Genomic DNA, 576,716 nt, shown 5'->3' on the forward strand with positions numbered 1-576,716 from the left:
CAGCCCCGTGGGCCTTCACATATTCCAAGCCATTCTGTAAAACCCTTCTTTTGAATGAGCGCCTCACTCATAGGCTTTCCTGGAATGTATTCAAGCTCTCTCTGCACAGACGGGCTGTGGAAGCTCTGCTCATACACAGAAGCTGATGAAGCCAGCTTTTGGTCTCCACCACATCCACATCAGGGCTGAGACACCAAGAAGGGATTTATTCCCATTCTCGCTCTTTGCAATCATCAAAACAACTGTGGTATAGTTACTGATCACTCTTTTATGTGGGACAAGTTAGGAAATGTGTGGAAGGAAGGTAACTGGGGATGCGGTGGCTTGTCCTTCAGGGTCAGTCTCCAGCATCATACCCCAGTTCTGCCACTGTTCACTCCGGGGCCTTTTTTTTGAGATGGAGCCTTGCTCTGTTGTCAGGCTGGAGTGCAGTGGCGCAATCTCAGCTCGCTGCAACCTCCGCCTCCCAGGTTCAAGCGATTCACCTGCCTCAGCCTCCCGAGTAGCTGAGACTACAAGCGCCCGCCACCACGCCCGGTGAGGTTCTTGGTCTCGGTGCTTCTGTTTCTCCATTGACAATGTGGGGTCACGGTGAGAGGCCCTTCCTTCTCCACGGGGTGGTTATGTAGACTGGAGCAGCTGATACACATAAGCAGTTGCCATGCTGTAGTTGTTCCATGTGGCTCAGCACCATGGCTCACACCTGTAATCCTAACACTTTGGGAGGCTGAGGTGGGTGGATCATTTGAGGCCAGGAGTTCGAGACCAGCCTGGCCAACATGGCGAGATCCCATCTCTACTAAAAATACAAAAATTAGCCAGGAGTGGTGGTGCATGCCTGTAATCTCAGCTACTCAGGAGGCTGAGGCAGGAGAATTACTTGAACCCGGGAGACGGAGGTTGCAGTGAGCCAAGATCGCACCACTGCATTCGAGCCTGGGTAACAGAGCAAGACTGTGTTCAAAATGATAATAACTATTACAATTGTTCCATGTGTTAATAATAATTAGCAATCACTTCTCTGGGAACCATGTAGGGGTAGGGTCAGATTTTGGTGAGATAAATCCTATATTGAGTCTCGTAGATAATGGGCACATGAGGGGGTCCTGGCGTGGTGGCTCACGCCTGGAATCCCAGCACTTTGGGAGGCTGAGGTGGGTGGATCATTTGGGAGGCAGAGGTGGGTCATTTGAGGTCAGGAGTTCGAGACCAGCCTGGCCAACACAGTGAAACCCCGTCTCTATTAGAAAAAAACCCACAAAAGTTAGCCAGGCATGGTGGTGGCTACCTGTAACCCCAGCCACTCGGGAGGCTGAGGCAGGAGAATCGCTTGAACCAGTGGACTGTCAAGAGATGTAGGCAGCAGTGAGCCGAGATCGCGCCACTGCACTCCAGCCTGGGCGACAGAGTGAGACTCTGTCTCAAAAAAAAAAAAAAAAAGATAATGGGCACATAACAATTATTTCTCACTACAGAGTGCTTTGTCCCTATGAAAACAAGGGTTGTGAAGTGCCCTGTATGGAGTCTGGATGTGAAAAGTAACTTATAAATATTCATTTACTCTGCCTTCAAGAGAAGGGAGCTGAGGAACCTATTTTACTTCATAGATAAAATTTGTTGGAAAAAAAATCTAAAAGCAGATTTTCAATTTCTGAATGTTACAAATTTCAGTAACATTATCAATGGACCTTTTTACTTTCACCTATTGATTCTCTGACTATAATTAAGTTATTTACCATTTGCATATATAAGGGGCCTGCAAAACTCTTATGATTGTATGATTGTTTAATGTCTAGATCTTAACATTCTACAGATGAAAAATGTCTGGAGCAAAGACCCTTACCTGAACTCTAGTAGAAGGTGCTCTTCGGCTTGATGACATTTGTGTCTCAGTACAGCACCCACACTTCCAGATCTGCAGTGGAGGGAGTCAGCGAGGAGCTGACCAGCCCACACCGGGCAATTGCACGCATCTCTGCGTTTAGACTGCTCACCATCACAGGGCCGCTTCTTTTTTTTTTTTTGAGACGGAGTCTTGCTGTGTCGCCCAGGCTGGAGTGCAGTGGCCGGATCTCAGCTCACTGCAAGCTCTGCCTCCCGGGTTTTTACGCCATTCTCCTGCATCAGCCTCCCGAGTAGCCGGGACTACAGGCGCCCGCCACCTCGCCCGGCTAGTTTTTTTTTTGTATTTTTTAGTAGAGACGGGGTTTCACCGTGTTAGCCAGGATGGTCTCGAACTCCTGACCTCGTGATCCGCCCGTCTCGGCCTCCCAAAGTGCTGGGATTACAGGCTTGAGCCACCGCGCCCGGCCACAGGGCCGCTTCTGACCACTCAGGGAGAGCGAGGCGCGGACAAACCTTCGCCCTGCCTGAGACCAGATTCAGTCTTTGCTCCCTGGATGCAATTGTTCTGAGGGCCACATTCCTCTGCTCACTCGTTTGATTGAGCAAGGAAAGACACTTACACTCAGGACAGATCATCTGAGGATGCTGGAAAGGTTAAGGACCTTCCTAGAGGGCACTCGCTGTGTATCTCTGGTTAGGCTGGCGGTGACATCCACTCTGAGATGGCATGATCAGTAAACACACCACTTGGGGTGGGTGTGTTTGAGAACGTGTGTACAGCAGATTCAAATGACTGTCCTAGGCTCTGGGACCCCAAAAGCAAGTGTCCTTGAAAATGACTTAGGTGCTTAGATCTACATACGTGACACTGTGCTGAGTGTCCCTGTACAGGCCTGTACATGGCTTTAAAGTAGTACATGGCCGGTGTGGCATAAAGCATACAGAGATAATTAAAGCAAATGCGTACTTCATGCTTCATGTCTGTATTTTTGCTTCATATTTGTAACTTGCTAAGTTGCAATAAGAAAATACTACAGGCAAGATGTGGCGGCTCAGGCCTGTAATCCCAGCACTTTGAGAGGCAAGGTGGGTGGATCACCTGAGATCAGGAGTTTGAGACCAGCCTGACTAATATGGTGAAACCCCGTCTCTACTAAAAATACAAAAATTAGCCAGGTGTGGTGGTGGGCTCCTATAGTCTCAACCACTCGGGAGGTTGAGACAGGAGAATTGCTTGAACCCGGGAGGTGGAGGTTGCAGTGAGCTGAGACTACGCCACTGCACTCTAGCCTCAGTGACACAGTGAGACTCTGCCTTAAAAAAAGAAAAAAAGAAAAAAAGAAAAGAAAATACTGCAGACCGGGAAGCTTGAACAGTAGAAGTTTATTCTCAGTTTTGGAGGTTGAAAATGTGAGATCCAGGTATGGGCCAAGTTGGTTTCTTCTGGGGCCTGTTTCCTGGGCTTATAGATGCCACCTTCCCCAGGTGTTGTCCCTCTGTGTGTATCTGTGTCCTAATGTCCTCTTGTTTTAAAGACACCAATCAGATTAGATTAGGGCCCACGCTAATGACCTCATTCAACTTTAATTACCTCCTTATTTTTATTTATTTATTTATTTATTTAGTTTTGAGACAGAGTCTCACTCTGTCACCAGGCTGGAATGCAGTGGCACAATCTTGGCTCACTGCAACCTTTGCCTCCTGGGTTCAAGCAATTCTCCTGCCTCAGCCTCCCAAGTAGCTGGGATTACAGACACGTACCACCACGCCTGGCTAATTTTTTGTATTTTAGTAGAGACGGAGTTTCACCGTGTTGGTCAGCCTGATCTCTATCTCCAGACCTCATGATCTGCTGCCTCAGCCTCCCAAAATGCTGGGATTACAGGTGTGAGCCACCACGCCTGGCCTTAATTACCTCTTCAAAGATCCTATCTCACATTCAGTCACATATGAGGGCACTGTGGTTGGGACTTCAACCTCAGGATTTGAGGAGCTGCATCTCAGCCCATAGCAATCTTCCAGGTTTCTTTTTCTTTATAAAACACCGTTTATAAATTTAGAAAGTTTTTTGGTTTGTTTGTTTGTTTGTTTTTGAGACAGAGGTTGGTCTGTCACCAAGGCTGGAGTGCAGTGGCACAATCTCGGCTCTCTGCAACCTCCACCTCCCAGGCTCAAGCAATTCTCCTGTCTTAGCCACTGGAGTAACCAGGATTATGGGCGTGTGCCACCACTGCTGGCTAATTTTTGTATTTTTAGTAGAGACAAGGTTTCACCATGCTGGCCAGGTTGGTCTTGAACTCCTGACTTCATGATCCACCCACCTTGGCCTCCCAAAATGCTGGGATTACAGGCATGAGCCACCATGCCCAGCCAAATTTACAAAGTTCATAAGAACATGACAGACAAGAGGAGCCTGGGGAGAAATCCGAGGCTAGCGGTCTCCATCTTAATCAGAGATAGGCTTTACCTGCAGGTGTTGACTGTCTGACCACCGCAACTATGACCAGTCAGCGCCAGTGGCCCAGGCTTGTCCAAATTCAGCCAGAAGACCAACAGCCAGCAGAGAATAAAGCTGACTGACCCGGTCACGGTGCTGCTGCCAATGCTTCTGCTCCAGCCTTCAGGGTCTTCCCTCACCCTACTCTTGCCACAGAGCCCTCTTAATTTTTGTACTTTTGACAAACCCTGTCCTACTGCCCCCAGACCCCAGATTGCACTGGCTCCTCAGTGCCTTCCTGGTGTACCCTGAACTCACTGCACCAGCCTGTCCACCCAGGCAAAGATGCCATACCAGGCCCTCAGCCCTAATGCCATTTGACTTTACACCCAATATTGGAGAAAGCAGGCTCTTTGCTCAATGTTTAATTTCTTAGTTGAAATTCCCAAACGTTCACTCCATTGCAGCACACAGGATGAAGGGCCCAGAAGAAAGTTAAAGGGTTGTGAGGGCCCTTTAACTTTTACCAGAGTACAGGCATCAACAGGAAAGGCAGTGAGAACCCCATCACTGGAGACATCGCTTTGCCTCTGCTGTTTCTTTCTTTCTCCTTCTTCCCTCCCTCCCTCCCTCCCTCCCTTCCTCCCTCCCTTCCTTCCTTCCTTTCTTCTTCTTTCTTTCTCTTTTTTTGGCCAGGATGCTCTCAATCTCCTGACCTCGTGATCCACTTGCCTCAGCCTCCCAAAGTACTGGGATTACAGGTGTGTGCCACCACGCCCATCCTCTTTCATTACTTTCTAAGTAAATCACCATCAGCTTCACCAGTCTACTACAGGTAACAAATGGCTCTTCCTGAACGCATATTGAGAACACTTTGAGGAAGTCTGGACCCCGGCTCCTTAATCACGTATATGGAGTGGAGGTGCGCTGTTTACTGTAGGGCCTCACCAGGCTGACTTTCTGCAGAGTTTACAGACTGACTCGCATGAAAAAGTTGGAAGGCTCACCCCAGAAAGGAATGTTGGCAAGAGAAGTTATTTACTTAGAGGTTGAACTCTAGTTTGGTCTTTGGGACTTTCCATGCTATTTGAAAGAATTCTGGCATCCCAACTATGTGGCAAGGGCTGACCAGGGTGAAAAACCTGCTTTATGTCACTTTAATTTGGAGAAATGAAATTACTTTCCTTGGAAACAGTATCCACAATTAAGTCAAGGAGGGAGAGCGGGGGTTGGAGAAGGTTTCACAGGGATAGCAACATCCCGAACATCACTTCTGTAATCTTCGAGGCGAGGTATTTAGATGCCAACAGGTCCAATACTGCAAGAACATATCATTCACTCATTTATTTGAGACAAGTCTTGCTCTGTCACTCAAGCTGAGGAGCAGTGGTGCGATCTTGGCTCACAGTAACCTCTGCCTCACAGTCTCAAGTGATCTTCCTGTCTCAGCTTCCTGAGTAGCTTGGGCTAGTGGCATGAGGATGTCTCTGCATATTTGGTGGAGGATGTTTCTACATTTTTTGTAGAGACAGAGGTCTCACTATATTGCCCAGGCTGGTCTTGAGCTCCTGGGCTCAACCTATCTGCCCACCGCAGTCTCCCAAAGTGTTGGGATTAGAGGTGTGAGCCACTGTGCCCAGTCGAATATATAATTTAAGTAATTGGCAAGCAGTATGGGTTTTTCACATCATGAAAGTAATATAACCCTATGGTGGGAAACTAGAAAATGAAAGAAAAGTCTAAGGTGCGTTAACAATTGCCAGTAATTCTACCCCCAAGAGACAATCCTGATTGTAAGCATTAACATGTCTCCAGGCTGGAGTGCAATGGTGCGATCCCGGTGTGTCCGGAATTTATTCCTTCTGGTGGGTTCTTGGTCTTGCTGACTTCAAGAATGAAACCGCAGAACCTCGTGGTGAGTGTTACAACTCTTAAAGATGGTGTGTCCAGAGTTTGTTCCTTCAGATGTTCAGATGTGTCTGGAGTTTCTTCCTTCCGGTGGGTTTGTGGTCTTGCTGACTTCAGGAATGAAGCCCCAGACCTCTGCAGCGAGTGTTACAGCTCTTAAAGGTGGCGCATACGGAGTTGTTTGTTCCTCCTGGTGGGTTTGTGGTCTCACTGACTCCAGGAATGAAGCCACAAACCCTTGTGGTGAGTGTTACAGCTCATAAAGATAGTGTGGACCCAAAGAGTGAGCAGCAACAAGATTTATTGTAAAGAGCAAAAGAACAAAGCTTCCACAGCGTGGAAGGAGACCTGAGCAGGTTGCCACTGCTGGCATGGCCAACTTTTATTCCCTTATTTGGCCCTGCCCACATCCTGCTGATTGGTCCATTTTACAGAGCACCGACTGGTCCATTTGACAGAGCTCTGGTTGGTCCATTTTACAATGTGCTGATTGGTGTGTTTACAATCCTTTAGCTAGACACAGCGCTGATTGGTGTGTTTTTACAGAGTGCCGATTGGTGCGTTTACAGTCCTTTAGCTAGACACAGAGTGCTGACTGGCGCATTTTTACAGAGTGCCGATTGGTGCGTTTACAATCCTTTTGCTAGACACAGAGTGCTGATTGGTGCATTTTTACAAAGTGCTGATTGGTGCATTTACAATCCTTTAGCTAGACACAGAGTGCTGATTGGTGCATTTACAATCCTTTAGCTTGGAGAAAAGTTCTCCAAGTCCCCACTTGACCCAGGAAGTCCAACTGGCTTCACCTCTCACAGGCTCACTGCAACCTCTGCCTCCTGGGTTCAAGTGATTCTCCTGCCTCAGCCTCCTGAGTAGCTGGGACCACAGGCGTGCATCACCACGCCTGGCTAATTTTTGTATTTTTAGTAGAAATGGGGTTTCACCATGTTGGCCAGGATGATCTTGATCTCCTGACCTTGTGATCTGCCCACCTCGGCCTCCCAAAGTGTACATGGCTCATGTACAGGCATGAGCCACCACATCCGGCCCCCAAGTTTCCTTCTAAGCATGTTTTTATGTATGTAAGCATGTCTTTTCTGCATAACTTTAGATTATTTGAGCAAAATCTTCTGCTAAGAAAAATTTTTGAAGCCATCATTTTCTTTTATTTTTCCTGAGACAGAGTATTGCTCTGTCTCCCAAGCTGGACTGTAGTGGCACAATATCTGCTCACTGCAACCTCCCCCTCCAGGGTTCAAACGATTCTCCCGCCTCAGCCTCCTGAGTAGCTCGGACTATAGGCGTGTGCTACCATGCCCGGCTAATCTTTGTATTTTTTTTTTTTTTTTTTTTTTTTTGAGACGGAGTCTCGCTCTGTCGCCCAGGCTGGAGTGCAGTGGCCGGATCTCAGCTCACTGCAAGCTCCGCCTCCCGGGTTTACGCCATTCTCCTGCCTCAGCCTCCCGAGTAGCTGGGACTACAGGCGCCCGCCACCTCGCCCGGCTAGTTTTTTTGTATTTTTAGTAGAGACGGGGTTTCACCATGTTAGCCAGGATGGTCTCGATCTCCTGACCTTGTGATCCGCCCGTCTCGGCCTCCCAAAGTGCTGGGATTACAGGCTTGAGCCACCGCGCCCGGCCTGTATTTTTTTTTTTTTTTAAGTAGAGATGGGGTTTCACCATGTTAGCCAAGCAAGCTGGTCTCAAACTCCTAACCTCAGGTGATCCGCCCACCTTGGCCTCCCAAAGTGTTGTGATTACAGGCGTGAGCCACTGTGCCCGGCCTGAAGCCATCATTTACACCGTGCCAATCCCATGCAGATTGAGTTCAAACCTGCCGTCTTAGAGTTCCTGTTTTACTCCCTGGGAAATGGGAACAATTATAGTTCCTGTCTCAATAGGCTATGTCTTAGACTGTTTGTGCTGCTATAACAAGAAACCAGAGACTGAATAATTTATGAAGAGCAGAAATGTATTTTATCACAGTTCTAGAGGCTAAAAAGTCCAAGATTAAGGTGCTAGCAGGTTCAGTGCCTGGTGAGAGCCTGCTCTCCTCTTCCAAAATGGTGTCTTATTGCTGCATACAGCCAAGGGGAGGAACATAGTGTCCTTACAAGGTGAGAGGAACCAAATGGGCCAACCAGGGAACTTATTCCCTCCACCAGGGCTTTTCCTAAGGGCGTCTAATCCCATCAGGTTGGCAGAGCCTTCATGACTCAATCACCTCCCAATTAGGCCACACCTCTTCACACTGTTGCATTGGGGATTACATTTCAACATGAGTTTTAGAGGGGACACAGCTATTCAAAACCACAGCAGGCTGTTCATTTAAAACACAGAAACTGCTCCCTGACCATAGTGTCCTCAGGAAATGTTTTCTGATTGTCATATTTCTCATAATTATAAACAATGCTGCCATGAACATCTTTGCACCTAAACCTCAGATTGTCTCTCTGATAATCTCCTTGGAATTGAATCCTGGCTGTAGTTTTACCAGGGTCTCACAGAGAATTCAAAGTAGAAACTGACCTCCACCCTGACTTCCCCGAGGCAACTTCTGTTGCAACTTACAGAGTCCATGCCCCTCTCTGACACCTCTTCTGGGCAAGATGTAAGAATGCAGGACCTCCGCACAGGAGCAGGTGGGGTCTGTCAACCTCTAACAGTGTGAATTTTGCTTTGTCAAATATGTGCTGGGCAGGATCTGCCGTCGGTTGGGCCTGGGTTTTTTGTCAGAGGGTCTCTCCGTGGTAGGAAGCTTCACGATGTTTTCCACCAGCTGGTTCTGAATCACACAGGTGGTGACACGACTGATTTTGGCAGAGGTCTCAAAATGCAGCTCAGATGTCACCATCTCCATGGGGACATCCCTAAACCCCTTTCAGTGTCAGTCATTACCTCCTCCAGGGCACCCTACACCTGTGTTTTACTTTGCATATCACAATATGCTTCTTTATTTATATGGCCCTCTCCTCCCCTGGCTGATGTCTTCCCCCATGCATTGGTGTGAATCACCTTCCCCCGGTGCACTGTGTTAATGTACACACTTAACAGATTTCTTGGGCAAGGCTGTGAACCCCACCATTCCAGGACAGGCAGCATCCACACTCTATTCTATGTGAATCACGCTTTCTGGGGTTGGACAACATAGGGTAGCACTGATTTTAGTGCTCATTAAACTATTTGTTAAACTAATGTGAAATTGCAGAGAAATCTTCGCTCTTCACCATGAGGGTGGAAGTTAAAGTCAAGACCCATTCAAGAGGAAAGGCCCTGGTGAATTACAACCACTTCCCCTTCTTAATTTCAGTCAACAGTTTTACACTGTGACCAAGGGGGCACAAAAGTAATATCCCTTTGCTGAAGGTCTGCCGGACTTATCATTGCATCCCTTGGAAGGGGACATTCAGAAGTGTGGTTTTGAGATGTCAATGTTTAATCACTGTTAAGAGTTAATGTGGCCTCAGCAGTAAAAACACAGGCCCTGCTCCAAGCTGAGCCCGGGGTGAATGGTCAGAAAACAAGTCAGGGAAGACACTGGTGGAGGAGGAAGGAGCTTCCTCTGACCCGGAGAAAGAACTCAGTGCCCGTCTTGGCTCAGCACCCTGTCCTGCAGCCCCAGTTTTCTCACCTGTGAATCATGCCAATAGAACCGTAGATTAGTAGTCTTCAGATTTTATTTATTTATTTATTTTATTATTATTATTTTTTGAGATGGAGTCTCGCGCTGTGGCCCAGGCTGGAGTGCAGTGGCGTGATCTCAGCTCGTTGCAAGCTCTGCCTCCTGGGTTCATGCCATTCTCCTGCCTCAGCCTCCTGAGTAGCTGGAACTACAGGCGCCCACCACCACACCCAGCTAATTTTTTGTATTTTTTAGTAGAGACGGGGTTTCGCCGTGTTAAGATGGTCTCGATCTCCTGACCTTGTGATCTGCCCACCTCAGCCTCCCAAAGTGCTGGGATTACAGGTGTGAGCCACTGCGCTCGGCGGTTTTCAGACTTGTTTAAAGACATAGTATCTCATTATGTTGCTGGAATGCAGCTGAAACGGGAAAGGTTCCCTTGTCCTCTTCGCAGGGCATGTGATGGGGATGTGGCTCATTTCTTTGGTGTCCCACTGCTCAAACCTCTAGGGGAGCATACAGACAGGCAGGCTGTGGGGCTCCGACCCCATGGCAGTGTGTAGGGGTGAATGTTTACAGCTTCGGAAGCCCCAGTGGGCGTGAGTTACAGGGTGGTCTTTTAGTTTGCCATCCATAGGCAGCTTGTGTTAGTCAGCTCAATTAGACGCTCTACCTTGTCGCAAGGACAGAGGGCTTTCTGTATCCCTGGGTTTCTTGCCTTGGTGTACTGGAAGAATCAGATCACACATGGGCTTGGAGAATGAGTGCAAGGTTTTATTAAGTGGAAGTAGCTCTCAGCAGACGGGACAGCCAGAAGGGAGATCATTTTCCCCTGCAGTCGGGCCACTCAGCAGCCCAGGCTCTCCTCAGACTGCCCCAGCCAAACTCCATGTCATCACACCAGTTGATGGCCTGCGGGCATGCCGGTGCCTGTCAGCGTGCTCTTCTGCCTGCGTGCTCTCAACGATCAGCTGCTCATGTCTTCTTCCACCTATGTGTTCCTCAAAACGTCCAGTCGCTTGTGTGTATCTGCCTTGTTAGGGTCTTGGGTTTTTATAAGCCCAGGATGGGGGTGTGGTGGGCCAGGGTGGTCTTGGAAACTGCAGCATTTGGACGTGAAGGCAGAAGTGCCTGTCCTCACCTAGGTCCATGCGGGTGAAGCCCTAGTCAGGAACCTGCCTTCCTCTACCCAGCACTTCCCTTCCCCGCTTCTGTATCATTTAAAGGGACCATGCTCTTCCCTTCCCAGCACTCCCTTATCATTTCCCCCCTCTGAAGAGGTATATCTAACTGCCGCTAGCATATGGACGATGACCGGTCTTAGCTGTTTCCTGTTGACAGGGGCGTTGTTTTGGGGAAAACGGCAGTCAGACTCCTCCCAGAGGTCTATCTGAGGGTTCCTAGCAAAGGGCAGCCATCGTTCGAGGCTCCAGTTGCTTGACTGTTTGGAGTTTGAGGGTTTCTAGGCATGAGAGAAAAAAACAAGTTTTATAAGGTTAAGAATGCATGGGTTTAATATGTGTATTATACAAGGAAAGAATTGAGTGCCAAAGATTACCGAGACAAGGAGTAAAATATACTAACAACAACATTGTACTCTAAGCTGTTTCACCCTGGTGAAAGAAATTGAACCTTGTATGGGAGCAGATAAACTTTAGAAGAGAGATAACTGTTCTTGTCATATCCTTAGCAATTTATAGGTGCACCCTGGGAATATCTATATCTCCACTCTCTTTCCTAGGCCTCCCTTTCTCTATTATGAAAGACTGAGGTAGCCACTTTCAGGAGGTCTTCCTATATACTATATGGTCCCAGGGCCCATTTTTGCAACTTCCTCCTGATGTCAGGGGAAGCCTGTGTAATAAATTTATCCTTTAGAATTAGCCGTCCCTTGACTGAATCAGGAGATAGAGAGATATGCTTTACCAACGCCTCTCTTAGCCTTTCCAGGAAGGCAGTGGGATTTTCATCAAATCTCTGGTCGATCATGGACAACTTAGTATAATTCAGAGTCCTACGTAAGCCCTCCATTACACACACCTGAAAGTGTCTCCTCTTCCCATCTTCCATCTTGTCATTGGGATCCCATTTAGGGTCATTCACTGGTACTGCTTCTCTTCAGGTTGGATAATGTTCACCCCCTTCCCTGATGCTATATGTGATACAAAGCTCATCCCCAAATCTCTCTGCTGCTTGCAGAGCGACCTGTTTCTCAGTGTCCATCAGGGTCTGATTCAAAAGTAACACAACATCTCTCCAGGAAAGTTCAAATATTTGGGTGAAATTCTGGAAAGCCTCTATTTATCTATCAGGGTCATCTGAAAACTTGCAAAGATTCCCCTCAGGCCGGGCGCGGTGGCTCAAGCCTGTAATCCCAGCACTTTGGGAGGCCGAGACGGGCGGATCACAAGGTCAGGAGATCGAGACCACAGTGAAACCCCGTCTCTACTAAAAATACAAAAAATTAGCCGGGCGCGGTGGCGGGCGCCTGTAGTCCCAGCTACTCAGGAGGCTGAGGCAGGAGAATGGCGGGAACCCGGGAGGCGGAGCTTGCAGTGAGCCGAGATCGCGCCACTGCACTCCAGCCTGGGCAACAGCGTGAGACTCCGTCTCAAAAAAAAAAAAAAAAAAAAAAAAAAAAAAGATTCCCCTCAATTTACTTTAAGTCCCATGGGGAGAAAGGGACCTGGACCTTACTGGGCCCAAATTCACTGGGCATTTGTTGGAGGGGCAAAAGTGAGACTGGGGCTTGTTTAGGGGAAGGATTTTTAGGAGGGGCAAGTGAGAGGCTGAAGCTGTAGAAGGAAGTAGGGGTGGACTTGGAGGAGCAGTGCTTGAGGGAGCTGGCTTCTCTGCTTGGGGTGCCACTGGCATTCGTGCCTTTACTTACTTCCCTGGGTTTGCCCCTTGCATCCTTCCTTGAGATGGCAAACAGGAAGGCTGGATCAATCCTACACTGTCGGCAAAGGTTCTTGCAAGGTATAGAAAGACTGCACATATGGGGCCTCAGACTACCTGCTCTCACATCTACAGAAAAGTTCCAATTTCCAGATTGTATTGAAATGAATGGTTCCTCCTGGAAGCCAAGCCAGTCCTTCCTGTGAATCGTAATTTGGCCAAACCTTTTTGCAGAGGGATATGAGACACTTTTCCTCCAGACTCTGAGGGTCAAAGCAGTTCCAGTGGTTCAGGGTACACTCCAGAGGAGTATAAGCTGGGGGTGGTAAACAGAACTGGTTGCCCATTCTGAAAGACAGAGAATAGAGGTGTCTCTCATTCCCTTCCTTCTCTCCACAAAAACTCAGGGTGTGATGGAGAGAGAAAGCAAGCATCCTCCCTTCACTCTCCACCCTTTATCCCTGAGCCCCGGCAACCTTGGCAGGTGCCAGCCATGGGTATCGATGTGGTATGTATCCAGGAAGCAGGGAAAACCTGGAGAACAGGAATTAACTGCCCTCACCTACACCTCCCTTTCTCCCTGCTGTCGGGAAACTGAGTTCCCTGGGCCTGTTTATGCCATGAAGCCTGGCCTCCTTCCATGGAGTGTGGGGGTTTAGTCAGCAGGAATTGGTCCTGCCCATTTACACTGTGTCTGTTGCCTGGCTTTGGATCCCTCAGACCTGGATTTCTTTCTAGGGCCTCTGCCTGAAGCTTGGAATCCAGTTTGGGACTGAAAAGATATTATTTATTTATTTATTTATTTACAGACAGAGTCTCGCTCTGTCGTCCAGGCTGGAGTGTAATGGCGCAATCTCAGCTCACTGCAAGCTCTGCCTCCTGGGTTCACACCATTCTCCTGCCTCAGCCTCCCTAGTAGCTGGGACTACAGGCGCCCGCCACCACGCCCAGCTAATTTTTTTTGTATTTTTAGTAGAGACGGGGTTTCACGGTGTTAGCCAGGATGGTCTCAATCTCCTGACCTCGTGATCTGCCTGCCTTGACCTCCCAAAGTGCTGGGATTACAGGGTTGAGCCACCACGCCCGGCCTGAAAAGACATTTTAGAGGCTATTTGTATGTGTTTAGAGTGTCTCAAATGTTCCCTGCCAAATTTGCAATTCTCAGCCAGCAAGGGTTGTTCCTCTGTTAACTTCCCTATCAGAAACAGAGTGGGGGTTGGTGGGGGGAGCGCTCTCACTTAGTAAAAGAAAAAAGAGAAAAACAATTAAAGGAGAAAAAGGGGAAGATTCTGGGGGAAGAACCTCTTGCTTAGTACAACTGGGTCTTTCTATTCCTTATATCTTTCCCCCAGTTCAGACCAGGTCTAATTCCTTGGCCAGGGAAAGAAAGAAAGTGCCCATCCGTTGGCCCTATGGGATTGCAGCTACTGTGAGTTCAGGGCTACTGTCACCGCTTTCTCCCACACCCACTCATGGCTCTTGGGCTTGGTCTTTGCCTGCTGCGGGCACACCTAAGTGCCTGAACTGGGAGGGAAAAGGGTAAGGAGAGGTGCCCTTAGCACTGCATGCCTGTGCCTGTCAAGGTGGAGGCATACATGGCACCTCTAGGAACAACTGGTCTGATTTGCACCTTTTTTTTTTTTTTGAGACGGAGTCTTGCTCTGTCACCCAGGCTGGAGTGCAGTGGCCGGATCTCAGCTCACTGCAAGCTCTGCCTTCCGGGTTTACGCCATTCTCCTGCCTCAGCCTCCCGAGTAGCTGGGACTACAGGCGCCCGCCACCTCGCCCGGCTATTTTTTTGTATTTTTTAGTAGAGACGGGGTTTCACCGTGTTAGCCCGGATCGTCTCTCGATGTCTCTCGATCTCCTGACCTCGTGATCCGCCCGTCTCGGCCTCCCAAAGTGCTGGGATTACAGGCTTGAGCCACCGCGCCGGGCCTGATTTGCACCTTTAATGGCTGAGCCTAATGGTCATTTTACTTAGTAACATTGCTGCAGCCTGCAGCAAAACTCTTAACATTATAAAGGAAGAGATAAGAGGCATTTTGAGCTGCAGGAGAGAAAAAAAAAGTCTGGGGGTTTCAAATAGCCAGTTAGGGCCCAGTTTCTGAAGGGAATCAGCTTCATACCCGCAGGAAAGAGAGAGATGGCAGGGTTTTGGAAGACAGGCAGACCCGACAGTTTCACATTTGTTTACACTCACATTCCAGGATCCTGGGGGAGTCCCCAGTTGAAATGGGAAAAGTTCCCTTGCTCCCCTTGCAAGGAGAGTGATGGGGGTGTGACTCACTTCTTCAGCGCCCAGCTGCTCAAACTTCTAGGGGAGCATACAGACGGGCAGGCTGTGGGGCTCTGACCCCCTGGCAATGTCTAGGGATGAATGTTTACAGCTCTTGAAGCCCCATGTTACAGGGTGCTCTTTTAGTCTGCCGTCTATGGGCAGCTTGTGTTAGTCAGCTCAATTAGACCCTCCACCTTGTCCCAAGGACAGAGGGCTTTCTGTACCCCAGGGTTTCTTGCCTTGGTGTACTGGAAGGATCAGATCACACGTGGGCTTGGAGAGTGAGTGCAAGGTGTTATTGAGTGGAAGTAGCTCTCAGCAGACGGGGGAGCCAGAGGGAGATCGTTTTCCCCTGGAGTCTGGCCGCTTGGCAGCCTGGGCTCTCTTCCAGCTGCCCCAGTCAAACTCCATGTGGTTCTGCTAGTTGTTGGCCTGCTTATGTGCTGGCCTGTCAGTGTGCTCTTCCTTTGGCGTGCTCTTGACAACCAGCCACTTGTGTCTTCTTCCACCAATGTATTCCTCACAACGTCCAGTCGCTTGCGTGTCTTTGCCTTGCTAGGGTCTTGGGTTTTTATAGACTCAAGATGGGGGCATCGTAGGCCAGGGTGATCTTGGAAAATGCAATACTTGGGCATGAAGGCAGAAGTGCCTGTCTTCACCTAGGTCTGTGGGGTTGGAGCCCTAGCCAGGGACTGCACCCTCTCAAGTAGCTAGTACCACAGGTGCATGCCACCATGCCCTGATAGTTTTTAATTTATTTTATTTTTTGTAAAGATGAGGTCTCACTATGTTGCCCAGGCTGGTCTTGAGAACTCTTGGCCTCAAGCAGCCCTTCAGCCTCGGCATCCTCAAGTGGCTAGATCTCATATATATATATATATATATATAAAATATATAAAAAATAACTTATAAGAATCCCATAGCAGGAGCCAAATGGTCCACAGAAAGCTGAGGCACAGCAGAGGCCATGACCTGCTATGTTCAGATTCCTCCCAGCACTTCCCTTTCCCACTTCCATATCATTCAAAGGGACCACACTCTTCCCTTCCCAGCACTCCTGTATCACAATGACACAATCCAGGCTCACTGCAACCTCAAACTCCTGGGCTCAAATGATCCTCCTGCCTCAGCCACGCCAGTAGCCAGGACTACAGGTGTTTACCATCATGCCAGACTCATTTTTTTTTCTTTTTTTTTTTTGTAGAGAAAGGATCTTGCTATGTTGCCAGGGCTATTCTCAAACTCCTAGCCTCAAGCAATTCCTCCCACCTTGAGATCACAGGAATGAGCCACCGCACCTGGATGAGGCTTTTAAATAAGTAGAACCTTTTAGGCGGTGCCTCATGTCTGTAATTCCAGCACTTTGGGAGGCCAAGACAGGTGGATCGCTTGAGCCCAGGGATTCAAGACCAGCCTGGGCAAAAATGGCAAAACCTCGTCCCTCCTAAAAACATAAAAAATTAGCTGGGCATGGTGGTGAGCACCTGTAGTCCAAGCTATTCAGGAGGCTGAGGCAGGAGAATTGCTTGAACTTGGAGGTGGAGGTTGCAGTGAGCCAAGATTGCGTCATCGCACTCCAGCCTGGGCGACAAAGCAAGACTCCGTCTCAAAAGAAAAAAAGAATCCATCTCAAAAGAAAAAAAAAAGAACCTTTTAATCAACCAAACTGGCCAAGCACGGTGGCTCACACCTGTAATCACAGCACTTTGGGAAGCCAAGTGAGCGGATCACCTGAGGTCAGGAGTTTGAGACCAACCTGGCCAACATGGTGAAACCCTATCTCTACTAAAAATAGAAAAATTAGTTGGGCGTGGTGGCGGGTGCCTGTAGTCCCAGATACTTGGGAGACTGAGACAGGAAAATCACTTGAACCTGGTAGGCAGAGTTTGCAGTGAGCCGAGATCACGCCACTGCACTCCAGCCTGGGCAACAAAGAGTGAAACTGTGTCAAAAAACAAAACGAAACAAAACAAGCGAACAAAAACAACAAAAAAACCCCACCAAACTAAAACGTATAGGAACCTCATTGTTGGAAAGACAAACCTATCCTTCCTGTATAGAAACAAGTATGTTCAATTCAAAGCGTTTCTTCTTACACTGAGCCCACGAAGAAGGGTGAGGGTGCTGGGTCAGACACATACTCTGGTGGCCTGGGGAGGCAGAGAGCTGCAAGCAGTTGCTGTGGCTAATGTACCCCTCATTCTGTTCCTGGTAGATAAGATGAAGAAAGCCTTGACTCAGGCAACCTGTAAGTTTGTGGTTCGTTGTTACACATTTCTGCGGCTTTCCTTTGCAGAATGAGGATTGTCTGCCTAAAATGAATTCTGAAGTCTGCAAGGCTAGGAAGAAGGTTTTATATTAATTGCTGAGACTATCTAATTGCTTGAATTTCATTTCATTTTATTATTTTGTAGCCACAGGGTTTTGCTCTGTCACACAGGAGTGCAGTGGCACAATCATGGCTCACTACAGCCTTGAACTCCTGAGCTCAAGCCATCCTTCTGCCTCAGCCTCCCAAGTAGCTAGGACCACAGTTGCATGTCACCACGCCCTGCTAGTTATTTATTTATTTATTCATTCATTCATTCTTGTAAAGACAAGGTTTCACTATGTTGCCCAGGCTGGTCTTGAACTCCTGGCCTCAAGCGATCCTCCTGTCTCAATCTCTTATCAAAAAATTTGACTTTTTTTTTTTTTTTTGAGACGGAGTTTCACTCTCTCGCCCAAGCTGGAGTGCAGTGGCACGACCTCGGCTCACTGCAAGCTCCGCCTCCTGGGTTCACGCCATTCTCCTGCCTCAGCCTCCCTAGTATCTGGGACTACAGGCGCCCACCACCGCGCCCGGCTCATTTTTTGTATTTTTAGTAGAGATGGGGTTTCACCGTGGTCTCGATCTCCTGACCTTGTGATCCGCCCGCCTCGGCCTCCCAAAGTGCTGGGATTACAGGCGTGAGCCACTGCGCCCGGCCCAAAATTTGACTTTTTTTATTATCATTGAGACAGAGCCACCAGGCTGGAGTGCAGTGGCACCATTTCGGTTCACTGCAAGCTCCGCCTCCCAGGTTCACGCCATTCTCCTGCCTCAGCCTCCCAAGTAGCTGGGACTACAGGCACCCACTACCACGCCCAGCTAATTTTTTGTATTTTTAGTAGAGACGGGGTTTCACCGTGTTAGCCAGGATGGTCTTGATCTCCTGACCTTGTGATCCGCCTGCCTCAGCCTCCCAAAGTGCTGGGATTACAGGCGTGAGACATTGCGCCCAGCCAAAAAATTTGACTTTTAAGAGTCCCATAGCAGCAGCCAAATGGTTCACAGAAAGCTCAGGCGCCACAGAGGCATGTGGCCATGACCTGCTGTGTCCAGATTCCTGTGCCATTGCCCAGCTTGCTCTCCAGAGCCAAGGGAGGGCAAGGTAAGGCTTCATCTTCTGTCCGTTGTAATGGGCATTGGGTAGGTGCCTGATGCTGAGAAATCATTTACTGCTCTGCGTGGTTGGAGCTGTTGACTGGGGAGAGGAAGGTGGGACAGAGATGGGGGACCAGTAACTGCTGTGCTTCATCATGCTGGACTCTGATTTCCAGAGTGGAAGGAAAACAGTGACATGCCTGAGTGTTTATTTACTTATTTAGAAATAGAAAGTAATGCTGCTGAAAAAAACAACCACCCCAAAAGCAGCAATGCACCAGTCTCTGTGGGCTAGCCCGGCATCAAAAAGACCAGGGCACAGCCCTAACCTCTTAAGCAATGGCACACTTCAAGGGGGTTCAGAGGCATGCAGAGAGAGGGTGAGGGGACCTTCATTTGGGATCTGCAGAGTGTACAAGTTGGCAACAGCCACGTTGGATTATGGTATGATGCTCTGTTTTATCATCACGTAAAGATACAAATTCACAGCCGGGCGTGGTGGATCGTGCCTGTAATCCCAGCATTTTGGGAGGCTGAGGTGGGTGGATCACCTGAGGTCAGGAGTTTGAGACCTGCCTGCCCAACATGGTGAAACCCTGTCTCTATTAAAAATACAAAAATTAGCCAGGCATGGTGGTGTGCACCTTAGTTTCAGCTATTCAGGACGCCGAGACAGGAGAACTGCTTGAACCCGGGAGGCAGAGGTTGCAGTGAGCCGAGATCACTCCACTGCACTCCAGCCTGGGTCAGAGAGTGAGACTCTGTCTCAAAAAAAAAAAAAAAAAAAAAAAAGGAAAGATGTAAATTCACAAAACAATCTGAGTCAGCCCTGGGGGTAGCCTGGGTTTTTTCTCCGGGTGCTACTTGGCAGCCTCTGAACAAGATGACTTTGGTCATTCTGGCCAGCAGGCCCTGAGAGCTACTGAGGCAAGTACGAGGGAATAATGTGGTTAACACACGTGTGGGTGTGGTCCGGCAAGGGCAGCGCTCCTTCCTTGCGGCTTTATAATCTGGGCCACCTGTTGGAGAAACACTTCTGCCCTTTGCATAGAAAGTGGGTTTTCAGGGCTGGGCGCAGTGGCTCACGCCTGTAATCCCAGCACTTTGGGAAGCCAAGGCGGGCGGATCACAAGGTCAGGAGTTGGAGACCATCCTGGCTAACTTGGTGAAACCCCACCTCTACTAAAAATACAAAAATTAGCCGGGTGTGGTGGCACGCGCCTGTAATCCCGGCTACTCGGGAGGCTGAGGCAGGAGGATCGCCTGAACCTGGGAGGCGGAGGTTGCAGTGAGCCGAGATCGTGCCATTGCACTCCAGCCTGGGCAACGAGAGCAAAAAATTCCGCCTCAAAAAAAAAAAAAAAAAAAGAAAGTGGATTTCAGTGGAGCTCCTTCAAAATACCTTCTCTGAAAACCAACATATTGTCTTGAGTTCAATGCTTCTGGTCGCCTCTCCAATTGTAAGAATCTATTTGATTGCCACAGGTTTGCTCCCAAACCCCTCCTGAGGTCCGTGTGGGTGAGTCATGTGGAGCGGGGCCCAGGCTGGTTAGTGCAGCCAGAGCCGTGATCTCAGAGCACGCAGTGCAGCTCAGGAATTCCGCAGATCAGAACGCTTTCCTTCAAACCCTTGGGAATATGCCCAATTCTTGAACTAGCTTAAAATCTGCAGATTTTTGTTCCCCAATGAAAGACAGTCTTTAACTACGAAAGAGGCTCAGGTTAATAACGCTCCAAGATAGCAAGGCACTCCTCTTAAATATGTACATTTTCCTTTATCATGCGGTAACTACAAAACGTGGAGGCCTTTTTTTTTTTTTCAAGCACATTCCTGGACCCAGCCCTGGAATTTAGAGGATCTGGGCTCAGGAATCTGAATGTTTAACCGCCCCCTCCTCCAACGTGATTTTCATGATCGGCCAGGTTTGGAATAAACACCTCAGGCAGATTTTTTGGCTTCGGGAGGAGCTAGGGAGGAGATGAAGTCAACTTCTTTAGCTGGGTAGCTTGCTTTGCTGCTGTCTTCTCTTGACAGCCCCTAATTGAGTGGTCATTATGTTTATGGGATAAGCTGCCCCTCCACTGACAGTGAGATAGTCATAGTGGCTACATTTGCACAAAGTGCTGGACACAGCTCTAAATGGATCACAGAACATGTACTTAGTGTTCACAGCAGCCTGCTAGTATTGGTTCTGGTATCATCTCCATTTTTCACAGGAGAAGAAACTGAGGCACAGAGAAATTAGTGAACTTGCGAAAGCCACACAGTAAACGCGCGCTCTGGCATTTTATGTTATTTTTGTATATTTACTTTAGAGATAGGGTCTCACTGTGCTGCCCAGGCTGGAGTGCAATGGCATGGTCATGGCTCACTGCAGGCTCGAACACCTGGGCCGAAGCTGTCCTCCCGCCTCAGCCTCCTGAGTAGCTGGGACCACAGGTGAGCACCACCATGCATGGCTATTTTGCCTACTCACATACTAATTATTATTCATATGCAATACCCAAGTCACATATCAATGTCATCATAGCTTGTTTCTCTTTGTTTCATAGATTGCTTTGTTCAAATTATCTTCTTGTTCATTGCAACCCTTTACAGTGGGGATTATTTTATATTGTTTGTTGTTTTGTTTTGTTTTGCTTTGCTTTGAGAGGGAATTTTGCTCTTGTTGCCCAGGCTGGATTGCAATGGCGCAATTTCAGCTCACCGCAACCTCCGCCTCCCGGGTTCAAGCGATTCTCCTGCCTCAGGCTTCCAAGTAGCTGGGATTACAGGCATGCATCACCACACCAGGCTAATTTTGTATTTTTAGTAGAGACGAGCTTTCTCCATGTTGGTCAGGCTGGTCTCGAACTCCTGACCTCAGGTGATCCGCCTGGCTCAGCCTCCCAAAGTGCTGGGATTACGGGTGTGAGCCACCATGTCTGGCCGGCATTACTTTCTTTTCTTTTTCTTTTTCTTTTTTTTTTTTTTAAGACAGAATTTTGCTCATGTTGCCCAGGCTGCAGTGTAATGGCACGATTTCAGCTCACTGCAACCTCTGCCTCCCGGGTTCAAGCGATTCTCCTGCTTCAGACTCTCGAGTAGCTGGGATTACAGGCATGTGCCACCACGCCCTGCTAATTTTGAATTTTTAGTAGAGACAGGATTTCTCCATGTTGATCAGGCTGGTCTCGAACTCCCGACCTCAGGTGATCTGCTCACCTCAACCTTCCAAAGTGCTGGGATTACAGGCGTGAGCCACCGTGACCAGCCGGGATTATTTTCTTAATATCATGACTGAGGCCTTTGGCTCAGAGGGGAATGGGGTCTCCATCTCACTGCCAGTGACAACTGGGCTCCAACGTGAATCTCTCTCCACCAAGGGCTAGGTGGTGAGAGACACCAGACAAGGGTGGCATCCCTTAAGACCCCAAACATGATGGCTCACTGTGTCCTCTGAGAAGTAATTCTTTTTTTTTTTTTGAGTTGGAGTCTCGCTTTATCCCCCATGCTGCAGTGCAGTGGTGTGACCTTGGGTCACTGCAACCTCTGCCTCCCAGGTTCAAGCGATTCTCCTGCCTCAGCCTCCTAAGTAGCTGGGACAACAGGTGCGCACCACCATGCCTGGCTAATTTTTTTGTTTTTTTAATAGAGATGGGGTTTCACCATGTTGGCCAGGCTGATCTTGAACTCCTGACCTCAGGTGATCCGCCCGCCTTGGCCTCCCAAAGTGCTGGGATTACAGGTATGAGCCACTGTGCCCGGCCCCAAGAAATAATTCTTTTTCTTTTTTTTTGAGACAGAGTCTTGCTCTGTTGCCCAGGCTGGAGTGCAGTGGCGTGATCTCTGCTCACTGCAACCTCTGCCTCCCAGGTTCAAGCGATTCTCCTGCCTCAGCCTCCTGAGTAGGTGGGATTACAGGCATGCACCACCAGGCCCAGCTAATGTTTGTGTTTTCAGTAGAGACAGGATTTCACCATGTTGGTCAGGCAGGTCTTGAACTCCTGACCTCATGATCCACCTGCTTTGGCCTCCCGAAGTGCTAGGATTACAGATGTGAGCCACTGCGCTCAGCCCTGAAAAATAGTTCTTACAATTTTCATCCAGTTTTCATCTGAGTCCTATTGTCCTTTGGATATGTGTCCTAAGAGAGAGAAAGAAGAAGAGGGATTGAGGGAGGGGGAGAGACAGTGAGGGGCAAGGTGAGAGAGGGAGAAAGGAGAGAGAGGAAGAGAGAGAAAGGGGAGAGAGAAAATTATGCCACCGTAGTCTAAAGAGAGAGGAAGAGAGTGAGAGAGAGATGAGAGAGGGAACGGGGGAGAAGAAGGGAAGACAGAGGAAAGATAGAAGTGAGAGAGAGAGAGAACATGAGAGAGAGAGAGAAGAGAAAAGAAAAGGAGAAAAAGAGAAGGAGAGGGAGAAAGGAAGAAAAGGCAGGGTCGGGGAATAAAAGAAGGGGAGAGAAGAGGAGAGAGGGGGGGAGGAAGGAGGGAGGAAGGGAGGGAGAGGAAGCGTCTGGTCACACAGGTGTCTGGCATCACCTCCACTCTGGCTGTCTTCCTGCTGTCAGATTCCTACCTGCTCATTGCCCCCACACAGGCTGTGCCAGCAATGTCCCAGGCCCACGTATGGGAGTGAGCAGGATGCCCACCTAAGAACATTGCCACAGAGCTTTCTTCTCCAAGTCTAGACACCGCAGAGAAGGTTCTGGAATCCTACCCAGGAAACCAGAAGCGGAGTCTTGAGTCTTGCTAATTTTTTTTTTTTTTTTGAGATGTAGTCTTACTCTGTCACCCAGGCTGGAATGCAGTGTCACCATCTCCGGTCACTGCAACCTCCGTCTCCCAGGTTCAAGTGATTCTTCTGCCTCAATCTCCCAAGTAGCTAGGATCACAGGCATGAGCCACCACGCCAGGCTAATTTTTGTATTTTTAGTAGAGACAGGGTTTTACCATATTGGTCAGGCTGTTCTCAAATTCCTGACCTCGGGCGATCCACCCGCTTCGGCCTCCCAAAGTGCTGGGATTACACGTGTGAGCCACTGTGCCCGGCATGGGTCTTGGTAGTTTCTTTTTTTCCTCTTTTTCTTTTCTTTTCTTTTTTTTTTTTTTTGAGATGGAGTCTTGCTCTGTCACCCAGGCAGGAGTGCAGTGGCACATTTTGGCTCACTGCAACCGCCACCTCCTGGGTTCAAGCTATTCTCCTCTCTCAGCCTCCTCAGTAGCTGGAACTACAGGTGCGCGCCACCACTCCCAGCTAATTTGTATATTTTTAGTAGAGACGGGGTTTCCCCATACTGGCCAGGCTGGTCTCGAACTCTTGACCTCAGGAGATCGACCTTCTTCAGCCTCCCAAATTGCTGGGATTATAGGCGTGAGCCACCGCACCCAGCCACTAGTTTCTTTTGATGGTACTTGGGGAATAAAATCTGGGTAAATCTAAGTGATAATGCTTACTTTGATTCAAGGAGTGTTTTTTAGTTCCTGGTGAGTATGAGGAAAACTGACACAACAGCAGCACTGAGAGAAGTTTAGTTAATGACTGTGGTGCCTGCGGTGGCATCCGAAGAGGACCTGAGCACATGGGGCTGGGCACTGTGGAGACTTGTGCACGGGGATGGGTGGGCAGTCGCAGCTTTCCGCTCCTAGGGTTCATTTCCTTTTAAAATAACATCGTTTTCCAGAAAACTAGACAACTGTAGTCTAATTTTTAGAAACTAGTATGTTGTGCAAAGGACACACAGCATGAAAGGTAGGAAGGGGTGTTGTAGAGATGAAAACCATTCCCAAAAATTTGTGCGGCTCTGAGTCAGAGACGTCTAGACCAGAAGATTACACTCCAATCATGTGATGCGGGGCAGCCTGGCAAGCTCCTAGCAGAAACCTGGTGGATGACCTGGAGGTTTTATTTTCTTTTTTGAGACAGAGTTTCGCTCTTGTTGCCCAGGCTGGAGTGCAATGGCACGATCTCGGCTCACTGCAACCTCCGCCTCCCGGGCTTAAGTGATTTTTCTGTCTCAGCCTCCCGAGTAGCTGGGATTATAGGCGCCTGCCACCATGCCCAGCTAAATTTTTTGAATTTTCAGTAGAGACGGGGTCTCACCATGTTGGCCAGGCTGGTCTTGAATTCCTGACCTCAGGTGATCCACCTGCCTTGGCCTCCTGAAGTGCTGGGATTACAGTCATGAGCCACCACGCCCGGCCAAGTTGAAAGTTTTCTAGAATAAGCGGAAAGAGGCTCTTCCAGGCAAAGCAACAGAGGGAGCCAGCAGAACCCGCTTTTCCCTTCTGTGGGACTCCCAGCCGCCAGTCAGGTAGCTGCAAAGAGCTTTAGGGTTTCCAGGGGATTGCTGCCAAGTGGACATAAAACACTTGAATAGACATTCCCTTCTCTATTTCATAATTGTATGTATGTATGTATGTATGTATGTATTGTTTTATGTGAGGCAGAATCTCACTCCGTTGCCCAGGCTGGAGTGCAGTGGTAAGATCTCAGCTCAATACAACCACTGCCCCCTGGGTTCAAGCGATTCTCATGCCTCAGCCTCCTGAGTAGCTGGAATTACAGGCGTTCACCACCATGCCCAGTTAATTTTTGTGTTTTTAGTAGAGGCAGGGTTTCACCATGTTGGCCAGACTGGTCTCGAACTCCTGACCTCAAGTGATCCTCCTGCCTCAGCCTCCCAAAGTGCTGGGATTACAGGCATGAGCCACCACGCCTGGCCCACAAAGCAAAACCACAGAGCCCCAAGCCAATGATCTAGCTGCTTTGGTCTGTATTTCTGTGAGTACCCCTAAGGCACCAGACCCTGTGGGGCCAGTGGTCACTCTCAGGCCAGGGCACTTCTCAAGGCTGGTTGCGCTCATTCCCCTCTCCATCCAATCTCCAAGGCCTGCCCAGGCAGACGGCCCCTCCCAAACAGCTGCTGCGGAGCCGTGGTTTGCCAAGTTCTCCTTGTGCCTCAGGCACTGTGCTAAGAGCTTCAGGAAGGCAATCTCGCCCAGTTCTCATAAAGTCCATGTGGCTTTAGGTTTAATACCTTCATTTTACAGGTTAGAAAACTGAGGCTCGCAGAGGTGTTTGTGATGCAGCTCCAGAATTCCTACTATAATCTACTTGAATTTAAAAGGATCCGAGTTTAGCCCTTCCACCATCTGGCCCCCTCCTGCATGTTTCTCCAGCCTAGGCTCTCGGCAGCCTCCTTTGGGCTCTCTCTCACTGCCTGTCTTCGTCCCCTCTGGCCACCTCCTCGCATTGCCTGGCACAGGCTCGAGCACTGCCCCCTCACACCGACACCAAGCTCTTACAGGGCTTCCTGCTTTGCACCTGCAGCCTGCCCCTCCTCCACCCACATGGTTCCAGAAAGGTCTGCCCGGCAGACTCCTGATTCTCAGGCAGTCCCTGCAGAGAGCCCTCCCCAGCCACCCTCTCCTGTTCCCTTATAGACATTGGGAGATATCTGTCATGATGTCATCAGATTATCACTGCTCTCCAAGAAAAGCCTTCCTACTGGGCAAAGAATGGGCTGATTTCTACCAAGCTGGGTGATCCCCATCACTGGAATCAGTCAAGCACGTGTCAGGGGTAGTGAAGGTTCTTGCAGTCGGAAAAATCTGGAATCTCAGATCCAACCAGGGTAACCAATATTGACTTCATTCAGGCTCTGATTTTTTACTGCAGTGATTCTAGAAGCAGAGGGTCATGGGGCTGGCACAGGGCAAGAAGTCCCTATAGGTGTGTTAAGAAGAAGAGCCTGTGCCGGGTGTGGTGGCTCATGCCTGTAATCCCAACACTTTGGGAGGTGGAGGCGGGCAGATCATCTGAGGTTGGGAATTCGAGACCAGTCTGACCAACATGGAGAAACCTGTCTCTACTGAAAATACAAAAATTAGCTGGACATGGTGGTGCATGCCTGTAATCCCAGCTACTCAGGAGGCTGAGGCAGGAGAATTGCTTGAACCTGGGAGGTGGAGATTGTGGTGAGCCGAGATTGCGCCATTGCACTCCAGCCTGGGCAACAAGAGAGAAACTCTGTCGAAGAAGAAGCAGCAGCAGAAGAAGGGGAGGAGGAAGGGGAGGAGAAGGAGGAGGAGGAGGAGGAAGAGGAAGAAGAAGAGGAAGAAGAAGAGGAAGAGGAAGAAGAGAAAGAGGAAGAAGAAGAAGAAAACCTGAATCTGCATCCATGCAGTGGGCATCCACGAAGTGGGGTCCCAGGGCCCATGTTTGTAGAAGTTGGTGTGCAGGTGCAGTTTTTGGAAACAAGGTGCTGTATTAGGGTTCTCCAGAGAAACAGAACCAATAGGGCATATGCAGATATAAAGAAGAAATTTATTTATTTTATTTTTGAGATGGAGTCTTGCTCTGTTGCCCAGGCTGGAATGCAGTGGCGCATTCTTGGCTCACTGCAAGCTCTGCCTCCTGGGTTCACGCCATTCTCCTGCCTCAGCTTCCCGAGTAGCTGGGACTACAGGCGCCTGCCACCACGCCCGGCTAATTTTTTATTTTTTAGTAGAGATGGGGTTTCACCATGTTAGCCAGGATTGTCTCGATCTCCTGACCTCGTGATCTGCCCGCCTCTGCCTCCCAAAGTGCTGGGATTACAGGCGTGAGCCACTGCGCCCAGCTTAGAAGAAATTTATTGTAGGAATTGGCTCACACAATTATGGCAGCTAAGTCCTACGTCTGCAAACTGGAGACGCAGGAAAGCTTGTGGTGTAATTGCCAGTTTCAGTCCAAAGGCCTGAAAACCAGGAGCACTGATATTTCAGGGCAAGAGAAAATGAATGTTCCAGCTCAAGGAGGAAGAGGAAGAATTCACCCTTTTTCTGCCTTTTTGTTCTACTTGGGCCCCTGAAGGACTGGATGGTGCCCACCCAAATTGGTGAGGATGGATTTGCTTTAGTCAGTCTACCCATTCAAATGCTAAGCTTTTCCAGAAACGTCCCACCCACACACCCAGAAATCACATTTTACCAGCTATCTGGGCAACCCTTAGCCCAGTCAAGTTGACATCTGACATGAACCATCACAAACACCAAGGTTACATAAATTCCGAAAAGGTTCTAAGACATGGAAAAGCTGAGGTGCCTCTAGCCAGGCCTGCCAAGTGTAAAGCCCACTTTGTTGAGTTGTAGGTGAGGATTCGTGTGTTTGGGAAGAGAAAAAGGAAGAGAGGAAAGGGCCAGGTGTTCCAGTAAGAGTCTCAAGGGACTTAGTATCTTTTTTTTCTTTCTTTTTTCTTTTGAGACAGAGTCTTGCTCTGTCACCCAGGCTGGAGTGCAGTGGTGTGATCTCAGCTCACTGCAACCTCCACCTCCTGGGTTCAAGTGATTCTCCTATCTCCCCACTTCACTCTGCCTCCAGAGTAGCTTGAACTACAGGTGCGTGCCACCACTCCCAGCTAATTTTTGTATTTTTAGTAGAGACGGGGTTTCACCATATTGGCCAGGATGGTCTTGATTTCTTGACCTCATGATCCGCCCTCCTCGGCCTCCCAAAGTGCTGGGATTATAGGTGTGAGCCACCATGCCCAGCTGAGACTCAGTATCTTAAGGCAAAACACAGGCATTTGCTCATGCTCCAACTTCACAGTTCTCTGAACACCCTGTAGAGCTTTGTAACTCCATCCTGTGTAATGTTTCCTGCTTCTCTTTCAGTTGGTCTTTGGGAAATACTAACTTCAGTGACAGAAAATAAGAAATAAGGAAAAATATCCAAGTCCTTGCTCATATACCTCCTTTGATCTAGGGATACAAATTATCAGATTTTTGCGGCAGCAAAGACAATCTTCATTGCAATGACAAGCTTCCAACACATCTTCTAAAACTCCTACAGGGGAGGAGCAAGAATGAGTCTGCAGAGAAGGGCTCAGGGAGGAAGGAGATTGGCGGCGGGAGGTTCTTGCCTAGACTCCCCTGCCCTCTGCTTGGCATACTAGGAGGAAGAGGCCACTCTTGGCATATTACTGCTTTTTTCTTTTATTTTCTTTTCTTTTTTTTTCAGCTAAATGTTGGAGACTTTTGCTTTCAAATTTGAGATTTTTTTTGGATGGCTAAGGATGGAAAAAATGCACATTCCCTTTTTCAGATACTTGTTCATGCCCTGTTTTTGTCTAATTTCTTGGAAACTCGCAGTCGCAGCCTGGGAAGTGGGGAGGCCCTGGGCTGGGGAAGCGAAGCTCTGGAAGGGGCCCAGGTGCTGACTGGGGATCCAGAGAGGCTTCCCTTCATGTGCCTCCAGACGAGGTGTGGGGAACCTGGGGAGCAGCCGCCCCAGCCAAAACACAGTGCATGGGGATACTGGAGCCCGGTTTTTCTTCTCCTTTCTTGAGACACTGCCAGGGAATATAACCACAGACACTGCATGAATGAGCACCCAAATCAATTTTTCCGAAACAAAGGTGTGGCTGGGGCATCCCCTTCCATTGCTACCCCAACAAAGGCAGTGTGGCCGGTGGGGCCATCTGGCTTTGGTGTGAGTAGCAGTTTGGAGAGACTTTAGGAGAGGCTCCCTGACAAAGGGCCAGAGAATCCCAGCACTGCACTGAGTTTTCCTGACTGTGAGCTCTCAGGCAAACAACAGTGTCACCTCCTGTAAATGGGTGCCCTAACACCGCACCCATTTGACGCAAATTCATGTTGTCATTTGGCCAACAGGGTTTTTGGCATTATGATGGACAGAATAGCACGTAATTGGCTCTGGGTGTGAAGGTCACCGAAGTCTAATGTAAGAGAGGGTTGAGCAAAGTGATGATTTGGTCCAGTTGCACAGAGTGGATGGTGTGGTCAGGCAGCTGGGAAGAAGTTAAGAGTAGCCTCAAGGCCAGATAGTCCTGAGTCCCTCCCACGTCCTTTGCCTGACCAGGTGGGTGACCTTGAACAAGTTGCCTAGAATGTCAGATCCTGTTTCCTTAACAGGACAAAGGGGATCGTAACAGTACCAGCCTCACCTCCCATTCCTAACTCAGCTGGCTGTGACCTCCTCCCCACCTTCCCCTATGGCATCTTCCCTGGCACCCCCGACTCATCTCATTGACTCTTGGCTTGGTGTCTCCTATAGGGCAGGAAAAATGCCTGCCTCATCTCTGAGGGTTGGGGCTTGGTGCTCATGAAGTCTTTGCCTGGGAATAAGTACCCAGATCAGTCTGGGGATGAGAAAGGACACTACCTTCCAGAGCACAGCAGGGGTTGTTCAAGTCGTCCAGAAAAGCAGCTCTTGTTTCTCCTTGTGTGGTGGGAGTGGAGTCAGAGCGTGGCTCAGGCCCCACATTCTCAGCTGTTTGGATCTGGAGCCTCGAAGTTTCTGTTGGTTGCTTCTGAGAGTCTTTTCCAGGATAATTATTCTTGCTCAGTTTCTCTGCCATCTCTGATAAGCTGTTTTCCCTGCTTCCCCCTCTGCCCTGAAGGGGCCAGAGGAGCAGGGCAGGACCCCAGGGCTGCGGATGGGTTAGGCAGTTCTGTTCCCGAATCCAAAGCAGTTCTTGGTGACTGTCCTCCAAAACTTGCCCTGGGCCCTGCTCCGAGTGGGATGATGAGACCGCCTGCTCCACGTGGCAGATGAAATCTAGGTCTCTCTTCTGTGGGAGGCTGGCGGGGAAGATGTTTTCCTGCAAAGGACCACAGGACGAACCGCTGATGAAATTTCTCTTGTGACCTCCCTGGAGGAAGAGCACTTCTGAGTTCTCCAGAATTTTTCTATTCCTCCGATCTCACAAATGGGGAAACTGAGGCTAAGAGACTGAATTCAGGGTCATCTGAATCTCAGGGATAGACAGTCAGGATGGACAATCTATAGGCCTTTTCTCCTCTGAGAATCTCTCTGCTCGGGATCGTTTTTCTGGTTTCCGCCTGGCTTGCCTAAATTCTGCTCATTCGTCCCGGCGCATTTTAAGAAGTCATGTGACTTCTAAAGACTTCCCTGACCTCCTCCCTTCATTAGCTGGGTCTTTCAGGGGCTTCTACGGCACCCTAGGCTTTCCGGAGCGGCTGTGCTCCTTTATGTATGCGTGACCCCACTAGACTGTGAGCCACAGGAGGGAGGGTAGGTCTTGCTCCCGGAGAGCACCTTAATTACAAGCGCTGAATTAAAGAATGAACTGGTTGTGCAAGAACCAGGATCCGAACCCACCTCCCCAGGTACTCTGACATAGGCCCGGCGGAACCTGCAAGTCTCCAGACCGCTTGGAGCCTGGGCTGCTCAATGGGTCCGATAATCCCGGGTCCCCTCCGCGGCCAGCGAAGGGAGGTCCCAGGGCACAGCTCGGCAGGGCTGGGGGCCCGGGTGACCCGCGCCTGGAGGCGCGCCGTATTGTTAGGGTGATGAGGCCAGGTGACCCGCCAGGCTCGGGGCGCGGGCGCGGGCGCGGGGGCCGGCCCTGGCGATTGCCCGCGCCGCCTCGAGGGGGCCCTGCCGCTGGCGCCGGCCGCCAGCCAGGAGGACGGGCCCGCCCGCGCGCTACTCGGAGCCCAGCCTCGCTGCGGCCATCGCCCCGCCGGACCGCGCCGCAGGCTCCCCCAGGTACTGGGGCCGGGGAAGGAGGAAACGCGGCCACGCGCCGCCGCCCTCTTTGTTTCGGGCCCGGCGCGGGCTTTCGCTGTACGGGCGCAGGAATGACGCTTGGGGAGCGCAGGGATCTGGAGCTGGGGCGCGGGGATGGAGTTCAGTGAACGCGGAGGACGGGAGCTCAGGGCGCGGGGATGGGCTCTCGGGGGAACCGAGGTTAGGGACCGCTGGGACCCGGCTGGGGGCGCACGGGCAAGGGGTTTCGTGCGCGCGGGTACGGGGTTTGGGGCTCGTGGCGGGCGGCGGCTCGGCAGGAGTCCCAGGACAGGGGCTGGGGCGCGCGGGCCAGCTCCGCCGGAGTCCGGGGACGGGGGCACTGACTGCCTGGGTTTGGGGACAGGGCTGGGGCGCAGGACCACTCGAGTGGGACCCGTGGCGCCCGGGCGCCCTGGACTGAGACTGCGGGCAGAGACTGGAGCAGCTCTGTCGCAGTCGCTGTCGGGACCGAGCGGACTTTGTACCCTAGGACTCCGTCTCGAGACTCCGGGTGGAGAGCGCAGCTAGGGGCTTCAATGGGCAGGCTCGAAACCCTTCTACTTTTTCTAGGCAAACTCTCAGTGCGTCTCTTTCCCTTTCCCTTTGATGGGTGGGAGGTAGGGGGTCCTTTCGCGCTTCCTTTTTTTCCCCGAAGGACGGGACCTCGGGGCGGGGTGATGTTCCGGGGTGGGGTGGGGGGCTGTCCTAGGCTGGGGGCCGGCTGTGTGGCATGTGCTTCCTGGCACTCGGGAGCTGTCGCTGACAAGCAGCAGGAAGGAGGGTCCCTGACGTCCCAGGGGTCTCTATGTCGGTGCTGCGCAGCGGTCTGACATGTGAGTTCGGGGTCCTTTGCTTGGAGTGATTTGAGTGTCTGTGGCGGGAAGAGACTTAGGCGCTCCTCTGGCATTCTCCAGACAGTGTCAGCAGGTGACCCGGACTCCAGCGTGGTTGAAAAACTCAAAGCGCCATCAGGGTGTGGGGCCAGCAGAGAGCACTACTGAGGGTGGTCACAACGCCCTGGGAAGCCCCCAGGCTTCCTTGGGGCCCATTCACACACTTTGATCTTCCGAGATGGCTTCTCCCCCATTTTTTTCACTACGTAAATGCATGATCATGGAGGACTCTGAAAATATACTGAAAAGTATGAATGCAGAACTCATTGTATTAATAGTGCATAGCCCTTCAGAACTAACCAACCTTTTGATATTTTGGTAGATTTTCTTGAGGCTTTGGTCTGTGCATATTACTTTTTTAAAGTGCTTTCATGCTTTCCCTTTTGAATGAGGTTTGCTTGTTCTGGTGATTCTGGTTCTTCCCTCTTTGGGGCCTGTGAGGTTATATTTGCAAATCAATCAACAAGTATTAAGAAAGGCTCTTCTGTGCTGAGGCCTTGAGGGCCAGGGAGGGGGTGGGGAGTCGCTGCAGCTGGAGGGTGGAGGGGCAAGGCCATTACCCAGAGATGGAGGTGCTCTGGGTCCTGGTGGGGGTGTGGCAGCACAGGGGGTGGGGGTTGTGTACACAGGGAGCTGACAGGAGGAACTGGCAGCAAGCCAGACTCCTGACCTTAGGAATAGTAATGGTGACCCCGAAGACAAAGTAACAGGAATGCTGATTGAGTGTTTGCTTGTGCTAAATGCTTTGCAGGCATTCATTTCGTTTCACCCAAATTACAGTCCTTGGAGGAAGTTGGGATTATGATTACCCCATTTTACAGACGAGTAAACTGAGGCAAAGGAAGGCTAAGTAACTTGGCCGAGATGAAATGAAACATGGCAGTAGCGCAGCCTGGGATTCTGGGACAGGACTGTGGGGTCCCAGAGCCCTGCTCCTGGCTGCTGCTGCATGTCTGACTGTCGCCTGAATTCTAATGCATGTCCAGACAGCAATTCCTCAGCTGAGGCTGCCATAGCTATCAGCAGCTCAGCTGAATTATTTCTTTAAAAATCAGCAAAGATGGAAAAACTAGTAGCCCCGGGGCACTACTTGTTCCTGAATGCAAATTGATTGTTTTGTTTTTTCTTACAAAGTATCTCTTTGGTACCTAGTGGTTTGAAAGCGAGCTGCACTACTTACTCTTGAATGCAAATGGATTTTTTTTTTTTTTTTTTTTTTTTTTTTTACAAAGTGTCTCTTTGGCACCTAATGTTTTGAAAGCGAGCTGTTTGCAAATGTGACTCTGGAAATAAAAGGCAGGAAAGGGGGTGTCAAAGTATGTTCCTCCACTGCAGGAGGTGTTGCTGAAGGGGCTAGCAGAGACCTGAGGAGGAGGCAGTATGGCAAGAACAGTGAGTGGAAGGGCTGACCTACCATCTGGCAGTCGCAGCTTATATCTGCTTAGCATTCTACACAAGGACCCATTTTACAGATGAGTAAAATACCAGGTAAATTCCTAAAGTCTGGGAACAGTTAGGGATCTGAATGAGCCAGTCCTCTGACTCTTATGTGCCCCACTCCTTTCCTAAGATCAGCCTATTGTAAACCACCCCTGTCCAGGGGAAGCCTCTTATTCCCTCCTTGTGTCCCTGTGTATGAACTTGCGAGGGGGAGGAACTTTCCACCTTCCTGAGGGCAGAAAGCATTGTTTAGATCCCTGCCACTTACTAGGAGGCCAGAGACATTTGCTGAGTGCCTCAGCAGCACACTTAGAATTGAGGCTTCGAGGCTTCCTCACAGCGGCCCCATAGATTTCCCAGGGAGGAGCCTCGTGTCTTGCGGGTGGATCTGGTGGGTTTGCTCCATGCAGCAGGGGCTGCCATGGGAAGGGTGGGTCTGGGCGTCGGAAGCTCTCCAGGAGGTGAGTTGACCCTGGGACCCTTGGGTCCTTCGTGTAGGACTCCAGAAAGCATTGGGGGATCAGCTAACCCCTGCAAGCCGTGCCTGGAATGACCCAGAGCCAGTCCTGTCTATCTAGAATCCTCTGCTGCTATCCTTGTTGATCTAGAATAAGGGATGCTGGTTAGTTGGTTAATTGAGTAGGTGTTTAGTTAACTTAGTTACTCTCTTCCTCACAGTTAGCAAGAGTATTAAAAACCATCATGACACGGAACACAGTTCTTTCGGCTCCACAGTGAAGGGCATGTTGCGTGGCTTCATCTTCACAGGGATTGTGGTTCACAGGTGTGTCATTTCCACACTGCCTCGCTGCTTCTAAGACGCCGAGACAACAAAAATTGCTGCCACCAAAATGCTGCTGAGCAGGGCTAAATTCTCCTAGATTGAGAGGGCGTTTTGAATTTTAGAGTATGTTGAGTCCTGATGCAGGTCCGTGTCCTGCTGCAGGGCTTTTCTGGGGCAGCTCGGGCAGGAACAGTGGTTTCCTTGATGTCTGTCCGTTTCTCGTAAAAGCAGAAAACTAGACTCTCCAAGTTTCTTGAGCTTTCTGTTTGTACTCTGTGACTCAGGAATGTGTTTGGTACACGTCCACCACGGCAATGTGGGATTGTAGTGCTGAGCTTGGGGTCCTTCGGGTGTCTCCATCGTCTGTGTGGCAGCATCTCCTGCCATGCTCAGTGTACTCTAGGAGCACCGTGGCCCTCTAGGCACACCTCTAACCACCCCCCAACCTCCCTGCCCCATGCACCTGGTGCAGCTCCACCTGGTATCCCTCACCTGTTGCCTCCCACCCTCGCTGGGAGCTGCCTCTGCCAAACAGGAGGGAGGAGGCCAGTGAAAATGAGGGTGACTGAGGAGGGGGCCATTAACTTGGGGATGAAGCACTGCACACAATTTAGGGTCTGTCAGAATGCCTCACTGTGTCAGGGAAGGGAGGATTCTTACATGCTGATTTTTTTTTCTTTTTTTTTTTTTAAGATGGAGTCTTGCTAGAGTCCAGTCGGGCCATCTCAGCTCACTGCAATCTCTGCCTCCTGGGTTCAAGGAGTTCTGCCTCAGCCTCCCAAGTAGCTGGGATTACAGGCACACACCACCACACCCAGCTAATTTTTGTATTTTTAGTAGAGACGGGGTTTTGCCTTGTTGGCCAGGCTGGTCTCGAACTCCTGACCTCAGGTGATCCACCTGCCTCGGCCTCCCAAAGTGTGGGATTACAGGTGTGAGCCACTGTGCCCGGCTGATTTGATTTTTTTTTTTTTTTTGGAAGGCAGTAGTCTAGTACTCTTTTGTCTCCTGGGCAAAATGAATGAAAGATGATGCTGAAGGATTCTATGTCTGTGATCTAGAAAATTCTCCCTGGCAGAGGGAGGTGCTCTCAGAGCTAGGGAAGTGCTCCTCAGAGCCACCCCTCAGGGGAGAGACCTCTCTGTCCCTGTCTGTCTCACCCCAGCGCTGGGCAGGAAGCCCTGGGAGCCCTCTGCAAACAGCCCGCCAGCCCTCAGCCTAATAATGCAGCTAACAAGACCCCCTTCCTTTCACTACTCAAGTACCCAAGCTGGCTCTGGCACTTTCTGTTCCTAGTCTGATTGTTGCTAAACCGTGCACGTATGCCATCTTGATGGTCTTCCTTTTCTGGAAGAGAGCGCTGAGACTTAGCGAGCTCAAGTCACTTGTGTGTGTTGTGAGCATACCAAGCCTTGAATCTGAATCCAGGTCCGTCAGCAATGCTTGGAGTTCTTGCCAAGATGAGGGATTTGTGCAGTCTCCATCTGCAGCCCAGCCCCTGCTGAAGTGGCCAGGCCAAGGCTCAGGAGCTGTGGTGGGCCTGCCGTCTACTGCAGCCAGTGCGCCAGTCCCAGCTGCTTCCTCGGCCCCCAAGGCTGGGCCTTTCTTTACTCTTCCTTCCTCCCTCAGCTCTAATTATGGTTCATGTTAGATTGTCTGCCCTTCCTCTTCCTCTTCTCTTTTGGGGAAAGATAATAACACTTAATATGCCCTTTGCAGGCCTGGCTTTGTTACTAAGATATCAGAAGAATCTTTAGGAATCTTTCTTCTAGTTGCCCAAGTGAGCGGCAACCTGTTGGCACCCAGGAAGGATGAACATGGGTGCCCTGCTAACGATTACAAGTGCCACTCCTAGCCAGGCCATGCTCCTGGGGACACCGGGGGACATCTCCAGGTGGACTCAAGTGTGTCACCTCCTTTCATTGTGTCTTGGCAGCCACAGTGTGACGTGGCATCTCTTGTGTGTAGAGTTTATGAAACTGCTCCTGAAAAGTAGAGACCAATTCGTTGATGCTTTGAATACACTGGGATACACTCGTGGCAATACTGAAAGAAAGAAAGAAAGAAAGAAAGAAAGAAAGAAAGAAAGAAAGAAAGAAAGAAAGAAAGTCCTTGGGAAGTGGCCGGCCAAGGCCGTTCAGTGCCGTCTGCAGTTGCTTCTCTTTTTACAGGAGAGCCCGGGCTCTGCTCCAGGCCCTGGGATTATTTCTCGCTGGAGGATTCAGGAATCCACGCTCTCCTCATCACCCTGGAGCACAGCTGCAGTGTGTAGCATTTCACTCACTTGGAGCCACACAATAAAAGGCACAGGCCCACATCTGGCTGTGCAGGACAGCGGGCAGGAGAGTGGGCCCTGGAGCACACTGGGCCATTAGCAGGGGCATCTGCATCCTGGCCTGTGCACATTCCTCCCTGGAGCGCCGGGCTGGCTCTGCAAACAAAGGGGCCTGGTCCTGGCATTCTTCTCCACCTTGTAATCCATCACCTTTCTTAGAGGTGTCCCTGGGCGCCTTTCATCACTGGCCATTTGGGAGGTAGATCAAAGGTACGCACAGGAGGCTGTGACATAGACCAGGCTCTGGCATCCCACGAACCTGGGGTAGAACTGCCCTTTGCCCTGGGAGGTTCTGGGGTTATTGTGACTGTGTGTGTCATTTGTCGCCTGCAGCCTGGGGTTGTCGTTCCTCCACAGGTTCTGGAGCTCAGGGGTGGGAGCCACGTGGGGTTTTGTTTCCTCCTTCTGGTATCCAGGCCCGGTGTACTTTGGTCCTGCTGAATTTCCATGGCCCCAGGGGCCTGAAAAGCACCTTGTGGTCCTTTTGGAGAACCACTTCCTCATTCTTGGAGGTGCTAATCTGATCCCCTGGGAGGGAACTATGTGCTCACTGGTTGACACAGGGGAGGCCAGCGTGATAGAGATGATTTTTTCGCCAAAGATCAGGGACAGGTGTTTCCAGTTTGTCTCCTCTGGAAAGATCTGCAGAGCCGGGTGGACAGGGCTGGAGGAAAGGGGGCCTGTGTGCATGTCTTGGGTAGGTGCTAAGGGAGATGGGAGGGCTCTGCGTGGGTGAAGAATGCATTTCTGTCTTGTCCTGCACGCCGGAGGGAAGCACGCTTGTTATCTGTATTACTCGGAGAGTAGCAGAAGACTCTCAAGTAATGAACATATCTTTGCTTCTTAATTTGCTTTTTTTTTTTTTTTTTTTGAGACGGAGTCTCGCTCTGCCGCCCAGGCTGGAGTGCAGTGGCCAGATCTCGGCTCACTGCAAGCTCTGCCTCCCAGGTTCACGCCATTCTCCTGCCTCAGCCTCCTGAGTAGCTGGGACTACAGGCGCCCGCCACCTCGCCCGTCTAGTTTTTTTTTTTTTTTTTTTTTTTTTGTATTTTTTTAGTAGAGACGGGGTTTCACCGTGTCAGCCAGGATGGTCTCGATCTCCTGACCTCGTGATCCGCCGGTCTTGGCCTCCCAAAGTGCTGGGATTACAGGCTTGAGCCACCGCGCCCGGCCCTTAATTTGCTTTTTGACTACTTTTCTACAAAATAGTTTTCTTGTAATGTGTGCTCATTGTCGACTTGGAAAAGATAGAGAAATGCTAAGGAAAAAGGAAAAATTTCCTTCTAATATCACCTCCACAGAGGTTCATATTTTAGCCTGCTTGTGTGCCATATGTTTTCCGTGCTTTTTTAATTTACCAAGCTGAGATCATAGCATATGTATTTTTTTGTATCCTGCATTTTAAAATCAATGTGGCAGTATAAGCATTTCCAATTCCAGAAATAGCTCTGTGTAAATATGACTGCTGATAACAGTATAGTACTTGAGTATGTGGATGTACCACAATATTTCGACTTCACTATTTGTTCGTCGATCATTTACATCCTGTGTTATGCTTGCACATAGGTCTTTGGGCAGATTGTAGCTAGTCATGTTCTTAAAAGGATTTCTAGCAGACTCTTTGACATCAGAGAATACAAACTTTTTTTTTTAAACTGTGGTAAAACATGCATAACATGAACTTTGTCGTTTTAATCATGTTTAGCTGTGCAGTTATGCGACATTAAGTACCCTCACATTGTTGTGCAGCCATCACCCACCTCGAGCTCCAGAACTCTTTCCATTTTGCAGAACTGAAACTCGGTGTCCCTTAAGCACTAACTCCCCACGTTCCCCTCCCCCCAGTCCCTGGCAACCACCATTCTACTTTCTGTCCCTATGAAACGGACTACATCGGGTGCCTCATACAAGTGGAATCATATAGTATTTGTATTTTTTGTGATTTGTTTATTTCCCTTAGCATACTGTCCTCAAGGTTTCATCCACGTGGTAGTATGTGTCACAATTTCTATCTTTTTAAGGCTGAATAATACCGTGTGTGTGTGTGTGTGTGTATGTGTGTGTATGAATAGCACATTTTGTTTATCCATTCATCTGTTGATACACTTACAGTTACTTCTACACTTCGGCTGTTGTGAATAATGCTGCTATGGACATGGGTGTGTAAGTCCCTTATTTCCATTTTTTTTGGTGAACACAAGCTTTTTGGAGTTCCTTGGTGTATATGGTCAAATTGCAGTTGAGACATAGGGTGCTGGCTGGATTCTCACAGTGTCCACCCGCTGTCCTTAAACATGGCCAGGTTGTCACCCCCAGGGTAAAAACCAGGCCTGCAGGAAAAGGAAGAGGGAGACTTCTTACCGAGCTATTTTGACAGATTGTGTAAACTCTGTGATTAATGGGATGAGAAAGCAGGAAGAATGTCTTTCATTAAAAAAAAAAAAAAAAAAAGCCTTCGGGGTTGCTTGGTTTTATTTTCAATTAAAAGGGTCTGATTTTGTTTCTGGAGAATGGTTTTAATTTGGATAAATGGTTCAGTCTGGGAACCGCATGCCAGAGCCTATGATCTATGAGTGCAATTACTCAGGGTTTCCTCGGCTGCTTTTCTGAGGGAACAGTCCAGAATTGGGCTCGCTCTGGTTTGGCTCTGTTAAACGTCGATGCAGGCCCCTGGGCACTTGGAGTGAGGTAGTTTTTGTGATCAGTCCTTGAAGTGCAGCCATAATGCCCTCCCCCTAATGCCTTCCCCAACTGACGGTGGTTAATTTTTACCCTCTAAGAATGTGTTCACAATTCCAAGTCAGGAATGTCAACAGCAGGCTGTCGTTTCCCCCTCCTTGGAACATGTTGAACCAGAATTACTGGCATCTTTTCCAACGTGGGCATTTGCAGAATTGGTGAGATTTGGGGGCTCATGGAGGAGGCAGACTCATCCTAATGTTCCTCCTCCGGATTACTTGAGGTCCCTGGCTAGGCGGGACTGCAGGCCCAGAGACAGGGCTGTGGTGGGTTGTTCTATCTGGGATCAACTGGTGTTTCTTTCCAAGGGGATGCTGGACTGGGGGAGGTGAGGGACTAAATCCTGGGTGGCTTTGAGGAAGGACCTGTCGCGATGGAGGGGCAACGTGGGCAGAGGCCGTGGGCAGGGCCGCCTGCTGTGTTGTGGAGTAGCAAAGGGGATTTGCAGAAGGCAAAGAAGAATACAAAGACACAAGGTAAGGTGTTGCACCCTTTAGGAGAACTGTGGCAAAGCCCTGGGCAACTTTCCATGGTGCTTGCAGATTTGAGACCAATGCCCGACCAACCTAGTGGGCTGGTGGGAGGCAGCGTGGAGGGTGGCAGGGTGTTCCCAGGGTGGGAGGTGGAGACAGTCTGCACTGAAATTTAATTTCCAAGAGCACAGCCCACAAAGGAAGAATAGTCTTGCTCGTGATGTGGGTGAAGGCATTGCCCTGCTGGCTTGTGTCAGGGCATTGGCTCCTGGACCCTCAACAAAGGGCATATTAGCATAATGAATAGTTAAGTCGCCTGGTTGGGCTCCAGTCCTTGGGGCCATGGCCTCTTTCTGAAGGGAGGACTGGTGGGTGGGCCCCACCTCTGGAGATCCAGCCTGCATTGGGACCACACAGTTTGAGAAATGTTTTCCCAAGCCTGGGCCACACGTGCCCCTTGATTTCTGGGGCAGCCCTGGTGGCAACTCCCCATGTATCCTTGTGAGACCTTTCTCATTTTCCACTGACAAGGATACAGGTGTAACCAGATTATTCTGATGAAAAATTTGAGTGAGACAGGTAACCCACAACACAGAGAGTTGGTATGTGTTGCTGTTTTTTTTTTTTTTTTTGAGACAGAGTCTCATTCTGTCGCCCAGGCTGGAGTGCAGTGGCACGATCTTGGCTTACTGCCACCTCTGCCTCTCGGGTTCAAGTGACTCTTCTGCCTCAGCCTCCATAGCTGGGACTACAGACGTGTGCCACCATAACTCCGCTAATTTTTGTATTTTTAAAAGTAGAGACAGTGTTTCACCATGTTGGCCAGGCTGGTCTCGAACTCCTGACCTCAGGTAATCTGCCTGCCTTGGCTTCCCAAAGTGCTGGGATTACAGGCATGAGCCACTGCGCCTGGTCATGTGTTGGTCTTTAACTCCCCACCCCTACCTCCATTAAATAGGAATAGTCCAAAACATAGGTCATCGAGAGCATACCGTGCATTTTGCTTGTTTTTTTTTTTTTTTTAGATGGAGTCTCGCTCTATTGCCCAGGCTGGAGTGCAGTGGCGATATCTCGGCTCACTGCAAGCTCCGCCTCCCAGGTTCACGCCATTTTCCTGCCTCAGCCTCCTGAGTAGCTGGGACTACAGGCTCACACCACCATGCCCAGCTAATTTTTTTGTATTTTTTGTAGAGATGGGGTTTCACCGTGATAGCCAGGAAGGTCTTGATCTCCTGACCTCATGATCTGCCCGCCTTGGCCTCCCAAGGTGCTGGGATTACAGGCGTGAGCCACTGTGCCTGGCCGGCATTTTGCTTGTTATTAGGGATGATGCGACAACTGGAATGGTGTTCATTCACTTTTAAAAGGCTCACTCTTCTCATGGGATAACAGAACACACTATCATTCGCTTTCCTCTTCCCACGAAGGTGTTTGCAGCGGTGGGCATGAGAAGCATAGTGTGTGTGTGACTATCACGCCAATGGTTCTCCCAAACCTGGATCCCAACGTAGGCATTGCCAGTCTCTGGGTGTCACCCTCCCATTTGTGACTGTAGTGACTTCTCAGAATGCCCTGGAGGGATGGCCTTACTCCAAATGGTCCCTTGGCTGCTGGGCTGGCTATTTGTGAGTAAAAGATGTTTGTCAATGCTGCTGCTTTTAGAACATGCCCACGCCACATCAGCTACAGCTTGTCGGGTGTCTGGTTGTCTGTCTGTGCAGAGCCCATTGGGAGGTCTCTGCAGCCTCACACCTAGCAGTGAGGTGGCCCCTCTGCATGGTCATGCCCTGCGGAGTTGCATTCCTCTCCCTGATGGCTGGCTGCCAGGACCTGTGGGCCCCAGCGAGAGGGGTGGGGGGTGCTGTGACTCCTGCCAAGCTAGCTCTTCACAGGCTGGCTTAGTTCTTCCGAAGCATGGTTTCCTGGGACACCACGCACGGGGCAAGCACAGCTGTGTGGCCAGCGGCATGCTGACAGGGCTAGACACACACTGGGTCGCTTAATGCCGACCTTGGCCTGTGAATCTGTGACCAGGACTCTTGGTGAGCGGCCAGCTGGGGGCTGTTGGTGCTGAATTCAGCTCTGTAGCCAAAAACGTTCCAGCTGATTTCCAGACAGACCCGGCTTCCGTTTTCAATGCCAAGATGAGCTGGGCGAATGAGTGGGAGCTGACAGAGACTTTTGGCCGACTGTGATCGCTATTGTCTGGAGTCCCCTTGACCCTCTGGAGGTACTGCCTCTCCTTTCATGTGTGCATACCGGTTTTCTGCATGGTTCCGCCTCTTGTCAGCCAGGCTCTGGGGACACCAGCTTTTCCATTTCCCATACTGCCAGATGGCTTTGAGCAAACAAGAGGAAGGCCCCAGCGTGGGTGCAGCCTGTGGTTGCGTTGTCCTGCCTGTTTACCCTGGGGCTGTAGCGGAAAGGGAGCAGGCTTTGCAGGAACCCAGGTGGCACCCCTTCTCGTCCCTGCCACTTGTTCTCCTTGTGGTCCTGGGATGGTCCCCAAACTTCTCTGAAGTGGTGCTGAAAACTGGGTTGATAGTACGGACCTCACTGAGCTGTTAGGAGTAGCTGTCGACACCCTGTACCCAAGGTTCTCTCCAGTGGAAACCAGGTAACCTTCGATTCCTTTTCTTTCATCTGTGGTTGGTCACCCGGGTGGGACGCTGACCACCAGAGGCCTGGTGCCCTGTCCTGAGGCCCAGTTAGCCATGGCCTTCATCTGCTCACATTCTGTGGATTGGGTTGTGTAATTTTTGTTTGTATCCCTCAGTTCTCCAAGGACAAGAAGGCTGCTGCTAAAAAAAAAAAAAAAAAAAAAAGATAAGAGCTTTGGAGGGGACCGGGCGTGGTGGCTCATGCCTGTAATCCCAGCACTTTGGGAGGCCGAGGCGGGTGGATCACGAGGTCAGGAGATCGAGACCATCCTATCCCGGCTCACACAGTGAAACCCCGTCTCTACTAAAAATACAAAAAACTAGCCGGGTGTGATGGCGGGCGCCTGTAGTCCCAGCTACTCGGGAGGCTGAGGCAGGAGAATGGCGTGAACCCGGGAGGTGGAGCTTGCAGTGAGCCGAGATCCGGACACTGCACTCCAGCCTGGGCGACAGAGCGAGACTCCGTCTCAAAAAAAAAAAAAAAAAAAAAAAAAAAAAAAAAAAAAAGCTTTGGAAGGAGCTTAGAGTTAGCTACATGTACTTGCCAAGGCGTGACATCACTCAGAGCCTCCATTCCATCCTCTGGACAGCCAGGAACTGGCCTCCCAATCCGCTGCCCACTGGGCATACTTCACAATGGGAGGGGACAGTTACACATCTAGATGGAAACATTCTAGAAGTGATTGCTTACGAGGAGAGAAGGAAATGCTGGCACAGGTTCCCAGAATTTTGTTCATGTTTTTATTAGGGCCACAACTTTTGTTCTTGGAGTTTTGCTTGGTAACTTATTCCTTTAACTTGCAGAAGAGAACCATTTACAACTCATCTTACAGACTTGAGAATCTAGCCTACTGTTATTTCCTTGGAAAATAGCCACATTGCTAGTTGTTGTGTTACTGAAAGTTGATGACAATGCCCCCAGCAGTCCATGCAGGTTCGCTGAGAAGAGTTGCACCTTCAGAGCTGTGACTTCAGAACAAAATAATTTTCTTCTTGGACAGTGTGTTGTGGGGTTTGCTTGCTTCAAATCCGTACTGCCAAATGGCAAGAATCATTTCCTTTTTCTTCCTCTCAAAATGTATTCCAGTCTTGATGCAGACGCATCAGCACTGTGTAATCCCTTGTGTAATATTTATTTATTTGTTTTTTCTTTTTCTTGAGACAGAGTCTTGCTCTTGTCACCCAGGCTGGAGTGCAATGGCGTGATCTTGGCTCACTGCAACCTCTAACTCCTGGGTTCAAGTGATTCTCCTGCCTCAGCCTCCCGAGTAGCTGGGATTATAGGCGCGTGCCAGCATGCCCAGCTAATTTTTGTGTTTTTAGTAGAGAGGGGATTTCACCATGTTGGCCAGGCTGGTGGCGAACTCCTGACCTCAGGTGATCTGCCTGCCTCGGCCTCCCAAAGTGCTGGGACTACAGGCGTGAGCCACCGTGCCCAACCTATTTTTTCTTTTTATTGAGATAGAGTCTTGCTCTGTCACCCAGGCTAGAGTACAGTGGCACAATCTCGGCTCACTGTAGCCTCTGCCTCCCGGGTTCAAGTGATTCTCCTGCTTCAGCCTCCCAAGTCGCTGGGATTACAGGCGACCATCACCACGCCCAGCTAATTTTTGTATTTTTAGTAGACGAGGTTTTCCCATGTTGGCCAAGCTGGTCTCGAACTCATGACCTCAGGAGATCCACCCAGCTTGGCCTCCCAAAGTGTTGCGATTATAGACGTGAGCCACCACGCCCGGCCCCTGTGTAGTATGTATGTATGTGTGTATGTATGTATGCACGTATGTATGTTTGTGACGGAATCTCATTCTGTTGCCCAGGCTGGAGTGCAGTGGTGCCATCTTGGCTCACTGGAACCTCCACCTCCCTGGTTCAAGCAATTCTCCTGCCTCAGCCTCCCGAGTAGCTGGGATTACAGGCTCCTATCACCACACCCGGCTAATTTTTTGTGTTTTTAGTAGAGGCGGGATTTCATCATGTTGGCCAGGCTGGTCTGGAACTCCTGACCCCAGGTGATCCACCCTCCTTGGCCTCCCAAAGTGCCGGAATTACAGGTGTGAGCCACTGCGCCTGGACCCTTGTGCAGGTTTTGTTCTTATAAAGATGTTGGGTATCCAGCAGACTGGTCCTGGGAAAATGGCTCCTCTCCCCCTTTCTGCTTTGTGCTGAGACCCCCAGATCATGTTCACAAATTCTGCAGCAGGGACTGAGTGCATGTAAGACATTGGGCAAATTTTGGAGAGATGTTTGGTGGATAATACATAAGCTTCATGTCTGAAGCACATCAATTCTCAGATGAGCAGCTGCTCAGATCTCTGCCCAGAGGAAGACTGGGTGCGGTGATGGTGGCCATGCTGTGAATACTGTGGGCTTTGTTCACAGCCACAGTGAGGAGGAGATAGGGTGTCCCGGTACAAGTTATCGCTCTATCTGCAGATCCATCTGTCCTTCCTCAAAAGGCTGCAGCCCACTTCGGGGCCATTGTGTCAAACAGTTGGCATTTGGCCTTGGCCCTGGGTAAAACACATGGCAGGGTATCACGTGGGTGCTGCTCACGACTCCCCCGCATCTGCCGGGGTTTCCATAACGCACTGTTGTGTTTGCAGCTGCGCGAATGCGATATGGCACAGCAGCCGCTCATAGACCTCAGGCTTGTTGCCATGCATAGAAGGTGCACACCACAGAGGGGAGGTGGCGGGCAGGGAAGTGGCTGGCATGAATTATTGACTGTGCGTGAGGCCCTGTGCAGGGAGATTCACTTGTTCCTTCCTTTGTTCATTTATTCATTCACTTACTCATTCCTTTCATGCAGCTAATGTTTAGTGAGTGCCTGCTGTGTCTCAGATACATTTAACCCTCACTCACTCTGTAGAAACTGAGACTCAGAAGGTGAATGCAGGGTGAGGTAGCTTGCCTACCATCTCAGCTTGGACATGGTGGGGCAAGGGGCTTCTGATCACACCCCTCAGACTCACGGTCTGCTTGTCTCCATCCTGCCTGCTCTGGAGCCCCCAGTTCTGCCAGCCACATCTCAAAGGTGAAGGAAGACGACCCCGTGACCCGTTCGGGGCTATGTTCCTGCTGCTATGGCCTGACTGGCCTCTCCCTACCCTCTCCTGCAGGCCCTGGGGCTCTCTGGAGCCCAAGGCTTAGTGTTTTTTCTTTTTTTTTTTTTTTTTTTTTTTTTGAGACAGAGTCTCGCTGTGTGGCCCAGGCTGGAGTGCAGTGGCCGGATCTCGGCTCACTGCAAGCTCCGCCTCCCGGGTTCACGCCATTCTCCCGCCTCAGACTCCCGAGTAGCTGGGACTACAGGCGCCGCCACCACGCCCGGCTAGTTTTTTGTATTTTTTTTTTTAGTAGAGACGGGGTTTCACCGTGTTCGCCAGGATGGTCTCGATCTCCTGACCTCGTGATCCGCCCGTCTCGGCCTCCCAAAGTGCTGGGATTACAGGCTTGAGCCACCGCGCCCGGCCAAGGCTTAGTGTTTTGAATCACCGGTCTTTCCTTTGGGGGCTGCCTGTGCCAACTTTTCAAGGGCTTGATTGCAGGGCAGCCTCTCAGAGGGTCTTGGGGGAGCCCCCAGAGTGGAGTTTTGCCAGGGTGCCTGTGGGTACAGACAGCAAGGTGGAGGCAGCTTAGAAATCAGCATGTCACAGCACTGGGCTGGAGAATCAGTTGGATGCCTGAGCCTCTCGTTTTAGGGGGCAGCTGGCAGAGTAAGTCATGTTAGGCCCGGCTTGTTCCTTATCACTGAGTAGTGTTACCTGCGAGGGATGTACCATAGTTTACTTAATCACTCACCTGTTGCAAGACTTCCAGTTTATGAACATGATATATCTTCTCAGTTATTTAGATTATCTTTCATGTCTTTCATTGGCATCTGTGTCGTTTTGGCATACAGGTCCTGTATATGTCTTGTTCAGGTTTACACCCAAGTGTCTCACTTTTTTTTTTTTTTTCTTTGAGATGGAGTCTCGCTCTGTCCCCAGGCTGGAGTGCAGTGGCGCCATCTCGGCTCACTGCAAACTCCACCTCCTGGGTTCACTTCATTCTCCTGCCTCAGCCTCCCAAGTAGCTGGGACTACAGGCGCCCCCCTGACCATTCCCGACTAATTTTTTGTATTTTTAGTAGAGACGGGGTTTCACTGTGTTAGCCAGGATGGTCTCAATTTCCTGACCTTGTGATCCGCCTGCCTTGGCCTCCCAAAATGCTGGGATTACAGGTGTGAGCCACCGCGCCGGGCCTCACTTCTTAAAGTGATTGTGGATGGCCTTGTATTTTTAATTTTGTGCCTGTGTGTTCATTACTAGTATATAGAAGTGCAATTAACTTTTGTATGTTTACCTTGTATCCTGCGACCTTGCAAAGTTTTGTTTTGTATATTCCTGGGGATTTCCCATGTAGATAATCATGCCATCTGAAAATAGGGACAATGTTATTTCTTCCTGGACTTTGCCTTTTCAAAGGGCTCAGGCCAGTTTCCTTGTGGATTTTGCGCAGTATGGATTTGTATGGTTCTTCCCTCCTCATTCGATTCAGAATAAGCAGTGTTTGAAAAATGATTACGTATGCGTGAGGTGCCTCTGCTTGCCTCACATTAAGAGATGGAATGTCTCTCTCTCTTTTTTTTTTTTTTTTTGAGATGGAGTCCCGCTCTGTAGCCCAGGCTGGTGTGCAGTGGTACCATCTCGGCTCACTGTTTCAAGTGATTCTCCTGCCTCCTTGTTTCAAGTGATTCTCCTGCCTCAGCTTCCTGAGTAGCTGGGACTACAGGCACACACCACCACGCCCAGCTGATTTTTTGTATTTTTAGTAGAGATGGGGTTTGACCATGTTGGCCAGGCTGGTCTCGAACTCTTGATCTCAGGTGATCCACCTGCCTTGGTGTCCCTAAGTGCTGGGATTACAGGCATGAGTTACCGCGCCCGGCCATGAGATGGAATGTCTTTTTGTCCTGCTGTTGGCCCGCTAAGTCAGATCACTTGGTTGAGACCCTGATTCCCTTCTTACCTTTGAGACTTTAACAACTCCGAACGACTTTCAGGCATTTTAACATCCAAAGATGACCTTTGCCTGAATTAGTTATTCCCTTAGGAGTTGTGCAGTAGTAGTTCTTAACTGTTTTTAAACACTTTAGAAACACTAATTGCCTTGCATATAATCGGACTGTTACTTAGCAATCCCTTTTGCTTGGGGAGCAAGCTCTTCAGAGTAAAAGGGAGAGCAGAACGGAAGAGAATCGTGTTTATTGTGTTGATTCCATAGGCGGTTTGCAAATCAGACAAAACAAAGATGTGTGCCTTTTCTCAAACCCTGACTCTGTATAACAGAGCACCCTGAGTACCTTTGGGCAGCACGCTATATAACTGCAGTGGAGACATCAATGTGGCTGCGATCACTGCCAAATGATAGATGCTTGCCCAGGCTCACCTACCAGGCAGGCGGCTGCTTGGGTGGCTCTGATGAGGAGTCCATGTTTTTGGATGAGTGCTGTCTTAAGTCAGCAGTTCTCACAGTGAGATTCTGACACCAGCATTAGCATCCCCTGGAAACTGTTAGGAATGCCAGTCCTGGGTTCCACCCCAGACAGACCTCCTGCATCAGACACTTTGGGTTGGGGCTTGACAGGGTTTAGAACCACTCATCTGGATTAATCTTTTTTCCAATATGTAGTACTAATCTGAAACCCTAGTGAAGCTGTTGAGATGTCTTTAAAGTTCCACGCGGCTTTGCAGTAATCCACGCATATCATGCTATCAGACTGTGGCTGGTTGCTCTTCCAAAGCCTCTCAGAGCCTGTGTGAGGAATAAGCTGCATTTACAGTTCTCATACTTAGGATAACTCCTTTCAGCTCCCTAAACCCCCAATGTGAGTTTTTGCCTAAGATTAAGAAATCCAGCAGAGTTCGAAATTGGAAAGTGAGGTTGGTGTTAACTAGTGTAAATTTGTGTGTATTTTCCGCATTTGTTTATATTTAACTTTGTCCCCCACCTACTGGCTTATTACCTTAAGAAATAAAAAGTTGGCCAGACATGGTGACTCATGCCTGTAATCCCAGTAATTTGGGAGGCTGAGGCGGGCTGATCACCCAAGGTCAGAGTTTGAGACCAGCCTGGCCAGCATGGTGAAACCCTGTCTTTACTAAAAATACAAAAAATCAACCGGGCATATGGTGTGCGCCTGTACTCCCAGCTACTCGGGAATCTGAGGCAGGAGAATCACTTGAACCTGAGAGATGGAGGTTGCAGTGAGCTGAGACTGCAGCACTGCACTCTAGACTGGGAGAAAGAGCGAGCCTCTGTCTCCATGTGGTGGCTCAAGCCTGTAATCCCAGCACTTTGGGAGGCCGAGGCGGGTAGATCACGAGGTCGGGAGATCGAGACCATCCTGGCTAACACGGTGAAACCCAGTCTCTACTAAAAATACAAAAAATTAGCCGGGCGTGGTGGCGGATGCTTGTAGTCCCAGCTACTCGGGAGGCTGAGGCAGGAGAATGGCGTGAACCCGTGAGGCAGAGCTTGCAGTGAGCTGAGATGGCTCCACTGTACTCCAGCCTAGGAGACACAGCGAGACTCCGTCTCAAAAAAAAAAAAAAAAAAAAATAAATAAATAAATAAATAAAATAAAAAGAAATAAAAAAAATCAACATTTCTGGAGGCCAGTGTCTTTATAGCCTGCTCTACTGGTTGAGGATTTTGATTTTTCACCAATGAGATGCAGACCGAGCTGCTTTTGTGTGCAAGTCAGTCTGCTTTTCTTACAACGAGGAGTTGAGTTCCTGTGAACTCAGGAGCAAGTAGGTAGCCAAGCTGTATGTATGCATCTGGACCAAGCTGTGAGAAGGGGACATGTCTGCAGAGGAAAAGAAGGTGCTGTGGAAACTGAGAGGTGAATGGGAATAGGGTAGGGGAGGCAGCCAAGATCTTAGTGGTATTAATCAGTCAGGTTGTCCAGTAAACATAACCAACAGGGCATGTTCATATATATGCATACATATATATGTATATATATATATGAATAAATTTTAGCAGTTCTTGAGCTTGCAGTCTTTTTTTTTTTTTTTTTTTTTTTTTTTTTTTTTGAGACGGAGTCTCGCTCTGTTGCCCAGGCTGGAGTGCAATGGCAGGATCTCGGCTCCTCTGCCTCCTGGGTTTAAGTGATTCTCCTGCCTCAGCTCCTGAATAGCTGGGATTACAGGTGTGCACCACCAGGCCCGGCTAATTTTTGTATTTTTAGTAGAGACGGGGTTTCATCATGTTAGTCAGGCTGGTCTTGAACTCCTGACCTCGTGATCCACCCACCTCGGCCTCCCAAAGTGCTGGGATTATAGGCATGAGCCACCGCGACTGGCAAGGTTGCAGTCTTGAGTCTGAAGGCAGCTTGGAGCAGAATTCGGAATCTCAGTCTTTTAAGGGCTTCAGCTGATTGGATTAGCCCCCACTGACATTATGGACGGTCATTTGCTTTATTCAAAGACCACTGGTTTAAATTTTTTTTTTTTTTTTTGAGACAGAATCTCGCTCTGTCACCCAGGCTGGAGTGCAGTGGCTCAGTCTCGGCTCACTGCAAGCTCCGCCTCCCAGGTTCATGCCATTCTCCTGCCTCAGCCTCCCGAGTAGCTAGGACTACAGGCACCCACCACCACACCAGCTAATTTTTTGTATTTTTAGTAGAGACGGGGTTTCACTGTGTAAGCCAGTATGGTCTCGATCTCCTGACCTTGTGATCCGCCCATCTCGGCTTCCCAAAGTGCTGGGATTACAGGCGTGAGCCACTGCGCCCAGCCTTAAATGTTAATCATATGTAAAAAATACTTTCATGCAACATCTAGATTGATATTTGGCTAAATAGTCGGATACCATGGCCTAGCCAAGAGGATGCATAAAATTAATGACCACTGCAAGGAATCAGGACTGTGACAGTGACTGTGGTCTGGGGGAGTGGGAAGATTTATACTGGTTGGCAAGTGGGTGTGGGAAAAGCCACCAAGAGTGTCCTCCTTGCTCAGTGGCCTTAACCCAGGGCTGTCATGAGTAATACACTGCCCATCACTAGGCTTGTGGAACACAAAAGTGAGTCACTTTCTGGAGAACCGGGGCAGGGCTTCTGTAAGTCGGCTTTGAGGACACCCTGGGGGTAAGATTGGATCTCCCCAGGATAGGGTTGGTGTCCTCCAGAGGGAATGAGCATCCTGACATCAGAGGTTGGGCACTCGATCTTGCTAGTGAGTCCTGCCCTATGGTTGACTGGCCCGGGACCCAGGAGGTCATCAGGAGGTCATCACTGGATCCTGAAGCTTTTCTATCGAAACTGGTGAAAAGGCCTTCTTCAAGAGCGCCTTTCAGAGTGAGCACCCAGGAGACGTTTGTGAAAGTGTGAACTCCCCTCAGCTTAGGAGCTGTTCTTACGTATTTATCTCACCGTCCAGCTAGTAGGGCTGTGGACTTTAGATCTTTATCATTGGCCTAGGTTTGAGGGTCCTTGAAGGGGGGCTCCAGGCAGGAGGGGTTCTGTGTTTCTGGCTGGTCCCCATGCAGCTCCTGGCCATGGCCACTCCCATCTGCCTCAGTCACTCTGGGTGATCCTCGTGTGCCCAGGCAGAGGGCCTGGCCTGGGGATGCCCAGGGAGTTTTGCCTAGCTTTGCTGTTAGGGACATGAAGGAGAACGGGCATAGCTAAAGAAGGGTATGGCCAGAGAGGGCTGGGCCTGGAGCTGGAGGTGGGGCCATGTCTTGGCTCCCCACCGGTTGTTGAGTTGAATTATCCCCAGGCACCCATGGAGTTGACTTGTCCTGAAACCCATCTTCTGTGTGCCTCGAATTTATCCATGCTGTTCTTACCCATGTCATCTTCAGAGAGAAAAGTCTTTTTCCCATGCACAGCCAAGAGACTGACTTCACTCGTTTTGTATGTAGTTAAGAATTCCACCAAAAAGAGTTCTGCTGCCATACCATCTCCGAGGATGTCCCATAAACTTGGTTGCAGAGTTTTGTGAAATGTTGCACTCCAGTAGAAGGCAGCAGACTAGGCTGGGCGTGGCGGCTCATGCCTGTAATCCCAGCACTTTGGGAGACCAAGGCGGGCGGATCACCTGAGGTCAGGAGTTTGAGACCAGCCTGACCCATATAATTAAACCCCATCTCTACTAAAATACAAAAATTAGCTGGTGTGGTGGTGGGCACCTGTAATCCCAGCTACTTGGGAGGCTGCGACAGGAGAATTGCTTGAACCTGGGAGGCGGAGGTTGCAGTGAGCCGAGATAGTGCCATTGCACTCCAGCCTGGGCAACAAGAGTGAAACTCCATATTGGGAGGGAAGAAAAACAAGGCAGCGGACGAGACTGAAGGATGTGACCTTTCAAGTGTTTATCCACCTTTGACCAAATAAATCTAATTGCATCTCTTTGAGTCTACTTAAGATAACTATCAATGACAAAGATTTTTTTTTGCAGAACTCTGTTGAGGAAAAATGAGCTGGCTTTTCCATTTCCAAACGATCTCCAGGTCAGAGGCATACACTGGGTCAGTCCCAGGAAGGGAGGCCACTCCTCCCCTGGATGGTCAGGGTGCACAGGGAATTTTTGCCATCATTACTGCAATGGAGAAATGTTTACCTATCAAACTGTATTGCAACTGTGTTTCAATTCCTTGCCACCTTGGACTGTTAGTAAGTATTGACTTCTTGAGATTACCAGTAGACTCAGTGGCCGAACCAGCTATGTACTGTGAAGCAGACCACCCCATAACTTGGTGGTTTAAAGGAAAATAAATTCTTTCTTGAGGTCCAGTGGGCTGGCTATGTGGGAGCTGTGCTCAGCAGGTCTTCACAGCCCAGCCTTTCTGTCTTCGTGGTCCTGCTTCTGAGCAGGTTCATCTCAGGTCACCCAAGGGCAAAGGCAGAAGCTGCAGGCAAAACCTCAGGTTCTATTCCATTGACCAAAGCAAGACCAGCTCAGATGCCAGGGATAGGAAATAGATTCCACCTTTTGATGAGTCTTGGGAGAAAAATATTGTGGCCATATTTTTCATTCTAAAATGTTGCTTGACTCTTCCATTTACTTATTCAGCAAATTTTGTTTTAAAAATTGGCCCCTTGCTGATACCTGCAACCCACCTAAGGAATCACACAGCCTCACACTTCTGAGGTGACTGCATGATTTGGCTATGAGCTTCCTGACAGTCATTGTGATGAGGGAAACAATGGTTTTGAATTGTTTCTTGGTATCTAAGCAATTAAAAAAAAAACCGAACAGTTAAGAAAAACAGACAGTGAACAGAAACATGTTATTCTGGAAAGTAGAGACGTTTCTGAGGCTGAATCCTGAGGTGGGTGGTCCCACAGGGTCCCTGCGTAGTCCTCAGTCATACCCTGCACTCACCACAGTAGAGAAGTGGAACACAACAGTTTCTAACACACTCAGTGGTGGCCAAAGGCAGCGTGATAAGATACAGGCCCCTAAGAATAAGGTTCCAGGAATTTGAGCACCCTGTGCTCCATGTGTCCAACTCTGAGACACAAGGACAAAGCACTAGAATATCGCCCTCAAGCTACAGAAGAATAAACCTAGGTGTGTGGGGCTACAGAGGCATGAGCGTCTGTCCTAGCTTCCCCTCTGAAGGGGATCGCACCACGTCCTAACTATGACCCTGGACAAGGAGGTGACCACACTGTGCCTCAGTTTACTTCTGGTGTTATGGTGATATTTTCGTGAAGTCACACCTGGAAATCCCTGGGGTGAGCAGTCACTGTGACCTGACATCAGAGACCAGGGGTCTGGCAGTTGTCTATGGGGACACCCGCCTGCCCGACATGGGGTCACATAGGGTTGCTTGGGGATCACAGCCTGTTTTTTTTTTTTTAGACGGGGTCTCGCTCAGTTGCCCAGGCTTGAGTGCAGTGGCAGGATCTCAGCTCACTGTGAGCTCCGCCTCCCGGGTTCATGCCATTCTCCTGTCTCAGCCTCCTGAGTAGCTGGGACTACAGGTGCCCGCCACCACGCTTGGCTAATTTTTTTTGTATTTTTAGTAGAGACGGGGTTTCACCATGTTAGCCAGGATGGTCTCGATCTCCCAACTTCGTGATCTGCCCTCCTCAGCCTCCCAAAGTGCTGGGATTACAGACGTGAACCACCGCACCTGGCCGATCACAGCCTGTTTCTATATGGATCTGGTGGTGCATGGGTTCCTCACTGAGGACTTGGAGGCTTCAGGCTCCAGGACAGCCCCAAGTCTCCCAGCCAGGACCTCAGAAGGGACACTGTTCTGAGTGGATTTGGGAGGAGCAAGCTTGGGGTGCTGAGAGGTGGGACTGCCGTTGCCCCTTGAAGAAGGGGGTCAAGTGTGGGCTGATGTCTGTGCTGGGATCCCAGTTCAAGGGTCGCAGGAGCAGCCAGCCAGACCACAGGCAGCGTTGGCCAAGGACTGGGTGCTCCCGACAGTAGCAGAGATGGGGATGAGGGAGTCTGGAGAGAAGGCCACTGGGTGAGAAGTTAGGGCTTTGGTTGGGCAGATTTGTGGAAGACATGAAAACACCAGCATTTCATGGTGAAAACCGGGTTTTGGTTTGGACAGCGTGATACCTTTTTTTTTTTTTTTTTTTTTTTTTGGGACAGAGTCTCGCTCTGTCGCCCAGGCTGGAGTGCAGTGGCCGGATCTCAGCTCACTGCAAGCTCCGCCTCCCAGGTTCATGCCATTCTCCTGCCTCAGCCTCCCGAGTAGCTGGGACTACAGGCGCCCGCCACCTCACCCGGCTAGTTTTTTTGTATTTTTTAGTAGAGACGGGGTTTCACCGTGTTCGCCAGGATGGTCTTGATCTCCTGACCTCGTGATCCGCCCATCTCGGCCTCCCAAAGTGCTGGGACTACAGGCTTGAGCCACCGCGCCGGGCCCAGAGTGATATCTTAATTGGTTTGTGCTGCTGTAACCAGATACCTTAGTTTGGGCAATTTATAGATGTCAGGAATTTATTTCTCACAGTTCTGGAGGCTGGAAGTCCAAGATCAAGGCCCTCGGTGTCTGGTGAGTGCCTGTTTCCTGGTTCACAGACGGTGCCTTTTATGGCCCTAACATGGTAGAGGGGTGAGAGAGCCCCCTGGGGTCATTATTATGAGGCCCTAAGCCCATCCTGAGGCTCCAGCCTCATGACCTAACCACCTTCTTAAGGTCCCAGCTCCTCATACCATCACCTTGGGGTTTAGGGCTTCAACGTAGGAATTGGGGTTAGGGGGCGGGTCACAGACATTCGGACCATGGCAATGATGCATAAAAGCCCAGTTTGGGGTGGGCAGCAAAGGGAGACCGGCAGCCGGCTCTCGCAGTCCCGCGGGGGTGGAGCAGGTGATATAGACCCAGCTTCCTGCCTTGGGGCCCCAGTGACCCTCAGCAGCATCGTGAATCCCTTCAAGCTGGGTGTAGTGTGTGTGGATTGTTCTCAGAGGGTTTGTGGCTTCATCAGATCATCAGGGCTGCTCGACCCCCAGAATGTGAAGGCCAGGGTTTGCGTAAAAGGGCCCATGTCCTATGCTATAGCAGCTCTCTCCGCGTGTCCTGGTCCCCAGGCTGCCCCATCGCCCTGATGAAGATGCACAGTGGAGCTTGTGCCTGGAATGAGGGGAAGTGGAAGGAGGTGAAGTGAGTGCAGAGATGGACAAGGGCCCCAGGGAGACTGGGGCCATAGGATGCTGTGAAGTTTGATGGAGGCCTCAGAGATGTAGAGCAGGAGGGCTGGCGTTTCATAAGATTGGCTCCTGTGGCTCTTGTTTTAGCCCCTTCCAGCCCCTATCCCTGCCTCTTGTTCTCCATTCTCTGCATGGTCCTGGGGTGCGTAAAGATGATGTGACGAGGTCGAGGCACCGCCCTGCACCAGAAAGTTCTTGGAACTCGCCAAGGTCACATTCCTAAGATGGAATGTTGTGAAGCCGCCTCTACTGTTCCTTGGGGAATTCTCCCGCTCCCTTTATTAAAAAGCTGAAAATGTGTCTCGATGTCTGTTTGTTTATTTATTTGTTTTTTTGTGAGATGGAGTTTTGCTTTGTTGCCCAGGTTGGAGTGCAGTGGCGCGATCTTGGCTCACTGCAACCTCCACCTCTCGGGTTCAAGCAATTCTCCTGCCTCAGCCTCCCGAGTAGCTGAGACCACAGGCACACGTCACCATGCCTGGCTAATTTCTGTATTTTTAGTAGATACGGGATTTCACCATATTGGCCAGACTGGTCTCAAACTCCTGATCTCGTGATCCATCCACCTTGGCTTCCCAAAGCGCTGGGATTACAGGTATGAGCCACCACGCCCTGCCTGTTTGTATATTTAAATATGCATTAAACATGGGATTGGAAGAGTGACATGGGAGGTCCATATATATGGGCGTTGCGAGCTTTGCTTCTGCCTTCCAGTGCTTTCCCTTGGACTCCCTCTGGGGAGATTTGGGCTCTGGGAGATTCGCGGCCAGTTTTGCCATTCCCAGGTGAGTGGAAGGGCTCGTGGGGGTCATGCAAAGCTCTCTCCTGCTCACGGCCTTGAACATAACCAAGGAGGGCTTGGCCTGGGACCCTGATCAGGATTTTCCTGCAGGTGTACACAGAGGAATGTCCCATAGGGTGGTTGTGTGGGAGAGTGGGCCCTGGGGAGGCAGAGCTGGGACCCTCTGCTGAGGGGGGGAGACAGTGGAACCTGTCCTTTCCTCATGTGTGGGAAACCTGCCCCGGGAGGCTGCAGTTATTTTGTCTCAGTTTTTCCATCGAGGAAACAGGAGTCGGTGGAAATTTGCAAGTAGGTGATGGGAGAGGTGGACCTGAATCCCAAGTCCTTAGAATGAAAACCTGGGCCTTCCTTGGTCCCTGCAGGTGTGCTCCACTGCCCGGTGGGGAGGTGCTGGGGTCGGCCTCTTTGAAGTCGGGCTGATGGACACATTTGGGGTCGGTGGAGGCACCCACTCTTGCATGGAGGAGGATGTGGGACCCTCTGCCAAGTGTCAAGTTAGCCTGAAATGAGGCACAGACTGGGAGCTTTGCCTTTTGCCCTGGGGTAAGAATAAAAGAAGAAAACAATGCAGGCCAAGGAAGCATTCCTGGGAGGTGGCGCAGCCTCTTTGATCCTCCTCGGCACTGGCTTGCTGTAGCTTGCTCTTATCAGGACGGCAAATTCCCTGTTTCCTTTTATGTTGGGAACCTACAAGAGGCTCTGATGCTAGGAGCGGGCTCCCTCATTCTTGCCTGAAGGAAGCAGTGTCCTGTATACAGGCGTCAGCGCCCACATGGGGGTGGACAGTGGAGGGCCAGCCTGGGCCTGCCTCGGGTGCTCAGGCCTCCTTGGTGGGGGTGGGAGTGGGGGTGGTGCAGAGGTTCTCGTCATTTGCCAGAGGGACAATGGGCAGACAGCAGAGATGTCCCAAGGCCTGCTCACCACGGGCCTTCTACCCAGCCCTCTGGAAAAGAGGCTGTCCTTCCAGTTTGGAGACTTCCTCTGGAGAATTCTATGACACACGTTCTTAAACCGTGAATGTAATCCCGTAAGGTGTGGTTTGTAGCATGTGGGCTGGAATAATTCCTTGTTGGACAGTTTGCTCCAGGAATGGCGTGGACTCCCTGCCTCCTCCCCCTACATGCTAGTGGCCACCCCCGTGGTGGTGATGGTTAAAATGTTCTCACATTTCCAAATGTCCCCAGCGCCTCCAATTATTAGTAGGCAGAGAAGTCAGTCGGCACTTAGAAAAACAAACTAGGATGAAAAATCCCAGAGAATATTCTGCCAGTTGCCACGTCATATTCCCGTGAAACCTTCAGTTATTTACCCATATGGGTGCTTTACCTGGTTGTTACTTAAGATAGATTTCTGTATGTGTTGCAAGGAAAGGCATTGCAGAAATGGACAGGGCCATTTTTTTCATTCCACATTGTGACTCTTCCTTTTCTGTATTTGAAAGATTAAAAGATAGCACCCCCTAGATGGGCAAGGGTTGGGTTAAATAGTAGTGTTGGGACAGAAAGGTCCATTTGTGAGCTCGCTGCAGGCAGGGTTGATGGTCCTGGTGGAAGCAGCCTTGGCGGCCGCTGGTTTTCAAAGCCTCTAACAGGCTGTGCATCTCACCTGTGACTGCACCCCTGAGGAAAGAAGAAAAGTCAGCCTCTCCCTTACACAGGACGCTTATGAACTTTCCCAGACACACTGTTGGCCTCAAGGATTGTTCTGACCCTGGACATTTGTAGGACTTTTCCAAGGTGGATCTGAGCCTCCTCCTCATGTGCTCCAGGCAGAGACCAGGATTCGGGTGCATCACCAACTGGTGGAAGATGGGGACTAGGCATCCTGCATGCCCTGCTCAGGTCAGGTTCTATTGCTCCCCACCCTCGCTGCTCCTGGTTATCATTGTCTATGGGGGGCATGGCTTGGTGGCAGGGACTGGAGGACGGAGGGCTGGGAGTAGGGCCTCTTGGCTGCGACCTGCCCTACTGCCCAGCACCCTTGCACTGAGAATCACCAGGTGCTATTCCTTCCTTGCATGCCGTGCTCACTGTACCAAAGATTTGTGGAGTTTTGCCATTTGGCTTTATGGGAGGTTGCACGACCCCCAGACCAGCCAGCGAGAGTGGGCAGGATCTGGCCTGGGGCCCGCACTTTGCAGCCCCTGAAGATCTCAGCCTTCATGCCTCTGCTTTGCTTCCCTCGGTTTGGGAAGCTTCACTCGCCCCTGCCCCCAGAGTGTGACTCAGATGTACCCACTGACCAGAGGAACTTGTGGGGAGGAAGTCACAATTATGGGCTTAGAGAAAGAAAAGTCAAACAACCAACAAAATAGTAATCATGCTCGCCTGTGGATTGGGCCTAAGGGATGTGGGGCCCTCTGTCGTCCTCAGTTCCCTACCTCAGAACTTCAGATGCCTAGACTCAGGCCGGCGGGTCCCTAGAGCCCCAGGACAGGCAGAACACCCACATTCATGGGGGTGCAGAGTTGTCCCCAGACGGCCTGGAGAGACCCTGCTCAGGGGGTCTTGGCTTTTAGTGTGTCTCAGAATGGGGACTCTAAAATCTATCTGGGAGCCTCCTTAGAGTGGCTGAGTTTTGTTTTATTAAAGGTAATTTTTAAAAAATCACATTTTGATTTTAAAATGTCTCCAGGATCTTCTGCAGTTGGTATCATTTTCACTAGAACCTCTTACTGCCCAATCGTCAACAGGGTTATTCTAGAAAAGAGGGCCTGTGCGTTCAAGGAGAATCTGAACATTGGATTCACACACTGAACTCCAACTGATTGCCTCCGCCTTTGTGTGTGTTTATATGTGTATGTGTGCATGTAAGCTCACGTTCCTAAATGTATATGTACACACACGTATGTGTGTCCACATGAATACACACGTATACCGTGCATGCATGCATACCTACATGTATGTGTCTGTATGTGCATATAATGTGCATGTGTGTATTATGTGTGTGCAGGCCTACTTTGGAGATACTGCAGTTTGGTGCCAACTGGACCACTGCAATAAAATGAATATGGAGATAAAGCAACTTGTACACATCTTTTAGTTTCCCGGTGCATATAAAAGTTGTTTATACTAAGCTATAGTTTATTAAGTGTGAAAATGGCAGTATGTCTAGAAAAACAACATACATGTCTTCATTTAAAAATGCCTTATTGCTAAAAAATGCTAGCAATCTTTTGAGCCTTCAGCAAGTTAAAATCTTTTTGCTGATGGAAGGTCTTGCCTACGAGTTCATGGCTTTGGACTGATCAGTGGCTGCTGAAGGTTGGAGTGGCTGTGGCAGTTCCTTAAAATAAGACAATCATAGGCCTGGCGTGGTGGCTCACGCCTATAATCCCAGCACTTTGGGAGGCCAAGGCGGGCAGATCAGGAGGTCAGGAGATCGAGATCATCCTGGCTAACACAGGGAAACCCCATCTCTACTAAAAATACAAAAAAATTAGCTGGGCGTAGTGGCCGGCGCCTGTAGTTTCAGCTACTCAGGAGGTTGAGGCAGGAGAATGGTGTGAGCCTGGGAGGCAGAGCTTGCAGTGAGCCGAGATGGCGCCACTGCACTCCAGCCTGGGCGACAGAGCCGAGACACTGTCTCAAAAAAAAAAAAAAAAAAAAAAGAAAAGTAATAAAACAATGATAAAGTTTGCCACGTCAGTTGACTCTTTTATGAAAGACTTTTCTGTAGCACGTCATGGTGTTTAATAGCATTTGATCCACAGTAGAACTTTTTTCAAAATTGGAATTAACCCTGTTGCTGCTTTATTACATTTACACGATTACATTTTTGTAGCTTTCTTTTTTTTTTTTTTGAGACGAAGTCTCGGCTCTTGTCCCTCAGGCTGGAGTGCCATGGCATGATTTCGGCTCACTGCAACCTCTGCCTCCTGGGTTCAAGAGATTCTCCTGCCTCAGCCCCCCGAATAGCTGGGATTACAGGCGCCTGTCAGCCTGGCTAGTTTTGGTATTTTTAGTAGAGAAGGGGTTTCACCGTGTTGGCCAGGCTGGTCTGGAACCCCCCACCCACCTCAGCCTCCCAAAGTGCTGGGATTACAGGCTTGAGCCACCACACCCGGCCACATTTGTGTAATTTTCTAAATACTTTGTTGTCATTTCAATAATATGTACAGCATCTTCTTTATCAAGGGTAGATTCCATCTTTTTTGTTGTTGTTGTTGTTGAGACGGAGTCTTGCTCTGTTGCCAGGCTGGAGTGCAGTGGCACAATCTCAGCTCACTGCAACCTCCGCCTCCTGGGTTCAAGTGATCCTCCTGCCTCAGCCTCCTGAGTAGCTGGGATTACAGGCACACACTACCATGCCCAGCTACTTTTTGTATTTTAGTGGAGACGGAGTTTCACCATGTTGGCCAGGATGGTCTCGATCTCTTGACCTTGTGATCCACCTGCCTTGGCCTCCCAAAATGCTGGGATTGCAGGCATGAACCACCATGTCCGGCCCGATTCCGTCTTAAGAAACCACTTTCTTTGCTTATGCATAAGAAGCAACTTCTTATCCATTAAAGATTGATCATGAGATTGCAGCAATAGTCACATCTTCAGGCTCCACTTCTAGTTCTAGTGCTCTTGCTGTTCCCAGCACATCTGCGGCTCCTTTTTTCACTGAAGTCTTGAACTTTCAAGATCATTCATAACGGTTGAAATCAACTTCTTCCAAACTCCTGTTAATATTGACAATTTGACTTCCTCTCATGAATCACAAATGTTCTTAAAGGCATCTGGACTGTTGAATCTTTTCCAGAAGGTTTTCAATAGACTTTGCCCAGATACATCAAAGGAATCACTACTTATCACAGCTATAGCCTTAGAAAATGTTTCTTTCTTTTTTTTCTTTTTTTTTGTGATGGAGCCTTCCTCTGTCACCCAGACTGGAGTGCAGTGGTGCGATCTCAGCTCACTGCAACCTCCGCCTCCTGAGTTAAAGCAGTTCTCCTGTCTCAGCCTCCTAAGTAGCTGGGATTACAGGCACCCGCCATCATGCCAGGCTAATTTTTGTATTTTTAGTAGAGACAGGGTTTCGCCATGTTGGGCAGGCTGGTCTGGAACTCCTGACCTCAGGTGATCCACCTGCCTCGGCCTCCCAAAGTACTGGGATTACAGGCGTGAGCCACAGTGCCCAGCCCAAAATGTATTTCTTAAAAAGTAAGACTTGAGGGCCAGGCGCAGTGGCTCACGCTTGTAAACCCGGCACTTTGGGAGGCTGAGGTGGGCGGATCGCCTGAGGTCAGGAGTTCGAGACCAGCCTGGCCAACATGGTGAAAACCCGTCTCTACTAAAAACACAAAAATTAGACGGACTTGGTGGCAGGCGCCTGTAACCCCAGCTACTCGGGAGGCTGAGGCAGGAGAATCACCTGAACCTGGAGGCCGAGGTTGCTGTGAGCTGGAGGCTGCAGTTAGCTGAGATCGCACCATTGCACTCCAGCCTGGGCAACAAGAGCCAGACTTCGTCTCAAAAAGAAAAAAAAAAAAAAAAAAAGAGCTGAAAGTCAAAATTACTCCCTGATCCATGGGCCGTAAAATAGATGTTGTGTTAGTAGGCATGAAAACACCATTTATTTTTTTGTACATCTCTGTCAGAGTTGCTGCATGACCACGTGCATTGTCAACAGGTAGTAATATTTTGAAAATAATCTCTTTTTTTCTGAGCAGTAGGTCTCAACAGTGAGCTTAAAGTAGTCACTAAACCATGCTGTATGCAGAAGTTCTGTCATCCAGGCTTTCCTGTTCTATTTACAGAGCACAAGGAGGGTAGATTTAGCATAATTCTTAAGGGCTCTGGAATTTTCGGAACGGTAAATGAGCATTTGCTTCAACTTAGAGTCATTAGTTGCCTTAGTCCCTCACAAGACAGCCTGTGCTTCGAAGTTCTGAAGCCCGACATTGACTTCTCCTCTCTGGCTTTGAAAGTCCTAGATGGCATCTTCTCCCAACAGAAGGCTGATTTTGTCTGCATTGAAATCTGTTGTTTAGTGTGGCCACCTGCATCAATGGTCTTGGCTAGATCTTCTGAATAACTTGCTGCTTCACCTTACTCTGTTATGTTATGGAGATGGCTTTTTTTACTTAAACCTCTTGAGCCAACCTCTGCTAGCTTCAAACTTTTCTCCTGCCACTTCCTCACCTTGCTGAGTCTGCATAGAATTGAAGAGAGAGAGGACCTTGCTCTGGATTAGGCTTTGGCTTAAGGGAATGTGGTGGCTGGTTTGATCTTCTAATCCAGACCACTCAAACTTTCTTTGTATCAGCAAAAAGGCTGTTTTGCTTTCTTATCATTCGTGTGTTTACTGGAGTAACACTTAATTTCCTTCAGGAACTTTTCATTTGCATTTGCACCTTGGCTAACTGTTTGGCACGAGAGGCCTGGCTTTTAGCCTGTCTGAGCACATGCCTTCCCCACTACGCTGACTCATTTCTAGCTTTTAAGAGATGTGACTCTTCCTTTCACTTCAACACTTACTGATTATTAATTGGCCTGATTTCAGTGTTGTTGTGTCTCAGGGAATAGGGAGGTCCGAGGAGAGGGAACAAGCAGTCCAGAGCATCAGAACACACAGAACATTTATCCATTAAGTTCACGGTCTTATTATATGGATTTGGTTCATGGCACCCCAAAACAATTACAATAGTAACATCAAATAGCACAGATCATGAATAACCATGAAAGATATAATAATAATGAAAAAGTTTGAAATACGGTGAGAGCTTCCAAAATGTGACACAGAGACCTGAAGTGAGCTCATGTTTTTGGGAGAGAATAGCACTGACGTGGGATCGCCACAAACCTTCAGTTTGTAAAAAAAAAACTCAGTATCTGCAAAGTTCAATAAAGCAAAGCACAACACAATGAGGTGTGTGTCTTTGTGTGTCTTGTTGATATCTGCAACGGAGGCAGAGAGTGATTTTTTGTTGTTATTTTTCTTCTTGTTTCTCCAGGCAAATTGTTTCTCGCCTTCACTCATGTGCCAAGCTCTAGACGACTTCCTGGCTTGGCGAGATTACTGTTAACGCATCCATAAGCATTCCTTTTATTTGTCAAATCCCTGTTATTCTGTCAGAATCCATCTTGCAGCCAAAATAGCCTCAGGAGAAAAATAATGAAAAGAAGAAATGAATTAGGTGTACCAGAAGAATGTGATGGGCGTGGGGAGGTTTATGCAGATAAATATGGTGGGTAACAATGCTGCTCCTTTTCAATGTCTGTTTAAATGTTTCCATTTTCCTTGTAAAAGCACTTTAACACAAGGAGTGCATCTGCAGAGAGGCCAAGGATCCGTCCCCGTGGACATACGATTTTGTAGCCTCCCTCCATACCCCACCCCTGCCCCGCTCCAGCTGTGCCTTAGCAGACGTCATTCCCTGTTATTTCAGTCTCCGAAAGTGCAAGAATTTAGGGTGATACAGCCATACTTCCATTCCATGAATTTGCACACTTCTTACTCTCCACTCATCTCACACGTGTGCACAGTGTGAACCTTGGTCTGTTGGCTTAACTTTGCCTGTGCTGGGATGATGTTTCTGTCCTGTCTGTGGACACTTCTTGAGTTGAGATTCACAGGTGTGGAATGAGTGGGGTCTGCAGTGCAAAGGTTTTCGTAGTTCTCATTATAGACTGTCTAATGACTTTTCAAAGTGCTCCCCAAGGCATGAATTGTTCCAATGGGGGTCTCCTTCCCTGTAGTTTTGAACCCTGACCCAGCCAAAGGCTCCCCTGCTCCTGGTGGCTATGCTGAACTCTTAACTCCTTCCCTTTGGTCTGAGGTGGCCACACCCAGGGCTCCAGCCACATGACGTTTTGTGCCCCCACCCACCTCCTCTGTGGTCTCCTCATTTGCTTTAAGGAAACACCCGGAGCGAGACAGAGCCATCCAGTCCATGGCTGGGCCCCACTGGGCCTCCACATTCAGGACGTGCCCAGGGTCTAGCCACGTGCTCTTACTCGGTTCCCGAGTCCAGCGGCAGGAAGTGGACACCAGACCAGCCTTCTGCCCAGGAGCTCAGGTGCTAAAGCTTGTCTGTCCTCTGTGCTGCAGGGAGCCCAGTTTGCCCATTTGAGAAAGAAGCAGGGGCACTCTGAGGAGATGCTTCCTGAGGGAACCGGGTGTTTTAGGAAGATCTTCCTGGCGCTTCCGCAGGTCTGGTGAATGGTATTCACCCAAGGCTCCCAAGAGGCTGAGCCCCTCCTCACCCCTTTTCTGAGTGAGCTCATGTTCCTTGGCTGGGTGCAAACTTAGGAGATGTGCTGTCACCCCACAGTAAAGTTCTGTCTCTTAGGGGTGGCGTGACTCCTCAGGATTGGGGTAAGACTGTTTAGGAATGACCAAAACTTAGGTCCGTTTTGTTTTGTAACTTTCTTTATATCCCATGGGTGTTTTCCATGTCAGTGAATATGGGTGTGATTACTATATTTTAGTGACTTTATAGTATTCAAATTCCATTCTATATTAGTACCATAAAATTACCAGAGCGCAGTTGCTAGCTATTAAAACTGCTTCCAGCTTTTCTTGTTGTGCGTAATTCTGTAGCCTGCCTTACCACGTACATCTTTCCAGGCGTGGTCATTGCCTTAGAACACACTCCCTGAAGCAGAATTGACCATTGTGATAAGTGTTTTAAATAAGAACATAGAGATTTTGTTTGCATGTGCCTTGCCCACTGAGACCCTGCTGCAAATGCATCTTTGTGCTTCTCTCTCCTGGTCCTAGCTGTCTTGCTGTGGGACAACTAGGGACAGCATCTTCCTTACATGAGGTTGGTAAGGTGAAGGTCAGAGGGACAGCAAGCCAAGGTTACCGCCTTCCAGGACAGATCCTATGGTGTGGCTGCTCACCCATTTGTTCTACGCGTTTATCTTTTGCAGAGGGCTATGCAGTTCACCAAGCCCTCTCCATACATCAAGGCTTACTGTGGACATTGCTGGCCATGGAACCATGGGGCCGTATTTCTATTACCATTTCCCTTCTTACTTCCTTCATTAATTCAGCAAACAGGCATGGGCCCCTTCTCACGTCTGGGCCTTGGATAGGTGAAGGGAAGGGTGAGGGTGCAGGGCTTCTCTGTGATGTAAGAACTTTTGTGGGACCCTGAGGCCAGGGGCCAGAAGACCTTGCCTGATCCTCCCTGAGAAGGCCTTGCAGGGGAGACCTCAGTGTTGCATTTGGGGACTGGTGCTCAGCTGAGTGGGGATATGGGTGGGAGGGATGGAAGAGGGGAGGGGAGACCAAGGCATGGGGCTGGCACCCCTGTCAAGAACCAAATGAAGTAACTAGGTTGTGGGGATGGAGGTGAGAGGGCAGGGATGTGGGTAGGGTTGATACTGTAGTGTTCTGGTCAGAGCATGAAAAACCTGGAATGGGCCAGTAGGCAGTCTGTGTGCCAGGGCCCATCAGGAGTATCATTCATTCATTCAGCAAATCCTTAGCTGTGTTCTAGGCAGGGGATCTCTGTGAACCGGACAGACAGATGGAGTAGAGTTTATGCCCTCTTAGAGGTGAGTTTTTCATACCTGATGACTATAAGACCGAGATGGATGAACTTTTCCCTAGGGCCTCATGCAGGAGAGGCATAAACTGGGCAGGGATCTGGGGAAAGTGAGTCCCGTGTGCAAGGAACAGCAGGTGCAAATGTCCTGAGGCAGCACCTGGCTGAGGAGGTTGGAGAGCAGGCCAGAAATAGGCAGGGGCTAGATCATGTTGGTCTGTGGGTTCATGAAAAGAACTTTTTTTTTTTTTTTTTTTTTGAGATGGAGTTCAGCTCTGTTGCCAGGCTGGAGTGCAGTGGTGCGAGCTCAGCTCTCTGCAACCTCCGCCTCCTGGGTTCAAGTGATTCTCTTGCCTCAGCCTCCTGAGTAGCTGGGATTATAGGCACCCACCACCACACCCGGCTAAGTTTTTTCTTTTTTTTCTTTTTTGGTATTTTCAGTAGAGACAGGGTTTCACCATGTTGGCCAGGATGGTCTCAATCTCCTGATCTCGTGACCTGACCACCTTGGACTCCCAAGGTGCTGGGATTACAGGTGTGAACCACCGTGCCTGGCCAAAAGAACTTTTATTTATTTATTTTTTAAGGGTGTAGATTCTAAAAGCTGGAGAGGGTTTTGTGCTACACTGTCATGTCCTGATTCCTGTCTCAAGAAGCTCAATTTGGTTGGCCTGTGGATGCAGAGAGATGGTCAGTGCAGTGGTGGGTGGACCAGGATGGTAGGAGTGGAGACTGGGGAACTGGGCCTTTTTGGGGCTTTATTTTGCAGGGCTTGCTGACAGATTGGCTGTGTACTGTAAGAGAAAGAGAAGGGGCCCCAAGGTTGAGACGGTGTAGGGAAATGGGTGCTATTTATGCAGACAGGGCAGCAGGGAGGACATGTTGGGGAGAAAACCGGGAGTCCTCATTTGGAGGGTTGAAGTGAGTGGTGCTTCAGGGATGGCCCAGTGAAGGTGGGAGCAGGTGGTGCTCAGGACTCAGCAGGTCAGGGGAGAAGCAGCTTGGAGCGGGTCAGGACCATCAGCCAGCAGACAGGTGGTGGGAAGGGTGACAGTCGGTGTGGGGGTGCATGCACAAAGAGGACTTTCAGGTTGGAGCCCAGGCACCCTGAAACTTAGAAGTACCCAAGGGGATAAGACCCTCCAAAGGAGACAAAGGCAGGACCAGTGAGGTAGGGCATGAGATCACAGTGACCAGGGAAGAAAATGTGTCTGGAGATGGTGTGTTCAAATGCAGCTGGGATTGGAATAAAGTGAGGGGCAAGTGTCCTTTACTGCGTCTGAAAGGCTATGGCTAGGTGGTGACTTATGGAAAGTTCCAGTGAGATGGGTTGAACATGGATTCTGGAGCCCATGAGCCTTGGGGTAAGGGGCAGTGACTATAGTCAGCCCTTTGAGGAAGGTTTCCTATAAAGGGAACAGCAGAGAAATAGGCCAGGTATGGGAAGGCTGGATGGGAATCCAAGGAGGGTTGTGTTTTCAAAGATGGGATGTGTTACAGCAGGCTGTATGCCATGGAAAGTTGGCGCAGGCAAGAAAAACGTGAAGATTAGGAGCTGGGGGGGCGGGGTGGGTGGTGACTCATCCTTATAATCCCAGCACTTTGGGAGGCCAAGGCGGGTAGATCACCTGAGGTCAGGAGTTTGAGACCAGCCTGACCAACATGGTGAAACTTCATCTCTACTAAAAATACAGAATTAGCCAGGTGTGGTGGTGCATGCCTGTAGTCCCAGCTACTTGAGAGACCGAGACAGGAGAATCGCCTGAACCTGGGAGGCAGAGGTTGCAGTGAGCTGAGATTGTGCCACTGCACTCCAGCCTGGGCGACAGTGAGACTCCATCAGAAGTTGGAGGATGAGAGCCAGGGTGGCTGGGGACAATTCTGGAGCCCACTGTGCATGTGCATCTGGGGTTAGCACCTGGCAGCGCCCGCATGAGCTGGTGAGCCGCAGTTTTCTCCGTGTTCTTCTGGGCTGAGGTTCGTTGGGAGGCTTTGGTTCCTGTGTGTGTTGCTGCACAGAGTAGCTACGCACTGAGGAGTTAGGACTGTGGAGGGGTGGATGGCGGCGTAGACTTGGGGCCATGCTGAAGGCTCCTGGAAGGCGGGGTCCTTGGCTTGCTGTCCTTCTGACCTTCACCTTCCCGACCTCATGCAGGGAAGATGCACAATGTGGACCTGGCCAGCTGATGGAACTGTAGGGTTGTCCCCAGTACCTTGTGCTGGTGACTAGCGGTGGACACCTAGAGGGCTGGGAGGAACAGTTCCTAGAACCCCATTGATAACAAGTGTCTTCGTGTCCAGTGTGTGCCGCTGCCCCCTGCAATTTCAGCAATTTTGACAGAAGCATGCCTGCAAATCTAATGTCCCCAGCGCTCCACTGAGGGCTGATTACTCCTGGAGGTCCCCACCCACGCTTGCCCTCCACTCCCCGACATAGGCCCCTTATCTCTCTTAATTCTTAGTTCAGTTGAAGTCAACACATGTCCAGGAATTGAGGAATCACCCTCAATTCTTTGCTTTGCCCTCTGCCCCACTCCCACCCTTTGCTCCTGAGCCTCTGCCTACCTGTTTTGGGCAAGGCCCAGTCTACACTGGAGCCCAGCACACACTGCCTGCCTCCCTCTTCACCCTGGAGGGTCCACCGCCTCCTTGGCTTTATCTTCTCTCTGCTGCCTCCTAGGCTATAAGCTTGGGAATGAATGAATGGACAAATGAACCCTGTCGGTATAATTGTAAACCATCTAATCAGAAATTCAAAGGGCAGCAGATAGGAGGCCACAGCCCAGGGTGCTCCAAAGGCCCAGCCCAGGGCGTGACTGAGGGGTGTGGTTGTCAAGAGAGTAACCTTAAAACCTGGCGTCTGTCTTTGTCGATTTAGTCATTCCATCCGCAGAGCCTGTTGAGCACAGCCGTGTCTTACCAGGCCGGTGCTGAGCGCACACAGTGGGAGACCCACGGTCTTGGCACACGCGTAGTTTATAGTATGAGTGGGGTATACTGCACGCCTGTGTCTCTTCCCTGCTAGCCTGGGTGGACCGTGATGGCTATCATTGCAGACACAGGATGAGAAGCTCCAGTGGTGAGGTGGGACTTGAACTGCCTTTTTCTTTGCTTGAATAACATTAAAATTTTTTTTTTTTAAATAAGGAGGATAAGAGGATTGTGAGTACTATGTTATAAGTATACTTCAGTGATATTTTAAAAAGTTATAAGAACAATACATTGAATCTTTTAGGAAGCTGAAAACGGATGTGTAGAAATCGCCCACAGGCTCCTAGCCTCACCACCTCAACATCCTGGGCCGCCTGGGGAGGGGTTTTCCTCAGTCTCTTATGCCGTGGATGTGCACAGGGCTGGGATGCAGGAAGACTGTAAGGAAGGAGCTCTCCTCCAGTGACGGCAGGTCCTGGGCGCTCAGTCCAGCTCCGGAACAGCAGTGCTGCTGTGTGGTGACTGCGTGTGAGGCCAGGGGGTGCCCGACGTGGATGCCACGTGAGACAGGTGGCTCAGGTAAGATGCTTAAGGTCTGAGCCTCAGCCCTTGGGCAGTGAAATGAGATCAAGGCTCGGGAGGCTGGGTCCTGGCCAGACACGTGGCTGACAAATAGGGTCTCTGCTCTTCATTTCTGCTCTCTTGAGTGTGGATGGCGATTTTAGTTTTTCCTTTTTTTCTGGATTGGAGCATTGCGGTGTTATCTACTGGAAGCGTGCTTTTCATGTACTGGAAACTTCTTGGGGGTTAAATTTGGGTAAAGTAGGGATTACTTCAAGGCAAGAGCATCACACTCAGTTGGGGACCTGGGAGTACCCTGTGTTTGGAAAGGCAGGGCCACCTCCTACTGAACTTTAAATCAGAGGCATTTAATTATTAGCTCCCTTGGAGCGCTGATGGTGGTGAGACCAGGGCCAGCCTGGAGTTTTTACGAGGGCACATCTTCCACCTGTATGGGAAGATGGAGTGTTGAGGTTAACTCTGTACTAGTGGGGGATGGCCCTCAAGACCCTGCCTTCTGCTGAGCTTCTCTAGAGCAGGCTCTGACTCTCCAGCCCTGCTTGCCTCACTCCACCCAGGGCATAAAAATACCGACTTGTAGTCGCAATAATGACATAAACAACTCTTGCTTTTAAAAAAAACTTCTAGTAAATAGCTAAAATTTGTTAATATTAATAAAAACAGCTCAACTTCTTCAGAAACCATGTATCAGTTTTACACTGTCTGGGAAGAATCTCCCTCCTTACCCTCAAAGCATTAAGGGCTGCAGGAACTCCTCATAGCAGAGGGAAGAGAAGGGATGATTGTGGGTGTGGTACCGGAGCCCCGTCTGTGCACTGTCTGGCATAATCCTCATAAGAAGCTTTTGAAGTCGGTTGCAATTTGATCATCCGCTTTAGCACACGAAGAAACTGTGGCCCAGAATAATTAATAAAAAAACCTCAGGCAGTGAGTAGAGGAGTGGGGTGAGGGTCAGCCGCAGCTCTCTGGCCCACCTCGGTCCAGACCTCTTGGGGGAGGCTCCAGGCTACAGGACAGCAGGGCACCTGCCTCTGTCCCCAAATCCCATGAGTCTGTTGTGCTCCTTAACCCAACTATAGATCAGAACCCCTGGGGAGATGGTGAAGAAATATCACTGCCTAGGGTTCCCCCAAGACTGTGGTGTACTCTGACTGTGATGTAAGTAGTAGGGGTGGAGTTCGTGTGATGTCGGTATGTTTTTAACCAGCTCCTGCAGGGGATTTGAGGAGCAGTGTTGGCTGAGAACTGTCCAGGCTGCTCCCGGGTGGGATCCCCTAGGGCTTCATTACCCACAGTTCCAGATGTGGTCCAGTAGTCATTTTCTGATCTAAGTCAGGGAATGTTGGGGCATTTTCGGTCAGGAAGAAACTGGGGAGGTGTGACAGGACAGGGCTCAGTTAGAGAGGTTTCCGCAAGGACACTGGTAACTGAGATGGCTATCTGTGGGTGACCTGCCTCCCACTGCCCCAGCCTCTGCGTGGCAGCCCCCCAAGAGAGGGGAGAACCAGGTTGGGTCCTCTTACCCTCAGCACCCTGTTTAAGGGTCTGGCGCAGGTTTTGAAGCTGAGCGGGTTGTTAAACTTCCTAGAGCCTTGGGCGTCTTGTCCACATCAAACAGAGTAACAGAGATTTCTATGGGAGGGGAGTGTAGAAAGCCCTCCCGTTTCGTGGCCAGTGGCATGGGCTACCATCTAGTTCTTCCTCAGTGTTCTAGAAGAGGCCAGGCTGGCCAATATGGTGAAACCCTGTTTCTACTAAAAATACAAAAATTAGCTGGGCATGGTGGCGCACGCCTGTAGTCCCAGCTACTCAGGAGGCTGAGGCAGGAGAATCACTTGAACCTGGGAGGCGGAGGTTGCAGTGAGCCGAGATCGCACCACACTGCACTCCAGGTGACAGAGCGAGACTCCATCTCAAAAAAAAAAAAAAAAAAAAAAGAAAGAAAGAAAATGCCCTCTTACGCATCTCAGTGTATGATCACGGAAGAGTTTAAAAGGCCAGGCACACCACCAACAACTGTGTCCTTTTTCTCCACGCCCCACCCCCGCCGGAGGAAGTGATCATACCTGTTTCTGTTTTTAGTGTTTGAGGTGCTCAAAGTGGCAGAGTACGTCCTGACACTATGGATCTCCAGGCTTTTTGTACAAACTAACTCTGCAGGGTTTCTCCACTTGGAGTCAACTTGATGGTGAAGAAATGCTTGGCTTGGCAAGGAGTGGAAAAGTAAATCGTGATGTCCTCAGCACAGGGCACCTCTTAACTAGACAGTTCCCCCTGTTCTCATTTTCGGTTAGAATAGGTGGGGCAGCTCATTTGACAGGAGGAAACTGACTTGTCGGAAGTGCGGGGATGCTCTGCTCTCCCGTGCTTGGGTTCTGGGACACCCATTGGTAGCAGTAGGTCTGTAAGCTGGACCTGGGGACTTGGGCTTGTGGTTCTTTAGCTCTGCGACCTCAGGCAGTTCTGGAAGCTATCACAGTTGGAGGCTGGAAGTCCAAGATCAAGGCTCTGGCAGATTGTCTGGTGAGGGCTGGCTCCTGGTTCATCAAAGGCACTTTCCATCTGTGTCCTCCCATGGCAGAATGGGCGAAGGGTCTTGTGGGGTCCCTTTTTTAAAGGCCTTACCCCCATTCATGCAGAGTCTCCCCTCATGACCTAAGCACCTCCCAAAGGCCTCACCTCCTAATATCATCACCTCGTGGGTGAGGATTTCAACATATGGATTTTGGAGGCACACAGACAGCCCATAGCTGTGGGGGTTCATTTTACCATGAGAAAGGTGTGCTCCGTGCTTGTTAGGGGTGGAGACAGGTGGGCCCTTATTTATGTCTCAGGCCGGGCACCCCCATCCTCCATCCATGGATAGGTGAAGGAAGGAAGATGCTCCTGTTGGCACCAGCCCCTGATTCTTCCTGTTCCTCTGAAGGGAGGGAAAGGGACGAGATCCTACCAGGGACTTGGCTGGAGGGGGCTTGGGAGAGCCACCTTAATTTAACACTTTTTTTTTTTATTCTCCTGTGCACATGCTGTAATGAAACAGCTACTGTTTTGAGCAGGGAAGAGGGAAGAAGCACCTACTGGAGGGTGAATTTTGTAGGGAAAGCATTTTTTATTTACTTCTCAAAGTCAGGGGGAAGGAACTCCATGACTTCCCACTGTTCCCACTATTCCCCAGAGCAGAGGGAAATGGAGAACAAATGCTGGTTTCTCCAGGGCGGGCAAAAACACCATGCGAAGGATGTCAGAAGTCACCATCTGTTTGTCAGAAGAAGCCCCGAAGTGTGGCAGTTGCAGAATGACACTTCATTGAGAGACTGAGCCTGCATACCCCAGGGGTCTTCCATGGGTGGGGAGAGGCTGTGTGCCCAGAAACTGTGTAGCCAATGGAGACATTTTGGTTAAACTGGTGGAATAAATGCACTCTCCTCTGTGACCAGTGGACTCTCATTCATCACGTATCTACTGAGTGTGTGATTTTCGTGAGAAACAGCGTCGTGTAAAGTGCAAAGCAATATTGCTTTTAAGTCCTGCTTCCACCCGACTGGATAACTCCGGCTTTGGACCATCCTGAGGGTCAGGCACTTCACAAATGGCATCTTTGATTATTAACACCACTCTGGGAGGTGGACTCCTTGTTCCCTAGGATGTCACTGGGTCAGTAAGAGCCTGGGTGAATGCCCCCTTACCGCAGGGACTGGAAGCCAGCTCCCCAGCTCTCCAGTCTTTCAGGTGCCCCATGCATATATCCTGAGCCCCAGGACCTCATGTACCCGAAAGTCCTCTGCTGGTCTTCCCCCTCCAGCATGGCCCTGGGGAACAGGTAGGAAGATGTTTGCTGGAAAGGTGAGATGCACGTGTGTCTGAACACTTCCCGAGTGTCCCAGAGGGTGAGTGCCCTGGGAGGCACACTGTCCCTTCTGGATGTGGGATGGAGCACAAGCTAGCTGCACAGGGAAACAGACAGAAGGGAGGTCGTGAGAGGGAGGATTTTCCCAAAGTCTGTGCTTGGGCAGGGCCCAGGTACAAGACTGGACTCTGGAGACAGTGCCTGGGCCTCCCGCTCCCCAGTGACCAGCATTCCTGACTTTGAACAAGGAGGGAGGGCCGGGCTTAATTTCTGCAGATGAGAGCTGGCAACAGCTTGCTGATGTCAGAAATTCCTTAAACTGAAGGCAGTCTTTTTCAGTATCAGAGGCAAAGTGCTTTATTTTTTATTTATTTATTTATTTTTGAGACACCGTCTTGCACTGTTCCCCAGGGTTGGAGTGCAATGGCACGATCTCGGCTCACTGCAACCTCTGCCTCCTGGGTTCATGTGATTCTCCTGCCTCAGCCTCTTGAGTAGATGGGATTACAGGCGCCTACCACCACATCTGGTTAATTTTTTTGTATCTTTAGTAGAGACGGGGTTTCACTATGTTGGCCAGACTCGTCTCGAACTCCTGACCTCGTGATCTGCCTGCCCCTGCCTCCCAAAGTGTTGGGATTACAGGCGTGAGCCACCGCGCTTGGCCGCAAAGTACTTTTAGATGTGCTTTAGGTGGCACATAGGAACTCCCTCACACTCAAACACCCTCAAGCCATGGAGCAGTGGGACTGGCCACGTCAGATTTCGTGTCGACGGGCATGTAGTGGGTAGAGGAAAGCTGGGAGTCATCTGCTCAGAGTGTCTGGGGGCCCCAGCTGCAGACTAGGAATGGAGAATCAGGGCTGGATCCTGCCAGGGCAGGGGCTCTGTGAGCACACGTCAGAGGGACTAAGGATTTGGACTCTCCACCCCTCCCTTGGGTTGTCTGGCCAAGGTGTGCTGAGGATTTGGTTTAGATGATGCCTCTCTGCAGAAACACCCAGTGGTAATGCGTGTTCTCATCTCTGAATCACAGGTAGTGCCGACCGTGGCTTGTCCCATCCAAGGTCATGGTCATCTTGACTCCTTGATTAGGTGGAGATTGAAACCTTCTCTGTTGTTGACTTACTCTTTTCCCTTTTATAGTAAATAAAGGAAAGTATTTAGAGACTATGCGTTCTCTCTGAAGGTCAACCAGTGACAGCCTGTTAGATTCTGTCTCTCCACCACACGAAACTCCCGAGTCTCCCATCTCACGACGTGTGTAAGCTGAGACCTTTACCCTTCCTAATAACTGGCTCCCAGGCCTCCCATTGCCTCTCTGAGACTGTCTCCTGCTATTCTCCTTCTCCTCCTCCACCAAGTGGGAAGGTACTTTGAGACCACATAGGCTTTCAGCGTGTGCGGTCATTTACTTCTATCAGTAGGGACTCAAAGACTCTTGAATTCATATTGTATTCAAGGGGTCGTAATCCAATATTATCACTATTTTGATGTCCAAGTCATTTATAGTTTGCCTGGTGGGTGGGAGCCTCTACGGGCTGGCCCCTGTGTCTTTTTGTTACATACCCATTGTTCTGTGAGTGCTCTCTTACTTTCTGGCCAAAATGAAGAGATTTCAGGCTCATTGGGGGTGACTCCAATGACATCTTTGATTATTAACACCACTCTGGGAGGTGGACTCCTTGTCCCCTAGGATGTCGCTGGGTCAGTAAGAGCCTGGGTGAAAGCCCCCTCACCGCAGGGACTGGAAGCCAGCTCCCCCTGCTCCAAGGACAGAGCTGGGAGTATCTCTGTGTGTGTGTGTGTGTGCACTGGTGCGTATATACACATTCACATCTACTTTGATTTCTAGATGTATCTACATCTCTAGATTGGAAACTGTGAGTCACACCAATATCTGATTCCTGTCTTCCAACACAGGGCTTACTATAATGCTCCCCTTTCTAGACTAGCAAGCTCCTCCCCAATGGCAAGGAAGGTGGCTCCCATTTTTCTTCTCACAGATCCTTATGCTCAATCTTCCTGTGCATAACCAATCTTCTGTCACCTCTCCACTGCTATGGCCGTCCTCTCCCCTGTACATTTATCTGTGTTTCTAGGGCTGTTGCCCGAGGCTGAGGTTCTCTTACCTAGAGTTTCCATGGCCACTCCTGCTTTCTCCTGAGTGTCCTCCCAGGGCTGCCAGGGAGTCCTCCAGGATGAACATACACCTGTGATGCTTTTTCCTTTTTGCCAGTTAGAGCCCCCTGTGACCTTGGAGTCCAGCCCAGCTCAGTACCAGGGCCTCCTCCCTTGTCACTGCTTTGTGCAATTCTGCTCACCACCCTGTCTTGCTTCTTGAGCCCTGTCTACCCTCAGCGTCCCAACACAGCTGTGCATTAGCCACCCAGCCTTTGGCCAGTTCACCAACAACACGGTGCCTTACCACCTTTGCCTCTCCTCACCTCTTTTCCTGTCTGGAAAGTGCCTGCTTCTGCTTCAATTCACAGCCCACTCGTCGAGTTCTTTCCATGATCTGGGGACTCCGTGCCCCCTCTTAATGCTGTGTGTAGATCATCCCTCTGGGAGGGGCGGGGTGAGCCAGCTGCTGTATTTCCTCTGACACCAAGCACACACGCTGCTCACATATCTGTGGGTGAATGCATGATCGTGTGTGGGAATGGACGCATAGGAGCAGCCTCCAGTTTCCAATGACAAAACAGGGGCATGAGTGGCCCCTCAGCTTTCTCCCACGGAACCTTGTACTTGGTGTTAAAGTCTGACTCATAGAAGGGCTCATGTCCCCAGTTCCAGCTGGGTTTCCAATCCAGGTTGAGATGTAGCCTCTCTTCCTGATGCCTGGTTTGCTGATGTCTGCCTTAGCTGTCTGGAATCCATCCTCCCAGGGAAGAACCTCGTTTTGTTCCTGGGAAGAACCTCATTTTGTTCCTGGGAACCAGGTGCAGTCAGAAGCTAGGGTGAGACAACCCGGCCAGTAAAAAGCACAGAGGACTGTGGCAAAGCATGAAGAAAATCGGAAGCTGGGTAGCAGCATAGAGCTCACTATGGCCTTAAGATGGAGTGAGGCCAGTCTGCCATCCAAGTTTTGAGGTGAGGGTCTGTGCCTGGAGGAGTTGGCCCCCACCTGCCCTGGCTTCTGAGTCCCTTTGCATCCCCAGACCCTCAGCTACAGCTTACTTCTGGGAGGACTCAGAAGGGTGTGGTCTGAGACAGGCAGTGAACACCAGTGTTGATGCGGTAGAAATACAGCAAAGCAGAATGTTTTCATTCCTGCACCAGTGTTTATTGCTCCTGCTTGGTGCTGTGTGTGGAAAATCCCAGACAAGGTTAGGACTTCCTATTGGAGGCACAAGACTTATGACCACACTAGAGGGTCAGGGCCCCAACCATCCTTGGGTGGCTCAGCCATGGAGGATGATTAACCAGTCTGGGAGGTCAGATGGGAGGCGGATCTTCAACTGAGCCCAGGACAGTGGTTTTCAGCCAGAAAAGAGAATGGGAGAAGCCCCAGGTGAGCCCAAGGGTGCAAAGCAGAAGGACCCTGGAGGGTAAGAGCCTAGATTGCAAGCCTGGCAGGAGGAGGTCAGAGGGGGGCAGGGAGAGGGGCTGGAGAGGTGGCCTGCTGGAGAATTTGGATTGGCCTTAGGATTGAGCAGTTTCTTGCCAGTGAAAAATCAGTTTGTTGTCCTCACTCGGGAGGTTTATCACATGCATGTTATTTGTTACTAGTAATGAAGTATGGGAGTTTTCTGAATGGCTACCCTTTTAAATAAGAGCAGATTCAGGGTATCCCTGTAATAAAAAGCCACCTTCAACTATTTGCCTTCCACTCTGGCTTGCATGGGCAGTGGGCTGGCCTGTGCTCCTGACCATTGTTCCTGGGTGGACCCCAGAGAGTGTGAATCCTGGTACTCAGGTTGGAGGAGTTTTATCCTGCTGGGAGCTATCTGTTCATTGCTGAATTCAGATTTCTTCGGCCGGTTCCCGTGGGCACCGTGGTAAGGGCGGTGGTAGATCCAGCTGACCTCTGGGCGTGTTTGTCTTGGGTAAACCACGACAGCAGCATGTCCTGTTCTTAGCTGTTTGTAGACACTTCTATGTACCTGGTATTGTGTCAGATGTGAAGGAATCTGGAATGAATATGATACAGATGTGTTCTCAGGGAAAGACATTTGAAAAAACTAAAGTTTGGATACGCTATAGGAAAAAAATGATGAATGAATACAGGAAAATGAAGGAAGGAATGAATATAGAAAAAGGTGAGTAATGATGTCATTTGAAGGACAGGGGGAAATGAGAATGCCTGCTTGTCTGCCAGGTGATGATTTAGTGAGGAATTGGAACCCAGAATGGTGTGTTCTAGGAGGAGGTTTTTTCCTTTGTAGTTGAAAGTTGAAGAGCAGCTTTGCTCTTCTACTGCAGAAACGGAAAGATGGATATTTAGTGCCAGAACTTGAGAGGTTAACGTCGGCCAGTTGAATTGATGGCTGGAATTTGCACATATGTCAGCCATAAAGGCCACGACTAAGCCCACCCATACTGCTCCCCACATCCAAGGCATGTGGAGTTGCACGTGGAGTTGTAGATCCGAAGTTGGAGTGTTGGAGGCACAAAGGCTGAGCTCTGGGACACTACCCCTAGGCTGGGCCTGGAGTGAAGGCCGGTAGTAGGAGTACAGGGTTAGCCGGCCTGAGGCTAGAAGGCCCCCTATCCTACTCTGAGGCAGGGATCTCTTCCCCTGCCCCCCACAGACCACAGGCAGTGGCTTCATCTTGAACATGATCTTTTATTTTCAGTCTTGCCACAAAGCTTCTTGTAGACAGCCAAGATCCACTGCCCCGGGAAGGCTGGTGAAGTCCGACAGGCGTTGAAAGGAGGGATCTGCCTGTGGATCTTGCCCACCTCTCCTCCTGCGTTTCTAAGTGACCCTTCCTTCAGGATCCTGGCTTGTCCATCTTCTTCCATCACCCTGTCATCTTCACCTCCTGAACCTCGGGTTTCTAATTTCCTTCTAAAATCGCAGACCCATAAAGGAAGACGGGACTCGAGATCTGCTGTGAATTTTCCTGATTTGCCAGGAGCAGGACGGCGGGGGGGTTGGGGAGGGCGGTGCGGGGGAGGGATGGGCTGGGAGATAGGGAGGGGGCAGGGAGGTGCAGCCCAGCCCCCAGGTGTGCAAGGCCCCGGGCGGTCCTGTGCTTTGAGCTTTGCTTGAAATCCTCACCTGGTTAGGCGTGTCCTTTGCAAGGCCAGGCTCCTAGTTTTTCCTAGTTGAAAAGGCAAATTAGAAAAAAAGCCTTTCTGCCTCGGTGTTTCCCTGTTTTCCACTCCAAATGCCCTGTTTGCCAGTGTAGATTACCAGGGTAGTGCAGATTACTGCTCATTACAGATGCAGAGTTGACTGGATAATAGTTAAGATTTAGAAATTCCGAAAGTCGAAGAGCGTGCCCGGTTTTGATTCTTTTAAGCCCCTCGCCAGCGTTCTCGGAGAGGTTTGAAATCCTAGTAAAGCTGAACCCTGCACCAAGCTCCGCGCGTCCGTAATTCCAGTCAGATGGCGGCTGCAATACCCTGCTCCCTCCGCCTGGAAGGCGTTTCTTCACCCACTTTTCAGTGTTTGGCGGCTCAGCCTGTGCCTCCGCGCTCGCTCGGAGTTGCGGTTGGGGCGGGCGGGGGAGGGAGGGCTAATTCGTGTCAGATGGAGGGACGCCGTGCGGGACCGTGCTCTCGCGCCTGCCTTTTGTTCCCGGCGTCTGACTTCTGACGGACAGAAGTGGCCGTAGAGGCGGCGGCGCGCGGCTGGGACCTGGGCCGGCGGCCACGGAGAGCCCTTCGCTCCTCCCGTGTTGGCCATTTGCTGGGACTTGTGTCCGCAGGGAACTCGGGAGGCATCCTCTGCCCCGACCGCCACTGGGGAGGGGTCCTCGCCTGGCCGGGTCGGGCTCCCAGCGGGCGGCAGGGGCGGCCATGCGGCTGCGCGCCCTGACCCCCGGGCCACCGGGAGGGTTAGCGCGCGGAACCCGGGCGCGCCGGCGCCGGCGCCAGGTGAGTGCGGCCCGGAGCTGGGGTGCGGGGCCGGGGGCGCGAGGCACGGGCGCCTTCAGGGCTGCACGCACGTGGGCTGCGCCGGGTGTGCGCTGGTGCCCGTGGACGCTGTGCCGGTGTGTACCCCCCTGTGCTCATGTATATGCGTGTGCCCTTGTCAGTGCGCGTATGTCGGTGTGTGTTTGTGCACCCCCGTCTGCACGTCCACGCGTGCGTGCTTGTGAGCGCGCGTCTGTGTGTACAGGCATGTGTACGCTGGTCCGTGCCAGAATCCTGGTGGGTGCGTGTGTACCCTTGTGGGTACGTGTGTACCCTTGTGTGTGTGCGCGCAGGACAAGGAGCGAGAGGGCCAGTGGAGCTTTGCCTAGTGGGAGCGGCTTCTGGTAAGCGTGGAAGAGGGTCCAGGCTTAGCTCTTTCCAACCCAACAGCCTCTTGAAAAGGCTTCTTGGTTTCCTTTCCCTGCAATGGAATTGGGATTCTGGCCATTACGCAGACCTGCTGTCTCTCGCGTGTTTCTTGCAAAGGTAAAGGACATTTTAGCTCTTCAATAATGTGGGGGATGCGCTGGGATGTAGGAATCCTTACAGGTTCCCTGGGGACCGCATGGTTCCAGCGGCGCTCTGCGGTCCACAGGACGGCCCTTCACGGTGTTTGAATTAAACAGACCCGTCCTGGTTGGCTCCCGCTAGGTTCAGCGCCCTTTCCCTAAGTCTAACAATCAGGAATTTATTGCATTTGTTTTTCTGAAACTTTTGTAAGGCTCTGTGGAGTGAAAAACTGTTAAAATTTCAGCTAGTTACTTGAGGTGTACTGCGTTCCCTCTTAAAGTTTAGTGGTCAAACGCTGCTGCCTGGAAGTGTGGGAACAATATGTGCTGGATCTGGAGGGTGTCCCTCTTGCCCCAGATACTGGCTCCCTGTGGGCTGGGAAATATCCCCGAGGCCCGGAAGTGTTCCTGGCTGTTTAATATCAGAGTAAAGTTGGGCTGGGAATGTGTTTTTCATCAGTGCCTGCCTCTCTAGAATGCCTCTGAAGGTTTCCCAGGTGCCTGAATGCCCACCTAAATCCTTTTACTACGGTGGAGCTGAATATTTCCTGAAAGGAAAACATAGCAGGGATTGTGCTGATGCAGCTTTGCACTTTTGCGTGTGTAACCATTTTGCCAGGCGACCTTTAGCCGGGAGAACCTAGCCGAGAGGTCCCTGCGGTTTTGCATTTCGGCAGAGTGGAGCATTCATGTGGAGCACCTCCCTGTTCAATTTTGCAGAGATTTTTCTTTCTGAAAAGAGACCTCACAATCAAGACCAGCACTAATTACTGTGTCCCCCTCAGGGAGTCCTTGTGGAACCAGCAGCCTGCTTTCTACCCTTCCAACATTTTGTTCCTAACAATTAAGTGCAATTTAGATTCCTGAACTGAGCCTGCTAAATACTTCAGCATTGCTGCCTCCTCTCCCCCTTTGGGAGAAATGAAGCACAGTATCAGGTGAAAACAAGGGCAGTCTAATCCCGTCTGGTCTCATTTCACAATAGAGATGTTATGTACAGATGAAGCGTGAGCAGATGTTATTACACTATCTTAAATGAACTCCTCAGGGATCCAGCAATTCAAATGGCTGAGCCCTCGCAGCAGCGCTTCTGCTGTTTCCCTCTTTAAGTTTTCTAGCTGTGGACCAGTGGGCAAGAAAGCTGCAGAAAACAGTGCCTCTTTCTCCCTGGTTGGAATAAAGGTGTTTGTAAGGAATAAAAGGTCACAGTATCTTTCCTTGGCCCACAGACTGTGGCTAATTCATTTGGTCAACAAATATTAATTGAGGGTCCATGGTCCACTGTCTGCCAGGCGCTGGGCAGGGCCCTAAGAGGACAAAGGGGAAAGAGCCTGGTGTCCTGCATCTAGGAAATTGCAATCTAGCACAGGAGAGAAGGCGTATACACAAATAACTGCAGTATGAGTGAAAAGTATGTACCAGCTGCTGCATTGCAATAGAGAGATGTGTTTGTTAAGTGTTTGAATGCTACTCTTGTCTGAGCGTGAGACTGGGGCTTGAGGCATATGGGGCCTGAGTCCCATATGCCACATCCATTGCCTGTGTGGTGCTGCATCTTGGTTTTGCATCTCACCATCGCGGTTTGTAGACTAGTGGTGATTACGGTAATGACACAGAAGCACTTGGCTAGTGTTACCAACTGCATAATTAGCAGCATCATTATCCTTCTTTTGCAGAGCATTGAACACACAACCTCTGTTATCAGAAAGGATGCAATCTCTTTGAAAAAACCAGATACCGACATAGTAACAACTACATAATAACAGTGCCTTAAATGTATGTAGATACTTATAGAATAGTCTGTTATATACAGTGGTGGTTCTGTCTTGGCCACAAATTGGAATCACGGGATGGAGTTGGGGTTGGGGGGGTTTGACAGCATTCCAGTGTTCTGATTCAACCTCCAGGTAATCTGATTTAATTGGTCTGGGGTGGAGACTGGGTCAGCTGTTTTAAAAACTGCCCCAGTGATTCCTATGAACTGATAGATGGTATAGCATTTGGTCATTTATAATAGCTGTTAAGAGACAGGAGGGGAGGATATCTTTTCTATTTAAGAGAGGTTGTGACTTGTCCTGGGCCACGGAGCCTGTAGTGTAGGTATCAGAACCTATGTGAAGGTTTCTGCTTGGTTCAGGACGCTGTCCTTTACTTTCCTTTTTTTTTTTTTTTTTTTTTGAGACAGAGTCTCACTCTGTCAACCCAGGCTGGAATGCAATGGCATAATCTCAGCTCACTGCAGTCCCCGCCTCCCCGGTTCAAGCGATTCTCCTGCCTCAGCCTCCCAAGTAGCTGGGATTACAGGTGCCTGTCACCACATCTGGCTAATTTTTTTTTTTTTTTTTTTTTTTGAGACGGAGTCTCACTCTGTCACCCAGGCTGGAGTGCAGTGGCGCGATCTCGGCTCACTGCAAGCTCCGCCTCCCGGGTTCACGCCATTCTCCTGCCTCAGCCTCCCGAGTAGCTGGGACTACAGGCGCCCACAACCGCGCCCGGCTAATTTTTTGTATTTTTAGTAGAGACGGGGTTTCACCGTGGTCTCCATCTCCTGACCTTGTGATCCGCCCGCCTCGGCCTCCCAAAGTGCTGGGATTACAGGCGTGAGCCACCGCGCCCGGCCCTGGCTAATTTTTGTATTTTTAGTAGAGACGGGATTTTGCCGTGTTGGCCAGATTGGTCTTAAACTCCTGAGCTCAGGTGATCCATCCGCCCGCCTCGGCCTCCCAAAGTGCTAGGATTACAGGCATGAGCCACCACACCCGGCCATGAAGTTTTTAATTAGGTGATTGTATTAGTCCATTTTCATGCTGCTAATGAAGACATACCCGAGACTGGGCAATTTATACAGGAAAAAGGGCTTAATGGACTCAGTTCCACGTGCTGGGAAGGCCTCACAATCATTTTGGAAGGTGAAAGGCACATCTCACATGGCAGCAGGCAAAGAGAGAGAGCTTGTGCGGAGAAACTCCCCCTTATAAAACCATCAGATCTCATGAGAATTATTCATTATCAGGAGAACACCACAGGAAAGACCTGCCCCCATGATTCAGTTACCTCCCACTGGGTCCCTCCCACACCACATGGGAATTCAAGATGAGATTTGGGTGGGGACATAGTTAAACCATATCAGTGATTACATGTTTAGGATTGTTAACGTGTTCTTGATGAATCAATCCTTTTATTATTATGAGAGGACTTTCTATATCCTTGGTAATGTTCTTTGATCTGTAGCCTATTTTGTCTAATATAGCCACTTCAACTTCCCTTTGATTAAAGTCAGCAAGGGTACCTCTCTTTTCTAGCCTTGGTCTTAAAAAAAAAAATGCCCTGGTGTGGGGGCTCACGCCTGTAATCCCAGCACTTTGGGAGGCTGAGGTAGGCGGATCATGAGGTCAGGAGTTTGAGACCAGCCTCACCAACATGGTGAAACCCTGTCTCTACTAAAAATACAAGAATTAGCTGGGCATGGTGGCAGGCACCTGTAATCCCAGCTACTTGGGAGGCTGAGGCGGAGAACTGCTTGAACCTGGGAGGCAGAGGTTGCAGTGAGCCGAGATTGAGCCACTGCACTCCAGCGTGAGCAACAGAGTAAGACTCTGTCTCAAAAAAAAAAAAAAGTGTGTGTGTATATATATATATATATATATATATATATAATCTGACAACTTTTGTTGACTTAAAATTGAGATATTTAGACTATTTACATAAATATGATTACTAATATGGTAATGTTTGAATCTGTCATCCTGCTACTTGTTTTCTGTTTCTCCTACCTATTATTTGTTCTGCTTTTCTTTTATGTCCTTTTGCCATTTGGATTGAATACTTTTTATTATTTCATTTTATCTCTCTTGTTTGCTTATTACCTATAATTCATGATTTTAGTGGTTGCTCTAGGGTTTATACTATACCTCTGTAACATCATAGGCTACCTTCAAGTGATACTATATCCACTTCATGAATACCACGAGAGCCTTATAATAGTGTTATGGGATCTTTGGGGTGTCCATTTTCTGGCTGGAAACCTCTGTGGCCAGTGGCGTCTTTGCCTGAGTTCTTGTCCTGTGTCCAGGAATAATGAGGTATGCAGACAGGGGAAGGGTGAAGAAGATGAAGATAAGTTTTATTAAGTGTTAAACAGCTTAGAGGAGACCCACAGTGTCCTCCTCTCTGTAGGCAGGTCATCCCGGCCTCTGCTGCTCTCAGCAGAGAGGAGGCCCTGGAGAGGGTAGTTCCTCTCTGCAGCTGGAAGTCCCAATATCTCTGCAGATCTCTGAAGCTCTCAGCAGAGAGGTTAGCTTCTCTGTGCAGCTGGTCTCTTGTGGTCTTCCCATTCTCTCTGTCCTCTCTCTTGCTCTGGCTGAACCCGGAAAAGCCCTTGGAGGAGAGGAAGTGCCTGCTGATTGGTCCATGGGTGGCCATGGGCGGGCTGCAAGAGGCACCATGAGTCCCCATTCCAGTCTGTGGGACCTGCAGCCCGTCCCCAGCCTACAGGCCCTCCCTGGCCTGAAGGTGAGGCCTTACTGAGGACCCACCCCCTCTGCCCAGGACTTTGCCTCCTGCTGCCATTCAGGGCCCTGGAACTCCTCCCCAATCCCGCTCTGAGAACAGAGGTTGGGGGCCAGGAGAGGAGACAAGCCAGGCAGCCAGAACAGACACTCCTGAGCCAGCAGGGATGGGAGGGGGGCTTCCTATGCCCCCAAGGGTGCAGGCCTTAGAGATGCCTGGGTCCTGTGCCTGGGAGGGTGGCTACAGCTGCCTGCACTCAGGGAGCTCCTGCTTGTCCCTGGTTCCTGCCTGCTTGGTGGAGTGGGAGGCCCAGATCTGCAGCCCTGGATGGCAGCTGCAGCTGTACCCCGGGCGGGGGGCAGATTCTGCCTACTCCTGGCCCCATCCTAGAGCACAGGGAAGCTTGTATCTACAGCTGCAGTTTGGGCTGCTGCAGTGGCACCCAGGGAGTTCCCACGCCAACTCCCATCTCTCTCTCCATGAGAGTGCAGCCCCAGCCACGCCTCCCTGCTGCAGCCAGTGTGATGGTAGCAACTGCTGTCATCAGTAGTATATTTCCTTTTCTTCTTTCCTGAACTTTGTGCCATTTCATCAGAAAATTTACTTTTACGTATGTCATATGTCACATTACACGATTGTTTAAACAGTTAATTATGTTTTGATGAGCTTTAAATAGGAGGAAAAACTCATACATTTACCTGTGTAATTAACATTTCTGGTGCTCTTCATTTGTGGGTGTAAAGCCATAATTCCATCTGCCATGTCCTTTTTGCCCAAGCACTGTCTTTAATATGTCGTATGTGTCAGCTGGCATTTTTTTTTTTTTTGGCTTTATTTGTGTATCTTTTTTTTTTGTTTTTTGTTTTTTTGTTTTTTTTACATATTTTAAGAAGTTTTTGGTTCACTTTTATTTTTAAGAGCTATTTTTGTTGGGTACAGAATTCTAGATTGACAGGTTTTCTTTCAGTATTTTGTTTTATTTTATTTTTATTTAATTTTTTTAATTTTTAGGTTTAGGGTGCATGTGCGGGTTTATTATATGGGTAAGTTGTGTGTGGGGGTTTGGTGTACAGATTATTTCCTCCCCCAGGTAATAAGCATAGTACTCGATGGAGGTGATTTTTCAGTCTTCACCCTCCTCCCACCCTCCACCCTCAAGTAGGCCTTGGTGTCTATTTTCTTCTTTGTGTCCATCTTTCGGTATTTTCTATTACACTGCTGTCTTCTTACTTACATTTTTTAGAACAATGAGAAATCTGCTATCCTAATGGTTGGTCCCCTGCATGTAACGTGTCTTTTGGCCCCGTGGTTGTTTTTAAGGTTTTTCTCTTTGTTACTGGGTTTAAGCAATTTGATTATTGTATGCCTTATGCCTTGGGGTAGTTCCTGTCACATTTCTTGTGCTAGACATATATATAGACACACACATATATATATATCTATATAGACATACATATATATATCTCTATATATAGACATACATATATATATCTATATATATAGACATACATATATATATCTATATATATAGACATACATATATATATCTATATATAGACACACACATATATATATATATTTTTTGAGATACAGTTTCGCTCTTGTTGCCCAGGCTGGAGTGCAGTGGTGCGATCTCGGCTCACTGCAACCTCCACCTCCTGGGTTCAAGCGATTCTCCTGCCTTAGCCTCCCGAGTAGCTGGGATTACAGGTGCCACCACTATGCCCGGCTAACTTTTTGTATTTTTAGTAGACACCATGCCTGGCTGAGTTTTTGTATTTTTAGTAGACCGTGTTGGTCAGGCTGGTCTGGAACCCCTGACCTCAGGTGATCCAGCTGCCTCTGCCTCCCAAAGTGCTCGGATTACAGGTGCGAGCCACCGGGCTTGGCCAAGAAATTTCTTGAGTTTCTTGGATCTGTGGGTTTATAATTTTCCTCCTGGTTTGAAAATGTTTCAGCCATTGTTTTTTCAAATATCCCCGCTTCCCTGCCCTTCTCCGTCAAAGTGCCCGTTACACGTATGTTATGTTGTTCAAAGTTCTCCCACAGCTTACTGATGCTTGTTTATTTATTTATTTAGGTTGTCTCATCTCTGTGTGTTTATGTTGGGACGTTTGTACTGTGATGTCTTCAAGTTCATTCACCTGTGCTTCTGCAGGATCTAATCTGCCAGTAATCTCATCTAGTGTATCTTGCATCTCATATTCTTACGTTTTCTTTGATTTGGATCTTTTTATGTTTTTCAGGTCTCTACTTAACTTTCTAGCATACAGAATAGTTATAAGAGCCCTTTTAACATCCTTGCCTGCTAATTCCAACATCTCTGTCAGCTCTGGGGCAGTTTCAGTGGATTGATTTTTTTTTTTTTTTCTTATTGTCAGCCATGTTTTCCTGTCTCTGAGTGCCTGATAATTTTAGACTAGATAGTAGACACTGAGAACCTTCCTTGGGGCTAGGTATTTTTGTGCTGGATATTATTTGTATTCTTGCAGGTATTCTTGAGCTTTGTTCTGGGTTGCAGTTAAATTACTTGGGAAGAGTTTGATTCTTTTTGATAGTAGTTTTCTGATAGGGTGGGTAAGACAGGAGGAGTATTTAGTCTAGAGCTAATTATTTCCCCCAGTCTAGAGTTAATTATTCCTCTCTAGTGGGCAAGATCCTTTGTTTTCCATGAAATCCTCCGTGAGTTTTGAGGTTTCCTGGTCTATCAAATAGGCACTCTTTCCAGCTCTGTGTGAGCACTGGACACTGTTTCTTCTAATCCTGTCCGGTGGTTCTTTCCCCAGCCTAGTAGCGTACACATACACGCGCACACACACAGACACGTGTGTGTGTTTGGACTCATCAGTACTCAACTGAAGACTTGAAAGGGACCTTCTGCAGGCAGGTGGGTCTTCAGAGCTCCTTGCAGTTCTCTGTTCTGTGGTACTCTTGTCTAGCAAACTCTTGCTGCCTGCTTCTCCCTGGACTCTTAGTGCCTTCTCCCCAACCCAGGCAGTACTCTGGGCTCAACCCGGAGTCTCTCCTCCTTAGCCACGTCCTGGAAACTCACTCAGGGCAGCAATCTAGGGGCAGTTGTGGAGTTTGCTTTGTTCTTTCTTGTCTTTGAGGTATCACCATTCTCCATTTTCTGTGTAGTGCCTTAAAGACATCTTTTCATGTATTTTCTACAATTTTTGGTTACTGCAAGTGAGGATAAATCCAGTTCCTGGTGCTACATCAAATCAAAAGAAGAAGTTTGTAGATGGAGTCTCGTTCTATCACCCAGGCTGTAGTGCAGTGGCACAATCTTGGCTCACTGCAACCTCCGCCTCCCGGAATTCAAGCGATTCTCCTGCCCCAGCCTCCTGAGTAGCTGGGACTACAGGCACGTACCACCATGACCAGCTAATTTTTGTATTTTTAGTAGAGATGGGGTTTCACCATATTGGCCAGGCTGGTCTCGAACCCCTGACCTCAGGTGATCAACCCGCCTCAGCCTCCCAAAGTGCTGGGGTTACAGGTGTGAGCCACCATGCCCGGCCGTATAGATTTTTTTTTTTTTTTTTTTTTTTTTAGCTGGAGTCTCACTCTGTCATCCAGGCTGGAGTGCAGTGGTGCAATCTCAGGTCACTACAAGCTCTGCCTCCTGGGTTCACGCCATTCTCCTGCCTCAGCCTCCCAAGTAGCTGGGACTACAGGCGCCCACCACTACACCTGGCTAATTTTTTGTATTTTTAGTAGAGACTGGGTTTGACCGTGTTAGCCAGGATGTTCTAGATCTCCTGACCTCGTGATCTGCCTGCCTCGGCCTCCCAAAGTGCTGGGATTACAGGCCTGAGCCACTGTGCCTGGCCGATATTTTTTTAAAAAAAATAAAAATGCTATCACTAGCTTAACATTATTTTACCATATCTTCAACACTATATTACTAGCATTTTTCCAGGATTGCGTCTTTATTAACATACATATTTTCAACTTTCTTATAAGTCTTTAGACAGTAAAATGTAAAAATCTTAGGCATGCAGCTTAATGACTTTAAATACGGGTACCCCTGTGTAACCATCACCCAGAGTGGGAATTCAAACACTTTCTCCACCCAGAAAGCCTCCTCATGCCCTTTGTAGACACTACACACACACCTCGAGGTAACCATTATTACTTCTATTAAGGTAGACTCCCTGCTTGTGAACAGTCTGTAAATTGGGTCAATCACTGTGTACTCCTGCACCTGGCGTCTCTCAGTTAGGGTAATGCTTTTGATGTTCATCCATGTTGTTACACTGGTAGTGGTTTGTGCTTGTATATTCCTGAACAGTATTCCATTGTATGGATATACCATAGTTATTTTTATCTGTTCTTATGATGGGCATTTGGGTTATATAAAGCTGTTATGACCATTCTTTCTCTTGTGGACATAGGCTTTTATTTCTCTTTAGTGTAAATAAGAATGGAATTGCTGAGTCATAGGATAGGTGTATGTTTAAGTTTATAAGAAATTGTCAAACTGTTTTCTAAAGTAGTTGTACCATTTATTCCACATTCTAAATACCATTTTGTCTTTTCAAAGAAATTTAATTATTCCAGTGGGTGAGTAATGGCTTCAGTGAATCCATATGGATATTAGGTTCTGATAGAATACACGGTCACATATCAGCAAATAGGTATGATTGGTGCTTGCCTCTAAAAGCAAATTGAATTCTTATAAGGTTATCATATAGTGGTGAGCCTTGGCTGTGTAAACATGAATAGGTAGCTGAGTGGTTAATTTTCCCAAGTGCTAATGCTTGTAATTGTGTTTGAGAAAGAACCACACGTGTGTCACAGGCTGGACTGTCTCTTCTTCTGCAGAAGAGCTCAGAGAGGCTCAACAGCTTCGTAGTGATTCTGGAACACCTTTGAACCAGGAAAGCCAGTTGACTTCCTCATAACATAATTGTGCTGTTTTGCTAATTAATTTTTCCAGAATAAAAAAAAAAGGGTTGAGAGTCTAGAAGTGTGTGTGGATTACTTGGTCCCAGAAGTGGGTGGCTCTGTGGCTCAAGTCTGGAAGGGAGTGCATTTTCACGTGGTGATGTTGGTTGATGTACTGTTTCTAGGTACTCCATGTGGGGATGAGTTAGGCGAGAGTGAACATCCGTCTAGGACTCTGGAACTGGGAATGCTAACAGGGTATCCATGGGTCGTCTTGGGACCCGAGACACCGAGATGGTTTCTTGTTCTCTGTTCGCTTGGTGAAGTTCCTGTTTTTGCTCTTTACAAATTCCACTAGATTTATTATCTCCCGAAAAGGAAAAGAAGAAAGAAACAAACTATGAGATGAAACGTTGACAATGTCTTCCTTTACTTTTTCAGCCAGAAGAATTAACCTCAAGTCTGCACACTTTTAAGAACAAGGCCTTTAAAAAATCCAAAGTTTGTGGAGTTTGCAAACAAATTATTGACGGTCAAGGTATTTCATGCCGAGGTAAGTCTGTGTTTATGATTCTCTTGCTGATTAATCCAAAGCAAAACAAACAAAAAACAAAACCAAAACTTTTTTCCCGGAGTTTCCGAAAGTTAGATCATGGAATTCCCCTTCTTAGCTTATGTATCCCCCTCCCCCCATCCCCTTACTTAGCAGGGGCCAACCGTATTTACACAGATATGTGCTCATGAGGACATTTTTACAAAAAGAGCAGAGTTCCCCGATGGGAGAGGAGGCAGCAGTTTGTAAATTAATAATTTATTCTCGGGTCTGCTCTGAAGTGTCAGTAACTCAGGTTATTTAGTTTGACTTTCAGATCTCTTACTCAAGTTTGCAAATGAAATTTTTCTGTTTTTAGAATTTGGGTTCATTTTGATATGGCCCCTTTCAGATTCTGTCATTAAACTAAGCCACCAGCTTTGGTACTTGATATTTAGACATCAAGTAATGAATGGAACTTGCCAATTCTTTTTTGTGACTGCGCATTCATAAATCTAGTAAGAGACGTGTGACTGTAATGAATGTGAGAATGGTGGGGGGCAGGGACTGCTGGGGGGACCAATGGCGTACACCACACAGAGGGAGTCACTAGGAGGACGAGGCCCTTGGAGAGTGCTGGGGCTGCTCTTTGGGGTCATTTCATCTGCAGGGTTGGAGATTTCCTCCAGAAAATGTGCAGAGTCTCAGCCTGTAGGCTTCTGTGCTGTTGGGACCTCCCCCTCGGTGCCTTCCTCCCTGCAGACCCCCAGCAGGTGGTCCCTGATGACCTTTTTAGAGTAGGGTGCCTTTGGTGGAAAGATGCATGCAGTCAAACTTTAATGGGTTGAGGATGTGACCAGGGGCCTCTAAGGGGCTCTTGGGATTCTTTTACAGTTCAAAGGCCTGAGCCTACGTGAGAAGACTCGGGTGCCCCTCCTATGATTCGGCCCCTTGGAGAAGTCAGTGCTGAAGAATGTGTTGGATGAGTGCTGGGTACCTGCCACCCTGGTGTCTAAGTAGAAGCCAAAGACCAGGGAGCCATCTGTGTAATTCATCTGGATCTGCATCCAAGGCAGAGAACAGGAGCTATGGTGTACTCTGAGCTAACTGATATGACATCCTGTGATTCAAAACTTTTTTTTTTTTTTTTTTTTGTTTGAGACAGGGTCTCACTCTGTCATCCAGGTGGGAGTGCAGTGACGTGATCAGGGCTCACTGTAGCCTTGACCTCCTGGGCCCCAGCCATCCTCCCACCTCACCGTCTCCAGTAGCTGGACTGTAGGCGTGCACCACATGCCCAGCTAATTTTCTTACTTTTTTAGAGACAGACTCTCATCATGTTGTCCAGGCTGGTTTTGAACTCTTGGCCTCGAGTGATTCTCCTGCCTTAGCCTCCCAAAGTGCTGGGATTACAGGTGTGAGCCACTGTGTTTTAAGCCCATATTTGCAAATGGCACTGCACTGGGTGATATCTTGGTCATCTGTGAATGCCATGGCCTGTCACTGGCCATTCCCCTGCGTAACTTGTCCAGTTCAGGAGGGCCATATCAGCCAAATGTGGTGGCCCTTTGTGTTTGGGGCCTGCAGGTGTAAGGGGATGGGAAATTGCACCGGTGCTCTCGGACTAGCGTCCTCCATCAAGCTTGCTCTAAGATGTCTGTGGGCAAATATTGTGGCCTCTCTGTGTCCCACATGTCCTACAGGGTCCAGTAGGGGCTTTGCGCCTTTTCAGGAACACGGCAAAAATAGAAGCCCAAGGAGTCTCTCCATCTTCGAATGTCATTCTCATAGAAATGCTCATATTTTAAAATTTTGGTCTCTAACTTTGACTCCCAAGTGTGAAAAGAAGGAAAAGGAAAGTCGTGGTTGAATTGGAACCATGAAACCAGCAGCCCAGAGAGCCTGGGAATCAGAGCTGTCAGGGCCTGGTGTTGATCCGAGAGCCTTGGTCCTGTGCCCGTGGAGCCACTGGGCGATGTTGGGAAAGCTGTCATGAGCAGCATGGCACCAGCAGGGACACCGTGGGCTTGTTTTCCGCTTCCTCACCCTGTGATGACATCTCTGGCAAAGTTGCACAACCAAAGGTTCCCCATGAACTGACTTCTGCCTGTCAGGTGCTGTGTGGGGACAGGTCTGATTTAGGAGCAAAGGCGGAGGTCAGACAGAGCTGGGTCCTGGTCCTGCCCCTAACAGGGGCAAAGTCTCCTCACTCTGGGTCTAGGACTTAGGGTAAGGGCTGCTGCAAGGGCGGAAGACAGTGCACAGCCAGCGTTGTGGCACTTAGTTTTGTTACTGGTGTTGGGATTGCTCTCAAGGAAACCCACTGTGGGTAGCTTCACGTGGCTGATGCCGCATGTGTGTTTGGTTAGCCTCTGCATCACACATCCTTGAGGTGTAATCCAGTGAGGGAGCTCCTTAGACACAGAGGCCTTTTGCATGACTTACCACAGTGGCTTGGGCTGCATTGCGTTGGTTATACCACTTGAGGAGTAATTTTTCCTTTGTACAAACGAGAACTGAGTTTACTGAGGAGTTATCTCAGACATCCTTTTTAGTACTTCAGTATTCTGTTCCTGCCATTTAAGTAGTATTGACTATTTTCTTTTTTTTTTGAGACGGAGTCTCGCTCTGTCGCCCAGGCTGGAGTGCAGTGGCCGGATCTCAGCTCACTGCAAGCTCCGCCTTCCGGGTTTACGCCATTCTCCTGGCTCAGCCTCCCGAATAGCTGGGACTACAGGCGCCCGCCACCTCGCCCGGCTAGTTTTTTGTACTTTTTTTAGTAGAGATGGGGTTTCACCGTGTTAGCCAAGATGGTCTTGATCTCCTTACCTCGTGATCCACCCGTCTCGGCCTCCCAAAGTGCTGGGATTACAGGCTTGAGCCACCGTGCCTGGCCGACTATTTTCAAAGTGAATAGAACCAGTGAAACAGAAGAGCTTGCAGAAAGCACGGCCTCCATCTGTGAAACGCGCAAGTGCGTCTTGGACAGCTGGGAGCCTGTCTTCTTTCTTGATCTTGGAGGATCATCGTCTTGGTGCCTTCCTGGGTTGGGACTTGAGTCTCTTCCTCTGTCCTGCAGTTGCACACACTCAAAAGGGCCAGGGAAGGACCCCAGATTGATCCTCTGGTTCCAAATGAACTCTGTTTTGTGGCATTTTAAATTTGTGGTGTTTGAAATATTAGGGAGGAGTGAGGAGGCCTGCCAGAAATACTAGGGAGGGGTGAGGAGGCCTGCCAGAGTGGTGTGTATGTGCCTGAGTGTGTGTGAGTATGTGGGTGCAGTGCATGCATGCGTGATTGACTTCATGCATATGAGGACATGCAGTGCACACACCTGTGATTCCACGTGTGTGCATGTGTGCATGCGTTTGCGTGAATGCATTTGCTTGAGCACACAGATATTCCATGTAGTGAGGGAACATGAGAGCATCCCTCCTGTTCAGACAACTTTGTAGAGTTCAGCTGCTCTATGACGTCCATTATCTTATCTTGAGGGAGATAGAGACAGAGAAAACGTGCATGCGCACAGGAGCTGCTTTTGTTCTTGAAAGAGAAGAGAATAAATAGTGCTCTATCTGGACAAGATGTTCAACAGGCTTATCTTGCTGTGTGTCATCTGGTTGTTAAGGAAGATGCAGTAAGGCATGCTCTCTCCAGATAACGGTTTAAATTTCACAGGCTTTTTGCAACATCCAGGCACGCGTGAGAACAAGGCCCAGTGTGGTGGCCCTGTGACCCATCTATTGGTTTCTGTTGGTATTGATGCTTTCCCACCTCCTCTTGGAACTCTCTGGAGTTCAGCTTCGGTGTAAGGCAGTGAGACACCTAGAGCGTCACCTCCGAGGATTCGAGGCCCACCTTGGCCTGGAGGACCCCGCATGTACTCAACATGGACAAGCAATAGGGCTGCCAGCACCTCGTGCAGCGTTATCTCCTGTCCTGTTTGGCTAATGCTCCTCTACTCCAAGAAACCCAGTGTAGCACTGGTTTTTCTTATTGGTGAAATAGATTCTTGGTCAGTGGAGGTAACAAGGGAAAAAAAAGGCACATACATTTTTTTATTCCTTGAAGAAAATCACTCATGGACAGCTATGATGTTAGGTGACTTCACCCCTCTTCTCATGCCTGGTTTATCCCTCTCTTCTTCACCTCGTCCTCCCCCACAGCTCACTTTCCACCGCAGGGCCACATTGCTGCTCTCATTGCCTTTTTCAGACTGATTCCTGTCCAGGGGCAGCCAGGATGCAGGCGTTATGGGCACACAGACACCTGCTCTCCCTGTGTCCCTGTCTGTGGCTCTGGGCCCCTCCGCTGGGATGGGATGTCTTGCTAGAGGCAGTAGAAAGAGATCAGGATGTGGGTTCAGGTTCTGGGTGTGCCACTCACATCCTGGGCAGTTTTGGACATTAGGTTTTTGCGAAGCCCATTTTCTCAACCCTAAAATGGGCATGAAAATGCAGACCCAGTGGTGCAGAGTTGGGAGTCAGGGAGGGTTGTACGTGAAAGAGCCTGGTGTGCCAGGCCAGGGAGGCAGGGCAGGACCACCGCCTCCCCAGCAGACAGCTGCTTCGTGCTGGCAGGTAGCGCTGCACTGCACCGCACCCTGGATGTTCCCCCCCTTTTCAGAAGGCGCTGGTTCAGCTTCTCCCCAAAGAGTTGCCCTGAGCTTGCTGGCTGTGAGTGCTGGGGGTGGTGTGGTGAGTCGTGCTCACCTTTCCAGCCTGGGTGCATGCAGTGCAGGCATGTGTGTTCTTGTGTGTGTGTGTCTGAATTCCTCCCTCACTCCTTGCTGTCCTCTTATCAGTTCCGTGTGGTGAAACTCTTCTGCCTTGAGCCCTCTGGCCTGGTGGGCTTCAGTAGGGACTGTCCCCATGGTTCCCTGGGTCCTTTCTTTGTGGTTAGTGGTGGCAAGCAGCCATTTGCTCTTTGCAGAGAGAACTGGCAGAAGCTAAGGATGTGGTAGGCTTGGGAAGCTGCATGTCGTGTTGAGTTCATGGCAGGAGGCCCATTATCAGGAGAAGGAACGGGGAGCCGACCCAGATGAAAGAAACCTTCCCCTTCTGGAGGAAGGAAGGCCACCACCCTTCAGGGAGCACTTGCAGGCTCCATCCGCGAGGAGGGACCCCCAGTCAAGGCACTTGGTGGAGGCATTGGGAGGAAACAGCAGCCATGGGCATCATTGGAGGCAGAGGCATTCTGACTCAAGGGACGCGCCCACCTCTGGTTTCTGGTGCTGTTGGCTTTAGAACGTGGTGAGTGTTGTGCCCTTGGGCGTGTGTGCACTGAGATGCTGAGGACTTCTCCTGTTAGAGAAGTGTCTGCCTTCGTCTTTCTGTGGGATAGTGTTTTGGAACTGCCCCATGTGTGCCCTGTGTTACGGTCAGGATGTTTGTGTCTCCCCGGAATTCCTATGTTGACATTCTAACCCTCCATGGGATGGTGGCATTAAGAGGTGGGGCCCTGGGGAGGTGATTATGTTATGTGGGTGGAGCCTCATGGGTGGGATTAGGGACCTTATGAAAGGGACCCTAGAAAGCTTCCTTGCCCCTTTGGCTATGTGACGATGCAGTAAGGAGGCGCCATGTACGAACCAGGAAGTGGGTCCTCCCCAGACACCGCATCTGTGGTGCCTTGACCTTACTTAGACTTGCAACCTCTAGAGCTGTGAGAAATAAGCAAGTGTTTATAAGCCACCTAGTTTGGGGTAATTTTTAAATGGTAGCCCAAACTGACAGAGACGTCATGTTTTTGTGCACATAACTCTAGGAATTATATTAATAAACAATAGAAACTCTTTCTAAAAAACATACAGGATTCCATATTTCAGAAGTCTTTTAGACATGATTGTTTTCATTAGCTTTTTCAGTTATGTTAATATGTGTGCTAGAGACCAAGAGGTGTTCGAGGATGCTCCCAAGCCTGAGGTGCCGTGGTCTGTTGAGGCCAAGGTGCCCTGTGGACAGGTGTCATGGTGCAAGCTGAGGCAGCTGAGATAAGCCCCCATCATCAGAGCAGGAGTTCTGGGGGATGGAAAGTTACACAGAGGCTGGCCTGGGGGTGTGGGTGGGGCTGACTACCAGTGCAGAGGCTTACGACTCAGAGGCGGGCAGATCTGAAATGTGTTAGGGAGACACACCAGGGAATGTCACCCGTCGAGAGCCCTTGGCCTTCAAAGGCTGCTGATGCACGGAGGGTTTAGTTTTCTAACTTAATCCAAGCAACAAATCTATGATCCTGCTTGCCTCTGAGGAGGCAGGGGGATATGGTGTCCCCATTTTTGGGGGGCAGGCATCCCATCCCTGCTGATACCTGTAACCCAGATCCAATGAATGGGAGAGCCCCTGGCCAGGCTCCGGCTCCCAGCCCTACCTGCTGCTCCGCCCTTGCTGGCCTTCTTCCTGAAGGCTGGGCCCCCATCTCCATTGCCCTGCAAACCTCCCATTCCTCCTTCCTAACCCACCTTCCCTGGATCTGGCCCTTTGTCTGCCAGGCTGGGATGCCTTTGAGATCCACTCTCCTGTTTGCCTCTCCGCGCCTTTCCTGTTTGTACTCAGAGAACAGCTCTGGGAAACCGTAAACCATCCAGTGGGAAGAACCTGTGCCTGCATCCTCATGGTGGCCCTTTTGAGGCTGTGCCTTCCTTATTTGGTCTCTCCTGACTCCCCCAGGTGCTTTGAAAGGCCGGCTGCACAGGGCTCATTTTTGACCTTTTGTTGAACGGCACTGCTCTGTCTGCTGCCCCTCATCCTTTAGGTTTCAGCTCAAGCGCCAGGTCCTCAGGAAGGTGCCTCCCTGCCCTGTCACTGTGTCCCCTAGCATCTGCCCTTTTCCCTCTGGTACTATCCAAGGCCAGTGACTAGCTAGCCATCCGGATGTTCACTGGGGCAGTGATTCTCTGCCCTCAGCTGGAGCCCAGGAGGCATGAGGGACTGGCTCTGTGTTGTTCACCAGGTGCCCGTGCACAGAGCAGACACCTCCGTCCCAAAGTGGAGTGCTGTCTTGTCTTGCAGGGTGAACCCTCACCAGCACACTTTTACTGAGCAGGTGCGGTGGCTGGTGCATTGCGATGCCCATGGTGATGAAGGCTTCGAAGGGCTCGGAGTCTAGTGGGCTGGAGTTGTGAGCAGCAGCAGGATCCTGTGTGAGGAGTGCTTTATCAGAGATATTTGCAGCCTCCTTGGGGGCACAGAGGAAGGACAGGCAATTCTGGGAAGATCGGCGGGGCAGGGAGTGTGGACATTGTCAGGATCATGGAGGAACTTGCCAAGTCCTGATCATTTGTTTATGAATCTGTATACTCCCCTGGGCTGACTGCCCCTGCTATGATGTGATGCACTGCTGTCTCTTGGGTATCCTGAGTCTCAGCAAAGGGCCTACAACCCAGTAGGTGCACAGGGAATGTAAGCTGCATGACAATCCAGATGAATTTGTGCCGATAAACACCTGGCTCATTGATCAGTTCTTCTGTGGCAAATCCATGTGAAATGGCTGCAGATGTTATTTCCAAAGTTCTTTCCAGAACGATTGGAGGTGGTGAGTCCCTCACCCTGAGGCCAAGCCCAGCCCCACCCTGGGGTTGACCCCCACCCGGGCACTGATCTTAGCCCTCCCATCAGACTTTCCCCATCCGAAGAGGTGGCAACATGATGTAACCTTCCAGAAGCTCCAAAGCGGGAGGAGGCGCCCAGGCCAAATTTCATCTGAGTAATTTCTGGTCAATGGTGGTTATCCGATGGGAAGTAGCACTTCCCTGTCTCTAAATTCTGCTCCCCTGTTGCAATGCATCGCCTTTCTCAGCCGCCTCCGCATGGACTTTACTCGTGGATTTTGACTGAAATCCTTCCTGTTTTCTAACTCTGTGGCTGGGAAGACGGCCTGGACCCCTCCCAGATGTTTCTCAATGGTCTGGGTTGTCAGGATTTGAGGTTTCTGCATGCCAGGGATGTCTGGGTTATGTTAGTTGATTGTGCTGGTGGATTTTGATTTTTAAAACTCACTGAGCAGTGTAGTCAAGCTCATAAATCCAAGTATTTGTTTTGCAGTAACTGTGATCTGGAATTTTATGTTAAGTTATGGGGTTGTTTTCTGTTGGTTTATTCAGATGGATGTAATGCTGCTCTCTGGGTGCTCAAGGTCTGCCTGGGCGTGGCAACTTCTGATTCCACGTCATCGAAGCCAGGGACGGGGCAGTGCTGTGCTTCAAGGAGCCAACGCGGGTATCAGCAACCCTGGGACACTGGCAGACCTGAAATGTTAAGAAATGTGAGGAGCTCTGTTCAGAGGATGGGGTCGAAACCTGGCCTCCACGTGACTCAGCCAGGCGGCCCCTAACCTAGGGTGAGCGTGGACAGGCAGGCTCCCATATCACCCTCGCCCCTCCAGCCGGCTCACTGTGGCCAACATGCGTCAGGCGCCTACTGTGTTAGCTGCTGGTCACCCACACACAGGTGGACAACTCCCACCAGGCTGCTGGGCCAGTGAGGGACAAAGAAGTTCTGGACAGTCACAGCCGTGTGTGGGGGGGACCTGGGGTTCTTGGGAGGGTGCTCCTGGTTTACATGGTGATGAGTGGCCCCACTGCTGGGGTCTGCTCACACACCGAGTGAGGTGGGGGACTTGTTTCCTTCCAAACATGTATTTGAAGTAGACAAGTACTTAAGAGGGTTTCCTGAGTTAGACTTCGGATGTTTTTGAGGGATCGGTACCGTCTTCTTTCTTTCCTTTCATTTTGCAGTATTCTATAATATGATCCATTTGAATATCTGATGGAGATGCAGAGACATTTTCCTTTCTACACGTGACTTGTGTTGGGGGGGATATCTTAAATGGGGGGCATATTGACAGCAAGGTAAAGAGACAACAAGGTGTGTCCTTTACATAGATTATGTAAGTAATGTTAGGGATGGGAGCTGCCTCCCCGAGACGAAGCAGCACGCCGGGCCCCAGTGGGTCTCGTTGTCTCTGGGCTTGATTCTTCGGACTGTGAAGTGGGCAGTGAGGCCTGGCTGGCCCTGCTCACAGGCTCTTCGGAGGAACGTGTGAGTCAAGGGACGTAAAAGGACTCTGTCAGCTCCTGTATGTTTCATCAACAGTAGTCAGTGCCACAGCCGATTCAGTGTCCTATTCGTGAAGATTAAGGCCACCTTGATTGGTTTCTGAGAGGCTCAGAGGTTAAGCCTGTGATCTCCAGAGCCAGGCTGATGTGAGTTCAGACCTCAGTTCCACTGCCTCCCTGTGCTTCAGTTTGCTGGTCTGCCACATGAGGACAATAACTGAAACTCATCGAGGGGTTGTGTGAGGATCAGATTCATGTCTGAGCACGTGAACCGTGCCCATATGATAAGAATCCCTTGAGGGGGATAACAATGATTGATTGATTGATATTCTTTCTTGTAGAGATGGGGGTCTTACTGTTGCCCAGGCTGTTTTCCAACTCGTAACCTCAAATGAGCCTGCCAACTTCGCCTCCCAAAGTGCTGGGAATTCAGGTGTCGGCCACTGTGCCTGGCCTCAACGATTATTTTTCGAGAAAATAAAATCATATTATGTGGAAAGAATGAGAGAGAAAGAGTAAAACCAATTATCTGGGGATAAAAACTTCAAGAGTTTTAGGGGCTGTTGTCTTGAAGTGTGGTTCAGTGTTCTTGGGCAGATCTGGCGTGGGGAGGTGAGGATCTGTGAAGAGAGTGAGAACAGCAAATAGATAAGAACGTGGAGATGGCCGCCCTGTGACATGGGCGGAGGCACCTTGCGGTGACATCGAATGCTGCCTGTGCCGCGCGGGCACACAGAGAGGGCTGCTCTCGCTCGAATGGGAGCATCTTGAGCCTTATCCCCATTCCTGGGCTGGTGTCCAACAGAGGGTAGTCTGGAGGGTTTGACTTCCCTTTTGGGAGGCACCTGGCTGAGGAAATGGTGCTGTGGGAGGCAGGCTGGGTGCAGCCAAGAGCCTTGGGGTCTCCACAACCCCAGTCAACCTGCCACAAAGGCCTGTTGTGCAAGTACTGGAGTTTGTGAGAGTGACTATCTTGGTTGACTGATTCTTGATTGATTGATTATTGATTGGTTGATGCCCTCAACAATTAATTTTATAGTGTCTTTTGGGTGCTGGCCTCCCTGAGGCTGTGTGGCCCAGCGCCCTGTCACCTTCTCACCCATCTGCTGCCATTTTTCTTCTTGTCCCTTCAGACTTTTCTTGACCTCCGATACATAAATGAGTGTGGAACCCTCCCTCCACCTTTAGGCTCCCGCTGCACTTTCCTGGAGTTACTTTCCTGTACCTCAGGTCATCCTGATAGAATCCACGGTTCCTGTTGATTTTCCTTTCCTCTTGCACTGCAGTGTACATTCATGAACATTTTCTGTGTTTCCAGTCGTATCCAGGTCCAGATCAGGTTCTGCCCTGTCGTAGGTGTCCAGGACATATTTATAGGCTTACAAAATGTTTCAGTTGTGGGTGTTAATGAATACCAGTGGAATTAAGGAGGGAATAAAAGGTAGAAGTATTTAGTTTGGTGAGTATTAACTTGTGGTTAGCTTTGCAATTTACAAACATCTGGTTTGTCGGAGGTGGTGAAGGTCCCTGTGGGTGAGTTCTTCCCCTTCCCTTTCCCGACGAGACTTATCTGAGGCTTGCCCTGTGGGTAGCCTTCCTGGGTAAAGATTGGTAATGACACCTTTCCTCTAGGTTTCTTTTGTCAAGAGTGGGGCTTCAGGACGCTGTGGCTGGTGGCCCTGGTAAGATGAGTGTGATTTGAAGAGGGGCTTGTGGAGACCATCCAGGAAAACAGCACAGCAGAGTTTCTGTTGCAGGGTTGGGCGCTCTTGTCTTCAGTCAGTGTTGGCCAGGCGCCAGTAGGACCATAGAATTGGCACACCCCATGACACTGTGAAGGAAAAAGAGCCTGTGTAAGTATACCAGGCTGAATTGGGATACAACACATGAACTAGATTTTTGTTTGTTTGTTTGTTTGTTTGTTTTTGAGACGGAGTTTCGCTCTTATTGTCCAGGCTGGAGTGCAATGGTGTGGTCTTGGCTCACTGCAACCTCCGCCTCCTGGATTCAAGTGATTCTCCTGCCTCAGCTTCCCGAGTAGCTGGGATTACAGGCGCACACCACCATGCCCGGCTAATTTTGTATTTTTAGTAGAGATGGGGTTTCACCATGTTGGTCAGGCTGGCCACGAACTCCTGACCTCAGGTGATCCACCCACCTCAGCCTCCCAAAGTGCTGGGATTGCAGCCGTGAGCCACTGTGCCCGACCCACATGAACTAGATTTTTATTTGTGTGTGTGTGTTTATCTTCACAGGGAATCATTTTAGCCATTGCTCTTGTCAGCGTATTAGGAGGAGTATGGACCTGGCCCAGCTCCTTAACATGCTGCTGCATGTGTAGATGGGGCACTAGCAGCGTAGGGGGTGCTGCTTACTGAGTTGGAGCCGGGAGCTGGTCTGTGGGTGTAACTGGGCCAGAGGCAGGATATGGGGACGCTAAAGCTCATTGAGTTGAGATGGGGTCCTGACAGTCACTGCAGGTGTAGACAGGCAGAGGCAGGATGGGAGGACACTGCTTGAGTTGAGATGGGATCCTGGCAGTCACTGCAAGTGTAGATGGGAGCCCGGCAGAGTCAGGGATGGGCTGCTCCACAGGAAGCTGTGGCCCTGGACAGTTGCACCCTATTTCTGTTCCTCAGTGCTGTGATCTTTACAATTTGTATGTCAGAGTAGTTAATCTCTAGGATTTTCTCTTTCTCAATAGACTATATAGATACCACTCCCCAAATCGACAGTTTCATAGTGTTCTCTACTTATAATTCACGTATGTCATACACATTTGCATTTTGATTCCTTTGTGTACATGTTATCTAGAGACAACAAGGTATGTCCTTTACATAGATTATGTAAGTATCATGCATCACAGTGATGTGACGTTTTGGTAGAGGTGTTCTTTCTTTGGCTTATTTCTGGGGAAGCAGCAGAGCATGGTGGAGGTGAGGTGGATGGTGGAGACAGCCTGCCAGTGTTCCTGCTCTTCCTCTTTCTGCTTAGAGTCATTGTGAGGAATAGCAGAGTAAATACACATGAAATACAAAGAACACTGGGGAGCTCTAGAAAGTGTTCAATGGTGTTAGTAATGACGATGGTGATGATGATGTTGTTAGTGATGGTGATGAGGGTGACAGTGGTGATGCTGATAATGATGTTGTAATTGATGGTGATGATGGTAACGATGATGGTGATGGTGGATGATGGCGTAATTGATGATGATGGTATATTAGTGACGATGGTGTTGATGGGGATGGTGATGATGATGGTGTGATGTTGGTGAAGATGGTGATGGTGATGATGATCATGATGGTGATGGTGAGTGGTGATGGTGTAATTGATGGTGATGGTGATGGTGTGGTTGATGGTAACAGTGGCACTGTGATTATGTTGACAGTGGTGATGATGGTGATGGTGACGATGCTGATGAATGGTGACAATGATGGTGATGATGATGGTGATGACAGTAATGATAGTGCTGTGACTGGTGATGGTGATAGTGGTAGTGCAGTTGATGGTGATAGTAACAATGGCAGTGGTGACGACTGTGATGATGATGTTGATCGTGATGATACTGATGGTGATGATAGATGGGGAACAGTTAGGGGCATATTCTGTGATGCAGGCCAGTCTTTTTACCATTCATTTTCTGGCTCATTCTTGGACTTTCAGGTCCTGACTTTCACATTTTAACCTCCTAGTTAAATGCAAATTGCATATGTGGTTAAGTTGGAAGAAAACACTTCATGTTTTAAAAACTGTTATATTAACGTGTAAGGGCCCTATTATCTCTACTCTTGGAACTTTAAGTAAGGGAAAGAAAAGATAGAAATGACATTGAGCAATGGGGTTAAGTGTCCAGTTGTGGTTTTTCTTATACTGCTCAAAACCTGGAACTTTAAGTAAGGGAAAGAAAAGATAGAAATGACATTGAGCAATGGGGTTAAGTGTCCAGTTGTGGTTTTTCTTATACTGCTCAAAACCTTGTTGGTGTGCCCATACCATCAGTTAGGACTCAGAGGCAACCAGTTCTCACTATATGTCACTGAGTTCCCTTGGGTGGCCTAGCATGGTCCAGTTGCCACCAATATCCCAAACTGGTTGTATTTCACAGAGGACAGAGGAAGGTGCTGTTATGGGTGAGTCTTGGCATTCTGGAATTGAGTAGATTGAGCCCCCAAAGTTACAAGTTTTGTGGGACTTGGTCCCTGGAAGAAGGTAGATCCAGGGAGGATCCAAGGTCAGACCATGCGGAAATGCTCCCCATTTGAGAGATGGTTTTCCGGAATCTAATAGTGATCTAATAGAATCAGAGAGACTAGCATGGAATGGGACAGGTTGGCACAGAATAAAGAAGTGCTGCACAAGAGAGACAGCTGTAGGGAAGGCCCAAAGGAGATGAGAGTTGAGAAAGGTAGCAAGGAGAAAGGAGAAAAGAAGCAAGGAGAAAGCTGAGAAAGGAGACCAGAGGGAAAATGGGATGAAGGGAGTTTTGTAAGAAAGGTTTGGTAATGGGTTATTCCACTTGGTTAACCCAACATTATTAAGCACCTGCTAGGAAAGAAAGATGAGAGTTTTGTGTCCTGTCTTTGAGTCCATCACAGTCAGCAATACACTAAGTGATTACAGATAAAAGTTTGGAGATAGATGGGCAGGTTTGTAGGTGTGTGTTTTTTAGCACTTGCTTTGGGCCAGGTGCAGTATTAGGACTCCAGGAGAACACGGTAGTTATTTAAGACTAACAAGGCAACAATGGGGTCACGGGGCCGAGCAGTGAATGTGGGCATTGGGCAGGCCTTGTCTGGCGGTCCCCCGCTGTGGGTCAGTCACTCCCCTCCTGCCTCGTGGAGCCTGTTACTGGGACACAGAGAGGCTGGCAAACTTGACAGTTGAAGCGAAGAGAAGGAGAGGGTGACTCACAGGCTTGTTTATAACTTCGTCAATATGTGTGGAGTGTTGTATAAAAGATTCTGACAACCCTGTAAGACAATGGCCTGGATTCCCAAGGCTCGTGGAGACGTTGTGAAGAATAGCAGTTCCAAGACAACATATAAAAATGTTGGGCGTTTGCAAGCCAGACAGCTCTGGGCTGTAACTGCTGCAGCGGGAGCCAGGATTCTTAAACATGAGTCTGGAAACCTCGTCTGACAAGGGAGCTGATGTGTGATTTGCAGACTGTCAGCTGTGGAGCTGAGTGTTCAGGCAAAGCCATGAGAAGGGGCCTGCCACACACCCGCTCAGATGCCGGAGGGTAAGCTGGGCTGGAGAAGGGACAGGCTCTTCACAGGAAAATGCTTTTGGTGGAGCCTACTTTCATGGCATGTCATCGACTATCTCACTTGAGATTTTTCAGCTTTTCAGTTTTGCAAGTTGATAGATGAAAAGTGATGTCTCCTTTTTATTATGTTTTTCATTCATCTGGTGATTACATGAGATTGAACATCTAAAAAGATACAGAAAAGCTGCCTGCAGCATTTTCTGTTTACTTAGCAAAATAGCCTTTCAAATCCTTTGCTCATTGCTTATTTAAAAATTATATTATTTTAGGGTATGGTGAGGTGGCTTATGCTTATAATCCCCGTATTTTGGGAGGCCGAGGTGGGAGAATCTGTTGAAACTGTGAGTTCGAGACCAGCCTGGGCAACAAAACAAGACCCTATTTCTACAAAAAATTTTAAAATTGGCCTGCACAGTGGCACGTGCCAGTGGTCCCAGCTACTCTAGAGGCTGAAGCAGGAGGATTGCTTGAGCCTGGGAATTTGAGGCTGCAGTGAGCTATGGTCATGCCACTGTACTCCAGCCTGGGTTACAGAGTGAGACCTCATCTCTAAAAAGAAAAAAAATAAATAACATTTTGAAAATTAAAAAATTTAAAAATCAGTTTTTTTTTTAATTTCTTTTTTTTTTTTGAGACGGAGTCTCGCTCTGTCACCCGGGCTGGAGTGCAGTGGCGCGATCTCGGCTCACTGCAAGCTCCGCCTCCCGGGTTCCCGCCATTCTCCTGCCTCAGCCTCCCGAGTAGCTGGGACTACAGGCGCCCGCCACCTCGCCCGGCTAATTTTTTTGTATTTTTTTAGTAGAGACGGGGTTTCACCGTGTTAGCCAGGATGGTCTCGATCTCCTGACCTCGTGATCCACCCGTCTCGGCCTCCCAAAGTGCTGGGATTATAGGCTTGAGCCACCGCGCCCGGCCTTTTTTTTTAATTTCTAAGAATTCACTACATTATGAATACTAAATCTTATATGTGATATTAGGCAGAACTTTGCCAATTTTTAATGACGTTTGTCCTCAGAAAAGGTCAGTTTCTTATCTTTCCACTTTGTACATTGCAAACATTCCAGTCAGTTGCTTATGTAAGTTTTTTCATGGCCTGTTTGTCACGCAAAAGTTGTAATGTTTGGTTTCTTCCGATCTACTCTTTTCATTTAGTTCATGCTCTTGTTCCTTGTTTTAGAATGCTTGCCCTTCTCCAAGGTCACAAAGATGTTCTCTGATATTTTATTCTAATACTGATTTCAGCTTTTCCAATTCTGAATCAGTTCTATGATTGATGCATCTAAAATTCATGGTATTTATGTTATTATTTTATGATGTTTTTCATGGAGTAACCAGTTTTCCCAGTTTTATTGTCTGGCTCCTCCTTTCTGTCTGAGTTGTGGTGTCTCTCTCCAGTGTCATGTTCTCTCCTATGGATGAGGCCACCACATATATCTGTCTTTCACAAAGTTTATTTCATGCATCACAGAGCGCTATATATCTGTTAGCCTTACCTTTTACAAGAACTTTCACATGTGAAATAGTTTGAGATCATAATTTTTCAGTAGCTACCTAATATTTTGTGTGTGTGTGTATATATATATAATTTTATCTTTTTATTGCTTAGGTAAACTTTTTTTTCATGGCAGAGAGGAATCTTGGCTATCACCCTGTTCTACTCCTAATTACAGAAGGGGAAATGGGTGCCAGAGGGGACATGACTGGCGCGGATCCTTGGTGAGGGGCTGGAGTGAGCATCAGACTTTCAGCTCCTGAGGCCCCTGGACATCTGCTCCTGGTCCTGGTGTGTAGCTCATGGTAGATGTTTGCTTTAGTGGGCTCACACATGTGGAGCTCCAGTTCTTGCACCAGGCACAGAAGAGCCTTTGCACACCAGCTCACTGAGTATTCCAGTCCAGCTCTGGGAGGTGGGCTCTGCGCCCGTAGAGCCGGGCTGGCAGCTGGCGTCACTGCTTAACCTGCTCTGCCTCCCAGAGCTGGCAGCCTCTGCTCTGTGCTGCAGTTTGCTGTTCGTACAACGGAGCGAGAATGTGCCTTTCTTCCTGGTCCCTGTGGGGACAGGTGGAACAAGGCGTCTAAAGTACGTGGAGTTTTGTGGAAGGCACGGTGGCAGCCAATAATGGGCTGCGTGGATGGAGCCTCTCCCAGTCAGCAGGGCATGTGTCTTTTGCAGGGGGAGGTGCGGCGGCTAGTGGGCTCCCAGCAGTGTGCCTGGGCTCCAGTTCTGCACCCTGAGTTCTCCAGGTTCCTCCTATGGGTCCAGCTCTGTGCTCAGAGGGGCAAGTTCCAGAGGCTGAGGCATTTTCATTCTCTTGCTTCGTTCATAGGAGTGGGAAGGCCTTCGCCAGAAGCCCGTGGGAGAATTCACTTACCTTTCTATTGGTCAAAATTGGGTCCTTACCCCATTCTGAGAGCCTCAGGCAAGGAGAATGAACGGAGTTGCCCTCGTGCTGCGGGTCTCAGGCACCCACTGTTAGGGTCCCAGAAGACCCTAAAGGGCTCCTGTCGGTGTGGTTTGTATTCATCACGATTTATCCTATTAGAAATAGGAAACTGATGAATATCAAAAATATTTAAGTCATTTAAAAGCAACGGTAATGAACCAATTATATGTTAAAATGAACATAAGCTTAATAAAAAATGACTGTATGTTTGAAAACAACAAAGCGAGAGGAGGAGCATTGTTTTGTGATTCTGTTATGCAGCCTTAATCAAGAGGCTGGTTCCCCTGCATGTAGTCTTTCTGCAATGTTTGGTTTGAAGTGTTGAAGATAATCTAGCCCCATAAACATATCTACTTGGGAAAGGAAGCATTTTAACAGGCTTTTCAGGCCATTGTAGATATTCCATTTTGATTCTACACCAAAACTCAAGTGACAATTGCTTAAAGTTCAGTTTCACTGTGGAATCTGAAAGTGTATTGGTAGAGTTTTTCCTACTCTGTTTTATTAAAATCCACTGGCCTGTCTTGCACACCAAGTGCATCTTTTACCCAGTGTGGAACACCACGCACTGGCTATTTGGAAATTATTGGTCTACTGACAGTTACTCAGAACTTTGAAATGTTGACATATTTGTTATACAGTCTCAGGAAAATCCCCACATTTGTTAATATTATTGTTGATTTAACAGAAATGTCCTAGGAGTTGTTAGGCTCTGGTGATGGGTACAAGTCTTTTTTTTCTTTTTTTTGTTTTAGACAGTGTCTCACTCTGTCACCCAGGGCGCGATCTCTGCTCACTGCAACCTCTGCCTTCTGGGTTCAGGCGATTCTTGTGCCTCAGCCTCCCAAGTAGCTGGGATTACAGACATGCATCATCATGCCCAGCTAATTTTTTGTATTTTTAGTAGAGGCGGGGTTTCACTGTATTGGTCAGACTGTTCTCAAACTCCTGACCTCAAGTGATCCGCCCGTCTCGGCTTCCCGAAGTGCTGAGATTACAGGCATGAGCCACCGTGCCTGGCCTGGTACAAGTCTTCTAAAATTCTAATTTTCACTTGAAATCTCAAATTTTGACATGGGTTTATGATGACAGACTCACTTCATTTTTGAGAAAATGACAAGCACTCGAGTCTGAATAACCACATTTTGTCTGCTGGGAGTTCTTTCAAATAAAAATGACATTCCCTGAGAAGGTGGCTAGTTTAGCTGACAGCTCACACAAGTGCTGTTTCAAAAAGGAGATGGGTCCGTGTGGCTGAGGGTCAAAAAGAACACATACATTTTGTCTTCCGGGCCTGTGTGCTTCGGAGATGGATTTTGGTGTGAAATTCTTCCACTGTTTGGAGCCTCCCTTGTGGCCAACACCTTCACAGCCCCGAGTCCCTAAACGGTGATCAGGTAATGAGGTCTCCACAGCGCGTGGACCTCCTGGCTATGGGCTTCTGAAAGCATACCTGGAACAGGTCGGGATTGGGACACAGTTGTCCTGCCCATGAATCCTCAGTCTCATCTCACATTAGTAAACCAGGTGAAGGTAGGTAGCTTCTTTCCAGGGTGTGGTGGAAATTTGCTAATACCCATGCAGTTCAAGCTTTTAGGTGCTGAAAGTATCAGCTGCCTGTCACTCCTGTTAGTGCTGCTGTTGTGAGACCCTGGTCATACACAACAGAGACGCTGTCCCTTGATGAGCTTGCAGCCCATTGGGAGAGATGGACACAGGGAAATCATCATGATATGACAAGCCATGATGACCTGCCATGATGGGTCAGTGGCACAGAAGGGTGTGAATTCAGGCACAGAGGCAGCTGAGCTGGGCCCAGGAGGGGAGGTGGGTGCAGGATGGCGTGAATGAGGAGCTGGGGTTGGCATGGGCAAGGTTAGGGCAGACTGGGGTAGGGCAGGCAGGGGGACGTCTCCTGTGGGTGGCAGGATAGGAAGCTGGGCCTGGGCACTCTTCTATTCATACTTTGTAATATGTCAGAAAGGCAAGGAGAGTACGGCTGGATGAAAACACTGAACTTGATGTACAGATGGGCTGGAGTCCCATCTTCATGGACCATGGCTGCCGCCTTGACTGAGACATCCTTACAGTTTCTCCCCGAGAGGTGCTTGCGAGGAGCAAGTGCAGTAACATACAGGAAAGTATCTTGTATGCTGCCTGGTGCAGTGCTGACCAGAGCTGGGCCACAGATAGATTGACAGTGGACTTGCTACTCTGAGGATTACCCATGCTCCTGGCAATCGAGTATAAAGTCTTAGTCTAAACATTTGTAAAACTTTGAGGGTCATTTGTCTACATACCAGAAACAATGGCCATTCCTCTGAGGATTGCAGTCTTAGCTGATGGGCAGTTTATACGATTTCACTATGATAATTGAATTTAATGATTTTGCCCTACGATGCGGATGACTGTCTGGTGGCCGAGGTAGGCCACCCACCATGGATGTATCATACCAGTGCCACCCTTGTACTGACCAGGGCCCTTTTTTTGTGTTGAGTTGGCATGTTGCATGACAAATGACCCCCAAAGTTAGTACCTTAGCATAACAATAAGAATCTGTTATCTCCCACTATGTCAATGATCAGGAATTTGGGACATAGGTGACTGGGCAGTTCTGGTTCAGGGTCTCTGGAGAGGCTGCACCATCTGAAGGCTTGGTTGGGGTTGGAGACCAGCTTCCGAGGTGGCACACTTCTATGGCTGGGAAGCTGGGGCCAGCTGTTGGTGGGAAGTCTCAGTTCCTCTCCGTGGGGGCCTCTCCCGCTTGAGTGTCCTCACAACATGGCATCTGGCTGTCCTCAGAATGAGTGATCCTGGAGACCAGGACAGAAGCCATGATGCCTTTTAGCCACAAAAGTCACACAGCATCCCCTCTGCCAGGTTGCACTGTCACACAGCCCAGCTGATTCACTGTGGGAGGGGGCTACACACCGGCATGGGGGCCATGAGTTGAGGTCACCCGGGCCATCTGGAAGGCTGACTGCTGCGTGATGTCATGGTCCTGTGACATGCTGGTAGACGTGTGTGAGCAGAATTCTTTCCCTGACTCTCACTCAGCCAGAGGCCAGAGGCCTGCCCACCGCCCTTCTCCTTATCTCAGTCCTTCGTGCTGGCCTCTGCCGGGGATGGTTTCTGTCCGGACTTTTACTCTTGTGTGGAAGCCCCTTGTTTCCCAATGGCGAGTCTCTCTTGATTTGAAAATCACTGATCACCTTTGTGTGTTTTGCCCATTAGAAGGTGTAGGATAAATACATGTCTTTGGGAATAATCTCACAAACCTCAGAGGCATAGAAAGACAATTCAGCAATTCAAAAAAATAGATCATACAAAGATAACGACCTAGCTGTAACTACTGGAGTTCTTTTTTTTTTTTTTTTTTTTTTTTTTGAGACGCAGTCTGGCTCTGTCGCCCAGGCTGGAGTGCGGTGGCCGGATCTCAGCTCACTGCAAGCTCCGCCTCCCGGGTTTACGCCATTCTCCTGCCTCAGCCTCCCGAGTAGCTGGGACTACAGGCGCCGCCACCTCGCCCGGCTAGTTTTTTGTATTTTTTTTAGTAGAGACGGGGTTTCACCGTGTTAGCCAGGATGGCCTCGATCTCCTGACCTCGTGATCCGCCCGCCTCGGCCTCCCAAAGTGCTGGGATTACAGGCTTGAGCCACCGCGCCCGGCAACTACTGGAGTTCTAATAACTGCTAGGCAGTGGGCAAGTGACTTTATCTGTTTCATCCTCATTCAACCCTACACAAACCTTTTTGACCTTTTGTCGTAGAAAACAGAGTGCAGGAGGGGGAGTGAGACATTGATTAAATTCACAGGGCGTCAACACGCAGAGCTGGGATGTGGGGCCCCTCTCTCTGACTTCCGAGGCCTTGGTCTTCAGGTTCCACGCACTTCTCCCTGTGGACATTACTTTCCAGTTTCAAAGCAAGGTCCCTTGAAGGATTCCATTTGACCCATAATAGCTCCGTGGGAGGAAACAGAGACCCAGCTAGAGGGGCAGAGCCTGGATAGGAGGCTTTGGTCACTGTTCCACAACCCAAGTGTCTTTCCCTCCTCTCACAGCTATCTCTGTGGGCTGGCAAACGTGAGGGAAGGGAGGTCATGTACCTGACGCTCCCTTGGAGCTGGCACAGGAGGCTGTGCTGGGATTATTCGGTGCTGTTGCTTCATTTCTCTTTCCCTGTCTTGCAAGGCCTGCCTGCAGCATGCCTGTGGTGGTCACGGGGAGGTTTATGCCTCATCATCACAGCTGCAGCCCCTGGGCAGGAGGGCCTGTGAAATCTGCATTGGTTCCAGCTCCGCATCGCATTGTTAGGGCCTCCGAAGGGACACAGGACTCGCTTCGTTCACACAATGACCCCTCTGGAAGGATTCTTCTATAGGAATTTAGACATGAATTTATTCTGACAGTCAGTTCTCAGGTTGGCCGGAAGTGGAAGCAGTTCCGAAATCCAGATGCACGACTTTCTCACAAATTTAAAGGCTCTAATCCAGTCTTTCATGGACACTTTAAATTCTGATTCTTAAGGGGCATTTTCCAGTTTCTCTTCTTTTTTCAGGGATCAGCTGTAATTTCTGGGCACACACGAATGCTTTCTGCTGCTGAACTTCACTATTCTTCTTTAGGGATCCAGTTTGGCTGGATGTACATATCCCTTGAAAAACCAATCTGCTCATGACCCTGCTCCCAAGACATTCCCACCTGAGCCACCCGAGCTGTTGCTAACAGACAACAATTGTAACTTGGCTCTTGCACACCATGTCCTCACTGCCTTCTGTCCACACTGCCATGTGTCATATGTAAAAATCTCCCTCATGCCAGAGAGAGGCCACCCATGGGATCTTCAAGCTAGAGGCTTTGAAGGATTGAGAGGGTTTGGAGATTTAAGAATTCTTGCTAGAGAGACTGCTTGACACACATTCTTTCTCTCTCTCTCTCTTTTTTTTTTTCTTCCAGCCTGCAAGTATTCCTGCCACAAGAAATGTGAAGCCAAGGTAAGCATTCTGTTGCTTTCCCGTGGGACTTTTTATAGCTGAGTTGGCCTTCATTGAATTATATGTGTGGGGTGGGGGGGGCCTCTTTGGACTGCAGCCACGGGAAGAAAACTCTTTAGGAAAGCCAGGGCTGGGATATGGTATATACCTTTCATCTCAAGAATAAACCAAAGAGCTTTGAAATCCACAGTTTTAATCATAGAAAATAATTCTTAAGAATTTGATTTCAGATAAGAATTCAATAGTTGTCCCCTGGCCACATCAACAGCTCCTTCTCAGTGGTACACGGTACCTGGTTTCTCACTGCCTTGTCATATTGCCTCTCGGGGGAGAGAGGGCAGGAGCAGGGAGGTCCAGGGCATTCCCCTGGCCTGGGGACTTTTCTGCCTCATGATGGAGATAGTTGTGCAAGATGGATTGGGGTTTTCAGCTGCCATGGAAACCTGGGAACCCTGGAGTAAGGTTTAGTGATGTTCACTGAGGTTTGTGAGTGCCTGGAGAGGTTAAATTGCCCGATGGCCTCTGTGACCAAAGGAGGCCTGGCTATGTCCTGTAGGGCTTAGGGTTTTGGTGAGTGGGGAAGTGAGGTGGCCTGGAAGAGCCGTGTGGGAAGTGACAGACATCCCAAGGAAGAAGCATGTGGTTTTCTACCTTGTCTTGGTGCCTGAACCTTCAGATCTCCTGGGGATGGTGACTGTACTTACGGAATCCCCAGGTATGATTTGGGTCTGCAGTCGGGGTGGCAGCAGTGTTTTGCCCCATCTACTGTTTGGCCCTGCCTATGGGGGCTCCATAGGTGTCCTGACAGGTTGTCCTCATGGCTGTAGGTCCAGGGAAGAAGAGTTTTAGAGTCTTGGGATTTTGCTACTGTTACAGACCTCATGGGTCAGCTGTTTTGATCATTTCCAGCCCTGCCTTGGGCTCCAAGTGGAAGGCTATGCTGGAAGCTGACTTCGTGTTACCATGAACTCACTGCACGTGGGTCTATTTTCCATGTGAGGACTAGGGGGGCTGGTTTCCCCGACCCTCCCGATCTCAGGCATACACAAACACACACATGCATAAATATGCACATGTGCACGCACATAAATACACATGCACCCAAACACATTTGTGCTCACACACACACATACGCGTAGGCATGCACACAAATACACGCACACATACACACAAAGTTGGAAGAACTAGACTAGTATAGCCCTATTTCTTTTTTCCCAAGATACTTTTCTTTTTAAAGTCTTTGTTATGGAGAATGCTGAGCACGTGCAGGAGCAGAGAGGATGGCACAGGGGCCTTGCTGCCCACTTCCTGAACCCCAGACCAGCAGCCCCTATGACCTGGCCACACCTCCTTGCTGGCTGCCTCTTCCAGATGTCACGTGGGTGCGCTTCTCGGGCCTCCTGGGTGCTATGTGGAGCCCTTCTGCTCTTGCTTTCCATCCTGCTCTGGAGAGGGCTTCCCCTTTCCCAGAGGAGTAGGCGTTTCTTGTTCACACACTCCTAGGCATAGCTGATTTCCGACCGTGGTTTATTTGAGGTTTTTTGTCCACAGATAGGCTCCTTTCCCAGGGTACTGTGCACCTTTAGTGGTGTGGGAGCAGTGCTTCTGAATACAGTGGTGGGTGGGGAAGATAGTGCCTTTGGGGGAGTATTTCAGACGTGGAGAGGTTCCCCCTCCCCTAGGAGGACTGGGATGTGTTGTCCCTCACCCCTGTTGTGTGTTGCCTTTGTCCGCATTGCTTGCACCTTGTGTCGACTGCAGAGTAGGATGAGGGGGTGGGCTGCTTGTCCTGACTGTGTTGCGGGCCCAGACACCTCTGAGCCACAGCCGCAGAGATGAGCCTGCTGTTGTTCCTTCCATTTCTTAAATGAGGCCTGCCGCCAGCTGCTTAAGGGATTGAATTCTTTGGTTCAAAGTGTATTCCAAAATCCTTAACTATGACTGAATATGGGATTTCTAACGGCAGCAATTGGCAGTTTGCTGAGGGATGGATAAGCTCTCATTCCTATCAGATCACAGTGCAGGGAAATATATCCGTGTTCATTTTTTGATAATACAGCTTTGAACCACAGGGGAGAAAGCCCCCGGCAATAACAAAGCACCTTCTCATTCCAAAAATATAATGCTGTCGTTGTTGGGGATATGAGGGCCATAACTCCTCAGCGGCTCCTGCAGGGCACGCGGCTAAGGGAGCGGCTCAGTCTTCCAGGAACTGAATGTGGCTGTGGCTTCTCCCACATTATTGCACTTGGGTTTTGAGTCCTTGATTACTGTGTTCACGTATATCGCCCAGTGGGCTCCTTAGACGCTGCACTCAGATTCCTCAGGCGAGTATGAAGCCTTGCTTCAGCACATACGCTTAGGTCTCGCATCAGACCCGAGACTGGGTGGTAGCATGTGCTGTGTTATACCCCCTTGACGGTGTTCCCCTCTCTGTGGGAGCACTTGTGCCTGTGTCCACAGGCTCCACACACACCCTGGAGCATGTGGCTACTGTGTGGTGGTGCTAAAGGCCACAGCTGTTGATCTGCTGCTGTCAGTGACATTGTCACAGGCTCCTCCCGTCCAGGCCCTTGGAGCCTCTTCTGTGGTTCTGACGATGTGGAGGAACCATCCTGCAGAAATGGGGACCAAGACAGCAGCTGGGGGCTCAGGCAGGGAGGCAGAGCCATCGTTGGGACATTTTGAGAAGCCCCAAAAGATTGCTGTCACTCTCTTCTTGAGCCATTGGACAGTAAATCCTCTCAGGTCAGGCCATGCAGCTCAGTGGGTGGATGGAGGCAGAGACCCGGGCTTGGATCCCAGTGGGGCTTTTTGTCTCCCGAAGACTTTCTAGTCCCCCTTGCTATGGTCTTGATGTTTGTGTCTCCCCCAGATTCCTGTGCTGAAACCTGACCCCCAAGGTGATGGTAGCTGGAAGTGGAGGCCTTTGGGGAGATGATTAGGTCACGAGGGTGGAGTGTCCATGAATGCGATTAGTGCCTTTATAAAAGGGACCCCAGAGAGATCCCTTACCTCTTCTGCCATGTGCATACATGGCAAGAAGGCAACCTCTATGAACCCTGAGAAGGGCCCACACCAGACACTGAATCTGCTGGCACCTTGATCTTGGACTTCCCGGCTCTAGAACCATGAGAAGTATATTTCTGTTGTTTATAAGCCTCCCGGTATTTTGGTATAGCAGCCCACATGGACTTAGATAGGTCCTGAGCCTCACTTTCTTCCTGCAATAAACAGAACAATGACTTTCTCTTAGCTGTTGGTTACAATACTTATTTAAGTTTTAGGGAAGTCAAATAATGTATGTGCAATCACTTGAAAGTTTGGGATTTCGGCTGTTTGGCTTCCTGGAATGCAGTGCTTATTCATTTAAGCCACATGAGCCGTGTGGGCATCGTGACTTGCTTTTTTCCTGGCTATCACTTGACTTACTGGCAAGAGTGAAAAAGGAAGTAGGAGAAGTGAAGCAGTTGTAGGAAAGCAGATGTTGGGGAGGGGAGAAGGGGGAGGAAAGGGTGGCAGATGGTGCCCCTGTAAAGGAAATGAAGGGGAGGTTCTGTGGAGCTTAGGCAAGCAGATGGAGGCACCGGCATCCCATCCTTGAAACCTGCAGCCTTGCATCATGGTGAGATGCCTCTTCCGCCTCTGCCCACTTGCAGATGCGTCTGCTCCTTAGAGTTGTGCTTTGTGTAGGGTATTGAGTATCATCTTGAATCATCAGAGGTGAAATGGACCTGCAGATAATTTTTTTGTAAACTTAAGACCCCACGTTGGGACCACACGCAAGAGTTAGCGAGGGGAACACGCACAGGAGTAATGTCGGGGAGACACCCTGCAGGGGGTCCTGATGCGCAGCTACCGCTTTAATCCAGGAAAAACACAGAACCTCCTGCCACCTGGGCTCCAATGCTCTCAGACCCCCTGGCTCATCCTCAGCCTTTGCAGCCTGGCTGCAAAGGTCCAGCTCACCGTTTCTGTCTCTGCACATGCCTTGGTTTGCGCCCTTCTTGGGTATAAAGTACAGGAGTGCTGGTGTTGCTGAGTCTGTAGAAGGAGAATGCAGCAAGAGGAGAGAGGTCCCAGGCTTTGTCCAGCCTCTCAGCTCCTGCAGGTGGCCTTGGCGTCTTCTTCCACTGTCCCGGTGCTCCGTCTGGGCAGTTGCCAAGCCAGGAGCCTTCCTCCGCTCTCCAGCTTGCTGGTTGAGGGAGAGAACTTTGTGATAGACTTGCTGCTCTTTTTAAGCTGAGACTACAGGAGGTCCTGGGGAAGTCAGCGGAACCCCCTGCTGCCCTCATCGCCTGCTGCCCTGGGGGCCTTTGCTGGGCTCTCCCATCAGGGATCCCCATGTCCTGGCTGCGGTTGATGTAGGAGCTTTGTCACTTCCACCAGACAGGCCCAGGGCAAAGACTTGGTCCCCTTCCATGGAAAACACAGGAACTAGAGTTTATGACTTCTTCAGAAACTGTCCCTAGACATTCATGCTGGGCGTCTACAGACACTCAGTGGCCTAACTGATAAGTTTTAACCATTAACTTATGTCTGGCAGTTAACCTTCATCTTCAGATCACTACTCTGCATGCTAAGAGCAGCAGCTGCCGTGCAGTGGGATACGGGACTGCTGGGTCCCAGGGACTGACTTGTCCAGTCCCCTCTCCCCATTGTCTGATGAAAAACCTGGAGACCCCAGGGAGATGAAACAACTTGCCTATTGTCATTTGGCTTCTGAGGCCCAGAATTCATGGGTGTTGCATTTCAAAGCTCTGATTTTTGCTGTTCCATGTGTTCTTTTTGGTGCTTTACCATCTTCACGTATCAGAAATGGAGCTGAGGTTTGTGTGGGTGACTCTAGCCCACCTTGCTCATATGCCTACAGAACCTACTATGCCTCTTGTGAACTCCAGCTCCAGGGCCAACTTCTCTAAAACACGGGTTGAGCGTCTCTCCCGCTTGGCTTGGGGCTCACTTCTCCTGGGCTGCCTCTCTGTTTCTCTCTCACGAAGTGATGCCTGAGAATTCTCTGACTCCCGCATGGCTCAGGCCTCTTCTTCCCCATGAAGGCTCTGCTCATCTTACGTCCGTGGCATCTTGTCCGAGACTCCCAGTCCTCCCACAAGACACTGAGCAGGGACAGTATCTCTCCCCAGTTCCCATAGCTCTTTGCAACCCTGCCGGGGCCTCCGCTGTTGCAGCTGTGTGTGTCTGTTTTGGACCTTCTCACCTGTGCACAAGGAGGGAGGCTGTGGGAGCCGCTGCTTTGCTGATCCTGAGCTCTCGGTTACTGCATTCTCTGAGCCTGTTTCACCTTCCATGTCCAGACTTTACCCTGTCTGTGGCCCCAGAGCCTCCACTCTCCAGCATCCCACCAGCTAGCTCCACTCAGCTCACGGCAGAGGCCTGTTTTTCCTGCCAGCACACAGGCCACAGAGGCTGCAGGCTCTCATCCCCACCTTCAGCAGGGTTGGTGCTCCCTGGGCTCTTGGTGGAGGACTGAATCTGGCGATGCTCATTGCCACAGCTTTTAAGGTTGGGGTGTCAGCTTTGACCTCCCCAAAAGGTGTAAGTAGTGGCCTTTTTTCATATGGTCTTCACTGGGAACGAATGATCTGAATTTGTTAGTAACAAGGACTAATAAATCCTCCCTGCCTCCCTCTCTCCCTCCTTCTTTTCCTTCCTTCCTTCCTTCCCTCCCTCCTTCCCTCCCTCCCTCCCTCCTTCCTTCCTTCCTCCCTTTCTTTCCTTCCTCCCTTCCTCCCTTTCTCCTTTTCTCGCTTTCTTTCTCTCTCTCTCTCTTTCTCTTTCTCTCTTTCTCTCTTTCTTTCTTCTTCCCTCCGTCACCCAGACTGGAATGCAGTGGTGTGATCTTTCACTGCAACGTCCACCTCTTGGGTTCAAGGGATTCTTCTGCCTCAGCCTCCCAAGTAGCTGGGGTTATAGGCGTGTGCCACCACGCCTGGCTATTTTTTTTTTTTTTTTGTATTTTTAGTAGAGACGGGGTTTCACCATGTTGACCAGGCTGGTCTCAAATGCCTAACATCAAGTGATCCACCCGTCTTGGCCTCCCAGAGTGCTGGGATTACAGTGTGAGCCACTGAGCCTAGCCAGGACCAATACATTTTGCATAACCAAAAGGAAAATCCCTGGCCCTGTGTGTGAAAGCTCTTTTGTTGTTTGTGAGTGTATCTCTTTCCTGCTCCTATTTGTACCCTCTACGATAGCTTCAGGAAGCATGGTTGCTCCCCCTGAACTCAGCTTCTTCATCTGAGCATAGGATTTTTAGGGGTGTCATGAGATACATCTCGCCTTGTTCATCCTGTGCAGAAGGAAGACCACTCAGTTAGCGCTGTTGAGGGATCTGCAGGACCCTGCCGAGTGCTTTAGATGTGCTCTGTCATTTACTCGTCACACTTCTCTCTGAGGAGGCTTGTTCTGCTCCCTCTTACAGGTGACAGGGCTGGGACTCAGCAGTTGCACCTCTTGCCAAAGCCTGCGATGGTCCTGCCCCAGCTCACGCGGCCAGCACGGGCTCTGCCTCTCTCTGCCATCTCAGTGAATGTTTACACGGGCGTCCCTCCTCCTCCCTCCCCACTTCTTGCTCTAAGGGCGGGGGCAGTTAATTTTTAAGCCAGCCAGCTCAGCAGACATTTCCTGAGTGTAGCTCTCGGCCGTGCACAGAGCTGGACCCAGATGCAGCCTGCTGTCTGCAGGGAGCTTCTGCCTGCAGCCCAACAGGACGAAGTGAGAGTCTGATTCTGCCAGATGATTGCAGGTCTCCACCTATGTTTGCCGTGTGTGTGTGTGTGTGTGTATGTGTGTTTGTGTGTGTGTTAATGTTTGACAGCTTTTAAAATGGTTTTTAAAATGAGAAGATGTTATTTTTAGAGCAGTTTCAGATTTGCCGCAAAATTGAGGAGAAAGAACTGAGGGCTCACACACATGTGCTTACGTGTACACACGCATACATATTCACACACACAGACACAGACTCTCCTGCTGTCAGCATCGCCGCACCAGAACAGCGCGTTTGTTAGAATTGGTGAGTCAGTATTGATGAGTCCCCAGTCTACGTTAGGGCTCACTCTGAGTGTTGTACATTCCATGGGTTTGGACAGGTGCATCATAAGTCACGTCCACCATGACAGTACCGTACGGAGTAGTTTCGCTGCCCTAGAAATCCTCTGTGCTGCGCTTCTCTCTCCTGCACCCCGACAGCCGCTGACCTTTTCACTGTCTTCATAGTGTTGCCTTTTCCAGAATGCCGTAGGGTTGGAATCATACATGTGTAGTCTTTTCAGATGGGCTTCCTTCACTTGATGATATGCATTTAAATTTCTTCCCTGTCATTTCTTGGCTTGATAGCTCATTTCTTTTCAGCTGAACAACACCCCGTCTTCTGGATGTGCCACAGTTTACCCTCCATTCACCTACTGAAGGTGGATGCTGACCGGTGGCTTCCATGTCTGTCTTCTTTTTTGCTAGTTGTCACTACTGTCAGAAGAACCATGAAGCGTCCTTAAATTCTGCTCTTTTTGAGGACACTTTTATTCCTTTTCCTGTAAGATCCCTTTTCTGATAGGCTGTCCTCACCAATCTTCTTTTGAGTCATTTTAATTAGGAAGTCACTTTACACATAACACCTTACTAGAGGCATGTTTGTACCTGTGTCTCTTTTTCTACTGGGAACTATTATTCCTGACTCCCAGAGTCTGGGGAGTGGCCCCACTGTGTGGATCCCGCCAGTCAAAGCCACAGCGTGGGCTCTAGGCTCACTCTCAAAGTCAGCAAGCCACATGTGGCTTTTCGTGTCAGCACAGTTACACTTTGTACAAAAGAATTAAGGTTTCTAAATCCCAAATAATCTGAGCCCCAATCGGGGGCATTGATTGTGGACTTCTAGGCCTTTCTTGGACTCGAAGGTGGACAACAGGACCAAGCCACTGTCAACTAAGGAAGTGCGTCAGCCGGGCGACGCCAGCTGCCAGCAGCTCGGGGCCTTGCTCTCTGGGGCTCTGCTGCTTGCACCGTCTCGGCATCTGCGGGGCTTTATGGTGACATTCCACAGGCTGGGAAGTCACTGGGTTCGCCATTTTACACCAGAGGAAGCAGGTCTTTGAAACTGGTGGTGACCTTTGGCCAGGCTGACGGGACCATGTTGGCTGTCTGGTTATGAGTGTAGTTCTTGCCCTGTGATGCCAGGTTTGTTTTTTAGTGCGGCATAAGTGTAAGCTTCTGTTTGTGTAGGAAGTCCTAGCCTTGCCCCAAAAAGAGGCCAAAAGAGGATTATAATCTTTTGAAACAAGATATTTGTTTTAAATAAATAATATAATTTTAAAATGTATCCTGTGTTTTCTCTGAATCACCAGTTTTCATTCCACATTGTGTTGTAACAGATAAAACAACACATACTTGAAATGAATCTGCACCTATTTGCCACATCATTTTAACTATGCGGCCTGTAACCTAATTAGCAGCTTTGCAGCCAGCATCTGTATCTGTCCCCTGGGCAGGAGGCCAGAAGGTGCAGCTGGAGGGAGAATGTGGGTCCCTGCGTCCTGCACGTGGCTCAGGCCAGGCCTGTCTGCCTTGACTCTCGGCATCTGTGAAATGAAGGTAACTTTCCATGGCACTGCAGTTACATGGGAGGGTAGGAGGCTATTGGCAAGGGCACCCCATGGCTGCAAGTGTGTTTTATTGATTAAACTAGGGCTTTTGAGGTGCCCTGGAAATCTTCTTCTGAACCCCACCTCTGTGTCTGTAGACCAGTTCTAACCTGAGAAAGAAGCTCCCCCTACAGACCCTCCATTGCTTGAGAAATAATTTGGGCAAGCGTGCTATTGGTTAAGGTTCATTCCCCACCCCCATCCCGCGGGATGTTGTTGGGTATCTGTTTACTAGGAGTCACAGGGGAGAGAAGGGACCAGCTGACCTCATGCAGCCAGGCTCTGATGACAGAGTGGGACACCCAGAGAAGATGAGTCCCCTGAATTCAAAACAGATGCCACTTTCATGGTGACAATAATGAATGTTTGAGTGACTGCCCTGACTGGGTCAGATAGACCAGGGTGGGGAGCCCAGTCCTGGAGGGAGCCCCATATAGCTCGAGGGGCGGGGGACAGAGCAGCAAGGCCAGGCATCCATGGGCACATGTCACTCCAATGTAAACAAAAACAAAAGAAAAGAGCATGCGGTGAACATTTCCTGCTCTGTGTGCGTGTGTGTGTGTGTGTGTGTGTGCATGTGCTCCATACGTGAAGCTCTGTACTAGGCGATTACTTATTTTCTCTTGCCTGGCCTCTTTGGGAGAACAGAAGTACAAAATGGAAATTTGCATGTGTAGCTCTCAGAAGCAGCTTCCGAAACTTTGAGGACTCATAAAAGAGAAGAATGAATAACAGACCTGGGTCTGAATCCTGACTCTGCTTTGTCTTACCCATGTGACCTTAGGCTTCAGTTTCTTCCTCTATAAAACAGGAATTAACCCCAACTAAAAGGACTGTTGAGAACTGAATTCAACAGCTCCGCAAGCACAGGGCCTGGTGGCTTCTGCAGGAGTGCTCTTTTCCCTTTTTAATACCTTAATTTGCATCATTGTGTTAGATGTAGATGTCTACAGTGTCAGTTGCTGGAAACTACTCTTTCTGCAGTTGTGGTACTGACTCTAGCAGATTTATTTCATGAAATGTTGCCTACCGCTAGCATAAATCACTATGCATTTTATTTATTAATTGTTAAATGACAAGAAAGTATATATATTTTCTAAATCTTCTTCTGAGAATGGGATCTGCTCTTTCAAGCAAATGAATTCCATTTAGTGGGCTTAATTAGTGCCTCAGACTTAGCCTGGGCCCACCTGAAAGTGGTTCCATATGGCTAAGGGCAGAGCCGTGGGCTTAATATTTTCTGACACTGGAATCCAAGTGCCTCTTGCTCGATGCTGCCTTGGTTCTGGCCAGCTCTGTGACCTTTCCCCTGACTGGCTGCCCTTCTTCCTACTCCCCCCAGCCTCCTGCATTTGCACAGGCTCACCCTGCCTTGGCTCACCCCACGGAGGACTTCCGTAGTCCTGGCCCACATTGCTGCAGCCACGATGTCCGGGCCTAGGGCAGAGCCGGGTGCTGCAGGTGTCTCTGCCTGCTTGGTCTTGGGCTTCTGATGTGATTTCCCACAAGCCCCTGACGAGCAGGTCCAGATGCCTCCCCAGCCCTCCGCCTCCTCTCTCACCTGTGCCTGGCATTCTGTACTGCGTGTGCGTGGACTCTCCCACTCAGCCTCTGTCTGCGGTGGCCACCATCGCTTTTACGCCCGCTTCTCTTGAAACAGGTTCTGGCCGGCGGTGTGCAGATGAGGGTTTATACCCTGCTGGGGGTGCAGTGGGCTGATTGGCAGCCTTTGCTGACTCCCCCGGTGAAAATACCTCCCCTCCCCCCACCTGCTTCCAAGCTACCAGCCTGACATTAATCAGCTTGAAACATTCCTGCAAATGCCCCGTTCAGCTCCAGCACCTCCTGCCCATCAGCTCTGGTCACAGGGGAAATGTCCCTTCTTCTACACATGTGGCCCCAGGCTCTCTTTCTGCTGACTCTGGCTGCCATCTGCAGTAGCCCTTGGCCCCTTTCTAGAAGACCCCAAACTCTGCATTCCCCTGTGTGAGCTCACATCCTGTTCAGTGATTTCCTTTTTCTGACATGCTTTTCTTACTACCTATTTTTTCAGACAACCATTCAGTTTTTGAACTGCTCAGAGTCTATAATCTATGCTGCCCCCCGTTATCCCATCACCCCTCCTCCAGGCTCACTGGGGTCCTCCCCGCTCCTCAATCCAGGGCCTCTTCACCTCTGGGCTTCTGGGCTGGACAGCATCGGGGCCTCTCCCCGGCCCTGTGGCACCGTGTGCTCCTTCTGGATCACAGCTCTTCCTCACTGACGCTGACTCTGGCTCTGCCCAGGCTAGAAATCCACTTGTTATAATGTGTGTGGTTTCCTCCACTGCTTTTCCGAGTGGTCTCCCCTTACTCTTCCCTCTGCTGAGATGGAGGAGGAAGGTGTGCTGCAGTCGGGGAGCTGTGGAACTGCCTGTTCTCTTTGAATGTTTACACACCATATGCAGTGCATCTTTTTAAAATTTCCACTATGGTCATTCTTCCACATGGATGCCACCTGCCCTAGTATCTAGCAGTGTCATCTCTGCAGAAGCTTATCTCCGGGACTTTCTGGCAGTCCTGGGCCCCGGCTCTGGCTGGGAGACTGCATTCTGGCTCTGAGTGTATGTTCCCAGTGGGATCTTGTTCCTGAGGCATTCTCTCTATGACCCATTCAAACCCAGGTCTTCCAGAGCCTGAGTTCAGGCTGGGAGAGGTGCTGGGAGCCCGCCCCTGCTGGGACATAACCATCGCTGTCAGGCTAGGAGAGACCTCTACAGGCCTTGTCCTCAAGGCGGGGGCCATGGCCCTGTGCCCACCATACTTCCAGACACCCCACTCTGCCTTATGTAGCCCTTCCCCCAGACACTGCCCCCTCATGTTGTCAGCGTGTGTGTTGGTGAGTCTCAGCCCCCTAGACCACACGACAGGCGCTTAGTTGATGTGCGGCACTGAAGCCTGTGCTCTCTGGCCACCGCACCAGTGTTGCTGTGCATGTGCCTTCACGCCTCTCATTGAGACGTGGCTTCATGTTTCATGAGGAGAAGAACGTTTTTAATCAAACCGCTGGCTTTATTTTTGTGGGGCTACTTCTGAAGGGTAGATTTCCTAGTAAAGCACCCATTTCTTGTTTTTTTCAACCACATTTTTATCAGCGGAGCCAAAACCCATAACGAAGCATTCAAATCCCTGCCTCCAGATTTTGAATTGTAAAATAAAACTTGTTTTACCATGGATTTCCCCTTCCCCCCTTTTGTAAAGCAGTTAATTTTAGGCAGGGATTCAGGAAGTGCCTACTCCCATTTTCCATCAAGCACGGAAATAGCTCGCGGGGCGCCCTCTCTCCGCCTCTTGGGAGCAGCTGGGGGAGTTCATTTTTGTGTGTTTCTAGGCATTTCAACTCCTGCCTTTCTGCGCACTGTGTGTGTCTGTGCACCCTCAACTCCAAATTACCCTGGAACTTTCCGAAGCCCGCAGACTTCACTTCTTTTCTTAATGAAGCTGTGTGCAAAGATCTGGGCTGTTAACCCTCCCTTGTCACTGGATACTGCCCCCTGTTCAGAAGGTCTTTAGAATAATTAACTCACAAGGAGTGGACAGAATGGCTGAATGGTTGCAATACTGTGATGTGAGAAATTCTGCTTTCAGAATCTTCATCTGAAACCTTTTGTTTTTTCAGAAGGTTCTTTACTTATAAAAAGCATTTGGAGGGGAGTCGATTGAACCTTAGGAGGTTGGTTAGAAAACTTAGCTCTGCCCAGCAAGAGCTAGGGTGGCCCAACCTTGAACAGCGGATGGGGTCAGTAGGAAGTAGACTTGTGGGCATTTTAAAGGTAGACCTGTAAGGATTGGCGTACCCACCCGGTGGGTCAGAGGCACGGTTCATGAGTAATTCTTAGGTTTTGAATTGGAGACACTGGGCAGAGAAGAATGCCATTGGCAGGATTTTGTGAACAGGGGTGGAAGTTTAGCTTCAGACCAGCAGGAACCAGTTTAGGTTTCATGGAATATGTTTATGTGGACATTAGAGTTAAATGGAATGCCATTATCAAGATTTTGTGAACAAGGGTAGCAGTTTAGCTTCAGACCAGCAGGAACTAGTTTGGGTTTTGTGGAATATGTTTATGTGGACATTAGACTTAGCCAGTTGGCCATTTGCAGCCCAATGCTTAATTTTAAAAGATTTGATAAGTTGTGAACTCTTAGGGTTTCTCATGTTTTCCTTTCTTGTCAGCTTTCTTTAGATCAAAGGACAGTTGGTAAAACCCAAACTATTCATCATGTTATTCTTAAACACTCTTGTCAAAATGTACTTCAGGGAAAATTTCTTTGGTGCCCCCCTTTGTGGAATTTGCCATTTTCTTCTCTGAATAACTGTTGTGTTTGTACCTTTTCTTCCACTGTAAACTGAATTTCGAAGACAACTACTAATTCTTTCTCATCTCCGAGTGCCCCAAAGTGTGATATTTGACATGCCATTCTGCAATGAATGAATAAGAGGTTGAGACAACTGACCCAAAGTTTGGAGAAGTGACCAGCTCATTTATTTGTGCTATTCCTTTTCTTTATGGATGACCACTGAACATTGACTGTCAGAGCCCTGCGCTTCACTCTGGAGGGCCGTTTTATTTGAGATCCTGCGATCCCCTCCCTAGGGGTGACCACTTCCTCTGCCTTGTCATTAGCAACAGGTCAGTGGAAGCCAGGGCTTGATGTGAAGAGCCCGCTGCTGATTTCATATGGAAACTTCAGATGGCCGCAGACCCCCAAGAAGCAGGAGTTAGGGGTGGCATTAGCTGATGTCATCGCCCGAGGCTCTGCTCCCTGTGAGCTCAGTGCCGTCCTGATGACAGAGCCTCGGCTCTCACAGGCAGTGGGACCCCCTCCTGCTCAGGAACCCCGTGACCAGAACCCCGCCTTTCCCAGCAAGAGGCTGGCTTGGTTGAAAATACAGACATCTGCTTGCCTGCTCCCTGGTGGATGTGGCACCCACCCCTCATTTTAAAAGCCTCTGAAAACTGTGCTTTGTTTTAGTGTTTGTTGCTGCCTCCTTGGACCTTTTCCTTTGAAATAAGAAGAGGGTATTACAAAATCACAGGAGCAGAGGGTCATAACATTCCTGTGCTCTTCTCTTAAAGCAGAAATAAAAGCACATCTTGTTTGTATGTCTTCTGAAGAAGGGGCCTTGCCACTGGGCCTTGAAGCACAAGCACCTGCCCAGTAGGAGGTGGGCAGGTGGCTTTCCAGGCAGAGGGAGCAGCCTGGGCTGAGGCTTATGGATGGGAGGTGGGGTTAGGCAAGGGAGTTGAGCCTGGACCATGTTGGCTGCAGATGAGGACAGAGGAGAAGAAGAGATCAGGTGCGAGGAGTCCACAGTGCCAGACCCTGGAATCTACAGTACGGCAGGTGGGGTAGCCTGCCCGCAGGCAGCTGTGTCTTCCATGATGGCCTGCGCATCAGACACATGGGGCCCAAACCCAGCCTTCCTGCCACCGGCCAAACAGAGTGCTGTGGTAAGGGGCTACCTTCACTGTGGGGTTGCCAGAGCCATGACAGAAAGCCAGCGTAGGGTGGATATGAGATGATGACTCCCTGTCATTCATGAGTGGGATTAGGGATCGCTGGCACACAGTTGGAAAGGGGGCCATTTCTGGTGCCAGTAATTAAGGTCCCCATTCAGTAGGCCCATACAGCTTCTTCAGAGTCAAGTATTTTAACTTGTATGTTAAGCATGAATAAATCAAAGCAAAATCAAAAAGCGTTCCTTCATTTGCTTAGACCTCCAGTTCAGTGGTTTCGGATGTTCATGGTGTCAAGCATAGCATTCGGACGCGTCCTTCTAGGAGCCTGTAGGATCGCTCTCAGGAACTGGCTGTGACTGATGGGGCCATGCACACATCAACATGATCCCGGGCCATCTCTGTAGGATGCGACTCTTGGATTTCACTATCCCACTCAGCCCTGTGGTCCCAGGCACTGGTTCTTCCCTGCCTTCCTCCAGGTGAACAGGGCGGGGTGAGGGACATGTCTGTTTTGCCCTGGTTAAGTATTATCACGAATCAGTCTCATTGCTACAGCCTCATCATCAGAAAGTTGTCTCCGGAAATGCCTAGTCTGAACAATATGGAGTTTGTGTGTCAGGAGAGAGGCAAAGTCTGTATGGCTGGCCGAGATGGCCTTTGGTGGCTCTGCTGCTTTGAAAGGCCGTGTGGTCCCCTCTCACCCCATTCCAATCTAATAGTGTATATTTGATATAGTCTCTTTGTCAAGACTTTCCTGTGATCTTGAGGTTCACATCCACCCTGTGATGTAGTATTATCCCCATTTCACAGATGAGGAGGAAAATTGAGTTCACAGAGGACAGTCTCCGTAAATTCATCAGAGCCAGCTGGGAGAAGCAGAGGGCGTGCCCTAATTTCAGTCTCTGGATGCAAAGACGGAGCTTTTTCGGTTCTGTCCAGTCACTCTGGGGCTTGAAACAGTATATATATGGTTTAAAATATATGTTTGTTTAAAACTGAAGCTCACATTCAACACCACCACATACTGTGCACGTTCAGCCTGATGCGTTTTTCAGTGAATCGCAGCATAGATGGACGAGAGGCTGCCTCTCTGCCTCTCCACCCACTGGCTGGTGTCCTGGGTCATGTCTCCCAGCCTCGTGCTGAAGCTGCAGTTGCTCTCTGCCAGCCTCTTGCCCCCACCATCGGTGGCTGAAATCTCCTCATCTGTGACAGCTCATGGCCTCACTGCTGCTGTTTGCTTTTTCAAGTGCTGATTTCGAGCCCCTTCCCTCCACTTCCCGACACACAGCACTGAAGGATGGCATTCCGGTGCCCGGCACACTCATCTGGGCATGCTGGGGCTGTGTGCATTGCTGGGCACACTATTTCTGTTCCCTGTTGTTGCCTAACAAATCCCCTGTACCCTCAGTGGCTGAAACCAACAAATTGTGATGGATTCGTGAGTTGGCTGGGCAGTGCTTGCTTCATGTGGTGCTATCAGGGGGACAGGGTGGCCAGAAGGTCATAAACGCCCTCATGCCCGTTTCCAACGGTTGGCGCTGGGCACCTTGGTGCCCCCTTGTAGGTGTCTCTGTGCAGCCATTCAGATTTCCCTTCATTATGGGGGCTGGGCCCAAGAATGGGATGCTCCAGGTGAAGGTGGCAACTGCAGCTGCCTAAGGCCAGGCTTCGGAGTTCTGCCATATTCCACTGCTCACAGCAGGCCACAGGGCAAACCCAGGATGAGCCCAGATTCAAGAGGAGCAGGGACAGACTCTACCTCTTGATGGAGGAATGGCAGAATTCCTTTACAGAAGACCTTGTGTGATGCCACCGTCTTTGAAAACACAACCTACTAAACTAATTCAGACTATAGAATGCAGGGATATTATTGTAGAGGTAATCATCAATCTCTTCTAATTAATTAAAATGTAAATTGCTCACAAATGTCAGTGTCAGTACTTTATTACTTTATTATTAATTATAGATGGCCGGTGAGAATTGTAGGCTGATCAGATGTAGCTGGTGAGGAGTGCATGAGTTGGGACCCGGATTTTCCTTGTGGAAATGGATCCAGTAATGTTGATGCAGTGAAATCTTGGCCCTTGATATTATAATGCTCCAATAAAGAGACTGTTCAACAACTCAGTACTACCTTTTAATCTTTCTGCAGTTAAGTTGGATTTATGATTTATGAGTTTTTCTTCCTGTTCTTTTGCAAGCCACTAGCATTTTTTTCAATCACCAGATGTCCTCTTTCTCTTTTTAAAAAGATAAGGCCTAGGACTGTGGTAAGTGTCGGCCTTCGGGGGTCTGTAGACGCTGATTCTGCCTCTGTGGGCCTCTGCTGCACCATGAGATGCTTGGCCTCTCTGCTCAGCCCTGGTCTTGTAAGACAGACTCACTGCAGGAAAGCGTTCAGGCCCCCGAGCGATCCTGTCCTGTGCCCTTTGCTGGGACTTGTGTCTACAGCATGCAAGTGATCCTGAAAGTGTACTTTTCAGCCACTTTGAGAAGCCCCTGGACATTGTTCCAACAATAGGTTCACATTTGATTTCTGATCTGAGACAAATAATGGTGACATAATGGATGCAGGATACTGTGCTTTTGCTTTAAATCTACTATATTCCCTACCAGTGGTAACTTGTTTGCCTGAGGCCAGGGAAGGCCTGGCCCTGCCTTGTGGGCCATGGGCCTCAACTGGGTAAAGGTAGCCAAAGTTAAACAGCTACATGGTCTAAGTAAAGGAATAAAAAACAAGGTTCCGGAAGGTTCAGCTAAGCCCATCTGGGATAGGGGCACAACTCTTTTCTCTAAAAATTATTAGATTCCATAGAGCTGGATTGAAAAGGGAAACTGAGACCCCCAGAGGTGAGGAGAGCCGAGACCAAGCCGAGGCCAAGGACTGGGGAAGACTGGGCCTTTCTTTTTTCTTTTTACTATGCCACAAACATGATCACTAGCTGCCTGTTAACTGTAAGGAAAAATATAATGACCTGATTCCAGGAATTTTCCTTCTCTTTCTCTTCCGCTCCTGTCTGTTCTTAGCCCGCAGGCTGAGAAGGTTTAATTGCATCTGCTGGGCGGGTGTTTTCTCATGGGGATTAGAGCAGGCCAAATTGGGCTTTAACGCTTAGTGGGATAACAGAGCTTCCTGAGGAATGTGAACCTAATTAGGGATTCCAGGGTCAAGCCTGACAAAGGAGACACAGAAGCAAAGTTAGGGCAAGCTCTTGAAGGAAGGAAAGAAAGTTAATAAAGTCTCGAACGTCCTCATTTTGTACTGCCGTTCTTTGTATAGATACGCTGTTGTTTGCAGGCTTGTGTTGAAAGTCTGACCCTAGGCCTCTCTTCAACCCTCCACGGAGCCCCCTGTCCCCAGGCACCATTGGAAGAGCATCCTTGAATGATGAGTAAGGCCACCTTTGGCTTGTCAGGAGCCCCCGGCCTCACCTGGGGGACCCAGCTCCTGTTGGTGTGCCCAGAACGTTCTGTGTGGACCTGACGTCTCCACCGGTCCTATCAGACCTTTGATTGTTAGTGCTGGGGGGTTGAATTTTATTCCCCCAAATTCAAATGTTGAAGTCCAAATCCCCAGAACCTCAGAATGTGGCAGGATTTGGAGATAAGGTCTTTAAAGAGGTAATTAGGTTAACATAGGGTCATTAGGGTGGGCCTAATCCAGTATGACTGGTGTCCTTGGAAAGACCAGGACACAGACACACACAAGGAATAGCCATGTGAGGACACGGGAGAAGGTGGCCATCTGCAGGCCCGGGAGAGAGGCCTCAGGAGGAACTACCCTGCCCACATCTTCTCAGCCTCCTAGGGGAGGATAAACGGCTGTGGTGTTAGCTGCGCGTTCTGTGGTATGTTGTTACGGCAGCCGCCCCCCACCCGAGCTAAGACTGTTGGTTATCTAAGCAGATAAAACACTTGGGTCAGTGTCAGCACTGGGAATGAGCAGACTTTCCTTTTGTGATTATTCTCCTCACCCTGCCCTTATAATAGACGATAATAATGGTAATACAAACACATGAACAATGCATCCGTTTTCAATCTTAACTAATGGGTGAATTAAAGATCTTGCTATTTTACTGATCAGTAACATACAATGTAAGAAGTCAAAGCTGTGATATAACAGAAGTACCCCTTCGTAAAAGCTTCACCCTCCTTGCAACCAGGCTGCTACTTGGTGTAGAGATTAGAGAAGAGTCCCAATCCCCAATTATATCATAAGGTCCTGGTGGTCAGCAAATATTTGGCATCCGTATCTGTTTTTCCCTGGCTAGTTCAGGGCCTCAGAGGTAGGTTACCTCTGACTGGTTTTATGACTTAGGAAAGAAAATACTGCCATCTTGGCATCATCATGAAGTGTCTTTAAAAATAGTTGTTTTGGTTAAGATAAAACAAAAGGAAACTTCATTTCTGAGTCTTTGCAACTTAGAGTTAAAATTATTATGATTAAAGTAATTTTATGTGTGATAGAACTTGTGCATAAGGTGATGTCTCTGTATTTGACTTCACTCAGTGTGTTGCTTTCTCCCTTGTCTGCAAGGTTTGGCAAGGTCAGTGGCTGGCCCGTTTGTCTCTACTCAGTTTCCGCTTATTTTGCACCTGGATGCTGGTGGTGTGTGGTGGTGTGCATTTGTGGAACGCGTTTCATGACTGCGGGTTGGTACTGTTGAGCTGATCCTCCCCTCCAGAATCCTGACATGAGCAAGGTTTGCCCAGGCCTGCTTGATACCACAGTAGAGACTTCACCTGTGGACAGAATGACCTAGAGAACAAGCAGGAAGAAACGATTAGAGGAGCCCAAGCCTCCAGGCTTTCCCTATAGTGGCTGCTTGTGTAAAAGCATACTTGACACTTGAGGGTGCTCGCTTCAGTTCCTTTTTTTTTTTTCGAGACGGAGTCTTGCTCTGTCACCCAGGCTGGATTGCAGTGGCACCATCCCAGCTCACTGCAACCTCCTGGTTCAAGCAATTCTCCTGCCTCGGCCTCCTGAGTAGCTGGGATTACAGGCACGTGCCACCACGCCCTGCTAAGTTTTGTATTTTTAGTAGAGATGGGGTTTCGCCATGTTGGCCAGGCTAGTCTGGAGCTCCTGACCTCAGGTGATCCGCCCACCTCGGCCTCTCAAAGTGCTGGGATTACAGGCTTGAGCCACCGCGCCCGGCGTCTCTTCAGTCCTTACTTCATGTTTCTGTGAGGTTCTGGGAAGCTGATTCACGCGACCCACCATGACTGGAATTTTTGATGATTTGGAACAGATAGAATTAAATTTTACCTTTATTCTCTTTATACAGGATATGTATGTTTATACAGAATATGTAGTGCATCTGTTATACCCACACGGTTTTAGAGAATCTGATGGAAAAATGTCACTTTCTATATGGCTGTTTACAAAATGAAATTTAATAAGAAACAACAATAAAAGCTGAGTTCGGAGTTTTATTGTGTTCATCAAAAGGAAAACAATGTCTATCAAGCACAAGGAGAACTGAGTTGTCCTTCATTTCTCCCAGGACTCAGATCTCCCAGAAGTAAGCAGAGAGGGATTGGTTCAGGTTTGAAGAGTTGATGTCACTCCTTACTGAGGAAAGTCTGCACCTGAGGCCCTGTGTCTGTCAGCACTGAGGGTGATGGTGGTGGGACCGGTGCACCTTGGGTGAAAGCACTTTCTAAGGCAGAATGTGCTTGTTGGCTGAAGTGCTTTCATTCACTTGGGGGATGGAACTGCAGGGCTGAGCTTTGTTGTGTGTGCACACACACAAACACACAGAGATACATACAGATATACACCCACACACAGAGAAACACACAGACACACTCTCACGTCGATACACTCACATGAGGCGTAGGTGCACATAGAAACACACAGAGACACACTTACAAAACTCACGGTTTCAAACATGCACATTCATACATTCTCACAAGCACACACGCTCACACCCACCACACTTTTACACTCCCATGCACACAACACTGACTCATCCGCTCATACGCAAACTCACAACACTCTCAAACTTACACACAAAATAATACATTTTCAGATATCCACAGTAAAATATGCCTAGTCAAACACAGACACCACCACATGGATACAGTCAGCCACACTCACACACCCACACTCACCCACACTCACCCACACTCACACTCACCCACACTCACACATATGCTCACCCACACACTCACATTCCCAAGGACACAGTCATGACGTGGTGGCCAGCCTTTGCCCCTCTGCCCCTCTGTCCTGTGGACCTGCGGGTTTGGAGACAAGGTTATTGATGCCAGTGTACCCAGGCACCCACGTAGCCAGGTGTGGGGCGGGCACAGCAGTGTTTGTTTGTGGTTTCCTTGGGAACAGTTGATTAGGTCCCAGGATAGCCGAAAGCAGGCCATAAAGAGGCTCTCAAACAGGTTTCATAGAGGGGCCCTCGCCACCCACCATGGGAGGGACGGATCCCGGGGATGCCACAGCCCATGGCTTTTGTCCCACAGCCCCACAGCCCATGACCCACTGCCTTCTCTCCAGCCTTCTGTAGCTGCTAACGGGAGCTGCTCTGCCCCCTTCTTTGTCTCACTGTTGTCACCTCTTGTCACCCTAACCCCTGAGGGAGTTGCTCATTATGAGAGGGTGCAGCTCCTATCAGGAGGGGAGTCTGGAGCTGGGGCAGCAGCTGGCGTCGTCTCTGTGAGAGTTCCCGTGGCTGGCACTGGCCATCTCTGAGACGCAGCTTCTCATACACAGAGTGGGGGCTCTCTGGCCTTATTGTGAGGGCTACAGAGAAAGACCTGCAGATGGGGCACTGTTCCATGTTTAGCTGATTTGAGTCCACACATTGGATGAGCCGTGGGCCTCCCCGGGAGTGCGCCTTGACTGCCTGGTTCTTGTCTCATCCTCTCACGCCCCTGCGGCTCACTCAGCATCACGTTACAGAGCAGGCAAAGCGCAAGGCCAGTGGGTGCCCACCTAGACCCTTGGCCATGCCACCGCACACATTCCAGTCATGCTGGCGGTGCACTGATGGGGCCAGGCGCAGCTCAGAGGCTCCTGGTTAACATCTGCAGGACAGTCTCAGGGGATGCAGTGTGCCGGGACCCTCCCAGCCCTGCAGTGTTGGGTGGCTACACTGTCTCTGAATAAGTCAAACTGGCATGTTAAGAACATAAGTGCTAAAGCAGTGTCAGCTTCTTTGTGCCAAGGAAGGCCAAACCCACCTGGAGTTGGCCCCAACCCACAGTGCTTCCCTCTATTCAGTGAAAAGAGTGAAAGAACCCCACAGTGCTGGGGAATGTGTGATCAGAGCTGGAGTTTGAGGTGAGGAGAGCAAGCAGGTGTGCCTCACTCCCTTACCTGGCTCCATCCACAGGAGATACCCTCCTGATGCATGGGAGGCGGGGCAGCCTGTAGATCAGCGGAGCAGGCTCAGTGGAGAGCTGTGTGCGCTCTGGTGGGGATGCAGCTCTGCCCACGGAAGCACTGTGCTTCTGCCTCTGCTAAGGCTGAAGAACAGCAAGTGACACCTGACTGTCCAGCAAAAGCAGCTGATCGCACCGCTGCACAGTCCCCATAGGTTCCTTGGTGCTGAGCAGGCCGGCATGAGCATCCCCAGCCCGGCCGCCTCGTCCCATGGTTCTGTCTGTGGTCAGCTTACCTGCCTTAGTATGAGAGGAAAAGTGTGACGGAAATACAATGTCTTTTCAGGAACTTCCTGTCCTGGAATATGGTTTTAGCCACATTGAAGGAACAAGTGCCCTCCGTGTTCACTTGGTCATGGTTTTTACTAAATTAGATGTTTGCACTTAGAGAAACAATGAGTTTTCTCTTTATTAACAGGTAATTCTTTGCCTCTAGAATGTCCCCCTTCCCTCTGGTTGGTGTTCCATGAGCATTTTTATTTGCAAATCCACTCTCACAAAAGGTCTTTCCTGAGACATTTTTGTCTGTATTTTGTAACAGCACATATGCGAACAGACAGTAGGGCCTGTGACCGATTCTCTTGGAAGAGAGGACTAAGTTCAGTAGGATGCGAATGTGGAGGCTCAGGGCAAGGCTGCCTACCATTTGCTCTGCAGAACCTGGGAGCTGCTCACCCCCCACTGTTCCCCAGCTCACTTTCTTAAAAACGATTCATTTTATGCAGTTTCTATTACGTGAGCCGTAAGCTCTGTGGGGTTGGGGACCAGTCTTCTTCTTTTCCAAGTGAAGTCCTGGCAGGAGAAGACTGTCAGTGAAAATGTGCGGGACAAGTGATGGATGGAGTTCGGGCGTGCCAATTCCAGAGCCCCTTAGCCATGTAAGCCGTGGATGATCTGGGGCGAGATGGGACTCGGGCAGTCCCGCCTTACACAGCTCACCTCTCCTTTTCTGTAGGACATCCTGGGGCCAGGCCAGGTGGTGGGCAGTTATTGCACCCCGTCTGGCCATAGAGGGATGTGGGAACACACAGACCTGGCTTTTGGACGAAATCCTTAAGTTACTGCTGTCTTTAAAACTCAAGTTTCTGACATTGCACAGGGCTTTTCTTTTCATTGTCTCAACAAACGCATGCTTCCATACAATGAATTTTAAAAATGTATTATAGACTCTATTTTTAAGGGAGTTTTAGATTCATACAAAAATTGGACACACTCAGGCCGGGTGCGGTGGCTCACGCCTGTAATCCCAACACTTTGGGAGGCCAAGGCGGGTGGATCACGAGGTCAGGAGATTGAGACCATCCTGGCTAACACAGTGAAACCCCGTCTTTACTAAAAATACAAAAAATTAGCCGGGCATGGTGGCAGGCGCCTGTAGTCCCAGCTACTCGGGAGGCTGAGGCAGGAGAAAGGCGAGAACCTGGGAGGCGGAGCTTGCAGTGAGCTGAGATCACGCCACTGCACTCTAGCCTGGGCAACAGAACAAGACTCCGTCTCAAAAAAAAAAAAAAAATTGGACACACTCTTCTTCCTCTCCATATGTAAACATCTTCCATTCCTGTGGTACATTTGTTACACTTGATTAGCCAATATTGATACAGTCTTAGTAACCAGAGCCCTTCGTTTACATTAGGATTCTCTCCTCGTGTTGTACATTCTGTGGGTTTAGACAAATGCAGAATGACGTGCATCCATCATTACAGTATCAAGCAGAATAGCTTCATGGCCTTAAAGAGTCTCTGTGCTCTGCCTGTTCCTCTCTCCCTTCTAATCCCTTTCACTGACCTTTTCACTGTCCCACAGTTTTGCCTTTTCCAGAATGTCACAGAGTTGAAATCATACAGTATGTGGCCTTTTCACAGTGGCTTCTTTCACTTAGTAATATGCATTTAAGTTTCCTCTTTGTGTTCTCCTGCCTTCATAGCTCATTTCTTTTTGTCACGCTTGATATGCCATTGCAGGAATGCTGACAGTGAGTTTGAAAGGCAGGGGCCCTGATTCTTTGCACATTTCTTGCCTGCATGTCACATGTGGAGTGAGGCAACAAGATGCATGTGTGCGCTGAGTAGATACCATGCTTGGGGGGAGATAAGTCACACCACTCTGTTAACCATTGGGTCTCCTTGTCTGGCTGTTTCCACCATCCTGTAAGGTTTTGTTTGTGACTCCCTCTGTTTCCAAAGCCGTTTTTGTTTTGTTTTGCTTTACATGTATTTGTTTACTTATTCTCTCATGCATTCATCAAACTTTAATGTACACACATGTAGTTGAGGACACACAAATGGAAAAGGTGTATTCCTGTTGGCCAGCTGCTATGAGTGTGTAGGGGACAGCTAGTTCATGGTGGGGCCAGGGGCCCTGAGAGAGGACCCCTGTCCCAGACATCCGTCTGAGTCAGAGCCCTGGTGGAGTAATCATGTGTCCCAGACACAGGAACGACCATGTGTCACATACTCCCTAAGGACCGGACTGCGTAAGATAAGCAAGAGGCTATAAATAGTTGTCCTGGCAAGAGCCAAGGCCATGCCACCACCCACCCCAAACCACAAGGACAATTAGTCAGATCTCTGAGATTCTCTAAGATTCTCCTTCCATTGCACATTTTCAGAAAACTCTTTGAGAAGGCAATTGCCAGGGATCTGGAGGGGGCAGTGCCAGGAGAAAGCTAAGGAGTGAGGTCACTCACCAGGAGCCGAATCCTGTTTGCTGGCGCCTGGCTCCTGAGGGGCCCCCCAGAGCAGCACAATGCCAGTCTGGCCCCCTTAGTCCCTGTCCTCAGGGAGAGCTCTGTGCCTGTGAGTGGGGCCCCTGCCCTGTGCCAGCCACTCTTCTGAGCTCCTCACATGCCGTCTCTTAATTCTCACGGTGACCTTGCCCAGAAGGCACTATTGTTACCTGTAGTTTTCAGATGTGGAAACTGAGGCCCGGAGAGATTAAAGGCCAAGGTCCCGTGGCTAGTAAGTGGTGGCGATCCTTCCCAAGGTGGGGTCTTTGCCCTGCAGGACTGGTGGCTCCGTGTGCCTGTAACTAACTGCCTCTCCTGACCTTGTTTGAGCCGCCTCGCCTCCCTTGCTTTCTTTGTCTTTCCCAGGGAGCTCTCGGTCTTCAGAGACTCTGATGGAGTCAAAGTCTCCTCTCCCATCTCTTGTGCCGAATGGAATAACCACGCTGACATCGCCACATTCAGACTCTTTTCAGTTCTACTTGTAGAAATAGTTCTAGAAAAAGTGGCCCCTTGTGTAGAGAATGCATGCCCCTGGGTGAGGATGGGAGGAGTAGGGGCTTGAAGACTGCCAGGGAGAGCCTTCCACCTCCTTCTCTGGGCCCCACTCCCAAGCTCCCCAAACACGGACCGACTCGGAAGTTTCCATCCTCGAGGTCTACCAGTTCTTTGTGCAAGTAGGGGCTAAATTTTGTATCTATGAGTGATTTGCATTTTTCTTGAAGGGGAGGTCCCATGGTTTCCATGACATTAGCAAAAAGGACAGGGACTTTCCAAAAGTGAACAAACCCCTGGACTCTCTTAACTAAATCTTGTCAGTCTTGATCTGCTACAGCTTTGTGGTCGGAGTGAGGTTAGAGACAGTTTCATTCAGCCTTTGGGAGCCTGGCTTGATTATGATGCTAATTTTTTCCTGGAGAATCCGTTTGCTTATCTGTTTCTTCTGTCTTTGAAAGGTGGTGATTCCCTGCGGTGTGCAAGCCGGACTGGAACAGGTAAGCCCTTTGCATTTCTTTGGCTCCATTGTTCTGTCCTGTGGGACTAAGTCCTTTCTTGAAGCTGGGCCCTCTTTGGGGATCTTTTGGCTTCCTCTAGGATCCATGCCCTCCCTTTGACCTGTAGCTTTCATTCCCAAGGCTCTCTCTGAGGAGGTTGACCATGCTGCACTGGCCATTTGCATGGTTTTTTAGAGAAGAAGATCCGCTGTGCCTTTGCGGGAGCTGCCTTTCTATCAGTAATAGTTACCTTCGGAGCGAATCTCCCCAGGCTGAGTTTCCTTGGCTATAAAGTGAAGACAGCACAAGTCTGTTGTCTTAGTGATAAAAACCTGGAGAGTGAGGGTGCCTGGGTCGCCGGGTGGCAGTGGACAATGTCGTGTAGTGGTTTGTAGACTGACATCCAACTCTGACAAATACTGGGTGTGTGTGTGTGTGTGTTCAAATCGGATTGATTTGTAAATACAGTAGCACTTTCTGTTTGGCTTGTGATTAGGCAAATTTAAATTGCTGTCTGCTTTTCAAATGCAGCTCCTTGGAAGGTCGTGGTACCTCCTGGTGTTTTATTTGCCTCCACCCTTTGGAGCTAAGGGGGTGAATCTTTGTTTCTGAGGGCTTATTGCAGGATTCTGAGGGCTTGCAGGATAACTGAAAGGCTCACTGTGCCTAGACAGTAGGACACAGGACCCTCTTCTCTCACTGCAAATCAGAAGCGACTCCCTGGGAGGGAGATGGGAAGCTGCGTCTTGCTGCTGGGGAAGTGTGTGCAGGTTCGGCCTCCCCGGTGGGGTAGGGAAACAGGTGCGCCGTGGTTCCTCGTGGATGTCTGTCAGGTGTGCTGTTGCCCGTACTTCTCAAGCAGGGCAGGGCTTACTGCCCTTGGCTCCCCCTAGCTTCACCATACACAGAATCTGGGGTGTTGTGCTGGAGATTTGGCAGTCTTCTGGGTTGTGAGCCTGGTGACCTCCAGACATGGAAGTGGCTAACTGCCTCTGTCTTGTGATGCAGTAGGACATCCTTCCCCAGGCTCGGCCAGCGGCGCCTGTGTGGCAGCTTCGCTGCTCTGATGAAGTCGAGATCAGATCCTGGCTGCAGTGACTGGGCTCTGCTCTTGCCCCCTGCCCTCCTGAGCCTTGGTTTCCTCCTTAAGCCATTGGGCATGGGGGCGGCTCTCTAACCTCATCACTTGAGTGGCCGAGCCCTGCCCTCTCCCCCTGCCGACCTGAGCCTCAGTTTTCTCCTTTACGCAGTGGCCATAGGGGTGCTCTCTAACCTAGCTGCGGACGAAAGAAGAGGGACTATGGGCTCAGGCCTGTCACAGAAGCCTGGTCACAGGCAGGGTGCCCTTATTATGCTCCTTTTAATGCTGTCACGTGGTGTGGTCTCTTCGCTTCTGGAAGAGCACAGTATGCATTTGAGGTCATAGGAACATGAAAAAAATCTCACTCAGAAACCTAAAATATTGAGAAACTTTGAAAAACATGTTGCAGCATCAAGAGCTGAGGCCATCCGGGGTGGGCGCCTGCCCGGCCGTCCTTGCTGGCCTCAGCTGTGTCCGCAGGCCTGTGATCCACTCTCACTCCATTCTTCTGTAGCACTCACCGCCGACGGGGGGTAGGGTGGGGCAGCGGGGGGAGTGGGGGGACTTGGGGGAGTGTCTTTGCATTTGGTTTTGACAGGCTGCGGTTTGTGACCGATTTCCTCAGGCTTGTCACAGGCCCCAGGAGCCCGGGGCTGAAGCCCAGGTGGTCCCAGAGCTGTGTGCCTGTCCCAAGGCCCTGGCTGAAGCCTGTTTTCCTGGTGGCAGCTGAGGCTCTCCCACCTTGCAGACAGTTCCTTGCCCTCAGATTTGTTGGAGAGCCCTGGACATCAGAGGCACCAGAGGGCTAAAGCCGTGTGCCGGGTCTAAAGACGCGGGTTGCAGGGCTGTCAACAGCCGGGACAGGCCAGAGCCCCATCCTGGCTGCTTAGATGTTGTCACTGTGCCCCCTGGAGCCCAGGGTCCCAGAGAGGAGTCTTCAGTCTCCTGGAGCACAGCCCTCCCCCTGCATCAGGACACGGCCTCCCTGTTAATCTTTTCACAGGTGTGGTTGCTAAGCGATCTGGCTCTTCTAGCCCAGCCTGGCTCCTGCCCACTCCTCTTGCTGCTGTGTGTGTGTGTGTGTGTGTGTGTGTGTGTGTATTATGTATGTAATTGTTTTAAGTATATGAATACACACATGCATGCAGTTGTTATATGTATATGAATAGACATGCATGTTATGCATGTAATTATAGGTATACGAACACATGCTTGCATGTTATACATGTAATTGTTATATGCACACAAATGAATATGTACGTGTTATACATGTGTCAGCACATGAATACATACATGTGCCATACATACGAGTGTTATGTATGTGAATATATATATATTAGGTATGTAGTCTTTATATGTGAGTGTATATGTGTGTCATGTAATTGTTAATATGAATGTTTCTATGCATATATTATGTATATAAATATTACATATGTGAATGTATGTATCTTGTATGTAATTGTTATGTGTGTAGGTTTCGAATGTAGTTGTTAATATATCTGAGTGTATATGTATATGTGGATAATGTAATTGTTACCTGTGTGTGAATGTATGGATGTGTGTGTTTATTATGTATGTGAGTTTATGTGTATGTGAGTGTGTGTGTGTGTGTGTGTGTGTGTGTGTGCATTTCCCTGAGACGAACATGTGTGAGTCCACTCCGTACTAAGCTCTCTGTGGCCTTTTCAAATTGCCTTGACCAGATGGCCTCCAGGTGTGGTCCCTGGACCTGCAGCCTTAGCATTGCCTGGGCACCTATAGAAATGCACATTCTCAGGCCCCAGCCCAGACCTGCTGAATCAGGAACTCGCACTGGAGCCCAGTGATCGGTGCTTTAACAAACCCTCTGGCAAGGTTGATCAGCTCAAGTGTGGGAATCCTGGCTGTGAGCTGAAACTGGGGCAGGGATCAGCCTGTGGGCGTGCAGTCAGGGGTGGCCTTGGCAATGCCTGCCTTTTGGGCTGCTCTCCCCATGTGGTGGTGTGGGGCCATCCGGGGTGGGCGCCTGCCCGGCCATCCTTGCTGGCCTCAGCTGTGTCCCCAGGTCTGTGGTCCACTCTCACTCCATTCTTCTGTGGCACTCACCCCCTATGGGTGGGTGCGGTGGCGGGGGGCGTGGGGGAGCTTGGGGGCGTGTCTTTATGCTTGGTTTTGACAGGCTGCGGTTTGTGACTGATTTCCTCAGGTTTGTCATAGGCCCCGGTGGCCCCAGAGCTGTGTGCCTGTCCCGAGGTCCTAGCTGAAACCTGTTTTCCTGGTGGTAGCTGAGGCTCTCCCACCTCGTAGACAGTCCCTTGCCATCAGATTTGTTGGTGGCCTTTGATGCCAAGACACCCGGTTCCGTCACATCTTTATTTTGCATGCAGCTTTCTCCCCTGAACAGGGCAGTGCTGTCTTCCTCCTGGCGTGGAGGAGTAAATGGAAGGATGGATGTGGCAGCCCAGCCCGGCCTGAGCACTCTTCTGCCTCCCTGCTGGGTGGCCTTGTAGAAGCAGACCCTCCTATTTAGTGGAGCTCGGGTGGCAGGGTTTCCACCTGCACAGTGTGGCTTCTCAGGGCAGAAAGCACAGAATCTTTTTCTTCTTTCCTGATCCTGTCTGGGCTGAGTCTTCTGGCACTGTGATCCCTGGCATTTTGGATGGGCATGAAATTGCTTTCAGATAATACTGACATCCCTGATGTCACCTGGGGTGTCACTGTGCCCTGTGGGACCTGGCCAGGTCACCTGATAGCTGTTTTTTTTTTTTTTTTCTTTGTTACCATTCATTGAGTACCTATTCTGTCTCAGATGCCCTGCCCTCCCTCACCTGCTGGAGCTCAGAAAAGTGAAGAAACTCCCACATCACCCAGACACTAAGTGGCTTCTGTTCTCTGGGGTGTCAGTGCCCCTGCATGGCCCTCTGTGACCTGCCCTCAGACCTGGCTGCCCTTCTGCTCTGTCCTGTGCTGGAGGCCCCTCCCACACCTGGAGTTCACCTGGCACCTGTACCCACCCCCAGCGCCTGCCTTTGCTCTGTAGCTAACCTGAGGGGCGTGACCCCTTTGGAGAGGTTCTAGAATAGCTTCATCCCAGCATGTTTTATCGAGGTGAGCTGCCGGGTCTGTCAAAATTCCTGGAGTTGCACTGGCTGAGGGCATGATTGTTTTGAATCCCTTGGGCCTAATTCCCTGGTGGGGCAGAAAGAAGGCGGTGATGAACCATGCCAGTGGTTCTTGCCTGCTGGCTTCCCACGACAGGACTGTAAGGGTGTCTGTCACCTTAATGACATTATACTGTGTGAGGGTCCTTTGTCTGCAGGCATAGGGTGCCTTTGTGGCTCCCCGGGGCATTTAAGACACAACAGAGAAGGAACATTTTCTGTGATGGTGGTGCATTGAACCTGTGGCTATTTACCTGTGATGTTCGTTTTCCTATTCCCGGTAGCAGAATCTTCTGTTTGTTTATTGCAGCAGCTTACAAAAGTGGAATATGAGGTTAGATTAATTCATGGACTCAAAAGCGGCACATAGTGTTGTTGAGAAAGGAGCTGGGAGGCAAACTTCCCTTTGTGAATGTCAACTTAGTGGATGTTACATGGACGGACACAGGGTTGGAGCTTCCTGGGAGCCAGTGTAAAAAGGAAACCACAATGATTGGCATGTGCCTTTCTGGAAGGTGGGAAGAACTAAGAATCAGCAGAGAAAATGTGCGATGAGGGAAATTATGAAGGGTGTAGACTAAGGCATCAGGGGCATGCGCCACCTCTCCACGGGTCAAGCGGAATGATTTTGGAGGGATGTCAGAGGCAAGCTATTGGCACTGGATTTTGGAGGGATGTCGGAGGCAAGCATAGTCTCATTGGGACCTCTGGCTTTTCGAACTATAAAGGGACAGTTGGTGTCTTACCTTTCCATGGGCTGTGGTCTGCTGGGTCATAGAGAGAATGCTTCACCATTGCTCAGGTAACTGCTGTCCCTAAGGCTGGGAGAGGTGGCCGGGCTCCTTACAGTGGAGTCACAGCCTGTGGTCCAGCTGCTCTGTACGTCTACATGTATGTGTACACGCATGTGCTCACATGCACACACAGGCACAGAATGTAGTAGTAGGTGTGAGCATGGACTAGAGTTGGGCTGAGTCCCATCCCGGCTATGACACTAGTGAGCTGTGTGGCCTTGAATGGAGTTCTTTCAGTTTTCTAGGCTCCACTTTCCTCTTCTGTAAAATGAGGGTGCCACCAGCTCCTCTCGGGGTCACTGCCAGGATCGAATGAAATAGCATGCTTAGATCCTCCGTGCTGGTGTGACACAGGGAAGACACGTGGCGTGTGGGGAAGAGCCTGTTTGGTTGTCCTGTGAAGGTGACTTGGCAGCGCGGTTCTTCTGGTGCCCACAGCCTTTGCTGTGTGCCATTCATTGTTGATCTGGTTCTCCTGACGGAGAGAACCAGTCTGATGAGTTCCAGAGCGTGTCCCCTGCTTCCTGAGGGTGAGGATATCGATGACAGACACTTACAGTAGATGATTCCTGTGATCCCGCATTTGCAGACTTGGAGGCACCACCGCGGTCAGAACAAGGGCACATGCGAGTCTGTCCTTGGTAGGTGCAGGTTTGCAGGATCTTTTCACGATGCTGCAGCCTAACAGTGGTCCAAATGGTGGCCCCACAGCTTTTGATTGAAGTTCAAGGGCAGTGTCCTTGTTTTTTTCCTCCCTGTGTTTACCTTCATACCCTCTGCAAGCAACTGATTCATACCAGCAAATCTTGGTGCCCTCAGGTTCAGGGCAGCCTTCACTAGGACACCCTGAAGCCATGTGTGGGACCCACTCCACGCCTTCCCCCGCCCCCCACGCCCCGCTCCCCGGCCTCCTGGGCAGCCCACAGCCAGCCTGCTTCCAGGGAGGGCCTGGCCTGCCCCAGGGAAGTGCCGCCTGTTTACAGCGGGGCTACTGTCCTTGAAGGAGGCCGGTGTCCCCGCCTTCTGGTGGCCGCCTCCAGTGTGGGAGGGTTCAGGGCAGTGCCTGATCCAGCTCTGGGCAGGTCCGGAGCCCGCGCCAGCTGCCTGCTCTCACGCTGTGATTGTTCTTGCTTGGCCTTGGCCATTGTGGTCTGTGGCCCCGGAAGAGGGGTTGGGTAAGAATAGTGGCTGAGTCATCAGGGCGGTGCTTCTCTTGGTTCACCTAACCTGAGGCCAGCGGGCTGCTTCCCTCCAAGGTGACCGCAGGGCTCACATTTCAGCCTGAGGCTGGAGCTCACACTCCACCTTTGCACAGCTGTGTGTGCAAGGTGTGTGTGCCTGTGGGCTGTGGCGTGAGGTGTTTTGTGTATGCTGTGTGTGTTGTGTGATGCAGCGTGTGTGTTGTACGTGAGGTGTGTGTGTTGTGCTTCTTGTGTGTTTGTGAGTTGTCTGTCATGTGTGTTGTGTGAGGTGTGTGTGTTGTGTGTTGAGTGTGAGGTGCTTTGAGTGTTCCAATGTGTGTAGTGTTTTGTGTGTGTTGTGTGTCATGTGTGTTTTGTGTGTGGTATTGTGTGTGAGGTGTTACATGTGTGTGAGGTGTTTTTTGTGTATGTTGCAGTGTGTGTGTGCTGTGTGTGAAGTGTTGTGTGTGAGGTGTTTGTTTTGTGTGTGAGGTGTGTCTGTCGTGTGTTGTGTATGAGGTGTGTTGTGCTGTGTGTGTTGTGTGTGGTGCTCAGGTGTATTGTGTGTGAGGTGTGTGTGTGTACATGTCTGTGTTGTGTGTGTTGTGTGTATTATGTGTGAGGTGTTTTGTGTGTGTTGCAGTGTGTGTGTTGTGTATGTAGTGTGTGAGATGTGTGTGTTGTGTTTATGTGTTGTGTGAAGTGTTTTGTGTATGTGTTGTGTGTGAAGTGGTTTGTGTGTGTTGTGAGGTGTTTTGTGTGTGTTATGTGTGTTGGGCGAGGTGTGTGTGCTGTGTATGTTCATGTGTTGTGTGTGGTGCTTTGTGTGTTGTGTGTGAAGTGTTTTGTGTATGTGATGTGTGTTGTTTATAAGGTGCTTTGTGTGTGTTGTGTGTAAGGTGTTTTGTGTATGCTGTTTTGTGTGTTGTGTGTGGCATTGTGTGTGTGGTTTTTTGTTTGTGTTGTGTGTGCGTGTGTTGAGACTTTGCTCAGTATGTTTTGCTTGAACTCAGAAAGCCAGACAGAGGAAGTGACCAGAGCAACAAGACCAGCCAACACAAGGACAGGACAGATGTGACTGTCAGGAAGTCTGTGCAGGTCATGTGCTGCCATCCTTGCCTCTGCCCCAGTGGCCGTGATGGAGTCTCATGAAGCTATTGGATTCTTTCAGAAAGAATGCTGACCAAATGGATGAGGAGGAGCTTCAGATAAATGAAATCACTTTAATGATCTCCATTTTATTTTACAGAAAAATTAAGCAAATTTCAAACAAAACACCCACGCTTTCCACATGTAAACTACCGGGTGGGGGGCTTAGTGAGCTGAGCATCCCATGATCTGGGACAGTGGATCCAGGTGACCTATGTGGGTCTGTTCTGCCGGCCCCAGCTTGCAGTGGTCTCTGCATGCATGTTGTCACAGAAGGCTTCCCGCAAGTCTTCTTCTGGTATGTGTTTCTTGTCCTCACGGCCCGTAAGTCCAGGTATTTGATTGGACACTGGTTATTTCCTGCTTATAGATTGTTTCTGCCACTGCGGTAAACTTAAGAAACACAGTCACAGGTCTGTACACCACAGCAGAGTCTCGGCTGAAGATCACCTATGCACGTGGTGTCTGGATCCACCGCTGCCCCTTTCAGATTCTGTGTGTCTCATCAGGAGCCTTCATGCAAACATATTTGACCAGAGTCACAGTGAAATTGAGTTATATTAGGTCAATGGAGATACACAAATGTCCTTGCTCCTTAATCTCTCTGATCTCCAGGAAGCAGAGAGAAAAGTTTCAAGGATCCTGTTGGATCAGCGTCCAGGTGTTCCATTTGGTCAGAAGAGCCAAACTCAACATCTGTTTTGGCAAAGGTCAGGCGAGACCCAGAAATAAAAATACAAACAAGGCCGGGCGCGGTGGCTCACACCTGTAATCCCAGCACTTTGGGAGGCCGAGGCGGGCGGATCATGAGGTCAGGAGATCGAGACCATTCCGGCTATCACGGTGAAACCCCGTCTCTACGAAAAATACAAAAAATTAGCTGGGTGTGTTGGCGGGCGCCTGTAGTCCCAGCTGCTTGGGAGGCTGAGGCAGGAGAATGGCGTGAATCCGGGAGGCGGAGGTTGCAGTAAACCGAGATTGCGGCACTGCACTCCAGCCTGGGCAACAGAGCGAGACTCCGTCTCAAATAAACAAACAAACAAACAAAAAACTGATACTGCATTCCCCAGATCTTACCTTGACACTCAGTCATCATAGAGTGGTGTTTAGTTAGCCTGTGCACGCAGCATTCGGGCATTGGCGGGGCACCGTGGAGGACAATGGGTGTGGATGCTGAGCAGTCAAGTGGGAGGAGGGCTGCGTGGGTGATCACACCCAGATTGGGAGGGCTGGATGCGGGTGAGGTCGCTCAGCAGAAGGTGGGGAAGGGGTGGCGCCAGCACTGTGAATCCTTCTCCTTCTCACCCAGTGCCCCTCTGGAGGGTGCATCGTTGTTGGGGGATGAGCCGCAGCCCCATCTCCCAGCTGCTGCGTCCTGAACAGCAATGGCTCAGGGTCCTGCCTCATCACTCCCCATGACCTCAGCCCTGAGAGGGTGTGGATGTGTTGCAGGATGGTTCTCTGTTGCTTTGGAACAAGTGAAGACCAACAGGAGTGTCCGGGATTTACGCTGTGAGAGGGAGTAGGACAGGCTGAAGATGTGCGGAGATGTGGGCTACGGCTTCCTGTTCCCACGGCACATCTGCGCCTTCTGGTCTAGACGCCTCCAACCTCTAGAGAGTGGCTTAGGTGAATCAACTGTAAGGCCTGTGTAGGGAGCTGCCAGGGAGCAAGTTTAGGGTCACAGTCCTGGACTGCTCTCAGACTTCTGTGCATTTCACCCCTTTGAAAGTGTCTCCCTATTTCCCTGTGCACGTGCCTTTCTCTTGATGGGCACACACAATGGGTACCAGTGAAGAAGGGCAAGCCAGTGGGCTCCTTTCCCAGTGACACTCACACCTAGCCTGCAGGTAAGGAAAGAGCGTGCAGTGAGAAGAATATTCGACCTGGAACACTAAGCAGGGCATCCCTACTTCTCACAGACCCAGAGAACCATCTGTAGGGGAGATACAGGGGTTGAGTTGTGTTCCCCCGAAATTCATGTCCACCTGAAACCCCTGAATGTGACCTTATTTGGAATGATGACGGAGATGAGGTCATGCTGGGTTAGATTGGGCCTGATTTCCATGACTGGGTTCTTGTAAGAAGAGGAGAGGACGCAGACACGGGGAGAAAGCCAAGTGATGACAGAGGCAGAGGCTGGAGCCACGGGTCTGCAAGCCAAGGAACCCTACCAATTGTGGCAGCCTGAGAAGGTGGAAGAGGCAGGGACAGATCCTCCCCTGCGCTCTCAGAGGGAGAGAGCTCCTGCCGCCTTGGTTTCAGACTTCCAGCCCCTGCATCTGTGAGAGAGAGAACACATGCCTTGTTTGAAGCCTCCCACTTTGTAGTACTTTACAGCAGCCTTAGAAAATTAATACAATGGGATGCATCCCTTCCCTTCTTTCATATTGATTAGTTGTTCCTCAGGCATTTCTGGAACTCCTTTTTGGCCCATGGTGCTCCAGCCTCATCTGGGTGGAGACACGCACTGCGAGGAGCTGGTACCTAGTGGCCACCCGAGAGGGAGGTGGCTCCTGGGAAAGGCTGGCCGAGGCCCCTTCTCCAAACTGCTGCATCCTGCTCAGATGGAACAGACTTTGAGAATGGGCAGAGAAACAGCAGAAGATGTTAGTGGAACTTGTTTAAAAGAGGAGCTTCTGGTGATAAACTGTCATTCGAATTGGGCAGAATTGTGAGGCTTCCATCACCCCAGGACTCTTCCAGGAAAGGCTGACAGGGCCCGCGGGTGCCCTGGAGCTGCCTGCAGGGGTCAGGCCCTAAGTCACTGGGAGCCCAGGTTGGAAGGGAAGACCCCCTTCCACTCCATCCTGAACGACTCCATGGGTGAGTGGGACCCAGGATGGCTGCCCTTCAGAGCTCAGCCCAGTTCCCAGAGACAGAGACGGCGAGATGGTTACCAGGATGGCCCCTGCCCTTGGTCCCGGCCTCTGTTTCCAGCTGCTCCCCACGGCATCTGCACAGTTGCCTGGTGAGGCCTTCATGACCCTGTGGGCACAGACTTCTAGGACTGAGGCCTGTGGGTTGTGGCACCCCCACCCTCACCCTCTCTCCCCACAGGCTAAACTTTGATCCATACTTTTCCTTTGATTTCACCGTCTCCTCCCACACCTAAAATAACATCCAGGCCTTTAGCTATTTCCAAAGGGTTTCTGGGAACTCAGCCCCAGTGAGGAGGCTTCCCGGCAGCCTTGGCCTTCCCTTCAGGCAGACTTCTCATCCACAGCCAGGAGTCCGCAGGTCTCAGTTCACTGACCTGCTGAGAAAGAGGGAAAAACCTTCAACACGTTAAAAAAAACCAAAACCAAAACAACAACAAAAAAACACCCGTCAATGTGAGCCTCACACAAGCAGGCGCTCTCCCTTTGTAGCTGGAATTTGAAAGTGGTGGGTTGGATACTGTTCCTGAAGCTATTGTCCCGCCTCTGCAGGTGGAGGGAATTGTGAACGGTCAACAGCAGGGAACATATTAACCCCGGTGTCAGCTTACATCCACCCAGGAGCACAAAGCCTTGGCTAATGATTAAAAACCCACCCCGGCTAGGAGGCCTGGGCTGCAGGTGTGTGGCTCACAGGCGCTAGATTCTCACCAGCCCTGACCATTACCTGCATCTGTGGTTCAGGGTTGCTGCATTTCTCTGCGCTGGGGACTCTCCTCCTAAAGTGACAGGTGGGCTGGGTCAGGGGTGGACGCACCAAAGGCACCTTCGGCTGATATACTGTGGTATGGTCCCTGGACGCACCTGTAAGCAATGTTTCGAATGAATGAATGCTGCCAAGTCTGATGGCTGGACGTCTGCTGCGGACAAGAAAAATCAGGTTGAGTGGGATTCCTTTTCTTTTATGGCACAGATTCTAGAGCAGTCACATGTTTTACTTATTTATTTTAAGGTTTTTAAAGTTGTTTAAAAATTTCAGCTTTTATTTTAGATGTAGAGCGTACAAGTGTAGGATTGTTACCCAGGTGTACTGGACCCAGGTAAGGAGCATAGTACCCAATAGGCGGTTTTTCAACCCACGTCCCTCTCCCACTCTGCTCACTTGGGCACTTCCCAGTGTTTACTGTTCGCATGTTTATGTTCACATGTGCTCAGTGTTGACCTCCCATGTTCTCATGTGAGAACATGTGGTGTTTGGTTTTCTGTTCCTGTGTTAATTTGTCTAGGGTTATGACATCTGTGTCCATCCATGTTGCTGCAAAGGACATGATTTCATTCTTGTTTATGGGTTTGTAGTATTCCATGGTGTATATGCACCACATTTTTTTTGAGACAGAGTTTCACTCTGTTGCCCAGGCTGAAGTGCAGTGGCACGATCTCGGCTCACTGCAACCTCTGCCTCCCGGGTTCAAGCGTTTCTTCTGCCTTAGCCTTCTGAGTAACTGGGATTACATGTGCCTGCCATTATGCCTGGCTAACTTTTATATTTTTGTCAGGGACAGTGTTTCACCATGTTGGTCAGGCTGGTCTCGAACTCCTAACCTCAAGTAATCTGCCATCCCTGGCTGTTCAAAGTGTTGGGATTACAGGCATGAACCACTGCGCCCAGCCTGTACCACATTTTCTTTATCCAGCCAACGCTTAATGTCACTTAGATTGATTCTATGTGTTTGCTATTGTGAATAGCATGGTGATGAACATATGAGTGCGTGTGTCTTTTTGCTATAATGATCTATATTTCTTTGGGTATATACCCACAAGGGAATTGCTGGGTTGAATAGTAGTTCTGTTTTAAGTTATTTGAGAAATCTCCACACTGCTTTCCACAGTGGCTGAACTCATTTACTTTTTCACCAGCAGTGTACAAGCATTCCTTTTCTCTGCAACCTAGCCAATGTCTGTTGTTTTTTGACTTTTTAGTAATAGCCATTCTGACTGGTGTGAGATATTCAACCTATGGTGTGGGATATTCAACCTTTGTTGGATGCATAGTTTGTGAATATTTTCATCCATTCTGTAGGATATCTGTTTACTCCGCTGATAGTTTATTTTGTTATGCAGAAGTTCTTTAGTTATTAGCTCCCACTTGTCAATTTTTGTTTTCGTTGCAATTACTTTTGGGGACTTCGCCATAAATTCTTTGCCCAAGGCTGGTGTCGATAAGGGTATTTCTTAAGTTTTTTTCCAGGATTTTTATAGTTTGAGGACTTACATTTAAATCTGTAATCTATCCTGGGTTAGTTTATATATGGTGAAAGGTAAGGGTCTAGTTTCATTCTTCTGCATATGGCTAGCCAGTTATCCTAGCACTATTTATTCCATAAGGTGTCCTTTCCCCATTGCTTGTTTTTGTTGGCCTTGTCGAAGATCAGATGGTTGTAAGTGTGCAGCTTTATTTCTGTTTTCTCTTCTGTTCAGTTGGTTTATGTGTCTGTTTCTTTACCAGTACCGTACTGTTTTGGTTACATTAGCGTTGTAGCATAGTTTGAAGTTGAATAATGTGATACCTTTGGCTTTGTTCTTTCTTGCTTAGGATTGCTTTGGCTGTTTTGGCTCTTTTTTGGTTCCGTATGAGTTTTACAATGTATTTTTCTAATTCTGTGAAGAATAATGTTGGTAGTTTGATAGGAATAGCATTGAATCTATAAATTGCTTTGGATAGTATGGCCATTTCTTCCAGTTCACGAGCCTGGGATGTTTTCCCATTTGCTTGTGTTTTCTCTGATTTCTTTCAGCAGTAGTCACACATTTTAAATATGGAGGGGCCCTTGAAGGCAGTGGCCATGTGTGATTGGTTCAGGAAATAGCAGTAATTACTGAAGGGGAACATTAAATACTGATTTTTTTTTTTTTTTTTTTTTTTTTGAGACACAGTCTTCCTCTGTCTCCCAGGCTGGAGTACAGTGATGTGATCTCGGTTCACTGCAACCTCCGTCTCCTGGGTTCAAGTGATTCTCATGCCTCAGCCTCCCGAGTAGCTGGCATTATATGCGTGCGCCACCACACCCGGATAATTTTTGTAATTTTAGTAGAGATGGGGTTTCACCATGTTGGCCAGGCTGGTCTTGAACTCCTGACCTCAGGTAATCTGCCTGCCTCAGCCTCCTAAAGTGCTGGGATTACAGGTATGAGCCACCGTGCCTGGTCTAATTACTGTATTTTTAGTAGAGACGGGGTTTCACTGTGTTGACCGGGCTGGTCTTGAACTCCTGAATCTCAAGTGATCTGCCTGCCTCATCTTACCAAAGTGCTTCTTTTTTTTTTTTTTTAAATTAATTATTTTTTTGTTTTTGTTTTTTGAGACAGAGTCTTGCTGTGTCATCCAGGCTGGAGTGCAGTGGCACATCTCCGCTCACTGCAAGCTCTGCCTCCTGGGTTCCCGCCATTCTGCTGCCTCAGCCTCCTGAGTAGCTGGGACTACAGGTGCCCGCCACCATGCCCGGCTAATTTTTTTATATTTTTTTAGTAGAGACAGGGTTTCACCATGTTAACCAGGATGGTCTCGATCTCCTGACTTTGTGATCTGCCTGCCTTGGCCTCCCAAAGTGCTGGGATTACAGGCGTGAGCCACTGTGCCTGGCCTGATTTTTTAAATTTATTTTTATTTTTTTAATGTCTGCAGTTGGAGAGAAGTTGGCATGTGACAAGGAGGCATTACAGATTCCAGGTCAGGGGAGGCATTCGACTGGAGCATTATTTATTTTACCTGAGTGTATTTTACCTGCAAAAGGGATACCTATCTAGAAAACCGCGCACAACAACATCCCCAACCTACATCCACTTGGGGGACAGCCGGTGGGCGCCGTGGGAAGGAGCTGGCTTGGTCCAGGAGCCAAGGCCTAGGCTCAGGCTGCTCCTGTTATACATGGCCTTGTTCTCTAACCTTCTGTTTTCTTATCTTCAAATATGGGGGTTGCAGGGCTATGAATTTGTGGTGTTCTGTGGCTCAATAGTCCTTGTTTAGAGAAGCAGGTGCCATGGCGGTTTCCTCAGGTCTCTGAAGGCATCTTGAGCTTTTTGGGCAGAAACTTCACTCATGCTGTGTGTTGCTGGGGACCCAAGTCTGAGTGTCAGTCTGCCAGCAGCAGGGCAACTGTTGCCCTCAAAATCTGAAACTTCATGGGCTCCTGGTCCTCATAGCTGCTGTGATAATTGTCTCATTCTCCTGGTGCATTTATAACAGGTTTGTTTAAAGTGTGCACTTTCCCGAGAGTATTAGGAAACAATTTTTGTTAAAAATTAAAAAAAAAAAAAAAGTCCTTGCCGGAAACCTTATCCTATTTGGAGGCTCAATTGTAAAGAAAGAATAAGGAGAAACATGTTTAATTGCATGAGTATTTTCTACTTTAATAGAAAGTTTTCTCTACTTCACTAACACTTCGTTTTCCAGCATGATGACCACCAGCACTCCTCATCCCGTCCTCTCTGGCCCTCAGGCCCTGGAGTAGCCCTGTGGCCTGTCTTTCCAGAAATAATGGAATTTGAAGAGAACCTGGGGTCATGGAAGATGAGGGACTTCACAGGGGCAGGCTGTACTTGCATCCAGGTTGTAATAGCTGTTAGCTTTGTACTTTGGACACAGATGTAATTTTCTAATGTATACAACAGACTTTCAGAAGTACTACTTATACCATCACCACCACCATCATCACCATCACCATTACCACCATCACCACCACAGCAGTCCCTAGGTAAATAAAGAGAAGCAGTCGACCATTTAACCTCTGGGAACTGTTCTTCGGAGTTTCCAAATAAAGGAAGAGGGAAAGTTGTATTGAAAGAGGAATTCCAGCTAATCAACCTTGAAAATGTGATAGGGTTAACACAGTGCCCTTTCCAAACTCCTAATAAATGACTGTCTGGTTCCAGGCTGTGGTCCTCTGTAACCTCCACTATCACAAAAGGGGAGTTAGACCACGGGTCATAGGGTTGTAAGCCTCCTCTCAGGAAGTACACGGCCAAGTCCTAACCCCAGCCGAGTCCTCACCAGAATCAAATCAGAATCAGACCCAGCCTCAGCTCCATCTGCAACTGACAGGAAGTCCAGGGGCCAGGACATCTGTGAAGCCACACTGCAGGGCTCAGCGAAATCCAGGGCAGAGGGAATTCTACTGGGTAGAAACAACCCCCGTCTTTTTCAAAAAAATTGCAAAAAGAGGAGAAAGGAAAAGGAACTGGGCTGGGTACTGTGGCTCACGCCTGTAATCTCAGCACTTTGGGAGGCCAAGGCGGGCGGATCATTTGAGGTCAGGAGTTTGAGACCAGCCTGGCCAACAGGGTGAAACCCTGTCTCTCCTAAAAATACAAAAATTAGCCGGTCGTGGTGGTGTGCGCCTGTAATCCCAGCTACTTGGGAGGCTGAGGCAGAAGAATGGCTTGAACCCAGGAGGTGGAGGTTGCAGTGAGCCAAGATTGTACCACTACACTCCAGCCTGGGCGACAGAGGCTCCCTATCAAAAAAAAAAGGAACTGAAGTGACATATTAAATAAACATCGTAAGACTTTATTCAGATCCCAATTCAAACTGTAACTTAGACTGTAAGAAGAAATCCAAACAACCCCAAAACACTTATAGCAGAGAAGTTTGAACATGAATTAGATATTTTAAGGAATTATTCTTCACAATACTGGTAATTTGTTCTATGTTTTAAAATGTTCTTGACTTTTAAAGATATATACTGAGATATTTATGAATGAAGTGATGTGATATCTAGGGTTAGCTTTAAATGGCACAGTTGGGGGTGTGTCGGTGTACAGATGCAGTTCATTTGGGGACAGGTTGGTGACTGGAAACCAAGTGGTGGGACCTGGGGCTCCTGATCCATGTGTCTCTACTTCACAGGGGTGTTGTACAGGGCTCAGAAGATGTGTTCAGGCACAGAGCTCAGGCTGGCTGGTCACTGTTTTTATTATATGACACACCAGTGTTTCCCAAGCCAGTGTCCTTTCCCCCTCTTGCACAGTTATCTTCCATGACCTAATGGCTTAAGACTTTCCCACAAGTCTACTGTGTGGCATTGAGCCGTTGACATCTGGGTGATATCCCCTCAGCAGTGCTACAATGTATCTTACCTGATGAAATGTTTCACTGAAAACCCACTGAGTTTGTCAACACATGGCGCAGAGTTCACAGGCTGCTTTGTAAAACAGTAACACTTGCTTCATAAAGCCTTTAAAGAAATCATCCTGAATAAAGGGTTGTTTCACGCTAGCCAGGTATATTTTTACTTTTTTTTCCCCCTGGGAAAATCATACAACTCTCTCACCAGGGAGATCAGCCTTGATAGGTTTTGTGCATGGAAGGAAATAGGGCCGAGGTGCAGGCATTCAGTGAGCACAGATTGTGATTCAAGAGAGCAAAGCACTTTGGAAAATTAGGAGAGTTAAACAGGGGCTTGGACTTGTATGAGGTCCTGAGCTACCCATCATTGGTACCATTTAAGTGGCTGGAAGTTAATGTTGTAGTGTTCATTGTTAGGGTGATTGGGAGACTGAGTGCAAATGATGGCAGAGGATGCAGTAATGAAGCCCGCGTTGCATGTGGTGACAAGGTTGTTAGTATAAACCACACTGATGCACAAGTATTTTAGGTCAGTGGATCTCAGAGTGTTATCTAAGACCAGCAGCATCAGCATAAGTCTGGGAACTTAGAAATACAAACTCTTTGTCCCCCCTCAGACCTGTTGAATCAGAAATTCTGGGATAGGGCCCCTAAATCTCTCTCCTAATACGCCCTCATGGTGGTTCTGATGCAAGCTGAAGTTTGTTCAGCCTATTTTAGGAGATGACTTGCCGGGGTGGGGCTGCCACCCGGGGCCACCTTGAGCAATCCTGGGGGTGTTGAGGGTGCTGGGGGCATAAGGTTACTGAGAACTCGGCAGCCTCTGGGGTTTGGGTGACCTGACGTTTATGATTTCTTTCCACCTGAGAAACTCTCATTCTCTGATGCCTTTCTTCTTTCCATCCTGGGCAGATGACTGTTGGCTTCTGTCATACGTGCTGTAGAAAATATTCCGATGCCAGATTCCTCAATGTGTTTGCCTAGAAAATGCTTTAAGCTTCTCAGTGCAAGGCATTGCCAAATCAATAGAGGTCCTCAGGTAGGGAACATAAATCTGGAAGAGAAGTGCATGTCTTTAGAGGAAGGCGTCCGCAGCATGGACTTGCCACCCTGGAGCTTCCTTGTCAGGAGGAAGGATTCCTCCAAGGCTTTGCTTTCTGTAGCAGCATGAGGCTTCCTAGGAATAAAAAAGTAGAGTCAGGTAGATAAAAATTATGAGTGGACTAGGCCGTGATTATGGCCCTTTTAATAATGTTAGAGTGACAGATGTATTAAGTGGGGACATTAGAATTAGAAACTGGCAAGTTTCTACCAATTTGAAATCTACAAATTTAAAGACTAAATTACAGTTGATTTTCATTATTCGTGGATTCCATACTTGCAAATTAGCCTCCTGGACACAATTTATTTGTAACCCCAAAATCAATACCAAGGACAATTTTGTGATCATTTGAAGACATGAGCAGAAAGACTCAAAATTCGGGTTGCCCACCTGCATGTTCCCATCTAACACTGAACAAAGTAAAGCTCTTCCTTGTTTCAGCTCATACTGCAGACAGGCATCCTTCCCATAGTCTATTTAGTGCTACAGTTCCCCCATTTTTGTGCTTCTGTTGTTGATTTTGCTGTTTAAAATGCAAGTGCAGTGCTGATGTGATGTCCAGTGTCCCTCAGCACAAGAAGACTGTGCTGTGCCTGATGGAGAAAGCACATGTGTTAGACAATTCTTCCTTCAGGGGCGAGTTACAGCACCAATGGCTGAGAGTTTCATGTTAATGAATCAACAGTATTTATTAACTTAGGGTCTCTCTTTGTCACCCAGACCGGAGTGCTGTGGCATGATCTTGGTTCACTGCAACCTCTGCCTCCCGGGTTCAGGAGATTCTCATGCCCCAGCCTCCCGAGTAGCCGGGATTACAGGCACCACCACTCCTGACAATTTTTACATTTTTAGTAGAGATGGGGTTTCACCATGTTGGCCAGGCTGGTCTTGAACTCCTGACCTCAGGTGATCCACCCGCCTAGGCCTCTCAAAGTGCTGAGATTACAGGTGTGAGTCACTGCACCCGGCCAAGGTTATGTGATGAATCGGTTGGTGAAAACACTGTAACTAGAGCTCGAAGGACCCTAACCCTGTATTTCTCCTAGAGACAGAAGCTCAGTGTTGGTCAAATCAGTGTTTGCAGCAACTTTATAGAACACGACTACCTCCAATAACGAAAATCAACTGTAATTGATTAGGTATTGATTAGGGTCCATAGTAACACAGCCCCATTGTCAGGTTTTCACTTAATGATTCTTTCCCTGAGCTTACTATCTTGAGAGAACAGATCCCAGCCCACTTTCTGGCTGCCTTCTGTGAACCTACGATGGGGAGTTCTCCTACAAACCGGAGAGGCAGGGAGAAGAGAGGCACACGGGGGAGGAATTGGGGCAGTGGGCTATCTAGTCTTGGCTCTGGAGTTCTAGGGAGGTAGGAAAGTCGATGGTGCCTCATGGTGGAGTGAAAGCTAAGACAGACCTGGCCTGTGTCCTAGCACTCCCCTCACTGCAAATGGGCTCAGGTGGCCAAGCCTGGTCCTGGGTTTGAACTAGATGAAGTGACAAAGTGCGGATGATAAGGGTTCCTTGCTCAGCAGGCTGCTATAAGGATGGAGAGAGAGTACAAGCAAATCATGTTGCATTATGTCAGGAATAGAGCGGATGTGGAATAACTTGCTGTGACAGTGATCGTTACTGGTATTAATGCAGGGGCAACAAGGAGGGTGATTGCTGCTTGCATGTCACTTACTACGCATTTGGCTCCACATCCAGGCAGAACCTGTCATTTAAAGGGATCAGAATTTATAAGTGATTATTGAACTGAAATATCAGTTAACTTGCGGAATCCTGAACCTTTCACTTTAGCATTCCATTGTGTCTGAAAACAGCTAAAAGTAGCCACCTGTCTTTGACGTACCATCCTATCCTGTCTTTGAGTTCTCTCCAGGGTGTGGGGTTCCCTGTCCTGTTTTTACATAATGTACATCTACAATGAGCCATTGAAATTTCGCATTTGGGGTTCCTCATAGTGTACGAAAGCTTAAAAATACTTAGGAATAATCGGAGCATAGAAATCCTCTGGACTCTGCCCCAGCTGCCTTACAGAAACTTAATGAGTTCTACCGTCTGCCTTGTGCAAGGCTCTCAAAGACCTCAGTGTTCACAGCAGTAACAAATCCTTTTTTTGCTCACATTTCATTGATTTCTGCAGTATTTTATTAAACTCTGCAATTATAATAACTGGTACAACCGGCGTTTGGAGGATTGGGAGCAGACACAGTGGCCATTTGGCCAGCTTTTGACAGAAGATTCTACACAGTGCGGGACTGCAGAGCCCAGCCTGCTGGCTCCAGGCATGCGGTGGGCATGCAGTGCCCGGCTCCTCAGTAGTTATAATGATGTTCCTGGATGGGGTGATGAGGAAGGCCCTTGGGCCCCTTCAGTCTTCATCTAGTTCCTACTTTTGCACTGCTAGAGTCTTGGCTGACTGAGCCCCTCAGTGGGAGCAGGGACAGCCAATTCTCCAGTGCTCCTTTGTGGAGCCCAGCCAGCTGGCTCAGGGCATGCATTCCATATTGTCTCACGGAACCAACAGGGAGACAGCGGATCCATGGTTGGTGGGAAGCCTATAGAGGTGGTTTTGGAGTGACCTCATTTATGTGGTTCTTGGAGGGCAAGATGCAGTTTCATTCCAACCAGTAAGCAGAAAAGACTCACACGCGAATGTGGCTTTGCTCAGTCTGGTTCAGCTTCCAGTATACTCATTTCTCGACATACAGCACTTAATGCAGGGCTCACTGTCTTATATTTACGCCTACCCGTGTCCCCTCATCTCGCCGTAAGCTTCCCAAAGGCGGGAATATGCTCTTTCCCGTTTTTTTTCAACTCCAGCGTTTTCAGTGAGGCTGGACACATACAAACAGCTGGAAAATAAAATTTGAAGTTAATTGCTCAATAAACTTATTTTCTCATGGTGGGATCTATAGATCTGTAATATTAAGTTATATGATGCACATAAAACCTCTCTGGTTTAGAGCACATCCTCCTTCAGCTTCATTGGAAGTTACTATGTGGAGGAAGAGCTGAAAGTCGTTGGATATTTTGTGTCTCAATGCTCCTGCTGTTCCTCCTCCTTCAGTATTTTGGCATGCCCATCAAATTGTCCAATCTTCCTAGTTACATTAACCAGTTTTACTTACTGGATTGTTTTCCCCGCTGTCCCTCCCTTTTATTTAACATACATTCAGTAGGAGGAGGCAATGTTTCCACGTGTGTCTAGGGGCCATTCCGGCCCCACACCTTATGCCACTCCTTGCTCTGCTGCTGCTGTTCACAGTCAACCTGGCTTCCTGCTGGGAGAGGGTAAAGTGAGGGTAGTGCTGGGCGGCAGGTGAGCATCTCCAGGCCACCTGCCCATCCCAGGAGCTGAAGGTTGCTCCTGGCAGTAACATTGCCCAGACACCCACCAGGCATCTCAGAGCTTTCAGATGGCGTCTTGGTCAGCTCAGGCTGCCAAGACAAAGCACCACCGCTGGGTGGCTGCAGCAATGGGCACTTATCACCCTCGGTCCTGGAGGCTGGAAGGCTGAGATCAGGGTGTCTGCAGGGTTAGATTCACCTGAGAGCTTTCTCATTGGCCTGTAGGCAGCTGTTTTCTCCCTGTGTCCTCACATGGCAGCCTCTGTGTGTGTCTGTGTCCTAATCTCCCCTTCTTATAAAGACACCACTTGGCCGGGCGCGGTGGCTCAAGCCTGTAATCCCAGCACTTTGGGAGGCCGAGACGGGCGGATCACGAGGTCAGGAGATCGAGACCATCCTGGCTAATGCGGTGAAACCCCGTCTCTACTAAAAAATACAAAAAACTAGCTGGGCGAGGTGGTGGGTACCTGTAGTCCCAGCTACTCGGGAGGCTGAGGCAGGAGAATGGCATAAACCTGGGAGGCGGAGCTTGCAGTGAGCTGAGATCCGGCCACTGCACCCCAGCCTGGGGGACAGAGCGAGACTCCGTCTCAAAAAAAAAAAAAAAAAAGACACCACTCATACTGGATTAGGGCCACCCTAATGGTGTCATTTTAACTTAATGACTTCTTTAAAGACACTGTTTCCAAACTGTCACCCTCTGAGGTCCTGAGCACTAGGACTTCAACATATGGATGTTTGTGGGAATGCATTTCAGCCACTAACAGATGGTACCAGACATTTTGTCAGTCTCCAGTGGGGAGGGGGACGGTGCTGCCTTTGCCAGATATGGTGGGTAATAAATCATAAACTTGAAGTAATGGTCTTGATTATGGAACAGATGAATCCTCTCTTCCACTGCCCTGCCCCTCTTTCGTTAATCATTCAGTTTATAAATATTTATGTCCTGGGCACCTCTGATGCACCAGGCACTGGGCCCTGTGTGGGGATGTGGGGGCCTGCCGTGGTTCTCTTGTGGGGGAATTTACATTCTAGGACACTCTAGTGGCATAGTCCACTTGGTGCCTGAGACTGACCTGGGAGGGGATGAGGGTGCTTTCAGAGACGGTTGGAGGTGCCGTTTCCCCCTCTGCTCTGTTCTCTGGGACATTGGTTTCATAACTATCCAGGCACTTCAAGTCCCTTTACCTTTGACAAGATAGTTTCTTTTTTGGAAAGGGGATAAAATACGCTTAAATAGAAAAAGATGGAATGGGTTTCACGTTTTGTATGTTTCCTCTTCTCTGGGATATGATGCATGTGGTCCTGGAAGTCACAGCACTTTCTAAAGGAAGTCCTAGTGATGTGGACCCCAAAGCATGTGGCATCTCTGAGTGTTTATCCCAAGGCAGCCACTAAGGATGTTCACATTTTAAACTAGAGAATGTTTCTCATAGCATCATTCATAAGAGTGGACAACTGGAGACCAAAAAACATGCCGTTAAAGGGGGATTATGTTCCATCTGGACAATCGGGTACCATGCCACTATTAAAAATTGCAGTGCAGAAGAAACTATAGTGATATGGACATAAAGCACCATTTGGCTTTTAAATAAGTATGGGTGGAAGAAATTCAGTAGGGGTCCATCCTGTTTGGCTAAAGGTGGTTATCTTGGGGTACGGGAGGGAGGGAGGGGCTGATTCTGTCTGCTTCTTTTTGTGTATGTCTACTTTCTGAATTTCCTATAACAGAGTAACTTTTATCATAAGAATGAAGGTGAGTGGTACTCGTTATTTAAAAAGCTGGGTCTCAGAGCTCGCTTCCCAAGGGCAGTGAGGCCCTGATCTTCACCCACAGGGGTCTACACAGGCTCCTCAGATGGCCTGGGGCCTGCGTGCCTGGGGTCTGACTCCCGAGCTGCACTTGCGGGAGGGGCTGGGGGGACTGCTTGTTCCTCATGCAGAAGCCTTCGTCTGTGGTCGGCTTCTGCTCACGGGAGACGGCTTGAGCAGCCCCGTTTCCCACAGCTCATCCCCGTGCAGACTGATTTGATTTCGTCTTGTTTTATATTACATTTTATTATCATTTTCAGATCCAATTTGTACAGGACATCTAATCTCTCTGAGATAGAAATGAGGGGAAAAAAAGGTTGGGGCATCCAGGAGGTACGGCATTCTAAACTCGAGCCACTGACTCGTGAGGCACTTCCAGATGGAAGCCTCAGAGGTTAGAGGACACATCTGTCCCCATGTTTAAAAGGGAAGTGGATGCCCTGTGCTCAGCTAGTGAAGCTGCCCTTTGGCAGAGCCCCAGGTGACTGACGTGTGTGTGGGAGTGGGGAGGAGCCGTGGGCCCTGGCCTAGAGCACTGATCCTGGGCAGATGTGGCCTCAACTGACTAACCAGATGACCTTGGATAGGTCTGTTGGATACCAAGGACAATATTTCCTCATCTGTAAGAAATTGAGTAAGATCGCTCGTGTTTCTGTGTAGTGTAAACGTCATGTATGTGGCATATTGACATTATTTCAGAATGAGACACATTGTCTCAATAGGTTTTAGGATTGACCTGAGCAGACATACTTCCTTTTTTTTGGTGCCTCAGACTATGTCCTCTTCCCAGAGTCTCCTGATAGGCTCAGGCTTCTGCTTGTGAGCTGCTAGGAGCAAGTGCGGGGTGCTCCTCAGGACAGCGCTGGGTCCCTGTCATTGTCCCTCTTTTTACACATGAAGACACTGAGGGGACAGGGCTCACTGACTGCCCAGAGTACCCTGTCTGTAGGGCAGAGCTAGGATTTGAGCCGGGCTCCCTGCCTCCAAGTCCTTTCCCATGGTCCTTCAACTGTAATACGCTCTGCCTCTGCAGAAAGGATGAGTGGTGGCGGGTGGGTGGAGGGCACCATAGTGTGTAGTGGTTGGAGGGGACTGATTCGGAGTTCCATAGAAATAGGGAGCATTCTAGGTGCTTGAGTGGCAAGAAACCATGGTGATGATGGGTTTTTGATAGCTTGGGTTTCAGAAGTGGTAACGAAGTTAATTTGGTGGAGAAAGTGGGAAGATGAAATGGAGAGTGATTAGGAGGAGTGGCCTCTTGGAGGCTGTTGATGCTATTTGGAGTGAGAAGGGCCTGTCTCTGAGATAGGTTGCCTATCCATGGCATGTGTGTGGAGGTGGGGAGGAGCTGTGGGCCCTGGCCTACAGCACTGTTCCTGGCCATACGTGGCTTCTGCTGACTAACCAGATGACCTTGGACAGGTCAATTAGATATCAAGGACATCATTTCCACACCTGTAAATAGAGAACATTTCAGTGAGGAATTGAGTAAGATCACTCACACATCCCCACTCCATCTTCAGTGGAATTACCCAGCTAGCTTAGAATGAAGCATGGCAGGAGTATTTACACCACAGGAATGGACAGAGGATACATCGAGGTGGTTGCCTCTCCCCGCCCCTCCCCTATCATCTCCTCTCCTCTACCAGCACACCTCCAGGGAGAATGATATGGGAAGAATTGGGCCCACATTGAATATTTTAAAAGTCTTTTATAAAGGAAGTGAGATTATCATTTTCTTAAAAGAAAGGGGTAAGGTAGGGAGAGAGAAAGTTACTAGGCTACTGAATTGTCCTACACAATGGGAGTCCTTAGAAGACAGTCTCTTTAATGTCATTCACTGATTCTCATAACCTTCGAAAGAACTGAGAAACACCCGAGAAGGAAGAGCTGAAAGCATCCTTGAGGAACCAGGACCCGTTGTTACCCAGCTGGTTCTTACTCTTGGAGCTCCATATGTGGAGGGGGTTGGCTGAGGTGAGCATCAGGCTCTGGGCAGTGAATGTCTGTTGTACGTGTGCTTGCCAGGCCTGGACGTGTACGTGCTGGTCCTTGCACATTCCCTGTTGCTGTCTCAGCATCATTTACTTCCTCATCTTCAGGGTACCTGATTCTGTTGGCTTTGTCTTCCTTCTCCTCACATCCTGAATGGATGCCCTCCTGGCCTCCGTTGACTGCCCCAATAGTAATAATGTAATATACTAGTAAAAGCTGGCACGCGTTGAGCATGTGAGGTGTTCCAGGCACGGTATTAAGCATTTTGCATGCTTACCTTACTTGATCTCCCCAGAACTCTGCATTATGTGCCATTTCCACCCCCATTCTCCAGCTGGGGAATCTGAGGCTTCTAGAGGAAGAATATCAGGGGGGATGCTGGTGAATGTTTAACAGAGACTTTCCAGGTAAAAGCTCGGTCAGCAGTGTTTGCTGATTTCTTTGGTATAAATACTCCCCCCATTGCTGATTTCGACCTCCGACCTGATGTCTGGGAAGTGCAGCCTGGGTTCCTGGAGCCCGCTGGAGCCACTCCTGATGCCACTAACAGATGAGGTCCAGGCCAGCAGCTGTCTGCTCTTAGGCCTGACATTTCCACCTATCTCGTTCACTGCCCAGTGTTCCCCTTCCATTAATCTTGCTGCTGCTACCACTAAACCTGGTTAAAAACAATTGGGATTGTGTCACTCCCCTATGCAGAAACTTCTGAAGGACACCTTTCATAGTCATGAATTCATCACCTGGCATTTGGGCTCCATGAGCCCTGGCTTGAGCCTCTTTCTCATGCATCCTGTGAGCATGGCATGTGCCACTCCTGGCTGCCCCACCCACCACACACAGTGTGCCAGATTTCTCTGCCCAGATTCTGTCCCCTGGAGGAATTTGCTCCTTCTACCCCATCTCTGCCACAGGTGCCCACTTCGTATCAGATGCTTTCCAGCCGTCGTGGCCTATCCCAAGAGCTGCCCCGATGGATCCACAAAGTGGCTGGGGTTTCTAGAGCTGGAGATGAGCTCTTCTTCTCCCAGGTGCCCATCACCGCCACCTCTGGCACTGCCTTCTCTCTCCTTTATGGGGTCTTAAATGTGTACTTATCTGGCACCTCCAGGACAGGATTCTCATCCATTCAGTTTTCAGTCCGTGCTGGTCTTTCCCCTCTGTCACACTTGTGTTCTCCCTGCAGTGCCTGAAATGGGCTAGCCCTCCTGCAAATACTTGTTTGCATTCATGGATGTGAAAGGGAAGCAGGGCTGCTCAGAGCCCTCTCTGCTTGTTCTTTCCTGGATTATCCATGTGAATCTGATTACTGCAGGCTAAGCTCCAGGTTAATGCTGCTCTGTTAGTGTTAGTGCAGTTCATCAGCTCTTCATTCTAAAGCAAAAGCCCTACTGTGCCCTTCTGGGTGTGGAGGCCGGTATGGTCCTGGCCTTAGTTGGGGTGATCCTCTCAGCATTCTCTGGGCAGCCCCTTTGCCCATCAGAGCTGGCCAGGCTGGGGTGGGTGAATTAGGCCCTTCCCTCAGCCTTGCAAACATTGAGCTATGGTATGGAACCAGCTGCCTGCAGGACCTATCTCTGTGGCCCATGGTGGCCAGCATCTGTGGGTCTTGCCCCCCTCAGCACCCGCGACATCGCATGTGGACAGGACCAGGTGTCTGTATGCTAGGGGTTTGGTGGGACAGTCCGTGGAATGCCTGTGCTGTGCCCTGAGGGGCTGATCTCCAGGCTCTCTGCAGGGGGATCTGTGTGTTTGTGTGGGACATCTAACAGGACAGAACGCAGCGCTGCAGGGCACACTCCAGAGTGAACTCAGCATACATAACCCCTCCCACCTGCCGCAGAGCACTTTCAGACTCCTGAGATGACTGACGTTAACACGAGCTCATTAACAATGTTGTCACCTTCTAGAGAAGGCATTTCCTTCCCAGGCTGCCCTTGCTGACTTGCTGACCTATGACTGGGAGCCCCTTGCCTGGCTCTGCCTGGCTCTGCCTGGCTGTCTGCTGCCTGCGGTTGAGGACACTCCCGTTGGGGTGCTTTGGGAGAGCTGGCTCTCTAGGCCTTGGCCTGTTTTCTGTCACCATGAAGTAAGGAATAAACTGGTCTGTCCTCAGGGCGCCACACCCTGCCCAACTGTTGCCCCCCAGAGCAGCCTCTCCACATGGCCTTTCCTCCATTGTAAAATGCTGGGCGTTGGACTGGAAACAAGCATGCAGCCTCCTCTCTCCCCGAGGGCTGATGATGAGTGCTGATGATGAGTGCTGCTGGCTTGGTCTTGGTGCCTTGCGGCATCTTCTTAGTCCCCACAGAGATCCTGGGAGGCTGGTGATGTTGTCAACTCGTTTCACGGAGGTGGAAACCAATGCTCAGAGGAGTTAAAGTCCTGTTTAGTGTCTCCGGGTCTGATGACTGTGGCCAGTAAAGGGACAGGTGGTCCTATTTTGACCCCTTGCCGTCACTGCTCTGTCTGCCCCTGCCAAATGGTGGGCAGGTGGCAGGAAGCGCAGGCCGCCCTGTGGAGCTGAGCCTGGTCTGAGCAGTGCACCCCTGGCTAGTTATAAACTGGGCCCCCCACTTTGTGTTCAGCCTGGAAGGAGACACCATGTGGTTTCCAGTGGAACGGGTGCCCCCAGAACACCCTGCCCACTGATATGGTTATGCTGGGGGCCCAGTGAGGCCCTCCCCACCTCCCCTCCCTTGGTCCACTTTTCTATGTGAAGAAATGTTTTCATTATGAAATCGCTGATGAAAATAAAAGAATGTAAGTGCACGTAAGATGTTACAAAAAAGCACACACAAATCTCCCTGTCAGTTAAAGGGACGTGACTGACCATGTAGTCATGAGATCAGTAAGATCAGTTTAAACAGCTGCCTGGGTGAATCTAACAGCTGAGGACACGATGTGGCCCGGGCTGGCCGCCCTTCCTCTCAGCTCTGAGTGCTAAGTGAGTAATTAAACCCCCCTCAGGCAGTTCCGGGGGCCTTTGAAGTCCCTGTGTCACTAAGATCTGCGGTGTATCCAGCCTCCATCTCCCGTTTTGTAACTCAGAACCTGTCTGGGGCCTCATTCCCATAACTGAGGTTTCACTGCATACCTTTCCTTCTCTCTGGCCCGGCCACTCTGTCTTTAACCCTGTTTTTGTGTTGTTTCTTGGTTTGATTTTTATTTTAAAAACTTTATTTAATTATGTCGAATTCATTTGATGAGTCATCTCAAATTCTATTTGGAATGAAGTGGAGCAAAAATGAACTAAGGAAGGAAGTGGTAAAGGAGAGAATGGGGGTGGGGGAGAGGAAGGAAAGAGGGAGGGAGGAAGGCCAGTGGGCATCAGGCATCTGTTATCTGGGATACAGAGGTGAGTAACCCACCCTCCCAGCAACTCGAAGTAGGTTTTGTTTTCCCTGGGGGAACTTTTGAGAAGCCACTTTTGTGTCCCCCACGTCTAACTCCTAGAGGCGGTTCTCCTTAGTGGCTGGTCCCCAGGAAGGCACAGCCATTCAGCTTCCTGGTCAGAGGGCTCTCCCCGTGAGCGCTGTTTTTGTTCCTGTCCCGCAGGCCCTTGGCAGGCTGGCCCTCAGCCCCAGGCAGACATTGCCCTGTGAGCTCCGTGCCTGCGTGCTCACTCTGGGACCGGGCACACCTGCCCACTGCTCCTGGCTGTGGTCCTGGGGACTCCCACGCTTACCAGGCTTTCCCACCTGGTGGGCTGTTCCAGCTGCCTCCTTTATGTCCAGAGTTGCCGAGACATTAACGTGAAGAGGGGTGTGCTTGACTAAAGCAGGGGAAGGAGCAAAACGTAGGAGGAGCTGTTTCTGGAAGGGAAAAGCAGCCCTGGCCGGTGGCCTCTGCCCAGGCCCAGCAAAGTAAGTTCCCAACTCCCCATGTGCCGCCTCTCAGCCAGGCTGGCACTGGGCACTTTGTCCCTGGCTGCCCTCCTCTGTGGCCTCCGGTACTGGCTACTTTGCAGTGAAGGGGCATTTCCAAGTCATTTTCCCCCTCTCACCTCAATGCTGTAGATGTTCGGTGGGATCTTCTGTCCTGAGGAGCGTCCGCCCCACCTGCCCCTTCTTGGGAAATTTATTTGTGAGAAGAGCAAAGGGGAGCTTCCGACTTCTTTGGAAATGCTCACATCTCTGTGTCCTCCCCGACCGTGGCTTACCTCTCCCTGCTGCCAGTCTTCCTGAGCTGCCTCTTTCCATATGGTTCCAAACCAGCCTGAGCTCCTGGCCAGGGAGGCAGGATCCTGTGACTATTTAGTTACAAATAAATAGAGATCTAATCTTAGCCTGTTGTTTCTCATAGTTGAGCATGAAGGCAAAATGACAAGATGACTTTATTTTAGTTTCCCAGCCTCCATGGGGTGTATTTTCTCCGGCAGTTCCTAACGATTGCTGCTTATGTTTACAAGCATTAAGCAGAAAATCAAGTTGGGCAATCCTGATAATTAATTGGTTTCTGGCATTCTTGTTCTGGAAGGGAAAAAATGTCTTATTAGCGGTGTGGCTTTGGGAAAATCACTTGCCCTCTCTGAGCCTTGTTTCTCCTACTGTCAACTGGGCATTGTGGTCACAGCTGGTTTTGTGATCTAAGGGGGAATCCCAATAACTTGTGGATAAAGTGCATTTCCAGGGCCTCACACAGGCCTGACACAGAAATAAGATGATGGAATAAGTAGCTAATATTTCCTTGGCACTTATTAGTGGCCAGGCACTGTTCTGAGCCCTATGTATATGTTTCCTTATTTAATCATTCCAAGAATGCTGTTTTTATCTCCTTTTTCTAGATGAGGAAACTGAGTCACACAGAGGGCAAGTAAATTCCCAAGGTCAGACAGTTTACTCGAGCAGTGGAGCTCGCTGCCTACCCAGGCATTAGTATTCCAAAGGGTGGGTGCTGAACCCCCAACTCATATGTCCTGGGTGGTGGAGGAATCAATGAAGGATGAGCAAATAAATGCCTTGAAATTTACCAGCTGAATGTTGTTCAGGTTGTTGCTTTTGAAAAAGGTTTTACATTTATTTCTTCTCCATTTGCCTGGAGAAACAAAAACAGAATGTGCAGTGGTGTCTCATCCCAACCTGTTTAATTGTCTCCACCCCGTACATAGCCTGGCAGCTGTGATCTGTGTCTCTCGTCCCCAGGCCCTGCATAGTCCTGCTTCCTTGTGGATTTGTCCATGGCTGTTGTTTCTTTTGATTTATTTATTTGAGATAGAGTCTCACTCTATTGCTTAGGCTGGAGTGCAGTGGCACCATCTCGGCTCACTGCAATCTCTACCTCCTGGGTTGGAGTGATTTTCCTGCCTCAGCCTTCTGAGTAACTGGGACTACAGGCGCGCACCACCATGCCCGGCTAATTTTTTGTATTTTTAGTAGAGACAGGGTTTCTCCATGTTGGCCAGGTTGGTCTCGAACTCCTGGCCTCAAGTGATCCACCTGCCACAACCTCCCAAAGTGCTGGGATTACAGACGTGAGCCACTGCGCCTGGCCTTTTGTTTCTTTTTACAGAGCTGTTTACAGTGCTAGTTTTCAGGCCTGATCAGTCTGCTAGGAGCAGCGCACAGGTCCTGGGGACACCCAGGAGAGCTGATATTCTCACTGCGGGCTTAGGTCTTGCTGGGATTCCTAACATGACATCCATAAAAGGGCTTCTTTTTCTTTTTTTTTTGTAGACAAAGTCTCAGGCTGGAGTGCAGTGGCACGATCTCAGCTCACTGCAACCTCCGCCTCCCGGGTTCAAACAATCCTCCTGCCTCAGTCTCCCAAGTAGCTGGGATTACAGGCATCTGCCACGACACCCGGCTAATTTTTTTTTTTTTTTTTTTTTTTGAGACAGGGTCTCGCTCTGTCGCCCAGGCTGGAGTGCAGTGGCCAGATCTCAGCTCACTGCAAGCTCTGCCTCCCGGGTTTATACCATTCTCCTGCCTCAGCCTCCCGAGTAGCTGGGACTACAGGCGCCCGCCACCGCGCCCGGCTAATTTTTTGTATTTTTTTGGTAGAGACGGGGTTTCACCATGTTAGCCAGGATGGTCTCGATCTCCTGACCTCGTGATCTGCCCGTCTCGGCCTCCCAAAGTGCTGGGATTACAGGCTTGAGCCACCGCGCCTGGCCGACACCCGGCTAATTTTTGTATTTTTGGTAGAGACGGGGTTTCACCGTGTTGGCCAGGCTCGTCTTGAACTCCTGACCTCGTGATCCCTTGCCTTGGCCTCCCAAAGTGCTGAGATTACAGGTGTGAGCAACCATGCCCTGCAAAGGGCTTCTTTTCTTTCCTGTTCACCAAAAGCCAGTGAGGACAAGGAGAGGCAGGGAGCGGGGTGCCATGTTTAATCTACCCTGGCTCAAGGATCCTGGCACTGCCCTGCACCCATATTGGCCCCTGGTTGAGCATGAGCAAAGGTCAGTGCTAGTCACTGCTTCTTTGGCCAGCCCGGACTGTAGCTAGAGGCCTGGCAGAGAGTGGAGACCTGCTTTCTGCCAGTGGTCAGAGCCTCCCTGGGAAGAAGGATGGTCACCTCTGCTCCAGGGTCTTGGTCTTAGGGAGGCAGAGATGCTAAGGGGACGGCTTCTTAAAGGGTAGTCTTGGGGAATTACATGCGAAACCACTTAAAGAATGTGTATTACCATTTTCAGTACTTGAGTAGGCACAGGATACTGAGTTCAGCTCAGTGGGTGAGAAAAATCCGTAGTTTATAGACATGTGTATCCTAGCCACACTGTTAGCCTTTACCAAGCTCTCAAGCTGGTACTTGACCACTTTGCTATTCTGTGGGCACTGCCTTCCTAAACAGGCCCCATTTATTCCATGTTATAGCCTTGGGAAGGAGCAGATGTCACTGCTTTTCATCCTACTCTTCTTTTAGATAAGCCTGTTAAAGTCGATGGGTACATTTATTTTTGTTAATCCAAAACTAAAGCTAACTAGCTGTCTGTTACTAAACTCTAACAACAGCATCCTCATGCCTCTTCAGATGGCCGGATGAGTCCGTAGCCACTTTGGGGTTAGTGGTTCATTTCTTCCTTTCTTCATTCTGCAGACTGCTGTGCTGGGCGGCTGCTGTGTGCAGGGTGCGGCCCGAGAGCCTAGACATAGCTCTGGGAGCTGGACTGCCAGAGTCTCTGCTGGATCCACATGGGAGGGGGCTGTAGAGCTCAGACGAGAATTCACAGTTACTTGTTTTTTTGCAGCTGTGGTCAGCACAGTAAAGTAGACCAGGGCTGGGCGTGGTGGCTCACACCTGTAATCCCAACACTTTGGGAGGCCGAGGCGGGCGGATCACCTGAGGTCAGGAGTTCAAGACCAGCCTGGCCAACATGGTGAAATCCTGTCTCTACTAAAAATAGCTGGGTGTGGTGGCGCGTGCCTGTAATCCCAGCTACTAGAGGCTGAGGCAGGAGAATCACTTGAACCCGGGAGGTGGAGGTTGCAGTGAGCCAAGATCACCCCACTGCACTCTAGCCTGGGCAACAGAGTGAGACCCCGTCTCAAAATTAAAAAAAAAAAAGGAGACCAAAGTGGAAAGGAACATATTAATGGCATCCCGACTCAGGTCGGGTAGGGAGATCAAATTCTGCTTTGCTGGGAAGTTGCCATCTGAGCCAAGTGCTTGAGAAATCACAGGAGTTAACCAGGTAAAAACTGGGATACATGAATGAGGAGCATTCTAATCTGTCTGTGGTATGTGCAAAGACCCTGGGGCAAGAGGAAGCAGAGTGGGTAAGGTAGGGACAGGAAGTGAGGGAGGCACATGAGGAGGCAGGGACTGGCTCACCCAGGGCTCTGAGGAGCAGGCTGAGCATCTATCTGCCTTTCACCCCATGGCAATGGGACATCAGTGAAGGATGCTCCATTTGAAATGCCACACTGGCATTAATTGCACGATATAGTCTTGGTTTGCTGCAGCTGAGCTCTGCTCTTCAGACTGCCTTCCACCTGCAGGATACGCACTTATGCCAGGCACACAGTATTGAATGTTGAGCAGTGACTTCCCTGGGCAATGGAGATTCTGTACAGTTTAACTGGACGCATTGGCAACATACAGTGCAAGGCTCAGGGACAATCTGCAGTGAGCAAGGCTGGCTTGTTAGTCTCAGGCAGGCATTGGACAGTTTTGTCTTTATTCTATGAACAGCCTCACAAGGGAGACAGCATTGTCCCGTTCCACAGATGGGCCCCCTGAGGCTCATGAGTGCCCTGGCCCAAGATTCTGAAGCTGGCAGGTGGTGGGACTCGCACCCAGGTCTACCTGATGCCAGATTTCATTACTATACTGTGAGGTTTTGGAATCTTTTTTTTTTTTTTTGAGACGGAGTCTCGCTCTGTTGCCCAAGCTGGAGTGCAGTGGTGTGATCTCAGCTCACTGCAAGCTCCGCCTGCCGGGTTCACACCATTCTCCTGCCTCAGCCTCCCGAGTAGCTGGGACTACAAGCGACTGCCACCACACCAGGCTAACTTTTTTGTGTTTTTAGTAGAGACGGGGTTTCACTGTGATACCGATCTCCTGACCTCTTGATCCACCCACCTCGGCCTCCCAAAGTGCTGGGATTACAGGCGTGAGCCACCGCGCCCGACCCAGGTTTTGGAAACTTTTGATTTGTTCAAATAAGCAGTCAAAGGACATAGGTTAAAAAAAGAACCAAATTCTGGCTGGGCACGGTGGTTCACGCCTGTGATCCCAGCATTGGATGCCGAGGTGGGCGGATCCCCTGGGGTCAGGAGTTCAAGAGTAGCCTGGCCAACATGGTGAAATCCTGTCTCTACTAAAAATACAAAAATTAGCCAGGTGTGATGGTGGGCACTTATAATCCTAGCTACTCGGGAGGCTGAAGCAGGAGAATCGCTTGAACCCAGGAGACGGAGGTTGCAGTGAGCTGAAATCGTGCCACTCCACTCCAGCCTGGGTGGCAGAGTGAGACTCTGTTTCAAAAAAAAAAAAAAAAAAAAAAAGAGAATCAAATTCCCACCAGAGTTGGGCTCTTGTCTAGAAGATTACAAGCTTGTCTAGAAATTAACCGGCCTGTCAGATGGGGGGTCCCAGATCCTCACCTGTGGAGAAGAACATCAAACCAGCTGGGATCCCACCCCACCTAAGGAGGATCCCATGTCTCCCTGGGACGTCATGGACTTCCAGGAAGTTTTGTTGCAGAGGGAATGGGGCCTGTGTCCTTCACTCTTCCCTTTTCGCTGTGCTTATCCTCTGCATGCCCCACATGGGTGAGTGCAGAGAAGGCTGCTGGCTGTTCTGGTGGATGTGCTTACTCCTGCCCAGGTGGTGGCTGTAGTGTTGATGTGGCAGCCAATGGAGCGGCTGCAGGGATGGCTGGAAATGTGCTTTGGCATTGACCTTGGGGAATCTCCAGTGGCCCTTTCAGTCCCAGCGGTCCATGGCCTCCCCTCCTTCTGCCAGGGCCCCGGCCTCCTGCTGTCCTCTCTGCCTTCGTTAGATGGATGTGCTTGGCTTTTCCTTGGGTCTTCTCCCAGATGTGCAGAAAGACTCTTTGAAGCTCAGGTCTTCCTTCTGATCAGGCCTGCCCTCCTGAGCAAGAAGCCGCAGGTCATAGTGGAAAGCATGGTTCTCATAGAGGTACTAGAGCGAGCATCACCACGTGTTCTAAAGCTGTCTGCTGGTCTTGGCAAATGGCACGTGGCAGGGTGCGGCGCTGTGGAATGGGATGAGGCTTTAGGGGTCTTTAGGGTGAAGCCTAGGGTGTGCTAGGATAACGCACTGCAGGATGGAGCCCTGCAGGAGGGCACAGAGGGACTGAGAGCTGTAGGGTCACTGTGGGACCGTGTGCCACAGGGCCACTGTGAAAAGCAGGTTTGCCCTAGTGTGCCATGTGTGGATTGCTAACTCTAAGGTGAGGTCAGGACATGAGCGCACAGTCCTGGAAAGAGGAGGAAGATGAGGCCAAGGCGAGTGGAGGACCTTTCCCAAGGCTGCAGGTGCCAAACTGTGGACCCTGAATTTGGACCCAGAGTGCCTGATGTGGAGCCTACGTGCTTTGCTATAAGGCTAAGCTACTTTCTCCCAAAAGAGGTGTTTTTGCCTTCCTTCCGCTTAGTCTGCTGTCACCCACTGCATGTGACACACTAGGAAGTGCTCTGTCGTGGGCAACAGAGCAAGACTCCATCTCCAAACAAACAAACAAACATATGTGGTACCAGAGTGACCCTCCAGGCAGTGCATCCAACTCTTTATCTGAGGAATGCCTCGCCTCACTTTTCACTCACTGACTCAGGGAGTCCAGGGCTGGGATGGTCTCCAAGTGTTTGATCCACAGCTGTCATTTTACCAGAAGAGAAAGGGAGGTTCGTGACCTCATTGAGCCCATGGGGCCAGTTTGTCACGTGGCCAGGATGAGCTCCAGGACCTGTAGAAGGCAACGGCTTCTATAGAGCTGTCTGGCCAGGCACAGAAGCACACGCCAGTGATCCCAGCACTCTGGGAGACCGAGGCCAGTGGATTGCTTGAGCGTCAGACCAGCCTGGACAACATGGCGAGACCCCCATCTCTACAAAAATAAAAATAAAAATTAGCCGTATTTGGTGGCACATGCATGTAGTCCCAGCTACTTGGGAGGATGAGGTGGGAGGATCATCTGAGCCTGAGAGGTCACTGAGAGGCTGCAGTCATCCGTGATCACGCCACTGCACTCCAGCCTGGGCGACAGTGAGAGCTTGACTCAAAAAAAAAAAAAAAAAAACTGTGATCACGCCACTGCACTCCAGCCTGGGCAACAGTGAGAGCTTGACTCAAAAAAAAAAAAAAGCAGCCTGGAATAGGGCAGTCTTTGCAGGCTTACCTTTTGTAGGTTTAACCTTAACCACAGATTCTACCTGGGCCTCCCTTTTCCCTTTCTCTTATTTGGGTGTTGAAGGCTGTGATAAGTGCATGCCAACAGGGGCACAGGTGAGGGAGGCATGGGCTGGGCAGAGGCTGGGTGGGAGGCTTTGCTGCCTGGATTTTTTCACCCTGGAAAACAAGAGAACAAAAGAAGCAACTTGTGTTTCTATCTCGTGGGAACTCTAATCACGAAGGGCTTGGATTTGATCGCCATCGGCGATGGGACCACAAGGAAAGCACCGGAAGGCTTCTGAGGACGTGAGTGGGCAGTTCTCTTTTCAAAACACCTAGAGAGAGTGAGTTTGCCACACAGATTGGCAGGACTGGTGCCTACAAGTAGAGTTTTCTAAACCTCGTATGAGGTTAGGATTTCTGGTTTCTCAAGAGCCAGGTTTAATAAACCTGTAGCAAGTTAGCTTCTCAGTCATCCTTCAGTCATGAAATGCATTATGGTGCACACAGAGGGTTTAGATGTGTGCAACCCAAGTGTAGGTATATTCTTTACTTTCAGATAAAGACTCATAGGGACATCGTATCCCTGAGTCTCCTGTTGACAAGCACAATATTTCAGAATATCTTAGCAGCAGTTCCAGTTCAGTATGGGGCTTGGTTCTCCTTTTAGTCTAAGCCAAGGCAGCTGAGGGGGTTCTAGCCCAGTGTGTCAGGGGGACCTGTCATAGGCATGTCCTCTGCTTGGTTCCAGATTTAACCCCTGCATGATTCAGGGGGATTTTAGTGCACATCAGATCTCAGACGCTGACTTGGAAGTGATGGAAGGGCCATAGCTTCTCACTCCTTTTTGGCACAGGGCTAGAAAAGCTGCCCCAAGCAAGTCTTTTATCCTCACTGACGTTCGTGTGATTCAGGGGGCAGTCTGTGCAGGAGAGGGCATGGACCACCTGAAAGCCAGGAGATGGAAGAAGTGCACACTTTTGGCGTCAGAAAGTGCTACTGCAGCTTAACTGTGGGATTCCAACACATCTGCCCACAAATCCTCGTTTCCTCATCACCATCCCTATGTCACCAACCTGTAACATTTAACATGGAGATGGTGATACCTGCTTACTGGGGTTTCTGCTGGGCTCCATGCAGTGCTTTTCAGGGTTGTGGTATGGAAGCTGCTGAGCACCACATGCCTTGGAGGTGGCCAGGCCTGGCTTTGCACGTCTGGACTGGAGGCATGAGGTGGACAGATGCAGGTCTGGGGCTGGGGATGTGAGTGGGTGTTGAGCTCTCTATGTTCTTGGAGGGTGGCCCTGAGATATGCTGGGTCTCTCCTTGATCTTAAGTGGATGTAGACTTACATAGCAAATTGGGTATGTTGGGGGCGGGCTGAGTTCCTCCTTCCTGCCCCTCTTCCCAATGCAGAGGTTAAGGAAGGAGTGTCTCTGGGCGATGCTGGGGCACTTTACAGGAACCCTGTGTTTCCGAACACTTGATGTAAGCAACTTTGTGCAATTCAACACTCTTTCTGACTTTTCACCAGCTCAGGTGCTGGGGCCTCCCTGTGGTGACAGCACAGATTACAGTTTCCTCCATTGGCCTTGACCTTAGAAATTATGTAACTATTGATTTAAGGCCGGGCGCGGTGGCTCAAGCCTGTAATCCCAGCACTTTGGGAGGCCGAGACGGGCGGATCACGAGTTCAGGAGATCGAGACCATCCTGGCTAACACGGTGAAACCCCGTCTCTACTAAAATACAAAAAAAAAATTAGCCGGGCGAGGTGGCGGGCGCCTGTAGTCCCAGCTACTCGGGAGGCTGAGGCAGGAGAATGGCGTGAACCCGGGAGGCGGGGCTTGCAGTGAGCTGAGATCCAGCCATTGCACTCCAGCCTGGGCAACAGAGCCAGACTCGGTCTCAAAAAAAAAAAAAAAAAAAAAAAAAAAGAAATTATGTAACTATTGATTTAAAAGAGTTTCTTTTGGTTTGTTTTTTTGGCAGTGGTTGCAATTTGTATGGTTTCCGGGTTTGAACACTTAATGCTGAATTGGATTCAGAGATCATTGGATTGAGAAGATCCCGTGGCTCTGTCTGACCTGCCCCTTCTCACTCTGCAGCTGAGGAATAAATGGGCCCTGGGTTCTGTTAGGGACAGCAGAGTCCTCATGCCTTCCGGGACCCCTGTCTCCTTCCCTCCTGCTGTCAGGGCCCCGCCTGAGGGACGGTGACGCTCCTACCCCATCACGTTGGTGCCAGCAGTGAGCAGTTATGTATTTGTGTGGTTGTCATCTTGGAATGATGTGCAATATGAGAGTTAAATAGTTTTGCCAATGAGTTATCATAATGCTGTTTATATGTTAAGTTGCATGCTAGTCTTTTATGGTAAAATGAGTGACATAGGGTCTGAAGTGGCAGCCCACTTGTAGGAACTGGGCCAGTGTACTCCAGCATGGCATTGCGATGGGAGTCACTGTATTTTGGATGTGTCGTCTGGTCAAGATATGGGACACATATAGTCAGATCCTGGTGGGTTCATGTAAGACCCAGGACCATGGTCGGTCAAACTCCTTACTGTTCTCCCCTGAGATGTTGGCTTATTGAATACTTTTTTGAAGTAGATGGGACCCTGGTTAAGCTGAGTTTCCCCATGATGGGATTGGTTCTATTAGGAGTGCATCTGTGCTGCTTGAATTTGAGTCTTACATGTATAGATTGTATGAATTAACCTAAACGGGTTTTTGATGTATCATTTCCTTACCTTTTCGGAGACTTCATTTTAGTGCATTCGGTTTGCCTCTGGGATTGTATTCTATATACTTTTTTTTGGTTTTGTTTATTTGTTTGGGACAGGGTCTTGCTCTGTTGCCCAGGCTGGAGTGCGGTGGCGCAATCTTGGCTCCCTGCAACTCCACCTCCCGGGTTCAAGTGACTCTTGTGCCTCAGGCTCCCGAGTAGCTAGGATTACAGATGCGTGCCACCACGTCGGCTAATTTTTATATTTTTAGTAGAGATGTGGTTTCATGATGTTGGCCAGGTGGTCTTGAACTCCTGGCCTCAAGTGATCCACCCGCCATGGCCTCCCAAAGTGCTGGGATTACAGGTGTAAGCCACTGTGCCCGGCCTTATTCTAAATACTCTTTATACACACTGATAAGTTGTCCTCTGAAATCTTGCATCCATTTATATTTCACCAAAACTTTAAAAAATGTTTTCAAAATTTTTATTTTTGCTGCTCTGCTAGGCAAAAGAATGGTCTCCGGTTTTGTAGCTGTCTAGTCTGAGCTATGAAAGGCTTTAGGTTAGGGTTTTGAGAAGATCATAGGAACATGTTTGGAGGCATGTAGGCACAGGAGATGAGCAGGCGGTGCAGCTCAGAAGTCAGGGGTGGGTGGAGTCTGGAGACCACGGGACTTCACTTGACCAGGTCTGTCCAGCATGGGCAGTGGTCATCTGGTGCCCGGCTGGGTTTCAAGCCATTGACAGAATTCCCTCAGTGAATCCCTGGACAGCTCTGTGAGAGTGGCCCTGTCTGTTACTATTCTCACTTCAAAAGGCAGGAGACAAATAAGTGGAGTGGCCAAGGGGCTTGCCCAGGAAAAACAAAGAGGAGGTGGACCCAGGGCAGAGCTCGCTGGCACCTTGGTGTAGAACTGAAGAGCACACCCCTAGATCCTGCCCCTGTTTTGGGAGGCCGAGATGATGATCTCTGCGGTTTTGGGATTGGCGCTAGGCTTTGCACTGGTGTGATTTCAGGAAAACATCTGTATTGTTGGTCTCCGAAATATCCATAGAATTTGTTTTCTGTTCATTTCTTGCCAAAGGAGTCCAGGTGAGCTGCACCTGCCTGAGTGGGATCCCAGGTGTAATTGGGGGTGTTGATGCCTCTGATGGTGGTGTCTGTGGGCCTGCGTTGATCGGGGAGCAGGAGGAGTGCCGGAGGCTCTGTGTCCCCCCAACTCGGGGGTCTCTGGGCTCCTGTGTGCCGCATTACCTGGCTTGGGGCAGAAAGAACCTTCGAGGGAGCCCTGTGGGGGGTGTCTTGGTTTCCCCACCCACCTCTGCCATCTGACGAGATCGCTTCCCTCTTTAAGCCCCAATTTCCTCACTTCTGAAATATTGGAGAGCCTTCTTACTCATACAGTTGCTGGGCATTTTTCCTGAAATCGTAAATCTCTGTCACCGTAGTATATAACAACCCTTACACGCAAGGAAGGGTTATATAACTGTAAAGTAATTATAACTCGAGTCTTTTATCCCTGTTGAATAGGCTCTTTAAAAAAGAGTAGGTATGACTGAGAATTCCTGAAAGTCACTCATTAATTGGTTCTTTCAAGTAAATAATAGCAGCCATGGTAGTCACGGCGCTGGTGTCCTCGGGCACCTCCCGTATTGGAGGGCAGGGCACTGTTTGCAGGCTGAGAGATGCCTACCTTGCCCTGAGTGGAGGGTGGCCTCGCTGGCTCCTGTGGAAGCCCATCCTGATGCTGGTTAGTGGCACTGCGTCTACACCATGTTGTGTGCTGCAGCTCACCATGGTGTAGACCCTTCCGAGGTGATAAGGTGGGCCAGTAGTTATGATTGACTTGCTGTTGATGATTAAACTGTGGGACAGCTGTCGTTGTTCCCTCTCAGTGGTGTCTGTGCCATGTAAACTGGCAAGAAAGGAAACTTCAAAATGATCCTTGTTTTGTTATTTGCAGGCTCCAGGGAGTTCCACGCTGTCCAGTTCTCTGTGCCGTGATAAACCTCTGGGGTGAGTGTCTGTGTGGGTCATGCATTCCTGTGTCTCTGGCCATAGGTCAGCTCTCCACAGAGGAAGCTTGGGCATGGCATCATTTTGTTCTGTAGAAATCATAATTTCTGTTTTGGTTGTAAGCATTGCCAATCAAAGGTGATAACAGGCCAGGTTTTCTATCCGTTTTCTAAATGCTGTGTCAGGGTCAGAAGCCCAGCTGGTAGAAACACCTGTGATTGTCTTTGAATAAATAATTGCACTGCTGAGGCCTGATTGTGGAAGTGTCACTTTTGGGGGAGATTCCAGGGTGTGCTGGCAAGAGCCTCTTTAGAGCAGATGATGGGGGCCCTGAGCCAGCATCTTCTGGAGAGGCCCTCACTGTGGATCCTCGTGACCGCAGGAGGCGCTTTATTTCTGTTCTAACAGTGTTCAAAACATTTGAATTGGAATTAAATCCATGTCTGATAAATAAGGTAGAGAAAACAAAATCCTTGGGAATTGTTTGGATGCTGGTTTGAACAAATCAACCTTAAAAAATAAATGTACGGGCCGGGGTGGGGGTCGGGGGGTGGCTCACGCTTGTAATCCCGGCACTTTGGGAGGCTGAGGCGGGCAGACCACAAGATCCGGAGATCGAGACCATCCTGGCCAACATAGTGAAACCCCGTCTGCTGAAAATACAAAAATTAGTTTGGTGTGGTGGTGTGCGCCTGTAATCCCAGCTACTCGGGAGGCTGAGGCAAGAGAATTGCTTTAACCCAAGAGGCAGAGATTGCAGTAAGCCGAGATTGTGCCACTGCACTCCAGCCTGGCGACAGAGCGAGACTCTGTCTCGAAAAAAATAAAAATAAATGTATGGTATTGGGTGTTTGATGTTATTATTTCTTTTGGAGGTGTGATAATGGCATTGTAGACATTTTAATCAAAAAGTGTCCTTATCTGTTAGAAATCAATACTGTGAGGTTTATAAATGAAATTACATAATATCTGGGATTGCTTTAAAGCCATCAAAGTGGTGGAGGAGATTGCTGGGGGTATTGATGGACAAAGGTTAGCTGTGTGTTGGTGATTTTGAAGTTAGGTGATGGGTACATGGAGGTTTGCAAAACCATCTTATATGGTTTTGAATTTTTCCAAAATTTTAAAAAAGAGAGAAACACATAGGAGTAGTAAAAATGAAAACCCCAGAGCTGGTGGCAGCGCTTTGGAGGGACTCAAGCAAACGTCCTGTGCGCCCGTGCCTCTGGCTTCACCTCATGTGGGCACTGATTGGGTTTAACCCCATCCCCTCTCCCTGGATCCTTTTCCACCTCCTCCTGGATACCACCCTCAGCCCTAATGTTAGGAGCCCTCCTGGGGAGGGGCTCAGGTCTCCCTGGGGCCCACAGGGCTGGTGGAGAAGCTCTGGTCTGTGGGAGGCCCTTGTCTCCAGTCACATTGGGTGCCTGGCTCCCATAATGCCAGTCCTGCCCAAGTCCTCAGCCTGCTGGCCATGACATGGCCATTTCTGCCCTTTTCCCTCTTCCCTCTTCCCTCCTCCACAGTCTTCATCTCACACTTGGGGGTCTGCCCTGGCCACCTGGGCGCCTGCCCTGGCCACCTGGGCACCTGGTTGGGTTGGCCAGCCCCACATTCTACTCTGCATCCACCTGGTCTATGGTTAGCTGGGTGGGGTCCCAGCGGGGCTGCATGGAGCTCTTAGCTGTCTGATAGGAGTCTGCTGAGCTTCTGCTCAGTAGATGAAAGGCCGCTTTGATTACGCAGCTGCTGAATTCCTCCCCAGCTCGTCCCCTCTCCACATGAGGTCTTGCCTCCTTCTTGGGCCTGCAGGGTCCCCCATGACCATAGCTGGCCACCTCACCAGCCTCATCCTTGGCCGCACCTGCCCCAGGATGCTGCATACAGACACAAGGAGCTGCTTGCTGATATTTGGCTTCTGCTCGCACCATCCCTGCTTCCTCCCGGCCCCCTCCCGGTGCTCCCTCGTGCTGACCTTGACACCTTGGAGTGGGGTTGAGTCTCCCTCTCCAGGAGTCTCGCCTGGGACTCTGTTCTTGCTCTCAGTGAAACCACAAAAAGTCCTTCCCGCCTTCGTGCTTTTGCATCTGAGCCCATGTGTCACTGCTCTGAGTTGCTTTCTCTCTGTGCATTCCCCGACTGCAGCTTGCAATACCCAGTCATGCCCTGCTAGGAAAATTCGATCTTGTGCCCCTCCCCACACCGCCCACCGTTATGGGAACACAGCGCAGAGGCTGTGCACACTGTAAATTCCCGTAGCCGGCCGCCCAGGTGCTGGTGTGAACACCCGGGGGATGAGCGTCCGTCGTCCTCACCTTTTTCCTGGAGGATGAATGTCTGTCGCCTCCTTACTCTGTTTCTGACCTGCCCACTGCTCTCTCACAGGCCTGTCATCCTGAGCCCCATCATGGAGGGGGGCCACGGGCTGGACCTCACCTACATCACGGAGCGCATCATCGCCGTGTCCTTCCCTGCTGGCTGCTCCGAGGAGTCCTACCTGCACAACCTTCAGGAGGTCACACGCATGCTCAAGTCCAAGCATGGGGACAACTACCTGGTGAGTGGTGGGCGGCTCCGGGAGCCTTTGGGCAGGCTCTGCAGCAGGCACTGTGTGGGGACAGGCACCCACAGAACACTGGTTTACACATGAGGGAGAAGCTTAAGGGCCTGGGCTCACACGGCAGTTCATGGCGCCCTCGTCCTCTGTCTCTCTGCTGCCACGCCTGGGGAGGAGCCTTATGTGTCTCTGTAGGTAGCTTTCAGGGACACACGACTGCTGAACACCGGGATGGCTGTTGCCTTGTCCCGCACTCATCAGTGAGGCTGGCTCCCCCAGTGCCTTGGGACACTTCCCTGGCCAGCCACCCCTGCTCTCCCATGCTGCATCCCTGGTATCAAAAGACAAACTTGTGACTCTCCTCCTGAGCCAGAAATTAGGAAGACAGATTAGGTGGGCGCCCAAGAAACCAGGGGCTGCCCTGGAGACAAGGAGACAGCTTGATTTTCAAAACACACGTGTCGAGTTGATGGTGGAGCCCACATCTGAGGAATAATGCGGAACAGTCTCTCACCATCTCTCACCCTCCGATTGGCCCCTTGTTTTCTGTTCCCATGGTTGCTAACCCAAGTGGAGGCTGACTTCCTTCTGCTGTCAATGGTCACTAATGGGATTGAATGACAGCTCTCTGGAGCCCTTTCTCTACTTGCCTTCTTATCTCTAGTAAGGAGGCCTCCTTATCTGTGGTAAAGCTAATCTGCCCGGCAAGCCTACAGGACGGTCATTTTCTCCCTCGTAGTTCTGCTCCAATGACTAGGGCACCAGTGGCTAGGAGAGGTGGACCCAAGTGGCAGAGTAGGATGTGGCCTCCGTCTGATGCCAAAGCAGCCCTGGCCCAGGTGCTTCCTGTGTCCTGACCCCTCCCCGATCCTTGATTCACTCAGTCTCCTGCCTCTTTCTCCCCTTGAATCCCATCTTGTCTGTGACCTGGCGGTGGGTAGGAAGGGGTGGCCAAGCCCTGTCGGATGGTGGTACCTCTCACCAGGGGCCCTCTCCGCCCCAGGCAGGACCACGGCTCCTTCCTTTGCAAGCCACTCCCAGGCTGGTCAGTGCATCCCGAGTCCCCTCTCTGGCCATCCTTCCCCTTTTCCCCAGTCCACCTTCCCCAAAGAGATCATGCAGAGCGCCTGGAGTCCTGGCCAGCACCTGTCTGTGGGGCTTTATCAGGGCTAGAGCTCCCTGTGCAAAATGGCTATGGCGGGGATCCCTTTCTTGTGCAGGGTTAGAAATGAACTGTGGGTCTCAAAGCAGCGCCCCACCTTGTCATAAACAGGGCTTGCTGGGTGACCTGAACAAGCCCCCACCCTCCACTTTCCTCACATCTCTGACTCTGAAGTGAGAGGAACGTTTAGTTAATTTTTAAGGCTCCTTGCTGCTGGAACATTATTATTAATATTATTTTTCATTTTGTTCTACTTGAGTATTTAGCAAGGTTCCACAAATGGCTGTGATTTTTCAGTGAACTTAGGCCGTGGCTCTTGGCTGGGCATGAACTCGGCCCTTTCCAGGCCTGGGGCCACCAGGCCATAGAGGAGGGACGGCCTTCCCCACCATGTGCTACCCCTCTATTGGGTCAGTTTGTGTTGCCAGGAGCAAGACCATGGAAGTTATTTTATATATATATGTGTATATATATTTTATAGTATATATTTTATACATATGTGTGTGTGTGCGTATATATATATATATCCTGTATGTTGGGATATTTTGTAGCCATGAGAATAAAAAACAATAGTGACACGGTAGATTGCCTGGTTTAATACTAGTTAATGAAGTAGAATATAGACTTTATGTGTAAGGTTCTGTATGCCATCCTTATCTTATTTATTTTATTTGTTTTTTATTCTGTGATCACACACATCTATACTTTTCAATCTTTTCTGATCCTCGGTACCTGGAAGGGAAACATCATGTAAAAATGCAGTATGTTTTCTCCTTAAGTCTCTGACATCAAGGATTTGTCTAAAACCTTTTTTTCCCTCTGATTCTTGAGTGTGAAGATTTTAGGTATTTTTTAAAAAATTGAAGTATTAATTAAAATTAAATAAAAATTAAAGTATTAAATTTTTAAAATATTAAAATCTATTTTATACAAGGCATTTTTTCCTCTCCTTTATAGGTATTAAACCTTTCAGAAAAGAGATATGACCTTACGAAGCTTAACCCAAAGGTATGGAGTTCATCCCTTTATATTCTGCATTTTGTAAAATGTAAACAATGCTTATTTTGTGCAAAAATGATTTGCTACTAGTCTTTATGGAATGTGACTTGATAAGGAGTATTAGGAATTGTTCATAATCAATTTTTTTAATTATTACTTTTTTTTTTTTAGTTTGAAATAGAGATTCATAAGAAGTTGTGAAATAATACAGAGATCTCCTGTACTCCTCACCCAGTCTTTCCAGTGGGAGAATCTTACAACACTAATAGTAAAATATCTAGGTCAGGAAGTTGGTATTGGTATAGTCCATGGACCTCACTCGCATATCCTCGGTTTTGCATACATGCGTGTTTCTCAGCATCATGTGTATAGATGATAAATACTACATATATATGTATAGAACAAATCTGTACACATGATGCTTCCTCCTCCCACCTCCTGGGATCTTTCATATATACTGCATATATATATGCATGGAACAAATCTATAACAAAGATATGTATAGAAAAAATAAAAACTGCATCATATGTATAGATTTGTTCAGCCACCACAAACAAGAGACAAAACATTTCCATCAGCATGGGGATCTCTTCTCCTAGTATCTCTTTACGGTCCTAGTACTCCTTTCATGATAATTTTCATTTTTTTTTTTTAATTCTTCTTTTTTTAATTTTACTTTAAGTTCTGGGATACATGTGCAGAACGTGCAGGTTTGTTACACAGATACACATGTGCCATGGTGGTTTGCTGCACCTATCAACCTGTCATCTAGGTTTTAAGCCCCTCATGCTTTAAGTATTTGTCCTAATGCTCTCCTTCCCCTTGCCCATCACCCTCCATGATCATTTTCAATAGCAACATTTGGGAGAATTTTAAGACTGAGTCAACATAAGTTATGGTACATATGGCTGTGTATATTCTATATGTTGAAATATTTTGCAGCCATTAGAGTAACAAAGCAGAAACATGATAAGTTGCTTATTTTAATACTAGTTAATAATAGTATAGAATTTATTTATAATAGTATCTCAATTATGCTAAATGTACATAGAAAAGAGACTAAGGGATTCATGAAAACGTTGTAGTGGTTATCTTTGAGTGGTGGCAGGGATAGTGACTTTTCCTACTTCCTGGCAGTTTTCTGAAATTTCCGACAATTTTACACTATTTCCACGACTTTCATCATAAGATAGAGCTCCTTGTCCTCGCCCACTGACAAAAGGAAATCAAAGGAAAAACAACTCCCCCGTGTGGCCACTGTGGGCCACTGTGGACTTGTGTGAGCCTCGGGAGGCTCAGAGCTGCAGTTCTGCACAGAGTCTCTGTGTCCTTAGCATGGTGGTGATTTTCTTTGTCCAAGCACCAAACTTAATCAGGGTTTTGAAGGTGCTTCCTTCTCAAGTCCTGCCTTTCCAGGAGATTGTCTCTGACGTGTTGTCTGCACAGTGTGTAGGCGATGGCTGGCTGCCGTCTCCAAACTGGGATTTTAACCCCAGTGGGGAGATTTTGGCAGCAGCTTGGGCCTCGGACTCCTGTTTGAGACATCCCTGGACTGCGGCCCTCTTCACACAACCTGCACCATCAGCAACTCAAAGACCTTTCTAGAGTTGTCACCCCAGCTGCGGAAGAGCAGACGAGCCCCTGGAAGAAGCGGCATCACATGGGCAGTATAACGCTTTGTTTTTTCTTCCCAGTGAAGGAAGTGCGGGTCCTCATGCTCACTGAGTTTTAGAAAAGGGTCACCCAGCATGCTCTTTACTCCCAAATGAAATACATCGATGATGAAAGAAGTCATTGTGAGATGGCCTCAGAAGGTTTCAGGAAATGGAAACTGAGGAAGCTCCCCTCTCTTGTTGCAGATCATGGATGTGGGCTGGCCAGAACTCCACGCACCGCCCCTGGATAAGATGTGCACCATATGCAAGGCGCAGGAGTCTTGGCTGAACAGCGACCCCCAGCATGTGGTCGTCATTCACTGCAGGGTGAGCGCACCCACCTCTCACATTTGGGGGTCTGGCTGGGCTTCAGCCCTTGGAGTTGCGATGGAGAACAGTGCTGCATCGGAGCACATTTCCACTTTGAGCTGGTGTCATGTGCTCCTTATGGGTGTGTTTTTAGGTTTTTCTACTTGCTCTTAGAGAGTGAAACAGAGTTATCACACCTCCCCAAGTTCGGCTTTAGAATTTATAGGATTACGGTCCCTGAATGTGTAGCTGGACATTTGAAACTGTTGACCCCAAATTGACCACGGTTATGAGAGTAAATTGTTTCATTTTTGTTGAATTTTATTTTTCATGGAAAGCTCTCCTTTTTAAAAGAGCTATGCCCTTTTCAGATGGACTGTGTCAGACTTTTATGCCGTCTGAGTTACGGTAATCAGTTGATGATATGATGCCTTTGCAGTAAACATGTCAACCTTTCCAAGTGGAGCCATTGCAGTGCAGACATGGCCTGTGCATCTTCACAGAGTGGCCAGGACTGTCTGTGTGTCAGCCCCGGCAGGCTTGGTGGGTGCTGGCAGCCTGGGTGCATAACTGACGGGCACTCCTCCTCCTGGCTGCCTCAGGTTCCTTCCATGCTTCCTCCTCCCACCTTCTGGGATCTTTTGTCTTAATTCCCAGTTTTCTCAGCTGCTTTGTACTGCTCCTCAAATGTGATTGGTGTTGAAAGGGGTTGGACTGAAAGCAAACTTACTGAGGGGTAAGTGTGTGAAGCTTAACCCTCCTGCTGGAAACGTACTATTAGAGTAAAGTTCTTATCCCAGTCACACCTTGAGTCAGGGAGGAATTCTCTGGGAAAGGATGTAGCCAGTGGGCTGGGGTAACTGTTCGTTAATGGGCAGCTCCCTATTTTGTGTGTTTGACAAAGCATTCTTAGGACCATCAAAGTATCTAGGAAGGGCTGACGGTTCAAGACAGAAGTGTGTGTGTGTGTGTGTGTGTGTGATTTATTCTTCCAGACTCTTTCACACTAAAAAACTGCACAGAAATCCATTGTATTATGGAATTTAGTTTGAAAGAAGCTTCCCTTTGAGTTATATTAGACTCTCATTATATCTTTCCTGCAAAGTCACTAGGTAGGCCGGCTTGTGGGTGATGTTTACAGCTGTAAGGCATTTGATGACCACTCGATGTGCAGGAAACTTCCATCAGGGGAACACAGATGTTATTTGCGTCTCTCTGGTGTTGTCTCTTTCCTCACATCTACCTTGATCATATTTTCCCCCTAAATGGACAGGTACACACTTTAGGACCACCAAATTATCTATGATGACCTGATCTTTTCAAGTATTATGTTAAATTATGGATTCTCTGCCCAAATTGTGTTTTGGTGCAAACTAAGAGAGAGAAAGAGAGAGAGAGAGAGAGACAGACTTTTAAATAAATATAATTCTTGTTAATTAAAACAACCTATGCTTTTCAGGTTTGGTGTGGTGATTTTGACACAGTGAGCCTGATATTGATGGATCATCATTGTCTGGGATCACGTAGTAAGCTGTTCTGAGCAGCATTTCTGACTTACGAGCCTGGGCCCAGCAGCAGCACCTGTGGAAAGTGCAGGTTCTAGGGCGTACCCAGACCTGCTGCCAGCTGCATTGTCAGAAGACTCTTGGAGTTGCTGTACTTGAAAAGTGCCACCCTTGGCCATTTATTCCATTTTAATTGTTGTTCACTTCAATTTTTTAATGAAATTGAAAGAAATGATGAGATTATTTAAAACATATAGGTGTCAGTGAGGACCACCTAGAGCTTTCTAAAATGCATCCTTTCACTAAGCAACTTTGGGCTTTCTGGACAGCTCTTGTTAGTGGAATTCATGGGAACATGTTGAAACTTCTCAGAAGTGATTTGCTAATCGCTTGCCCTCTTCTGGTGCCATGTAAACCATTTTTGAAACGCTTAGAAATTGTGCCCTGAGAGATAAGCCCTCTTTTAATTTGAAATTGCTGATGTCGATGTTAACAGAAGTTCATCATCATCACTGCGGGGGTGAAATCGCTGACATGTGCCGAAATCCGCCTGCTTTGCAGAATGCGCGTTTCCTTCCACACATGCCAGGAATTTCTAGCATAGCTGGGCCTGTCTCAGCCTGGGTGGGAACAGAGTAAGGGTCGGTCCTGCTGTGCTTCCCGTTCTGCTGTGTGATGCAGAGGCTTGTGTTTGTGTGGGTGTGTGCAGTCTCCTCCTCACCCCTCCACACCCTGGTTATTGATTGACCAGAAATGGCCTGCAGTTCTTTTGGGAGATTTCATCCATGCCATACCTTTTGTTTCTCAGTCCATGGTGAAGAATACCCACAGAAAATTGTGCAATTAGTGATTCTATGATTTTTACTAAGAGTAGTTCCAAGTCCAAAAGAATGGTGCTTGTGCTAAAACATAACAGCCCATGAACCTATCATGCCCTTTTGTGTTTTCTACAACCTGTGAGCTAAGAGCTGTATTTACATGAACATTATATCAAGGACTTCAGTTCCATATGTAAAGTTTGAGTGGAACATGGCCACCTCTTATCTGTTCACGTACATCCATATCTGCTTCCGCCCACACTGCAGGAGTAGATTTCAATAGTGGAAACAAGACCTTGCAGCCTGCAAAGCCTTAAATACTTACTATTGCATTAAGAAAGACCTCATATCAGGGTACTGCTGGCCTTGTAAAATGAGTTTGAAAGTGTTTGCATTTCTTCAGCTTTCTGGCAGAGTTTGCATTAGTCTGTTTTCTGTTACTTATAACAGAATACGTGAAACTGGGTAATTTGTAAAGAAAAGGAATTTATTTCTTAATATTTATAGGGGCTGAGATGTCCGAGCTCAAGGGGTTGCATCTGGTGAGAGCCTTCTTGCTGTTGGGGACTCTGCAGAGTCCTGAGGCTGCATGGGGCATCACATGGCGAGGGCTCCTGTGATAACCCGTCAACCCATTAGTTAATTAATCCACAGCTGTATTAACCCATTCATGAAGGCAAGGTTCCTCATGACCCAGTCATCTCTTAAAGGCCTTACCACTCAATACTGCCGCATTGGAGATTAAATTTTAACATGAGTTTTGGAAGGGGCTGATATTTAAACCATAGCAAAGTTCTCTCTTTTTTTCAGTGATGGAATTCATCAGTTAAGTAACCAGGTCCTGGGCTTTTCTTTGATGGGAAAGTTTATATTACTGATTCAGTCTCCTTACTTGTTACTGTTTTGTTCAGATTTTCTGTTTCTTCATGATTCAGTCTTGGTAGGTTGTATGTGTCTAGGAATTTATGAGGTTATTACAGGTTATCCAATTTATTGCTGCGTAATTGTTCATAGTATTTTTGTGTTTCTTGGTGTCTTACATGACATCAGTTACGATGACTGCTCTTTCATTTCTGATTTTGAGTTTTCTCTTTTTATCTTAGTCTAGGTAAAGGTTTCTCAATTTTGTTAGTCTTCAGAAAACGCAACTGTTAGTTTTCTTGATCTTTACTATTGTTTTTCTAGTCTCTCCTTTATTTGTTTCTGCTCCGATCTTTGTTTTATCCTTCCTTTACTAATTTGGGGTTTAGTTTGTTCTTTGCTCCTTTAGGTGCAACATTAGGTTTTTTGTTTTGTTTTGTTTTTTGAGATGGAGTCTCGCTCTGTCACCATGCTGGAGTGCAGTAGTGCAGAGGTGTGATCTCGGCTCACTGCAACCTCTGATTCCCTGGTTCAAGCGATTCTCCTGCCTCAGCCTCCTGAGTAGCTGGTATTACAGGCACATGCCACCACACCCAGCTAATTTTTGTATTTTTAATAGAGACGGGGTTTCACCATGTTGGCCAGGATGGTCTTGATCTCCTGACCTCGTGATCCACCCACCCTGGCCTTCCAAAATGCTGGAATTACAGGTGTGAGCCACCACGCCCAGCCTAACATTAGGTTTTTTTATTTGAGAGTTTTTTTCCTCTTTTAACATAGGCATTTATTGCCATAAACTTTCCTCTTACAACTGCTTTTGCTGCACCCCATAAGTTTTCGTGTGTTATGTTTCAGTTTTTGTGTTTCTCAAAATATTTCTAAATCTCTCTTTTGATTTTTTTTCTTTAACCCAATAGTTATTTAGGAGTATGTTGTTTAATTTCCATAAACTTGTGAATTTTCCAAGATTCCTCCTGTTACTGATTTCTAGTTTCATGCCACTATGGTCAGAAATGATACTTGAGGCCAGGCGTGGTGGCTCATGCCTATAATCCCAGCACTTTGGGAGGCCAAGGCGGGCAGATCAGTTGAGATCAGGAGTTCGAGACCAGCCTGGCCAACATGACGAAACCCCATCTGTACTAAAAATACAAAAAAATTAGCTGGGTGTGGTGTCAGCACCTGTATTCCCTGCTACTCGGGAAGCTGAGGCACGAGAATCGCTTGAACCCAGGCAGTAGAGATTGCAGTGAGCTGAGATCATGCCACTGCACTCCTGCCTGGATGACAGAGTGAGACTCCATGCCCCCAAAAAATAACAATTAAAAAAAAAAAGATACTGGATAATTCTTAAATTAAGAATTCTTTTTAAATTCTTTAAGGTTTGTTCTGTGGCCTAATGTGCCATCTATCCTGGAGAACTTTCTGTGTGCACTTGAGAAGAATGGGCATTCTGATGTGATGTTCTGTATATGTCTGTAAGGTCTATTTGGTCTAAAGTGCAGGTTGAGTACCCTGTTTTCTTATTGGTTTTCTGTCTAGGTGATCTGTCCATTGTTGAAAATGGGGTACTAAAGTCCCCTATGGTTGTGGTATTTCTATCTGTCCCTTCAGATCTTTTAATATTTGCTCTATAGGCTGGGCGCGGTGGCTCATGCCTGTAATCCCAGCACTTTGGGAGGCTGAGGCGGGCGGATCACCTGATGTCGGGAGTTCGAGATCAGCCTAATCAACGTGGAGCCACCCCGTCTCTATTAAAAATACAAAAAATTAACTGGGCATGGTGATGCATGCCTGTAATTCCAGCTGCTCAGGTGGCTGAGGCAGGAGAATTGCTTGAACTCGGGAGGCGAAGGTTGCGGTGAGCCGAGATGGTGCCATTGCACTCCAGCCTGGGCAAGAAGAGTAAAACTCTGTCTCAAAAAAAAACAAAAAAAAAAAACAAAAAAACAAACAAAAAAACCCACTTGCTTTATATATCCATAAATAGTGCCACAAAAGCAATTGATAATGGGGTGAATGTCGCCACCATGTGTGCCTGTTTTGGCTGAGGTGCTGTTTCTTTGTAGGTGAATTGCTGTCAAATATAGTTTTATGCAAGAAGCATACTAGTAGCCATACCGTTAATAACTGCACGTGCCAGGATTCAGCTGCAAAGAGTGTGTCAAGTGCCTGCATTGAGTATCTATAAGGCATGCTCTTGACTTTCACTGACAGAGAGAAGGATGCTCCTGGGTGACATTCATGTATGACTGGGCTTATCAGAATTGTGACTTGAATTTGATCAGTAGTTTCTTCTCAAGAAGTTAGGGAGCTACATATTAGAGGCCCTGCCATTTTGGCTTTATGTGATTCCAGATCAGGGATTGGCAAATATTTTTAAAAAGAGCCAGATTGTATTTTACGCTTTGCAGGCCCCATGGTCTTGCTGCAAATACTCAAACCTACCCCTGCAGTGAGGGTGGAAGCAGCCCTGGATGTAGGTAAACAGATGGGAGTGGCCATGTTCTAGTCAGACTTTGTGTGTGGACACTGAAATCTGAACACATTTTCACATGGCATGGAATCTTATCTTTTCAAAATTTTTCCTCAATGGTTTGAAAATGTAAAAATGACTCACAGCTCACAAGTTGTGGGAAAGTAGGTAATGGGCAGAAGTAGCTCCTGGGCTGTGGTTTGCAATCGGCTGTTGTAGGTTGTAAGAGTATGTTCTCGAAGGTGGCGCTCTGTGGCTCTGGATTGGCCTGTCCAGTTTCTGCTTCTCCTGCTGGTGTTGCTGGTTTGTGGGCTGGGCTGTTGGTGTCTGTGGTTATGGTTTGAGTGAGTCCTTTTCAGAACGTCTGCCTGGGACAGTGGTTCCTCTGTGTGTAATGAGGGTGGGCTACAGGGCTATAGCTGGAGCTCAGGTGCTGGCAGTGCTGCCAGTAAGCTGAAATCTATGTTCCACTCATGCTGAGCTGTGTGTGCAGCCCTGATCATTATCAGCCCGTGAGCAGGCAGGCGTTCACTTCTGTCTGACCTGGATAATTAAGTCATGCTAATTGCTGCAGCTCCTGGCACAGTTTCTTCCAGCCTAATTGGGTGAAATGACAGGCAGATGCTGTGTTGATCTGCCCTTCTGGGCTCCTACGGCTGCTCCAGTTAGCACCCGCTCTTACTGTTTGCACCCAGCGTGCAGGTTCCCTGTTGCAGAGACTCCAGTTGCTCTGGGTACTGACTCTCCCAGACCGGAAGGCTGCGGGTGATGCTGGCCTAACCTCCAAAGCAAGCTCTCTATTATTTTGTCCACTAGTGAGTCTTTTCCTGTTCTAATTACATCTCTGCTGTGGGATTTCAGAGAAAATCAGCTCATGTTTTTGTCTCCTGCAGGGTGGGAAAGGACGCATAGGAGTGGTCATATCGTCCTACATGCATTTCACCAACGTCTCAGCCAGGTAGGATGAAGATGTCAGCTCGCTGTCTTGAGGTGCTAAAAGCGGAGCCTGCATGGGACTGAAGGCTGCTTGGGAGCTGTTCTGGGCACCAAGGGCTCGGCTGACCTGTGTTTCCCATCCCCCAGTGCTGGGGTGGTCAGTGCCTGGAAACCCAGCTTCCAGTTAAGCGTTTACACTTGTGAAAGTGGCATTTTCCAGGTTGGGTGGCTATGTATGATTGATTCTAAGTACTTCCATGGAGGCATTAAAAAAATAAGTGGCCCCACTGTCCCTTATTCTCTAATAGAGAATTCTCTAATAAAGAATAACAGAGGTAAAAGTCACCATTATGAAAATTAAGAACAGAGTGGTCTCACTAAATCAGTTCATACCTTGTATATAATGATGGTGACAGCCGCCTCTTTTGCAGGCACTGGGCCTCTGGGAAGTATGCTGAATATTTTCCTTTTCTTCCTGAATTCTCCTAACTAACCCATGAAGCAGTTACTGTCATTCCCATTGCGTGGGTGAGGGAAGCGAGGCTCAGAGGAGCCAGGCAGCTTGCTCATGATCTCACAGCCCAGGAGCGGGGAGCCAGATCTCGGCTGGTTTCCATGAGATGGAACTGTAATCGTGGAGACTTTGGAGGTGCCACCCGGGTCCCCTTAGCCAGGCATGACACAAACATGGTAGGGCCACAAGGACCTCAGTCCTATGCCCATCCTCCTGGCCCTGGGCAGCTGTGGTGTACACTCTGGACCCTTCCCAGAATGCAGATCTTCACTCACGCTGAAATGCAGTGCAGAAAATAACGTTATTTGTGGGGTCTGCATTTGCATCTGCCCTGTCTTCTCAATGGCCTCTTTGTAAAGCCTGAGCTTTCCATTCTGAGGAAATAGAAGCTTATTCATATCAGCCAATAAACCTTTTCCTTTCTAGCACCAAGGAGTGAAATTTGACTTTCTGAATGTTTCCTCTGGAAACCAGTTGGGGAGTTGGTGCCTGCCAGGGAGGAAACCAACCCCCAAGTGAAAATCAGCCACCCTCTTGGTGAGAATAATCATCGGTGTGTGTGTGTGCCAGGAAAATCGAGATTCCTGGGCACATCCATCCCTCAGTGATGCCAAAGACATTTGGTAGGTGACCAAACATAGCCTGGCTGGTTCTGGACAGAGACTGCCTCAGCATTTTTTTTTTTTTTTTTTTAAAGACAGAGTCTTGCTCCGTTGCCCAGGTTGGCTCAATCTCGGCTCACTGCAACCTCCGCCTCCCAGGTTCAAGCTATTCTCCTGCCTCAGCCTCCTGAGTAGCTGGGATTATGGGTGCGTCCCACCATGCGCAGCTAATTTTTTGTATTTTTAGTAGAGATGGGGTTTCACCATGTTGGCCAGGCTGGTCTTGAACTCCTGACCTCAGGTGGTCATTCACCTCGGCCTGCCAAAGTGCTGGGATTACAGGCGTGAGCCACCGCGCCCAGCCACACCTAAGCATTTCTATCCCCAGCAAAGTCGTATTGCCTGAACCAAAGTTCCATGCACTGTAGATAGTCCTGAATTTTTGGAGAAGGGTAAATGTCTAAGGACTAAAAGCACACCTTTGACACTCTTGCTACAAACTCTGTTTTCTCTTAATAGTCAATATGTATTTCAACTGCATGCATCAGGCAATTTACCTGAATGATCTAAGCCTCAGCATACCTGGAAAATGATGGTAGTCCTACTTCCCAGAATGTTGTGACAGTTCACCATATCATTGCACAAAAAGCACTTAGAACAGCATCGGTACTCGGGTTATTGGCTGTCATTAATGCTGCTGTGATTAGTAGGAGTAATAGTATTAAGTGCCTTTCAATTAAATGCGCTGATACTACATACTTTTTGTGACTTGCTTTTCTACATTAATATCATTTTATACGCATCATTCCCGGACATCATTTCAGTGGCAGCATAGCACTTTATTCAATGGATATGTTATGTATTTAAGCATTTGCTGATTTTGCCTATCCAAGTTGCTTCCAGTTGTGTGTGTGTGTGTGTGTGTGTGTGTGTGTGTGTGTGTGTGTTTAAGACGGAGTCTCACTCTGTCGCTGGGGCTAGAGTGCAGTGGCGTGATCTTGGCTCACTGTAACCTCCACCTCCCGGGTTCACGTGATTCTCCTGCCTCAGCCTCTCGAGTAGCTGTGATGATAGGTGCCCGCCACTATGCCTAGCTAATTTTTTGTATTTTTAGTAGAGATGTGGTTTCACCATGTTGGCCAGGCTGGTCTTGAACTCCTGACCTTGTGATTCACCTACCTTGGCCTCCCAAGTGTTTTTTTTTTTTTTTTTTTTTTTTTTAAATTTAGGTTGCTTCCAGTTGTTTTCTACTGCAAAGCATGCCATGATGAACACATTCTTATACATACATCTGTGATCATCTCTACAATGTTCCCTCTTAGATTATATTCCAGAAGTAGAGTAATCCCAGATAGCACAATCACACATTTGAGGTCTTTATCAAAAACTGCAAACAGAAGAAAACAGAAACTTCAAGTCACCAGAAAAGAACATTCTTGTATCAACACCATAAAAATAGAGTTACAACGACACAACCAGTACTAATATTATTACTACCAATAATATTACTATGGAAAATAAACATTGGTCAAAATGTATTCTCAGCATTTAATAAAACAAGGAATTCCAGAAAAAGGAATGCTTAAAAGTCACTGGTAGGCTATGGAGCTGCACTCTCCTGCTCAGTATGTGATGGACTCAGTGCTAAAGTGGGCCCTTCTGTTTGTGACTGCCCTACCAGCACAGTCCCTTGCTAGCAAATGCACATAGCAAGTTGTCCATTTTATAGCATTCTGTGAAAGTCGTATCACACTCAACTTACTTTTGAGTATGTTTCTTTTTCCTCCTGCCTGTCTCTCTAGCTGTATTTTTGTGAAGTCCACAGTGCTTATGTACATCATTTTTCTAGAGGGGCATAGACACATTTTTCTAAGTAAAGGGGCACTTTATCAGGTTTTGTTGTTGTTGTTGTTTTGAGCTGGAGTCTCACTCTGTCACCCAGGCTGGAGTGCAATGGTGCGATCTCTGCTCACTACAATTTCCACCTCCTGGGTTCAAGTGATTCTCCTGCCTCAGCCTCCGGAGTAGCTGGGATTATAAGCACCCACCATCATGCTCGGGTAATTTTTATATTTTTAGTAGAGACTGGATTTCACCTTGTTGGCCAGGCTGGTCTTGAACTCCTGACCTCAGGTGATCCGCACCCCTTGGCCTCCCAAAGTGCTGGCATTACAGGCGTGAGCCACTGCACCTGGCCTATCAGGGTTTTAAGGAAGCATTTGGCCCAAGTGAGTTTGAATTGTTAAGACACCGCACTCATATTCCAGGATTTGTGCTGAAGTCAGATCAGGAAACCCCACGAATGCCCTGCTGTGAGGTTTCTGGAAGTTTCCGTCGGATACTACCTGTCAGCATTGTGGAGCTAGCATTGACGGTCAAATATGTTGTTGGAAGCAGGGTTACTTTCTATGGCAGTCACTTCAAAAACAGTGCTGCAGCCCCGAGGCCCCAGACACTTTTCCAACCCCAGTGCCCTGCGGCCTTCTCAAGCCCAGTCCTGGGAGTGACGTACTGGCGGGGCACAGGCTGGCCCACTTGTGTCCCGAGGGTGCCTCTTGGGACTTCATGGGGGAGTCCATTCCCTCTTGTGCTCTGGGTTGCTCCCTGCATCCTTGTGGTCCTGAGACTTGAGTCTACCTGGTATTCTCTCGCAGAGCCCACTTAAAAAGATCTTTATTTAGGAGGTAGGGTGGCCAAGGGACAGTTTTGGACACCAGCCCTACCACCTGCCTACTGAGAAGCCTCAGTTGGTTCTTCTGTAAGCTGGGTATTCAGCACTTTTAAGTATCCTACCTTTAGATAAGGTGCTGTTATTTCAGATGAGAATTCTGACCCTGCACTATGGCTCCCACTTTGAGCACAGTATATTCCTGAAGAGGAAATGAAATCTAAGAAGAGACAGGTGGATTGGGTATGCACAGGTGCAGCAAAGGGTCAAGCCGCTTGTGGGAGCTGGTCGCTTTGAACAGCCATGAGACACATCCCCCATCACACACCCACGTGGTGTGAGCTCCATTGAGTTGACTCTCTCTCTCTCTCTCTCTCTCCCCTCCAGTGCTGACCAGGCCCTTGACAGGTTTGCAATGAAGAAGTTTTATGATGACAAAGTTTCAGCTTTAATGCAGCCTTCCCAGAAACGGTATGTATACATCCCCAAAGCCAGAGTGAAGAGGTGAATGAAATTTTACATATAAAAATGCGAAAGCAGAAGAGGCATCTCCTCTGTCCCAACACCTAAATGGGATTCCTGGGTCCTGCTGAAGACTATGAAGTGGGTGGTGGGGGAGGCTTGTCTCTCCCACAGGTTAAGGACCAAGCCATCCTATGTGTCTGTAGTGAGAGAGCCCCCTATGCTGCTGGCTTGCACTGACAGGTAGAGGGAGGACTTGCTCCAGTTGGCATCTTCCTCCCTTGCAGGGAGTGAGTTTTGATTTCCATTATTATGTTGGAACTTGGTTCTGTTGGCTAGACCAGGGGTCAGTGAACTCTCTCTGCAACAGACTAGAGAGTGGATATTTTAGGCTTTGCAGGCTGCAGGATCTTTGTCGCAACTGTTCCAACATGAAAGCAGCTCTGGGCAATATGGAAATCAGAGAATGTGTCTACATTCCAGTAAAACTTTACTTACACAAACACATTAGCAGTTGCATTTGGCCAATTCTTGTAGCTGATCTGTTCCCTGAGGCCACGGAGTATTTTTCTGTCATGCTGCCCATCTCTCCCTTCTCTACTCCTGGGCATGGCCCCTGGAAAGTGCTCAGTAAGTGATGGGGAATAGCCATGGGGTGCAGAACTTTCTCCTTTTGCTGCCTGCCCCAGCAGGCTGAGGTCAAGAGCCTGAGCAGGGCTGGCTGAGAGGCAGTGAGAAGGACCCACAGCTGGCTCCCCATCCAGGTGCACTTCCTCCACAGATGGTGACACCTAGAGCCATCCAGGTAGCTCCATGGCATATTTCAAAGCCCACAGCAGGAAATTTGTAGGAGAATTGCCAAGGCTATTGCCAAATGGTATTCCTCTTTGGAGACAGGTAGTTGCACACCCGGCCTTGTGTATGCAAGTTTTGATGCCTTGTATCTGTTTTCTCCAGTGCAACTGAGGGCTATGTCAGCGGACATGGGAGTAGACAGGCAGAAAGGGATTTCAAGCATCACCAGAGGCACCTTTTCCTTTGGTCTTGCTATTTCCAATGGCCTGGCTCTGTTTCTCTTGAAACCCGGTGCATGGGCTAGGGTGTGGGACCATGGTCAGCAACAGGCCCACATGCAATGCAAGTTGCGTGCAGAAAACCCAGCATTTTATAAAGTATTTTAGTTAAACAGTCACTTGGGTTTTGTTTTTTTTTTTTTAACCATAAAGTGTTATTTCTTTGTTGAACAGTTTCCAAAATCGTGACATTCACGTGACCTCCTGCATGGAAAATGAGGTATAAATAGGGAGTAACCCGTGCAGAATGCTTGGCACACAGGAAGTACAGCTGGCGTCTTTCCTTTTTTTTTTTTGTTCTTATTTCTTACGGCACCAGCAGCTTCTTTATAACATTAAAAGAATATGGGAAAAGGGGGAAAATATCTCCTCATTTTCTTTTTTTTCTTTTTTCTTTTTTTGAAATAGGGTCTTGCTCTGTCACCTAGGCAGTAGTGCAGTGGTGCAATCTTGGCTCACTGTAGTCTCAATCTCCTGGGCTCAAGCAATTCTCCCACCTCAGCCTCTTGAGTAACTGAGACTATAGGCGCACGTCACCACGCCCAGCTAATTTTAAAATTTTTGTGGAGACAATGTCTCCCAGGTTGTGGTGGGAGGCTGTGTTGCCCAGGCTGGTCTTGAACCCCTGAGTTTGAATCTTCCTTCTGCCGTGGCTTCCCAAAGTGCTGGGATTACGGGTGTGAGCCACAGTGCCCTGCTCTTCTCATGTTCCCACGCCCAAGGTTTTCATGAATCCTTCCCATCATTGCACATTTGAAGCCAGAGTATTTGCATTTTTTAATGTTTGCTGGATTTAATTTTACATTCCAAGGTTAATCCCTCTGTTCCTGAGATTAGGGAAATGCCCCTTACTCCTTGCTCTTTTCCTTTTATCTTGACCAGAGCCTGCATGAAAAGATGCTCACCAAATGGTAATCGAGTGTGTAAACAACTGAGTGAATGCATAAGATAAATCTGGAGGAAAGTTTGAGACCAGAAGAACGTGTGATGACAGCTTGTATGGGAATAGGCTCTATGATGGGAGGCTTCTCTGTTGTCCTGAATGGCCTGGGGAGTGGGATGGGTGCTCTGCAGGCTGTTTTAGGACTGAGCTCGAGAAATCATTTTAAAGTCACACTTGTAATAATCACTCTTGAGAATAATTAATTAGCGTGGAATTTGTGGCTGGGGAGCTCAGAAGTCTCAATAGCAACTCCGATGGGAGGTGAATCTTTGTTACCTTGCTTGTTACACTAAAACGCCATGGAGCAGTTGGCCCATGGAGCTGACCCATAAAACTTACATGTGTCCATGTAAGTTTTCTGTTTTTATACCTTCCTTGTCTTCAGCAAACCATGAGAAGCAGCTTGTTGACACCCCGGTGTGGCCTCCTGTTGGTGCTCATTACCACCATTGTGTTATTGAGGCACCCCTGAACTTCCTTACCTAAACTTGGAAGCCTTCCTCTTTGAGAAGTAGTTAAAAAGAAATACTGGGTGCGGCACAGTGACTCTAGCCTGTAATCCCAATTCTTTGGGAGGCTGAGACAGGACAATCCCTGAGTCCAGGAGTTTGACGCCTACCTTAGCAACACGGGAAGACCTCATCTCTATCCAAAAAAAAAAAAAAAATTAGCTGGATTTGATGGCACACACCTGTAGTCCCAGCTACTCTGGAAGCTGAGATGGGAGGATCCCTTGACCCCATGAGTTGGAGGTTACAGTGAGCTGTAATTGCCCCACTGCATGCCAGCCTGGATGACAGAGCTAGACCCTGTCTCCTCCTACCCCCCAAAAATCCTGGTATAGTTTTGGTTTTTATCATCAGCATCATGGAAATTAAAATTATTAATGTTTCTGACATCTCTTTTCTTTTCCACCTTTCCTTTCTTTCTGAGAGAGTTGAGACAGCAACACACGTTTCTTGGCCCCATCACTGAGTTAATAGGGAAAGTGACAGGAAGCCAGTTGTTTCTCTCGGGAGCTGAACTCTCCTGAGTGTTGCCTGCCAAGGTGACCCTGGGAGGCCCCAAGTGGGACTCACCTAAGACCATCAGTCATGTTGTCTATGCACATTTGGGTGTCTCTTTGAGGCAAAGGGAAGACAGACTAAACAAATGTCTTGGCATGCAGAAATCAGGATGTCCTAGAAATAATGCTATATAGTGTTACTGGTGGAAGGTATCAGAGTTACCAGCAGTGAATCCGTGAGGGTCTGCAGCAACCTCAGTTCTTGCCTGCTCGGAAGAAAGAATTTGACTGAGAGACATAAGGTAGAAAAAGAGACACAGGCAAGTTTCAGAGCCGGAGTGGAAGTTTATTTTAAAAGGCTTTAGAACAGGAAAGAAAGGAAAGTACGCTTAGAAGAGACTCAAGCGGGCACATGAAGGTCAAGTGCGGTGTTCAACCTTGGTCCTAGACTTTATAGACTGGCCCACTTCCCACGTCTTGTGCCCCTTTCCCATGATTCTTCCCTTAGGGTGGGCTGCCCGCATGCATACTGCCCTCCTTTTGCTTGGGAAGTGAGCACACGCAGTGTGTTTAGGAAGTTGTATGCATCCTATCTAAGGGTTTCTTCCCTTTTCTGGTGATGTGCCCCGAGAAGGTCATACTCTGCCATTTTGTCTGTTAATGCGTGTGCCCGAGAAGTTGTGTTTCCTTGGAGCCTGCGTTCAGTTAACAGTGCAATGGGCGTGAACCATCAGGAAATGACCTCCTCCTGGCACCGGCTGCCAGTGTATCACTTTCAGAGAGGCAATGTGGTAATTGCCGAACCATTACCCAGCATTCCTAGTGGGTGCGGAAAGAGCCCTCTCCTGTCCTGCTCGTGCCTGTTTAACTCCCTGTAAAAATGGCACTATTTGGTTTTTGATATTTCTGTCATTTTGGACACAGTACCTCAGGTGCCTGAAGGGATACTTTAAAGATACAAGGGGAGTAGTTTTCCACATTCTCTAGAGGATGCGACTCCTCAGGTAGCCACTGAGAGGCTTCTGTAACCGACAAGTGGGTTCATTATTCAATGCCCAGATAGAGCTGATTTGCCAAGACAGGGGAATTGCAGTAGAAAAAGTTTAATTCATGCAGAGCTGGCTGAACAGGAGAACAGAGTTTTATTACTACCCAAATCAGTCCCCTGGAAAATTTGGAGGCTTGGGTTTTTCAAAGATATTTTGGGGAGAAGGGGATGGCTAGGGAATGGGTGCTGCTGAGTGCTTGGGGGTGCAGTCATAGGGGAAAATGGCCCTCTTGCCTCTGAGTCCGCTTCGGGGTGGGGCCAGAGAACAGTTGGCAGGTCAGGTAGAGCTGTCAGTTGTCAGAAATGCAAAAGCCTGAATAGACACCTCAAAAGGCCAAACTTAGGTTCTACAATGGTGATGTTATCTCTAGGAGTAATTGAGGAAGTTGCAAATCTTGTGATCCCCAGAGTAATCTTTTAAGTCTATACCTTGGCAGAATTCAAGCTGCTTTCATCCTCCCAACGTGGTGGTCTTGCATTAGTTTTACTAAGGTGGTTTAGTTTTGGGCTATTATCATTTAAACTATAAACTTTACTTTCTCCTAAAGTTAGTTTGGTCCAAGTCCAGGAATAGCCAAGGGCAGCTAGGAGGTTAAAGGCAAGATGGAGGTTGGTTACATTAGATCTCCTTCACTGTCATACTTCTCTCACTGTTAAAATTTTTGCAAAGGCCATTTTACTTAATGCCCCTGTGGCTTCACCCTGCACATCCTCCTTGCTGCCCACAGCCTGCGGAAAAAGGTTGACCTTTCCTCAGGGAGCTGCACACTTTGCCTGGGCCCAGACATCCCCTCTGAATCACTACCTCTGTGGGCAAAGCCACCTACCCTTTGGAAGCATCCCTCGGGAGAGCAGAGGCTGTGGCAGATATATTGTGGTCTACTCTGAACCTTATGCCCATGCAACTGAGTCATCTTTGCAGCAATTCCAATGTGTAGGTCTCATTATTCTCCCCATTACACGAGAGGGAAGGGAATGCTCAGCAGAATGTTAAGTAACAGCCCAGGCTTGGCTCACACCAACAGGTGGCCCAGCTCACCTTTCCTGGCGGGTGGGTGCTGCCCCTGCAGGCGTGGCTGACTCTGTGAGTGCTGGGAATGTAGAATGAGTAAGCTGTTGGGAAAGATGTCCTGTGACGATGGTTCCTGCTGCTCGGAAAATAACATTTGAATGCCGATTTTTATGCACCCACATTTTCAGACAGATTTAAGCTTACGTCTAGTGCAACTCAAATGTTTAGGGAGATTTCTGAAGATTCCAAATGGAAGTTTTTGCTGTTAGAAGTGACTGTGAATAATGCAAGGGGCAACTGAAAATTTCAAGCTACTTTATGTTCGTTTGCTTACAAGTTAAAAGCAATCCTTTAGTTTTTAAAATGTACTGGCTGGTTTGAGAAGAAGCATGGAAAACATCACCTCCAGGGAGTTATTTCCTAAAAAGAAAGAAAATATAGCAATGGGAAAATAATGGAGCTGTTTTTGTAAAGTATCTGGTTTCTAATCTTTCCAGCTCTGAAAACTCTGTGGACTAAGTAGGAACATTTTATTTTGGATAAGGCTGTTGGGATGGTCTTTAGAGGGCATCGGATACCCTACCATTGATTCATTTATATCTACCTTTAATGCCACAGATAAATGCCATGTATACGAAGTTAAAGTTGATCCTTTCCATAGTCGGCTGGATAAACTAATTGTGCAATTCTGTCTTATTATGTTCGTTTCCCCTTCTTTTCTTTTTTTTCTTCGAGACAGGGTCTTGCTTTGTCACTCAGGCTGGAGTGCAGTGGTGCAATCTAGGCTCACTGCAACCTCTACCTCCTGGGTTCAAGTGATTATCATGCCTCAGCCTCTTGTGTAACTGGGATTACGGGCGCGTGCCACCATGCCCATCTCATTTTTTAATTAATTAATTAATTATTTTTTGTAGAGACAGGATTTCAGCATGTTGGCCAGGCTGGTCTCAAACTCCTGACCTCAGGTGATCCGCCCATCTCAGCCTCCCAAAGTGCTGGGATTATAGGCGTGAGCCACCGCACCTGGCCTCCCTTATTTTCATCCATACCTGAATGTTCTTTTCTTTGGTACTGATGGTAGTTCTCTAGGAAGTCACTCACAAACTCAGTGCTACTACCTGTGCCTGACTATCTGTCTGCAATCTCACAGCATTCACTACAGCTTATATTTGCAGTGAACTTTGTTGTTTTTATAAGATGTTGCTATTTAAAAAAAAATGTTTTTTAAAGGCTTGCTTTTATTTGGGATTTTGAACAATATATATATTTTTTAATCTTAACTTATTAAGAAAGCATGTGAAGGAAGAAAAAGAACTGCATTTACCTTAGCATTTTATGTCTTTAATTTATCTGAAAACATGATGCATAAAAAGTTGATTTCTATAAAGGTCAGATGAGAATTACATTCCAAGAGGTTACTTTTCAATTGGTTAAGCTATCACCTGAGCAGCCCTTTGTAGACGGACCTGGGAAGTGATGACCGTTGAGAGCTGGTTTTGGGGAGAAAACTCTGGAGTCCTGGATCCTAGGCAGTGGCAGCCTCTTCCCTTCCCCTCTGACCACCACTGGGCTTGTGGCCCTGGACTTTGGCCTTCTTTGAGAGCTTGTGGCAAAACAGAGTTCTTCTGCCATCAGCTTGGCCCTCCTCATCTGAAGGAAATACTTCTCGTGCTTCGTCTGGTGGCAGGGGCAACAATTCCAGCCAGGCCACATCAGCAGAAATGAAGCTCTGTGACCACAGTATGGGACAATACCTGTTTCAGGGAGAGGCCGTGGTTTCCCAGAGGACGGCTGTCTGCCTCTCATAGGACCTCGGGGCTAACTCTGGGCTCAGCTACTTGGACGCCTTACGCTGCCGTGACCAGGAGCCCCTCAGGCCCAGCGCTCCAGAGACTTCCATGTTTGCATGAAGTCATAAAACCAACATCGACTTCACCTAGATGCCTGGTCCAGGTGCACATGGGGCACTGAGAACACCCACAGGGAACAGGGTTGTCTCGGCCGCATGGTCACTGCAGAACCGCCCGAGCACATGGCCAGGCGGTGAGGGACTCAGTGTGCCACTGACAAACCGGACGAGCTGAGGAAGCTGATTTCCCAGTGTCCAGGGCTGCCCCGTGCTGGAGGGCGGGCAGAACTGCCCCAGAGGAGGTGACTCAGGCCCCTCACTTTTACTCAAAACCAGGGAGCCAAAGGACCCATGAAATCCACAATGCGTAAAATGTGCATGATTAAAAATACACGATTCATGCATTCCTCTGCCTACGTACAACTGAGGGTGAGAAGTCTTGTTGCCAGGGTAGAAAGTACCCTGCAGGGGAGGCGTGTGGGAGCCGCCTGGCGGTCTGGTCATCGGCCTCACAGGGTCCCCACGTCTCCAGGCTGATTGTCTGACCTCTGCCAATCTTACGAGGTTTTGCCCTGTTCTGAGAGAGCAGAAGAGAAGTTTGCTGCCAGGAAGATGGAAATACTGACATGCCCTGTTTCTCACTATGAATTATAACTAAACTGAAGCAAACTCGCTTTTCTGACATTTTCCTAGTGGGTGGACTATAGGTAGGGTTTTCCTTTTTTTGGTAATGTTTAACAGAAATCTTCTCTTGTTTAGTTTGTTTGTATACAAATTTAACCGCTTGAATAAGGGACTGGGTATGGATTGCCAGCGTAAGTGAGAGTTTTTTTTCTTAACACAAATAAGGTCCGTGATGGCCGTTTCTGGCTTAGGGTAGGATGATTGTAGGTGCTGGCTACACAGTCACCTGCCACTTCCTGCCTCAGTCTGCTGTGGCAATAGAGATGCATAGATTGTTAAATATTGTGGGGTTTCTGGTTGGTTGGGTCTTTCTTGCAAAGATTACAGTACTTTGGTGGAGAAAGATGTGGAAACACAGATTCAATGCAAGGTGTTGAGGCTACGGTGGAGGTTGTGTGGGTGCAGTGGCCACGGTGAGGGACCTCAGGGCAGGGGCCACGCCAGGCAGGGCACCAGCAGGCAGGACAGGCCAGGGAAGCGTCAGAGAGCTTGGCAAGCCTCCGACTCATCTTCCTGTCACTGCCGCCACGTCATGCCTCATGAGGACCTCGGCGATCAGATGCTGCTAGTGTAGAAGCTTCCCTCTTGACCACCAAATGCTCATGGAAGTTGTGTGTGGTCAGTGTTGGAAGTATGAAGCTGACGCCTAGAACTCAGGAAGGCTGATGACCCACGTGGCCTTCGCCTTTGGAGCTGGGCCCTGAAGAGAGAGGGACAGCAGGAAGGAGAGCCTCTTATCAGATGTGGCGTGGAAGGCTGTGGGTTAGGAGGGGAGTGTGAACTCCAGCCTTTTCTTAGGGCTCCCGAGTATGAGCAGAAAGCAGCAGGTGCAGTGAGTGGTTCTGGGCCTCGATCACGTGACCCTGCCGTGGATGAGATGCTAGTGACAGAGCACACGCTCACCGGTGTGCCAGGCCTCTGCTTCCTGCTGCTCACCAGTGGGGGTCATGATGATCTGTGGCCTGGCTTTGCCTGGCGATTGGTTCAGTGGACAGGCACAGAGGTCTTTCAGGTGTGGGATGCTCAAGCCGAGAGGCCGGTTGTGCCTCGGTGTCCCTGGTGCCTGCTGCGCGGGTGGGAAGCCATCAGACCTGTCGGCACAGCACCATGCTGAGAACCCCTGGCTGTGAGCAGTGGACCGGTTCTCTCCCAGAGCCCCAGACCCAGCCGGGTTGTATTTCTCCTTGAGTTCCCTTCTCAGCAGGGGCTGAGGACACTTCTGGGAAGTCTAACCCAGCTGTCCTTTCGCAGGTATGTTCAGTTCCTCAGTGGGCTCCTGTCCGGATTGGTGAAAATGAATGCCTCCCCCCTGTTCCTGCATTTTGTCATCCTCCACGGCACCCCCAACTTTGACACAGGTGGAGGTGAGTGTCCTCTGTGACGTGGCACCTGCGATTGGCTGGCCCAGACTTGGGGCTGCTCCTGGGCCTCTCAATTTAGATAAACCTCTGCTTTCTTTCTGAGAGGGTCCCGGATCTGCTCTTCTGCCTCCCTGGCAATTGACTGTGTCCCCCTTCTGTGGTCAGAGCGCCGTGTTTATGTGGTTGGGCCAAGTTATTTAATCAGGGGAGGGACAGGCGGCCAGCAAGGGGGATCAGAAATACCCCTGTGTATATTCAAAGTGACTTGGGCAGACAAGCATTGTTCTGGGCTGCAACCCTGGTGGGTCAGCTGTGTAGTTGGCCTTGAGGTCACAAGCCATGGAAGAAGCCCAGTAAGAGAGGCATGAATGTGAGCCTGGTGCATCTCATGAACCGATCTCCTCCTTCTCCTTTAAAATGACCCCACAGGAAAGCACACAGTATGTAGCTGAGAGTGAGGACCCTGAGCCCTCCTCCCTGTCCCACTTAGATAAACACAGCACATGACTGGGGATCAGGGCCCTGTTCCCACATCCCTGGTTACCCAAAGGTGCACAGAGCATATGGCCGAGGATCAGCAGGGCCATATCCCTCCTCCCTAGTCCCATGCAGCAGCACATGGCACATGGCTGAGGGTCAGGTCCCTGTCTTCTCCTTCCCAGTCCCATGCAGGCACACACAGCACATGGTTTGGATTCAAGACCCTGTCCCTCCTCGCCAGTCCCATGCAGGTGCTTGTTCATAGGTTTCTTTTGTCTCTGAAGTACATCCGTGCCTTCAGGTCCCCCTGGTCATCACGACCAGAGTGACCTTGCCAAGCTGCTAGTTGCTTTGGAAGCAGCCTGGCTTCAATTCAGAAGCCTTTGACACCCTTTGGTTAAAGGTCAAACTGTGTTACTCTGCAGGCCTCTAAGACTGGGTCCGGCCTTTTCCTGCAGCAACGCTGTGGCTCCATGCACTGCCTTCCCAAACCTCAAAGGCCACAGGTGCAGTCTCCTGGTCTCCTCGTGCCTTTCTTTCTGTTTACCAAATTCCTGTTCGTTCTGTACCAGTCATGCCTCTACAGACAGTTGTGTCTTTCTTTCAGTGTGCCGGCCCTTTCTGAAGCTCTACCAAGCCATGCAGCCTGTGTACACCTCTGGGATCTAGTGAGTGCTGCTGCTGCTGCTGCTGTGGGATCTGGACGGCTCAGGGAATTGCAGCTGAGCCTCAGCTGCCTGTCCTGCAGGAAGAGGATGGGAGGGTTCAGGTCAGAGAATGCCAAGAAGTCAAAGAAGAGTCCAGAGGGGAAAACACTGGGGTGGCCTGTGCTTCAGCATCATGCCTCTGCCCTCCCTCCTGCCCTGCACTGCTGTCTTTGGGCTGTCACACCAGTTGGCTCCATTAAGGGACATGGGAGCTAGAGGGCCCATTTGCTTTTTGGAGTATGGGGAGAGAGGGCCATTTGCTTTTTGGAGTATGGTGGCCCCTCGGTTTTCAAGGGGAATTGATCCCAGAACCCCTTTTGATTACCCAAATCCGAGGATGTTCAAGTGTGTTTTATAAAACGGCATTGTCTCGAACTCCTGACCTCAAATGATCCACCCGCCTCGGCCTCCCAAAGTGCCAGGATTACAGGTGTGAGCCACCAAGCCCCTGGCCATCATGGTGAAACCCTGTCTCTACTAAAAATAAAAGAATTAGCCAGTCGTGGGGTTGCGCACCTGTAAACCCAACTACTCGAGGTGGAGGCAGGAGAATCACTTGAACCTGGGAGGCGGAGGTTGCAGTGAGCCGAGATCGCACCACTGCAGTCCAGGCTGGGTGACAGAGCAAGAGTCAAGAAAGAAAGGCCAGGTTTGGTGGCTTATGCCTGTAATTCCAGCACTTGGGGAGGCGGAGGTGGGCAGATCACAAGGTCAAGAGATTGCGGTCATCCTGGCCAACATAGTGAAAGCCTGTCTCTACTAAAAATACAAAAATTAGCCAGGTGTGGTGGCGTGTGCCTGTAGTCCCAGCTGCTTCGGAGGCTGAGGCAGCAGAATTGCTTGAACCTGGGAGGCAGAGGTTGCAGTAAGCTGAGATAGTGCCACTGCTCCCCAGTCTGGTGACAAAGCGAGAATCGGTCTCAAAACAACAACAACAACAATAACAACAAACCCTGGCATTGTATTTTCATATAACCTATGAGTATTCTCCTGTATACTCTAAATCATCTCTAGATTACATACAATACCTAATTCAATGTAAAGGCTGAGAAAATAGTTGTTACAATGTATTGTTTTAAATTTCAATTATTTTTTATGGTTGCATTTTTATTTTTTATTTATTTCCCACAATATTTTCTGTTTTTTTTTTGAAGCGGAGTCTCACTCTGTCGCCCAGGCTGGAGTGCAGTGGCGCGATCTCAGCTCACTGCAAGCTCCACTTCCTGGGTTCACGCCATTCTCCTGCCTCAGCCTCCCGAGTAGCTGGGAGTACAGGTGCCCACCAGCGCACCCGCTAATTTTTTGTATTTTTAGTAGAGACGGGGTTTCACCATGTTAGCCAGGATGGTCTTGATCTCCTGGCCTCGTGATCCGCCCGCCTTGGCCTCCCAAAATGTGGGGATTACAGGCATGAGCCACCGCACCCAGCCTATTTCCTACAATATTTTCTATCCCGTCATTTGAGTCTATGAATGTGGAATACAAGAATAGGGAGGGTTAACTGTGAGTGTATTGCAGAGAGTCCTACGATAGGATATTCACTACTGTGGTTATTCTTTCTCGCTCCTTTCCATTTTGTTTTTTATTTTTATTTATTTATTTTTTTTGAGGCAGCATCTCGCTGTGTTGCCCAGGCTGGAGTGTAATGGCATGATCTCCGCTCACTGCAACCTCCACTTCCCAGGTTCAAGCGATTCTCCCGCCTCAGCCTCCTGAGTAGCTGGGATTACAGGCACCTGCCGTCATGCCTACCTAATTTTTGTATTTTTGTAGAGATGGGGTTTCACTATGTTAGCCAGGCTGGTCTCAAACTCCTGACCTCAAGTGATCCGCCTGCCTTGGATTCCCAAAATGGTGGGATTACAGGCGTGAGCCATGTCTGGCCTCCTTTGCATTTTAAAGAAAAGGTAGCCACACATCCCCCAAATTTGTACACATTTCGGAGCTTTCTTTGTCTTTTTGTATGTGGAGAGGCATTTTATGAAAAGTTAGTAAAGGGAACAAATATTCTGACTACTCACAAAGAGCTGTTGTCACATTTCTGGGTTTGCTCTGGGCCCTGTGTGCAATGATGTCATTCTGGAATTGCACCTGCAGTTTGAAACTGTGGCTGTGCACACCCTGAGCCCCTTCCTCTAAGGCTGCATGGTCATCTCCAAGCTCAGGCCTCTGGGGTTGGACTTTAGTCACTTCAAGTCAGTCACTGACCATGATGATGCTATGAGGACCCTCCACAGCCTGGGAGCGTTCTTTACCTTTTTAGATTCATTTAGATGATCAGGAATTAGATTCTGGGCTGACTGGGCGTTCTGTGTAATTTCTGAGGGTTTGGTTGTGGGGTTACTTTTCTCTACATGTATTCTTCCCACGAAATCATGAAGTTACATAATGATCTGTCTTCTTCATCCCAAAGCAACGTTGGACCAGAAAATCCCAGCAGGATCTGCATCGTCATCGAGCCGGCCCAGCTTCTGAAGGGAGATGTCATGGTGAGTGCAATGACTTGAAAACATGATTCTGTGTTAAAACAGTAACCCCACAAAAAAGTACGCTGTAAGAAAAATGAAAAGTAGCTGTTGCCTTAACTCTAGGGTCCCCCACCCCCGGGCTGTGGACCTTATCGGTCCATGGCCTGTCAGGAGCCGGGCCTAGCGAGCGAGCATGACCACCTGAGCTCCGCCTCCCGTCAGATCAGTGGCACCATGAGATTCTCAGAGGAGTGCGAACCCTATTGTGAACTGTGTGTGTGAGCGATCTAGGTTGCACACTCCTTAGAATGATGAGCTCAGGTGCAACAGTTTCATCCTGAAACCATCCTCCACCAGTCTGTGGAAAAATTGTCTTCTATGAAACCGGTCCCTGGTGCCGAAAAGATTGGTGACTGCTGCCTTAAGGCATTTAGTTAACTTTCTGAATAAAACTATTTTAATTAAAGGGACAGAACAAATCTTCGTTCTTGATTCTCTTTCATTCTAGAGCCCCTTGAGATATATAACCTGGAAATTAATGTCCTAATTTGGCCACTCACCTCTGAGGATCCCTGTGTTCCTACTATAATTTGCATTCTTCACATGATCACTGGCCTCCCAGAGTGTGGGTGCAGAAATAGAATATTTATGTGTCATTAATAGCCAAAGTGTGAAATACAGCTGGTGCAATTACAGCTTGATTAATGATCAAAACAATGATTTCTCCAGATAATTTTGACTCTTGGGTGTGTTGGTTCTTGGAGGAGATTAGCTATTACATTTTTCCCTTTTATTTTTCTTGAATACAAAAAAATTCATACATTTAAAATAATTTTAGGAATTTTTTTTTTTATCTGAAATAAGGTAAGCCTTTAAGGCATATGTATGACTTTTCAGCATGCATAGAATCATAGAATGTAAACATTTCATGGCCTTGGAAGACCCACTTCTATAAGGCAATAGGGTGAATTGAGAATTAGCTTTTCATAGTATTATAAATGCCCTATACAAAGTTTTTGAGGATTTTCATTAATTTCCCCGTAACCCCTAGATTTTAAAATCTTTGCTTAGTGGGTGGTGAACTCCCTACCTTGCTGGTCCTGAATTCTTGGAAAAATCAAATCAGCGAGGCCGTCTGGACCCATCCATGCCTGCGGGGTCCCTCTGGGGCCTCCGGGTCTATACTGTTTCACATGCTCACCACCTAATTGAGGGGTTCTATAGGCCTGGAAGGCAGGTCTGGAACAACAGCTGGGCCCAGCCCTTTTCAAGGCATTGAGTAAGCACTTTATAAACATCTTGCCTCCCTTTTCGTAGGCAAGAAAGCTGAGGCTTGGGGTGCGTCATACGTTTTTATAGGCCCGTTTCCTCAGCTGTCTGTTCTACTGAGGAGGAGGACCTGGGCTGGAAGTCTGTCCTCAGGGTGCTGTGCTGCAGCGGTGGTGCCGCATCCCTGTGGTTGGAAGTGAGAGGGAGGACCAGGGGGGAGAGATACATCCACTCTGGTGTTCCCTCACATCCTGTGGTCCAGAAGGCAGCCCTGGGCTTGTTTCCTAGGAGACTTCAACCTGGAGGCTCCTTCTCCCAGGACACTTCCTGGGATCGTTGGACAAACGGCCTGAGCCTTTATTGAGCATGGCCTATGTTCAGCACTTTACTTCTCCAGCCACTCTGGAACTGGGTCCAGTGTTCCAGCTTTGAAGAGGAGGCCAAGCTGGGTGCAGTGGTTCATGCCTGTAATCCCAGCACTTTGGGAGGCTGAGGCGGGCAGATCACGAGGTCAGGAGATTGAGACCATCCTGGCTAACACGGTGAAACCCCGTCTCTACTAAAAATACAAAAAAATTAGCTGAGTGTGGTGGCGGGCACCTGTAGTCCCAGCTACTCAGGAGGCTGAGGCAGGAGAATGGCATGAACCTGGGAGGCGGAGCTTGCAGTGAGCCGGATGACACCACTGCACTTCAGCCTGGGCGACAGAGCGAGACTCCGTCTCAAAAACAAACAAACAAACAAAATAATAATAAGAGGAGACCAAGAGGGGCTGGGGGTGATGCTGGTAGGATTTGCATCCGCCCTCATCTTGTTTGCGTAGTGTTCTACCTGCCCTGGGAGGTGACATCTCAAGGGCTGGTGCTCCCTGAACCAGGTCTTCAGTGATGAGTACTTGTGGCCCCATGGCCCCATCCCTTTAAGATGACTCATGGGAGGCAGCTGAACAACTCAGTCATGGAGGGTGACCCTCAGGCTAACATGTGGCCTCCCCCCAACACCCACCAAGAGTATGGGACAGCCCTCTCCCCTGGGCTGTTTATGGGCTGGTAGCTGCAGGGTCTTCCTGAGACCAGGCGGGTCCCCGGGAAAGTGCCTGGCTCCTCTCCTCTCTTACCAGCTACCTTCTCTTCCACCTGCCTCCTCCTGCTTCCTTCTCTTCTCCCCTCTCTTCTCTCCCACCCCGTCTTTACAAACTATTCCCCCTCCTCTTGCCCTTCTTCCTTTTCCTCCTGTCTGCTCCCTCCCTCCTTCCTCCTCATTATTTTCTGTGGCCCCTCCTTCCTACTGTCATTCATCCAGTAGTCTTTTTTTTTTTGTAATGTTTTGTGCTTTTTGAGTCGCTGTGCTTGGCTCTAGGCCCATGAGTGAAGTTTTTGCCCTGGAGGATCCTCGTGGGGACATGGGCTTTCTGGCAGGAGGGAACCTGCTGATACTGTGTGGCCCACAGAGGCCTTGATGAGATGGGGTGGGAGAGGTCACAGAAGGATTCAGATGGACGTGACCTGTGAGTTGGCTCCAGGTTGGAAGGGGTGTTATTATACAAACAGAGACGCAGCATCCCAGGCTTGAGGCACTCACAGAGGCTGATGCTGTTGTTAGGATGTCTGTCTTGCAAGGACAGTCGTTGTCTTGGAAGGTTGAAACCAGATTTTGTAGGGCTTACATATTTGCATATTTTGTTTTGGATGTAGACCTCTGCCCAGTGAAGACCATAGGGTTTGTGAGGATTAAATGTTGAGTCTCCCAGGATGGCGCCTGGCAGAGGATGAAACTGCATCGATGTGACCCTGCGGCATCACCAGGTCACTTTCCTCTATCAGACCAGACTGTGGCTTAGTCTTTGGGGCAGCCACTGCCTCTTCCCTCTGGAAGAACCCCCAGCACCCTACCCACCCCACAGGCCCTCTCTCCTGGTGCTGCGTCCTATCCTGTCCCACCCTGTAGTGGGCACCACAGCCCAAACGTGTGGTCTGAGTAGACATCACATGCATCCCTGTTGTAGTAGCTGGAATGTGGCTTTGAGCGGGCAGCATGGGTGGGACTTGGAAGGGGTGTGGTGGAGGTGTGGGTTTGGCACTTGATAACTGAGGCAGGCCCAGGAACGGGGTGGGGCAGGGCGGAGAGGGGCCGTGAGTGAGTGAAGGAGGCGGTGGCCTCCTTTCCTCAGCGTCCCACCTGCAGTGTCCCACCTGTAGCCCTTGAAAGTCTTCCCAGTGGCCTCCAGGCCACCCTGAGCTGGCATTCTCCAGCCTGCCATCTCCTCCTGGTCCTCTGTCCCTCACTGGCTCTAACCTGCTTGGCATTCAGACTGTGTGTCCCTTAGGCCACTGGAACCTGCTGGCCGCCTCATGCTGCCCCAGCTGATCCCGCCATTATGTCCCCAAGCCCTGCTGATCCAGCACTGCCCACCCACCCTGGCCCTGACCTTTCAACTCAGGCTTTACCCTGGACAGTGCCCTGCTCCCCATCTCATTGGCTGTGCAGATTTGACACAGAGTCCTGCCTCCAGCCACTGTGATCGTGGCCCCACAAAGGCCCTTCCTTCCCCAGGACACCACTGCCTGTCCTCTGAGCTGCCCACCGCGCGGTGCAGCCTGCAGCTCCTCTCTGGCCATGATTTCTCTCCTGGGGAGGAGGTCCAAGTGCCTGTGCCTGACATATGAGCCCCTCACCCTCCCGCCCCGTGATTCAGCCCCAGGGACCCTGTGCTATTGGTCATACTCGGCATCATTCTCTCGTGTCTCTCTTGTCTTGCTAATGTCACCCACCCATATCAGAGGTTTGGCTCTGAGCTTGTGACTCGTGGGCGTGTGCTGCACTCTCCCTGAAGCTGGGCTCCATGTTCTGGAATCCACACCCCGTCTGCACCTCCAAGGGTGGTGATTCTCTCTAGCCATAGACTCCAGAGTCAGACATCGTGCTCCTCAGAAGGATGCCGATGCTCGGTAGACCTCAGAAACTCACGAGGAGTGGCTGTGGCTCACCACTGCTGAGGGCCCTCAGGGGCCTGCTGCATCCTCATCACCACCTTACAGACAGAGGCAGAGAATCAGTGGCTGGCTGAGGCCACATCCCCAGTGAGTCAGCTGAGCCAGAGTCTCTGAAAACCATTAAGACAGCGAGCCTCATACCTGCTGCCGGCTCCTCTGTTGAGTGGGTGGGTGTGTGGCTGGCTGGAGGAGGCATGTTTCGGGCACGATGCTGTGGTGAAGTGTATCATGTCCTGGTGCACCCATGTCCGAGCAGAAGCCAAACGTCCCTGAAGAATTTGAAAGTGCGAAGGTTTTGGAATTCAGGTTTAGCTGTTGAGTTTCTTGAGGTGAATGTTTTATGCTGTGGGGGCATAAAATATTCCCTGTTTTATGAGTCCATGAGTTAAGAAATGCTGTTAGATAGGAGATTCCAGATTTTTTCACAGGAGATAGTTTGATAAAATAATTTCCTTCCTTCACCTTTGCTCGTTCCTTACATGGAATTTTTCTAGGATTGCATTGTGATTTGATTTATGCTTCCTGTGTTTACGTTTACTTTTTTTTTTTTTTGTACACTCTGTGCTTATTTTTTGCAGTGTTTTCAGATGGGTGGAAGAAGATGTGGGTGATGGCTGAAAAGTGTACTTTTCCATTGCAGAAGGTTCTTTTTCCTTGCAGTGTTCATAGACGTGATTAGCTAAGAGGTTTCGTTTGGTTATCTATCTCTACGAAGCCTGATATACTTTTCTCCTGTTGTATTTTGCCAGGGCTGCCATCACAAAGCATGGCAGAATGGGCTTTGGTCTCAGCTTAAACAACAGAGGTGATTCCCCCACAGTCCTGGAGGCTGAGAGCCTGAGGTCCAGATATGGGCAGGGTGGTTTCTCCTGAGGCCTCTCTCCTTGACCTGGAGGTAGCCATCTTCTCCCTGTGTCCTCACCTGGGCTTCACTCTGTGTGTCTATGTCCTCATCTCTTCCTCTTCCAAGGGTACCAGTTATCATTCATTTGGTACCAGCCTAGTGACCTCATTTTAATTTATCTTTATGAAGACCCCATCTCCAAATACAGCCCTGTGCTGAAGTGCTAAGACCTTCAACCCATGGATTTTGGAGGGACACCATTCGGCCTGTAACAACTCTGTTTATTAAATAAACCTCTTCTAGAAAGTTTAATAAGATTATTAGTGCAGTCAGGTGCCACTGACAGCCCGGCCCCTGTGACTGTGGTTTGTCACCAGCCTTTATCCTGGGAACGTTCAGCGTGTGGCCTGCATGAGAGGATGTGGTAGACACACGAGTGGGCAGTGCAGGGCTCCTGCTTCTGGGTGTCTGGGTCCTCCAGGGAGATGAGCATACAGAGAGCTAGGGCAGGTGGAACTGAGTGTGGCAGAAGGGGCACGGAGACAAGAGCTGAAGGTTAGGTGGGAGAGACAATTGCCAGCGTGTCAGAGAAGGAGTGGCTTCGCAGCAGAGCTGACATCTGTGGTCGACCTGGAGAGTAGGAGTCCAGAGTGTCAGTGCCAGCACTCGCATCAGAGTCTGGAGTGGATGTTGTGCCAAAGCCCAGAAATCTCAGTGCTGTTGACTCCCTCTGAAAACGATCTGAGGGAACAACACAGGAAGAAAAAAATGCGGTTGCACATTTCTCATTATTGGCAAAGCATCCTTAGAGAAGAACGGGAGCCATCCCCTCCTCCTGTTCACACTTCTTCTGGGTGTTCTGAGGGTGCGCAGTGCAGGAGTAGCGCCGGATTCCTCCTCTCCAGCCTCTCCCCACCTTCCAGTGACCCACTCTGCTATGCTCAGCACAGGACGCCCACGCCGCCTTTACTTTGCCCTTCCTTCAGTTTTGCCCTGTGACTACTTGACGTGCTCTGCTGCAGGTTCACCGAGCAAACCTTAAGTTGAGAAGGCTCCAGTGGGGGAAGAAGTTACAGGGCCTTTTCTGTGTAAAGTTCAGATACGCAGGTGGTTTTATTTCTTTTGGCAACAGTCATGGCTTGGAGAGGATCCTAAGGAGCAGAAAGCACGTGCATAGATTTACACCCTGAAGACTGCAGATGTCTGGCGCTCTCAGTCTGGGTGTTTTCTGAGGCTGTCTGTGTACTTTTGAAGGCGGAAAGTGGCTTCCCAGGCGGGCTAGCCATCCTTCATCCTTCTCCTTCGAAAGGCCTCTTGTCCTCTTTGAGATTTCCCCTCCGTGGTTCTGGTGTCTCCCTTGCCTGCAGGCACATGTGCCTGGCTTTCCTCATGAGGGCCTCTGCACTGGGACTTACTGGCAAAGATTACAGCGCTCAAGTTCACAGAGAAGGAAGGGCCAGAGTCAAGTCTAACTGCGGGAAGTGACTTGGGAAAACAGAGCCCCACTTGCCACTCCCTGGACTCAGTTTCTAGCAGATGGAGCTGCAAAGCTGACTTTGACCTGCCGTCTGCCTTCTCCTCGACACAGCCAGCCCATCCCTGCTCGGCCCTTCCCAGCTGCACACCTGACCCGTCCCGTCTTTGCAATGTGCCTTTTGCAAAAGGTCAGATTCTTAAGCCTACTCTTTTCAAAAGGGCAGAACCTCAAGAGGTTTAGTAAATATGGCGTTGTCAGGCAGTGCCATGGGGAGGGCAGCCGAGGCATTATGTAACCCTGCTCAGGAATTCACGCGGGCAGCGGGCCCATCAGGAGTCTGGCAGGGCTCCAGGGGCCTGATCCGGCTTGCTGCCTCCCTGGTCTTGTCTCTCAGGTCCGGGGCTTGTAAACACATGCTTTGTCTTGCTGCCCCTGCTCGGGCAAATCCACGGCCACTTGAATTTTGTGTTCATGGTTCCTGGCTCTAGAACCTCGCTCCGGTGACCCGACTTGTAAACAAAGGTGTTGCCTGCTCAAGAAGTTTTCACAAACAAATAGTGCTGTTGCTGGTTGTTTCTTAGCGAGGGCATTTACATAAGGCCAGGGAAAAATGAAAGTGTTCTCCTGAGACTCTGCCCCAGGAGAGGTTTCTACAGATCTCTGCTGGACGCATCACAGCATTATTTTGTGATTGTCTTTTCCCTCTCCCTTTTAGACGGGGCTGTGTCTTAATCCATGCGGTCATCTCAGTGTAGTGGACTTGGTTGTGTTTTCATTTGCAACCAATATTTTTACCCACCTTTCAATTGCTTTAGGTCATGAATTACAGTATTGTGAACATCTGAAATCATTTTCGGCTCCAAGTGAAGAAATCATGGTTAGTGTTGGCCCTGCCTGACCTAAGTCTTCGACCTATGAGGCTTAGCTATCTAACTTTTTACCCTCCAAATATGTGGTTGTAGCTCATTATCTGAGCTCACAGATTCCTTGAGGCCTGCGTAGAGAGTTGCCTGGGCCACCAGCAGAGCATTGAGTAAGAATGTTACTTTTTTCTGTTAGGGATGCTTTGAGGGTTTTGCTCCTTTGCTTAGTAAATTTAGGGGAAGCAGATCTGAATAGGAGCTGCCTGACAACGGCTGGCATTGTGGGAGGATAGGAACTTGAGGGCTGCCTTCTGAATTGGGGGCTGGCATTCCTGGGGCTGATACCTTAAGCCTTGACTCTCTTGGTCCAAGGTGCTTTTTCTCTTGTTGATGAAGAGTTTGAAATAAAAATACACTTCTGTGGCCTGAAGTTAAGCAAGTCATCAGCTGTCTTTAAACACTGGATTGATGGATAACTTCTTTGAGAATTCCATGTGTCTGCCTTCGACTTGGTGTACTTCAGGAGCAAATGACGTCAAGGCAGGGCTCTGTTCCTGGTCACCAGCAACTTGTCCAGTTCAGTCAAGGTCACAGGCATATTTTTACACCACTATTAGAAAATAAATGTTGGCTGTGGTTTCTGAATTGCCTCATCAAGCTAAAAGAAAGCAAGGGTGCTTGCAGGCCTTCCCATTGAGATCATCATTCACCCCATGTGTTTTTGCATACCAAGTGCTCTCTCTCTAGAAGCTTATGCCCTTTAAATAATATATTTGTATAAATATAGTATAACATTGTTGGATTTACAAATTATATTAATATGTAGTGCTAATTTAATCTTTATAACAACATAGCCAGGTCAATATCATAATTCTCATTTTGCGGTCAGAGAATGTAAAGTCTAAAGAGGCAGCAACTTTCTCAAGATCTGAGTGCTCCCAGCGATTTGTGATGTTAGCATCACACCCAAGTACTTTTGTGGTTGGCTCTACGATAGCATAGTGACAGGCCACGCGCAGCCTTTGTTGCAGTGCTTGCTATTTCTCATTTCATTTTTCTATACTGCAGAATTGTGACTGCACATCTTTGAATTGTTATTTTAAGTGCAGATATTCTAAAATCTGAAGGCAAAGGATCAACGTATTCTAGAAACACTCTGGGGAGACCCAGGTAAATAAAATTAAAGCCCGAGGGATGAAGGGAAAATTATAGACTTGAATCACTCTAATCTTTACGAAGTGTTTGCATTACTTTTATATCTTAAAGGGAGGCATTTGGGGGCTCTCATACCAAGTGTCATGTTGATTGTTCTTTCTGTTATGTGTTGCAAGCGTAATTCTGATCTCTTGCCATTGGTCTTAAAAAGATTTGTTGATGTGGATAATGCATAATTATTGCACACTATGGAGGGCTCCTGGTTGGTGAGTGGATTTTGTCTTGAGATCTGACCTGCTGTGTTGATGGTGGTTGCTGGGAGCTCTGAGGTAGGGAAAATCCTGTAGTTTTCCGTGTCTTTCAGAAGAAGCTGGAGTCAGTTCATGACTTGGTCTGGAGGACTGGAGGGGGTGGTTTTTACCTCCCTTAATCAAGGGGAAAGAGGTTTAATATGAAACAGGGAGTGTGTATCATGAGGCCGTTAGGATCTCAAGCTAGCAAACAAAGTTAGCCTTAAAATACTCAGAAAAACCTCTGAAGGGAGGACCACGTGATTTCAGGCAGCAGTTGTTCCCTGCCAGTGGGATAGATCACTCTTTCTTTCACTGCGGAGCCTTAGGAGTATTTGAAAGCTTGTGCTATGAAAAATAGGAGAATCATATGGGGCCTGCAGAGGAACCTGTTTGGGACAGGCCGATTCCCATCTCCTGCCCCTCTGTACCTCCTGGGCGCCGTGGCCTGCTTTCTCCTCCCTTCTGGTATGTGGAGGGAGCTGGGAATGCTGCAGGAGGAGCAGTGTGTTTGTGTGTAGCTGCTGTGAGGAGCATTGGGGGAACCTGGGGGAGCATCCTGGATTCCTGGAGAGGGAGGGCGGGACCTGGCCTGGAAGGAGGCCCTGTGCTGGGTGGAGTGGTATTGACGGGAGGGGCACCGTGAGCCGCGGTTGGGGATATTATCCACTGTGCCTCTTATGCGGCCCGGCCTGGAGCCCACAGCTCCCTCCGTTTTCACCCGGGACACTCCCCGCCTGCCGGGACTGACCGCACAGCTGCCTCCTGAGGAGGTTCCTGCCCCCTGCAGGCAGACATTGGCGCCCATGGCAGCACAGGCTGCTTTAACTGCGTGAGCCACCAGCTGACATCGTGTTGTTGTTTTTATTTTTTTAAATCTCTGGTTCCCTTAAATATTTATAAAATTTGAGAGCAAGACTGGCTTGAATTGGGGCTTCTCTTTTCCTTTCCCCTTCCCTAACCACTTTTCACTCCCCATTTGTAAGGCGCCCAGTGGGAAGAAGGCAGATAGGGAGAGATGGGTGCTGTCATCCCTAGCAATGGGTGCGCATGTGTGGATTTACCCCTGGTCAGAAGGACCTCCCTCTGGGGATCTCTATAGTATGCTCCAGGTTGAAGCATTTGATGGGTGGTCAGCGTAGTGAGTGTGGGGTGTGGGGAGCTCAGAGGAGGGGCCCAGATACTCTCAGAACATCCTGAAAGGATCCCTACAAGGACAGCCTTTGATTGAGTCTTGCTGAGAAATCAGTCTCAGACAGAGGTGGTAGATTTGTGGCCAATGTGCCATTGGCTGTTGGAAAGCAAATTGAGGCAACATTTCTTCACAATTCCAGTTCTCTAGTTACAAATGCCCTGGTTCCTGGGCCCCTGGAGGCGAGGCCTGGGTCTGAGCCCCATGTTTACAGCACCCCTGGCCAGCGCCAGGCCGTGCAAGGGAGACCCAGTCGTGTTTGTCAACAGGGAACATCCTTCCACAGTTTTAATTATATTTTTTGGTTTATTTATCCATCCCTTTCCTTGCAGATAGCACAAAGGTAAATATCTTCTGGTTCTGCCTGGAGTCACAGCTCCCTGCCTCCTGGGCTAGGCTTCTGGGCTTTTTGTTCCTCTGGTGGACGTCTGTCTGCTTAGGGAAAACAGAGCCCTCCCTGCCGCGTTCTCCTGCATGCTGGTCCGGATCATACCTGCTGTGGTGGCTTGTCATTTACTGTTGAGAGGCATGTGATATTGTAAAGCCATCTTTCTCCAAGAAAAATCTCTCTTATGGGAACGTGTCTGTCTCTGGTAGTCACTACCCCACAGCCTGGTGGTGGGGGAGGTGCCCACCTGTGCACGGTTTGGTCTGAGAGCAGAATCCAGCCTGTCCAGGGCCTTCGACCCTCTGGGGATTTGGGAAAGTGCCACTACCTGGTGGTCCTGCCCCTGTTCTGTGAGTGAGGGGTGTCTCTGCCCTGCAGCTCCCCCGTCTGTGGCCTGAGAACCCTCCCAGTGATGCCAGTGCTGTGCACGGTCACAAGAAGCAGGTGGTCCCCAGTTATAAAGGTGGGTCAGGACACGCAGCCTTCTGCTCTGCCCACCGTTCCCCACATGCCAAGCATCTGCAAGGAAGGGCTCTACCCTTTGGCTCATTGGCACAATCATTTAGGATGCTTGAGCTGCACCCTGGGGACCTCATGAACCCCAGCTTGAGTTCAAATCACATCAGGGTGATTCTGAACACTTGTCTCACACGACCCCCAACGGGACCTCTGGACAGCCAGTGATGGGAAGCTAAATGCCAGCACCGTCTCTGTCTCCCTCTCTCCCTTCCTCTTCCTTTGTGTCTCTGTCTCTAAATTACAGCATGCACATAGTCATTTAGCATAGTACACGCAGTAATGACCGGCTGCTGCTTTTTGGAAAACAAAAAGCTTTAAGTTGCAACATGGAGCGCTGAGATCAAAGAAAAGCTATCACAATCAGTTGTTAAAGTCTAGAAAAAAAGAGACCACGGAATTTCATTTTTCAGATGTGTTCCAAAACAGAGCACATTCTCGTGGTCTGAAAGGGTTTAGGTGTGGCCTCTCTGAGGACTAGCGATGGTGGTGTTCAGGCTGTGGTTCCACAGGAGCAGCACAGGGAACACATTGAAGCCTCCAGGGGAGCCCCGCACCCAGCAGCGGCAGTGTGGTGCCTCTGCCTGCAGCCCAGCTGTCTGCAGGCGCCTGTGCCCAGGGCTGGAGTTCCACTCCAAAGCGTGAACTCCCAGCCAGAGTCCAGAGGGGAGGCCCTGCTGTGCCGGCCTCCGCAGAGTGTGTTCCTTGCTGGGAACGTGTGTCCCCGCTGCAGCTGCTTTGTTTTGTTTTTTCTCTCTAACCCAGGTGAAATGCTACCACAAGAAATACCGCTCGGCCACCCGTGACGTCATTTTCCGCCTGCAGTTTCACACTGGGGCTGTGCAGGGCTACGGGCTGGTGTTTGGGAAGGAGGATCTGGACAATGCCAGCAAAGGTGAGGCACGGAGCTGGCGGCGCTGTGCTTGTGGGCAGCTGTGGTTGAACCTCCTTGGTTGATTCTTTCACTATCCTCTCTACCCCCCTTTCCAAAATTCAGCCTACTGACAAAATTGTTCCCAAATTAGGAGAAAGTGATCATTGATCTCTGGGGGAAAAAATTATGGATAACCAATGATACTGCCTATACTTTCTGTATCATGGGCCATCTTTATTGCAGATTTGGGAGTGGTGCTGTACTGGTTGGAATAAAGGACAAAGTCAATCCATACTTTTCTGGTTAATCATCTCCACAAATGTGTTAAAATACATTGTTTTTTCAGATGACCGTTTTCCTGACTATGGGAAGGTTGAATTAGTCTTCTCTGCCACGCCTGAGAAGATTCAAGGTGGGTAGCTTGGTGGAACACTGGGAGGTCCTTGTTGACACAGATGGAAGGTGCATGATGGCTATGCTGGGGCTACAGTACTAGTCTCCTGCCTTTGTACATATTTGGAGACTTCTGTAATTAATTTTATTTAAATATAGGATATTGAATAGTGGAACAAGAAGGCCCACTTGTGTCAGTAAGCCCCAGAAGCGGTGTGACTTGCCCACAGCCACTCAGCCAGGAGAGCCTCGGGCGTGACTGGCCATTCTTGCAGGAGTAAGGTGGTATTGCGTTGTGGTTTTAATTTGCATTTCCCTGGTGGTTAGTGATGTTTAGCATTTTTTCATATGTTTGTTGGCTATTTGTATATGTTTTGAAAAATGTCTGTTCATATCATTTGCCCACTTTTTGATGGGATTATTTGTTTTTTTTTCCTTGAGGATTTGTTCGAGTTCCTTGTAGATTTTGGATATTAGTGCTTTGTCAGGTGCATAGTTTGCAAATATTCTCTGTCACTCCGTGAGTTCTGTTTACTCTGATGATTATTTCTTTTGTGGTACAGAAGCTTTTTAGTTTAATTAGGTCCCATTTACTTATTTTTGTTCTATTGCATTTGCTTTTGAGGTCTTAGTCATGAATTATTTGCCTAGGCAAATGTCCAAAAGAGTTTTTCAACTATGTGGTCTTCTAAACTTTTTATGGTTTCAGGTCTTAGATTTAAATCTGGGATCCATCTTGAGTTGATTTTTATAATATAAGGTGAGAAATGGGGATCCAGTCTTACTCTTCTACATGTGGCTAGCCAGTTTTCCCAGCACCATTTGTTAAATAGGGTATTCTTTCCCCAGTTTATGTTTTTGTATGCTTTGTTGAAGATCAATCCGTTGTAGTCAGTTGTATTTCTGGATTCTCTCTTCTGTTCCATTGATCTGTGTGTCTACTTTTATACCATGATGTTTTGGTAACTATAGCCTTATAGTATAGTTTGAATTCCAATAATGTGATGCCTTCAGATTTTTTTATGTTTTGTTTTTAGGATTGGTTTGGCCATTTGGGCCTCTTTTTGGTTCCATATGAATTTTAGGATTTTTTTTTTCTAATTTTGTGAAAAATGATATTAGTATTTTGATAGGAATTGCATTGAATCTGTAGATTGCTTTGGACAGTATGGTCATTTTCAGTATATTGATTCTTCCAATCCATGAGCGTGGGATGTGTTTCCATTTGCTAGTGTCATTTCTGATTTCTTTCAGCAGTGTTTTGTAGTTCTCCTTGAATAGATGTTTCACCTTTTGATTAAGTATATTTCTAGTTTTTTTTTTTTTTCCAGCTGTTGTAAAAAGAATTGAGTTCTTAATTTCATTGTCAGTTTGGTCATTGTTGGTGTATAGCAGTGCTACTGATATGTGTACATTGATTTTGAAACCTCATACTTTACTGAATTTGTTTATCAAATCTAGAAGTCTTTTGGAGGAGTCTTTAGTATTTTCTAGGTATACGATCATATCATTGGCAAATAGCAACAGTTTTAATTCTTCTTTTCCAATTTGGGTACTCTTTATTTCTTTCTCTTAGCTGAGTGCTCTGGCAGTGCTGTTCCAGTACTATGTTGAATAGAAGTGGTGAAAATGGGCATCTTTGTCTTGTTCCACTTCTCAAGGGGAATGCTTTCAACCTTTCCCCATTCAGCATAACATAAGCTGTGGGTTTGTCATACGTGGCTTTTATTATTTCAAGGTAAGTGCCTTCTACGCCTAGTTTGTTGAGTGTTTTTATCATAAAGTGATGCTAGATTTTATCGAATGCCTTTTTTGTATCTACTGAAATGACATATGGTTTTTGTTTTAATTTCTGTTTATGTGGTGCATCACATTTATTGACTTCTATATGTTCTAAATCATCCCTGCTTTCCTGGGATGAAATCCACTTGATCATGGTGTATTATCTTTTTAATGTGCTGTTAGATTCAGTTAGCTAATATTTGTTGAAGATTTTGCATCTATGTTCATCAGGGATGTTGGTCTGTGGTTTTCTTTTTTGTTGTTGTTGTATTATTTCCTGGCTTTGGTATCAGGGTGATACTGGCTTCATAGAATGAGTTAGTTAGGGATGATTCCTCTTTCTCAGTCTTTTGAAATTGTTCAGTAGGATTGGCACCAGTTCTTTGAATGGATGGTAGAATTCAGCTGTGAATCCATCTGGCCCTGGGCTCTTTTTTATTGGCATTAAAAAACATTATTGATTCATTTTCACTGCTTGTTATTAGTCTGTTCAGGGTTTCTATTTCTTCCTGATTTAATCGAGGAGGGTTGTCTGTGTCTAGGAATTGACCACTAGTCTCTCAATTTTCTAGTTTATATACATAAAGGTGCTCATAATAGTCTTGAATGATCTTTCATGCTGGTTGTAATCTTTCCAGTTTCATTTCTAATTGAATTTATTGAATCTTCTCTCTTCTTGGTTAATCTAGCTAATGGTCTATCAGTTTTGTTTATCTTTTCAAAAAACCAGCTTTTTGTTTCATTGATCTTTTGTATTTTGTTTCAATTTCATTTAGTTCTGCACTGATTTTTGTTTTTTTATTTTCTTCTACTAGCTTTGAGTTTCGTTTATTCTTGCTTCTCTAGTTCCTTGAGGCTTGACATTAGGTTGTCAATATGTGATCTTTCAGACTTTTTGATGTAGGCATTTAATGCTATAAACTTTCCTCTTAGCACTGGCTTTGCTGTATCCCAGAGGTTTTGGTAACTTGTGTCACTATTATCATTCGTTTCAAGGAATTTTTAAATTTCCATCATGATTTCATCATTGTCCCCAAAGTAACCAGCATTTTAAAAAGAGAATTAGAAGTACAGTAGGCTGCCAGTATTATATGCAAAACAAATTTATTCCCTAAAAAATATATTTCAAAAGAAACCAGTCCCTTTATCATCAAGGTGAATTGTCCAGATCCATCACCAAGATCCACATGCATGGGAGTTTTGTTTCCCTTTTTAATAGCTGTGGAAATATTCATGCTTTTTCTGTGTTCATTGTCATCGATTTAGGCAAAAACCTTTAAATACATGGCTTGTGTGTTAAAAATCCCCTTGGTATTCTTAGAAAGACTTGAAGGGAGGAGTGTGGATCTAGGAGCCTGGAGCCTGGATTCAAATCTGTGGGCTCTGAGGCTCAGAGACAGCTTACCGGGCCTCTGTGTCCTCATCAGTGAGGTGGTCTGAAGACTCCTGTTTTGCAGACGTGTCCAAGCCTGGTACACAGTGGACGAAAGAGCAGTGCTGACTTCCCCCTTCCCCCTAGTGGTTTTAACTACGGTTCTATTTGTGGAAAACCCTCCACATTCTCTGATTAGTGTCGTGGCTCCTGGTGGGAGGGTGGAGAATGGAGAGGCTTCTCTCTCCTGCTCAAGTCAGGCTGCTCACCTGCCCTTGTGGTGGAGTCAGGTGGACGGAGGTGATGGGTTTCACTAGGACTAATGTTGCTGCCTGTGCCCTGTGCAGGGTCCGAACACTTGTACAACGACCACGGCGTGATTGTGGACTACAACACGGCAGACCCACTGATACGCTGGGACTCGTACGAGAACCTCAGTGCAGACGGAGAAGGTGCGTGTGGTCATCTTGTGTGCAGTTATGGAGGAGAAGGGCACAGGGAAGAGAGCCCATTCAAAGATCTGAAGTATTTTGCAGTCCGCTCAGAAGAGGAAAATCCCTCTCTTTTCTCAGAGATCCAGAATCACACCTTTGTGTGACACAGTTGTGAGTTTTGAGGGTCTTCATGAGAATAAGGCATGGTGAGTTTGGGTCAGGGCTTTTTGTGAAGCTGTAACGGGTGGATGAGCTGTCAGTGAAGTTATATCCAGGAGCTTCTTGGCCTGAACTTGTATGTATGTGTATGTATAATGCCAGGGACCGTTCCCCCTTCTTCCCCTCCCTTCCTGTTTGCATGTGGGGATGCCAAGCGCTGACCACAGCCAAACTAGCTACTGTTGTACGGCCCCACATGCAACAGACATCTTGTTTTAATTTCTGTTTGCTTGTTGGTCTAGTGTTCCTGATTTATGACTGTATCATTTAAATCTCGTTTTCACGAGACAATCTCATCCAAACATGTCCTATGTTCACTTGTGGAATATGCACATTGGGTCACAGCTAGAAGCGTGAAGGAGGAAAGGAAGGAAGAGGCAGCTGTGTGCTGGAATCTCCGCAAGACACAACTAGAGGCTGATTTCAAAGGAGGGGAATTGAGGCTTTTCCTGGCACGTCATGCTGATCTCTTGTCTTTTTCAACCACTGACTGAGAATCAGACTTGCTTTGGGAAAGAAATTAAAACACTTTTTGTCAGATTAGTTACATCCAGATGTGAAATAGCTAAAAGCAAGTGTTGTGGAAAGAACCGCAGTAGCGCCCCATCTTTGTGGGTCGCGGAGCTTCCCATGACTCCAGGAAGGTGGTGTCTGTGGTCAGTGAGAGAGGACACCAATTGTGTGTCCCAGGGCAGCACACGGCTCCTCTCTGTTCTTCTGGGGAGAAGCTTGCTCCTTCATAGGCCTTGTGGGATGGAATTTCAACTCAAGGAATTGTTGCAACCCAAATACACCTGTACCAGAGGTCAAGACCCACAGATGGATTATTGATGGTAAGGGCATTAAAACACAGATGAAATCTGGGGCTAGTGGGCAAGTTGTTGTGGACAGGGAGAGCCTGGCTCTGGCCTCTAAAGTAAACAGAGTGTTCTTTGCTGGTGTGAATTATTCAACACATCAGTCCTTCCAGATAACCAGCACATTAAAAGAAATGTAGCTGAAAACTCTTGGAAAACGATACATTGTCTCTCAAAAGATCACAGTACACACTGCAATCTTAAAGCCATGAGATTTATCAAACAACAGTTATTAAACTTTTGATCACAGAGCTCTTTTTCCAGTTACGTCTCTTCCCATCTGCGTAGCTATATTCTGTCCATCACACGGTGATGTTTTCCACTGGAGGAGAGAAGGGTAAAGCGGTGGTTGGTGAAGTGTGTAAATAATCAGTGCAAGGCAAGATGGGGAAAGGGGCTAATTTGGAGAGCTGGGTGGGGACTCTGAGGACAGCTGACTCAGCATCCTAAATTCCATACTGAGGCGAGTGGATTTGACTAGAGAGGTCCCTTGCTGCATGGGAGCCAGCGAGCAGGGCTCTATTGTGAGGCGATGAATCAGCGGCTGTGCCGAGTCTCCTGGAGACCAGGAAGCAAGTTGTGAAAAGGACATTCTCGTGATGCTGGGAGGTTCCTTGCTTGCCGAGGGAGGGGTGAGCCTGGAGGGTTATTGACCATGAGGGAGGCAGGGGTTCTAAAACACCGGTGGGTGGTCTCTGTGCCGATGCTGCAAGCGGGGAGCAGTGAAGTCCGGTGGACAGTGTGGAGGAGCCCCAGCTCCTGTGAGAACGTGCTCTGGAGGGCAGCTCTGTGCTTAGCCCCTCCATGGGTGCCCCGCTCTTGTCCCCAAACTGGCTCCCAGTTGAGCCTGTGACCTGCCTGCAGGGCAGGCTTTATCCTTCCCATGTCACAACCAGGGAACTGAAAGCTGGGCGCCTGCGGCCACGCCACTCACAGATGATAAAGGACCCATGTTGATTTTATGTAGAAAACATATAGACAGAAAATCACTTGCGTGTTCACCACCCTTTAGGGGTTACATGAAACTTTACAGAGAATCTGTGGAAGTATGTATGTGAGCGTGTGTGTATAGATCCTTACATTACGTTGTGGAGGACTTGCCGTTATCACTGGGTGAAATAGACAGAATTCAGTCTTAAACACTCTCAACCACCGCAGTGTCTCCTGAAGATGCAGAGGGAGATACTTCTTTACTTCCAGGCCCTCTCAGCCCATTCACGCTGCCTTAACAGATGACTGTAACCTGGGTGTCTTAAGCAACAAACATGTATTTCTCCTACTTTGAGAAGCTGGGAAGTCCAAGATCAGGCAGCCAGCCTGGCGGATTCTGGTGAGGGCTGTCATCTGGTTGCCGACTCCTGCCCTCTTGTGTCTCCACGTGTTGGTGAGGAGAAGGAGCTCCTTGGGGCCTCCTTTCTGAGAACATCGATCCCACTTATGGGGGCTCCATCCTCATGCTCTGAGCACCGTCCAGAGGTCCTGCCTCCTAATACCATCACACTGGGGATTAAGTTTTGTCGTATGAATCTTAGAGGACACAAATATTCAGTCCATAGCAGATACTCAATGCGTGTTTCTTGAATGAATGATTAGAGAAGCAATTTGAACTTTAAATATCTAAGGCCTTGACATGACAAATCACAACTCCCATTGGTGTATTTTTCATTCAGCATCTTCTGAGCCAGTGGTGTGAGCAGGTGGGAGACTGCTGTGGACTGTGTGGTTGGAGGTGCTGGAGCCATGCAGGTGATGGTCTGGGCATCCACTTGGGATTCTGTCGCCGAGAGTTGGGTCTAGGGGCGAGTAGAGAACGTCTGGCATTGCCATGCAAAGGTTGGAGCCAATTGGGAGTGGGTGCACAGGAATCCTGGAAAGAAACTGAGAAAGAACAGGGCAGAGTGGGGAGGATACCTGGGAGACCGTGGTTCCCAGACAGGTGGGCGAGGAGTCAGATAGGGCGCCAAGGCAGCCAGGTGCACTTTGCAGCCAGATTCACGGCTTTCCTGTGCAGTAAGTGGAGTGGGTCAGAAAGTTCATGCTTCTACACTTTAAATCTTTGCTTCTCCACGGACTGACCTTGCTCCAAGGAAACAGGGCACTTAAGGGGCTGTTGAAGAATGAAGCATGTTGTATGAAAATCATCCTACCTGGCTGTCTCACGGGTTTTCCTGGGCCAGGGCTAGCCCTGCTCACTTGTTCTGTTGCTGCTGCTACTTCTGTTGCACATTTTTCAGGGTCCCCGGTGCTTGTCCCGAGTATCCAAAAGGTGGGCACTGCTCTGAACCCTTGGAATTGTGTCAGTTTTTTTTTCCCACTGATAAATGATCTTTAAATCAACTTCAGGAAATTTGGGGGGAATAAAGGAATTTTTTGGGAGGCCATGGAAGAGCTTATGGAGTCAAAAGCAGAGCCATCCAGCTGGTGGAGGTTTTGAAAGGGACAGTGCCACTGAAAGCTGTTCTGTGGTCTGGGCGGCCACCCCCAGGGACCCTTTGCAGGGACCAGCACTAGGATAACAGGCTCCAGCGCTCAGCCCCGCGTCGCTCTACTTACGTTCATATTCCTGGAAAACAGACACTGCATGGCATTGCTTGGGTCGTGGGCTGAGCTAGGGCTGGGTGGGCAGAGCATCACACCCAGGCTGCACGCATGGAGGGAAGAAGGCCAGTTTCCCAGGGGAAAATGCAAGCGTCATCCCCGAGGAAGAGGAGATGGGTACGGAGCCCGGACAGTGACAGGTGCCCACTTCAGGGACACAGACGCTTCTGTTGGCTCCCTAAGGGGTCAGCAGCTGAGAGCTTGGAATCAGTGCTCATTGTCATGAGACAGTGGCTATGTCTGCCCAGCAGACATCAAGAGGATCAGTTACAGAAGAAGAGTGGAAGGGGTTCTGGGGTTCATGTTCTCTGAGGGCTTCCAGGCTTCATAAAACAGCAGAGACCCCCTTTATGGGCAGAGTCATGCTCAGACTCCTCATGGATATAGTGGATGAGAGTGCAGCCTCCTCCCAGCGCCTGGTTCATCCCTTGCAGCCTCAATGATATCTGAAGCCCATGAGCACCCCCAGGGAGGTGGAGGGACAGGGGAGGACTCAGAGTGAGCTCAGGACTGTTACCCGGATGCTTAGCCCAGAACCCACCACACAGAATCTGAGTCCTCTCCCAAAACCGGATCTCAGCAACCTTCTCTTGAACCACTGCCTGAGCATTCCTGAGAATTCCAGCTCCTGAGTTACAGACAAGCACAGAGCCTTTCCTCAGATCTGCATCCTCTCCTCCTGAATCCCCTCCATCCCCACGTGCTGTCTGGCGTGTCTGGGGTACCTGATTCAGTGGAGTGAGTTTAATGCTTCTCTTTCTTTATTATACATACATTTAAGCTTGTATCAATATTTTTTTGAAGATGTAAATTATCAAAAAGAAAGAAGGAATAATTACCCCCATCTTACCATCTAGAGATGAAGCACTCGTCACTGGTGTATTTTCGGCATGATTTCTAAGTACCATGTCATTTCTCTTAATAAGATCAGTCTGTGCATTGTTTTATAGCCTGAGTTTTTCACTTAACCCACCTCCTTGAGCATCTGTGCACATCTTTAAACTTTTCTTCCCGTGTCCTTCTCACTGAGCACGCTGGATTCCCTTAGAGGGGCTTCCCAAGTGCATTTGATCTTATTGCTGCACTCCTGCAGGGTTTCCAAGTTCTCCTGCGAGACACGAGGCTGCCACCACCACCTCTGCCACCAAAGTTCTGCAGAATCCCCAGGCTTGGGTCCTTTTGAGAAGGTGTTCCCCAGAAAGAGTAGTCACCTTTGGATAGAAAACTCATCCTTGCTGAATTTCCCTCCTCTTTTCCACTCTGCAGCCCTCCTCAGCCCCTCTTTGGCGTGGAGGCCGGTCTGCTGCATTGGTGAGCTCTTACTCCAGGCAGGCTTCGCTCTTCCCTGCGGTCAGCAGTGCCTGGCTCAGGTCCCTGGACTGGACACCGCCTGGCGAGTGGAAGGCGGAGTCCCAGCCGCATTCCCCCTGGGGCTTTAGTCTTCCAAGCTGTCCAATGCTTTGAGGAGTTAAGGTTTGGCAGCCTCTGAAACATTCTCTTTTAGCTGGGAAAATGATGTATTGCGGCACTCTCTTTTCCACCCCCGCCTCTGCCTTTTCTATCCCCGCCCTTGCCTGGTTAAAAAACCCAAAAAATGTTGACTTAAGCCACATTTTTCTCTAGAAGTGGTTGCTGTCCTGGAATGGAGCCCTCCGCAGCTGCCTTCAGTCTGGGCCTGCATTAGGGGAGTGCCTGCTTTGATGTGTGAGCGCACATTCTGCTTCTATGCTCAGAAAGGAGCCAGCCTTGAATCCTTTCCAGTGTGGGCAAACGATTACAAATGCCCTGTCTTCAGCACAGAGAAGAGCACGTGGTCCTGGTCTCCCCGTGGGTCTGTGGTCCTGGCAGGTGGTGGCCGCGGGGGATGGTGGTCATGTCAGCGTTCCCTGGAGTGGTTGCTGTCCCCGAGGGGTGGGGAGAATGTCTCGCGGTACACAGTGTGCCAGCTTGCCGGAAGCCTCACTATGGTATCTTAATCCTCGAGAGAGCCTGTGAGCCCATTTTAGAGATAAAGAGAGCAGATCCAATGAGAAATCAAAAGCTAGGAACCGGCCAGGGACCCTGGTAGCCTTCTGGCGTTGTACATTGTCAGCGATGGCAGCTGTGGCTCAGAGTGTGTCCTGTGCTCGAGACCGTGCAGGACAGGGCTCATACCCTTGACTTTCCTCTTTGAGACTCAGTGAGACTGGGCTGAGTCTCACCAAGTGCCCCACCTCTTCGTCACACAAGAGGGCTGTGGGTGGGGGGATTTCTTACCCTAGTAGAATGCACCTGCCCTTTCAGGATCAGACTTGCTCTGATGGTCTAAGGGAATGCCCACAGCAGCATATGTGTCCCTGGATTTGTAATGTCACCACCAAGAACGCAGTGTGTAGACAGATCCCATTACTCCCTCCTCTCCATGGCTCAAAGAGATGAAAAATGCCCTCACTTCCTTTTTCTCCCCACCATTGGGCCTCAGCCCTTCCAGACAGGATTCTCCCCACAGCACTCTTCAGGGAGGCTCTGCAAAGCCCTGGACCCCCATGTTGCTGAGCCCCATGGAGAACATCTCATTTTCCTCGCTGGACGTCTCTGGAGCATCCGTGTCAGTGGCCACACTCCCCATCGGGACACTTGTTCTCATAAACCACATTCTCTTTCACTTTTCCAGTCTGTAAAGTGGCCTGTTTTAATTGGATGACTCTAAAGATACCTCCCTCCAACTCTGAGATTTTTGTTACTGTTCACACCATTTGTCATATTCATGCATCTCATATTTTCTTGGGAATTCCCATGGTTCTGATGCTGGGGTGGGTGCAGGAAGAAACAGAGCAGACTCTTTAATTGGGAAGACACAGATACACATCAATTGTTGCCACAGGGTGCACCATGTACCATAATTGGAGTATACCAGGAATTAGGAAAGAATTGAAGAGAATCAACTACTTTGCCTGTGCAATCCAGGGAGATTTCATGAAGAGGACAGCCCTTGCAGGTAGGGAATGCAGACAGAGTATGCCTAGCCCTGGGCATGGGGCATAGGTGAGCAGGACATATTCACGAGGTGGAAGTGTATTCCGCCTGGCTGGTGTGCAGGAGGAAGTAACAGGTGCTATGTGTGATGGATCGTGAGATCGGGGAACCTCAGCTTCCTTTCCTGAGCCTGGCTCCTTTGCTGGGTGACAGTGAGGATCCCAGGAGCCACATGACTGGAGGATACAGAAAGATAACAAAGGGACTGGAGGACGCCCTGGGGGAGGCAGAGTCTGGAGAGGAAGGAGAGTAGAGAATGGGCTTCTGGACTCCCCAGCTAAGAACTGACGGAGGCCTGGACTTGGGTGTGGCTCTGGTGAAGGAGAGTAGGGGCTTTCAGGTATTTAGGAGACAGATGAGTAAGACTCTACAACAGATTTAGAGGAAGGGTTGAGCAGCAGGGAAGCTTCAAGAATGGCTGAGGGTTGGACATGAAGGCCGGCTCTGTCACTCTTGTCCTTGGTTTCTTGCCTTGACCTACGACTTTTTGAGTACAGCTCAAACGATGCTGCGTTTTCATCTGTGTCTTGCAAGAGTGTGCAGGATGAGGGCCATGGCATTGCCAGGCCTGGGCTTTGCCACTTTAAGTGGATACCTTGATGAACATTTCCAGAGTCCAGGCTTTGGGGTTCCCATGGGGCTGCTTGAGGGAGCAGACTGAGGAGATTCACATTTGTCTACAACCTTCGCAATCAGACAGTTCTGAAGTGGCCATACCGTGTTCTCAGAAAGCTGTTCCGAGTTCCAGGAACAGGCTACTGTGAGGACGTGTTGGCTCAGGAAGCGCTGGCCGCAGTGTGCAGAGCTGGCCGAGAAGTGCCAGATCAGGCTGAGACCAATCAAGTGTTGCCACTTTGAAAATGGATTTGAAAACTTTCCTCCCCAGACGCTGTTGGGTTTTAAGATTTGGAAAAGTGAAGTAAGCTTTGACAACTTAGTGGAGGAGGGGGCCGATGGCACCTGACAGATCCTTCAGTCCTGGCTCTGCTCTTTGCTGAGTGCTTAGGTACACACGGTGCCTTGTGTCTGCAGCCTGGGTTCTTGTTGGCCAGATGGGGTGCTGCCCCCTAACATCCAGAGCTGCTCCAGGGCGCTTTGCATGGTGTTCAGCCACCCTGTGAGATTTGACTCTCCACCAGGCAGAAGAATGTTTCTTTAGGTCTTGCCCCCAAACCAGGCTTTTCTAAGCATTGCTTGTTTAGATAGCTCCAGTGAAAAGCAGCTCTCATCAGGCAACTGAAGTTGTTTGAGACAGAAACAGGCCAGATGGGCCTGTAGTCCTGTTCTGAGCCTGAGATTTCCTCCCTCTGCATCCTTTGATTATGAATTAAGGCTGCAAGCCTCCAACCCACAAACACCAAAGGACCTCCTTGCAGGCGTGATCACAGACCAAACAGCAAGTCCTCCTGAATGTCACCTGAGAGAGTGGCCTGGGGGCGCCGGCTTCCTCCTGTCTAAAGTGTGAGAAGCCTACCCTCTGTTACAACCAGGATCAAGTTGTGTGGGGGTTACTTTCAAAAAATTGATGCACTCCATCAGAAGAGTGAGGGTGGCATTGGGGGCAGAGAAAAGAGTTGTTCCAGGCCCTGAGCCACCATCTCATTAAGTGCTCATTACTTTTCGAATCTGACAGGAATCAGAGGAATTGGCTCAAGTTGTATATTGTCCTGTCAAGTTTGCAGAAATCAGCCCACAAGAGTGGCCTTAAGAGTTAAGTAGTGTCACCCCCTGGGACAGTGAAAGAGGTGCTGAGAGTTGGCTGGATTCGTCCTGGGTCCTCAGGGTCCCTCCAACCCCCAGTCGGCACATAAACCTTGGGCCTCCTCTGTTTCCTGGAAGGAAGGGTACACCCAATATCCCACTGGACGAGGTGTCCTGTGCATGCAGACAGGGGTCTAGAAGGTGGACGGTTTGTTTGTATTACTGCAGTTACTGTGTCTTCTTCTTCTTCTTTTTTTTTTTTTTCTTTCTTTGAGAGGGAGTCTCACTCTGTCACCCAGTCTGGAGTACAGCGGCCCAATCTTGGCTCACTGCAACCGCCACCTCCCGGGTTCAAGCAGTTCTCCCTGCCTCAGACTCCCGAGTAGCTGGGACTACAGGTGCCTGCACCATGCCCAGCTAATTTTTCTATTTTTAGTAGAGATGGAGTTTTCACTATGTTGGCCAGGCTGGTCTTGATCTCCTGACCTGAGGTGATCTGCCCACCTGGGCCTCCCAAAGTGTTGGGATTACAGGTGTGAGCCACCGTGCCTGGCCTACTGTGTCTTCTTAGAGTCCAGTGGAGCTGTGCTTCTTAATCTTTTTTCACTTTCCTCTGCTATTTGTGGTCAGTATCTCCACCGCTCTTTGGTGACCCTGCCCACTTAACCAACATGCATGCAATGATTCATGCCCCTGCCCTGCATTCCTTCCCCAAAGCTGCAGATCTTTGGACTCTAATTCCCACCTATGGGGACTACAACCTTGACTGTTCTTCTGCCGGCGGATTCCCTGAGACGTGAATCTGGAAGAGGGCTCCATCCCTACAGTCTCCCTGGGACCCTGAGCACCAAGCTTCCCACACCCAGTGTGAGCAGCAGTGTGTGTGTAGACCCTGGTGTAGTGAGGGTTTGGTCCTTATTCTTCTTACAAGGCCCTTGCTGCCACTCCTTTCCAAGTCACATCTCAGTCAAGCCCCTCTTCCCAGATGTGGTCTTCTGCCCATCTCCTGGTGTGAGTAGGGAGCCTGAATGGCACTCAGTCAAACCTGCTGAGTTTTCATCTGTGTCTTCCTAGGCAGAACCTTTCTCTCCATTGCCTGAAAGAAGCAGGGCTGCAACTTCATTTTGCCTCTCTGTAAGAGCCTGCAATTGCACTTGTGCCAAGTCAGGGAAAGAGAGCACCTGCTGACTTTAAGTATTTGATAAACAGAACCAAAATGTGAGAGAGAACGAGGCTGGGACTGAAGAAAAGCAGAGTCTCTTCCTCACATGCACACCCTTCTGTGTGCCTGGCCCACAGGGTCATCCTCATCATCTTCCTCAACCCTTGGCTGGAAGAATTGGACTTGTGTGTGCTCTGGCTCTTCTCTTTCAGGCTTAAAGGAATGTCTGGGGAGGCCTTTTAGATTACACATGCAAGACTGTCTCATCTACTCCTTTCTTTGGAAAGTGCTGCAAGACAGCTGCCAGGGCTTCCTAGGGGAGGGAAAGGTTATGGGTGACTTGGGAAAGGGAGGTGTTCATACAAAAGGGGCAACTGGGACAATCTCTTTGACTTGGGTCCTTTGTCCTTATGGGGACAGGGACCCTTACACGGAGGTGCACCCTCATGGCCTGCGTCTCTGGCCCCATTCAGCCATCGGGGCTAGGAGACCACCATCCACATGCATGCTCCCTTTAAGCAAATGATTCTCCTGCCTTTTATGGCGATGTTCTTGGTACTGGCATTGACCTTACGAGTAACAACACTCTTGGGGTCAGCAACTTTCAAACTCCATGCCTGTGGCCCCAGGATTCCAAGTTGGTTGTTAAGGAGCAGCCCCAGCCTCTCTCCATCCACTTCTGCCAGAACCCTCCACAGCCCCAGTCCCATCTTGATCTTTTTCTGTTTTTCATGTTTGGTTTCTGCATAAAGATTTGTTTGAAGATCAAGTTCTGCTATTGAAAGTTGGGCACCCTGGCCCTATACGGTTAATTCTGGGACTTTAGATAGTTAAAATTGTGTTTAAATGTTGACAAACAAGATACTTGATGTTAAACACGCATTCAGTTGCATGTAAATTGTCTCTTATTCTCTCTGTAGGTCCAAGGACAGAGGGGATGCCGTTGTTGTATTCCGTTACTGTTATCGAAGATGCCGTGGGGCGCAGGGCATGTGAGGTAGAAGGTATAGGTGTCAGAGACTAGTGGGTGTGTTCCCCACATAAATTTTTTAACGTAGCACAGATTGCAGAGGATATTTTATGTAAAACATCCACCTATTTCTTGAAAAACAGGGTTGATATAATGGCAGCTTGTGCTTTTATGTAAGAAAAGCAAGCTTTAAGGGATCTTCAGACGTGCTCAGTTTATCTTGCTGATAGGAGCAATCTGACCTACTTTGTGGATGAAAGCTGGTTTCCACAGCACTCCTTTCCCCCTGTGGACACTGTGCTGGACTGGGATGCATGCCAGGCTGAGCAAAGCTGAGACCGCCTGGCTTGTTGCCTCAGCACAGCCATATACCTAGAGCCTTGCTCTCCGCTGGGGAGACCTGGCATGGAGGTCCATGGACCAGGGTAGGAGACGGTGACCACTTTGCTGTGTGAGCCAGGGGTGTGATAAGAGCATGTCACAAAGAGGGGGCCAAAGTCAAGGCCTGTCGAGGGTGGACACCCAGTGACAGTTGCTCTGGCTGGAACTGGGAGCCCAGATTTAAATCCCTAGGACCCAAGAGACTGTTGCGAAGTGCAGGGAAAGTCATTGACCCCAGGAGCTGAGAAAACAGGTTTCTGTGGGCAGGAGGAGGGAGTCCCCAGCAAGTGTCCTGTGTGTGTCCTGCCTGTTGTGGATGTGGGGGGACCCCCTCCAGTTGATAGGGCCCAGGAGGAGTGTACAACTGTCCCCAGGAAGTTTTTTGCCACATACCAAGAGCCAGAGATGTGTTTAGTGTTTCTTTACAAGTGCATAGTGATGATTTCTTAACAAGGAAAATACACCCTCTGACATCGTGGTCTTTCAGACTTCACCATGGAAAGTTGAATTAATTTGGGATTCATGGTGGTGACAGTCTATGGAAAATTATACTATGAAAATTCAATAGTATTTATTTTTGTCAGTGTGAATGTGAGCTAATTTGTGACCTGGGATATATTCTTACTGAAATTAGGCCAAATGGTTAGAGCAATAGCAAGATTTGGTGTTGATTGATTGTGGGAATTATGCCAAGATCTCAGCAGCTGTCCTTTGGTGGCAGCTGTAGCCGTACATTGCCCCTGAACTCGTAGCAGTGAGTCCGGGATGCTGCTGGGCCCCTGACTAGGATGAGGCAGAAGGAAAAGCAGCAGGGGAGCCACTGAGTGATGGGCATTCTGGGTGCTTTCCCGAGGGTGGGCAGAGGCTGCGAGGAAACCATCTTTCTCGTAGTATTGGGGGTTCATTCTTTATTCCTGTACATGTAAGATATTGCTCTCTTGTTAATCGCTAAGTCCGAGGATTCGGGTAGGTCACCTGGGGAGTGAAGACAGAGTGGTCAACCTCTGGGAAGCTCATCAAAGAGAACCAGAGGCCGCGTGTGCTTGCCAGGCAGGCTCTGTAGGACCCAGGATGCAGTCTCCATCCCCTCCCTGCCTCACTGAGCACGGGCAGTGCTGGGTGCTGCAGATACAGAGCTGAATTGGACGGCACAGCTCCGTGCAGAGGCCGGGACAGGGCTGGAATGGCTAATGGTTGTTGTTATCAGAGCTCACCCTTGCTGAGTCCTGCTCACGAGCCGCATAACCTTCCGAGCATGCAGCTTGCATTAACGTATTTAATCCTTACCACACTCGGAGGGGTCAGAGGGCTAGTTGGTGAAGCCAGGAGTGGGGACTTGGTCGCCGGCTGTGAATCTCCTTCTGCCGATGTGCCAAGCTCAGTGCAGGCAGGGATTGGATTCACAGAGGCAGGAGGCTGAGAGCACCATGAGTGTGTCCAAGGCAGGGTGCCCAGTGCAGGAGCCAAGATGCAGAGAAGGGTAGAGAGCTGACTAGGAGTGAGTTCACTGGCTGTGGCATCACTTGACCTGTGCAAGGCAGGCGAGGTTGTCCGCTGGGAGTGGACAACAGTCTGGGGAGTGGAGGTATTGAAAGCTGGGACAGCTTGGAGGAGCTTCCCCTGGAAACAGGTGGTTGCTGGGGTGGGCGGTGCTCAGTAATGTGTGGACGCCACACTGGTAGAGCTGCTTTCAGAGGCATGCACATCAGCAAGGGCATGGACATGGGCCACAGGTGAGGGAGACAGCAGGCCTTGTGGGTCTAGATGGGCTAGGAGAGGAAGTACCGTGGATCTGTGTTGCCCTTGATGTCTTAAATTTGGTGCTGGAGTTAAACATACATTGGCTTCCGACTCCACTGTGCTGAGGGAAGGACTGGATACATGCAGAGAAGAGCAGGAGCCAGGGAGCTGTAGAGGCTGCTAGAGAAAGGAGAGGCCTGGCTGCCACTCCTGAAAAGTTCAGGGCTTTCGAAGTTTGGAGGAAGTTGAGGGTATGTCATGAGAAATTCTAAAGTGAAACCAAAGAAAGTTCTCTAAAGTCCAAAGAGTCAAGGCGAGGGTCCCAATAAAATGTTGATGGTTTCCCAGGAGAAACCACAGAAATGCCTGTGATGAGAGTGTTTGAGCTGAGACCCAGGGAGGCATGGACGTGTGGGGGATGGGCTGGGAAGTGAGGGGCAGTGGCAGCCCACAGGGCTGGAGAACGCTGTAGCCAGGGGCACCAGTTTCCAGAGAGAAATGAGTTTTGGGTGAAAGTGTTCTGAAGTGGAGTGCAGGAGGCACAGGCTGCCCCTTCCTGGCCTCTGGGCACACAGCTGCCCCTCCAGAGAGCCCCTGGAACGGGCCTGTCTGCCCAGGTGGACGGGGAGGGGACTGACATTGGAGAAGGGATCGCACAGACTCAGTGTAGTGGACAGGTAGGGATGTCAAGCTCAGGAGGACGTGTCCTTGGAAAGAAAGTTCAGAAAGGAGCAAACGGTGGAGACAGTGGGGAGAAAGGGCGGTCAGGGGCTGGAGGGACCTCCATTTGTTGAAAGTTGGTGGTATCATGTTTTCAAATCAGAACTTTCTACCAGGAGCTATGCGAATTTAGATGTCACTTTCATGTGTCTCTCCTCATGAGGAGGAACTTCACGGGAGGCCCTGCACATCAGCTGCTGACCTGCAGTCCAGGTAATGGCCTCCTCAGAAGCCATACCCTGATCTGTGTAGGTGGGCGGCTTTCTTTTGTCCTGGAACCCTGCACTAGAGGATGGTCTGATCACAGCGTTGGTTTCATTCCGGTAACCAGCGCACAGGAGAGTGTCTTCTCTCTCCTGGAGTGTTGTATGCTGCAGACTCTGTTGCAGAAATCCCCTGTCTACCCGAGGTCAGAGCCTGCCTCTGTCCCCAGATGCTTTGCATTAAACCTGAGTGCATGTGGGAGCCTCGGGCTGGTTGCCCTTGCTAAATATGCCCTTGTTACCATGTGGTTTCTAGCCTGAGAATATTCTTATTTTTTATGTATTGAGATCAGATTCACGGCACATAAATTTACCATTCTAATCATTTTAAAGTATACAAGGCATTGATTTTTAGTACGTTCACAAGGTTGTGGAACTGTTGTCATTATCTAATTCCAGAACATCTTCATCACCCCAAAAGAAGCCCTGTACTCAATGAGCAGTCATTCCCAGTTCCTCCTTTCCTCAGCCCCTGGCAACCGTGAAGCTACTTTCCTTCTCTCTGTGTTTCCCTATTCCAGACGTCTCACTCCTTGGAGTCGTGCAATGAGTGGCCTTCTGTGATTCACTTCTTTCACTCAGCCTAAGTGTTCCAGCTTCATTCTTGTTGCACTCCATCCTTTAATGGCTGTGGTGTGTCACTGTGTGGGCACATCACACTCTGCCTATTCATTTGTTGGCTGGTGTGCATTTGGGCTCTTAACACTTTTTGTCTAGTATGAATAATGCTGCCTGTGAACATTCTTGTCTGTGTTTTGGCCTTAGGAGAGTCTTATACCTCTGATCTTTCCCACTACTTTTTGAAATTTCCACGTCTTTTCTCATCCTTCTAATTGGCTTCCCATTCTGGAATTTTCTTCTGCCTTTAGGGAGTCCCGAATAGGAGTGGCACTAAACATACTGCCAACCTCCTGTCCCACTTGCTATTTTCAGAGATATTCGGGAAACCCAACAAGTCTTTTCTTCATTAGCTACACAGTGGTCCCTTGAACGATAATTGAACTGTGTGAGTCCGCTTATGTGCAGATTTTTTTCAGGCAACACACAGATTGAAAATACAGTCTATTTAGGATGAGAAGCCTGTGTATATGGAAAGCCCACTTTTCCTATACTCAGGTTCCTCGAGGCTGACTGCAGGATTTGAGTATGTACAGATTTGGTATACTCACGGGGGGTGGTGGGGGACTGGGGGGTGCTGGTGTCTTGGAACCAATCCGCCGCATATACTAAGGGTTGACTGGCCAGCCTGCTGCACAAAATTACAACCCTTCAGGGTGAAAAGGCTTGGGGCCTTTCAAAACACTCTGAGCCACAGAACTGCCTCTGGCCAAACATCAGCAAAGCTTCAAAAGACCTCCTTGTTTCAAGAGAAGTTAATACTAACAGCCTGAACAGGCTCCATGTAATCAAGACCCATTAGCAGGGAACGTGTAGAAAATGAGAGCGTTCTGAGCCTGCCTGCTCAGTGGCCGCCAGCTACATAAACAAGATCTGAAGACCAGTGGGTGCCCGTTGCCATATATTCACAAAGGCTTATGGCAGCCCGTTTACAAAGCTGTTATCCACATGAAGAAAATTCGCCCTCAGCCACCGAAAAACAAAACAACAAAAACCCCAACCCCACCCAAATCAAACCCAACCCAGAACAACATGAAAGGAAACACTCCTTTTGAACATATAACTAATCCTGCTGCCTCTTTCTATTAGAAATGGATAAAGGTACCTTGGCTGTTGCTTTTCTTGCAACGTTTTATGATGCAATGGTCTGATTTTAAAATTTGCATCCTGTAGGAGGTTGGGACCCCCTGGCCATATCTAGACATACAGTTAGCTACAGTTTGGAGACACGGACATTCATTGCATTATATTCACTGCTCCTAATCTCTTTTCTTTTGATGTGTATTCTTTAAAGCAAACTATTTTGTGTTAAGTTAGTCACTGCCTTTATTGCAGCGATCATGCCATTTGCAGAATTGTAACAATAATTTCGGTACTCTTGATAGGAAGGTGGGTTAGCCAATACCCTTTAAAGAATACCAAATTTAATAGAACTTCTTGCACAATAAGTGCATTATGTCTCATCCTAAAAGAGATTTTTTCTTTCAAGGGTGCGCTGAGTTTTGTCTTAACCTCCTGTAAGTGACATATGCCAATGTGGCCATCTCGGGTGATTTATTGAAGACTCATTACCCTCTGCCTGTGCTTTCAGCCCAGGTATGTCCTGTCTCCCCTGGATGGCTGACTGGTGATTTTTAAAAGGGTTTCTATTGTGCTTTGGGAACCTGAAGGCATCAGAATGGGCTTTTGCTTGTTTGCTGTGTCATATTCTGTTCAGTTAAAGAGTAAAAAACGTGTGTGGTTGATATTGTGGCCCATGTTGAGCCAAAGCAAAGAGTAAGCCACTGGCTGAAGCCCACCTATGTTGAATGTAATGAAGCCTGAGATGAAAAGGATCTGCTACACTGTACACAGAACGTAGAGCTCTGGGCTAACCACACAAAATATGCTGTGTGCAATGAACACTCACGCTGTACTCTTAGCCACATCCCGCACAAAAGACAGAGAGACAACTCCCAGGAGATGGAGCATGTGTGGCAAAGATTTTCCGCCTGGTTACTTTGAAGAAAGCAAAAGGAGGCTGAAACTGTGCTTTGTAAGCCGCGTGGGTTGGTGCTGGCTCCTGGACGTCAGTTCAGAATGCTCAGGAGTGAACGCAGAAGCCTGGTGAGGGATTCCCAGGAGGAGCTCCTTTCTCCACCTCCTCAGCCTCCGGAGTTCAAATTTCACTCAACCTGAGTGCACCAAACCCCACCCTTGTGTTTACATTGCCCTGGCCTTTTTGGCGGAATCAAAGTCCCTGCATAGCCAAGGAGATCTTTTACCTTCTACACTAGTGGGAGGCCAGGTGCCTGGGAGGGACGTGGCGTGCCTCTGCCCTCCCCTGGCATGCCACTATCCTGCTGTGAAGGCCTGTGTCAAGGAAAACTGGGCTCAGAAGTGCAGACTGAGAGAGCCGCTGGGCTGTTTTGAAGGAAGGTAAGCAGGGAGCATTTGTGTGTGCACGCATATGTGTGTGTGTGTGTGTGTTCCTGTGCGGTGCGTTTGTGTGTGCATGTGTGCATGTGTGTGGCTTCTGTAACGCTACAAAGATGTGAAACTGAGCTGTGTGCCTGCTGAGATTTACCAACTCGCCAAGACTTCCAGAGGGAAAGAGCTGGTGCTAGCCAGGAGGAGAGGGTGTTATGGAGTGGAATAGTCAGCAGAACGGATGCTTTAACCGGGCAAGAAGGAATGTCGCTCAGGACTTGTCCAGGAATGCCTTTATTGGTTTGCAAGCTGGAGGTGTCTTAACTTACCGACTTCTTTTTGGGGAGGAGTTCAGTGATGGTCTGACATGGCGTTTGTAAGCTCTCTGGCCGCCTCCGTGGCCAGGCGGCTTGGGTGACCTCAGATAAGGCCAACAGGACCTCCTCTTTTCCTCTGGGCTTGGGCCCTAGTGTTTTCACAGTTAGGAGTGCCCAAAAGGGAACTGGGCTGCCCGGTCAGAGGCCTGAGATAGGCGCCTGCTGAATGCTGAGCCTGCACCAGCGTGCTGGTGTGAGAGGTCTGCCCGGGGAGCCACCCTGGCCTGCCCTGCTGTCCGTGCGGCTGTGGGGGCACCTTGGCAGCGTCCGGGACTCGCCTGCCACAGCCCCACTTGGAGCTTAGCACTCCTTTATCGCCACATTCCAGAGCCTCACCCAGGAGACCACGGGAGCCCTTGGAATCTGGCCCAACTCCCGAGTCGCTCCTGCTCTGCAGTGGGGTGCCTTCCCTTCCCGGAGAGGCGGTTTGTGGCTGGGCAGGCGTTTCTGTGTGGAAGGTTCTGCTCTGGTTCTGGCTTTTGTTAATTTTTTTTTGCTCTGTATTTCTCTAAGAATTTACAGTCGGCCTCGTTTTTAGAAAGCGTGAGCAAGGAGCTCAGCTTTACTCCAGAGGGAGGGATTTTCCAGCACCCTTGGGCAGTCTCAGTAAGGTGTCCCGGTGCTGCGCTGCAGCCTCTGTCCTGCTGGGCGCCTCCCCTCCTGGCAACTCAGACAGTGATTTGCGGTCTGGGGGCTTGGGAAGGAGTTCACTCTCAAGGTGAGACTGACGTAGCAAGGGAACAATGCCTTAGAATGGAGTTATTCCGCCTAAGGAGAGAAAGAGTTGTCCCTACAGAGTAGAATTTATTACCGTCTTTTATTTTTTGTAAAAAAAAAAAAAAAAAAAGAAAGAGGAAATATATCAAAGTCATAGGGTCTCTGATTTAGTAGATTAAAAGCAATGTTCTCAAAGACCCAAGTGTAGTCCTCATTTCTTAGCTCTTGATTTTTCTCTGGAGTAGAAAATGATTTAATACAAACTCCAAAAAGTATTAATTAGCAAAGAGTCAGAATTCTATTGTAATAAAATTAAAGCAAACCTTGTTTTAGTGAGAGGTTATACATGCTCTAATTATAAATGTCCATATGGAAAAAACAAGAGTGATTTTTGCATATGCTGTGGATAAGATAACACAACACCCCTTGAGAAGGAACCTCTTGGCTCAGACATCGCTTCCTGACTGGGAAGGTCTTTCTGTGCCTGCAGCTCCTACCAGGCCTCCAGGGAGCAGGTACCCTTGGGACATCGCCAGGGCTACCCGTACCTCTGCTCCTGGCTTCAGATGCGAGAATGCTCCTTGCCTCATTGTTAACCCCATTCAACACTGCCTTGTGCTCTGGGTCACAGCCTAGTTTTCAGCCGTCCTAGCTTGGTGATAGACTCTTCCATACTCCGGAGCCTGAAATCCAGGCAGTCCATCAGCACCTGTCCTCACCAGCACTGAAACCCCCGCTGGCTGTTCCACATTGTGCAGCCTCAGACCCATCAACTGAATAGTCTGCTGGAAAACTCACAAGTCCAGCGCCGGTGCCCATCGCTCATGTGTCAGTTGATTTAGCAAATCCAGGAGAAATGTTCTGTCTCTGCGAGGGGAGGTCATGTGATGCAGTGATGGGAACCATGGACGTGCATGACACGATCTGCCAGATCACCCTTACCCGTCCCCCTGTGAAACCTGGACATGCTCTGGTCCCTTGCAGCCCCCTAACCTCATAGGTTCAACAGAGGAGAACCCATGTCCCTTCTGGGTTTGCTTTGAGCCTCAAATGAGGCAATAGGTGAAGTTCTTGGAAGACAGTAGTTGCCCAGTTAGCTTATCACTGCTGCTTTTGCCATCATTGCTGTCAGTGACTGAGGAAACAAAAAAAGTATGGGATGGGAAAACAGTTTTACAGCTGGTAAGAGCCTGAGCCAGGCAGCTTGGCCATAAAGTCGCACTGGGTGGATGGTTAGCACAATTGGTGCCTGGGACAATTTGAGTCGTATCAAAAAATGACTTACAGAACTTTTGAATACGTTTTTTTAAAACCCATCTCTTATCATAGCTTTATATTAGAGAACAATTCTTCAGGGTAATTCTCGAGGCGGGAGGTCAGTGGACCTGCTTTCTGTGTACTCACTGATTAGATGTTCATGGAGCACTCCTCTGTCCCTCAGGTCTGCACCCAGAGGGTCCACACGTGAATCACATGTGAGTTCCGGGAATTCTTCACTTGACCAGGGAGGGGGAAAGCACAGAAAGGAGGGTTTGCCCAGTGCCTGCTGTGTGCCATGCCTTTCATGTTGCACCCCAGTGGTCCTGGGAGCTGATACCAGCAAACACACCCTTCTCCAGGTTGCTTTGCTACAGACAAGGAAAGTGAGGCACAGAGAGGCTGAGTGATTCATTCATCTGAAGTCACACAGCTATGATGAAGCCAGGACTCAAGCCTGGGTTATGCCAGAACGTCTAGAAAGGGAGGGAAGGTGTGCACATGAATCACTCCATTGGAAATGTCAAAAGATGCTTTATGTGACAGTGAGATGCAAAGGGACTATGATCGCTATCCCAAGGAGAGAGGGTTTCCTTTGTCTCATGGAATTTAGGAAGAGGAGGGAAGGCCTTTGAAGAGGGAGAGGAGGGCAAGGGGGAGAGGGAGAAGGAGGAAGGGGAGGAGGGGGAAGAGGAGGAAAGGGAGGAGGGGGAAGAAGAGGAAGAGGGGAGAAAGGGAGGACATCAAGAGGAGTCACCTCAGGTTGGGGCCTAGTGTGCTGTGAGTCTCATTTCTGTCTTGATCTCACAACGTTTGTTTTAAACAAGGTGCAATTTACATGCAGTAAAATGTGCTCTATTTAGTATACAGTAGTCTGAGTTTGACAAACCTTATGCCATGACACTCCCACCACTATCAAGACACAGATATTTCTATTGCCCAAACCATCCCTCGCACCCTTTGCAGCCTCCACTCTTCTCCTGGCCCCGACCACACCCATTTGTGTCCAAACACAATGTCTCCACCCCAGAATGTCACCTACGTGGAGTCGTACATAGTCCTTGAGACCCCTCCAGGGGACCGCCTGCAGACGAGTGCTCATTCTTGAAACCAAAGCCTCTCTGTCTTCAGTATTTTCCTTGGGCTGTGCTTGTCAGAGCCTCACCATGGGCACTTGCAGCTGCAGACACAATTCCAATAAACCTCCACTTATTGGGATTGTTTGGATATGGTGAATTGATTCAGCTGGGTGGTCCCAAGTGAGTCATTTGAGGGCGATCTAGGGACAGGACGGTTCCTGGCTGTGTCTGGAGAAGCTACGTGTTCCCTGTGGTGGTCCAGGCGCAGGTGGGACCTCTGGCATATCCATGGCTCCTGACCCCAATGGGGCTGCTGGTACCATGGGCGTGTGGGGGTGCTGAAGAGTCCATGCTAGGAGCAGCACCTGATCCACTGTGAGGATAGAAATGCACTTGCTTGAAGAAACAGAACATAAAACTGACCATCACTACAGCGGCTGTGGCAGCACAGGGGTCTGTCTCCGATAATGAATCATATTAGGAGTTAGAGAGGAAAGCACAAATCGCTTGATAGTCTCTGAGGAGTGAGTGAGGTGTATATGAGTGTGTGTGTGTGTGTGTGTGTGTGTGTGTGTCTTGATCTAGATATCTGTAAAATATAAACGTGATTGACTAAGATTAGAATTTTATCATTTGTAAGGGATGGAAATAATGGGTATTGGAGTTGGCGGGAGGTCGGTTTAAATTTCAGATGTTCTATTCAGTAGGCTTGTAAAAAAATCATTAATGTTAGTGCAGGCTCTCTCAGCCTCTGATTTCTCATCTGTAAAATGAACTTCCCATTTCCTGCTTCACAGAATTGCTTTGGGAATCGAGCGGGATCCCTAGGGCCTAACAGTGTGCTGGGAGCATGGGAGGAGCTTGCACAGTGGCCTTGTCTTTAGGTGGTCAGCTGAGTGGTAGGAGAAGGGTGTTTCCAGAATTCTCTCTGTTCGTCAGGTGATGAGGATGCCAATTCCTGCAGCCTCACCTGGCTCACCTGAGGGTGGCCGCTTCAGCATCAGTGGGTGCTTTTCTTCTCACACGCCACTCGGTCTTTCCCTTGCCTCTGTTGATCTGTCTATTCAGATGCCATGAAATGTGCCCACCACCCTTTCCATCTCTTGTTCCTCTCTGTTCCCCAAGGGGGCTGGTCCATGCTGCAGCACATCATCAGGACTGGGCTGAATATTGCTTCTAAGTCCCCATTTATGACTAGCAATCATAGCAGTGCTTAGTCAACTCTTACCAACTTTCATGGTGAAGAATTTTCTAGTTTCTCCTTTGAAACTAAAAAGTTTCAGGGAGGATACTGTTAGTTCTTTTGAAATGAAAAGTTACTTTTTAAGCACACCTGTCGCAAAAAGTAGAGTATGGGATTCTTAGCATCAGTACCTAGAAAAAGGAAAGGTTCTACATCGCTTCATAAATCTATCAGATTTGTCCTTCTTTTGCTTCAAATCAACTTTCTGTTGGAAGCAGGGCCAGTGGACAGTTCAGTGGATTACAGATCAGTGATGAGTATTTTTGGTTGCTAAGTGATTGATGATGGAGGGTGCTGAAGTGTGAGGTCAACCGTCCCTTTGGCCAGCTGATTGTTAGCTTGCCGGGGAGCACAGTTGGGCATTGCCTAATCTGTTTTCAGCCGGGATGGAAGGGATATTTTCATACATATATTGTTTTGTCTTGTCCATTTTTGAGTGACTTTTGAAATACTTTCTGAGTGCCTCTTACTCTCTTGCCTCCTTGTGGGAAAGCCACGTTTCAGTACCAGGGTTGGGGTAGAAAGAGAAGGATTCCCTGCAGGGAGGGTGGGTGAGGAAGTCTGTTGCTGCAGGTCCTCCAAGGAGACAAGAATGTCTGTTCTGTATTTTCTTCTTTCTGGTCCTTTTCCAGGCGATAAACTTCACTGGTATGTCATGCAGCGGAAGTCATTCAGGGCCATATTTATGTTTGTTGGATTTTGAACTAAGATCCGGCCACAAGGAAATCGTTGCCAGACAGTGGACAGGCTCCCTTGGGAGGGGAGGTCCTTGGTGCCGTTGGCTGCGTCTGGTGGCAACGCAAGGGAAAGGGGACACCGAATGGGATGATTTATCCTGGACTGAGATGTGGAAAGGTTCTCCTCCTGCATCCGCAGCTGAAGAGCTATGGGATCCCTGCGAGTTACTTCCTCCCACTCTGGGATCAGGTTCTAAATTTGCAGAATGAGGGTTGATTCAGACTTCCCCATACTCCCTTTGAGATGGAAGCAAAATGTTAAAATCTGTTATTTAAGGATATAAAAAGGTGGAAGGGGCAGACGAGTGGCAGGACCCCACCTTTGAGAATTCTGTCCTTACCCCACCACCTCCTTACAGCAGTGTCAGCCCTGATAGCACGTCAGGTGCCAGAGACAGAGTGGAGACTTGAAGCCCTGCAGCCTCCCTCACCTGGTAGGGGCTCCTCACCCTCCCTGCCCCTAGGAGTTCATCAGGGCACCAGGAACCCCACCGACAACCCATGTCCAGGAACCACAGATGGGAGTTTTGTTGGCTATGTCATTTCTCTGGTCTGGGTGCAGAAAATTACTTTCTACGTCACTTTTCCAAACCAGAACCATATTATCAGTAGCATTCTGCCATCAGTTAAGGAGGGTATCCTTTAATGACGGATCAGCGCCTTTGGGAGCTGCAAACAACAGGGTGTGGGCTCCTGTTTGGTTTCTCATTGGCAAGACTGGCAGTCAGCCATGCAAGGACCCTGCTTCCACATCCCTGTTAGGTTTCATTTCTAGGCAGGATTCTCTTTTTATTGCTCTTGTCCTGCAGCTTTTGCATTGAGTCTTAGAAAGCATAACAGTGGCAGAAAGTGTTTAGGTGAGGCTCTTTCCTATGCGCCCAGTGTAGAGGCAACAGTTTCATAGGTGAGAAGATAGACGATACAGAGGTCAGAAGACAGATATTTACCCAGCCCTGCCACTTGGAGCTGTGTGGGTTTGAGCAATGAAACGCCAACCTCACAGGTGGCAGGAGGATAAAGGAGACTGGAAATGACAGTTAGCATGGTGCCATTTGCTTGCATCTGCTGTTTGCCAGGGCTCTGTCTCATTAATATTTGTGCCCCTGGTTCCGAACACATTGTGTCCAGATAATGTTCAAATGTCCCCTGGATATCTGGTCCATGCTTCCTGCTTCATGGGCAAATGGGCTAACCTTTAGGGTCACGACTTTTGTTTTCTTTGGAATTTAGAACCCTTAAATTGGGTGACTTCATTTACTTTTCCAGTTGTGTTCATTGTCAGTTGGAGACCAGCCAGGTCAGTAGCGATGGCCGCCCTGTTTCCGCCTCTCACGAATGGGTGGACCTGGCTGTGCTGCCTGGGAAAAGGCCCAGAGAGCGGGGACACCTGGGCTGCAGGTGGCCAAGGGCTGCACGTCTCTTCTACCTTCAGATCCTTGTGGGCTGTGTGTGTGTTTGGTTTGGGTTGGTGGTGGTTCTTTGCTTGTTTGTTTTGCCTGCTAAGGCAGCTGATCTTTCCAAAATAGCTCCCCAGATTTTGTCATGTGTGAAAAAGCTCAAACTTTTAGCCTCTCACTCAATACTCACCTGGTGTCAGAAGCTGTTCTCTAATGCTAGAAATGTAAGAGAGAGCAAAATAAAGCAAACCACCTGCCCTCAATGAGCCTGAGTCCCCGTGTGTTGAAGGTGCAGTTCTTCTGAATGCAAGTATGTACTCTGGATAAAAACCCAGTGAGGAAAGCGTGGTCAGGGCAGCACCTGTTGAGGAGGTGAGGGAGATGAGATGCAGAGAGGGACAGGAGCCAAAGCCCCAGGGCAGGTGCATGCTTGCAGTGGACTGCTAGGAACAGGGCAGGCAGTGAAGAGATGAGCCCAGAGAGCGGATGCCAGGCCCTGTTCACTATGGGAAGAGCCTTTAATAGTAGTTATGAGTGCTCTTACTTGGAGCCAAAGATGGAAAGCATCTTTGTGTCTTTCATCCCATTGAAAGATAGGAAGCATTCCGTTTTATAAATGTAAAAACCGGGAAACTGAACAGCCTGAATGTCATGACCAGGAACGCACACAGAGTAAATGGTGGAATGGGGATCCCATCTTTAAGGATAAAGGGAAACAGCCGTCTCCTTTGTCCAACTGAAATTCAAGTTCTTCCTTTTGCAAAGTGATAGCCCTTTATAAGAAAACAGGATAGGAACAGTGTGTTCCAGAGGCCCCTTCTCCTTCCCTCCCCCTGAGGCTGACTCTCCTGCCCCCACTGAAGACCACGGGGGTGTAGGTGCAGGGGGTTGTCTGTGGAGCTCCTGGGATGGCCTACCCAGAGCTCTGCACCTTTAGAAAGATCTGTGTTGCTACCGAGTGATTCAGAAGCTGATAATCTTTCATATTCTTTTCCTGTACATTTAATATTTGTTGGGCATTTTCTGATGTAGAAAACTACATATGTATGTAGCAGGAAGTTTAGCAGGAGTCCAGCCTTGTCTTTGACGCTGGATAGGGCTGGACTGGACCCTCTCTGTCCCATGGCTGTGCTCTCATGTATTAATAGGAAGGTGGTTGAACACCACCTGGGCTGTCAGGATTTGATGAGACCCCGCTTGGAGGGCTCAGAATGGGCCTGACATAGATGGAGTGTATAGTCAATGGTAATGGAAATGTTGTTGTTTTTAATGCATCTATTATTATTTTAAGATTTCTACTACTAATAAAATAGGATTATTCATACCCTCCCATAGGAGAGGGACTATCCTCTGCCTTACCATTTGGTACGGAGCCTTCTAATCACGTACTGTTCTTAGCAGGCAGGGCAGGGAGCTAGCTGAAGGATTCCACCTCAGACTGATTAATAAGCCCTTTTTGACAGCATTTTAATTTAGATTAGAAGAATTGCTTTACAACTCATTCTTGGGCTTTTTTTTTTTATGTCATTGTGCCAATTTATTTTAACTCAGATTTAGGGAGAAGGGTGTGGGAGTCATATAGACTTAGGAGTGTGAAATCTGTGACCGTAGTGGGTAGGCTCATGCCCTGGGCTGAGTGGCCCTGCAGTGTATGTCCTGGCTGCCAGCCAGGTGTGGGAGGGACTGGGTTGATGGCCATACAGCACCCTCCATCGTGGGGAGGAGGAGTAGTCTTTGTCATTTTCACGGAGCAGAAGCTGTTTATCAGCACCTCCTTCTCACACTCTGAAAACAGCAAGAAGGATTTGCCAGGTCTTACATTTGTTAAATTTTCCTGGTAACAGGAAATCTAAACAGAAACCAAATTAAATTGATGTTTACTCAGGGCCTATAAAGACACTCACCCCTGTGCTATGCCGTTTAATTCTCAGGTCAACCTTTTCATAGAACCATCTACCCACACCCTCATTTTATAGCCAGGAAGCTGAAGGTCAAGGTGAATGCACCAGTTGGTAGAACCCTAAGGGTGGACTCAGGATAGAGCTGGGATTTGAACCAGTGTCCATCTAATGCCAGAGCTGCTTCAAGGGACCACTCTACTTCACAATCGCCTAGTGATTGCATTAACAAATGGATTGCATTTTCCACTTTTGAAATTGTAGAGGTGATATTTGCACGTGCCTTATAATTTAGGCCAGTCTTTCCAGGTGTCTCCTTTGTTTAATTTGCACAGAGCTGGGTGAAGTAGGTGTTTTAGTCTTTGCCTGTTCTGAAGCCTGGTCACTTGGTGATCCCTGGTCAGATCAATGTGAGTTCAGTACCACCTCTTTGTGGGCAGGGCCACTGACAGAGCTTCCAGGTGTGTGCCCTCCTGGTGCTCTCTGAGCAGGTGGGCAGTGGGTCAGCAGGAGCACACAGGCGTCAGGGCCAGTGCACCTGGGTTCTAGGCCCACCTCCACCTCCTAGCAGCTGCCTGACCTTGGGCAAATTATTTATTCTCTTTGATCCTCAGTTGCTTATAGATAAACAAGAAAATAGGTCATACTGTGAAAATTAGAGAAAATGCACGATGCTCCTGTCCTGTCAATAAAAGGTACTCAGAAAACAGCAGCTGTTACTGAGGCTGTTACCTTGAATGAATCCCATGGCATATGTCCTGTCATCACTTTCCCTGCCTTGAAGACTTGGTTTATTTTCAGCATTTTGTGTAGCATTTCTACTCCCAGACCCTTCCTTCCCTAGGCTTGACTTTAGGATGGGAGTCACGGCCACTGCAGATGGGCCTATACCCCTGTGTCCACTCTCCCCACTCCTTGCTTCTCTGCATGCTTTCCCTTGGGCACGGTTGAAACAAGAAGAAAGCCTTACGTGGGCGTGTTTTCAGCACCACACCCCAGTACCTCTCAGGACTCTGTCCTAACACGTTGTCCCAGTGTTTTCAAAAAAGCCAGCAGCTGCTGACCATGGTGGTGCATCAGCCTGGAGCCCGGGGCTATGAGGCACATGCTTAGGGCAGGTCCCTCCAGAGGGCTCCTGGGCCAGGCTTGGTGACTGCTGTTAGGTAGTGGCTCACGTCTCTCAAATTCCAGGTGCCCACGCAGCGTGGGCTTCCCACCACCAGCAGCTCCCTGGCTGTGGAATGCTTGCAATTTCACAGTTGAGAAAGTAGAAGGTGGGGGAGGCCCATGGGGTGCGGCATGTGCTGACTACAAACTCCAGCTTATTTTAGGAGGCTCTTGGCAAGGACCTGCTGTGTGTGGTCGCGGCAATTGGCCAGTCAGCACATTGAGGCTCGGGAGTCCCAGAATGCCAGAGTCATGGCCATGATTAATAATAGCAGCCGATGCCTCAGCCCTTCCTGCCCACACTTTAGTTCAAAATTTTATTTTCTTGACATTCCATGTATGGAAATCAGCGCGTGAAGGTCAGCCTCAAGTGTCTGTGATCCTGAGACATTCACCAGGCACCTACTTGGCCCAAAGTTGCTGTGCCAAGCAGGAAGACCCAAACCAATTCCTGTACTTTCTCTTTTCATTGAATTTCATATTGACCTTTGAGCAGACATTCAGTTTTTTTTCCTTTTTTTTTTTTTTTTTTTTTTGAGACAGAGTCTTGCTCTCTTGCCCAGGCTGGAGTGCAGTGGCACGATCACTGCTTACTACATCCTCTGCCTCGCAGGTTCAAGCAATTCTCCTGCCTCAGCCTCCTGACTAGCTGAGACTACAGGCATGCACCACCACACCTGGCTAATTTCTGTATTTTTAGTAGAGACGGGTTTCACCAAGACATTCAATTTAATAGGAATTTGCTACCCAGCACCTAGCTGATGCTCAACAAATGTTAGACAGGTCTATGAACGGAAGCTCTTCTTTGTCTAAGATGAACAGTCCATTCTTGGGGATTTATGAGCCGAGCTGGCCTCAACGTTCACAGTCATGATGAAATTAACAATGAGCCCCAAAGGCAAGATGATTCAAAAGGTGAAGAATCCCAGAGTTCAGAATGACAATTTGTTCTGCATGGAAAGGTAGAAATGATTCAAGCACCTGAAGATGTTTATTTGAATGCCTTTTCATTGGCATCCTCCAGAGTCTATATAGAACTTTGTGATCTTAGAGGGATCTTTGTCCCTGCTTATTGTAAATCATATTTTGAATCCATTTATTTGTTTAGACAAATGCACACACTCATTCTGAGGGTGTGAGACTTGCTTTCATCCCGGACTGAAAGCCTCTCTCTGGTTTTCTCCCCCGCAGTGCTACACACGCAGGGCCCTGTCGATGGCAGCCTTTACGCGAAGGTGAGGAAGAAAAGCTCCTCAGATCCTGGCATCCCAGGTGGCCCCCAGGCCGTCCCGACCACCAACAGCCCAGACCACAGTGACCACACCTTGTCTGTCAGCAGTGACTCCGGCCACTCTACAGCCTCTGCCAGGACTGATAAGACGGAAGAGCGCCTGGCTCCAGGAACCAGGAGGGGCCTGAGCGCCCAGGAGAAGGCCGAGTTGGACCAGCTGCTCAGTGGCTTTGGCCTGGAGGATCCTGGAAGCTCCCTCAAGGAAATGACTGATGCTCGAAGCAAGTACAGTGGGACTCGCCACGTGGTGCCGGCCCAGGTTCATGTGAATGGAGACGCTGCTCTGAAGGACCGGGAGACGGACATTCTGGATGACGAGATGCCCCACCACGACCTGCACAGTGTGGACAGCCTTGGGACCCTGTCCTCCTCGGAAGGGCCTCAGTCGGCCCACCTGGGTCCCTTCACCTGCCACAAGAGCAGCCAGAACTCACTCCTATCTGACGGTTTTGGCAACAACGTTGGTGAAGATCCGCAGGGCACCCTTGTTCCGGACCTGGGCCTTGGCATGGACGGCCCCTATGAGCGGGAGCGGACTTTCGGAAGTCGAGAACCCAAGCAGCCCCAGCCCCTGCTGAGAAAGCCCTCAGTGTCCTCTCAGATGCAGGCCTACGGGCAGAGCAGCTACTCCACACAGACCTGGGTGCGCCAGCAGCAGATGGTTGTAGCTCACCAGTATAGCTTCGCCCCCGATGGGGAAGCCCGGCTGGTGAGCCGCGGCCCTGCAGACAATCCCGGCCTCGTCCAGGCCCAGCCCAGAGTCCCACTCACCCCCACCCGAGGGACCAGCAGTAGGGTGGCTGTCCAGAGGGGTGTAGGCAGTGGGCCACACCCCTCTGACACACAGCAGCCCTCTCCCAGCAAAGCGTTCAAACCCAGGTTTCCAGGCGACCAGGTTATGAATGGAGCTGGCCCAGAGCTGAGCACAGGCCCCTCCCCGGGCTCACCCACCCTGGACATCGACCAGTCCATCGAACAGCTCAACAGGCTGATCCTGGAGCTGGATCCCACCTTCGAACCCATCCCTACCCACATGAATGCCCTCGGTAGCCAGGCCAATGGCTCTGTGTCTCCGGACAGCGTGGGAGGCGGGCTCCGGGCAAGCAGCAGACTGCCTGACACAGGAGAGGGCCCCAACAGGACCCCTGGGCGGCAAGGTGAGCTGGGGCTCCACGGGAGGTGCTCCACGGGAGGCTAATGTGTGATGAGAAATCAGCCTAGTAGGTTCGCTTTTGGCAAAACCCACAAGGGAGGGACGTTTCCCTTGCAGTTTGAACTCTCGTGAATTTTGGCCTAGGATCCAAATGCTGTCGTGCTGGTGTGGTCCCTTGGTGGGAGATTTGGAGGGTGGGAGAACCAGGCAGAAGACCCGCTGTTAACATCAGTGCAGGGGCAGGGAAGGGCCCCTCATGCCTTCATTGCAGAATGGGCTTAACAGTGAAACCGTTCTCCCTTCATGAATGCTGGTGGATTTACGAAGGAAGCATACTTCTGTCCTTGTGGTGTAGATCAGGGCTTTGTGGAAAAATGCCAGCTACTTCAGTGGGGCTGAAGGTTGGGGATGAAGAGGACTGCTGAGCCCTCAGACAGCTTTGTCACAAGGAAGTGATTCAGCAGTGGTGGTATAAAATGTTCTGATTACAAATACACGTGTCAGAGTTGGCCATGGTGGTGTCGGGGGACTGGTTATGGAAGGCAGTGCCTGGGTGGAGGCTCGGGGTCCACAAGGGGTTCTACCACGGAGAGCAGCTTAGTGATGGGAGGGGCTTGGGGGAGCAGGCTCATGGGTGAGGGGACTGAGAGCTGTGGTGGGACCCAGAGCCATGGGGCCAGGTGCAGGGGCCTCCTGGGGATGCCCCAAAACCAGGTGGGGGTCATGCTAACTGCAGGGAGGCCAAGACTGCACGTGTCCTTTTCCCCTGAGGCTGGTGGTTTAGAAACCAGCACAGGGCCTTTCTGCCTGGCTTTGAGGCCTGGGAAGAACCAGGGCTGGGAGTGGTGGACAAGCAGTGACCTCTGCCTAGGTTACAGCAGCACTGTCTTCAAGCTGCATTGATGTAATGGGGCAAGTTGCATGTTGGGACCAGATTACTATACAGTGTTCTTTCTGTTGGGAAGTCATGAAAGCCGAGGGGACCAGAGAGCTGGAGGTGGTCATGTCGGCCAGGAAAGACACTCAGCAGGCAGAGAAGGGCACTGAAACGGAGCAGGGTTGTCTCAGTAGGGGACTGTGTGGGTGAGATCATGTGGTCTGGAAGCTTCTGCACAGAGGTGCACGCCAGGGGAGGGCAGCCAGGCTGTAGCGGCTATGCCTGGGGGCCACTGGGAGGCTACAGGAGGTGGAGAGACAGAGCTGTGTTCTGGGAGCCCTGGCAGTGATATGCAGGGACCGGGACCCAAGGATAACCTTGGGCCAGAGAGTGTGGCATCCATATGATGCCAGGGCCTCCCACATTGGCACGTTGGGGTGTGTTGGCAAATGGGGGCCGCTGGCTCCTTAGAGGGACTTGCCTCTAGAAGTGAAGACCAGAGAGGTAAAGGACGAGGGAGAATATGGCTATGTGACACTGTGCATGTGATTCCCACCATGGGCTGGTAACACTGATGAGAGATGCTACCATTTATGCCCGCGTGGTTCTTGGTTTAGGTGTGCTGGCCCATGTCATCATCCTAAGCACCTTGGCTGCAGGCACCAGTCCCTGCCTTATAGTCGTGTTGACGGAGATGTCAGTAGGTTACATGGCCCACCCAGGTTCACATGGGACCGGCGTAGTAGAGCAAATGTCTGTGCCCTGCGGTGTGGACTCAGTGTCTCCAGCCTCTTTGGAGTCACACAGGTGAGGACTGCAGTCCCAACTCAGGTCTGGGGTGGCCTGGGGGAAGGAGCACACGCTCTGCAGATGTTGATCCTGGTGTCAGGTCTGAGTGTGCTGTGGGCTGCCTGAGTGACGCACGTGTGTAAAGGGCAGTGTCTCTGTGAATTTCTCTTCACTCCATCTGTGAGAAGGAAACCCTATCCCAGTGCCTGGCCCAGGGAAGGTGTGAAGAAAGGCTCGTCCACATCCACCTCTCACTTACTAGGGGTGTGACTGAGCAAACAGCTGTCATTCCAGCCTGCCTGAGTAACTCTGTCTTTGTATGTCCTGAGCTGGGAGTTTGAAGGAGCCTGGAGAGTCCCCCATGAGTAGATTATTGGACTTTACAATACAGCGGTATACCAACCACAACACCACAGCAGGGTAGCGGTTCCTGAACAATAGGTCCAGGTTGATGCATTAAACAAATATATTTGGGAAATTCTGAGTTTACAAAAAGGCTCCAATGAGAACAAAACTGTCTGCAGTATCACACCTGACTTACTTCATCAAACCTTCTTGAAAGAAGTTACTTGGAAACATTAAAATCAGAAGTCTTTTCTCCTGGATAACAATCTCATGCAGGTTTGGAGGAGGCTGGAGGCATCTGAGTGTATGTGGAGAAGAGGACTCCATGGCTTAGGTTAACATATAGTGGTCTCTTGAGGTTAATATGTCTTCCAATTGATTGAATTCAATCCTTAGTGATTCCCCATTCTTGCTGCAAATAAACAGTTATAAGGCCTGGAGTTTTAGAAAGCCACATCATATTATTCACCCTCAGATTGGCTGTTTTTAAATTACTTGGTAAACTCATTATTTATTTATTTTTATTTTTATTTATTTATTTTTTTGAGACAGAGTCTCACTCTGTCGCCCAGGCTGGAGTGCAGTGATGTGATCTCAGCTCACTGCAAGCTCCGCCTCCCAGGTTCATGCCATTCTCCTGCCTCAACCCAGTAGCTGGGACTACAGGCACCCGCTACCGTGCCCGGCTGATTTTTTGTATTTTTAGTAGAGATGGGGATTCACCGTGTTAGCCAGGATGGTCTTGATCTACTGACCTTGTGATGTCTGCCTTGGCCTCCCAAAGTGCTGGGATTACAGGCGTGAGTTACCGCTCCCAGCCAAACTGATTACTTTAATAATAATTTTTTTTTTTTTTTTTGAGTCTTGCTCTGTCGCCCAGGCTGGAGTGCAGTGGCACAATCTCGGCTCACTGCAACCTCTGCCTCCTGGGTTCAAGTGATTCTCCTGCCTCAGCCTGCCGAGTAGCTGGGACTACAGGCGCGCACCTCCATGCCTGGCTAATTTGTGTATTTTTAGTAGAGATGGGGTTTCACCATATTGGCCAAGCTGGTCTTGAGCTCCCAACCTCGCGATATGCCCACCTCGGCCTCCCAAAGTGCTGGGATTATAAGCGTGAGCCACTGTGCCCAACCCAGTAACACATTTTGATTTTGATTTTAGATCCTCTTTAATTCATTTTATTATAAAAGTTATTTAGTTATCATTTTGAAGTTGAAGGACTTCCATATCTCAGCAATAGACCAGTAAAATTCAGTGTATATTTGGGTATTGACAATACAAATGTAAAGTATTTATTAATCTATGCATATTTGACAGGCATCTCGGACCATTTGTCCATTTTTTTCTAGCGTCAGAACTAAAAAGATGTCAGAAGATTAGATATAAGCAAAACCGGATACCAGTTTCCCCAGAGCTTTTTAAAATTGGGAAGTGACCTTCTTGTAGGAACCCTGACACACGTGAGCAACTGTCCATGAGCAGTGATGAATGGACACTGAAGGGTTAGCTGCAGCGTTGGAAACAGGGCAGAGGGAGCCGTGCCTTTCCTGGGAGCTCTGCTTCCTCTTCCAGGACGTGCCTCTTGTGCTAGGTAAGCACCAAGCTGGGAGATGCAGCAAGCCTTGAGACTTGCACTTCATTTAGTGTAAAAAGCCTGCACAGTGTAGAGGTGGTCTCTGAACAGCCTGCATGGCAGGCCTTTGGATTTCAGTCCAGGACTTTCTGACCTGATAGAAATCCCTTTAAAAATTGCTCACTGGGCTGAAGGAGGCAGATCACCTGAGGTCAGGAGTTCGAGACCAGCCCGGTCCACATGGCAAAACCCTGTCTCTACTAAAGTTACAAAAATTAGCCTGGCGTGGTAGTTCATGCCTGTAATCCCAGCTACTTGGGAGGCTGAGGCAGGAGAATCACTTGAACCCAGGAGGCAGAGATTGCAGCGAACTGAGATTGCGCCACTGTACTCCAGCTTAGGTGACAGAGCAAACACTCTGGCTCAAAAAAAAAAAAAAAAAAAAAAATTACTTACTTCTACAGCTCTCAGGCACTGCAGCTAAGCAGGGAAGGAATCGTTTCTTTCCTCCCTGGCAGGTATAGAAAACACTGGAACTCTTTTTGATTTTAAAATTTAAATTTCAGTATTGACATTTCTCAATAGGAAGTGGCTACTTTGGCAAGCAGCAGAAAACAAAAATCACTAGATCCTAGCAGGGACAAGTGTGGTAGCAAAGCAGCTGGTTCTGAGTCCCTGGGACATCGTCAGAAGGTTGGGGATGCTGCTGGAGTGCCTGCGCTTTGAAGGCATCTTAGATCCCCCAACCCATATCCATCTCCTCAGCCAGCCAAAGGAGACCAGGGCTGCTGAGCTGGAGTCCTCCTCCTTCAGCTTAGCTCCACGTGTGAATAGGAAGGATCCTGGCATGTCCGAAAGGCTCATGACATGCCCAGAATGGTCCCATCACTTACCCTGCAAGGGGAATCATTTCCACATCTGTGTGTGTGAGGGTCAGCCCCATAGATGGTGCGGCATTGCCTGACTGACTGGAGACTCTCTTGAGTCTCACTCACAAGGGGAAACTGTAGACTGGAAGTTCTGAGAGCGCCATGTCTACGTGAGCCCCTTCTTGCTGGGCTGCCTTCCATCTCATACCTGGACACAGACTGCTACACAGCTTTCTTAATTCTGACGGTAGATGAAGGTTTGTCACAGAGACCTCAGCATCCTGAAGTTACCAGAGCCTTTCACTATTTGCAGATTATGTCCTCATTATGAGAAAGACCACCACTTGTGGTAGAGAGTTGGGAATAGCATTGCCCAGTGCACCTCTGGGGGACTTCTGGGTATCCTGCATTATTTATGAGATGAAAATTATATGTGAAGGCTAAGTATTTCCTGAGAAAGTCTTTCATACCAGCACAATGATAATAATGGTGGTTCTGCTGCTGATGGTAGTGATGATCATGGTGATGATCATGGTGATGATGATGGTGATGGTGATGATGACTGTGATGGTGCTGGTGATGGTGATGATGACAATGGTGATGGTGGTGATGCTGATGGTGGTGATGGTGATGGTGATGACGGTGATGGTGATGATGAGTGATGATGGTGATGATGGTGATGGTGGTGATGGTGATGATTGGTGATGGTGCTGATGACAATGATGATGGTGATGATGTTGAAGGTGGTGATGATGTTGATGGTGATGATGGTCATGGTGATGATGGTGATGATCCTGATGTTGGTGATGACCCTGATGATAGTGATGATGGTGATGACTGTGATGATGTTGATGGTGGTGATGGTGATGATGATAGTGATGATGGTGATGACCGTGATGATGGTGATGACTGTAATGACGGTGATGATGTTGGTGGTGGTGATGTTGATAGTGGTAATGGTGATTATAATGGTGATGGTGATGATCCTGATGATGGTGATGACTGTGATGATGTTGGTGGTGGTGATGGTGATGGTGATGGTAATGACTCTGATGATGGTGGTGATGTTGATGGTGATGATGATGTTAATGGTGGTAATGGTGATGGTGATAATGGTGATAGTGATGATGATGGTGATGACTGTGGTGATGTTGATGGTGATGGTGACAGTGATGATGGTGATGACTGTGATGATGGTGATGATGCTGATGGTGATGATGATGGTTTGGTGATGGTGATGATGACGGTGATGAATGTAATGATAGTGATGATGTTTATGGTGGTGTTAGTGATGGTGATGTTGATGATGCTGGAAATAGTAAGAACTGTTACTCTGAGTGCCTACACTGTTTTAAGTACTTTCATTTTCACTGGGACACATAACAGATCTCTCATCTCTCTGACTGCACCCCATGGCCATGTCCTAATTCCACTAAACTCACCCTCTTACACCAGGCAGCAAAACTCTTGAGGGAAGTGCTCATTATTTTTTTTCCCTGGCATGCAGGAAGAGTTCGACATATGTTTGCAGATATAGGGGTCTGGGACAGGTGGAACTGCAGATGATCGTTTCGAGACCAGAATTGCTCTGCTGAATGGGCACTGAGGGGGATTTATTACTGGACAGTGTAGAGTAGCCCTGCCCACCCACAAGACCAGAGAGAGGCTATCCAGAGGTGGGATATCACAAAGCTCTGGTGGCTGAGACCTGGGCGCTCTCTGTGCCAGTGAGCACAGTTTTATGTCCTTCTTGTAGAATGGGTGAGATTCAGGGAGTTGGTTCAGGGGCATTTTGCTCCCCACAAGTGTCTGCCAGCCATGAGGCCCTGCTCCCTCACTCTGATCTGACTTCTGCCACCATCAGTGTTTTGTGGAAGAGGCCCTGGGTGCTGCTTCCAGGCTGATTGTCCCCGCCCCACTTTGGGTCTCAGCCTGGTTTCAACCTGCACGTGGTGGGTTTTTTGCATCATACCCTTTTAAGTGGGGGAAGATTTCAACTGATGATATCCCAGTAACAAAAGAAATGACTCAACCTGTGAAATTTATGATTCCATGGGTGGCAGAAAGCCAGTTCTGTAGTTTTTTTTTTCATACCTTGAGGGCTCTTTGCTTCATATTGTCAAAATATTTTATTCATGTTACATCAACCTCCACCCTGTGACGACAGGAACCTGGCAGGCCCTGTTCTGCTTGCAGACAGTGCTGTGGCATTCCCACCAGGCATTCAGTGTCCCTCCCAGACTCAGCACCTGCTCTGTTAGTGCTAACCCATGGCTGATAACCTGTGCATCCTAAAGAAAGTTCAGAGCAATGGAAACTGTCAGCTTTTAATAGTTGATCATGGGGAGCCCGTTGATTTAAATTGTGTGCTAAACTCCAACCAAAGGAACCAAATGTGAAAGCTGGAAGAGCACTTTAGGGTTCAGAAAGCAGGTCATCTGCAAGCTCTGATTCCGTGGCAGAAGGCTCACAGCCTCACAAAGTGGAGACATGCAGATAGTCCCATCTTATTTCAACTCCAGAGTTGGGGAACGTGCCGGGGGTGCTCAGCCAGAGCCTCTCAGCCAGGCCTTGTGAGGCAGAGGGATCCTTACCAGACAGACGGTCTGGAGGAAAGGCGGACTGCGAGAAAGCATAGTGTGCCAGGGAAGTTCAGTGCCGGGAAGTGAGGCTGGAGATGCAGATAGGCCCCACCATGGAGGGCCAGGATGGGGGCCAAGGGGCATGGCTCTTCCCTGAGGGCAGAGGCGAGCCTCGGAATCTTGGGCTGGGCCCTCACTTGCTTTTTTTTCTTTTCTTTTCTTTTCTTTTTTGCATGATCACTGTCTTACCAGAAGAGAAGGCACTGAGAAGGTACACTGAGCCCAGGAGCTCCATTAGGGGCCCAGAGACAATGGAGGATAGCATTTAGGCAGGATGGGGGTGCCATGGGGTGGCACTGGCCTCCAATTCTGCAGAGGAAAAATCTCAGGAGAGAAGGAGGGAAGTGAGTAAGTGGGCCCTAGCGCCTGCCCCTGCAGCAGCTGGACATTGGGAGAATGAAGGGGCCTTGGATTTGGCTGTTAGTGATCTGGATATGGGGGTTTCAGAGCCAGGCTGGGGACACAGGGGATCCACGGTACTTTCTAAAGGTCCAGGTGTCGTTATTTCCATACTGTGTTATAACTGAGCAGTCCCCAGTTACGGTCATCACCCTGCCAGTGCCGGACCCTCGGAGCATGGGGGAAGACACCAGCATGCGCATCTGGGGTGGAGGATGGAGGATTGACTGCAGCACCAAGCATAGACACTCCTGGAGCCCTCCAAGGACTCAGGCATCAGCAAGAGACCAGGTCTCACGCCAGCACCTCCGCCTTTTGGGGGCTGTCTTTGGATGGTCACAGTCAGCCCAGGGTCACCTTGTCTCCGAGAGGTTTCCCTTGGCCACTGCACCCTCCAAGCAGCTGGGTGAGGTCCTAGGACCCAGGTCTTATAAGAGGGACTTCCTGGTACTCACATCAGAGAACCAGGGTAAAGGAGGTCTGGGAGCCGAGGAGCCAGGGCCCCTGGCACTGGACATGTGTCCATGAGGAACTCTTACTCTCTGTTTGCTACCACGGGCAAAACAAGGTTTTTTCTCCATCTGTGAGCGTCAGTCTCTGGAGGTGGCTGAGAGAAATGGGATATTTATGTGCCTTGAGAGCTCTAAAAAGAGACTCCTGCCCAAGGGTCAGGACTCGACACAGCTCCTCTCGACTTCAGACCCTGATGCTTTAGGGCCATGGATATGAACAAGCCATGTGTATGTGAGTGCACATTTAATAACCGAGTCAGCCCACTGCACTACAGGGAGCTCTGTGGGTGTCCAATTCGGAAAACATTTTAGAATGAGAAACTCAAGTCTGCTCTGGGAAACTGCCATTGCAGTGACTTTCTTTTATTGCATAAAACCAACTTTGAAATTTTGGAGTTGATGAATCATTTCCATTTGCCCCAGAGACTCTCACTCTGCAAAGCAGGGGGACTTGGTTTCCCACCCCGCCGCTTTGGTGGGCGCTCTGAAGACACTGCTGAGAGGCTCGGGCCACAGAGGAGAAGGTGCTATCTGGGCCTTCTGGGACTTTGAGGTATGGATTGCAGACCATCTTCTGCTCAGCCTACACTGCCCGTGATAGCCACAGCAAGGGATCTTCACTGGCTCAGGCCCAAAATGAAGTATTGTTTCCATAACAGATACCTTCTAATGCCATCTTTACTCTCCTGAGATGAAAGTCATAGCTAATATAACCTCCTTAAGCACATACTAAAAACTAAATTTAACATGCTAACACTCATGTCAAAGGAAAAATAAAAATAAAGTAATTCACAATAGTCATTTGCATTTTGAGATGAAAATCTTTGGTCTGGCCCACACTAGAAAACAGAAATCATCCCTCAGTTTTAAAAAATACTCATTAATTTTTTAGTGTGGTGAAATACACATAACATAAAATTTAGCATTTTAATCATTTTTAAGTGTACTGTTCAGTGGTAGTAAAGACATTTGCATTGCTGTGCAACCATCATTAGTATCCAGTTTCAGAAATTTGTCATCATCCCAAAGGGAAACGTTATACCCCTTGAAGTCACTTCCCGTCCACACCTCCTCCCCAAGCCCCTGACACTCACTCAACCCCTCGTGTCTCTGGGGATGTGCCTACTGTGGGCATTTTACATAAATGGCATCACACTATATGTGCCTTTTGTGGCTGACTCCTGTGACGTGTTGTGTGATGTTTTCAAGCCAGATGTGTTATATAGCCCATGTGGGAACTTCAGTACTGTTTATGGCAGAGCAATATTCCACAGCAGGAATAGAGCACAGTTTGTTTATCCATTCCTCTCTCGATGGAGACCTGGGTCGTTTCCACCTTTGGCCTTGGTGAATGGTGATGCTGTGATCATGGGTGTGCCCGTGTTTGTCTGAACACCTGCTTTCAGTTGTTTGGGGCGTTGCTCAGGAGAGGGGTTGCTAGGTCCTGTGGCAGCTCTGTAACTTGTTGGGGAACTGGTGGGTCCTATGGCCGCTCTCTAACTTGTTGGACAACTTCCCCCCTGATGCTTGAAAGTCATTTGGCATCACCAGGTCTCTGGCGTGTTTCATTTGTCCCCAGAAGCTCTGCCTGAGCTGTACTGGAAGTGGGCTGGTCTGTGTGATCCTAACAGCCTGAGTGCTGGCTCAGGGGAGCTGCTAATTTATGGAATCCTAGGTAGGTGGTGGTAGAATTCTCTCTCTCTGTCAGGGTGGAGCAGTTTTATAACAACTCCACAGCAACATGGCTTTCTTCCAGTCATGCCACATGTCCACTGCATTGTGGCTTGATGTGGGCCTCGTGCCGGGGCCTGGGATGAGGGGTGAGCCCTCTTTGTGCACCCAAGGCTGCCCACACTCCTGAGAGCACTCCCCGCTCCCATGGCCTCTGCCAGAAGTCACCGGCTGCGTCACTCCCCAGAGTTCATCAGCCAGGTGGACCCGTGGCCACACTTACGTTCAGCGCAGCCCATGTGGCCCTGAAGGTGGACAGCCCTTGTATCCGTCCTGAGGCACGGGATAGTAAACACCATGGTGATTAAAAGAGGAAATGTTGGCCGGGCACCGCGGCTTACGCCTGTCATCCCAACACTTTGGGAGGCTGAGGTGGGTGGATCACAAGGTCAGGATTTCAAGACTAGCCTTGCCAATATGGTGAAACCCCGTCTCTACTAAAAAATACGACAATTAGCCGGGGATGGTGGCGCGTGCCTGTAGTCCCAGCTACTCAGGAAGCTGAGGCAGGAGAATCACTGGAACTTGGGAGGCAGAGGTTGCAGTGAGCCGAGATCACACCATTGCACTCCAGCCTGGGTGACAGAGCAAGATTCCGTCAGAAGAAAGAAAAAAAAAAAAAAAAAGGCGAAGTGTTTGGGGAAGAGGCCAGTAAGGTCACGTGATGGGGGGTGATCCAAAAAGAAAACCAATCCCTGTGAACAGGCAGGAATTGAAGCCCGTACAGAAGCTCCGTTGATGGGGTCTTCGGGGTCTTTGAGGCAGGGCAGTGTGTGAGGCAGGCAGGGGTCCCCCTTCTGTGGTTTGCAGCTTTTCACATCTGCACGTTAGGTTACAGTTGACTTACAAAACACTGGGTATTGCTGACATTTCTCATGTTGGAGGGCTTCGTTGTTTGGACATATCATTTCCCTTTTAAATATGCCTTCTTAGAAGAAATGCCACCACCTAGCCTTGGATTTCAGTGTTTCCCAGTGGAAAGAATTTTCAATTTTGCAATCTAAAATATGGGATTCTCTCCCTTCACCTTCTGTTGCAGTTTTGCCGGCGCCCACCCGTTCTCTTAGAATCAGGGTTAGGCATGGAGACAGCGCGACTGAGGGAGGGTGGGCCTGGGACGGGAACGCTCTTCCCTGGGTTGATCTTGATATGTCCGTCAGAACCCTGGCTAATGATTTCCTAACACATTACTTTGTGAAAAAATGCAAGTTGCACAGCTCTTTAAGGCTATGCCCTCCAGGTGGAAGGGGCTGGTTAATCAGTCCTGTTTCAGTTTTGGGAGAAGGCTCCTAAAACCATTTCTGGGAGCATTTCAACCGGGAATAGTGTTGGGGCATCCTTGTCGTGCCACCTTGCCTCCTTTTACGCACTCTCTTGAAAAGATTCGTGGGTGTATGTGAATGAGCTGAAGTCTGGAGGCCTCAAGTTCACCATGAAGCAGTCTTTGCCCGTGATTTGTTTTCACTCCTTGGAATGCAAGGAGCTTCCAGAGCCTATCAGGCACACCTGTGTGATGTCGCACTTCATTCCTAGAGGACCATATCAAGATAAATCAGTAGCTTATGGGGACTTTATGTTCTAATGCCAGATAGAAAATGAAAGAAGGCATGTTTTAAAGTAGGTAATGTTCTAGCATGTCGTGAGTTTTCATCTGTTCTTTTTATTTTTAAAATTAATTAATTAATTTATTATTTGAGATAGGATCTCACCCTGTCACCCAGGCTGGAGTGCAGTTGGTGTGATCACAGCTCACTGCATCCTTGACCTCCTGGGCTCAATTGATCCTCTCGCCTCAGCCTCCAGCGTAGCTAGGACGACAGGCGTGTGCCACCATGCCTGGTTAATTTTTTTTGTATTTTTCTGTAGAGACAGGGTTTCATCATGTTGCCCAGGCTGATCTGGAACTTCTGGACTCGAATGATCCGCCCTCCTCAGCCTCTCAGAGTGCTGGGATTATAAGAATGAGCCACGGTGCCTGGCCCCGTTTTTTCTATGTTTTAATTAACTTATTTATCATTGTATATATTTAAGGTGTTTAACATGATATTTTGTTATACCTATACATAGGGAGAGGACCACTACAGTCAAACAAATGGACATATCCACCACTGTACCTAGTTACTGTTGTGTAAGAGCACTGAAGGTCTACTCTCTTAGTCAATATTGCATCCTGAAGATTTGCTGCAGGAGCAGATTCCATCTCTTAGAACAGGGGTTGGACACCTTGGCTCGCATGTTGGAGTCACCTGGGGAGCTTTAAAAATGCAGATGCTAAAAATGCGGGTACCTGCTTCTACCTCTGGTAGGTGGCAGATTGAGTTGGCCCTGGTGGGGCCTGGATGTCAGACTTGCTTTAAAAACTCTCCCCAAATAATGCAGTGCAAATTCAGGGTTGAGACCTGCTGTGATTCTTGAGCTTGGTTGTGTGTTGGAAACACTAGGGAGTTTTTAAAAAGACTGACACTTAGGTCTAACCGCTGGAGGTTCTGACTTCACGGGTGAGGCCCGAGCTTCAGGATTTTAGTGATAAAAGGTGGACAACGGCCTTTGAGAACCACTGTTGTATATTTGCAGTTCTGTTGTGTATTTGCAGTTCTCAACTTAGGTGCGTGTCCCAGCCTCCAGGAGAGCTGGCCCTTGGCTCATTGAGGCTGGAGCGTGCCGCAGGGTGGTTCTGACGAGAGCAGGATTTGTGACCCTGCTGTGGGATTTAGAGGACAGCCAATAGTCACACATCGGTTATCCGAGGCAGAGGCAGGCGATCCCATGGGCTGCCCTCCACCTGGGTGGTGGCTTTATTTCACCAGCACAGAGTGGACTGTGTGACCCCACAGTGGAGAGAATGCGGTGACATGAAGTTTATGAGTGGATAGCATGGTGGGTGTCTGCTCCTGGACACTTGACCCATCTTCCTTCCCTTCCCGCCTTGTGCTTCCTGGGAGAGGCTCAGGGCCCGGGATCTGCCGTGCACTGGCAAAGATCAGTCTCCAAGAGCAGTCTGAATCACAGAATCACAGTTCAGGGTCAACATAAGTACTGACTTACCAATCAGGATGTGCTAAATCACACTCTCAATTAGTTTACATAATTGGGAGTTCAGTGTATTTGGACAAAGTGGAAAGTTGTGCAAGAGCTTTGTGGGTGTTTTAAACAAAATTTAAAAAACATTTTCTGGCTAAGTGATCTGAGAAGCCCTCTCCTGCACTTCAGACTGCTCGGGGGTGAATTGATGGCAACAGTGCTAACCCCCAGGCTGGGCTGAGTTCAGTCCCGCATGTGTTTAGTGCAGCACCCGACGTCTTGGCCTGAATCCCTGATTCTCCAGGGCTCTGATAGCGATGCATCCCCTTCTCACAAGGCCCCCGAGTACCCCAGTCAAGGACTGGCTTTTCTGCTCTTCCCTTGGAGCACATGAGGATTACCTGTCAGGACCGTCCTCCACCCTGTCATGGTGGCTTTGGATAAGGCACCTCACAGGATGCACCTGGGGCTGAGGCCCCACCATCCCCAGTTCCCCCTGTGGGGCCGGAATGACTGAGCATCCTCCTGCCTCCCAGGCTCGGTGTCCTTTTGCACCCTGTGGTGAATCCCAGATCCTGGGCGTGGCAGAGTCTCAGGTGACCCTGTGCAGCCTGCTGGCTGGCCAGCCCTTAGCACGTTTCCTTATCTGTCCTTGATGCCAGCTCCACCCGTGAATAACAGTGAGACTGCTAAATGAGGAAACATGCTGGTCTTTGGGAGTGGCAGTGTGGGGGAGTCTGGGGTATGTGTCCCATTTTACACTCGAGGTCAGATGATTCCCGAGGCTCTGGGTGGGTAGCACCCAGTGTCTGGAGGAAAGGAGGCTTGGGTGAAGACAGCTGAATGCCCGGTGTAGGGACTGACCAAGGAGGTGGGCAGCATCCAGTCACTTGACCTTTGGAGACCACGTCACCATGCCATGTTTTGGTGGACAATAAGCGTGTCACCACGACAAGAGGGGCACAAGACTATGTAAAGAAAAAGCCGCTGCCTGTCCCTCCCTCCACAGAGACCCCAGCTGCATGGAGTGGGTGAAGCTGCACATCGCCCGTAGATCACTGGGGTCTAGATTCACCGGGGGTCTCAAGGAGCCTGAGATTCCTGCACTGAGTACTCACGGCCTTTGTAAGGAGAGGATGCAGGATTTTTTTTTTTTTTTTTCTGGCTGGGAACCAGCAGGGAAGTAAGGGCAGCTCTTCCCCAGCACCTGGGCCTCAGGCTGGGAGCAGGGTGGGCACAGGTGTGAGAGAGCAGAGAGAGCAGGGTGTGGGTGCCATGGGTGCAGGCAGATGCAGGTGCCCCCCCCCCCCAGGGCTTTGGGAGCTGCCCTTTGCCCGTGAACAGCCCTGTGTGGGAGCTTGGGTTTTGTTCCCTTTCTCTTCGCTTTTTCTGAGAAGGGGTACCTTGGGGAGCCAGGGGTGGGAAGGCGGATCGCCCAGAGCTCCGCAGGTGCTCCTCAGTGCTGGCAAGGTCCTTCTTGTCCCCTTATCAGCTCCTCCCAGAGATGACAGCCGTCTGTGTGGTGGCAGCTCTCTCCTGCTCCCATGAGGTCTCCTTTTTCTTCTCTTTTCCTGGATTTGACTTCTTAACAGAAAAACATATAGGCATGGCCAGTTTTGTAGGTAGTGTTCGGAGAATAGGTCTTAACAATATCATTATTCAGTTCATGATTTCATTGTTCAAACTGCCCAGTCTCGTTGCATTACAGCCTGTTCTTTGCCGTACCTTGGAATTTTTTTTTTTTTTGTCATCTGTGGTTTTTGTTTGTTTGTTTCCTGTTGATGCACATAATGTAATATTCTCGGTGAAGGCTGTTACCTCTCCTTTCTGCCGGTGTGAGTGGGAAGGGCCGCAGGTTGCGGAGTGAGTCCTGAGGCTACACTGCTGGCCTCTGCAGTTTTACCAGAAGCTCAAGGATAGGATGGGCATAGGAGGGGGCCCCTCGTGGTCCCAAGCAAGACCAGGGCAGCTGAGGAGGGTGGAAGAGGAGGGGTGCTGGGCTGTGGTAGGAGGGAGGCCAGGGGACAGGAGGAGACTGCTTCAGGTGCTGGTCATTTCACGTTGATGTGAAGTGTGTAAGAAGTAATTGATGGACTTAAATAATTAAATGATTCCCTTGGGGAGTGCTCAGGAATTAAGCCTCAGTGTGGAAAAAGAAATGTAAAAGTCATGTGTGTCTTCATTGAGATATGTGGCTCTTCACAGGTTCCAGGGAGCTTCCATATGTTTCTATATGTTTTCCTAATCTTCTGCAATGACATGCATTAGCTTTATCATCAGAAAGAACATCGACTAAAGAAAACTATAAATCAGTCACTTTGGAAGAAAGATTTGGGGTAGGGGGAGAGTTTTACTAAGTGCTAGGGTCTCCTTTGGGTATAATTCAGAAGTCAGTGATTCAGGGCCAGGGCTCCTAACCTGTGGCCTGGGCTCACCTGTTCACCCCTCACCTCCTTACCTCTCAGGGCAGGGGCTCCTAACAGGTGGCCCAGGGCTCACCTATTCACCCCTCACCTCTTCACCCCTTCAGAGCTCACCGACTTAGCAAAGAAGTACGGAACCCTCAGGGTGTCTCAGCATGGACAGACTTTGGAGCTGAATAAGACCTGATCCTTGTCCCCACCTGGGACAGCTGGCTGCTCCTGCCTCTGTCCACAGAAAGGGATCCAAGAGCTCTCTGAGCTGGCAGTGCAGAGGTACGGAGCTTGCTGTTTATGCAGAGCGTCTCTGGAGAGGTGAGCAGTGATCCTGGTAGGCAGCATACCAGAGCTAGCAAATGAACCACCTGAGGAAATGTCCCCAGGGCTGTGGCCTCTCACAGGTCACCCAGACATCAGAGTGTGAGGCAAAAGTGCTTTGCTCCTCCCACCTCTGCCCCACCTGCAGCCACGTGGAAAGAGTGGTTCTGGAAGTCCCTGCTGTAACTTTGGTGTGGCACATGGGCCGTGGGCTCAGTGTGTACACTCGAGACCCAGCCCAAGTCACCACTGCCATGGGGTCACCTGTGGACCCTGGGGTCGGGCTAGTCAGAGCAGTGGATGGGATGAAGAGCTGGGGGCCTTGAGTGGAGGGGCAGCTCTCAGTGAGAAGAGGGTGCCTTTGGCTGCACCCACCCCTGGAAATGAGCGAGGAACCAACTCCCCTACAGTGGAGATCCTGATGGGTGGTCTTGTCCTGGAGAAGGGGCCAGGATAGAAAGGATGGACCTCCAGGAACAGTCAGCGCCCTGGCTTCCTGACAGGCAGCTCTCGGGTGGGAAGAAGGGCTTGTTTGACACAGGTGTGCAGTTTGCAGATACAGGGTGGTGAGGCGGGGCCAGTATTCAGAATGCAGAACCTGACCTTCCACCATCACGGACCACCCGTTTGTGAGCAGCACGTGCAGTCGTGGGGCCGTGTCGGAGCACAGGGTGGGTGTGAGTGAGGGTGTGAGACTGTGTGTGAGTGTGAGTACAAAAGACTGTGTGAGAATGAGTGTGAGACTGTGTGAGACTGAGTGTACAAGACCATGAGACTGAGTGTGAGTGTGATGTGTGTGACATGAGAAACACACTGTGAGAGACTGCACGTGAGTGTGAGTGCCAGTGAGTGTAGTGTAAGTATATGAGAAAGTATGAGAGCATGAGTGTCTGCTTGTGACTGTTGTGTGAGTGTGGGTGAGAATGTTAGTACAAGTGTGTGTGAGTGTAAGACTGTGTAAGAGACTATAGGAGTGTGAAGTGTGCAGGTGCATGTGAGTGACATGGGTGTATGAGTGTGTGTGCAAATACATGAATGTATGGCTGAGTCTGCATGAGTGTTATGAACATGTGAGATTAAGTGTGTTCATACATGTGTCTGCAAGTGTGTGGGTGTGAAAAAGTGCCGGAGATTGGGAGCACATGAGAGTTTGTGCATGTGAGTGTGTGGGTGTGTGCCTGTGAGAGAGGTGCGGGGTGTGTGCCCGCCCCAGCCTCCAGGGCACACTCCTAGCATGGTCCATTCTTATGGACGGGGCCGTTTTGGAATCCCACTCCGAGCTTAGTTCCTGCTCACTGTCGCACCTGTGCCCTAGGGCCTTCCTTGGTTCTTTCTTGTGGTACACAGCAGACATAGGTGCCATGGCCTGGCTGCCATCGCGTCTCTGCCCTAGACCTTGTGCACAGGTTAAAGGGAGGCAGCACCTGGTGGAATGTCCTGGGCCTGGACGTGGCACCAGGGCCTTGATTGGATTCTGTTCCACTGCTGGGCTTCCTGGGTATCTACCTTGGACCCAGTGTGGAGTCTCACGTTCAAGTTGTCTTGCCTAAAGAAGGCAGCTAGAGATCCCCTTTGTCGAATAATTAAAGAAGGGAGAGAGAGACCCCTGCTGCAGGACGCCTTGCATTGTAACCTCTGGGAAGCATAAGCCCTGCTCCCTATAAATGTGAATGTCACTTACACATCTCCTCTGAGCATACTGGTCTGGAAAACTACCTCCCATGTGAATTTTTATATGGCTATCAGACATGGGAGACTTAGCAGAGAGAAGGAAAAGTGTAAGGGTCAAACACATGAGTTTGGGAGAATACAGGAACTAATACTAATGCAAAATTCGAAAGGGATTTGGGGAGATTCAGTACAGCCACACAGAGTACTACAAAATAAAAGAAACTTTGTTCCTCTCGAAGGTAATCTCTGTATTGTTTCCCTAATTTGAAAAAGTAATGCACATTATTAGCGAAAACATTGAAAGATAGAAACATTTACGAAAAAGGATGAATAATGCCTAGAATTACACAACTCAGAGAGAAGCTGTTATGAGCATTTGGGGACATTTTCTTAGTTTTTAAAATAAAAATGAAACCACACTACACACGCGTCTTTGCCCGCTGTTTTTTTGTCACTTAATGTTTTAGCGTGTTTGCCCACTTCGAGTTCCATAAAACTTGACTTTTAATGACAACATAAACAGTCCATTTTGAGTGTGGCCCATTATAACACTTACTGCCTGCAACTGTGTGCCAAGCCCCAGCCTTTGCTGTGTTATCTGTAGGATCCCCTAAGCCAGCTTTGTGTCTTTCTCGTTTCATTCTGGAGATGGCTTTGAGGACTCGTCTCCTGTGAGCAGAGAGGCAGAGTCCACCCCTGCCAGGTGGCCCCGGGCTGGCCTCTGAGTGAGCATCTACTGCTGGCTGCAGGACGTGGGTTCGATGGCAGCTCCCTCTAGCCCAGTAGCAATGCCGTGAGCAAGCTGCCCTCTCTCTTCTTCTCTGACCTTCCCCGTAGCCAAGGACTCTCAGATGGGAAGAACTTGAAAACTGTCCCTCCTTCCTTTTCTCTAGACTGCTGTGCACTCAGACCCTTTGAAAATGTACACTCACCAGGTTCTCTACCAGGCCCCATGTATTTAACTTAGACACTTGGCAGATTTTCTAAGACTGGGAAGCATAAACCATTGTTAAATCTGAAATTCACACGAGAGACAGAAGAACTTATGAAGCCTTTGTTGGCTGCCCCATCAGGATGTGTCCAGGAGGAAGAGTGCCCCTTCCTTAGCAGGATGAGTGTGGCCATCTTGATCCCAGGGGCCCCTCTGTCACCACAGGCAGTGGAAGTGGGCAGTGCCTCCCAGGGCCTATGGGGCCCCTATATGCCATTTGTGGGCTTTTTGAGGTGGGCAGGGATGGAAGGGAAGGAAAGGCACCAGTGGGTAAGGAAGAGTGACCACAGAGGAATAGAGTTGACAGTTGTGGGTTTTAAAGTCAGATACATGTGGTGACAAATCATTGCTCTCTGCTGACTTGCTGTGTGGTATAGGATGAGTACTCGGACCTGAGCCTCCATTCTCCTTGTAGGCCACCTTAATGGGGTGATTATGGGCTTTTCTCTATGAGAGCACCTGCCTGGGCTTAGACTGTCACTGTTGCTGGGTAAATGTTGGTTTCCTGTTTTTCTTTCTTTTGTAACTACCTCCTGGGCAGATGTGGGTGCATCCTAGCACACAGGGTTGTTTCAATATCTTAAACCCTGTCTCATTTTGTCCTATTTTTTTGTGCCATTTCAAAGTTCTCATTTCCAAGGTTTGCAGTCCGAGAGGAAGGGTCTCCTCACCCTGCAGAGGCCAGGGCCTTGCTGACTTTGTGTGCCTGTGTCTTTTTCCCTTCGGGAATGGAAAGCAGGACCCTGCAGGGCTGAAGCCACACTTTCTGTGCTGGCCACATCCTGGAATCCGGGGCCTGGTGGCACTTTTGCAGGTGCCTTGATTCCCCCATTCTACCTGCGCTTGCAGAGCCTCTTTCTGGCCTCAGACCCACAGCCGCCGTCCGTCGCTGTCCTGGTGGTCCCAGTGGCAGGATACTGAGAAGTACTGATCCATCCAGAGGGAGAAGCTTGTAGCTCTGCTTCACCAGACATGGTGCCACACAGATTTTAGCACAAGCACTGGAGGTGGGATAGTAAGAACATTTTTTTTGAGACTTTTTTTGAATGAAGATTGACTTTTTTTGAGACTTTTTTTTTTTGAATGAAGAACATTCTGTTTTTCATTGTAATTCTTTGGGGAGAAGGAGAATTGAGGAGCAGTGTCAAATCCATGTGTTCGGCGGGACATTTCTAGGGCCAGCTCACAGAACGCCTGTGTTCCAGAGCCTCCTCTGGTGGGGGAAGCCCAGGACAGAGCCCACTGTTGGCTCTGTGTCAGCTCACGCACAGATTGTATTCCCTAGCTGCTCTGAAGGAGACGTGTTGAAGGAAACCTCCAAGTTGAAAGGTTAGAAGTGTAAGCCTCCTGCACTGAGACTTATGTTTTAGTCCTGGAAATTCCTTTTCGAACCCTGTTACGACCTGGATGCGCCTTCGAGTGCAGCTGCAAGGCTGTGCTGGCTGTTGTCAGCTAACCCTAATGGGACCTCAGTTTCAGTGAGTTTCCAACCTCAGGCCTGAGGCTGGAGAGTGCATTAACATGTGCTTCCCAGGCGCCATCTCCAGATCAAAGAGAACACTTGACCACACTGTCCATTTTTTCTTTATTATTACTGTTTTTAGTTGAGACGTAATCATTGTACGTATTTATGGGGTACAGTGTGATATTTTGATAAATGTATACAATGTACAATGCTCAAATCAGGGTGATTCGCATAGCCATTTTTTCTGTGTGCTTCATGCAATACTGCATGTTGGGATGATATTGCCATGTCATTTTTGATAAGACACCACATAGTATCTTGCATGTTGAACAGAAGTAGTATTCCCTCCCCTTGGAAAACTACCTCTCTGGAAGTGACCTCTGAAGTTCTAGGCTGTGAGTGGACTGTAATGTCAGTACAGGGCAGCGGAGCTCCCGGCACTCTCCACAGATAGGTCCTCCACTCTGGAATGATTTCCCTTGAGGCCAGTGGCATCGCTCCTTTTTCCAGGGAGGGGACCAGGCTCTCAGTCACTTGCTTGTGGCCATGGCACTTCGTTTCCATCACTAACACCCAGGGCTATCGCCTGCCACCTTGACTGCTTCAGGAACAAACTCCACATCTGAGCTGAGTACCAGGTGGTGCGTGGAGCCAGCCCGACTTTGTGACCTCACACCTCCCCTAGCCCTCTTTAAACTCATTCTTGGAATGGCTGCAAATGCATGTGTGTGTTGAAGAGCACTGAGGTGAGGGTGGTCTCCTCCCTGACCTGCAGCACTTGGATCCTGTTTAAGGTGGTGAGTGCAAGGACAAGGACCACTGCACCATGAGGATGAGGGTGCTGTAGTGAGGGACTCTCAGATATGCTGTTTCATTTCATTTAATCCCCCCCCTTGTGGGAGGTGGCATATCATGGGCCCAGCATGACTGTATATCACTATCATGATGTATTTCACTTCGGAGGGCGGCCATCAACCAATTTGGAACAAAGTCGTTCTGAGAGGAGCCTTATGTGGGGCATACATGTTGGTGAATCAAACTCCATCTTTCAGTGAAATGCTACTCTGAACTCTGCACTTACAGGGAGCATGTATTTATAGTTTAAATCTAAACTGTAGGGGACAGTGCTGTTGGGTTTGAATTTTCAGACTACGTCATCAATAGAAACATTCTTCTTTTAATAGCCGGCAGCAGATTTTTTCCTAAGTGGCAAATCATAAGAATCCCTGGGAAGAGGCTTTAGAAAATTAGATCCTAGCCCGACCGCCATTTTTCCCCCAACACAAAGAGAACAGAATTTGGTCAAGAGTGGGGACCCTGGGGATCTGTGTCATTAATAACCGCCTGTGGTGTTTCTGGCAAGGACAGTTAAGATGGCGAATGTTTATTATTGATGCTTGAAATAACAGGATTTTTTCCCCTCCAGAATTTCCCATTGCTAAGATTCAAATTATCATAGTCGGGCCACGCTCTGCCCAAGGTCACCGCAGATATGTGGTCCTCAGGGCACTCTGGTCCTGACAGGACACCAGGGGTGGCGTGCAGGGGCCTCCTTCCCAGCTGGGTCTTCGTCAGTCCCACCCAGCATTCCATCAGGGCACTGTCTTTTCCCAGCACTGCGAGTGATGAGTCCGAGTGCTTGGTCCTGTCCCCAAGCAGCCTGTTCTGGAAGGAGCATGCTGGACTGGGGAAGCTGCACGTTTCCAAGGCTGTGGTCTTGCTCATCCCTGAGAGTCTGAGAATGCCTTAGGTTTCCCATCATCTGCCTGCAGCAACCACAGCATCTTCCTGGAGCAATGGTGACCAGCATACAGCACCTTTGAGAAGCAGCGGACGAGATTTAAGGAAGGGGCGCCTCACTGCGCCTTGAGAAAGTGCCCTGCAGCCCGCTTGTCTCTCTTTTAACAGGCTCCTCGCCTGAACAGCCCCTGGGCGGGAGACTCAGGAAGCTGAGCCTGGGGCAGTATGACAACGACACTGGGGGGCAGCTGCCCTTCTCCAAATGTGCATGGGGAAAGGCTGGTGTGGACCATGCCCCGAACCTGCCGCCATTCCCCTCACCAGCAGACGTCAAAGAGGTATGTGCCATGGCCAGTTCCCAGTTTCTGGGCCCATTCCACTCCCTTTCTTGTCCTGGAACCCCGGGTGAATGGGCAATGACCAGGCCTTGTCCCTGAATACAGTCTACACTACCCTCCGCACTCACCTTCCGTCCTGGTTCCACAAATGTAGTCGTGGTTCCTCTGTACCTGGCAGGCGGTGTGGCTGGGAGAACACAGTGTGCAGTCAGCTAGCCTGGGTAATGCACCCCAGAGATAGCTATGCTGGTGGGGCCACCTCACTCAGGGCATCCGAGCCTCTATGTTCTAATCTGTAGAATGGGCACGAGGAGCACAGCCTGTGGGTGGGTTGTGTGGGTTTGAGGTAGGGCTCTTGTAGGTCTGTCCTTAGCTGTTCTCCATAGTCTGACAGCAGCAGCCAGTGGCACACACAGCCTTCCTTCAGGATCATCACACAGGGCCCTCAGTCCTCCCTCCGAGACCTTCCTAGGAGGTGATCCACAGGTGAGGGCCACAGATGAGAGCTTCATGCTCTTCCAAGAGGCCTAGGTAAGGCTTCTAGTCAGAATGGAAGTAAAGCAGGTCGGTGTATCCAAAACATTTAATCTTTTTAGAGATGGGTAGGATTTCTTTTCAAGTTGGCAGGATTGGAAACTACAGAATAAACTAGAAAAAAAAGTTATACATGGTCTTGACTCACAAACGAAACCATTGTTAATATTTAGAATGTTTCCGCCTGGCCTTTTTTCTATGCTATGTATTTAAAATACTGTGTGTTTTTATGCATCTGTGACTATATTATTGCCACGGTTAAGGACTGTTTTATCCAGCTTTTTTGCTTAATATCGAGACACTCATTTACCTGTACCACTACAAACTCTGTCTACTTCACTTATTAGCTGTATATTGTATTAGAAGGATGAGCCATAAGATACCTTCCATTTCCTTTACTGTTGAACATGAAAGTGTTCTCCAGTTTTCCATGGCTAGGAGAGGCGGGCTGGTTTTGTGCCGTGGATTCAGTCCTCTGCCTCCTTGTCCTACTGTCAGAGGAGGGGTTTGCTCAGTGGGTCAGCCTGGGGGAGCCACAACTGTTTGGAGGGGCCTTCACTTGACTCCCTGTTCTCACATTCTGCTCCCTGTGCCAATTTCAGACCATGACCCCTGGCTATCCCCCAGACCTCGATATGATCGATGGCAGAATTTTAAGTAGCAAGGAGTCCATGTGTTCAACTCCAGCATTTCCTGTGTCTCCAGAGACACCATACGGTAAGAACGAGGTAACACCAGCTGCATGCTGCTCCATGCCGAAGGAGGGTGACAACAGCCCCTTGCTCTGCTTTCTTTTCCAGTGAAAACAGCCCCGCGCTATCCTCCATTCAGCCCACCTGAGCCCACACTGAGCAGCCCGGCCAGTCAGCACAAAGGAGGACGTGGTAAGAAATCCACCCGCGAGTCCCAGGAGCGCGGCAGCTCAGGTGCTGCGTCGCAGGGTCACCGTTTTTACAGAGAAGAACTCTTATGCAGAAATATTTCCGTTTGTGTCATATCTCAGAAGCCTTGGGTGAGGACAGATCTTGCTGGGGAAGATGCAGGGATGTGGCCATGAAATCCACTGTGTGGTGGCAACCTGGCCTTGCGTCGCTGCCTGGCATCCTGTGGGGAACCCTCCAGTTCAGCCCCATCATACACAGTTGATGGGACCGTGAGTGGTGCCTGTCAGCAGCTTAGCATTGGTGCTTTTGAAGAAACTAGAATGCCCACCCCACACTTTACGTTCTCTATGGAAATCGTGCCACACGGGTACCCCTAGCTCTGCCACCCCAGCTGCCTTCTCATGCGTGCCTTGTGGCCCCTCCTGTCTGTTATTATTGGATGCCTAATCACTGTCCCTGGATCCCTGCAGGAGCTCAGGGGCTCTGTCCATGGTCTGATCACGTCCATCTGTCTACACAGCTGACTCAGGCGAAGGAGTGTTAGCAGGCGGTGTTTAGGGCAAGTTACTGCACATTTCTGGGTGGTCTTGAGAACTTGCCTGAGAGTCCAGGACAAGGCGGAGCTCGGGCAGGTGGAGAGAGAATGCAAACCAAAAGCTCGTGCACATTTCAAAATCACTCTTCTCTGGGAGTTTCATTCATTACGCTGCTGCTTTTCTGCCCTGGTGAAGGACGCTGCTGATAGTTATTAGGCACGTTATCTGAGAGTGAGAGACTTTCATTAACTTGTGTTTTCATCTGCCCCTTACCCAGGAGTACTATAATAATGACAGCTAGCTCCATTCTCCCTTTCTGTCCCTTTCTCCAGAGTAAACCAAGCCTGTGGACGATATAATAGAAAGACATCCTTCTCCTAAAATTCCCTTTATGGTTACAAGACCATAAATGGCTCTCTTCATATGTAGCATATAGCAGTTAAACTGCCCGTATTTCTCAATAAGTGTGACTGAAATTTAAAATAAGCTGCATTTTAAGGTACACATTATATGAGCATTACATGAGAAGTGTGTATGTTCCAATATGCATTAGCATGATGGACTCGCACATAGGTAGCCATGCGTCTGTTCTATATTTTTTATCACTTCAACAGATGCAGAGAGAGGGATGTCCCTTCCACCCCATGTAGCCCCTTCTCCTCATGGAGGTGACTGTACTTGGCTCCTAGCTCGAAGGTGTTCAGTGGGTTTGGCGTGGCATCTAGCCCTCTGGCCTGGAATCCTGTCTTCTCCTGCAACACCAAAGCTGAGTTCATTTGAAATAGGTAGATGACAAGCAGTGGAAGGCGGGTAATAAGCCTGAGGAAAGAAAATACTAGAAACAGCCTGCACACTCATTAACAGCTCCTGAGGGAGGCCTCTAAGATCACTGTATGGAGCATCGAGAATGTTGAGCCCCGTCTAAACTCCAGAAGGGTCTAGGAGGCTGCAGGAAGCCTGGGTGCTCAGCGTGGGATACCCAGCGGCCTTGCTGTCTTATGATGGCCCAGTTGTCCCAGCCTGGAGGTGGGCTCTGTGTCCTATGTGTGAATGAGCATTACACCATGTATGGATGACGATGGGTCTGCACACCAGCATGTGTTAGATTCCGGTGGCTCCAACTTGTCCTGAGTACTATCTGCATATAAATATTCACATGGAAGAAGTCAGGCCTTTGCCTTTAAATATAAAAAGGAGACATGAAAAGAATGTTCATGTGAGCCTTCTAGAGTTTTATTTCAGCAGTCCCTAGGGAGGGTCAGCTTCACATTAACCCACAAGGAGCACAAAGACAACACAATGCTGACTTAGCGGACGCTTTCATCAGACAGCGTGGTGAGCCAGTGCCCTTGCCTGGAGGCCCCACCTGCTCTGCAAAGTCAAGTGGAGTTGTGAGACTCCTCCGAGGGCACAGTAATAACAGAGGTAGCTCGCCCGTACAGAATGTGTCTCCTGATCTTTACAGAATGGTTTCCTTCCATTTCACAGTCGCATTCTATGGGTCACTGTTACTGTTACCCCCATTTTACAGGCAAGGAAATTGACATGAAGAAGTTGAGTAGCTAGTAAGTGGCAAAGTCAGAGTTTCAGCTCTGTCAGCCGATTGCACAGCCACGGGCAGATTATACAGGGCTAATGTTTCACTTTGTCTTGTCTAACCTGGATGTGACCTAGCATCACAACTGAAAAAGCACATGGAAAGTCTCAGAGTCATGGAACAACCATGTAATTCGTACATTTAGGTAACCTCCAGGCACCTCCACCTCCTTATCTGAAAATGCAGACCATAGTACCTGCCATTCACAGCCACTGTGCAGTTTTGAAGTAGTAAGCTTTAGGTACCTGCAGTGATGCTTAACTGTGTATCATTTAGGCCTAGAGACTGGTGTGCATATGAATGACAGTATTTGCTTTAAAATACCATTAAGGAGAGGCTTCACTTCCTGGAGGGTGAATTACACACACTTTTCTCTATTTCTCCTGCTAAGTACAACTTAAAACCTTGGAGAGTAAGTATAAGACAAATGTAAGAAAGCTCTGAAAGATGGGGAGAAGGTCAGCTAGCCCTGGACCTCAGGGCCGAGGGACCCGGTAGGCCTTATTTATGGTATTTATGGGCCAGGAAACAATCTTCAGAGGACTGAAAGTAACTGAACCATGCAGAGTATGTTCTCTAACCACAATGGACTCACTGGAAATCAGTAACAGAAGAACAACAGGAACATCTTCAACACCTGGAAACTAAAAAGCGCACTTACAAATAATCTATGCGTCAAAGAGGAGGTCTCGAGGGAAATCCAAAAACATACTGAACTGAATGAAAATGAGGATAATTATCCACTGCTTTAATACAGCAGCACTGAGAGGAAAACTTATCAGAAATTTTCTTACACATTTTCTTGGGAAAGAAGAAAATTCTGAAATGAATAGTTTATGCTGTTACCTCTATAACCTAGAAAAAGGAGAACAAAGTAAACCCAAGACAAGCAGAAGGAAGGAGATATTAAAAATCTAAGCAGAAATTTAAAAAAAGATACAGATAAGTAATAGAGAAATGAAAGAGCTGGTTCTTTGAAAAGATGAATAAATTTGACAAACCTCTAACAAGACTAACAAAAAAATGTAAGGCATAGATTACTATCATTAGGAAGGAAACAGGCACCGTCACTAAAGACCCTGCAGACACCAAAAGAATAATGAAGGAATACACACACTACTCTACATGCATGCATTTTATAACTTAGGTGAAATTGACCAGTTCCTCAATAAGCACGAACTATCACAACTCACCCAATATGAAATAGACTACTTGAATGCCCTATAACTATAAGGAAATTGAGCTCTAGTAATTTATAATCTCCAAAAAAAGAAATCTTCACTTTTCACTGGATAGTTCTACCAAACATGTAAAGGAGAATTAATGCTAATTTTACACAATACCTTCCAGAAAACAGAAGAGGGGGGCACATGTCCTAATTCACTTTGTGATGCTAGTATTACCCTGATACTAAAACCAGACAAAAAGAGCAAAAAAGGAAAACTACAGACCACTGTCCTTCACAGATTCAGACACAAAACTCCTTAACAAAACATAAACAAATAGAACACAATAATATGTAAAAAGAATGACACAGGGTAGCCAAGTGGGACGTATTCTGAGATGCAAGTCTGGTTTAGTGTTTGAAAATTCATTCATGTAATACACTATACTAACAGGCTAAAGAAAAAGCTCACAATTATATCAGTCAATCAAAAAAAAAAAACAATAAAAAGAGTTTGGCAAAATTCACATCATTCATGACTCAAAACTTCCAGTAAAATAGAAGACAGGAACTCCTTCAACCTTATAAAAAGCATCTAAAAAGGCCCACAGCTGACAGCACTCTTTTACAACATAGTTCTGGAAGTTCTACAGAGACATAATAAAAGAAAAGGAAATTAAAGACAACAGATGAGAGGAAAGAAATAAAACTGTCCCTTTTTGCTGTTGACATGATCATCTACGTAGAAAGCCCCAGGGAATCTTGAGTTTGCTGGTGACATGATTGTCCAAATAGAAAATCCCAGGGAAGAAGCGGAGCTTGCAGTGAGCCGAGATTGCACCACAGCATTCCAGCCTGGGCAACAGTGCAAGACTCTGTCTCAAAAAAAAAGAAAAGAAAATCCTAGGGAACAACAAAACAACAACAAAAAGTGAAACTGCTAGAACAAATTCAGCCAGTTTGCAGGAGTCTAGTTCAGCACACAAAAACCAATTGTATTTCAGTATGCTAGCAATGCACCTGTAGAAGCTGAAATTAAAAATATAAGTCACGACCCGGTGGGGTAGCTCAGACCTGTAATCCCAGCACTTTAGGAGGCAGAGGTGGGCAGATCACGAGGTCAAGAGATCTAGACCATCCTGGCCAACATGGTGAAACTCCGTCTCTACTGAAAATACAAAAATTAGCTGGGCGTGGCAGTGCATGCCTATAATCCCAGCTGTTTGTGAGGCTGAGGCATGAGAATCACTTGAACCCGGGAGGTGGAGGTTGCAGTGAGCCATGATTGCATCACTGCATTCCAGCCTGGCAATGAGCTACGCTCAGTCTTAAAAAAAAATATATATACACACACATGTGCACACGTGTATGTGTATGTGTATATATGCACATATGTATGTGTGTATATATGTATATATGCACATGCGTATACGTATGTATATGTGTATATATGCACATGTTTGCATGTCTACATGTGTGCATGTGTGTGCGTGTATATGCAAGTGTGTGCTCATATGTATGCGTATATATACGTGTGTACGTGTGCACATATGTATATGTGTGTGTGCATGTGTATACGTATGTATATATACATATATACGTATGTATATATACACATATACAAATGTTTATGAAGAGGACATAGAGGTGGCGTATGAGCGTGTATGTATACATGTGTGTGTATATATATATATGCCACTTATAATAGCTCAAAAAATTAAATGGTTAGATGTAAACCTAACAAGCCATGCACAAGACTTGTGTGCTGAAAACTGCACAGTGCTGATGAAGGAAACCACAGAATATCTAATAAGTGGGGAGACATACTGTTTTTCACGGATGGAAAACGCAACCTAGTACAGCTGTCACTTCTTTCCAGATTGACAGTTTTACCACAATTCTTGTCAAAATCTCAGCAAGATTTTTTGTAGATACAGACAACATAATTCTGAAATGTATGTGGAAAGGCTAAGGAACCAGAATAGCCTAAACAATTTTGAGAAAGAATTAAGTGGAAGGAATAAGGTTACCTAATTTCAAGACTTGGTAGCTACAGTCATCGAGACTGTGGTGCGGATGGAGGAACAGACACTTAGGTTCATGAAACAGAGTAGAGAACTCAGAAACAGGCCTACACAGATAAGTCAAGCTGATTTTTTTGACAAAGGTACAGAAGCGAGTGGGGGAAGGTCAGCCTTTCAACAAATGATGCAGGAGCCCCTGGGCACCCACAGGCAAAACAATGAATAGCTACCAAAGGCTCACACTTTATACAAAAGTTAACTTAAAATGGATGATGGACTTAAATATAAATTGTAAAACATAATATTTTTTAAAATGGGAGAAAATCTTTGGCATCACTAGGCAAAGAGTTACGAGGTTACAACAAAAGCATGAACCATAAAAGGAAAAGTTGATAAATTAAACTTTATAAAAAATTAAACATTTTTGCTATGGAAAGAACCTGTGAAGAGGATAAAAAAGACAAACTGCAGAGTAGGAGAAAAGGTTTGCACACCATATGTCCAAAAAAAGGAATGTCATCTAGAATGTATATAATCTCTCAATACTCAGCAGTAAAGAACAAACAATTTATTTGGAAAATGAGCCAAACTATTATTAAAAAGTCAAAAAACAACAGATGCTGGCAAGGCCGCAGAGGAAAGGAACATGTATACACTGTTGGAGGGAATGTGAATTAGTTAAGCCACTGTGGAAAGTAGTTTAAAGATTTCTCAAAACACTGAAAACAGAACTGCCATTTGACCCAGCTGTCCCGTTACTGGGTATATACCCAAAATAAAACAAATCGTTCTACCAAAAAGACACATGCACTTGTATGTTTATCACAGCACAATTCACAATAGCAAAGACATGAACTCAACCTAGGTGCCCATCAATAGTGGATTGGATAAAGAAAATGTGGGACATATACACCATCGAAATACTCCGCAGCCACAAAAAAGAACCAAATCATGTCCTTTGCAACAACACGGATGCAGCTGTAGGCCATTGTCCTAAGCAAATTCAGTATTCCCTGAATTTAAAATAAAAGTTGAAATTAAAAAAAAAAAAAGGTCACTGGCTAAGTTACGTAAATTGATTTTTCTTCAGTAGGGGGAAAACAAAAATAGAAAATGGCCCAAAGAAGGGAAGAGACATGTCACTGAAGAGGACATAGAGGTGGCATATGAGCACATGAAAAGTTGCTCAACATCATTAGCCATTAGCAAAATATAAATTTAAATCACACCTATCAGAGTGGCTAAAATAAAAAACAGTGACAACATTCAATACTGGTGAGCATGTGGAAAAACTAGACCCCTTATACATTGCTGGAGGGATTGTTAAAATGGTACAGCTGCTGTGGAAAACAATTTTGGCAGTTTCTTAAAAAAAAAAAAACAACGTGCATCTGCCATATGACTCAGTGATTGCGTTCCTGGGCATTTACCGCAGAGAAATAGACTTATGTTCACATAAAACCTGTACAGAAACTTTTTACTTTTAATAGCCCCAAACTGGAAACAATGTAGATGTCCTTCAACAGGCCAGTGGTTAAACAAATTGTAGTACATCAATACCATGGAACACTTCTCAGCAATAAAAATAAGTGAATTATTCATACACACAACAACCCGGATGGGTCGCTAGAACATTAGGTTGAGTGAGAAAAGTCAAAACCTGAAGTCTATATAGTGTATGATTCCATATATGTCACCCTTTTTACGTGGCAAAATTGTAGATACAGAGAACAGATTCATGGCTGCTAAGGGTTGGGAGGGGCAAGAGTAGAAGGGGAATGGAGTAGTCAAAAAGGCAATAGGAGATTGGCAGAAGAGTGGTGGAGTAAGAGGTTGGGAAGGCGGAGCCAGGCCAGGAGCCCTTCTCTGTAGTTCCCAGAAGGTGGTGGTGTGGCATCCTCATGCAATTTGAGGTCATTACTGAACCTCAAGATGGGGAGGTGACTGCTCAGATTTGCATTTTCACACATCACTGTGGCTACTGCATGAAGAACACGGTGGGATGGACAGTGGGGTGGAACAGACCACATGGTTTCAGAAGAGATAGGAGGAAATCAGAACATTTGTGTAGCATTCAGGTGGTGCAATCAGCTGACCTTAACACAGTGGAATTGGAGCCTGACTGCTCTTTCTGATTTTATTGCTTTTGTCATTATTGTTTAAATTAGGTTCTGGCTTCTTGTTAGTATGCAGTTAGTATAGCACTATCTCCATAAAATTCCTCTGTACATCACATTACTGAAATGTAACTTGATTCCTCCTTAGTCAGCATAAGCCGCCGTGTGTTAGGTTCTTTTCCAGACAACCACCAGAGCAGGTGTCCAAGAGAAACAGCCCAGTTAGTTAAAGGCTGTAAGGACAGATTTTATTCAGGACTATTGCAATAGGAGAAAGTGCTGGGCTCAGCCACAAATGCAGCAAAGACAGCTGGAGATTTATGGCCAAGGAATAGAGCAAAAGGATCTGGTGGATGGAAAGTCACTAAGAAGGGACATCAAGGGTTGGGGGAGGGGGCGGTTCTTGCTAAACTAGCCTAACACGGTTTCTGCTATAGGCGGGCCAGGGACGTAGACACAAAAGGCAAGGGATGAGGAGCTTGATGACATATCAAGGGTGATTAGATATCAAACTTGGGGGATGAAAAGCAGGATTCTTGCTGGAACTGAGCTTGCCATGGTTGGATGTGGAAGGCCAATGCTGAGGCCTAGTGGTGAAGAGGGCTTGGAAGAGCCTGGCTAAGGTTTGGTTAAGGAGAGTCTGTCACAAGATAGACCCATCTGTATCCAGATAGGATATCTGTAACCTGGTAGGGTAACCAAATGCAGCCTGCACGCTTCTCTGTGTTTCTCTCCAGGTCCTTTGGGCATTTAGTTTATATTTTTTTATTTTTTATTTTTATGGATACATAGTATAGGTGTTTATAGAGCACATGAGATGTTTTGATACAGGCGTGCAATGCGTAATAATCACATCATGGAAAACGGGGTATTAATGGGCACTTAGTTTAGCCGTAAGGCTTCCGTGCCAAGTGACCTGGGAGCCGGCTAGAGCCAGCCTCTGCCACTGGCATCCTTCACCCACCCTTCCCACAAACAAGCGATTCTTCAATAAACAATAAACAGAATACACAAAAAGCAAACCAAAGCTTCTCTAGATTTATTAATAGATGCGTGAATTAAAGGAGCCTTTTCTAAATAATGTGACTAACAGGAGCCAAGGGGAATGGACACCCAAAGCCGGGGTTTGCCAGAGCCTGCTGGTGCTGAGAGTTGATTGCTGAAGTGTGAGGAATTTTGTGAGCCAGCTCACAGCACATTGGCAGCTTGGGATCTGCCAGGGCGGGATTGTTTGCATCACAGGATTTAGCAAACGTTATGAATCAACCCCTCCATTGGCCCCAAGCTTGCCTCACACACCACACAGTAGAAATTCGCTGCCTTTTTTTTTCAGTCTGCTTGATGTTAGCTAACTAGTCATGAAGAACAGAGCCTAAAGTGAGCAAAGAGATCTTTCTGCATTTTGACATTCAAATATTTTGAAAGATTTTCAGCATTCAGCATTTGGATTCTAGTCCCATAGCCAGGCTCAAGTAAGCTCTGTGATAACAACACCCATCTGTTGGAAACTGCTGTCTGAAGCACCTCTCGGCAGACGGGGAGGCCTAGAAGGACATGGTAGAGTGGTGTCTGGTGGGTCCTCTGCTGACATTTCTTCTCTCTCTGATCAAATGCTGGATGTACACACATTGTGGCTCCGAGACTTCCTATCTGGGTGAGCTCAGGCAGTTCTAGGGACCTCTCTGAGCCCTAGTTTCATGTCCTATACAACAGTAGTCATTCCTCCTGCACATGGTTCTTGAGAAGATTGGACCAGAACACGTAGCTCTGGCACCCGGCCCAGACCTGAACAACACTCAGCAAATAGTGGACACTGATGTTGTTAGGAGAACAGAGCATCCACAAGAAGAGCAGTTTCCTGGACTGCGGAGACCAGTGACAATTGTAAGTCCGGGTTCAGAGCATGAGTCAGGACAGAGAAGTCCTGGTGGCTGAGCCCCAGGAACCCTGCTTTTCCCAGAGATGTGCTTGTGCCCAGTGTGCTCGTGTTTTAAATGGCAGCATCTACTCCAGGAAACTAATAGGTATGTCAGTATCTACTCACATTATGCATACTTAAATATGAATTTAAATACTGTTTAATTCTCCTAGGGATGTGTTGTCATTTAAAAGAGGTTGTGATAGCGTGAAGGACTGGGGACGGGGCGGGAGATGGCAGAGCAGCTGTAGGCACTGATGTAATGCCTCCAGCTTCATGAAGACGGGTCCAACCAGACTTCATCTGGGGCAGTCAAGCAGGAGCATGAGTGGCAGCCCTTGCCATGGTCCGTCTGTTGAATGCATTGCCCACATGGCCACATTATGCCTCAGGAACCATGTGTTGGAGGACAGTATCCTTAGGCTTCTCAGAAATTCCACATGGGAGCCTCAAATGGAAATGCTTTTCTTGAAAACAAAAATATTTGTAAAAATGTAACAAAAGGAGTCATTTAAGCTCAGTCTCCCATATAAGCAAAAATAGATAAAATTATGAAATGTAAGATGTAAATTATTCTGTTTCTTAGCTGATCCTTAACCTTGATGATATTTTCAAAACAAATGAATAAAAAAGACATGAGAAAAGGTTTCCTTTAAAAAGTTGTGGTTCTGGCCGGGCGCAGTGGCTCTTGCCTATAATCCCAGCACTTTGGGAGGCCAAAGTGGGCAGATCATGAGGTCAAGAGATCGAGACCATCCTGGCCAACATGGTAAAACCCCATCTCTATTAAAATACAAAAATTAGCTGTGCCTGATGGTCCACGCCTGTAGTCCCAGCTACTCGGGAGGCTGAGGCAGGAGAATCACTTGAACCCGGGAGGCGGAGGTTGCAGTGAGCCAGGATTGCACCACTGTACTCCAGCCTGACGACAGAGCGAGACTCTGTCAAAAAAAAAAAAAAAAAAAAAGCTGTGGTTCGGATACATCTCAGCTTCCAAACTATTTCATGGTCTTTTTAAAATATAAACACATAACGTATAAGCAGCCATTTGAAGGTGAACATCGCACTGGCATTCAGTAGATTCACGGAGTCATGAGACCATCGCCCCTAGGTAGTTCCAGAGCATCCTCATCTTATAACAGCTTTACAAGTGGTACTCAGAGGGGGTTTCAGGACTTTCGGCTTCAATGAAAATGATTAGCAGTTAATGTTAGTTTGCTTCAAGAGGATGGATGCCCTTATATATTTTGCAACTTCTATTTTGTGTTCAGTTCTTCTGGAGAGTAGGGTGTAGGCATTTTAGGGGCCTGGCTTCCAAGCATGCAGCCTCTTCTCTGCTGTCGATTGGAGGCTTTGTAAAGGGCTGGGAGGATTGCCTCCATCCAAGTGCAAGTGCATGAGACTAATCAGGAGTGGGAACATGCCAAATGGTCCTCCTTGGTTAACAAGGGGGGACACTGGGGTTTGGTTGGTGCTATTTGGACTTCCTGGATTTGGTAGGTTTCAAAGGTTGATGATGTTTGCCACAGGGAGGAAGAAAAGGGCAGTACCAGTGGCACTGGTCCTTCCCCTCTGTAGCTCTGTGATCTTGAACAGTTTGCATAACCTCTGGAAGCATCATTTAAATCTAAGCAAAATAAGAATGTGTGTGCCATGTGTGGTATTGGGGGCAGTCTCTTAAAAATGAAGATTTCAGCCTATCAATATGGTAGTATAACAAAAATTTGTCTTAAAACTTGGTTTTTAAATTCAAAAGGCACTGTCTTATTGAAATATTTTCAGAGACCCAGGGTTTGATAGAGAGACACAGCATGAGAAGAGGGCAAGAGGGAGACAGAGACAGAGAGATTATTTTGACACAATGCTTTCTTTTTATTGAAAAAGCTGTCATCCTTCAAAACTTGACAAATGATACAATGCTTCTACCAATCTTCTTCTTTCCTTCCTGTACTCGACTCCCTTTTCTGTTGAATTTTTATGAGCTCTTAATGAGAATGTTTGTAACAGGGACAAAGGCATGTACTGAATGTGAATATGTGTGACATTTATAGAGGCCCTTGTTTACTTTGGATTTTCTAGAGCCTCAAAAGCACATGCATTCCTATATGGATTTCTCCATGGGTTTATATTCAGGTACGTAGGCATATGTAAGTGTGCATAGGAATAGACATGCCTGGTTACATGCCTGTGATGTACTTTGCATTCTGATTTGTGCCAAAGAATGCACACTGGTGCACGGTGACCCCAAATAACTGGTGTGAATTAGCAAACATCGCAGGCTTCTCCAACCCCTGCCCCAGATGAATAACATGAAAAAAAAAAAGTTGACTGCTTCTAAATTATATTTAAAAGTAAACATCAATGCTGGGTTCGTGGAGGTCCGCCTAAAGTGCTGGCCTGTGAACGTGGCTTTAAGCGTCTTTTGAGATGAGAACATGAATTCATTTGAGGGTGATGAAGCTTAAAAGAAAAAAAAGGTGTTAGCTTTCTGTGCTGATACCTCATCCATGGAGCAGGCCAGCTTGGAAGCGTCCCCATGTCAGCCTGTAGACTTCTCTACCATGCTGAATGTTCTCTTGTTTGCTCACTTTGTGTTTAGAGGAATCTTTGCTTTTCTAAATTTATCAGCTCATTCCATTACCCCCTCCTCTCCTGGTGGACTGTTCTTGATCCTCAGCGTGTAGAAGTTATTCTGAAGTGCTGCCAACAGGATTTGATGCTGGCCCTGGGGCTTGGTGACAGATGTGGCTCTGGTCCTGCCCCTCTGTAGCTCTGTGATCTGGAACAGTTTGCATAACCTCTGAAAGCATCTTTTAAATCTTAAGTAAAATAAGAATATGTGTGCCATGCATGGTGTTGGGGCAGTCTCTTAAAAATGAAGATTTCAGCCTATGAGTATGGTAGTGTAACAAAAATTTGTCTTAAAATTTCATTTTTTAAATTCAAAATGCACTTCCTTATTGAAGCATTTTCTGAGCCCCATTGTCTATGAGAGTTGTGCTCCATCACAGGATTGAGGAAGGGAGGCGGTCCTGGCCTTGGGGCAACTCTCAGGCTGGGGTGCCTTCCGAAGCAGCCTGTGGCTGGTGTGGAATCCAGAATCCACAACTAGGGCCTGGGCCTGGGCTTGTCTCCTCCTTGCTGCTCGGAACAGGAAAAGGCAGTTCAGCCCAGCAGGATGCCTCTTAGAACTGGGAATGGCTTGGAAGAAAATGCTTATGAAGGCCCAGCATATAAAATATGCAAGGATGTTTCCCCTACCGGAAGCATTTACCTGGTACCCTTTGCATTTTTACTTTCCTCTGAAGGCCCTCACCTTGTAATCCACCTCCCTGCAGCTCCATCCTCTCTAGACAGCAGCCTGCCTCACAGTGGTGTCCCAAGAGCACTGGGCATCAAGAGGTAAAATGCCTGGGCGTTTTCTCTGAAGCACCTGTTGCCACTGTCCCCTCAGGCTGTGATTCTTGGCCAAAATTCACCCTTTGTTCTTGACACACTTGGAAGGGTCTGGGATCGTGAGACTTGCAGAAGAGTCAGATGTCTTGAGTCATTGAGAGGGCCGAAGACGGAATATGCAGTCCGCCTCTGAACATTTGTTACTGGCCGGGGCCTGCCCCATCAGAGGCTTTGAGGGCATTACCAAGGTGCCCCCCAGATTAGTGAACCTCCTCGACATAGAGGCATTGACCAGGCCATCCCATTTAGGCCAGGAACCACCTTGTCATCTGTTTAAATTCTATCACATTTTAGTGACACACATATGTAGACACATTATATGGAATAAATGTGTGTCATGTGTGCAGGTATTTATGGCTATGCCTAGATTGAGACATTTGCCACTTTCTGAGCACTTCTTACAGGCCATGCACTTATATATGCACACATGTAGAGAAACAGCAAATGAACAAGTTTACAAAAAGTCCTGAGAGCCAGGCAAGTGAGAATTCCATCATTTGGAATGAAAGTAAACTTTTCTGACGCTTCAGGGCCAACCAAGTGTGCGACGGGCATCAGAGGTCAGGTCTCCGTGTGTCACCTGGCAGAGACCGTGTGAACAGCTCGTTGGCATTTGATTTTTCCAGAGGAGCATGAGATTGGGTTACTGTGAAGTCCCAGTGTCGCTGAGGTTGTGGTGGATTTGTGTTTTGTGTTTGTTTTTAATTCCTTCTCTGCAACGCCGCCCAAGTGAGCACTCCACTTGAGTCTCAAGAACCCCAGAGTAGAGCCCGCCCTGGGGTGCTGGGCAGCACGGAATTCTCAGGAACAAACAAGTACGTTCAAATAAAGCTGAGGATCTTGGTCTGCAGTGCCTGGTCCCTCGGAGGGATTCTAGTATCCCTCTTAGTTTTGTTTTATTGGGTCAGAGCCTGTTGCTGAAAACAGAACCTGTGGGTCACCCTGACTGTCCTTCCCAGGCCTTCCAGAACTGCCTTGCATGTAGTAGAGAGACCCACAGTTTGCAGGAGTGGCACCGTCTTTGAAGCAGCTTTCACATAAAGCATCCGAAGTTCCTTTGCTAGGTCACGTGGCCAGTCCTCAAAGATACCTGCTGATCACCCGATCGCTGGGAGTAGGGCTGGTCCAGGGTTCCGCTTATTGTGTGCACGTGTATGGTTCGCCCCAGAGTCCGGTGGGGCAGAGATGTGAGAGGTGATGGGATGCAGCCCCTGTAGGACCCGTGAGGCTGGTGGACAGGCAGTGGGGGCTGGCGGGAGGGTGTTAAGGGAGAATTCCATCCAGCTGATCAGGTCGTGTCTCAGGAAGGGCGCACCCCCTCTGGAGGCTGCAAGACCTTTAAACTTGCTCATCCCTTCCCGTGTGTCCTCCCTGGGTGCCCCAGCTCCTCCCTTCTCCTTGGTTTACTGCCCCTTTTCTCACCTCCCTCTGGCAACCAAGTCGGCTTGTGTCCTCCTCCGAAAGGGAAACTCCTGTTGCCTCTTCTCTCCCTCTGTTCCTCCTCTCCCTTCCTCCTTCACCTTCCCTCCATCTTTTTGTTTCTGCTGCCTCGCTCTCACCTGCATTTGAAGGATGTGACTTCCCAGTGGAACCTGGGTTGGGATTTGGTGTCATCCTCCCTCCCTCAGCCTCAGGACATTTCCAGGACAGAGTCTTCATCACATTCCTGGCATCTAACACAGAGAAGGATCTGGATAAAACTTTGTTTTGTTTTCTGATGGGTACGTGGAAGGAGAGAGACTATCTTTCAGCTCCAGGGAGCTGAATGCATCATGCCTGCAAAGGACCTGAGCCCGCAGAGTGGGAGCCGCATGGGACCAGCACCTGTGTTTCTGAGAGGAGACCGGGCATTGCCGGCTGGTGGGGTGGGCTGTCCTCTCCCGGGTGTCTGATTTGTACCCCTGCTTGATTTTGCTAAGGTGCAGTGGGTGGTCCTGGCTGTAGCAGAGTCAACGTGTGGACACTCCGGGTCCTGTACTGCCCGGGGATCTCTGGGTCTTTGGGTAGGGGCAGCAGAGTGTCAGGGAAGGAGTTTGAAATGTTTTTTCCTCAGCGGACTTGCTGCCACCTGGAGCCCACCTTTGAAATCACTTTAGTCCCTGGCACTGCAGTTGAGAAAGAAGCGAGAGAGGAAGGATAAATAGATCTCCAGACGGTGCTTAGATCTGTAGATTCACACTAAGGATTGTCCCAGTCATGGCTGTGACACAGGCACAGAAGCAGTATGCCCTGCCTCCTCCTCCCTGCTGCCCATCCCTGTGGGTTTGCTCCGAGTCACTGAGCCCACAGTTCCACGGAGGGAACGGGACCCACCCTTGGGAGTGCCATCCTGGTCACAGTCAGCCTTCCTGGGCCTGGCTGCCCATGCTGGTGCCGCCCCGTGCCGCCTTCCTCTCTGCTTAGGGAGTGACAGGCATGGGAAAGGCCAGTCCATCCGCTTCCGCTGAGCCTGCTCCGTCGGTGGTCAGGCATTTCCGACAGCATCGTTTGCAGGAGCTGCTGCCCTGCAACACATAAACAACCCGGGAGGAAATGCCTACTCAGACCTTTGGGAGGAGGGTCCCAGGGATCTTCCTGGCCTGTGTGCGGAGAGGTGGACCCCAGGGTCCCAGGCAAGCCATGTCCCTCCTGGGGTAGGGCATTGACCTGCCCACTCTTCACCAGGTTGATGAATGTGCCAGGGTCGCGCCGAGGCTGGGCTGGCCAATGACTCGGCTCAGGCTGGGCAGCAACCTGTGCTGGAAGCACAGGCGTGCACAGGAGTTGTAAGAAAGGAGGCAGCCCGGGAGGAACGGGGACCTCCTCTTCCAGGGAGAGCTTTCTAGGGGAAGGGGTGTCATGCTAGCATTTGAAGAAGGAGTGGGATTTTGCCAGACACATGAGACAAGAGAAGCCAGGGGTGAGTGTCTGTTCTGTGCTTCCCTTGTGAAAACCCTGAGTAATGTATTGTGTCTCTAAGGCCCAGAGACATGACAGACCCCTGTGTTCTGCATGTGGACTGAGTTATAGTCAGACTTTAGGTCATGGGAACAGAGCACTTTGATTTGACTGAGGGAGATAGTGTTCCAAATGCTGAAAAAAATGTGGGGTTACTTGAAAAGGGCTTTGTAGAATGTATAGGAGTTTTTCACCAGTTGGCTTAAGAGTTTGGCCTTTTAGATGAGAGAAGAATATGAGCAAAGGAGAACACGGAAGAAAGGGGACACCATGCCAACAGCCTGTAGTAGGTGCCAGTCGGGCGGAACAGGCTGAGAGATCCAGAATCAGGCTCTAGGACAGGGTCTGGGCAGGGTGTTGTAGCCCACTGAGGCCGGGAAGAAAACCTGCAGGGTTTGAGCGGTGCAGTGACAGGGTGTCCCCTGGGCTGCCTTATGGAATGAAGGCCCTCCAGGCTGGTGGCCAGGCAAGATGAGAGGCAGATGGCCCCATCCGGAGGAAAGGGACACGGGTGTAGGCTGCTGCTGGGGTAGGGGGCAGAGGACTGACTAGGGACGTCCTTGTTGTTGGAGACTCTTCAGGCTTCCACTTCCTCTCTGGCTGGTTGCAGGAAGCTTCTCTGCTGTGAGTGTGGGGTCCCAGGGGAATGGGGGTTTGACTTTGGAGGGGCAGGTTTAGGGGCATGGTGGGCGGGTCCTGCCGCTTGTGCCTTGGGTGATGGCTGGCCCGAGGCTGAAACTAAGCCTGGTTGGGTTTCAGCAGGGAGGTTGCAAGAGATTAAAGTTGGGGGAGGAAAAAGCAAAAGAAATGAAAAGGAAGCAAACCGCAGCAGTGAGTAAGGCGGGGCCAGGGCCGTCTGGAGGCACTGACTGGGCAGGCCGCCCGCGACAGCCAGCGGCAGCCCAACAATCCCGGGATTCTTTCCCGGGCCTGAGCTCTCCCGGCCGCCCTCTGAATGGGCCTCTTTGGAGGTGGCTGCCCCGCCCCCTGCACGACTCCCTCGGGACAGGCCGGAACACAGAGCCCTGCCTGGGTGGGTGGGGGACGCCACCGCTGGGACAGGGACTCAGGACTCTGCTCACCACATAGGGCTGCTGGGGACACAGCCCAAGGAGTTCCCTCTGTCTGGCCCACATCCTTCCAGGCCCTTCCATGGACTGACCAGAGTCCTGGGTGCCAGGTAAGCTGTACATTGGGACTCGTCGCTTCTTCTTGCTCAGTTCCCGCGCCCCTGGTGTCTTCTGTGCTCCTGGCACCTCTGGCCCGGATCCAGTTGCCCTTGCTGAAACTTGATCTTCTGGGATCCAGGGGAGGGGAGTGGGGAGGGGGTAGGGAGGGTGATGAGGTGGGATGCAGAGGTCACTGGGCCGGGAATCCTGGGCAGGACTTGGGAGGAGGGCTGATTGTTCCAAGAGTCCCTTGTCACTTGATGACAGTTCTCAAGTCGCCAAGGCTTTGGGACAAAACGCCCCAGCCCTTGAGCCTGGAGGACTAGTCCTTCCAGAAGAAAGTCATGCTTTGTCTTTGCTGAGATTCACTTGGGGCTAACGAAAGCCTGGTTTACAGATGTGCAGCTTTTCTGGAACAGGACTGCTTCCTAGCACAGCACATTCCTTTACTGAAACTGATAAAGCGAGTCTGCCCCATTCCAGGGCTGTCACTGCCCCCACCCCCATTCCAGGGCCCTTGAGGGATCCCGGGCAGCGGGCAGCAGGACCTTCAGAGGCCCAGAAGGCTGCACTTCTGAGCACCCAGCACAGTTGTTTCTACTAAATGCCGAAAGCAAGCGTTAGGATCAGGCGCTGGGTTCTAAAATGAGATTTACTGTTGTCTCTTCTGCAGTTGGAGCAAGCAAAGAGAGTATTTCTAAACGAGTTAGTGTCATTGAAAAAAACAAAAACCCATGCATTCACTGAAAGAACCTGCTCAGATTATGTTCACAGAGCTTCTGGACCGAGGGGCGTCTGTTTCTTCACTGTCCCTTCCCTCCTAAATGTCTGAGCTGGGGCTGGGGCTCTGTGGGACCCTGGGAGAGTCAGCCAGGCACTGGGGGTGGCACGGGCAGGGCTGGCGCCTGGGCCCAGGGTGGGCCTCCTGGGCATCTGCTCCCTCCTCCGCATGCTGGCCCTGCAGCCGACGCAGCGTGTGTGTGTGTGTGTGTGTGTGTGTGTGTGTGTGTGTGTGTGTTCCAGCTGGAAGGATGGGGAAGATTAAGAGGGAGAGAGGGGAAAACCCAGAGCTCTTTATTGTGAAACGAGCACTGCAGCCGCTCTGAGACAAGCCCGGGTGGCTCAGGGTCCAGCTTCTCCTTCCCAGGCTGAAAGTCCTGCCCAGTATCCCTTCCAGGGTTGATGGATTGCTCTCCAGTTGATGGAAGATGCTATCTTTTCAAAGCTTTCCTGTCCTTTTAATGTATTTTATATACATTAGTAATTTTTCACGAATTCCATATGCGTGTCGGTGTATTAGAGATTGTCTGGTTAGGATGGACACAGTTTTCTGACTTTGGAGGTTAGATTAAAAGAATTCTGGTCCACCTATTTCGAGAGGGGTGATTTTCTCCCTTGGCCAGCCTGTAGCCCTGGTGGCCCGTGGGGAGCCTGGTGCTGTCTTCTGCTGGGGCTTCCTGCGCTCTAAGGGGGAACCTCAGTGACAGGGCTCTAAGTTGCTCCCAGAGTACCTGTGCCTTCCTAATCCCCAGGGCAAACCTGTGGGACAGGTTCCGTGTCCTCCTGTAGGGGCGGAGTAATTGTATTACATTCTGCTTCCTGACTCAGACCCTGTTGGTGGGAGGCAGGGATGTCTTGTGGAAAGAAGATAGTTTTCTGAGTCCAAGAGATGAGTTGGCTTCCTTTGAATAAGCTTCTTCACCTCACTTTTCAGAATCTGTTTCCTCATCCATAAGATGATTTGCACGTGGAAATGTTTGTATGAGGATTAAATCAGATAACAGCTATGTGTGGGTTAGCAGAGTGCCTGGTGTATAGTAGGCACTCAGAGAAAAGGAGCTGTGATTCTGATTTCCGTTATTATTTTCTTTATATGAAAAGTTGATATGTGTCATGTAAACAGGATTTTACAACAGTCCTGAGAGCTGTGTGATTTAAAAGCTGTTGACATTCCGATCTGCACCTGTACTGACGGCAATATTTCTCCAAAAGCACAGTGAAAGCTCCTGTGGTTGGAGCTGGGATCTGATGATCTGTATGGTTCTAAAAAAGCAGTTTGTGCAGCCGGGACCATGCATCGACATAGTTCTGACTGCTGCCCACTTTGACCTTGTCTCCTCTACCCTTCTGTTTCCACTTCCCTGTCTTTAAAAAAATTAACATCCAAGGCAATCAAGCTGCCCAGTTGATGTAGGATCAGGACAGGAAGGCTGGTGGGTATGACGTGTGGAAGGTGGTCTTACTGCTGTCAGACACAGGTCTGGGGTAGCTTGAGGTCCTATGGTCTGATGAGTCTACCATGGCCATTTTCTTTACGTTAGGCCCACCTGAGACAGGTGGCCTCTCCCTCCTATCAGGAGGGACTGTAAACAGAATGAGTTTACAGTAAGAGTCAAGGGACCAGAAGGTCCCCGTCACACACACACTCTGCCTTCTTACTCTGTCCAATTGCTCACTGTGATTTTGCCAGGAGATAACCTAAGAACACAGGACTAAGCAATCACTGGAATGTCAACTTCTAGTTCTACCACGAGATAGCAGGGTGGCCTGTGGCCTTCCTTGAGCAGTGTTCTCTGTGGGCATTTGATTCTTGATTAGCCTCAGGTAGAATGGATGGCTGGGTGGAGAAGGCAGGTGGGTACTGGGTCACCCAGGTAAATTAAAGTTAAACAGGATTTTACAAACGTGGGGTGGAAGAGAGAGGAATGAGAGCTCAGCTGGCAGGAGGACCAGGGTCACCAGTGGGATGTCTGGCTTTCTTGAGTGACCAAGTACAGATAGAAAAGCTTCTAGAATGCTGTGGAACTCACTTACTGCTCTGAGGAGGTAAGAAGGAAATGGGACCAAATACAAGGCTTGTTTCTGGAAGATGTGGGTCTTGGGAACTCCTCTTTGTGCATCTGTTAATGGGAGTAATGGATACACAAAACCACCCAGTCCATCATGCTTCCAAGCTGACTCCTCCAAGTCTGGTTTCCCTTGATGGCTTTCCCAGTGGTCCCATCACTTCTGCTGCCTGCTAGACTTTCCATCACACCTTTGTAGCTCATGCTGCACTTGACTGGAGGAAATCAAGTCAAGGATATCATGGTGACAGTTGAAGGGATACAGGAATAATACAGTTAGTGCACAGACTCTTTAAAAAGACACTATTTTTTGCTTAATAGAGAAATTTTTCTAAGTTTTTCAAAATTTTTCAAAGTTTGTTAAGAGACATTTTAAAAATACTTATTTATTTATTTAGATGGAGTCTCACTTTGTCACCCAAGCCAGAGTGCAGTGGCATGATCTTTGCTCACTGCAACCTTCGCCTCCCGGGTTCAGGCGATTCTGTGGCCTCAGCCTCCTGAGTAGCTGGGACTCCAGATGTGCACCACCACACCCAGCTAATTTTTGTATTTTTAGTAGAGATGGGGTTTCACCATGTTGGCCAGGCTGGTCCTGACCTCAAGAGGTCTGCCCGCCTTGGCCTCCCAAAGTACTGGGATTACAGGCGTGCCTCACGGTGCTTAGCCCTGTTAAGAGACATTTAAAAAGATAAAAATAAACGGAGAGAAAGCCATGTTTGTGGATAGGAAGACAATGTCACAAACATGTTGGACTCTCCCAATTTCATCTGTGTACTTAATTTAGTTCCAGTCAAAATGCCAGCAGATTATTTTGTGGAACTTGATAAGCTGATTCAAAGTTTATATAATAAAATAAAAATTCTGAGTAACCAGTATACAACTACCAGAAATGAGGACTTACCACAAAGGTAGAAAATTCAGCAAACTTGAACTGGTACAAGGACAGATAAATTGACCAATGAACAGATGAAAGTGCAGAACAGACCAGCACATGCTTGGAGCTCTTGTGCCAGACAAAACAGCCCAGGTCAGTAAGGGAAAGAGGAGCTGCCTCATAAATAGAACTGAGGTTTGCCAGCTAGAAAAGTTCAATGGATCCCTTTTATAACACATGCCAACATCAGTTCCAGATGGACCAAGGATGTCAATGTCAAATACATTCTTAGTAGAAAACCTGGGTGCATACGTTTTTCTGTTTTTTTTTTCTTCCTGTCTTCTGCTCTTCTGTTTCTCTTTTCCTGCCTTACTGTGGATTTATTTATCATTTAGGGGAAACTCTGTCTTTATTTATTGATAGTATTTTTGAGTATATCCCTTCCTGTAGTTTTTTTAGTCCTTGCCCTTGGTATATACGTAACCTGTCATTATTTATGGCTACTTGTATTGTTTTATCACTTGGAGTATAGCATATAAATCTTACTTCAATTTAAGTTTCTTCACCCTTCCCATTTTTAAAGTACGATTGTTGTAAGTATCTTATCCATTTATGGTGAGTACCACATGTGATGATGTCTGCTTGTTTCTCCAACTATCAAAAGTGACTTAAAAAAACTCATGAGAGGAATGAACTTTAATACTAACCCTTACTTTGACTCATTTGAACATTCTTCTTTCCTTTTGGAAGTTCCGAATCTTATGGTTTTCATTCTGTTTAGAAAATTTCCTTTGGCCATTCCCTGCCAGGACATTTGCAAACAACAAAACTTCTTAGTTTTCCTTCATCTCTGGATTTCTTTATTTTTCCTTCATTCCTGAAGGGTATTTCTGCAGGATCTAGAATTCACAGTTGACAGTTCTTTTCTTTAATTACCGGAAGCATGTGCCCACTTCTTTCTGGCCTCTTTGGTTTGGGTCTCTTTCGAAGAACTGAAGATAGGTGGATTCTCAGAGAAGCTGTCATTTTAAATGACACTAAGATAGAGAAAACAGTGCCAGGTAAATCATGATGCACTGTGGGTGAAGAGAGGTATGCACAGATTTCAGAAATGTAGCTCCGTGAGAAAAGGCAACTGGGGACTGGGCACATGAGGGCCTCGAGGAGCGGTACCTCCAGCCCTAGAATGGCTACATGGTCGGCCCAGGGTGTGCAGAGCTGCAGGTGGGCTGGAGACGGGGTGCATGCAATGAGTCCTCAGCAGGGGACCCCTTCCTGCCGGCCTCCTACGTAGGAAGCCCCGGTAATGTGATAGTGAATGAGACACAGCCTCACCTCTGAGGCACCCAGACACGGTTCCAGCAGAGTGTGCTACTAGCCATGTGCTAGGTAGAGCAGGGTCCGTGGCCACTGAGGGCCGCCATATGAGGGAATCAGGGAGCAGACTGCTCTTGAGTGCTTTAGAGGGCTTCATGCCCTGGGTAGGGCTTTTGTGATTCTGTGGGCTCTCCAGTCCTTTGAGCTTGAGCGTCGCACTCGACTCGTGGTAAATATCATCAGCAACTTAGTTAGAATATTTAGCCACTCCCCTCAGTTTTATGTTTGTCATATACAGGCTTTCACAAACCATTTTCTTTTTTCTTTTTCTAATCATAACATTCCATTCCTAGGATAGGTTTGTTAGTTTTCATTTCACTGGGTTGTTTTTTTGATTTTTGTTTGTTTGTTTGTTTGTATTTTTGAGACAGAGTCTCACTCTGTTGCCCAGGCTGGAGTGCAGTGGCGTGATCTTGGCTCACTGCAACCTCCGCCTCCCAGGTTCAAGCGATTCTCCTTCTTCATCCTCCTGAGTAGCTGAGACTACAGGAGTGCGCCACCATGCCCGGCTAATTTTTGTATTTTTAGTAGAGACGGGGTTTCATCATGTTGTTCATGCTGGTCTCGAACTCCTGACGTCATGATCTGCCTGCCTCAGTCTCCCAAAGTGCTGGGATTACAGGAGTGAGCCACTGCACCCGGCCTTCACTGGGTTGCTTTTTTTTTTTTTTTTTTCCCTGTTCTATTTCATTCTCACGTGCTTTCCCATTGGTTTGTGGTTTTGCTTTTGCATCAGTTTCCTTCTGTAGGTTGAGGCTATGTAATATACCAAGACCCTGGTCCTGGGACTGAGGGATCAGTTCTGAGGGATGTTTGGTGCTTCTACAGTTCTTTAGCCTTTAATCTTTCTGTAGAATGCCAATGAGACTCCTCCTTCTAGGACAGCTGGGAGGGTGAGGAAGTCCTCAGTGAATGTTGGTCATCAGGAAAACCTTGGTGGATGATGGGCAGGAGGGAAGCTTCAGCAGTAGGTCCCCCTCCCTGAACTGCTGGTTAGAGAGAGGCTTGGGTGCTGTAGAGAAGGAGGTCTTTTATACAGTGCTGTGCATTCTAAGTGGCTGGTCTTTGGGGAAAGAAGACAATGTAGAGTTAAAATCAGGACAATTTGGTGTATTTGAGCGAAGGTCTTTCTGATCTCCCAAGTGTTTGTTCCCTCCTTCCCCTCAGAGCAAAAATGGTTATTTCTTAAGTTTATTTCCTATGAGACAGGAGTAATTGTGGGCAGAGGGTCTGATGAGAGCTTCAAGCATTGCCCAGTTCTGTCCCAGGACAGCCCTCTTGGAGAGAAAACCACCTGTGGCAGAGACTATGGATTGCTGTAAATTATCTTATTAATTGGAACATCACTTGTTATATTGGAGCAATTTTAGCACGTTCAAAGCTTTGCTGGAAGGCCCTCCAAATGCCGATACAACCTGCTGGCATTTCAACAGCGCTGGTGGCCTTTGTATTCGTGAGGTTTGGACTCAGTGGAATGGAGCTGGGCTCAATAGCACCTTCAGGGTCCAGAAGCCAGTGACATGGTGCATGACCGTGGAGATGCTGCCCATGAAGAACATAGAGCCGGCCTGAAGGAGAATGGCACCACCAAAAACCAGCAGGTTGAGAATGAGACCCTTGCATCAGCAAAGTGAGTAGCCTACCCATTGGGCATGGTACGAATCAGAAACCTTAGTGAAACAAAACACAAAGAGGAACGCAGTAAGGATTTGGAAAGCTGAAATGTGCCCCACTCAGAGCCTCGGCAGCTTGCTCCAGAAGCCGCTGGACTGGAAGTGAGGAGAATCGGGACCAAGAAGGAAGGCAGGTGAAGCCGCATCATCCGCCACCTCTGGCTGACTCAGGGCCCCATGAGATGCAGGTTTTCTGGCACAATTGGCTCTCCTGGAGTCCTGCCTCAGGCTGGTCAGAATTCCCATGCTCCAAGAGTTGAAAGGGACACAGTAGAAAGTCTGTGTGGTCTCCTCAAAAGCCACATGCCTCATGTCAGTTTTCATTTCTTTCTCGTCGCGATGGACCTTTGGAGTGCTTGCCAGGGACCAGGCCCTGCTGTGAGCACCTTTCATGCCTTAACTTGGCAGATTCCCTGAGAACTCTGAAGTAGGGCCTGTGTCACTCTCCTGCCATTTACAGAGAGGCTGCATCTCCCCAAACCATACACCTCGTGTGAGGCTGAACTGTGACTCCCTGCACTCCCTGCACATTCCTATGCTGAATGAAGCCTTAACCAGAACCCCAGGATGTGACTGTTTGGAGAAAGGGCCTTTACAGTGGTGACTGGTGAAAGTGGTCCCTTAGGGTGAGCCCTTATCCAATGTGACTGGTGTCCCTGTAGAAGGGGGGCGATCAGGACGCAGACACACAGAGGGAAGACCATGTGAGGACACAGGGAGAAGACGGCCATCTGTGCACCGAGGAGAGAAGCCTCGGGAGAAACCGGCCCTGCCAATGCCTTGATCTTAGACTTCCAGCTGCTAGACTGGGAGGGGATAAATTTCTGTTGGTTCAGCCACTGTGTGGTGTCTGTTATAGCAGCCCAAGCTGACTAATACTCCCAGTTCGTGGAACACCAGGATTCCTCTTAACTTGCAGAGCTGTGGACAGAGTGAAAAGGAATGAAGTCGTGCTAATGAGCTAGAGGTGGGAAACCCAAGAATCGCGTTTGAGTCCTGCGCCAGCTGGGTGATGTGTGTGTTTTCCTCGGCCTCCTCACAGGTGTGGATAGACAAGAGTGCACACCTTTAGGAGTTGTTCCGAGGGTCAAGTAAGCCCCCTGAGCACCACACAGGTAGTCACTATTAGTAAAATAGTGATAATTTGTGAAGATAACTTACGTTTTCTGAACAAAGATAAAATGCATTCTGAGTCTCTGTTTATATTTACTGCAATGAGAATACATCTTCTTGTTAACTGAGTGAAGGGTTTAACTGAAGCTAAGGTTTCGAATTCTTACCTAACACAGGGTTCCCAATGTTGCCTTCCTCATTGCTCACAGGATGCTTTAGAAATACTGGGCACAGCACTACCTGGTTAGGGATCTGGCTAGAGTCTGACCAGTGATATTCTCTCAAAAGCAGTAGTCTTCCAGTTTCAGACACTACATGAGAAACCCCCATTAGCTGCCTGTGCTCCCTGGCACATGGGCTGGGGGGCATGAGCGATGCAGATGCCCCGAGTGCCACAGGGGTTCTTAGAGAGGCTGGTTCTCTAAGGCTATCTTTGATTCTACTCAGGTCCATTGAAATCTGCCACACTGAATAAGGTTTTCAAGTCATGGTAAGAGACTTCTGAGATTACAGGGGAGGTTTTTCCCCCTGGGCCTTATGTGATTTAGACTTCCATGGTGCAGTCATTGATATAGTTTGGATATTTATCTCCTGCATAGGGGCAGATACTTCATGAAGGTTTGGTGCTGTCCTCATGTTAACGAGTGAGTTCTCACTGTTAGTTCACATGAGAACTGATTGTCAAAAAGAGCCTAGCACCTCCCCTCCTCTCTCTGTCTCTCTCCCACTCTCTCTCTCTCTCGCCTTCCTCTCGCCATGTGATGCCAGCTTCCCTTCACAAGTCCAGTGGGAGTGGAAGTAGACAGGAGTGCACCGGCATGGGGTGGTTAGGCCAGGGTGAGGATGTGCAGAGTGCACATCAATGAGAGCTTCCTGAGGCCCTCACCAGGTGCAGATGCTTCTTCTACAGCCTTCAGAACCGTCAGCCCAATAAACTTCTCTTTAAAATAAATTGCCCAACCTCGGGGGTTCCTATATAGTAGTGCACATGTACTCAGACAGTGGTTGTAGGACAGAGTGATGATCCTGGACCAGTACTCCTTGGGGCTTCATCTGTCAAGCCACCAGGCTAAAGTGACCTTTCCTTAGAAGGGCTGTGGCAAAGTTCAGCACGTGTCATCTGTGTCCCATGTGCCGTTTCTAGTGGAAAGCCAGATTCTCTGGGAATTCTGCCTGAAAACAGAAAACATCAAGACTTCCTGTCCTGTGGACCAGTCCAGTTATGAGACTGGAATTATTCTGCAGGCTAAAGATTTGGAACCAGGCATCTTAGGTACAGCCTCTTCATCGGCATAGACCCTGGCCGGTATCATCTTGAGCAGCCTGAACCTTTCTCTGACCACTGTCCACTCCCGTGTGGACGTGGTGTATGCGTTATGGTAACCTCCACTCTCCATCATGATAATCAGCCCAGGGCGCTCAAAGCCACTTATGCGGGTTCTCTCTCTGCTTGTGAAGGGCAAATACTTCCTGTTTGTGGGTTTTTGTTTTTGTTTTGTTTTGGTTCAGCATAAGGAAGGCTTCCCTGAGGAGGGTCAAATGGCTTTTTTCTTTTCTGATGCTGCTTTGCATACCCTCACCCTGGCCTGACCGCCCTGTGCTGGTGCGTTCCTGTCTATCTCCACTCCCACTGGACTGGAAGCAGCTTTGAGGCAAGGATCTTGTGTCACTGAGTCCGTTTCCTGTTGCAAGTAACCAGTCCCAACTCAAGTTGGCTAAAGGAAAAAGAAAGGAGAAAATGTAACTGTTCGCAGAGTCGAAGGGTGAAAGCTATCGAGTGTCCAGGGACAGGTGAATGGATAAACAAAATGTGATCTATGCATGCAGTGGAATATTACTCAACCTTTAAAAGGAAGGACATTCTGACATGCGCTACAACATGGAAGAACTTCAGGGACATTGTGTTTATTGAAGTAAGTCAGTCACAAGAAGACAAAGAGTCATTGAATTCATACATACAGAAAGTGGGATGGTGGGGACTGGGGTGGAGGATAGGAAATTATTTCAATGGGGACAGAGTTTTAGTTTTGTAAGATTATAAAGTTCTGGAGATGGTGGTGGTGGTTGTATGAAAAAGTGAATGTACTTGATGCTACGACACTGTACACTTAAAAATGGTTAAGATGGTAAATTCTGTTATGTATGTCTTATCACAATTTGAAAAACACAATGAAACTCACTGAGCAGCTGTGAGTGGCTGTGGTCTCAGATTTGGTTTCAGGAGGACTCCTTGGTTACTCGGGGGGTGGGTCTCTCTCTCTCTGTCTCTCTCACACATTTCTTTCCAGCGGCTCCCTAAGCCCTGATTTTCTCAGCTGTGTGTTGGCTCTGTCTGCAGGCTTGCTGTGGTCTCTAGGCAGCCTCAGTAGCTCTACCTCAGTGTCATCTTTCTTTAAAGTCTAGAAGGAAGGAAGTCGTTTGTTTTCTTGAGAGCTCAAACCAAAGCACATTTTTTACAACTCCCATCCCTTGTAGGTTGCTAAGGGACTGTGTGTCCCTGGAGGAACTGGCCTCACTTAGTGCATCCCAAGTGTAAAAACTGCTTTGGAAACACTCACTATGAAGAAAAACCCTGTTTTCACTGTTTCAACATTAGAATTCTCTACACAACACCAACTAAATTGAGAAATGTGTTTTCTTTCCAGTCTGATCAAAACCTTGAATATAAATGGGACATCTTCAAAGAGTAAGAGAAAATAGAGCTCCAATTGTAATGAACTATTGCTTCTACATTTTCTACTTCCTTTTGTGTTGTTGCTTAAAAGGAAGACTGTGGCATAGTCTTTTTTGAAGGGGATAATTCCAATTGTGGATGAGAATGTCATAAAAGGGTCACCCGGCTTTTAGTGGACAGGATTCCCATTTCGGCCCTGGCTGGTGCAATTCTGGCTTCACTGTGGGAAGAAGAACCTTGCTTCCTTTAAAAAGACAGAAAGAGTTTATCCTTTTGAGAGCATTTCTCATATTTTCTGAAATCAGTTGACCTTAAGCTATAGAACAAATTTTGTATTATTTGTATTATGTTGACATCAGGATTTTAAAAAGAAAAGGTTAAACACCAAGAAAGTACATATTTATTCATTTGTGGATTTTTCATCATTTTTGTTTGTAGAGTATCTGTAGGACTTTGATTCTCATCAGAAACCATGAAAATGCTTTTTCAGTGTATTGGGATTGTCACTAATTAATTCTCACATCTGGCTGCCTGCCATCTTCTCTTTGCTTTCAAGAAGGTTGGTTAAATGGCCTGATTGTTCATAGACAAAAAACAGAAGAATTATAGGATAAGGACTTTTTTTTTTTTTTTTTTTGAGATGGAGTCTTGCTCTGTTGCCCAGGCTGGAGTGCAATACCATGATCTCGGCTCACTGCAACCTCCATCTCCCGGGTTCAAGTGATTTCTGGCTAAGTTTTGTATTTTTAATAGAGACGGTGTTTCACCATGTTGGCCAGGCTGGTCTCAAACTCCTGACCTCAAGTGATCCACCCGCCTCGGCCTCCGAAAGTAAAGATAAGGACTTAAAAAAAACAAAACAAAACAAAACAAACAAAAAAAACCCTAATCTCTACTGAGGTAACTCCAACACAAAGTCTTGCTTTTCTAAATTAGAATTTAAAAATTCTTAGCTAAATAAACCCTAGAAATCGTCTAATTTGATCCCAATTGAAGTGAGTCTGTAAATGAAGATCCTGAGGACCCCAGGGGTTGACAGTGTGCCCGGCACCCCATAGTTTATGGCAGAAGAGCTCAGGCTAGAACTTGGAGATCTGAGATCTGAGCTGTCTTCCGGCAGCAGTCCCAGTTGCCCACCTAGAAATGTAATGGAAGAAGGATACGAGAGATTTGATGTTCCATTTTTTTTAGAACTCTCTCAAATAATGGAAAAAGAAACTTTCTATTTAACTGCATAATAATCCCGGGATGTGACTAGGAGGGAGGAAAGAATGGAGATAGATAAATAGATAGATATTCTCACTCACTTCGGAAAGTTTATTGTGAATATGCCTATGTATTTATGGACCAAAGATTGAGACTGCATTTTTAGGTAGTTAACATAACTCAAGTTTCTTCACTTGGATAGGAGACTATAATATTGACCTCAGCTAAATTTATTTTATTTTTCGTTAAAGGTGACATAAAACATTCAAAGGCAATTTGTAGTTATTAACTAATTGATGTATGAGTGAATAATTTTTATGCCTTATCAGGAACACAGGAAATTAGGAACACAGGAAAATGTTGATTTTGTTTTTAATGTCACATGTCCTGATTTTTTGCTAAGTAAGTTATGGTTCCTGCATCTATGATAAGAGTCACACCCTAAGGATGAAATTTGATGTTTGGATCCCTCATGAAAGTTTAATATGTTTGACAACTCCTTACACATTTAGGTTGCAGGTCTTTGGCCTGGCTTTAAGGCTTCGGAAGAGGGAGCCAGTGGCCCTGCCTGAGCCCTGTGGCTTTCTTTTCTTCCTGTTAACTTATATGTCATGTAAATAGTGGCCATTGGAGAATGAGTGGTATCCAGCTTCCCACAGAAGCCTGGATGAGAGCGTAAAAATAGATCGTTTGGAAAAGGGCCCATGACCCTCTGTCACCCTTGTTCTGGGTAAAGGAAATGAAGGAAGTGGAAGCCGAGAGGAGAGGAGCATAGACATTCCTGAGGTCCCAGAAGGATGGGCACGTGCCTCCCAAGTTCTAGCCCAGCCCCCGGGGCTGCCCCACAGCAGCAGCCTTCCTGGCCACCTCACCCCCGCAGGGCACCAGGGACACCAGCTGCTTAGGCAGAATACCAGAAAGTGAGATGAATGTTGTTTCCACACACTAACGGTATTATGCCTCCTGCTCCGGGTCTGAGCAGCAAAGGGAAAATGTGAGAATATTGTGGGAATGAAGGGCAGAAGGAGGCCGAGCCAGCAGCGTGCCTGGAACTAAAAGGAGCATCTGTTCAGGGCCCAAGATGGTTTCTGGTTGGCAGGGGTGTGCTGGCGTGCACACGGTCTAAACAGCATCCCTGTGTGGCCTCTGGAGCCTCCCCCACTGTGGAAACACATCTTCGTAAGGGAGGGGTGCATGGCCTCAGTAAGGCGGCTTTTGCCTTAGAAGAAGTTGGCCTGCCCCGGAAAACCCTCCATGTAGTTGCTTTGAAGGACAATTATGCTCACTGTGGTGTCCTTATGTCTCCAACTCTGAAGCAGAGAGACGGGCTACCAGAGGCACAGGGCTGTGGAAGGCCTCCCTGCCACATTCTCGCTCTGCTAGGAACAGCGGGGTTAATGCCTCCACAGATGCCCCTGTGCAAGACGGTGCAAATCCCATCTGCTCCTCACCCTGTCATCCCCACCCTGGGCCACCTCCTGGGCTCTTGTGGGTGCAGAGCTGAGGATACAGGCACCTGATCCCCCCACAACAAGGAGCTCAGCCCACGTCCTGTCCTCGTTTTTAACATTGCTAAAAATGTTCATGGTAGTTTAACCGTGAACATCAAATGTACAAGTTAAACAACAACAACAGTTCTGCCTGTCCTTACGCTGAGCACGTTTCTAGAAATGAAGTGAACTCATGCAAAAGGGTTTGCAGTAGGTAGATCATCCTCACTTGACTGGCGCCTTTGACTAAGGTTTTTGGTGCACTTCCCCCAGTCCTGCCGGCTCCTGTTCTGTGTTTGCTAGATGCCCAGCAGGGATAATGCAGAGGAGCACTTAGAAAGGGACCCAGGCTCCCACTGTCTCACTCTCCTCTCTCGTTAAGCATGGGCACATCTTGAGGAGCTGTGCAGACCTAAGGGAAGTGGAGAGGGTAGGTGCTGAGCACAGCACCTGCAGGGTGTGCAGACCTCAGGGAAGTGGAGAGGGTAGGTGCTGAGCACAGTGCCTGCAGGGTGTGCAGACCTCAGGGAAGTGGAGAGGGTAGGTGCTGAGCACAGCGCCTGCAGGGTGTAGGTTCTGTGTAAAGTGTAGCTGCTGTCAGCATCTTCTTTACTGTCTGCCATCCCGGTCACTGAAACTAGTAGTGACTCCACTGACCTGAAGATGTGACCCTCACCCAACTTATCTGGGAATGCCAAGGCCCATCTAATAAGTGGATTAATTGCTGTGACATTGAGCTGTGTGGCACTCTGTTAGTTGACTTGCATCTCTGAGCACGGGCAAGGACCAAGGACCTGCAGGAGAAATGGCCCAGGAAGCCCAAGTCTCCCTGTGCTGAAGTCCTTGGGATAAACATGGAATCTGATGCTTTGAGCAGCCGCTTCTCCAAAGAAAGGGTTAAGTCCTGTCACCCGGTCAGGAACTGGTCTGACAGAGGGAACTACACAGCCAGGGTGCCCCAGAGTTGGTGCTAATTGAATGATAAACAAAGCCACTTTCATGGGAAGTGCTGGGCTTGCTGTTTTCTGGGACAAGCACTGTGATAACAGGAACAAAGTGGATTTTATTTTCCTTCAGCCTCTTCTCATTTGGTGAAATTCCCAGGCGCCATAGGAGTGCATTGAGGGCTTCTGAGTCATGGCATGGGGTCTTCTAGAGCCTTGAGGCACGGGGACCGTTAACAGGGATGTGAAGCACCAGATATTGCCCCTGTGGCTTTGTGGGGACCACTAAGAGCAATGTCAGTCATAGAAACAGGTACTGTGTGCTGTGCTGCGTTATGTGCTCCTCTCTTGTATGACTCTTTGAAAGCTCAACCAACCAACCATAAGGTGGGCATATTAAATTTGATTAATTAACATTTTTTTTATTCCAAAGTTCCGTGCTGCTCCTTGGCATGAGACCCTAGGAACTGATCAACCAACCGTCCACCTACTCCTCCCAACCAGACCCCTGAGCAGTATTTCCACGTCATGCTCTGAACTTCTCCCTCTAACCTCTAAGCCTTTACTAGTTCATTCATTAATTCATAATGTGAATGACCTGGAGCTCCTACGGGTGCCGGCCCAGTGCTGGGGATACAGAGGTGAATGGCAGGGGTGGCCCCTGCCCCATAAGCAAAGAACCCATGAGGTGGTTGTGTCAGATGCCACCCATCCTTCCCAAAGGGCATCCATCAAATGCCACTTGCTCCAGGAAGCCTTCAGACGAAGCTCCCTCCAGATTAAGCAAGTCTCCCTGTGGGTCCTCCTGCAGCTCAAAAGCTGTACCTCACATGCTCCTCCATGCAGTAGTAATTTGCACATGGTCTCATCTAGCTGACACAAGCAGGACACGCAGGCACTCCCTGTTTTGCTTTTGTTTCTCTCTTCCGTTCTCCCGCTGGTCTAGGCCATGTTAGTGGAAAACTGGTGCCCAGTAAAGACATTTTATTTTTTTTAATTTTTATTTTTTGAGATGGAGTTTTGCTGTCTCGCCCAGGCTGGAGTGCAGTGGCACGATCTCAGCTCACTGCAACCTCTGCCTCCCAGGTTCAAGCGATTCTCCTGCCTTAGCCTCCTGAGTAGCTGGGATTACAGGCATGCACCACCATACCCAGCTAATTTTTGTATTTTTAGAAGAGACGGGGTTTCACCATGTTGGCCAGGATGGTCTTGAACTTCTGACCTCAGTTGATCCCCCTGCCTCGCCTCCCAAAGTGCTGGGATTATAGGCATGACCCACCTCACCCAGCCCCAGTAAAGACATTTTAAATGGAAAAGAAATACAGATAAACATAAATGGAGATAAGTAATCTTAGTACTGGGAATAGAAGTGAGGGTGCAGAGGGATGATTTTAAACCCCATGCATCTTTGTTTTTCTATCCCAGCTTTCATAGAAAGAAATAATAAATTCACCAAACACTTATTTTAGAACATTTCCTGTGGGCCATACTGGGAGGAGGGGCAGTCAGTCACATAACTGCATCTGTTCTACGGATTTACAGGTTAGTCATAGCAGGAGACATGCACATGCATTCATGACACAGACTGAGCATTTGCTAGGCCTGGCCTTCAGATGGTCATGATATTTACAGTTGGGTGCAACAGACACACCATTCCCAAGGATCTTATAGTATGTTCATACAAACAAAACATTAGTACTGGGCTTTTCTGTAATGGAAACATTATTAAATGTTGAACACATCTGTGCAAAAATTGGTGTCCCATCCTTTCCCCCAAAATGGACAAGGCACTGTGTTTCAGACTTTGTATTTGATTTTCAGAAGTTTTACTATTAAGTGCTTGTGTTTAGTTTTCTTTTTATTTATCCTCCTTAAGTTTTTTGTTTGTTTGTTTTGTTTTTTAACTTGTGGTTTGATTTCTTGAGTCTTTTGGGAAATTCTCAGTATGTTTATTTTCCAATATTGCCTCTGCCTCATTCAATTTCTCCACCACTTCTTGGACTTCAATTATACATATGTTAGAATTTTTAAGAATCATATCTCATGTCTCACCGTCTTTTGTGTATTTCTTATTCTTGTTCCTCTTTGTGTTTCAGACTGCATATTTTCTTCCTATTTTTCTCCCAGTTCACTCACAATTTCTTCTGCTGTGTTTAGTCTGCTGATAAAATCATGAACTGAATGCTTAATTTCATTTATTTTGTTTTAGAGTTCTAGATTTTCTGTTTGCATATATACATATATGTGTGTGTGTGTGTGTACATATATATGTTCTAGAGTACATGTGCACAATGTGCAAGTTTGTTACATATGTATACATGTGCCATGTTGGTGTGATGCACCCATTAACTCTCCACTTACATTAGGTATTTCTTTTAATGCTATCCCTCCCCACTCCCCGCAGAATGGCGATCATTAAAAAGTCAGGAAACAATAGGTGCTGGAGAGGATGCGGAGAAATAGGAACACTTTTACACTGTTGGTGGGAGTGTAAACTAGTTCAACCATTATTGAAGACAGTCAGGTGATTCCTCAAGGATCTAGAACTAGAAATACCATTTGACCCAGTGATCCCATTACTGCGTATATACCCAAAGGACTATAGATCATGCTACTATAAAGACACATGTACACGTATGCTTATTGCAGCACTATTCACAACAGCAAAGACTTGGAACCAACCCAAATTTCCATCAATGATAGACTGGATTAAGGAAATGTGGCACATATACACCATGAAATACTATGCAGCCATAAAAAAGGGATGAGCTCATGTCCTTTGTAGGGACATGGATGAAGCTGGAAACCATCATTCTGAGCAAACTATTGCAAGGACAGAAAACCAAACACAGGGCGGGGAACATTATTTGATTATTCTTAATGGACTTCAGTTCTTTGATGAAATTCTCATTGCTTCTGGTTTTTTAAACATTCTGTTCAGTTATTTTAATATCTGTGGCTTTTAACATCAATTTTTGAACCAGCTGTGGGTGTTTTTTCTGTGTGTGGGGTGGTGACAGTCTCGGTTTTCATTTGTCATGTTTCCTGCCATTGATGATCAGTTTTTTAAAATTAAATATTTGATACTGTATTTTTAAAGTACAAAGTCAGGCTCTGGGTGGGGGAGGCATGTTCTTCAGAGAAGATATAATTTTTCTTACAGGCTACTTAGTCAGATCCAGTCATGGTCCTCTTGTTTCTAGTTTGTAGCCCTTCAGGGGTCTTACCTTGAAACCTTGTGGTGTTTGCAAAGGCCCCTCTTCCTAGGTACATCTTGAACTGCTGTTTTTGGTTACTTAGCATCTGCTAAGACACTGCCACAATCCCTGCTGATCTTTTTAGCTTCATAGCAGCTGGCTTTGTCTTGGTTACTGGGCATTGGGCCCTGCACCTCTGCCACTTAGGACTCAGAAATGCCTTGAGGGGAAACGTGCTCAGAGTGTTTGACTCTGTCTCTGCAGTCCTCATTTTTCTGAGACCTTGGCACTTCCAGAACTGGCTGCCTCGGTAGCTCTGAACTCAAAACTTTATCTCCCCAGAACAGTGTGATAACCATTGCTAGTTTGCGTGTGGCCCCTATACCACATGCATCCAAATGGGTCAATGTCTGAGAAGGAAAAATGGCCATGGATGGCCTGCTCCCTTCCCTGGAGGTTTTGGCCCAGTGAGCCCTGGCTGCCTTGGGAGATCTGAATGGGTTCAAACTATTGTTGTTAGTATTTTGTGTAGCTTTCGTAATTGTCCTCAGTGGAAGTGTAATTCCTGCATTGTAGCTGAAAATTAACGTGCTCTTTGTAGTACTGGCTTTGAGCTGTTGCAGCTGATGTGGCAATCTTTGATAGATAAGGGTTTACAGAATGAGTTGTAGGGAAAACAGCATCATTTGGAAATCTCTAAATTTCAATACCCTCTCCAGGAGATGAATAATATGGACTTTTTTTCTACGTTAATGTTCTCTTACAATCCTCACTTGTTTTGAAACAGAAAACAAAATGACCGGTATTTCTAATAATATTATTTTACTGACTGTGGTAGATTTATCCATTTCTTGAAGCCTGGTTTAAAAAAAGAAAAAAAAAGGCAAGGTGTTTTAAATATCCAGAAATAATGCAGCTACTGGGCGAGAGGATTGTGCCTGGGCTCAGGCATGGGACACAAGCAGGTTTGCATTCTGGCCCACCTGCGAGGGCGGCCTCTGCGCCCCATGGTGTGGCCTGTGCAGCAGCGAGGTTGACCTGGAAAGCACCAGCATGGGTTTCTGCCCTCATAGCGCTCAATGTCGATGGCCCAGTTACCAGCTGGGGACCAAAGGAAGGTGGGGGACACCTAGGCCGCCCGGCTGCTGCAGGGCCTGCACTTATGGTCTTTATGGGGAGAAGTCGCCTGCTGGTTTGCAGAGGAAAGGCCATGCTGATTCTAAAGTGAGGTGCAGCCTAGATCATGGGGTGGAGAGGGGGACCCCCCTTTGTGGGGGACGGGGCTGGAAGGACCAGCCCAGGGGGCCCAATGTGTGTCTCCCCACATGACTGAAGGGATGCCAGTGCTGACCAGCTCGTGGTAATGGGCTGGACACTGTGTGGCGGACTGAGTTAGGTCACTTTATTTTTGGGAACAGTGATGGGCGAGAATAAACCCATGCTTGGGGTCACAGGGCTGGCCGCCTCCTCCAGCCTATTACGGGTAGTGATGTCATGTTCAGTATGGCCATGGATGATAGAAAGTCTCAAAGTCAACACTGTTTCTTGTGGAACATGCAAAAGTGGCAGAGATTATGACTTCTCCAGTCCTACAACTGAGGTCTCTCTGCTTTCTGTGTTCCCGCTACAGAACCACGAGGCTGCCCTGAGACGCTCAGTCACACTGTGGGGATGTCAGAGAGCCCCATCGGACCCAAATCCATGATGCTCCGGGCCGACGCGCCCTCAACGCCCTCCTTTCAGCAGGCTTTTGCTTCTTCCTGCACCGTTTCCAGCAACAGCCCCGGGCAGAGGAGAGAGGGGTAAGAAGATGGATCTTTAAACTTGGCACAACCTCCCCAAAGACACAGAATGCTGAGAGGCGTGTGGGACCAGTGGGGGCTTGCTCTTCAGAGAAGCTGAAGCTAGACCAGGCAGGGATTGGCCTGAAGATGGGGCGGGGCAGGGGACCAGGGCTGTGTGGTGACATATGAAAAAATATAGGGACATACAGGAAATAGAGGAAAAATCAGTCTTAGAAGGATTCTGGTTAACAGAAAGACCGGGGGGTGGGAGGGGGTGGGTATTAACAGGGAAAAATGGCCTATTTCTGCTTCAGAAAGATACTGCCCCTGAGGAAATTCATATGTGAGACCATTCCTCTTGCTCAGAATAGGAATAAGTTTCTGTATGCTTTTTTGTATGGACACATAGCTCCCTATTTAACTTTTTAAATTCTACCTCCGTTCTCCTTAAAATAAAAGAGGAGCCCTCATCTAAGGACATTATACATAGACTCTGTACCCATGAGTGTTCCATTGTTAGTGAAATATGTGTGTCACGTGGTGTGGTTTTAGCTGTCTTTCCATACTCATAAGTGGGTGGTAATTTCCAGTAGTCTTTGTCGTATCCGTTAATCAGCTGGTTCATCTAGCAAGCATGGATCGAGGACTGATGGTGTGTCTGGCAGATAAAGGACATGGGGCAGAAGGATTATGCTGCGAGGAGGAGGGGACCTGCAGTGAACCAGTGGCCCCACTGCAGGGGATGAATGTGGGTGGCATCCCTGCCTAGTGCTGTGGGACAAGACGGGAGGGCATTTCTACTCCCGAGGGCACATGTGTATGTGGCCGTAGGTGCTGGGCAAGGGCTGGGAAAAGGCTTCCCAATGGGTACACAGCTGAGCTGCGTGTTAAAGGAAGAAAGGGCCTTGACCCGGTGAAGATGCAGGAGGGAATGCGCAGGAGGGAAGGCGCAGGGGCCGAGGGAGCAGCATCTGTGCATGTGGAGGCCTTCGTGGGGTGGCTCCCCTGGGTGCCCTCATGCGGGCTGCAGCATCTGGGCATGAAGTGGGGGCTTGAAAGGCAGGCAGCATGAGCTCAGAGAGGGCCTTAGTGTACATAGTTTGGAAAATCCCTCCTGTGCTGCCTGGAGGGCCTCAGCACCCACTTCCCCATCCCTGTCTTCCCATGTGGGTGACGCTTGCTGTTCTTTAGGTGTCTCTTTGTACCTTACGTGCTGTCTTGGTCGGCTTGTCTTTTGGATAGCTCCTCTTCTGCAGAACGCCAGTGGGTGGAGAGCAGCCCCAAGCCCACGGTCTCCCTGCTGGGGAGCGGCCGGCCCACCGGAAGTCCCCTCAGTGCTGAGTTATCCGGTACCAGGAAGGACTCCCCAGTGCTGTCCTGCTTCCCGCCGTCAGAGCTCCAGGCTTCTTTCCACAGCCATGAGCTGTCCCTAGCAGAGCCACCGGACTCCCTGGCGCCCCCCAGCAGCCAGACCTTCCTGGGCTTCGGCGCCGCCCCAGTGGGAAGTGGCCTTCCGCCCGAGGAGGACCTGGGGGCCTTGCTGGCCAATTCTCATGGAGCATCACCGACCCCTGGCATCCCGCTGACAGCTACAGGGGCTGCCGACAATGGCTTCCTGTCCCACAACTTTCTCACGGTGGCGCCTGGACACAGCAGCCACCACAGTCCAGGCCTGCAGGGCCAGGGCGTGACCCTGCCCGGGCAGCCGCCCCTCCCTGAGAAGAAGCGGGCCTCGGAGGGGGATCGTTCTTTGGGCTCAGTCTCCCCTTCCTCCAGTGGCTTCTCCAGCCCACACAGCGGGAGCACCATCAGTATCCCCTTCCCGAATGTCCTTCCGGACTTTTCCAAGGCTTCAGAGGTGGCCTCACCTCTGCCAGGTAGGTGTGTTTGCAGCGGGTGGGAGGGCCCCTCTGTCCATTCACTCAGGAAGGGAAGGGTTCAGACCTGCAGCTGAGCTGGCACATCTCTAGTGCTGGGCCGGGCACCTGGAGAGAAAATCCAGAGCCGTTGGGGTACTTTTCCATTTTCCTGGTCCAAAGCCAAGCGCTGGCCCAGGCTTCTCATTCACTCTTCTTGGCTTCTGTGTTTGGCCACCTTGGATTCCTTCCAGTTGTAGAAAGTGCAGACATCTGCAGTGGTTCTATTTTCCGTTTCACTTGGGAACATGGCTTTTTGTAAATAACAAATTCCTTGTCAAATTAAATGAATTCATCCTAAACGCAATTATGAAATATTTCAAGTGTATAAGAAGCAATGTGGTCTATGGGTTAAACAACACCAACTTTGCCCTCTGTTTCCTTGCTGCCTTCCTATGTATTCTTAAAAATATATTGGAAAGGCCCAATCCAAGCATCCTGTAGTGTTGTTTTGTGTTATAAAGCTGTCACTGCCTCATCTATCTCAGTCATTTCAAAGGCAGGGTTCCCTTTCCTTAGAACATCCCTCGCTTGCTTGCCCTTGCCATGGGATTTGGACTTCTGGGATCACAGCAGATGAGAGGTTGCAGGAAGAAAAGTGTCCATCATGGTCACTGTTTTTAAATTTTGCTTTACAGATAGTCCAGGTGATAAACTTGTGATTGTGAAATTTGTTCAAGACACTTCCAAGTTCTGGTACAAGGCGGATATTTCAAGAGAACAAGGTACGTGGGGAGGATGAGGGCCTCCCTGGGCATCTGCCATCCTGCCTGCTTCGCTGCCTTGTGTGAGGATGGGCCCCGCGGTGGGAACATCACGCAGCCGTGGCCTTGTTATGGATTGAGTTCGAGCAGGGCCCACACATTATTCCATGCCTCCTGGGGAAATGCTACAAACTTTACGTTTTTATAGGGAAACACTCACTACTAATGAGAGAGTTGGTGAGGAATGGGCCCCAGCCATGAGCATTCCAGCGTGTAGGGTGTAATTTCTGGCTGCTTGCACCAGCCAGTGGCTTACCAGTGATGCCAGCCCACAACTGCTGACTGTAAGGAGGAGACACACTCTCCTGCATCTCCATGAAACCACAGAGGACAGGGTGAGGAAGCAGGAGAGACACCCTGCTCTGAGAAGTCAGGGACTCTGTGTGTTCGTGAACACCTATATAAGCACTTAATAATGAGACCCGGTTGTGGACTTAACCGCATGCCTCACACACAAACCAGGCAGAGCATCTCTCTGCTTGTTATAGTGTCAGGCATTCTTTTTTAAATTTGAAATCGTTAATGTTAATTTTTGAGCAATAAATATTTGAATGTTTTGAGCATTACTTTTTACCGGAGCATGAATAGAAGAGATGTGGGAGAGGAAGGTTAGCAAGCTCTTCTGGGCAGTCTTACTTGGAGGCAGCCCCCGGGCAATGAGCAGAATTCACAGGGTGCTTCCCTTGGCTGTGGAATGGATGCGTGTCTCAGCTGAGTGTACCTTCCTCTGGATACCTCATTTTGGCAGTGCATAGAGTTTGGATATACCTCAGAAGAGATGGTGTGTGACTGGCACGGCAGGGCGGGGCCATGGCTCCAGTGCCTGGAAGACAGAGTCAGGATTCCTAGGGACCAAAGTGAATCCCAGTGGTCTCCTGGTGGTGGCTGGAGTGAGAGAGGGAATGGGTTGGTTTAAGGTGGTGAGAAATGACAAGCTGCCCGCAGTCAGCAGGAGACCCACTTGGCTCCTCTGTGCCTCTTTATCTCAACTTCAGAAGAAAATAAAGCTCTCTCCTTATGAAGATGCCTCAGGAATGCCTAGAGATGAGTAGTTGAGTGGCAGAAAAATAGCACTGTCCAGCTCTCCACTGAAATTCTGCTATTCAGTTATGTAGATGATAGAAATGGTAAGAATGTGCATCTCTTCTGATCTCAAAGAAGCGATTGTCATTTTAAGTGGAAGAGAGAGAAAAAAAGCCCGTGGCCTGGAAAGACCTTCATTTCCCTGAATTGGCCTTTGTGAAATGCTGCCCACCATGGCCGAGGGCCCCTCTGCGGCCGGATGCTGTGTGCCTGTTGCCACCACCAAGGCCCTGCTTGTGTCTCAAGAATCCCGATGACTGTGGCCCCCAGTGCCTCGGCACCTCCTCCAGCTGGCCAGACTCAGAGGTGCCTATCCAGCACCATGGCTTAGGAGATTCTGCACGGACCCTTCCACTCTATTGGCGCCATCTTCTAGAGCAGGGCGATGTGTGGGGCTGGATGCCCCCTCCTCTTATCGTGCAATGTCATTGTAGCAGAGGGATCTGAAACAGACAGATTTGGGTTGGAGCGCACTGCTGGCTTAACTCAGCAGGGTAGCGAGGTTCGAGCCTGCCGTGGGGGGTTGCTGTGAGTGGTGCCATGTGGAAGGTACCTGCCCTTGCTGGCGCCTGGTAGATGCAGGATAAGTGGATGTGGATGTGCAGTACGTGTAGGGGCTGCTGTTGGCATGTGCCTGGTCTTCAGCACACATTGTAGAAGGTTTGCTGGGAGGACCGCATCTCAGGATGGCCAACATGTGCATTGAGTGTTAGTTTTTCCAGCTGTGCTCTAAAAGGATAACCTCCATTTTCTACATATTTTATATAGAAGACACCTGTGCAGACGAACCTTCTACTGCCTGTGTCAGAGTCTCCAAACAGCAGAAGGCTGCCCATGGGTGTCATTTATTTGGGTTTTAACTGTCAGATGTGCCTTTTTCTAGAAAAGCTGCAATGACATTTCAGGGTGATGCAGGAGGGAAAAAAACACCCAGATAGCCTCTTTGGGAGTGCAATTTGTCACATACTTAATTCCTTAAGGTTTCCTAAAGCTAACATAAAAATGCCTCAGGAGGATAAGAGGACCTTAATGTAAAATCAAAATTAAGTACTACCGTCCCAGTTGTACTTCTGGGGTGTTGCTTCTCCAGATGCTGTGAAATTACTCGTTGCAGGGTGAGACAGTGTGAGATGGTGAGAGTAGACTCGCTTGCCTCCCCTCTCCCCACCCCCATCTGCCAGTACCAGGGTGGAGCACGCGGCTACCGTGTGCAGTGTGTGGACGCTCATTTTTACAACTTCAGCACACCAGGCTCCTCAGCCCACTTTTGTTTGGAAAAACAACAGATCTAAAATTCTCCTCTTATTCCCATTGCCAGCGCAGGAGAGCACAGCCCCTTCGCACTCTTGCAGCCTGGCAGCTGGGGCTTCCCTCCCGGCCTGAGGAGAACTGGGCGGAGCAAAGCCTGCGTTCCCTCCACTGCCATCCACATGTGCCTAAGGTCTCAGTCCTGTAAGGCTTCTACACTTTATTTACCACAGGGAAGTAAAACCATGACTTACAAAGAGAAAAGCTCTGAGGTATATCACAGTTGAAACAAAATGTAAGCAATTTTTTGTCCTACTTAGGAAAAACAAAAAAAGTAGGCCTGGCACAGTGACTCACTCCTGTAATCCCAGCACTTAGGGAGGCTGAGGTGGGAGGATCACTTGAGCCCTGGAGTTTAAGACCAGCCTGGGCAACACAGTGAGACTGTCTCTACCAAAAATCTAAAAAAATTAGCTGGATGTGGTGGTGCACACTTGTAGTCCCAGCTACTCAGGAAGCTGAGGTGGGAGGATCGCTTGAGCCCAGGAGGTTGAGGCTGCGGTGAGCTATGATTGCGTCACTGCACTTCAGTCTGGGCAACAGAGCGAGAGAGACTGTCTCAAAAAAATAAAAATTAAAAATTGAAAAAAAGTAATGCACGTTTAGCCCTCAAGTTTATAGACTATGCTGTGAGAAAACATGCACCAGAATTCAGGGTTTATTCCCATGACCCTGCTCCAGGAGGTTGCCCCCCTCCCAGCCCTGGGTCCCTTGCGTGGGCGGCTACAGGCCTGGCTGGAGCTACCAGCAGTCTCGGGCATGCACGGTGAGCCTGCCTGTGTTTTCCTGCCCATCCGTCCCCCTGCGTGCAGTTTAGAAGCTCCTGCTTCATCCCCAGGGGCGTGTTGAGCTCCTCCCCCGTGACCTCATCCTGTACACAGGGCCACAGTGCAGAGCATTGACTAATGTGTAAAAGAAACCATTTGTTTCATCCTATGGCCAGACAGATTCCCTGGCTGTGGGTCCGGGCAGGCCTGGGGGCACGTGAGGGGCCTCTCTGGGAGAGCGCCATGGAGGTATTTACTGAGGCATGCCGGGGGCATCCCACCGCTTATTGGTTCATGTTCTGTGCCCTGATCACTTCCAGACAGAGCCTTTGGCATTCCAGAAAGGCAGCATTTCCATGGCTGTGATTATAATCTTATACTCTAAATCCCCAGTTTTCCCCCTTTTGTAAAATAAACAGTAAATGCCTAGAAAAGAAATTCTGAGATATAGTCTAGTTATCAGGGAACACTCTGGCCTGTCTGAGCAGCATCAAGTTGAGGTTACTGTTGCCCTAACCTACTCCCTCTTCTTCCCATGTCATGAAGTGGGAAATGCCAGATTTTGGCCATTAAGGGGAGAGATTTTTTGAAGCAATGATTATGATTAGCTGAATGCCTACCAGCCTCACCAGGGAACCTGGGGGACCCACTGTGTGAGGCCCTGGATTGGCGGGCACATGGAGAACGTGTCCTCAGCCCCACCCAGGCTGGGCTCATTGGCCACATCAGCCATGGAGCCATGGGGTAGAGGGCCACTTCAGGCCAGGTTTTTGTTACTTTCTTGGTGAATCTTGGAATTTGTATCAAATTTTCAGTAACATTTTGGGTATGCCCTTTCTATCATCAGAAAGTGTAATTAGAAACTTCTTTCCTGGCCGGGTGCAGTGGCTCACACCTGTAATCCCAGCACTTTGGGAGGCCGAGGCGGGTGGATCACGAGGTCAGGAGATCGAGACCATCCTGGTTAACGTGGTGAAACCCCGTCTCTACTAAAAATACAAAAAATTAGCCGGACGTGGCCGGCGCCTGTAGTCCCAGCTACTTGGGAGGCTGAGGCAGGAGAAATCGCTTGAACCCAGGAGGTGGAGGTTGCAGTGAGCCGAGACCACGCCACTGCACTCCAGCCTGGGCAACAGAACAAGACTCCGTCTGAAAAAAAACCCAAAAAAACAAAAAAAACCTTCTTTCCTTTTATGCTGTTGGAAGAGTCCATGTTCTAAAACCTTTAAGAAAAATGCCACAGGATGCAATGTCCAAGCAGCGGCAGGTGTGCTGCAACAGCTGCCCTCCCACTGCCTGTCTCTCCCCTTTGTGTATGTTTGGACCTGGTCTTGTTACTTACTCAGCGTAAGCCTCGGTTTCCTGGGCTCTCAGGTGGGGACCATCATTTGGACATCACAGGTGTTGTGAGATTAACAAAAATCCTGTGTTTTTCCATGGGCAGCCCACGGGACAGTGCCCGGCACCTCAGTCTTAACTAAAGACGGGGATGTTCCTGTCCCTTCTGCCTCCTCAACAGGCAGGCCCACCCTTGAAACATACATGATACCACAGAGACCTCCCTGAGGGCCCCTCAACTGCATGGACATATTCTTCCAGCCAAGCAGGGGGATCCCGGCCAGGTCCCCACTGACCCAATTTGCGAAAAGAGTAAGGGGAAGAGGACCTGTCCCAAGGTTATGAGTGGGCATAGACCTTTGTCCACCCGGCAGACATTCTTGTCTTTCTCCTCCCTTTCTCCAGCTATCGCCATGTTGAAGGATAAGGAGCCAGGCTCATTCATCGTTCGAGATAGCCATTCCTTCCGAGGGGCCTATGGCCTGGCCATGAAGGTGGCCACACCCCCACCTTCAGTCCTGCAGCTGAACAAGAAAGGTAAGGTTACCACTCCCTATTGGTCTGTTCAGCTCATCCACAGAGAAGCTCTGTTGGTTTATTATTAGGCTAATAAGATAGAAGATGACTTTAACAATACTCACAAATTTTATTCTTAGTATTTATTTTTTTCAGGTATATTTTACAAAGTATTCACCTTATTTAAGAAAGAACATTAATTTGTTACTTTTATTTTCTTTTGTTTTGAATAGATAATCCATATCATTGTTCAAAAATTAGAACCATAGGATAAGGCATCCACTAAGCCCGTTTTGCTTCCATTTCGGCTCCATCTGCCTCACTACCCTCTCACCTCCTTTGGGCAACCATCTGGAGTAGATTGATGTGTGTCTTTTCACTGATTACCTGTCCAAATGCAGGCAAATACACATTTTTATGTGAAAACTAGCATACTACGAGAACTATTCTTGTATACAAGAATAGTGTATCTAAAAAAGTGTATCTATACCCAGTAGGGTATTTTTAGATGGATTAAAAGTGATACTAGACTAAGGCTAGACTCATGAGAGATCTCTAATGCAGGTAAAGGAGTATGCCTGCCTGAATCCTTTTTGCATTATAAGTCATGGCAAAAACCATAATGACTTTTGCACCAACCTGTAATAGAAGGATTTCTATTCCTTTGGGTATAATACCCGGTAATGGGATTGCTGGGTCCAATGGTATTACTGCCTCTAGGTCTTTGGGGAATCGCCACACTGTCTTCCACAATGGTTGAACTATTTTACACTCTCACCAACAGTGCAAAAGCATTCCTTTTTCTCCACAACCTCGCCAGCATCCACCGATCATATTTCTAAGGTTGCTTGTAGCTGTTGTTCTCTTTGGAAGTTCGTGGCTTTCCATCTTATGAAAATCCTGCAACCAATTGATCCGTTCTATTGTTGGTGGACGCTTGATTTTCAGTTTATTCTTTTTTTTTTTTCCTTTTTTCTCCCCCTGCCCGTTTTGCCCCGTTATACTCATCTTTGTGTGCTACCATGCCGCAGACTCTAAGGAAAGGGAAGCTATTCTTTCACTCTGTCTGTCTCCGCAAATGGAAATTGTGGACTGAGGGGACACTGCAAGTTTTTGGTTCCCTGTAAGGGGAACTTGACTCACTAGGAGTGGGGAAATCAGAAGCAGCTCGGATTTTAAACTCCCTGTGTTTACAGAAAAGTAAGACACCCACCTGGTTCCCTCATGCTCTGTGCCTAACACCCGAGAAGATTTTTCCAAATCCTCGGATGAAACCTCTGCTTCATGCTTCCTGGAGAAAATCGCCTTGGAGTTACACCCTGTGGAATGCATGATTTGGCTTCCAGGAGGTCCAGCCTCAGGCAGGGCTGTAGCATTTCCAGGGAACATAGATGGGTTCATTTTGGCACAGGTGAGAGTGTGAGAGTGGAAGGGGTGGGGAGTGAGGCTGGGAAGGACCCGGGGCTCAGTCAAAGCTCAGCCCTGAAGCTTGTGGATACTGACTGTCTTGAAGCGACGTGGAGAGAAGGCGTTGTGTAGGGGAGAAAGAACAGGTAATTCTTGAAAAGTAGGACCTTCTAGCATCCAGAATTCCAGCATAAGAAGCCAAACAAGATGCTACTTCTGAGTGGAAATAAGGGGTTTTGTAACTGGAGAGCTGGATTAGACCTGATTGTTGAGGACTGTTCAAGCCTTATTTGGAAGCAAACTGAATAATGATGGCAGGAAAAAGGGTCGCAGGACCAAGCGCATCTGGCAAGTCTGCAGAGATGACAGATTATTGGGAGAGCAGGAATGATGGATGGTTTTACATGGCTCCTTGGTTTCCGTGTGAAGTTTTAAAGCAAGGACAAATAACATTTCTGCATGCATTGTCTTTGGAGTCTAGATGAGAGACTATAACTATTTTTACCTCTGTGTGTGCATCTTGCCTCTCTGACAGATTTTGGACTCAATCTGAAGATGAAGGGAACAAAATAGGGGATACTAGAATAGCAGACTTCAGGAAACCCAGCATTGTTGGTGGCCTCTGGGTGAAATCTTATCTGGCTGCTGCGTCTTCACCCTGCCCCTGGATTTGACATTCAGGTTTCACAATTCAAGGACAGATTTGAGCAAAGAGTTTACCAGCTCTTAAAGAGCCACAGCCATTCACCATACCTCTTCCAGTAAACTGGAGATGGACAGCTAGGGACGTTCTGGATGCCGTTCTCCAGAGATCCCTGGCTAGAAGGACTTCCCACTAGCCATGTCTCATGAGTGGCACCTAGATCCACGCTTGGTGTCCCCTTCAGTTTGGAAGCCAGGCATCATTTTCCTCCCACAACTGAATGTGATAGTATGTTCTTATCCCGGTTTAATTCAACACAGCCTTTTATGGAATCTGATCATTTCCTTTTCTGCAAACTTTACTGCCCTTGTGAAATGCTGACACAGTGATATTTGTCATGTTTATAAACATCTTTTGGAAGCCCACTGTGGGCAGGGCACTGGGGATCAAGCCCAACTCCAGTGGGTCCTGCCAGGAGGTTTCCAACATCAGAAATATTAGAAGTTTAGGCAGACATGCCCCAGTGGAGGGTGATGAAGGAAGCACTGGAGCACAGAAATACAGCACACTGTGAAGGTCTGTTGGACTCATCAGCATAGGGCAGCGACTTCTTGTTCTTTTGGTTATGCTGTTTGTACTTTTCCACTCTCAGACGGTTTCGCCATTCAGTGGCTTTTTATGATGTGTTTTCTCTTTGGACTCATGGGCTGGCCTGAAGCAGATGTACTGTTTACTATTAATAGCAATGTGGTAGAGTGCTGCTCCTGTGCAGCTGAGTGCTTGCTTTCTGGAAGGTTTTGCAGATCCAGGTTCCTGGTTAAATCCCACTCGGAAGACTGACCTCCTTCCAGCTCTTTTTAGCGATTCATTCTAGGTATCATTTTGTGTCTGAGCCTTTCTCACCTCTCCTCTTTGGGAGGGGATTCAACTGGAGATTCATAATCCTCTTTCTTAGCTGCAAGCTCATCCCCTTCATTGGGGATTCTTGCAAAATGTTTGAGGGCCTTTCCCAAGGTACCTCTCCAGCCCCCACACTGTCATTGCAAGCGTTCCCACCCCGTATCTGGCCTAGCCTGTGCTCATCCAGTCGTCCTGCAGCCCGGCTACCATTCCTAGGATGAAGATGGTTCTTGGCAGCCTCTTCTGCAGTGGCTCGACTCGTATTCAGAGAAGAAACTTTTCACCTGTAGCTCCTGGCTTTTATGTTCTGTCTATTGAATTCTCCCATGCTCCCCTTTTCAAAAAATGCTTCTTTCTTTACATTTCTTGTCACAGCTGGAGATTTGGCCAATGAACTCGTCAGGCACTTTTTGATCGAGTGTACCCCGAAGGGAGTGCGGTTGAAAGGGTGCTCGAATGAACCATATTTCGGTGAGTTGCTTGAGAGGTTGCTGTCAATGTTCTGAACTCATGAGGCCTGGATTCCCTCTGCTCACCGACCTGAGATTTGGTACCATCACTCTTGTGATGGTTTATTCATATTTCATTCCCCAGTTCTGAAATCCCACTAATCTGAATTATTATCTTTAAGATAAACTAGATTTGAAATTGTTCTTAAAAGTTTTGTCAAAACCAAACAAATGAAAAGCAACATATCAGAAGTAGCAATTACAGACATCAATAAGATTCTGTCCTAGTTGGCAAGCAGATAAGTCCTGAGAAGGTTGGAGCTCCAGCGTCACCCTATCCCACAGCACAAGGAACAGCACAGAGCTCCCAACAGAGCACCCTCCCATCCCTGCAAATTGGGAGCCTTCCCTACCTCACGAGCTTGTTGGAAAGATGACTTGAACCAGCCACACAAAGCACAGTGCAGCCTTAGGCATCATCGTTATTAGAGCTTTGTTAAGAAGCATTGTGCAGGGGCAATATATAAGGTTAAAGTTAGAGTTGGCTTGATTCAAGATCCAGCAAACCATATGCTTTAGTCTTTATAATTTCGTAATGATGTGTCTATGGTAAGAATGATCAACAGTTCACTTTACTTACCTCTCAACTATCTTGTGGAACTTGTTACTTCTTTGAAGTTTTGCACAAAGCTGCACATGAATCTAACATACCAGCTGCTGAAAAGATAAGGACTCAGCCTTTGCATCAGTTTCATTCCAGCTGATAAACTGGCTAAGCACACAGCACCTACAGTGGTTGTTGACTCTTGTTTGCTCTCTGTCCACTTTGCAGGAAGCCTGACAGCCTTGGTGTGCCAGCATTCCATCACGCCCTTGGCCTTGCCGTGCAAGCTCCTTATCCCAGAGAGAGGTAAGGGGTCCTCAGTGCTAGTCTGGCTCTGTGTAGATTGTCTGCAGTCAAGGCCGCCAGTTTTAGAGATCCATAAAGATCCACTGAGAAAAATAATAAGACTGGAAGTTTTTTTGTATTCTCGTGGTTGAACCCAAGAAAAGGCCAATGAGTTCACCCAAAGCAAGGAGAGAAGAAGAGATTCTGCTTCATTGACAGCTCCCAGATAGCTTTACTTCATGGATTTTGATGAAAGATTTCTATAGACCAAAGATTCTATAGCTTAAAAATATAAAACCCTCAGACAAGGCTTCAGGGTCATTGACATTTAATTTTTACATTTCTACAAAATGGGCAAAGTGTTGATGTTGTTGAACTTAGACGATGGATGCGCTGTTCTTTTTACTTTTATGTTTGTTGCATAATATCCTTAATAAAATTAAATAGCACCCACAGCATGTCAGGGCGATGTGACTGTATGTCCCACTTTCCTAAGCAGTCACAACTTCACATAAAAATGGTCTCACTTAATATACAGGTAAATGTGATTTACCTTTCAAAGTGTCATTATTCATGTGACTAATTCAGTGATTAGAAAAATATTTTGTTAGGCCTTTTCATCTCTACTTTTGTTCAGAATGTGATCATGGTTTCTGTGGGCCGGATTATTGTCCCAAAGAGACTTTTGACTCTGCAAAACCATTGCATGTCACCATCTGGGAATTCTGTCATCAAATTGTCTAACTTTGTCATGAGGATTCTTGGTCAGGAGCAGGACTCATTTCTATATTTTCTTGCCCCTTCCTACAGATCCATTGGAGGAAATAGCAGAAAATTCTCCCCAAACAGCAGCCAATTCAGCAGCTGAGCTGTTGAAGCAGGGGGCAGGTCAGTAAATGCAGCTCTGTTTCTATATCTGGTGACTGGGGAGAAAAAGGACTCACTGACACAACTTCCTTTTGCACTTTCAGTATTCAGGTTTCCTTTCTTTTCTGTGAGCCTTGAAGGAGGTTTCCTTTTATAGAAGCTTGCACAGAGCTGGGTGGGGTGCAGTTTTTGGGACATCAACAAGGGCTTCATGAGCCGGTCTAACTTGAGCAAGACTAAATTCAGTGGAATAAATGTCAAGCCCTGGATTTAGTTTGGGGGAAAATATAGTAAGACAGGATGTGGGTGACCTGTCTCGGCAGCTGTAAATTTAAAATGTTCCAGAGACATGACTCAACAAGTCACTTGACATGAGTCAACGATTTGACCCACACTGCCAGCAACCCCAGTGAGACATGCAACAACCAAGAACCAGCTCGCCAGAGAGAGCAGGTCACTTTAAAAAAAATGTGTTCGTAGAGTTTCTTTTTTAGAGCAGTGACAGATTCACAGCAAAATGGAGAAGAAGGTACAGAGATACACCATATACACGCATAGCCTCCCTGCTGTCAACATCCCCCAGCAAAGTGGTGCACATGTTACAGTTGATGAACCTGCATTAACACAGCCTGAGTCCCTAGTTCAGGGACTTGATATTTAGGTTCACCTTGATGTCATGCATTCTGTGGGTCTGGACAAATGCATAATGACAGGTAATCGCTGTTACAGTATCATAGTGAATAGTTTTATTGCCCTAAAAATCCTCTGTGCTCTTTCTGTTCGTCCTCTCTCCCCAGCCAACCCCAGGCAGCCACTCATTTTTTTTGTCTCCATATTTTCAACTTTTCCAGTATTGTCATATAGTTGAAACTATACAGTTCATAGCCTTTTGAGGTTGGCTCCTTTCACATAGTAATATGCATTTAAGTTTCCTCCATGTGTTTTTATGGCTTGATAGCTCATATTTTTTTTATCAGTGAGTATTTCATTGTCTGGGTGTACCAGTTTAGTAACCCATTCACCTACTAAAGGACATTGTGGGTGCTTTCAGGTTTTGGCAGTAATGAATAAAGCTGCTGTAAACACCCATGTGCAGGTTTTTGAGTGGATATACGTTTTCAGCTCCTGTGGGTAGATACCAAGGAGCGCGTTCCTGGATTGTATGGTAAGAGTGTGTTTAGTTTTATAAGGTACAGGCAAACTGTCTTCCAAAGTGGCTGTCCCGTTTTGCATTCCCACTAGCAATGAATGTGAGTTCTTGTTGCCCCACATCCTCACCAGAATTTGGTGTTGCCAGTGTTCTGGATTGTGGCCTTTCTAATAGTAGCATAGTGGTATCTCATTGTTTCTGATGACCTACGATGTGGAGCGCCTTTTCAGATGCTTATTTACCATCTGTATATCTTCTTTGGTGAGGTGTCCATAGAGGCCTTTGGCTTGTTTGTTTAATTGGGTTTTTGTTTTCTTATTGTTAAATTTTAGGAGTTATTTGTGTATTTTAGACACTAGTCCTTTACCTGACAGGCCTTTTGAAAACATTTTCTTCCATTTCATGGCTTGCCTTTTCATTCTTTTTTTTTTTTTTTTTTTTTTTTTTTTTTTTTTTTGAGACGGAGTCTCGCTCTGTCGCCCAGGCTGGAGTACAGTGGCCAGATCTCAGCTCACTGCAAGCTCCGCCTCCTGGATTCATGCCATTCTTCAGCCTCAGCCTCCCGAGTAGCTGGGACTACAGGCGCCCGCCACCTTGCCCGGCTAGTTTTTTGCATTTTTTTTTAGTAGAGACGGGGTTTCACCGTGTTAGCCAGGATGGTCTCAATCTCCTGACCTCATGATCCACCCGTCTCGGCCTCCCAAAGTGCTGGGATTACAGGCTTGAGCCACCGCGCCCGGCCCCTTCATTGAAATTTTTAATTTTAATAAAACCCAGTTTATCGATTTCTTATTTTATGGATTGGGACTTTGGTATTGTATCTTAAAATTCACCACCAAACCCAAGGCCAGCTAGATTTTATAGTTTCAAATTTTACCTTTAAGTCTATGATCCATTTTAAGTTAATTTTTGTGAAGGAGGCAAGGTCTGTGTCTTGATTCATTTTTTATTTTTTTGCCTGCAGATGTCCAGTTGCTTCTGTACCACCAGTTAAAAAATCGGTCTTTTCGCAGTTGTATTGCCTTCGCTGTTTTGTCTAAGATCAGTTAGCTGTATTCACATGGGTCTACTTTCGAGTTCTTTAATTGACCTATTTGTTCTTTCACCAATATCACATTTTCTTGATTGCTTTAGCTTTATAGTAATCCTGGAAGTCAAGTAATGTCAGTCCTCCAACTTTGCTCTTCTCTTTCAATATTGTGTTTGCTATTTTTGGTCTTTTGCCTTTCTGTATTAACTGTAGAATCACTTTGTCAGTATACATAAAATAACTTGCTGGGATTTTTATTGAGATTGTGTTGAATCTATAGATGAAGTTAGGAAGAACTGACATCTTGACAAAAGTTGAGTCCTATCCATGAATATAGAATATCTCTCCATTTATTTAGTTTTTTGTGTCTTTCTTCAAAGTTTTATAGTGTTCCTCATATAAATCTTGTCTGTAGTTTGTTAGATTTAAATGTAAGTAGTTTTTGGGAGGTGCTACTATAAATGGTATTGTGTATTTAATTTCAAATTTTACTTGTTTATTGCTGGTCTGTAGGAAAACAATTGACCATTTGTACATTAAGCTTATATCCAGCAATCTTTCTGTAATTGCTTATTAGTTCCAGGCCAGGTTACTTTTGCAGCATTAGATGCAGTCCTAGTGGCCCCAGTTTAAGAAGGCTGTAAACAAACCACACACCATAGGGCTCTTGTGGTTCTGTGGCCGTGAGGGAGGGACACAGCTAGAGAGGACAGTGGGGCCTGCTGACTTTCAAACCTTGAGTTTCAAAACTGTTGGAAGTTTTTCGCTCAAGGTAGGTGTTTACTGTAAGAAATGTTGGGGATGGGATTTCTGAGTCTGGCAGAAGATTGGACTAGAAATACCTCCATTCTGTACCTCATAACTGCAGAGTAGTTTACAAGTGTTAACTCCACAATAAAGGTGTATGAAATATATAGGTATTTTCTTATTTCCTCTGTAATTTGTATGATTTTTCTATGTAGCTTTTCTCTATAAATTTATACATCACTGTGTCTGTTACCCAGCTAAAGTAAAATTACTTTGTTTTGAATGGAATTATAGTGTTTAAGTCATTTTAGACTCTCCTTATAGAATAAGTTACCTGTGGCCAAAATAAAGGTGAAAATAGCTTGCCCCAAATTGCAAGTGTGCTAAAGCTTGAAGCTCCAAAATGAAGTGTAGCTGTGATCATGGGTTTCCGGCCATGTTCTGCCACTCAGGATTTTGATCTCTGGCAAATCACTTAGCTTCGCAGACTGAGGTTTGTATCTGGTCAGTGGGGATAATAATATTTTCACACATAGCAGTTGAAAAGATTAAATGAATAGGACATTGAAAATGCCTTGGGAGCATTTTTCTGGCCCAAGAGGAATGGTCTTTCCTGGGAAGCCAGCCTCGCCCTTTCCCTTGTGAGATGTAGATCTCACCTTTGGGCCTGGGCTGGTCCTGGGCCACAGCCCCTAAATCTGTTTAAGTCTATTTCCCTGGAGCCCATCATGATTCTTAGCTTTCTTCTGTTAAAGTAACAGTGGACCCTGTCTGTGGGTCCCAGTGAAGTGCCCAGGAGGATGCAGGAATTTACTATAGACCTCTTTGATGAGCAGCTCACTCACTCTTAACTGAGGAGACAGGGCTACGAAACCAGATCCACTCTGATGGATTTATTTGTTTCAGTTGCACCTTTTAAAAATGTCTTTGAAATTTTGAAAACCTTTAATTAATGGTTTTTAAATCACAACTTATGCATTGTCAGTGTTCAAGAAAGTGCAGAAGAACAGTGATAGCAACAGGCACAGAGCACTTGTCCTGCCCAGCTTATTGGCTCCTCCCCTTCACCCACAAGGCATGTGGGTGTAGTGTCCTGTCATCCTTTGTCATAGACAGAGGACCCAAGGTGGCAGCTCTGGCTCCTGAATGGCAGATCTAGGCCTGACGTTCAGCTCCCACGTCTAGCCATGCCCATATCATCTCAGGGACACAGCCCTGCCCATTCAGCCCAATATGGTAGCACCAGGGACACGCAATTTCATTTTTCTCCTTTAGCTTCCTAGTTATCCTGCATTCACCCAGTAAGTGTGGAATTAATAAATGAATTGAATGAATTTAGTTGATCATAACAGTGCATCCTGATAGCACTTGTTTTTAGATATTAAAACTTTCTCTTCTATCCTGACTTACCATTTTTAAGTACACTTTTCCATCTTTTAAAATTACATTGAAATGTATCAATAACTCCAATTTTTTTTTAAGGGTGGATCTTCTTAGAGTCAAGACTTCATTCAGAACGTTGAGTTTGTATCTGATCATCTGAGTTGGGCATTTCTATATAAAGCTTGAATTATGACTGCCTTGAGCTTCTTTCCTTTAAAAATCTTATTTCTAAAACACATTGAGAGCTGCAAATGTCTGCTGTCCATTACATTAACCCAGGTTCCAAGTCATGGAACCAGGACAGCAGATGTGTCACCAGAAGAGTGAGGCTGTCACAGTCACCAATCCTTAGCTGGTGTCGTCTTTACCTGGAGGATTGTCTGCAGATGTTTAGAATCAGTGCAGAATAAGCACTGTGGCAAGATAGTAGAACTATTGCAATCTCTGGTGACCTTCCAGCAATTTAGTGGGTTTTCTTTCCTAAACTGAACTTCATCTGTTTTCTAATTCACTTAGAGTCCTAGACTCCTGGATGTGCAATGTTCTTTGAAATGATCATGTCCAATTTCCCCATTATAAAGATTCAGGAAGCCGAAACTCAGAAATATTAGCAGTCAGACAGCTCACAAAGATAGGAATAAACTTTTAATTTTTTCCAGTTTAATCCTTTTTTTGATACTAAGGCCATTATGCCTTTGTTCCAATCTCTAAAACAATTTCTATTTGTGTTTTAAGCCTCGTTTCTTAATTATTTCTTGTTGAAGCAGAGGAATATAATACAATCCTGAAAAGAAAGACTTATTTCTTTTTAGTAGACTTCTAACAGATTTCCCAGAAATGTTGTGGTTGCATTTTTTAGCATATGATAGGTATGCTTTTTAAAATAAAGTCATATATGTTAAGTTTTAAAAATGTAAAATAAAAGAAAAGGAAAAATGAATTACTCATAGATCTGTTGCCCCTATGCAGCCCCTGAATGTTGGGAGGAAGGGTAGACAGTAGGTACAGTGTTCTCTGGCCCAAAGACCACTCCTGATGTCAACCAGATCCAATCCTGTACTGCCTTTTTTCTTGTACTTGGGATCATGCTGCATGTACAATTCTTTTCTCTTCTCTTAGCATAATAAGTTGGTTCTTAAAACATAATGCAGATCTCATATTTTCATGGCTACACAATGGTCCATCACATAATTCACCTCCTTGTGGATGTTCATTTAGCATGTTTCTAATTTTTAATACCACAGATAATGCTTAGAGGACCATCTTTCTGCATTATTTCTTTTTCTGATTTCTGGAGTGTTGCCTTAGGACAAATTCCCACATGTGGGCCTCAGACTTTTGTTCTGTGTTATCAAGTCCCTTTCTCAGAGTAGCCTAGCAATGGACAGAGCTCCATTTCATGGGTCTGGTGGATGCCTTCCTGGTAACTCTCATTGGGCACTGAATCTTCACCTCTGGCCAAGAGCACTTGTCAAGTGGCACTGGATGGTCTTGGGCCAGGTGCAGTTGGACAATCACAGGCAGGCACAGGCATGCCTGTTCTCTGCTGGAGAGAGGCTTTGGGGCACTTGGTGTCAATTGGCTGCTGTGTGCTCCATAGAACAGGCTCCGTAGTGGCAGCATTTTCTTCTCTGCTTTGAGGAATGATGACATAGCTCCTGCATCTGGGGAGAGAGATTCCCCAAACAGCAGATTCCTCCCAGACTCTCGCCAGCAAGACTACTCCTCATCAGAAAGCCATGTGTGACTCCTTCAAGAGAGCATGGGTCTGGGTTGTGGCAGCTGTGGTTCTGTGTGAACTGATTGAGATTGTGCCAATTTTGTGGAATTTTCCTAGTAGTTAGGTCAAAATGTCCCCTTTTTTCTCTCTTTCGTAACTGCATGATCAGCATGACAGTAATGCTAATAAAATCAAAGGCAGACTGTCCCTTTCATGAATTCTGTTTTTGAATTCTCCAGGCTCTCTCACAGCTCCTATCTGTTTGCACACATGCTTTTCATTTTCCCGTTCTAATCATAGCAGACGTGGTTTTTATTCTGCTCTCCCCGCTGATTGCTGATGACGTCTTTCCATGCCGCCGTGTGATTTTCCTGGTTACTGCTTGCTGGTTGCTTGGTATTCCACCAAGGGGGCTAATTTTACCCCTCTCTCATTTCTGATGTGTTTCTGGTTTTTCCCACTAAAATGAATATGTGGCACAAATGTCTTTCCCTGCAGGTTAACTATCTCATGTGGTTATAGAATATTTCCTTTCTCAATCTCCTCAGGAGCAGGACCTCTGGGTTACTTCTAGGTATTTGAGATCCACTTGATAAATATCGCCAAGTATACTTGTCTGTTCTCATGATGCTAATACAGACACATCTGAGACTGGGTAATTTATAAAGAAGTTTATATATAATTTATAAAGAGGTTTAATGGACTCACAGTTTCACTTGACTGAGGAGGCCTCATGATCATGGTAGAAGGTGAAGGAAGAGCAAAGGCACATCTTACATGGTGGCAGGCAAGAGAGTATGTGCAGGGGAGCTGCCCTTTATAAAACCATCAGATCTCGTGAGACTTACTCACTCCCATGAGAACAGCATGGGAAAAACCCACCCCATGATTCAATTACCTCACACCAGGTTGCTCCCACCACACGTGGGTATTATGAGAGCTACAATTCAAGATGAGATTTGGGTGGGGACACAGCCAAACCATATCACCAAGTGATCATCAAAAATAGTGGGCTCAATTCCTCAGAGTGTCTCCAGCTATAAACACTGTGGCCTTTGCTGTGGAGAGAAAGGGTGGTCCAACAACTCATAAGTCGCCCTGCACTGTGACACCCAGGGACATCCTAGCCCATCTGTGGTCTTGTGTGTCAGTGTACCCTGCAGCACACCTGTCAAACCACCTGCCAGCACACCTTCCAGTGCACCTGCCAACATACCTGCCAGCACATCTGTCTGTGCACCTGTCAAACACCAGTCAAACCACCTGCCAATAGGCACGACCCTTGCTGGTTCTGAAAAGTCAGACTTAAAGGCAAAGAGAAGATGGAGCTGCTCCCCAGGGCTGCCTCCCCCAGGAGGACATGGCCGAGGGAGACAACACCACCCAGCGCATACTGTGCATCCGAGTGCTGAGATGTGTTGCTGTAGACTATGGGGAAGCACTCTTTTTCTGTTCAGTGAAACTTTAGAGGCCTTTAACCGTGGAATTAAGACACCCACATGGTCACTTACAGGGACTTGTATATAGCAGATAGGGGGCGAGTGAGTGAGGGCAGTTCTGTTCCTCAGGAGGAAGACTACTCAGCCTTTGGGCAGGAGAGGCCCTGGTTTCCTTCAATGAATGAGCTTCAGGCTGAGCCTGGATGTCTTGGAACACCTCAATTTCACCCATGCCCTAAAATCACACGTGCACTTGTGCTTGAACTGCAGGGTCACAGGCTAGAAGGGAGAGAAGAGTTGTTATGGAGCCCAGTTGTTTTTCTTCTCCCAAGAGGAGATGGTCAGGGACAGGATCCACAGCCCTCCCTTGGCAGCATGGGGAGCCAGGACACAGGCAAGGCCGGGCCACTTTTGGCTCTTTCCAGCCTGTTCTCTGAGCTCACTGCAAGCCATTCCTTCTCTCGGCAACCAGGATTCCAGGACACATGCTTCCGTCACAGATGTTTCTCAGGGGCCTCTGGGCTCCTTACTTATAACAGTAGTCGGGTTTCGTGCTAATGTGATTGTTGTCCGGACCCACCCTGAGACCAGAGAAGGTGCCTTGGGCTCCACCTGTGACATGAGGGTTTAATACTGCTGCAAGGCAAATAGAAAGCTCCCTCTGGCTGGTGGGAAGGCAAAGCCACACCAGGCGGGTCTGCTTTGCTCTGGTAACTCACTTATTGTCTGCCTTGACATGGGAGCAAGTGCATCCTTGGAGCACTCACTTTTCATGTTGTCAGAATTAGGCGCAAAGGCCATCTGCCCTACATGCACCCAGCACAGGCCACATGCGCAAGTCGTTCATAAATCCACAGTCTGGCACATCAGCAACTGCCTGTGTGTTAACAGGACACACCTGTCCCAATAGTTGCAACTAACATGTGTCTCCCTTGGTGTCTTCCAGCCTGCAACGTGTGGTACTTGAACTCTGTGGAGATGGAGTCCCTCACCGGCCACCAGGCGATCCAGAAGGCCCTGAGCATCACCCTGGTCCAGGAGCCACCCCCTGTGTCCACGGTTGTGCACTTTAAGGTGTCAGCCCAGGGCATCACCCTGACAGACAATCAGAGGAAGTGAGTGCCTAGAGGGAGGCAGGAGCCGTCCAGCAGGGGCGGGGCTGTCACCTTCCTCTTGCTCTTCCCTAGTGCGGGTAGTCATCCAGGTAAATCATTAGCCGTCCTTGAGGTCATGAGTCACCCAGGACCTGTCTAGACATTTTTCTCCCATTAAATAGATCCTGGGAACCACATAGAAACTATTAGCATTTGTTCTGAAGGTTATTTTTCTTAGAAATCAGTAAAATAAAACAATAAAAAGACATTTGGCGTTTTAAAACTGCACACATACACACATAATTGCAAATGTAAAAAATCATTTAACTCAGTTTTTTGAAAATATTCTGATATTATGATCAGAATCCATTGATCTTAGAACCTATTGTTTTAACAGAGGGTCATTTCCTTTCAGGTGAGAGTATGACCTTGATATGTACTATTTCCATTGGCCAATTTCAAATGACTTAGGCCAGAGCTGTTACTGAGCCAGTTACGCTGGAGCTGATGATCTCAATGTGGACCTTTACTGAATGCCCAGCATAGGCATGGAACAGAGCAGCCATAGGGCTGTTCCTCTCTCCCTCCTTCCAGAATGCCATCCCTGAGTGGAGCCTGTGGCCCTAAGAACAGAGCAGTCCAGATGCACTTGTTTTGTGTTGTGTGGTTGAGGAGGCACGTTGGCATCAACTGTGGCAGCAGCATGATGGCAGGAGTCATCACAGCCGACAGGCCGGCAGGGGACACTCAGACCAGCCTGGCTTCTTTCTCAGGATGCTCCCCCAGCAGGGCCCCCATGCCTCTCTGTGGTGTCCATGTCCTTAGACTCAGGACATTTTCATCATCTGCCCAAAACACCTCGGAGGTTGAAGGCAGGATCTTCCCCTCCGTAGCATCAGGAATAAGTGAGTTTAGGCAGGTTTTGCTCATCACCCTTCACCTGCTGGAGAAAATGAGCACAAAGCAGAACGTGGGTTTTACTGGTCAGACCCGTTCAGTGCCCCTGACACTGACCACTAGGTAATCCTGGGCAAGGTCCCAATTCTTGATGCTCTCATATTTCAATCTTGCACCAAAATACCTATTTCAAGGTTTAGTGTCTCAAATGAAAAGGGCACTCAGCAAGTGCCCTGTGTGGCACATGCAAGGACAGGGTCAGGTGCGTGGCTCAGCCCCACTGTGTTCTCAGGGTCAAGGTCACAGGCAAGGCTCAGCTGCACGACTGTATGGTGGACTCATGGTCAGGTTCAGGGGGCATAGCTTTGCTGTTTGGTGGACTCAGGGTCAGAGTCAGGGTTGTGCCTTGGCTTTATGGTGGACTCAGCGTCAGGGACATGGCTCAGCTGCATGGCTTACCCAGGGTCCCAGTTGGGCATGGCTTAGCTGCATGGTGGAATCAGGGTCAGTGTCAGGCATAGCTCAGCTACGTGGTGAACTCAGGGTCAGGGGCATGGCTCGGCTACATGACTCACTCAGGCTTCCCATTGGGTGTGGCTCAGCTGCACGGTGGACTCAGAGTCAGTGTCAGGGGCATAGCTGAGCTACATGGTGGACTTAGGGTCCGGGATGTGGATCAGCTACCTGGAGGGCTCAGGGTCAGGCTCAGGGCATGGCCAGGCTGCTTGGTGGACTCAGGCTTACAGTCAGGAGTATGGCTAGACTGCCTAGTGGACTGAGGGTCAGCATCAGGGACATGGCTAGGCTGCATGGTGGAGTCAGGGTCTGTAGGCATAGCTTGGCGACATGGTAGACACAGGGTCAGGGTTGAGCTCCTTAAGGACCCTCACAATGTTGACTGTTCCCTCCTCCCCACGGCCCTTGGAAGATCTGTTATTTCTTCACAGGATCTGTTCTATGTGCCCTTGTCAGAGGTGTCTTTTTTTCTGTGTCTCTTTAGTTTCCCTGTATTTTTTATACTGCCTGGAGATGGGTCATGTCCACATCAGTTCAGATCTTTCACATTGTAAGAGAGAGAGTTTGGGTTCAGACTGGCTAATTCTGGACAAAAGGGGGATCTTCTCACCAACAATGAGCCTTAAAAGGCACCTGTGTGAGAGGTGCTGTAGGTGGCTGCAGGGTCACCTTGAATTGAAGCACGCCCAGGCTCTGCCTCTGCCCTTGCCTGTCTCCTGGCCTCTCTCTTCATCTCCAGATGAGCTTTACCCTGTACCAGTGCAGAGTCATTCCCAGAAGGAGAGGGTTGACCCCAAAGCCAGCTAGACTGGCCCAGCGTGGACACAGCAGTGTTGAGATGGGCATCCTCTGGGGACCATGTGGACTGGGTGGATAGCACTCTTGGAAGGAAGGGCTCGGCAGGTGAGCTGGAGGAGGTTGCCTCAGGTGGTCACGTCAGTGACTAAGGGCCATCAGGTGAGCAGGGAATGAGGTCTCTATGGGGGTCATATCAGTGACCATGTGGAGTCCTTCCCTAAGGAATGTTCCATGCACAGCACTTTACTGTTCAGTCAGTGCTCTCAGACCTGTGACTGCATCTGATTTGGGTGTCTGTTCTGTGGAAGGAGTGGGCTGGTATCATGATCCACTTTTCACAGGTGAGGAAACTGAGGCTTGGAGGCTGGAGGCTGTTAGTGGTTTCCCCATGATCCTGCAGCCAGCAGTGTCTGGCAGGACCAGAGGTGCTTCCTTGTGTCCATCTTACACCCCACCAGCTTTTCCAGTTCGTTGGGGCTTTTTTTTTTTTTTTTTTTTGAAGTGGAATCTCACTCTGTCACCCAAGCTGGAGAGCAGTAGAGCGGTCTCAGCCCATTGCAACCTCTTCCTCCCGGGTTCAAGCAATTCCCCTGTTTCTGCCTCCCAAGTAGCTGAAATTACAGGCACATGTCACCATGCCCAGCTAATTTTTGTATTTTTAGTAGAGACGGGGTTTCACCATGCTGGCCAGGCTGGTCTCGAACTTCTAACCTCAGGTGATCCACTCGCCTCGGCCTCCCCAGGTGTTGGGATTACAAGCGTGAGCCACTGCGCCCGGCCTGGTAGGGCTTCTTGACCCGATTCCTGTCTTCCACACGGCTGACAGTTTCAGCCTGTGTGGTGCTGCCGTCTACTGGTAACAACTGTTCTGCCCACCTTCAGGGCATCTGTTGACTTTGAATGAGCACACACTTTCTTCTCTCCAAGCGATGAGTAACAATATAAAATGTTTTCTGCTGGAAGAATCTTCATGTATGGGAGAGCCTGCCCAGTGCATCCCCCATCACCCAAAAGCCCTAGTAACAGGAACCATCCTCTCTCCCCTGTGTCCCAACAGGCTCTTCTTCCGGAGGCATTACCCCGTGAACAGTGTGATTTTCTGTGCCTTGGACCCACAAGACAGGAAGTAAGAAATTTGCATTTTTATTGAGCAAGGAGTATACTCAATTCTATCTTTCAATTTAAAACATTAACCTGACTCTCTTTTTCTTTTTAATTTGCAAGGTGGATCAAAGATGGCCCTTCCTCAAAGTAAGTTTCTGGGAGGGATTTCTTTACATGCTCTCCTTGTCTACAGTTACACTCCAAAGTTGAATTCCAAATTTTCCTAGGGGGTGCCTTATAAGAAAATGACTACACCATGCCAATTTCTTTTGAAAAAGAAGGAAGTAAAAGTGTTCTCATTATGGACAAGGATCTGGATGCTGTTAACTTCTCTGCCGGCTGCTGGCTGAATGTGCAGTTGGCACAGCCTTTTTGGCCATTTGGGAATGCATGGGCTCAGCAGTGCTGAGGTCTGCACAGCTAGAAGGAATTCCTCCCTGTGTGTAGGCGTGTGGATGAAGCGGGTGTTCCAAATCTACCGAATACAAGGGAGGAGGGCCTTCATCACACTGTTGCTCCACAGCCAGTCCAGGCAGCTGTTAGAGGTCCCTCTTTTTTCTTTTCTTTTTTATCTTTTTTTTTTTTTTTTTTTTTGAGACAGAGTTTCGCTTTTGTTGCCCAGACTGGAGTGCAGTGGCATGATCTTGGCTCACTGCAACCTCTTCCTGGGTTCAAGCAATTCTCCTACCTCAGCCTCCTAAGTAGCTGGGATTACAGGCGTCTGTGAAGGCTGGAGGTAAAGTGCATGAACAGGTGGCCAGCAGGGTGCTGGGCATTTGGTAGATTTTTGATAGATGCCACTTAAAATTCCTCCTGACCGTGCCGCTGGCAGCTGGAGGAAGTAGAAGCTTGGTACTTTGTGGGACACTGACCACTCTAACTGGACTTTCCTTTGGCAGAGTCTTTGGATTCGTGGCCCGGAAGCAGGGCAGTGCCACGGATAATGTGTGCCACCTGTTTGCAGAGCATGACCCTGAGCAGCCTGCCAGCGCCATCGTCAACTTCGTATCAAAGGTCATGATTGGCTCCCCAAAGAAGGTCTAAGAACCCACCTCCCACCCTGGACCCACCGATGCCTCTCAAAGCCCTGGAGACAGCTGTGGGGTGAGGGTGGGGCCCCCACTTTTTACCAAACTAGTAACCCTGACATTCCAGGCCCATGAGGGGAAAGAGGATCTTCCAGCTCTACAAAAACAAGAACAAACAACATCACCGTGAATTGACCTTTCCTGAAACTGACTTACCTGACACATCTCTGTAGCCACATGTTTTTTGGGTAGAAGAAGCTGGGCATGGGTGCACCCCACCCCCTAGGGTCCCCATGGGAAAGGGACATGCAAGGAAACAGCACAGAACACGAGGTGGTCCCCACATCCCTGGCACACCAGCATTCCGGGGGGATGAGGAATCCCCAGCCCTTGAGGCAGAGGTGACAAGTGACTGCCATGCTTCACCCATTGGCATGGGCGCCCCTGTCCAGCTGCACCTGAGGCCAGGAGTTTCCCTCACCTTGGTCTTCCCAAGATGGAGATGCTAATGAAACTGAGAAGGGGGCGTATGTTTGATGAAGGTTTGTGCAAGTCAAGCCCTTCTGGAACACAGTGGGGCCTAAAACGAGGGGCCTTTGTGATGGGCTGTGAGGATGAGGGTGGTGGGAAGAAATGGCTGCATTAGAGACCCCACCCCACCCCACCATGGTGAGTGCTCCGTGCCTCCTCCTCACCTGTGGCGAGCTGGGCGAGCTGGGCTGGGGAGAGCCTATGAGGACCCTGAGAGGAGAAATGAGAAGAAGGAACAAAAATATCATTTCTATGTAATTTATATTTTATGCCAAATTATTTATGATAATTTGCCATTGCTATACTGTACCAGTGTCGAATGCTGCAGCCTGCCAAGCTGTGATTTTGCGAGGCTTGTCCCCATGTAGGATGTACCATAGGCCCCTGGCCACCGAAAGTGTGCGGTGGACTGTGGGTCTCCCATGTGCAGTGCCACCCAAAGGTGGCTTTGCTTCAAGCAGCCTACCCTGATGTTTTACTCATTGGAATGTTTTTCCCCGGTTGTGGATGACTTCCTTTCTGATGGAGAGAGTCCAGGAGGGATGGGAAACACCTGGATTTAAACTCGGCATCCCCGACACGGGCTTTTCAATGATCTTCAGGCCGGACACTGCAGGACCTGAAGTTCCCCTGCATTTATCAGCCTTCTTCGTGCTCCTCCTTGCCACCCTGGGGTTCTTGCTGGGGACCCTGTGTGGTTGTGGCATGTGTGAGCAGAACGGAGGATGAGGAGAAAGAGAAGAAACCCCGGTACTGACAAGCTATTTTTGAGTGCCACTGTTTGCCATCATCTAAGCCACTGAATCAAGTGTATTTCAGGCTTATTTCAACATTCCAGCCCTGGTTTTCTTGCTTGAACCTGTCCGTGGTCAAAAGGTTTGGGGTAATTTGTGACCCTGGAACATCCCCAGAGTGAGAGATGGGGCTGGGCCACATCGGAATAAGTCCTTGGCCCCGTCCTCTCGCAGCGCAGGTGCTCTGCAGGCACACTGACTGTCCTGATTGCTTTCCAGGCTGAAATTCCCTCTGCTTTCAAAAGTCAAGTCCCCAGTCTTAGGCCACACTGGTGTCACAGGCTCCTGTCAGGGAGCTGGGGTTTGGGAGTGTGCTTTGTGAACTCTGCTTTAAAGTGAGGGGCCGAGGAAAACTTAGCAACAGGCAGAGCTGGAAGCAGCCAAATCACAGTGGATGTTGTGTGTGCGTGTGTACGTGCGTGTGTGTGTGCGTGTGTGAAAGCAGGTGGACCATTCCACTTTTTAGCTCCTATTGATGCACCAAACCAAGTGCCTCATTTCTGTGCCAAATGTTTGCCTTGGTCATTGTGGACCTCCTTCTCTAACGTGCGGTGGCATGACCGTCAGGAGGTGCTGGCATTTTCAGCAGATCCTCGTGTTGACCCTTATGTCTTTGGCAGAGGCTTCTAGCATCTCGGTTTTTCATCCACTGCAGGAATGTGGCCACCGGGAGCAGAGGTTTGTACTTTCCCCAAGAGGTCCTCATCCTGAGATGGTCCCTACCCATGTTTAACCCAAAGAGTGCAGTCCTTCTGATGAAGGATGAGAGAGCTCATTTAGAAATCAGAGCAAACGAGGGTCTCAGTATTGAGAAACAGCCTGCCAGGGAATCACAGAGATATTGGGGTGCCCGTGATGGCCCCCGTGAAGCCATGCCTCGACGGCATTCAGGAAGCTGTGCAAACATACTTTTTGAACTCTGGCCAGGTGTGATTTTTACACAAGGTAAACGTGGTCAAGGGCATCAGGGAATTTGCTCCAAGCAGATAGCTCCTTCTGAGGAACCAAAGGCAGCAAGTTTCCACAATTTCTGGAGAGCTGGTATAGGAAGTTTATTTCTTCCTTTTGTGTTACATGTGCATTAAACAGAACAAGCTGTGTGCCATCACAGATTGTACTGTGGGCTCAGAAACCGTGAGAGAGCCCCCACCGTGGACACCGGCTCTAGGGCCACAGGAAAAGGAACACTTCAGGCATTTTGCCTCCAGGGCTCCCGCTGGACATACTGCCCTGGGGAGCAAATGTGGAGAGTTCACGAACTCATGTGCCCAACGCATGTTATAGCCAGGGTCCTACTAACTACTCAGTAAAAGAACGTATTGTTGTATTCCTCCAGTGTTAAGCTATAGCCATGTTAAAAGTCACCGTGCATTTATCCTCAGCATCAAATACCTTGTAACGTCGTCTTCTCTGCCTTACTTGTTAGTGCATATTTTTACTTTTCTGATACTGTAAAGAATATATCCAGTATGTAAATGAATGTTCTATAAATCCTTTGTATAGTCATTTTCTCTGCTCTTTAAATATCATCTCTATTCAGAGTATAATAAAATTATGAACTTGGTAAGCCTCCGTGAGACGGTATTTGTGTGCCCTGAAGGACATTTGTGTGTGTTTGCACGTGTGTGTGTGCATGTGTGCACTTTTATGTATGTGTCTCTGCACACGTGTGCATGTGCTTGCACAGATGTATCTTTGTGCACATGTGCCTGTGCATCTGCGTGTGTGCTCGTTCATGAATGTGTGTGTGTTTACAATCAGTGGATTCAGTTATAAAGTCGCAAATGTTTTGCCTTCAAGAGTATATTAAGATTTCTGCCCAGAGACCTTTGAAATGTTACATTCAAAGACTTTTGAAGATTAACCACAATGCAGTGTTGATAATGGGTCCTGACATGTTTTCGATGTTGCCGTGAATACCCTTACACACACACTGGCTGCAGGAACACACGCCTAAAGTGGGCCACCTCCTGAGGGACCTCCCAGTGTCTATTCAAGTGGGCACTAAAACTGAATATTGAAACTCTGGTGGATTCACTTACACATCAACAGAGTCTGGAGACAGCCAGTGTCACCCACCTCTTCTGTTCCCCCAGCCAAGGCTCCTCCCTCCCCACCTCAAGGGAGTTTGCCCTTTTCTACTGACTCTCTGCCCTCCCTCCTGAGTCAGGTGACGGGACACAGGACCTCATCTAACCTCGTTCCCTGAGATGCAAACCAGAAAAGAAGCAATGCTTTGGGCTCATTTGGTTATGGACAGATAAAGATTGCAGTTAGCTGTTTTTATCTTGCATGATCAGCCACTGCACAGTTTTCTGCTTGCATGATCAGCCTCCAGAGACTCTAGCTTTCCACTCTGAGTTGACACAGAGGAGGTATTTCACCCCATCTATGTTGGGAGAGTGGACTTGAAATGGTCCCGGTGTTGGCCGGGCGCGGTGGCTCAAACCTGTAATCCCAGCACTTTGGGAGGCCGAGACGGGCAGATCACGAGGTCAGGAGATCGAGACCATCCTGGCTAACACGGTGAAACCCCGTCTCTACTAAAAAATACAAAAAACTAGCCGGGCGAGGTGGCGGGCGCCTGTAGTCCCAGCTACTCGGGAGGCTGAGGCAGGAGAATGGCATGAACCCGGGAGGCGGAGCTTGCAGTGAGCTAAATTCCAGCCACTGCTCTCCAGCTCAGGTGACAGAGCGAGACTCCGTCTCAAAAAAAAAAAAAAAAAAAAAAAGAAATGGTCCCGGTGTTACTGCTTTGGAGCAGAAGAGAGGGTGGGTGGTTAAATCTTGTCCAACAAGAAGCTCCCAGTGAGTCTTGGAATCCAGTTGTTTCCCAAACCTTTGACCAATGTCACAAGGTGGAAAGGTGGACAGGGCATTGATTTCACTGTAGCTTAGGGAGTTCACTTTCCAAGAACACCATACTTGTTACAATTACTGTCTCCGTACGGTGTGCACATGTCCCTAGGTCCCCGACCAGAGCCAGCCCTGGGGACTGTTGGAGAGACCCAGTGGCCATGAGACCTCAGCTGGACAGGCCCCTGCCACTTCCTGCAGGAGGAAGTTATGGGACCCCCATTCATCTCCCAGCAATCTGTTACCTAATGCGTACCTGGGCCTGGCCTTACCTACTGGGGTCGTCCTATTATGTGGTGGGCACCTTGGTCCACCCACTTTGGGGGTCATTGATATATTGTGTAATGAACACTTTGGATCTGCCCACTGGGGGACAGTAGGTCCGCAGCTCAGTTGTGCTTCTGTGTCTCATCTTGTCCCCAGGGAGATAGGTTGCCTACCTGATGGCTTTGGGGATCACACTTCACAGGCTGGGGCATTTGGGCTGGTCTCGGAGGATGAATTGGAGTTTTCCAGGTAGACTTAGGGCCTGGACAGGGAAGGGATATTTTGTGATGCAGGGATTGGTGAGATCTGGACACATTTGGACAGCAGGGCTGTTGAATTGACAAGATAAGTGGAAAAACCACAAGTGGCCCTTAAATTCCTGAGAAATCAGTTCACAGTGTGAAGCCTGGCCTGAGGCAACAGATCAAATAGCGGTGCGGTAGGGTGAGCAAGAGTCTATTGCCAATCCAGATGACCAGGAAGAGGAAGCAGCAATAGGGACTCCACTGCAATGATTGATCTGGCCAAGGGAGCCTCTCTGTCCCATCTCAGAGAGTCCAGGGTTGCGGGGCTGGGGAAACCAGAGCAGGATCCCCCTCAGCCCCACCTGGGAAACACACTCGATCTCCCAGAGGCAGGGGACCCACCAGAACACACACCAGGCCAGGAAGGCCTCACAGCTGTGTGCTGGCAGCTTCCCTCTCCCATGAGAGACACCCCTTCTGTCCCTCAGGTAGCATCAGCAGAGACCCCAGAGGCACCCGATAAACCAAACAGACCAAAATAACACTGAAAGGCTCTGATGATTAAACTGTCAGTGGGACCACAGGCCACAAATCAGGCCAGGATCTGCTCCCTAAACAGAATCAGGGCAATTACCTGCTAAAATTAAATATTTAAGTAAGACCCAGAATTTCCTAATAGGTAAAATGGGATACAATAGGAAATTCCTTTCATACCAAGTACCAAGAAATGTGCAGCATGAATGAGAAAGACAACGAATGCCAGCGTCAAGAGGAACCAAGTGCTGGAGTTATCTGGCAAGGATTTTAAAACTGCCATCATAAAAATGCTTCAAGGGGCAAATAGAAATTCTGTTGAAGAAATGAAAAAATAGAAAGCCACAGTAAAGAAATAGAAGTGATGAAGAAGAACCAAATAGAAATTACAGGGCTAAAAGGTATATAATAACAGAAATGAAAGAATCTTACTAGATGGGTTCAATAGTAGAGTGGAACTGGCAGGATAAAATCAACGACTGTGGCGACATTGTAATTCACTCAATCTGAAAAACAGAAACTAAAAACAAAACAAAACAAAACAAAAAGAACACCCACAAGACAGTATAGGACAGTAACAAAAGATCCAACCTTTGTATCACTGATGTGCCCAAAGGAGAAGAGAGAGGCTAAAGAGTATTTGAAGATCAATGGATAAAAATTTTCCAAATATGGCAAAAAGACATGTATGGATCAAGAAGCCAAGTGAACTCCAAACAGGATCAACAACCACAACCAAAATCCACGCCAAGAAATATTGTAATTAAACTTCTGAAAACTAAAGACAACCTGTAGGCAGCCACAGAGAAATGATGGATTCTGAATAGGAATAGGAGCACACCAGTTGGAATGACAGTGGATTTTTCCTATGAAACCATAAAGGTCAGAAGGAAGCGATGCAACATTTTCCAAGGACAGAAAGAAAATAAAAATCAACCATGCATTCTGTGTTCAGTGAAACTCTCCTTTAGAAATGAAGAGGAAATAAAGATACTGTCAGATGAAGGAAACTAAAAGGATTAGTTGCTAGCAAGCCTACATTTAAAGATTGACAAAAGAAGTTGTTCAAACACAGAGGAAATGGTAAAAGAAAGCACCTTGGAACATGGGAGCGAAGAAAGAAGAATGAAAAGAGCAGAGCATGAGTCATACAACAGACCCTCCTTCTCATGATAAGTCATCAATCATATCTGATGATTGGAAAAGAGATTACACCACTGTCTGATACTCTGTCTGAGACAATAATGGGAAAAAGTGAGAGATATGAAAGAACCTATATGGAGGTGAGACTTCAACACAAGCAGTAAGAGTTTGATACAAATATACAGTGATAAGTAATGAATATTTTTGTAATAACCAGAGCAACCACTACAAAAACTATACAAAAAGATACATGCAATAGCAATTAAAAAATCAAGATGGAATCTTAAAAGACGGGTCCTAGTAACCCACAGGAAGACAAGAAGATAGAAACAGAAAAACAAAGATGAAGCAAAACAAAACAATAATATGGTAGACTTTAGCTTTAATGTACTAATTACCTTAAATGTAAATGGAGCAACTACATCAATTAAAAGACAGAGATTGGCAAAATGGGGGAGAAAATGACCCAATTACATGCTGCTAACAAGAAACTTCAAAGTCAGTGACATAGACAGATTGAAAATAAGAGGATATAAAAACATAGTACATAAATTTTTTAAAAAGGAGGAGTCATTGTATTAATGTAATAAAGTCAGTTTATTTGCTCTACAGTTTTATTTGCTCTACAGTTAACAAAGTCAACTGTAGAGCGAATAAAATTACTAGAGTCAATGAGTGACATCATACGATGATAAAAGGATCAATCTCCCGGAAATGCATAATGATCTCAAATGTGTACTCATCAAACAACAAAGCCTTAATACAGAAAATCCTCACTTAAAATAATTGATAGGCTCTTGGAAATTGACTTTCATTGAAATGGCCTACGGCAGATTCTGGAAATGTTTCTTTCTTCATAGTTCCATTTTAATGCTGATGAGAAAAAAAATGTTGCCTTATATGCCATTTTGTGTTAAGCCACAGTTCCAAGAATCTACGGACAGCATTAAGTGAGGACTTACTGTACGGTAGAGTCGAAAGCAGAAATGGACAAATCCACAATTATAGTTGGAGAATTTAACATTCTCCTCTCACTAACTGGTAGAACTATGCCATGGTTTTAGTATTTGTGTTCTTCCATGAAATCTATATGTTGAAACCTAATCCTAATGTGATGGTACTAAGAGGTGAGGCCTTTGGTAGGTGACTGAGTCATGGGGGTGGAGCATCATGAATGGGATTAGTGCCCTTATTATAGAGGCCCAAGGGAGCTTGTGTGCCTCCTCCACAGTGTGAAGATACAGCTAGAAGGTGCCATCTGTGAGGAATGGACCCTCACCAGACGCCAAATATGCTAGCACCTTAATCTTGGACTTCACAACCTCTGGAATTGAAATTTGTTTTTATAAGCCACCCAGTTTATGACATTTTTGTTATAGCAGCCCAAATGCACTAAGACAGAAATTTGTACCAAGGAGTGGGGATATTGTATAATAAACATCTAAAAATGTGGAAGTGGCTTTGGAATTGGATAATGTGTAGAGGCTGGAGGGGTTTTAAGGTACATGCTAGAAAAAGCCTACATTGCTGTTAACGGTAAACAGGATTCAGCTGGGGGCAGAGAAGGAAAGGAGAGCCATAGAGAAAGACTCACTCTTCTTAGGTAATACCTAAGTGGTCATGAGCATGATGTTAGTAGAAATATGGACAGTAAGGGCCATTCTGATGAGGTTTCAGATGGAAATGAGGACCACATATTGGAAACTGAAGGAAACAAGTGGCAAAGAACTTGGCTGAATTGTGTCCATGTCCTAATGTTTTGAGGAAGGGAGAACTTGTGAGTGATGAAGCTGGATATTTAACTGAGGAAATATCTAAGCAAGATGTTGAAGGAGTAGCATGGCTTCTCTTGACTACCTATAGTAAAATGTGAGAAGAGAAAATGATTTAAAGGCAAAATTTATAATGAAAAGAGAAGCAGAACTTAAAGATTTGGAACATTGTTAGTCTGGTAGTATGGCATTAATACAAAATGAGATAGCATGTTCAGTAGTGAACATCAAGGGTGTGACCAAATGACTATTTGATAAAGATATTAGTATAGGTCAGTAGAAACCAGGCTACTCCTCAGACAGCATATAGGTAGCTAACCTTGGTGGCATCAGCATGACACCATCTCCACAGGTGCACAGAGTGCATGAGCTATGGATGTGCAGCTGCCTCCATCTAGATTTCGAAAGATGACCAGAGAACCTAGGGGCCCAGGCAGAGAACTGCCACAGAGGTAGGACCACTGCAGAGAGCCTCGGCTAGGGCAATGCCTAATGGAGCCATAGGAGCAGGGGGTCTAGTGATGCCAGACAGGTGCAGCCACTGGCTGCAACTCCAGCCTGGGAGAGCCTCAGGCATGTGGCTGCAACCCATAAGAGCTGTCATGTAAGCTGTGTCCAGCAAAGCCATGTGGGCAAGGCTGCTTTGAGACCTTGGCGGTCCAATGCCTGGCCCAGTGTGTGCAGAAGATGGACATCAAGTCAAACAAGATTATTCTCAAGCCTTAAGATTAAGTGCTGTTTGCCCTGTTGGGTTTTGAACTTACTTAGGACCTGTTATTCCTTTCTTTCCTATCTCTCCCCTTCAGAATGGGAAGGTCTATCCTATGCCTATTCCATCACTGCATTTTGGAAGCACATAACTTGTTTGTTTCACAGTTCACAGGTGGAGAGCAATGTGCCTCAGGATAAAATACACCTTGGAGTCTCACCCTTATCTGATGTAGATAATCTTTATAGAGGAGACTCTGGACTTTAGACTTTGTAGTTGATGCTGGAACAAGTTAAGACTTTTGGAGAAATTGAAATGAAATGAATGTATTTTGCATGTGAGAAGGATATTAATTTGGGGGCACCAGAGTTGGAATGCCATGGTTTGAATGTTTGTGTCTCTTTAAAATGTATGTGTTGAAACCTAATACTCAATGTAATGATATTAAAAGATAGGACCTTTGGGAAGTAATTGGGTCATGAGGGCAGAGATTTCATGACTGGGATTAGTGGCCTTATAAAAGAGGCCAAAGGGAACTTGTTTGCCTCTTCCACTATGTGAAGACACAGCTAGAAGGAGCTATCTATGAGGAAAGGGCCCTCACCAGACACTAAATCTGCTGGCACTTTGATCTTGGTCTTCTAACCCTCCACAACTGTGAGAAAAAATGTCTGTATTTTATGATCCTATTAACATTCTTGTTATAGCAGCCCAAACAAAGACAAATGACTAGACAGCAAGTCAGAAAGAATGCAGAAGAACTGAACAACACAAGCAACCAACAGAATCTAATTGGTATGTAGAATGCTCCACAGAATTGCAGAATTATGCATTTTTTAAGCACTCATGGAATGCTCACCAAGATAGATCACGTTCTCAGCCATGAAAAAAATCTCAACAAATTTTAAAAAATGGATATCATCCAGAGCATGTTCTCTGATCATAATGGAATAAAAGTTAAAATTAATAAGATTAATAATTTCTCATACTTGGAAATTAAACAACACTCTTCTAAATAACCCAACATTCAAAGAAGTCTCAAAAAATTTTTTTAAAAACATAGAACAGAATGGATTCTGTAGAAAATAACACTTATCAAAATCCATGGGATGCAGCCAGTGTAGTGCTGAGAGGGAAATTTATAGCACTAGACGCTTACACTAGAAATGGGGAAAGGTCTCACATCAGTAACAGATGTGGCTTGGCTTGGGTTGTAGCAGTGACTTTCACTGTCTCTCCCTGCCCTCTGCAGCCCAGTTGACTCAGCCCAGAGGACTAGAAGCACTGTGATCTTTTGGTGCTGCATGGTGCTTCAGGCAGACCCATTCTTAAGTACATATAAGGCACCTCTTGAGGAGGCCCCGAAATACCTGGGGCCCACTTTAAAAGGACTGAGTTGAGAACTGGTGGTCTAGATGCTATCAGTGGTTACCCTCAACAACACGGATGAAACTTAGACATAATCACAGGCCAAAAAAGCCAGGCCTATCATAGAGTACTTATTATCTAATTTCATTTATATGGGTATCACAATCAGACAAAACTAACCTGTGGTAGTAGAGGGTAGGATGGCAGTTCCTGGGGAGGAAAGAGACAGTGCTGTTCGGGAGGGAACATTAGAGGGGCTTTTGAGGCACTGATGACACTGATGCTGTTCTTTTTTTTTCCATTTGAGTGTGTTCACTGTGAAAATTAATGGAGCTTTTTCCTTATTATTTGTTCACTTTTTCCTCTATGTCTAACTTCCAAGTTTATTATTAGTTTTTAAGTTAATGTGGCTTCATTTTTTTCCCTCTAAAGGCTGATGAAGTTGCAGGCATCCAGTTTTCACTGGGAATGTCCTCCAGACGGATGCGTAAGATGGCAAGGTTCAGGCTTCTGGAACACCTAGGCGGGTTCACACTCAACACCTGTCACTCATCACTCACCCGCCAGCCCACTGCCTGGTCAACCTAAGGCTGTCTCCTTGCAGAGACTGGCTCAGCACTGAAATAATGGAGCTGTCTGTCTGTCTGTCTGGCTTGTGGTTGAGAGCAGGAAAGATAGAGTTGAGGAAAATGTCAATCAAACTCTCTTTTGCAAATAACACAGCAAGCCCTGCCACGTGCTTGGGTCAGAGTAGAATGAATATGGGGAAGTGCCTCCTCCTTGGGGAGATTCTGCCAGGTTTCTCAGGCCGTATCAACTCTCCTGGATTCCTGTGCCACATTCAGCCAATTAGGACAGTCCAGCAGACGTTGGTTGAGTGCCTACTGTTTGCAGAACGCAGTGTCTGCACTTCCCATGTTAGCTAAGGTTTATGTATTCAAGCTTCCCTCTACTGAAGAAAGCCCAAGGAATGTCCGACCAAGGAACAAACCAGAGTGGTCATGGGTCAAAGCATCTTTCCTGCCATCTGGGCCAGGACGTGGGTCTCAAAGCTTAAGTCACGCGAACCACCCTGTGTGTCATGAGTTGATACGTCTATAAACAGCCTCGCCCTGGCGCCATGGGGGGTGGCTTATGATTAACTTGTTAGTGCTGCAATGCCAGCTCCACACTGAAGGGCCTGAGAAGAGTGAGGTGACCTTAGCTGCCTGGAAATGAACTGTTGGAGGCGGCTGAGGTTCTCCCTGATAGGAGGGGCCCTGCTGACGGGACGTTTCTTCTCCAGGGCTCACATGGCAGCTGGCCCATCCCCATTTTACAGATCATGAAGGTCAGGGTCAGAAAAGTTTAGTGATTTGGCTATGGTCGGGAGACAGGCATAGAAAAATACGAAGCATTTTTTCTTCTATGGTCCCCTTTACCCCCTGCTTTTCTCTTTGCTTTAATTTCTTTGCATAGAGGCATCCAGCCAACGAGCACAGAATGTTTCGAAAATTCGGCCCACAGGATTCCAGAGCCCGTGTCCTCTGCTATAGCACAGAGAGGCCTTCTGTGCACATACGCCCCCAGTGAGCCATTTCCCCTGAGTGGTTGCCTCTTTCTGCCCTTTGCCCTCCATTTTCACAGAAAGATTTGAGCTCAATTTACATCCTCAGTGGACCAGGGACTGTAGTAAATGGAGGGCGTGACTGAGAGCATTGTGGAGCAGTCCTGCCCCCTGGTGGGCAGCATCGCTTACTACAGAAGGCCGTATTTTAAAACGTTATTTGCAAACATCAGAGCTGCATACGTTAGTGGCTTGATTCAAAATGGAAAGCTAGTGAAATGGAAAATTTAGTGGTTAGAAATGTGGATGCTGGAGCCACGTTGCCTGGCTTCAGCTCTTGGCTCTGCCCTGTATACACTCTAGTACAATGACAAGTTATTTAGTTTCTCCCATTTGTCAAATGGGAAAAGCAATCAGGCTTACATGCCAAGATTGTGGTGAGAATCAGATGAGTTAATACACATTAAGTGATTCAAATGTTGTCTGGCAAGGAATCTTCACTTAATAATATCTAGATAGAGTTATCTTTAAAAATTATTGAATAGGATTTTCTATAATCCCCATGAAGTCATTTGACAGGATTTGTGAATGTTCAGCATCTCAAACTGTGAAACATTGAGATTCATTTCTCATATGAGTAGTTTATCCTCTGTAATAGTGAGCACACAGGACAGGGGTTGGTAAGCTTTTCAAAGGGTCAAGATGAACTCGCGCTGCTGGGGCCGAGGCTGTCCCCATCTTCACGTGACTGATGCATTGGTCTGGTGGTCTCCCTGTCTCAGCACACACAGCAGCTCACATCGTCACTATGGTAAGTTCCTTCAGGCAGGACAGTGCAGACCCTTCTCCCTTTCCTATTGTGCAACTTCCTCACTCCCCTTTCTGCTCCACACCCACATTTCAGCCATCTTTACCATCTGACTATAACTATAAAGAAATGCGAGGAGATAAAACAAAAGACATTTCCTTTATGAGGTGATGAAAATCTTCTAAAATAGGCCGGGCGCGGTGGCTCAAGCCTGTAATCCCAGCACTTTGGGAGGCCGAGACGGGCGGATCACGAGGTCAGGAGATCGAGACCATCCTGGTTAACCTGGTGAAACACAGTCTCTACTAAAAAATACAAAAAAATTAGCCGGGCGAGGTGGTGGGCGCCTGTAGTCCCAGCTACTTGGGAGGCTGAGGCAGGAGAATGGCGTAAACCCGGGAGGCAGAGCTTGCAGTGAGCTGAGATCTGGCCACTGCACTCCAGCCTGGGCGACAGAGCGAGACTCCGTCTCAAAAAAAAAAAAAAAAAAAAAAGAAACTCTTCTAAAATTGATTGCGGGTATGGTGGATATATTAAAACCATTGAATCATACACTTCAAATGTGTGAATTATACAGTATGTGCATTATGTCTCAATAAAGTTATTATAAAAGTAAAAGAATCTAAAAGGAGACTAAAGACAAGCTCAAGAGGCCTAAGCGTCTGGACCGTCATCCTTAGATCTCTGCGCACAGATTGCTGGGGGAACAGCGGCCTTACAGTGGCGAAGTGGCTATGGTCTTGAGACACGCCATTTTCGAGACCTAGACTTGGGAATCAACGTGAAAATAAACCTTATTGACTGGGCTCAGTGGCTCACGTTTGTAATCCCAGCACTTTGGGAGGCTGAGGCAGGGGATCACCTGAGGTCTGGAGCTTGAGATCAGCCTGGTCAACATGGTGAAACCTCGTCTCTATTAAAAATACAAAAAAAAAAAAAAAAAGAAAGAAAATTAGCCGGAGTGGTGGTGTGCGCCTGTAATCCCAGCTACTCGGGAGGCTGAGGCAGGAGAATCGCTTGAATCCAGTGAGGTGGAGGTTGCAGTGAGCAGAGATCGTGCCACTGTACTTCAGCCTGAGAGGCAGAGCAAGACTCTGTCTTAAATAATAATAATAATAATAATAAAAGCAAAAAGAAACTTTATCCATCAAACACTCTTCTGGCTGGTGCTAATTTCAAGAACTATAAGCACTCTGCAGTGGATGAGTCTGTATGATGGCACCACCTCAATCCTTTAATCTGTGACATGGTATCACTTGGCAGCCTTAGCAGCAAAGTACACAAAAAAAGAACTGAGTGGTAGGGGTAGGAGAACTGAGAGACAGGAGGACAATTTGGAGACAGACAAACCTCCCAGGCATAATGGAGGCCTCTGAGTGAAGTGATCAGTCCTCCGAAAGATCTGGGTTTACCTTTCCAATTTTACTTTAGATAAGAAATGTAACCCAGCAGATAGGAATGCACAGTGGACTTGTAAATGAACATTGCTGCTCCAAGCCAGTCAGGGAGAAGACAAGACTATTTTGGGGTCATCATTCAAGTCATCATCTGGGAACTGGGGAGCAATGGACCTTGATCATAGAAGAGGGGACTGGTGAGAACGTGGCAGAGACTTGGAGCTTGCCAAATGATTAGGTGGGGCTCATTCTTTTGTATGGCTGCGTAGTATTCCATGGTATATATGCATCACATTTTCTTTATGCAGTCTACCATTAATGGGCATTTAGGTTGGTTCCACGACTTTGCTGTTGTGTGAATGGTGCTGTGATGAACATACGTGTGCATGTGTCTTTATGATAGAACAATTTATATTCCTTTATGTATATACCCAATAATGGATTGCTGGGTCAAATGGTACTTCTGTTTTAAGTTTTTTGAGAAATTGCCACACTGGTTCCTACAATGGCTGAAATAATTTACATTCCTACCAGCAGTGTATAAATGTTCCCTTTTCTCCCCAATCTGGCCAGCGTCTGTTATTTTTTGACTCTTTCTGTTTTTTGAGATAGAATCTCCCTCTGTTGCTTAGGCTGGAATGCAGTGGCACAATCTTGGCTCACTGCAAGTTCCGTCGCCCGGATTCATGCCATTCTCTTGCCTCAGCCTCCCAAGTAGCTGGGACTACAGGCGCCTACCACCACACCCAACTAATTGTTTGTATTTTTAGTAGAGATGGGGTTTCACCGTGTTAGCCAGGATGGTCTCGATCTCCTGACCTTGTGATCCTCCCGCCTTGGCCTCCCAAAGTGCTGGGATTACAGGCGTGAGCCACTGCACCTGGCCTTGACTTTTTAATAATGGCCATTCTGACTAATGTGAGATGGTGTCTCATTATCATTTTGATTTGCATTTCTCTAATGATTAGTGATGTTGAGCATTTTTTCATATGTTTGTTGGCCACATGTATATCTTTTTTGAAATGTGTTTGTTCATATTCTTTTCCCACTTTTTTTTAATGGGGTTGTTTTTTAATGGGGTTGTTTGTTTTTACTGGTTAATTTGTTTAAGGTATTTATAGATTCTGGATATTAGACCTTTGTCAGATGCATAGTTAGCAAATATTTTCTCCCATTCTGTGGATTATCTGTTTGCTCTGTGTTTTTTTTTTTTTGTTGTTGTTTGTTTGTTTCTTTTTTGTTTGTTTGTTTCTTTTTGTTTTTGATTTTTGAGACAGACTCTTGCTCTGTCGTCCAGGCTGGAGTGCAGTGGCGCAACCTTGGCTCACTGCAAGCTCTGTCTCCCGGGTTCACGCCATTCTCCATTCTCCTGCCTCAGTCTCCCGAGTAGCTGGGACTACAGGCCACCATGCCCAGATAAATTTTTGTATTTTTAGTAGAGCTGGGGTTTCACCGTGTTAGCCAGGATGGCCTCGATCTCCTGACCTCGTGATCCACCCACCTTGGCCTCCCAAAGTGCTGGGATTACAGGCATGAGCCACCGTGCCCGGCCCTGTTTGCTCTGTTGATAGTTTCTTTTACTATGCAGAAACTCTGTTGTTTAATTAGGGCCCTTTAGTCAGTTTTTGTTTTTGTTACAATTGTTTGGCCCTCTTGGCCAGGGCCTATGTCCAGGATGGAATTTCTTAGATTATCTTCCAGAGTTTTTACAGTTTTAGGTTTTACATTTAAGTCTTTAATCCATCTTTAGTTGATTGTTGCATATGGCATAAGGAAAGTGTTTAAATGTCAGTTTTAAAAGAAATAGCCTTTCTGATTGACAGAGTTGTTCATGACAGTTTTAGAGCTGTGCACTGATGATCCTCCTCTACTTCTCTGCATGTGGGTGAGAGTAAGGCTGGTCAGTTCACACTGTGTGATCGTGCTCCTGGGACTCCATTTTTGCAAAGGGTTGCTATGAACAAGGAATGAAATTATGTGTAAGAAGAACTAGTACAAAGCCAAGGACATAGTGAACTTTCCATAGATTGTGCTATATCTTCATCATCAACATCACCCTCATCACTATCATCACCATCATCACAATCATCAACACCATCATTATCACCATTACCATCATCATCATCACCATTATCACCATCTCCACCATCATCATTATCACCATTACCATATCCTCATCACTATCATCATCACCATCATCACCATTACCATCATCATCATCATGGTCATCACATCATCACCATCATCACCATCATCATCATCATCACCATTACTGAAACCATCATCACTTTATCATCTCTTCATTACCATCATCATCATCACTATCATCACCATCATTATCACCACCATCCTCAACATCACCATCACTATCATCACCATTATCACTACCATCTTTATCAACTTTTTTTTGTTATCAGGCATCAGATATGATCAGCTTTGACAACCTAAAGCCAGGGAAGGAGTATGAGTTGGGGGAAGCCACTCTGGTGGGTGTCAGTTTATGTAAAAACTGTATTTACATGTTTGCGTCTTTGTATGTGCCATGTGTTATTCTCTCTCCCTCTCTCTCATTTCTTTTTTTTTTTTTGGCTTCTGAAGAGCTACTGAAAAGTATTATAAGCTCGGCACAGTGGTACATGCCTGTTCTCTCAGCTATTCAGGAGTCCAGCCTGGGTAACAGAGTGAAACTCCATCTCTAAGAAAGAGAGAGACAGAGAAAGAAAGAGGGAGAGAGACAGGGAGAAAGAGAGAGAGAGAGGGAAAGAGAGAGAAGAGAAGAAGGGGGGATGGAAGAGAAAGAAAGAGAGAAAGAAGAAAGAAAAGAAAGAGAAAGGAAAAAGAAAGAAGGAAGGAAGGAAGGAAGGAAGAAAAGGAAGGGAGAGAAGAGATAAAAGTATGATAGGAACTCAAAACAGGAAACATCTACCTGGATACTACACAAGCTTCCCAGGGGAGTAAGAAGCAAACACCTCCTTGCTTCCTCTCTCCTCTTTGCAGTCTTACACAGAAGTTTCCATTTCTCTCCTTTCTTCAGCGATTCACAGTGATGATCATCCACCGTTTTCTCTAAGTAACCTTTTTGCATCCTGGCTAGCAGAAGTAGCATCTTAGGCGGGAACTCCAGGCTGGCCAGCGTCATTCCTGGCTGCCCAGTGCTGTGGGAGTGTCTCAGAGGAGCTTCCTCACAAGTGTATTCAGAGGAGAGACTTTTCCCTAAGCTCTATAATGCTAACTTCTAGAGTATGACTATTTTACACCAAAACCATGGATTTTCTCTACTAAGTATCCTCCATGTAGCTCCGATAGTGAGAGAGATGCCTGGGAAACCAGGGCCCTGAGGTGGGGGTTTCCTAAATCTTGGAACGACTCTCCTAAGCCCACACAGCCTGAGATTCACTGTGGGCGAAGATGGCCACGAGGAAGAGCTTCAGGAGCAACAGGAACCTGGGGTCTTCTTAGGGCAGCCAAAGCCTGTCTCCAACCCCTCTCCCAAGATTTGGAGTGGGTGGGGGCATGCTGGGAGAACTTAGCCCCTCTATTATGGCCCAGTTGAAAGCAAAGAAGAAGACTCCTGGAATGAAATTACTGACAGCCGCCTGAGATGTGGGCGAAGCTGAAGGATGTCTGCTTGCCACCCTGGGTAAGATGGCAAAGCTACTAGTCCTTCTGGCATATGGCCAAACATGACTGTGTGTGTGTCTTGTGTCTCACACATGCTTAGTGTCTTCAATGGGTTTATTATCCCTCTAGTTACCCAAAGCAAAGCAGGGAAAGACACGTGGCAAGTTCACACAGTTACAAATAAAAGTGAGGGTTGGATAAAAAAGGGAAAAGATTTGAACAGATACTTTCTGGAAGAAGATACACAGATGGTAAGGCAGCACATGAATGTAACAGCACGAGACACTAGGGATATGCCAGTTAAAAGCACAGTGAGCTCTCATTCCACCTCTCTTAGTTCAAAAAACAAGGCAACGCTAAACAAAACCAAAAATGGACATTATCAAGTTCTGGTAGAGGCGGAGAAACTGGAACTCTTACGCTTGCTGGTGGGGATGCAAAATGGGGCAACCGCTTAGAAAACAGTTTGAAGGGGCCGGGCGTGGTGGCTCACGCCTGTAATCCCAGCACTTTGGGAGGCTGAGGCAGGTGGATCATGAGGCCAGGAGTTTGAGACCAGCCTGGCCAACATGGCAAAACCCCGTCTCTACTAAAAATACAAAATTTGCTGGGCCTGGTGGCACATACCTGTAATCCCAGCTACTAGGGAGGCTGAGGCAGGAGAGTTGCTTGAACCTGGGAGGCGGAGGTTGCAATGAGCTTAGATCGTGCCACTGTGCTCCAGCCGGGGCGACAGAGCAAGACTCTGTCTCAAAAAGGAAAAAAAAAGAGAAAGAAAAGAGTTTGAAAATCTCCCTGTAAAGTAAAACTTACATTTACCATGTATGTTGCAGCCATCTCACTCTTAGGTGTTTGCCCAGTGGAAATGAAAGCTTATGGGTGACACAAGAACTTATTACATGAATACTTATAGCAACTTTATAATTGCCAAGAATGAAAACCGAATGTCCTTCAGCTGATGGATGTGCCAACCAACTGGGGTACATCCATCCAATGGAATATTATTCAGCAAAGAAACCCCAAATTATTGATACTCTCAACAGCATGCATGAATCTCAAAATAATTATGCTGAGTGAAAGAAGTCCGACTGAAAAGGCTACACACTATACAATTCCATTCATATGACCTGGAAAAGGGAAAGCCTTAAGGATGGAGATGTCCTGGGTTAGACAGAGGAGAGGGCTGGATTTCAAAGGGTGGTGAGAAAGGCTTTTGAGGTGGGTGGAACTTTTCTGTCCTGATTGTAGTGCTGGTTACATGACTCTATGCATTTGTCAGAACTCATAGAATTGTAGATGAGAGAGAGAGAGAGAGAGAGAGGAATTGCATTGTATGTAAATTATGAAAATAACTATAAAATATGAGGGTTGGTTTCTGAACAGACACCCAATAAGTTATCTGAGTAATATTAGCATCAACCTTTAGTGAGCATTTACTTTGTGCCAGGTGGTATCTTGTGAAGTCCTCAAAACTAGCCACTGGGGTAGATATTATGACGGAGAGCTCCAGAGAGAGATGAAGGAGGCTCAGAGAGGCGATTGTCAGCAGAGCCCAACTCAACCCCAGGTGGGCGAGGCTGCAGGGTCTGTGCAAGGTTCCCCGGGGCTACAGCCTGCCCTCCCCTCCCCTTTTCTTTCCCTCCTGAAGCCTCCCCTTCCTGCTAGCACCTCCCTATCCTGGCCCCTCCCATCCTTCCCAGAAAAGCCTTCTTCACTCACATCCCTTCTTTGATGTAAATTCCAGTGAGTAAGGAGGACGATTTGGTCAAAGGCATGAACATATTTCTGACTTTTGATCAAATTTCTGTTCCTATTCTTAAATCAGTTTACAACTAAACGGTGGCATACAAAAGCATCTTGGGTGCTCGGAGGAAAATGTCCCTTTGACCAGAGTCTCCTGCACAGTGATGTGGCTGCCCCTTCTTCCCCCACACCCTGTACTCTTTCCCATTTCCAGCCCCTCTGCTGCCCTCATACCTGGAGGCCATTCCTCTCTGTGTCTGGAGGCTGTTCTGACCTAAGCTCCTTTATCAGCAAAGTGAGTCCACTGTTCCTTTCCCTCCTCCCACACCATCTCCATCCCAATTCTTAGCCTTTTCCAATTTTTCCAATTCTTAGCCAATTCCAGCCATCTCCCGGCTGCCCAATTCTTAGCCTTTCCTTCACCCTTACCCTTCTTGTCAGGCCACCGTCTCCCAAGGATATTTCTTGCATGAGGCTGATGCTGCGTCCTTTGAGAGGAAGAGACCTACGGCTGGGAGAGGGGGCTCCTACAAGGAGGAGACAGCAGGTTGCATAACCCAGGCTCAGGCACCCACTGGGGTTGACCCAAGAAAATATCCATGAAGCCAGCATGTTAGGGGCACCTTCACCCAGGAAAGTGAGGTACAAGGGAGGGAGTGTGTACTCTGCATAAACAAAAATGTCGGCCGGGCGCAGTGGCTCATGCCTGTAATCCCAGCACTTTGGGAGGCCGAGGTGGGCAGATCATGAGGTCAGGAGATCGACACCATCCTGGCTAACACGGTGAAACCCCATCTCTACTAAAAAATAGAAAAAATTAGCCAGGCGTGGTGGTAGGCACCTGTAGTCCCAGCTACTTGGGAGGCTGAGGCAGGAGAATGGTGGAGTGAACCTGGGAGGCAGAGCTTGCAGTGAGCCAAGATTGTGCCACTGCACTCTAGCCTGGGCGACAGAGCAAGACTCTGTCTCAAAAAAAAAAAAAAAAAAAAAAAAAAAGTCCTAGGGTAAGGGTGTGGAAGGAGAACTAGAGGATTATTCCTGTTTTGTTCTCTGTACTTGGAGAAACCCTTTGTGCTTCCCATATCACGGGGCCTGTGGGGCTGAAAGGGTGGCTTGAAGACATCCTCTTCTCTCCTCTGCTTCCCCCTCCCTGCTCCTTTCTTGACCTCCCCTCCCCTCTCCTCTTCTCGGTGCTGTGGGTGCCTCTGCTCATGGAGGGAACCGTGTGGCTGAGGCTGTTGTGATTCTCTCTAATTTGGTCTGTGGTCTCTTTCTGCAGAGTTCCTATACACTCTGTTCTGCCTGATGGCCTCAGGGATTTGGTGGTGGATGTGTACAGCACGCCTTTCACAAGATTCTTCTTTATCCTGGCAGGCAGCCTCATGCCTGAGGGTCAGACCTGTGGCCTGGTGTTGCTCTCACAAGAATCTTGTTCATACTGGCAGACTCCCTGTGGCTCCCATCTGACCTCTTTCCAGCTATTCCCACTAAGACAGCCACTCTTTAGGCAAGCCCTGACCAGGAGAAGAGCTAGGTTCTGGTGCATCCCTCTGGGGAAACAGAGGAGGCGACTCAACAAAGCACATAGAGTCACAGAAGCAGCATATTACTCACAGATCCCTGAGAGAAGAGGTCAGAATACCTCACAAGGCCAGCGGAATGGAGGAAGCTGCCTGGGACAAACACACACACAACCACTGGGTGGGGATCACGAGAGAGACGGGGACCTGTGGACTGAGGCCTTAAGTGGAGTCCAGTTTCCCATGGGGTTCTAACTGATGGGTTTAGAGCAAGCAGGCACCTGTTCCATGTAATCACGCCATGACTGAGAGGTGGTCATTGAGCATATCTGTGAGGTCCATGTGGGGGTCAGTGGGGTGAGTCATGTAGGTTGTATCCAGCTGTCTCATAGGATGGTTGTCACCAGGAGGTGGTTGTATACGGCAGATATTTGGATTGATAACATTGAGGAACTGGAAGGAGGTGGAGAGCTGGAAACTGTTAAGGGTGACTAAACCCTGCCTCTGGTAGGAAAAAATTAAACCTCTGTTGGGAATGGTAACATGCAATTATAAGAATCCACTACAAGCTGCATCCTAGGCCTTTTTCCTACTGTCACTGCCACAGAAACCCAGTGGTTCTGGGTTAGGGGGTCTGCATGTTGGTGCATGTTTGTGTGTGTGTGTATGCATGCATGTGTTAGTGCATGCATGTGCACATATGTATGTCTGAGGTCTTTCTTTTCACCCTTAAACCCCAACAGGCTAGTGACAGGTTGTGGGCCCAGAGCAGCAGGGACCACTGATCTTCAGGGGCCTCCTGGCTCCTGAGTGACACAGCAGGGCCAGGCAGGGTTATGGTTGGAGAGACACTTGGGGACACGCCCTGTGGCCCAGGCAGGGGTGTGGCAGGAACAGCTAAGAGAGCCTGCACCTGACAAGGACCAGAAGGTAGTAGCCTTGAAGTCACACTTGCCTCGATTTAATGAACAAGTGGGCAATCTGCACAACTGGCCTGATTCCAGTTCGCGTCGGCTCCTAGGGACTAGCACAGGCTCAGTCGGCCTAGCATATTGTCTATGGGCGATTTTCCATCTGGTTCACAAAATCAGAAACATTTACTATCTGGCCTTTTCCAGAAAAAAGTTTGCGGGTTCCTGGGCCACGCTTTCATTATTGTTGGCGTTATGCGGAAATGCAGATACAGCAGGAGGAAGATCCGAGAAAAGAAGACAACAGGGTCACTGAAGTTGTGTTAAAGCGGTGCAGCACATTTGCCCTCTTTTTTTTTTTTTTTTTTTGTACTTTCAAGACTGGTTACAATGCTGAATTTCAACAAAAGCACCCATAAGGAAGCCCGCCCTGTGATGCTCTCAGTCTGCGAGGGTTGGGAGGAAGAGAAGGGCCCGCCGCCTCGCGCGCTGCCCGCGCCCCATCCGTGGGTGCCGGTGGTCCCGGCGTGGCCAGCAGGGGGCGCGCGCGCCATTCCCGGTCTCGCCGGGCGAGGCGGGGGCGCTTCTGAAACTGAGCCGAGGACGCTGTGTTTCGCGGGTCGGGAGCGCCCCTGCTAGTGATCTGAGCCTGGCTCAGCAGCTCTGCCAGGCGTGCTTCCGCGCAGAGTGGCCAGAAGTTCTGGGGAAGTTGCCCCGGGCCCAGCACAACGCCTGCGGGGGAGGGGGTGAGCGGCTCGGGCAAGGGATCTAGGGGCAGGGCTCCGGGAGACGGAGGGAGAATGGAACAGATAGGAACCGTCGAGATCCCGCAGGGGGGTCCACAAGCCACCCCCCGGGTCGACCCCGCCCCCGCTGACCCGCGGGCTACCGGCTCCAGTGGCGGGGCAGGACAGGGCAGGCCTCTCTGCGGCGTTTACCAGGCGCGCGGGTGCGGGTTTATCGCGTGCACTCGCTTATTTCACATCTCCTCCGCATCCTGTAAACCTGAGCGGGACCCCAGCGGGAAGAGGAAACGGGCCCCGGCCCTGGGCCCCCCTCCCAAGGAAGGGGTCGGGCGGGCTCCGCCCTGCCCTGCTAGTGCGACTGCTGGCTTCTGGGGTCTCAGCTCCCCAACTGTAGAGGAAGAGCTAAAAAAGGGTTTCCCGAGAAGGGGAATCACTGTAAGCAGTTAATGCACTGTAAAGTGGTAGAGGGCTTGCTTGGTAGAGGAGAATCCATCGGGTGACTCTTCCTCACGGGAAGGGCATTTGTAAGTTCCGCGTTGCAGAGGCAGCCGGTGCTGGCCAGTTGCCCGGCACGCGTGTGCTCCCTCACACATTAGCTGCGTGTTGTATGTTGTATGCATGAGGGAGATGATCCTATCTTAGCGTGGCAGGGCCAGGAAGGGGCTGAGAGCTTGGGCCCAGAGCTGCTGAACTGTGCAGGCTTCGCTCTGTTCCCCTTCAGTGATGACTCACTCTCTCCTGAACGAAGACCACACTGCCCCGGAGACGCAGGAGGCCTTCTGACCTGGCCCGGGTGCCATTCCTGGAGATGCCCCTCCTTCCCCAGAAGGCAGGCTCAGCACATGGATGGCGCAGTCTCAGTAAGGGGACCCAGTGCTGCCCAGGCCCCAGTTCACTGTGGACACCTGTGTGATCTGACACTTCCGCGTGAGGACTTTTGCTAAGCCAGATGACTTGTTTGAATTATTCAGTTAAGCTCCTGAGCGCCCTTCGCAAGATCCCACCCAGCAAACTTGGGGTGTTTCCCCTACCCCCCTATTTCTGGTGTTAACACCTTCCCCAAAACACCAGACTATTCCTGTTATGATGAGTAAAGACCTCTTAGTATTGTAACTTAAGGGGGTCACACATGGCAACATTCTATTTTTTTCCTCTTTGTGTACTAGCTAGAATTACCCTATTTGTTTACTTCAGGCATTTACTTGTTGAAATTATGTGATTTTGTGACCCTGAAATATAGTTTTTGCAGAAAAATCAGGATAAATTCTTGATTCTGCCCCCCCCCCTTTTTTTTTTTACAGATTTTAGAATGAGCTTATTTTTTATAATCCTCCAAATGTGCCCAAGTAAGGTTTGTTTGTTGAGAAGTGCCATTCCAAACCCCTCAATTTTTGTTTTATTTTATTTTATTTTATTTTATTTTATTTTATTTTATTTTATTTTATTTTATTTTTAAGGCAGAGTTTTGCTCTGTCTCCCAGGTTGGAGTGCATTGGCACCTTGTATTAGTCTGTTTTCATGCTGCTGATAAAGACATACCCCAGAATGAGAAGAAAAGGTTTAATGGACTTGCAGTTCCACATGGCTGGTGAGGCCTTACGATCTTGGTGGAGGGCAAGGAAGAGCAAGTCAGGTCTTACATGGATGGTGACAGGAAAAGAGAGAGAACTTGTGCAGGGGAACTCCTCTTTATAAAACCATCAGATCTATGTGAGACTTATTCACTATCATGAGAACAGCACAAGAAGGGCCTGCCCCTATGATTCAGTTACCTCCCACTGGGTCCCTCCCATGACATGTGGAATTTTGGGAGTTACAATTCAAGATGAGATTTGGGTGGAGACACAGCCAAACCCTATCATGCCATCTCGGCTCACTGCAACCTCCACCTCCCAAGCTCAAGTCATTCTCCTGCCTCAGCCTGCTGAGTAGCTGGGATTACAGGCATGTGCCACCACACCTGGCTAATTTTTAATTTTTTGTAGATACAGGGTTTCACCATGTCGGCCAGGCTGGTCTGGAACTCCTGACCTCAAGTAATCCACCTGCCTCAGCCTCCCAAAGTGCTGGGATGACAAGCATGAGCCACTGTGCCTGGCCCTCAATTTTTAACGTGTGTGTTTCCATTCATTGCTGAACTGTTAAACTTTATATAACGTTAAAAAAATAAAACAAAACTGAGGACATCTAGGTAACAAGAGCCCTGTCAATGGGCATCCCCTTCTCCTATGTTCCACTTCTGAGAATCAACCTAAAGAGACCATTAAAAACCAGATTTGCACAAAATCAAACAAACGTATTCATTGAAGCATGAATGAAAGTTTGGAAATAATCTCATTATTCAATAGTTATTCAGTAATTGCTTAATAAAATATGGCATATCCATTTGATGGAATATTATATAACAATTAAAATGATATTTCTCAAAACTATGGATGTCTTCAAGCATCTTTATTGAGGTATAATATACATACCATAAAATTCACCCAATTTGAAATGTACATTCAGTGACTTTTAGTAAACCATCACAATTCAGTTTTAGAACATTATCACCGCCCCCAAAATTTCCTCCTGCCCATTTGCAGTCAATCCCAACTATCATTTTTGACTCCAGTCAACTACCAACCTGCTTTCTATCTCTATAGACAGAAATTCCTACAAATTTCATATAAATAGAATCATACTATACATGGTCATTTGTGTCTGGCTTCTCTCACTTAGTATAATGTTTTTGAAGTTCATCTGGTTGCCTGTATCAGCATTGCCTTCATTCTTATTTCTAAGAGCATTCCATTGGATGAATATACTATATATTGTTTATGCATTCATAAGTTGGTGAACAGTTAGATTGTTTTCACTTTTTGGATATTATGAATAATGCTTTTTTGAAACATTCACATATAAGTCTGTGTGGATATATGTTTTCATTTTTCTGGGGTATATACCTAGAAGTGAAATTGTGCAGGATATGCTGAGTGGATATTTTTAAGAAGCTACCCAACTTTTTGCTAAAGTGGCTGTGGCATTTTTTTCCTACAAGTTATGTATAGGCATTCCGGTTTCTCCACGTCCTTGACAGTGGGTGTTGTTGGTATTTGAATGTTGACTATTCCAAGAGGTTGCCGGTAGTATCTTGTTATGTTTTTAATTTGCATTTCCTTAATAGCTAATGGCATCTTTTATCTCATTATTTATTATAGCATTTTTGTCATTATTTATTTATATATCTTTGGTGTCTATTTAAAACTTTTGCCAGTTTTTCCTTTTATTTTAACTTTTATGCCAATTTTTCAGTGGGTTGCTTATCTTATTATTATTAAACTGTAAGAGTTCTTCATATATTCTGGACACAAGTGCTTTATCAGACAAGATTTGCAAATATTTTCTTCAATTCTGCAGTTTCTCCTTTCATCCAATCAGAAATAATGATATATTTTGTAGAACAAATTTTTGTTAACTTTGATAAAGTCCAACTTATTCATTTTTTTCTCTAGGGATTGTACTTTTGGTGCCATGTCTATGAAACCTTTGCCAAACCCAAGATCACAAACTTTTAAGAATTTTTTTTTTTTTTTTTTTTTTTTTTTTGCAACAGAGTCTCCCTCTGTTGCTCAGGCTGGAGTGCAATGGCACGATCTTGGCTCACTGCAACCTCCACCTCTTGGGTTCAAGCAATTCTCCTGCCTTAGCCTCCTGAGTAGCTGGGATTACACCATGCTCAGCTAATTTTTGTATTTTTTTGTAGAGGCGGGATTTCACCATGTTGGTCATGCTGGTCTTGAACTCCTGACCTCATGATCTGCCTGCCTTGGCCTCCCAAAGTGCTGGGATTACAGGCGTGAGCCACCACGCCCAAGAAGTTTTATAGTTCATTTTCCATTTGGGTCTGTGACCCAGTGTTAGTTAATTTTTGTGTATGATCAGAAAGAAGGGTTAAATTGTTTTTTAAATGTGGAAATTCAATATTTGTTGAAAATACTATTATTTCCCTATTGGATTGTCTTGGCAATTTTGTCAAAAATCAATTGACAAATATATGCTTAGCAATGACATGAAAGCACAAGCAACAAAATAAAAAAACAGACAAGTTGGAATTCATTTAAACTAAAAGCTCTTGTGCATCAAGAGACATTATTAAGAAAGAAGGCAGCCACAAAATGGAAGACAATATTTGCACATCATGTGTCCAATAAGGGACTAGTATCCAAAATATACAAAGAATTACTACAGCTCAACAACAAAACACGCAATGAACTTGAACAGACTTTTCTCCAAAGAATGTATACAAATGGACAATAACTACATGAAAAGTGGTTCAGTGCCATTTAGTCATTAGAGAAATGTAAATCAAAATCACAATTAGAAACTGCTTCAAACCCATTAGGATAGCTATTACTAAAAAAAATAATAAAAGAAAAATAAAATAGAGAATAACAAGTGTTGGCAAGGATGTGAAGAAATTAGAACTCTCATACACCACTGGTGGGAGTGTAAAATGGTGCAGCCCCTATGGAAAACATTTTGGTGGCTCCTCAAAAAGTTAAATAGAATGACTAAACGATTCATAAATTTCACTTATAAATACAAACCCCCAAATAATTGAAAACAAATGTTCAAATAAAAATGTGTACATAAATGTCCATAGCAGCGCTATTCATAATCGCCAAAAGGTGGAAACAACCCAAAGTTTCATCAGCTGATGAATGAACAGAAAATGTGTTATATCCATATAGTGGAACATCATTTAGCCATAAAAAGGAATAAAGTACTGATACATGGTACAATGTGGATGATCCTCAAAAATATTATGTTAGTAAATGAAGCCAGACACGAAAAGATTACATATTGTATAATCTCACTTATATAAAACATGCAAAATACATAAATCCATAGAGATAGAAAGGAGACTCGTGGCTTCCAAAGGCTGGAAGGAGGGGGAAATAGGGAGTGATTGATGGGTCTGAGTGAAATAGTTCTGAAACTAGAGAGAGAGATGATGATTGAGCAACATTCTGAATGTACTAAATGCCACTGAATTAAAACACTTAAAAATGGTGAACACTTAGTTTTGTGCTGTGTGTATTATACTGCGATCAAACAAAATCATAAATGGGTGGGTTTATTAATAGTCTTTTGAGAGGTACTGCAGTTCATTGAAAACACCATGGATTTCAGATGTGGTAAGATTTGATCTTCTATTTTCTCACTCTGTGACCTTGGGAAAACCTCTTGGAACTGGATTCTGTATCTGGAACGCATGGTCAATTGGTGTTACTTCAACAATTAAATGAGTTGATATAACTGCGGGGTCAGCACAGACACTCAGCACATTCCAAAAGGCCAAGAGTAGTCCTTTGGGTTGGAGAAGAAAGAAAAAAGGGACAAAAATGCAGGACAGTTCTTTAGGTGACCTTGGACTGACTCAGTACTTCCCACCTTCTTGCTTGTGGATTTCAAAAGTAACTTTAGTTTGTGCTGAGAGTGCAACATTCTGAGTTGCTGGGGACTGGCTGGAATAGCCCGGTTTCTGTCCAGTCCTTTCCTAGAACAGGATGTCCTTCAGTGCTTTAGCCCAGCACATCATGCAGCCCCTGGGGTGTAAAACCCTGTGTAGGCTGCTTTCCAGAGTCCCTCAGCTGTAGTGCAAGTGGGGCACAAGCAAAAGAGACTCCATCTGCCCTAGGCGCCTTTCCTGAGTTCTGGGGGATGGCTTGCCATGAATCCTAGGCTTCCATTGTCCTTACTGTCTACCCGTAAGTGATAAACCCATTTGATGTAACTTGTTGTGCATGGATGGGTGTTCTGTGTCATTGGACTCAGGCAAGTTGGAAACCGGTACATTGTGGATCTGCTTCACAATACATGTGGTAGGATAAAAACAGCAAGACAGGAGTTGGGAGTTCTCAGTGATTACAGGACTTGGTGGCCACCTTGGATCTGGTCCAGCTCCACCTCGCTCCATCACCTCCATCTCTAGCTGTGTTACTTTGGACAGGTTGCTTAATTTCTCTGAGCCTCAGTTGTCTTAAGTCTAAAATTGTTGTGATAAACAAGATACTGCCCACAAAGTGCTATCATTATTATGTAAGCCTATGTCAGTCCCTGGCCTGATCTTCTTCAGTAATAAAGAAGAAAGGAAAAGAACATCCTTGTGAAAGTGATAATGGCTTCTGGGACGGTGAGCAAATTTTTTTTTTTTATTTTGAGATGGAATCTCGCTCTGTTCCCCGGGCTGGAGTGCAGTGGCCGGATCTCAGCTCACTGCAAGCTCCGCCTCCCGGGTTTACGCCGTTCTCCTGCCTCAGCCTCCCGAGTAGCTGGGACTACAGGCGCCCGCCACCTCGCCCGGCTAGTTTTTGTATTTTTTTTTAGTAGAGACGGGGTTTCCCTGTGTCAGCCAGGATGGTCTCGATCTCCTGACCTCGTGATCCGCCCGTCTTGGCCTCCCAAAGTGCTGGGATTACAGGCTTGAGCCACCGCGCCCGGCCTATTTTTTTTTTTAAATAAATCCGGCATTGGATACACTTATTTCATGCTCCCTTCACATTGTTCTGTCACCTACTTCCACAGGTGCGATCTTGCCCAGGTGCCAGGACCTTAGCCTTCCTAATGTGCTGTCTCATACTTGTGTGCAAGTCCATTTCCTGGTGGGCTTCCCTACCAGGTGCGCCTGGCCTTGGTGGTCTCCCTGTGGGGCAGTTTCATGGACTCCTTGATTCGGGTGGTGTGATGCTCACTGGCTCCAAATCAGTTTTTACCTAGTGTTTCTGGTATTCATGCACCATGGCAAAGGTGAGAATCTGGGCCCTGCACCGGGTACCAGCAGGCTATGAGTTCAGTCTTGGGAAGGATGTCTCCAGGATGGGTGCATCAGTACCTATGCTGGGGCATTCATCACTGCATCATGAATCCTGGCTTGTCCCACTCCCCAAGGGCTGGGAGGCACTGGCTACACTAGCTGTTGGGGTTTTCCCTTGTTTATCTCAGAGTTTGCCCTTTCTTGTTTCTGAACTAAGGTAGTACTTTTAATATCAAAAGATTTTTACTCCCACATTTTTGTGAATTTATAGTTGGGTTCATTTTGAAGGAGGGGATTTGGGAATGTGCACAGTCTTCTTGAAACCTGGAAGCCTGAAGCCAGCAGGGAAGGGGAGCCGTGGGAGGCAGGCAGCCAAGAAGTGACAAGATCGAAGGGGTCACTCAGGAAGAGGACTGCACTGGTGTGGTTCTGCATGCTCAGGGATCAGAGCACCCTCTGGATACCCTCCTGCTGCAGGTCAGCTGTTTCATCCTAAGTCAGGGGCCTCTTCTGTGGCTTCTAAGCAGTTCTAACTTCAGAGCCATGTGGCCTAAATTAGACTTACAGTCTTTCCCTGAATCCGTAAGCCTTCCATACAGATTGGGCTGCACAGCGACCTTTCAAGTGAAATGGTGAAAAACAAAGAATTTAACAGGATCTTTGAGCCACTTTTGCATGACACAGCTGCTTCCTATTTTGGCTGCTCATTGCTCTTGGATCCAATCCATATGTACCTTCTCCTGGCTGGCTCAGGATCACAGGACACTCCAGAGAATGCATTCCCGGAGCTCCTTTGCCAATTCATTTCTGGATATGTAGTTATATACAGTCATGCACTGCATAACAATGTTTCTCTCAACCAATGCATGTGGTGGTCCCATAAGATTATGATACTGTATTTTTACAGTATCTTTTCAGTGTTTAGATATGTTTAGATACATAAGTACTTGCCATTGGTTACAATTTCCTGCAGTATTAGTACAGTAACATGCTGTGTAAGTTTTTTGTTTGTTTGTTTTTGAGACAGAGTTTCACTCTGTCGCCCAGGCTGGAGAGCAGTGGCGCCATCTTGGCTCACTGCAACCTCCGCCCTCGGAGTTCAAGTGATTCTACTACCTCAGCCTCCCGAGTAGTTGGGATTACAGGCACCTGCCACCGTGCCTGGCTAATTTTTTTTTTTTTTTTTTTTTGTCTCTTGGGTTTATCTCCTGGCTCATGCATAAATGTATGGCTGTTTCCTGGGGTGGAGGCAGGACCATGAATAACAATTGCACTCAAATCTCTGTGGCAAGGAGCACCGGCCCAGATGAGCAAGTGTCACACACAAGGAAGAAGGCATCAGCCATCTCCGAGACTGGCCACCCATCCAGGAGCATTTCTGGGGCTCAAAGCAATGGTGACAGGGGTCTCATTCACTTGGAAGGACAGTACCCGGGAGACCTGGAGACGCCTAGCAGAGGCTGCTGTGAGGCAAGGCAGAAGTGGCAGACCCAGTACAAGTGGCTGTGGGCTTGCGGCAAGAAGTGGACTGCCGGGCCCGTGTGGCCTGGCTTGCTGGTGAAAGTATTCGGGGCATGTCGGGGAACTCTGGGAATAATCGTGGAGATTTAGAGAACTGGGATCCCAAACCATTGAGTGAGACAAGTTCCGGGAACCCTGAGTTATACAGAGCGGGGATATATATAGGGAGAAAAGGGCCTGAGTCACTGTCCCTTGCAGCTGAGACCTGGAGAGAGGGGTAGGGAGAGAGCATGGCTCCTACCAGAGCAGGTCCAAAGCCTGGTCCCTGGCTCCTCTTCCCTGTACTTTGGAATTATTACTCTGCAGGGTGGGCTCTGCTGGCAACAGATGCTTGTTGAGCACCCCATTTCTCACACCACCATCCCTACTCTCCTTGGTAGGAAAACTGGGAGCCCATTAACCCATTGCCTTCCAGGAAGCTCTCTAGACCACAAGCGTCCCCAGGGCAGCTCCGGGATTTTGTGTAAGAAGACACCGAGAAGATGGTTTAGAAGCTGAATTTACGTGGAAGAAATTTTAATCACTATTTGGAGTGTCCTGGGGACTTCAGGCAGTTATGAGGAAGGGGCGTTTCCACATCTTTCAGCTACTCCCCTCCACAGCACGCCCACTCAGCTGGCTGCAGGTAAGACTCAACCTCCTTCAGCTCCAACAAGAAGTCCCGGAGGAAACAATGTTTACCGATACACTTATGGGAGAACAATGAATGGCCGTGTGGTGATGCTGGGGTTTCGCCTCTGCTTTGGCTGTGACTTGATTGTGAGCTTCGACAGCCTCATGCCCTCTTTCCTCATCTGCAGAAGATAAAGGTTGGGCCAATTGCCCCGTGAGGGGTGCCCCCACACATTCTGCTTTGCGTGAAGATGAGTGTGGCCACACCAGGGCCATGGGTGACGTGGGACACTCCACAGGAGGCCCCATGAGGTTGGAAGAGCCCTTTGAGCAGAGCAACCATCAATCTTCCCAGAGCTCCTTGGGGTATGGAATTCCATTTCAGGGCAAATTATTTCTTTTTTTGTACTCACAAGCCATAATTTGCTAATGAACCAAATTCTGTCCCATGTGGTGCTTGGCTCTGTTGACATTAACAGCTCTCCAAGTCATTAGCCCAGGAGCTGTGAAGAGACTCTTCTACTTTTTCTTTTTCTAAAGCTTCAGTGACAGGCTTTTGTTGTTTCTTGGACTCTTCTCATCTTCAGAAAAGAGCTATTTCTCAAAAGCCACCAGTGTGTGGTATTCTCTTGCGTAAGTACACGTTTTAAGATGGCAGAACTTTGTCATGTGATAAAAACAATGAGTTGGAAATAGTGAGGGAAAATGTCTCACTGTTTTCTTTTAATGATCAGTTTCTGCAAAGTGTTGATTGCTAATGCAGCCAGTGAAGTCAATTTTGAAAGTTGCTTCTGCCGAGACAGAGGAGGCATCTGAGTAAAGCTTAGGCCACCTTGCTTTCTAAGTGGCTTCGAGGAGATAGTCAAGTGGACCCATCCTGGGAGGGGCAGGGGCAAGGGCATGTTCTTCTGGTGTCTGGTTGGGTTGTGTATTCATCAGCTGTCATTAGTTGATGCAACAGAAACCAGCCAATGCCACTGCTCACCAGAGTCATATTTCTTAGCTAGTAGGTCCTGTCAGTGGCTCATGAGGGCAGCTTTCTTCCTTGTGTCTTGCTCCACACTGCTGCATTCTGAAGCTTGGGGCAAAGGACTCTCTCCAATCTGGAGCATCCTGTGCACACAGCAGAGAGGGAAGAAAGCAGTGGGACATCCCAGCAAATGCCTGACAGCACCTGCCTGAATTGGTCATGGCAGGTCACAGGGCGAGAGCTTTGTCAAGGGCTAGGAAGCATCCTCTGCGCACGCTGTCCAAGAGGTCGTGGGTAAGGGGTCAGAATCTGCTCACACTGGGTTGCACTTCTGGAGGTGTGAGTTATAGGTGTAGTAAGATAAGCTTCCCTGTCCTCTTTCAGGCGCTACAGGCAGAAAAGCCAACCTAAACTGGCTTTAAGAAAGAGGAAAGAATGCAAAAGGAAAGAAAAGAAGAGAAAACAGAGGTGCACCCACCTCAAAAGTCATCCTACTTTTTGTGTGGTTTGACCAGGAACTCATTCCCATCGCTCGTTCAACACTGTTTGCACAGGCCTGCCTCCGCAGATCTTTACTGCGACAATGCCAGCTACAGCCCTGCAGGCCCGGCATCCTCTCAGCTTCTCCAGAATGAGAATGGCTTCCCCAGGAGCCCAAGGTCTCTTTGTGTCTTGCTGATTCTTACCTGGTCGGAGGAATGATTGGATCAACCCGGCTCATCACCACCACTGCAAACCAGAATTGAGAGTAGGGGGTAGTCTCCAAGAGGAACGTGGCAGAAGCAGGGAGCATCCTGGGTGCCATGATGGAAACCCACAACTAGGCTTCATAGTCCCTGAAGTCACACAACCCTTTTGAGACCAGGCAGGTCACTCCGGAGGGATTTTATATTTGATTCTATATATACTTGCTTTGGATACTAGGAAGCTCAGAGCCAATAATTTTCTTCCAATTTTATTTTGAATATATTCTTATCATAAAACATCCATGCAATCCACTTAGATCTCAAATTTCACTTGACCACTACCCATTTCCATTTGTTTTCCCAGTAGTTACCATTATTATCAGATTAGTGTGCATCTTTTGGGGACATTTTCTGTTTGGAAGCAAGTATGTAGCCTACTTCATGCAGTGCTCAGAAAGAAAACCAGGAAAAATTATCATGAAAAACTTGGAGATTTCAGGCGATATCCAATTTCCTTACGTGTATTTCACTTTATTTTTATTTCATTTTTTAAAATTTTTATTTATTTATTTTCTTGAGATAGGGTCTCACTTTGTCACCCAGGCTGGAGTGCAGTGGTACAATCTCGGCTCACTGCAGCCTCCACTTCCCCGGTTTAAGTGATCCTCCCGACTCAGCCTCCTGAGTAGCTGGGATTATAGGTGCCCGCCACCACCCCCAATTACTTTTCGTATTTTTAGTAGAGATGGGGTTTCACCATGTTGGCCAGGCTGGTCTCAAACTCCTGACCTCAGGTGATCCACCTACCTCAGCCTTCCAAAGTGCTGGGATTACAGGCATGAGCCACCATGCCTGGCCTGTATTTCACTTTAGTGATTGGACATAAAATGCCTTGAGAGAGAGAGAAGGAGAAAGAGAGAAGAGGGTGGTAGAAGGGAAGGAGGGGAAAGAAAGGATGAGCAATAGAGCCAGCTGGCTCCAAGGTTTTTTTTTAGCCACAGTGGGGCAGGTGGAGTCTGGGGAAATGGCCTTGTCATGAAGCCCATCTCTAGGTGAGAGGAATGGGCAGGGCTAAGTCATGTGGCCCCAATAAGACAAAGGAAGGGGGGTGTTTAGGAGCAAGGAGAGGAGGCCATGGAGCCATCTATATTAGGAACTATCACTGTGCCTCACTCAAGGAGCTCCTGCCTCTGATAACCACTTTATGCATATTTATTTGAAAAAAAATTTTTTATTTTGAGACAGGGTCTCGCACTGTCGCCCAGGCTGGAGTGCAGTGTCGTGATCTCAGCTCATTGCAACTTCTGCCTACCATCTTCAAGCGATTCTCCTGCCTCAGCCTCCCAAGTAGCTGGGATTACAGGTGTGTGCCACCACGCCCAGCTAATTTTTTGTATTTTTAGTAGAGATGGGGTTTCACTATGTTGGCCAGGCTGGTCTCAAACTCCTGACCTCGTGATCCTCCCGCCTCAGCCTCCCAAAGTGCTGGGATTACAGGCATGAGCCACCATGCCCAGAAAGTTTTAAAAAAGTCAAAAGGACTGCATATGATGACTTTTTGTGTCCCGCCTAATGTTCACCCAGCGTCTCAGCGAAGTTGTTAGGTCTGGGTGAAGCTTCAAAAGGTTCGTGTGGTCTTGGAAATTAAATAAAGTTTGAAATTAAATACACGTTTGAAATGCTTACTTTTTTCATTCAGTCACAACAAGAAACATTTTCTTGAGTTAGTTCTGAACCCTAAAATTAGGGGAGAGATAGAAATGTCTGCTAGGATATATAGAATTCTTGGTTGGACATCTAATTTCTCTGCTTTTGAAAACTCGTGGGGAAATTGATGTTTATTCCATGTCTCTGCTTCTCCAGAATATTCCATTATAAATATCTTCAGAGGAGAACAGGGGTATAAAGACACTTGATTTAAAATATTTAATTGTGGCCTGGACAAGGTGGCTCACACCTGTAATCCCAGCACTTCGGGAGGCTGAGGTGGGCGGATCATTCGAGGTCAGGAGTTTGAGACCATCCTGGCCAACATGGTGAAACCTTGTCTCTACTAAAAACACAAAAATTAGCCAGGTGTGGTGGCAGGTGCCTGTACTTTCAGCTACTTGAGAGGCTGAGGCAGGAGAATTGCTTAAACCTGAGAGGTAGAGATTGCAGCGAGCCGAAATTGCTCCACTGCACTCCAGCCTGGGCAATAGAGTGAGACTCAGTCTCAAAAAATAATAAATAAATAAATAAATAAATAAATAAATAAATAAATAAATAAAATATTTAATTGTGCAGGAAGAAAGGGGAAAGGAAACATTTTTAAAAATCACATGCAAAAATGTGATCAGTTTAACTAAAGTTTGTGAGTACCAAGAAGAATCTTAGACAGATCTCTGCTTGTGGGCATGTCCAGAATTTCTGGAAAGGAAGATAGATGAACAGGAATTTCCTGGCCAGGCACAGTGACTCATGCCTGCAATTCCTGCACTTTGGAGGCCAAGGCAGGTGGATCACTTGAGGTCAGGAGTTTGAGACCAGTCGGACCAACATGGTGAAACCCTATCTTTACTAAAAATTAGCCAGGGATGATGGTGCATGCCTGTAATCCCAGCTACTTGGAAGGCTGAGGCAGGAGAATCACTTAAACCTGGGAGGCAGAGGTTGCAGTGGGCTGAGATTGCACCTTTGCACTCCAGCCTGGACAACAAGAGCGAAACTCTGTCTCAGAAAACAAACAAAATGAAACAAAACAAAACAGGGAGTTCCTATCTCTCCACAGCGATTGCTCTGAGAGAGGCCAGTTCACCTGTTCGTCTTCGTCCACTGCCCTGTGTGATCCCTGGCCCATGGCAGGCATCAGAGGGCTGATGCACACATCATTATAGCTTTTTAGCTTTCATAGCAACCCTGCTCCTTTGTGACCCATCTGTGCCTCTGAAGCCGCTTTCTTTCTCCTGCTACACTGAGTGGAGACTTCCAGGCAATTGCTTGGAGCGTGGGAAGCGAGTCTCAAGAAGCACACTTCTTAACAGAGATAAGAAAGATTTTATTTTTCTGCTTGAAGGCAAGAACAAGAAAGATAACAAGTACAGCTGCTGCAGCTGCAACTTTGTCAACACAGCTACTATTGGTGATGCACTTACCGAGGATCCAATGCTAGGAAAGTGACTTGAAATGATGGTCTCTTCAGGTTGTCAGGGGAGGCCACTGTGGAGGAGAGGGGCAAGCAGTTACTGCACTAGTTGGCTGGGGCTGCTTGATAAAGTACCGTAGACTGGGAAGCCCAAACAACAGATTCTCACATCCTTGAGGCTGGAAGTTCATCAGCAGGACTGGCTCCTCCTGAGGCCTCTATCCTTGGATTGTAGGTGCCACTTTCTCCCTGTGTCCTCATGTAGTCTTTTTCCTGTGCACACATTCCTGTGTCTTTCTCTCTTCTTATAAGGCCATCAGTCCTACTGGATTAGGCCCTATCCTTATGATCTCATTTAACCATAATTACCTCTTTAAACATTCTATCTGCAGATACAGTAACACTGGGGGTTAGGGCTTCTGCCTGTGAATTTGGGGGAGCACACAGTTCTGTCCCTAACAATTATCAAACAATGTGGCAGCTGCTGTGTTAGTCGGAGTGCAGGGCTTCCCTGAGCCTAGGGGAGGGTGCCCTATGGAAGGTCAGTGTCCTCCCAGTGGAAAGGAAGGGGCAGCCATTTCAGCAGGGGAACCATGGGTGCTAAAGTCAAATGAAGGAGTCTGGGCTGCAGGGGAGTGGCTGAGATGGGGTGAAAATGGAGAATTGGGAGGGCCTGGAATGCTACCTGTGGAGCATGGGGATGCCCCAGAGTGTAGTAACCAGAGATGAATGGAAATAATCAGTCTGATGGCCGCATGGACGAATCTGAGTTTTCTCTGGGCCGTGCATGTACTTCTGCCAGGCAGTGCTTCAGCGCAAGCCCACCATAAGCCCAGAGCCAGCCCCAAGCTTGGCAAAAAACAAAACAAAACAAAAGAAAACAAAACAACCACCTCAGCTCTGACCCTTTTTGCAGCACCAGGACCCCGATCCTTGGAAACCCTCAATTGAGAGCAAAGGCCTTGGTTCCCTAGCAGCTTTTCAAAGAAGTTGCAAAACACTGAGTATGCTTTTGGGAACACAGGCCTCTCCCACCTTTCCTTTTCTGTAAACAAAGAAATTGCCAAAGTGGAAACTCTTTCCCTTATCCTTTTTTCAAAGGATGATAATGTGGAGTATCCATCATTTTTATTTCATATGGTGAGTGATCACAGAAAGACTCACACTCCTTTCTCCATTGGCCAATGCACTTTTGTCCCCATCAACAATTGAGTCTGGCATCTACTAGTGTTTATTTCAACTTCATAATTAAAGAAGAATGTTAAGTGTGCAACTCAACTTTATTCCAAATGCTGGAAAGATCTGGAACAATGTAGTCCCTTGAGAAAAGCTCAGGGAGGGAAAAAACACATTTACAAATAAAAATTTGGAAATAACAGAGTATCTTAGTTTTGGACACATGCAACTTTCCTAGATTTTCTGTTTTTTTTTTTTTTTGTGTGTGTGTTTTTTTTTTTTTTTTAATAATAAGGATCCTCTGGAAATCAACAGAAAGAGGTCAATCATAGTAACAATTTCAGAATAACCATTAGAAACTAAACCAAAACATCTGGAGATGATGGATAAGAGGATACAATAATCTGTAGAAGTATCATTTTTTTTAAAAATGAAGGATTAATAAATATAAAAATACAATCACACAATTTTCCCTGTATACTTATGCCAAATTACAACATTAACCTAGTATTTTACAGAGAGAGGAGTATTTGCTGCTATCTATTATTCCTAGCATCTCATGATGCTGCCACTGCCCAGGCAGATTCTGCATCCTGGTCTTGCTGATAAGCAAGCTGAGGAATTCTCCTCAAATCCCAGGGTTGTTGGGTCTGGAGCTCGCTTTGGAATGTATCTATCTGGGCTGAAAAGCATGTGTCCCTCCTTGCAGCCAGTTCTGCCGTGGACAGCCTCGTCCTTCCAGGGAGGGAAGCAGGCTCTCCGCATGGGTGATGGCAATGGGAGAGTTCCAGGCCTCCCGGTGACCTGGAGAAAGGGGGAGCTTTGGCTTGGGTGCTGCCCATTCCCTGCTCAGGCCCAGGGTTGATTCCACTGTGGTGACATCTGCCACACTCTGATGACCTCTGCCTGGCCCTTGGAGATGGCATACGGGGGGCTACAGCAGAGGCTGTCTGTTGTGATGGGGAATGTCTCAATAAGGTTACAGGCATGCAGAGTGGCGCATGCCTTCTAAAGTTGTTCTCCTTGCTTTCTCTGTGCATGTTCTAGTTGAGAATATTAGCTTCTTATGGGAAATGCGGAATGGTAATTCAGCCTACTTGATGGTATCATAGCACCATTAAGAAGCCAAAACACATCTTCCTCAAGTGAAAGACTGCACAAACACATTCGTATTTGAACAACCACAACGGGGTTCTTGGTCAGTCTGTACATACCTGTAGCGGGGTGGGGGTGGGCGGCTAGAGACCAGAACTCCCACCTACCTCCAATTAACATGAATGGAATAATTCTCACGATGACAAAAGCATAAATACAAATACAAAAAAGTATTAACCCCGCAACTTACCCTGACATGCACTGCTGTTCACAGCCCCTCCTGCTTAGCCTTTTGCTTCAGAGGTTGGAGGCTCTTCAGCTCTCCTTGCTAGTAGGATGACAGGGGACTCAGTTCTGGTCCATAGGATGCAAGAGAAAGCCCACAGGGGGACCCAGGAGCACTTTCTCGTGAGGCTACCTTGTCTACCCTCCCACTGGCCTTTTGCCTATCTGCCCCATCTCTACCTGTAAGGAGGGTATGATGCCCAGAGGAACTCTGGTCTGAGACAGCTTTTCAGTCTTTTTTTGTTTTGTTTTTCAGATATTGATGGTTTGAGGTATACTGGTCAGGTATTTTGTAGAATGTCCACCAATTTGAATTTGTGTAATGTTTTTCTCATGATTTATCTGGGGGTATGGATTCCATTTTTCTTATAAATAGTGTCATTTATATCATTACACTTAAAATGAGTTCCACCAGCTTTATTGAGATATAATTGGTAAAGAAAAATTGTATATATTTAAGATGTAAAACATGTTTTGATTTACATATACATTGTGAAATCAAACTAATTAATATATCTATCAGCTCACAGTTACGTAAAAAGGGTTTCTTGCAGACAGCATAGAATTGAATCTTATAATCTCTGTCCTGTAATTGGTATGTTTCTATAATTTACAGTTAAGAAATTGTTGAGGTTTAGATTTATCATTTTATTTTTCTGTGTGTTTCCTCTGTTTTTTGTTTTTGTTGCTTTTCCTTGATTTCTCCTTTCATGACTTCTTTTAGGCTATTTGAATATTTTTAGTATGCTATTTAGATTTATCTATTGGCTCTTGGGCTATCTCTTTTTCCTTTTTTAAATGAGTGATTACTTCAAAGATATAACACATACCTAACTTCTCACTGTCTACCTAGAGTTAATACTTACCGTTTAAAGTAAAATTCAGAAGTCTCACAACCATATAGGTCCCTTTATCCTCTCCACTTAATGTTATAGTTGTCACATAAAATGTTATAATTCTTTCTGTCAATGATTATGTACATTTTAAAGAGTCTCAGAAGTTATAGGCTGTTATGTTTACACAGATATTTTGATTTGTGTTTTTTTCCTTGAATCCTGAAATTATAAGTTTCCCTCCAGTATCATTTCCATTCAGTATGAAGAGCTTTCTTTAGCATTTCTTCTGAACAGATCTCTGGTAACAAATTCTCTTAGCTCTTCCATATCAGAGAATATATATTTCCCTTTCCTTCCTGAAGGATATTTTTACTGGATGAGGAATTCTGAATTAGCATTTCTTTTCCTTTCAGTACTTTCCAGATGTTGTTCCACTGCCTTCCAGCCCCTATGGTTTCTGATGAGAAATCTGTAGTCATCTGAATCGCTGTCACCCTACATGTAATGTGCCTATTCTTTCCTCTGATTACTTTCAAGAAATGCTCTTTATCTTTGATTTCTGTCAGTTTGATCTTATGTCTAGGCTAGGCATGGTTTTCTTGGAGTTTATCTTCCTTGGAGCTTTCTGAACATATTGAATCTGTACATTTATATCTTTCATCAAGTTTGTGAAGGTTTCAGTCATCATTTTTTTCACAAACTTTTCTGCCCTAATCTCTGTTCTCTCCTTCAGAGACTCTAATGAGATGAATGCTGTAAGTCTTGATATTTTTTTGTGGGCATTCAAAGACATGGTTTTTTTTTTTTTTTTTTAATCTTATTTCTCTATGTTCTTAACATGGATTCATTTTTACTGTTCTAGATTCTTTTATTGGCTCTTTTCTCTGCTGTCTTCATTCTGCAATTGAATCCATTCAGTGAAGATTTTATTTTAGATACTGTGTTTTTCATTTCTAAAATTTTCACTTGGTTCTTTTTATGTAGTTTACATTCTCCACTGCAAGTTTGTATTTATCTGATTGTCTCAAGAGTGTTTGCCTTTAATCTCATGGTGTGAATACAGTGCTTGATAATTCCAACATCTGGGTCATCTAGGAGTTAGAGCTAGTGATTTTTCTTTCCTTTGGGAGTTGGCCAGATTTTCATAGATTTGGTAAATCAAGTGATTTTGGATTGTACCCTTAACAAGTTGAATTGCTATTGGACTTTTGTCCTGTTAGATTCCTCTGCAGAATGTAGATGTTTCTGGTTTGAGCAGGAAATCAACTTAATAAGGTCCAGACTGCCACTTCTGTCTCAGCTTCTGTAAGTGGTGGTTCCAATGGCAGTTCATATTTCAGTCTCTTCTGTGTTGTTTGGAACTGTAAGTCTTATGCACCACTCAGTGGTTGGTCTGGAACTTGGGTGGTGGTTTATACCACAGTTCAGCTCCCAAAGCCTTTGCTCTGCTTCTTTGGATATGTTTTCCACATGTGAGAATGAACCTGGTGTTTGTGTTGGTTCATACACAGAATTAGGATTCCTGTTTTCCAGCTCTCTCTTCTTGGGTGTTTCCCTTACGCTGTCTGGTTACCAGGAAGCCCCTTGTCCCATTCCTCTGAAGGAACCCCAGAAAGATGGGTTTCTTTTAGTTTTAGTTTCCACTTTGTTTTCAGTTCTGCCCAACTAGGCTCACACTTGAGAGATTGAAGAGATAAAAAATGGAGATATCCCACAACTCTTTATGTACCAGGGGTCCTCTTTTCTCTGTCCTCTATCCAGAGAAATGAGCTTTTCTATCAGAGCTTTACATGATTTTGATGTTGCTGCCACTGAGAATGCAAGTCCACAATTTGCTGGTCTTGAGGCACAGCAGAAAGAAAGAGGGAGAGAGGAAAAGAGAGAGAGAGAAATAAGGACTCTCCCCCATACTCCCCAGATTGCATGAATTTAGGAACTTTTTGACTTGGTCCTCTGGTGAGAAAGATGATCTTCTTTTGAAATTTTAATGAACTGCACCTATTACTATAGTTTCCTGCTGAATCTGTCATCAAGTTCAGTGTGGGAGGCACAAAAGGGAAAATATTTAGGAGGAAAACCATCATTGTGTTGATCATTCTTCAAGTTTTGACTTCCCTCTAAAATCCACCTTCTATTATTTACGTTACAGAGTCATCTTTCAATGCCTTACATACTGTTGGGAATGTGGAATAGCAGAACTTCCATAGATGGCAGAAATAATGTGACTGAGTTGATCTCATCAAAGTCTCTTGCAGGCCAAAGGCACACATGTGCAGTGGGGTAAATATTGGAAGTGACATCTAGCCAATGGGATGTCCTCTGATCTGTGCTTTTTCCTTTGTCAAATGAAAATTATGACTTTGCCTCATGGGGCTATCATCAATATTGAATTAGATAACATGGTGGATGCAGCTAGCAGTTGCTTGGTACGTTGTATGGGCTAAAAAAAGGTATGTAATGTCATTTTATTCAAGGCATTTGACAGCCTCGATTGTTTCTAGTGAGCAGATTCACTGTTGTAATGAGTACATGCAGTTCTTGTTTTTAGGTCATGGCCTCCTGGATATAAATCCATCTGGAGATATGATCAAAAGCCTTCCAGGAAAATTTCTCTCCACATGTTATGATAGAAATTGCATCAGTATCTGACTGACCACAAAAGAATATTGTACCTAGAATAGTTCTCATTTACTGAAGATAATTCAAACTTTGAATATATTGAAATAGGCTGGGAATCAGTTCAGATTTCTCTCTTTCTGGAGTTCTGGCTCTTATTATTCTGGAGGGAAATACTGCAAATATAGCCTATTATAAAATTTCAACACTTCAGGGTACAGTAATTACTTGGTTTGGGGAAAAATAAACTTCTTCAACTCCCTTGATACCTCTTGCTTTGTTCTTTGGGCTCCCAGATGAGCTTATCCCTCAAGCAGAGAACAAGGTCAGATGACCATACTGATCTTGTCTTGATTTCTCAGTGTTTCCTCTGGTACAGCTGACCTCTGATTTCATTGGATAGATTGAACAGAGTTAGGAGATAGAGTTTCATTACTGCAATTCAATCATCACTCATCCTAGGGCATGATTTTTAGTACGTTCTCATTATCTTGATGGCCTTGCTTTTTGCAATGTCATTGTGTCACTATTTGGAGCTTTCTCAGAATAATAAATGCAATGATTTGATGCATCAACATAAATATTATAAACAAAATAACGCATTTATAAAATACTGGAGCTAAGTGGAGAGGTGAAGTGTCTTACACCAAGTTACACAGTTTGTTGTTCATGAATGTGGTTCAAATTTTTAGATATTTTTTACCTTAAGGTTACTGCCATTGGAGCAATTCCTGCCCACCCCCCAGCCTTCTAGTAATCAGTAGACATTGCAGTAGCACTTGTAATAATATAGGTAAGTGCGAGATTTCTCTGCCTCATGAAAAAATTTGGGAAAATAAATTTGGGAAACTTTATTCGTAGAATAGTGTTTACTGGCATGGTTGGAGCAAACTATGTGTATCTTAAGGATAGCTCAAAAGGATGTATCTGACTAAGCCTTTTATAAGAGAAAAATCCCTTCTCCCACTGAAGACTGTACAATGTCTTAGCTCATAACAGGACATGGAGGTATTACAGGAAGTTGCAAGTCTGCCAGTAAGACTATGCTTTAAATTCAGAGTAGTTTTGAACATAGAAGATATTTCTTAGTTTTTTTCCCATGTCAGTTTTAACAGATCAGATAAATGTCAAAATTATGTAATCTACAGGTCATCTAAAAAAAATATTGCCTATTTCATTTATTTAGTCAATGTGCTCATTAATTATCTAGTGCTGTATTTTCTACTAGGCACTAGGGACAAAATGGTGAACAAAAGAAGACAAGACACTATTTATACCCTCATAGACTCTTGGGAACTGAATGTTTGTGTCCCTCCCTGCACACCCCCAATTCATATCTTGAAGCCCTAACCCCCAGCATGGCTGCACAGTTAACCTTCAAACAACATGGGGGTCAGGCGTACTAACCACTACACAGTTGAAAATTTGCATATAACTTTTAACTCTCCCAAAAAACATAACTACTAAAAGCTTACTGTTGACCAGAAGCCTTACTGATAACATGGTTGAGTAAGACACTTTTTGTATGGTTAAATGCATTACATACTGTATTCTTATAATACAGTTAGCTAGAGGAAAGAAAATCTTATATGAAAAGCATAAGGAAGAGAAAATATATTTAGTACTCATTAAATGGAACTGGGTCATTATAAAGTCATCATCCCTGTCATTCTCATACTGAGTAGGCTGAGGAGGAGGGAGAAGAGGAAGAGGAGGGGTTGACCTTGCTGTCTTAGGGACAGAAGAGATGAAAGAAAACCCATGTGTAAGTGGACTCACACAGTTCAAACCCATTGTGCTCAAGGATCAACTGTATTTGGATATGGGGTTTCCAAGGAAGTAATCCAGGTTAAATGAGGTCCTAAGGGTGGGGCCCTGATCTGATAAGATTCATATCATTATAAAAAGCAATGCCAGAGAGCTTTTCATCTCTCTTCCTCCACATTAGCATGGAGGAAATGCCATGTGAGGAGCAGGATGAAGGCAGCCATTTAGAAAGAGAGTTCTCACTAGAACCTGACTGCATTGGCCCCCAAATCTTGGACTTCCAGCCTCCAGAACTGTACGAAAAATAAATTTCTGTTGCTCAAGCTGGCCAGTCTGTGGTATTTTGTTATGGTAGCCCAAGCTAACGAACACATGGACTTATAGTCTAGTGAGGAGGGCTGTGAGAATGGGCCAGGAGAGTCGAGAGGCCAATAGAAACTTGAACAGCTTTCACTATTACCTAGATAAGAGGGAATTAGGATGAACGCAGTTGGAGTATTTTTGAGATAGGTCATCTTTTTCTCTTCAACCTATTGGTGAGGAAACTGAGGACCAAGCCACACACTAAGAAGTAGCGCAGTTCAAAGCCCATTGCCTTTGCACACTGTGGTTCTTAGAGGAAAAAGATTGCATTTCAGTTGACTATAGAAGCTACATCCATCATTTCTTCTCCTTTTTACCCTCCAATTCCATCACATAATTCTCATTATATTTGTCAGGGTACAAATTTCCAAAAATATTCCCAACAATCTTTCCTCCTAATGTGTTTCTTTATTAGTCTTTTTTACTTTATTAGAAATATATGAAATATTTAAACAAGTGAAAATAGTCAACACTTTGATTGTCAGAAACTCCAAGTAACAAAGAGTTCTAAACATCAATGCACCTAATACAGAAAGGAAACTGGACAGAAAAATTGACTGTTAGAAAGCAAACACCATCTAAATTGTTGCTTACTTTGGCACAAAACGAGTTCATGCTGTGATTCCTTTAAATACTTTTCACTTGCAAGGCTCGTTCAGTTTGCTGAACACAACATCCCCTGATCAGAAGCCATTTGAAGCTTACTTACAAGGATAGATAGATGGAAAGGTGGGAATTTTCTGGTCTAATATTATTTGTGTTAATGGGAACTTGAATGTTTTAAATTGTTCACTTCTCATGTAAGCCTATTTTACTCTTCAAATCAAGATGCATTCTTTGCTGTATTGTGAGTATTTCTTTGATTTCTGCAATTGGTGTTTTAAATCTACTCAGCTTCCTGTTCCACACTGAAAGTACTTGAAAATGAGCACACAAGAGTATCAACGCAGGTCTTGCTAAGTCTCAGTAAAACATGCATAATCTATATTTCTAGTTGAATTTAAAGTCCTTATAGCCAAACATGTTTAATATGTCTTCTAACTCAGGGATCAGCAACAGGCCCAATCCAGTTCACTGACTATTTTGTTAAACAAAGTTTTCTGGGGCACAGTTATGCCCATTCACTTACATCTTATCTGTGGTTGCTTTTGTACCTCAGTGGCAGAATTATTTTCTGTAGAGACTGTACTGTCCACAAAGCTCTGATCCTTTACAAAAGGGTTTGCTGAACCCTGTTCTAACTAGAAACATTTGAGAAAAAGCAAGAGAATCTGAAAGCCACATAAGAGTGGCAGCTTTTCCAAATGTCTCCATTACTGTGTAGAGTCTTTACGTACTTTAGATCATTTAATTGTTTCTTAGAAGAGTTCTGTTGAGTGGTTTTTATTAGCCCCGTTTTACAGATGAACAGACAGACATAGGGTATGACCCAGCCCAGAGTTATCTAAACAGTGTGTGGCAAAGGCAAAATTCAACTCAGGTTTTTCTGGTTTCAAACTTCAAGTCTGTACACTAGAATACAAGGAGGCCTTCTATGGGTATTGTATGAACACATTTCTGAGTTTACTATGAGAAGAGCCGTGGATGTTTTTCAAACCATTTTCAGTGGGATGACATGCACCAGGAGATGTCACTAGTGTCCCATGAAGGGAAGAGAGTATACGAACATGAGACACTGGTGTGGGCACCACATTTATTAATTAACCTCTAAATTTAGATTATATCATATATTGCATTTCAGAATTTCAACACATACTTGTGTTAGTTTGCTGGCACTGCCTTAACAAAGCGACAGAAATGTATTCTCTCAGGATTCTGGCCAATAAAGTCTGAAATCAACACGGCAGTGTTGTTGATATCTTCTGAGACTGTGAGGGAGAATTGGTTCTGGGCCTCTGCCCTAGCTTCTGTGGTTTGCTGGCAATCTTTGGCATTCCTTGGCTTGTGGTGGCATAACTCTGACCTTCACATGGCATTTTTCTTGCCTCTATCTCTGTTTCCAAATTTCTCCTTTTTATAAGGACATGGTCATATTGAATTCGGGCCCCTTTGGGTGGGCTAAGGACCACCCTAAGGTCCTTATTTGAACTTGATCATCTGCAAAGACCCATTTCCAAATAAAGCCACATCTACAGGTACTAGGGTTAGGACTACAACATCCATTGGGAGAACATAATTCAGACCCTAATGCTTATTACTGTGTATAATCTGAAAATCATACTAAGCAACTACATTTCAATAGTTTCTTGCAGCCATTTGTTCATGGGCCCTTTAGGTGTCTGTTCTAAGCATTTATTTACCTCTTTGCCTGTGGTGAGGGATGGTAACATTTCCTAATACAGGTGGCTCCATGGCCTCCTCTCCTGACTCCTAAACATCACCCCTCCTTTGTCCTGTTCATTCATTCATTATTATGAAATAAGGAATTACCTTGGAATCAATTACTCTGGAAGCACTGCTTTAGGGGAATGAAACCCATCCTCCCCCTTTGGCTCCTCCCCAGCCCTTCCTAGTCATTTTCTGTGTGTTCTCTGGCATTTGGGGGTGGTCCAGGCCCTTCCCCAAGTCCTGGGGTGATTTGGAGCTCATCATGTTGTCCACCTGGGTGAACAGTAGGTCTGCAGGCCCCGTGTGCCTCCCTGTTTCCTTCCAGCCAAGACTGAAGGAGGGTTGATCTGTGATTTCCAGAGAACTGACCACTCCTTGGCCCTCCATTCAGCTCATGCCCGCCATGCCAGTTCCGGGAGTGGGGAGGCGTGAGGATTATGCCACTCCTGTCTCTGCTGATGTTCAAGTCTGTCACCATCCAGCCAGGGTCATATAGATCCTGGCTGGTACTCTTGGGACTATGCCCCTTAACCCATGTTTCTTGCGTGAGATCCTGGAGGGCTGTTTTCTCTATGCCTTTGAGATGCTGAAGCTAAGCCTATCTAGATAAGTTTTCTAAACAGGAAGAAGGTAGACTGCAGTCAAAATAGTGACTTCAAATCTCAGTTCTGAAAGTGCGTTTTCTAACTCTCAGTTTACTCATCTGCAAAATGGGTTTTGCAGGAGTAGTAACTTGTAGACTGAGATTATTATGTGTAAAGCAACTAGCACCATTTTGAGTCCAAGCAGACATTCACCAATGCAAGAGATGCTGCTGCTGCTGCTGCCGTGGACATGACAGCAATCTCTTTATGTCTCAGGAGTCTGCCCAGGCCTCATGGTATGGCCTGTTTCTGGCAACCTGCTGAGAGCTGCTAGATTTTCCTTTGTCCATTTGATGTTGCTGATTCTAGACAATACATTCTGTTACTGAGCTGAAATATACATCTCCATACCTCACTGTTACTGTGGGTAGAGACAGAAGTAATAAAGTGACTTTATCTTTCTTTATGGTAATGTCTGTCCTTTAAAATCTGTTTTCCAGGTTAAGTGTCTCTAACATTTCAACTGCTGTGGCCATAAGACTGCAAATATTATCCTTATGTGACTCTCTTTCCTCACACATCATTTGACATTGTTCTTATCCCATGGTGCTCCCAAATCAGTGTGATCTGAAGGGAGTGTGGGAGAATAAGCTCCAGCCATCACCCTCCCCCGATTTATCCACCGCCCCATCATCCCCAGACTTGGTGTTTCCAGGGCCACATAGCAATCTCAGGACATACTGATGGCCTCTCCATTCTCCCTTCTTCTTGGCTGTACTGGCAGCCTAAGTGGTCTTCAGTTCCTTGTCACCGCTGAGGGCTGTAATGTATGCTGTCATGGGTGTGTGCAAGGGCTTCTGTGTGATCTATAATCAGGAGCGGGATGGCTGGTTGCGGGGCAGATGCATCTGTAAACTCACCAAGCACAGCTCCACTGTGGTGCAGAGCGGCATGCCACTCCACACTCACACCAGCAGAGCACAGGGACCCTGTCTACTCACGTCTTCTCCATACTTTACACCAAGTAGCATGTTGTCATTATTTAAATGTGTGCTTTTGTTATTACTAATGAATCAGGGTCCTCTTCGTATACTTGTTAGCTATTCAGGTTGCTTCTTCTCTCAATTGTCCATTTTTAATCTTTTGTTCACTTTTCTAATATATTTCTTCTCTTTGTTGATTTGTAAGAATTATCTGTGCATTTTAGATACTGTATACATCCAGAACCTAGATACTGTTTGCTGTAAGCATTAAAAATACCCATCTCCCAGGAGACCATTTGATTTTTAACTTTGGTTTTGAAAAGATGTTTTCAACTTTGATGTGGTCGAATACATCAGTAACTACCTTGTGTATTTTTAGGTGGATTCTGAGGTTCTCTGTAGTTTTCATTGGTATTTCTATAGTTTTGGTTGGCATTTTAGTCTTTCAATTTTTAAATTTTTTTTCTTTTTTCTTTTTGTAAAAAAATAGAGATGGGGGTCTTGCTATGTTGCCCAGGGTGGTCTCAAACTCTTAGGCTCAAGCAACCCTATTGCCTTGGCCTCCCAAAGTGCTAGGATTACAGGTGTGAGCCACCACACCTGGCCGTGGTTGGCATTTTAAATGTGTAGTTTATTTTTTATTCTACTTTCTCAGTTAAAAAAAAATAAAGTGTGGAGAAATGCTATTAATTTTGTATATTGCTTTTATTTCCATAAACCTTGCTAAGTTCTTTTGCTATTTTCAATAGTTTATTGATCCTCTTGTGTTTTTCATGTACATGATCATATCGTCTTCAATTATTGACGTTTTTGACTTTTTCTTTTTCCTTTTCATTTTCATAAGGAAGCTGTTTTCACTTCACTTTCTGTTTTCCCTTCTTCCTATTGGCTGGGAAATAGAGATATGTGAACCTAGGGATGGAAGTCACATGCTGAAAACTGCGAAGCTGCCGCCTCAAACCTCACCTGCTCTGGCCATTCACTGACCTGTGTGGCTTCATCTAAGAGCATGGAAAATGTAATAAAGTGTGAAACTGTTTGCCAGAGTGGCTGCACCATTTTGCTTTCCCTTCAGCTATGAATGAGAGATCCTATTTTTATTTTTCTTCCTTTCTTTTTTTTTTTTTCGGTGGAGTCTCATTCTGTTGCCCAGGCTGGATGGAGTGCAGTGGCACAATCTCAGCTCACTTCAACCTCTGCCTCCTGGGTTCAAGTGATTCTCCTGCCTCAGCCTCCCGAGTAGCTGGGATTGCAGGCGCTGACCACCATGCCAGGCTAATTTTTGTATTTTTAGTAGAGATGGGGTTTCACCATGTTGGCCAGGCTGGTCTCTAACTCCTGACCTCAGGTGATCCGCCCTCCTCGACCTCCTAAAGTGCTGGGATTTCAGGTGTGAGTCACTACACCCAGCCAAGCTCCTGTTTTGCTATATTCTCTCTAGCATGCAGTGTTGTCAGCCTTTTTTTCCCCCATGCTAACAGATGTGCAGTTATATATCACTGTGGTTTTAGTTTTGATTTTTTTTTTTTTTTTTTTTTTTTTTTTTTTTTTTGAGACGGAGTCTCACGCTGTTGCCCAGGCTGGAGTGCAGTGGCGCGATCTCGGCTCACTGCAAGCTCCGCCTCCCGGGTTCCCGCCATTCTCCTGCCTCAGCCTCCTGAGTAGCTGGGACTACAGGCGCCCGCCACCGCGCCCGGCTAATTTTTTTGTATTTTTAGTAGAGACGGGGTTTCACTGTGGTCTCGATCTCCTGACCTTGTGATCCGCCCGCCTCGGCCTCCCAAAGTGCTGGGATTACAGGCTTGAGCCACCGCGCCCGGCCTTAGTTTTGATTTTCTTACTGTTTACAGTCTTTTTATGTGCTTATTTGCCATTTGATATCTTGTCTTTGGTGAAATATCTGTTCAAATCCTTTGCCCTTTTTTTTTTAAAAAAAAATTGGGGCTGTTTTCTTATTGTAGAGCTTTGAGTATTCTTTCTATAGTCTAGATATTTTATATTCTTTTTATATTCTGGATATATCTAGAATCTATGACTTGCAAATATTTTCTTTCATTCTCTGGCTTATTTTTATGTTCTTAACAGTGTCTTTTGAAGCATAAAAGGTAAAATGTTGATAAAATCCAATTTATTAATTTTTCTTTTGTGGGTCTTGCTTTTGGAGTCATATCTGATAACTCTTGGCCTAATCTAAGTTCACGAAATATTTTTTTGTGTTTGATTCTAAAGGTTTTACACTTTACGTTCCATTTAGGCTTAGGATCCATCATGAGTTAATGAGTTGAAGAGAAGGGAGGCGGGCGGGAGGAGGAGAAAGGCAGGGCTGGAGGAGGAGGGAGGCAGGTTTGGAGGGAGGCAGGGTTGGAGGTAGAGGGAAGCAAGATTGGAGGGAGGCGGGGTTAGAGGTAGAGGGAGGCGGGGCTGGAGGAGGAGGGAGGCGTGGCTGAATGAGGCGGGGTTGGAGGGAGGCGGGTTTGGAGGTACAGGGAAGCAAGATTGGAGGGAGGCGGGGTTAGAAGTGGAGGGAGGTGGAGATAGAGGAGGAGGGAGGCGGGGCTGGAGGGAGGCGGGGCTGGAGGGAGGCGGGGCTGGAGGGAGGCGGGGCTGGAGGTGGAGGGAGGGGGGGTTGGAAGTGGAGGGAGGCGGGGTTGCGGGAGGAGGAAGGCGAGGCTACAGGTGGAGACATCTTGGAGCTGGGCAGGGCGGTGAAGGGTAGGGAGCAGGGAAGTATGGCCTGAGGGAACCGTCTCCCAGGCCCCTTTGTTGGTCACTCTGGTAGCCATGGTTGGTGAGAGAGGGCAGTGAGCCCCTCAGACTTGTCTGTGTTCCAACCATTGAACAAGTGATTGACAGGACAAACACACAGGAAGGATTTTTGAAAGTGCTTATTTGAAAAGGCTTATTGTTATAACTGTGAATTCTAATGAACAATTCTTGTAATTGCTCTTATTTCAAAGGTACTACATGCAAACTAAAACACTATCAGAAAATACAGAAAAGTAGAAAGATCCCTTATAAATTACTGGTCAGAGATTTATTTACGAATATTGGTGTATATACATTATATATATAATATTTCTTATATATTATGTATTTTTCTCTCTGAATTCAAATATGTTAAATAATTGTGATAACATATGCATAATGTTTACTATGGTAACCCGTTTTAAGTGTGTAGTTCAGTGGTATTAAGGACGTTCCCACTGTTGTGCAGCCATTACCACCACCTGGCTCCAGGACTCCTTCGTGACCTTACACAGGGCCGAGGGGGCTGCCCTCCATTGCTCTGGATCTCAGGAGACCCAGTTCCAGCTGCAAACAGCCGGCCTCTGGGGCTCTGTGGGTGATGAGTCACTCAGCCCTCAGGAGCCTGGAAACACCCTCCTCAGCAGTCTCTTGGGAGATAGAGCCTCTCAGAGCCTGTGTCCCTGCCAGGAATGAGTATTTCTTGCCAGTAGGCAGGCCAAGGGACAGTTATGGTAGGGTTATTTATTGCCATGACAGTTGAGCAGCGGCTGTGTATTCTCTGGGAGACATCGCCTGACTAGCGAATGCCAGGGGCTCCATGGCCTTGCCAACTTTCTGCCCTTGTTGGTATGGGACTCAGAGTTGCAGTGGGGCGGCAGGGGAGGGCTTCTCAGGATGATGAGGGCAGAGTTCATCTCTTTTCCAGCTCCCTCCATCTCCCCGTAGGAGCGACAACAGTGGGGGACCCTCCCCCACAAGGAAAGAGGAAGCTGGAGGACTGGACTGGTCTGAAGCCAGGGCAATTCTGACCAGAGTACGGTGTCCTCTCTAGAACTGATTCCCCAGCTCAGGTCCTGAGAACATCCGGCAGGATCTTGGGAATGGGAGGGTCATGAGGAGAAACTGAGAACGCTGTGTTCACAAACACTTTGCAAGACATGGGCCACCATGCACCCACGTGCAACCTGGTGTGGAGAAGGAGGGCATTTCCTCTCCCATCTGCAGGGATTAGGGCGTGGGATGGGGTCCCGCAGCACCGTCTTAGCATAAGCACCAGCTTCAGTGGATCACTGTGTCCCACAGACACGCCTTAGGAGGTGGGAAGGCCCAGCAGGACAGGGCAGCAGTGGCAGGAGGCATCCCAGCAGCAGCTCTGGACATATCAGGAGGACTCATTTATGGGCTCCATTACAGGATGTGGGGGACCTACAGTGAATTTCATCCTAAAGTCCCAGCACAAGAAAAGCAGAGAATGGAGATGGTGCTTGGTGGCTGGCGAATTTGTAAGGAAGAATACTGAAACACCCTACTGTGTTTCTGTGTGTACTGTGGTGTGTGTGTGCCTGGAGGAGGTGGTGGTTGTTCTGTGGTTTCCCAGGAAGAGTTAGGGACACATAGGTAATACTGCTGGTGTAGCCCTGTTTAATATCCCCACGATGGAGGTCTGGGAAACTTACGTTATTCTCCCAGCAAACCAGTGACGTAGGTCTTGCAGTGCCCACTTTGCAAATGGGGAAATGGAATCTAGGGGAAGTGACTTGCCCAGATGTGCATGGCTGGTCAGAGGCAGAGCCAGGGCTTGCCTTCACAGCTGTTCACTCTGAGTTCACATTGTTCTACTCAGCAGAGCCTGCTTGTGTTTATTAGGTGTATTGGCAGGTTCCCGAAAGGAGTGGCCCAATTCTCAGTTAATTGAATATCACAGTTTGATTCCTTGGCTAGAAGTTAGGGATGAGACTTAATAGGGGACACCTGGATATACCAAACACAAACACCTTACACAGTTCTGTTTTATTGTTTTATGCCACTTGCTAAGCAACATTTTTAAATATATTTGTTGCTGTTACTTACCTTGGGCAGGTTACTTCTTGGGCTGCAGTGGGGAGAAGCCTGGGTCCTGGAGTCAAGTGAATATAGGATTAGAATTTAGTTTTAAATCCAGATCTATGATTTTGAGCATTATTTAAAAGCTATCAATCTCAAGCCAGACATAATGACATGCACCTGTAGTGCCAGCTACTTGGGAGACTGCAGCGGGGTATGGTTTGAGCCCAGGAGTTCCAGGCTGCAGTGAGCTAAGATTGTGCCACTGCACTCCAGCTTGGATGACAGAGCAAGACCCCATCTCTTAAAAAACAAACACACACACACAAAAATAACTTAGCGATCTCAGTTTCTTTGCCTGTAAAAGGGATATAACTGTGCCTCCCTGATATTAATTAAATGAGAAAAGCTATGAAAAACCAATTTGCCTTGCTCTAAAGAAATATTCAACAATGTTTAGATCCCTCCTCCTTTTGTCTACACTATTCTCCTTGAAATATTTTCTAAACTTTGGAATTTCCCTTTCAACTTCCCCTTTCCTCATGAGATTTACTCTATCTAGTTCTCAGGTGGCTCTAGGAAGTCTGAACTTCCTGTCCTGAGGACATGGCCTAGTGGGACAGGAAGTGGCATAGTGAGGGGGCTTGATTCTTGACATGAGAGTGACTGGGTTAGAGTCCAAGTTCTGCTATGATCTGTGGTGTCTTTGGCCCTGGAAAGTCTGAATGCAGCAACAAACCACCCAGCAGATGCAGGAACAAAGCTGTCCCTCCATGGCCACCCCCACCAGGGGCTGAGATAGGCATCTGCCAAGTTATAAGACAGAGAATGAATTTTAAGTCTTAAACGAGGAGAAGGAAGTCAAGCTGCAGGGCCTGGGATCAGCTTAGAAGACAAATTCTACCAGTGGGCTCAGCTGGAGAAGACTGGAGCTGCAGTGACTCAAGATTTATACATCTTCATCAGAGATGGGTGAGTATCCGAGGTTGTGACTTGTCCCAACTTCCGTGAAGGGAAATACAGCTTTTACCCAAAGCCCTATAAGTTGCATGTTGTTCTTCTTGCATCATTTAGGAATGAAGAAAGTACCAAGATGAAACTCTACTCATAAGAAATAAAGTAACAAAAGACATCCAGATTGGGAAGGAAGAAGAAAAACTATATTTTCAGATGACATATCTTATATAGAGAAAATATTACCCCCCCACCACACACACACACGCGAAGGCTATTAGAGCTAATAAATGAGTTCAGCAAAGATGTAGGATTCCAAACCAACACACAAAAGTCAACTGTACTTCTATATATTATGCATGAACAATCTAAAATTGGAATTAAGAAAATAGTTTCATGTACAGTAACATAAAAAGGAATGATACACTTACGAGTAAATATAACAAAAAAGTTCAAGGTTTCTGCCCTGAACACTGCAAAACATCATTGAAAGACATTGAAGAAGACCTAAACGATGGAAAGACACCTTGTGTTTGTGGACTGGAAGACTTAATATTGTTAAGATGGCAAAATTCCACAAATTGATTTGCAGATTTAACACAATACCTATCAAAATCATAGGTGCCTCTTTTCTCTAGAAATTGGCAAGCTGATCCTAAAGTTTATGAGGAAATGCAATGAACCTAGAGTTGCCAAAACATTTTTTTGTTGTTTGTTTTTTTGAGAAGGAGTATCATTCTGTTGCCCAGGCTGGAGTGCAGTGGCGTGATCTTGGCTGACTACAACCTCCGCCTCCTGAGTTCAAGCAATTCTCCTGCCTCAGCCTCCTGAGTAGCTGGAATTACAGGTGCGCACCACCACGCCTGGCTAATTTTTGTGTTTTTAGTAGAGATGGGATTTCGCCATGTTGGCCAGGCTGGTCTCGAACTCCTGACTTCAGGTGATCCACATACCTTGGCCTCCCAAAGTCCTGGCATTACAGGTGTGATCCCAGCAACACAATTTTAAAAAGAAAGAACAAAGTTAGAAGTCTCACACCTCCCAGTTTAAAAACGTACTACAAAGTAATCAAGACTGTTTGGTATTGGCATCAGGATAGACATACAGATCAATGGACTAAACTTGAGATTCCAGATATGAATCCATACAATTGATTTTTCAACAAAGATGTCAGTGTAATTCGACAGAGACAAAAACTGTCTTTTCAACAGACAGTGCTACAACAACTAGATGTAACATACGAAAGAATTACATTGGGCTACTACTACATGCAAAAATTAACTGAAGACCTAAATATAGGAGATAAAACTACAAAACTTTTAGGAGAAAACATGGATGTGTGAATCTTAGTGACCTTGGATTAGGCAATGCTTTCTTAGATATGACCCCAAAGGTACAAGCAACAATAAAAAAAGAGTAGATATATTGGACTTAATCAAAATTAAAAAACTTTTGTGCTTCAAAGGATACTATCAAGAAGGTAACAAGAAAACTCACAAAATGAGAGAAAATATTTACAAATCGTATATCTGATAAGGGTCAAGTATGTAGAATATATAAAAAATTCTTACAACTCAATAATAAAAAGACAAATAACCAGATTTTTAAATGGGCTAAGGATTTGAATACACATTTTTCTAAAGAAAAAATCCATGCCCAATAGGTACATGAAAAGCTGCTCAACATCATTCATCATTAAGGAAATGCAAATCTAAACCACAATGAGATATCCCCTCACACTCCCTGGGATGGCTAGAATACAAAAGACAAACAGTAACTAGTATTGATAAGGATGTGGAAAATCAGAGCCCTCATTCATTGCTGGTAGAAAGATGAAATGCTTCAACTTAGAGAACATTCCGGCAATTCCTTAAAAAGCTAAATATACAGCTACCAAATCACCCAGCAATTCCACTCTAGGTATATGCATAAGACAATTGAAAACAAATGACCACACAAAATCTTATACATGAATGTTCACAGCTGCATTATGTTCACAATATGTGAATGTTCGCAGCCAAAATGGAAAAACAACTTGAATATCTATCTGTTGATAAATGTATTTAAAAAGTGGCATATCCACAAGATGGGGTTTGATTCAGCCATTAAATGGAATGAAGTACTTACACATGCTCCCACATGGATGCACCTTGAAAACACTGTGCTAAGTGAAAGAAGCCAGGCAAAAAAGTTGCATCTGTATAATTCCATTTATATGCAACAATCAGAATAGGCAAGCCTGTATATAAAGAAGGTAGAGTAGTGGTTTCCAGGGCCGGGAGGGAGATAATGGGACTGACTGTTGGTGGGCAGGAATTTCTTGTCAGAGTGATCTAAATGTTCTGGAGTTAGATAGTGGTGCTGGCTCTACAACTTTGTGAATATCCTAAATTCACTAGATCACAAACTTTAAAGCATGAATTTTGTGGTACATGAATAATTATATCTCAGTTAAATGAAAAAAGTTAAATAAAAAAAGTTCCTAGGAAAGGAAGATGGAAATGTTTCAAGGAAAGACTCAGAAGTTAAACTTGAGCCAGATTCCTTTCTGATTAATCTAGACATCAGGTCTGACTAATTTTCAAGTGAAAAAGAATAAATTGAACATGTCCTTTAAAACATCTTTATCAGCACAATGTGCTGCCCATAAAATGTGTACAGGGCAGGCTGTAACCATCTCTTCCATGACTACTTTTAGAAAGACAGCATGTGTTTCTTTGTCATTCAGGACCGGAACACATAAAACCAAGGCCATTTCTTTGGGTCATTGATTCTGTATTGGATACAAAGCTGTTCTTTGCTTTTTAAATTCTATGCTTATTAATGAAATTCACGCTAAAATATAAAAGGAAGTAGAACAAAAATCATAATATCACTACCCTGAGACAATTATTGTTAACATGATGGCAAATTTCCTTCCAATTTTTTCTATTCTTTTTTTTTCTTTACATAGTTGAGATTATATTGAATATGCAATTAATGTTCTGCTTACTTCGCTTAATAGTATACCATAAGGATTTTCTAGGCATTTAAAAACTTGTTATGATTATTATTTAAGAGGCTGCAGGCAATGCTATCTGGTGGATGAATATTTTTTGATTATTACTGAATAAAATGTGCATAATAAAATACAGCTTCAAAGGAAAAATATACATCTGTTAATTTTGTGGGTGACTGCATTCAGCTGGGTGGGTTCTTACCTGAGATCTCTCATGCAGTTGCTCAGATGGTGGCGTCATAGGAAGGTTGAACTGGGCTGGATGTTCAAGGAGGTTCACTCTCATGTCTGACGCCTCAGTGGGAATGGCTTGAATAGCTGAGGGGCAGCCAGGCATCACTCCCTCTCCATTCAGCCTTTCATGTGACTGCTTGGGCTTCCTCACCTCATGGCAGTTTCAGGATAGTCAGATGTTGTATATGGCAGCTGGATTCTACCAGAATCCACATTCTAAGACATGAACTGAGGTGGATACTCCAGTTTTCCTTATGATTGAATCTTGGACATCACAACAACCACTTCAGCCTCACTCTATTGATTGCACAAGACTGGTCAAAATTCACTTGGAAGATGATTGTCCAAGGCTGTAAATACAGTGAGGCACGGTTCATTGGTAAATACAGTGAGGCACTGTTCATTGTCTTTAGAAAGTAACTACCATGTAAATTTAGTTTGATACCATTATTTTACTGTTATTAATAGGTTGCAACAAAATCTGTGTAAATCTCGGTTTATATTTCTGCTTAGAAATATACTTATAGCGCAGTGATCTAGCTGTGAATGGATTCATCAGAAATTGGCTATTAGTTCTGTCTCAGGTAGCATATTAGGCATTAGGGATATGAAGGTAAAGATGAATGAGATGTGATTCAGGTCCTCAAAGGATTCACAGGCTAGACAGACACACGTGCATTCATTTTAATAAAAAGCATGCTCCATGAAGCTGGGAACGGCATATCTCTGATTTCCTGTTGAATCTCTGTGCCTAAAAAAGTATCAGCGAGTACATTCTCAATAAATCTTTACTAAAAAATGAATATAACAAAGTAATAATAGGTTGTATGAAGCTGTGGGGGCCCAGATGGAAAACTGAGGTATTTCACACAGAAGACAACTTTCATAAAGTTATTGCAGTCGAACATAAGTTAAATGGAGAAAGGAGAGAATAATGTCCCATGAGGAACATAACTTAAATGGAGAAAGGAGAGAATAATGTCCCAGGAGGAGAGAATAATAGCCATGGTACAAATTTCCCCATATTTTTATTACCCTTTATAATTTCTCCTCTGATGACTGTCATTTATGTTTAATCTGTGTGTGTGCACATGTGTGTGTGTTTCTTTTAGATATTACATTGTAATAAATTTTGTTTGAGATTTCTCTGCATAGTACTTTTTCGTGATCTGAGTAGCAAATGTTTTTTGAAAAATTTTTGGTGTTTGATTTGTAATTAAAAGATGTTTAAAATTCTTATGACATCCAATCTATCAATTTGTTCTAAATTTGGTTAATTTTATTACTTTATGTTTAGCATGCCCTTCACCCACCAGAAAATGGTCACTTCTATAGCAAATTCTAGATTGAATTCTTGAACCTATCAGAAATTTATCTTGGAAGATAATATATGAACCTACTTTTGTTTTTGTTGTTACAAGTAATTTTCTTAACATAATTTGTCCTAGGCCCCATTTTTTTTTCTAACAAATCCTTTATCATATAGAATATATCATAATACATGCAATAATATTATATATATCTCTCTCTATGCCCATTACCCTGTTCTTTCAAAATCTGCTAGAATGAAGGAAGGATCTGAGGCTTCTCTTTCATTTACTTTTTTTTTTTTTTGAGATGGATTTTCACTCTTGTCGCCTAGGCTGGAGTGCAATGGCTTAATCTCGGCTCACTGCAACCTCCTCCTTCTGGGTTCAAGTGATTCTCCTGTCTCCACCTCCCGAGCAGCTGATAGTACAGGCATGCACAACCATGTTCAGCTAATGTTTGTATTTTTAGTAGAGATGGGTTTCACCATTGTTGACCAGGCTAGTCTTGAACTCCTGACCTCAGGTGATCAGCCCACCTCGGCCTCCCAAAATGCTGGGATTGCAAGTGTGAGCCACCGTGCATGGCCTCTTATTTACTTTTAAATCCTTTTCACAAGGAAAGCTGAAACAATGGAACTTGCCCTGTTCTTCTAAGAAAATCCCATGTATGAGACCTGTGTGACAGTCACTCCTTCCCTCCGGTCCTGTGCAAATGACCACAGCACTGGCAGATGCAGTCTCACTTTCCTATCCCTGGACAATCCGTTTTTTCTTAAGGTAGTTTGTAGAAGAAGGGTGAGGCCAGAGGTTTTCAGCTCAGCTCTTGTCCCCAACTCCAGGCTTATGCTGGAGGGAGAGCCAAAATTAGAGAAGGAGTATCTCTCCAGAGACATCTAGCTTTGACGCTCACCCTAAAAATAAGCTACTAAATGTGAGAAGGGGCTGAGTCAAATTAGGGGCAGCACGCAGAGGCCTCAGGGCTGCGCTCTGAGCTGGGAGCCTGTGCTGGGACATGCAACCTCCAGTGATATGGCACTGTCATGCTTCTACCACAAACAGCATTCCTGGAATCAAGACTGAGGTTCCTAGAAATCAGTGGTTTGGGGCAGGCTTCCTTCTTGTTCCAAATAACTGTAATGGGTTCCAGCTGCCTGTGGCCCAGTTGCCTCATGGATGTTAGAGTGGAGAGGCAGGGATGGGGTGAGGGGCACAGAGGAGCAGTGCATGGTAGCTTCACACTGTCACAAAAGGGGATGAAGGGCTAGGACCAAGCCTGGCTGCTCCCTCCAGGTAAGCTGTGGGAGTGAAGGAAGGCTCGGCAAACGGGGGGTTAAGTTTCCTTCGCCCTCCCCCTGGCAGCTTTCATTCCTTAATGCGTTAAGTATGCTGGGACACTGGCAACACCCAAGGAGGAAGGACTGGAACTGGAAGGAGGAAAGAGACTGACCTCTTTGGAGAGTGAGCCCTGGGTGAAGCAAGCCCAGAGCTTAGAGACACACAACAATCTCTCTTTTGAAATTAGGGGTGGGACGAGGGGATTATTGAGCAACTGCAGTGTGCAAGATCCTGAGCAGGACACTGCCCACGCCCTTTACCCCTCTTGATCCACCCATGAAGCATGGATCACGATGTACCGATCATGGTTGAGGAAACTGAGGCCCAGAGAAGTTAGCTACCTAGGCTAACAGGAGGGAGAGAAGTGATGGGTGCTCCTGCTGGGTTCCTGTCACCAGAGCTGGAAAGCTGCCTTATTCAGACCGGGGGCCGCCCCCAGTGGGCTCCTTGGCAGGTGTACCTCTGCTCCAATCCCAGATGCTCCTCCATCTCATCCCCACCCATGCTTACTTTTACTGTTTGATCTTAGCAGGTAACACTTCTCTTTGCCACAGACATCTAAATGCCTTGCAGGCTTATTGTCAGGATGAAATGACTAGCCAAAAGGGTTTGCATCATGAGTGACCCCTAAGTAGGATTCTCTAAGTGGAAGGCATCCTCGTTGCTGCTCTTGCTGTTTTTGATGACACTAATCAAATCTGAAGGGGTCAACCAGGCAGTGCTGCCTGGCTGTAAAACCTGTGGGAAGGTGCACTCTTGATCCTCTTGCTAGGCCAAGCCCTCCTCCCCTCTCTCACTGGCCATTGGGCCCATTGGGGTACCCCATGGCTACACTTGCTCATGAGTTTGGACAAGCATGGAAGATTCTTGAAATCACAGTGGCTTCTTCAGAGCCATAGTGGGATGAGGTCAGAGAGGGACAAGAGTGGAAGACATTGACCTCTCTGTCCAGAAATGAAAAACTTCTGAAAAGGACCTCTGATACTGAGTTTTTAAAATGGCAACACTATTCTTGGTCTCTTTAGGAAAAGGCTGGAGGAAACAAATGTCCAAATACCGTATGCAAGAATGTCTTAGGATAATGGGCTGAATGGGACACTTCTGGCTACAACTTCTGTTGCCTGGTGTTGGTCTTCGAGATTGCTGCGAATTTCAGTCAACATGTGTTCAAAGTCTTTCCCCAGGACTTTTCCAGAGGCAAAATTAATATGCTTACTTGGGAAAAAGGACTTTGTAATTTTTGTTTTATTTCTGTTTGTGTTCAACTGGTGAGAAACTCAAATTGAGAAGCTTTACTTGACAGACTATCTTTGATGTAATGGTTACTTTATTGTCTGGTGACCATTCAGTGAGTGCCTTTTGGCTAGAGTTCACGGTTTGGAATCATTTTTTCTTAGCTTGGAGTTTTATAACAGAAGACTAAAGGAAACATGAAAACAGAAAACAAACACTTCTAAAAGATAATTCTGAAGGAGCTAAGAAGCGGGGAGGAGGCCAGTACCGCGGGGAAGGCGGCAGTTTGGAACTGGCTAAGGCAGAGACACAGGAGAAGGCAGAGAACCAGGAAGCGCTCATGGGAGGAGAAGACGGGACTGAGTTTCACCTCCCAGAACAGACTGAGTATGGTGACGCTCAGCAGATGTGCTCAATGAGCTTGAGGAATTGGGATCAGATTGAGTTGGCAGAGAATAAATTCTATGACTTTATATTTTGCACTTGTGAGGGCTGAATTGTGTCTCCCTGCCAAGCCAAATTCATATGTTGGAGTCCCAATCCCCCAGGACCTCAGCATGTGACCGTGTGTTTGTAGATGGGGCTTTTAAATGTGTGATTAAGTGAAAATGAGGTCACATGGCAGGCCCTAATCCCACAACGCTGTGCCCTTGTAAGAAGAGATGAGGAGACAGACACACACGAGGGAAGACCACACGAAGACACAGGGAGAAGATGGCATCTACAAACCCAGGAGTGAGGCCTCAGCAGAAAATGCCCTGGCTGCCCCTTGATCTTGGACTTTCGGCCTCCAGAACAGGGAGAGAATAACTATCTGTGGTTTAAGCCCCCAGTCTGTGGTGCTTTGTATGGAAGCCCTGGCTAAGACAGTGATACAAATTCATTCATTATCCTTGAGAGCAATCAACTTTGATTGGGCCTGGGGAATGGTAACCAGGTTATAAAAGATTAATCCTCATCTCATGTTTTTTATTAAGACGAGAAGCTGGGTAAGAGCATTCGCTTCCTGGATATTTTCTTACCTCTTCTCTGCTTTAATCAAATAGTACACTCTTGGCACGTTTTACATTGTTTAGTTTCTTACGAGGCTCCCAATCTAGACCTAATTCCAGCATTGGCTTGGAAGCTCCAGGGACCAGCTGCGGAATTAGCCCAGACGCCTCTGCAGCTGCTGAGGTTCTTGAAACTCCTTAGGACTTGGATCTCCACGGTCTCAGGGAGTTCTGGGGCCTTGTTGACTGCACATCTTCCCTCTCCCACCTTACCCGTTCTGGGTTTGGTACCACGGTGCTGCTCCTGGCCACGGTGCTGCTCTTGGCCACGGTGCTGCTCCTGGGGAGTAACTGGGGACTAAGAATCTCTCTCAGGCTCCCGGCCTGAGACTGCAGTCATCCACCCTGCTCCTGACCAGACTGCAACCCAGACTGCAAGCCAGGGTAGATGGGTGTTTGGGTGCCCTGCCCTTTCCAAGGAGTACAGAGATCACACCCAGGATGTCTTGGTCAGTAACAACATGGTTTCAGTGGCTCAGAACCAGCCCCCTCCACTTGGCAAAGAACTGGAATGTCATGGGAAAGAAGCCCACCTCGAGGAGCTCTGGGAGCCTCAGTGCCCAGTGGGGTAGGGCTCCCTTGTGGGGATACACAAAGTTGGGGGATGGGAGGCCAGCGAGAGGCAAGAGACGCTTATAACTGGGGGCTATGGACCTTCTGTGCACATGAGCCATCTGGGAACATTTCAAGATCCAGGGCAGGAGGCTGGGAGGTTGCAGGAATAACAGTGTCTAGCAGCCTCCCTAGGGTGCTCCCCTGAGAAGCACCGCCTCAGCCAGTCCACTTTTGAACAATTTCTTCTCCAGGCAGGGGCTTCATAACCACTCTTTGCCTTGTTCCATGAGGATTCATCTCTGTGATTTAAGGAGAGTATCATGTATAAAATAGACACTGAATTTAAATTTAAAAATACAGAAGAGAATAAGAATGCAGTTTATGTTAACACATAAGCCAAAATTCTTATCCTGCTTTGGCTACAGCCACATTCAAGCCCTAGCTTTCACATGAAAGAGACAAACAGACATACAAAAATAAATAATAAAAATAAATTTTGATAAAATAGTAAGAGAAATAATCATGAACAGAAATAATAAAGGAAGTCATCATTAAAGCAAAAGTGATATCAGAATTGAGTAAAAAAAATAGACTAAAATAAATGATGAAAAGGAGGAACAGTTAAAATACAAAAATTAAAAAAAAAATGCACGAAGTAAACATCTCCACAAAAGCAGGGAAAGATGACTCAAGCTAGTGAGACAGAAAATTGGCCTAGAAACAAATCATAAAAGAAATGGAATTCTAGGACAGAGGACAGAGAGAAATACCCGTGGAACTGAGAAAGAGCTAAATGAATATAAGGGTTATAAACAAAGGCTTGTAACTATTCAGACACTGCTTGTCATGAACAGATAGTTTAACAAATGGAAAAATGAAAGCAGTAAACTTGGAGATTAGCAAGATGGATGGAAAGAGGGAAAGCAATTAAGGACAGCATAAGTCAGAACCCCAGAATATACGAAGCATAGCAGCGTTGCAATGGTTTGAGTGTATTTAAAGCAGAATAAATACATCCTCAAAGATCTGGAAACAAAAACAAACAAATGGAAAGAAAAAGCCCCCACGTTGAAAGCCTGCAACTAGAGGGTGTCCTCAGCTGGATCCTCGAGCCAGGACAGTTGGTTGGAGCCAGCGCAGAGTCCGAGCCAGCCTGGACTCCCAGCTCCACCTGGCACCTGCAGACTAGAGGGCTTCCCAGTCATGCCTGTGACTGTCAGAGGGAGCCACCTTAAATAGAAAAACACTTGCAACCTCATTTTTCTCTGTCCTCTTAGCATAGGGACTATGATGGTTAATTTTGAACCAACTTGATCAGGCCATGGTGCCCAGTTGTTTGCTCAAGTACTAGTCTAGATCTTGCTATGCAGATTTTCTTTAGAGGTGATTCAATTTTAATCAGTAGACTCTGAGTAAACAAGATGACCCTTTGTAATGTGGGTGGGCCTCATCCAATCAGATGAAGACCTTGAGAACCAAAATGAGATTTTGCGAAGAAGAAGCAATTCTGCTTCAAGGTTACAAGATAAAACCCCTGCCTGCTGGGTCTCCTCTGCAGATTTCAGACTCAAGGCTTTTACTCGAATTTTTAGCCTGCTGGCCTGCCCTAAGGATTTCAGACTTGCCAGCTGCCAAAACTGTGTGAGCCAATTCCTTAAAGTAAATCAATCTCTCTCTCTCTCTTTCTCTCTCTCTCTCTCTCTGTCTTCTTATCTGGAAATGTGGCCATAGAGCTTTAGGAGGTGCCAAGGCCCCATCACTCCTGGTGGGTGCAGCTGGTGGTGAGTCTGGGGTCCCAGGCAGTGAGACCCTGTGCTGGCCAGCACTTCCTGACCAGTATGGAAGCCTGGGTATACATCCTGATTCAGGACCTATGAGCTTACGAATCCTCCTTGTCTGAGCTGCCCTTTTCTTATCTATAAAATGGGGAAGCCGGCATTCCTGGCTTCGAGGCAATTTGTCAAGATTATCAAGACTGTACCTGATAGATGTGCTGGATGCCTAAAAGGCACTCAGTGGAAGGTGCTGTGTCTTGTAGTTGTGGGTTCTCTTCCCGGCACAGCATAATGAGATGAAATCAGGGAAAATTCAAGTAGCAGGGCACACCAACTCAAGGTGTATATTAATTGTGTGTTCCTTGAGAAGAATCCCATTGGCCATTCTTGGTGACATATGAGAACTACTATCGCATTTCTTGCCCTCAGGAGTAATCCCAGTGGGGAGCTCTCCATTTTTCACGGCTATAGGTCCCTTTGTGGGATCAAGAAAATTGACTTAGGGGAAACTTCGGTGGTTTTCAAGTAAGATGTGGTCTAGCCAGACAATTCATAGGAGTTGGGTTCCCCTGGATCGGATAGAAAATGGGGCATTGGGTTCCACATGTTCTGGAAGGTGACCTCACACTCCTGGGCAGGTCCCAGAGAATGCCTGTGGTGTCTATCACAAGCAGAGGGACTCTGGGAGTAGAAGGAATGCATCCAATTTGGAAAGAGATCGGTGGGTCTTCCCTCAGTCTACCTGGGGCAGCAGTATTTGACCTAGGATGGAGGAGGACTCTTGAACAAGGACCCTTGGCCTCTAGAGATGCTGTGGTCACAAGAGAGAGCCCCACACTCATCCAGAAGCATGTGAGCCCTGGGGTTCTCGTGCCACCCATGGAAGTCACAAGAGAGACCTCACAAGTGACGGGGTGCTCTTACTAACCTTGAAAAAGAGGAGCACAGAACTGGATTCTTTTCAAATAACAGAGATGAGGCATCCCTGAGTGGACATCTCCTGGCCCTGGATACTGAACTTGGACTTTAAGTTCTCCTACCCCAGTTTCCCAGTAGTAGCGATTGTCAGTATAAACTGCCACACTGACCTCATGCTTGTTGATGGATGTGGGTAGAAGTGGCTTCTAAACACACTTATCATTTTGAAGATCAGGGGACCAGGTTGGGATTAGAATCTTGGGTGACTATCAAGTCCTTAAAATATGTGGGAGAGTAGGGAAGGTTGACCCGAGTCAGATGCCTGGAGAGGCAGCTGTAGACACTGGACTGGACTCTACAGCAGCAGGCTAAACACCCTCTGGCACCAGAAGGGCTGGGCACCAGAAAACTATGAAGACACCTGGAGGAGGAAGGACGCACAGGGGAGATTATAGGTCATCCTTGTGGACAGGTGAGAATGTGGTCAGGACTGTGTCAGGCAGAGTTAAAGGTGGAGGCCGGAGACGCAAATATCGGATTCTCTGTGTTGAAGTTCTCTGTGCCATGTCAACTGGGATTTAGGAGGCTGGAATCTGCAATCCCTAACCACATGGCAAGATCTTTTTCAGAACTTTTTTGTTTCACATTACAGTGCTGCTACTAAATCAATAGAACGACTATTTAAAAATACTCCTTTTCTTGCAAGTGAATATTAAGTGAAGGCCACTCTGTAATCCAAATAATTCAGTTGCAAAGTATGTGAAAAGTAGTATTTGTCCTGAAACCAAAATCACAAATTAAAATGATAAGAAAAGAAGTGTTAGAGAAATGTTTGACATTCAGCATGCTCATGTCAGCAGTGACTGAGCCAAATAAAAATGTAAATCACTCATGTTTGTGGTAGAGCTCCCTGGAACTCACTTGTTCTCTTCCCCACTCCTTGCTGACACATGGAAGAGTCTCCTCCCCAGGCCCCATGCAGGCAAACACTGTCATGTGACTGCCTCCAGCCACCAGATTGTGAGCGAGTTCTCAAGTGTCACTTTTGACTCTTATCTGCTGTGGCAGCCATGGGGCCGTGTGTTGGGATTCAAGCCAAAAGTGAATTCTAAGTCCCCCAACCAACAGAATGGAACCCTTCTCTCAGCCAAGGAGATTTTGAAGATACCTGAAAAACTAGTTCAGGCCATGATGGGAAGGGTGGTCAGGCATGCCTCATTATACTCTCCTCTCTTTGGAATTCGGGCACAACTGACCAACCTAAACACTGAAACAGAGATCTTAAGACTGACAATGGAGATTCTTTGTAGCAATAAGATACCAACATGACAGATAGCAGGACCTGAAAGAAATCAAAATAGTTTATCCCAAAATATGTTTCTTTAACATATTTTAAAATGGCCCTGCAAAGCTGTCTCTTGTGGGGGAAATTTACATTTTATGATCCTGAAGAAATTAGCTGAGAGTCTAGTATCTTTAAGGGTCTGAATAAAAAACATTTGCCATCTATTCTCTCTGAGGGCAGCCACCTATGAGGCTTCATCTGCATAATAAGAACCTTGGTCTCCACAGGCTTTATCTTAACTCAGGAGTTCCCTTCTAATGGTTCCAGATCTTTAGATAATAACTTAACTCTTTCAACCAATTGCCAATCAGAAAAATCTTTGAATCCACCTGTGACTGTAAGCCTCCACTTTGAGCTTTCCTGCCTTCCCAGACAGAACCAATGTATACCTTACATATATTAATTGATGTCTTATGTCTCCCTAAAACATGTAAAACCAAACTATAAACCAGTCACATTGGGCATGCTCTCAAAACCTCTTGAGACTGTGCCTCAGGCCATAGTCACTCCTATTTGGCTCAGAATAAGCCTCTTTAAACTATTTTAGAGAGTTGGACTCTTTCCATGAACAGAACGATAAATGTATACTTTGGAGGTTGCCTGGGTCTTCCAGGAACTGCTTGAACAGTGGCAGCGCTGTGCTGTCAGGACACTCCTCTGCTTTAATTGGAAGTGGATAAGTGAATATCTGTTGTACGAAGCCAAAGGGATATTGGGGCTTCTTTGTTATCAAGCACAAACTAGTGTACCCTGACTAATGCAGTCTGATGAAATGTCAGGGGTGTGTGTCATCATCACCATTAACTACTGAATTGAAAGTCATTCTGTTTGTACTCCTTATGTGCTGCCTCTTCTTTATTAAATAGACTCCTTAGTAAGATATTCAGGGCACTTTGCACTTTGTTCCCAACCTACTTATCTTTTGTCACTCCCAACACTAACACTCCCTAATCGGTTCTGCCATGCACCTCCTCTCTACGTATGAGTTCTACTTGTCATTCTTTGGATACCATCTCTGTTTTTTTTCTTCCCTCCATGCCTTTACTCCATGCCTGGTTCTTAGAATGGTGTCTGTAAATGCTACATTCTCTACTCTGCTTACAGAAAAAATATTTCACCTTCAAGGCCAAGTATAAATATCTGTTCTTCTTTGAAGATCTCCACCGCTCTCAGGATTGGTTTCTCAACTCTCAGTGCTCTCCAAGCTGTTGAGTTACAAGTCCCTCCTGGGACTGATCCTACTCCATGAGAGTTGGTTAATAATCGATTTCTCTTTTTCAGTCTACAGTGTTCATTGCAAATAAAATAGGGATGCTAATAAGTGTAGCCTGTATCTGACCCATGAGGTATTTAATGAGGGTTATGTTTAAAGATTTTCTTTTCTTAAATTTTTGGTAAGCTGTAGAAAAATGATAGTCATTGTTGTTATCATTAGTTTTAGATCTCCTTTCTGCCTTCAAAGATTGCAAGTCAGATCTGGGAGTTAAGGCTGAGTTAATTACAAGGTTTAGTTGAACAACCGTGAGTGAGTTAGTTCCTATGAATTTCAGTATGTTAATCCACAAAATTAGGAAAATAATACCAACCTCAGTGTATCATTGCAAAGGTTAAATGTGCTAATCTGGTACCTGGCACATACATTTATTAAATGGCTGTTGTGATTAATATATTTGACCACGATATTAAATAGGGCTTACTGATTTTTCAGCCCTGAGAAATCCTAGTTCAGGTTTCTCTCCAGCTGGTGAGAGCCTGTCTGGTGTGAACCTAGTCCAGAGGTGTGAAGAAGGGACCTCAAATGCTGAGGGTGAAGGAGCCTTGCTGGGTCAGAGAAGGTGCAGACCTCTCAGAGTGACAAACCCCTAACCCATGATGTCAGCAACTGGGATGACAAATTAAGTATTCCTCTGAGTGCCACTGAAATTCTGGACCGCCAGGTTGTTCCTGGAACAATGTATGGAGTTAAAAAGTCAGAGCTGTCTCCTCTGGCTCTGTCCTCCAGGCTGACAGTACATCACTGAGTAGAGGCAATGACTGTTCTTCCTTTCCAACAACAGGCTTCCCATCTGGGTGATCTGTCTCTGCATGCATTGGGTGGGAATGGTTGAGAGAGAAGAAGGGCCTTTTCCTTTCCTCCAGCCTTCCAGAATGTAGTTAGACATTAGTCTAATGCTGACATCAGTAGGGAGACTGATTCTCCCTCTCAGATCACTTCCTCATGTAATGAGATGAGAGGTTTGCCAGCCAGGAGCAGCTATCGCCCTGCAGTCAGCAGCTTTACTCTTAAGAGTACATCCTATCTGGAGCTATGGAAAAGCTCTTGCAGGGGAGCCAGGGAGGGCTGCTGCGTTCCACATAGATTTTAGCCTTACCTGGGACTTATTAATAGCCTTACTCAGTCATTTACTAGCCTTATGATCTTAACCTCTCTTCACTCTAGTTTCCTTAATTGTAATGTGAGGATAATGCTACCTATTTTGCACAGTAGACATAAAAGTCCAACCAAATAATTTAGAATATGCTTCATGCATGCCTGGAGTGTTGGAGAGGCTGGAAGCCTCACGGTTATCTGATCATGCTACCATCTTCTCCTGAGGACCGTGTGGGTGGTCCCACATACAGCCAATGGCTGACACGAAGCTGCTTCTCTCTTCTCCCTCAAGGTGGACAACATGGGATGCAGCACTTCATCCAACTTTTTTCTTATCCTGAAGGCATTCCTTATTCATGATTAAAGGCCACATTGAGTTATAGTCAATTACAAACTCAACTTGTGCCACTGCTCTTCCACTCCCCATTAATGTTCCCAAGCTCAGAAAGAACAATAAAATTTACCATCATCAGGATTTCCAACTCCATCTGTGATGGCTGATTTTATGCACCACCTTGTCTAGGCTATGATCTCCGATTATTTTAACACCTGTCTAGATGTTGCTGTGAAGGCACTTTTTAGAGGAGATTAACAATTGAATCAGTAGACTTTGAGTAAAGCTGATGACCTTCCATAATGTGGTGGACCTCATCCAATCAGTCAAAGGCTATAAGAGAAAATGCTGTGGTACCCCAGGAAGAAGGAATGTTGTCTCCAGACTGCAACATAAAAATCTTGCCTGAGTTTCCAGCCTGTTGCTCTGCAGAGTTTAGACTCAAGACTGCAACATCAACTCTTAATGAAGTTCCAGCCTGCTGGCCTGATCTTGACTTGCCAGATCCATATTGTGGAAGCCAGTTCCTCTCTCTCTATACACACACACACACACACACACACACACACACACACACACACACACGCACACACACACACTCTCTCTCTCTCTCACACACACACACACACACATGCACGTACACACATCCTTTTGACTGTCTTCCTCTGGAGAACCCTGCCTAACACACCCTCTCTGCCTTATGCTTTGTCTTGTAGCCACCATTTGCCGCTTCCTTTCCACAATATCTTTTTTCATAAAAAAGCCGTCATTTCAGAGGCCGGGTGCGGTGGCTCACTCCTGTAATCCCAGCACTTTGGGAGGCCGAGGTTAGTGGATCACGAGGTCAGGAGATCGAGACCATCCTGGCTAACACGGTGAAACCCCGTCTCTACTAAAAATACAAAAAATTAGCCGGACGTGATGGCGGGCGCCTGTAGTCCCAGCTACTTGGGAGGCTGAGGCAGGAGAATGGCGTGAACCCGGGAGGCGGAGCTTGCAGTGAGCCGAGATTGTGCCACTGCACTCCAGCCTGGGTGACAGAGCAAGACTCTATCTCAAAAAAAAAAAAAAAAAAAAAAAAATTGGCCTTTCCTCCTATCCCATGTAGCCTGAATATGGTTATTTGCCTGTCCAACAAGTGTATATGTTTTGCCCTTATTAGCAGCACCACAATTTCTTTCAGGTGAACACTAACTCAGGGGAAGCCGAGGTGTTTCCTTGTGGCCATGGTTCCATTGATCTTTATACCCAGCTTGAGACTGGTGTCACACTTTTTTGATTCTTCTACTTTTATACTGTCTTAAAATCGGAGAGTGTGAGTCTTCCAACTATGTCTTTCTTTTAATAAATTTATTTTGTCTATTTCAGGTTTTTTGTATATCCATATATGTTTTAGAATTAGCTTGCTAATTTCTAAAACACTGTGACATTTCTTGGGATTACATTAAATTTATAGATCAATTTGGAAGAATTCACATTAACAATACATAGTCTTCCAATCTCTTGATTTATTTTATTTTATTTTATTTTATTTTATTTTATTTTATTTTATTTTATTTTCTTGAGACAGGGTCTCACTTTGTCTTCCAGGCTGGAGTACAGTGCCACGATCATGGCTTACTGCAGCCTTGACCTCCCTGGGCTCAGGTGATCCTACCACCTCAGCCTCCCAGTATCAGGTACTACAGGTGTGTGCCATTATACCTGGCTAATTTGTTTTATTTTTTGTACAGACAGGTTTTTGCCATGGTGCGCAGGCTGGTCTCGAACTCTTGGGCTTAAGTGGTCCTTCTGCCTCAGCCTCCCAAAGTGCTGGGATTACAGGTATGAGCCACCATGGTCAGCCTCTTGCTTTATTCAGGACTTCTTTAATTCCATCAATGTTTATAGTTTGCAGTGTACAGATCCTGCACATATTTTATTCCATTTATCTTTAAAGAGTAAATGTTTCTCTGATGTTATTATAAATTATATTGTTTTATAAATTTCGTTTCCAGTGTTTTTGTTAGCATATAGAAATACAATTTTTTTTGTATATTGACCTTGTATTATTTGACTGATCTTAGTAACTTTCCCCCTTGTGATTCTGGCTAGGTTCTTCTGTGCAATGTTGAATACAAGGTAAAAATAGAAATCTGTGGCTTCTTCCTTATCTTAAGTGGAAGTAGTCTGTTGTCTATTAGTATGGTGTTAACTCTATTTTTTTTTGTACATCCATTTTCTAAATTTAAGGAAATTTCATTTTATTCTTAGTTTACTTGGAGTTTCTATCATGTGTGGGTATTAAATTTTGTCAAATGCTTTTACTGCATTTACTGAAATAATGATACAGTTTTTTTTTTTCTTTAAGTGTGTTGGTACAGTTTACAGTGATTGATTTTCAAATTTTAAACCAAGCTAATATTCCTGGGACAACCCCAATTTGGTTTTGATGTTTCATCCTTTTTATATATTCCTGGGTTTGGCTTACAAGAATTGTGATCTCATTTTTAAAAATCTTCTAATGCCTTTGGTCTGGTATTAGGATATTAGATGCTCTGTATTGTTATCAGGATAATCCTGGCCTCAGAAATGAATAGTAAAATGTTTCCTACTCTACTCTTGTCTGGAAGAATTTGGGTTAATTTGGTATTATTTCTTCCTTAAATATTTGGCAGAATTCACCAATGAAGCGATGTAGATCTGGAGATTTCTATGTAGGAAGGCTTTAAACTAATATTTTAATATCTTTTAAAGATGTAGAACTATTAAATTTATTTGTTTTTCTAGGTTGATCATTTGTAGTTTGTGTCTTTCAAGGTATTTTCCATTTAATCTAACTTGTCAAATATGTTGTTCTAAAGTCATTCATAATATTCCCTTATCATCTTTTTGATGTCTGTAGGATCTGTAGTGATGTTCACTTTTTAACTTCTTATACTGGTAATTTGAGTCTTCTGTTTTTATTTTTTTCCTAATAAGTCTTGCAAGAGGTTTATCAATTTTATGAATTTTTTTCAGAGAACCAATTTTGGTTTCACTGATTATCTCTATTGCGTGTCCACTGTTCATTTCGTTAGCTACTGACATTTTCTTTGTTATTTCCTTCCTTCTGCTTGTTTTGGACTCAATTTGTTCTTCTTTATTGAGTTACTTAATTTGAAGCCATTTTTCTTTTTGAATACAGTAATTTAATGTTATAAATTTCTCTCTAAGCACTTCTTTAATTCTACATCCCACATTTCAATATATTTTCTTTTCAATATCTTTGAGTTGCAAATGTCTACATTTACTGTATTGCTTCTTGCTTATTTAGAAGTTTGTTGCTGAATTACCCAATATTTTCCAATATTCAAGATTTCTTTCTTTTATTCATTTCTAGTTCAATTCTATGGCAGCCAAAGAAATATTTTATATAATTTCAATCCTTTTAAAAGTGCTGAGTCCTGTTTTAAGGCCCAGGCTGTAGCCTATATTGGTAAATGTTCCATGTACATTTGGGAAAAATGTTCTGCTATTGTTATATGGAGTCTGCTATAAATGGCACTGAACTGAAGCTGGTTGATAATTCTTTTGGTTCCTTTTAGCCACAAACACATAAATTATCTTTGGATCTGCTCAGTCACAAGGCTTACAAGAACAGTTTGTACTGCAGGCTGAACGTGTGACACATGCTTCTCATTTTCTAGTCCTGCTCAAAGCTAACAGCCTTTTGGAAAAGTGTGTGGAAAAATCAAAGCATCATATTCAAACATGACTTGTATGACCACTCCAAATCCAAAATGGCCTCCTAAGCAGGTGCTTCTTTTTGTGGTAGGGGGTATAGGGCGGTGACTTGCATTTCATCTTGGAGGTAGACCTGTGTGCTGTTTTGTGGAAAGTCAAGATGATCGAGATCTCTGCAGACCGTGTTACAGCAGAGAGCTATAATACATCTGGGTAGCTGCAACTGGAGCACTACCTGATTAAGTTTATAACACTCAATAGTCATTCCATAAGCCTTCTGCACAGGTCTAATTGGTGAGTTAAATGACAGTGTGATAGGTATCTCTGCCCTTGTTTCTTTGAAGTATTTTATAGTGATATTAATCTTTATAATATCTCCAGAAAGGTGAAATGACTTCTGCTGGTATCATTTTTAATTTTTTATCATAGAAGAGACTGGAAATTTCATGCCTATGTATATAACCAAGAAAAATCAGTAAGTATTTCTTGTAAAAGTTTTGTATGAAAATGTTTATAGATGCATTGTTTATAATAATCTCAATTTGGAAACAGCCTAAGCGTCTATCACTAGGAGAATTAATAAGTAAATTGCGGTATACTTGTGGTAAACGCTTTTTATCTATGTAACAATGTGGATGACTGTTACAGTCTTCATGTGGCAAAAAGAAAATAACAGAAAAATGTTCAGACTGTGTGATTCTATTGATATGAAATTCATAAAAGACAAAACAAATTGATGATGATACAGTTCACAATAATGCTTACCCTTAGAAAGGAAGGGATTGGTTATTGACTAGGAAGAGGCATGTGGAAATTTTTTAGGGTGTCATTTTAATTTTCATCTTGTGGATATATACACAATCATATACATATGTAGAAATTTACTGAGTTGTACTAAAATTAGTTTGCTTTATGTACATTGTGCTAAACCTCCATAAAAAGTAACATGAGGGAAAGAAGTAGAGAGAGAGGGAAAAAGTGAGAGGGAAGGGGAAGGTTGGAGGGAGGGAGAGAGAATAGGTAGAGGAAAATGATAAAAGAATAATGAATTTTTCCTTTTCATCATTATCTATTAGGTTATATTTCTTCTATACTAAAAATATTACTAAATGAAAGAAACTAGACAAAGTATCTCATTCCTGCGGCAAATGCCAGACAAAATGAGGAATTGATAAATTCGTGTATGGAAACACCGAGTGAGGTAGAGATGTTCCTCGCCACTGATCACTTTACACTGTGCTCCATAAAGTGTTTATTCTGCATTTTCACAGGGACCCAGGAAGTAACGATCTCAAAACTGTTGTTTGCCATTTCTCCATGTATTGGCATCCCCTCTGTTACATGATGTAACCTATTCAGACCTGGAGCCAGCCTGGGCATGACATAGTGCACTTCCGGGTAGGCAATCCTGTGTCCTCACCAGTCCCCAGACACTGGCCCGAATGCTATGAGCTTGCCAGGGGACTCACACGGATGACCTGCTTGCTGCATAGTTAAGAAAGTGTCAGTCACAAGACAAATCATTTTACTACACAGTGAAAATAATTCAATAATGTTTTCAAGGTAAGTGCAATATTTCAGTTTTGCTTTCTCCCAGTCGCTTTTTGTTTGGCTGAATGAAACGTGAAATATATGTCCCCTCACCAGAACAAAAAGAGTTCATTGAATATGATGAAAAGAGAGAGCAGTTCCATGGGAACAGAAGCCAAATAAGCTGAGTGAAAAGCAGGAAAATGGAAAAACTCACTTAATGGCACTGAGCCCTCACTGAAGCACATGGACAGAGCTGGGCGATGTGGCAGCAGCAGGCTGCTGGCCTGTGAGTGTGCTGTCTGTGTCACAGCCAGCTCCAGGTATGTGGCAGCCACCACTGGAATCTCATCCCGAGCCCTGCCAGATGATGAACTGTTGATCTTACTGATTTGCAACACTCGAAGCCGAAGTCATCCAGATTTTTATGTCATGACTCGAGATGGCTTTGTGTTTTTAATTCCCACCTACTGCCACTCAGCTTTCTAAAGCTGATGCTCACCATGGAGACAAGCTCAGGCATGCACATTCTCTGGCATTACTCAATAGGCTTTGGCCCCAAATCCTTGTACAGTCATCTGGTTTTAACTCTGTGGACCACTGCAGCTGTAGGCACCTCTGAGACCAGGCAACAGTGAAGTCTGCGGCCTCCACGGCTGAAACCAGCCCTTCTGAGCATCCACTCTGCCCCGTGCAACATTAGGACTCCAGATATTAACACTATGACTTTGAGAAAAAGGCAAACTCAAGACAGCAAAGATAAAAATCATGCCTCCCAAAGGTGTGGAAATAACTAGTCCTGCTCTTCTTGTCCAGTGCATCAAAGAAAGTGTGCCATCCTCCTTAGCAAAGGATGTGTGTGCACCTTCTAACAAACCAACAAAAGGGTTGAGAAGAGATTGTGATTGTGAGTATGCCATAGGAACTCAAAGCTTCAGTCCAATCTTGTTTGCATCAAGTCACCACTGCCTAGTAATTAACACTCTAGTCATCCTTCCCTTTGACCTTGCCTCACCGTCTGGAGAGTCTCCTCAGGTAGATGAGTAGCTAGCTAGCTACATAGTATTATTTGATAGGTCACTGCTATGGTTTAAATGTTTTTGTCCTCTCCAATATTGTTGGAAGCGGTGACTGGATCTTCAGCAGATAAGAAACCCGCTGGCACCTTGATCTTGAACTCTCCAGCTTCTAGAACTGTGAGAAATAAATTTTTGTTCTTTATAAATTCCCCACTCTCAGGTATTCTGTTATAGCAGCACGAACTGACTCAAACAAAATTTGGTACCAGGGAATTGGGGTGTTGCTACAACAAAAACCTCAAACTGTCGAAATAACTTTGGGACTGGATGATGGCTGACTCTGGAACAGTTTTGAAGGGAATGCTGGAAAAAGCCCAGATTACCAAGAATGGTGCATTCACAGTGATTGTGGTGAAGGCTCAGAAGAGGAGAGCTGTAGGAAAACCTCATTCTTCTTAGAGATTACTTAAGTGCTTGGCCAGAATGCTGATAGAAATATGGATAGTGAAGACCATTCTGCTGAGGTCTCAGATGAAAGTGAGAAACAGGTATGAGAAACTGGAGGAAAGGCCATTCTTGCTACAAAGAACTTGACTGACTTCTGTCCTTGTTCTGGGACTTTGTGGGATGCAGAACTTAAGAGTGATAAACTAGGATATTTGGTGGAAGAAATTTCTTCCAGCAAAGTGTTCAGGATACTGTATGGCTTCTCTTAACTGCTTATAGTAAAATGAAAGAAGACAGAAATGATTTAAAGATGGAATTTTTAATTAAAAGCAAAACAGAACCTAAAGATTTTGAAAATTCTAAGCTTGTCTATTTAAAGAATAAATATGTATGCTTAGAAGAGAAAACCAAGGGTATGGCCAAGTGAACATCTGATAAGGAAATTAACAGGAATAGAAGGGACCAGGTGCTATGTATCAAGACAACAGGCAAGGACCCCGAAGTCATTTTGGATATATTTGGGGTTGCCATGCTTATTGCAGGCCCAGAGTTCTAGGGCCTTGAGGGCAGAACAGTTTCTGGGGAGAAACCAGGATGCCCACGGGACCTCAGGTTTGTGGCCCAGGGCTGTCCCAAGTCTCTGTTCTCCACATTCTGGTGCAATGCTCCTCGGCCACCCCTGCTGTGGCTTAGAGGGGACCTACATGCAGCTGGAGCCGCTGCTACAGAGGACATAGGGAATGAGATTTAATGTTGTGTACGTGGTGCTAATTTTTCAGGCACGCAGAATGCAAGAGCTGTGGAGGCATAGCTACCTCCACCTAGATTTTCCAGAATGTCTTGAGGCCAAGGCAGATCTGCCACAGGGGTGGGGCTGCCACAGAGAACCCACACTATGGGAATGCTGAGTGAAGTCGTGTGGACAGGGCGATCCCCAGAGATCTCATGGCTATAGAAACACCAGTGTGCAGTGCCAGCCTGAGTGGGCTGTGGGCACCTGGACTCCCACCTGAGAGACTGTGGTGTGAGCAAAACCAAAAATCTCCAGCAGAGCCATGAGGGTGCGGCCGCCAGGAATCTTGAGGGCAACTGCCCCAGTATGTCTGGAAGGTGAGACATGGACTCAAAGAAGATTATTCTCTAGCCTTAAGATTTAATGTTTGCTTTGTTGTGTTTTGGACTTGTTATTTCTTTCTTCTTATTTCTCTCTTTTGGAATGAAAATGTCCGTTCTAATGTAAGTGTTTCTTGTAAAAGTTTTGTATGAAAATGTTTATAGATGCATTATTTATAATAGCCCCAATCTGGAAACAGCCCAAATGTCTATCACTAGGAGAATGAATAAGTAAATTGCGGTATACTTTTGGTAAACACTTTTTATCTATGTGACAACATGGATGCCTGTCCCACTATTGTATTTTGGAAATACATATCTAATTTGATTTTACAGGTTCACAGCTGGGAGGAAATTAGCTTTAGGATGAACAGATCCTTGAGTCTCATCCACATGATGTTTACAAGAGACTTTGGATTTAAACTTTAAAATTAATGCTGGGATAAATTAAGACTTGGGGACTACTGGGGCTATTGAGATAGAATGACTGCATATTCTTTTTATTTGAGAAGGAAGTGAACTTTGGGGGCCAGGAGCAAAATGCTGTTGTTTGAATGTTCATGTCCTTCAAAAATTTATGTTGAAACTTAATCCCCACTGCAACCATATTGGGAAGTGAGGTCTTTGGGAGGTGACTGGGTCATGAGGGCTCTGTCCTCATGATAAAATTAGGTGCCCTTATGAAAAAACTTGATGGAAGGGGTTCATCCCTTTTTGCCCTTCTGAGGTCTCTGTCATGTGAGGACACAGTGTTCCTCCGCTCTGGAGGATGCAGCATTCAATGCGCCCTCTTGGAAGTAGAGACTCGACCCTCACCAGAAGCCTGAACCTGCTGGCATGTTGATTTTGGCCTTCCCTTTCTCCAGAACTGTGAGAAATACATTTCTGTTCTTTATAAATTACCCGGTTTCAGGTATTTCGTTATAGCAGCACAAAGACAGTCACTATGACAAACTCAAAAAGGCAGCACATAATGATGATGTTATGGACTAAATGTTCCTTCTTGAATTCATACGTTGAAGCCCTAACACCCAATGGGGTGATATTAGGAAGTGGGGTCTTTGGGGGTTGATTGGATTTAGATGAGGTGATGGGTGGGCCCATGATGGGATTAAGTGTCCTTATAAGAAAAGGCAAGAGAGACCAGAGTTCGCTCACTTTTTGTCTTCATCTCTCTTTCTCTTTCTCTCCCTCTCTGCCTTCTCCCTGCTATGTGAGGACACAGAGAGAAGGTGACCATTTGCAAGTCAGGAAGAAGGCCTTCACCAGAACCCAACCATGCTGGCACTCTGATCTCTGACTTTCAGCCTCCAGAACTGTAAGAAAATAAATGTCTGTTATTTTAGATGCTTAGTCTATGGTATTCTGTCACTGCAGCCCAAGTTGAACAAGGTAGATGATTGTAACAATGAAAATGAAAATAAAAACATCAGCAGTGAGCATTTATTGAGCATGTGGGTACCAGGCATTAGGAAGAACACTTTGCTGTGGGTTTACCCACATAAGCCACACCAAACCACCACACTACTCTCTCTATAGGGTCGAACAGTATCCCTATCCTACTGATAGTGAGCTGGCCTTAGACAGCTAAAATGGCTTAAGCAACTAGAGAATTAGATGAAATTTCCCAAGAGGGGATTCTTGAAGGACAACATGTGTTGGTTCAATAGAAAGTGGGTCAAGGTGGGGGCCAGTTAGGCAGAAGCACAGAATGTGAGAAGCCATGAGCAGAGGGAGTTTATGCCACACACTGGGAGGTGAGCAATGGGGAATGGTGAGGGATGAGGCTGCAGATGAATCAGGGACAGATCTGAAGGGCCTGGAAGGCAGTTTGGACTTTAACCTGGTGTCTTAAACTGCCCTAAGCAGTGGGGCAGTGTAATCAGAAGAACATTGCAGCTGTCATGTGGGGAATTAACTGAAGCCAAGAATATGACTAGAAAGGATGGCTGCATCACAACGATCCAGTTATCAGGAGAGTAAATTAGGCTGGACCAAAGATGTTAAAGAAACATGATAAACAAAGGCGGGGATGCCCAGGGATTGATCTAGTGCTTTTTGCCTGGTCAAGCAGTGGCATGGAAGTGCTGAGGGCTGAGTGGGCAATCAGTCTAAGGGGACAGAGATGATGTGTTTTGTTTTAGATATGTTGAATTTTCAATTCCTGGGTGACTCTTAGTAAGGAGTTGGAATTGCTATTTGGGAACTGGGGAAAGAAGGCTGTATGTAAGACACAAGGGGTTGGTCATTAACATGTGGTGGTGGCTGACTCTAGGGAGGCGACAAGGCAACTAAGGGAGCATGCGTAGCCTATGTAAAAGGAGACAGGAAGGCCACAGGGGAAGCCTAACATTTCACAGCAGAAGGAGAGTTGCTAGCTGGAAGGAAGTGGTCACAGACTTGGGAGAAATCAGAAGGATGTGTGTGATCCTAGCCAACAGGGCTCTCAGTTGCAAAGCAATCTTCTCCAGCGGATATAGGATTTCTTTCTTGACCCCCACTGGAGGTATTCCAAACACTTTACTTACTTCCCACACTCCCCATCTGTCCTAGTTGGCTCGGGCTGCCATAACATAGTATCACAGGCTGTGTGGCTTAAGCAACAGAAATTTATCTTTTCACAGTTCTGGAGTTCAGATGCCAAGATAAAGGTGCCATGGTTGGTTTTGGTGAGGGCTCACTTCCTGACTTGTAGACGGCTGCCTTCTTGCTGTGTCCTGACATGGCCTCTTCTCTGTGCATACAAGGGTGGTGGGAAGAGTACCCTAATCTGTTTCTCTCTTCCTATTCTTATAAGGCCACCAGTCCTAGCAGGTTAGGGACCCACTTTTAGGACCCCATTTAACCTTATTTACCTCCATAAAGACCCTACCTCTAAATATAGTCATATTACGGGTTAGGGTTTCACCATAGGAATTTTAGGCAAAACAGCTTAGTCTAGAATAGCACCCAACTCACTCAATTTTTGTAGATGGTCTCACCAAGCGATTTGTCAAATAACTGTCTGAGGGATGTAGGAGGAAATAATATCAACTGCAGAGGTAAGTGGGACTAGCCTAGAACCTGAGGATCCTGAACTCTCCAAGACAAGAGGGAAGAGAAGACGTGAATGAGAGCAGGGACAAAGAATATGAACAGCGAGAAGGGGACGTGAGGGGCTTTCACATGGAGTGACCCTGAGCTGCACACATTGCAAATGACTTCCTCTACTCCAGTGACTTTTTAAAAATTAATTGCCTAAAAATTGAGTTTGTCGTCCCTCCCCAGCTCTATTTTCAGCCATCCATTGCAGTAGATCATTTATGCTGGGAAGGTCTATTCTATGCCAGGTTCTGTGATTGAAGCTTGGGGAGGAACATGTGCCTCAGACATAGATTCTTCCCTTTACAGTTTCACCGATTCTTTGAAAGGGGGCTTAGACATGCAAAATAAATTACAGTATGGTGTAACTGGCCCTGTAAGTTAGATGTGTTTTAAGAATTATCATAAATAGTTGTTCAAAGTCTAACATTAGTGACATGTGGTTTAATAAAGAAAGAAAGCTTTCCAGGCTGCTTCTCCCTCCTGTTTGTCTGTTTGTGCCTGTGTAGAAACTGAAGTGATGCAGCTTATAGAACTTCCAGGAAAGCTTTTGATTTTGAATTAGACTTATTTCAGGGGCCTCGTTGAACTCTCATAGGCTTTTGGCTGTCATCTGCTGGTGAAATTACTGAAGATCATGAAAGCTTATTTTAAGGTGCCCAGCATACCCAATGATCACAGCTTCTGGGCATGGGGGATTGAGTGCTCTGAACACAAGTTGGTAAGCATGGCAGACTGCTATGGAAGGGTGCATTTCAACTGTGTCTTGAAGCATGAGTACCTTATTAAGACTGAGATTTGAAATCAAATGTTCTCTGGCACCTTGACCTTAGCAAAAATGGGACTGTATTTCCTGAGGTCCATTCCTGTGATAAAATTCCTATGAGGCATATTGAAATATTAACAGGATTTCACCTATTCTGGAGTTTCTCTATGGTTGGTGTGCCCAAGGAAAGTGTAGATCAATAAGTATAAACCAACTGGGACCCATTTTTTGAGTTTCTTCTTATTAACAATATCATTTTTAAAAAAATCAGGACTTAAAAAGATAAACAAATGAAGAAACACAATAAATGGATGATTGATGATAATAGAATCGTGTCTATGGAATTAATCATAGAAAGTTCTCTGTCAAGTGGTCTCTATCCCGGAGCTGTTGTTCTCTCATAGTATCCTGTGATTCCTCACCCCTCTTGACTCTGAGCTCTTCAGGTGTAGGTGCCTTGTCTCACTTGTCTTCCCATCCCTGGAAATGACAACAACTATTTGTATAATAAATGAATGAATGAGTGGATAAATCAATGAATGAGTGAAAGCACTGTTTCCTTCTTGCCCATCTCTGTGGTCATCAGAAACCGAGGTGTGGTGTTCTTGGTTCTCTGTGACCAAAGATGCTCATTCCTCATGTCCTACCTCCGCTTCAATTCCCAGGACACCCCTGATCAAGGATGTTACTTAACCTTTGAGCCTCTTATTTCTCATCTCTAAAACAAGAACATTAAACACCCTCTCTCAAAGCTGTTGTGAATATGAGAAGTAACACACGTAAAATCTCTAACCCAAGGCTTGATAGGTGGCAGGTGTTCAACCATGGAAGAGTCATAAACCTCTCAGATATCAGGAAAAGTTCAACCTAGAACATGGGGGCATCCTTACTGTAGAAGGCTTACGACTGGAAAAATGTAAAAGAAATTTGGCATCTATAACAGCACATTTCCAAGTGTCCATACATCTCACTTGTTTGCAAGAGGGATGGCCAACTTAGATAGCAGTGGCTAAGTTGAGTTGTTCCCCATGAGTGTACAACATGCAACCCTTTTTCTGAGATCTCATTCCTGCCCACCACCAGAGTTTTGCTTGAGGAAGGTTCCTTCATTGCTAAGGTGAGGGGAACCTCAGGTGCCATTTTAAATAGCTCCTTTCTGGTTTTGTTGCCGTCCAAGGCAGGGTTTTGGTTAGATCTAAATCTCTGCTTTCAGCTCAGTGCAAACCCTTCCTATTGCAAGGAGAATGCGAATTCCTACAGTTGACATTAAGTGGGCTCTTCCATCAGGACCCCTAGACATCACTGACAGCAAGGGGCCTGGGGTCTGGGAATCCTTGGACCTGTGCCAACTCAGAACTGGCCTGAGGCCTTTGGAAGCCATGGCCACTGCCGTTGGGGCTACTCAGCCCAGCGCCTGAAATCCTTCAGTCACAATGGAGCATCTGCTTGCACCCATCCCTCCCAGGAAGCTTCCAGGCTCCCCCGGGGTCAAAATGAGGATTACGGGAACACGCTGCATCTGTTCATCCAACAGCTGAGACCCTACCTGCCAACACAACTCCCACTTTTCTGCGCACATGAGTAAAAAGAAACTACAAGTTGATTGTTAGCTTTTGTGCACAGTAACGCTTATAGGAATGGGATATAGCCCCTCTGGTTTAGCCGGAACCTGCAAAGTCTTCTAGGCTGCTGAGCCACTCTGAATGTAACGTGCCTTGAGAGTCAATTTTGTGACTTCATAAAGTTGGTGAGTTCACCTCTGTTCTGCACAGCACTTTACCACCCTAGCTATAATGTTTTAAATCCGTGGAAAGAAAAGTATCATTTTGATTTAAGAAATGCACGTGTGGGGAAGGATACTGATATATCCTGAGAGACTAGCAAACCCTCGTACACACCCTACACCCTGTGCCAATGAGTTTTAGATTTCTTTCTTATTTTGTCCACCGTCATGGAAATGTAATTTTTTCCATGTGTCAGATGATGAAGGCCACATCTTTCTGATTCAAAACCATGAGCTTTTTCCCACATCAGAGCCAGCCAGTAGGATAATGGTGTCTAATTCTCTTTTTAAGCCACATTGAGACCAACAGATAGCATCAGTTAGGATTAGATTTGGCTGCATATAAAAGAAACTTGAATGCAGTGGTCTAACCAAATGGAAAGTGTTCTCACCCATAAGATAAAGTCCAACCCATAAACTGCTCCAAACCCACAGATAAGTTCCTTTTTGGCTTGAACCGTGTTGTTCTGTGATTTACAATTTTTGAATTTATTACCACATTTTAACAAAAATCATATATCATATAGAAATACACAGTTAGGCTCCTTCCCAAATAGCAACTGTTGGCTGATGCTGCCTAAGCTGTGACTGCCTGTTCAGCCCCTGCATGGCCCTACAGTGATCGTCCGTCCCTCCTCTGTCACCCCAGTGCTGAGAATGAGAGTCTTGGCCAAGTACCTCTCAGCTGCTGCCCTCTGAGTCTGCAGCCTCTGGTTTGTGCTCCACCATCTGTATTCATTTCCCAGGATGGCAGGAGCAAAGTACTGCCAAACTGGTTGGTTTGGGACAACAGAAATTTATTGTCTCACAGTTCTGGAGACTGAAGTCTGAGATCAAGGTCTCGACAGGGCCAAGCTCCCTTTGAAATCTGCAGGGGAAGGGGCCATCCTTGCTCTTCCAGCTTCTGGTAGCCCTGGGTGCTTCTTGGCTTGCAGAGAACCACCTTACCGCCATGCTTCACATTATCTTCCTCTGTGTGTGGCTTTGCGTGTAAATGTTCCCTTTTTATAAGGACACCAGGCCTATCAGGTTAGGGCCTCACCCTAATGACCTCCTTTTAACTTGATCATCTGCAAAATCCCTATTTCCAAATAAGGCCCCATTTTGAGGTAGTAAGGGGTTAGGACTTCAATATCTTTTGAGGAGACATGATTAAACCCACAACGCCTTTTGAATCTGCTTTGGTCTTTCATTTCCTAACCATTTCCCCCTATTTTGGTATTTTTTGTGTTTTAACTCCTATCCTTTCTTATGGCTCCAGTTCCTACCTTATCATACCCTTGTGTGTGGCCATTCACTTTTCCATTAAGAAAACTTCAATTCCAGTTAAAATAGCTTCTATCTCTTTATCTTGGTAACTCAAAAACAAGTTTAGCTCCATTAGGATAGACTTTGTTTAATGTATTTTTTTCAACAGAACCATTTGGGTGAGGATGGGAGCCTGACATGGAGGTGACACATTTGTTCTAATCTCATGGGAGTTACTGCCTGGATCCCTCTACTGAGAAAGATGTACGTCTCAACCAGACTCAGTGGTTGGGAGTTCTGTGAGGGATGGGTGGTGTCTCCTTAAGTGCCAAGGAGCAGGGCAGGCAAGGGTGTGGTGGGGTGCATGCTAGACAGTGCCCATTTGGCTTGTTCAAAGTTAAGCACTTTTTTGACCACTAGGAACTCAGTGATGAATTATAGAGTGGTGCTTACCTTTGCAAGCGAGGAAAAGACTCTTGATAACAAGTGATTGCAATACAGAGTAGTAAGTACTCTTGTAACATGGAGCGGACCCAGAAAGATGGAGTCTGGCTCAAGTAGCGTTCTCTAAAGTACACTTCTAAGAAATAAAACTCTATTTATAGTGAGATGTATTGGAAAGTCTTAATTCAAAGTACACTGAAGGCAAGAATGTGGTCCCAGGTCCCAGGATCGAGCCATCACCGAGGACCTGAAAACGGCCTGTGACCACTGGGCTGGAGAGAGCAGTATTGCAGACCAGAGGCTTCTTTTCCACATGTATCTGCCGTATCTTAGGTTCTTTGGTACTAGAATGTCCATTTCCTGCTTTAAGGCCATTATAATTAAGTCCTGGTGTTTTCTTACCCACTCAAAGCACAGCTTTAGAGTTATAATTGAAAAAATGGCTGTGTATCAGAAATGTTGCATCTGTCCTATTTTCTCTGCAAATTTCAGGTTGTCTTCCTGACCTGTTAACCTGGGAAAGGCTGTGGAGTGCTGGTACTCTCTGCCTGTCATGTGGCTTCTGTGCATTCTTCGTTGACAAGCAGCATGCAGGGCATGGTCTGGAGTGCGGAGAGGGGCTGAGACGTCCAACACAGAGTCAGACCCCAGCATACGAGCTCCTCCTCCTAGAGTTTAAACTTGGGAGAAGTGCTGGGGGGAAGCAAGGTGAGCAGCAGCAGTCAATACCTGTGATAACAAGTCATCCTGCTTCTTTTCTTTCTGATCTATCCCCAGGACCCCTACTACTTATCTTCTATGTACCCTTCCCTCCCCACTATGCTTGCCTGGGGCAGCCTCACACAATCCAGGCACAGGGCTTGGTGTCCAGTCCTCTAGCGATATGCCCTAGAGGTTCCTGTAACTGGCCCACGCTCTTTGATAAGCACGCCCTTCCCCACTGGGGCCCTTTCCTAGGTCCCACTATGGAAAGCCTGAATCCAGGGTTAGGGAGACTGGAGCCTACTCACCTGTCCTGGGTGGGTCAGACCGGGGGTTTCTTCACATTGCTGGAAGCAGCCTCATTACGGCTACTATTGGGACAGCACTGTGTGCCAGGTCTGGGGTCTGAGGGGTCAGATATTGTAGTAAATAGAAAATACATGAAGAGGTCAAGATTGGAGATCCAGGACTGGTCAGAAAGGGGTGCGTAAGAGGACCACCAGCAGGAGATCCTTCTAATGACCTCCATCCTGACAGTCATCAGAAGGAAGTGCCTCTGTGCTCTTCCTCCTAAGGCACAGCAAGGCAGCATGGGAGACTCTCTATGGGAGAGTGGGCCGAGATCTGTGGACCCTGGGCTCCTGACTTCAGCCCCTCTCAGGAGCCCACTGGGAGCCATTACAGATATCTGCATATTTGCAACTGCTTTAAGGCTCTCGGCTGGGCATGGAAGCATGGCCCTTTCCTTCATTTCCCACAGAACAGCTCAGGGCAAGCCAGAATAATCACACAACACTTGCCCAAGGCCCAGCAATGCCCCAGCAGGTGACCAGAGGCTCAGCCGGCTTCTCAGACTTGCAGCCCTGCCCCACCCTCACCAGGCAGAGGGACATGATGGCAAAGGGGACTGCCTGCGTTTCAGTTCCTCTGTTCTCCCGCCACCCTTCTGGGGAGGAAGCATGCCTGGTTTGGCCACCATGTGGAGAGAGCCTCGTGGCTAATGGTCCACTCCGAGCTGTCAGAGGATCTACTGGCTGAGGATGTCCCTGGAATGGCCATTGGAGGTGCCGGCCGTGGGACACCGTCATGGTGACTTCTTCCTGGTTGCCCGGTTTGCTGCCCCACCTGGTAGTTGTAAAGTCCTGATACTGATGTCTGTGGGGATGAGGCACACATCTGGTGTTCAGAGTTCAGTCTGGCCTAAGCACTGCACATCAGTTGGATTTATGTGAGGCTGGCTGGAGGCTCCTGGAGGTGGGGTTGACCTCTGGCCTGTTTGTTCTCCTAGCCCTTGTACCCTCTCTCCTTTGCTGTCTCTTCCTCCCCCGCTGGCCCCTCTGGCTAAAGTTCCCTGTGCACCCAGTGCTCCATGTGTGGAAGAAGAAAAAATAACAGCATTGTCTGCATTTGGGGCTCTTTTAAATTTAAAAAAACGTATGGAGTTGAAATTCACATTACATACAGTCGGATATTTTAACATGAACAAATTCGGTGGCATTACATGCACTCACAGTGTGAGCTTTTAATCGTATCAGTAACTTAAAATCATTGATCCAGGTCCCTGGCCACTTGCTATGGATTTGACATATGTTGTGTCATTTACTCCTGTCACCAACTCTAAAACAGGAGTCACCATCACCCCTCTTTCACTGATGCGGAAATTAGGCCATAGCCTTTCCCAAAAATACGTGGCTGCAAAATCTTAGAGTATAAACTTAAACCCAATCCACTGACCCTGAAAGTTTGGTTAAATAATTTCTTTTCTACTCTACCATGTTGCTTATTGGAACACGAAATCAAATTCTCTGCAGTTTTCCCACTTAAGAGAGGGCAGCATGCTGGTCGAGGAGAAAAGGACCAAGTAAGTTCTTGTCTCTGACCTGCTGCTGCAACAAACTCCCTGGCTTGAGGATAGGGTCCAGGCAGTGCCTCCGAGGCCTGAGCACCTTTGGGATTTAATGCACTCACCTGGCCTCAGAATTCTTAACAGCAGAGCATTCAAGGGAGCAAACACCCAACTATCTGAGTCAACCCAAGACAGAGAACTTCTCCCCACACTGATCTTCTAGGCCAGCATCCCTTTATGTAGAAAATGACAAGGATAAGGGCTTTGCTTAGTGCCATGGTGCCTGTTACAGACCTTGGGGCACTGGGCTCTCTGTCCAGCCCTCTGTTGGGTATGATAAGCTGCAGAATAGAGGTCACTGGGTCATAGCTGGCCACTGCTTTGGGGCAGAGGCACTATCTCCATCCAGTCCCCAGGAGGCTTTTAATGGGGTGCTTCCTCCTGTGAAATGTCCCCTCAACCAGCGTGCAGCTCACATTTGCTGTGCCACCTCACAGTGACAGCTCACACAGCCAGATCTCCACTATGGCAACAAGCAAAGCTGCTGATGTGGATGGCAGATGGCTGTGGCAGTGGTGGGGGAGTTGGCTGCATAGAGGAACAGTGTGATCGGGGTCCCATCAGATAAGAAGAGGAGGCAGGGAGGAAAGGAGAGGGACTTAAGTGTCTGACAATGGAAAGCCAACCCCAGCTGGAACCTGGCAGCCCTGAGAGCAGCATAGGGGTGGGGAATGGGGGGCACCATAATGGGATTAGTGGGACTCACTGTATCATAAAGGAACATTTGAGCACACCTGTCCCAGCAGAGCTGAGGGAGCACTTGGAGTGTCATGCTGGGGCGGTGGGCCAGTTGTTTCTGTCCACCAAAACTCTAGGTCTTTTCTTTCTTCTTTTTCTTTCCACCACCCGCCACCACCCCACTTCTAGGTGGGAAGAGGTTTGGGGAGGCTCTGCTGTACTGGGGCTGGTGGCTTGCACCTGTTAGGGTAATAGCTAATTCCTTCAGCCCATGGCTTTTGTGGCTAATGTAATGCTATATTTCCAATTATTCTGGGGAGAGTGTGAGTGACCCAGGGCCCAGTAACATATGTGTCCACCTGGTTGAGGTTGCGCCAAAACCTCGTGAAGCAGCTGCCAGTGCCTACTGCACTGAGAAGCCAAGCCAAGAGGCTGGAGGGGGTTGGAGGCAATGGGTGAGTGTCTGTTTCAAACCTGGTTAGTCACTAAATTTGCTTCAAGGACCCCTGCAAAAATTGAAGAAACACAAATCTATAAGTAGGAGAACCTTCTGGAAGTCTGCTGATGAATTCTATGCAAAGACGTCGCAGTCTAGTTTAACTTTTTAAAATAATGGTAAGATGATAGTCATATAATCACATAAACACCATTAACAACCCTAGTGAGCTTTTTTTTGGTCAAGGTTTTGCAGCTCATGAGGCTAGGATTTATCTGTTTGCTGTCGAGCCCAGACTCGAGCAATATGCAATGCACCAAATTCCATAGAGATTTTGTGGGAGGTTGATATGAAACCTGCTTGCCAAATTTAATAGCAGTGGTATTAAAGTAATGATGATTTAAAGACCAAGTTTAATTTAGTAGTACTAAATTTTTGCTTCCTAGGCTGGGCTTGGTGGCTCACACCTGTAATCCCAGCACTTTGGGAGGCCTAGACAGGTGGATCACCTGATATCAGGAGTTCAAGACCAGCCTGGCCAATATGGTGAAATTCTGTCTGTACTAAAAAATACAAAAAATCATCCGGGCGTGGTGGCGGGTGCCTATAATCCCAGCTACTTGGGAGACTGAGGCAGGAGAATTGCTTGAGCCTGGGAGGCAGAGGTTGCAATGAGCTGAGATCATACTGCACTCTAGCCTGGGCAACAAGAGTGAAACTCCATCTGAAAAATAAATAAATAAATTTCTGCTTCCTCACATCTGTGGTGCATATGATACTCTCTGAACTGAAGATTTAAGACACATGATGTGAAAGACCTTCGTGTCGCTTCTGGGTGCAGGATGTAACATAGAAGATACAATTGAGACCCACAATGTTAAAATTTAGGAGACAACCTTACTGCTGAGCGCAAAACTTGGGACGGTGCCCAGTAGAAAGTGGTGAGTCCTCCCTATGAGTGATGGCTGCACCATTCTGACAGCCAGTGGCCCAGATCATGGGCTGTGCCCATCACCAGGCAGGTCCCCCTAAGGGATTCAGAGATGGGGTGGAGGCCCTGGAATATACACAGGGAGGGAGGGGAGAACAGAAGCCCTAGGGTTTAACAATGAGCTTAGATCCTAGTCAACCATTCAAACCCAATCACTGGGCTGGGGTGGAATTCATAACGATGAGTGCACAAGCACAAAACCACATCTGGTGGGACCATCTGGTCCCTTCTGACCGGTTCCTGGGAGACGCGGGAGGGAGAGTAGAGAACTGTACAGTTCACCCGAGTGGCAACCGCTCTGTCTGTGGAGCATCTCGCCTTTTTGATGTGGATTTCTGCTTGAAATCAAAAGAGTGAAATTTGATTGAGTGAACAGACGAATTGGTTCAGATTTTCATTTCATAACGTGATCCCTTTGCCTTGCCGACCTCCTGTGCTCTGCGCCCAACTCTCTCTCTCTGTGTCTCTGTCTCTGTCTCTGTCTCTCTCTCTCCTTCTGTTTCTGTTATCTCTATCTCTATTACCACCTTTTCTTCTAACACCATCCCTATCTCTAACTCTAAGCTATGGAGATTTTTACTGGACCAGGTGGCTTTTAGAGATTATACCCCAGTCTTAGACCAGGCAGCTCTTCCTGCTTCTGGAGAAGAAGGGTTCAGGGGATTTAAAGTATTGGACTTTACAATACCCTCACAGATGTTTTGGCTTAGATTTTCTGCTAGTTCTGCCAATTCCTTTATGAGCTTTTTTATTATTTCTTTTCTGGAGTCAGTAGAGAAACAAATAACAAACCAGTGGCAGATGCTTTCCTAAGAGATAAACCCGTCCACCTGGAATGCTGTACCTGCTGGCACTCTGCCTGCTGGAGGAGAGATGGGGGATGCAGATGGAGAACGAAAGCAAATGCACCCGAAATGGCAGAAAGACCTTGCAGAGTCACAGGCGACACTGCAGGAAGGGACCCTGGCATGTGGCAGACACATCATTTGATAAGAAAACGGGGGGGCTAAAGCCAGAGAGGGAAACTCGTTCACTCAAAGTCAAACACTTCTGACAGGTGGTTGATCCATAAATTGTGTCTTCTGATTTCTCATCTAGGAATTTTTATCCCACATTATCAGGTTTGTTTTTCAAACCCAGGGTGGACATAGTGTGTGGGAAGAGTAGCTAACGGTTTGTATGGCTTAAGGGATGTTAGGAGAGTTACCATGCCGTATTTATTTATTTATTTGTTTATATTTTGAAACAGAGTTTTGCTCTTGTTGCCCAGGCTGGAGTGAAATGGCATGATCTCAGTTCACCACAACCTCTGCCTCCTGGGTTCAAGTGATTCTTCTGCCTCAGCCTCCTGCATAACTGGGATTACAGGCATGCGCCACCACGCCTGGCTAATTTTGTATTTTTAGTAGAGATGAAGTTTCTCCGTATTGGTCAGGCTGGACTCGAACCTCTGACCTCAGATGATCCACCAGCCTCAGCCTCCCAAAGTGCTGGGATTACAGGCATGAGCCACCGCGCCTGGCCATATCATTTGTTTATTTACTTGTTTATGTATTCATTCATTCACTCAACAAAACCTCACTGTTAACACCCTCTATGTGCTAGATACTGGGGATGCAAAGGTGAATGGGGTGTAATGTCAATCCTTAGGATGGGCTCTGGCTCTGATGGAACAAATAGAGATGTAGTTGGCCAAGGAGAACACACAGAGAGAGAGACGGCCTATGGTAGATGTGGAAGAAATCCTAAGGTTTTATAGAGAAGAGGCAACTCATGCTTTCAATGATTTGGAGGTGATTTTTATAAGAGGTGGTGAGGTTTGCTGGATAGGAAAGCTGTGGGAGAGAAGAGAGAGCCTGGCTGAAAGTTCAAACATTTCTCAAGATGGTTTGTGGAGACAGGAAGAGATTCCTTGGGGCTGGAGCGATGGAAGGTCAGAGGGCTTGACAGCAATAAGGCAGGAAATGCACATAGATGTTGTGATACTTGAAGGTTCACAGTTGGATTTTTATTCTTTTGGCTTGAAGCTGTTTCCTGTGTTAAAATAGATCAAGAATGTGGTACGCACACGTTTACATCTCTGGAATAATGAATCCATGGGATCCTATTTTGAAACAATATTTGATGGGCTTAGGGGTTAAGTGGAGCTGAAGTATTGTGGGTGGTGTCCTCCTGAAAGCAGACCCAGACACAGAGCTAGGTGTACAGAAGGCATACTGGGGAGGAACCTCAGTGCCCGGAGGAGAGGAGGGAGTGAAACTGGGCAAAAAGAGCCGCCAGTCAGCTCTTTGGACCTCACTGCCAGCCCGTCTCTGCTAGCCCATCTCAGCTGCCTCTGACGGTGGGGAGGGTCAGGCCATGGGCCCCTGACTATGTCAGTGCGAGGCCAGCCGCTGCTCAGGAAGTGTGTGTTTATGGCTTGAATACAGAGGGGAAGCTGAGAAGATCAACAGAGGCTGCCAGGCAGCCAGAGTCCTGTGGCTGGCTGGGCCACAAGTCCTTCTCTTCGTGGGTCTGAGTAGCGCATCTCTGTGGATGACTCCTGTGGGATGCAGCAGGCTGAGGATATTGCAGAAAAGAAGGAGAAAAGTAAACAGGGTTCTGCATATCGTCACCTCCAGGTCTAGACATTGTCTCTGACGAAATATCTTTCTCATCTCCCCCTCGGAATTCTTTGAGAGTTCTGTGTCCACGACAAGCTCTCAGAGAGCCTAGTCATTTTGTAAGTGATGTCTGTGCTTCAGGGGTACTTTCCAGAAATGAACCATATAGTAGATGCCCAGTGCACACAGGCTGACAAGGAACCTGTCAGGCAAGGCCCTGAGAAGGGAAGGGGATGATGGCAGAAGTCGATCCGTGGCTTTCTGAAACCCAGAGTCATGAGGAGAATCAGACTCGGAGGGAGGAGCTGATGGTGACAGAGAGCAAGGAATAGTGGGTTCCAGCAGAGCACCAGCTTCTGAGTGTCATCCTGCAGGCCCTGAGATGGGCAGTTCTGTCCATAAAAAAGAGGTATTTTATGTGCACCTCGTAATGCAACAGAACAGGAGTACAATGTGCGTTGTTTAAAAGTTGAGATAAGTGTGTCCTGATTGAATTCTCTTAGACTGGAATATCTTTCCACCAGTAAGAGCCCAGGATCTTCCAAAGCCCACTTTCAGTGGAGTCCACTCAGGGAGCCATTTCCCCCACTCCAGGTGCCTGTGGCCCTGCCTCTTGGATCCCCCAGACCCCAGAGCTCCTCTCAGCCAGGCCCGGGGCACTGGCTTTTAATCTGTAGGCTTTGTGTCTTGGGCTTCCTTCCTTTGCTGAAACAAGGGTCCTCCCAGAGCCTGGCCTAGAGGAGCAAATCATTGTCAACAAAATGCACAGTGGCAGGCCATAGGAGCTGACTTCCATAAATCACAGCAGATAATTTTTAAAAATCCTGGCAGTTAAGTTTGGTATGTCAACCTCAGGAGACTCTCTGAAAGGTTACCCAAGTTTCCCCAACTTTCATGCCAGAAAACATTCTGAGTGCCAAGAATGTGAACTCGAGTGGAGCAAAACAAATCCTAAGTAAAAATGGCACATGGGGCTAAAAGGTAAAATAATCTCTGTGTAACAGAGCAAGATTGGGATTAGAGATCTGTATGCAGGTATAACTTCCATCCCTGTCCTTTAGCCTTTACTCTTAATTTCCTCCTTTTAGAAGGGGAAAATTACTCATTGAGTCTTACAGATCTATTTATAGTATGCTATGCTTGTGTCAGGAATGTCATAAGATGAAGGACTCGTTACTTTTGTATTTTTAATTCCCCTAAATTGTGAAATGTCTTCTAAACAGTAAAGACTATATAAACATATTGTACATTTTAAAGAATATTAATAATAATTAGCACAAATAATTCCTGTGGAATTCCCCACACAATACCCTTAAATGTCTCTGCACGTTTTCCCCTAGGTATTCTAGATGCCTCCTCCTCTCCCACCCCAGAGGACCCCTGCTTGGGATTTCATGTTAATCACATTCCTTTGCTTTATGGCCTAATCTCATACATCCGATCTTCAAAACAACGCATTACTTAGTTGCTTAGTGTAGCCTACTGTGAACTTTATGTACATGGAATTACAATGTGTCCACCATTCTGAAACTGACTTTTTATTCAGGCAATAGTATGTGTTCGAAACATTGTGACTTGTTGATGTAACTGTAGTTTACTAATTTTTCTGGTTTGGTCTTATGATTTTTCTTAAGCCTGTGGATGTGGTGAGTTCATTTACTGGTATTGCTCTATGATATTTCATGTGTGAAGATGATACCACAACCTGTGTTTTCACTGTACTCCCAAGGGTGTGCTGGCTGTTGCCTTCCCTCGTTGGTTTCCAGTGGGCACAGAGCCATTCTACACCGTTGGCAGTCTCCCAAGCACATGGGCACTTGTCTTTTTTTGGGTGGAATGACTGTGTTGTCGAGTAAGTATATGCTCTGTTCTGTTAGATTTTGTCAAATTGATTTTCCAGGTGCTTGGGCCACATTTCCTTCCAGTTGGAAGTGTAAGGGGACTTCCGCTGCTCCACATCCTCACCAACACTGGGTTTCTTCAGATTTTTATATTTTGCCAGTTTGATGGTTCAAAGAGGCACTGGATTGTGGTTCTTGTTTACATTTCTCTGGTACTGCTGAGCCCCCTGGGGATAACTGGAGAGACGCTGAGTGAGAGTGGTGGTCAGAGCTGGATTCTGTAGGACGGGGTAGGGAGGAGTAGAAGGCTGCAGTGGCGGGGGGTGGGGCAGACCTGGGTTTGGTGCACACTCTTTCTGCTTTTTTCTCATTTGTATTGGTTCCAAGTTCAGTCTCAGAAGAATCACATCAGTTCTGACTTGCAATTCTAGCGATCTCTATTTTTCAGAAATTTTCTGTGAGAATCTTTGAAGCTTGAGGGCTGTGATTTTTCTCCAGGATGAAGGTTAAAGCCTGAAAATGTGCAGAACATTCTCCTAACAACCCACTCCAGTACATGGTGCATGAGAGGTGTGTAGGGCGCTGTGGGTGAGGCTGAGGCACCACCCCAGATGCAGGGGTACATTCCTTGGAGCACAGACATGTGAACCTGCTTTACCCTCCACATCTGACCCTGGGACTCACCCATTTCTCTCTACTCCCACTGCTCCCCTGGTCAGATGACCCATTAGAAGACTCAGGGAATGGTACTTTATTTTCCTATAAAGCTACCTTTACTGAATTTGCATGTATTAATGATAGTATTCCAGCTTGAATGAAGCTGGCTGTGAGGTTCACGTCTCATGGAATTGTTTTGGGAACTTCCCAGAAGGCATGTGAGCTCTCTGACAACATGATAGGTACTCGATAAAGAGTAGCTAGTATCAATTAGCCATGTCTAATTGAACAAATACTATGACTAACTAACATCCTAAATGCAGGAGGTATGGTGATAAGTAAAACAGTGCCTTGTTCCCTGAAGCCTACATTCTACTAAGGGAGACAGCTGCACATATGGAACATGTGAAGACATAAGGCAATTACAGATAGTGGCCCTTCCAACAGGGAGAGCCAGGTGGCACAAGCCAGGTGGCACAGTGAAAAAGAGAGGAGACAGAGCATTCCAGACAGAGGCAGGAATACCTGCAAATGCTCCCTGGGTGTGAGCTCTGTGTGTTCTGGCACCAAGAGAAGTCAGGCAGCTGAAGTGATGGTAAAGGTTGAAGGTCATAGAGACGTGAGGCTCCACCAATCACAGGTGTGGGCCAACGCACAGAGAGGAGAATGCTCTCTGTTTGTATATTATATCAGCATTCCGTGATGGGGTTCAAAGTTATGCTCTCTGAGGGATCCCACTCCCAGATCTATATGGTAGATCCTGGGGAGGCTTAGGGGCTTCCTTGCTCCAACCAAGCCTAGGCAGGAGGAAACTTTTGATGCCTGCCATGGGGTAACATTGACAGCCTCAGCTCACTCCAGCTCTTGTCTTGTGTCTCTACTTGCATCCCATCAGTGGAACCCTAAACAGTTCTGGGGACCCCAGGGTGCAGGCACAGTGCCCATAATCATGCTGGGCACCATGCTGTGCTATGGGGACCCTGTTGTCACAGAAGTAAACCATTGCCCAGTGGAGGAGGCCTACCCCTTGCCTCTTCCTGTACCAGCACTCGGCATCTGTGGTCCCCAGCCCTGGGCTGGGGTGCCCGTGAGTCGTGGGTAACACTGGGCACACATTTACGAGTGTTTCTTACATGTGAATGCCATATGTGCCCTAGTGGAACTAAAATAAGGACTCATTTCAGTTTTTTATTATTTGGATTATTTCCTGATACCTGAATAATGAGCATTGGAATGTTCTCACCAAATTCGTGTTATATAAGGACTATTTCTTGAATGTAAGCTTTCAAAGGATGCTGAATTAGAACTTTGGCAATAGCCAAATACTTTTTTCCAAACCATTCCAAACTCTCCATGGATGGTGGCTCCCTTCCAATTTAGAATGACTTCGGTTGAAGATTTTTTTTGCATTGGTCTTTGGGTTCACAGTCCCTGGTGAAGGGGCTGATAGGCTTAGAAGCAGCATTTGAGGAGAGAGAGACACGCACAGAGGGAGAGAGGGAGGAGGGAGAGAGGCAGAGCGAGCAAGAGAGAGCTGTACTGTGTTCTTTCTCAGAAAGTACCTGGCAGGCTGGAAGCAGCTCATGCGCCAATATTTGAAAACTATAAATAGAGTCCTTTGGGATTGGCTCACATGAATCGGTAGGAATGTCAAGCTTGGAAAGCTGCTGGGGCATGGTGGGAGGAGAGCAGGGAACAGTGTGCTATTCCTAGGACAGGTAATGCCTCTCTTTAGTGGAGTGGGGAGGGCCCTAGGAGGACTGCAGACAGGAGGAGCTCAGGTACAGGTACACTGTCAGGTCAGACATGTGAGCAAGTTGGTGAGAAAATTCATACGTTCAACTACACACCACACTTGGGAAGCAGCTGTAGCATTCAGGTTGGGAATTCTCAGCCTTGCTGCAGCTGCAGTGTTCAGGGAAGGACTCTGGGGCCGGCCTGGGACAGGGCTGAGCAGGGTACTAGATTGAGGGAAGTTTGAAGTCATGGATCTAGGTAACCCTTCTAATCTGATGATGGGGAGACTGAGGCTTGGCTCTTTGTTCTTTTTCCTGTACCTCTGCCAATCTTTCATGGGGTAAAGATCAATTTTAATGCAGTTCACTAAGATTCTTCTGCCCATCCATGGAGGAGGTTGGTCGGGGGCCAGGACACAGGAAGACTGCCATCCTCAGCTCCCCTAAAAGCCACTGCAGCACAGGATGCCTGGACTGGCTCCTCTCCAGCTTCTTCTCAGAAGATAAAATGTCAAACTCAGAGCTATCCCACGCTTGTCAAAATGCATCACAAAGAAAACTCATGGCGACAAACACCTAGGCATGCTTCCTTCCATTTGCGAGTGTTCAGTACTGTTCATTTGGTGCCAGCCTTAAGTCACATCATCAGAGTGCTCTGGGGACCACATGGCATTCTTTGCTTGCAGTACTTTTCCTGAATGCTCCTAAAATGTAATGTACATTGCAGGGGCATTCTAAGACAGAGCCCTGTAAAATGCATGACTTGCCATGAGGACATTGGTGAGGCTGTCCTTGACTACGTTACACCATGATCTCTGTATAAAGACCTCAGGGAGAAACCTCTGACCTCTGTTTGACTTGCTGTGTTTCTCCTTGGGCAGCCAGCTAACCTTTGCACTGCAGACTCAGGGAATGGTGCCACTGATCCCATATCCCTTGATGCACTGGTTATACAATCTCACAGCCCAATGTGCCCCCTCTTCTGTGCAAGTGCCTGGTTATATCTACTTGTGGGTCTTCATCCTTTTTTTTTTTTTTTTTTTTTCCTTCCTGGCCATTGTGAGTGTGTCCATCTGCGTGAGAGCTCTGGGTTCATCCTGAGCCATCCTGGTGAGGACAGAGATCGTTCAGAGCTCAGGTCCCACCACCAACATCCCTCCCTTTCCTTCTGTCTTTTTCTTCCCCACGACCCCACTTCTAGCATCTCACTTCCTTCCTTGCCTAAGAATCTGCCTGTTCTCATCCTCTAACTGCCTCTGACTCATTCTGGATGATCAAGCATCTTTGGGATCTAACAGTCTAAGGTCCCAGTTCCAGCTCTACTGCTTATTACCTGGGCAACTCTGTATTTGTGTTTAGCCTCGCTGAGCCTTAACTTTCTGCCAAATCGGGTAGACATAACCCTACTGAGGGCTAACACAGGGGAACACCATAACCATGGCTGATCCATTATGGCTGCCCCAGAAAAGCCAATTTCCTTGTCAATCAATGCCAAGACCACTCCCTTCTGCATTAATCAGACCCCATCTGCCCTCCAATTTGTTCCTTAGAATTCAGAACAAAACAAAACGAAGCACAGAAGCCTCTGGTCGTCCCCTTCATCCAGCAGATGGCAGTCTCTGACCAGGAATCTCTTGACCTAACTGCCATGGGAAACTGCTGCCCTGTAGAGGATTTGTCCAAGAAAACCCAAATAAAGAAATAGTATATATTATTTTCTATGGAGAACTTGTGTAATGAAGAGGAAACACTTTCTCTCAAGCAACTGATGTGGATTTCTCTTAGGTTTCTGCCAAATGCAGGAGATAACCCTTGAGGTCGCATGCTTTGTTTTCCGGGTGCATTGCCAGGTTACAGGGCACACCTATGCTCTAAGAGATGCACGACAGCTAGGAGATGGCTTCTCCTTGTTCTTCCTGATTTTCATCTTGGTATTTTCTTAGAAAAACAAACAGAAAAAAAGGTGTTGTTGTGTCCTTGGTTACTGTGACAGCTGTGATTGGGGTCGTCAGGTGGGAAATGGGTTGGGTTACTTTCCACAGAAAAAACAGAAAACATCTGGTGCTGACATGCTGATGAATCTTCCTTCAGCTGCTTTGGAAAGTCTGGGACTGGGGTGGGGGTGTGGAGGCATTCTGCTGGCTCATGCAGAGGGAGAGGCTGAGAGGAACTGGGCTCATCTGCAGATAGCAGGGCCTGGCCCCCTCCTCTCCTTGCCTTCCTCCCCTTCTCTTTCTCCTTCTGCACTCACACATGCATATTCCATCTTTCACTTTTTCTATCTGGATGCAGGGGTAGCCAGCCAAGTGGATTCCTTGTCCTGGCAGAGTTTATAACTAATATCATCAGGGAAATAGGATTTTGAGGAGGAGAATGCTCAGTTACATCATCTGTTTCCCCCACAGCTGGAGTGGTCTATGCAGAGTGAGGGACACCCTTCAGACAGTGGCTTGTAGGGTGATGGTGGCACATGCTCAGCAGAAGGAAATGTATACACGCAGCTTGCTTACATCCCAAGCTGCAAGGGGCTTGTCCAGCTTCTCACTGAGAGATGGGTTCCTGATGTGTGTGTGTGTGTGTGTGTGTGTGTGTGTGTGTGTGTAGTAGGGATTCCTCAAACCCCAGGAAGAGGTGCAGTAGCTCTGCAACCCTCCACCCGCAACACACACTCAAGAAATAGCAAATATGCTTTGCAGACAGTAAGACACCTCATCTCAGGCCCTAGCCATTCTGGCCAGTTCTACTCCGTTTACTAAAATGGTCTAAATTCAAGCAATGCACTAACTTGCCAGCATTTACTCCTCGCTCACTCACGCATTCTCTGTTTTGTGTGTTTCTTATACAGCGTGTGGGAAACACATTTTGAGGTGGTCTTCAGCCAACAAACCCAAGCATCTCTAGTCCATCTTCAAGACATGCAGATATTTTCTTCCTTGCCTTTTGCTTCTCCCCAAAGGATGCAGCCACTGAGTTACTGCACTGGCCCTGCCCATTACCTTCTTTCCCTTGGGCGAGCCTTGGGGCTTCCTGCCCTTCCAGCCACCATCATCATGCTTCACATCCTCTGTCTTCCCTGTCTCTTACATGCTTGTGCTTTGTTATGTGCTGTTGAAATGACTTTCCTACCAAGATTAAAGTCTTCCTCACTGCAGGAATAAACTATAATCTGTAATCTCAGAGCAGAGAGGCCTGATGCTGGACACACCCAGCCCCCAGCAGGGGAATGGCAGGACTCAGGACCTGTGCTTTGGTTCAACCTTTGCTTTCACCATACCAGGCTGTCCTGCAGAGGGACAACCACGGGGCTGTCCTTCCAGTCAGAGTCTTTCTCATGTTGCTTCTCTGTCACTAGCCGGTAAGTCTAAACTGGCAGAACACATAGGCTTTTCTCCTCCAAAACAAAACCCTGAAGAGAAACGTTCAATTAGAAAAAGGAAATGAGAAGAGAGTCCCTTTTCTCACTTTATCGGGGTCCTGTGGGTTCTGACTTTCCCACTCCCTGAATTCATTAGGGTCCTGTCATTCTGCAGCTTGGCGTGTGCCCCAGACAATTCTAATGGTAAACTGTATGTGTCAATTCCATTACCCATGGTGTGGCCAGTTTACCCTTTGTTTCTGAGTGTGTCTGTGCGGGTGTTTCTGGATGAGATTGGCATGTGAATCGGTGGATTCAGGAGAGTAAATTGCCCTCCCCAATATTGCTGGGTTTCATCTAATCCATTGAGGGCCCGAGGAGAACAAAAGGTGTAAGAAAGAGGAATTCTCCCTCCATTTTTTTCTGCCTCATTGCTGAGCTGGGACATCTCATCTGCTCCTGCGCTTGAACTGGGATTTCCGTCATCAGCTCCCCTGGTTCTCAGGCCTTGCTACTCAGACTGAGTGATTCCATTGGCTTTTCTGGGTCTCTAGCTTGCAGACAGCAGACGTGGGACTTTTCAGCCTTCATGTATTAGTCAGTTTTCATGCTGCTGATAAAGACATACCTGAGACTGGGCAATTTACAAAAGAGAGAGATTTAATAGACTTCCAGTTCCACATGGCTGGGGAGGCCTCACAATCATGATGGAAGGTGAAACGCATGTTTCACATGGCAGCAGACAAGAGAAGAGAGCTTGTGCAGGGAAACTCCCTTTTTTAAAACCATCAGATTTCCTGAGACTTATTCACTATCATAAGAACAGCACAGGAAAGACCCGCTCCCATGATTCAATTACTTCCCACTGGGTCCCTCCCACAACACATGAAGATGAGATTTGGGTGGGGATAAAACCAAACCATATCATTCTGCCCCTGGCTCCTCCCAAATCTCATGTCCTCACATTTCAAAACCAATCATGCCTTCCCAACATCCCCCAAAGTCTTAACTCATTTCAGCATTAACTCAAAAGTCCATAGTCCAAAGTCTCACCTGAGATGAGGCAAATCCCTTCACCCATGAGCCAGTAAAATCAAAAGCAAGTTAGTTACTTCCTAGATACAATGTGGGTACAGACACTGGGTAAATACAGCCATTCCAAATGGGAGAAATTGGCCAAAACAAAGGGGCTACAGGCCCAATGCGAGTCTGAAATCCAGCAGAACAGTCAAATCTTAAAGCTCCAAAATGATCTCCTTTGACTCCATGTCTCATATTCAGGTCATGCTGATGCAAGAGGTGGGCTCCCATGACCTTGGGCAGCTCTGTCCCTGTGGCTTTGTAGGTATAGCCTCCCTCCCGCCTGCTTTCGTGGGCTGGCATTGAGTGTCTATGGCTTTTCTAGGTACACGGTGCAAGCTCTTGGCGAATATACAATTCTGGGATCTGGAGAATTGTGGCCCTCTTCTCACAGCTCCGTTAGGCAGTGCCCCAGTAGGGACTCTGTGTGGAGGCTCTGATCCCACATTTCCCTTCTACACTGCCCTAACAGAGGTTCTCCCTGAGAGTCCCAGCCCTGTGGCAAACTTCTGTCTAGGCAACCAGGCGTTTCCATACATCTTCTGAAATCTAGGAGGAGGTTCCCAAATCTCAATTCTTGACTTCTGTGCAACCACAGGCTCAACACCACATGGAAGCTGCCAAGACCTGGGGCTTCCACCCTCTGAAGCAACAGCCCAACCTGTACCTTGGCCCCTTTTAGTCACAGCTGAAGCGACTGGGATGCAGGGCAACAAATTCCTAGACTGCACACAGACAAGGAACCCCAGGCCCAGCCTATGAAATCATTTTTTCCTCCTAAACCTCTGGGCCTTTGATGGGAGGGGCTGCTGCAAAGATCTCTGACATGCCCTGGAGACATTTTCCCCATTGTCTTGGTGATTAACATTTGGCTCCTTGTTACTTATGCAAATTTCTGCAGTCAGCTTGAATTTCTCCTCAGAAAATGGGATTTTTCTTTTTTATTGCATTGTCAGGCTGCAAATTTTCCAAACGTGTATGCTCTGTTTCCCTTTTAAAAGTGAATGCCTTAAACATTCACTCAAGACATGACTTCAGTGTTTTGTTGCTTAGAAATTTCTTCCACCAGATACCCTAAATCATCTCTCTCAAGTTCCAAGTTTCACAAATCTCTAGGGCAGGGGCAAAATGCCACCAGTCTCTTTGCTAAAACATAACAAGAGTCACCTTTATTCCAGCTCCCAACAAGTTCCTCATCTCCATCTGAGACCACCTAATACTGATTTCATTTTCTGTATCATTATCAGCATTTTGGTCAAAGCCATTCAACAAGTCTCTAGGGAGTTCCAAACTTTCCCACATTTTCCTGTCTTCTTCTGAGCCCTCCATACTGTTCCAACCTCTGCCTGTTACCCAGTTTCAAAGTTGCTTCCACATTTCCCAGTATCTTTTCAGCAGCGCCCCACTCTACTGGTACCAATTTACTGTATTAATCAGTTTTCATGCTGCTGATACAACATACCTGAGACTGGGCAACTTACAAAAGAAAGAGGTTTAATGAACTTACAGTTCTGCATGGCTGGGGATGCCTCACAAACATGGAGGAAGGTGTACGGCACATCTCACATGGCAGCAGACAAGAGAAGAGAGCTTGTACAGGGCAACTCCCCTTTTTAAAACCATCAGATCTTGTTAGACTTGCTCACTATCACAAGAACAGCATGGGAAAGACCTACCCCCTGCTGATTCAGTTACCTCCCACTGGGTCCCTCCTATAACACATGGGAATTCAAGATGAGATTGGGGTGGGGACACATATCACTCCTTAACTGCATGAGCTAGTCCCTCATGAGACATTTCTGTATATATGCATTACCTTGGGTCTGCTTCTCTGGAGAACCCCAAATGATACAACAAGAGAGTCAGATTGAGACAAAGGCTGAGGCTGTGTCCTCACAAAGTTCCAGCTGACTAGACCTGACTGTCCATGATCCTTCCCTCCAGGACCTGGAAGTCTGCACAGTTGGCACACAGAGCTGCGCTTCTCACCTGGGCTCCTTGGGATGCTGCTCTGGGAAAGTTCCTTCCTCTGGCCGACCCCAGGTAAAATGAATAGAATGGCTCTTATTTTACAAAGTTGAGAATGGATTAAAATGGTGTGACTGAGCCTGGTACAAAGATGCTCCCATACTAACACATCATGCAGTTTCCTTCTTAGACTTTTTGCAGCACAAACCAGTGGAACATATCACCTGGCGGCAGGATGAGTGAAAGGTGTTGAAGAGGAAGGGACTTTCAGAGACAGAACCAAAAGTATTGGTTTCTGGATTTTCTGGGACTTGAGAATGTATCGGGGGCTTGTGATTCTGACAATTGCACAGTTTAGGTTAACTTTTCAAGTTTCGTTTTTTGATGTTTTATTTTATGATGCCTACTTTCAATTCTTTGGCCTGTAGGACTTTTTAAAAGTTATTTCTTCCAGGCATTCACTATATGTTACAGGTTGAATTCCCCTGCCAAAGGACCTAATCCACAGTATCTGGGAATGGGACTTCATCTGTAAACAGGATCTTTGCAGATGATGAAGTTAAGATGAGGTTATTTGGATGGGCCCTATTCCAATAGGGTTGCAGCCTTCTAAAAAGAGGAAAAAGATGTGAAGAGACAGGCAGAATACAACCATATGCAGACCAAGGAGAGAGGCCAGGAATGAATCCTTTGCTAGCATCTTAAGAGGGAGTGTGGCCGTGCCTTGATTTCAGACTTGTAGCCTCCAGAACTGTGAGACAATAAATTGTGGTCCTTTGCTATGGCAGCCCTAGCGAATGAATATACCCTATTACTTCTGACTGGCCATCTCTGTGTGGAATGGGAAGCTGGCTTCAGGGAAGGCCTCCCCTGGGAAGGCTTTCCTGCAGGGTGGGGAAGATGACCTGTTGTCTGGCTGGGATGACAGAGCTGCCTCTGGCTCCAGGTATCATAGCTAACCTATCCTCTGCCTTAGTGGGGACATGAATTTCAGTGTGTGTAGGATATGGTTCAGGAAGGAGGCAATTATGTCGTGTATTTTTATAATATGTGTTTGTTTTATAGCTCAGTCTTACTCAAATACTTGAAAGACTGTGAAAACCATTCCTTTTTATTTCTTCTGATCCTCAGGGACACTCCCTTGCTGCTTCCTTCCATCTCTATTGTCTGTCTTCTGTCTCTTTTCCTCTCTCTCTCTCCAACACTGATCACCTATAGGGTGCAAAGATGCTTCCAGTTGATTGCTTTCATCCTTGAGAAGTCCACAGTGTGTGAGGAATACAGATGCATGAACATAAACACGGCTCAAGGTGGTCAGTGCTGGGAGGATGCTTCCTGTAAAGGAGATTTGGGTGCAGAGAGACAGTGTGGCCTAAATCTAGGAACATTTAGGAAGCCTCCAAAACTTGAGTGAGATTTTGGAGTCTGCCAAGAGGGAGCTGTAATGGAGAACATCAAAAAAAGCACTAGAAAAACATTAGCAACATGGTTAAATGCCTGGAACTTGGAAGAGGTTGATGCAGTTTGTGCACCATCAGAGGATGCGAAAGTTTCCCAGGTTATCAAGTATTCCTTTAGAAGATAACTTTAAGTGGCTTTATGAATCCATTTTTATTATCTCACAGTTTTAAACTGTCCTTTTTCATGTACATTTAAGTATTCCTACTTACTTCTATTATAAATACCTTAGATATGTAGGCATAATTACAGCTAAGTTTCCGTGCATATTTGCATTTATGCTCTAAGTGTGATCCCAAAAAGTCAATAAAAATTATTTTATACCTTTTAGGTCATCACACTTAAGGGGGAAGAGATGAACAAAGACACCTTCAGAGAAGAGAAGCCAAAACCAGGTCCGACCATCACACCTGCCAGGGTTTTGTGTCTAGGGTAAGCCTGTGCCCTCCAAGTGCCAACAGGGGAGGGAAATGGACAGGAGGACTCCTCGTGCAGGCAGATAGCCTACCTGTCCAGCATTGGCGCTGAACACTGTTATCACTTCTGGAGTGAAACAAAGCTCTTTGGATTTTTAGCTGTGGGAGACTAGAAGTTTTAAGCAAGGCAAGAGCAAAGCACATTGTCTCACTGCCCTGGATTCTAATGGAGACCCACCTAATCATAAGGGGAAGAATGTCCTTGTTAGCCCAATCTCTGGCATGAGGTCTTCAGTCTCAGAAGCTGGACACAGGCCCCAGACTAGACCTACCCCATGGAGTGGAGGCCTTTCATATAGACACAGAGGTCACTGACAGTTGCTATGCTTGACTTGGGGGTTCTGCGTCAACGGCTAAAAATTAGTTAATTATTACCTACCCACTGGAGTGGAGGCCATTTATATAGACACTGAGGCCACTGACAGTTGCTGTGCTTGACTTGGGGGTTCTGCGTCAATGGCTAAGAATTAGCTAATAATTTATTGAAACAACACCATGATTACTCTCTCGCATCCAGTTCCGACTCCACACCTGTGCCATGCTCACTGGAGCTGCAAAGTGATGCTGCTGGGAGAGAAATGCCGGCTGCTCTTTGCATCATTCTCACAATGCCACAGTTGACATGCCCAGACTACTCCAGAGACTTGGAGTAACACTTTTGGCACAGACATTATGTTCAACCTTTGCACAGCAGGCATTTATAGTCTCTGATGGTCAAAGAGAAAAACACTTGCATTTCAGATTATGCCCTGATTACTTGGCATAGGATGGATACTTAGAGGATGGATAGTTACATAGTTTCCTCTGCAAAATAGCTTTCCATTTCTTATTAGTCATAAGGACTAAAGTTAGGGAAAACATTTAGCCAAATTATCCTCACAAGCTTAGAAGGAAATCTACTTGCCACATACTAATCTTGTTTTATATGTCAATGTATTGAGATGCAATTTGCACACCATACCGTGAATCTGTTTGGAGTGCACTCAGTGTTTTTTAGCACATATGGAAAAATAAGATCCACTTCTAATTTACGTGGTTTGAAATTGAGAGGTGGATAGGTGGGAATCTGGTGTACAGTAACTGTATGTTCAATTGCTTCATAAAGGCCTATGGTGTGCTGGTCATTGTGCTTACATCTGGGCAGGTACAGAAAATCATGCCCATGGGCACTCCCTGAAGACTAGATTTGGTAAGCAGTAAGCAATCATTACAGTTGAGGGAGAACAATGTGCTATGGCAGATGTGGGGCACAGAGGAGGGAGCAACTGATAGGATTTGAATGTTTTATGATGGAAAATTACAAACATACACAAAAGCAGAAGAAAGAGGATGCCAAGCCCCTCTTGTAGCTCTCACCTAATGAAGCCATAATCCACATGACCAATTTTGCCTAGTGTCTACCCCACCCCCATGCACTCACAGCATTGAAGCAAACCCCGGCCCGCATATCATTTTATCCATTCTCAAGAGCATCTCTAACCAATACAGGCTCTTCTTAAAGTGCAATAAGAAATGCTTTGTTATGGCTAAGCTAACTGACAATTACCTAAATTAACAGATGTTCAGTCAGTGTTGAAATATTTCTCGGTATCTCATCAATGCTCTTGTTGGCTTGCTAGGTCTATACCTTGCAGCTGATGGGTATATTTCTTGTATCTTTCTAGTTTTGTCTTTCCTTTTCTTCCCCCTTTTACTTATTCATTGAAGAAAGCAGATTATTTGTCCTACAGTCTTTCCTGAATACAGAACCTTGCTAATTTTATTTCCATGGTGAAGTTTGATATGCTCCTGTCTCCTGTCTGTTTCCTGTAACCTGTTAGTTCTACCAAGAGGCCTGGTCAAGTTAACATGCTCAGTTGGTAAGAATTCTTGGGAAGAGGCATCATTATGTTCTCCCTTTTGTACCACATGGGGAGGAATGGAATTGTTTGCTGATGTTAAGTTGGATCAGTGGTATAGATGAGGTCAATCTGATCTGCTCATTATAAAATTCCCTGTCAGTTGTTTACCTAAAAGATTTAACAGCCGCTAGCAACTATTGCTCTATCTATATCAGTAGGAATTGCAAGGCAGTTATATTTATAATTATATTCTTCTTTTTGTACATCTTGGTTTGAATTTTTCAACTGAGGTACCGTTCTTAAGAAAGCAAGATTAAAGTGTGATTTTTGTTATTTTTCAACCAGTTTTCAAGACCATGAGCTTGTGTTTCTTTACTTTCTCCAGCTCTGTGGGGTAACAGTGGAGTGTGCAAGTATGTATGTTTGATTATGAATGCATGGATTTTTGTATATTTGCTCTATTTTTGCAGTTACTACTCATCGGATTCTCAAATTGTCCTATCCTTGGCCAGTTGACTTCTTCTGCCTTAGCCCCAGTAGCTGTGATAGTGCTCCTGCTACCTAGAGGAAAAATACATTCAGACCCAGCCTCAGTTATTCCTCCCAGGGGGCCTGGCTGCTGTTAGTGGGCAAAGACACTTGGAGACCTGGTCTAGACATGGTGCAAAAAACTCCGTCTGAGTGAGTTAGAGAAGTCTTCTGACAAATACATGTAAATACAAACAAAGCAGTAAGAAACAGGAGTGTGAATAGGAGAAGAGTAAAACAAAGTCAAAAGGGATATGCGAGCATCTGGGAAAAGAACTGGATTGGGATTTAGGAGCCCTGTATTCTAGGTCTTCCTTCCCAGTGCTGAGCCTCGGCTTCCCCATCAGGGAAATGTGTGAGCCAGTGGGGAATGGACACCTTCTATTCAAAACTTTCTGACCTTTGCCTCCAGCATTTTGAAAATAAACGTTATGTTTTAGAACAATTTTACAGAAACGATGTGAAGATAGTACAGAGAGCTCACATGTACGCTACACCTAGTCTTCCTCGTTATGAACACCTTAGTGTGGTCCATCTCTTACAACTAATAAACCAATATTGTTGCATTATTGACTAGAGCCCATACTTTATTCAGATTTCCTTAGTTGTTCTATTCTAAGATATTATCCAGAATACCACATTACATTTAGTTATGACGTTTCCATAGGCTGTGACAGTTCTTAGACATTTTTGTTTTTGATAACATTTTATTTATTTATGAATTTTTATATCCTTTTCTCATCTAATTTGTGTTAACTAGGGCTTACTAAGTAAGATGTTGAATAGAAGTGGGAACAGGGAATATCCTTGCCTTGCTCCTGATTCTAGAGGGAAATTGTCTACTTTCTCACTGTTACGTATAATATTAGCTGTAGGGTGTTTTTTTAAAAAATATTTTTAAATCAAGTTGAGAAAGTTCCCTTCTATTCCTTGATGAGAGTTTTTATCATGACTGGGAGTTGAATTTTGTCCATTGCTTTTTCTGCATCAATTGATAGGATCATATCATTTTTATCTATGACCTGATAATGTGGTGGATCACGCTGACTGATTTTCAAATGTTAAATAGCATTCCACACTTAAACAAAAATCCCACTTGGTTGTGGGATGTAATTGTTTTTGTACATTATTGGATTCAAGTCACTAATCTTTTGAAGGTAATAGTTTAAAATATATTTGCATCTATGCACATGAAACATATGGGTCCATAGATTCCCTTCCTTAAAATGTCTTAACCTGGTTTTGGCATTAGTGTAATGCTAGCATCATATAATAAGTTAGGAAGAAATTTTTCTCCTTCTACTTTCTAGGTGTGATTGTAGAGAATTAGTAGGATTATTTTTTCTAAACGTTTGGTAATATTTAGCCCTGAAATCATCTGGACCTGATTTACTTTGCTTTCTTTTGGAAGGTTATTAATTATTAATTCAATTTCTTAAATAGATATAAGCCTATTTAAATGAATATTGTCAAATTTTGGTAGCTTGTATCTTTCAAGGAATTGGCCCATTTCATCTACGTTATCAAGTAACAAATAGGGTTGTTTACAACATTCCTTTATTATTCTTTTAATACTCGTGAGATCAATAATGATGACCTCTCATGGATTTCTGATATTGATAATTTGTGTTCCCCCTCTTCCTCTCTTTCGGTTAGGCTGGCTGGAATTTTTATAAATTTTAATGATCTTTTCAAAGAACCAGCTTTGGGTTTCATTTATTTTCTCAATTGTTTTTCTGTTTTTAATTTCAGTTACATCTGCTCTAAATGTTATTGTTTTCTTCTATTTGCGTTAGACTTACCTTGTTCTCTCTTTAGTTTCTTAATGTGAAAGTTACTCATTATAGGGTTTTCTTATTTATTTATTTATTTTTATTTTTGAGACGGAGTCTCACTCTTGTTGCCCAGGCTGGAGTGCAGTGGCGCTATCTCGGCTCACCACAACCTCCGCCTCCCGGGTTCAAGCGATTCTCCTGTCTCAGCTTCCCGAGTAGCTGAGATTACAGGCATGCGCCACCGTGCCCGGCTAATTTTGTATTTTTAGTAGAGACGGGGTTTCTCCATGTTGGTCAGGCTGGTCTCGAACTCCCGACCTCAGGTGATCTGCCCGCCTCGGTCTCCCACAGTGCTGGGATTACAGGCGTCAGCCACCGCGCCTGGCTGGGTTTTCTTATTTTCTTACATACACATTTAGTGTCATAAATTTCCCTCTAAGCATTACTTTGCTGTTTCCCAAATATTTTGATAAATTATATTTTCATTTGCAACTAGTTCAAAATAGTTTTAATTTCTCTTGAGTTCTTTTGACCCTTGTGTTATTTAAAAGTATGCTGTTTTATATCCAAACATCTGAGTGTTTTGCAGCTATCTTTCTAGCTTAATTCATTGTCCCCTGGAAATATCCTTTGTATGATTTCTGTTCTTTTCAATTACCTAAATTACCTAAATTACATTACCATTATGATCCATTATGTGTTTAATCATGGTAAATGTTCCATAACAACTTAAAAAGAATGTGTTTTCTGTTGTTGGATGGAGTAGTCTAGAATGTCAGTTAGATCAAATTGATGGATAGTTCTTTGCCAGTAAATTGTGTCTTTACTGATATTCTGCCTGCTTGACCTACGAATTACTGTATGAGGGGTGTTAAAGTCCACCACTGTATAGGTAGAGTTGTCCATTTCTCCTTTCGTTTCCATCAGTTGTACCTTATGGATTTTGATGCCTTGTTTCTCAGTGGATAGATGTTTAGGATTTTTATGTCTTCTTGGAGAACTGACTTCTTTATCATCATGTAACACCGTTCTTTACCCATGAAAATTTTCCTTGTCTGAAGTCTGATTTGTCTGAAACTAATATAGCCACTTCAAACTTATTTTGCTTAGAGTAAGCATGATTTATTTTTCCTCTTGCCTTTTGCTTTTCACATTTCTGATTAAATTTAATGTGTGGTTTTTTTTTTTTTTTGGTAAGCAATATAGAGTTAGGTTTGTTTTCAATCCACTCTGACAGTCTCAGTCTTTTAATTGGTATATTAAAATCATTCTCAATCAAGTGAATATTGATACAGTATAGTTGGATTAATATCTGCCATGTTTGTTACTGTTTTCTATTTATTGTGGTTTTAAAAATCTCTCCTCTTTTTCTGCTTTCTCTGGTTTTAATTGCACCTTTTCTATGACTGTATTTTATCTCCTCTACCAGCATATCAATTACACTGAAATTTTTTGTTTTTGTTGCCCAAAAGTGTATAATACACATTTTTAACTAACTTAAGTCCCCCTTCAAATAACACCATACTGATTCAGGCACAGATGTCTTTTTTTTTTTTTTTAATTTTTCTTTTTCTTTTTTTTTAAATTTATTTATTATTATTATACTTTAAGTTGTAGGGTACATGTGCATAACGTGCAGGTTTGTTACGTATGTATACTTGTGCCATGTTGGTGTGCTGCACCCATCAACTTGTCATTTACATCAGGTATAACTCCCAATGCAATCCCTCCCCCCTCCCCCCTCCCCATGACAGGCCCCTGTGTGTGATGTTCCCCTTCCTGAGTCCAAGTGATCTCATTGTTCAGTTCCCACCTATGAGTGAGAACATGCGGTGTTTGGTTTTCTGTTCTTGTGATAGATTGCTAAGAATGATGGTTTCCAGCTGCATCCATGTCCCTACAAAGGACACAAACTCATCCTTTTTGATGGCTGCATAGTATTCCATGGTGTATATGAGGCACAGATGTCTTGTAACAGAATTCTTCCAATTCTTCCCTCCTGTTCCTTTTAACATTGTTGTCATGCATTTCATTTTTTCCATATATCATAAGAATAAGAATCCAGTATATTGTTACTATGATTACTTTAAACAAACAGTTATTATTTATTTTATTTTACTTTGAGTTCTGGGACATAGGTGCAGAATGTGCAGGTTTGTTACATAGGTATACATGTGCCTTGGTGGTTTGCTGCACCTATCAACCTGTCATCTAGGTTTTTAGCCATGTGTGCATTAGGTATTCATCCTAATGCTCTCCCTTCTCTTGTCCCCCATACCCCAACAGGCCCCGGTGTGTGATGCTACCCTCCCTGTGTCCATGTGTTCTCATTGTTCAAATCCCACTTATGAGAACATGAGGAAAAACAGTTATTTTTTAGATCAATTAAGAATGAGAAAAATGAAGTATTTTGCTTTACCCTCGTTTATTCCTTCTATGATGAACTTTCTTCCTTAGGCAGATTATAGTTTCTGGCCTGTATTATTATCTCACTGCCTCAAGAACCAATTTGAACACTTCTTGCAGGGCAGGTCTGCTGGCCGTGAATTATCTCAGTTCTGGTTTGTCTGAGAAAGTCTTTATTTATCCTTCCTTTCTGAAGGATAATTTCACCAACCTGAAATCCTATAGGTTAGTATTTTTTTTTTCTTTTCAACATTTTATTTTATTATATTTTGAGATGGAGTTTCACTCTTGTCACCCAGGCTAGCGTGCAATGGTGTGATCTCGGCTCACTGCAACCTCCACCTCCTAGATTCAAGTGATTCTCCTGCCTCAGCCTCCTGAGTAGCTGGGACTACAAGTGTGACCCACCACACCAGGCTAATTTTTGTATTCTTCGTAGAGATGGGGTTTCACCACATTGGCCAGGCTGGTCTTGAACTCCTGACCTCAGGTGATCTTCTTGCCTTGGCCTCCCGAAGTGCTGGGATTACAGGCTTGAGCCACTGTGCCCAGCCCTTTTCAACATTTTAAATGTTTCACTTCATCTTTTTTCTTTCATGACTTCTAAAAAGTTCTCCGAAATTCTTACTTGTATTCCTCTATAAGTAAAGTGTTCTGCGCCATCCTCAAGTTTATTTCAAGATTTTCCTTTTTGTCTCTGATTTTCTAAAGTTTGAATACGGGATGCTTAGGTGTAATATTTTGATATTTACCTTGCTTATTGTTCTCTGAACTTCCTAGATCAGTGGTTTGATCCCTGTCATTAATTTTGGGAAATTCTCAGCTATTATTACTTTAAATTTTCTTCTGATCTGTTTTCTTTTATCTTTCCTTCTGGTATTTCAATTATGCATAAGTTATATCTGTAGAAATTGTCCTACAATTCTTGAATATTCTGTTTTTTAAAATTTTTTTTCTCTTTGCATTTCAGCTTAGGAAGTTTCTATTTGGCTGTCTTTAAAATCACTGATTCTTTTCTTTAAATAAGAAAAGGTTTATTGACACATACTATCTGACATATACTAACTGCTCAATGACTAGCTGCTAAATACTTTAATCATATTTTTAACTGCTATATATAGTATTCTGCCATATTAACTTATAACATTTTACATATCCATTACCAACACAAAAAACATTTTTCCCTTAAAAAATTTCTGCAATAAAAATAGTGATTTAATGAGCATCTTAGCCTCTTCTACAAACAAAGGAGTTTTTCTAGGGCATATGCATAGAAGTAGATTTGTTGAGTTATGTGCCTACAAATTTCAATTAGACTAGATACTATTAAATTCATTCCAGCATGGGATGCCAATTTCCACCCAACCTGTAGGATATCAAGACAGGTCTTGATTTTCTGCAGCCTCAACATTTTAAAAAATTGTGATTAGAAAAAAAAAACCACATAATGTAAAATTTCCATTTAGACCATTTTTAAGTGTACAATTCAGTGTTGTTAATGATATTTACATTGTTGTGCCACAGATACCCAGAACTTTTTCATCATTTCAAACTGAAACACTATACCCACTAAACAACTGCATGCCGTTCCCCCTTTCCTCCAGTCCCTGGTGGCCGCCATTTATTTTGTGCTTTATGAATTCGAGTACTTTAGATACATCATATAAATGAAATCATACACTAGTCCTCTTTTGGTGGCTAGAAACATTTCCTTCTAGTTATTTCTTTGAGTTTTCATCTCTGCTTCCATTAGTTATCTGTTACATATTGCCTCCTTTTTCTATGAGAGTTCTTAACATATTAATTATAGTTATTTTAAATATGCTGTCTGATAGTTTTTAATTCTGTGTGATGATTAATATAAAGTACCAACTTGATTCGATAGAAGGATGCAAAGTATTGTTCCTGGGTGTGTCTGTGAGGCTGTTGCCAAAGGAGATTAACATTTGAGTCAGTGGACTGGGAGAGGCAGACCCACCCTCAATCTGGGTGGGCGCCGTCTATCAACTGCCAGTGGGGCTAGAATAATGCAGGCAGAAGAAGGTGGAAGGAGTGAACTTGCTGAGTCTTCCAACCTTCATCTCTTTCTTACGCTGGATGCTTCCTGCCCTTGAACATCTGACTTCCAAGTTCCTTGGCTTTTGGACTCTTGGACTTACACGGTGGTTTGCCAGGGGCTCCTGGACCTTCACCCACAGACTGAAGGCTGTACTGTCAGCTTCCTTGCTTTTGAGGTTTTGGGACTCGGACTGTCTTCCTTGCTCCTCAGCTTGCAGACGGCCTATTGCTGGGCTTCACCTTGTGATCATGTGAGCCAATATTCCTTAAACTCCCCTTCATATATACACCTATCCTATTAGTTTTGTTCCTCTAGAGAACCCTGACAAATACATTGTGTGTTACTTAAGTCTAGTTGTAATGTTTGCTTTGTCTCTTAAGAAGTGTATTTTCTTGCCTTTATCATGCTTTGTCATTTCTGTTGTTCTTAGAAGGTAATCAGAAATGAGGTCAACAGGATGAATCCCACTGTTATGTTGCTAGAGCCCTTCTGGTGTGGTGTTAAGATGTGCCCCTGGCATTTTAAATTTGGTAAAACCCTGGAAACTGAAGATAAAAAAGAGAAGACCAGCTCTGCATGGTGGTGTCTAATGGAAAAATGAAGAAGCACCAGACAAGTGTCTGTATGGGGGATTGGGAGCCAAAATCTGCCCAGCACCTCCTGTCCTAATGCTGTGCTCTGCTTTTTGATTTTTCTAAGGCTCATGCTCATGAACTCAAATAATAAAATAATTGTGAGTTGAGAGAACTGTTTCTGTGATACCTGCTGTTTTTAAAAAGTGTCTGTTTATGTTGTATAAATGAACTGACATATTTATGAATTTAGGTGTGCAAGAAATGTAACTTTATTTTTTGGTACCTGAACACAATTTCTATGTTGAGTTCCTTAATTTCTGAAACCTAATGCTTGACAACTCAAGGTGTCCTCATTCTATCCTTTATTTCTCAGAGGATGCCCTAGGTCTAATGATTTATGATTTTTGCAGTGCTTCTCTGGGCTGGTAGCCACTGAGCCGTCTTTAATTCTGCCTATTCTTTAGATGTTGGCATGCATCTTCACAACTATGTTCTTCAGTGATCTCATCCTCAGTTTTATTTTCATTTTTATTTTTATTTATTTATTTAGTTTTTGAGAGGGAGGCTCACTCTGTCCCCCAGGCTGGAGTGCAGTGGCGCGATCTCGGCCCACTGCAAGCTCCGCCTCCCATGTTCATGCCACTCTCCAGCCTCAGCCTCCCGAGTAGCTGGAACTACAGGCGCCCGCCACCGTGCCCGGCTAATTTTTTGTATTTTTAATAGAGACGGGGTTTCACCGTGTTAGCCAGGATGGTCTCGATCTCCTGACCTTGTGATCCGCCTGCCTTGGCCTCCCAAAGTGCTGGGATTACAGGCATGAGCCACCGCGCCCGGCCTCATCCTCAGTTTAATTATCTCTTCATCTGACTAATCTTCTTTATAGTTTCATGCTATTTGGGGGAGATGGGAAACATGTTTTTGCAGCAGTCTGGGCTACAGGAAATTGTTGGAGGTTGTCCCAGGCCGTTCTAGCCTGCTGCTCCCTTGCCGGGCTTGAGGTTGCGCTGCTTCCTGGGGCTTCAACAAGAGGGACATGTGAAGCTCTACTATGCCCTCAGGTTCCCCAGGCCTGTCTAGAATGTTCTCTTCTCACACTGGACCTGCCTTACAGTGGCCTTGGAGTGGACCTGGAGCTCAGACCTCAAGTCAGCGATGCTGCTGAATATTCAAGCTTCCTGTCCTTCCACACTTGTTTGTTCCTCTCATGATGTGGGGGATTTTTTCTATTGTGAAAAGTGGGGAAAGTTTTCACATACTTGCTGACTTTTGAGATTTAAAATCCAAGAACTGGCTCTTTTATGTTCAGTATTCTACCATGAAAATCTTTTCTTGGCAATCACCTTCACTTGAATGTCAAAAGGGGGTAATAAGGAAATATCAGGAAGGAAATGTGCTTTGGTCAGTATGAAACATATTTTTCCTCCAGATTTGTCAAGTGGATTGCTACAACTCTGAAACAGTCGCTGCTGTTTCGACCTATGGATAATTAGAACATTAAAATGCCCAATGTGACATATAATTATGAGAAGGAAGGACAAAGAAAGTTCAGAGAAGCCATGCATGAAGAGTGTGACTTAGATTGAAATGATGCTTTTGAATTTTTTTAATGGATCACTATTTTTATTCCTGAGATGGGGTGAGTGTGTGTGGAAGTTGTAAGTCGAGGGCAACAGAAATTCTGAGAAATGGTGAAGCAGCCATAAAAATGAAGGGGAAAGTTTAGACGAAGGGAAAACCACTTGCTCTGAATTGTAAGTAATGTGGACTAGCAACTGTCAGGAAAACGGTTAAACTAATAGTGGATTCCATTTCCATGTGTCTGCAGAGGCTCAGGTGCTTGAGCTGGCTCTTCATATAATGATTACAAAAATAACACATGCTACCACTTTCCTGTGTGCCAGCCATTTGGCTGAATGCCTCACATGGGTTAATTAATTTATTTTCACAGCCTGAGAGAGGTTAAATAAATAACCAAACAGCACAGGTAGCTGGTGCAGCTGGCTTTGGACCCAGGTCTGCCTGGCTCCAAGGCCTGCAGTAGTGGCCTGTGAGCTGCATTCCTGGCTGTTGTCATGGTGATGCAGATGGACTGTCCTGTATGTGGGACCCATGCGCTACCTCCCATGGGGGGCGTGGTTACCTGTATGTGAGGTTTTAACCTATCTGCAAAGAGCATATCTGGGTTTTCAAGCAGCAGAGACTGTAAAACTATGTTTAGACAGTATGGGGCTGAAGAAAGCATCCTGTGATATGTGTTCTCCAGAGGAGAGCAAATTGGTTGTTATTTTTATACTTTGACCTTGTGAGTTTTAGTTTTAATTAATAATTTGACAAAATCTGAATAAGGATTTCCAAATTTTTAAGGGGAAAATTCTTTCCATTCCTGTTGTAGATTTCACTGACCATTAGTCTTTTAACTGCCGTATTTCCTCCTGTTTACAATGAGCCCCTATGTAACAGATCAAAATGGCAGAGTTTCAAGAACAAGAACTTAACTGCTACTCAAATGTGAGTTGGGGTATGTAGTGTTTGAAATATTTTTCACTTGCTGTTAATAGCTGTTACGTGGTTCCTGTGTCCAAATACTAAGTGCATTTGCTCATAGATGTTCGCATATAAAGAATGAGATCTGGGGATGCTGAAGTCAATGCCATACTATCATTAACAAATTTATGTTTTCATAACTTTGCTACTAAGCTTAAAGATGTGTTCCCTTCTTTTTATTCTCAGAGCATTATGAAGCTTTTTAAAAACGGATATGTATCATAGCATGTGAAGCAAAATTATCCCTGGAATCTAATAAAATTAAAAGAGAGTTTAGTAAAGTGGGAAAAACAATGGTTTAAAATTGAGGTTCCTGGATTCAAGATCTGTCAATGCCCAGCCATGCGATCTTCATTTTGGACATTTTAATTCCCTTTCCAGTTAAAAAATGAAGAAGTTTACCTAGACAACCTATAATCAAGCTCTTAGTTTTAAGACTTACAATTTTCTATAAAGAAATACACTGGGAGAAAGTAGAAAACACCTGACTCCTGGGTTTGAGAACCAGGCCTCTTATCTCTGGGCTGGGTAGCTTTGGGTGAGGTATATACTTGACTGTCCTCAAAGTTCATTAACGAGTGGCAGAGTAGAGTGGGCAGGGGTTGAGTGCCCTTTAGATGCTAAAATTGTAAAAGTATATCATTCTTCTATGGCTATTCCATTTCTTTTTCTCAGATATGGAATTTCTTATTATGGAATTTTTTGAGATATGGAATTTAATTATAATATTATTATTTATTATTAATTATTGTTATTATTAATTATTGTTTATTATTTAATATTAAATATGTGTTTATATTTCTGTAAACTGTTCATTTTAAACTCTAGATCAACCATGTGAGTCTCTTACACAGGAATGACCGTATTCCTTTTAGTAGTTCACATAATTTTAAATATTTGAGTTCCTACAATTTCACACATTTTAACTCCACGTTTTAACTCATGCACACTCAAGCGGATGTGTGAGCACATACATGTGTGCGTGTGTGTGTGTGTGTGTGTTTTTGGCAATGAAAGAAATTTGGACATTTTTGTGGTGTGGGTCAAAAACAATTTTTACTGCTATACTTAAAACCAGAATCTAGTAAAACTCTCGGCATCTAAAAATGAATCTCTTTTTTTCCCTACATGACCAATAAGTAAGACTGATGAAGAGTTCCTACTCTCTCAGGATTAGTAAGGGTAACGTGATGCTAATTTTTAAGATGGTCTATATGCCATAATAGGGTGTTATTGTGAACAGGAGGAAATATGGCAGTTAAAAGACTAATGGTCAGTGAACTCTAGAACAGGAATGGAAAGAATTTTCCTCTTAAAAATTTAGAAATCCTTACTCAGATTTTGTCAAATGTTTTGACCAAATGTTTATAAGCTTTAAATAAATACGAAGTATAGAAGCATAGTACTGAATACCTGAAATATCTTTCTGATTTTTTTTTTTTAATACATGGGTTCAAGGAACATTTCTTAGTAAATAAAAGTTGGAATAAGTTCATCATTTATTATATAGAGGTAGTAGCTGCTGTATTTTTCATAATCACAGTTAGCATTTGTGGTTAAGCCCCTAAATTCATGTTTTTCTCTCTGAAAGGGGTTTTTAGGAATAAGTCACCCACTTTGTCAGTTCTGCCTGGCCTGATCTCCATGCCTCATGTTCCCTTTTGGGGTGATCCTGTGAGATGCATGGTGCTAGCGGGTCTGGGAATTCAGGAGGGCCTTGGGGTGTGTTCCCTACACACCTCACTATGCTCTTCCACTCTGACCTATATGAGAGAGCAATTTAATGTGAATCTATTTTGAATAAAATAATTAAAGCAAATGTGTTTTTAGAGAAGTTCATTAATGACAGCTGGAAATCTATAATATAAACACAAATATTTACTGTGTGGCTTTCACTGTTCTAGGAGCTGAAGGCGGAAAATAATAAAATTCTTGACCGTATAGAGCTTACATTTTCATAAAAATGATGGCACACTAGACAACTAAATCTAGACTATTTTAGAATCTTAACCTTAGATTATTCATGTTGATTCATGTGTTCTTTCATTTCTTAACTCATTCAACAAATATGACAAAGGATAACACAGCTCAGGGTAGGAACATTTAATTGGTAGGCAAAAGACTTAGAATTCTGCCCTGAATCAAATCACTTATTGGGTGTAGTAGTGATTGACACATTCCTCACACGTCTGCTGTGACAATCTGGGCTGGGCTTGTCAGGGAGGTTCTTCCGCTCTTGTGGATCTCTCATGCATGCCTGGTGGCTGGCTGGGTACTGGCTTATTTAATGTGGCCCCATTGTAGACAAATGGCTCTTCCTCCAGCAAGCTAGACCAGCTGGAGGATTCATGGAGTGGGGGATTCATTGCAAAGTGGGTTCTTTTCTCCAGCCTTTCCTGTTTCCAAATTGTTTGAAATGTGACTGTGGAGTCCCTTTAATCAAGAGATTGAATGAATTTCCCCATTTCCAAAGTCTGAAAATAGAATGTGAGGAATCGATGCTGTGCAACCCTCGAGCACTAGGCATTAAGAGGCTGTGCACGTGTTTGTGGTATCCCTTGCTTCTCTGCTTTCACCAGCTGTCTTCACTGCGTCCAGACATGTGTGAGAGCCCAGTCCAGATCAGCAAAGCCATGCAACCAATCTCTAGTCAACTCACAACTGATAACAGGGAGATTTGAAAACATGAAAAAGCAGAATATAAAATGGGATATATATTATAATAACTCTTTGTTTTTTATACAAGAGAATACACAAATATGGAAATAATTGCAGAAGGGTGATGGGTTTATGCACCTTTTAAAAATAAATAATATTCTTAATTTTATCATAAACAACAAATGTAAAGTCTTTCCTTATTGCCAAAACATGTGTGCATCAATTTGGAGTAAGTACAATATTTTCCATGAATACAATTTTATTTGGAATTCCATTTTGTTATTTAAAAAGCCTTGCAACACCTAAGTGAACCCCATGATCCCAGTTCAGACCAGTAGAACTGCTCAGTTGAGACCGTAACTGCCCTCCTGGCCCACAGGTGGCTAGTGAAATGAAGTGCTTGTTGTTGTATGCTGCTAGGGTAATTTAGTTGTTTGTTACACATCTGCATTGCACAATAATTAGCCATTACCTGTGTGGTTTTAGGTAAGTCATCAGCCTCTTGACTGGTGGTGCCTGCCCCTGGACTGCAGACAGCAATGGAAGAGAGGCCCAGGAGAAGGGTCCTATGGCGCTCTCGGGGAAGGTGGTGTGGATGCTCATGTGGGCCCCGTGTGTCCATGGAAGTCTATTTTAGTGATAGAGTGGATGGGAAAACATGGAGGAAATAACATAAACTTGAGTCCAGCCCCCATAGCACCCATATTTGTCAACTGGTCACAGTCTATGTGTTTGAAGTTATTGCCCCTTTAATTTCTCTCTGAATAAGAGTGAGAAAGATGAATGAGAGACAAAAAATAAAAAAGTCAGAGAAAGAGAAAGAAGAGGAAGCTATATATAAGATGAGTAATTTTAAATAAAGAAGAGGAAGCTATATATAAGATGTGTAATTTTAAATAACTGAAATAAACATGAACTTCTCAGGTTTGGTTTCTGTCCCCCCAAGTCCACCATACTGCCCACCACACCAGGTGTATGATGGCTGACACGACAGAGAAGCGGTCCCCAAACTTCTTGGCACCAGGGATAGGGGGTTGGTTTTGGGATGAAACTGTTCCACCTCAGATCATCAGGCATTAGTTAGATTCTCATAAGGAGGGCTCAGTCTAGATCCTGCAGTTCACAATAGGGTTTGTGCTCCTATGAGAATCTGATGCCGGTGCTGATCTGACAGGAGGCGGAGCTCTGGCGGTAATGCTCACTCACCTCTGCTCACCTCCTGTTCTGTGGAACAGTTCCTAACAGGCCATGGACCAGTACTGTGGCCTGGGGGTTGGAAACCCCTGCCATAGATCATTGCAGCCTCATTACACCTAGACTTAAAAGTCATACCCTCAAGACAGATGCTTCATAATGACTCTGATTGAAGTTCTGATTGTACAGTAAGAGGTAGTGTCACACGTACAGAGCTTAATCACATCTTTACGTGGACATTACACAAATAGCCAGGGCAAAAACCTCAACATATGTTTCCCTCTTAACACTCTTCCTTGTAATCTGACCTGCAATAGTAGCACTGGCCTGAATTAAATCCTCTGGGCTTTGTGGATCTGATAAGCAACAGTTTCCTTGTTCTTGTTTATACATCTCTTCTTTCCCAGCCAGAGAGAATTCTCTGTTGCTTTCTTACAAAAAAAAATGTGCCCCCCTTCTTAGCCTGGCTAGCCTCATTGCATTTCTGCCCTGTCAGTCTTTCATTTTCATTGGCAAAATGGGAAAAATGATATCTGCCTTTTCCAATATTACAGGGCTATTGCAATGATCAAATGAAGTGGTTAAGGTCCAAATGGAGTTAGTATTAAGCACCAGGAACTCTGCAGGATTCCAAGATGATTTGGTCATGGATTCTGTCCTAATAAAGAAGAAAAATGTAAATGATTTATAGATTCGTCCTTAGTTTATCTTTATTTCCCCACCCTGTGAAAGTGGATTAATAACAAAAATAGACTGTTTGTGGTGAATTATCTTTGATAATTGCCCCTCATGCTAGAAAATAGAACCAGGATCAGTGACACTGGTGAGCAGCTGTCTTCCTCTAGAAAAACCTTTGCTCTATCATCAAACAAGGCTTACAATTTAAAAAGGGAAGAAATCATTTCATTAAAGAAAGAAGCATGAGTCAAAGGCCTTTCTCGCAGACTTCAAACTGTTAAAGGTAACTAGAGGTGACTGACCAAATTAGGTCAGGCAATAAATGAGAAATATGTTTAATCTTAGCACGATTTTCCACTCTGTTTTCTGTTTTGTTTCATAGGTGGAGGGTAGTTAAATATATGTCTACTTTGAGTTTGAAAATACACTTTAGGAATTGTATCTTATCAGTAAGTGCTTTACAAACACCATTTATTATCTGATTTGAAATATTGCTAATCTATTTGAACAATCCCGTTTATCAAAAGTATGTCAAGGAAATTTTGTGCCATATATGAATATATATATGTAAAAGTTTTCTCAGTGTTGTTAAAAATAGTAATAAGTTGAATTCAGCATAAATATCCAGCAACAGAGGATTTTTAAAATAAAATATGACACATCCAAACAATGAAATGCTGTGTAGCCACTAAATAATTTCTATGGAAATCTTTTTGGTTGGTATTTTTATATCTTTTTCCTATGTATTAATACTGGAACATAATGTTAAAAGTGCTTTTCTCCAATAATGGGATTTTAAGTAATCTTAATGTATTTATTATGCTACAGGGAATATTTTCTGTAGTTTCAAAATTAAAAAAATATGTAACATAAAAATACAAATACCACTAAAGATAAGGAAAGAATTGTTCTTAATAACTGCAATAAAGAAAAGTCATACAAATGGCATTAATCTTTTCTGCAGCTCTGCTTACTTGCTAATAAAACAACCAAATAAAATAGTTGTTGCATATAGTAGAAGCAGAGAAAGACAAAGCTTTTATTCTAAATGGAGCCAAACTTGGCCTAGCCCAATCTGCACATGCGTACTTGCTTGGCACATAGCCTTGCTTCACAAGTCCTCTTGGCATTGTAAATATCATGGTTCTCTTTTCAAGGACACTCTGTGTGAGAAGCACTTTCTTGGCACTGGACACTAAATAATTATTAACTGACATGTTGCACTTAATAGTTTGTGGTCTCAGCTCTTGTTTATATAAAACGTTTGACCACAGCTCTAAAACACCTCATCGTGTAGGTGGAGAACTTGTCATAGGAACTCAGATGGTAGGACCCGTTGGCTGGTTACTGCTAGCCCTTGCCAGCTTTGTCCTCACTGGCTGCCAACACCCCCCGCCCCCGGGACCCTGCTACAGACACCAGGTACTCCTATTTAGAGCTGGTCATGGATAAGGAAAAGGCAGATTTGGCCACAGGATCTCAAAACATAGAGCCACTTTATGTAGAAAAATCTCTTGAACCTATCAGGAGTACCAGTTGAGCAAAAAGTGACTCATGATTAGATATATCTGAGGATGGCAAAGGGGCAAGTGAGAGAAGCTGGATTAAGTTATCCCCCAGTGAAGAATATTACTTGTGTTAACAAAGTGTAAATTTTCTGACACGTGACTTGCAAAGGAAAATGTGATTGATTAGCTGAAGAACTCCCGAAGATTGTAGCAAATCTTTAATAGTGTAATAACCTTTGAAGATTTTTTGAAGGAACACATACAGAAGAAGAGGAAGAAAGTTCTCCCAAGTTTGACTCAGGTACATCATGTGGTGCTACCATTCACTCCTTTATATGGTGGCCTCTATATTTGCTTTGGTCTCCCTACATTGAATGCATTTTGTTGCAATTTGCTTTTATATCAATTTATAGAAAACTTCTGAAAGAATTCCCTACATATGCTGCCTCTGCTGATTTCCTCCTGGATTCTCAACAAAACTGAGGCCGATCTCTATACCTTATCACATAACCATGGGACTGGAAATGCTTCCTCAGAGGTAACTAATGATTTTCTGATTATTCCGCTTCTTTTCATTCTTTCTCGTATTCAACTTTCCCATATCAACTTACAATTCTGATCGTACTTTTCTTCATGAAACTCTCTTTACTTTAGTGTATAAAACTCTGGTTTTGTTTTTTTCAGTTCTTCTCCTCTTCCCTTTTCCCCGTCTTTCCTTTCAACATACCTTTTAAGTGGCACTGTCCTTAGATTTCGGACTCTAGCTTCTTCCCTTTCCACATTGTGTATCTCTCCAGGTTAGCTCAGCCTCTCTCTTGACTTCACATCTTCATCTCATAAGTGACAAGTATACACCTGTGACCCAAGCTTTCTTGTGACACCATGTGAAAACTTTCATCTGCCTGCATGACATTTCTACCAGGACATTCCACCACAGCTCAGAATAGATCTGTCACCCTCCCTAAAATGTATTGCTTTGCTTGCAGTCAGTATCTCAGCCAGTGGCACCCCCACCCTGAGGCATCCCTTCTGTGGGATGAAAACATCCCACAGCCATCTCTCTTACAATCCCATCTTTTCACTAACTCTGGTTCATTTTAATTCTGATATGGTCCTGGTTTTATCTGCTTCTTTGCTCATTACGAAGCCCGATTTCTAACCATTATCTGTTTTCATCTGGATTACTACTAAAGCCTTTGGTTTCATCTTTCTGCCTACCTTGTACTCCCTCCTCAAACGAGAAGTGCAATTACTCCAATGTATTTCCCACACAAGGCCCAATCATGTCACTCTTCCCACACACTTTTCTGGTTCCCTGTTACCTGTAATATATAGCATAAACTCTAGCTGGGCCCTCCTTCAGAGCTCTTCCTGCTGGTACCCTGCCTCCCCACCCCTCCTGTGTTGCTCCTTCACTTGTGTGCAACTTTGTCACCCCATCCCATTGCTCATGTCCTCCCCTCTACTTAAAATACCATTTCCTTTTTCCTCCTTTTCCTACTTCTTCTAATTCAATTCAACCCTTCTTGACCTAAGGCAGTCAACTGGGGACCAAAAAAAAAATACTGGTACTCAGAGAATGTGGTCTGAGTGTATTTAATATGCTGATTCAGACATTTGGTAATTCCTGGAATTGCAAACTACTTTCTTAAGTAAAACTATCTCATGATATTTGTTAGCTGTTCCTGTGGGGGAAAGCAAAGAACATCATTGAGTAACATGAAAACGGAAGGAAAATGACAGAGAATGACAAAACCAATGTTCCTTAATGTGACCATGTGGAATGGAATGTCTTTTGGTATACAATGCATCTTTGAGCACAGCCATGGGGATTGCTGTGGTCAATAGAATTCTCAATAGAAAGTAATCAGAGCCAGTTTTCCTAAGAATTATTTTCCAAGGAATTTCCCTTATTACAATCCAGGTTTAAAAATAACTCACAGAAACAGACAAAGGGGAAAAGGGAGAAGTTTATCATCCATAAACAAATGTAAAAACCAACAAATTTGTAAGAACAAGACAACTAAACCTAAATGCAAAATAGTATGCTAAATTTGAGAGAGATGCATATAGAGAGTAAGAGGTAATTGGAAGCAGATATTCTGAGGGTCAGATTTCTTTTGGCCAATTGCTGAAGAAATATACCATTTCAGTCCACTTGGACCCAGTTTTGCTCTCCAAAAACTAGAAGATCTTTAAGTATTATTTCAGCTTTAACATACCATGAGTATTAACTTAATTCAATGCAGTGTGTCTCTAGTAACTGATGTGCTCAGGACGAATATCTGCCTGAGATTTAGAGATAAATTAATCTTGGGCCTTTTACCTTTAAGTAACCACTCTGTAGTGAGAGAGAATGACACATACATGTTATATTCCCTCACAGAGGGTAGACTGTGGTTGGGGATATACCAGGCATACACAAACGCAGAAAGGAGCCAGCTGAGATGGCAGAGCAAGGATGAGAAATGAGCCATTTTCAGAGCACATCTCTTTGTGACACCCACATCAGTCTAGTGACTGAGTCTCTAGTGGTGAGATCTGGGGCTCTCCTGGTCCCTGTGGCATGCAGTGTCGTTTAAATCAATGACTTCAATAAATGCATATCAAGATGCTGTAGTAAATGCAATGGAAGTGTATAAGCTTGTCATAAATATGATGGAAATACATTAGCTTGCTAGGTACTTAACAAAGTACCACGGCCTGGGTGACTGCAGCAACAGAAATTTATTCTCTTTCAGTTTTGGAGGCTGAAATCTCCAAGATCAAGGTGCTGGCAGGGCTGGTTCCTTGTAAAGCTTCTGTCCTTGGTTTGTAGATGGCTATCTTCTCGTTCTTTTCACATCTTCTTTCTGTGTATATGTGTCTAAATCTCTTATTTTAATAAACGTGCTAGTCATATTGGATTAAGGTGAAGCCTAATGATCTTATTTAACTTGATTACCTCTTTGAAGACCCTGTATCCAAATAAGAACATATTCTGAGGTACTGGTGGTTATAAATTTAATGTATGCATTTTTTTGGTGAGGAGCACAATTTAACCCATAGCATCTAGTGTAAGAAAAAATAGACTCGTGTTTTGTTCATAATAAATGGAACCACTACCCTGTGAATAGTGAGGTGGAGTAATTAAGCACACCTGGATACAGATGCCAGCCCTCTATGTATTAGCTATATGTCCCGTGATGCTGCTGAGATTGGAGAGCTTCAGTTTATTATCTGTAATATGGGAGTAATAATTCTAACATCAGACATTTAGGAATTCTAAATCTAACATCTCAGAAATCAGGAGGAACAAAATACTGGGATACACAGAATAACATTTAACTTCATCAGGAGCACAGAGTAACCCCTTATTTGTTATCTTGAAGGCACAAAGTTGAGAACCATTAAGTCAGATATGATAGAGTTAATTAAGAAGAAATGGAATAATAGAAAATTTTTCTTGATTTAATGATTGGTAATTGAAACCTTGTCAGTACTTAATTTTCCTCGATCTTTTATGGATAATTCATGTGAAAGAGTTATTTACCACCGGTAATGACTCAACACATACCAGTGGGAAATAAACACTGAATTCTTTTTACTTGTCTCAGCATTGTGTGTTTGACTCATTCCCAAGGACATAAACAGGATTTAATTTGGAAAAAAAGAAGGATTTTTTAAAATCCTAGGGACTGTGATAACTTGCATTTATTTATTTCATTTGGCTTTGCATTGTCTCCTTAAGTGAGCATTCTACTCCTGTGTGTAATGGGTAGGTGCTTTCAACTCTAATTCTTACCACTGGCTATTTTGACTGAAATTTTCATAAATACATTACGATTCAATTTTTTTGAAATACTTCTTGACAAATTTTTCTGTTCATGTCATTCCAAATTTTATTTGCTTTCTCCACTCCCATTCTGTGGCAAAATACATATACTTAAAAGAACATCTAATTTGAATATGTTCTGAAACAAATCATAAAAGCTAAGATGCACAATGCATATTGCGCATAGAACCCATGCACTAGAGTGAAGTGGATATTTTTCTAACAATCATGGCCAACACTTATCCATTTTTCCCCCTGTGTATCAGGCATTTCTAAAGGATGGATCTTATATCTTAGTTTTATGTGAGAAAACAGGTTATGTGTGCCAGTTCACCAGCTGGGAGATTATGTAAGCAAGGTTCAAACCCAGTTTGCTAAATCTAAAATTGATGCTCTTTAAACTCCATTAAGCTTGACATCCACTTAGTAGATTAGAAGTAACTATGTGAGGGACTTAGAAGTTTCTGGAAGGAAAAAGAAGCTTCAAAATGAGCACAGCCCTGCAGAAAGTAGTGCTGGTCTTTGGAGAGATGATTATGAGTGCAGGACTATCTGCCAGACGAGCTGTATGACATTTGACGACTCTGAGTGCTGTGGAGTGCAGGGTGGAGCAACATGAGAAAAATCTGTAATAAGAACACTTGAATTTAAAAAATGTGTAGTGCATTTGAGGCAAAAAGAATATTTTTGTGACAACACTACCTCAGACAGTGTTTCAGAGGGTGAGGGGAGTCCCCCTTATCATTATCCACCATGCACTTTGGACTCTGAGGGCTCTGCTCCTGTGGCACTGTTGGTTGCCTTTCTAATTTTCTCACGATTCTTTGCTAAAGAACCTTGATTCTGTGAGAGACAGGAACGAGCCCAGCCCCCAGGCAATGCATCATGATTGATTTGGACTCATTATGACTAGTAATGACAGCCTCCTTTCTCTTTGTCAGATTCTTAATTTTAGAGCTTTCCTGATGCTCAACAAGATTTTTGTTTCTTCTCATTCCCAGCACCTCGTTCATGACTGGTATATCTGTGTCATACTTTTATCAAAACAAGATATTGTTCTTCATGCTATTAAGCAATCTTTCCTTAAATTTCTTCCTGTCTTATCATGATCACTGCTTATCATCTCCTTAATTTTCTTTTTCTGCATCTCTGTTATATTTTATGTTTTCCATGTCATTTTGTTTCATACATATATCTTTCTCTTATATTTAGTAATATATATCTTGTGTATATATTTGAAATGGCATCTAGTAGAATATATATCTAATAAAATGTATTCTGCCATGGGATTTGTTCGAATCCAATGAGATTCTTTAACCTTTTACACATAGAACTTAAAGCAATTATTTGACATAGTGGATAGAATCAATCACATTTTTGGGAAATAACTTTCTTTCAAAGGACAACAAACAAAATGCATTAAATACATATTTTAAGTCGTATTAAAAATCCAAGATCAAAAATGTAGTGAGGATGTACTGAATTTTGTTTTGGGGCAGGGGAAAGTAATGGAGTGTATGTTTGCCTCTTGCCTGAAACAAAACAAATTAGCAAAACATATAAAACAATGTGTTTTAAGACACTGAATATCAGGCAGTAAATGACCATCATCTCTGAGAGATAGGAATAGAACAAGGTGAGCCCTATAATTTCTCTAGCTTACCGCCTTGAGAGGGTTTCCAGGATCAGGGGCAGGAAGAGGGAACCCAGACAGCCTAGTGGAGTTCTGAGTTGAAGAGATGAAGCTGAGAGTCAGTGGTAACAAAGTGGCTAAAATTTGCTCAACTTGGTGCTTGAGAGAAGAAAGGGCACACAGAAAGAACTCTGGCAACTTGCAGATGGTATACAATGTGTTCACAAAATCCCTGATTGCAGAAAACTACCCAACGCCAAGGAAAGAAGCATCTGGAAGGATGAAAAGCAACAGTACCCAATACTCGCACTTGGCTGCAAAGAATATTAATTCCATCAGACAGCCTGGAAAGGCATGAGATTCATTAAGAATTAGGTAGAGTACACAAGAAGGCTGTGCCTCAATAGAGGGAAATATTTAGCCCTAGATTGGGCACTATTCTGGTCACAACTAAAGAATATTAAACCCCAGAGTTTCAAATTGTTTCCACAAGATTTAACTGCTCAAAACTCAAGAATATTTATAGGAATACAGAAATATCCAGCTCCCAACAAAGCAAAATTCACAGTGTATGAAATTTAATAAAAATTACAAGGCATGCAAATAAGTAAGAAAATATGACTGGTAGAGAGGAAATAAACAGAGCCTCAGAGAACTGTGGGACAACTGCAAGTAGCCACATATATGTGTGATTGAAGTGCCTGAGAGGACAGAGGGGAGGAGCTTAAAAATATTGAATAGTCAAAAATTTTCCAAGTTTGATAGAAACTACAAATCCACACATTTAAGAAGCTAAATAAATTTAAGTATAAGAAAAATGAAGAAAACAAAACTAAAGTATATCATAACCAGTTTGCTCAAAACCAGTGGTGAAGGAAAAATAAGACACACTAGTTGCTAATAACAACTAGGAAAAACAGCTTGAAAAAAGGTGCATTATGTTCAGACCAGCAGTGATAAGGATGACAGCAGATTTCTTATTGGAAACCATGTAAGTAAGAAAACAGCATGAGAACATTTTTTAAAGTACAGCAACAACAGAAGTCCAACATGCCAAGTGAGAATTCTATACTTGTTGAAAATATGTCAAAAATGAAGCTAAATAAAGACTTTTTCAGACATACAAAAGCAGAAAGTATCTGTTACCAGCGGACATATAAGAAATGTTAAAGAAAATCCTTCAGGCAGGAAGAATATTCTACCAGATGGAAATATGGATCTATAAAATTAACAAAAAAACTATTGAAATTGGAATTACATGAATAAATACATAAAATTTTCCACTTATTACTTAAGTCTCTTTGAAATATAATTGACAGTTTTCCAGAAGTAAAATTGCTGGATTATGTAGTAATTCTATTTATAGAATTCTATTTTTTTGAGGTACCTTGATACTATTTTCCAAAATGGCTGTACTAATTTGTATTTCCACAAATAGTGTGCAAGGTTCCCTTTTCTCCACATCCTCACCACTGCTTGTTATCTTTCATCTTTTTTATATTAGCCATTCTATGGGGTGATTTTTCACTGTGGTTTTAATTTGCTTTTCCCTGGTGATTAGAGATGTTGAGCTTCTTTCATAAGTCTTTTGGCCATTTGTATCTCTTCTTTTGAGAGGAGTCTGTTGCAGTGAGCCAAGATCGCGCCACCGCACTCCAGCTTGGGCAACAGAGCAAGATTCTGTCTTAAAAAAAAAAAAAAAAAAAAAAAGAGAGGAGTCTGTTTAGATCCTTTGTTTTTTAGAAAGGTGTTTTATTTTCTTGCTATTGAGTTGTTTGAGTTTCTCATATATTTTGGATATTAGTCCCTTGTTAGATGTATGATTTACAAATATTTTCTCCTAGTACATGGGTTGTCTCTTCAATCTGTTGTTTCTTTTGCTGTGGAAAAGCTTTTTAGTTTTATGCAATCTGATTTCTCTATTTTGGCTTTTGTTGTCTGTCCTTTTTGCAGTCCTTTCCAAGAAATTATTGCCAATACCATTGTTGTGGAGATATCCCCCTATGTTTTCTTCAAGTAGTTTTAGAGTTTCACATCTTATGTTTAAATCTTTTATCCATTTTCAGTTGATTTTTGTATATGGTGTGAGGTAGGAGTCCAATTTTGTTGTTCTACATGTGAATACTCAGTTTTCCCAACACAATTTGTTAAAACACCGTTCTTTCTCCATTGTGTGCTCTTGGTACCCTTGTAAAAAATCAACTGGTTGTAAATACTTCTGGTCTTTCTATTCTATTCTGTTGGTTGATGTGTCTGTTTTTATGCAGTACTATGCTGTTTTGATTACAATAGCTTTATATTTTGAAATCAGGGAGTGTGATGCCTCCAGTTTTATTGTTTTTGTTCAAGATTGCTTTGGCTATTTGAGTTCCACATAAATTTTAGAATAGTTTTTATTTCTGTAAAAATAACATTGAAATTTTGATAGGAATTGTGTTGAATCTGTAGCTTGCTGGGGACAGTATGGACATTTTAACAATATTAATGTTTTCAACCCATGAACATGGAATATGTTTTCATGTATTTGTGTCTTCAATTCTTTCATCAATGTTTTATAATTTTTATTGTACAGTAAAAGCATCTTCTTAAGTTTACTCCTAAATATTTTATGTTATTCTTTGATGCTATCATAAGTGAGATAGGTATCTTAATTTTTTTCAGATAATTTGTTCAGTGTATAAGATATAAGCAAAAGAATTGAAATTGGTGTGTCCAAGAGATACCTGCATGCCCATGTTCATTTCAGCATTACTCACAATAGCCAAGATATAAAAGCGACCTAAGTGTTCGTTAATGAATGGATGTACAAAGAAAATGTGGCATTTATACCCAATGGAATACTCTATAGTGTTAAAAAAGGAGGAGATTCTGCCGTTCACAGCAACATTGATGAAAGTGAAGAACATTATCCTAAGTGAAATAAGACAGGCACAAAAAGACAAATATGATCTCACTTACATGCGGAATCTAAAAAAGTTTATCTGAGAGAAAGAGAACAGAAAGATGGTTAGCAGACACTAGACGGGGAGGAGGGATGAGGAAAGGGAAGATGTTAATCAAAGGGTACAAGCTCAGTTAAACTGGAAGAATAAGTTTTAGTGATCTATTGTGTTACATGGTGACCCCAATTAATAATAATATATTTTGTATTTCAAAGTAGCTAAAAGAATTAATTTTTAACACTCTCACCCCAAAAAATGACTTTGGTGAGGTGACGAGTATGTCAATTAGCTTGATTGAATCTTTCTACAGTGTATACATAGATCAAAGTATCACATTGTATTCCATAAATATACATAATTATTATTTGTCAATTAAAAAGAAATAATTAAAAATATAATTGTCTAAACAGAAATAGTAGCAATTTAGTGAAGGATTCATAACATTGTAAAAATAAAATGTTTGACATTAAAAACACACAGGTTGGGAATGGAGAATAGTATATTGCTGGAAGGTTATATACTATACACGAAGTGGTATAATATATGATGATAGACTATAGTAAGTTAAAGATGTATACCACAAACCTTAAAGAAACCACTAAAATATAAAAAAAGATCGTTAGCCAATAATCCAGTAAAGAAGATAAAATAAAATCATAAAAGCATTCAATTAACTCTAAAGAAGGCAAAACAAGAAAGGGGATAAGAAATGACGACAGTGAGACAGTAGACTTAAGCCTAACCATTGGTAATATTACACTGAATGTAAATTGTGCAAGCCTCAATTAAAACATGGAGATTGTTGGGTTAGATGTGAGAAGCAAAACTTATCCATATGTTGCATAGAGAAAACATGCTTGAAATATAAAGATACAAACAAGTTAAAGTAACACTAATTAAGAGAAAACTGAAACAGCTAAATAGATTTCACAGCAAAGAACATTGCCAGGAACGAAGAAGGCCATTTTTAATGATGAAAGAGTGGATTTGTCAAGAGAATACAGCACGTTTAAATTGACAAAAAAATGCTTCAAAACACTCTAGGCAAAATTTATTAAAGTAGAAATAGAAATATCCACAATCATAGTTGAATATTTCAATATACCCTTTCAGTACTGGAAGAAGCAAATAGACAGAAAATAAGTGAGGATACAGAGAATTTAACAATTAACCATCAATCAACTTGACCTGTTTGACATTTATAGAACATTTTACCCTAAAACAATGTAATACACATTTTTCCAAAACACATAACATGTTTTCAAAGATAGGCCATATTCCAGGATGTGACATAAGTCTACATAACTTTGAAATAATTCATCACTTAAAGTATATTTTTCTGACTAAAATAGAATAAATTTGGAAATCTAAAAAGTAAGGATCTCCAGAAAACCTTTAAGTATTTGGAATGAAAAACACATCACTAAATAATTCATATGAATGAAATTCAAATGAATTTCAAATGAAAAATCAATATATCAAAATTTGGAGAGTGCTGCTAAAGCAGTACTTAATAGAAAATTTGTAACACTAAGCACCTTTATAAGCAAAAATAATATATCTCAAATCATTGCTCTTAATTTTCATTTTAGAAAACTGGAAAAAGAAGAACAAATGGCATTAAAATAAATAGAAGAAAAGAAAAAGTAAAATTTATTTGAGAAGTATTAAAGACTTGAATATTTATATAACTAAATATGAAGCAATCACCTTTCCATAAATCAGACCATATGGCCTGCAAAGCTTTCAAGGTAGAGATCAGTTTTATACAGATTTTTATAACAACTGAAAAAGATGGAAAACTTACGTAATCCTTTGAGGCCAAGGAATCTTAATATCAAAACTAGGCAAAAATATTATGAGAAATGGTCACACAGAATCATTTTTCTCTTGTATTTTATAATTTTGTGTGTGCATATACTTATATAAATCTATATGGATATTTCCACCAATTTTTGTAAAAAGGTAATACTCATGATCAAATTGTATTTTGTCTAATATTCATTGCAAAATTCATTCATAAATGTAATTCATTCCATTTGTAGATTTACGAAGATAAACAATATGATAATTTCAATATATGGAAAAAAGTTTTTTTATATGACTCTCCATGAATTAATAATTAAATGTAGGATTTTCATCAAAATTAAATCTTAGTAATTTAGAAATATAAGGAAACTTTCTTAACCAGGTAGAGGATATAAAAAAAATAAAGCACACGTATTTCTAAATGGGGAAAATTTAGAAAGCTTCCCTTTGAATTTCAGAATGCATTAAGGATGCCTAATATGACAAATTTTATTCAACATTGTGTTGGAACTTCTAGTCAGTGCAACCATATAAGTTTAGAGATTGGAAAGGAGGAACAAGGAATGTTACTTGCATTTTATATACATTTATATAGAAACCTCTAAATTATCTGATTACAAAACATTATCAAACATAATACTTGTATTGAGCAAACTGGCTGCATATAAAACAACTATAAAAGAGATTTTTATATTTGTAGTGAACAATTAAAAACAATGAAGAGAAGTCATCATTCACAATAGGTTCATAAAATATCAAGTCAGGAAAAACCTAATAACATGTGGAAGATAGCTGATGATATATTTAAACTATTTCTAAATTTATATATAGATTAGAAAGCTATTAGAGTTAGTATTCTTCTAACAAATTGATAAGATGATTCTAAAATTTGTACAGAAGAATAAAGGACCAAGGTTACAGTGGCCAATTGTGAAGGAAAACACTACATGAGGACTTGAACTTCCAGAAACCAGAACTTATCATGTATTTTGTAGTAATTTAGTTGGTTTGGTAAAGGTGTAGGAATAGACAAACCGATGATGGAAAAACAGTCCCAAAATATGATAGATATTGCAAATATTAGTGGAGAAAAGAGTAAGAGCTCAATAAATGAACTTGGAAAATATATTATTCACAAAAAAATTAAAATTGGAGCTCTACCTCACTTATATATCAATACATAAGTTACCTCTAGTAAAATAAGGATTCAGTTGTTGAATCTAAAGTTATAGATTGTACTTCTGGGAAAATGGAGTAGGCACCATTTTTCTATTGGGACTTCACAATTCTAGACATTATATATAAAACAAGCATAAGAAGACTCTGAAAGATGGAGAAAAGAGACAGACTGGCTGGCTGGGAACCACAAGCCCCAAAGAACAACCTGCTGGTGAATTCCCTGGGTGCTCTTTTTGCCCCTTATTTGTCCCAGATTGGGTGTTGAAGAAGCCAGGAACCCAGAATGCCAACCATCACACACAAAAAACCTCAAGAAAATCCTGACCCCTTTAGTCAAAGGATCAGGAAAGGCAATAACTGCTTGACTGCAACTGAACGTCACAGGAAAAACTATGGCACCATCCCCTCCTCCACCAACAAAGGCTGGGAGGGTCCTAGACTTTCACCCTCAAAAGGCTGTGCTGGGGACTTTCAACACCTGCTCCCCATGGATGGTATCTGAGAAGGCCATATAAAGAGCCAGTATTTCACCCTCCCAGCCAGTAGTCACACTCCTCCTTGGTGTTGGTGGAGGCTACGTGGGGCTTGGGCTTCCCCATCAACCCATCAGGATTGAGGGACCCTTCTCTACTCACAGGGTGGTATCGGATGAGGCTGAATAGAGGCTCAGGACTTACACGTTCGCCCACTGGTAAGCAGACCATTCCTACTGTATTTCAGTGAAGACCATATGGGGAGCAGAAACTTCCAACCCTTCCCAGCAATAAGAGGGAGCCCCTTGCTTGGCTCAGGTGTCAATGGAGCTCCACCTGGCCGTAATGAGGTAGCAATTCCCTCTACTTCTGCTGCAGCTGTGTTGCAGAAAGCCAGCCAAAAAGGTTTCAGTAAGATCCAGACTCTTATGCCATAACAAGAAAATGTTTAGATTTCAACAGAAAAATCACTAGTCATATAAAAAACCAGGAACATCTCAATTAATATATGGCAAAAATGAAGTGACAAGAATGTTAGAATGATCTGACCAAGATTTTGAAGTAACTGTGATAAATATTCTTCAATATGCTATTACGAACAGTCTTGAAACAAACTTAAAAAGACTCTCCCCAAACAAAAAAGTATTAAAGACATAGAGACACAAAGATAAACCACATGGGCATACAATTACTTAAGAAAGCTGCTCAGTGAATAAGAAAGTGGATTGCATAATAAAGAAATTATTCAATCTGAACAACAGAGAGAAAAGACACTGAAATCACTGAGCCAACCCCCAGGGACTGGTGAACTCACTCTAATAAAAGACATGGCATTTGTGTCATCAGAGCCCTGGAAAGAGAGAACAAAGAGGATGTTTAGAAAAAGTACTGAAAAAGTAACAGTGAAACATTTCTGAAATTTGGCAAAAGGACATATACTTACAGATTCAATAATCCTAGTGAACCTCAAACAGGATAACCCTAAGGAAATCCTCTCCAAGACCCATCATAACTAAATTTCTGAAAATTAAAGACAAAAAAAATTTTGAAAATCAGTGAGAAATGACAGGCGAAACATAACTCAAATGAAAGCAGATTTTTTAAAAAATCATAAATCAAGGAAGTCAGGAAAAAAATGACACAGTATTTTTCAGTTGCTGAAGGAAGAGAATTGTCAATTTATACCCAATGAAAATACTCTTTAGGAATAAAGAGGAAATCAAGACATTCTCTGATGAGAAAATCTAAGAGACTTTGTTGCCAACAGACCTGCCCTAAAGCAATCGCTAAATGAAGTTCTCTAAACAGAAAGAAAATGATTTAATAAAAGGACTCTTGGGACATTAGAGCAGATGAAAGCATGTAAGAAAGAGCAAGAGGGTCAATAATAGACTTTTTCTCTCCTTTTGAGTTTTCAAAATTATTTTTGACAGCTAAAGCAAGCATCTTACCACAGTTTGATGTGGTCCTCAATGCACGTAGAGGAAATGTTTCAGTTAATTATAATTGGGGCAGGGTAAAGGATCATAATGGTAAGTGTTCCAAACCTCACTACAAGTGCTGAAATGTTGATACCAGCAGACTGTTACCAAGCACTGGTGAGGATGTGTTAGAAACTGGGTCCTATAGCATATTTTTGGTGCAAGTTTAAAATCCTACAGCCATTTCTTTAAAACATGTATAGGCCGGGCGCAGTGGCTCATGCCTGTAATCCCAGCACTCTGGGAGGTTGAGGCGGGTGGATCACTAGTTTAGGAGATTGAGACCATCCTGGTCAGCGTGGTGAAACCCATCTCTCCTAAAAATATAAAAATTAGCTGGGTGTAGTGGCGCGTGCCTCTAATCCCAGTTACTTGGGAGGCTGAGGCAGGAGAATCGCTTGGACCAGGGAGTCGGAGGTTGCAGTGAGCCAAGATTGCACCACTGCACTCCAGCCTGGTGACAGAGGGACTCGGTCTCAAAAAAACAAAAACAAAAACAATAACAAAACAAAAACCCAACTTGTGTATGCCCTTACCGTTCATTGAACCTAGCATTCAAATTCTAGTGCATTTATCCTAGAGAAATGAAATCTTATGTCCATACAAAAACCTGTCCCTGAATGTTCATTGCAGCTGTATTTGTGATAGCTCAAACCTGAAAACAACCAATACATCCTACAACAGATGAATAGTTAAAGAAACTGTGTACATTAGTAGCATAACATACTATTTTGAAATAAAAAGCAACTAATTATTGATACATACAAGTAGGATGGAACTAAAGGGTACTATGCTGAATAAAAGAGGTTGATCTTAAAATGTCATACATTGTATGACTGCATTTATATAACATTCTTAAAGTGACAGGATAAGAAACGTGAAGAATAAATTGACATTTGCCAGAAATTAGGGATGCTTAGGTGGGGAAGGAGATGGGTGAGACATGACGGGTATGGCCATAAAGAGGTGGCACAGAGATCTTGCTGGTGGTGGGCCAGCCTGCACCTTGAATGCTGTGGGGTTATATGAACTTACACATGTCATAAAATGACACAGAACAACATATTTATGCTATACCAATTCCAATTTCCTGGTTTTGATATTGTACCAGAGCTATGGAAGATGTAAACATTGGGAGAAATTGGATGAGGGGTACTGGGTGAGGGGACTTATTTATAAAGTTTGCAATTTCCTGTGAATTTATAGTCATTTCAGAATTAAAAGTTAAGAAAAGAAGTAAAACTGTAAAAGTTTCACAAGAAAATATGGATAAATAGTTTAGTCCTTACATAGCAAAAGTCATTTTAAACAAAATACTTAAATATAGGCTATATAATACTTAATAAAATTGACTGTACTGAAAATGAAAACTTTCATGAACCACTCCCCAAACATGAAGACTGCTGCGCATGGCATTACCTGCCTGTAATCCCAGCTACAGTGGGGACTGAAGTGGGAGGAACGCTTGAGCCCAGGAGTTCCAGGCCAGCCTGGGCAACGTAGTGAGACCCTGCCTCAAAATAAGATTTTTTAAAATTAAAAAACATGAAAAGACACTTTAAAAACTAGGAGAAGATGTTCTCAACAAACACATAACTGATGAAAAGTCAGTATTGAAAACAAATTTAAAAAATTCTGAACATCACTAGAGAAAGTACAAACCACACACAAAAAAACCATTGGTATTCAACACACAGAAGAGAAAGTATTAATTTCTAATAGATGTCTGAAAAAAATCAACATGATTGTTGATAAAGAAAATGCAAATCAAACCCACAATGTGACCCAATTTCACATTCATTTGACTAGCAAAGCTGGAAAGTGTCTCCTTATGAAGGATGGGGAGGACCTATTATTCACTGCTGTTAGGTTTGTATATGATAGAGACTTTCTAGAAAACAGGTTAATGTCACTGTGTAGGGCTGGATATCCACACATCCTACCACATAGGAATTCCGTATCTACCCAAGAGAAAGCCTTGTACACAACACAATGTATGAGAAAAGTCATAGAGAAGTGTTGGGCATAACTCAAATGTTCTTCTAGAAGAATGAATGAATAAACTGTAGTATAGTCACGCAAATGAATCTTAAAAAGGAGAAAGATAAATAAACTAAACTATATGCAATATGGATGAATCATAGAAAGTTAAAAAAGCTAAAATATTAAATATAAATTTTCTTTTGATAAGATTTTAAAACTATGATAAATTAGGAATGTATACTACATAAATAATATGAAAGATATAAATAAAATTAAAATAATGTAAAAATGACAAAAATTGATGAACATGGGGGTTGGAGTGATGGTTATGCTGATGGAAGTAGGTGGGGAAAGAGACAGAGACAGAGAAAATATCTCTTTCAGATTGACCGGGGAAAGACTAGGGGATAAATGGGTGACGATTTGTCAACATGAAATCAAACCAAAGCAGGATTTTATTTCTAGCCCAATAGTGTGTGTATGTGTGTGTATGTAAGGTTGTGAAATGCTAAATAAAAATAGACTCTGAAGTCAAATTCAGCATTTTATTTTATTTTGTAACAGAGAGCCCAGAACAAAATAGAGGAGCTGTGCCGTGGAGTTGAACCAGTGCATTTTTCAGTTCTGTTCTAATTCAAGTTCATTAGTTACTTTAGTTTATGCCAGTCTGGATGGAATTCTAGCTTTGGCAACTCACGCTGGAACATTTTTTTGACTTTTGATTTTCTGAAAATTGATTAAAATTTTAAAAGTTGAAAACATTTTCAAAGGTTTATAGTTCGATAGTTAAAAATTTAGACTTTCTCAAATATTATTGAGCTCATAGTTGAAAATGTGGTTAGAGCTAGCCAACCTTTATGACCTCAGCACAGATAAAATGGAAAAAAATCTGGTTGTAATAAAATTATAACACTCATATATTTTCGAGTGAAGAAAAAGTTAAAATGACAACAGCAACAGAATGATTGTGTTGGAGTTCAATTAAGACATTCTTATGTATCTCATACTTTCTTTAGCCCTGACTAATGGATGTGAAACTGCTGGCATGGACACTATCCAGGATGTCCAGTAAGTACTGTCATTTCTAACAAGTAAACATAACAACATCGCAAACAAGCAATAAATCAAAGAAGATGGCTCTCTCTATTTATAAGCACTAAAATGTAACATTCCCCTTTGTAGATTTCTGGAAAGAGTTTGCAGACATAAAGCAAGCACTCATCAGTAAAGTTCTTATTTTAACCAAATTATCTGCCCAGATGGAAGTTTTATTTTGTTTGAGTGGGCATGTGACAGTATCACTCTGAAATGATGGTGCTGGTTCTGGCATATTGCATCTGGAAGAGATGTAATGAGTATTATTGTATTTCTTTGAAAATACATCATTATGCAAAAATTATCTCTTGGAATAAAATTTCTTATGTTTGGTAAAAGTCCAAGAGAGAAGATTTTAAATTCCAAGCATGAATATTATCCCAATGTGAGTTATTAATTAGAAGGCAAGTTTTCCTCATGAGCATTCTGAGTTTAAATATGTTATTTACAAGTATAATAGGCAAATGAAACCATTTAAAAATTAACGGAATGTGTCTCTCCAATTCTATCCTAGCTTGATTCTCTCATGCTTATTTCACCCCCATGAGAGTTCACAGCAAGACCTTGCTGTTTGACATTTCATTTAGTTTCAAAAATTGGCTAAAAGGGAATCAAATCTATGTATTCATACATATGAATGACATGTTTCAGGCCACCCAGTGTAGACTGTTATGGCTCTCTCTCAATATTCATGACTCCAGTCAGGATCATGATGGACATGCCCAAGTTCAGTTTGATTGAAAGTAGCATGAATATAGAAGGACTAGAATTGGGGAGGGGGAGTGTTGAGTCTAGATTTCCTATTACAATTTGAACAATAAAAATTTGATTGTCTTGGATGCTTCTGAAAACTTCCCACCAAAATATATCTAAATAGAACTGGAGTGTGAATTTGTAACATGAAGTGTAGATGTTTAGTCCAAATGCAAAATATCCTTAAAGACCTTATTTTGAAATTCACCTTTTATCCTCTATAATATATGCTTGGTTGAATGTAAAAACATAGATGTAGCACAAATACCAGTTAAAACCATTGCAGTCTCATTCAAATCATTTAGAACAATCAACACTCAAGACTTGAGCACCAGAACAGGAGAGAGGATGAGCTCCTGAGTTGAACTACGTTTAAGAAAGAGAGTTAGAGACCGGTGAAAGGCAGTCAGAGAGATAAGGGGCACAATTGAGAATGGATTACCAGAAGACAAGAGAAGAGACCAGTCAACAATATCAGATAAGTCGGAGAAAGTGAGAAAGGCATGGACATGAGCTGACACGAGGCCACTGAACTTGATGATGGAGATATCATTAGGGCTTGTAGAGACAGACAGCTGTTTCTGAAGAATGATTTGAGGGAGAGAAATGTCAATGGCTTACAGAAGAGGTGGAGATCAGTTGGCCCCTTTCTAGTGAGGGTTGAAGATGAGAAGGAGGCAAAGAGGAGAGAAAGAAGGAGAGATACAGCCAATTATTTGCATTTTTATATTTGTAGCAAACAACTAGAAAAGATGAAGATAAGTCATTGATAATAGTCTAGTATCATATAAAATACCAGAAAAATGTCTAGCAAAAATATGCAGGATATTTACCAATATATTGATCTCTCCCTAGAGTCAAGTATCAGTATTCTGTGTTCTTTATTTAAACTCATAAGATGATTCTAACATTTATATAGAAGATATACTCAAAAGGAATAATAAAATGATGACAAGAAAGGCAATACATTTTTTGATTACTTTTGGTTTCTCCATAGAGAAAATGGCCATGTCACCTGGTGGGAAGGTGGGAAGGCAACTGCCTGTCTTTTTCCACCTGCAGTAATAACCCAGCTGCCTTACTGATATGTGTCAAGGACATCTTGAGACATCCTCCAATTCCTCAGGCAATTTCTCCATTGAATATAGCCACTATAAGATAGTGCACCAAAATAGATGAGGGTGTAGTCATGGGAGCTTGTTTCCTTGAGAAGGTGAGTCAGGAAGCTCCCAGGACGGAAGACCTTCTGGGGAGATGGCCCAGTACAATCTAGGGTCAATAGTCTCAGCTACTTGGGAATCACCCTCTGATGTGGCCAAGTGAGGCTTTTAGATAAAAGGGTAGTCATAAGCATTGAGAAAAATACTTTAGAGCTCCATGTGAAAAACAAATCCTTTCTCTGGTGTCGTTTGGGTTTGGCAGTATAGTTATTAGAAATTCTGTCTGGGGCTTCTGTTCTTTCCTGCTCTCGGCCCTTCAGCATATGAAACCAGCATACCAGATGACCACGTATGATCCAGTGTTGTCAAAGGAGAAGCTGAGGAGGTGTTAGACTTCTTGGATGCAAGTGGAGGCTGGAGTTGGCTACTATTGGATGTGCTGAGTGTAGTTCAACACCATCTGATGGTGTCATGATGATACTGGAGGCGGGCAGGGAAGTGCTGGGAGGAGAAGGGTGGGTCCCTGGTGAGGGCTCCAGTCCTGGGCCTGTGCCCAGGGACATAGGTAGGGACAGACACTCCTGCCTTACCGTCCAAATGTTGCATTTCCCAAGACCACCCTGGCCCACCATGCCCCATCCTGTGCCTGTAAAAACCCCGAGACACGAGCACAGACACGAGCAGCTGGACACTGAGAGGAACACACCAGCGGAAGAAAACACAAGCGGCTGGATGTCGAGAGGAATGCATCAGCATAAGAACACACCAACAGTGCCGGAACACTGGCAGGCCATCGACTGGCAGAACGACACTAAGTTTGACCAGGATGGTCGGAGGAGAGCCCGGCCACTGAGCAGCCCGACTCGAGGGGAAAACCACATTCCCACTCCATCTCCCTTCTGGCTCCCCCATGGGCTGAGGGCTCTTTCCACTGAATAACACCTTGCACTCATTCTCCAAGCCCATGTGTGATCTAAGTTTTCTGGTACACCAAGGCAGGAACCCCGGGATACAGAAAGCTCTCTGTCCTTGTGATAAGCCAGAGGGTCTAATTGAGCTGGTTTACACAAGCCGCCTACAGAAGGCAGAACTAAAAGAGCACCTTGTAACACACACCCACTGGGACTTCAGGAGCTGTAAACATCCACGCCTAGACACTGCCATGGGGTTGGAGTCCCACAACCTGCCCGTCTGCATGCTCCCCCTAGAGGTTTGAGCAGCGGGCCACCAAAAAAGGCAGCCACACCCGCCGTCGCTCGCCCTGCGAGGGGCACAAGGGAATTTTTCCTTTCAATGAGGCCAAGATTTCTTTTTTTCTTTAGCCAATTAATTTGCTTAATATTAGATAATAATGCTATGTAAACCATATAATGTTAGAATAATCTATTCATACAGTTTTAAAATAACACAGGTAGGATTGATCTTTGTTGCTGGTGCATCCATTGTGTTGCTGGTGCATCCATTGTGTTGCTCTGCTTACAGCGCTGACTGTTCCCTCTCAAGCTTTGATCATGCTCAATCTCAGCACATTTGCATCATTCTCATTTTCCGTCTTCTGGCAGATATGTTGATGACGAACCATATTTTAGTCATCCCTTCGCCCCAACAACTAATATAAACCCTGTCCCAGATTGTGCTTAGTAAATCTTGCTGCGTGGCTGAATGAATGACTGAAATCCAAAGCTCAGTACTGAGAAGTAGCGGCTATAATTTAACAAGCTTCTGACTTAAAAAGACTCTCTTCTCTCTGTCCTGTTCAAAGTCACGGTTTTAAAACATCTATATTCTTTATACCTCTGTCCTCCCTCCAAAATCTTGCAGAGAGGAAGGTGGGAGGTCAGATAATGGATATTTTCTTTGCTGTGTGAAATGGGTTAGACTCTCACTGGGCACACAGGCAATCCCAAGACCTTTCAATCACCCCATAACTATCACCGGGCACGGGAAATACGAGTGTGTTCTTGCCACACACTCCATTTAATGCATGCCTTCCATGAACACTTGCCATGAGCCCAGTTTCTTGCTTGGTTCAAGGAATACAAAGCTGAATAGTGGCGGCCTTCTCACTGAGACCTCCTCAAATCTCTCCTACAAAGCACCGGCAGCTTTCTCATAAAGAACAGCAGAAACTGTGTGTATGGGAGGATGAGAGAGGGAGTCATAGGGGGAGAAAAAGTTTCTGATGGAGTTTTGATAGGTGGCAAGAAGAGAAAAAAAAACTCCCTCCCCAAAATGCAGAGGCAAAGAGGAGCCTCATGCTAGGGGTTGGTTAGGGAGTAATTTTATAGTTTTTAAAAATAATTTTAGAAAGACTACTATGGCAAAGAGGCTAGGGCATAAAGCAGTGGGAAGAGAGTAGAGACAACTATACTTCCCCTGCAGGGGTGTGTGTGTGTGTGTGTGTGTGTGTGTGTGTGTGTGTCTGTCTGTGTACAAGGGTGGGAGCAATTCTTTGATTCTTTCAGTTCATTCACTTCTCAGCTAACAAGCTAAAAAGTTTCTGTTTCTAGTTTTGTATTTTTGTATCCTCAGGTGAGGTTTCTGCAAGTCAAACCCTTATGGCTGAATTTTTTGTTTGAATACATTTTCCCACTTGGCACAGCTTGGCACATCTTGATCTCTACTTTCATTGAGAATCATAACTGTATTAGAAGAAGGAAGACATTTTTATATTTGTAGCAAACAATTAGAAAAGGGGAAGAGAATATATATACTTAAAGTGGATGTATTTATATATATTTAAAGTGGATACCATAGGCTCATACACGTAGAAGGCTCTCAATAAACTTGATGGTGGTCCAACCAAGTCTAAAGTTCTTGGTACACATCTGCACAAGTGAGACTCAGAACAGTGAAGTAGGTCCCCTAAACTGACTTAGTTAGCCGGTCCCAGTGCTAGCTAGTGTAAAAATCCAGGACATCCAAGTCCAAGGCTTGCAATACCGCATGGCTTTATGTTATTTATTTATTCATAGGTATTTATTAAACACCTTTTATGTGCCAGGCATTATGCTCATTCATAATTTTTTGACATTGATCCAGGCCGCAATCAGAATGAAAGCGCAATAAAAAGCCACAACTTTATTATTCCATTTTTCGGGGGCCTAGTCTTGCATTGATTACATCCCCACATAATCTCCAAGAGAGATTTTTTTGCTGGCATATTCACCATCATTCAACTGTAGCAGCATGAAGGAAGCTATTAGTGCATAGGTTTCTGTGGTTATTTGACATAAAATAAATGTCAGCTTTGTAATCTTAGCCCTTATGAAACAAGTGTTAACTAAATTGAGTGAGAACAGCTCACATTTAAAGTGCTTCTATTGGCCAGTCCTTCAAAGGTAAAATGAACTCCTCCAAGTCATTATCAATGTTCTCATCAATAAGCAGACACTCTAGCTGGATACGCAGGGAAGATCTCTGGGTCTTTCAAAGACAAAATAACACACACTAATGAGTTAGAGACACATATTGGTTTGTGACTCAAAAATGTGATTTGTTGTCAGAAGAAATAACAACTAAAGGTGAGTTACTACCTATTCTACAAACATGATTACTCCCAGGAGTGACTTCCTAAAGTTCCAAGAATTAGAGGACTGCTTATCAAATTAAATAAAAATTAAGTATGTTTATAATTTGTTTTCATGCATCCCAGAGTCTTTTTACTATTCTGTTGGCCTTTCTTTCTCTTCACATGTCCATATAAGAGTTCGAAAACTCTACTGCCGATTTCAGCTAGCAACTTTATTTCAATCAAGTGTGAGAATGATTCTATTTCCTGCTACAGTTCAGAATCTTTTTCTACCAATCAAATGAAGAATGAGTTTGCTTATGCTGTTTCAGGTCATCATGAATGGTCCCAGGTGATTCAAGGCCCACTTTGAATTGATGTTGGTGTTTGGGCCTCCAGCTTCATCCACTACCATGGGTGACCCTCAACCAACCATTGGTGTGGTCAGGTCCTCAGCGCCCTTGCTTCTGAATGGGAACAGATGCCTCTTGGGTTGTAGGAGAGTCTGTCAACTGTCAGCACTCTGTATGAGCTGGGCCCTGCCATCATGCCTCTCCTCCCCACTGTGCCTGCCCCTGAGGGCCTCCTCAATACTTCCTCTGTTCCTGCAGGGCCATCACTGAACTCAGCAGAGCACAGACACAGAATTTATATTTCATGAGGGGTGCAAGAAGGTCAGTGGCACTGAGGAAAGCTAGGCTCACAAAATGTTTTAAATGGACTGTAGCCACAGCCAAGACCTGACCAGAAGGCTGTGGCCAGGCTTCCTGCTCCTGGTGCAGCCCCTTCAGGTGAGGCAGAGGACACAGTGGCTCATCACTGGGCCAGAGCCCAGAAAGCACAAGCCTTATTTCAGCTCTAGCCCATTGCAATTTTTTTCTCCTGTCCTCTGGCCCTCACAGCTGGGATCACGAAAGTCCCCAATGGCCATGGCGAGATCAGTCCTGTGTTAACCCCCCCTGGCAGGAGTAGAGGGTTTCTTAACCTTAGCACCGTGGACATTTGGGGCAGGATAACTTTGTTGTGGGAGGCTGCCCTGTGCACTGTAGGCTGTTAACAGTATCCCTGGATGCCAGTAGCACTTCCCTAGTTGTGATGACCAAGAATGTCTCTGGTCATTGCCAGGTCTCTGCTGGGATTGACCCTGGGTCAGAATCACATTAGGCATGACGAACGGGACTGGTCTTGTACCGCCTCCTGTGCAAATCTGCTTTGGCACATTTGCCTGCTACTCCAGCCACATTAAACTTCTGCTAGTCTCCAAATGCAGGGGCCACCACACACCACTGGCTCTTTACACCTGCCCTTTCTTCCATGGGACTTTCTTATCTTTCTGGTCTATTTGGAAAACTCATTCTGATTCGATAAGCTCCTCAAGGTGTCTCCACAAACATTTCCCTGATCAGCTCAAGCAGAATCAGTGGCTTATTCCCTTGTATAATACTCCATCAGCCCACAGTGATCCATCATCCTGCAAGGGAAGCCTGCCATGGAGTTCCTGTCCCAACAGACACAGAGGTCCCATGCCGTTTCACTAGAGTGTGATGGGTCCTATGAGAGGAAGGTTCCAGTGCTCCAGGACCCTAACAGTGAGGGTCTCTGTCTGCCAGGGAGCAATGCAGGCCTCCTAAGGCAATGGCAGACCAGGGAGATGTGAAAGTGAACAGTGGTTGTCCAACCAAAAGAACAGCAAGTGTGGAAACAGTGTGCTCTTGCAGCAGGGACTCATTTAAATCATTCACATAGAAAATCCGAGTTTATTATAAATCATGCTGCTATAGAGACACATGCACACGTATGTTTATTGCGGCACTATTCACAATAGAAAGACTTGGAATCAACCCAAATGTCCATCAGTGACAGACTGGATAAAGAAAATGTGGCACATATACACCATGGAATACTATGCAGCCATAAAAAAGGATGAGTTCGTGTCATTTGTAGGGACGTGGATGCAGCTGGAAACCATCATTCTCAGCAAACTACCACAAGAACAGAAAACCAAACACCGCATGTTCTCACTCATAGGTGGGAATTGAACAATGAGATCACTTGGACTCTGGAAGGGGAACATCACACACCAGGGCCTATTATGGGGAGGGGGGAGGGGGGAGGGATGGCATTGGGAGTTATACCTGATGTAAATGATGAGTTGATGGGTGCTGACGAGTTGAGGGTGCAGCACACCAACATGGCACAAGTATACATATGTAACAAACCTGCATGTTGTGCACACGTACCCTAGAACTTAAAGTATAATTAAAAAAAAAAAAAGAAAAAAAAAAAGAAAATCCGAGTTTACCGAGCGCCAAATATATCCCAGATTCCATGTGCAGTGTGCATAGGAAGCAGGCCCTAACCTTGACCCTGAGGCACTTGAGACCTGCCCATGCCTTGCTGTGTCCTTTGTCTGCCCTGGCTTGTTTCACTGCCTGGGGATGGGGGCTTCGGTCACAGCCATGCTGGCCATATGGAAACTGTGCCAAGGATGGTCTGTGTTTCTGGTTTCACTCACCAGAGGCATGAGGGTCCCTTTAGCATATGATTTTCATCACTGGGAGGGAAATCTGGGCTGGCAAACAATTTAGAAGTCATGGGGTTGAATAATGCTGCCAACAGAGAAGGAAGTAATGTCACGAATAGATTCGCAGGCGTCAGGATTTTTTTTGAGGCTCGTTCTTTCCCACCCACTTTTACTTTCTGGCCACTGCTATGGAGCAAATGTTCGTGTCCTTCCAAAATTCACATTTGGAAGCCGTACCCATCAATACGATGATATGAGGAGGTGAGATTTTTAGGAAGTAATTATTTCCGGAAGGTGGAGTCCTCATGAATGAGATTAGTGCCCTTATAAAAAGAGACACAAGAGACATGATCTCTCTCTCCACTGTGTGAGGGCTCAGTGAAAAGGCGGCCTTCCATAAACTGGGCAGGGAGGCCTCACTAGGAACTGAGTTAACCAGTACCTTGATCTTGATCTTCCAGCCTCCCAAACTGTAAGGAATAAATTTCTGTTGTTGAAGTTACCCAGTCTGTGGTGTTTTGTTATAGCAATCTGAGCTGACTAAGACACCCACTGGATCACAGTTTAATTGAATATGGTAGTTGTATAAAATTTGAATACTATGCAGCCATAAAAAAGGATGAGTTCATGTCCTTTGTAGGGACATGCATGAAGCAAGAAACCATCATTCTGAGCAAACTATCGCAAGGACAGAAAACCAAACACTGCATGTTCTCATTCATAGGTGGGAATTGAACAATGAGAACACTTGGACACAGGAAGGGCAACATCACACACCGGGGTCTGTTGTGGGGGAGGGGGAGAGGGGAGGGGTAGCATTAGGAGATACACCTAATGTAAATGACGAGTTAATGGGTGCGGCACAGCAGCATGGCACATGTATACATATGTAACAAACCTGTACGTTGTGCACATGTACCCTAGAACTTAAAGTATAATAATAAAAAAAAGAAAAAAAAATTGTAAATCATAAAAATGTACCACCTACTCGGTGTGTATTTTCACATGCACTTTACAGAAATCCTGTGACGCAGAAAATTTCCCCTTTCAAGTGAAGAAATTGACAGCACAGTGATGAACTTTCTCTAGGAGTTACAGCCAAGAATTGGTGGACTCTGAATTCAAACCTTTTGCTTAGGGCTGCCCCATCCTGCCTGAGTCCCAACAGAGGTCAGAGACACCAGTAGGTGGCCTGAACAGGGGAGCAGGCTGGTCACAAGGGAGCAGCTTTGGGTTCAGCAGTTATGATACAGTTGCTGGGAACTTCTGCCCATCTGGCCCGACTGGTTGGCTGAAATGGCTCTATCCTTGATGAAAACCTGCTGGAAGGAATTAGGAACACAGAAGACATTGCCAAAGGATACATTGTTCAGACCCCTAAATTTGCTGCTCCTCATCCCCTGCCTGGGCATGGATTGAACGTTGATATGTTGCAGTCTCACCACTGGAGAGAAGAAATTCTCAATTCCTGTGTGCCCAGGACTCCCAGGGAGAAGAGCATCTGGGCCTGATGTCCCCCACGGCAGGCAATCGTGTGCGGGTCTGTGGTTACACCCGCCCACACTTTCCATGTCACCTGACAAAGGTGCGCTTTCCAGTAACTCATTGCAAAACTTTTGTGAAAGGAAAAACATCTAGTCTGATGTGAGATGAATAAGTTGGTTTAATAAGTATGGGTTATGGAATCATAATAATGGGGAAAGAAAAAAGACAAAAATAAGAGTAGGGCACCTGGAGTTTAAATGCAGGTAAGAATAAAAGCAATTAAAAAGTCATATGTTTTCTCAAAGCTTTGGTCTGTGTCTTGGTGTTTTCAAGGAAGCTGAAGGTACCCTGATCGGTCCGGGGCACACTGGCACAGAGCCAACACATGATGATTCTAGGAGAGACTGCTGTGCCTCAGACTGCTTTCATCACCAGACAGTGGCCCCTTGAGTGTGGGTTGAGTGTGGACTCAGCCTTACTTTCTGCAGGGGTTGGGGGAAAACCAGGCCTAACATCCAGCAACAGAACATTAACTCAGCTAGTGAAAAATGGAAGTGACGTCACAAATGCCGCATTATGAAAGTAGCTATTTTTTAAATAGCTCAACTGCACAATTGCCAAGGCTTGGATCCCTCTCTTAAAGTCTTATAGAGGCCTTGTAACCAACTCCTGGCTAATCTGGGCTGATAGTTGCTGCTTTCCAACTGCCAAGCTGTCAGGGGATTGTTTCCTTTGTTAAAACTCACAGGGTGAGGTGGAGAACAATGTTCATATTTCTGTACTTTGTGCGTGCTCCTTGCTCCCTCTGGAACATTCCCTGTTATTTGCCACTTGGCAAATTCTCATTCTTATACACCACCATCTGCATCTCCAACTGAATCATCTCATCCTCAGTGCACTTGCTCCCTTTTTATTCTATTAATACAATGTTTGGTGCAGCCCCATGGTCATTATCATTTGTGCTCTAATTCTGCATTCATGTACATCTTTACTAATAAAAATAGAGAACATCGATCCAGAACTTGCTATGTACCAGGGGCAGTGCTAAGCATGTTGTTCATATTATTTTACCTAATTCTTGCAACAATATTTTTAGGCAGTGCTATCCACATTATCACCACTTGACAGAGGAGAAATTGACAGCTAGGTATGCACTTGCCAAGGGTCACACATATGGAAAGATCAGAGCCAGAATTTAAACCCAAGGAGTCAATGATCTCACTTATATGTGAATTGGAAATAAATGGAACTCATAGACACAGAGAGTAGAATGGTAGTTTGCCAGGGGCTGGGGCTGGAACTGGGGCTGGGACTGGGGCTGGGAAGATGTTGGTCAAAGGGTATCAAGTTGCAGTTATAAGATGAATAAGTTCTGGGGATCTAATGTACAGCATGGTGACTATGGTTAATAATAATATATTGTGTGCTTGAAATTTGCTAAGAGAGTAGATCTTAAGTGTTCCCACCAACCCTCACCCCACACAAAAGGTAACCGTGTGAGATTATGGATATGTTAAGTGGCTTGATTGTAGTGATCAATTCACAGTATGTACATATATCAAATCATCACATATATGCCTTCCATATATACTGTTTCCTCCTGTCCATTGCATCTCAATTGGGCTGGGAAAAATAAAACAAACCCAAGCAGTCTGGCTCTAGAGGTGCGATGCTTTCCTGCCATCCTGTCTGCTCCCAGGACTCTGTGCTCCCAGAACCCAAGGGGGGTTCAGGCCTTATCCATCTTTGCATTCACGCCCCCTCACCTCTCTCATAAAGACCCTGGTCATCCATCCTTGGATTCACTCCTGCACCTCTTTCAAACATGGAGGGGCATAGAGAATTATGTAGTTGAGAAGCACCTGGCCCCTTTGTGCTTTGATGTCCACACAGTGAGGACTTCTCATTTTATGGTGTGGGCCAAGAGAATCAATCCCAATCTCTTTAGAGTGATTCTCCAGCTTCCTGTTTGGAGGACCAGCAAGAGAATGGGCCAGCAGGCCACTTTGTGTATCTTTCTGACAGGCTGTGTGTGAAATAGCTGGTCCTCACTAGCCTGAAAACCTAAGGGAGGAAGAGTGCCACATCCCAGCTGTGCCCCTGGTGCCCAGCTTGTAGTGAAGCCTTAGAGAAGCTGCTTCCTGCTGGTGTTGCATGTCCACAGCCCATACTGAGAGAAGAGATTGTAGCAGACTGAAGGTTGCCAACGTGAAATCACAGGATGGGAAAGCAAGACATCCCTCACTGATTAAATGTAAGATAACAATAACAACAGTAATAATAGTAAAAAGTGGCTGGATGCTTCTATGCTTTATGTGCTGTGCCTAGGGCCTGCCATAGATCATTTGCTCTTCATAGCAACTCTGGGCTATCTCATATTGCTCCCATTTATAGATGAGAAAACTGAGGCTTAGAGATTAAGTAACTTGTCATTGCGCAACAGGTTAGTGAATGGTTGGTCTGATCTCAAATCTTATTTTTTAGAATAACTAGAAAATATATTCCTTCATGCCTTTAGTCCATTTGGGCTGCTATAACAAATTACTGTAAATGGGATGGTTTATAAACAACAGAAATATATTTCTTACAGTTTTGAAGACTGGGAAGTTCAAAATCAAGACACTAGCAGATTTAGCATCTGGCGAGGACTCTTGGTTCATAGACAGTGCCTTCTCGCTGTGTTGTCACATGGTGGAAGGGGTGAGGAAACTCTCTGGGGTCTCTTTTATAAGGATGTTGACCCATTCATGAGGCTCCATCCTCATGCCTTAATCATCCCCAGAGGCCCCACCTCCTAATACCATCACCTTGGGAGTAAGGATGTTAATATATGAATTCTGGGGGACACAGACATTCAGAACACAGTACATTCCTTCTACAAGGCCTAACCCCGGGCCTGGTAGACACTGAGGCACACATATCTGTCCTTGAGAGAACTCCAGCCAAGGAACACAGTGGGGTAAGGCCCCTGGAAGGCTGCTGTCAGTGGACAGGTGCACAGGTTAGGACAGATCTGGGAGAGACGGAGGGCCCAGGAGCTACTGAAGTGATGCCTCCAGGTGTAAGGCCTGGGGGGCCACGTGGAGACAGGTGGCAGAGAGACTGGGAAGGAAGCAGAGCCAAAGCCTCTGTCTGGATGAGGCTCAAGAACGAACAGAGCAACTGGGCAAGAAGGATAGGCAGTGGCCACCCAAGAAGGATGGCAGAGTTCTTAATTTCATGAATGGGGCAGCCCTGAGATGGGAAGAAGCTGAAAGCAGAGGCTGGAAGTTGAGAATCAGGGCCCATCTATTTAGTTTGGACCACAGCACACTTTTGCTACTGTCTAGGTTGTTTTGCCTTTTAATGGAACCAACCTTGAATAAACAGATTTTGTGTACAAAAAAGTCTGGATATCCTCCCCCTTCCTTTTTTTTTTTTTGAGACGGAGTCTCGTTCTGTCGCCCAGGCTGGAGTGCAGTGGCCGGACCTCAGCTCACGGCAAGCTCCGCCTCCCGGGTTTATGCCATTCTCCTGCCTCAGCCTCCCGAGTAGCTGGGACTACAGACGCCCGCCACCAAGCCCCACTAGTTTTTTTTTTTTTTTTTTTTTTTTTGTATTTTTTAGTTGAGACGGGGTTTCACCGTGTTAACCAGGATGGTCTTGATCTCCTGACCTCGTGATCCGCCGGTCTCGGCCTCCCAAAGTGCTGGGATTACACCCTTGGATATCCCTTCTTTAGTAAGCCAGAAGATCAGTCCTGTTGGGCTCCTTCACATGGGACAGCAGTTGGCAGAAGGGTCCTTGCTCCCAACTCTCCCCTCCCCAGAGGGCAGAGTTTCTGCCTCCTGGGCTATGTTCAACCTGCACTGCGCTCCTCACCCAATGGGAGGGACTAATCAACCTGTTTGGGCTGTAGATACTTTAAATTGTAATTTCTGCCCTGAGGCATGGGGGTTTCTAAAGTCTTAATGGAGGGGAATGAAGATCATTGTAGGTGAGAAAATCCAGGGACATGTCCTGGGGATCTTGGCTGTGTCACCTACACAGATACTGAATTCCCCTAGAATGTGGGCAGGAGCAGAGGAGGTGATCCCAATCCCTCACTTAATGTGGGGTAGGTCATTCAGATTGATGTAGGTGGCAAGGATGGATCCAGGGTTAACCACCACATGCCATGTGCTTCGAGAGACATTTTTTTTTTCATGTAGATGAAAAAGCAAAGCCATTTCACAGTTTACATTCTACTCAAATACAAAAAGAAAAATAAATAGATTTGCTGGCAATCAGGAGTTTAATTGGCTAGTGGGTCACAGTGCGTATAAACACTACAATTGTTTTGTTCCTTTGGATTTTGGGTTAAAAACTGCAGTTTGCATATTTTAGGGACTTTTAGGGATTTTCCAAGGCCAAAGTTGTGTACAAGCCAATCATATTACAATCGTTCTCTCTTTATCACTCTTAAAAATCATTTAATAGAAACTTAGAGAGCAGACTTGGGAATATAATAAAATTTGGCTCCTTTAAATTGAACACATATTTTCTAAACCTCCAATAGATACTTTCCAGAAAAGAACGGCTGTAATATGGCATTTATTGTTACAAAATTAGGCGGACCAAGAGGTCACTTATAATGTTTATGAGAAGTAGCTCCAATCACGAATGGTTTCATGCCACCGGTAATATTAGGTAACTTCTTTAGTCCTGACCCAAGTATCAATCACTTCTCTGCTCCATCACCCTAGTCCCCACCAGCTCTGTGAGACAAGTGAGGGAGGGTTCTAGGTATCCCCAGTTTGCAGCAGAGGATACTGAGATCTGATGAGGTGTTTTTCATGTGCACTCTATAAAACTGTGCCACTGCTTGGCATTGCGATGAGCTCCATTCTCTTGAGCTCATCGTATGGTTAGTTAATGAGCTGAGAAGTGGAAAAGTGTGCTGAATCAGGACAGGATGATGCTGGGGAGCAAAGCAGGGTGATGCAGTCCCGTGGCAGGTATGTGGGGTGAGCCAGCCCACACCTGCCATACCCTGATTCTCCACGTCTGAGTCCTTTCTCCAGGGCTACAGCTCACATTTGCGGTTGGCCTAAACAAAGTAAAACAGGTTAGAATGTGTCAGGTCCATAGCTTTACCTGAAGGGAGCTTACAGGAAGTTCCAAGGCAGGGAAGCCTTGTTTCCTTCTCCAAACTCATTCTCACAGTTGTATTGTCATAGGAGTTGATCTCTCAACTGTGCACTTCCTATGTGTGCAGACTCAACATTTCCTAAACTGAACTCTTTTGGAGACGGTGTTCACTTGAGCTTCCAGAATTGTCTCCCAGAAACCCTATGTCCAGAGGCCAGCCAGTTGTCTCCTCTAGACTCCTAGACAGCTGCCCTGGTCTTGCCAGCCCTAGACCATTCTTCATAGATGGATCAAGATGACGCCTTTGCCGTCTCTGCAACCGAAGCTCCTACTTCTCAATTACTTCAGACAAAAGTCCTAGAGTCAGCTGGTGATCCTCAGCCTCTGGAGACATCAGTGGTTCTGACACTTTTCTACACTAGTATCCCCACTGAGAGGTGAGCAGGCATAATGTGCCATTTTGGGTTTTTACCCTTCAGGGCTGGGCCTCAAGCATGATGTTGCTCTGAAGTTCAGTGTTTTATTTTTAAAATCCCATGTTACTGCAAAGCATATGCATGTTTGATTCAAAATGTAAATTTATTTCTATTTGCAATATTGGGAAACTAAGTAATTCAGATGCATTCTCCTTGGCAAAATATAAGAAACACTTGGCTGGGCACGGTGGCTCATGCCTGTAATCCCAGCACTTTGGGAGGCCAAGACAGGTGGATCACAAGGTCAGGAGTTTGAGACCAGCCTGGCCAACACGGTGAAGCCCCATCTCTACTATAAATACAAAAATTAGCTGGGCATGTTGGTGGGCGCCTGTAATCCCAGCTACTTGGAGGCTGAGTCAGGAGAATCATTTGAACCTGGGAGGCAGAGGTTGCAGTGAGCCGAGATCATGCCATTGCACTCCAGCCTGGGTGACAGGGCGAGACTCCACCTCAAAAAAAAAAAAAAAAAAAAAAGAAACACTTTATGAAAGGTGTTGGAGGACTAACAAATCAGTGGAGAATAGAAAGCCAACACCCGGGGGAAGAAGTAGACAAGGAAGGCAAGCCAGAATTAGGGATGCTTTTCCTCTTCAGTTTCTGTCAATTCCAGAAGGGTTGGAGGGTGGAGGTGGTGAAGAGCCCGATCATGGCTGGGCACTCCTCCCACCCCAAGCTTGAGGTGAGCTCTGAAAGTCTGGGCCTTAGGGGTGAGGGCAAACTCAAAATGGGCCAGTTATTCCTGGGACTGAAACTCATCTTTGAATCATCTCAGTCCACGGTTGAAATAAAACTGTCTGCAGGTTGCTAGTGTGCTGGCCACCTGCCAGAAGTGGAAGCAAATAATAACTGAGAAAGCAGATTATTGTACAGTCTTTCATATACAATTATAGTCAGTCAATCAAAAACAACCAGGTGTACGCAGGCAGAAAACTATGAGATCTAAAAGAAGAAAGACATCACACAAAAGAGCAAGAGTCATACAGGGAACTTATGGAATGTGATCATAATATATTGACTAAAAATAACTATGCTAATATGCCTAAGAAAATAAAAAACAAAACCGAGAACAGAGTGTTTGAAGAAAGTCCCAAGGGGACATTCTGTGATTTAACAAATCCAGAAGAAAAACTAACTCAAAGGATGAGTTTAGCAATAAGTTAGATACAGTTCAAGCAAAAAAGGATTAAAAAATAGAGAAAAGAACATGGGAGACATATTGGTTATTTGAAAAAGATCTAACATACTTGTAATGGGACTCACACAATGAGGGGAGAGAGAGAGAGGAAAGAGAAAGAGGAGAGGGGAAGTGCCAGAGGGAGAGTGGGAGAGAAAGAATGCCTAGAATAAATGTAAGAATCACAAGTGACTACTTTGCTTGCATCTGTGTAAGTACTATTGGAAATTTTGGTGAAATGGATCATTTTTTGGAAAACAGAGTTTACCAAAATCAATTCAAACAGCAATGAAATGTTTAAACAGGCCCATCTCCACAGTAAACTAGATAAAATTATCAAGGAATATTTTGCATAAAAACATCAGGCCCAGATAGTCTTTCAGGGGAATTCAACCAAACTTGTAGAAACCAGAAATGCTCAAAATCTCTATGAAGAAAAATGGGAAATGTTCCTGAAAAATAGAAAATAGATTTGAAAAACAGATATCCTTGTATTTTTCTGTGATGTGTAAATGTCATAAAAATGACACTCCCTGTTTCTTTATGAATTTCATATAATCCCAACAAAAATACCAATAAGCTTTTGCCCTTGGACTTAGGCAAGTTGATACTGACATTTGTACTGGAAAATAAACACACTTGAATAACTAGGCAAGTACTGAAAGGGAAGAATTATAAGGGATTATTACTTCAGCAAACATTACAGCAAAGCCACAGAATGAAAACGCTGTGCCACTGGTGCATGCAGAGTAGCAGATTGGCGGGTCAGGTTGAAAACTGTAGACATTGGTCCAATTACACATGGACATTCAGAATATGATGATGGTGGCATGTCAAATTACTGGACAAAATTGAACCTCTTCATTAATGGTGCTGGGCCAGCAGGACAGTCATTAGGAAACAGATAAAATTATATCCATTCGTCATTCTATACATACGAGATAAACTCCAAAAGGTTCAGAGATAATGAGCGAAAAGATACAATAATAGAAAATAATGTGTGAAAAACTTCAAAACCTCAGCATAGGTTAAGACTTTCTAGCCATAACTTAATCTACAGGCGACAAAACAGTGAGGGATTAATTAATTTGACTTCTTAAAAAGAAAAATATGTTTATGGCAAATGACATCAAGAATACTCTTGAATCAATCTTTATAATATATATCACAGATAAGGAAACTAATATCCCTGATGTATAAAGGACATTTAAAATTGTGAAAAAAAATCTAAAAGTCCTATAAAATGGGCAAGATATATATATATATATATAAATTATAAATTGCTCAAATATATATATAACATATATATGATATAAAACTATATATACATATAGTTGATGTAAAACTATATTTTTTAAAACATGAAAAGATGCTCAAACATCATGCATAATAAGAGAAATGTACATTATAACAATATCAATGCACAACTGCACAGATAGGCAAGATTTCAAAAGCTTGACAATAAATTGTTAGCAAGTCTCTAGTGAAGTGGGTACTCATACTTTACCGGTGGAAAAGCTAAGTGAACAACCCTTATGGAGGGGGATTTGGCAATATCTAAAAAAGAAAAAAATACGTATTTATCGTTTGATCCAGCAATCCTATTTCTAGAAATACACTCTAAAAACACACCTTTAACAGTACAAAAGTACATATGCACATATTGTTAAAAGCAGTGCTTATACTTGCAAAATACTGGAAATTACCTAAGTGTCCAAATATAGAAGAGTAGCTAAAAAATGACACACAAAAAGAACAGTACACAGTTGGATAAGAGAATAAAAATGATCTCTATGAGTGACTTCATAGTGTTTTCTGAGAGATACTGTTAATTAAAATAGGCAAAGTGTCAAAGAGTACATATAGTATGCTGCTTTTGTAAAGAAAGAGAGGGAAATTATAAAATATACGATATCTTCCACTTGTAACAAAACACTAGAAGGATAAACCAGAAGACAAGAAAATTGATTATTAAAAGATGTAGGATCAATGGTGTTGAAGGGCCAGAGTAGAGTTAATTTTCTGGGTATGTCATACAGTTTTGAGTTTGGGAAATATGTTAATATTGTGTATATTCCCAAATCACATTAAATTGACAATTTTAAGAAAAACTAAAACTGAATGCAAATAGAAATAGATGAATGTAACTCTCCTTTATAATCTCAGTGAAGGGGAACATCAATTGCAAGTAACTGGATGTAGTTTGATTACAAAACTGTATGCTTCAGAATACAACCCTTAATCAAATCTTGCGCTCTCAGTAGTAGGCTTATGTTTTGTATGACATGTTTATAGCAATTCTGAAACTATTTTAATGTAGATTAGAGCAAATGATTACAAGTGTTAATATTTTTGGAAGTCAGAGTTCTCATTATAAATTGCTCAAAATTGGCCAAGGGCAGATGAATATCAAGCGTCTTTGGATCAGGAAACCCTGAGAAGATATGAAATATCTTATCTGTATTGTTCAACTTGTCATCTTATGACAAGAAACTATTCTAGATTAAAGAGGGCCAAAGACAAAAGATAAATGGAATATGCATTGCAGACTGAATCCTGTGGTGGGGGAAAATATGCTATAAAGGATAATTGACAATATTAAAATATTAAATGTAGACTATTTAAAATTGTATATCTGTGATAAATTTCCTGAATTTTTAAACTTTATTTTAGTTATGTAAGAAAACATCCTCATTGAAAATATATACTGAGGTATTGATAAGTCGTGGGGCATAATGAATGCAAGTACTTTTAAACTGCTCATGAAAAAATACCTACAAAGACAAGGAAAAGAATGATAAAACTAATGTGGCAAAATGTTTAAAGTAAAAGGATACAATATTTCTCTGTACTAGTATGCAACTTTTTAGTATGTTTGAAATTATTTTTAAAGTTAAAAAGTTACAGACAGTAAGTAAATTTCTCTTCAACAATAACATAGAAGTCAGGAGAGGTTGCTGCAAATGTGTTCATTTTTACAGCTGAATAGTATTCCATGGTCACTCATAAGTGGGAACTAAGTTGTGAGGATGAAAAGGCATAGGAATGATACAATGGATTTTGGGGACTTGGGGGGAAGGGTGGTGGGGGGTGGTGATGGATAAAAGGCTACAAATTGGGTACAGTGTATACTGCTCGGGTGATGGGCGCACCAAAATCTCACAAATCACCACTAAAAAACTTACTCATATTACCAAAACCACCTGTTCCCCAGAAACCTATGGGGAAAAAAAAAGATGTCAGGAGATGGTAAATGTCCTTAAATTGTGCAAAGGTCTCTCGCACTGTCTGGCAAGTGGTGAGGTGCAAATTACTATGAGACTTTTACCAAGTCAGGAATACCTGCTACAATCTCTAGGGTAACCACTAAAAAGATAGAAAAGAATATCTAATTACAAAAATAGTAGAGGTGAAAATGGGATAAAAAACACTCCATCAATTCAAAATAAGGCAAGAAGAAAAACTGAAAGTAAGACAGAGCAGGTGGAAATCGTAATATAAAGCAAATAGTAAGATGGCAGATGTAAAATCAATCATATCAGTAAACACACTAATTATAAAGACTCTAAATCTTTAAAATGTCTGTCTATGCTTAGATGAAACCTAACTATATGCTGCTTTCTTCCAAGATTGCAAATAAGAAGATGAAAAAAGCTGCAGTCTTGTTGAATACTTGGAAATGGATTGTAGATTCAAATTAGGTAATTTGAGGAGATGTTCATAAAGAAAACATTGATAGCTACTGATGTAGTTAATATGCCATACCCATTTGGTTCATTACAATAAAAGACAATTCTATATTAGAAAATCAGTGATTCACCATATTAACCTAAGAAAGGAGGAATTATATATTATCATTTTTATCACTGGAGAAAAAATTTTGATAAAACTCAATAATTGTTTATGATAAAAATCCTAGAAACTAGAGAAAAAATGAAACTTTATTTGACAAAAGAAGCTTACAAAAATTTTACAGCAACCATCATAGTTACTGGTGAAATGTTCAAAGTTTTCCCTTGGGTACTGGGAGGGAGACAAGGCTGTCTTCTAGCACTAAACTTCTCAACATTTTACTGGGGCCTCTAACAACTGTAGCAAGGCAAGTAAAAGAAACGATAGGTGCATGCATTGAAAAGGAAGAAACAAAGCAATTCTCATTCTGAGATAACACAATTATGGATATAGAAAATCTAGAGGAATCTTCAGGTAAATTATGAGAATTAATAAGTGAATTTAGGAATATTTGCTTCACATCACTGGATAGGAGTCAATATAAGCAAATCAACTACAAAAAGACAAATTAAAATTTAGATAACCTACATAACACCATAAACATACCACTTTCCCAGGAAAAAAATCTAATCGGTGATATGAATGTCTCTACACAGAAAACTATAAAATGTGATTGCTATTAACTAATGCATACTAAACAAAATAGGCATGATTTATATTTATGCATTGGATTATTTTAAAGATTGAAATGTTGGAATATTTTGAAGTTATCCACAAGTTGATATGCAGATTCAATATCTCAGTAGGTCTTTTCGGGGTATAAACTGACAAAACGATTTTCTAATTTGAATAGAAATACACAAGGCCTAGAGCTGTCAAGAGAATATTAAAAAGAGCCAGTGAATCAGGAGGACATACTCCATAAACATGCAGATTTACGACATACAGTTGTAGTAGTTTCAGCACTATTGCATTCCTGAAAGTAGAGCAGGAAAGACAAAATGCACACACATAAGAATGTGTGTGTGTGCTTTGCTTTGCAGATGCTTTTTGTTGTATATAACAAAAGTGAGCCTAAAGAACAGTGAAGAAAACCGTGTGTGTGTGTTTTTTTAAAACAAAAAACTAGATTCAATTTTATATCCACATGGAAAATAAAGAAATTCCCTTCTTACCTTAGATGAAAATAAATTCCAGGTGGACTGCAGGTCTATATGAATAGTTAAAACCTAAAGGCTTCTAGAAGGCAATATAGCAAAGTATCTTCATGTTCTTTGGGCAAGGAAAAATTTATTGATAAATACATTTTGCTAAATATAAATGATAAAAAATTGAGTACATTAAAATTAAGAATGTCTGTGTACCAAATGACATCTATAAGTAAGTGAAGAGGTACAATAAATGGTTTATATTCAAAATATATGAAGTATATCTGCAAATTAATAAGGAAGACACATAAATAGAAAACTAGAGAATAGACAAGCACACATGTTACATAAAAGGATATTCAAATAAGCACATGATATAAATCCTTTATAATTTATCAAAATATTAATAATTAAAGTACGATGTTGAATCCATTCACAAAACCAGAATACCAAGCTAAAGAACCTGAAATAAAACTAAGCATTGATGGAGATGTGGTGCAACTGGAACTCTCCTGCAAGGCTGGTGGGAGTGTAAATTAGCAGGACCACACTGGAAAATTGCTTGGAAGCATCTACTTAAACGGGGTATTTGTATATCCTACGGGCCAGCAGTTCCACTGCAAGGTATATAAGCGCAGAGATGTGTGCATATGTTCAACAAAAGACATGGATGGAATGTTTACAGTCAAAAATTGGAAACAAGCCATCTTCATATGGAGGATTAATAAGTAACTTCTGGTCTACTTGTAAGGTTGAAGCACATGGTTGAACCTCATATGATGCTGAGAAAAGAAGCCAGACATCAAAGAAAACATATTGATTCATTTTGTAGAAAGCTCAAAAAGCAGTAAGGCAATGTGCGGTGCTGGAAGTCAGGAGGGTGGTTCTCTTTGGGAACATGGAGCTAATGACAGGGAGGGGCTGTGAAGAGGCCTTTTGGGGTGCTGCTGATAGTCTAGAAAGGCTATTGTTTTCTGTTACATGTTATATTTCAGTAAAGAAGAAAAAGATGCCTTTCTTCAAAATATTTAAATAAAATTAATAGGCTAAAAAGAAAGGTCCATATTTAGGGGCCTAAAAGCGGCAAGGGATTTCATGCGGTTTGAAATTTCCCTGGGAACTTTCATATTCCTCTGGCCATTCCTTGGATGACTCAGTCATGCAATGTTCACGCAACACAGTGCAACTTGCTAACGTCTACCACCGGAGTGGTGGAGCCATGGGGCTGCCCATAAGAGCCTGTGTCTGGTTCATGGTTAGTGAAGCATGAAGCGTGATGGGAGATCTACGCCATAGAGTTGTAACAAGCTGAAGTCTACTACAGAATCACGAGTTCACAGGGCGTTTCTGGAATTAGAATCCTTCTTAGACTCCCTAGAATTCAATAAACCTGAAAGAGTAGCCTCAGCAAAGACATGTTGTGTTATCAGGTGGATTGAGCAGGAAATGGATTAGGGAGCCAAAGAGCAGACAAACTCAGCAGCAGTCACAATACCAGCTGTGTGAGCACCGCTGGTCAGCCACAGGGTGCTAAAACATCCAGGGTTCTTGCAGGAGAGCTGGAGGGAGGGAGTTGATGGTCAGGCCACATCCTCCGTGGGAGATTCATGGCCTTAGAGAGACACCACCTTTCTGCCTCTGCTCCAACTTCAGCCACTCTGCACCCACCCACTATGCAGAAATGACACATTCATTATGTTCTCAGACTAGCAATGCTCGCACATCTTTGTACACAATTGCCGGGAATGCTTCCTCATTCAGTTTATAAGACTCAGCAAATGTCTATTTCAATGCAAGCGTCCCTATTCTTCTCTTCCTGGTAGAATGAGGCTCCTACATTCTCTAGGAAAGGATGAACTAGCTAGTGAATGTTCTGGAGTCTAGAAATAAGCCTTGTTAATTTTTATTTGTTCTCAAAGTAGGAGGTGTTCAATGCATGTGTTCGATAAAAGATTATGAATAAGAAATAAAAGAGAAGCATATTCAAAGTTAAATGTTTCTTGTTAGATTTATAATTTTTAAAGTCACACATCACTATTCATGCATAAACATTACTTATAATTTTAAAATCTCTGCCCGAATCATTAGCTATTTTATCACAACGCAGTTTCTAAAGTAATTAAATGGGGAAATTTTATATTTTTATTTGAAACATTGAACTGAATTCTTCATAAAATAGACATTTCAATTGTTTTCTTTTAGAGAAAAGTAGAAATGAAAGTTTAAGTGCAGGATTTTTAAACAACTGAAAGGTTGGCACAGGCTAAAAATGATGTCGATTTATTTTACTTTAACAACATTAGATTAGGTGACTTAATAACTGTAAGGTTTTGTAACACAGATAGAAATTTAGCACTGTGAAATAAACTGTTCAGGTGAACGTGAACTCCACAGCCTTAATTTGATATTGAAAGAGGATGTGTTCCGTGAGGCTCCAAGACTGTATGCTGCATCTTAGGTCTCTGAGCTGAACTTCACATAAATGAATCTGAGGCCATGAGCAGTGGCTCATGCCTGTAATCCTAGCACTTTGGGAGGCCAAGGTGGGTGGATCACTTGAGACCAGGAGTTCGAGATCAGTCTGGACAACATAGTGAGACAGTGTGTCTTAAAAAAAAAAAAAAAAGAAAAAATCAGCAGGCCATGGTGGTGTGTGCCTGTAGTTCCAGCTACTCACGAGGCTGAGGTGGGAGAATCACCTGAGCCCAGGAAACAGAGACTGCAGTGAGCCATGATCATGCCACTGCACTCCAGCCTGGGCCATAGAGTGAGAACCCAGATCAAAATAAAAAACAAAAACAAAAGAATCTGAGTCTGTGTGTGCAATTGGAGGTGATATGTGGGAGTAGCCAGTAGATTCCAGAAAAGAAAATACTGATTTTTCTTAAAGATTTGTTTTGATTTTAATTCAATTTTTAGAACACATTTTAAAGATGCAAAATTTTTGTTCGTTTTAAAACTTACTTATCAATAGTCTTATCTTTCAGGGGAAAGGGGAGGAATTTATCTATTTATAGCAAATTGTGTTAGGTTTTAAAATTCTGTTATTCCAGAGGGTAAATGTGTATCAAAAGCACTGGAGTCATGAGGACCTAGGTTTGATATGCCACGCGCTCAGCATGATTTTTCACTCTGGGTCTCCATTGCTTCATCCTGGCAGTGGAGCTGGCAGTGTTCACAGGGCAGAGTGCTGGGGGAGGGAGCCAGAGCTCCTGACGGCTGCCGGTGGGCTCCCAGGGATCTAGGCTCCCTCCCTCCTCCAACCAGAGGTGTGAGCAAGAGGCAGAGAAAAGTCCTACAGCCCCTTCCCCTGGAAGACCCCTTCAGGGTCTCGACTGTGGGCCGATGTAGGAGAGGCTGGGCTTCCTTCTGCTGCCTTCTCCCCTTCTGCGTGGGGAGACAAGAGGGAGACAGCACACCCTGATCCCCCGGGCACGCCGGTTAAGGAGCGGCCTCTGACTGAGGCTGTCCACAGAGGCAACAGTCGTGGCCCGTGGGTGTCATGGGCTCATCAATTTGACTTGCTGCTGCCCTTCCTCTAGGGGCGTGACCAAGATCAGAAAGATGGATACTCGCTCCACCCACCAAACTCCCCTGCAGGCAGCAGAGCAGAAACTCCTTCCTTTGAGGGCTCTGTGGAGTGGTGTGGCCCATTGGTGAAGCTCGGGGGGCAACCTGCTTGTGTTTAGCCCTGGTCCTGCCTCATCAGAGGCAGGTACGACCCAGGTAAAGACCAGCACTTGGGCGTCTCAGAGATGCTGGCGTTGGAGGTTGCTGGGGTTGTCTGGAGTGTGTATGAGTGAATGCACGCAAGCCCGCAGCCCTGAGCCTTAGTCATGGGCAGCGCGCAGTCCATGGGGAGCATGAAGATGAGGGAATCCCTGCCCTAGCCCTCAGTAAGGGCACAGGTGAGGCCCTCAGTTCACGTCAGTAGCTATTGCTGTTATCAATACCTGTGCATTTTAATGGATGTAAAACGTGTGCTGAATTTTAAAATGGTAGGTGCACAATATTATTTTTATAATTGCTTCAGAATATTTACTAGGGTTAACACCTATTAAATAGTTGGCGAGAATGTATCTCACCAAAATTTGAATTAAATACCTATATTTGGCAGGGCGCGGTGGCTCATGCCTGTAATCCCAGCACTTTGGGAGGCTGAGGCGGGCGGATCACGAAGTCAGGAGATCCAGACCATCCTGGCTAACACAGTGAAATCCTGTCTCTACTAAAAATACAAAAAATTAGCTGGGCGTGGTGGCGGGCGCCTGTAGTCCCAGCTACTTGGGAGGCTGAGGCAGGAGAATGACGTGAACCAGGGAGGCAGAGCTTGCAGTGAGCCAAGATCGTGCCACTGCACTCCAGCCTGGGTGACAGAGTGACATTCCATCTCAAAAAAAAAAAAAAAAAAAAAAAAACCACCAAAAAAAAACCCCACAAAAAAACCAAAAACCAAAACAAAACAAAAAACCACACCCCAAAACCCAATATTTATATGTAGCAGAATTAGGTAATTTTTTTTTTTTTTGAGATGGAGTCTCCCTCTGTTGCCCAGGCTGGAGTGCTATGGAGCAATCTGGGCTCACTGCAACCTCTGCCTCCTGGGTTCAAGCGATTGTCCTTCCTCAGCCTCCCAATTAGCTGGGTCTCCAGGCATGCACCACCACACCCGACTAATTTTTGTATTTTTAGTGGAGATGGGATTTCACCATGTTGGCCAAGCTGATCTCAAACACCTGACCTCAGGTGATCCACCTGCCTCAGCTTCCCAAAGTCCTGGGATTACAGGCATGAGCCACTGTGCCCAGCCAGAAGTAGGTAATTTTATTCATAAGAGACACACTTGTTAGGTCCTGAGGAGGCTCTGAGTTATTGGAGGTAGCACAGTGACTTGTCTAGAGTCTGAGGACTGCAGGGTCCATGCTCAAGGAGTGTCAGGCATGGGGCACAGAGCTGAGCCTGGGCACAGAGACCATGGGCAAAAGAGCAGCCAGTGGCCGCTGAGGTGGGTCTGGCCAGCCCATGGAGCCACAGGAGATGGGATGAGCCAGGTGGGGTTTCTAAAATTTGTGTTTAATGTTGCTTGCTTAATTTCTACCAGGGAAAAGAGGAATTGCAAGCCAGTTATTTATCACTTTCTTCCTCTTTTTAAAAAATATGTAGCTTAAAAATTACTCTAGTAGTAACTCATAAATAACTCATAAATAAGGACCTTTTTGGTGAACCTTCTTCTAGTATCTCTGCTATGAATGTTTTGGAATAGTTATTTATATATCTGCATAGTTTTATTCTACATATATCTACAGATGTGAACCACATAGTTAAAATTGTGTAAAACACATTTATATACGTTTTATCACATATATACTCTATATTCTAATTTTCTACAAATACGTGGTATTATTCATTTTTCATATTATTATAAAATATTTGCTAGAATATATTTTCCCTGCCATGTAACAGCAGCACATTGTTACATGTACTACAATGGGTTGAACCTCTCCTCTTGTGTGGAACATTTATGCTTTTTCAATCATTCTCTATTATGCATGTAAATCTTTTCTTTTTCTTTTCTCAGGAAGTATCCTAGGATAGAAGCTTACCGACGCTGTGATGGGAATCAAGTTGTGAATGTTACGAAGGTTGTCACAGCTTGCAGTTTCAAGCTTCTTCAGAATACAGGTGGGCTTGGCCCTGCTGCTGGCCACTGGCACCACAGGCAAGGATCTGGCCTGGAGGGTTCCCAGCCCAGGCTTCATATAAGGGACAGGTCCAGGGAGGCTGGCGCCCTGCTGTGAATGTCACCACCACAGTCATATTCACTGTGATCAATAACACATGAGCCCATGGCACGCAGCCCCGGCAGCCCTCGAGTGGTATGCCCCAACTCCACCCTGCGCCAGCTCACTACCTGCTTCCATGGGCTCTGCCTCACCTAGCCTGCATCTGTGTGAGCCAGGAGAGCCAGAACTCGTTTGTGCTTCCTCCTCTCCTCAAGGACATGTTCATTGCAGCATTATTCACAATAGCAAAGACATGGAATCAACCTAAATGCCCATAAATGATAGACTGGATAAAGAAAATGTGGTACATATACACCATGGAATACTATGCAGCCGTAAAAAAGGAATGAGATAATGTCCTTTACAGGAACATGGATGGAACTGGAGGCCTTCAAGGGCCTGCTGCCCACAGACCTGGTTCCTGGTGCTGGGGAAGGTCCTTGCTAAGCGCTGCGTATCCTCCTATGTGCTTGGCAGCCCAGCACTGGCTCTAGGGAGCATCCTTCCCTGGCCTGGGGCCCACCCCAACACTCCGAATGTACCTGAGAGCTTAGATGCAGCCCCTGAGGTCAGGCCAGTGTGCTCCTCATACCCTCTCTTTTGTCATAGACCTGGACCTGCCTCAGATCTGCCTCCTCCCTGTCCTTAAATCAGGAGGTCCCAGGTGCTCAGGGCACATCTCCGGCTTCCACCGCTGCAGACCCTGCCCCATTCCCATCTCTGATACCTGCTGAACTTCCTCCAAGCAGAGCCAGTTTCCAGTGTAACATGAGGCGGCGCCCTGCAGAGGGCGCTCGGAAGTGGAGTACCCTTTAGAGACACGCTGAATTGGCAGAATGACAGGGAGGGAGATCGCTTCCTTGCAAAGTGAAACAAGGATTTTTATTTCGTCTTGGCTATACATAAAGTCAAAGCTGTTCTTGAATAAATAAGTGTTTCCCTGAGGTATATAGTCTTATAATCATCATTCTAAGTAATTTTATATTAGGTTCTTAAGTTGCTTTTACTACAGATTCTTCTACATTAACCATAATGTTGTGAGTAAACACCTTTGTGCATATACATTTTCCACATTTTGCTTGTCTTAGAATAGAGCCCCAGAAGATGCTTAAATTGTGGCATCCCTCAGAGTTATTGCCCAATTGCTTTCAGGGTGGTTGGTGCCAATTTACCCTGCCATCCACTCTGCAATGTATGAAGTGCCACTTCCACCATAGTCTTGTCAGCTGCGAGTATTCCATTTTTAGAGTGTTTTGTTAATTTAGTCAGTAAACTAAGTATAAATCATTGATTACTAAATTTAAAGAAAGGCTTTTATGAAACGAAAATTTTGAAGTCTAGTTATTGGCCACCTATCAAAGGAACCTGTTATATACTTACATTTTCTACAAATAATCTTGAGATGTTATTTTTATTTTGTACCCTTTAATTACTACATCAAATTATATCGTGGTTGTCAGCATATTTGACACAAAACACGTTTTAAAATTTGGTGATTTGCTTACGAAGTTTTGAGGAAAAAAGCCACTTTAGCTTAAAATATAAATGGAAACGTGGCATGTCGAACTGTGATGAACAATGAATTTCCCATGAACAGCTTGAAATAGTATCAAAAACTTGATCTCATTTTCAAGGCAACTGCATGGGCTTTCTGGAATTGATTTAGCAGTTCTTTGAAATGTTTAGCCCTTACATTGAGAACATACATAAATACCCACGTCAGAAATGTCATGGCTAGAACAAAGAAATCAAGGTGCAAAAATAGTGTTCTTGGAGAAGTCCTTCAATGCAAACATTACCACATTTGCTTCAATATTTATTTTTGCTCAAAAAACCTCTTTTGAGGGAGATGTGGGGAACTCAGACTCCATTGCATTTGGCAGTTGTTTGCTGTGTTTCACAGGGCTATGTTTTAGGAACAATTCTGTGTTGTGCTTTCTCTTGGAAATGAGCATTCCTCTGAAAACAGAGCAAGTCTTCCCCTTTAAAGTATTTTATCTGGTACATATTTTTCTTTCCTGAACCCAAGTGCTCCTCTTTTTCAAACATTTATTTTAAGTTCATAAGTGCAAGTGCGGGGTTGTTACATGGGTAAACGTGTGTCATGAGAGTTTGTTGTACAGTTTATTTCTTCACCCTGGTATTAAGCCTAGTACCCATTAGTTATTTTTCCTGATCTTTTCCGTGCTCCCACCCCCTAACCTCCAAAAGGTCTCAGTGTGTGTTGTTCCCCTCTATGTGTCTATGTGTTCTCATCATTTAGCTCCCACTTAAAAGTGAGAACATGTGGTATATGTTTTTCTGTTTCTGTGTTAGTTTGCTAAAGATAACAGCCTCCAGCTCCATTCATGTTCCTATCTCGTTCTTTTTAATGGCTGCATAGTATTCCATGGTGTATATATTACATTTTCTTTATCCAGTCTATCATTGATGGGATTTAGGTTGATTCCATGTCTTTGCTATTGTGAATAGTGCCGCAATGAACATATCCGTGCATGTGTCTTTATAATAGAATGATTTGTATTTCTTTGGGTATATATCTAGTAATGGGATTGCTGGGTCAAATGGTATTTCTCTCTTTAGGTCTTTGTGGAATCGCCACACTGTCTTCCACAATGGTTGAACTAATTTGCACTCCCACCAACAGTGTATAAGTGTTTCTTTTTCTCCATAACCTTGCCAGCATCTGTTATTTTTTGACTTTTTAAATAATAGCCATTCTGACTGGTGTAAGATGTTATCTCACTGTGGTTTGATTTGCATTTCCCTAATTATCAGTAATATTGAGTTTTTCTTCTTGTGATTGTTTGCCACATGTATGTCTTCTTTTGAAAAGTGTCTGTTCATGTCCTTTGCCTACTTTTTTTTTAAATGAGATTGTATGTTTTTGCTTGTAAATTTGTTAAGTTCCTTATAGATGTTAAATATTAGACCTTTGTTGGATGCATAGTTTGCAAAAATGTTCTCCCATTTTATAGGTTGTCTGTTTACTTTGTTGATAGTTTATTTTGCTGTGCAGAAGCTTTTTAGTTTAATTAGATCCCGTGTGTCAATTTTCGCTTTGGTTGCAATTGCTTTTGGGGTCTTCATCATGAACTATTTGACTGTGCCTATGTCCTGAATGGTATTACCTAGGTTGTCTTCCAGAGTTTGTTTGTTTGTTTGTGTTTTGAGACAGGGTCTCGCTCTGTTGCCCAAGCTGAGTGCTGTGGCATGATCACAGCTCACTGCAGCCTCAACTTCCTGGGCTCAAGCAATTCTCCTGCCTCAGACTCCTGAGTAACTGGGAATTACAGGTGTGCACCACCACACCAGAATAATTTTTCATTATTTGTAGAGACAAGGTTGCACTCTGTTGCCCAGACTGATCTCAAACTCCGGGGCTCAAGTGATCTTCCTGCCTTGGTCTCCCAAAGTGTTGGTATGACAGCCCGGCCTCTTCCAGAGATTTTATAATCTTAGAGAACTAGTGTTTGACAGAACGTATGTGACAGGGAAAAGCATAACAATGAGCAGTGAGTGACCTTTGCTCCGTGACCTTGGCAGGACTGCCCTCACCTCTCACCTCATGGGCTCTAGGACCATCCCTCGTCCCCTCTGAGGATGGATGCAGGACTCTCTTCCATCAGTGTCTCCTGTGCAATAAAAGGTGTGAATGCCTCACTCCTAGAACGGAAGGAAGGAGCTGGGCGAGGCTCAGGGGATGGTGCTGACACCTTGTGAGTCACTGCATCTCTCAGACCCTCAGCTTCTGTGTTTGAAAGTGTGGGAACTGGCCAGGCGTGGTGGCTCATGCCTGTAATCTCAGGACTTTGGGAGGCTGAGGCGGGTGGATCATCTGAAATCGGGAGTTCGAGACCAGCCTGACCAACATGGAGAAACCATCTCTACTAAAAATACAAAATTAGCAGGGTGTGGTGGTGCATGCCTGTAATCCCCGCTACCTGGGAGGCCGAGGAAGGAGAATCCCTTGAACCCGGCAGGTGGAGGTTTTAATTTATTCATTTATTCCACAAGCAATGACAAATCTTCTGTTTTGTAAAAGGCATTCTGATATATATGTTGGCACATGACTTACTAAGATGTAGTTCTTTTTCCAAAAAGCTTATGGTCCTATGTGGGGAGGAGCCAAACACATTTTGGCAGAACATGGCAAGTTCTATAAGAAATGCATAAATATATTCGAGCAGTGTTGGGAGGAAAAGCATCTGATTCTGCCACAAATGTTTCAGAGCTTCCACCCTGAAGTGTTTGCATCCGAGGTGAGTTGCAAAACATGGATAGAATGGTCAACAAGTTGGAAATATTATAATAGGCTAGTGTGTCCTCTTTTTGGACATTTAGGCTTTGTGTAGATTTTTGTTATTATAAATGATGCATATTATATCTATCTATATCTATATAATCTATATTTATATTTATATCTATAAGTAGGGAATGGTATAGACAGAAACAGAAACCTTGAAAATATGGAATATTCTGGCTACTGCCAGAGTTGGAGGTGTGGAATATGAGGCTGAGTAGCAGGCAGGCAGATGGTAAAGAACTTAGAATACTGGAGACCTGGGGTCCTCCCACTTTGCTGCACATTAGAATAACCTGGGTCGATTTTATACCCACACCCCCAGCTGCCAGGTCACACCCATAATTAGGGATTTTGATCTGGTGAGTGGACTCTCTAGTGTTTATTTTACAAGGATCTCTTTGCAGCAGAGAAAGGAACTAAATTAAAGAGATTCTAGAAGCAAGAATGATGGACGCAGGAGTCAGTGAAAAGGTATGGCCATATGGGTTTCAAGTGATGGAAACTAAGAAGGTGCCATTAACAGAAATTGGTGAGGAATTTCATGAAGGTGAGAGGGAAGCCAAAGGGTCACAAGGTGGGTTCCAACCTTGTGGTTAGACATACTTTGAAATTTCCCTCTTTTTTTTTTGAGACAGAGTCTCACTCTGTCACCCAGTCTGGAGTACAGTGGCATGATCTTGGCTCACTGCAGCCTCCACCTCCCGGGTTCACATGATTCTCCTGCCTCAGCCTGCCAAGTAGTTGGGATTAGAGGCACCTGCCACCACATCCACCTAATTTTGTGTTTTTAGTAGAGACGGGGTTTCACCATGTTGGCCAGGCTGGTCTCAACCTCCTGACCTCAAGTGATCCACCCACCTCGGCTTCCCAAAGTGCTGGGATTACAGGCATGAGGCACCATGCCTGACCAAAATTTCTCCTTTTGAGCCCTTTTGGAGAGAGAGAGAGAGAGAGAGAGAGAGAGAGAGCGAGCATGTGTGTGTGTGCCTAATATGGAAGCCTGCTGGTGAGAGCCATATCCATTTTAAACTGAGTTCTCTATTTAGCTGTTAAATTCCATATGCCTGCCAAGATCCATACGATAACCAGCCCCTCCAGCATCTGCTTTTCTTTTTTATTAAGGCCCTGAGGAGCATACACAATTCCTGGCGTAAGTCAGCATTTTGCCAGAGTGCCAGAAAGGATTCTCGCATTCCACAGAGACTCCACCAGAAATCTGCTCATTTCCCCTTTGTCCCCCGCTCACAGACCCCAACCTTCCATGTTTCCTGCCTCTTGCACTACCATGTGGTCCTCACCACCCCACAGGGCTCTGGGCAACAGAGATGGGCCACATAAATCATGTTTTTACTGTGACTCCCCATAGGACTCTTTGGCTTTTACTTCCTGCAAACTCTCTTTCCTGATGACTTAATTGACATTCTTAGAAAATTGTGGTGATGATCTAAATGCAGAAATGTTGTAAAAATTTCAGATTTTGTTCGTAGTTACTTTAATTTTCCTTTGCAGAATGTCTCCTCTTCCTAACATAGTGTAAATATAGGAATTATTGCAATTCCTATTTACTTGCGTAATCCTGAACATTATATCCCTGAAGGACCTCAGGTATTATTGACTCCTTTATCTTAGAGATGAAGAGACCTGGGCCTGGAGCAGTTGTGGCTTGCCCAGGTGCTCACATTTTTACTAGGTGAAAGAGGTTCTTAACACCCAGGTCTTCTCACCACCATCTCGTGCTTTCCACAATCCCAGCAGCTCTGTGTTCAATTTGAGGGTACACACCTTCTATGTTCTGTAAAGCAGTTTGCTCACTGGAAGATCCAACATTTGGCCACTGAATTCCTGGGTAGCCAAGAATTTCCCTTTATACTTGCTGGAGATGGTGGCAAGGCCATGTCACCTAGTGTGAATATAGGAAGGGCTTAGGTGCCCTCACCAATGTTTGTGCCTTATAAACCCATGCAATTGACTTCTTCAGGCTTCAGGCTTCTGAGGCTCCATGGTTACCTTTGGGGGTGTCTTGAAGTAAAGGGGGCAGATCTGTGACTGCTTCAAAAGGAATCATGGTTTTTCTCTGAGAAAATGAGGCCCACTTGGTTACCAAAGAAAGAACTGGAGGCAGCAGAAACCAGAGAAGAGAGGTAGTCAACATTGTTCACAATAGAAAGTGGTTATCAATGCTTAGCACCCAGGATTTGACCAGCAAGCCATGTGTGCATGTGTGCTTGTGCCTGTGTGCCTGGTTTAAGAGAAATTCTGAAGCCCTAAGGGAGAAATAACTTTTGCTATTCTGATGAATTAAGTAATTCACTAATTAGTTAATTCAGGATGCTTTGAAATGAAACTGCCCCAGGTAATTTTTCACATATGTCTGAATCTATTTTATACTTTCTTTGAAGTGTGCTAGTTTGTGGTGCCTCACGGCCACCAGGCATAGTGACATTTTCTTTCATAGACTTAAAAGGTAGAGGGTGCATGATGAAATAATGAGCAAAAAAGTGCTCAAGTTAGTTGTTTCTTATGTAGATACACTGGATAAATGGCAGGAAGACTCCTAATTGTAAGTATCATTTGCCTGATGCTACCCAGGTGTGCAAATGTGTATATATCACACAGTTCACACAAACACACAGAGACACTCACACAAATATACATACTCTTTTGCATATACTTACACATTCACACATGCACACTCATTCACACACATTCACATTCACAAATTTGCCCTCTCACACATATACATATACAAATCTAACACACACTTACTTATACACTCACATTCACAGGTATAAACTCAGTTTCACACTCACACACAAACTCAAACACATACACATACCAACACACACATTTGCTCAGAACATACATATGCACACAATGCACTCACAAAAATACATGTATACATATTGCACATTTAGGCACACTCACACATATGTGCATGACATGCACACATACACACACACTCAGTACACTCCTATATACTCACACAACACAAATAATCATAAAAACATACTCATACACATTCTCGCACATTCTCTCTCTCGCTCTCATACACACACACACACACACACACACACACACACACACACACACACACGACACAGTGACTGTCAAAAGTCAGGCTGAGACCAGGCATCCTATTTCCACCATTATGAGTTTTTCAACTACATGTGTGTGTGTGTGTGTTTTTTTTTTTTGTATTTTGTCAGCTCAGCTCTTTTAGAAGTAATTATCAAGTGACAGTTTTCATCAGATGTTTCTATTTCAAACTCTATCTTTCCAAGGACCTTGCAGTCATATGTTTGCAATAAAACAGAAAATTGATTTCATGGGGAAAGCAAACACTGAAAATTCAAAATGAACCAAAGTTGAATGTATCATGGACATCACTGAGTGACGGTTGGGCAGAAATTTTCAGAGTCTATCTTGGGGAGAGGAGCCAGAGCCCTGTTCTTTGAATTCCTAAGCCAAGATCCGTGAACCTTTACCAGCTGAGTGACTGGGAGCAAGTCCCTTAATTTCACCAAATCTCCACTTACTCATTTGTAATATGGATTTCGTAGTACTTGCCATCATCAGTTTTAGGAATGTTGTAGGAGTCAAGGATATAATGCATGTTCAGGGAGTTTGTCAATAGCAAAGTGCTACTGTTGAGAGGAGAGAGATCTCAAGCTGAATTATTCAAGAGCAAATCTCCATGCCTACTGTTAAAAATCTGTAGTCTCTCATCATTCAATTTATCATCACATATTTAATGTACTTACAGTTCTGAAATTGTTACATAAAACAGTCTTCTGAGCAGTGCCTTAAGTGTGCTCACTGTAAAGCTCAGAACACTCCAGAATCCCCAGTGAGTGTCCACTTGTGTTTTTAAAATTTTATCTTTTAATTGACAAATAATAATTGTCCATGTTCATGGGCTACAGTGAGGTTTTGATACATACATTGTATAGTGATCAGGTCAGAGTACTTAGTATATCCATCATCTGAAACATTTATTATTTCTTTGTTTTGGAAACTTTCCATAGCCTCCTTTTAGCTATTTGTAACACTGTAAAATACTATTGCTAACCATAGTCATCCTACAGGGCTACAGAGCACTAGCACTTATTCCACCTACCTAGCTGCAATTTTGTATCCGTCACCAAATCTCTCCCTATCCCTCCTTTCCTTGTACCCTTCCCAGCTTCTAGTATCCTGTGTTCTTTCTTTATTTCCATAAGATCATTTTTTTTAGCTTCCACATAAGAGTGAGAGCACATGGTGTTTAAATTTCTGTTCCTGGCTTATTTCACTTAACATAATGGCTTCCAGTTCCATCCAGGTTGCTGTGAATAACAATAATTCTTTCTTTTTTTTATAGCTGAATAGTATTCCCTTGTGATATATACCATATTTTAAAAATCAATTTATCTGTTGTTGGACACAAAAGTTGATTCCATATCTTGGCTATTGCAAATAGTGCTGCAATAAATGTAGGGGTGCAGATGTCTTTTTCATACCATGATTTTCTTTCCTTTGGATAAAAAATTACCAGTGGTGGGATTGCTGGATTAGATGGTATTTCTATCTGTAGTTTTTTGAGGACTCTCCATGTGGTTCTCTATTATGGCTGCACTACTTTACATTGCCACCAATAGTGTGTAAGAGTTCTGTTTTGTCTGCATCCTTACCAGCATTTGCTAGTTTTTGTATTTTTGATAATGTTCATGCTAACTGGAGTGAGATGATACCTCATTGTGGTTTTGATTTGCGTTTCTCTAATGATTAGTAATGTTAAGCCTCTTTTCATATATTTGTTGGCCATCCATTTGTATGTCTTCTTTTGATAAACACCTCTTCAAGATCACTTTCCCAGTTTAAAATTAGATTTTTTTTTTTTTTTTTGACATTGAGATGTTTGAGTTCCTTGTATACCTTGGCTATTAATCCTCAGTTGAATGAGTAGTTTGCAAATGTTTTCTCCCATTCTGTAGGTTGTATTTTCACTCTGTTGATTGTTTCCTTTGCTGGGCAGAAGCTTTTTAGTTTGAAATAAACTCATTTGTTTATTTTTGTTTTTGTTGCTTGTGCCTTTGAGGTCTTATTCCTATCATTTCCTAGACCAATGTCCTGAAGTATTTTCCTATGTTTTCTTCTAGTAGTTTTATTATTTCAGTTCTTACATTTATATAAGTCTTCCATTTTCAGTTGATTTTTGTATATGGAGAGAGGTGGGGGTCTAATGTCATTCTGCATTTGAATATCCAGTTTTCCCAGCACAGACTCATTCATAGGGGTCATGAGCCATGTGAGACATTCATCAGTGTGCTCTTGGCTGAGTGTGGATGTCCAGGGGGTCAGCCAAATGGATTGTTTAGAAACAGGTGGCTCATGGTGAACCTGCTGTGATGCCGTATTCACTCCTCAGTTGCCTCTCGGAGAAGTGGGTGCATCAGGAGCTCTGGCGAACTCCCCCCAACCCAACAATGCGGAATGTAGGAGGTGACTTGGGCCCCGCCAGTGACATTCTAGGAGCCATCCTAAGAAGATCAGAGCTGCAGCCCCTAATTGCAGCTCTAAGATCAAAATGGGAGTGAGGAGCCTTTGGAGTTTTTATAAACCCCTATTTGCCTATAGACATTAGTAGCAAACCTTGGAAGTGAAAAAGGACTGGTGTCTCCTCCTGGGGCTGTGGAGGGACAGGTCAGGGCTGAGGCTCCCTTTCAGCCAAGCCTGGAAGGAGAAGACACCACCGAGGGGTTCGTGGTGCTGTGTTTGATGCCCAGACCCCTCCTATCACAGGCCCAGTGCGGAAGTCACTACCCACAGCGCTCTGTGCCACGGAGCACCAAGTCATGCAGTCAGAGGAGAGGCAAAGTGTGAATATTTGTCAAATGAATGCATGGGTGTTGAAATGCTTGCTGTGTTGAGAGACAGGGCCAGGGAAGAAAGAATTTAAAGTATGGTAGACGTTTGATGCTGGGGTGAGGAGTTCAGATGAAGAAGAATTGGAAATTAGAATAACATACATGGTCTGGGGGGTTTCTCCCAGGAACAATTCAGAGACATTTACGTGTAGCATTAGGTTTAATCCACACCACCCTCGAGTGAGGCAGGTGCTGAGGTGATCACTTCACAGATGGGAAAACTGAGGCCTGAAGGTTTCAGCCCTTGTTCTGGGTTACAAAGAGAATAAACAGAGGTGAGCTGATGCCTAGACCTCTTTTCTAGGGAAGTCTCCCATTCATTCCACACTGTGGGTTTGCTCTCCCACAATGTCTTTCATGGGAACCACGGCTCTGTGAGATTGTCTCCATTTTACAGATGAGAAACAGGTTAGAGAAATGTCATGTCAGAGCTGGGATTTTGGCTCCAGCTCCTGTGACCTTCCTGGCATGATTGTTCTCCAAGGAAGATGAAGGTGGCAGTGGGTGTCAACTCCAGGAGAATCCACAGCAAGTGCGCGCAGCTGGGTGGATCTGGAGGAAGTGGGGCTCCAGGGCCCATTTCTCAGGAGAGAATCTCCTGGGTTTGGGACCTATTGATGAAAGAGAACAATGGGGCAGCCTGAGCTGAGGGAGTCACTGCCACGGAGAACTCAGGAACAGTGTTTATTGCAAATGTGAGGTGTCACGCCTGGCCACCAAGGAGGGCCAGCCGTGGGTGACTACAGTTCAAAATATAGGTTTGGTCAGTGGGCCGTGGAGAAGAGAAGGGAAGGAGAGAAAAGATTATAGAGCCCTGGGGAACTGTCGTGGTTTGGGACAGGAGGAGGAAAAACAACAGTAAGGGGAGTGAGCAGTTTGTGGCCAGAGGTGCAGGAACATCCAGAACCGTTGCATGTCTGGGGAACCAAGAGAGATCCATTACATGAAAGGAACAGGTATGGGGCCCCAGCCAGGGGATGGGTAAGGAGGGGCTGGGAGAAGATGTGGGGCTGGGGTAAGCCTGCTGAAGGCATCTCCGCTTTGCCTTTTGCTCTTGGCCTGCAGCTATCCTGTGGGATGTCTCTGTCCCGCCTCAGTGTGTGCCTGTGAGTGAGGTTCAGCCTTACTCTTCTCAGTCTCCTGCACCTGACTCACACCTCCTTTCGGGAAATGACAATGAGGACATGGAGATGCTTGTTATGATTTCATTTCAAGTCGAACCATAACCCAAAGGGGCAGCACTCTCACAGAATGATCAACTTCAGCCAAGGGACAAAAGGATGCTTGCTCATAGTGGAAAGGGAGAGACAGAAACTAAAAATTAGGAGCAGGAAAGTGCAAAATGCCTGAGAGATTCCAGGTGAGCTGGCCATCGATTTAGGAAGAGATGGGCTGTAAGAGTAGAGACTCGTCACTGAGGAAGGTGCCTGGGTAGGTAGTGCGGGAGAAAAGTATCCTGGACCTTAACCAATCAGCGCTTTGAAATCACAAAATTCAGAACTCCCTGAGTTGCCAGTACTGGATCCTTCCATAGGTTGAAGGGCTCATTCTAGTCACTGGAGCTTATGGAAAACTAAAGAGTATTTTTATCATGAATATTCCATTTTTGACATCTGTTAAGTATTTGGAATATCTTAGACATTGCGCAGAACATGAACTGAACACTCTTGGCAGGGGCTGCTGCTAAGTGTGCTCTTAGGTAAGGTAAGTGGACACAGACCCCCTGTTCAAGAGAGGAAACCATGGCTGTGTCATCAAATGGGCTGCCCTGGGAGACATGTCTGAGCAATCAGGACACACCCAAGGCTGTGCCTTCAGGGTTCTATCCTCTTTTCACATCACTCTGTCCTATTATCGTGTCATGCTGTTCCCATTTTGCCAGTGAAGAGTATGAGCCTCAGAGAATTTATGTGCCATTTACCTGGTAAGTAACCATGTCGGAATCAGAATGAGGAAATGCAGGGAATTGTTTTATTTCATTCCTTCATACAACGAATATCTCTTGGCATGTGATTAATTAAAACAATGAACTAAGAGTAACTCCATGGGGAAACTACAGTCTCAAGAAAGGCACCTGGGCATCTCCTTGACTTCTGGTAGTTTACATTCTTGATGTGATGTTTGTATATATTTAGGAGGCTAAAGAGGCCAAAACCAAAAATGCAATCTTTCCTATGTATTGTTTAAAAGTGAATAAAAAGTATTCCTTAATTTGCTTTATTAGAGAAGTATTTCTTTTAAAATTCCTAATCCTTTATGCCTTAGGGCAAAGGGTGAGATTTGCACTTTGTTGCCACTAGATGGCAACATCTGAGCGTAGAGTCCGGGCTCGGCGCGATGGGCACCAACATTCCACAGGGCGCCTGACATGCGGCCTGGGATGGCGCCTCAGAAGGTTGGGCTAGCCAGCCAGCCAGCACCTGTTCCCCAATCCTAAAATAAACCATGGTGGGTCAAAACTCCTAATTGGTTCCATACACCTCTGAAGCCCAGCTCTCCTCACATTCCACCCTGCTTGAAAAACTAGCAATGGCTCCCTCCAAAGGCTAATGTCACCTATCATTCTCAGATATGGATTTGACTTTTTCTGTGCCCTGTATTGGGGGTGTGGTGTGCCCAGGCCCATCAGAGCTGGCCAGCCAGCCTGGTAAAGGGGTATTGCCTGTGGCCATAGAACCACTGCGCAAGACAACTGGCCAGAACCCTGGACTACTGAAGATTGTGTTCACAGACACAGACTCATCCACAGAACTTGTGAGCCATGTAGGACATTTGTCAGTGTGCTCTTGGCTGAGTGCAGACATCCAGGGGGTCAACCAAATGGATTGCTTCAAGCAGGTGGCAGTGTGCCTTCCCTGGCACGCTGAGCCACTGGTCTTCTCCCCGCCCCAATTCATTCCTTGCCTGCCCACTACCAGACACATCTAACCTACACCTCTTTGCCACTGTTTCCTCACAGTCGGGCACATTTGGCACAGCTGCTGGAGGAGCCTCACTGGACTTTCTGCCCTGAAGAAATTGCTCCTGAGCTGTGTGGCTGGGCTCAGGGCCTTGGACTCTGCAGCTGGGGTCTCTAGGTGGGATTCAGGCACATGCCCGGAGGCACCCAAGCCCAGGTTAGCAGCGGTCTTTGAAGTGTTTGTTAGTCTATGAACCTTTCCAATACCCACTTGCTCAGTGGCTCACTGTTCCAGAGACTGCACCACATCCTGGCTATGTGATGTGAATGTCTGATTCATGCCTTCCAGGGCAAACAATCAAGTCAGAGGAAGAGGCAGAGAGATTCTAACATGAATATAAAGGTCGAAGTCCACAGGAGGTGGGGAGGCAGAGGGAGGATGATCACTCCATCTAGGACTTGGGGAAAGGTGCAATTTGGTAGATGGAAGGACCGACAGGCATCTACCAGGCTTGAGAGAAGGTCCACTCATCCTCTCTTTCTCCTTCTTCAGAATTTCCTCTGGCTTGTGGGGCCTACCTCCTTCTACGGAGGTTGGGTTGAGAAGGATGGGGCTGTGCTCCTCCTGAGTGCGAGGAGGTCCAGAAACCTGGTCCTTAGGCAAATGTCTAGCTCTTTCTTCCCTTACATGAGGCCTGAGCTTCTTCCCCTTGGGAGGAGGTGTGGCATTGCTCCCTCTCTTTGGCCTGGAGCAGGTAGCCTCATCTGGCTGTTCCCTGGGAATCTGGTACATTTGCTTCCCACAGTGCCCTTCCCAAACTGGCCTTGGTTCACATACGGGTAATCTAGGATCTAGCTATGGGTTGGGAAGGAGTCAGGCTGTGTAGCCATTGGCTGCTTTAGTTCTAAGTTTCAGGTTTTTCAGCTAGATAGAGTTCTCTCCACTGGCTCCAACGAGGGCTGGGAAGACAAAATCTAATAAAATAAAGCCTGTCTCTTTGCACAGCCTTCTGTCTATGAATATCAGCATGCTGTGAGTCTTATAGCCTACTTAGCAAACCATTCTTTCTTCTTTTCTATAGTATGCCATTTCAAAGAAAATGTGTATTTGTTTGTAGTGTTTAATGCAAATTTTAAAATTTTTAGACAGCCAGAAAATTGATTAGATAGGCATGAACTTCAGTGCTTTATTGGATGGCTAATGGTTATGAAGCTGTTAAAGGATCTTCAAATGCTTTCGTTTTCTGTTCTGACTCTGTATCAATTCTTTTGAATAGCAATTAGATGACAATTAAAGAATCCTAATGAGAAGAGATCTCTCAAATGTCCGGTTCTGTTTTGCTTTGTTTTGTTTTCCCTGCACTCTTGTCTCTAGTGTCTTAGTTTGTTTAGGCTGCTATAAAATACCATAGACTGAGGGGCTTCTAAACAATAGAAATATATTTCTTACAGATCTGGGGGCTGGAAAATTCACGATCAAAGCCCTGACAGATTTGGTGTCTGGTGGGAGCCCACTTCCTGATTCACAGAGGGTGCCTTCCCATGGTGTCTCCACCTGGTGGAAGAGATGAGCGAGTTCCTCCTGGGACTTCTTGGTAAAGGCGCTGATCCCATATGAGGCCTCTCCTGTCCCCCACCCTGACCTAATCACCTCCCAAAGGCCCCACCTCTAATACCGTCACTTCGGGGGTTAGCATTTCAACATATGAATTTTGGGGATACGAACATTCAGACCACGGCACATACCAAATATAATGTGAGGTAGCATCAAAGTACTGTGCTCATCATTGCAAGTTTCCTGCTCAAAAGTGGGACATTTCTAATTACCAGAAGAGCTTGGACCATCTTCAGAATGGGCATCACTCCCTGGGTAGGTGGAAAGACGCAGAGGGTCTTGCCCACAGCTGATGGATGAGTTCTCCGAGGGATTCCAGTGGACTGTTTCAAGGCAGTGTTTTAAATCTTTTCTCAAGAAAGGAAATTGTGGGACCCTGGGGAAACCTCATTACACATTTCTTTTGCCCGATTTGAAATATGAAGTGATGAGTTTTTCTATAATCTTTCTATGGAGACACCTATATCCAAAAGGGCAAACAAGCAAGACTTCTAAATAAAGAAAGTTCAAGCAGCAGGTTTGCATTGTTACTCCTTTTTGTTCAATGAAAATACGCAGCCAGTCTGGCAGGAACAGGTGCTAGAACCTCTACAGGCCTTGTTAATATCTAATCCCTTCATTCTACCTTCTCCCCTGAGACGGAAAAATCTCTACGTGGTCATGCCCAGGATTTCAGGTTCTACTTTACATAGTTTTAATTTTAATAGACTTAGTAAAAATGACTGTAAGCTTGTGCTATGTACAAACACAATTTATTTAAGAGGAGTTTCTGCAGGCAAGCAGAATTCACAGGGCACATGACAATCAGGAAGTCCTGAGGAGGCTCTTCACGGAGTGGAGGAATTTGGGATTAAGGCTGTGAAGTCCAGTTTCACTCTACCCTTACTATGTAAGTACTCTTGGAAAACGTACTGAGCATCAGTTTGTTATCTGCACAGAGCAGGTAATTCTAACAAAAATATCAATGTAAACAACCACAGCTTTTGTGCACTGACTACTTCTCAACACTCACTAACTTATTTATTGTAACACAAGAGGTAGATGAGTCAGTGGGGAGGAAATGGGGCTTGAACTCATTACTCTTGCCTCTATCTCAAAGAGTAATTTGATTATTTTCCATGTTCATGAGAGCAGCTATAGGGAGGTGTGAAAATCTATCTGTGAAGAGCAAACACTTCTCGAGAAGAATGGAATCCACATGAAGAAAAAGACACTCATGGTGTTCATGAAATTGAACAAAGACCATGTTATACACAGAAGGACTAGATTGTAAATCAAACAACCAGAGAATCTCTTGTAAAGAAACATACTGAAAAGTGAAATCACGTTGCATGATGAACAACAAACCATCACTTGTACTAAATGCCAGTGTTCAGGATATGGGGAAACTTCAGGACATGGGAAAAGTAAAGTCCTGTTAGCCAAAAAGGCAGTATAGGCCAAAGGAAAAAGGAAGACCTATAAAAATGAGTTCAGAAAACTAACTTTGAATAAAGGCCCAGAAGAAACTGGAATTCCACTGTAGGTATGCCAAAGGGAGGGATTGACATTTACAGTCTAAGGTATGTGAAAATGTTTAATCTTTCATGAATCTTGTAATTTTCTCGAACTCTACACTCTTCCCACAAGTTTCCAACATAGAAGACGGCAGTTGGTTATGTTTTTTAACTTCTGAATTTTACATGTAAAATATATTCTAACTCGGGAGTCTTTTTCTTAGTAGGGCATATAAATATTTTCATTCTTTTTAGAGAGAGTATGTGTGGACATACCTACCTTACTGATGGATGCTAAAGTTTCTTATAGTTTGACTTCCATAATGTAACAACAAACTTCCTTGTGCATATCTCTAACAAGGAATGTATGTTTGTGTTGGACAAATGCCTGGAAGCTCAATTATTGACTTACTGATAATGTATATTTTGATAGGTTTTGCCAATTTGCTGTTCTAGTAATTTTTGATAATTTCTACTTTAATTAAAATATATAAATATACGTTCCCACCATGGATGAATATTATCAGTCACTTAAATTTTAGTGCTGTGGCTCATGCCCGTAATCCCGTAATCCCAGCACTTTTAGAGGCCAAGGTGGGCAGATTGCGAGGTCAAGAGATCGAAATCATCCTGGCCAACATGGTGAAACCCCGTCTTTACTAAAAATACAAAAATTAGCTGGGCGTGGTGGCATGTGCCTGCAGTCCCAGCTACTCGGGAGGCTGAGGCAGGAGAATTGCTTGAACCCGGGAAGCGGAGGTTACAGTGAGCTGAGATTGCACTACTGCACTCTAGCCTGGCTACAGAGCGAGACTCCACCTCAAAAAAAAAAAAAATTTGTTTTGCATATCTGAGGGAAAAAATTTGGGTTTTATTTTAATCTACATATTTCTAATTATAAACAAGGCAGAGATTATGTTTTCTGCTTATTTACCATTTATGTATTTTCTTCTATAAATTGTTTATATCTTTTTCCCACACATTGTACTGTATTTTTTCTTAGTGATTTATATTAACTCTTAACTATTTCATCTTAACTCTGAATATCTAGGATGAATTATGTTTTGTGGTCTTTGAAGCTTATAAAATTTGAGGGGTCATCTGCAGGAGAAATAATGCAAAACTAAATAAGAATGTGACCATTCCTTGCTAGGCCTTTGCCACAACCCTAGGATGAACCACACAAGTGGGTGGCCCAGAGCTTAAGTGTCATTAAATGTTTCACGGTGAATCAGGCTCTTCTAAAGCTTACTCCTTTGTCACGTTTGCAGCAAATATTTTCCCTTTAATTTTTATGTTTGTGTATCTGCCAATAATTTCCATGATAACTTGTCCTCTAGGAAGAGGGACTGTGCTCTTGTCCCTTTTGAGTTTTGCAAGTTACCTGGGGCGTGGCTATGCCTAGCTGGCTTCTGTGCCCACTTTGCTGGTTTAGCGTGGGAATGAATGTGGTTGGGCTTAAGTGGTAGGGAGAATGAAATGATAACATATCTGTCCTAAACACTTATTCCCAATCCCTACCCATTAAAACTGCCCCCACAACCCCACTGCCAGTGTCTGTTGAGCCTGAGTTTTGAGTGTGTAGAATACGCAGCACCACTACGTGGACTGGCTGTTGGCCTGTGATTGCTCTGGACTTATTTCTCCGTAGATCTGTTTGTTGTTGACTTCCGGGAGTGCTGTAAATGTTCTGCTTGGCTAAAGGCTTTTAACTTTTATTTCCCAGTGCTAGTAGAGCTTTAAAAATATTTTCCTTTCATAATGAGCTTTTTAGGTGGGAAGGAAGTTGGCTGCCGTAGGTCCGTTCTGTGCTGCTATAAGAGAATACCTGAGACTGGGTAATTTATAAAGCATATACACTTGTTTTTCACAGTTCTGGAGGCTGGAAAGTCCAAGATTAGGCACTGGCAGGTTTGGTGTCTGGCGAGAGCTGCTCTCTGCTTCCAGGATGGCACCTTGAATATGACATCCTCTGGAGGGGAGGAACACTCTTTGCTGCATGGCAGAAGAGCTGAAGAAAGCTAACCACTCCTGCCAGCCCTGTTATGATGCCACAGGCCCATGCCTGAGTGGAGCCCTCACCACCTACACACCTCCAGTCAGGCCCCACCTCCCAACCACTGTTGCACTGGGGAGTAAGTTTCAACCTGAGTTTTGGAGGGGACAAAACATTCAGTCCACAGTAGTGACCGCACACGTTCAGACTGTCATGCTCAGTCTTCTCTGGAGCTGACATTCTGTGAGAGAGGATAAACATGTTGCACTTTCTGAGAGAAATACCCAGTCTGCAATACGTGTGCTAAACCAGCAACTTCAAAACTCCTCTTTGCCATAAAACACAGTGTATATTTTTACAGGAAATATATTTTATGCCACAACCCAGTGCTTCTTTTGCCACACATACAATAGAAGTAAAATCATCATGGAAGAGGAATTACCTTTGCTCCATACAATGCACTCGGATGTTTTCCCATCACTTCCCCACCACATCCTATCCCAACTTGACCTCTCCTCTTCTGTTTATTTTATTTCAAAATATGAGTTACAACCCATTATACTGAATTTACAACTCACGAATGAGTCAGGCTCTGCAAGAGGAAAAAAAGACATAACTCTCTGAGAATATAATCCCCCACTGAAGAGAGAAAAGTGGTTTGCCTAAGGCCCCACGCCTTAGCTTAGAGACCCCTCGAAGCCCTCGCTCCCTGTCTCCTATCTGCTTTCTGTCCCTGCAGCCTCCTTGCTTTCTCAAATGTGCATCCCCTTTGCCACCCGGCCCCACTGCCCAAGCTCTGTAGATCAAATGAGGGTCTCTTCTTTTGTAGGTCAATAACAAGTTTCAAAAAGAGCCTGGATGTTTTTTCTCCCTAACGTTGATTTTTTAGAATGAGGAGGTTGAATTTCATTTAGGGGCGGAAGGACCCAGGAAAACCACCTCTGAGCCCAAGGCTAATTGATATTAGTTGATGTGGATCTGTAGAAAATAACACTCATGATGATAACAGAAAGTAGTAACCAAAGCTCATGACGTGTCCGGTAGGGCATCTTCATGACAATTATTTCAGTAATAAACCCACTTAGACTAGAAAGCCTGAGACACAGGGGAACTAATGGGGTTGAGAATGCAAGAACACTGTAAAGTCCTTAAAGCCAGGTGAGGTAAACTCAAGCTCAGCTTCATTTTCTAAAACTTAAGATGTTAACATAGAGCATTTTAATGTTTTATTCTTCCTGCCTTCCTCAGAAGGGAACACACAGTAAATATCTGAGAGCCATTTGAAGTTTGCATAGTGCTCCTGCTATTTCTTGGCCTTCCTCACTTCTTGACCCACCTCACCACTGGCCCCTGACCCCTGAGTCTTCCTGTCATGTTCCAGACTACCTTCCTAACCCCTCTGCACGCTCTTCATTCCCTCCAATGTGTGTGTGTGTGTGTGTGTGTGTGTGTGTGTGCGCGTGCCGGGGGGCATGCACAGAGGGTTAGAGTGAGGAGTAGTTATATGTTTTGGAAAATTTAAACTGGAATTTCAATGTTTGTAAATCCAGGGCCGGTTTTATCCTTAAGATTAGATGAAGTAACGACGGGAGGGAAATGCCACACTGCCATGCAGCTCTGCCTCTCCCTGGCCTGTGATTTGAGCAAGTCATTCTCACATTCTAAGCCTTCCATGGTTTCTTCCAATATGGGCCATAATCACAGTTCTCAAATAAATTAGGTAGGTGGGAGCATCTAGCTCAGGGTCTGATATATAGTGAATATGAAATTTAAATAATTAACCCCTTGGTCCTGCAGCCCACAGGCATCAGAGGCGCCTGTCACCCTGGCAGTGTGGTACCGTGCTATTTCTCTAGAGGACCATCTTCTGCGTTACTGTCACCTGACTGCCCCGGTGCAGTCCTCCACTGAGGAGGGCCCACATCAGCAGCAGAGGTGCGGCAGGGGCACTTTGCCCCCACAGTGTAATACACCAACCCTTTAGTAGTGATTTTTGCATTTTAACATTCTTTTTTTCAGGCCCTATATCATGGAGCACCTTGAGTTTTGGGCTCCGAAGTCAAATAGGGAAGCTATGCTTCATGGACTGAAAACAAAGATGGCTAGGATGCTGCCTGGGAGCACAGCTTCAGGCTGAGCCACGCCAGAGCTGTCCTGTCCCCTCTGCAAGAGCCCAAGCTCATGTGTCATCATGATCCTCTGGAGTCAGGAGTCATCCAGCTCCAGCCTCAGACCAAACAGATGGAGATAGATATAAGCAAGACTGCAGGGTAAGATGCTGAGGTTCAGGAGAGGTCAAACCTCGCTAGACGAATGCTCGGCTCCTCCAGTGTTTATTTACTTTTACAGCATTGGCGGCACTTGATGAGGGGACCAAGACAGGCAACAGCTGGTTGGGGCTTTTCCTGCCTTTTCCTCTGCCCTCACCAGGACACTCGGCCCTATTTCCAATTCCTCATAAGGAGAAGGATATTTTCTGGCCCAAAATCCTTTCATGCCAGAATAAAATAGAGTCATGTCTTTAAACAGAAGGAAAAATCATGTTGCAACTAAGATTAAATACGTTTTTAAGATTTCTTACATAGATGGGCAGCGTAAACTTATTTGATAATTTTACTTTCTTTACCTTCAAGATTTAGATTTTAAAAAGCCCTTTTATACGAATAATCAGTCCTCTGACTTAGCCCACTCTTCTTGTGTATCTCCTATGTGCCGGACCCCAGGCTGCGGACAGGAGATTCAGTGCCTCTCTCCTCAAGTAGCTCCAACGATGGTGCGTAAGACAGATGTAGCAGATAGTACTGCATTGGAGAGGGGTGGTGTGTCTAAAACACAAAACTACCAACTGAGCATGGTTTGGGGAAGCTCCCAAATAGAACTCAAAGACTGAGTTTCAAAGAACAGTAGGCATTAGATAAGTGAGGAAAGAGGAAGAGGTGAGGATATTAGAAGGGCAGGTGCAAATGCACAGGGATTTGAGACCATGAAGTAAGGCAAGTTTCAGGATGTTTGGGACTCTGGTATCCAAGGAACACAGTGCATTTGGAGAGGATTTCCTTGCTAAGAAGCATCATAAAATATTGACTATCATGCCGAAGAACTTGAAGTTTATCCTGAGGGTGATGGAAGATCTAGCTGTAGAATTTGTAGAATTTCAAATAGGCCAATGCATTTTAGGACATACGTTTTATGAAGGAAGAGCATTTGTATTGCAGTATCAACCAAAAAACGAGACATGCTTGAACTAGGGTGCTGGTAGAAAGAAAATGGGGAGAGGGCAAATTTGAGAGATCCCGAGAGTGCTATGTCGACTCAACTCAGTGGAGGGCTGATTGGGTCAGATGGTGATCCTGTCTAGATCCCTGGTTCATGGTCTGTTGCACAGTGAACAACTGTGCTTGGAGAATAAGGACAGTTTTGTCAACTCTTGGGGCCCTTGTTCCATCCTAATGATTGGCTCACAGTTGGAGCTTAGAATTTTTTGCAGGGATCAAGGAATATCAGCTGCAGAAAATATAGGAAGATCAGGTATGCTGGGAAATAAAATAATATGAGAAAACAGAGTTGAAAGTGCAGCTGGTGTAGGACTTATTGATCTCTGTTTTGGAGATCAGAAATGAGGAACTGCTAGCATGGGGTGGTATTTGTAAGTAAACCCAGAGAGGAAAAAATGAAAGAAAAGAGCTCAGACTAAGAAGTGGGCGGAAGTTGCAGACTTAGGAGTAAGCAGGAAAATTGGAGCATCACTAAAAATCTGTCAAGAAAGAGTCTAGGAAATAAGAGAAAAACAAGGAAGACACTTTCTTTTTTTTTTTTTTTTTTTTTTTTTTTGAGACGGAGTCTCGCTCTGCCGCCCAGGCTAGAGTGCAGTGGCCGGATCTCAGCTCACTGCAAGCTCCGCCTCCCGGGTTCACGCCATTCTCCTGCCTCAGCCTCCCGAGTAGCTGGGACTACAGGCGCCGCCACCTCGCCCGGCTAGTTTTTTGTATTTTTTAAAGTAGAGACGGGGTTTCACCGTGTCAGCCAGGATGGTCTCGATCTCCTGACCTCGTGATCCGCCCGTCTCGGCCTCCCAAAGTGCTGGGATTACAGGCTTGAGCCACCGCGCCCGGCCAGGAAGACACTTTCAAAAGGCCGATGGAATAACGGGTCAGTTTGGTTTTCTTGATTCCCCTAAGTTACAAGCATCAGTGGAATTGGAAGCAAAATCTCAGGTGGCTCAGAGGTGGAAGGGGTAGCTGGGAAACCAGACCCAGAAAGGGCAAGAGTCGTGTTTCACCAAGTAAGGATCATTTCACTGGAGAAGTGGAGAAAGAGATGCAGTAGGTGGAGAGCTGGGTGAGGAGTGAAGTCATGAAGAGTTAATGTAAAGCTTTTCTATGAAGGAAAAGAAGTTGAACCACTAGACAACAACTAAGGTTAATAGAAGTGTTTAACAGTTTTATTTATTTTATTTTTTTAAGGTGGCTATTTTGAACATTTTCATGTCTTCAGGGGATGCACCAGAAGCAAGGAAGTAACTGTTGACAAAGTGGAAGACGTGTAGGTGGTTGGGTAGGGTCAAAATCCCAAGGACACAGAAACTGTGTAAGGAATAGCCTGGGGCAGGAAGACATTGACCTCTGAGATGAGACACGCCAGGACAGAAGCACAAGATGTAGGGGACATACATGGAAGGATGTTTCTACTTAATAACCTCTGTTTTTTATGATCTGATATTCTCTCCGCAAATGCACAACTCTTATCTTCATTTTACAGTAAGATTGAGGAACATTTCCAAGCCCCTGCAGCTGGTAATCATAGAAGGAGAAGATTCAACTGTATGTCCTTTGGCTTCAAATCCAATAATTCAGTGAACTTTCAGAAATTAAAAAATGTGTTAGGGTAGTGAATGTGTGTGTGTGTGCATGTGTCTGTGTGTGCTGTGTGTGTGCTTGTGTGCATATTATATGCATTGCCAATAATTCATAATAAACCATTTTTTATGGGGTTTACATTTCTAAACTTCTCTTTGAATCCAACCTTCGTGTTTATATTTATGCTTAAATTAGTTTTTTAAATCAATGCTCTCATCAGGCTCATCCTTGGCCTAAAAACCACGAGTTGCATCCCACAGCCTGAAGAACCAAGCCCATATGATACAGTGTGGCCAACAGGGCCCTTTGTGATCTGGTTCTTAACTGACTCTTTCAACCTCACATGCTGATGATTCATCCAGCCCTTTGAGAATTAGAAAAGGCACTTTTTCCTCAAGATATTGTACTACCTTTTGACAGAAAACTGTAATAATAAGAAGATTTAAAAAATATATTTTTGAGACATACTTCACTTGCCAAAAAATTCACCCATTTTGTACAATGTGTACAATGTGATGACTTTAGTGAATTTATAGAGTTGTGCAGTCATCAGAACAATCTAAACACAAGTGTTTTATAATACTTGTGATACCTTATAAATAAGCCTTGTGCTTGTGGCAGTATATTTCTATTCGCCTTTTCTTGTCATTTATTGTAAAAAGAATTATATAACATGTAGTTTTGTGTTTGACATCTAGCAAAATGTTTTAGAGGATCATCCGTGTTGTAATATGGATCAGTAACTCATTTCTACTTTGTTGTTAAATTGTATTCCATTACATTTCATTGAATGGATATACCTTATTTTGTTTATCTATTCACCAGTTAATGGACATTCGGATTGTTTCCCTTTTTAGCTATTATGACTAATGCTACTCTGATTGTTTGCATACAAGTTTTGTGTGTTTGTGTTTTCATTTCTTTTTGGTGTGGAGTACAATTGCTAAATCATAAATTTATGTTTAATATTTAAAAAAAATTGTAAACTCTTTTTCCTTGTGGTTGCACCGTTTTTTATTCCCACCAGCAATGTTTAAGAGCTTCAGTTTCTCTACATCCTCATCAATACTTGTTATAATGCATCTTTTTAATTATAGACATCCTAATGGATGTGTAGGTTGTGATTTTGATTTGCATTTTCCTAACGGGTGTATATCATTGTGATTTTGATTTGCATTTTCCAAAAGCTAATGATATTGAGCATCATGTTCTGTTGATCTGTGTTAATCCTGCTACCAGTACCACACTGTCTTGATTATGTAACTGTATAATAAGCCTTAATATCAGAAAGAAAGTTTCCTTCACTTTATTATTCTTTGCCAAGATTGTTTTAACTTTCAGGGTCTGTACCTGTTCACCTGTTCATATACAGTGTTTTTTTTTTTTTTTTTTTTTTTTTTTTTTTTTTTTTAGATGGACTCTCACTCTGTCACCAGGTTGGAGTGCAGTGGCACGATCTCGGCTCACTGCAACCTCTACCTCCCCGGTTAAAGCAAATCTCCTGCCTCAGCCTCCCAAGTAACTGGAACTACAGGAGTGCACCACCACGCCCAGCTAATTTTTCTATTTTTAGTAGAGATGGGGTTTCACCATGTTGGCCAGGATGGTCTTGATCTCTTGAAATTATGATCCACCCTCCTTGGACTCCCAAAGTGCTGGGATTACAGGTGTGAGCCACTGTACCCGGCCCTTATACATTTTAGAATAAACTTGTCTATGTGTATAAAACACCTTGCAAATATTTTAATAGAAATTGCATTAAGACTATAATTTGATTTTGGGGGAATTTTCATCTTTATTATACTGAATTTTCCAATCCATGAACATGGTATGGTCTTCATTCATTTAGGTTTTTCTTGATTTATTTCATCAGCATTTTGTGGTTTTCAACGTACTGGTCCTGTACATGTTTGCTAGGTTTACACATAAGTATTTTCTTTTTCTTAGCAATTATAATTGCATTTTCATTTCTGTTTCTATGTGTTTCGCGGATTTGCACCTTTATTCATTCTGTTTTTTGTACACTCAGAGATGGACATCTTAGTGGGGAAGAGTAGCTGTAAGGAGGCCTGTGCTAGGAGTGGGAATATGTGGACTCAGGTCTTGCCTTTCCCCCTTCCTGGTTCTGAATCCTGGGCAAGGCACTGAGTCTCAGGTGGGGATTAATATTTACCTCAGTGGAACAAGAACAACTCAAATTCTATTTGATATGTAATTAATTATTGCTGCTTCCATCTTCCTTGGCAGACTTCCTTCCACTTTGAAATAGAGATCCATGTGTTCATCATAATGCTTTGATATGCCATTTTATAAATGAAAGACAAAGCCCATTGGGCCTGGCTTAAAAGGAGAAAGCAAAATAAATGATCTATATCCTGACCTGCATAATAAATAAATATACATTTGGAGGTAGACAGCAATGAAATGAGGGACAGAAGAGGATTAAGCAACATAGTAGCCCATGAGACATTCCGTTCTGGATGTGAGGAAAGGAACAAAAAGCAGAGGGATATCTAGTATTCGGGTTTAAGTGTGTGTGTTCTCTCTCTCTGTCTCTCTTTCTGTATCTCTCTCCCTCTCTTTCGTCTTTCCGTCTCTCTTTCTCTCTCTCTCTCTTTTTTTTTTTTTGGTGGGCAAAAGAGAAGAGCCACTACTTGTGAGACAAAAGTAGTTAAAACTCCAGCTTTTTAAAAGAAGTAATTGGAATTAAATAATGTAAACAACTAGCAAGTGACAAAAATCTTAGAAAATGCACAGAAATTATACCAACTTACTGGAACTCATCTAGGACAGATGACATGACGTTAATTGGCATCTATGTTTTCTAAGAAATACATGAGAAGTATAGATGGAAGTGCTCACCTCCGCACTTACTGTTGTGGTGTGGACATTCAAGGCAGCCTAAAAGTATAACCCAATCATGAGCTGGGTGATGAGGGCCAGGAGACAAACACTCTGTGACTCAGTTTCCTTATCAGTAATGTAGAAAAACATATACATTAATTTCACAGGAATGGGTTGAGAAATAAATTAGCACAGTGCCTCACACATATTACACACTTAAAAACTTTTGGCTACAGCTTATATTAAAATTAGATTCAAGTATCAGGGACATAGATTATTCTGTTGGGCATCTTCCAATTCCTAGAGGAATCCCTGGCACATAGCAGGAGCGAGGAAGTGTTCAGAGAATGGCTTGAATGAATTAATGCGGTCAATTCCTGCAGTACATTAAACCCTCATTATCTTTGTGGAATGACTACATTCTATCATTCTAAGCAGGCAATTAAGCTGAATTCTATAAATATTCATTTAAAATTTCAATAGCTGTTTAAATGAGGCAGCCAAAACCCTCTGAAAATACAGACCTGAGTGACAAAGATGGAAAACATGCTCAAGACTATCTCAAATTACCTGCAGAATATTGTCCTTAAAATAGGCTTCTCTCACACTGAACTGCCCTTTCCTTTACACAACCTACTCTGTATAAAGGTTCCAGTAGAAGACTCATTTAAAACGTTGCAGTTAATTTTAGCCGGACATCAATTCTATTTAAGGGAGACTTTCATATGCATCTTATTATTGTCTCTTTACTGACCAAATCTTGTTGTCAAAGATTCCTATAATCACTTATAAACAGACTAAAAAAGTGAAGCAAAGTAGCCTGCAAACCCTGAGATAAGTGAAGTTGCCTAACACATGCCCTGCCTTTGACATTTGTTATTTAGAGGTTCTTTTAATGGTCAAAATATTTGCTTTTCCTTCAGACGCCTTCCAGGAGAGTTTATCTCAACACACAGAGACTAGCTGGGATTTTTAAGTGGAGCAAAGATTAGAGTCACACAAAGTTGCCTCTGTCTTTTCTCAAATAATTTTTTTTTGTGTGTGGTGGGGGGAGGGCGTACAAAGCAGCTGTAATATCATTGCAAGAGGCCTGATCACAGAGCTTAGGAGATAAAGTGTGGGCTTCAGGTGTCTGTTAGCAAGCCCTTCACCCATGCTGGGTCTTGGTGACTCCCCAGGAGAACGAGAGCCTCTGACTTCCCTGTGTCTTTAAGTGCCAGGGGTGTAGAGAGGGGAGAATGAGGACTGAAGTTTGGCAACTGCCTATGGTGTGCAGGCCCTCAGCAAATGTTCACCATGTAGTTCTTTAATTTAATTTTTAGAGCACCCTTGCGAAGTAGGTTCTAATAGCATGCCCACTTTACAGATGAGGAGAGAGATCAGAGGTGCATTGGTGGTCAACGGGCCTGGAATCAGCCACATTAGCACAGAGCCAGTGATTGGGAAGCCAACACCAGATAAAAAAAAATATCCAAGGAAAATTGTTTTGTCCTCTCAGATGCAGTTTCTAACTAAGGTAAAATGACCATAAAATGCAGGAGCTGCAATCTGAATCTCTAAGCGGCTAAGCATTATGCTGTTGACAAATTAACTGGGTTTTTCATGTTTGAAAATGAACTCGATTGATGCCTTTTTACTTTCCTACAATATGATGCCGATTATTACTCTGCCCAAATAATAGAATCTACTAGTTTCTGTTAAAATGCACTAATTCAGACTGTTTATTTTTTTTAAGTCTTAATTGAAGAAATAGCTCACCCACAGTCAAATCTTTCTCTTTTCAAGAAGACTAGTTGAAGAAGCTGCCTTTGGGTGAATCCATCACATCTGGCAATATTCATTCTTCAGGCAGAAGAAAGGACATCGCATGCTTACCTTATTCTTCAGAGCCTGAAGTCCTCTAGTACTTTCCCCAAAGCTGCCCAGGTCAGCCTCCTAGACCACTGAGTACGGAGTCAGGAAGTTAGGGGCTCCACAGAGCCCAGAGTCAAGGTTCTGAGATCCTGCCCATGCTCCAAGCCCAGTATCCTGCCAACATCCAACATTTGCATGTAGTAAGGCAGCCCTCCGTGGGGATCAAAGCCAGCTTCTCATCTGCCGCAAGCCCACTGCAGGTGGTTTCCCGATCAGCAAGGCAAGTTAACTCTCTCAGGACATGAGAGCACTTTTGGTCCATGGCAGTCATAGAACTAAAAAGAAAATCTAAACTTTTAATTTACCAATTAAAAACAGGAGAAAATATTTATGAGACTTTGTCTATGTCTTCAGATAAGTTTTAAAATTGTGTGACCTCTCAAATCAAAATCTCAGTTTAAATGTGAAAGGAAAGACAAGTGCTGGCCTGAGAGTAGAAACATTATGGTCTGCCACTTGACTTATAGATCCACGTGCGTTACCCATGCTGGGCCTCGGTGACCCCCGAGGGGAACCAGGGAACCTGTGACTTCCCTGTGTCTTCAAATGTCAGAGGTGGTGGAGAAGAGAGGATGAGGCAGCCCTTGACACAGCAGCCCCTCCCCAGCATTGAGCGTCAGGAACAGCCAGTGTGCCATACCACAGAATATGCTTCTCACGAGCTATCAAGGAAAACACTGGGGGTAGCATAAAACTACCAAACTAGACTTTAGTATCATTTTTATTGGATTTTAAGTGAAACAGAACCAAAAGAATAAAATAAAAAAACTGCCAAAGTTTTACAAGTCTTTCAATGAAGATATGTCCACTTCATGTACTTTATGATGCCTGGCATCATAACGAAACTAAAAATAGGGACCCAGAGCGAGGCCCAGGATCTCCCTGGAAAGATCAGGCTCTTTACCGGGGAGATCTTGGACCTCGTTATGGGTCCCTACATGGCCCAGGTAAAGGTCAGGCTCTTGGCCAGGTGCAGTGGCTCATTCCTGGAATCCCAGCACTTTGGGAGGTCCAAGTGGGCAGATCACCTGAGATCCAGGAGTCGGAGAGCAGCTTGACCAACATGGCAAAACCCCATCTCTGCTAAAAATACAAAAAATTAGCTGGGCGTGGTGGGGCATGTCTGTAATCCCAGCTACTCAGGAGGCTGAGGCAGAATTGCTTGAACCGAGGAGGCGGAGGTTGCAGTGAGCCGAGATCACACCATTGCACTGCAGACTGGATGACAAGAGCGAAACTCTGTATTTTTTTTTTTTCCATAAAAAGAGATCAGGCTGTTTCTGGACTTAAGATTTCAGGCATCACAAAGCAACTTTTGAGCCCACATGTCTGCCCATAACCACATTTGGAAGAAGGTTTAACTTAAGACTTAATGAAGACAAGAAAAATAAAGAAAGAAAAGAAAGAAAGAAAGAAAGAAAGAAAGAAAGAAAGAAAAGAATGACCTCAATGGAACCCCATGATCTTGAGTCTTGAATGTTTATCTGCACAGTATGGTCAGCCCAGGTTGAATCAATGAATATCTCATGATGGGAAGAGGACCTTGATACCCTGGCCCTCCTTGGGGCCCTGTGGGAGCCCTTTTCCTGTGTGAACCAGAGATCAGCTTCTGCTGTGGTCCAGGTATGTGCCTGACAGCCACAAGCTTGTGCAATCATTCTGAGATGCTATAAGGTTCTTATATCTGGGAAACATCCACAGTTGCTATAGTAACTCTAAATTCAAATGTGGACCAATTGTCAATAATAAGAGGGTGGTACCCGCTCTCAGTCACTTCTCATTTAATGCCTGCCATATGTTTTTGGCTAAAAGGAAAAGCTTTCCAATCATGGGAGATCCCTACTTGCCTCTTGGGGCTCAGAGGCACTGGCTTGGCTTCTGTTCTTGCTGCTGCTCTTGTTGGCGTACTGATGCTAGGGCAGTGACAACTGCTACTGCTACCTTCTGCCGTGTGCGGCTGTGAGCGTCTACATCTGATGTGCTCTATGCTGAATGAGGATGCTCAGTGCATTCCATTTCCTTCCCCTCAATGCTCTATTATAGTGATAGATGCATATATAAAACACCTACGTGTTATAAACCCAACAATACCATGTAATAATCATTATTATTTTAAGCAATCTTATGCTTTCTATGAAGAGAAAAAAAATCTATACATTTATTCAGTCTCTTGGATGTACCTGCATACCTCCTGATGGTGCTCTTCTTCTCTTTGTGGTTTGGACTGCTATCTTTCTGGTGTCCTTCTCTTTTCACTTGAAGGACTTCATTTAGTGTTTCTTCTAGGTGGGTCTGCTAGTTCTGAGCTCTCTCTGTCAGTTTGTCTGGGGATGGCTCTAATTTTCTACTATGAACAGTGTTGAAAATAACTAGTGCTTCTACCTCCTCGCATCTTGGCTCCCTTCCTTTTATTCTCAGCGAATGCCACAAGGCATCTGAGAGCCAGTTCAACCTTCCAAGAGCCCTCCCATGAGCCCCCCGTTTTATGAGAGTTGCTAGAGCTCAGAGCACTCTGCACTCTCCTCTCCATTTTCACGATCATTCAGTACTAGTCAATTTTGTTTTAATCTAGACTTTCTTGTCCGCTGCTTTCCCTGCTGGGCTGCACTGGGCTCCTACTTCCAGAGGCCTTGGCTCAGTGTCTTCTGGCATTGTCCTGAGGGTCATTGACTTGTGAGTTTGCAGGATTTACAGGCAGGGACTGCAGTAGCCCATCTAAATGGTATGGAAGTCCCTCATTTCACCCACATATCCAAGCAGGGAGCCTCATTCCTTTGGACTGCTCTTGGCAGGCCTGCTCCTTGTTTCTCCAGAGAGAAACTGATAGATGGTGGGTTCTCTACTTCCCAGGCCCTTCAAGAACCCCCTCTCCTCTCTTGTTCCCCTGGCTCAGGGCTCTGCTATGTTGGGCAGTGTCCTCTCCTGCTTCTGTGTCAGGGCTCACCTGTTTTGTTGGTCACATAGTCTGTGGGTTTTTAGGTTTACTGTCCAGTCCTACTGGATGTGTTCTTAGGGGGCCTCCAGGAAATTCAAGAACTTGTCATTGCTGCTGTCTCCTCTCATTCTGATCTGTCCCCAAAATGTTTTCAGTTCTTATTTTTGTATTTTTATCTATATAATCAAATATACAGATAAATTAAGTTTTATTTTTTTCCAGTCAAACATTGATATTTAATGTCCCACTATATGACAATAACTTCCTCAACAGTGTTGAATCATCATGATGGCATTCGGCATGTCTCTCTTTCCCTCACATTCTTCACATTAGTGAGACTCATCTAATGTTTCCAAGTTAAGAGCAATGACTTTGCAATGAGTATGCTTCTTTGTGTTAGGCAAAATTTCATTTTGTTCCTAGTCTTGACATTTGAATTATATTTACTATTAATTTAGCATCTCAATGACTATTTTGTGAGACTGGTTGTACAGTTTTTCTTTTCCGATCTATATTGATTATAGTTTGATGTCAGGGTTAAGTTTGCTTGGAAAGATAAGTGTTTTTTTAATGTTGTATTATGTTCTGGAAGAGTTTTTATGTTTTTAAAAAGTATAGGTGAATTTAATGTTTTGAATTTCTAGTGATTATAATCACTTCAGAGACTAGAAATTTCTTCTTGGTCTCCCTTCTTAGTTTTGGTTGTTGTTTCTTCTAGGTCTTTAAGAATCACATAATTACAAATTATAAAACTATTTAGAATAATGAGGAAGCACAAGTATTATTTCTATACCCATAGGGAATTTAAGCTTATTCATAGCCCTGCAATGCAAGTGTCTGCTTATGTTACAGATGAGAAAACTGAGGCTCAGAGAGCTTTAATGACTTGTTCATTAATGACTTGTTCATAGAGAACAGTTGAGGAAAACTGGTCCATGAAGCTGAATTTTTTGACTACAAAACCTGCCCTCGTTTCTCCTGCATCCAGCCCAGTCCAGGGACTACTGTTTATATTAATTATTATTTCTTCCAAGTTGTTAAAGGAAATAGCTCAAAGAACAGTACATTCTTGATCGTAGTGAAGTTTCCTTCCAAGCCTTTCTGAATCGTGCAGAATGTTTCCCTGATGTTGCCACAAGTGAGCACAGCTCCCAGCAGCGGTGGCCGCAGACTTGTTCCCGTGTGAACGATCTGGTCCTGTTTCACGGTGTTGGTCTAAGTTCTCCCAGGCATTTGTTGTGTCTGAGGCTTCAAACTAAGTGGCCCATTTCCCAGATATGTTGTTGGCAATTCCCAACATTTTTCCCCTAAGTCAGAAGTTCTGTCTGCAGCTTTTTCTGGATTTCTTCTCTTGGCATTTTCCACAGCATTCTAGTTTTTACTTGCCATAGAAAACCATTGTGGTCAAACAGCTTTTCACAACTCTCCCAAAGGGTCATGACCAGAACTTTCCTGGGCAAGGCCATTGTTTTCTCATGGCGCATCATCGCTGACCATGGGCCGAGGTCGGGCAAAGGCAGGAGGAGCTTTGCGGATTGGAAATGCAGTAATGGAAAGCAGTGCCTATGCATATTGGTCAGCAGAGACTCCGGCAAGGGGGTCATCCCTCCCAGAAAGCCTTGTCTTCTTGAATGGCTTCCTGGGCTGCTTAATCCTACACGCCAGAGAGACCTTTGTAATAGAGTCTTTCACAGCTTCTTGATCAGCTTTTCCTAATACCGTGATCAATGCCTTCTATCACACATGCACTCATTTAAAGTTGACATTGCTTAACGGTTCTCTGTAGTTGCCTAAAGAGCACATAATTTGAAGTCAGATGATCTCAACCAGTTCAGGCTGTTGTAATAAAGTAATCTAGACAGGGTAGCTTATAAACCACAGATGTGGTGTTTCTCACAGTTCTAGAGGCTGGAAATCCGAGATTAGGGAGTCCAAGGGTCGATTTCTAGTGAGGGCTTTCTTCTACTTTGCAGACTGCCATCTTCTGGCTGTGTCCTCACATGGTGGAAAGAAGGTGAGAGGGCTCTGTGGGGCCCCTTTTATAAAGGTGCTAATACCATTAGGTGGGCTCCATCCTAATGACCTAATCACCTCCCAAAAGCCTCACCTCCTAATGCCATCATCTTGGGGGTTAGGATTTCTGCATATGAAACTGAAGAGAGGGACACAGTCAGTCAATTACCATCTGAGATCAGTTTCTTGTTGCTCCACTAGCTGTGTGACCTTGAGAAGATCATACAAGGTCTTTGAATACCAGCTTATTTACAAGTGCACTGTGCACAACACCTGGTAGGTACTCAACATGAGTTGATGAGTGATAAAAAGTCTGCCTTATGGAGTGCTTGTTAAAAATCACACATAACAAAAATTCCAGCAGTCCTGGCACAAATGCTTACCATGCTAAAGAAGGGGGAGAAAGACAGGATGCTTTAGGGAGTGCCTAATCCCCAGATCTCACGATCTCTGCCTTCTTGTTCATATTGACATTAATGCAAATAGTGCAACTGATACATTTCATTTGACTTACTCATGTGGGGACCAGTTTTCAACGGTTGGCCTGTAGTAAGCACCCAGCACCTATGAGCTCCATGCACTCTCTCTCCCCGTTTTCACTGTGGTTCACACAGGTACAGCATAGGCAGCCTTATGCAGAACCTCTTCATTAAAAATTTTTCAACTCAGTCACACTTAGGATTTGAGCCAGCGTCTTCAGAATTAAAATATCACCACGTTAATGCACCAAACAAAACAACTCTAAGAGCAACTTTTAGTGATGTTTTACAAAGCATAATATTTTTGTTTCTTTCTTAGGAAGTTCCTGTAATTCTTAAACATTTCAAGAGCTCTATGGTTTACTTCTTGTTATTTTGTTAATTGTGTCCTGGATACGGTTTATATGTGGAGTGTAAACTCAATTGTACACTTCAGTTTATTGATATGTGAACAAAGACTTGATTGCTGATATGAGGGTTTGTCGGGAATTTATTTACACATTGAGATCCTTACACAGTGTGAGCTGTGAAGTACCCAAGGGTTCTTTCCTTCCATCTAACTCAGTTGCAGGGGGGTTAACCAATTTCAGAAGAGTTATATGTAATTTAATTTTCTTGTTTCATAGACAATCTAGGAAAAAGAGAAAAAAATTTTCAAATATGTTTTTTAAAGTTTCTGATAGATCAGCCATTTTTGCATATTATTTTTTCCAGATTAACTTATTCTATAAACAAAAGTTAAAATAGTTTTGCTTCTAGGTGAACATCCTAATATTTTAAAGATATTTCACTTACTTATTTATTACTATTTATTAATCCTACTCTGATTTACTCTCATAACCTTCTCTGGACAAAGAAAGTGTGACGTGTACAGCAAGGGGCATGAGATGGGAAATGACCTCAGGCTGGCCCTTGTCTTATAGAATGGGTCAGCTGGTAATAATAGTGCAGTCGTTCCATCTGTAAGCCTCTCTTGAAAGGCAAGTAACAGAAGAGTTAATTAAGTGCCTGGATCAATTAAGATCTTGATCTCCTTGCTCAGCAGTGCCGAGGTGAGTGAGGCCAAGGGAGCTTGCAGCTCCACTCCTGGGGCTGTGAGTTGGTGGATTTATGACACCCTCTAGAATAGTGGTTAACAGTATAGTTACAGGAGCCAGATGGCCAGAGCTTGAATTTGTGATCAACCCCTTACTAGCTGTGTGATTGCGACATATTTCTCATCCTCTTTCTCAGTTTCTTCCTTTGTGCAAGGAGTCTTATGGGGCCCCTGAGCAGCTTCCATGAGTTGTTAAGTATAAGTCCCCTTCGTATAACGAGTACTCTATGAGTGTTAAATGCCACAGCCACTGGGCCCTGCAAGTGGTTCGAGGCACAGGCAGGGAGGGTCCCCATTCATGCAGGGGCTGGACCACGGAAGGGTAAGCTGGGCTCTGTGTGCAGCCCTGTGGTTCACATGCTCAGAAGACTGCTCTTCTTCTCTAATCTGGCACAGCGTCGTGAGCTTGACTTTGTGCCTGGCAGTATTTTTAATCTTGCAGAAATCCTTCAATTTTGTTAAGGCATCGTTTTCAAGTGAACAAAAAATCCTTAAGCACATGTTGTGGTGCTGATCGTCAAGGTCTGGACTCAATGCTGAAGCCTGAGGACAACAGGTTGATCGAGGCACATTTCTAACCCTCCCTTGCCTCCTAGTGTAATGCAAGGGTAGGCAAGGGAAGCATTATTTCCATGTAGGAATGTTATAGAAGGGGATAGCAGTCAGGAAGTGTAATGGGGGTAAAACATAGGAAGACAAAAGAGGAGAGGAGAACAAGTGCAGAAAAGCATCTTTCCTCCTCTTCCTTTACCTTCAATTACAAGGTCCCTGTATCTGTGAGGTCCATGTGTCAGACTTCAAAGTATCCAGGACTTGAATCCTAGGGGAGAATACTTCATGCACAAGTCCCCTGTTGCTTCTGGAAGTACTGAAACTCATTCTCACTTTCGAGGTTGGCGGGTCCACGACCAAGACGAACCCATCCCCATCACCAAGAGTGCTGATCAAGAACATCTTCAGCCCAGGAATTTGGTGTAATGGGGAAATTAAATTTCTAAGAAGTCTATCACTGAAAACAGATAAGGAGGAGACAAAGATAGAGGCAAAGTCAAAAGACAGAAGGAAGAGAGATAAAAGTTCACAATGTTGGGACTCTGGATTTGAACATGATGTCAGGATAGAAGATTTGGACCAACTTTCTCTTGGAGGACACTAGAAAGGCTGCACGAAATCCTTAACCAGGTCACTCCAGCTGCTGAGTGAAGAATATGCTGTAGTGAAAGAAGAATGGAAGCAAAGTGGTAATGTATGGGCTTATTTACTAGGCCAGGCAAGAAATAACAGTGACTTGAACAATTATGGTAGCTATGAAAATAAATATTTGAGAAAAAATTGTCAGGGTTTGCTAACACTGAATGGAGAGTAAGCAGAGTAAGAATTATTCCTGATTTTTAATTTTGGTCATGTAATTGAATGGTGGGAACATTTAATAGGGAGAGGATCTTTTTTTACTTATAATTTATCATATATTTTTGAGGTTCACAACATGATGTTTTAAAATACCTATACGTACTGAAATGATTACTACAGTTAAGCAAATTGACTCCTCCATCTTCTCACAGAGTTACCCTTTGTATGTGATTGTGGTAAGAGTGCCAGTATACAATACAGTATTATGAACTATTGTCCTCCTGTACATCAGATTCCTAGACTTATTCCTCCTATACAGCTGCAACTCTATGCCCTTTGAACTACATCTCACCTTCTTCTACCTTCCTACCTATGGTAACCGCTATTCTACTCTCTGTCTCTGAGATCAATTCTTTTAGATGCCACAGGTAAGTGTAATCACGCGGTATTTTTCTTTCTGTGTCTGGCTTATTTCACTTAGCATAATGTCCTCCAGGACCGTCCTCCAGGACCGTCCATGCTGTCTCAAATGGTAGGACATACCTTTTTTTAAAAGGCTGAATAATATCACTCTTCCATTATCTACTTCTCTGTTAAAGATTGAGAAAGAACAGGTTTGGGAGAAGCTCAGTTTGAGGCAAGTTTGTTTTGAGAAGCCGGAGGGATCTCCAATGTAGATGTCAAATAGACAGTTGGACCTTGTGTTAGTCAGTTCAGGCTGCCATAACAAAATAGCACAGACTATGTGGCTTAAACAACATAAATTTATTTTCACATAGTTCTGGAGGCTGGAATTCTGAGATCAAGGTGTGGGCAGTGTTGGCTCCTTCTGAGGCCTCTGGATATGGAATGCACATGGTTGTCTTTTTTCTGTGTCTTCACATGGTCATTCCTGTGTGCATGCCCATTTCTGTGTCTCTGTGTGTGCCCAAATCTCTTCTTGTTATAAGGATACCAGTGATATTAGACAACTTCATTTTAACTTAGTCTCATCCATAAAGGCCCTATCTCCAAAGCCATGAGAAGGAATATAATCATTCAAGAATGGCTGGGAGGAGGGAGAGAGAGAGAGAGAGAGAGAGAGAGAGAGAGAGAGAGAGAGAGAAAAGAAGAAGAAGAAGAAGAAGAAGAAGAAGAAGAAGAAGAAGAAGAAGAAGAAGAAGAAGGAGGAGGAGGAGGAGGAGGAGGAGGAGGAGGAGGAGGAGGAGGAGGAGGAGGAGGAGGAGAAGAAGGAGGAGAAGGAGAAGAGGGAGAAGGAGAAGAGGAGGAGGAAGAGGAGAGGAGAAGGAAGAGGAATAAGGAGAGGAGGAATAGAGGAGGAGGAGGAGGTGGAAGGAGAGGAGGAGTAGAGGAGGAGGTGGTTGAGAGAGAGGAGGAGTAAAGGAGGAGGAGGAGGAGAGCTCCAGGAGTTTACTTATGCCCTTATAAATATAATTATGATCTTTATGAGCATTATTTATCATTATTTATGAACTTTACCATCAGGTAAAGAAAGAGGGTCTCCACTCACAGACAAAAGAGGAACAGCCACAGCTATAGAAGGAAGACAAGTGGAAATGTTGTGCCATGAAGTGTAAGAGAAGACTCAGAGAAATTCAAGAGAATGTTCTGAGAAAGTGCTATTGGACAACTGCGTTGAATTCTGCCAGGAAGTCTAGAAAAGTTTCATGGATTTAGTAGCATGGAAGTAATTGCTGCTTTGGCAAGAACACTTCCTATAGGACAATGGACACAAAAACTAGATCACCAAGTTTAAAAGGATGAACATTGTGCAAAAGTATGGTAGACTGGCAGTGAAAACACTGCCAGTACAGAATACCTAAAATACTTGTGAAATACACATACTTATTTTAAAATAATGTCTGAATAGGTGAGAATGTTAAGTAAATCCTCAGATGCTAAAGGCGATGAGAAAAATACGATCTAGGGTGGTGAAATGTGAACAGTGCTGGAGTTTACTTTAATAAGAATTCTTGATTCTGGGTTAGCATGCTATACACATGGGGTAGGGGAGGAAAGAAAAACCCAAGGCTTGCCTGAGCAGAATGAGACACCAGATACTCTGTACAGGCCAGGCTGCCAGAAGAGTAACAGTTGCAGGGGTCAAGTTATAGAAATGGTCCACTCTTCAGAGGGAGACTATGGGATACATGCTTGATTTGGTTTTGACTTTCAAACCGGATGGGGAAAAAATAAGTCATCAAGAGATTCCATTCTGATTTTGTCTAGGCTAGTGCCTACATTCATTCTCTGTGCATCCTGAAAACTAAGCTAAAATTCAATTTAAGATTGTCCTGTGCTAGTAGTTTCTTGGTAAAAAACATATTCTCTTTGAAGGAAGACATTGGCCTTACAAGATTCACAGGATTTTTACACATAGAATTCTAAAGAATATGGTTTTACAATTAAAAAAATTATAAGGAGGAAGAAACAAATCACCATAAGTAAGTGTCAAGAGAAACATCAATTTATAGAATGAGAGAGCTATGGAAAAGTCAGATTTTGTCATTTTAAAATACAGGATATGAAATAAATGTGTGGTTAAACAAATAATGGATATTGAAAATATGATGATGACTAGAGACACACATGTCAAGGTAGATTTTAAAAAGATCAACATAGAATATTTAGAAATAAGATATTTCTCATGACCTCTATCTCCATTAATTCATATTTATTTTATTTCATCCTATTGGTACTCACTTTGGAGAGTCAAAAGAAAACTAGAAATACAAAATTTCAAAATCTACAACACATAATTTAAGTATAGATAGCCTTCTTCTCAACATAATAGCACATATGGGTGCATTTAAAATCTTTTAGGATTCATTATTTTCGGGATTTGTAAGTGTTACACTAATCGATATGCCTGATTTCATTCCTTCCCTGAAATTTTAAAGAAATGTGACATAAAGCAAAACTTTAGTTGTGCTTTTCTTATTTATTTGCACTTGAATGAGCTTACTAATATAAGGAAAACTTTAACTTTTTTGAGCTTTTTAATGTTTCTTTAAATATTCTATTTTAAATAGAAGTTATGTTTTGCCAAAAAGAAATAACTAAACATGAAAAGGTCCAGATTTTATTCAAGATTTCAGAAGCAAAAATTGATTGGGGGAATTTTTTTTGTCAAATTTTATTCCAAATTAAAGAAGGTTACACTGAAAAGAAAGAATGTGTGTTTGGATGACAGTCTGGATGACAAATATTGAGCAAATTCCTCCTTGTCTTCCTAAAACTCTTTCTTTTAGAAGCTACATTCTTCCCTTTAAGACTTGCTGCTATTTGCTCCATTCTTAATATTTGGTTCTTTTCTTGTTTAAAAAAACTATTATTTTAAAAATTATTTTTTATTTATTTTATCATGATTTTTAAATGTTTCCCTTCTTCACAAATATATCTGCCTTAGTCCATTTGGGTGTCTTTAAGAAATTACCATAAACTAAGTGGCTTATAAACAACAGAAATTTACTTCTCAGAGTTCTGGAGGCTGGGAAGTCCAAGACCAAGACACCAGCAGTTTGGTTTGGGTGTCTGGTGAGGGTTCATTTCTGGTTCATAGATAGCACCTTCTCGTGGTGTACTCACATGGAGGGGAACGGGAAAGTCAGCTCTCTGGGGCTCCTTTTATAAGCGTGCTAATTCATCTTCTATTCCTGAGGGCTCTGCCTTCATGACCTAATTATTTCCCAAAGGCCCCAACTTCTAATATCTCACATTGGTGATTAGGTTTCAACACATAATTTTTTAGGGGATACAAATAGTCAAATCATAGCATTCCATCCCTGGCTCCCCAGTATGCATGTTCTTTTTATATGCAAAACGCATTTATTTCATCCTGATAACCCCCAATATCGTAACTCATTCCAGCATCAACTTTAAAGTCTAAGTCCAAATTCTCATCTAAGCATCATCTAAATTGGATATGGTGAGACTCCAGGAACTATTCTTCCTGAGTCAAATTGCTCTCCAGCTGTGAATCTGTGAAATCAAACAAGTTGTGTGCTTCCAAAATACAATGGTGGGGTATACATTGGATAGGCATTCCCATTCCAAAAGAGAGAAAAAATAAGGGAATAACAAGTCCCAAGTCCAAAATCCAACAGGGCAAACGACATGAAATCATAAAACTCAAGAATAACCTTCTTTGACTCAATATCCCATCTTCTGGATGCACTGGGGTAGGCATTGGCCCTGAAGGCTCCCAGCATCCCCACCCTCAGACCTCTGCTGGTGCAGCCCAAGCCACAACTCTCATTGGTTGCAGGTGGGTGCCTGTGACTGTTCCAGGCTGGAAACACACTCTGGTGGGTGAAAGAGTGAGATCCTGTCTCTAAAACATTAAAAGTAAAATAACTAAATTAATTAAAATTTCTTTTTAAGTCATTTCTGACTTCTCACATTTTATTGGAAAACCTTGAACACTTTGTTTAGACATTTCTTCAACCAAATATCCTATATCATTGCTTCAAAGTTCTACCTTCTACAAAACACAAGGACACAAACACAAGTAAGCCCAATTATCTGTGACTTCACAGTAAGGATCACCTTTCCTCCAGTTCCCAATATTATATTTCTGTTTTCCGTCAGAGGCCTCATCAGAATGATCTTTACTGACCATATTTCTATTAACACTCCATTCATAACCACTTCAGTAATTCTAAGAAGACTGGAGCTTTCTCTACAGCACTCCTCTTCTGCGTTCTCCCCAAAATTTCCCTTTACAGTTCATTAACAGCAATACAGGCTTTTCTAGCATATGCTTCAAAACTCTTACAGCCTCTACCTATTACCCAGTACCGAAACTGCTTCCACGTTTTAGGTATTTGTTGCAGCGGCATGCCTACTTCCTGGCACCAATTTTCTTTTTAATTTGTTTGGGCTACTATAAGAAAATATCATAGACTGGGTGGCTTACCAACAGCAGAGTCTTATTTCCCACAGTTCTGGAGCCTGGGAAGTCCTAGATGAAGACATGGACAGATTTGATGTCTAATGAGGGCCTGCTTCCTGGTTCGTAGACTGAGTATTCTCCCTGTGTCCTCACATGGTGGAAAAGGCAAGGCAGCTCTCTGGAGTCTCTTTTAGAAGGGGACTAATCCCACTGTGGGGTTGGTCCTGCCCCTATAGCCCCATTGAGCATTGCTTTAGTGGGGGCTCTCTGTGGTAACCCCATCCTTATGGTGTCCCTCTGCCTGGATCATCCACCTAAAGCTCCGAGAAGTTCCATCTTCAAAATCTGGGTGGAGGCCACTGTGATCTTCTGACTCATGCACTATGTGTACTGGTTGATATGGCCCCACATAATACCACCTATGTTTACCACTTGTGCTCTCTGGTCGGATGAGACCATGGCCTGTGCTGTGTCTGTTACAGCAATACAGACTTTTCTAGCATACATTTCAAAAGGCTTCCAGCCTCTGCCAATTACTCCCTTTCAAAACTGCTTCCACTTTTTAGATATTTACATGTCTAGGCAGAGCCCTTATGAACTAGTCACCTCTAAAACACCCCATCACCTAATATCAGCTAGGCAGTTAGAATTTTAATATATGAATTTTGGAAGTGCACAAACATTTAGGCCAGGCAATATCCATTTTACGTTTAAGTACAAATGTGATTTTTGTTATTGTGGTATTGAATTACCTTACTTGTCGATACTTGTTCATTTCTTTTCGTGCACCTCTTTCTCTGCATGTGTTCATTTAACTGCTCAAAACATTCACTAGTGGGGAAAATTTCCAGTAGACTCCACTACATTGTTTGCAGTACTGCTGCATCATTAGATGTACTGTTGGATAGTTCTAGCATTTAACTGATTCTTACTTATTTCTAATTTTTAGTAAAGACTGGTTCTGCCAAGATGTCCTGGCCCTTTATCACTGCAGTGTTCAGCCCTTACTGCTCCCTTACAAACCTGAAAATCAAGCCTCCTGAACGTTCTCACTAACCATTTACAACAGCTTCAGAACTCATCCCCATGTACAATCACACCTATCTGCCAAAGCATTTTCCTTTGGTTTCTCCAGTGAAATGTTTTCAGTTCTCACTAAAATCCAAGTGCTTCCTTTCACCTTCCTGGCCCTGCTGGCTGAGTGTGTTCTTAGCTCTACATTACAACTTTTGTCAAATAAAAATTAAAACCAGTGTTAGATAACAAACAACTGTATTCAAGAGGATTGTTGCAACAGAAAGGGGATTATTAAAATAGGTGGAGGGGCTATTGTAATGGGAGGAGGAAACTGTTACAATAGGGGGAGTTAGCAATTGTGGTAGGAGGAGGGAGTCATTTGAGTAGGAAAGATTTGGATTATAAGGTCTGCAAGAGTCTTAAAGGTCAGGCAGTAGGGAACTTTCTTTTACAGGGAGGATTAATAAGGCTTGAAAGAACCTGACATGGGTACATAGGATGAGCAAGTGATTGAACAGTTGATCGGGGAATGTATTTCCCTGAGATCAGCCAATTCTTAGGAGAGATTATTAATGAGGGTCTGTTTCTCATTCCAATGTTCAAAACTGAGTGGGCCAAAGTTTAGGGACCTGGGGGAGGAGGTCCTGACTAAAGTTGGTTAAGTCACTTTAGCAGGCATTCTGTCCAGGTTGGTTAGTGGTGTCACAGAAGAATTTTCATTTCCAGGAACACAGTGAGCCACTTTCTGGAACCAAAAGGGTGGATGGAGGAATTCCTTTTCATGGTGAAAATTTTATTTATTTATTTATTTATATTTATTTATTTATTTATTTATTTAACTTTTAAGTTCAGGGGTGCATGTGCAGGTTTGTTGCATAGGTAAACATGTGTCATGGGGGATTGCTGTGCAGGTTATTTCATTACTTGGGTGTTAAGCCTATTACCTATTAGTTATTTTTCCCAATTCTCTCCCTTCTCCCACCCTCCACTCTCTGGTAGGCCCCAGTGTGTGGTGTTCCCCTCTACATGTTCATGTGTTCTCATCATTTAGCTCCCACTTATTAATGAGAACATGCGGTATTTGGTTTTCTGATCCTGCGTTAGTTTGCTAAGGATAATGGCCTCTGACGTCATCCATATCCCTGCAGCGGACATGACCTCATTCTTCTTTTTATGACTGCCTAGTATTCTATGGTGTATATGTACCACATTTGCAGTTTTACAGGAGCAGACTCAGGTAAAGTGTAATAGCATCACTTTCTTATGCCACCGACCACTACATCTTACATTATTGTTACTGATAGAGATAGTTTTGCTTGTTTTTTCTCTTCTATTGAGTTGCAAAGAGAAAGAATACAGTTCTTGGCTTCTGGCAGACATGCATTTGAATTTCATCCTTTCTGTTTCCCATTTGCGTATCCCCAGATGAGACATTTGACACTGGTCAAGCTATGGTAATGCAGCCTGTGTTGGCAGTAGTCTCTTTGTTTACTCCTACCTTACCTTTCCACCTTGGGCTCCCTGAGGCCAGTCTTTTTTCCTGAACCCTAACTTAAGGAATATGAATTACCCTTTTTTTCCCCTTCTTTGAGGGAGGCATTAAGCCTCACTCATTCTTATATTCGCACCAAGCGAGCATGTGTTCTGCACATAGGATGTTTGAGACCCTGCTCTTCCCATAGTTTTCTTCTTGACATTATTAATCCTATATGTGTAATTTGTCTGTCTTTAATGAAGGGTTCAAAATAATACAGATTTGATTATTTTATTGAAGTAAACTGGCTCTTGTTTTTTTGTTTTGATAACTGTACCCTTTGGCCTTAGGGTAATGTATAGGATTCCTGTGGGGTATAATGGCTGAAATATTGGATGATATTTAATTAGAACAAATCACAGAGTATTGAATTAAATGTTTCCTATCCAATACCAATATGATCTTTTACCAGTTTGCTTCAAATGAATATAATCCATAGCTCATGCTTTAGAAATTATGGAAATATTCGCATCATGTTTCATGATTACACTCATATTACAGAGAAAACTGTAGTTGAGGAAATGATTTGCCTAAGCTGCATAGTTGTTAAATAGCAAGGCCAAGATTAGATACCCAAACCTTTGCTACCTTAGGATTTACTATTTCTGTCATAGTACAGTTCCCAAGGATATCATATTTCCTGAAGCATGGTGAGACACTGAGATGTGTCCATGGGCCTCATCAGTAAGAAATGGCTGAATATAAAATTTGTACCCACTTGCTCACCCCTTGCCCCTGCCTTATACCAGCTTCTGAAATTGCTTTATTTTCATAATGACATTCATTATGACCCAAAATTCATGTTTTACATATATTTTCTGCTTGCTTATTGGCTGGCTTGTCCACTAAAGTGTTAGCTCCAGAGGGCACACTGTCTGTCTTGTTTATAGCTGTACACACAGAGCCTAGACCTGTTATTGGCACACATTAGGTACTCAGAAAATAAGTACCGAAGAAAATGGGGCAAACAGATCCCACTGTCTGAACATGTTATTGGTTATTTCATTAAATTATAACCAGGTTTCTCATTTTTGTATTGCATGGTAAAACATTATAAAGTCAAAAGTGTGTTCTGGAGGCTTTCAATGGAGAAGTTGCTAGACTTGTTTCTCCCTGCTCCCTCCACCCCACCCAAGTACAACAATAAACACTGAAAATCATAGCAAAGATATCCAAAAGAGGACTCTGAAAGGTACTAAGAAGAAGGCAAATAGGTTTGGGGCCTGACTAAAGACATAGTGAAAGGGCACCTTATGTCTCCTCAGCCAACAGATCCAGGTCTGGTGTTTCATAAAACACAGCCTAGCAGTGGACGGGGGCCAGGGAAGCCCACTCTTATTTCTGACTAAATGGGAACCCTGTAGACTACATCAAACAAATAACAAGGGACAGGGAAGATCTCCCCACTCCTGCCCACAGACTCCTGCCCAAATCTCCCGAAAAAGAATCTTCCTGGCTCAGAAATGTGCACATGAGAATTTTATGAAATATTTAAGGAAGAATGACTAACGATTTAATACATTATTTTCCAAAAATAGAAGAGGCACAAACACAAGTCACTTTATGAAGTGAAAACCTGACAAAGACAGCACACACACACACAAACACACGCAAACTCCACAACAGTATCTTTCATGAACTTAGGCACAAAACTTATCAGTGAAATATTAGCAAACTCAGTTTAATAGTGTGTGAAGAGAATTATGCACTGTGATCAAGTGAGATTTATTCGAAGTATTCAAGAAGGTCCAACATAAAAAAAATATAATTCAGAAAAATCACTCAAAAATATCCAACATCCATCATGATAAAAACTCTCAGCAAGCTAGGAATGCAGGGAACCCCCTCAATTTGATAGAGAGCATCTATAGAACACTTACAACTAACATCATACTTGTTAATGAAAACAATGATTTATCTTTAAGATCTGGAATGAGACAAAGATATCTGCTCTCACAACTCTTACTAAATAAAGTATTGGAAGTTTTTGTAATAAGGTAATATGTCAATAAGAGAAGGAGAAGAAATAAAAGACATATGTGTTGGAAAGAAAATAACAAAAGTGACTCTATTTACAGATGACATGGTTGTCAACAGAAAATCCCAAAGGGTCTACTAAAAAATTTTTAGAAGTAATAAATGAGTTCAACAAGGTTGTGAGATGCAAGATCAACACACGCACAAAAATTAAATCACACTTTAATCTACTGACAATAACTGGCAATGGAAATTTAAAACAAAATATAATCTGTAATCTCTCCAAATGGAATGAAATACTTAGCTATACACTTGACAAAATATGTAATGTATAGCATATGTGTGGTGAAAATTATTAAATGTTGATGAAAGAAATCAACCTGTAATCTCAGCAGTTTGGAAGCCCGAGGTGGGAGGATCACTTGAAGCCAGGAAGTCCAGCCTGGGCAACATAGCAAGACTCTGCCTCCATCAAAAAAGTAAATAAATAAGTTAGCTGGACACAGTGGTATGTGCCTGTAGTCTCAGCTACTCAGGAGGCTGAGGCAGGAGGTTCCGTTGAGCTCAAGGATTTGAGGCAGCCACAGTGACTCATGATTGCACCATTGCACTCCAGCCTGGGTGGCAGAGGGAGACCTGGTCTTGTAAAAAGAAGATGAAGATAAAGGAGTAGGAGAAAGGGAAGGAGAAAGAGGAGGAGGAGAGCAAGAGAGAGGAGTAGAAGAAGAAAGAGAGAAATAAATCAAAGAAGACCTAACTATAATAAATAAAGAGACATACCATGTTCATGAATCAAAACCTCAACTTACTATAAATGTCAGTTCACTTCAAATTAATCTATAAGTTGAATGCAGTTCCTGCCAATATCCTAGCAAATTTTTTATAGACATAGATAAGATTATTCTAAAATGTATGTGGAAAGGCACAGGTCCTAAAATTGCTAAAACATTCTTGATAAGGAAGTGTAAAGATGAAAAAATAAATTTATACATTACTAAGGCTTACTATATAACTACAGTAGTCAAGATAGTTTTATACTGGTGGAGAAACAGACATACAGTTTACTTGGACAGAATTCAGGACACAAAAATAAACCCACACAAATAGGCTCAACAGATTTTTGACAAAGGTGCAAAACCAATTCAATGAGGAAGGGACTTTTCAGCAAGTGGTTCTTGAGTTACTGAACATTCACTGACAAAGAGAATGAGCTTTGATGTAAACTTCGTAATTTATTTTTAAAAACCCTCAAATTGGATCATGTACTTAGCTTGAAAATGAAAATTTATATTTTGGACCTCATTAAAACCTAAAACTTTTGCTCTGCAGAAGCTGATAAAAAGAGGATAAAGATACAAGATACAGACTGGGAAAAATATTCACAAATCACGTGTTCAAGGTAGGACTTATATCTAGAATATGTTAAAAATCTCAAAACTCAACGGTAAAATACACCAAACAGTTCAATTAGAAAATGGGCAAAATGCACAGAGATCTTTCACCAAAGAGGATATACAGATGACAAGTGAAAAGTGTTCAACATCATTAACTATTAAAAATGCAAATTAAAACCACAATGGGCTATCACTGCACATCTATTAGAATTATTAAAATAAAAGATAGTGATAGCACCAAGTGCTGATGAGACTGTACCATTCATTTATTACTAGTGGTAATGTATAATGGTGTAGGAACCCTAGAAAACAGTTTGATACTTGCTTATAAAAGTGAACATTTGACTATCATATAACCCAGCTATTGTACCCTTGGGCATTTATTCCAGGGTGAGAAAAACTTATGTTCACATAAAAACTTGTGTACAAATCTTTATAGCACCTTTATTCTTAATAGTCCAGAACTGAATACAATCTAGATGTACTTCAGTGGGTGAATAATTGAACAAACTTTAGTATATTCACATCATAGAACGCCACTCGGCGGTACAAGGAGTGAATACAACTTCAGTAAATCTCCAGGAAAGTATACTGAGTGATAAGAGCCAATCTTAAAAGATTACACACTGTATTATTGCATTTATATAATGTTTTCAAAATGGCAGTTTTAGAAATGAGAATGTATTAGCTGTTGCCATCAATAAGGGTTGAACGAGGGGGAGAGTGATTATGAGTGTGGGTATTAAATGGCAAAATGAGGGATCTTTGTGGGATGGAGCTGTTCTGTATCTTGACTGTGGTGGCAGCACACAAATGTATACATGTGATAGAATTGCATAGAACTAAACACATACACACACAAATGAGTGCAAATAAGACTGGGGAATTCTGATTGGTGGATCATGTCAATGTCAGTATTCTGGCTGTGATATTGTGTTATAGTTTTGCAAATGTTATGTAAGGGAGAAACTAAGTAAAAGCTACTAGGTATCTCTCTGTATTGTTCCTTATAACTTCATTTAAATCTACAATTATATAATAATAATTTGAATTAAAATGTGTTTGACCCTTGAATAATTTTTTTTAGCAGTTAACATTAGGTGCACTCAAAGTTGAGTTGTCATTTAAATGTTTTAAAGTTAAAGTAACTTTGCAGAAACCCATAATTTTTTTATTGCCAAATATAAGGCACACATTTAAAAATGTGAATATTCTGTAAGAGGTGATGAAGAGCAACGACTTAGAAGCCAAGCTGTTTGGGTTTCAGTCTAGATTCTATGACTTACTACTAGCTTTGTGACCTTGGGAAAACTCCTTAACCTACCTAGCTTTCTTCTTCTGTAATATGGTTCCGTGTAGTGGTGCCTATGTGCAGAATTATTTTGAAGATTAAATGAGTTAATATATTTAAAATACTTAGAAGGCACCTGACATTGACTAAGCATTAAGCATTAAGATAACCCATATTTTTTCAAGATTTCCTCAGAATTTTAATCTGCTAGTACTTGGTTTTAGATACTTTAAGAAGCTGTGTTATCTTTTGTATGAACATAATTCCTATTGCTGTCATTCAACCCTTTGGAATCCTAGTAGAAGAAGCAAATGAATGTCCTGGGCTGCGAGCTCTTGAGGTTTGTGTTAGGCTGGCACTGGGTTGGGTGACAATCCTCAGGAATTGTGGAGCCTGACTCTTCTCCCTTGGAAGTTCTCTGCCAGCTCGCCGACCCCAATCCTTGTAAACACAGTTCTTTGTCAAGCCCTTTCCTTGCTCCACTGCCCACTGTGATAGGAGTCCCAGTCCAAACCCCAGACTCCTGAACTGATCTGATGTAAACTTCAGGACCGTCCTTTTGGGGTCCTGCTCTTGCAGTTGGGTAAGTGCTCTTTCGGCTCGTCTTTGCATGACTTTAGATGATGATGTTGTTTTTGCCTATGACAGACAGCCTAAGAGAAGAACTTCTGGAGCCATCAGCATGGCTTTTTGGGTCCTGGGAAATCTGGAAGTTAGAATTAACAGGTTCAGATCAACATAGTAGAGGTTTGTGGTGTTCAGGGTGTCCCTGCCAGGAGAAGTGGCTCACTCCTACTTGAAAAGCCACTTTCCTGGAAAGGTGAATAAGAAGAACAAAGGAATTAGTCAAATTTCTGTGCTTACTACATGCCAGAGTCTTTTCATGCATAATCGTCTTTTTCTGAACCCAGCTCTGTGAGGTCAGCTTATTACATTTTACAGAAGAGGACAGGGAGGACCAGATGATCAGAGGTTCTGACTAGCACAGATGGTGTCAGAGCCAGGATTCAAACCTATGCAGCTTTTATTGTACCCCACTGCAGTTAATAAAACTTTTTTTTCATACATTGTGTTAAATATAGGCAGTTAGTGCTAAGATGTGTCTGAAAGATTCTGTAACACGCAAGAGCCCAAAGGTAGAAATAAATTTGAGAGTCAGGCATGAGTACGGTATCCTGGTAGGAGCAACTCTGAGAGTCAGGGAAGGAAACCGTGGGGAGGACCAAGGAAGGCACTGGATGTCTGGGACAGGAGGGAGGGCATGGACCCTGGCCAGGAAGCCAACGGGAGTTTGAGCATATTTCTACAGACGCACAATTGCCATGTCTTTGGGCTCCCACGGCTCCAGCAAGTGTGTCAGCGGGGCACTTGAGAGGGTCTTCAGCCTCCAATGGCCCAGCCCATGCATTCCCTGTGATGAAGAAGGCCTCATCTTTCGTCCTGTGGTCACATGAATTTGGGACCTTGCCCTCACATGGGCTTCTGAATGGTTTCATGGTACTCCTAACTTCAACCAGACATGGGGGAGCTGTTATCATTGCTTCTGTCCTCGCTATGTCTTGTTTCCTAACACAACTTTATCCTGCTCTTCCATCCTTCATCCTGTGGGGTGTTTCAGTCTGTAAAACAAACAGAAAGAAACTGATATGAGGGTTACACACAAGAGAAAGGTTACACACAAGAAAGAGATGGGCCAGGCGCAGTGGCTCACGCCTGTAGTCCCAGCACTTTGGGAGTCCGAGGCGGGTGGATCATGAGGTCAGCAGTTTGAGACCAGACTGGCCAACATGGTGAAACCCCGTCTCTACTAATGATACAAAAATTATCTGGAAGTAGAGGCACATGACTGTAATCCCAGCTACTTGGGAGGCTGAGGCAGGAAAATCCCTCGAGCCTGGGAGGCAGAGGTCGCAGTGTTCCAAGATCCCACCATTGAACTCCAGCCTGAGCGACAGGCCGAGACTCTGTCTCAACCAAAAAAAAAAAAAAAAAAAAAAAAAAAGAAAAAAAACAGAGAGAGAGAGAGAGAGATGAACTAAGTTAGCCTAGAAAAGCCAGGTATTGAGGGGATGGGGAATGGATGCTGAGGAAAGACTTAGTGCGTGCAATGTATGTTGTTCAGGTGATGGATGCCCTAAAAGCCCAGACTTGACCACTACACAATATTTGCCTGTAACAATATTACGCTTGTACCATAAATGTATACAATGATGAGGCACCAAGAGTGCCTCTGGGTCCTTTTTAAAAAGAAGGGTCATTTTCTGCCTCTGATGGTTTAGAGCTGAGTCTTGCCTAAGCAGGGTGATACCTTCCTGGTTTCTCAAGAACTTGTTATGTTCTCTCAGCTTCTAATTAGCATTTTTATGTGCTTTCCTGGGGCTCAGTCCAGAAAGCCAAATAAATCATTTGCCTAACCTTCCTTGTTGAGGTTCCCCTGTGGGATGAGTGTAAGTATTTTATTAATCTTTTGGCAGCAAGCTCCTATCAGTTCAGTCTTAGCTCAGCCAAGACTCTATAGCTATTTCTGGAGGCACACAGGCTGAGACAGGAGAAACAGTAAGAAATTATTTAGCTGTGCAGCGGAGATAATCTTACTGAGGGTCTCTGAGTATATTTTGAAACCCTGGTTCTTTGTTTTTTTTTTTTTCATTTTTTTGCAAATTGCCTTTGTGGGAGATTAGCCCCTTCTGATGTTTTTTGTAAAGGACACTTGAGTGTTTCTGCTGGGGGTGGCCCCTCTGGGACAAGTCCTGGTGCTGGGCGTGAAGCAGGTGAGCTAGCTGCAGCGGCTCTTCTTCCGCCCAGCCCACAGCTCCTGCCCATGTTCCCACTCAGCCTCTGACGCCGAGTTCATACTTTGTGCTTCTCAAGGATTCTGGCTGCAGAGCCTCCTTCCCTGACAGGGCCTGGCTCTTTTTGAGACTCCAGAAAGGTCACACGAACTGTGAGCCTCAGCTCCTCATTTTTTTCATGTCTGGAGAATCACCTTTCTTACAGAATTATTGTAAGAATATTCAACATTTAGTTTATTGATATTTAAAAATAAAATATTACAAGCACATATGTGTACCATTCTGCAAACGGCCAAAGCACCCAGTAGCCGTGTATTCCTTGACTAGGATGACTGATTTCACAAGACCTGAGACCCTGCTTTCTTTTTCTTTTCTTTTCTTTTTTTTAACAAGAGCATAAAAGTCAAGCAAAAAATCATGTTTTCCTGACCCGTAATCAGCCTGCCCTGCCTCAGCAACTTGCACCCTTTGCTACAGCTTCCACATCTGAACTTAATATTTTATCTGTCTGAAAATACATTTTAAAATGGATTTGATACTTTTCTTGATGCCTGGAAGGACTTGAGGTGTCCGTCTCATTATTATGCCTATTTTTGCCCAAAATTCTTGACTCTGATTGGCCTTCCCCTTTGTCAGCTAAGTGTGCAAAACTTGTCAGACACAAGCCCTGTGAGAAATCAGCACAAAACAAAATGGGAGCACAAAACAAAGGCACAGAACCCATCTCGTGCTCTTTGATGTGCTGCGGTCAAGGACTGAGGCTCTTTCAACAGCAAGAGCGTTTGGTTCCCTGTGTCTTTCATTGCTACTTTCTCCTTCCCCACTCCAAATTAGCTGAAACTTTACCAGTTAGCAGGGTAGGGTGTCATCTACCCCAAGTTTTGGTATATAGTTTTCTTTCTGATTGATTATAAGCATGTTAACAACCATTTTCTGTAATGAGATTACTTTCAATGATCAAGTACGATTGAAAATGGGTTAAAGGTAAGGAGGATTTTCCTCTAGCCCCAGAAACTTATGTGTTCTCAAATGCATGCAAAATTCTCTCTCTCTGTTCATGACTTCCTCAGTCTAACCCTCTGTTTCTATGACTCCTGAACTCAACCTTGCACTGGCCTCTGTGTTTAGAAATTGCATTTAGTTTCTCTGATAATCGGTGTTTTCCAGTCAGCTCTGCATTTTTCCTAGGTAGACAGCATGGAGTCACAAGAGCGACAGCTCATACACTGAGTGCTACAGGGGTTAAGGCGTTTTCCTGTATTATCTTATTTAATCCCCAGGGCACTGCGATTACCGTCCTCATTTTGCAAGTGAAGAAGCAGGTTTGAGAAGGTGAAGCAATCTCAGGCGCCCAGTACAAGGTGGAATTCAGAATCCAAACTTGGGTGCAGAAGTCAGAGCTGTGCTTGGAAGCTGTGTCTGCCTGGATTCCATTTTCTATCCTACTAACAATCAGCAAGCATCTCGAGGGCTCCGGCATGTCAGGGCCCTGTGTCATGGTGCATGGATAAACAGAAGCCCTAGTAAATGCTGCACCATTGCATCCACTTAGATAATACGATGCCCTACTTGTAATATATAATTGAGGTTTATTCCTCACAGGAATTGGAGGAAAAGGGACAGAGATAATATGATTTTACGCAGTCTACTCTCCTCCTTCCCCCTGCCCTTCAAAATTAATCCCTTGGAGTCAAGAAGGCTGCACGTCCGGCTGCCAGGGCCTGGCAGAGAATCTCGCGTGTTTACGTTCTCATATGTTCTTCTGTGACCTTCTGTATCTGCCTCTGCCTCCCAGGGTTGTTTCTGGGAAGCGTAAAGCTGGAGAGGCGCTCAAGAGAGCACTGGCCCCTGTGTCAAAGGGCAGGGGCTCTGGAACTTGGGCCGAGCACTAATTATACATGTGACATCCTGCCCTGGCTGCAGGCTTTCTGTCTCTCATTTTCCCAAGAAATTGGACATTTGATGATAAAGCAGACTTTATCCTAGCCCATATTTTGTTCTAGATGTTTATTTTGTATCATGATATTTCATTCCAGAAGTTTTCTTTTGTGATTATTCATTTAAAAATAAGTGACACAGCACTTTACACATACCTGGCCAGCGCACGTTGATGCATCAAATATGCATACATTGTTCAAAATGATTGTTCAGCATCATGACGTTTTATTGGACCATTTTGTGGATGATCTTACCTGGTGTTCACGACAGCCAAGTGAAAAAAGCAAAACGAATTCCACATAACGAGTGAACGTTTGCACAGAAACATGGCTGGTGGTCTAAGGTCTAAGCAGCGGTGCCGTCCTCTGCATCAGAAGCCCTTGTTAAGTCACAGCCACCACTAGTACTGACCTGGGAGTTAAACCGCAGACCACAGTGAAAGGCTTGAAGTGCAAATCCATTAATATGATCATCCCTGGTTTATTGCTAAGTAACAACATTTATCTTGACCCTTTTCATAGAAGAGGACATCTGCAGGCCTGACTGTGAGTGAAGCAGCTCACCTGGTCTTCCCCGTCAGGGAAACAGTGAACTTTTCCTAGTTTTCATTTGGTGCCCCAAACTAGGGCCCTTTTTCTTCATAACATCTCTAAGTGTTTTAACTTAAATTAAATTAAATTAGCATTTGTTGTTTACCCTTTGTTTTTCTTAAACAACAATAAAAAATTAGCTGAAAAGAACAGAAGGCAAACAGTAGGATAAACCATATATTTGTATATGTATGTATGCATGCACGTGCGTGTGTTTACAGATATGTGCATATGTGAATGTGTATGTGTATGCTTGTGTTTTTGAATGTCTGTATATTTTTATGCATGTTTGTGGGTATGTCTTTATGCGTGTTTGTGTGCATGTATGTTTGTGAGTACGTGTGTGTGCATACACGTGTACCTACAAGAGGAACAGATATATTTGCTTTGGTGTTTCTTTGCAGATTCTCTGTTATTATTTCTTTCTTTTGTATTGCACTGGGTCTGCTTGTATGGAGCATTCCAGGCAGGAGTATAGTGGTTCCCACTGGACAGATTAATTTCTTACCTATAACATAATCTCAACTTCTCCATCCTTACTCATAGAAGAGTCTATATCTTTAGCTCTCTTCCTTCTCTGATTTGCTAAAGGCTAGATCCTTGTGTCTCGCAGACACCCACCTCTTCTCTCATACAGTCTATGAGACATACAGTACATTTCCCCTTTCCTCCTTGACTTGCCAACTTTTCTGTGTAGCAGAGAAAGAGGCTCAAGACGTATTGCCAAGCTATCTGTTTGCTCCTCCTAACAAAGACTCATGGGAGCCGTCTTTGGAGGAGTGCAGGGTGCATGGCCTGGAGGGCACATCAGTGGACAAGCACAGCCTTTCTACCATAGGTCCAGTGCAGAAGAAAGTGCATAGGTGACATCAGCGTAATGCACCTTAGGTCCAGGCGGGCACCCACCAGAGGATGGGGCACATCTGACAGGATTTGCATAGGAAGAAAACTTGCCCTGTCCTGGGAATAACTCAAAATGACTCCTTTACCATTCGCAAATATTTTACATTGCTGTGACTCCTCCTACAACTGTATTCATATTCTCTCGCCAGTAATGCATGGTCTCCAGTTTCCTTGTTGCAATTAGGGAGTGACTCCATTGAACTCTTCTACTCACTCAGATGTAGATTGCAGCAGCCTCTCCCGCCATCCCTCTGGTGTCTCCAACAAGCTCTTTGAGAATCCCAGGGGCCAATGGGTCACACACTTGACAGTCTCAAAAAACATGGTGCTTATGGCAACCTTGTTGCAATTTGAATATGCAAGAGATTTTTAGGTGGTTGGGATAAAATCAACTTCCTAAGCAGAAATAGGAGAATTGCTCAGGAAAGAAGTAACTGAAATCATTTTATTTATCCACTCTTGACCTCTTTTCTTCAGTCACATTTAATTTTTCTTCCCAGACAGGGTGGGAAAAAAGATGCTTTTATTCCTTGCTGCTATGACTAAAATAACAACAGATTCCTGTGAAAGATAAAGAAAGGAATGGACTTCCATTTAGCTCCACTCTGAACCACTTCAAACCTTCTATGCTTTAATGCTCACCATAACCCTGTATAGTAAGTCCCATAGTCCCTTTACCTAGATGAGCAACTCAGGGTGCAGCCACCTCATCCTGGTAATGGTGCTCAGGACATGTCAGCCCCCCAGTCCTCCACACCAGGGACCTGCTCGTTCTGGACAAACAGGGTTGGCCTGTAGGGTGGCTTGCAATGCAGTGACTAAAGAGGCTAAGGCTAATTTTCTGGGTTGGGGACTGCTGTTCTGCATCACCCAGATGTGATTCTGACCAAACAGGTTCATGAGCCCAATGATTCAGGGCTCAGCTGGTAACAGGGAAGCAGGAGGCCAAGAATTTCTGCGAGTTCTTAAATACCCTGTAGTTAAGTCTGTGAGGGAAAACGACTTCAAGGAAACTCACCAGATCATCTGCTGGTGGACTGTGTTCGGACACGTCCATGTTGGGACCCATGCTGGGACGCCTCCTCATGCTGGGGCCCAGGGAAGCTCAACTCCCTTGTGCTCTACACTTTGCCTCTCCAGGCTTCTCTTTCCTCCTGTCCTGGATGTGTCACTCACCACACTGGTTCCTCCCTCCACGTTCTTAACTGGGGACTTGTGGACTATGGCCAGTGGTGCTCTTTGAGCTAAAGCCTGTTCTGCATCTCCTGCTCTGACAGTCCCCTGACATCACAGCCCCACAGTTCTCAGGCTCCCAGTCCCCTCAGGAAGCCCCTCAAGATGCTGCTCTCCATCCTTCCCTGCAGCCCAAATGACAGAATCTACACCCTCCCCTGGGTGTGCTGATCCATCGGCCACCTGTCCTCATCCATTGCTGCTTAAACCTTCCTGCCAATCCTCAGCTCATGAGATCACTGCTCTCCACAAACTTCTGTAGGCAGTTTTTCTTGCCACATTCTCCAGTCTTTGAAAACCCATTTGGATTTGGGGTCTTTCAGGGAATATTCTCTGACTCTGAAAACTTGAAGAGCCTGTGACGCTGGTAAGTACTGTGAATGCCCTTCCCTTATGGGGTATGGCCATGTGGCACACTTCTTGCAAGACTGTAATCTTGAGTGGAAGAGGTATGGCTACAACACTTCCTTGAATTCTTTCTTAAGGTGCAAAGCAGCTCGCATGACATAGATCATCAGTAAATCTTTCTCAACTGCTTGACTCTACTTTAATGCATTTAAACCCTACTGAATATATATTAATATTGTAAATACAAAAGCATTCTCATTTGAAAATTATAGAAATTGCATTTGGGAGAATACAGGAAATGAAGTGTCAATGTACTGACGAGTATAGTCAAACAATAATAGAAACAATGAAATCAACAATTAATCAGTGTTTATTGCGATATATCTAGGATCCCCCAAAGTGCCTATGTTCTTTCATCCAGCAATTTAGGTACTAAAGAGGAAACAGTTTATAAACCTTTGTGCAAGAGATGTTATTTCTGCACTTTAAAGAAATATTGGCCAGAAAAAAACTTCAGGTTCCAATTGTAGAAAAAGGAGTCATTGGAATTGTGATTTTTCCAATCTATGAAATATTATTATTTTGGGTATTGTGTTTATTATAGCAGATGTTGAAATGATAATTGTGAAAAGCATTATAATATATAAAATAATGCTTTTGCTAGAATTTTAGGTTTAAAAAAATAGGTTCATAAGGTAATTCAACATATCTAGCTCTACATCTCTATCTCCAAACATCCAGTCATTTACATTATTTATATTTGTGTGTGTGTGCATGTTAGCAATTGCAAATCTGTATGAGTCTGCAGCAATCTCAATTCTTGCCTTCTCAGAAAAAAGAATTCAACTTAAGGGGCATAAGGCAGAGTCAGAGACCCAGGCAAGTTTTAGAGCAAGAGTGAAAGTTTACTAAAAAGTTTTAGAGCAGGAACGAAAGGAATTACCCTTGGAAGAGGGCCAAGTGGATGACTTGAGAGATTCAAAGGCATGGTTTGACCTTTGACTTGGGGTCTTTTATGTTAGCAATTCTTCTGGGGTTGCATTGCTTCTCCCCTGATTCTTCCCTTGGGTGGACTGTCTGCACGTGCAGTGGCCTGCCAGCACTTGGGAGGGGGTGCATGTGCGGTGTGTTTACTGAAGTTGTGCACATGCTCACTCGAGGCATCTTTCCCTCACCAGTCAAGAGTTTCCAGAGGAAGGTCTTATTCCAGTTAAAGTCTGCCATTCTGCCTCTCAGTGCATGTGCTTGAGCACACTTGCCCAACTCCTGAGATCTTATCAGGAAGCTGCTGATCACAAGTTTCAGGTGTTTTCTATATATTAGCAGACTGCCTTTCCCTGGCCTTGGCTTTCCCTGGCATTGGCTTCGACTAGTTGTTATTTTAGAGAAACAGTTTAACAACCACAGAGCACTAGCTTCGACCAATTATGATTTTAGAGAGAGAGTTTAACAACTGCCTGACTATCACCTGACATTCCTGGTGGGTGGTGGTGGGGCCTCTCCTGCCCTTCTCATGCCTAACTACCTTCTGTAAGAAGCACATGTACACAGATGGCACTAACAACACATGTATATGCATATCTCCAGTTATACATAGCAAGTAATTTATAGCTGACTAGCTACCCAGAGATATATTGTCATTTATATGCATATACCCATGTACATATATATATATCTAATCTATTTGCATATCAGTTGTCTATCTATGTATCTGTCTATACAACTGCATTAAAAAACTCACCAAAAAGTTAATAGTGGTTGTGTTTAGAAAAAGGCCTATATGGAACTAATTTTTTTGTTTTATACTATGTGTCTCCTAAATTTGCTCTTATGAGCATGCATTACTTTTTGTTTTAAATAAAAACAGTGTATTTTTTTTCAAAAGCACTTTGTCCACCGTTTCACATTTATGACCCTCAAGACTTTCTAAAAGTTGGACTGCAATTTAAATAAAAATAGCCACAGCCAAGACAATGGGCATTTTTCCTCTCTGGCAGCCACACAATGAGAATGCATTTGATACACAGCCCAGAACATTCCGAGTGAACTAACAGCAGGAAACACACTCAAGCTGAGATCATTATAAGTTACTAGATGACAATTTGTTCTAAGTTTTGAAAATTAACCCAGCAAATATGATTTGGCCACAAGAGGAAAATATCAAAAAATCACCTAAACCCAACTCTTCCAGTGTTAAACAGTCTTTTGCTGTTGTTTGAATACAGCCCAGATGTCTGCATTTTGTGCTTATGTGACTTTACAGAGGGCCCCAGTAATAGCAAAGAAGTTCCTACAGCTCGCTGGGAGCTGGGTGCACCCCAGGTGCCCTGCTGGGTATTTTAAATACGGTGTTTCTTATTATCATAGCAATCTTGCAACATAATACAGGTGTTGTTTTCTTCTTTTATAAAAGAGAAAGCTGAGGTAGACTGATGCTAAGTAACTTCTGAGAGCGTTGTGGTGACAAATGAAAGAATGCAGGTAAAATGCCTGTTTCAATGCCTGGGGCATAGTAAGCATTTAACAATGTTAACTGTTGTAATTAACAAGGGCAACATTCCTGGTGGGTCGTGCCTGAGAGGGACCTTTCCACAACAGAGCGGTGAGATGTGAGATGTGTGGTCAGCAGGGCTCCTGAGCAGGGATTCCCACAGATATAATTTACTTCTTTGAGGCTAGGGGCCATGTGAATGGGAGCCGAGTTCCTACCTGTTCTCCATGGTGGCTGCTTTAAGACAAAAGCCAGAGAGAATCTGATATTGGGGAAAGAGCTTTCACATCAGGAAAGGAGTTAGCAGGCAGAAGGGCAGAATGATTTCTCACTTAGAAAAAGCAAACAAGAGCTACAGGACACCATGAGTTCCTGGGAGGGAAAAGGGTTGGAACTATAGATGTGCAATAAAGACGCAAACACCCACTGAGTGCGACTTCTACCCTTCCAGAAAGCTTCATGTTCATGACGATGTCCCACGGAGCCACCCGTGGCTGGCTCAACCTCTGTTCCTGATTTCCTCTTCATTGCTCTCAGGCTCTCTGTCCTCAACACAAATCCACATCTCACTCACTCTGTGCTCAGGTAGGAAAGCACCAAAGGAGATTGAAATAGTCTATTTAAATCTAGTGTCTGTTGCCAATGTTCTTTCCAGAATATTTTCCCATTCTGATCTACACAGCAAGTCATAATGAAAAGGTGGCATGTGTCCATCTTCCTCAACTTGACCTGGCGTTTGGAGAACAGTAGCCCAGGGATTTACGTAACCTGTAGGCGGCTCACAGCTAATCCATGCTGCTTCTTTGTGCAGATTACAACAACCACCGCCTTGGGGAAGCACAGCACTGCAGGCAGGTGCTTCCTCCTCAAGGCAGACCTACCCCGCCCCAGCAAAGAAGCTTGAATTTTAGTTCTGTCTCCCCTCTTTGGCCAGACACCTTGAACAATAGCAGAGCACAGCCTATGCAACTGTACATACTGACCTTAGGTGGTAGAAGGCTGAATTTATAAAAGAAGCAAGATAAATTTATTTGAATAATAACAAACATTTTTAAGAGACTAAGAGAAAGTATTCCTGGATGTTTCAAGAAACTTGAAGCAAATTAACCTTTTCCACCTGAATATGTTGCTGACCAAGGAACACAACATATGATCTTAAAGATAAATGGACCCCCACTGGCCGTCCTGATTAATTCACATATTCATTCAACATTCACCTGCTGTCTGCCTGGCCCTGTGCTGGCATTGAGGATTCAGGGACCAATGTGGCAGCTGTGGTACTTGTGAAGCATCTCACTTAACCTGGGGCCCATGGACATGGCATCTAAGGACATGCATGTGAGTAAGAGTGAGTGTGTGTATGTGTGTGTGTGCATTTTCCAAGAATGGAAAGATTTCAGGAGATTTTAAAGAGATAAGAGGGACAGGGGAAGGTAATTAACCCCATGACTTAACAACAACAAAACTGACATCCAGACGAGCCCACAGAGTAAAAACAGAGCAGGAAAACAATTGGGCGCACAATGTTATCTTTCTTGTTCCCATCCCTTGTGGTAACTTTTCTTTTTCCTATAGAATAGAAGAAAAAGATGGGAAGAGTCAGAAAGAACAGAAACATTGATATTCAACCATTTGAAACAAGAAAGAAGCCAAAGCAAAGAGGTGAGGGTGGGAGAAATGTTATAAAGGAAACAGCATGGAGTATAGCACACATGCCCATACACGCACCCACATGCCTGCACAGTACGAAAAAGGCGTGTAATACCTACTTCCCATGGCTTAGCACATGTATACATGTGCATGCACATGTACAGAAAGAAAACATGTGGCACACCCTCAGTATGTCTTAGTACATAATTACATGCATGCACACACTGAGAAGAAAGGCATGTAGCACCCCACACATATGTCTACATAGAAAGGGGAGAGCATGCACACAGCCCTTCCTGTTGCATATTACACACATGCATACATGTACACAAACACGGGGAAAGGTTCAGAGTCAGTTTAGGAAATCATTGATGATAACGGCTATTTGATTTATTTTAGTTAAATAGATTAACTAGTTAAATATATTCCTTTACTGTGGGATTTCTCCAGTCCTCTAACATGCTAAAAGGAATTAACATATCTCAAAGGAAAGATATAATATATAGTTCATATTATGTCCAAAGGTTATTTTTTAAAAATTTTTACAGCGTCTCATAAGACTAGTATTTTGTAGGACATTTAGAGGAGAGTGAGCTAGATGTGATGAGCCCAACCACTTATCCTAATTTGAAGGAATGGTGTCATAAATTGTGGTGCGGAGTGGTCAGGATTCTTCAACTTGTGCTTATCATGGCTGAAGGGGCCAAGGCTGCATTCTCTGGGGCCTACCACATGTTACCAAAGTGTAGTAATGAGGTGAGGAATGAAGATGAGAAGACTGAGGAGTCACGGCAAATGTGTGATGATGAGGATGTTGATGTTGATGATGACAATGATGATGAAGATGATGGCAATGGTGATCATGATGCTGCTGCTGATGACAGTGACAATGATGATTAGGAAAAGGATAATGATGACAATGATGGTGATGACAGCAGAATTGGTGCTACTAAGAGTAAGCATTCCTGAGCACAGACTGAAGTGAGAATGCATGGAGCAGCTCCTATGCTGATAAGCACAGTGCATACTGCGGCTGCTATTATTGTTGCACGTTAGCTTCCACTCAAAGTATCTCATAAGTGCTATGTGTCTAATATGCATAATCCCAAGGAAAATGCAACCACCTCACTCCTATTTAATAGATGGGGAAACTGAGGCTTAAATGGTTTACTTTGACAAGTTTATCCAGTCCCTAAGCAGTAGGGCCTCCAGTTTGTTCAACTGTGCTCTAATCCCAGGGCCACACCCTTTGACCACTCACTTATGGAAGAGTTTCTTTATGACAGACAGTGCTAAGTATTTACAAATATCAATCCTCACTACAGTCCTTTGCCAGGTGTGTTATTGTTCCTGGTTCATAGAGGAGAACATGAAGGCAGATATTGTTAGGCAACTAGCCTAAAGCTCGTCCAGCTGATACAAGACAGAGCCCATCATCGGAATCAAAGCTGTCCCATTCACAAAGAGGAGCACATTTCAATATATGTGTTTGATTAAAGATTGGTGGCCCTTCTGTACTTTAGGGTACAGCAGGGATGGATGACACAGCAAGTCAGGGGAAGTAGCACATAGTGTGTGAGGTCTGCAGAATGATGCATGGTTGACCTCCAATGAGCACACGTAGGAAGCCTGGAGCCAACCATTGGGAAAGCTCTCAGAGACCCTGTGCTCTGACTCATTCTTTCGTGCATTTTGTTATTTCTTTGGCACAATATAAGGGGAAGGACAATCTAGGCAGAGAAAAGAGCACATGTAAGGACTTAGGCACATGTAAAATGACACAGCACTTGGTGAAGGGCAAGAAGTTAGAACCAAAAATTTTGAGGCCAGGAGGAAAGCAGGGGTGTGTAAGGTAGCAAAACTGGGGTTATATGTCAAGGGCTTGTGAACCAGGCTGGAAATGACCAGCCCTGTACCATGCAGGAGTTACCAGGGACTTCGTTTTGTCTTGTTTTAATTGCCTTGGGGTGTTGAAGGCTTGGAAATGGCTTGGGTCAGTTTGTTTCCTAGGAAGACATTCCTGGAGGTGTGTAGCAGTATATCCTGGGATATGAACAAATGCAGAGACAACACAACTGTCAAATGGAGATGTAAATGATGAAGACCAGCGAGAAGTGAGAGAGGCAGTGGGACATCTTCATGGTTTCCGCCAGCTTTAGCCTTCTGCAAACTCTGAAATCCAGGGACAGGGTCAAGGATGCAGAAAATTTTCCAACAGGAAGTTTCCTGTTTCATCTCATTTAGAGAATGGACATGTTGTAATGACTTGGCTATAAAGTAGAATGGAAAACACATTTTTCTAAAGCCTACATTTCAAGGTCTCATATTGTAGATGGAATACTGCTGCAAGTCATGGCTTTTTCAGGTTGAAGAAGACAGGATTTTGTTCTGTCTTTTTTTTTTCTCCTGAGAGTGCAGATTATAGAACAAAAGCGTTCTGTTGCATAAACCCAACACAAGGCATCAGAGTTTGGGCAGTTCACTTTCCCGTGCATTGGTGCTTAGCTAGAGATCACCAAGGGTCACACATCTAAAGGAATTCTCCTTATTCATGGGGAACCTCCGACTCTCGGGAAGACAAGTTTTCGAATGAAGAAAGAATTCAGTTCTCCAGAGCCATATAGAAAAGCCTATCTTTCCGAAGTGTCTCTTCTTAGATGTCATCTGATGTGGTAGAATAAACTTGAGATTAGAATAATCTGGAATTAAAGTCCGATCCTCCAAGGAAGCGACTCTGGGACTCTGGCCATTTTCCTTAGTTTCTCTGAGGCTCTCTTTTCTTACCAGTAAAACTATGAATAGTAATAAGAATCTAGTGAATAAAGTTGTTGTGAGATGAAATAAATTAATGCGGGTGAAAACTGGGTTCAGTGCCTGGCACATAGAGGTTGTTTGATAAATGGCTGGACCTGGTGGCTCATGACTGTAATCCCAGCACTTTGGAAGGCCGAGGTGGGCAGATCACCTGAGGTCAGGAGTTTGAGACCAGCCTGGCCAACATGGTGAAAACCCATCTCTACTAAAATTACCAAAATTAGCTGCGTGTGGTGGCGGGCACCTGTAATCCCAGCTACTCAGGAGGCTAAGGCAGAAGAATCGCTTGAACCTGGGAGGCAGAGGTTGCAGGGAGCCGAGGTTGTGCCATTGCACTCCAGCCTGGGTGACAGAGCGAGACTCTGCTTCAAAACTTAAAATAAAAATAAATAAATAAATGCTGATTTGCTGCATCCCTCCAGCACTTTCCTGAGGTGCTCCCACACGAGGGTATACGTGTTTGGGGGCTGCAGATGGTACTCATGGCAAAGTGTGAGCTTTATCTTATAGGAGCTACACTTGCTGGAAGTCATCTGAAAATGGTTCAAACCCGCTAAGGAGGTATTCACAGCAACATCACCTAAAGTCAAGGTGGAGCCTTGGTTGGGAGTACCCTGGAACCAGGTGTGCAGGGAGAACTAAGGCCCCCTGACATGGGGGTGGCGTTTCTTCCATCCCCGTTTCCCAGTGTCCATGTCCTACCAGCCCAGGATACAGTAGTGAGCGATTCATCCTTGTGGCAGTGAATGTCTGGGGCTGGGTGTGATGGAGGCAAGATGAGGGTGAGAGAGCCCCAGGAAAAGCCCGCACGTGAGGATTCAGTGTGGCCCAGTGTAGCTCCCTCAGCTTTGGGCTTGGACAGTTGCTGAACCCTGGGACTTTATGCAAGTTGTTGGGCATCCTAATCTGAGAAATGGCATCTGCCACAGCGACGCTTTTTGAGGTTCTTTTATAATCATTTGAGGTTGTACATGGCACAAAGACTTGAGAGTCTCACATATCAAAAAATGTTAAAAAACCTGGTTTTGGTTTGCTTTCTGTGCCGTATTTTAGAAATTTGTCAAGGTAATACATATTTATGATTTTAAAGATAGTAATGAAGAGCTAGTAATAAAAAGCAAAATTTCTGCCTCATTCTTTCCACTTACAGTTTCACTCTGCAGAGGGAAGCAAGTTTTATTCTCTTAACAATCTGGTTTAGTTTTTCAGCAACTCCATAGCTCAAAGTAATTTGCTCATTCATCTATTCTTTTATTAATCCAGCTGAGATACTGTCTAAGATTTCTGGTTCTGATTCTTGGGACTTAGAACACAAATTCTATGATTCAGAATCTACACTTCAGCCCAAGTGTGTCCTCTTCAAGTTCCTTCTCTCTCCTGCACTCTGGGCCTTCAAGGTCAGGTTTCAAAGTGCCTTAACAACCAGGCTAAGGGCTTTGAACCTTGCCCAAGGTCAAGAGGAAGTCATAAGGGAATTGTTACATAGGGGAATTATATTGTTAACCATTATCATGCCATAGTTTGAGTCCAATCTTCCCAGCAGATAAGCAAATAGAACAATTTGTGATCTTTAGTAAACATCTGGTTGGGTGTGATGGCTCACGTCTGTAACCCCAGTGCTTTGGGAGGCCAATGCAGGAGGATCACTCGAAGTCAGGAGTTCGAGACCAGCCTGAGCAACACAGCAAAACCCTGACCGTACAAAAAATAAAAATAAAAATTAGCCAGGTGTGGTGGCAGCGTATGCCTATAATCTCAGCTGCTTGGGGGGCTGGAGTGGTAGGATTGCTTGAGGCCAGGAGTTCCAGGCTGCAGTGAGCTATGATCCTGCCACTGCACTGTAGCCTGGGTGACAGAGCAACACTCTGTTTCAAAAAGAAAAAAAAAAAATCTTAGTTGGAATAAGATACAGATCAAAGTTACTTTTCAAAAGCCAGTTATGCTTTGTTGAGGTAGAGGGGAGATGTGGCTGATGCTTAGTGGTAGCTCTCATCATTATTTTCATAATCTTTGTTGTAGCTTGGCTTGGTAGGTTTTTTGGTTTTGGTCTTCACCACCAACCTCTTTCTGTAGAACTGATGGATCTGGATAAAGCACATGTGACGGCTGCTGTGCTCTGAGCGTTAGGATCTCATGCTTGTAGGCCAACCCTCTAACCTCCATCAGTCAAACACGCTGTGTTTTTTTGTCCCAAACATCGTCCTAGATTTTATGGAATGGGAATCCAGTGCCTCATAATCTATCTAACACCCTCTCTTTAAGTGTGTGGCCGAACTAAAGAGAGTTTTTATCTCCATGATTTGTACCTTCTTAAGTTTTTATGGTTAATATTTTATTGTTTTAATGTGAATCACTCTCCAGAAGTGCTTCAGAGATGGTTCCCATGTGTTTCCTTCCAAAAATATCCATATTCCTCTACTGTGTAAACCTTACAGCTGTTTGTCTGGCAGATTCTTTTTGTTGTTGTTGTTGTTGTTGCTGTTTTTTTTCTTTTTTTTTGGTTTTAAGGAGTGGAGAGTTTAATAGGCAAGAAGTGAAGGGAGAAGACAGAAGGAAGAAGCTCCCCCGTACAGAGACAGAGGGAGGGGGGCTCCAAAGCCGAAAGAGGAGGTCGCCCGGCAGATTCTGTTTCAGTGCTTCGTTCTGAAAAGATTCCAGGGAAGAACTTTTGCCATAGAACATCTTATAAAAGTTATTCCTTTCACTCCAAATGAAACATATTAGAGTGAAAGTCAGTAAATAGAGGAATTATACTGTATTACTCCAATCTTATGTACACTTTCAGATTTTTATTTTGCTTTGTCATAAGAAGGGTGTGTGTTAAAGAATAGCTTCATAATGGTGCAAAAATACAAACTTGTAATCCTGATACTGTACCACTGGTGGGTTCCCGAGGGTACAGCAAGGGTCAGGTCCCCTGGATGTACATCAGTTTTCACATCTGTACGTTTTATGAAGTAATGAGGAACTTAACTGTTTTACTCCCCTAGCTCCTTATCCCCTGTGTACTCCTTTCTCAACAATGAGTAAGCCTAAGATGATAACAGAATATGGAATATTCTACTTTGGTAAAACCTATTTATGCAGTCTCAAATATTTTGATGAATATTTGGCAATAGACGAAAAATCACTTGAATTTTTGTTTTGTGTGGCTATATAAACACTGTCATGCTTGATTAACATCATAATGCTTTCACTGAGGGCTATGAAATCTAACCTGTTTGCTCACTATACATTTAGAAACATTTTTTTCTCATAGGACAAATTTGTCTCCTACTATGCTGTGCCCCACCAATCACACTTCATAGCTTTGGGTGAGGTACAGTATAAGTGAGCAGTGGATGTAAAAGAGTGCTTCGTATGTTGGATATATGTTTGTGTCCACTTGCTAGGGCTGCTGTGACAAGGAACCAGAAACTGGGTGGCATAAGCCATAGGAACTGATTGCTTCACTGTCCTGGAGGCCCGGAATTTGAGAGCAAGGTGTTGTCAGGGTTGGCTTTTTCTGAGGCCTCTCTCCTTGGCTTGTGGATGGCCGTCTTCTCCCTGTGTCTTCCCTCTGTCTTCCCTCCAATGTCTTCTCATTGTCTTTCCTCTGTGTGTGTCTCTGCATCCCACAGTTCCAAGCCCCTCCACTATGGGGTTATCACCCTCAGGGCCAGATATCAGATAATTAGACCATCCTTCTGCCCCAGAGCCTGGAAATTATTCAGACAAGCCAATCCTAAGCCTGCCTACTCGGCCTCTCCCATGCATTTCTGCAGAAGTGATGGTAAAGGCTCTTGCCCACATTTCCTGTTCTCACTCTGCCTCCTGGTGACCCTGGTGCTGCCTTGGGTGGCTTCCCATGGCCTGAGGATCCCCACTCCTCTCAAGCTGTCTTTTCAAAGGCAATCATTTCCTGATCTGTTGGCCTCACCACGCATCACATTTTCTATCAATACGCTGCATTTTTAAACACACTCACCCTAGACACAGCAGCAGAGCCCCGCGGTGCATGGTCCTGAAGCAATACCACCCTCACAGTTTTGGTTTGCCACCATCTCTGATGTTTCCAAGCTCTTTTACCTTTTCCTCCAAGGATCTTTACCAGGTCCTTGGAAGGATTTTACTTCTCTCTCTTCTGCCTCTCCACGATGGCTATTACAAAACCAGCTGTGCTGTGCAGTGCTTGGGTATGCTTATGTGTACCCTACTGATTGAAGGTAGGAACTATGTCTTTCCAGATGTGAGGGCCCCAGAGCTAGCAAATGTCCCTGGGATGTAGGAAAGCTATCCACCCCTATCATACAGCCATTCCTCTTAAGGGCAGAGGCACACAGATCAAGAATTAAAAGATGACAAGGAAAAGGTTTTATCATTAAATCTTTGTGAAGTTAGCCCTGACATGAAATTTTATTTTCCCAGGTCCTTGTTTCCATTGGAATACATCTTAGTATTTTCAAATAAATGCAAGAAGCTTTAAGTAACTAGAGAAGACTGTGGTGTGATCTTACTGTCTCCTAGCTCCACGTCAGTTCAAACTCTCTCACCTTGTGCTTACTTGGGATTAGTCGTCACATAGTAGGGTATGAAATACCATGTATTATATTCCTGGAAGTTTAAATAAGAAAGAAGGAAGTGTATATTTGTATTCTGTGCCTACTTTTCAACAGAGAAAGGCAATGTTTAAATCTCCTGCTTGCAGTTACCCATTTAAAGGCTGATTCTGAGAGTCATTTAACCTTAGAGTGAGAAGATCTGTCAGGGTCCTGTGGCCCAAGTGTGGGCAACAGCCAGGGCCTGGAGAGAAAGATCAGATAACTTTTTAAATTTATGAGAAATGTGAGTGTGTGTGTATAGAGATAAAACCTCTGAGTAAATATTAAAAATAAAAATAAACCAGTGAATTATTTTGCCTATAAAAATGCCAAAGTTTTAGATGCTTACAGATATCCAGATGTTTTGAGATTTGCAGGATCTGATTTTCAGTGGATAAAAACTGAATTTATTTGCACATGATTTAGTTGGTTAACTGTCATCTAATTATTCTAGATCTCCTTGGTGATGATAATTGGCTGATAATTGGTTGATAAACATGACATTAATAGTTATAATTTAGTTAATGAAATGTACGCATATGCAAATTGAAGTGTAATAATGTAATATTTTACAAGTTATCTTCCTAAAGAGATGTCCCCTGTAGTGAATTATCATTCATTTCAGTTCTAAGTTATATAATTATAAATTACTTTATAATAGTCTGTGATTCTGATATAGCAGGGGTGCTCTTTTTTAAAAATAGAAAATGGACCAGATGCCGTGGCTCATGCCCTGCAATCCCAGGACTTTGGGAGGTTGAGGCAGGTGGATTACCTGAGGTCAGGAGTTTGAGACCAGCCTGGAATGGTATAACCCTGTCTCTACTAAATTATTAAAATTGGTGGGGCATGGTGGCAGATGCCTGTAATCTCAGCTACTCGGGAGGCCAAGGTAGGAGAACTGCTTGAACCCAGGAGGGGAGGTTGCAGTGAGCTGAGATCATGCCATTGCACTCCAGCCTGGGCAACAAGAGCAAAACTCCATCTCCAAAAAAAAAATAAATAAATAAAAGATAAAATAAAATAATTAAAAATAAAAATAGAAAATGATCAGAAAAATACTGATTTCTTCCTTCTTCTTCTACTTTCTTTTAAGTCTTTCTTTCCTCCTTCCTTCATTCCCACTCTCCCCTCCTGCTCTCCCTCCTTCTTTATCCTCTTCCATCCTTTCCCATTTCTTCTCATAGGCCTGAAATAAAAGGCTAGGCATCAATGTCCCAAACATCCTGCCAAATATCCGTTAATTTTTTTTTTTTTTTTGAGACAGTCTTGCTCTGTCGTCCAGGCTGGAGAGCAGTGGAGCGATCTCGGCTCACTGCAAGCTCCCCCTTCCAGGTTCACGCCATTCGCTTCCTTCCTCAGCCTCCCGAGCAGCTGGGACCACAGGCGCCCACCACCACGCCCGGCTAAGTTTTTGCAAATATACCTTAATTTTAATGAAAATTGAATTGGGATCTACACCAATAAAAGAACAGATAGTCAATATTTGGTTCTTATGAAGAGAAATCGCCTAGTGTTCCAGATTTAGCAAATAAAATTATAGAAAGCCCACTTCAATCAAAATTTCAGATTAATTTTTCAGTACATCTAAGTTCCATGCAATATCTAGGACATACTTACATGGAAACATTACTCTTGGTTACCTGAAATTTAAATAGAACTCAGCATTCAGTATTTTATCTGGCAACCCCACATGGCAAAATAATTGATTCGGGAAAGAGGCAGATCCCATTTGGATTGCACAATGCACTGGATTTGCACTTTAGTAGTGTGTGATGGCCGCACCTCTCTAAATGTCTCCTCAGCAGTACAGGGATGCTCGCTCATGTATCAAGATGCTGCCCTGAGGTCTGAGGGAGATCAAGCTTATGCATCCTGGGCATATAGGAGGTGCCTAACCAGGCAGTTCTCCTCTTTTGCATAGAAGCCCTTGGGGATCCTTATGCCCTTCTTTCAGAGAGAAATTTCTCCTCTCTCAAAAGTTGAACAGAGCCTGGCAATTGTGCAGGACAGCTAGGCACTGGGACAATTCTGCAGACATTATTTTCAGTTATTTTTCCTTCCATCTTCTGATGGGAGTAAAAACTGTAAATTAAAAACAGGCTGCAGACTCTTGCAGTTAACTGGGCAAAGTTTCATGAACAGAAGATTTAAGGTTTAAAGATGTGCTCTAAATTCTAGTGGGAATTAGTTTTTATTAAACTCTAGTTTGGTCTCATTTCATTGCTCAGCTTTAAGAGCAAAAAAAAAAAAAAGACAATAAAGGATTTAAACTTAAGTAATTTTCTGCAATTAAAATCTTCTAGAATTTAAAAAAGCCCAATTATATTGGGATTTGCCAAATATAAATGCATTTTCCATCAACCCATCCAAGAGGAACTGAATCAACCATCAGATTCTCAAGGAGCTGGTGGTGACTCTAGAGTCAACTGCTTGGGAATCAGGGGTTCTAGGTCTGGTCATTTGACTGATGGTGGCACAAAAGACTACCTTCTCCCAGGGGTGCTGCATGCTCACAAATCCTCATGGCCCCTTGGTGTCATGCATGTTGGAAAACAAAGAACTCAAAAACAGGGAAAGAGGCAGAGGAATGTGTAGCTCTTTGCAGAGCAGAAGTGATGACTTTCAGAAAAGGATAGCCATTTTGGTGGCATCCTTATGCATTGCTGTAGTCGACAGATGCCCATAGCTGGCTGCATATCCGATGGGCTCAGGCCACATCTACAGGGTCTCAGACTCTAGGAAGGGTCTGCAAAGGGGCAGACTCAAGATTGGAAATTCCTGCCTCATCCAAATTTGACTGCATTTACTTCCAGGTGTAGAGAAACTTTGCAACACCCTAAATAATTTTTTCAAATGTTCATTGTAATGTTAATAATAATAATAGTCACAACAGGACCAGTAGCTCCAGGATTTGAGAATGTACCGTGCGCTAACCTCACATGCATTACATCACTTGCTGATGAGCAAAAAGAGCCCAGCTGCATGAAATGACATCTCAGGCCATGTGGTTAGTGACTGGAAGGGTTGGGGTTTCAGGTCCCTTGTCCATAACCTGGTGCAGCTGGGAAGCCCTAAGATGTGTCCAAATGATGGGCTCTTCCTACTTCAAGTTCAGTTCCCACAACATCCATCCAACAATCCCCTGAAAGTACCAAATTGTTGAATGATGTCACTCAGTTTGATAAATGTTTTATAAATGTAAAATTTTAAATTTCTATGAAAACAGGAAATGTTCTAATACCAGGTGGTCCTCCTCAAGCAAACTCATGCTCCGAAATTAGATGGCTAACAAATGAGGCCAGGGCCATTGGCTTGCCTTCTCCCCAAAGGACTAATTCTCTTCACTCACAAAATGTAGCCTCAGTGTTTACCTCTAATCCCGGGAAGACAGCCAGACAGCTCTTGTGTCTGATATTATTACGATGCTGGAATGGCACAACAAACAAACAAAACACACCAACAACAGCAGAACCTTGGAACCTGCTCAAGGCAGGGACAGCAGGTGCCCTTGTTAAGAGCCTGGCTCTGGAGCAGAAGCTGCAGCTTTTGCTCCACTCTACCATAACCTGTTCTGTGACCTTGCTCATGCCATTGGACCTCTCTGTGCCTGTTTTCACAGGCACGAAACAGCGGTTATAAAAGTATGTACCTGATAGGGTTTTGTGAAGATTTAGGGGTGATATACATCAGCACATAGAACATTATCTGACACACATTAACTTCTGTGTGTCAGTGATCAGCAGCAGTAAAACGAGTGATAGTAAACTATCTTGAAACATGTATTTCCAATCCAAAAGGAGATTGCAATAGTGGAAAAGGGGAGAAAACTTAGATGCCAATCAAAAGGGATAGATAAATTATGATGGAGCTTTGTATTATGTTTGTTATAAATGTATGTATTCTTCACTGTTAGGCAACAAAGTAGAGCTTTTCTTGATGTCCGATGGCAGCACAATAGTAAGCTGCACCACTTCTTGGACATTGCAGATGAACACATAAAACCTCTCCCTCAACCAGATGCTGTACATGACAATGAAGAAACACATACTCAAGTGCTGAAAAATAGATTAGCAAAAAAAGATCAGTACCTTAAGCAAGGACCATGATAGAACAATTTAGCACAATGTTCTTTATCTCTCAGTATTGGTATCCTTGTGGGCAGTATCGTAGTCTCACAGTCATGGTAAGAATGTAGATGGTCTGAAAGACAAATAAAATTGAGGATCTCAGGAATCAAAGAGAAATATTATCATGGAATTAACGGGCCATTTGAGAAAATGTGGTCTGATGTATTCACTAATATGTTATATACTGAAATAATAATAAAATGTACTTTCATATATTTTAAGAAAAGAAGATGCAAATTCCAGATGCAAAATTCTGGTAAGCAGCAGAGCTGAGATTTGAAACCCATTTGGGTGCTTCTAAAGAGCTTATTCTCTGTATTATGGAGCACACATTTTGCCTCTGCTCTTCACAGGCTGAGACCAGGGAGATGCTGGCCCAGGATGCAAAGGCAGGAGAGGTGTCTTCCCCGTACTGGGAAAACTTTCAGTAGTGTTAGCTGACTGACACGCGTAGAAAGCGTGACTCCACAGATACCCGCTGTGGCTGAAATATCTTCCCTTACCTCTTAGTTACCTCTTAAGGGTAATATAAGATTAAGCCATTTAGGGTTCTAAAGTTGATATTTTCTGATTGTCTTCATTAGCCTTATCAGAGTCAATACCTTGAACTGTAATTTTCATAAAATTTTAATTTCCAGTAGAACATCAATATAAACAAAAACAGCTCCCCATGACCCTCCAAATGAAGGGTGGTCTGGATATGAGTAGGAAGTATGGGTATGGTCTAACCCAGCCTTGTTATCCTTGTGTTTTGTTTTGTTTTTAGATTCTAGGTTTCTTTACTTGAAAACTGTAGAAAATAGGAGATGATAGTCCCATAGTTCTAATTATTGAGAAAGCTTCAGACTGAAGCCAACTTCCTTCTGCTGGTAGAAAAAAAGAGTCTGTGACTCTATCTTTCAGCCTCTAGTATAAATTCAATTTATATAAAAACTCAAATTCTTAGCTAGACTGTGGGAATTTTGGCGGTGTTTACTTACAAAGTTAAAGTGACCTAGCCAGCAAAATGCTTTGAAACTGAATATTGTGAAGTACTGTCAGTTGAAGATGAATATTGTTACCATCCATAGTGCAGTGTTGAATTCACTGGATTGACAACAGGAAGTAGTGCCTGAACTCAGTGCCAGGAGCAAGCCATGTGCAACCCATTTTTATGTTTTAAGTGTTTCCATAATCAGACACAGCTTCAATTAGGAAAGTTGGTATAGGTTTTTCATTTTCATGTAGTGTTTAGTCAAACCAGAAAGCCCTAGGGGAATCAAAGATTTTATTTATCCTGGAGCCCACTGGGCATCCAAGACCAACTGGACCTTTGAGCTGTTTCTAAATATGGAAGACAGTTCCTGAATCTCTTCTCAGGAGATTGTATATGTGCAAAAACTGGGGACTGTTTTTCAGCTGAATCAAGCCTTTGCTCTCCATCAGTAGTGTACAGACAAATGTTCTTTCTTCAGTGAAATAAAGTATACATAACCGGTAAATAAAACCAGCGTGCACAGGACAAAATAATTTTTTAAAAAAAGTATTTGAAACCTCTGCCCCAATCTTCCAAATGCCCCCCCATGAACTCTTTGCAACCTGCCATTCATTAGCACTTGGATAAACCTAAATCTATCCACTTGAAAGCCAATCTCAGTCAACTAGAGGACCATGATCCACCTCATGTTCAGGATACCAAGGGGATAGGGTCTGGACTCATATTTAAATGGGGAAAAAGCTACACATAAAAAGTAACATTGTGGCCAGTGCCTACAACAGAGATATGTGCTGACCATCATGAGGGAATCATAGGTGGGTCCGTATATTTTGCTGGTGAGAGGGTCAGTGAGCAGTAAGTGTTCTAGTAGGACCTTGTTGGGTAAGAGGGCTTTTCCTGGCAGACACAGGGGAAGGATGCTCTGTAGGGGAAATAAGCAGATGGTTGAACTATCTGTTCAGAGACGATTGCGTAGTTCTCTGTGGCTGGAATACAGGTAGTGATGAGGGAAATGACAGAAAATGGAGTGGATAGGTCAACTGAGTCAGCCTCTAGTGGATTCCACTTGGTGTGCCAAACCCAGTAACTGGGCAGCAGCCCCTGGGGGTGAGTTGCCAGTGCTTCCAGAGGCAGCTGGTTGAGGGTGGCTCAGAAACAGAGTGCCTCTGGCCTGTTTTCTTCTCATAAGGTGGGCCTTTGTTTTTCCAGGGCAAGTTCCCTGAGAAAAGATACAATGACAGTACAAAATATAGTTTTTTCTATTCCATGGCTCCAACAAGACTAATTTGTTAAAAATTTTAAATAAAAATAAGTAATTTACTTAATAATAAATAATAAATAATAAATTTTAAATAAAATAATCATTTTGCTGATGTACTGCCTGTAGTTCAAAAACTTTGAGAGAAATTCACCTTTTTATTCTTTTTAGCAATGAAATTTATACATGATTGTTGTTTATTTCTAATGTATGTGATTCATTTGGTGCATGAATAAATACCATTTAATTTCATTCAGTGAAAATTAAATAAAATGTATATGCTATCATGTGGTATGTATTTTTAAGTATAAAAAGAATAAATAATATTTCTAAAATGCTTATTAATTAAAAACAGCTTTAACATGGTTTGGTGGTTAGGAATGCTTTTAGCGGCAAGTAATTAAAAATTTACTTTATAGTGACTTAAACAAACATGGATTCATTTTTAATCCACAACAGGAAATCTGAAGAATAGCAGTGACTACTGTTGCTGGAGCTGCTCAGCAATGCCATCTGGAAGCCAGACTTTCTAAACCATTCTTATCACGTTGGTCAATTGTGCTCTCACACTGATGCCTCACAGTTGTAATGTGATTGCTTTGGATTTTGACATAATTACTGGGCACAAGATGGGTAAAAGAGAGAAAAGGATCAGTTTAAAGCCTATCAGAAGCACCCATGCACTTTTGCTCCATATTTCTTTGGCCACTCTCAACTGCGAAGTGAATATGGGCTTTAATATTCTGAAGAGTGGACAGTGACAAAATGACGACAGTAGGAAGTGCTTCATCAGAGAATGAGCCAATAAACCATGTCTGCCAAGAAGGGACCATCATCATTTTTTTTTTTCTGTTTTACAGATGGAGAAACTGAGGTTTGAATGACCTAAGAGAATTGTACAAACTTAAAAGCTTGTCAGTGATAGAAACAGGACACAAACTTCTTATACTTTCTGACAGTATATTTCAGACCTCACAGCTTTTTCTGAAATACTTGCTCCTAATCAGGATCTTTTGCCTCAAGAATATTCTTGACCTTTCCCTTTCTTGGGGAAGCTTGAAAAGAGCATAAACCGAGTTCACCAGATGAGCTCTCCTGGGGACATAAAGGCCAAGACTGCAGGGCCACTGGCTGTTTGGGAAGGAATTCCTCTCTCCTGCAATGTTCTCAGATCTAAGTCTGGCCATAGTGGATAAAGAAATGTAAAAGCATCTGTATCTGAGAACATTGCAGGAGAGAGGAATTCCTTCCCAACGAGCCAGTGACCCTGCAGTCTTGCCCTATATTATTTCAAAACTATTTCAGAAATAGTAAAAAAAAAATTGCTTTTTGGAAACTACCAGATATTACAAGATCATCTTAGACTTAGTCTTATTTCAGTAAATAGTGAAAAGTAGTACCCCATGGAGCTCTTATCCATTTTGGTGGAAATGTTAACACCTCACCCCAGCATTA

General features: G+C 45.9%; 1 protein-coding gene and 3 long non-coding RNA genes across 41 annotated transcripts; 3 read left to right on the forward strand and 1 right to left on the reverse strand.

Moving 5' to 3' along the window:
• Positions 1-30,318: 30,318 nt before the first annotated feature.
• TNS3 (tensin 3) lies at positions 30,319-339,121 on the forward strand. 37 transcript variants are annotated; one of them, XM_015133583.3, is made up of 31 exons: positions 30,319-30,513; positions 89,004-89,115; positions 110,820-110,857; positions 136,100-136,138; positions 176,239-176,291; positions 178,677-178,848; positions 180,968-181,018; positions 182,869-182,991; positions 189,527-189,591; positions 193,741-193,824; positions 202,682-202,794; positions 203,879-203,939; positions 206,392-206,467; positions 218,199-218,328; positions 218,654-218,719; positions 222,202-222,306; positions 250,005-251,261; positions 272,789-272,958; positions 274,095-274,209; positions 274,293-274,376; positions 310,323-310,494; positions 311,719-312,353; positions 313,031-313,117; positions 318,058-318,189; positions 321,494-321,589; positions 322,400-322,477; positions 323,267-323,344; positions 331,739-331,907; positions 335,155-335,223; positions 335,322-335,348; positions 336,101-339,121. In XM_015133583.3, the coding sequence occupies exons 1-31, from the start codon at positions 30,469-30,471 to the stop codon at positions 336,243-336,245; spliced, it is 4,647 nt and encodes a 1,548-aa protein (XP_014989069.2). In that variant the 5' UTR covers positions 30,319-30,468; the 3' UTR covers positions 336,246-339,121. The 37 variants fall into 37 exon arrangements, with proteins under 37 accessions (XP_014989069.2, XP_077852907.1, XP_077852928.1 ...); XM_015133585.3 differs by lacking the exon at positions 30,319-30,513 and adding an exon at positions 30,835-30,895; XM_015133586.3 differs by lacking the exon at positions 30,319-30,513 and adding an exon at positions 31,661-31,749.
• Positions 143,538-145,327, reverse strand: LOC144339846 (uncharacterized). The gene is made up of 2 exons (XR_013415354.1): positions 144,561-145,327; positions 143,538-144,340 (listed from the first exon to the last, which is right to left on the reverse strand). It is a non-coding gene; the product is annotated as an uncharacterized LOC144339846 (long non-coding RNA).
• A 110,200-nt stretch (positions 339,122-449,321) lies between the features above and the next one.
• On the forward strand, positions 449,322-450,069 carry LOC106997421 (uncharacterized). The gene is made up of 2 exons (XR_001443588.3): positions 449,322-449,572; positions 449,753-450,069. It is a non-coding gene; the product is annotated as an uncharacterized LOC106997421 (long non-coding RNA).
• An 8,204-nt stretch (positions 450,070-458,273) lies between these two features.
• Positions 458,274-501,966, forward strand: LOC106997431 (uncharacterized). 2 transcript variants are annotated; one of them, XR_013415881.1, is made up of 4 exons: positions 458,274-458,393; positions 458,722-458,780; positions 458,893-459,017; positions 474,810-479,603. It is a non-coding gene; the product is annotated as an uncharacterized LOC106997431 (long non-coding RNA). The 2 variants fall into 2 exon arrangements; XR_013415882.1 differs by adding an exon at positions 501,542-501,966 and having other exon boundaries at positions 458,280-458,780; positions 474,810-474,861.
• Positions 501,967-576,716: the final 74,750 nt, after the last annotated feature.

Source organism: Macaca mulatta, chromosome 3 (genome assembly GCF_049350105.2).
Source record: "Macaca mulatta isolate MMU2019108-1 chromosome 3, T2T-MMU8v2.0, whole genome shotgun sequence".
Lineage (NCBI taxonomy): Eukaryota > Metazoa > Chordata > Mammalia > Primates > Cercopithecidae > Macaca > Macaca mulatta.

Bases quoted from the DNA above. Each gene is read 5' to 3' on its own strand.
- TNS3 (XM_077996778.1), top strand. From the start codon at position 78,535: ATGCGGCTGCGCGCCCTGACCCCCGGGCCACCGGGAGGGTTAGCGCGC. The intron at 251,262-272,788 runs GTGAGCTGGGGC...CTCTTTTAACAG, and splicing joins CAGGACCCCTGGGCGGCAAG to GCTCCTCGCCTGAACAGCCC. The intron at 331,908-335,154 runs GTGAGTGCCTAG...GTGTCCCAACAG, and splicing joins CTGACAGACAATCAGAGGAA to GCTCTTCTTCCGGAGGCATT.